The sequence below is a fragment of the Triturus cristatus genome, chromosome 3_2 (assembly GCF_964204655.1).
Source record: "Triturus cristatus chromosome 3_2, aTriCri1.1, whole genome shotgun sequence".
In the NCBI taxonomy this organism is placed as follows: domain Eukaryota; kingdom Metazoa; phylum Chordata; class Amphibia; order Caudata; family Salamandridae; genus Triturus; species Triturus cristatus.
In genome coordinates this window covers 828,754,924-829,261,627 of record NC_140584.1, presented here as the reverse complement: position 1 = coordinate 829,261,627, position 506,704 = coordinate 828,754,924, and the positions used below count along the sequence as shown (strand labels likewise).

The 506,704-nt window shown below is 45.6% G+C and overlaps 1 protein-coding gene across 2 annotated transcripts; it reads left to right on the top strand.

The window, feature by feature from the left end:
• Nucleotides 1–58,443: 58,443 nt before the first annotated feature.
• SCARF1 (scavenger receptor class F member 1) lies at nt 58,444–307,086 on the top strand. Of its 2 annotated transcripts, XM_085649060.1 has the most exons (12): nt 58,444–59,036; nt 103,758–103,824; nt 125,582–125,634; nt 126,032–126,133; nt 139,592–140,117; nt 149,639–149,857; nt 157,420–157,548; nt 157,646–157,749; nt 185,263–185,377; nt 226,731–226,849; nt 227,645–227,779; nt 305,056–307,086. In XM_085649060.1, the coding sequence occupies exons 2-12, from the start codon at nt 103,808–103,810 to the stop codon at nt 306,153–306,155; spliced, it is 2,619 nt and encodes an 872-aa protein (XP_085505186.1). In that variant the 5' UTR covers nt 58,444–59,036; nt 103,758–103,807; the 3' UTR covers nt 306,156–307,086. The 2 variants fall into 2 exon arrangements, with proteins under 2 accessions (XP_085505186.1, XP_085505185.1); XM_085649059.1 differs by lacking the exon at nt 103,758–103,824.
• Nucleotides 307,087–506,704: the final 199,618 nt, after the last annotated feature.

Here is a 506,704-nt window from a genome sequence, read left to right as displayed (position 1 = left end):
GCTGTGGACAAACATGTAAAGTTAGAAATAATGACCGGAATGATGTAGGAGCTTGCATTACCTTTTAACTCGTACTGACTGGACCAGCACAATCAAACTAAGCCAACAAGACCAGGATCTCAATCCACTGTCGTCCAGCAAATCTTGAGTCCATCACAGCCCAGAGAGAGGGTGCGCCACCACAACATTCCAATACCAGCCCCCTGGAATGACAAAGCAAAGAGGCTTAAGAGAGCACAACTACCAAACACAAGCAGAATACGGCAGTAAAATGTACCCCATAACATACATCACCCTGCCCCAATAACGAATAAAGATTTTACATCTCAACTTGACATATTAATGTCAGAAAGAGAAACAAAATAAGAACAAACATTACTAATTAATATAATACTCATCTAAGTAATTTGGTAGATGAGATACTCTTGAAGAGTGACACACCAAAGTATCTCCCTTTGCATCACAAATTAGCAGATCATTATCACACCCTGCATTGTGGAGTCCATTAAGGAATAATTCTCTACGTCTTCAGTTCCACTTATCCTCAAACTAGAATTAGAGAAACTACCTTCAAGGAAAATATGGTCACATTCCAATTGGTTAGTTAACAAATGAAAAACGAATAACCTGCCAATCAGAGGTTCAGCTTATTAAACAATTTAATAAAATCACTTAAAATTAAATTTAACTAAGTTTGGTAAAGCACTTCTGTGACCTCATCTTTTCATGTACAACTGGCAGATAAATATACTAATCCCTAACACAACGCTCCTTAATATAACAGAACTAATTCGGGCAGGGTTGCTCTCATTTTTAGAAACTAGAAAGGAGACACGATAGTCACTGAATGAGGTTTTAAGTGGTAGGTCCAAATTCTCGGTTTTCTTGACATCCAGCCCAAACTGTACTGTCAACTCCATTGTCTCCTTCATGATCCTATTGGCCCTCGCAGCCATTCCGCTGTTTAGGGAACTGCACGATGTTGTAATATGCTTGATGCCAGTGAATCGTAAATCATACTTCATCATATGTGGGACAAATTACACCCCGCTATTCAAAATCAGTGTTCTTGGATAACCTGCCATCAGGGGAAAAAACAGTCATCCAAAAACAGTAATTACAATTTAAGTTGTTTTATTGTGCATCAAAGAATAGCAAGCCCACTTTATTTTCTATTAGGAAATCCCTGGACAGGACCCAAACAAGCATTTACAATGCAATGGTCTCGACATTGTTAAAGTTAGAGCTATTGGCATTGCTTATAACCCCCACCACAAATCTTCAACACAACACTTAACCAGCACTCTTAACCCCCTTTATTCTCCCGATGTAGGCAGCAGTAGAACGAAAGCACCAGCTGGCAGAGTTATATATTTATATGGCGCGAACTCGCCCGGAAGTTATTGGAGCGCTTTACATAACCCCGTATTTACATTACACATTCAGGCACGGGAGATTTGGAGCGCCCCACATGAGTGCCGGCTACGTTACACATTCAAGCACGGGGAAGGATGTGGACGCGACCCCGAGGGACGAACTCTGGCTTTCAGCACAAAAGTCGGCAGTCTAGCCGACGGGCAAAGTAATGATATAGCGTGAACTCGCCCGGAAGGTATTGGAGCGCTTTACATGGCCCCGTATTTACATTACACATTCAGGCACGGGGAGATTTGGAGCGCCTTACATGAGTGCCGGTTACGTTACACATTCGGGGAAGGATGTGGACGCGACCCTCAACACAACACTTAACCAGCACTCTTAACCCCCTTTATTCTCCCGATGTAGGCAGCAGTAGAACGAAAGCACCAGCTGGCAGAGTTATATATTTATATGACGCGAACTCGCCCGGAAGTTATTGGAGCGCTTTACATAACCCCGTATTTACATTACACATTCAGGCACGGGGAGATTTGGAGCGCCCCGCACGAGTGCCGGCTACGTTACACATTCAAGCACGGGGAAGGATGTGGACGCGACCCCCAGGGACGAACTCTGGCTTCCAGCACAAAAGTCGGCAGTGTAGCCGACGGACAAAGTAATGATATAGCGTGAACTCGCCCGGAATGTATTGGAGCGCTTTACATAGCACTGTATTTACCTTACACATTTTGGCACGGGGAGATTTGTAGCGCTTTACATGAGCGCCGGTCACGTTACACATTCAGGCACGGGGAAGGATGTGGACGCTACCCCGAGGTACAAACTCCGGTCTCCAGCACAAAAGTCGGCAGTCTAGCCGACAGACAAACCAATGATATAGCGTGAACTCGACCGGAAGGTGTTGGAGCGCGCCACATAGCACAGTTTTTTCATTACACATCTCGGCACGGGGAGATTAGTAGTGCCTTACATGAGCGCCGGTTACGTCACTCATTCAGGCACGGGGAAGGATGTGGACGCGACCCCGAGGGACGAACTCTGGATTCCAGCACACGGCGAGGCAGAAAACAGGCACACAGGCAGCATCTGAATACAGAGAGGCTTACTCCCAGAAGAAAACAAGCACACCACTGCCTTTCTCCGAGGTGAAAGCAGAAATGCCTCGGAGAAAGGCAGCGGCGTTTTCGGATTCGGGGCGTGTTTTTCTCAAACTGCACGCCCAGAGAAAAATCGACAAAAAACACGCCCCCGAATCGCAAAACGACCGGGCTTGTTTGGAGAGACAAGCCTCTTCTCCAATGGCTGACCAGCATTTAAGAGGCCAGCCAATGGAGAAGAGGAGAGAAGAGGGGCGGGTTCAAGCCTCTCTTCTCCTAGTCATTAAATCTCGCGAGCGAGACTGCGCAAGCGCAGCCTTCGCTAGCCGAGACCTAAAAATTGATGGCCCCACTGTTCTATACAGCGGCTGAAAAACTCAGTGCGGTAATAGATTTATTACAGGTCCTTAGATGCTTGTCGTCATTCTGACACATCTCACACGACGCAAAGAACAATCAGCTGAATTATTGAGGCACGGCCACCAATAATACCTTCTTTTTGCCTGTCAGTCCTTAATAACCTTAATGAACTACGGAGATTAAGCTCGACTGTAACTTTGTAGGAGAAACCACCTAGTCACCCTTAAGTAACTCCTCCTCCTTTAATATTGAACTTATGAACGATAGCAAAGCAGTGTAAATCCACTTGAAGGCATCTCTTCCTCGGCCAAGCTTAAAGATTATGATTCTTTACATCAGATAGCTCGTTGTCAGATTGTAGATCACTTACCTATTCCTCCAAGGGAGTCATATCTTTTATAGCTTCAGATCCATCATCCAGGCCACCAACACAGTCAGCATTATAGGACCACTCGTCATCAACCTATAAATCCACAGGAAATGTGGATTAAAAAATGATTATAATAATAAAAAATTAAAATCAGCTCTTGAAGACTAATTGGCATTAGTAGGGCTTGGTAAGCGCCAAGAAGAGTCATGAAAGTGGTAAGAGATAGACGCTTCAGCTATCTCTTTTTGGAGTTGTTGACCTTAAGTCAGTGGAAGACAAATGTTTTGCAGTGCTCAATTGTACAAATATTACAGAATTTTAGGAAAAGAATGACAGTAAATCAAAATATTTATGTTGAGCGGCATTAGGTCAGCACACTAATCTCTTCCTTTTTTGGTGATAACTGTTGCAACACATTCTGACAAGTCAACAATCTCAATCACTTTCTCAACAACTAATAACTGAGATGTACTTTCAGGTGTTCGTTGATGTTCACGGATACATTCCTTACTTCCTGGCAGATGGAAAGAAGTGACTCCATCAAATTAATGTTGAACTCAAAACTACAAATACACTGCTATCTGTCACTAAGCACTTGGTCGTTTGGAATCTAAAATTTCTTGTTGTAACCTGCTTTCAAAATCCATTAACGAGCTGGGACTTGATGTGCGAAGGCTCAACACCATACCCAATAATCCCTGATTGCCCCAACCTAAAATGCTGTAATCCTTCTAGCGACATAGACTTTGGTAAAAAATAAATATTTTTGTATAACTTGTGTTCTTTCAGAACTAGACCAACATCTCCATGTTCTCTCCACATGCTTTGGGTTGATATCAGAGGGGCATAAACTAATTGTGCCACTTCTTGTGGAATAGTCTGTCCAAAATAATAGTTTTGCCGCACAAATGTCTGGAATCACATTGTGTTTGATTATTCTGCAGTCTACTAGGTGGGTCTAGAGTTGTTCCTCTTTGACCCCACATATGTTTTCCTCTTGGGCATCGACCAGTAGGTGGGTATAGCCATCCCACTATGAAGTCAGACTTACGCCCTCAATGCCTCAGTGTGTGTTCACCATCTTCAGATTCTTTTTCTGCCCTTGTGTTTGGAAGCAAGATGCAGAGCTTTACAACACAGGTTGCAGAGACCATCAAAAGCTCGCAGACAAAGGTAGAAAGAAAAGGCATGAAGGAGTAATTCTTAGAGCGCAACAGTAGGCATCGAAAAGCAATGAGGAACCCGGTTTTTCCACTGGGCTTCAACCATGTGCGTTGGAGTATTTACAATTGAGGGGGTTTCTAAGACCTGGAAAATATCCCTTTTAGATTTAGCTCCAAGTGCCTCCACAAACTTACCCAAAAGGACAAACCTAAAATGTGGAGCCTTTGCCTACCCAAGGACCCCAAGTCCAAGGGGTGTAAGGCTTGGAAGGAATTTTCTCCCTAGAACCTCTAAGGCAAAGGAAAAACAAAGGTGGTCTCAGTACTCGTGATGTAGTCACAGCCTAAACAAAACTCCCTTGAGGAACTTGGACTGACAAGTGATAAAGAAGTGGTTGAGAAGACTGAAGTGTTATGCAGCCCTCTGTAGGGTTTGGACGAAGAAACCTACATCGAACTCTAAAAAGAGGCACTGTCAAAGTACACTGACGGCATAGAACATAAAAGAAAAATGCATGTTGCCAATTCCTCGGCTGGCCAGAGTGTAGTCCGAACACTGAGTCTGCGAAGACTGACTTGACACCAAAACCATTATTACTCAAAGGGAAGCAACACGAAGAGACCGCTAAGGACAAGCCTTCGAAACCGAACTCTACTATTGAAGGACATCTGGACGCCAAAAGGGAAAACTCAGTTGACAAACAACATGCGCTCAAAATTGAAAGAAAATTTTTTTTGACTCGAAACTGAAATGGCACTATTTCAAAAAGAGGAGTTTGATACTCTCAAGGGGTTCACAGCACCTGCTAGGGCCGAGGAGAGTAAGACGGTAGAAGAAGAACAGATAGATTTAGAGCCACCAACAACATCCAAACCTCAAGAAGAACAAGAACAGTTTTGTGTGGAGGAAGAACACCATGAACATGTTCTATAAACGTACTCTAGAAGAGGGTTTGAAGGAATTAGACATGCAGCCTTAGCACACGTCTATCTTGCGTCTAATACGGAGGGTCCACCGTATACCAGATTGAGACTCAGAGCTGTGCTCTGTTATGGGGGGTGGGGGGGGGGCACACCATGAGCCCCTCTCCTATAGAGGTGTTAGTGAAGGCAGCAGAAATATTGAAATGGCAGGAAGAGTTGTCTACTGGCCTCTCCTATCTGAGGTGGTGTGTTAGTTCCCAGCAACAAGGTCCTTTGCATCATCCATAGATTTGCATGTCGCATTTTGTGCTATATGCATGTACTGTGTGCATGCTGCTAATCTGACCTCTGCCTGCTTCTTTACCTTACACATGTTACAAAGAACCTTCAAATGGCTCCCCCAGGTTACAAGATGTACCATCACTCAGGCCCTCATCACCAGCCAGTCGACTACAGCAACGATCTCTACGCATGGATCTCCACAAACCTCCAACTCATCCTTCAGACCATACAGAACGCCTCCACCAGAATCATCCTTGACCTTCCCCATTGATCACCCCCACCTTAGAAGACTCCACTGGCGCCCCATAGAGGAAAGATGCCAATTCAAGCAACTGATGTGAGTAAAAAAAATCTCTAGGCAACATTTTGATCATGAAATTATTAGACCATAAATTAATGGTAGAGATGTTAAACCCAATGCTCCAAAATTCAATATAAAATGCAAACATTTAGTCATACAAAATATTAAACTGCAGGCTCAGATTTTATTGATCAATATAACACCAAAATATATATTAGGTGACAAAACAGTATAATATGACAAACAATTATAACAATAAAAAACAATCTTACAATGGAATTCATGTAACTGTGAGAACTTTGATATTTCACACAGTTAAGTGTGAAAAATCACTGAAGTGAATGATGACAGACTATACATCAAACTATACACAAACGCTAGATATGATTATACATAAAACGAGTCAAGTGAAATTATAAGGCACAAACTAAGGAAACATTTAGTTGATAAAATAATACAATGTTGGTTCTTCAGAAAAATCGACGCGTGTTTCGGCAAACATGGCGCCTTCATCAGGAAACCCACATTGGAAGAAAAAAAACAAAAAATTGAAGGTACATTGGGTAACGATATCTCTCAAATGTGGAATGATGTAAACCGTGCCCTTCACACCATCTGTAAATAAAGACCTCCTATGCAAAAGTGTGTGTAAATAGGAAAATAAGGGTGTTCGGAATAAAGAAAATGGTGAGATAAAATCTTGAAGCTGGGAGGCCAGTATTAGGAATAAGCTCTACATAGGTTTGTATATAGTGAGGTAGATAAAGAATAATCCGTACAAACCAGATATTGTTAATAAGAAAAGAAGAAGGGAAAATTATGAAGTTTAGAATGCTCACCGGAACCAGACTAGATCAGGGTTCTTTACGTTTACGAATGCTTCAGAAGAAGGCCACTTGTGGGCATCAAGAAATTCGAAAAAGGTAGATGCTTCAAATAATATAAACGCAAATCTTTAAGAGTAATGCAGGAGGTTCAATTTACTAATTGCAGATGACTCTAATCATATAGGAAAAAGGGGCAGTACTTTGAGAAAGGACAGTAAATCGTTAAGTATGGTAAAATCGATGAGCCTGATAGGGTAATGACGCTAAATACAGCAATGTCTACAAAACAAATTACATTATAAAGGTCTAAACGAAAAAGACAAAATATACTCAATTAATAGTATAAGCCTTAACGGGCAAGACAATGCATAATGTGCTATCTATTCCTTTAATCAGTAGTTGCTGCTGTTCAAATAATGTGAAGTTCGAAAGGAGGTACACATAGGATAAGGGTGCAACCTCGATTCTTAATTTTAAAGAGCACAGAGTCTTCGATATAGCGTCTTCGTGGGGAAATGTCTCAGGCCTCACTGCCTCTGTTAGATAAAGGTCAAAGAAATTACTAACCCCTATACTTTAAACATCCCGCAAGATTAAGATTGAAAAGTAACATGACACAATCTCAAAGGCGATTCAGTGACGATCAACGCAAAATATTGACGCAGAAGCGGAAATATGTATCTAAGCCGCGTCTAAACTCTTAGGAAACCTATAACTTGGTGCATGTTCTCAGACATATGTTGGCACTTCACTTACCTCTTGTTACGGTCTACGAAGGATATTTCATGAGATTTGAGTGCAGTAAAGACTGCAAGTTTTTAAACAGTGTGTCGGGGACGTATAGACGTCCAATTCTCGCGAGTTTGGTGGGAAACGTGAGAATGATGGCTTATGTGTAGGGAATGGACATAGAAAATAGACTAGAAATCCCCGCAATGGAACCAGAATATTGGTCAAAGCTCTGTTAAACTTAACCAGTGTGACGAGGTGGAGATACGTGCAGTATAAGGGCACCTCGCTAAAATATGATTACAAATCAAAAAAAAGGTATAAAATAAGGTTGACATTATACCGAAATGGTTACTATGGGAATAAAAAAGACAGGGTCCATTACTGCTGAAAATCTTGGAGGCCTAAGTTATAATGCTGTAATTATCAAGAATGTAGGAAAGTAACATACAAAGGGCGAGATAAAATAAGAAAAATATACTCTGCCTAAATTTTCGATAGTGGATAACGACATGAAACGTGGTGGCACAAGTATGTCAAAGATGCCTCCCCAACAGTCCGGTAAATCAGATTTAAGCAACCCGACTAGCATCTTGAAAGAATACTAAAGATTTAAGTATTGTATTTGATGGCGTTCTGCCACGGGATTTCCTTGTTGAGTCCCCTTATCTGTGTGTCAAGGACAAAAATCCATAAGACCTCTCGCCTTTAACGGATTTTACTGCTTTTAGGTTCTTGCATTATTTCGATTTTCTCTAAAATGTGCCATCAGATATCATTGGCAGTGTGGGCTTTATCAAGATAATGTTTAACTAAGGGAGCTGTTAATTTTGAAGTCCTTATTGCCGTTCGATGTTCCGTTAAAAGCGTTGACAGTGTGCGAGCCGTCTCACCTACCTAGCCGAAATTGCAAGGACATAGAAAGAGGTAAATCAAATTTTAGGTTTTACAATTAGTAAATTTGTTGGCATGTATGGTGTACCCTTTGTGGGTTAGGTTGTCTCCTTCTATGGCACTCGTGCATGCTTTACATTGGCTACATTTGAATGTTCCCGTGATAGGTAAGGTACCGTCAATAGTTTTTTATACAGAAGCAGGTCCTTTAGCAAGGCGAGAATGAACAATCATGTCTTTGAGATTTTTATTTAGTCTGTGTGCAAATAAAGGTTTTTGCAACATAAGATCTTGTGTCATAGAGGTATTGAGAATATGCAAATTAGAATTAATTATCTGTCTCACTGTCTCATTGATCATTGAGTATTTAGTGACACACAACAATTGTGTTGTCACTGGGCATGGACGTGATCTTAGCAAAACGTCTCTATCATAGAATCTAGTTTAAACGATTCACGTATGAAACATTTAGGTTAGCCTCTTGCAAGAAATTTCTCTTTCATAGTACTAGCCTGGAGAACAAAATCTTGAAGGTTGGAGCAATTACGGTGCAGTTGTAAAAACTGTCCGAAAGGGATTCATGCAACTGATCCACACATACAAGGTCCTACACTACCTAGGACCTGCCTACATCGCCCAACGCCTCACATTCCACTACCTCTCAAGACAGCTACGCTCCGTGTCCCTCTCCCTTGCCTACACAACCCGCATCCACCGCAGCTAAAGTGGAAGATGCTACTTCTCCTACCTGGCAGCCAAGACCTGGAACAACCTTCCACTGCAACTACGGACCTCCTGCCCTTTACCGGAATTCCGAAGGGCACTGAAGACTTGGTTATTCGACTTAGCCCTCCAGCACCTGGATACCCCACTGGGTGATTAGCCATGCTTTACAAATCCACTGATTGATTGATTGACTGGTGGCTCAGTGGCTAATTTGTCCACTCCAAGGATCTGTGTTTGACATCACTGGTTCAAATCCCGGGTAGTCCACTTAGTCTTTCTTCTTTATGAGGTCAATATAATGAGTACCACTGAGATGGGTAACAATAAACAATTGTGATTCAGCACACAGTTGCCCCAAGGGGTGAATGTGCGCTTTACAGATTCACGTTAAGTCATGCTTTACCGTATCTACCCCATTGGCCAACATTTCTCTGCAGCTAAATCTGGGGCCCCACTTCGGTGGAGACCAAGAAACTCTTGTATGTTCCAGGGTTGGGGTCCCTGACTACGAACACCTGGTTGCCAGGCTCAGAAATAGGAACCTGGAAGGCTTGCAACCTGCCAAGAGATGAGCTGACTGCTGACGAGGGCTACTTACTGGGCATTTGCACAAAGACTACCTAGAAATGAACGAGACGCAAGGAGCTGAGGCATGATGAATTGAAAGCTGCCGGTTGCAGCCCATGGAAGGATCGGCCTTGTGATGAAGCCTTGAAACCTGGCGGGCCTGCTGCGTTCTCAAGAAATTGGAATGCCCAAGATGGCTGAATAATACAGAGGAGCGCAAACTCATCCTGCGCTTCCATGCAAGACAGACATGATACCCTTGATGGGTTGACACTAGGAATATCCAGACATCTGTCTGGAGTAACGACAAAAGCCAAAGCCCCTTGAGAGGCTTGGCAGTCAACTCAAATGAGTCCAAGCCAATAGCTATATGTTCGAGGCATATGAGCTGCAGATTATACACTGTGCATAGATCGCCATCTGGTGTTGTGCCCGGATGTCTGTAGTTTGTTTTTCCTCTTGGAAAGTCTTTGGGAGTCACGAGGTCGGTGACTCCTCCTCTGGTTAGTATTGCGCATGGGCTTCGGCTCCATCCTCAGATTGGTTTTTTTCGCCATCGGGCTCGGATGTAAAACTTCGCGCTCCGGTTCCGAACTTCCCAGTTCACCGATCAACGCACAAATCCTCGCTCATTGAGCTTCTTCAACGACATAAATCATCTTATTCATCTTCTCTTCGGCACTTCTTCGATTCCGGTGGTCGACGGCGGCCTTCGGGCCTATTCCGGCTCCGGTCTCGGCTGATGGAAAGAACTCCCTTCAAGAAGTGCCCTCGATGTGGGTCCAAGTTTCCCCACACCAATCTCCATGAGATGTGCAACCTCTGCCTCTCCCCAGAACACGAGGCCCGAGACTGTCCCGCCTGCAAGTCTTTTCGCTCAAAAAAGACCATTCGAGATCGACGGGCTACACGCAACATGGCGCACTCCTCGACCTCCGCTCCAGTCGACATCTTCGGGGACGACGTCGAAGCTCCAGGACAGCAGGACATCGACCAGGAGGATGACTACCTTGTCAGCGCTTCCGAGGCCGACGACTCCGATGTGGAGGACATCACCCCGGCGCAGCGGGTCGTGAGTACAATTCCCCCTCCCACGCCCACACCGAAAAAGGCTTCGGTCACACCTTCGCCTCCGGGCCTAGGCAAGACCAAGGACACTGCTTCTCACACCCCACCTTTGGGCCTGGTAAAGAAGCCTTCTAAGCCTTCCGGCAGCTCGGGCTCGAGCCAGCCGGCCACCGGTGCCGACAAACACCCTTCGGCACCGAAGAAAAAATCGGCCTTCACCTCCCACACCGAACCCGGCACCGAAGCCTTCGGTGCCAAAACCTGCTCCTCCGGCGTCGACAAACATCACAAGACCCTCGGCACCGACACTCCCGTGCCGAAACCTTCTTCGGCACCGACCAAAAAACCGGAGGTTCCCAGGAAGCACTGCTTCGACAAACCTAAAAAGCCATCGGCCCCGAAACCTTCGGCGCCGACCGAACAACCAGTGTCGCAGGAGCTCTTCACACCGGATCCTTTGCAAAAAACCCTCACCAAGGATCCAAAGACCGGACACTTGACTTTGTCTTCAAAAAAGAGACACTTGGACAAGCCGGCTCCACCTCCAAAGAGAATGGACATTGCTACCTCTCCTTTCAGGGTGCCTTCCCCACCTCTTCTACCTCCTCCACCCTCTCCACCTCCACCCCCTCCACCTCATTGTTCCCCCACCTTGTCTCCTGTCCCAGACGATTTGGGGGACCCTTACTATGATCCAGCAGATGTGCCACAAGATCCCACCTCTACTGGATCTCCAGACCCATGGGATGATTGTAACAATCCGGACATCCCAGATGTCCCACAGGATGACCTTTATCCATCTAGGCCATCCCCTCCTGAAGATTCCTTGGGTTTTCACCACTTGTTACAACGGGCGGCACACTACCACGGGGTGGAGTTACATACCGACCCAGTGGAAGAGGACTTCCTCCTAGACACCTTTGACGATACACATAGGTCCACTGCCATTCTACCTATGTTAAAGGGCATAATTAAACATGCCCCTGAGGTTTTTAAAGACCCAGTTAGGGCCAGGGTCTTAAACCCTCGGATAGAAAAGAAATACAAAGCCGCCCCTACAGACCCTTCTTACATTAAGGGCCCTGCACCATTAGATTCCTTAGTGGTATCTACAGCCAGGAAGCGCTCAAATTCTCAGGCGTCAGGCGAGGCACCCCCACCTGACAAAGAGTCCAAGCTCCTAGATGCGTCAGGGAAGCGCACTGCGTCACAAGCGGCCAAAATATGGCGTATTGCCAATACGCAGGCACTGTTGGCCCGATACGACAGGGCGCACTATGATGAGCTAGAGACCATCATGCACCATCTCCCTGAAAAGTACAAGACTAGGGCTAATGATCTTATTCAAGAGGGAAAGACAATAACCAATACCTCGATATGATGTGCCCTAGATGCAGCAGATACAGCCTCCAGGGCCATAAACACCAGTGTCCTTCTCCGTCGCCATGCCTGGCTCAGGGTTTCAGGGTTTAAACCAGAGGTTCAAGCCTCTATACTAAATCACCCATTCGACCAAGATCATCTATTTGGTCCTAAAGTAGATGAAGCCCTGGAAAAAATGAAAAAAGATACTGACACGGCGAAATCTATGCGAGCCCTACAAACACAGACTCCCAGGCGCTCCTTTCGCCGTTCTTCCTTTTGGGGCACGGGCAGAGGCTACTCCTCGGACAGTGCATCCACGTCCTATAAATCCCCTCCTCAGTCTACCTTCACGAAGGGTTATCAAAGAGGCGGATACAGAGGCAATAATAAGGGCAGAGGCAAAACAAATACCGCCCGCTCTGCCACACCTCCTGCCCAATGATTTTCCCCCGCTCCCTTCAGACCATTCCACTCCGGTCGGAGGCAGACTACAACATTTCCTTCACGTCTGGGAGACTATCACCTCAGACAAATGGGTGACACAAATTATTCAGTCAGGGTATTGCCTAGAATTAACATCTACACACCCCAACATTCCACCCAGGCACCGCCCTATGTCGCAAGAACATACTGCGCTACTAACACAAGAGGTGATCTCTCTCCTGCAAAAAGGAGCAATAGAGCAGGTCCCCATAAATCAAAAAAATGTAGGGGTCTACTCCCTGTACTTTCTAATTCCAAAGACAGACGATACCCTACGACCTATCTTAGATCTCAGACCTCTAAACACTTACATTCATTCGGACCATTTTCACATGGTAACCCTCCAACAGGTTCTTCCACTTCTCTCCCAGAACGACTTTCTCACCACTCTGAACTTGAAAGACGCGTACTTTCACATCCCAGTACTCCAATCTCACAGAAAGTACCTCAGGTTTGTGGTAGACGGACAACACTACCAGTTCAAGGTGCTCCCGTTCGGGGTCACAACAGCACCAAGGGTGTTCACCAAGTGCCTGGCAGTAGTGGCTGCACACCTCAGAAGACAGCACATTCACGTCTTCCCCTATCTGGACGATTGGCTCATAAAAGCCACGTCTTACCAGCAATGTGTGCAACATACCGCCGCTACAGTCCAACTACTTCACCAGCTAGGCTTCACAGTGAACCATCAAAAATCCCACCTGGTACCATCACACACAAAGCAATATATCGGTGCCACCATAGACACCTCAAAGGCCATAGCCTATCCCAACCCTGCCAGGATTGCAAAAATACAGGCGCTGCGTCACAAATTCCTATCCCAACACTCTCCCGGCAAGAGTGTTTATGCAGCTCATAGGGATGATGGCCTCTTGCATCTTTATAGTGCCCCATGCAAGACTCCAAATGCGCCCACTCCAAGAGTACTTGGCGCGCCAGTGGAACCAGGCCCAGGGACAACTGACAGATCTGGTGTTGGTAGACAGTCGCACCCATCGCTCTCTGCAGTGGTGAAACACCACAAACCTTTCCAGAGGTCGACCGTTCCTGGACCCGGTCCCACAAATAATCCTAACGGCAGATGCATCGCTCTCCGGCTGGGGAGCTCATCTGTTACATCTCACAGCACAGGGCACATGGACGCCGCAACAGAAGTTACTCCACATAAACCATCTGGAGTTACTGGCGATCTTCCTCGCCCTAAAATCCTTCCAGGCGCGGATTTCAGGCAAGGCAGTCCTCATTCGCACAGACAACATGACTGCCATGTACTACATTCAAAACAGGGGGCACACACTCTCCACAGCTCTCTGTTAGCACAGAGCATATGGAGATGGGCAATTCCACAAAAGATTTTTCTCCTAGCCTAACACGTCCCAGGAGTACAAAACACCGTGGCAGATCTGCTGAGCAGATCAGACAGACACAGCAGATCCACGAGTGGGAACTTCACCCACAGGTTCTTCACCCGTTCTTTCAGAAATGGGGGCATCCACACATAGACCTATTTGCCACCCACGAAAACAAAAAATGCCCAAGCTTCGCCGCCAGATATCCACACCCATTGTCCGAAGGCAATGCGATATGGATGAACTGGTCAAACAAATTTGCATACGCTTTTCCACCTCGCCCACTAATTCCATTAGTGGTGCGGAAGCTACAACAGCATTCCCTAACTCTAATCTTAGTAGCTCCAACATGGGCCAGACAACCGTGGTACACCACACTGCTGGAACTCTCGGTAGTACCACACCAAAAGCTACGCCTCTCACCATGCCTCCTAACCCAGAACCATGGAGAGATCAGGCACCCGGACCCAGCTCAGCTCAACCTTGCGATCTGGCTCCTGAGGTCCTAGAATTTGGATACCTTAACCTTCCCCTTGATTGCATGAACATTATCATAGAAGCTAGACGCCCTCCTACTAGGGCGTGCTATGCAGCAAAATGGAAAAGATTTGTTCTTTACTGCCACAACAACACAATCAATCCCTTAAATGTATCCATACAACACATTATATGTTATTTACTCCATTTACAAAGGTGTAACCTAGCATATACCTCCATTCGGTTACACCTTGCTGCAATTGCTGCCTATTTACAAAACAGGCAGCACCTCTCACTTTTCAAAGTGCCTGCCATCAAAGCCTTTATGGAAGGCCTCAAAAGAGTAATTCCACCCAGAGTGCCACCCTCACCTGTTTGGAACTTGAATATAGTCCTCACACGGTTAATGGGACCCCCTTTCGAACCATTACATAAGTGCGAGCTGCAATTCCTCACATGGAAAACAGCTTTTCTAGTGGCCATCACTTCCCTCAGAAGAGTTAGTGAAATACAAGCACTCACTATACAAGAACCTTTTCTTCAGATGCATCACAACAAGGTTGTACTCCGCACCAATCCCAAATTTCTACCCAAAGTCAATTCTCCATTCCATCTATACCAGTCGGTAGAATTACCAGTCTTTTTCTCGCAATCCCAAACAGTTGCAGAAAGAGCCTTACACACACTGGATGTTAAAAGGGCTTTACTTTACTACATCCAAAGGACACAACCTTTCAGGAAAACCAAACAGCTATTTGTCTCCTTCTCCCCACCACACAAAGGCAACCCTATCTCCAAATCAGGGATAGCTAAGTGGATTGTAAAATGCATACAGATTTGCTACCACAAAGCAAAACGAACGCTATCGGTTCCACCTAAAGCCCACTCTACAAGGAAGATAGGGGCTTCTATGGCTTTCCTAGGGAACATACCACTAGATGACATCTGCAAAGCAGCGACATGGTCAACACCACACACCTTCACAAAACATTATTGTGTAGATGTGCAAACCAAGCAACAAGCTAGTGTGGGCCAAGCTGTACTACAAACACTGTTTCAGACAACTGCAACGGATGCCGGTGGTCGCCGCTAGGGTTGGGTACTGCTATATAATCTATGCACAGTGTATAATCTGAAACTCATATGCCTCGAACGGAATATGCTACTTACCAGTATGCATCTGTTCTTGGCATGTAGAGCTGCAGATCTATACACGCCCACCCGCCTCCCCGGCTACCAGTATCCGTTCCAGTCTTATCTTATATAGATACAATACACATGGGTTTCTTTACGGTTACTACTACGCTTCATCTTTCCCTGCTGGCGAAAAACAATCTGAGGATGGAGCCGTAGCCCATGCGCAATACTAACGAGAGGAGGAGTCACCGACCTCGTGACTCCCAAAGACTTTCCAAGAGGAAAAACAAACTGCAGACATCCGGGCCCAACACCAGATGGCGATCTATGCACAGTGTATAGATCTGCAGCTCTACATGCCAAGAACAGATGCATACTGGTAAGTAGCATATTCCTTCTTGCCTTCTTTGGATCCCTTAAAACGACCCAGGGTGGGCTCTTTGCTTTGTTTTGGTTGTGGATTTTGGCCTGGGTCTGAGGTAGATTTCTCACAGAGACTCACCCGATCGCAGTCTGGTCTTGCGGAGTATTTTTTATTTTGTGTGCGCAGATTTATATAGCGCGATCTCAACCCGAAGGTATTGGAGCGGTTTACATGAGCACCGGTTACGTTACACAAGGCCACATTCATTTTTTTTGGTAGGCACAGGTAGATTAAGTGAGTTGCCCAGAATCACAGGATGTGGACGCGATCCCGAGGCTCGAGTCTCTCTCTCTCTCTCTCTCTCTCTCTCTCTTCGCAAACTTACCTGTGCTGCCAATTGTTTCCAATAAGTTAACGAGGACATTCATGTAATCTTAACTTCTGTGACCAGCGGTGTCACGGATTCACTTGAGATTTGTAATTTCAATCTACCAAATGCATATGATAAAGATTTCATCTTACTTTGCAGGTTTTCACGATGGCACCTGTGTTGGCTGTGTCTAAGCAAGCTCTCTGTTGGTCAGTCAGTCTCTGGTCGTGGGGCAGTGAATCCCTGAGGAGCTCTGCTGGCCAAGGTGGCTCTTGGGTGCATTACACGTTTATTAAGTACCTGGCTAGCTCCATTCTGCTGGTCAGTGTGTTCCTATGAAGTAGCGTGCGCTCTGTCAAGCTTTCCGTTGACCAGAGACTGAGTTGGGTATGGTTAGAACTCACTGCTGCTACTGTTACCTGGGACGCTGATCAGCCGTGGTCCCGCTAAGGTGCGCGCATACAGAATACAGGGAGGTCAAAGACAGCCACTATTCCCTTCCTGTACTGGCCATTACATTATCAGGCCAATGCCAGCAGGCTGCCACCAGGAGGCTGTAGGACCGGCCCAATGCTGGCCAGGGACTACTTCACTGGAGCCCCTCACTTTACTCATCAGCGAATCTAAAGACAACACTGTTACCGAATTGCATGACATCTTCCTGGAGAAAGAAGCCTCTAAATAAATAGAGGCCACTTAAAACATTTACTTCTATATGTTGTACATGGTTGCTGCTATATGAGTTTGCCCCATGCACAGCTCATAATATTTTATTAATATGTTTTTTTTCACTGCCTTTTAATTTGTGTCTTTGGAGACTGTGTTTCATAGGTATGATTTAGCCATTAATGGCCTTTTCAAACCAGGATGGGACAATGGGACTGGCCTCTTGCTGTAGTACAAGTGGAATGTAGATATCAACAGAAATGTTTCGAGGATGCTGCAGTATTTTACAAGGGGTCGGTGTGGAGCTGCACTGAAGGCATAGCCAGGCTGAAAGAGTGTCAAACTGGAAGCTTCAGTGTTGTGGCTGAGTTTTGTACTCCGCGTCGTACCCATGGGCAGGGCACATGCTTCCAACATGGTGTAACTTGAGGAATGAGCCCGGAGTAGCAGTATGGTATTGAGAAGACATATACGACCTGCAGCAGTGATGCACGGATGATTGTAGATCATCAGGGACTGCAGGTATTTTCTAAATTTGATTGTAGATCATCAGGGACTGCAGGTATTTTCTAAATTTGATTGTAGATCATCAGGGACTGCAGGTATTTTCTAAATTCTATCATGAGGGCTCACCTCAGGGGATAAGATGGTATTGTTCTCCCATGTGGCTGGCTCGAAAAGGGAGGCGGTAATTCAAGAAGCGGAGGTATTCGACTTTAATTAGTATTTTGTCAGTGACATTTTTTTCTCAGAATATTTTTTTTTTAATATCTTTTGGAAGGAGGGACTTGGAGTAGTCTGTCAGGGCTAGTATACCACTGGATGCACAGCAGGGTGCCGAGCTGATCAAGGGCTATCCTGCCTGAAGCATGCCAGACTGGTCGTGCCACCGTTAAAGTTTCTCTACATAAAACAGAAGTCATTTCAAACAAATGCTTTCCATATATTTTAGGTCTGATGTTAGACAGGGCTGCTTGATTTTTACTAAAATTCTATGTAAACTTACTTACAGGTGCTCTCAGACAAACCTCTTACCCACTGGTCTGTTGTTGTCATTCACATTTTTCTTCAACCCCCCTTACAGCACACAGGTTTAGGCTGGCTCAGCCTACTTTAGCCATTGACTAACTTCACTGTGAGTGACTTCCTTCTGCTATTCCACAAGGAGCACGTCCGCACACAAACTATCCCTTACATGTCGAGGACTACCATGGCAATGTGTGCTATTTGAGAGCCGAAAACATATTTTGCTTTTAGTAAAGTCTTTATATTGGCAAGGACTTGCACAACAATAAGGTTTTGCAAAAACCATGACAAGCCAAAAACGCTGACCAAGCTAAAAGGCTGGCTGTGTACGTCAGACCAATGGTTTTGCCAATTAATGTCTTTTGTTAATGAAAGCACCTTCTATACAATCAACATGAATGTAAGTGCAAACTTGCAAAGGAAAGTAAGTATGTTCGTATTTTGTGCACTCTGCAGAAAAGAAGCACCCCTGTTTTGGAACTAAAAGTTGGGTCTCGTTTATTCAGCACCACCCGGATATTTATTTTTATATAAAACTTTGGTATGGTTTCAGGTCTACGCTGTCCATGCTGAAGGGTCTGTAAGCATCGCTTTCCATTAAGAGAAAGGCGTGCAATACAAAGCAATTTATTTTCAGTATGCAAGTGTCTCACTAGGGGGCGCTGTAGGAGCCAATACTTTGAACTAAAAGAGAGATAGATGTAAGATGTTTTGGGTTTGGTCTTTATGAGGAAAACTGAAGCCTCTGTTTCTCCTTTCTGGTGCTCTGGAGAAAAAAACAGGCATGCACCTCTTGCAATAACAGTGCATTACACATTTGATAAATATTGTTGTGGTTTGTGTTTTCTTCTATGTACATATGAGTAATCACTAGTCTGATGAACTCACCATACAGAACTCATTTTATATCTATAGTACTTTCAGCGTATCTGCCCACATTTGAGCTGTAACAACATGCATGTACATAGCAGCTGCAAACTCTTTCACGCCCAAATCAGGACCTCTGTTGGAAGCAAGAGAGGACTTATTTGCTTCTCATTGGTCGACAGTTTTTTATAAAGGGTATTGGCCGGGTCTACCTCCCCTCCACCCCCACCACCAATCAGGTTTGAGAGCTAGCGCAACACACATGTTCAAAATATGGATCGTATTACTGTCTATACCGCGGCGCTCAGACACGAGAAAAATGTGACGCAAAAATATTATTGACAAACATAATTCTAGGGAACACTGCAGATCAACAGTGTGTTGCAACAGAGACAGCGAGGAGTCCGTGCCAAGCAGCTCACAGAACCGTGTGCGTTTGAGAGAGTAGCGGCGAGTCCATGCAAAACATCTCCGCTGGTCAAGCCGACGGGTCTGTCTGTGGAACACCGAGCCCTCGCCTCCTTGTAAGCACGTATCTCACTGTGCCTGCGTGGGGAAGCGGGCGGGGAGGGATCCATGAGGGTTGCCTTTAGTTTTCAGCTGCTCTCTCTGATGTGTGCATCCCAGAGCCAGGAAGGGGTGCCCTGACCTTCTCGGAGCAGGAAAACGCCGCTTCCTTCCTCACTGCCTCTTCGGCGGGCGGGGTAGAGCCAGGAGACGTGATGTGAAGAGGATTTCCGCTTCCGCCAGAAGGCCTTGGGCAGGGGTGCAGAGCTGCTCCTTGGCCTAGTCTCCAAGGCTTAGTGATGTGATCATCTAGGCGAAGCCACTGCAAAATGATGGAGGCCTTAAATGTTTCCGTTTGGAAACATCCCAGCTCCACACACGTGGGGAGAAAATGATACCTTATTACAAGAAAGGGTGCGTGTTAGAAATGGGGGTCTCTACTTGGCAGTGGCTTGCACCCTGTCCAAGTAGGGACCCTTCCTCCTAGTAGGGAAAAGGCAGTTACACACCTAAAATAACCCCTGCTCACCCAATTGGTAGCTGGGCAGGAGCAGACTGGCTTATCTCAGAGGCAATGTGTAAAGCATTTGCACATATTGTATTGTAATTGCATTTGTATAGCGCTTACTACCCCTGACGAGGCGTCAAAGCGCTTTTCGGCGCGTAGCACGCTACTCTGGGACCCATAGAGGATTAATGTTGAATTAGTATAGTGAAACATGCAAGTAAATTTTAAGTGATGGATATGTTTGTTGCTTATTTGAATTCGGAAGGATAGCAGAAGGATAGAAGAGGGAATAAAAGGTTTGTATTTATATAGCGCTTCTTACCCCGATGGGGTGTTGAAGTGCTTTTTTTTTTTTGGTGAGTAGCACGCTACTCCGGAAACCCATAAAGGATTAGTGGTGAATTAGTATGGTGAAATATGAAAGTAATTTGAGTGGTGGATATTAGTCAGTTATTTGGAGTGAGAAGGATAGCAGAAGGATAGAAGGGAAAGAAAGGTTTGCATTCATATAGCACCTGTTACCCCTGATGGGGTGTTGAAGCGCTTTTCTGGTGAGTAGCAGGCTACTCCGGAACCCATAAAGGATTAGTGTTGAAAATTAGTATAGTGAAATATGAAGTAGTTTGAGTGATGGATATGTTAATCAGTTATTTGGATTGAGAAGGGTTGGGGAGGGGTAAAAAAGGGAAAAAGGTTTGCATTTATATAGCGTTTGCAACCCTGATGGGGTGTTGAAGCGATTTTTTTTGCCAAGTAGCACACTACTCTAGAACCCATAAAGGATTAGTGGTGAATTAGTATAGTGGAATATGGAATTAGAGAAGTGAACATCTTAGTCTGTTATTGTGATTGAAAAGGATAGTGGAGGGATAGAAGAGTGAAGGATTTCTTTTTTAGGTCATAGCAGTAGGAGGAGGCTTTTAGATGAGTAAAAAGGGGTTTTGGAGGGGAAGAGTCTGAGGGAAGAGTTTAGAAAGGTTTGTTTTGGGGGATCGGTATAGTAAAAGAGGTGTCAGATGATGCAAGGAGGGGTAGAGTAGGAGAGAGTCAAGAAAGGGTTATTTTGTGGAACATAGTAGTGGTATGGGGTTTGGTATAAATGAGAGAGTGGGTGTAGAGGATTTAATGATAGATGTATAGGGTGAGAGATAGGGTAGTGCATTGGAAAGAGTAGTAGAAAGAAGTTTGAGATGAGTCAGAACGTTGGACTAGAAGATATATTGAGAGAAGTATATGCTGAGAAATAGGGTAGTACATTGGAAAATGCTAAATTAAAAGAAAGTGATAAATATATAGATCCATAAGTACATTGAAAGTATATAGATGCATAAATGAGGTAAATTTATGCAGATTAAAGAGTTTGATAGAGGTACAGGATGAGAAATAGGTAGTGCATTGGATATGATTTTTCTGGAGAAAAGTAAGACGCACAGATCCAAGTACATGGAGGTACATAGATGCACAATGGAAGCAAGCACATGTAGACAAATGATTCATTTCTTTTTTTTCTGGTTTGTTTTTATAACAACATAATTATTCTACATGTTTATATGAAGCAATACACAAAGATAGGTACATATCTATAGTGAAGATAAATGCTTATATACTGAGAGACACATACATAGGATGGGTATTTATGAGTGGGAGAATTGGCAGCATTTCTGGCCCAGGTCCTGACCAGTCTCGAACAGGCTCAAACAGGCACTCACTCTTGCCCTCTCCACCCTTGGCCTCGACGCCCGGACTGAGACGCCCTAAGCCTCGGCCTTTTATAACCCTAGTAATCAGGTGACCCCTTCAGCCAATGTGAACCCTAGCCCTAACCCTATCCAATCACAACACTAGCCCTAAAATCTAGAAACAATAGGGGACCAGGACCTTACAGCCAATCTTGGCCCTAGTCCAAGTACCCAATAACTTTCAAAAACCCTGATCTCTACGTCCAATAGAGGCCCTAGTTCTACCAGTAGTCCCAACCCAAGTCCAAGAAAGCAATGGCACAGGAAGCCCTAGTCCCTACTTCCAATAGAAAGCCTAACCCTACTCTTAGTACCACACCTAGTCCAGCAACCGATCACAGCGGAAGCCCTAATCGCTACTTCCAATTAAAGGCCTAGCCCTAGCCCCACCCTAGTCCCAACAACCAATAGCAAAGGAAGCCCTAGTCCCTACTTCCAATCGAAAGCCTAACCCTACTCTTAGTACCACACCTAGTCCAGCAACCAATCACACCGGAAGCCCTAATCGCTACTTCCAATTAAAGGCCTAGCCCTAGTCCCAACAACCAATAGCACAGGAAGCCCTAGTCCCTACTTCAATAGAAATCCTAACCCTAGCCCTAGTCCCAACCCTACATTGAAGGCTCTGATTGTTTTCTGGGTCTCTGATTCAATAAAATACCCAACTAATGAGGACACTAACCCTAATCCAATAGAAACATCAGGTATATACATGTACCTAACACTAGCAGTCCATATAAAGTCCCAGCGACCTCAGACAAGGTTTGCTGGCCAGGGAGTTGGGAGCTGTTTCTCTTGTTCAGAATCTCCTAGGAGACAGACAGGCTCAATCCACACTTTAGACTTCTGCAGGTAAGGGCCTAACTTGTCCTCTGAAAATAGTGTGTGTATAAAACTTTACTCCCTCTCCTGGCCAAAAAACGAAGTGCACAGTCCCTATTTAACACAGTTTAAACAGCACACAGAAGATCACTGCTGCCTCAGAGCACACTCTGATGTTGAATGTCCCTGTTGCTGGGGGGAGGGGGGAGTGGCTGGTCTCACCGACTTGTTAACACAAAATGGTGGCTGGGGGTGCACTGTTTAATATACAGGTCTTAGCACAGAGACAAGGGGAAATTTGGAGGGAAAACTGATAGTCATCGGGAATGAGAGGGAAAAACTACAGAGATTTAGGACTACAAATCCCACAATTCAACATGTTAAACGGAAGCAATCATGGGCAGGAAAACCCACAAGTTTGAACACAAAACAGGTAATTAAATATGCAATCACGGGCAGGTTAAAACTACAATTTCACACTGTAACACTACAAAGGGATATCACACCAGTTTAGAAAAATAAAGTATCTTTATCTAAACCAAACAAGACCAAAACAACAAAAAACCCAACATACAGATATCAAAATATGACTTTTTTTTAAAGGTCAAAACAGTTATGTCCAGAGAAAACTATGGATGCGTCACTTTTGTTGCAAAGTACATGGGTTGCATCAAATATCACAAGCAAAATCAGCCGCAGAGGGGGTGATACGTTGATTCCTTACACGCAGGGAAGGTGATGTGTCAGTTCCTTGCTCCAGGGGAGGTGAAGCGTTGGTTCCTTACTGCCATGCGGGGGGAGGGGGGTGATGCATTGGTTCCTCACTGGAGAGGAGGTGATGCGTCCGTTTCTTACTTTGTGGGGAGGTGATTCCTCAGTTTCTTGCTGCAGCCCCAGCGGTGATGTAGATTTGGCGCACAGGTGCGATGTGTAGAAATCTGGATGCGCTGGAGGTCGATGTGGCAGCGGTCAAATAGGAGCTGTGTCAATGTCTTCAGCTGCAGTCCAACGATGCGTCGATGCTTTTAGCCCCAAGGCAGGCCGGCGCTGGAGTTGGTGATCTCGGACTTCGGAGATCAGTGCACAGGACTCAGCGTTTAGCGTTTTTTTGGGCCGCTGACAGGCGTTGTCAATTCTTCAGACGCATGGGGCTGTGCGTCAGACTTTTCTCCCACACAGCAGTTGAGCGGCGAATATAACTGCCGCAAGAAGGGTGAAGTGTCAATTTTCATGATTTCTTCAGTTCTTCACAGCTTTCTGTAGCAGGAACAACCTCCAGGGACCCAGAACAGGACTTGGCACCACAAAGGGAACTCCCAGCAGTGGAGTTCAAGGAAGCTGTTGGTGAAATCTTTGGGTCCCTGAGACTTTAGAACAGGAGGCAAGCACACACAAGCCCTTGGATATTCTTCTCAAGCAGGTTTCACAGCAAAGTCCAGTCTTGGTCCTCTCCTTGGCAAAATCAGCAACTGCAACACAGCAAAGCAACACACACAAAAGGGGCAGTACTCCACCTCACAGCTCTTTTTTCTTGGTAGAGGTTCCTCTTAATTCCAGAACTAATCTAAAGTTCTGGGGTTTGAGGTCTAATACTTATACCCCTTTTTCCCTTTGATGTATTTGTAAAAAAGTCTCTCTTGCTCACAAAAAACGAGTTTTGTCCTCTCTGGTCCAACCACACTCCAGGGGGCAAAGACAGCATTGTGCAAGGCAGCCACAGCCTTTTCAGGTGTTCAATGACAACTCCTCCCACCAATCTAACCCACAAGGATATGCAGGGCACACCTCAGCACCCTTTGTGCGAGTGTCTGGAGTGAACGCACAAACCGCCCCGGTCAGTCTAAACGCAGACGTTGATTCCACAGGTAGGCAGAGGCACACAGAATGGTAAAGCAAGAAAGCGCCCATTCTAAAAGTAGTATTTTCAAACACACAATTTAAAAAAACTATCTTCACCAAAAGATATATTTTAAATCCAGAGTTCAGGGAACCTAAACTCCAAATTGATATCTCTTCCCAATTGAAAGTTACACTTGTAAAATGTTTACAAAGCACCTCCAATGATAACCTATGGGAGAGACAGCCTTTAAATAGTTGGCAGAGGTTCACTATCAGGACATGTAAAACATACTTCTACATGTCCAACCTTTTACATACAATGCACCCTGTACATGGGGCTACCTTGGGCCTACCTTAGAGTAACTTACATGTAAGAAAAGGGAAGTGGGTGCACTTGCCAGGTTGACATGGCAGTTAAAAACTGCATGCACAGACACTGCAGTGGCAGGACTGAGACACATTTGAAAGGCTACTTGTGTGGGTGGCACAACCAGTGCTTCAGGCCCACTAGTAGCATTTGATTTACAGGCCCTGGCCCCAGACATTGCACTTTACTAGGGGCTTACCAGTAAATCAAATATGTCACTCCTGGATACACCAATCAATAATAACATTTACACGGAGAGCACTGATTAGCAGTGGGAAAATGGGTCAAAAACAGGAGGCTAAAAAGCAAAACATCTGGGGGTAAACCCATTAAAAATGCCAGGTCTAACAGGGAGGTATGTTAAATCTTTGGAAAGGTGAAATCTCGATCCAAGTGCTAGATAGGGAGCACACCTGAGTAGTTTAGTTGCACACTGGGCAGTTGTGTAATTGAGAAGTGACCGACTGTACCAACCATTCACTCCAATGTTATATCTCGGAGCTAGAAGCGAACGTGCAGAGAACGCCGCTGTCTTATAAAATGACTAATGTGAAAGAAAAACTTAAATTACAGATGCTTCTGTTAGCGCCAAATAAATGCCCAGGAAGCAGGATGTAGGTGTTACTCTTGAATGTGCTGTAAATCACTCACTCACTCTGCCTTACTTTCTCTTTCGTTACTTTAAATTTCGGACTCTCTCATTCCCTTTCTTTTCTGTCCCTCTTAGGTTCCGCTTGCTCTCTGAAACCGCTTCTAAGCCACTGACATTTTTCGCTCCCTATCTCCTCCTCTGTGTCCCTCTCCTGCAAGATCCCTTGTCTCCTTTGTGCTCCCACCTCTCACCGCTTACTCTCGCACTCCTGTAGAGAGTTCCTTAGATGGACTGGGCTCTGCAAATGATCTGGGGCAGGGGGTCTCCAACCTTTTCTGAACTGAGAGCTACTCCTGATCAGTAAAAATCATTGTGAGCTACTGAAGGTTAAGCAACTCGTTCAGTGTTACCAGACACCCCCACGCCAAGCTTCATTTACTTTAAGCCTAATGTCCAAAGAGCCACATATTATGACTTGAACAAAATACTTTGACTAGGGGCACTATGACAGGTCTGCCATGTTGGTCAGTGAGAGTGTGGTCTGTGCGGATGTATTACCATGTGTGCCTATGAAAGGGATATAGGAGTATGGGTGACTGAAAGCCTGTGTCGTATGTACGTGCGGCACAAGGCATACCTTTCGCCATATGTAGCACCGTTACATGTATAACACAAACATAGAACCATTTTTTTTAAATGACAGAAATTTTAAAGTGTAGTAAAAGTTTCTATAAAATTTTTCATAATATGGAACATTTTTCTGCACTTTCAATTCCTCCAATTTAAAAGAATTACTATTTTTCAGTTATACATATTCACAGTGTCTACTGGCCACTGGGAGCAAGAGGCCTGCTGTTTTTAAGTGTGACACTGAAATGGGGGTGGGGAAATGAACAGTTAATTTAGTAATTAAGGTAATTTCATTTTAATTTTCTCCCATTTAAAAGCATTCAGAAACATAATTTTGTTCTAAAGCTCCAATATAGAGTTGACAACAACTTTTATTCAAGAGCTTACTACCCCAGTGCTTCAGTTCTTCGCCTCTGTGCCCCAGCCTTAGTCATGAATCTGACTGAGCATTGCTCATTAGCAGGCCCTGCTAACTGAATCCTGATGATGATAATAATGTAAAATAAGCACAGGCTACCTTTAACTTTAAACGAAAAATGTGACTCTGTGCTTATTTAAAAATGCGCTCAAGGCTACTCGTAAGGTGTCTGGAAGCTGCTGGCGATCGACTGGTTGGAGACACCTGATCTAGGTCAAGGACTCTGTACACGTGTGGACCGTACAGGCGAAAAGTTACGAGCTCCCACTTCGCTTCATGGGCTACATGTTACTTTTAACTGTGCTTCATAAAATGGTTAAAGACGAAGGTCATTTGTGCCCAGACAGTGGCCCCTTGTTATTTATGGTCAGTCTGGTTTAGTTTAGGTCTGGCATGACAGTGCAGTTGTCGCGAGGTCTTATGTAATCAACAAGAGTACTACTGAGAGAGGGGCTTATGCTCCACACATTTGTTGGTTTACCTGAGCATAGGATTTGTTTGGGTTGAAGTTCTGTGTGCTTCCTCTGAAAAGTGCCTGTATTAAAGTTTGTGGTGTGTGGCAAAGCTTCTACTCACTACAGTAAGACTAATTTGGTTTTGGTGGCAAGCCTGATCTGTTTATTATGAAATAATGCAATGAAGGTAGTACAGTACGCCTAATATATGTATTGTGAAAAGCATATGTTAACACCAATCCAAAGCATTTGTTAGCACCAACAGGCCTTTAACAGTGGATTGTAATTCCATAAGCATATATTTTGTTACATGTCATCTCGTAGATTGCCATAGTAAGCAAGGGTTTTGGTGCTGGCCACCCACTCTGACAAACCCTGAAGGCTTGCACTATGATGATTCTTGTATATTGTGTTGAAAACTATTTGTTTTACTTATTTGCAATTTTATAATTATACGCATGATGGTTGCCAGTTTATGTTCACTTGTATAGGCCTGTGTTGGTTATGATGTCAATCTAATGGTAAAGGCTACAGGCCGTATTGGTTAATTGTGAAAGGTTATGCCAAATTCCATTGATTTGATCTGTTTATTATACAACGTTATGACAAAGACAGTAGGCCTGGCTTACTGTGAAAAGCATGTTTTAAAGGCAATAGGTTTTTAAGAATGGATTGCGGTTACACTATTCTAAAGCCTGTAGGCAGGTATTTTATTGCATAGACTCTCACAGATTACCGTAGTAGGCAAGGACTTTGGTGTTGGTGATCCATTCCAACAAATTGTGGGGACTGAAGATGGACACTACAGTAATCGTTTTTTAGGCTCTATTAGGAGGGATTTTCTATTGTTTTGACAACTGTTATTGTGTACTTGTTGGTAATTTTATTACAGGATTACCTGATGATTGCCTTGTGCGAAAGCTTATGCCCACCACAGTAAGTCTGAGTTGGTTATGGTAAAAAGCCAATAATAAACGTTGTAGGCCTGATTGTTTGTTATGAAAAGCCACGATAAAGGCAGTAGGCCTGACGTATTTATTGTGAAAGCATATGTTAATATCAATAAGCATTTATTGGAGTATTTTTATGACTTTGTATTAAAGACTACAACTAGGTATTTTGTTATGTGGGATCTCAAAGATTACCTCAATAGGTAAAGGTTTTGGTGTTGGTTACTGTCTCTTACTGTCATGAGTCATTAATATATTTAAAAAAACACCTCTCTCCTGTGCAACCAGCAAGACCGAATGTGTGGTTTATATGTAATGTTACTTATCAATGTATGTCGTTTGTGCTTAAGTACTGTATAAGTCATATTTTATAATGAGCACGAGCGTTTGTAAATTCGTAGTGTATAAATGAGCACGAAAATTTTATTAATTTAAGAGCTTCTTAAATCAGGATGTTATTGCGGACTGTAACTGTAATTATTTGCAGACTTTATATGGTAATCATAGTGCAACAAAGTAAAAAGAAATTCTGACTCGGACCATGAACCAAAGACAGCCTCACGTCTTTGCCACAGCTTAAATCTAAAGAAAAAAAACTAAGCAACGCCGCGTCATGCAGAGCGTACATCAGCGTAGCGGCCATCTTGGGTGTGGCACTACTATTTAATGCCACACCCAACTTCTAGAAGGTGCATAGCCTTCCGCCCATTACCAAGGAAAGAGCTGTGTCCAGGGACGCTTACCTGAAATCAACGCAGCAGTTCTTCGGCTCCTAATTTCTCTTCCGGTAACATCGCGGCTTCACTGAGGCATCTTGGTACCATTTCAGCTGAAAACCTATGGAGAAAAAGAGAAAGCGAAGTGATTTCATTTATTTACAGCACCCATCGCAACACAGCAATGCCTGCTAAAGTGTCATAGTAAATATTAAAGACCATTTTTGGACTGTTTTTTCTACAACAGGAAAAGCATGTATGAACAGTTAGTATAATTATAAAGAACTGTCGAAGAAGGACAACATCTATCGTGATAAAGACTTGTAGCAATTAAGACTTCACATTTTATTCGTGTCATATGTGACACTGTAGAAAGTATGTTTGTTTTTGCCTTTTTGTTATATTTTCTTGTAGTGATGGAAAACATCGGGGGCAACTTAGAAAAGTAAGTGTTGTAAAGGAAAAGATATACTGATCAATAAAAACCTTATAATAATACTAAGGTCACCGAAATAATTGTAATTTATTTCTTCCAAAGAAGAAGATTGAGGAACTCTTCGCTTCATACACACGCCCTGCCAAAACATCCACATGGGGAAAATCAAGCCATCACAAGACTACAAGGACGCGGTGCTCACCAGCTCGCGTTCGCAGGTAGGAAAGCTAACCAATGTAATTACACAAATTAGGAGGAAAGAAGGAACTAGTTGTACTCCAAAATACAACAAATACACTAAGGTTAATTAAATCTTGTTGCCTCGCAGGTAGACAGCAAGAGCCCACCAGCATCCAGTATCCGGCCCTCCTCCTTGAACCCTATTATGTAGCTCTAGTGGACATAAATACACTGGTTATAAGGTAGGGTACTGGGAAGTTCGTCCATAGCATCTCTGCGAAACTCAACTGCGCAAATTAACGGTAAGAGTGCATGGTTGGTCTGAAAGAAGGCTAAGCCCACGTAAAATGTTTGGCCCAGACGAAATGGACCAATCTCAGCAAATATCTCTGCAAGATATTGCCACCATCTTAGCTGACATTCAGTCAGAAAATGCAGCATTACACAGAGACCTTTCTGCTGTACAAAATAATATGCAAGACCGTTCAGCGTGGAGTTTTCCCTCAATGCAAAAACCTCTTCTCAAGCCACCTAGTTTTCAGCCAGCAACACAGACGTTGCATAGCAGTACAGCCACCGCACCTACACAAATACAAGTGGTAACTCCTGTTTCTGTACCGTTAGCACCCCCAGAAAGATTTCAAGGGGATAGCAACAAATTTACAATTTTATTTATTTCATTGCAAAATCCACAGCCTTTCCTGACGATTCCTCTAAAGTAGCATTTATCCTGTCTTATTTAGGAGGAGACGCAGCGTTGTGGTCAGTCCCTTTAGTAGAGCGAGATGACCCACTTCTCTATGACTTCAGACGATTTAAAGATACTATGAAAAAATTGTTTGCCAAACATGTGTTTGTGCAATCTGCAGACAATGAATTGCTCACCTTAAAACAAGGCTCCTCAGACCTACTTCATCATATTTCCATGTTTAATAAGTTAGTAATAGAAGCTGAATGATCTGAAAAAAAACAGGTATCCCTCTTTTATAGAGGGTTACGAGATGAGCTTAAGGATATGGTAACTCAAATCTTAGACCCACCAGATGACCGTAGTGAATTAATCGATCTGGTGGTGAAATTAAACCATCGTTTATCAGAACATAAAGAAGAACGAGGTAGGATGGAGCATAAGATGGTGCTGTTTAAGGAAAGGAATAGTGCTAAAGTCAAATCCACTAGTAAACTTAATATGGGGGAACCAATGCAAATTGGGACAATTAGAGGACGCCTCACCAAGGAAGAAAAGGATAAACGCTGTAGATTAATTCAGTGTCATTATTGTGGACAAACTGGACATTTCGTAAAAGAATGTCCTACCTGTCCAAATAAAGGTACATCAAAGGTAACTGAGGTAGTCGCCGTTCAACATTCGGAAAACTAAAAAGCTCGACGAAAGACGAGATCAGTTTATCGAGTGAACTTTCTAGTTTGGCCTCCACAGCTCCTGAAGCATGCTTTCATCATCTTAGTATTCAAGTAACACTAAAATCACTAGACAACAATGCACATACATGGTCTGTAGACGCCTTAATAGATTCAGGTGCCACGGGTAATTTAATCGACACACAGTTCTTACAGGACTTGGGATTAAAAACATTACCAAAATGCAGACCAGAAATTGTACGAGCGGTTGATGGTAAAGAATTAACATCAGGATTAATACAACATCATACCAAAAACCTAGTCATGATGTGTTCCACCACTGACTGTGAAAATATCACTTTCGATGTTATAGATCCACCTCAGTTTCGCTTCATTTTAGGAGTCCCGTGGTTGGTTCAACACAACCCCAAAATTGATTGGCCAAAGAAAACAGTATTGTTTGATTCTGAACATTGTCGTAACGTTTGTTTTCAACACAAGACTATGGAACATTTTTTACAAGGTTACGATTTCCCAAAGGATTCAAAGAGTTTATTATTCCTTGATGGTTTTCCCCAAAAATATTCTAATCTCTTGGATGTCTTTGACAAAAAGAAGGCAAACACTTTACCACCCCATAGAGATTACGATTGTCGCATAGATCTGGTATCTGGGGCCACCTTGCCATGCAGCAGTATATATCCCCTCACTGAGAATGAAAATGAGTATTTAAGAACTTACTTAGATGAATATCTTGCCAATGTTTTTTTTTGGACATTCTAAATCTCCGGTCTCCTCCCCTCTTTTTTTATACCAAAAAAGGGGGGTGAGTTACCCACACGTATAGATTGCCGAGCTTTGAATAATGTAACTGTTAAAAACCGTTACCCACTTCCTTTAATACCAACTTTGTTAGACCAAATAAAGCATGCAACCATTTATACAAAACTTGATTTGCGTGGAGCATACCATCTCCATGCGAGTTTGCGATGAGTGGAAAACAGAGTTTCGCACAAAATTTGGCCTTTTGGAATATCAGGTCATGTCTTCCAGACTCTGCAACGCTCCAGCTGCTTTTCAATTTTTTATAAATGAGGTTTTGCAAGACTTTTTAGACATCTGTTGTGTAGTCTACACCGACGACAAACTCATATATTCAAACTCTGTAACTGATCATGTAGAACAAGTACGAGCCATTCTTCAACAGCTTTTACAAAATTATTTTTATGTCAAATTAGAAAAAAGTATGTTTCACACTTCAAAAGTAGATTTTTTGGGATATATTATTAATTCCTCAGGAATAGAAATGGACCCAAAAAAGATTGAATCAGTACTTACCTGGCCAAGTCATCCTTCTGTTAAACAAGTCCAAAGTTTTCTTGGATTCGCCAATTTTTATAGGCGATTTATACGCGATTTCTCTCAGACAATAACTCCAATCACTAAGCTTCTCCGCAAAAGTGTAAAATTTGAATGGAATGACTGAGCAGAAAAAGCCCTTCCAGAATTATAAGGACAATTCACTTCAGCACCTATACTGATGCATCCTGATCCTTCGTGCCCATTCATAGTTGAGGCGGATGCTTCACAGTTCGCTTTAGGGGGCATTTTGTTACAAAGACATAAAGACACTGGACAAATGCATCCCATAGCTTATTATTCTTGAAAATTATCCCCCGCAGAAAAAAATTATGCTATTATTGACAGGGAACTATTGACCATAAAAGCTGTTTTTGAAGAATGGCGTCACTACTTGTTAAGAGCAAGACACCCAATTACAATTTATACAGACCATTGTAATCTTCAAACTTTACGATCTGTTAAAGCTCTCTCAGCATGTAAACTTCGTTGGACGTTGATTTTTAATGATTACAATTTTATTATCACATATCGTCCAGGAAAAGAAAACAATAAAGGGGATGCTTTATCACGCATTGGCATTGATGATGACAATTGTAAACAACAAGAGGAATCACAGACAATTTTACCCATGCTTTGCTTTCAAGCCAGCATCACTAATACAGATGTAGTATTGGATATACAAAAAGAATTAAAAACAAAAACATTATTAGAATGGCAGGAATTGTACCCATTAGTCCAGTGGAAAGATGTGTTGTTCATGAATGACTAAATATTTGTACCATCAAAAACCTTGCAAACTTAAGTTATACAACTGCACCATGACACCCCTTTGTCCGCAAATTCTGGAATCACAAAGACTTACCAATTAATTAAACTGAAATTTTGGTGGCCTTCCATGTTTAATGACATTCAAGAATATGTTGATACATGTGTCATATGTATTTAAAATAAATCTGTACATCCAGCCCCTCGTGGTTTATTACATCCTTTACCCATACCTCCACAACCATGGCATACTGTCTCCCTTGATTTTATAGTAGAACTTCCTCTTACCACAACTGGTTTCACTGCCGTTTTAACTGATATTGACCATTTTACATGCATGGCTCATTTTATACAGTTAAAGAAACTCCCTTCAGCAGTGGAAATGGCTCAAATATTTATGAAAGAAATCATTTGTTTACATGGGATTCTGTCTATCATTATATCTGACAGAGACCCTCAATTTATTTCCCATTTTTGGCAAAACTTAAGTAAATCATTAAACATGGAAGTGCATACCTCCTCAAGTTATCACCCTCAAACGGATGGTTTAACTGAACGCACAAATCAAACCACTGAACAATATTTGCGTTGTATGTTGGTAAATTGTGACCAAGAATGGTCAGACATTTTATGGGCTTTAGAATTTGCTTATAATAATATGGAACATTCATCCATTGATATGTCACCATTCTTTTGTGCTTATGGTTTCCACTCAAAAAGTATTCCGGGACAACTCTTATCTCCATTAATGATTCCATCTATATGTGATTAAGTAACTAACTTGATATCCATTCAACAACAAGCCCAGTTTCACTTGGCAAAAGAAAGTCAGAAACGTTCAGCAGACTTGCATCGCACTTCACAACCATTGTATGCCATAGGAGACAACGTTTGGTGGTCTACAAACATCTACGGATAAAAAGCAATTAAAAAAATTGTCCTCGGTTTATTGGACCATTTCCCGTTGAAACAATTATCAACCCAGTAAGTCTTAAATTAGCGCTCCCACCAAAGTACCGTTTTCACCCTGTCTTCCATCTTTCTCTTTTAAATCCTTACAATCCCATGACTCGCACAAAAGCGCCTCCTTCTCCTATTGATATAGAAGGAGTCCCTGAAATTGAAGTAAAAGCTGTGCTTGATGCAAAAAGAGTGCGTGGGAAGTTATATTATTTGGTAGATTGGAAAGGGTACGGGCCAGAAGAGCAGTCTTGGGAGCCTCTTGCTCATTTAAAAAATGCTACATGTTTAGTAAAATCTTTTCATAAACGTTACCCTGACAAACCAAAGACGATTCCTCTGGTTTTAGGGGGGATTTTGAGAGGGGAGAAAACTGTCATGATTTCTCTGCAAAGCACAGAGTCATTAATATATATTAAAAAAAAATCCCACCCCTCGCCCGTGCAACCAGCACGACCGAATGTGTGGTTTATATGTAATGTTATTTATCAATGTATGTCTTTTGTGCTCAAGTGCTGTAGAAGTCATGTTTTATATTGAGCACAAGCGTTTGTAAATTCATAGGGTATAAATTAGCACAAACGATTTTATTAATTGAAGAGCTTCATGAATTAGGATGTTATTGCGGACTGTAACTGTAATTATTTGCAGACTTCATAGGGTAATCATAGCGCAACAAAGTAAAAAGAAATTCTGACTCGGACCACGAACCAAAGACAGCCTCACGTCTGTGCCAGAGCTTAATTCTTAAGAAAAAGCTAAGCCAACGCCACACGTCACGTCACACAGAGTGTACGTCAGTGTAGCGGCCATCTTGGGTGTGGCACTACTATTTAATGCCACACCCAACTTCTGGAAGGTGCTTAGCCTTCAACCCATTACCAAGGAAAGAGCTGTGTCCAGGGACGCTTACCTGAAATCGACGCAGCAGTTCTTCGGCTCCTGATTTCTCTTCCGTTAAAATCGCGGCTTCACTGGGGCATCTCGGTACCATTTCAGCTGCAAACCTGTGGAGAACAAGACAGAGAAAGCTAGGTGATTTAATTTATTTACGGAACCCATCGCAAGACATCAATACCTGCTAAAGTGTCATAGTAAATATTCAAGACAATTTTTGGACCGTTTTTTCTACAACAGGAAAAGCATGTTTGGACAATTAGTATAATTATAGAGAACTGTCAAATAAGGAAAACATCTATCGCGATAAAGACTTGTAGCAATTAAGACTTCACATTTTATTCGTGTCATATGTGACATTGTAGGAAGTGTTTGTTTTTGCATTTTTGCTATATTTTCTTGTAGTGATGGAACACATTGGGGGCAACTTAGAAAAGTAAGTGTTGTAAAGGAAAGATATAAAGAAATACTGATTAATGAAAACCTTATAATAATACTAAGGTCACCAAAATAATTTTAATTTATTTCTTCAGAAGAAAAAGATTGAGGAACTCCTCGCTTCATACACACGGACCGCCAAAACATCCACATGGTGAAAATCAATCCATTACAAGACTAGGTGCTCACCAGCTCGAGTTCGCAGGTAGGAAAGCTAACCAATGTAATTACACAAATTAGGAGGAAAGAAGGAACTAGTTGTACTCCAAAATACAACAAATTCACTAAGGTTAATTAAATTTTGTTGCCTCGCAGGTCGACAACAAGAGGCCACCAGCGTCCAGTATCTGGCCCTCCTCCCTGAACCCCATTACGTAGCTCTAGTGGACATAAATACACTGGTTATAAGGTAGGGTAGTTGGAAGTTGTTCCATAGCATCTCTACGAAACTCAACTGCGCACTCTAAAGGTAAGAGTGCATGGGTGGTCTGACACTTACAAACCGTGGGTATAGAAGGTTTGCCCTGTGAGAATATTTGATAGACCCTCTTAGAAGAGATGTTATTTTGCTTTCCCAACTATTACTTGGTAAACATATGTAATTTTGTGATTGTATGTCTGATGGTTGCCTTGTAGGAAAGCTTTTGCCAATAAAGTAGACCTGTAGTGGTTATTCTGACAAATTGATGATAAAGACCATAGCTCTGATTGGTGCGCTGAAAAAAGTTATGTCAGATGGTATAGGTCTGATCTGTTTATTTTGAAAAGTTATGACAAATGCTGAAGCTTGGCTTATTTATTGTGAAAAGCATTTATTAAATCCAATACGTCTCTAACAGTGGATTGTTATCACAATATGTTACAGGCTACAGAATAGATTTTCTGTGGGAGAATTCTTGTTAGGCTGTGCTGAGAGTGTTTGTATATTTTTGCCAGCTGTAATTGTGTACATATTTGCAGTTTTAGAACTGTATACATGATGGTTGCCAGCTGATGCGCACTTCAGTAGACCTGCATTGGTTATAGTGTCAAGTCAATAGTAAAGGATACAGGCCTTATCGGTTAACCGGGGAAAGTTATGTCAGATTCCTTAGGTACGATCTGTTTATAATGAGAAGTTATACCACAGCAAGTAGGCCTGAATTACTTATTGGGAAAAGCATGTGTTAAGGGCAATACGCTTTGAAGCTTAGGTTATTACATTGTGCTGAATCCTGCAGGAATATATTTCAGTATATGGAACCTCACTGATTACCTTTATAGGGATGTAATTTGGTGTTGGCTACCCCTTTTGAAAAACCCTAGAGGTAGAAGATTTGTACTATAATAATTCTTGCTTGCATCTGTTCGGAAGGCCTGATAGGCTTGATGTCTGCCAGTATCTTGTAATAACAAATAATTAAATAATACATATATCCATATATATATATGAATGTGTACATATTTTCTTCATAGATACATAGAGGGCCTTTGCGTCAACTCTTTTCTGCCATTGGTCTATCACAGTGTCAGTTACACTCTGCCTCCATCCATGACAGCATATTGCATAGAGTAATGGTTCCAGATCAGTCATTAGCTGGCTTGTCCTATAAATTACGGCATTTTTGATCACGTGTATATACACCTGAAAATGTGTGCACTTCAGTGTCAGGGCTGGTTGGCCAGTTTTTTCAATTTCAGTGTTCTCCTTTAATACTTCCCCTTCCATTTCTTCACTTCTCCACTTTTTAGGTCTCGTGCCTAGCGTTGCAGTGCGCAGCATTGCTCGTGCAGCACGAGACCTCTTGTACGGGGTTCTGAAAACTGACCACATGCTTGTGCGTGTGGTTTCGCTTTCGCCGGCTGCCATTGGCTTTAGCGTGCTTTTTAAAAAAAAATAAGACACGAATTGGGCAAAGGCGGGTGCATGTCCCGCCTTTGCTCTGCCCAGTCCCACCGGTGTCTAGCACGCACATCAGCGCGGCACAGACGACAGGCTCCCTCACCCCCGCTCCTCTGTGGTTTTTTCTCAAGCTGGGCTTTCATACTGTATTTCTCTGGGATGCGTGTTTATTTTTTTTTTTGCTCGCGCCTTTCCCCGTCCCTCGTTTTAAAGATAAGAGGAATTTATATGCATCCTCGTTTGTTTTGACTGAACGAAGGGAATATATTCGCCCTGAAAAGAGCACTGTGCCAGCAACCCGTCTGTGCTGAGGTACACCGCAACTCCTCCTTCGCAGCTGCAATTCCGTTCTGCGCAAAGGCTATGCAACTGCACAACCTGTGTACTTCACAGTGCTGCTTCCCAGCCTGCACTGACTGAACTGAAGCTGCACACGGCAGTGCACCCACCGAGGAATACTGTGCTCACCCACACTACCAATTCGTCCCATCAGCCTGTACTCCATGCCCATCCTGGACTGTAGCGCTATATAAGGCTTCAATGCGCCTCATGGGCCATTTCACCGCACAAAACCCGCCGAAAGGCAGTGCGGTGCTGTTCATGCCCTTAGGCGCATTTAACAATACATTAACTCTAGAGTAACGGCATATCGGGGACTGTAAATACAGACACCAAGCGCACTGCCATAAAACACCCCATCTCACCGAGTACACAGTGAACTGCTAACAAAATACCCGTCAGGGTCTTTGCGAACCAGGATGCTAACAACGTCGTAGAGAGACGGCATATCACGTCTTTTAAAACAAAACTACCCAGCAACCAGTGTAACCAAACTGTAACTCAGGGTCTTTGTGTACTGGGACACCAAACACAGAGAAAAGACGTTGTGGACTTTCAACATCAGAGCGTCTTGGCATGAATTTAAAAATGAAAACAGACACTCGGAGCACAGTGTAAAGAAACTGCACCTCGCGAACTTAAATAAAACAGATTCCGGTGCGCAGAGTAAAGCAACAGCATGGCAGGATTTTAGAAATAGAAATACTGTGCAAACTGCATCTCCGAGCTGTTAAAGTCTTGGTAGACACAGCACCGTGAGTAAACAAATGCAGGGTAGTCTTACAACTTGTCTTCTAGTTCCACTTGGAGAATGTCCATGGTTCAGGAAGACCGGGGCCCCCTTGCGTGACGTGTATTAATGGGTGATTGAACCCGCTCTTCAACCACCCTCTGCTCCCACCATCACTCCACTTCAGCATACAGAACCTCAACCCACCTGCATGTGGTCTCACTACCCTTACCTCCAGCCTGCAGATTTACCTCAACTGTTCTCGTTTCCACCACTACCCTAACACAAGTACAGTGTACCCCAAACATCCTCGCATACACCCCCACACCTAGCGTACCTCAAACCTTCTTGCATACCCCCCTTATGCACAGAACCCATCTCTCATCATACCCCTATACACGCACTTTATACCAAAACATCCTTGCACACTCCCACACACGCAGTGTACCCCAACCCTCCTTGCATACCCCTCACACGCAGTGCACCCCAAACCCCCTCTCATACCCCCACACACGCAGTGTATCCCAACCCACCTAGCATACACCAGACACAGAGTGTACCCCTACCCTCCTTTCATACCCCCCACACTTGCAATGCAATAGGTCTCGCATTACTGAAAGCTTGAGGTATTGGTGTTGCATTATAATGTGCAATGCCAATAGCTAAAACTTTTATTAATGCAAGACCTATTGGATTGCAAATGCTTGTTTATTTTAATTTTACTTAAGAGTGTATTACAGCTTCCCAGTCAGTGCCGCTTGTTTGACCCTTATTACATCTGCAGTGCATTGCATACCACTTCTTCTAATCCAGGCAACCATTATGGAATGCTGTTGTTCATAGTGTATGATTGTTTTACTATTCCAAGATAGCCTGCACGTTGGTTCTAAAAGTGGTGATCATGCTGGAGCTTTAAAACAATTATTGAGAATTTAAAACATCAATGCAGGATGGACACCTGCTGCTATGTTTAGTTTTGTTATGTTATTGCAAGCATATGCCTGCTGTGTTTAGACGTCAGCATATTTTCTTTTTGCTACTTGTATTCTTGTAATGTATCTTACATATATGTGGTTGAATGTATGTGTGTTTATTGTGGTTTTATCAGACGGTGAATGCAAAAATGAATATATATGGGGCGTGGCTTGGCGCCAGTCAAGATTGCGGCGCTGTAGAGAAGCTCCGCAGCGGCCTTACCGATCCTGACTTATTCCGGCTGACATCCGCCCAATCCAGGCAATCTGGGAGCCATCGGGGTGTCCAAAAGTGTGGTGTGCACCTGCGGGAATAAAATACGCTGGGCCGGTGGGCTGCCCGGCTCGAGCCTCAGGGGCGGGAAGTATTTCCCCCGCACTGGGGGGCTTATGGCCCGGTGGATCTGTGAGGTGGCTGGTGGGCGACGCCCATAGCGGGGGCAAGGAGATCGGAGGCAACAAGTGTTGAGTTGATCCCCCCGGATCGAGCTGTGGGAGACGGCAGCTCGGGCCCCGGCGGTTGAGGCACTCTCGCCTGCATGGCAGCAATGCTCGTCGGGCCGGTGTGATGGCCACTCTGCAGCAGCTTCTGAGGAGACAAGTACGGGTGGAGGCCAAGAGAGCAGGGCTGGGTCCCTAGGAATGATGTGTAAATGGGCCGTGGACGGCCTGACCTCGGAGACGTGAGGACTGCGACATCTTTGGTGAGTGCTGTGGAGTGGGACCCCTGAACAGACAGTGCACTCAATAGGCGGGATCACCTTTCTTGATTGCCGGATCGAGTTCCCCCTCTCTCCCTTCCTGTCGCCTGCACCAGAATCAGAGACACCTGAGCCCGGACATAGCCCAGTGGTGACGCCCCATCCAGAAAATTGAGTACGCCAGGGAGGATTCGGCCTAGATAGGTGGGCCTGGGGTAGCGGGTCGAGACACAGAGTGCAGAAACAGAGGACTAATGGCAACTGTGGCAATCAGAGGGGGCTGGAACTCTAGGTGCGAGGGATAGGACGGGCCTGCCACACGCAGGACTAGCACTGGGCGTATCGGGGTGGCTTTTGAGAGGTGATAAAATGTGCCACCCGTGATCCAGTGCCTCTACGGCTACGTGGCGTGGACCCCAGATCACCCCCCCGGTGACACAACAGCAGGGTGGCGCGCTATCTAGACACCGCACCGAAGCACGAGCGACTAACCTCCATAATCCACAGAGAAGAACCGTATAATGCAACCCAAGGGGGCCTCTTCACCCCAGTCCAACAAATTGGATAAATACGCGGTGCCCAGGACAACAACGGCAGATTGCAAGGGAACCCGGAAACGAAGGAACCCTCATTGGGGTGATTATGGAGTTCAAAATAGACAAAGTTACTATTGGAGTCAACCTGCTGAGGGTCGATATGAATAAGAACTCCGAAAAAGTAGCTACAGCAGAAACTAACATAAGAGTCTTACAAGCTGCCACCAAGAGTATGGACGACCAAATACAATGACTCACACACCAATGTAAGAATATGGTGGCTAAGCTAGAGGACGAGGAGGGGCGGGCCCGGGGGAATAACATTTGTGTGGTGGGGGTGCCTGAAGGGTCCCAGGGTGGACCTCTTCCTGGACGATCTCATACTCAAGCACCTTCAGCCCAAACTACTTTTCGGTGGAAAGGGCGCACAGAACACGAGTGCCGCAACCGAAACCGGGGGCCCTCCACACACTATTATTGCAAGGATCCTTAACTTCCGGGACTGAGACGCCATCCTACAGGCTGCCTGAACAAAAGGTGATCTGCCCTATGAAAACTCGTCCATACGCTTCTTTCCAGACTTCACCCTCATGGTCCAGCGACAGAGGCCCAATTTTGATGAGGTTAAGCGGACACTGCAAACTGAGAATCTCAAATATACAATACTGTTCCCAGATAAACTGAGAGTGTTGGACAATGGGAAAACATGGTACTTTGCATCTCCTGACGAAGTGTGGGACTGGCTTGAGAGAGGGCGGAAAGTTGCCAGTTCAGTGCACTGAGATCGCAGATGCCGGCGAGGAGATCAGAGAGATGCCCCATCCCGGGCTTTGCACTCGGACCAAGAAATTGCGGGCTCAGCGTCAGGGACAGAACCTCCCCCCATAGCTGGGCTCTGCAAAGCTAGTGTTTGTGCCTGGCACCGCCACTGTATACTACTGCAAATAAGAGACTTCATCAGCAGGTACGGATCAGTAAGAGTAGGGGCTGCACGCCCACACGTTATTAACGACACACATTGAAACAGACTTTGCATGAAAGCAGGGAGGGCCGCTGCCGGATCACGAACTGCGGCGCCGGACAACCTCAAGTTATAGTTTAATGAGTTAATTGGGGCAACAGGCGCTCTGCAAATTGGGGAGGTGGGTAGTTACAAACCTACTGTGCAGGGCAGCAGGGGGGGGGGGGGTTTATAAGGGGTTCATGTTACAGAAATGTAATGTTATACACGTTAGATGTTTTTTGCGATCCAGCCAGAGATTCACAACACCAGGCAAGACATAGCAAGCTGCTTCCGAGGGAATGTGGGTTAGGGAGGGCACTGAAGGAGGGAGGGCAGTGGTCAAATACTCGAACGCAGATATGACTACACAGCCCGCAACAACGTTGAAAATCCTCTCATGAAACGTAAATGGGTTAAGAGACAAGATCAAGCGGACTACGGTCCTGCAATACTTCCGCTGACATTCCCGGACCTCGTTCTCCTACAGGACACGCACTTTCGAGGCCATCACTACCTGGCATTGAATAGGTTTGGATACATCCTCCTGGGCACATGCGGATTTCACATCAGACTCCAGGGGGTGGCGATCCTGGTTAAAAGCTCAGTGCCTTTTATTCTGGGCCGCACTTGGCAGGACCCAATGTATCGTACTTTAATATTCAGGACCGCGTAGGGGACAGGGCCCTACCCCTGTCTATGCCGGTATTGGCGAACCGCAAATGGTTAATGCGGTATGTACAAGTGCTCTATATAACGTTCTAGCTATTAATGCACTATGTACACGCTATTTTGCATCACTACGCGGGTTCCATTTTGCATCAGTGGCCATCTTATGGTTGCCCTCACATAGACTATACTGCACGAAGTAAAAACGGGTCTTTAGAAGCACATGTGCCTTTCCTTGACTTTTCCGTGACCTGGGCAGCTCGGCTCTGCTGCCCCAGGTCAAACTGGTCTCACGAGTTCCCCGTCCCCTGGCCACCTGTGATTAGCATCAGGGCTTGACACACCATAAAGTCTTTTCATCCTACACGAGCCTCCAGCTAATCTCTTTCACACCTGACTGTTCCTGCTTTATGGCTTGTTTCCCAAAACAGGAGATGCTCATGTTTATTGGGGCCTATCGATATCTGATGTGGGATCCGAGCCTTACTGTGTAAATAATTGCGGGCTGGCCGAACTGGAATGTGGGATGGTCATCATGACTCTGCCTTTTCTTTTGAAATGTATACATGTAATGGCCATATCATAAACCTAGGAATGTATGCCTGAGGCAGGGAAAACTGTATTTAAGATGAAGTCCGTTCCTATGATTTTCAGCAGTCTCCTGAGAACATACACGCTGTTGTACTTCTAGGATACCTGTAATTGGTCTGCAGCCAATAAACGAATCTTTGACTTCACCCAGAAGACTCTGTGTTTCTGTAGGTCTGAAACTGGGTGAACCCAGAAGTCATAGGGTGTGTGCCCCTGCACCGCTGGGACTAAAATACCCAGTACTTCAGTTTGGCGCCCAACTCGGGACGATTTCAGCGGTACCAGTCCAAGCCAGAGGTTCGTGAGGAGCTTCGTGTGGAAATTCCGGAGGAAGGCCGCCACTTCATCGACCCCTGCATGTCGACGTGGTCCGAAAGTCTTTTCTGCGAGGTTCTCCGCGTCCCGACGGCTACGAAGGACTGCTGCCCTGATTAATCGACCTGTTTTGGACCCTTGACGAGTTTTGATAAGAGCGAAACAATCGAGAGAGTCTTCTGGTGACGCCATCGATCATCAATATTCAGTTAAGTATAAGTGGAGCGTCTCCCATTGGTTTGGTATCCCTCGGGATCGTTTTGATTTGGAAATTTGGAGTTTGCAAACGCCAAAGCCAGAGGACTCGTGTATTCACGAGACTATCGTAATTGATAATCCTTTGACGTTTAGATCTAGACTAGTGAGCGAAGATGCCTGGTTCTAGAATATTTGGTAGATTGTTCTGTTTGGGTTGTGGAAGAGATTTCCAGCTGGAGGAATCATGTCCGGTTCCTCCGGTTGGAACTCCAACTTATGAGCTCTATGTAAAACATGGCGTAGGCCCCATTGCATATAACGAAGTATGGATCCACTACACCAGAAAAGACGGTGTTTTAAAATGGCCCCAAAATGGTAGTTTCGATACCGATATTTTAGATAATTTGGAAATTAAATTGTTTAAAAAGAAAGCCCGGCCGGCGATGTTTGATTCTTTCCGCTTATGGCGGAAGGAAGCCAAACAGAAGGAAATTAAGCTAGCGAAAAAGAATAAGAGAGAGAAAGGTATGACGGTAATGCAAGCAGCTGTACAATTCAGAGACAATGAGGAGGAACAGATGAATGAGCAATTGCACAGACAGCGTAAGTTAGGGATCGACAAATGTTACCCAGCTTTACCACAGCGGAATGAGTCCAAAGAAAAGGAGAAAGATCCCTTGATGTCGCATTTGTTGAATTCGCCACCCCCGTATGCTCAAAATGCCACGGCGCCTCCCCAGCTTGTGAATATGCCACCTCCCGTTAATATACTGCAAGCCCTGCCGCTACCGCCAGCTGCTTTGCAGCCGGCTCCTATCCCTATAGCGCAGCCCTCTCAAGGGCCGCCAGTTGTGTTTCCAACTGCCCACGCGCTTCCTGTGACTTTGTCTAATTCAGCAGCTGCCTCCCCTGACACTCTTCCTTGCACCACTCCAGTACCTGTTTCCGCATCCTCTTTTCTCCCCTCTGTTTATCCCCCTGTTTTCGCCTTAACTTCTCCTTCAGCGCGACAGCGTTTAGCTAATGTGGTTACTACGTTAGTGTCACCTCTCTTTGAGTCATCCGGTGCGACTCCTGGCTTACAGCGTAAGCAATTGCGCAGTCAATTGCCTAACCCCGATTAGAAGAAGGTAATAGATCGCATGGCGCGTAGATGGATTGTTTTCCCTTCACTGTATGATGTGGAATCAGTTGTCAACGTTTTCCATCAATGGGATGCCCCAAAACAGAGGTATGTCTTTGAGAAAATGTGCGAAATTCTCTGTGAGGAATTGGATGATAGTGGTAAAGACCCAAGCCCGCAGGAGTTGTGTCGAGTGAGATTTGATTTTGGAACTGGTACCATTGTAGATCGCGATGTAGATAAAGCAGTTGCGGTTGTATTATCCTTCAGGAATGATGATTGTCAACAGTCGTTGTTTGAACCTGATGTCCCTGTGGGAGAAAGGGTAAAAGCACGCCAATATCCGATGCGTGAGGTTCCCCCAGTTTGGAGACCTGCTGATCCAAATGCTAATCCACCTGTCGTAGCACATTTTCAGCGTATTTGGGTACATGTTCCATGGAAAAGATCTGAGGTGTTCGCACTCAAGCAGACATTGCCTGATCCCCGTAAAAACCCTACCGGTTATTATAAGGAGTTGTCACAAACTGCAGAATCCTGTGTAATGAATCTGGCTGATATAGATATGCTGTTTGGGAATGTGGTTCCACAGCCTTTGTGGGGATCCATTCGTAATACGGATCATGCTGCAGAACTAGGGGACACATGGGCTAACATCATCGCTGCTGACGCTAGACAGATTGGTGGCGCGAAACCAGAGCCTTTAATAGCAGAACTGCCTGGTAGAATCATCACGTATATGAAGACAATAATGCCCGCGATGCGCGTAAATTGGGACAAGCTATCTGCATGCAAGCAGAAGAAAGATGAGACAGTGTGAGACTTCTTTACCAGGTTTGAAGAAACGTTTATTGATCACAGTGGGCAAGATATGAGTACTGAGGGTGGCCAACGGTTATTTGTGGATAAATTTGTGCAGAATTTACTTCCTGACCTGTGTAAAAAGTTAAAAGATTCAGAAAGTTCTTGGGCTGTTTCTTCTTCAGCGCAAATACTGGCTACTGCACAGTATTATGAAAACAGAGATAAAGACGAGAAAGATAGAACAGAAAAGAAAACGAAAGAATTAAAAACAAAGGTCCTTTTACAGCAGGCCTATCCGCCGCGTGGAGGTCAGAATAATTATAGGCAACCTCAAGGTGTCTACCACCAACCCCAACAATTTCAGAACAATCAGCAAATGAATGGGTATTATCAACCACGTGTCCCTGTAGGTCCCAATCAATGCTCATACTGCAAAGAGGAAGGTCATTTTAAATATAGTTGCCCTAAATTGATGCAGCGTAACGGCAATATGTATGGCACGAGAGGAAGGGGTGGTCAGCAAGCTCCAAGAGGCAGAGGGCGTGGAAATGTTCCACAGAACGCGCGTCCTCTTCCGCCTCAAAATACCATCAATAGCTTTGATCAGCAAGCCAACGCGGCTAGTAATACAGCTCAGTACTACAATAATGATTATTATGCAGAGGACGGCGATGCAGAAAATAACGATTACTAGGACAGCCGTAGACAGAGAGAGGGAGTTGTTTCAGTGCCAGTGGATCAGAGCGGACCGTATGTTAAGGTGACTACAGCAAATATAACGGAGCCCTTTCTGCTAGACACTGGTGCTGCAAAGAGTTCAATTATGCATTCAAAACTCCCTGGCGCACCTTTGTCTGGCGATATAAATGTTTCAGTAGGTTTTTCTGGCGCCCCAGTTAGAAACCCGATTTCTAGTCCCATGTCACTTTCTATTGGGCTTTGCGAGCTGAAAGCACCCCTGATTCTAACAACAGGTTGTGGTGAAAATTTGTTAGGGTTAGATTTGTTAAAAAGATTGCATGCTACATTGTATTGTTCACCGTCAGGGGTACAACTTACATTAGGCAGGAAAGTGATTTCCCCGATGTACTTGTCTAAAAATACAATGCCGCCTGAATTGTCATCCCTTCCGGATGTCCTTTGGGCTACTGGTCCCAATGATGTGGGCCTCTTGGAGATACCGCCATACGTGGTAACTTTAAAGGCTAACGTCAGACTGCCACGTATTCCCCAGTACAAGATCTCTAATGAAGGTCAGAAAGCATTGTTAGAAATTGTCAATGATCTGATTAATAAGGGTGTGATTGAAGAGACAAGAGGCAACGTTTGCAACAGCCCGATTTTACCTGTCTTAAAACGAACGGACCCTTCACAGCCACCTGTTTACAGATTTGTGATTGATCTTAGAGAGGTTAATAAGATTGTTGTGCCACAGTTTCCAGTTGTCCCTGATATAACTGCCTTGTTAACGATGATTCCAGCCTCGGCTGCATGGTTTTCAGTGATTGATTTAAAGAATGCTTTCTTTAGCATCCCAATTGCAGAAGAGAGCAGAGACATTTTTGGCTTCAGTCTGGGAGGCCGAAGCTTCCGCTTCAAACGCGCTTCCCAGGGCTACTGTGAAAGTCCATCAATATACAGCCAAGCTTTGAAAGCGCAGCTTGATGCACTTGTTTTACCGAGTGGCGCTATCCTGATTCAGTACGTTGACGATTTACTAATCGCCGCGGATACTGAAAAGATCTGCAAAGAAGCCACATTGTCATTGTTGCGCCATTTATCTGCTTTCCATCATAAAGTGTCTCTCTCAAAGCTGCAATATTGTCGACAAGAAGTGACCTACTTAGGTCATCTCTTGTCGAAGGAGGGAAGGAAACTGACCCCAGAGAGAATTCAAGCCATTGCACAGTTGAGTGTGCCAAAAACACAGAGAGAAGTGCGTGCTTTCTTGGGCATTACCTCATACTGTAGGCACTGGATCCCAAATGTTTCCTTGTTGGCAAAACCTTTGTTAGCCTTAACATGCAAAGACACACCGACTCCTATCCCATGGTCTGAAGAGTGCCAGAAAAGTTTTGTGGAATTACGCAATGCATTATGCTCAGTCCTGTGTTGGGTACCCCTGACTACAGTAAGCCTTTTACATTGTATGTTCACGAGAAAGATGGTTGTGCATTATCAGTGTTAACACAGCCTTTTGGCGACAGACCGCGCCCATGCGCATATTTTTCATCAACCTTGGACCCTGTAGCGAGGGCATTGCCAAGCTGTCTGAGAGCGACAGCTGCTGCAGCTATGTCTATCCAACAATCTGCCGGTCTGGTAATGGATAACACATTGATCGTTATGGTTCCACATGCTGTAGACACATTATTAAACAGAACCAAGACACAACACTTGACTAGTGCGCGATTGTCAGGCTATGAGCTCACACTGTTAGCAAACCACATACACATAAAGAGATGCAACACGCTGAATCCAGCTACGTTATTGCCAAATCCAGCAGACCTAGATGAGATTGAGCAACATGACTGTCTGTTCAGAACAGAGGAAGAGACGAAAGGGAGAGTAGATCTAAAAGATACTCCCCTGACTGAGTGTGATGGTACTTTATGGGTGGATGGTTCGTGTTTCAAGCTCCCTAATGGTGACACGACTGCTGCATATGCTATCACGACTTTACACACGGTCGTGGAAACTGCACGAGTGCCACATAATTCGGCCCAAGCAGCAGAATTAATCGCCCTCACGAGAGCATGCGTGTTGTCTGAAGGAATGAGAGTGAATATATACACCGATAGCCAGTACGCCTTTGGCGTGGCTCATAGTTTTGGGCGACTGTGGAGAGAACGTGGGTTCCTGACTTCGCATGGAGCTAAAATTCAGAATGGCAAGTTGGTGAATGATCTCCTTGAGTCACTGACCCTACCGTTACAAGTTGCGATCATGAAATGCAGTGCGCACAGGAAAGTCACCGATGACGTTGGACGTGGGAATGCGTTTGCTGATGAGATCGCAAAAGAAACAGCACAGAATGTAAAGACTAGAATGTATGTTGCAGGCCCCGCAAGATGGGTTGATGATGCTGGAATGTGTGAAAACACGATAGAGAGTGTGAAGTCGCTTCAAGCTGAGGCCACAGAGAAAGAATTCAGCAAGTGGAGAGAAAGTGTGGGTAAGTTAGATGAGAATGGTTGTTGGATTGATCTGACAGAACATAGGCGATGGTTGTTGCCTGATGCATATGTGCTCCCAGTAGTTACAATGGCACATGGAATGGCGCACATCAGTACGAAAGGTATTTGCAAGTTGTTGGCTCCAGTATGGCAGAATGCTGGGATTCCCAAGTGTGCAGAGAATGTGGTCAAGAATTGCATGGTATGCTTGAAATACAACCCTGGTAGGGGAACCCCAACTCCAGCTGGTCATTTTGCACCCCCATCATACCCATTTGAAGTTTTGCAGCTGGACTTTATCCACATGGAAAGGTGCAACAACCTGAAATATGTATTGGTGGTTGTTTGTGCTTTCTCGAAGTGGATAGAGGCTTATCCTCTGAAAGATAACACTGCCCTGTCCACAGCCAAAGCTCTTGTGAAGGAGTTTTTTCCCAGGTTTGGAATGCCAAGAATGGTGTGGTGTGATAATGGAAGTGAGTTTGTGGGTAAAGTAATGAAGAATGTGTGTGAGGGTTTAGGCATCAAGCAAAAGTTTCACGCTGCAAATCACCCCCAATCAGCTGGATTAGTAGAGCGCTACAACGGTGCTCTAAAACTTAAACTGGCCAAAATCCAGGCGAGCACCGGTCTTAAATGGCCTGACGCTCTGCCTTTAGCACTCCTGTCCACCAGAATGACCGTACACTCACGAGTGGGACTTAGTCCTTATGAGGTCGTTTTTGGCCGCCCGGCTAATGTATGGGGCGTGCCAAGACCGGCGAAATTCAGTGAGATCGAGCATCCAGTACTACTCGATTACTTGTATGATTTGACTGTTAAACTTCGTGTTTTACACCAACAGGTGCATGATACTCTTCCCCCGGCTCCTGAAACTCCTGGACACCCTATCAACCCTGGCTCGTGGGTCCTGGTCCGAAATTTCCAGCGCAAAAGCAACGACGAGCCTCGCTGGATCGGCCCCCACCTTGTACTTCTGTCGACAAGATCAGCGGTTCGAGTGAAAGGCAAGAAGAACTGGATCCACGCCACCCACGTGAAGAGGATCCCTTTGCCTCTGCCATATGACCGGTGGGTCCAGGAGGGTATCGCAGACTCTGAAACAGACACTGTGCCTCGTTTTGTACCATTCAGTGATGCACACATAAGAGACACAGCTTCAGACCAAGAGAACAGCGATATTCTGCAGGAAGCTGTGCCACCATCAAATCGATTGGACACCACAGAGCCTGAACTCTTGTTTCAGGATCAAACAGCACCTGGCCGTCTCCGCTATAATTTGAGACCAATGCCTATGGACAAATAAAGATTTCCTTACTATTTTTCCTTTTTGACATTATACGCTCTCCCATCTGAAGGACTTTCTTGATTTTTTGTTTTTCGAACCACCATCCGGGTTCAGCCGCAGGGTCGCGGTGCCAAGACTTTGGGGTACAGGCCGAAGACGTTAGGTCAACGGTTCTGGTTGGTCTAGGGCGTTTCCCTGGACTGACAGGCGTACTCCTTAGCAGAAGAAACTCATCCGCCGCGAGCGGCCCGATTAGAGGATGGAGTTTTTTAAGATGGAGAGACCCGTTGAGGAAATGAACTTTAAAGCAAAGATATGTAAAATTATGAGAAGCAAATGTTTTGTATTCCTGTGCCTATTTATACTGTGTAGTTTGATAATGTTTACTGTGGGATTTGTGTTTTTCTCCTTTCAAAAGCCCATTGCACCCACTGTACAGCCTATACCTCTTTCTACTGCCTCCTCACACTCTTTTCACCCTCTGCCTGAACACGAACAGACCAGACGATCAGAGTTTGTAAATAACTCGTTTATTCAGCTCTTGCACCAGCACCAACTGGTCATGAATACAACCAATTGCTGGGTGTGTGGGTTAATGCCACATACCATTAATAAGGGTATTCCTTATTTGGTGCTGCCATTTAGTTACAATGGATCGTCATGGGCATTCCAGACCATGTTCCTCTATGCCAGGGGTACTCATAGTACGGCCCGCGGGCCGCCAGCGGCCCGGCAAGCCTTCCTTGGCGGCCCGCAGGGGCTCTCAGTTGTGCATACTTAATTCAGAGAGGTAATCGAATTGATTTCCGAGGCCCGCGTTTCAAGAGACTGCGCGAGCGCAGACGTTCAAGCGGTGGCGCTAATAGAATTATGTGACTGGGAGGGAAAGTGCGAGCACTTTGGAGCAGCTGTCGAAAATCACATGGTGCTTCGAGTTACCACCCGGGATAGCCTTCCTTCGTGCCATGAGGCCTCCTCGAAGGCAAGCAATCTTGCCTCTTGGCTGACCGTGGCATGCACGGAAAACCCTCGAAGCTGTCAGAAATGGACTCGCCCAAAGGCCTCTTCGCAATAAACCACCTTCCCTAAATGTATTCAGGTCATATCTACTATCGGTGTGCTGCCACTTGTTTTTTGTGGCATCAAAAGCAAAACGCGTGCAGATTCCATCAAAAATCTACCCCAGTTTATTTATTTGCCCCTTAAAAATACACAGTGCAAATTTTGCAGATAAACCCTGATAAATTCACAAAGCAGGTTTTCTATAATTCTCCCAGGACTTGATGATCATCATTGACTCGACCTGACGGTATTGAAGTGCTTTACATGAGCACCAGCTGCATTACAGATTAACACTTGCATTTTGTTAGGCACGGGAAGATTAGGTGATTTGCCCAGAATCACAGGATGCCGAGCGCTCCCTGCCGTGTAAGATTACAGTTTCACGACGTTTTTCACCCAGCATACAGTTCATATCAAATTCTTATGACATTAAACACTTTACTTTTGTTGTATTCAGGCGCGCAACACCCACTGGACTCAAAGGGCTTCAGCCCCCACCTCGCGTGTGGCAGCCCGGGATGAGACCGCTTCCCGGGCCACACACAGCCGCCCCTGAGCACTTCACAGGTCTTCAAAAGACCATTTGCATGTTAATGAGGCCTTGCTGTTGTTTCACCCCTTCTAAGAGCCCCTGCAGCTCCACTCTGCCTATTTCTTAAAGATTCAGCCCCCCCCCCGAAATTTTTTCTTAGCCCCCCCCCCCGAAATTTGGCTCTAGTTGCGCCTCTGGTTGTATTTATTGAAAAACAGCTTTTTTCAAATGTACCAACCAAATGTACGCCCCCTTCGGTTTAACAGGTTCTCACTGTGAGGAACATTTTAAGTCAACGGCGTGTTAATATGTGGAAAATATACATGAGATTTGTAATTGGTGGAACAACTTTTCGTTTTCGCTTCGCGTTTGCGTGCTTTTGATGTCCCAGACTGCTCACACCAGCAGAGGAGACTTCTGCAAACACACTTAGCACATGAAAGGGTGTTTGGTGCAGTCACACTGCCCAGTGCCAGGGGGGGCAGGGCCGCTAGAAGCACCTTTTGTTTCCCTGGTAATCAGATTGTCAGTCTGTTGTTGTGACAACTGCTTTACATTCTCGGCTCTAATCTTTGCTGAGTGGCTCAGACAGGGGGCAGGTGATGTCTCAATGACCAAAACTACTGACTGCAGGGCAATGTCAGCATGGCTGGGGAAAGTCAGTAGGATTTCTTATAGCGTTTCCTGTCCCACTTCTGCACAGATAGAGACAGATAGAGGCAGGGACAGATAGAGGCAGGGACAGATAGAGGCAGGGACAGATAGAGGCAGAGACAGATAGAGGCAGGGACAGATAGAGACAGGGACAGATAGAGACAGGGACAGATAGAGGCAGGGACAGAGACAGATAGAGACACAGATAGAGACAGAGACAGACAGAGGCAGGGACAGACGGATAGAGGCAGGGACAGGCAGGGACAGACAGATAGAGGCAGGGACAGATAGAGGCAGGGACAGATAGAGGCAGGGACAGATAGAGGCAGGGACAGACAGAGGCAGGGACAGACAGAGGCAGGGACAGACAGGGAGAGAGAGAGAGAGAACACGAGAGAGAGAGAGAGAACGAGAGAGAGAGAGAGAGCGAGAGAGAGAGAGAGAGAGAGAGATGTGCATGCCGGGTCTGGTGGCTCAGTGGACGAAGGCATCCGCTGCAGGGGCCTGTGTTCAAGCTCAAGCTCATAGGTTTTTTTCTCTAGCCCCGCCCCCTCCCCCACTGGCCCCGCCCCCTCCCCCACTGGCCCCGCCCCCACCGGTGCGGCCCTCGGCCACAAACCACACTCTAAATTTGGCCCCCGAGAGAAAGTTTGTGAGTACCCCTGCTCTATGCTCTAGATGCTTACTCCCCGCGACAACCGCGTTCCATCAGTCCTAGTACAAATAATAAAGCCTTAGTGAGAGGAATTGCCGATATGAGTAGGGATATTGATGCATACTTATCCATTCCCAAAGAAGAGCTGAGAGCTTATGTAGGGTGGAACGCGACGGGGTATAGTATTAGTCTGGGTGAAAGACAGCGAAAAATCTCATCTCCAATCTGGGTCGTACCCCACATAGGTCGGTTCTGCTTACAGGGTAATGGTCAGAATCCTAGAGCTCAACTGGGAAGAAGTGACTGTACTGAAACGTACACTTTCCCGTCACAGTTTTCCCCTGCGTTTTTGGCTGCCAAGGGTACATATTTCATCTGCAATGACCGAGCATATACATGGTTGCCCCCTGATTTCTCTGGCACATGTTATATTGCAAACTTGCTACCGCCAACATTTACTGCTGCCTCTGACTATCACAAGACCAGAGTTGTGAGAGGCGTAATTAGTAAGGAGGATACTGCCGGTCAGGAAGCGGGAGACTTCTTCTTGGGTTTCCTCCCGTTTTGGGGACCTATGGTAAATAGTAGGAACCTGAGACAACTGACTCGTGTGGTTGAATCCACTGTCAATGTAACGGCTGGTGCCCTTGGTAATCTGACCGCTGAGCTCCAAGCGGACCGCCTTATGACTTTGCAGAACCGCATGGTTCTAGATGTTATTCTTGCAGACCGCGGTGGGGTATGTAAGGTTATCCAATCCAGTTGTTGCATTTTCATACCAGATAATGCTCCAACAGTCTATCAAGCCATCTCCAAACTCCATAAAATATCTGAATCCATACACGTGGATAAGGGAGATTGGTCACTGGTGGGGTGGTTCTGGGAATTGATATCTGCCTGGGGTTGGAAAGTTCTGATGGTCATTGGAATGATCTTAGCGATTCTTTTCCTGTTCTGTCTGTGTATACAGTGTGCTCCCGCGATATGTGGCCTCTGTGCTACATTTTGTGTAAGGAAACCTGTATCGAGGGACGAACTAAGCAATAGGATGATGCTACAGCAACATCTCCATGACTTCGTGAACATTGACCTAGACTCTGATTGAGATGAGTATAGTGATTGCCTATGTAAGGGCAAAAGGAGGGTCTGTCGTACTTTAATATTCAGGACCGCGTAGGGGACAGGGCCCTACCCCTGTCTATGCCGGTATTGGCGAACCGCAAATGGTTAATGCGGTATGTACAAGTGCTCTATATAACGTTCTAGCTATTAATGCACTATGTACACGCTATTTTGCATCACTACGCGGGTTCCATTTTGCATCAGTGGCCATCTTATGGTTGCCCTCACATAGACTATACTGCACGAAGTAAAAACGGGTCTTTAGAAGCACATGTGCCTTTCCTTGACTTTTCCGTGACCTGGGCAGCTCGGCTCTGCTGCCCCAGGTCAAACTGGTCTCACGAGTTCCCCGTCCCCTGGCCACCTGTGATTAGCATCAGGGCTTGACACACCATAAAGTCTTTTCATCCTACACGAGCCTCCAGCTAATCTCTTTCACACCTGACTGTTCCTGCTTTATGGCTTGTTTCCCAAAACAGGAGATGCTCATGTTTATTGGGGCCTATCGATATCTGATTTGGGATCCGAGCCTTACTGTGTAAATAATTGCGGGCTGGCCGAACTGGAATGTGGGATGGTCATCATGACTCTGCCTTTTCTTTTGAAATGTATACATGTAATGGCCATATCATAAACCTAGGAATGTATGCCTGAGGCAGGGAAAACTGTATTTAAGATGAAGTCCGTTTCTATGATTTTCAGCAGTCTCCTGAGAACATACACGCTGTTGTACTTCTAGGATACCTGTAATTGGTCTGCAGCCAATAAACGAATCTTTGACTTCACCCAGAAGACTCTGTGTTTCTGTAGGTCTGAAACAGGGTGAACCCAGAAGTCATAGGGTGTGTGCCCCTGCACCGCTGGGACTAAAATACCCAGTACTTCAGTTGGGGAGGTTTGTAGCCATGGCAGGGGCGTCAAAACTTAAACGTATGCTCCACATATATTCCACCAAGGCTTCATGCAGGAACTTTCCCTGAGCTAAGTAATACACTGCTGGAAGGCAGGACCACTGCGGGCCTTTGCAACCGCGATGGGGCCTATCGGATTTATGGAGATTGCATAACCCTTCTTGAAGGCAATACACACACATATCTGCAGCACATGGCAGTGGGTCCCGTCTTGCTACATCTTTACACAGTGCACACAAACAGGACACTTCCGTGGAGACCATCACATGGCATGGAGCATATCCGGCCACTCACCGGTAGAGATCCTGCTACATGGCCCAACTAGGGATTACACTCTCCCTCCCCGTATAGCTCTGTGGCACTTCAAAGACAGGGACTTCCAGGATAAGCTCAGAGAACTTACTTAACAATATTTTGCTGAAAACGTGCAGTCGGTTGACTCGCATTGTACACATACAAAGTGCTGGTTAGGGGCTACATCCAGGCAGCGGTGGGTGGACTTAGGAAGCAGAGTTGCTCCAGGTGTGATGAACTTGACAGCGAGATTGACGCTCTGGAGCAGGAATTGCACCAGGAGGCGCCGGGTGCCCCAGATTTTCTCACAAGACTACGCCTTAAGCAAAAGGAGCTCGGGGACATGGGGGAGGACGTGGCACGACAAGACGCACTGGCCACTGTACGATGTAAGGGACAAAGCTAGCAAGCTAATTGCGTCGTTAGAGAGACGAGACCGAGAGCGCGACTGGGTCGAGGAAATTTAGACAAGCAGTGGGAAGACACTTAGCTCCGGGGTAGACGTTGCAGAGGCGTTTGTGTTGTATTACGAGAACGTATACCAGTCAGAATGTACCAGATCAGTTGACGAGTGCCCTGAACTACTCGCAGACTTGTCCTGGCCGACTCTGCCACAGGAAGACAGGGAGGACATTGACCGGGACCTGGCGGTGGAGGAAGTGGAGGGGGCCATCAGAGACCTACAATCCGGAAAGGCAGCAGGCCCTAATGTGCTCCCCTCGTAACTTTTTAAATGTGTGGCAACTGATGTGGCGAAGCCTGTGTTTGAAATGTTCGCCACTGCACTGCAGGAGGGTTGCTTACCTACAGATTTGAGAATCGCCACAATAGTAGTACTCCCGAAAAAGAACAAACCCCCGGAGCACTGCTGCTCCTATCGGCCCATCTCCTTACTTAATTTTTAAACAAAAGTGCTGGCAAAGGTACTGGAAAACCAGCTTACCCTCATAATATCCACAATGGTCCACCCGGACCAAACCGGGTTTATGCCTGAGCGCAGCACCAGACTAAATCTTAGACGTCTTTAAGGGGTGATGCAAACTGCGGCAGCTAATCCAAGCGAGTCCACTGCTTTACTATCATTGGACTCCCGTATGGCGTTTGACACTATTGAATGGCCGTCTCCAGGCCGTTCTGTCTAGGCTCGGCCAGGGTCTGCGCTTTAGCGCGTGGGTTCGCCTCCTGTACCTGGATCGTAAAGCCTGTGTTCGGGTGAACGGGGTATTTTCTAGATCCTTTGCGCTCCATAGAGGCACACGCCAGGCATGTCCTCTCTCCCTCATGCTTTTCGTGTTGGCGGCGGCGCTTGAGCTGTTGGCGGCATGGATCAGAGGGGATACCATTGTGAGGGGCATAGACATGGGGAGGGATTGGCTGGAACTAATTTCGTTGTACATAATTCTCTACGTAAGCAAGCCTCGGCAAATGTTTCAAATGTAACATAATCTGACTATTCAGTACATACTCAGGTTATCAGATAAACTGGGACAAATCCCTCATTTTAAGTCTCTCTAGAGCGCTGCCTCTGCTCACTTCAGACTGCGCGGCATGACAAATTTAAATATTTGGGAATGTGGATAACACATTCTCCCGAAGAGTTCCTCCAACGGAACGTCTACACACAACTGGCGAGACTCCGCGATGACACAGCCCACTGGCGTCAACTACCCATCACTCTTATGGGCAGGGCAGTGCTATTCAAAATGATGGCCATCCCACGACTACTGTAATCTTTACAAAATACACCATATAAGATCCTGGACACCTTCTTTCGAAACATCGAAGAGGAGCAACGTAACCTGTTGTGGGGCACCGCGAATTGCGCTCTGCAAGCTTCAGCGGGGTAATATGAGAGTGGGATAGCTATGACAGATATCCGGAACTATTACCTGGATGTCCAACTCATTAATATAAATGGCTGGGTCTTTGCACCACGCTCCGAACCTGCATACCGAGTAGATCGTCAGGCTATGCGAACCACTGGGTACCTAAAGGCGTTGTATCAAGGAAAAGGGGGAATGCCAACTAACGGACAAGGAACAGTATAGGTACCTACAGTTGAGACATGCCCTGAGGTGCCACATCCCGGACGGGGAGTCACTACCCGAGTACTCCCCCTTAGTAGATCGACTGTTAGTAGACCCTATTGCTGACACGGCGATCTCCCTCACATACAGGAAATTAATGAATAACCTCCCTGATCCCCTGGGACCGCTTAGGGCAGCCTAGGAAATTGACTTGGGAATGTGAGAGTATGATGATTGACTGGAGGCAGTCCAGAGCCCCAGAGAGATCGCCATACAGGCACGATTCCGACTAATCCAACTTAGAATTCTACAGAGAGCATATTATCCCCGTACACTTCAACATAAGATTGGGAGAGCGACCACAAACCACTGTGTTAGGGGGTGCGGTGAAGCCGGCACTTTCTATCATATCATCTGGGATTGCCCCAGAATACAACGCTACTGGACGAGGGTTGCTGGGGTGATGTCGAAGGTTTTCGCATCCAGCTGGAGGCCCGTTGGCTCCTGCTCGGGATCACGGGGGATGACAGATGGCCTGCACACACACAAACATGGCCAAGGTTGGCTTCTGGGGTGGCAAAATGTAATATTGCACGACAGTGGGGGGCACGAGATCCACCAAAACTCTCCGGTTGGATACTGGACATAGACTGGTGCCGACTGACAGAAAAAGTTGTTTATAAGAGTAGAGGCTGCCCAAAAAAGTGGGAAAAGATATGGAGCCCATGGGAGAAGTATAGATCCTAGTAATGGGTGAGGGAGTGGGAACAGTGATTCGGGAGAGTTAAGGATGTGAATATTTGCAATGTGATAATCTGTTTGATGTATGTGCCCTCCACCACATTTGTACATTGTTGCTTTCTCTGAAGCGGAGGCTGTGTTAAACATCACTGTCTGATGATCACTGTGTATCTGGATGGATTGACTTGTTGAATAAATAAAAAGAATTAAAATAAATAAAATTAAATTAAAACATACATGGATTGATGAATAGATGCATGAGTGCAAAAATGAGTGAAATACTGCATGCATGATGACTCATTGAGCGTTTAAATCCATCAATGGCAGAAGAGGCACTTCCATTCATAAGCCAGACATATTAGCATTTCCAGTGCTTACTTCTTCGTTGGCCAAGGTCAAATGTAGGGACCGTGGTAGGGGTGTAGCTGTTTGTAGCTCTGAGGATGCTGTGCACTGTAACGAAGGCTGTATGCAGCGTGGGACAGTCCTATAGGGCCATCAGGCAGTGCCGGATAGGCTGGTCTGACAGACCTGTGTGAGGGACTTTTTTTTGCAGTTTGTAGGCCTGTTTTATGGCCAAGTGGACTTGTTTTTACTGTTGATTTACCTGATATGATAAACAACCATGCCTGCAGCAAACATAAATACATGCAGAATCTTATACCTTGCAATGCAACATAGACATACATTGTGTCTTGACAAGTTTAAAACGGGCCGGATTTGCAGGCGTGGGCCGCTTTCAGCTATCTGCCTCGCTAACAGTGAGACGCTTGAATGTTGGTGCCGGGCCAATTTTTTTGGTTCCAGTCCCGCCCTTGCTGTATTTCACCAGCTTAACTGGGAAGGGGCATTTCCCTAGCTTTCATTAGGGTTCATAGCACACATCTGTGGTCCATGCCCCCCTGTCAGCTTTCTCAAGCACAAGAGACATGGCCTCGAACGGCTATTTAAGGAACAGTCTCAACATTTGAGCCGCCGGGACCGCTCAGACTCCCCCCATCGCAAGGTTACATTTCCTTCAATGTATGGCAGCCACAGGGCATCAGGGCAACCCAGACATACCAGCGGGCAAATGGACAGTCGTTGTGAAAACAGCATCTGCGTATTTGCAAACCTTCTGTAGAATAGACTTCCGAATTTCGGGTAAGAATATTGCATTTTTTAAGGACTTTTTGCCCCAAACTACCTTACCTGGTTAGTTCCATCTTTCGTCTATCGCCCTTATTCCCTACACTGTGTCAGCTGGCGCGAGCACGATGCCATTTACTCACGCCCACCCCCTCCTCCACCCCCTGGATGAACGCCCCCCCCTCACCCCCTATACCTAAGGCAGGATGGATTGTTTCTGTGTCCGCCTTTCATTTCCTCAGGAAAAAGCAAGAGAGGAACTGAGACCAGTGAGAGGCAGTGAGTCCGGGCGCGAGCACGAGGGTGTAGGTGGGTTTGCGGCCAGGAAGGAAGAAGCGAAAAAAGTAGAGTGAGAGCGTGTGGGGAGTACCGAGGTAGAGAAGGCCCAGCGAAGGGAGATAAAAAAAATGCAGACTAATGGCGGGTGGGGCATAGATTGACAATAAGTGGCATTAAGGGTGTTAAAGGGTCGGCTGGGGAGAGAGGTGCATAGACGGTGAAAGCAGAGTGGGAAGAAGCGCGAGAGGGAGACCTGAACCTGAAGGGAGGAACAAGTGAAAGGCCCATCGCGTGCCAGAGGGTCGCAGGCGGGCGGTGCCGGAGATGCATCCACAGTGAAGGCGAGTGGCCGCGGAGGAGCAGCGGATCTGAGTGGCCGTGGAGGCCGAGCGGTGTAGGAGGGCGAGGGCCCGCAGCTCGCCCCGTGAGGCCTCCCACCGTCAGTGAGGCCCAGGAGAAGATGGGGCTTGAGCCGACCCTGCTGCTGGTGCTGCTGGGCCTCAGGCTGGGACTGGCAGGGCCTACCCCGAAGCTGGATCTCAACGGGAGGAACGTGTGCCTGTCCGACGGGTATGTAACCCGAGCTGTTATACCGGTATGACGCCCGGGCTGTGCCTGCCAGATAGGCCTGGAGCAGCGTGTGTGCTGGGCACAGTCTACTGCAGGAGTATGTCTGTCAGCTGGAGGAATGTGTGTCTGGCGAGGAAGATGGCGCATGCAGCTGTGGCAGGCAGAGAACCTCGCCTGGGAGAATGCCTGTCTGACTGGGAACCTTACAAGGAAAAAGGTGTGCATGTCACTGATAGGGACCCCAGACAGACAGACGTGTGTGTTCGAGATGCAGCCACCATGGGTCAGAACCTTGGGTCGATAGAGGTTGTACTCCTCACAGTGAAGGTGTTCCCCAGCCTTACTTCCCATGAAAGGGCCCTCCAGTGTAGAGAAAAACACACATTGCTCCTTACCCAGTCTCGCATATCTAGCAGTCACCATCAATACGCATTCTAGAATGTTGCTTGGTTGGACACCATCACCAGGGCGTTCCAGGGTTTGGGGGGGCCAGGGGCAGAACGGAAAAGTGTGAAGCCCCTCGAATATGCATACAACATATCACAGGAAGTGACATCATGTTAAGTGCGTCAAATGACTATAGCCCTTTGCCATTCTTGAAGCGATTTTGCAAGAAGCAACTTTCTTGCGGCAGAGAGCTGTCAAGAATAAAACCAGAAATGTAACCAGAGTAAAATAAGTACATATGTTTTAAAGTTCTGTTAAGTTGAAAAACACTGTGTTAGTCACCCTCGATGGAAAAGCTTGGCCGATATTTCTCCAAAACGTGTGCCTGTACTCCAATGTTAATTTTTTTTTACCTGATTAGTACGTTGTTATGTATCAATGTGATATGTATATGTAACTGAAAGGCAGCGGAGATCTGTGCAGGGGCAAAGGCAAATACATAGTCAACATATGTTCGGAGGTGTAGCTGGTTTGTGGACTCTTACTGCATCACACGGGTTTTTTTTAAATGATTCAACATCACATTTCCATGGTATTCATTCACTTATATGGCAATAATAATACTATAAATGTTGCATCGAGAGATTGGCTAGACATGAAATGTCTAATCAACTAATCCTCACGATGATAGTAGTCTGCGTAGATTGAACACACATTTCTACTCAGGGGTGGGCAAAAGCACCAATCCTGAAACCCAATGACAGGTGCCCTATATCTGTCTATACCAGTCTCAATAGTTTTCCCACTCTGAGAATGACAACAGCACCCAGGCAGTGTCCGAGGGATTCATTCAGCGTAAAGGAACCGTATTGGTCCACACACATCGCCTTTGCAGGTAGTCTAGGTCCAGGCATTCTTTTTCTGATGCATTTTGTTACCCTTTTTTATTTCCAAGCCTACCACCAAAATGATTTCCCGCCTGTCTTGCCTTTCAAGGTACTAATCATCTCATCCCATTTAATCCCATTCTTCGGTTTGCCTCTGCGAGGAGGCCAGAGTATCACTTCCTGCCCCTGTCCACTTAAGCAGTTCTCTTATCCAAGTGCCAAGCGAGGAGGGGAAGCTGCCCCTCCAAGACATGGCCATCCGTCGCTTGGCCAGCAGCCGGGCCACATCACCAAACCCATTCTAGGCTTCAGTCTTAAAACAAGCCCAGGAAGACTCTTTCAAGGACATTGCCACAATGTCACCCAATAGTTCCTTTAATAAGTACCCACACACCACTTCCCAGTAGTGTTTGGGATCTGGGCAACTCCAGAACATCTGTACTAAATCCACCTTAGGATTGCAACATCTGGGGCAGCAGTCTGGCACAGCCGGGAGGATCCTGTGCAGCAGCCTCAGTGTCAGATACACTCTATCAGGTTTCTTATGGGGTACACACGGAAATCTGGCATTTCTGGAACATTTTCAAGTGGTGTTCAAGTGTTTAGGAGTGAAATCCCTCCCCCTTCTCACACTCTATTTAAAGTGGAGATATCTTGCTCAGATGGCATAATTAGGCTTTTATACAGCACTGGTATAGCTGTCCTGGGGTCACCATGTGTCAACATACTTTGCAGCATGTCATGTGGGGGATGGTTCCTCATCTCCCCTGTTACAAGTGGATTTCAGGTACTGCACCAGTGAACCTGAACACTAGGAACGGACCTGCTGAGATTAGCATACCCTGCTGCAACTCCTCAAAAGTAGTGGACTTATGGTTAATGTGCAAATCTCCCAAAGTGATAAAATTAACTTCTACCCAACAAGCCACCCAGGCAATGGATTCCGACTTAGTGAGTTGTTGGTCTATCCATAACTGGGTCCCCGGGGCATATGCTTCTTTTGCGTGGCTTCTCCGCTGTGCAGTGTTCTTTAAAGAACGGACTATTCAGCTGTTTCCTAAACTGAAGCTGTGTTGGGGCTGTCCAGATGGACACAGGGATCTTGTTCCAGATCCTCAGTGCATAGAGGCACTGATTTTATTTCTTGCACATCGTTGCTATCTTCAGAAAATGTCCTGGCTGTGGGTGTGTGGAGAGCCACTGGAGATGGTGAACGTGTAACCTCAGTAAGCGGGGGTGCTGGTCATGATGGCTATGTAGATGATGCAGTTTTTGATGGTGGTGAGGGCTGCCGAGAGCAGCCTGTGGAGGTCCATAAGGATGGGATGATGTGATCATATGTCTTCAGGTCCTAAAGACGGTTGCAATTGGAGTGCTGTCTCCCCCCGGAACTGGCCTGTGAGCAAGGACCATGCAGTCCGAAACGCGTTAAGCCCTTTGGAATGGATTTGATGTCAGATGCTGTTTTTAACTGCAGTCCTAATTAAAGTGGGGTACCTACCTGTGAGTGTGTCTTCATTCGAGGGCAATCTTTTCTGTGGATTTAAAGCGGCAGGTCCAGCCGCGAAGACGCACCGCTGCAAGAACCAAGCGGGTCTGTGGCGATTTGAATATGGAAACGCTAATTGAGCGGGAGGTCCTTAATGAGTGACAATTTATGTGCAGCGTCTTCAGTAATGCTGGCCTTGAATCAACCCACTGGGGTAATGAACTTTTAAACATTTTTAGGAGCGATGGCAATACCCACAAGGGACTGATTATGATTGCAGCACTGCTATTACCACAATGCATTGCAACGCACGTGAACCCACTGGGGGCGGAATTTGATCATTATTTAAGCAGATGGTTGCAATTGGAGTGCTGTCTCTCCCTGAATTAGCCTGTGAGCAAGGACGATGCAGTCCGAAACGCGTTAGGACCTTTTTCAATGGATTTGATGTCAGATGTTGTTTTTAACTGCAGTCCTCATTAAAGTGGGGTACCAAACTGCGAGTGTGTCTTCATTCGAGGGCAACCTTTTCTATGGCTATACACATAAATATATATATCCTTTCACCTACATACAGTGATTTATCCCAATTCTGCAGCACACCTGGAAAGGGTCCAAGTGTAATTAAACAGTGCTGGGAGCTTGTCTCACTAACTGGCCCATATCCTTGGCCCTCAGAGTGCTGGATTGTGGCTGCAAGGCCCATGAGAGGGCAGTCAGCCCTCTAGGGATGCAACGTGCCCAGTTTTTATTGACATGGTCACTATGTTCATGTCTAAACCAGAAGAAAACATCGTCAAAGGAGCAAAAGCTAGTATTTTGTTCTACAGGAGAAGCAAGGCTGATCTGCTTATGGTTGTTTCTAGTCCGTGGTACATTGGCCAAAACAATGATGACGTGGAATGCTTTCTACCGCCATTACCATTGGCTAAAATATATTAAAACTTTCCAACCTTCACGTTTTTCTTCTCTGTGAAATTCCCGGATTGCAATGGATATGCCCACGTGTGGGCCCTGTGGCTCACCGGGTCGTAAGATATAATCAACACCTCACTGAAGAGGCCTAACAAGGCTGAGACCAGTCTGGGGTTGCTTGCATTTCCATTGATAGAGAACCTGACATAGCATGGCTGGACTGTTCCTATCTGAGCAGGAACAATACTGATTTGCATAAAGTTGGTCCATGAGAGTAGTTACACAGTAAATAAAAACCATCAACTGAAATGCCATCCAAGTATTGACCAATGTATGAGATTAACTCAAAGGGTCCACCCATGATGAGATAGGGAAGAGTGGCATAGAAATAGTGTCATGGGCCTAGGTGAATGCAAAGTAAATGTGTCGCCCTGTCCACCGGCTGATCAGTAAAATGCAGCTATAATTTGAGTGCATTGGGCCCTGAAAATCCCCGGGCTCTGGTGCCACTGCAACTGCTGCACTATTGATGAGAGAGGCTTCTACCCCTGAGCCTTGCAGACAAGGTCTTCTCAACACAGGACCATCGCTGCGAGGCCCAGTGGATAAGGCCGCCACCCCTGGGCCTCGCAGTGCAGGACCATGGATGAGAGGCCCAGGTAAGGGGTTCAGTGACCAGTGACGTAACACTTTTGATATAGGAATGTAAGTTGACTCCCTACTCCTGTTCACTGGCTGGACAGTAAAATACAGCCATAATTTGAGTGCCTTGGGACCATAACCCCACAGGGCCACTGTACTTGCTCCACTACTGATAGCTTCACCCCTCATAGGGGCCTCCTCTCTTGCGCCTTGCAGCACGGTCCAGTGCTGCGTGGTCCAGGGGAGGATGGGCATCTCCTGAGCCTCGCAGCTCAGAAGCATGGCTGCAAGTCCCATAGGAGAGGGGAAAGGAGAGTAACAATGGAGCCACGGGTCCTGATGCAAGCAAATTATATTTGCCTCCCGTCCACTTGATGCCCAGTTAAATACAGCCATAATTTGGGTACATTGGATCCCTAACATCCCTGAGCCCTGGTGCCACTGCTGATAGCTACACCCCAAGAGGACCCCATCCCATGGGTTTTGCAGCCATGGTCATTGACTACGAAGCCCATGATAGGGTGCCACCTCTACTGAGCCTTGCAGCGCTTGACCCTGGCTGCATGATCCAGGGGAGAGAGGGCCTCTCAGCACTGGACCATAGCAGCGATGCTCATGGAAGAGGAGCAATTAGCATAGTAAGTGACCCATGGGCCCTGGTGCAAAGTGAAAGAGTCCCCACGCACCCATCAACTGCTTACATGTGGATGTATACAGCCTTAATTTGGATGCGTTGGGCACCTACTACCCCTGGGGCCTGGTGCCACTGCACCTGCTGCACTACTAACTATGTCTATTAACTATTTATTGTGCTGCCAGTGGACAGGGGTGCAGGATGTTTTCTAGTTTTCACTCCCGTCCACTAGCTGCACTGTAATGTACAGCCAGAATGTGGGTGCCTTGGGCACGAGATACCACTGGGGCCTAAAGCCACTGCACCTGCTGCACTATTGATGGTTGTGTCCCTGATGTGGGCCCATACACATAGATAGGGCAAGGTGTTATGAGGACCCTGGGCGGTGTCCCCATTCCGCTGTGCCTCACAGCTTTGGTCTACCGCTGCAAGGCCCTGAGGGATGGGGCTCAAGCCTCGCAGCCATGACCTAGCGCTGGGAGGCCCATGTGAGGGCAACCTCGTCACCCAGGTCTTGAATCTATAACTTGGTACTTTGAGGCCCATAGCCAACTCAGCTGGGGCAAGGGGAGGGATCCTCCCCAAGGCCTCACAGCCATTGTGTAGCTCTATGAGGCCCAGGGAGCAGGGTACCACTACAGTGGGCTTTGCAGCCGAGGGCAAGCGCTATGAGGCCCTGGGGACGTATGCCCTCTTCCCTTGATACAGTAGTTATAAACCAGTGCTGCCAGGCCGAAGGGAGGGGACCGAGCAGTGGCGTAGCAAAGTCAGGTGGTACCTGGTGCGGAACATTTCTTGTCACCCCCCCTACATTGAAATTATTAAAATAAGGGGAAAAAAAGATAGTTACACATATTTTTTCCATTCTGTCACCCCCTCAGTGCCATTCCGTCACCCCCCCCTCAGTGCCATCTTGTCACCCCCCTCAGTGATGACACCCGGGGTGGCCCGCACCTCCTTCCTACGCCACTGGGAGCGAGTCATGGTATTGTGCTGCAATGCTCAGGGGAGAGGGATTCCCTGCGAGGCACACGGCCCCCTTACCTTGGGCCGCACAGCCATGGGCTAGCACTTTGAGGCTGGGGGATGAGACCCGCCTTTCGTGAGTCACCCAGCTACAACAAAGCATTGGTTTAGCACTGTGAGAGACCCAGGGAAGAGGGATCCCCTCTCCTCCCCTCGCCGTGGCATTTATGATCTAGTATGGGGAAGTCCAGAGGAGGGCCCCTTTTTCTCTCTCACTCTGCAGGGCCTCAGGGCTGAGGGGAAAGTGAACAAGCTTTTGCAATGCAATAGGTCTCGCATTTATGCAGTTTGAGCTATTGGCATTGTGAATGACAATGCCCTTTATTTATGTTTTGGTTTTCAAAACATAAATAAAAGGCATTGTCATTTACAATGCCAATTGCTTAAACCCGCGTGAATGCGAGACCTATTGCATTGCAAATGCTTGTTAACTAACTGGTCTTGCACTTTCGACCCTGAGCATCTGTTCTCCGGCAGACGCTGCATGTGAGGTCTAGAAAATGTGCTAATCTGCTTTTTGCTGCCAAGCACTTGAAGAGAAACAGAAATGCCATGTGCAAAGCTAAGAGGCCTGGCTTGTAAATTCAATATCGACTAAAATATTTTGTAAGTCTGCTACTGTGAAAAAAGGAACAAAAACATAGTTCTTTCTGTATTCAGTGCATGTATAAAGGTAAATAATGTAATGCCATGATTCATTGTATTATTCAGATGTAAAATACTCCCTCGTGCATTGCAATGCAAGCACTGCATAGGAGGCGGAATGATACAGCCACATAGCATCAAATTAGTGAAATGAACTCCTCTGGGCAGAGCCAACACCATCTCCATTTGCATTCCAAATAATTGGTAACAAAAGGTATGCAGTGAGCTGCACCATCAAGCCAGACCTACACAAGCTGGTGGGGGGGGGGGGGAGAGGTGTCGGAGAGGGGGTGAGAGTTATGAGAAGGGGAGGGTGAAGAATGCTAACTGTGGTTATTAGAGATTCTTTAGAAATCACCCAACGCAGAAGCCCCTCCCCAGTGCTTTGCTCAAAAGGCAGGCGATTGATGCTAAACACACTGGAACGGCTGATAATATTAATAACAACAACAAAGGCGACAGTATAACAGATGCTTTTTATAGCGCCCAACACTAACTGAAAGACTCCTTGGCGCTTTTATAGTTGCTAAGATTACACAATTTAAGGAACAAAAAGTTACTGCCGAACTCCGGGAGTGATTAGAAACGGCCTAAACTCCGGTTAAAACATATACCTGCACAGCTAACTCCCCGCTCCAACCACCACCGCCTCCACCTCACGCGTAATGCGGATATTTTTCTTTTAACAACAGTAAACATGCTGGCCTGTAGTTTCACTTTCCGTTGGTGCTGTCCTTCGAGAGTAACTGCCTCGACAGAGGACCAGCTGACGACTGTGTACCTTCAATAACTGCACTCATATGTTAACATTTCGGCAGGGCTCTTTCTGGGTTTCATTCTTGTAAGGTCCATGTGAGGTTAATGCAGAGTACCCGTTTCGTATGCGAATACAACAAGGACCCCCTGTTAGTTCCAATTCCTAGGACAGGGTAAAATATATTTGACAAATGACAACCTAGGCAATCATTACTGATAAAGCTGAATGTGTGTCACAAGGTCATAAAGAAAGAACTAAAGGCAACAATGAACATGAAAATAAGTGTGTATTTATTTCCTCAGTTAAAATCATTCATAAGAAACTGTATGAAAACAACAAGGTATTCTACAGATGTCTAAGTTAAAATCATGACAATCATAAAAATTGTATTATACATCAGAAAATGAACAATATTACAAAGTGACTAAATTATATTCGACGCGCGTTTCGGCGTGAGTGACGCCTTCGTCAGGACAAAGTCACTGTTCCTGTAATTAAAAGAAGGGGTATTTAAACAATAATTGAACAACTTATTCTCATGTAATGTATTTATCATTGTTGTCAATTGCAGTGTTTTAACATGACCGACACATATTTTTGTAGTTAATTTATGGTATGTCTTCATAGAGAATTAAAGTGCGTATGGTGAAATTCTGCTATCAATAAGTGATATTCATTATTGAACGAAATTCTATAAATAAAAAGAAATAGAGATGGTGGAGAAGAAAATGAATACATGTGAAAGTAGATTAGTGAATAAATAAGATACGAATAGAGAGTGATAAAGTAAATACCAAAGATTCCCATAGAAAAATGGTAAACATGTTTGAGTCCTCAACTGTGATAAGATATAGACATATATTGAATCTATATACCTGTGCTCAAAAAGGGAGCTACTGAGGAATTGGAGACTAATGATGTCTTCAAGGAATAAAAGCATCTAGTTAAGCAAACAGACAAGAGATAGTGAGGTTGGTATAGCTACATTATTATATCGAAATCAAATGATATCTTTGGGAGTTATAATATGTACCTAAAAGGTATTATGTATATACAGCCATCAATGTAGCGACATATAGGTTGGTACTAGACAGTACTTCATAGATGAGGCTAGTTGGATAAGTTCAAGGACTGTAAGATCTGAGGAAAAAAGAGAGGGGCGGGGACATAATTATTGTCTAATGGGCTGCAATGTGCGCGTCCCCTATGATTTTTATACAATTCACGAATGAAAAATACCTCTTAGGATGCAAGATCTATTTTAGTCGATAATTATTTGCAGTCGCTAGAATGGCAAACTTGTTTCATTTAGTGAGATTCTACAGGGTCAATATAACCTATAAAAAAGAGGAAAAAGGGAAAAGATGAGAAATGATAAAAAAATATAGAAGAATCATGAAATTAAATGGGTACTGAAAGTGATTTAGATTAGACATTTGTATAGCATACTGAAAAATCTCTAATCTTTAACTAATTTACATTGTACTATCGGTAAATAGAGTAACTATTAAACGGTCAAACATGAATTTGATATAATAGGATTATTTGAGTTGTCTGGATTCTATCTTAAAGCGCTATTCATGTTGTGAGCAAGTAAGTCAACATGGACAAGACCGTATAGTTAATAAGTAAAAACGTAAAAATAAGACAAATAATAGAGTATGTACTTTAAAAATGGGTACTGCTCCTGCTAAAATAGATGACCGAGGGAGCCGTATATGTATATGCGTATTTCTTTTGTGATGGCTAAGTACACAAAAGGAAATGTAAAGGGGTCGTTGTAATTACTAATGAAACAGGAAAACCTAGCATAGCCTTAATGGCATTAGTCAAACCCGCTGCATGGTGGAATGCTAACAGCTTACCTCAGAAAAGATACTTTGGATGCCGTGATGATCTCATAAAGATTCGGTGGCAGGATAGCCATTAACGGCAGGATAAAGGGTCCTTAACGCACGAACGGGTCTTTTATGTGAAGTGCCGACGATAATGTGAAGCGTGTATAATCACGTGTGAGCAGAGGACGTGAGTGCGTAGCGTGAAACGCTACTCACTTAGCTTATATTGATTGGTAGTAGAGTATGAGGTGTAAATGAACATTAGGGCATGGTATTGGCTGATATTTAATGTGCGCGAAATGAAGCAGAACTCCTGCCGTGAATGCTACGTGTGTAGCGTCAGTAAAATGCTAGCTATGTTTTCCGTGTGCTAGGCAATCTGCGTGAGATTGGAACACTACCTATGTGTAGCAAGAAAATACTATACAAATGGACATAAAGGAAAATTCTTTTCTCATGGAAAAATAGTGGCCAGGATGACTAAAGGAAAAAGAAATGAATAAAACACTAATAAACCAACGTAAATATATATGACTGTTACTGATAATAAATATATTATATTATAATGAAAAGGGAACAAATATAAATAAATAAAGAAAATATTTTATGCTGGAATGTGTTGCTATAAATAGTTATAATCCAAAGCTATATATTTCTTATAGCAAAAAAGTTTGTAATACATGGATGTATATGCCAGTACAGTTCATTTATCAAAGTTATGTGTAGTCTAAGTAAGATGTCAATTATATTTATACAATTGCATTTTCCCAGGGTAATTCACTATTCAGACCATTTTTAAATGTATTCAATGAAAAGATCCAAAATACCTCTCGTTTTTTACGGATTTTTGTACTGATATCATCATTGGAAATATTAATTTTTTCCAAAATGCACCAACGGATTTCTTCAGGTTTATGTCGCAAATCTAGGAAATGTTTCACTAGGGGAGCCATCAATTTCTTTGTTCTGATAGCTGAACGATGTTCAGCTATTCGAATGTGTATGGCTCTAGAGGTTTCACCCACATAGCCAAGTTGACAGGGACAGAGAATAAGGTATATGACATTAGATGTTTTACTGTTCCACATGTTAGTTGCTGAAATCTTGTACCCATTATGTATCAATGTATCACCTGAAATAATCAAATCGCAAGATTTACAGTTCATACATTATCTGTTCCTTTAATGGGACAGTTACCGTCTCTGGATTTCTGAATAAACGAGATTTTTGTGCTGTGGTTTTCAAATCTGGAATGTACCAGGATGTCTTTCAGATTTTTATTTCTACGGTGAGCGAAAAGAGGTTTCTCCAGTTTGTCGATACTCGTGGAATTGCAATTCAAAATATGCCAATTTGTGTTAATAATGTGCTTCACTTTGGCATTAAGGGTTGAATGTTTGGTGACACATACCAATTGTTTTTGTTCTTGTTTATGTTCCTTAATGAGGAGGCTATCTCGATCATAGAATCTCGCTCTTTTATAAGATTCTCTTATAAGTCTATGAGGATAGCCTCTTTCTAGAAATTTAGCTTTCATGATGGCAGCCTGTTTGTCAAAATCTAGAAGACTTGAACAGTTCCTTCTTACTCGCAAGAATTGTGAAAATGGAATGCTTTGTTTCTGGCTACGTGGGTGGAAACTTTGAAAATGTAGCAGTGCATTTCTCGCAGTAGGTTTTACATGAAGGTCTACTTCTAGTTGTCCTGTTCGATTGATGATATTAATGTCTAGGAATTCAACTTGGATATTGCTGCTATTGGCAGAAAATTTTAGGTGGGGGTCTGTCAGATTTAGCCATTGGGTAAATTCAGATAAAGTGTCTTCCCAACCGGTCCAGATAAAAAAGATGTCGTCAATGTATCTGGACCAGTGGGTAACAGACTCAAAAAAAGGGGCCACTTCACTAAAAATGAATTTAGATTCCCACCTAGCCATCTAGATGTTGGCTATTGACGGCGCTACTGATGCTCCCATACTAACGCCTTTTGTTTGGCTGAAAAGATGGCTACCAAATGTAAAGATGTTCTCAGTCAATATTATTTGGAGGCATTCTTTAATAAACAGTTTGGAGCAGGGTACATTAAAAGACTCTATGAACCAATCTATGGCTTCTATCGCTTCCTGTTGGGGGATATTGCTATATAGTGACTCTATGTCTAGAGTCACTAATACATCGTTATAACTGTTAAATGTCAAATGTTCTACTCTACTAATTATGTCTCTAGTATCCTGTATGTAGGATCTAATTAGAGGAACAAAAGGTCTTAATTGGTTGTCTACAAATTTTGACAGTGGTTCCGTCACTGTCCCGATAGTGGAAACTATTGGTCTATATGGGGGGTTTTCTAAATTTTTATGAATTTTGGGAACTCCGTATATGCATGCTGTTTTACCTTTTGAGGAATTTAGATAGTCATATTCTTTGGTAGTGATGTATCCTTCCTTTAGTGCAGAATCAGTTACAGTCTGTATTCTTTTTGTTATTTTGTTAATTGGATTAGTCTTAATTTTAGAGTAGAATGTGTTGTCTTCTAGCATATTAAGCATTTTATCTTTATAATCATCCGTATTTAAAACAACAATTCCTCCTCCTTTGTCACAGCACTTTATAGTAAGATGCTTATTTTGGGCTAAACTATTCATAGCAAAAACTCTTCTTTGTTGAGATTATATACAGGTTTAGGGATAAATCTCAAATTGTGTTCAAGTTGTTTGAGAACTGTTTGTTCAAAGGTGGAGACCTCTGGACCTACTTGCTCTAAGGTAGGTGTAAATGTGGAAGGTAATGCTATGGCGTTGGTATTAGAATTGTAGCTGTCTATTTGGTTATTAAATCCAAAGAATTTTTAAGTCTAATTTTCCTGAAAAAGGAAAAGATGTCTTGAAACAGTTCAAATGTGTTCGCTGAAGCATGAGAGACATATGATCGACCTTTGGAAAGAAGGTCTGTGGCTGTGGAGTCTAGTTGTGAGGATGACAGATTGAAGATGGGTATTACATTCCATTTTTCCAGTATTGACGGTTTCTCGTTTCTAATAGGTATTGGGAGTCTGGTTGGTAATGATGTCCCTGATAGCTCCCTCTGGGTTGAGATTGGGATTGAAATCTGACTCTTTGTTTGCCTCTTCGTGACCCTCGTTGGCCTAAAAAAGACTGATGGGAAGTCTTAGGATTGAAAGAGTTATATATTTCTGGTGGTTCATATTGATGTGATGGACCCTCATTTTCAGAGTCCGAAGTATCTGAAAAAGTGACAACTTTTTGTTGTCTAGATGTTCGGTCATCCATATAATGATTCTGTTTATAAAAATCTATATTAAGGTATGGGTAAGTTCTTTTTAATGTACAGTATCTTTTATCTTTGGCTAGTTTATCTGACTTTCTTTTATTTAAGTATTCTGCAAATGAAGCCAGGTCTCTGTTTGACTCTTCTAGTTTTTTAGTAGCTTCTTCTATAGTGTTATTTTTTCTGATTTTATCTTCCAGTTCATGAAGTTCAATTTTAAGAGCTGATGTTAATTATTTAGCAGTTTCAATTATGAGTATCATTAGATCTCTGGAGCAACGGTTCGCAATCATGCTCCATTTCTCGAGGAATTCTTTGTGTTGGACATATAGCCCTGGAATATTCTGGACTCGTAAACCCTGGGGAATTATACCTGCTTTTAAATATTCCAGCATAAATTTGCCATGTGCCTCCATTCTTTTAAGTTTTTTCTTGAGGTCTATTAGTTTGTTGATATCTTCATTGTCAACAGTGTTGGATTTAGAATTATTACTAAAAGAACTACTAGATCCTACCAGTAATGCAAACTCTTTATCAAAGAACCCAAATGTTTTAAGTTGGGCCATAATGTATATAGGGATGTATAGATATAGTAAGTACTAAGAGGAAAAGAAGAAAATAAATTCAGAGAACAAAGTTAACGCACAATGGAATATTTGTCATTCATAAATGAAAGCATGCCATAAGTACAGTCAAAATCTAGTATATCTAAATTGTTATGATAACAATGAAAACAGTCCCGCACAGACAGGCTGTGGGTAAATATGCGAATACAACAAGGACCCCCTGTTAGTTCCAATTCCTAGGACAGGGTAAAATATATTTGACAAATAACAACCTAGGCAATCATTACTGATAAAGCTGAATGTGTGTCACAAGGTCAAAAAGAAAGAACTAAAGGCAACAATAAACATGAAAATAAGTGTGTATTTATTATCTCAGTTAAAATCATTCATAAGAAACTGTATGAAAACAACAAGGTATTCTACAGATGTCTAAGTTAAAATTTTGGACTGTTCCCATGAGGCACAGGGTCAGACTGATTTGCATATGGCCATGTCTGAACTGGGGTGGCAGAGTGGGCTAAAAAATGGTGATGGATCAAACCCAGATCTGTTGACTGGGTGTGAGTGTTTGATTGGTTCTGATGCTCCGTCCATCACCACCCCCTTTTGTATTGCTTTGTTCGCCATAAGTTGGCAGGGTAGGCTCAGACGTGAGTCCCTTGCTCACTTTGCCACTGGATTCAAGCAAGCCTGGCTGAAGACGGCTGAAATGCCAGAAACCGGTCCTAGGAAGCTTGTTTCTGGTCCAGGAAAGGCATGGCTTGGCAGTTCGGGCTGGACTGTTCCCATGAGGCACAGGGTCAGACTGATTTGCATATGGCCATGTCTGAACTGGGGTGGCAGAGTGGGCTAAAAAATGGTGATGGATCAAACCCAGATCTGTTGACTGGGTGTGAGTGTTTGATTGGTTCTGATGCTCCGTCCATCACTACCCCCTTTTGTACTGCTTTGTTCGCCATAAGTTGGCAGGGTATGCTCAGACGTGAGTCCCTTGCTCACTTTGCCACTGTATTCAAGCAAGCCTGGCTGAAGACGGCTGAAGTGCCAGAAACCGGTCCTAGGAAGCTTGTTTCTGGTCCAGGGAAGGCATGGCTTGGCAGTTCGGGTTGGACTGTTCCCATGAGGCACAGGGTCAGACTGATTTGCATATGGCCATGTCTGAACTGGGGTGGCAGAGTGGGCTAAAAAATGGTGATGGATCAAACCCAGATCTGTTGACTGGGTGTGAGTGTTTGATTGGTTCTGATGCTCCGTCCATCACCACCCCCTTTTGTACTGCTTTGTTCGCCATAAGTTGGCAGGGTATGCTCAGACGTGAGTCCCTTGCTCACTTTGCCACTGGATTCAAGCAAGCCTGGCTGAAGACGGCTGAAATGCCAGAAACCGGTCCTAGGAAGCTTGTTTCTGGTCCAGGGAAGGCATGGCTTGGCAGTTCGGGCTGGACTGTTCCCATGAGGCACAGGGTCAGACTGATTTGCATATGGCCATGTCTGAACTGGGGTGGCAGAGTGGGCTAAAAAATGGTGATGGATCAAACCCAGATCTGTTGACTGGGTGTGAGTGTTTGATTGGTTCTGATGCTCCGTCCATCACCACCCCCTTTTGTACTGCTTTGTTCGCCATAAGTTGGCAGGGTATGCTCAGACGTGAGTCCCTTGCTCACTTTGCCACTGGATTCAAGCAAGCCTGGCTGAAGACGGCTGAAATGCCAGAAACCTGTCCTAGGAAGCTTGTTTCTGGTCCAGGGAAGTCATGGCTTGGCAGTTCGGGCTGGACTGTTCCCATGAGACACAGGGTCAGACTGATTTGCATATGGCCATGTCTGAACTGGGGTGGCAGAGTGGGCTAAAAAATGGTGATGGATTAAACCCAGATCTGTTGACTGGGTGTGAGTGTTTGATTGGCTCTGATGCTCCGTCCATCACCACCCCCTTTTGTACTGCTTTGTTCGCCATAAGTTGGCAGGGTATGCTCAGACGTGAGTCCTTTGCTCACTTTGCCACTGGATTCAAGCAAGCCTGGCTGAAGACGGCTGAAATGCCAGAAACCGGTCCTAGGAAGCTTGTTTCTGGTCCAGGGAAGGCATGGCTTGGCAGTTCGGGCTGGACTGTTCCCATGAGGCACAGGGTCAGACTGATTTGCATATGGCCATGTCTGAACTGGGGTGGCAGAGTGGGCTAAAAAATGGTGATGGATCAAACCCAGATCTGTTGACTGGGTGTGAGTGTTTGATTGGTTCTGATGCTCCGTCCATCACCACCCCCTTTTGTACTGCTTTGTTCGCCATAAGTTGGCAGGGTATGCTCAGACGTGAGTCCCTTGCTCACTTTGTCACTGGATTCAAGCAAGCCTGGCTGAAGACGGCTGAAATGCCAGAAACCGGTCCTAGGAAGCTTGTTTCTGGTCCAGGGAAGGCATGGCTTGGCAGTTCGGGCTGGACTGTTCCCATGAGGCACAGGGTCAGACTGATTTGCATATGGCCATGTCTGAACTGGGGTGGCAGAGTGGGCTAAAAAATGGTGATGGATCAAACCCAGATCTGTTGACTGGGTGTGAGTGTTTGATTGGTTCTGATGCTCCGTCCATCACCACCCCCTTTTGTACTGCTAAGTTAAAATCATGACAATCATAAAAATTGTATTATACATCAGAAAATGAACAATATTACAAAGTGACTAAATTATATTCTACGCACGTTTTGGCATGAGTGACACCTTCGTCAGGACAAAGTCACAGTTCCTGTAATTAAAAGAAGGGGTATTTAAACAATAATTTAACAACTTATTCTCATGTAATGTATTTATCATTGTTGTCAATTGCAGTGTTTTAACATGACCGACACATATTTTTGTAGTTAATTTATGGTATGTCTTCATAGAGAATTAAAGTGCGTATGGTGAAATTCTGCTATCAATAAGTGATATTCAGCATTGAACGAAATTCTATAAATAAAAAGAAGAAATAGAGATGGTGGAGAAGAAAATGAATACACGTGAAAGTAGATTCGTGAATAAAAAAGATAAGAATAGAGAGTGATAAAGTAAATACCAAAGATTCCCATAGAAAAATGGTAAACATGTTTGAGTCCTCAACTGTGATAAGATATAGACATATATTGAATCTATATACCTGTGCTCAAAAAGGGAGCTACTGAGGAATTGGAGACTAATGATGTCTTCAAGGAATAAAAGCATCTAGTTAAGCAAACAGACAAGAGATAGTGAGGTTGGTATAGCTACATTATTATATCGAAATCAAATGATATCTTTGGGAGTTATAATATGTACCTAAAAGGTATTATGTATATACAGCCATCAATGTAGCGACATATAGGTTGGTACTAGACAGTACTTCATAGATGAGGCTAGTTGGATAAGTTCAAGGACTGTAAGATCTGAGGAAAAAAGAGAGGGACGGGGACATAATTATTGTCTAATGGGCTGCAATGTGTGCGTCCTCTATGATTTTTATACAATTCACAAATGAAAAATACCTCTTAGGATGCAAGATCTATTTTAGTCGATAATTATTTGCAACACATTCTACTCTAAAATTAAGACTAATCCAATTAACAAAAAGAGTACAGACTGTAACTGATTCTGCACTAAAGGAAGGATACATCACTACCAAAGAATATGACTATCTAAATTCCTCAAAAGGTAAAACAGCATGCATATAAGGAGTTCCCAAAATTCATAAAAATTTGAAAACCCCCCATATAGACCAATAGATTCCACTATCGGGACAGTGACGGAACCACTGTCAAAATTTGTAGACAACCAATTAAGACCTTTTGTTCCTCTAATTAGATCCTACATACAGGATACTAGAGACATAATTAGTAGAGTAGAACATTTGACATTTAACAGTTATAACAATGTATTAGTGACTCTAGACATAGAGTCACTATATAGCAATATCCTCCAACAGGAAGCGATAGAAGCCATAGATTGGTTCATAGAGTCTTTTAATGTACCCTGCTCCATTTTTAATGAAGTGACCCCTTTTTTTGAGTCTGTTACCCACTGGTCCAGATACATTGACAACATCTTTTTTATCTGGACCGGTGGGGAAGACACTTTATCTGAATTTACCCAATGGCTAAATCTGACAGACCCCCACCTAAAATTTACTGCCAATAGCAGCAATATCCAAGTTGAATTCCTAGACATTAATATCATCAATCGAACAGGACAACTAGAAGTAGACCTTCATGTAAAACCTACTGCGAGAAATACACTGCTACATTTTCAAAGTTTCCACCCACTTAGCCAGAAACAAAGCATTCCATTTTCACAATTCTTGCGAGTAAGAAGGAACTGTTCAAGTCTTCTAGATTTTGACAAACAGGCTGCCATCATGAAAGCTAAATTTCTAGAAAGAGGCTATCCTCATAGACTTATAAGAGAATCTTATAAAAGAGCGAGATTCTATGATCGAGATAGCCTCCTCATTAAGGAACATAAACAAGAACAAAAACAATTGGTATGTGTCACCAAACATTCAACCCTTAATGCCAAAGTGAAGCACATTATTAACACAAATTGGCATATTTTGAATTGCAATTCCACGAGTATCGACAAACTGGAGAAACCTCTTTTCGCTCACCGTAGAAATAAAAATCTGAAAGACATCCTGGTACATTTCAGATTTGAAAACCACAGCACAAAAATCCAGTTTATTCGGAAATCCATAGACGGTAACTGTCCCATTAAAGGAACAGTTAAATGTATGAACTGTAAATATTGCGATTTGATTATTTCAGGTGATACATTGATACATAATGGGTACAAGATTTCAGCAACTAACATGTGGAACTGTAAAACATCTAAAGTCATATACCTTATTCTCTGTCCCTGTCAACTTGGCTACGTGGGTGAAACCTCTAGAGCCATACACATTCGAATAGCTGAACATCGTTCAGCTATCACCCATTTAAAACTTACCTGCAGCTCCTTGCTGTAGCTCTGGCTGCTCCTGGACCCATTTTCTCCCGCCGTCGCCTTGCTGAAATCGCGGCCGCCGAGTGGAGACAACTACACACCCCAGCCTCCCCTGCTCCGGTGGGCCAATCAGGTGACGTTATTCACGCGCCCGGAGGCGCTTTAAATTTCTGTATACCTCCCGCGTCGCGGGACAGCGCGCGGGCAGTGCCGGGCTAAGCCCGGGCAAAGGGCGGGCCCTCTGTGGCCCTCAGAGGCTCGAGGAGACTGGACTGGGCCTATCTATTTATCGATTGTGTTAAAATATCTTTTATTATTTGTATTATATTTTTCTGGTGTGCACATTCTCCTTGTGATTAGGAACCCTTCGTCACTCTCCCTCAAATATTTCATCTTCTTTTAATTTTAACATATATTTATTGTATTCTTTTGGGGTTATAGTACTTTGTTATATAAAGATGTCAGCCAAAAAACTACGGTCCGGGAGAGTAATAGGGGATAGGGTCTGTATAATGTCAAAACCCATTTCCCCTAGCAACAGATCTTCTAGTAATTTGCTACTAAAGGGTCAGTCCCTGCTGCCTCAATTTTGGGAGAAGACGGTATCTAGCAGGGGGAAAAAAGATCAGTCAGACATCCCTCCTCCTGAAGATCCCTTCCTACCGCCATCTGATAGGTCAGGAAATAATGGGGATGTTTCTTTTTATCCTAAGACTGGGCAGCAAACCAATGCGCCTGCCGTCTCTGCAGAGTTTCCCCTTGCTGACCCCATTGGAGGTCCACAATTAATGACGGACAGTAAGGGAGTTTCTCAGTTGTCAAGTATTGACCTGGAGCTCTGTGGTCGATATTTAGCTGACGGTCCTTTGAATTTACCTGAAGTGATTAAACCCCCGACTGGTGTTTCTTCCTCTGGTCTCTTTCTTTTTAGTAGTACCCCTTCTCTAAAATTGCCAGATATTTTTTCTCAGTCTAATTTTTCCATGAATCCACTGCTTAATTTATCTGACACTGGTCATAAGGGTCTACTCGGTTATGATAAAGTGGAAAAACCGATTTCTGAATCCTTGATTGCATTGGAACATCTGCTGGCATCCATCCTACAGTTATTGAGTAAATTTGTGGGAAGTTCCGATTGCATTCTGGAATCAGTCACCCAGATACTAAAAGCCTTAGTGTTAAAAGCTCCGGAAAAGGTTCCTGATGTTGTTTCTAAAGTAAGCCCTCTAGGGCATGAGTTGGGTAGTGTGCTCTTAAATGAAAATGAAAACTCAGTTCAAAATAAGCCCCCTGTAGCTCCCATTTTACCCGTATCTAATTGCGCAAAGCTTTGCGACCTTGAAATTGAAGAAGAAATCATTGAGGTTGCTGCTCCAAATCTTGAAAGAGAACTATTTTCAATCTTTTTACCTGAATCAAAGGGATCAGGGGGGGTTGAAAAGGGAAAAATTAGAAAACAAAGAAAGAATCTAGGAAAAAAGAGGAAACCAATCCGTAGATTCAGAAAGAAAAAGCAGAAACAAATCATTTTTGAGGATTCCCAGGTCTTAGACTCTAAGTTCCAAATGACGGGAGAATTAATGTGCAAGGAGGTGGTTTCCCATTCTTCTGATATCTTAAAGCTCTCAGTCCCGGGCACAGAAATTATTTCTGATTGCCCTGGGAATGGTCCCCCATCGGATGTAGGGAGATGGGCAACTCCCCTGCCCGAGGTAGAATCGCCTGGGCGGTCTGTAGCTCTTGATCCTTTTGCCCCCGTTTTTCCTGCTTTGGATGTGGGAGAGGTACGGCCCCAGCATTTGCCCTCAAAAATTCCTGAAGTCTATGTAGATACATTTACAGTAGATTTTTTACCCTTATTTGATTCAGACTTATCCCTAAATAGAGCATGGCTACTCAAATATTTTAAGGATATTGAGAGCCTAAAATTGATTCAATCTAATGATATTGATTTAGTCTCTATATTGGGAACAGCGTCCGCTCCCTTTGTTAGGGTAAAATTCTATTCTAAACTTATATTAAACCTTATTCTACAACAGGCCGAGAGTTTTCAGTGTAGGGGAATTGATGTTTTACCTGTTCTCCCCTTTGGGAGAAATTGTTTCCCTCCAAATAGACTTTATCAGCAGGGCAATGGTCAAGATACTCTCTTTTCCCTATATGATGAATTAAAGATTTCTGTTTCAAAAAATACACGCCGGGTGACTCAGGTAAAGCCAGTTTCGCTTACCCAGAATATTCCCCCAAACAATGAAAATTCTCAGTGGAATTGGTTGCCTGGGGTTTTGTCTACTAAAACTTTAGACAATCCTAAGCTTTTTCAACATCTTTAGCAATAGTTTAAAAGTAATCTCTTGGAATGCTGCTGGTATTCATAATAATGCTGAGAAATTACAGTATTTATTCTCTATGAAAGCTAGCATTATTTGCCTCCAAGAGACCTGGTGTTCTAGTAGTTTATATGCAGGAAAAGACTATTTTGTCCTCGAGGCAAGGGCATTACCTTCAAAGAAAGGGCATGCAAAAGGTGGTCTTGCGTGCCTCTTGTCAAATAGATTGAAATGGAATTTTACACATTATGTTGATCCAAAGAATCTCTTTCAGGCAGTGACCCTCTGCTCGCAATCAAGTTGGGGTACCAATACTTCATTAGTAATAATAAATGTATATATTCCCCCGGATGAATGTTTTAATATTTTATTGAAGCAAGTCTTTTCATACATTAAACAGCTAAAAGAGCTAGATCCTTCCCCCCATGTACTGTTAGTTGGCGATTTTAATTGTAAGGTTTCCAACACTAGTTTAGAGTTATTCAGAAATAAATGTAAAGAAGAAGCCTACCTTATCCCTCAGATTCTCTTCCCTAATAAAATTAAAACTAATAAAAGAGGGAAGTTGTTATTGGAAGAACTTTCTGCAACTGAGGGGATAATAGTGAATGGTAGGCTTCCCTCCGATTTTCCTGCTAACTATACTCATAGATCCCCCTTCAGTCAGTCAATCTTGGATTATGTAATTATTGACTATGATGTCTTTTCTCTAGTAAAAGATCTGGTAGTCTTACCGACATTATTTAGTGATCACAACGTGATCACTATAGATTTGTCTTTATTTGTTCCAAATTCTGACTCATGGCATCTTAATAGCGATATATTTAATTTTCATAAGAATACTGGAAGATGTTTCTGGAATTTTAAAGCCAGGAAGGGCCTGAAGTGTATTTTAGGAAAAACTATCCTAGAATTGATCTATTGGCAGGGTTCTGAACTGACTCATTTCGAGGATTTTATGAAGGAGGTTATTCGTGTTGCTAATAGATCCTCCTTTTCCAAAAAGAGGAGCTTTGTTCCCAGTTCGCTGATCCCTTTAAATAAGGCAATAAACAGGTTAGTGCGGGAACAATTTCTGTGTAGATCTACTGAATTAAAAAACAAAATATATTTGTTAAAAAGAAGGAGAAGTCGCATCAAGAAGAAACTTAAAAAGGAAAAAGAGGATTCTCTTTGGATCAGATTAAGGGAGGCGGTTGTTCATGGCAATACTAGAAAATGTTGGTCTCTCATCGGAGAGGGTTGTGGAGCTAGAGTCAGCCCTCATCCTATTCCTATTGCCGAATCATTATGGGTGTCGTTTATCTCCGCCCTTTATGCTGGGAATGGCGTAACATTTGAAGGTGAGTGCTCCTTAGAAGCTCCGAGAGATGTTGAGCTTTCTATTGAAGCCCCTTCAGAGAAAACCATTGAAATGGCTATTAAGGATATGCGTTCCTCTGGAGCTATGGGGCCCGATGAACTTCCCATTTCGATACTAAAGTTAGATCCTGTTCTATGGAGTAAAATCCTCTTTCCTTTATTTAGTGCTTGCTTTTCAAGTAAGACTGTGCCATCCTCTTGGAAGGGGAGCATTTTGGTGCCCCTGTTCAAGAAGGGCGATAGGAATAATCCAATGAACTATCGTCAGATAGCTCTCCTTGATGCTATTGGAAAAGTCTTTTCCAAATGCCTTCTAGCTTTAATCACTGATTGGGTCGAGGCGAATCAGATTTTGCCTCTTGAACAAACGGGCTTCCGCAAAGGGCATAGTACTTTGGATAACCTTACAGCCCTGCAGGTTATCCTGGACAAATACGTAAGAGTTCGGGGTGGAGGAGTCTATGCGGCTTTTATTGATTTCTCTACAGCATTCGACAAAGTGGATCGTCCTCTGCTGTGGAGAAAGCTAGCTATATTAGGTATGCCCCCTCTTCTATTAGACCTAGTACGATCTCTACATTCGGACACTTGGTGTCGAGTGTTACAGGGTGGAGAAAGGGGACTCTCGTGTGCTATTCCCTCCACTAATGGTTTAAAACAAGGTTGTCTTCTGGCTCCTCTGTTGTTCTCCCTGTATATTGCTGATCTTCCAAACTCGCTCGCATCTTGTGTTGGTATAGCCCCGGTAGTGGGGGGTTATACTATAGCCTGCCTTTTATATGCTGACGATATTTTAATTTTAGATTTAACTCCTAAAGGCTTAGCTAATCGTCTGCAGGCTTTACATGATTTTGCTGAGTCCCACTTTTTGAAGATAAATGCCTCAAAAAGTAAAATTATGTGCATCACAGGGAGGAAAAAATCCAAATCTGAGAATTATGGTTGGTCAGTAGGTGGGCAGAAATTAGAAGTGGTTAAATCATATACCTTTTTAGGAAGAATTGTTTCAGCAAACCTGAGCGAGAGGCAACACATTGATAACAACTCTCGTAAAGCCCTGTCTCAAGGCAAAAGCTTGAGTTCTCTTTATTCCGCTACAGGGAGAAGACATTTTGCTCTTTTATTAGAGGTTTATAAGGCAAAAATCCCCTCAACCCTCCTATACGGAATAGAATTGATGGATTTAAAACACTGGGGCTTCCTTCATATGATTAAAGGAAAATTATTAAGGTCTTTAACCACCCTGAATTCTGCTTGCTCTACAGCTGCTCTTAGACTAGAATTTGGTCTGCGTAGCAGTTGGGTACAGGGCCTGTCTGCATTAGTACGTTGGGTCGCCAGCCTTGCCAGAGGAGAAATGGGGACTTTGAGATCCCTTCTCAAGAGAGAATTATTGGGAAGTTTTAAAGAGCACTCTCAAATTGTTAAGAATTTCAGAAAGGCAGTGGCACTTCTTGAATTAGATGAGAGTTCTATTTTTATTATTTCTTCTTCCCAACTAAAATCTCTTTTGAAGCAGGCTTCCTGGTCTCTTTGCTTCAGGAGGGATAAAGAATCCATGATAGCTAAGAAGCGAAGTGCCCTACTGTGTAATACTTACTCTAGGAAGTTTGTTCAACCTTATGTATTTTGGAATTTAACACATGGTATTCGGAGATTTTGGTTTCTTTTGAGGCAAGATTTATTGCCGCTTAATTCCCTCTTGGCTAAATGGTATGGGTCTTCCCCCCCTATGTAATCTCTGTAATATGTCAGCACAGGATCGTACTCATGTATTGTTTATTTGTCCTGCATTACGTTTACTTTGTTTAAGGTGGTTAAAATCAATTTGTCTACAATTAGGAATCCTTGATGCGAATTCCTTTTTAAAAGCTTTATATACCCCTCCCAATGAAATGTTTTGCTTCAATATTTTTAACTTTTTTAAAGGTTTTTTAGATATTTATTGATGAAATGAGGAGGATTGTGTCATAGTATGCCCTTTTTGATGGAGAATGTTGTAATTGTTTATTTTTTCTTTTTATGATGGAATATGTATATGTATTTTGTGTATTTTGTTTGTGTGGCCCTCTTTGTAGTGCCAAAACATAATAAATAAATTGAAATTCAGCTATCAGAACAAAGAAATTGATGGCTCCCCTAGTGAAACATTTCCTAGATTTGCGACATAAACCTGAAGAAATCCGTTGGTGCATTTTGGAAAAAATTAATATTTCCAATGATGATATCAGTACAAAAATCCGTAAAAAACGAGAGGTATTTTGGATCTTTTCATTGAATACATTTAAAAATGGTCTGAATAGTGAATTACCCTGGGAAAATGCAATTGTTTAAATATAATTGACATCTTATTTAGACTACACATAACTTTGATAAATGAACTGTACTGGCATATACATCCATGTATTACAAACTTTTTTGCTATAAGAAATATATAGCTTTGGATTATAACTATTTATAGCAAAACATTCCAGCATAAAATATTTTCTTTATTTATTTATATTTGTTCCCTTTTCATTATAATATAATATATTTATTATCAGTAACAGTCATATATATTTACGTTGGTTTATTAGTGTTTTATTCATTTCTTTTTCCTTTAGTCATCCTGGCCACTATTTTTCCATGAGAAAAGAATTTTCCTTTATGTCCATTTGTATTGTATTTTCTTGCTACACATGGGTAGTGTTCCAATCTCACGCAGATTGCCTAGCACACGGAAAACATAGCTAGCATTTTACTGACGCTACACACGTAGCATTCACGGCATCAGTTCTGCTTCATTTCGCGCACATTAAATATCAGCCCATACCATGCCCTAATGTTCATTTACACCTCATACTCTACTACCAATCAATATACGCTAAGTGAGTAGCGTTTCACGCTACGCACTCACGTCCTCTGCTCACACGTGATTATACACGCTTCACATTATCGTCGGCACTTCACATAAAAGACCCGTTCGTGCGTTAAGGACCCTTTATCCTGCCGTTAATGGCTATCCTGCCACCGAATCTTTATGAGATCATCACGGCATCCAAAGTATCTTTTCAGAGGTAAGCTGTTAGCATTCCACCATGCAGCGGGTTTGACTAATGCCATTAAGGCTATGCTAGGTTTTCCTGTTTTATTAGTAATTACAACGACCCCTTTACATTTCCTTTTGTGTACTTAGCCATCACAAAAGAAATACGCATATACATATACGGCTCCCTCAGTCATCTATTTTAGCAGGAGCAGTACCCATTTTTAAAGTACATACTCTATTATTTGTCTTATTTTTACGTTTTTACTTATTAAATATACGGTCTTGTCCATGTTGACTTACTTGCTCACAACATGAATAGCGCTTTAAGATAGAATCCAGACAACTCAAATAATCCTATTATATCAAATTCATGTTTGACCGTTTAATAGTTACTCTATTTACCGATAGTACAATGTAAATTAGTTAAAGATTAGAGATTTTTCAGTATGCTATACAAATGTCTAATCTAAATCACTTTCAGTACCCATTTAATTTCATGATTCTTCTATATTTTTTTATCATTTCTCATCTTTTCCCTTTTTCCTCTTTTTTATAGGTTATATTGACCCTGTAGAATCTCACTAAATGAAACAAGTTTGCCATTCTAGCGACTGCAAATAATTATCGACTAAAATAGATCTTGCATCCTAAGAGGTATTTTTCATTCGTGAATTGTATAAAAATCATAGGGGACGCGCACATTGCAGCCCATTAGACAATAATTATGTCCCCGCCCCTCTCTTTTTTCCTCAGATCTTACAGTCCTTGAACTTATCCAACTAGCCTCATCTATGAAGTACTGTCTAGTACCAACCTATATGTCGCTACATTGATGGCTGTATATACATAATACCTTTTAGGTACATATTATAACTCCCAAAGATATCATTTGATTTCGATATAATAATGTAGCTATACCAACCTCACTATCTCTTGTCTGTTTGCTTAGCTAGATGCTTTTATTCCTTGAAGACATCATTAGTCTCCAATTCCTCAGTAGCTCCCTTTTTGAGCACAGGTATATAGATTCAATATATGTCTATATCTTATCACAGTTGAGGACTCAAACATGTTTACCATTTTTCTATGGGAATCTTTGGTATTTACTTTATCACTCTCTATTCTTATCTTTTTTATTCACAAATCTACTTTCACGTGTATTCATTTTCTTCTCCACCATCTCTATTTCTTCTTTTTATTTATAGAATTTCGTTCAATACTGAATATCACTTATTGATAGCAGAATTTCACCATACGCACTTTAATTCTCTATGAAGACATACCATAAATTAACTACAAAAATATGTGTCGGTCATGTTAAAACACTGCAATTGACAACAATGATAAATACATTACATGAGAATAAGTTGTTAAATTATTGTTTAAATACCCCTTCTTTTAATTACAGGAACTGTGACTTTGTCCTGACGAAGGCGTCACTCACGCCGAAATGAGCGTCGAATATAATTTAGTCACTTTGTAATATTGTTCATTTTCTGATGTATAATACAATTTTTATGATTGTCATGATTTTAACTTAGACATCTGTAGAATACCTTGTTGTTTTCATACAGTTTCTTATGAATGATTTTAATTGAGAAAATAAATACACACTTATTTTCATGTTCATTGTTGCCTTTACTACTTTCTTTTTGACCTTGTGACACACATTCAGCTTTATCAGTAATGATTGCCTAGGTTGTTATTTGTCAAATATGAGTACCCGTTTCTTACCCTTCCGCACAGCCGCAGCAGAGAGCACAGTGCAAAAGGGCACCTACATAGACAGCGAAACATAGACTATGTTTGTTCAAACTATCACAACCATATAATGTATAAACAATCACAGTCCACATATTAAGTTTAAAAAGCTGCAAAACCTCAGAGAATCTAAAACGCGACCAAGACCAACCATCACATCTAGCAACACAAATCTACTATATGTTTTATTGCACCTGAAAGGGACATGGCATTATATTTAACAAATAAAATAAATCGAAAGTTTTAACCCCGGCGTCCAGGCGTGAACAGTCTGTGTGATCTTGGGCAGACCCCTTTATGTCTCGCGGTTCTGGAGCATTTAGAAAGCAGTTGAGTGACATTATCAAACGTTCTTAAAAACGATCCCCTCCCAGTTTAAGGACTGCGTGACCCCCACCCTCTGAGGAGGCTGAGATCCGGCTAAAACCGTCTTGGCCGAGATGTGCTAATCCCATTATCCATTTAGGTGCTAGACGCCTGAACTGTTGAAGGAAGAATACATACTCTCATGAGGGGGCAAGCAGGGCCAGATAAATATTTGCCAGGGCGGTGCCATTAGCCAACCCCCAATGGGGCCAACCCCCATCCACCCGCAGAGACAACATGCAATTTACCCGTTACTTTCTAGGATACAGCTGTGCTTCTAGTCATCGCCAGGGATGCGAGCGATTTATAAATTATACATTTAGAAATGACAAGAGGAATAGGATGCCTCAAACTAGGGACTACCCTTCAAAAACAGAGGCAGGTGCCACCTAAGCAAGGGGCGGGAAGGGGCGTGAAACAGCATTCCGAGCCTGGGAAGTGCGTGTTCTACCTGATGACATGCAGGGCAGTGCCAAGAAGCCTAACAGTTGGCAGGCTTTGAGCTTCACAGTGACTACTGAGAACACCAGAGACACTAGAATATGTCCTTGTCTCGAAGCCTTGACTGGCACCATGCCACAGCCACTTGGTTGGCATCAAGCCACAGCCCGTTGGAAAAGAGTGAGGACCGGAGCCTCAAAACCCGCAGTGAGGGCGGTGCTGCGGAACCATGACTGCCCCTTTGTGCGGACCATCTGCCCAAGCATGGCGGGCACTGGCACTGCCTGGCACGATGCCAGAGCAGCAGAGTGCTCGCTAATGGTATAGCTGCCTTTTTAAGAGCGCCCAGCGGCAGACTGCGGCACGCCCAGTGCGGATCCAGCGGACACTGCACCTGTCAGGAAGATGGGGTCCCAACTACAGGTCTGGGGGGGCGATGCAGAGACTGCCCATCACTGTGACCATCCTTTCTATAGCGCCACCGCAAACTGAACCTTGTCTCGTCGCTTTAAATAGTGGGAGTGGTTGCATGTTTGCCGGTACAGGGACACACAGACAGACCCCGGGAAGGTGACCCTAACCCTCTGCCCTCAAACCCACCCTTTAAGTGGAGACACAAACTGACAACGCTAGAGACAAACAGACACACAAGAGATCAGACTGACACACAGACCCAGGAGCTGCACCGGAAAGACATGCTGACACACGAGAGATACCGACACACAGCCACTGACAAGCAACAAGCGCTCGCCATCTGTTTTCACTCAGCCGCTTGTTTATATTTGCATCGCGCTTTCACTTTCACTTCAAGTGAAAGCGCGATGCAAATATAAAGAAGCGGCTGAGTGAAAACAGATGGCCCCCTACTAAAGATAAGAAATTGCTTTGCGACAGCCGCAAAGCAGACGAGCCAGTCCGGATGGGCCAGACAACAAAGCAAAAGGGCGGCAACCAAAATACCCCATTACCAATGGCAGGTCACCGTTTAGCATAAACGGTGATGCAAGCCAATGTAAATGAGGGGCGGGGCTTCGAGTCCCTTTCTGAATACCCCTCATCCACAAAATCTCTTGCTGAGCGAGCAGCGCTTTGCACTGCAATGCTAGGCGAGACCTAAAAAGAGTTAGAATTTATGACACACTGGGACAAGGCGCCATGGCGTTGACACCGAGGTTTTTGAGACGTACTCTGTCAGACCCCATTTGGTGGAGGTGGTGGAAGGTGGGGGCGGTGCACGGGACATGCAGGACTCCTGGGCCTCAGCAGTGGGGGGGGGGTCATTTGCCGCTGTTGTCCCGAGATCCTTTGTACTGTGCCTCTCTAAATCGGGCCAAATATGTGAGAAAGTGGCTCTGTATATACTGTTCCCTAATAGGTACAGGATGTACAGAGTCCACAGTCCCCCAGGGGCTGATAGAGGTTAAAGTTAGGTATGACCTTACTCTCTAAAGTGGTAGCTTGGTCGAGCAGTAAGGCAGTACCAGAGGACAGTGTAAAGCATCTGTTGTACACACTCAGTCAGCAAATGGTCTCACACACTCAATAACTGAACTCTAGGCCAATGGTTTATATATATAAAATATATGCTTGTTTTATTTTTAGAACCACAAGGGAATAAAAATATACTTTCTCAGAATGAGAGGTTGAATATAAATACTTTTGCAATAAGCAATGGATTTTTGTAAATAGTCACAGTTGGTTGCAATAAACAATCCTATTTCCTAAACATAACAATGCATTGAGCTCAATGGTAAATTCAGGTTATTTGTAATAAATTACTTTTCAGATTACTTTTGGAATTCCAGGTCTGGCTCCTAGATCCAGCCCTGGGACAATATTCAGAATCAAGTGGTGAAAGTCGACTTAATTACTGTACTGATTTTTAAATAATTTTTAAATAATATTTAGCTATTTCAAAAGTTGACACTTGGAAAATATTTCAAAGAAAACATTCAATGGATCTCTATGGCAAGAAATTCAAGTTGCAGGTAGAGTACTTTATCGTTACTTTTGCAATCCAGGTCTGAGTACCTAGACTCAGCACTGGGGTCTTTATCAGAAACAGGTAAGTAATTACGTTTGCATAAATTGTACGATTTTAAAAGAATATTTCAAGATTGCAGAAATCAACACTTAGAAGAAATTTCACAGAAAAGCGGTCAATGGTTTCCTATGGAAGAAAAAGGAGTTAAAGGTAAGTGTAGTTGTGGGTACTTTTCAGAGTCAGTGCTGGGCACCAAGATCCAGCACTGGGAGCTCACCTAAGAGCAGGTGAGTAAATTCGTTTTTGGTACTCGGCTGATTTTTGGTGAATATTTTGAGTTTTGAAAAGCTCACACTTAGAAGAATTTCCAAGAAAAAGCCAGCCAATGTTACCCTATGAGGAAAATGAAGATCGCGGTTTAAGGGTAAGTTCTCGACTGGCAGAGTTGAAGTTCTGGGCATAGACTCAGGGGTCTCCCAGTGTCAGGTAGGTACAGTCAGTTCACCCTCAGCGGTTTCAGGACTGCCGGGTGCAGAGAGAGTTAGGCCCAATGTTAGCCTATGAGGAATAGGGGGGCCTGGTTTGGTGGCTGCTGACTAGCAGGCCACGCGGCTGTGGGAGCTGGGCTCCTGGTCACCCACTCAGGGCAAGTGGGGAAGTAGGTTAGTGTAGAGATTGCACTGCCAGGACCACTCGGGCGGCTGGGTGCAGGGTGCTTTTGAGCCGTCGGGCGCTCAATGGAAATCAATGGGAATGTTCCGGTTTGGAAAAAGGCTGCAAGCTCGGGGACGAGGATGCTTCAGGTGCCACCACCACTTCGAGAGGTAAGTTGGGTAGTTGTAGGTTAGGTGGGTACCCCGGGATTGGGCACAGGGGGCCGCAGGGCGCCGGGTGCAGGGGTGCCTTTTGATGTCGGAAATCTTACCCTCTTGTTGATCGCGGTTGGGGTGGCACTCTGTTCTGAGGCTGCAGGCTTCTTCCGGAATGTCGAGGGGGGTCCTTGGGTGCCGGACTCGGGGTCACAGTCGCCGTGGGGTCGTCCTCAGGGTCTTTGTCCACTCCGGCACTGGCCAGGCTTGGCGGGTGCAGAGTGTGCTGGGTTCGCGGTTCCGGGCTGCTGCCAGGGGTTAGAAGTAGGTTTCTGAGTAGAGCCTCTACTCATGGGAGTCCCAGGGGCTTAGAGCCAAAAGGTAGCCAGGTCCTCCGGGGTTTGGTGAGGTTGCTGGCCACGAGAGATGCCGCGCTAGTGCAGGTCCGGGAGTCGACAGGCCGGTAGGGCTGGGGCCAAAGCAGTTGGTGTCTTCTTCCCTTTTTAGCAGCTGCAGGGCAGCTCTTTGTTCTTCTTGCTCTTCTTGTAGTTTTTCGAATCTGGAATCTGGGGAAGGAAGGTTCAGGGTGCCCCTAAATACTAGATTTAGGGGCGTTACAGGTAGGTGAAGGCCAGGGACCAATGGGTCCTTGTCCTGGGGTGGGTACACCCCCTATCCTGCCTCTCTCCTGTGGAAGGGGGGCAGTAGCCTAATCCTGATAGGGTTGGGCCCCCCATCTTCAAGATGGCGAGAGCCCGGAGATGTGCTTCACCTCGCCTCCCCCACCTGAGGGGTGGGGTGGGCAGGCTGGCACATCCCCTGTCCTTGTATGGGGTTTCCGGCCAAGCTTCCCGCCAGAGTGGGGGGTTGCAGTGGCCTGGGGAAACTCCAAGAGGCGGCATGCCTTTGAAGCTTCCCTTTGCTCATCCTGGGGGAGGAGATTTATCACCTCACCCAGGATGTGCATTGTTGCAGGCCCGGGAGAGCAGGGGCTCTCCCACCCAGGGGTCCAGCAACGTGTCTGCTGTGTGGCAGCCTGGGCAGCCTCAGAGCAGACGTGGATTGTAGGTTAGTTGTAAGGGGGCATCTCTAAGATGCCCTCTGGGGTGCTTAGTACATTAAATCCCACACTGGCATCAGTGTGGGTTTAATGTGCTGAGAAGTTTGATACCAAACTTCCCAGTCTTCAGTGTTGCCATTATGGTGCTGTGGAGCTCGTGTTTGACGAGCTCTCAGCACCATGTACTCTTAAATGGCAGCACTGCACTTACAGTGCCCAGGAATGGACCCGGGTACTGTAGGGGCACAGGGCTCCTGCTCCTGTGCTCACACCATAGGTGTAAGGCACCCAGCTAGAGGGGTGACTGATATATGCCTTGGCAGTGTAGGTGATGGGCATGGCACACAGAGATGTGTGTCATGTCGACGCTTTGTTTTGTCCTGCACCCAGACACTCAGCCTGCAAAGGCAGTGTGTGTGTGTAAGGGTACAGGGCCTCTAAGGGTGGCCCAACGAGTGCTGCAGCCCCTAGAGGCCTTCCCTGGCCACAAGGCCCTGGGTACCTAGGGTACCATTTACCAGGGGCTGACATGTGGCTAGGGTTTGCCAATTTGGAGTTGGTGTGTCTTATGGAAGGAACATTGGCCCTGGGCACCTGATTGGCAGGAGTCCAGGGTACACTTAATCAAAGTACATTCCGCAATTTAGCAAAAAGTGGGGGCATACCATGCAAGAAAGATGGCACTTTCTCACAAAATACAACACCTTCAGCACTTGTCTCAGTTGTAGTTGCAGACACAGTCTCCCCACGGATGTAGTTTAGGGTGCGCAATCTCTGAAATCAACACCCACCCAGCAGTGCAATAACTCAATGTCCAAATCAGTGTTTTACTTAAACAGAAATATTATTTAAAACACATACTTAAAACAGAACACCAGACAGGTAGTCGCTGCAGATATCAACTTATAATGGTGCTTGGGTTACAGTGCCTTGGCTACCGCCCTCCCTTCCACACTTCTTTCCAGGTGTTCCTCCTCTCGTATCTCTAGGTAGAACCCTTGTCAGAGCAGAAAGTCGCCTCTACTGCATGAATCCAGATGTAGGTGCAGATACCCCAGTTAAATAGCAAGTGCGCTCAGTTCAGTGCAATCATCTTTTAAACAGTCTCAACAAACGCAGGCCTCCATACCTGCTCCGGCCAGTGGCAGTAAGTCATCCACATATCATATGTCTTGGATCTCTCCTGCTTCTGGGAGGAGATGTGCTAGCAGCAAATGCAGGCTTCACTTCAGTCAGACTGCCGCAGAATGGGGCAGCGGGTGCTATCGCCTGGAGTCATTCGGAATTGATAGTTCCTGGATGCAAGTGGGGGCCTTCCACAGACAAAGAACCCGCTTCTGTGTCATTAGGTGATGGATAGCAGATAGGCTGCTATGCAGGCGACGTTGGGGCACAGAGGTCGGGAGGTCACAGCAGCATGGTAGCACACACAGGTTGCACTCCTTAGATGCAGCAGTTGCAACAGCCATGGCCAAACTCTTTGTTTTGGTGATGATGACCATCGCTGGCACAGTTCACGATTCCGGTGGCGACACCCTCCACAGCTCACCTCTGGTCTTCAGGGGTGATGTCCACCAAGTGTGCAACTCTTGATGTCAGTGTCTTGAACAGCTGCAATCAGACTTCTTTTCATGATGGCAGGGTCATCCATTGAGCTGAGATTGCTGTTCAAAACTGCACTCCTTAGGAGGCTGTGCCCACGCTCCTAGTGCTTGCTGATTGCTCCCGCAGGCTTTCTCAGCTCGATAGGCCCACAGCACTGGAGTCTGGCTGGTTCTGCAACTCCATGGACAGACACATTCTGCATTTTGGCAGGCCCCTCCCTCTCTTAGCAGGCAGGTTTACTTCCATGTACTTCAAGTCAGAGGTACAGCTCTTAAGTGAGCAAGACTCCTGGTGATGTCCCCTCACCTCTGGGAAGCTGGCTGTCAGCCGGACACCAGCTCTAGCTACATAGCAGTCCTCATTGATTCTGCGGAGAACACCCTTCCTTAGTCAAAGAGAACATGAAACTGGGTCAGTGGATCCCACTTTTATACAGTCAAAGCAGACGTGGATTTCCTGTCTACACTTTCACAACTGGTTTGGGGGTAGTTCTTCTTTTATTTGTCCTCTATAGACTGCTCTCCTGACACAGGCTTTGTGTAGAGTGATGCTCCTCACAGCTGGGTAGTCTTCAGTCTGAGGCTCCCACAACAGAGGCACAAAGAGGTTTCAACATTCTGCACTTGGCTATCAACAGCCAAAATAAATAGTGACCAGAGAAGAGACAAAAGGATGGGCTCCCTGAAGGGGTTCTTTTCACCTTAACAATGCAGTCTGCAGTCCTATTCTTCATCCCATCATCTACCAAGTTGTAGTGGCACAAAAAGACTAATTAGCAGCTCCTCTCAGTAAAAGGCCTAACTGCATCTTTAAAAGAGCCTCGCTTTCTCTGACCTCATTTCAGTGTGGGCAATACACTTCCACTGCCTGGGAAAACAACCTCACTTCCATCTTGTGCACAGGAACAGGCCAAGGGTTTTAAAAATGGAACCACATGCCTCCTTTTCTCTGGCTCACTCATGCACACAATGCATGTACCACAGGCTACGTACACACACGCATAACATATGCTTAAGTCGTTAGCACTAGGATCTGGGTTAGCGCATAGAAGCAGCACCCTACAGACGTGGCCTCCACTCCACTGATACAGTGACTCCAGTCGACTCTACACGCTAAACCCATGAAAGGGACGGTGCTCCTCTGTCAGTAAAATAAGAGCACTCTGGGTGCACCCCTTAATGTCACAGGCCAGGTCCAAGACCTCACTCATGTCAAGGGACATGCCTAGGGCTCTGCGTACTCACTGGATTAGTGTGAGGCTAGGGCAAAAATCAGAAAAACTAGGGTACCAGATACTGGCAGTCGGCACTCAGGGCAGGAGAATATGACTGTTCGCCATGAAGGGGACAATTCACATCGCAGCATATTGTGATACCATTCACCAGATGGCCCCTTGAAGGATGAGCTCTCCTGCATTTCAAGGCTGTTTAAGTTTAGGGCTGGATGAGTTGCCATACCCAGACCTGAACGCACGTAGCAAATATATATTTTTAATTCTGTTATAATATGCATTTGTAGGACACTGGCTCTCTATATAGTGCACTAAAACTAAATACACTATGTGACATCAACCTGTATTGTAGGAATATGTACGCTTCTATGTTTTTGTATATGTCATGTCCCAGATTAATTCATTTGATCTGATGAGACTTTGCTGCTCTGTATATATTTGTTATCTATGTTATGAACATTTGCAGTTGTAAAGCGCTCTGACTCAGATGATCTGTATAGACTTGTTGTTTTTGGTGTGAACATTTACTGTTGTGAAACGCTCTGATACCTTCGGGTCTAGCTAGTGCTACATAAAACTTTCAAATAGGAATCCATGTAGACACAGATTGGTATACAGAGACAAAGGTAGATCATTCTAACGCTCTATTTGTGGTAGTATGGACAAGCAGTTAGGCTTATCATAGGGTAGTGTAAGCATATGTTGTACTCACAGAGGTAATAAATGAGACACACACTCAAGAATAAATCCGAGATTAATTTATAATAAAAACACCAATTTTTATGTAATTTCTCAACCAAGAACTTTGTTTTATAGTAAGTACTTTTTAAGTTATGAATGAATTACTTTTGTGCGCAATTACGCACCATTGAAGTGAATGGGAATAAAGAGAATAATGCACATAAAATCTCACAGTTGGATTTCCAGGTTCACCTTCGGGATTTAGGTAAGTAGCAAAGCTAGGCCCAATGTTTCACTAGCGATTCTCGGGAGTGTCCTGGATTCAGCCGCGATCAGGGTGCTGAGGATGTTGGAAGCTGGTGTGCTCTGAAGAAAGGGGTACAAAAGGGGGTGGTGATGGACGGAGCATCAGAACCAATCAAACACTCACACCCAGTCAACAGATCTGGGTTTGATCCATCACCGTTCTTTAGCCCACTCTGCCACCCCAGTTCAGACATGGCCATATGCAAATCAGTCTGACCCTGTGCCTCATGGGAACAGTCCAGCCCGAACTGCCAAGCCATGCCTTCCCTGGACCGGAAACAAGCTTCCTAGGACCGGTTTCTGGCATTTCAGCCGTCTTCAGCCAGGCTTGCTTGAATCCAGTGGCAAAGTGAGCAAGGAACTCACGTCTGAGCATACGCTGCCAACTTATGGCGAACAAAGCGGTACAAAAGGGGGTGGTGATGGACGGAGCATCAGAACCAATCAAACACTCACACCCAGTCAACAGATCTGGGTTTGATCCATCACCGTTCTTTAGCCCACTCTGCCACCCCAGTTCAGGCATGGCCATATGCAAATCAGTCTGACCCTGTGCCTCATGGGAACAGCCCAGCCCGAACTGCCAAGCCATGTCTTCCCTGGACCGGAAACAAGCTTCCTAGGACCGGTTGCTGGCATTTCAGCCGTCTTCAGCCAGGCTTGATGCCATAAGTTGGCAGGGTATGTTGACTGGGTGTGAGTGTTTGATTGGTTCTGATGCTCCGTCCATCACCACCCCCTTTTGTACCGCTATGAAGAAAGGGGGCACATGAAAACATAATGCACAAAGGGATTTACAGGTAAGCCAGAGGGCCCCACTCGAGGGAACAGGTCACAAGGGCTTCAGGACTACGGGAGCACAGCTGGATCACTGTTACCAAGGCCAGTCCGGCTGGTTGCTGAGCAGATGGGTCAGCAGGGCGGGGCGTATCAAGATGTCCTCGCAGTCAGGAGCAGGCAGCTTGGAAAGGTGATTCTAGGAGAGCTGGACCACTCACAAAGTGGGTCTCAGGGGTCTTGACGGGTGCTTGCTTCCTGGGCAGTTGGAGTGTGGATTGAAATCTTTGTCTCAGTGAATGCTTCAGAGGGTCCTGTACCCTGGGTATTGGTGCCGCACAGCTCCGGTGGGTTCTGGTGTCTCCAAACTTGGTGGGGCAACAGATCTGACCCTCCGGACCTGATGTTCCACTTTTGGTTTGGGTGAAGAGTCAAAGTCGCCGGGGAGCAGCAAGTCGGTAAAACCAGATTCTGCGGTTAAGTGCCTGCGGCTGCAGGGGACCAGTACCTCCACTCTGAGGGAGTTCTTCGGTGATTTGTAGTAGGCTGGAGGAGCTCCAGAGTTCTTGGAGTCCTCACAGTTGCAGGATGAGACACCACACCAGGATTGTTGAGTCTTTCAGACAGCATGCAGGGTTTGGTGCCACTTTTCTGCAGCAGGGCTTTAGTTCTCCGGTCAGCAGCTCTTTTTTGTCCTTTTCTTCTCTGTGTCTGTCGAATCTGGGTTCAGGGTTCAGGGATGCCACCTAATTACTACATTTAGGGGCAATAAAGGGGGTGACAGGTAGTAGCCAACGGGCTATGTACCTTTATGGTGTCTACACCCTCTAAGTGACCACTTCCTGTGGGAAGGGGCACTACCCTGACCCTAATTTGCTGTTTCCCTGTCACACCAAGATGGAGGGAAATGAAAAGTGGGCTCCACATCACCTGCCCCACCTAAGGGGTGGTGCTGGCTGAAAGGGGGCCCACCTCCTAATTTCGCAAATTTTCCTGCCTGTCCTCCCGCCAGATATGGAGCAGGAAAAGGGGTTGGCATCCTTCTCTATCTGGAGCTGCCTGGGCTGCATTTTAATAGCGGCATCGCCTTTGATGTTTCCCACCCTGGAAAGCTATCCTGGCCTGAAGGAGGTGTGAAGCACCTCGCCCCAGAGCAGGCATTGTTCCTGGCCTCTGAGAGGGCTTGGCTCTCACCCCATGAGGTCAGAAACATGTCTGCTGGTGCAGGCTGGCTAAGACTAGTCAGAGACCACACCAGTGCTTGGTAGGTTTTCAGCGGGCCCTCTAAGGTGTCTCCTGTGTTCATTTATTAATAAATCCCAAACTGGCATCAGTGAGGATTTCTTAAGATAAGATGTTTGGTACCAAACATTTTAGTGTACAGGGAAGCCATAATGGAGCTATGGAACTCATACTGACAAGTATCTAGCCCATGTACTCTCTGAGGCCGTCTTGTGCACTTACAATATCCAAGAATGGACGTGATATTGTAGGGTCATATCTGCTTATGCATATATATTCACACATGGGATCTAGTGCACCCTGAAGTAGGGTTAACTTACCTATACCTCATACAGTGTTTGTGGGCATGACTTACAGGGCGGTGTGCCATGTTGACTCTTCGATTTTCTCTGCACCAAGACACGCAGCCTGAAATGGCTGTTTGCATGGTCTTGGTAAAGGGTCTCTGGGGTGGCACAATTTGTACTGCAGCCCTAGAGGACCCTCTTCAGTAACAATGCCCTAGGTACCAGGGGTTGAGAATCCAATTGGAATGTGGAACCTCGCACTCCTTGTGAATAGGCACCCCAAATTAATTCAACCAAGATTACCTATTCACAAGGAGTGCGAGGTTTCACATTCCAATTGGATTCTCAACATTTCTTCCCCCTGAGCAAACGTGGACACGCACCAATTATACACCATGCAATTTGAGGATATAGCACACACATCAAATCAACGCGCTGACCCATTTTTATTTACCGAAGGAGATACCCAAGGAATTTATTCTTTAATTGAAGACACTGAAAGCATTACAACTACTACAGGATCAACCCAATCTAACATCAAACAGCTGATGTATATGTCAAAACGAATCGTCAACCAACGTTTACATGCCAGCACATTAATAAAATATAATAAAGCTCAAAGAATACCACGTGGACTACGGATATCCCTCAAATCTACATTATGTAAAAACAATGCACGCTTTACGGAGAAATGGTTTGCTATTCTCAATAAATGTTTTTTAGATTTGATACTATTAATTATTAAAAAATTGGCTAAGCTCATTGATGAACTCAACAAAGAGGCCACTTAACTTAAAGAAGAACTAAGTACTTCCTTAAATAAGGAAGAATGGGACAACGTCCTTAAAGACATCAACGCACAATTGGAAACCTACTCTAAAGAAATCAATGACCGAAAACTAAGGACATTCAAAAGAGATACCACGGATTATAGACTCGGAGAGGTTTACACGTGGGCAGATATACGCACGGCGTAGACAACAGAGACCAACTACCGGTAGATCTTCAGAAGACACTTCATCCTCGAATGAATTCCAACACAGAAGACAGCCTCCACCCACTAACACCCATCCAAGAACAGATAAATCAGTTCCTGTAGCATCAAAAGATATCGAACCTTCTATATCCAAAGATATGTCTTTTTTAGAGAGAGAAACTGTTCAACAAGAAGAACCCGGAGGGGTAGGTCAAAAAAGAAGATTCACGCCGGATACAATTGCCAAGAACACAAGAAGCCAGAAACCTTAGTAATTAACATATCTAAGCAACCCATTTCAAGTTTGCAGCTGCAAACCTTACAAAAAGGAACTTCGTATGTCCCGACATACCATTCTAACATCGTGGAGACACAAATAAGCATATATAAATTTCCATGAACATTGAGTTTAAGACAGTTTTTTTCAAATGTTCTGGAAACTACAGAAGAACCATCACAGAACAAACTATTGGGTTTAAGAAATCCGAGCAAATTTATTTCACCCGTCAGTCACAAAGTACTGGACGCATTTGAAAAAGTCGTTCTAAAAGACATTCATAACACATTCAAACAACCTCGACCAAAAGTAACTAATACAACCCAAAAGGAAAAACAAGCACTGAACCAACTTGCCATGAACAAAGATAAAACCATTCGACAAGCGGACAAGGGTGGCGTCTTAAGTTATTATGGACACAGAATTTTACTCCAAAAATGTCAATGAACATGTCAACGACACCAACATTTACCTGAAATTGGATATGGATCCAACTAATGAATTCAAGCATATTCTTAGTCGGATAGTTGACACAGCTGTAGATCAAGAAATCATTGGTACTAAAGAAAAAGATTATTTGATCAAAGTCAATCCCGCAATTCCATACATTTATATGATCCCAAAGATTCATAAAAACGTCAACACACCACCGTTTCGTCCTATCGTTTCCACTATCAATTCCATTCATGAACCAGTAGGAAAGTTCTTAGATAGACACCTTCAACCCATTGTTCAACAGATGAGTACTTACATTAAAGACACTACTCAATTTCTCAACATTTTGGAAACACACAAACCGTCATTTACCAAAGACATGACATTGTGTACAATCGATGTAAAATCTCTGTACACATCTATACCCCACGAAATGGGTTTAACAGCAGTGGAATTTTTCCTAATATCAAGTGATAACGAAGAAATGTTCAAAGTGTTTCTGATGGAATTATTACATTTCACCTTGTACCACAGTTACTTCAAATGGGGTGAATATTTCTTTGTTCAATCATCGGGAACTTCAATGGGGAATTGTGCCGCACCGGCATATGCGAACCTTTCAATACACAAATTCGAACAGGACCACATTTTGAGCAATCCAACTTGGAACCAAAATCTTATTCTGTATAAACGGTACATAGACGACATATTTGTACTATGGAAAGGTACGGAATTCGCACTAGTAACAGCCATTGAAGAACTCAACCGAGTTGATGATAGAATTGGTTTTACATTCAACATCAACAAACAGGAAATACCTTTTCTTGATGTACTGGTTATTAACAACGATGGACAATTGGACACTAGAGTATTCACTAAACCCACCGACAGAAACAATTTCCTTCATTTGACCAGTTTTCACCAACCATCACTCAAACAACATTTACCTTTTTCGCAACTTCTTCGTATCAAAAGAATTTCGTCTACACATGATTACTATAACGAATCTCAAACCATCACTATCAACAAATTTAAACAGAGAGGATATCCCGAAGCCACCCTTAATGAAGCCATGGAAAGGGTCCGGAAACTCGAAAGAAAACAATTATTAATCCCACACAACAAAGACGAAGTACAAAGATCAGTTTTCATTTCCAAATTTTCCACAAGAAGCCACAAAGTCAAGAGAACCATTCTCAAACACTGGCCACTACTGGCACTTGAAGAAGATTTTAAAGGAATCTTTTCTAACACCCCAAGATTTGCATATCAACGTACACACAACTTTAAGGAACTATTACAACCTAAGGAAGATGATTCCAGATTAAAACATCGGGGTACGTTACCATGTCATAACTGCAGTAACTGCAACGCCATAATAAAGGGCAATCAAATTTTACATCCAACCAAAGGATCAGTGATAAAACTACGAGTCACAGGCACATGTGACAGCAGTAATGTTATATATATGCTGAAATGCCCATGTGGTCAGGCGTATGTTGGAAAAACCGAGAGCAAAATAAAGAGTCGGATTATCGAACGCAAGAGTAACATCAGACTTGAAAATACGAAATCTACAGTAGCTACACATTTCAACCAACAGCATCACAATCCCAGTCAACTGCGTTTCTGTATACTTGAGAATGTACCCATCCTCCCAGGGAGAGACAATTCCCAACATCTCTTAAGAAGAGAGATATTCTGGATTACCCATTTTAACACCCTTCAGCCAAAAGGATTAAATGAACGGCTTGACTTTAATTGCTTCTTGTAAGCATATAACCATTAGCTGATATGGCACTGATTGATGTATTGATATATCTCTTGTCACCTATGTATTCATGAAATTATCACTTTTGATTGTTTACTTTTTCCTTCTAAATTGTTTTTTCCTCCTAAATTGCCTTTACAAATTCATACTGATTACCTTGCGTATTTAGTTTTTCTGACATAATAATGCCTTATTTACTATTACACTTCTTTTCCCACAAATCCTCTCCTCCTCCCTATTGACATCGGTTTTTTTCCTCTTTTTTGATTCGCCTCGACAAATTTTACAAATTACGTTATTGCATTGGGTTTAATTTATTAGCACACCAGTTTTTATTATTTTATACATTAACCATCACTAACACCGTTATTGTAGAACACAGTTTGTTCGAATTTAACTTTATTTATATCGGGACCCACATCATAGTCTTTTTTCGAATTTCACGATCACGTGACTAAACCTTCGCAGTACTTCTTTGCACTCAGGAAGTAAACACCTTTGAACGAACGGGATTTTTTTTTAGCGGAACACAGTTGAATCGAAATACCGCGGTAAGCTTTTACGATATGACGACTGGTTGTTACAGCCACCGGTTTTCTAAATCACTGTGATTAATTTTCGCGCGTTTGCACGCTTTTATACTCATCACCATACTTGTGACTTTATTTTCAACAGAAAGTATACTTTTGACGTTCCGCCACCATCTAGAATGAATGTCACTTTGGACCGTAGCGAAACGAACTGGAAAGGTCAGAAGACACAATTCTTTTCGAAGTGTCTATAAATGGAGACGCACCACTAACTCACTTCTTGTCACAGAAACCTCGCATGAATTTTCCAACAGTCACGATCGTGCATGATCTTAAGGTCACTTCGAAAATTCACTCACCAGACCTTTTTTTAAGTCGTGCACCTAACCGTTCACTTTGGGACACACTTCACCGTAGTTTTCGTTTAATCTTAGAACACCCGAGCTTTACGTAATGCAATAAAAGCACAGTTTTATTTCGTCGCCCGGCGTCCTTTCCTTTAACCTGCTATCACCTATGATAATACAGCAGTTACTTTTTTCGCCAGTATTATGAAAGTGATATTGCAATTGTTTGCTGGATACTTTGTATATACATTTATTTAACTGTTTTACTGAAATCTTGTTTAATGCTTTCAGAATGTAAGGCCCCTGATGAAGGGTCCGCCCGAAATGCATTGGGCTGAATTATGATGATTGAAAAAAACAGTTCTTGAATACTATGAGGAAAATAGTATGAACACTACATGAAAACATTCAAATAAAAGAAATTAAAGAAAGTGTTTGAAACACACAACGTACGGTTGTCGCACAATCATTGGAAAGGACACAAATATAGGAGTGCTGAGTAAGAGACGTTACTCCCGCGGGAGATAACGCTTTCAACTTTTCATTCTAGGTACCAGGGGTACCATTTACTAGGTGCTTACCGGGGTTACTGAAGTTGTGCCAATCATGGTGCAGTTTTATGAAAGAGATCTGGCACTGGGAACCTGTTTGGCAGGTACTCCGTGCACTTTCAATTCGAAATCACATCGTACAACAGGCAAAAAGTGGGAACTAACCTTGTCCAAAAGATGCACTTTCCTACAGCATTGTTCAGACCCACTGTTGATAACTTCCCCTTCACCAATTAACACAGGACTGACTTAAATGTTTATTGCAGGGATAGTTTTGGTTCCCAGTCTGGTCATGTTTATGGAGTTTGAGCTCTAGAATCCTATCAGGTGCTATGGAAATTCCTTTGTTTGAGATGCCCCCACCCATCATGGGTTGTACAGAAGCTGAGCTCTCACCACTATTGGTACAACAAAGGAAGCAATATAGGTTTACCTGCCTGCAGGAGTGCAGGCAGGGAATCAGAAGTCGTCTCCCACCTGACGGGAGCATTTTTAAATCTCCCGCCTAGTGACAGCAGACATGCCTTCCCTGCCCGCGCTCCTACACGCAGGGAAGGCATGTCTGCTCCCACCAACGGGAGATTTAAAATAAAAGCTCATGCAAAGCAGGAGCACACATATGTTTCCCACTGATGCGGGCAGGGAAACTACTGTGTCCTGGTGGTGGGCTCCATGGGGTACTGTCTATGAGCTGCCCCAGGGGTACAGAGTCCCCAGGGCATAAAGAGGGTCAAGTAGGGGGTACCACACTGCCCTGCTCCCTGTAAGGTTGCGTTTGGCCATGGGGATGGGGTCCCTGGGGGATTTTAAGGCTCAGGGAGGAGGGGCCATGCGCCCCACCTTCCTTTTTAAATAACGCGTGGAGCCCTGAGGCCTTAGAAGGCTCTGGGAAGGAGGCCGTGCGGCTCCCCTACTGTATTAATATGGATTTTGGCCCAAGGGTTTGGGGTCCCCGCGGCCGAATAAAGCCTGAGAAGGGGCTGTGCGGACCCCCTCTCGTCATATACACATCAGCCACAGGGGATGGGGTCTCCACGGCATAACAGAGGCTGGAGTGAGGGTGCCTTTGTGCCCCCTCCTATAGTGAAAATGTTCACACTGCCCCTGGGCCCTGGCACCCCGTTTTTTTTTTTAAATGTGCAGAAGCCTGCGTCTATTTTTTTAATATCTTCGGATTCGTGGTTCCTCAATGAATTAGCTGCAAAAAATGTTTTATTTGAAAAAAAAACGTTTTGGCCCTAGACTGAGTCCCTCTGGGACCCCACTTCCAAGCTTAGGGGGTCAGGGTAACCTACCTTGCCCTTCTTTGTCTTTTTTTAGGTCTTGCCTAGGCAACCCTTGCGTTGTCTCTTCCATACATGCTGTATTCAGGAATGGACTTTAAGATCCACCTATTTTGCACCCATCTTTTTAAGTGGCTCTAATTTCTGTCCTTTGTAAATGGTGGCTTTTGATTTGTGAATAGGCTTAGTAGTTCCTCCTTAGTACCACCCTCCCATGAGGACAGCCCCTCTTACATGTGTTCTTACTGTCTAGGTTTCATTAACAGTTAGTGAGCACTATTTAGTAAATGTCTTGTTGAAGAAGGCACGGCATGCTCTCTGGCTTTTGCAACCCTCCCTGGTATACCGCTTCTGCAACCCGTGATGCTGCAGAGGAGGTAATATGTTTAAAGTGTGCTTTACTGTTAAATTTGCAAAGTAATGTTTTTTTTCTATTTATTTCTTTTATTAGTATTTGCGGCACGCCGCGCTTTAGCACTACATGTTTAAAAATTAAGCGTGGTGTGCCGCAATTCCTTTAAAAGTAAATAAATAGAAAATAAAACGGGGTACTTTTGTAGAAATCGCGGCACGCCATGCTTTACCTTTAAACATTTCAAGCTAAAGCGCAGCGTGTCATGATTGCTACAGAAGTAAATAAATAGAAAAAAAATACTGCTGGCTCATGTCTTTTTCTATTCTATTTATTTACTTTTGTAGCTATTGTGGCATTCCGTGTTTTAGCTTTAATCATTTGAAGTTAAAACACGGCATCCCATCATTGCTACAAAACTAAATAAATAGAAGAAAAATTCGGCAGACAAAATCGCGTTACTTTTGGGCACAACGCCTTCATCTTTAAAATGGAGGCCATGCTTTTGTTTTGTTCTGTGCGGCACGCCAAAAGCAATATTGACAAAACTATTCATTTACTTTTTACCAGCGATCCATGCTGCGCTTTTACTTTTATACTAGTGCCCACACGCCTTGTTTTTGGGCACACCGTGCTTGATCCTTAAAATGGCGGCCGCTCTTTTAATTTCTTTTGCGCTGCTCACCCGAAACAACTTTGCACTCAGTATTTATTTAATTTTAACCATCATGCAATGCTGCGCTTTCACTTTGATAATAGGGACCGACCTGTTGGTTTTGTTTATTTCTGTTTGTTCGCACTCCGCCAATGCAAACAATTTGTTTTGAAAAAAACAACATTATCATTTACAATGTCAATAGCTCTAACTTGTACAAATACGAGACCAATTGCATTGCAAATACTTTTTTCTTAGGACTTGGGACCAAATCCGAGTGGCAACATGATCCTAATAATGCCTACCCAATGGCAACCACTACTGGGTAGGATATATATTAATTTTGTGTAATTTCAAAATATCAATGGAATAGTTGATTTACTTATTTTAATGTTTTTAATGAATAATATCACGAAAAGAAATTTTTATGCTTATGCTATGTATTTACATTGAAAATAAATATTATTATATATATATGTAAATTTATATATATGTTTATCAGTGGCATTTGTATGCACAGCACATAACGATTGGTTTTGCTTAAATTCTTTAAATGTGAATTTTTGGGCAAAGAGTAAACATAATTGTTACTGGTACTACAGCACCATTAGTACTACTAACACTACTCTTGATCCAGCGAAAGGCCAGGATGAACATTTCACAATCAGCAAACTTTCAAATGGGCCCATATACACATTCAAGTTCCTGACTGTTTCGCTGGGGGTCAAGTTTTGTTTTCACATTGATCTGGATTAGTCAATGCCTAACTAACCTTCACAGATCAACACTCTTCCTTTGGTCAATGGACCATTAGTCGAGTAGTTGATGGTGATATTAACAAATTCATTAATTTATCTTATATTTCTCAATAAAATAATCAGAGACTCCAGGTAAGATTCAAAGAATTTTATCTAATAACTCAGTCAGAATGAACGCTCGTTTATACAGATTCACAGTGCAAACTCCATCAACTTTCATGGGCGAGAAAAATTAAATTATCAAAATACGTTCAATTCATAGACTCATTCAACAAATTAATGCATTAGGAGAGATAGATGAAGAGACAAAAGATATAATAAATCATACATTTGCAAAAGATATGCAAATTTAAGACAGAATATTATTTACCAAATGGTGAAACGGGGAAACCAACCCTCTGGCCAAAGGACTGGTCGGGGTCTCCTGACTTAAGAATCAGGTGACAAAGACTATAGGACAGGAGCAGGATAGGATAATACTTACTGCACTCCTCTAGAACCCCGACGCACCGGAACGCATCCCTCTCTTACACTCTCTTCCTCCTCGATATTCTTCCGCAAATCTTCAATCTAAACAGTCTGTCTTTCAGGAAATGAATCTTCCCAGTCTGTTCTCTTCTTTCCCTTTTCAGCAGCAGCTCTCGCCCACACCTCACTCAGCATCAACGTCAACCCCTTTCTTAACTTAAGTCACTCTTTAATTCTGCATGTCCCACCCTCAAAAGTTGCAAATATCAATACATCATGGACTGTGATTGGGCAGGGAAGTTGTCATCATCTCATGCCGTCATGTTTAATTTCTTAACTAATTATTTGTTTAGCAAAACCCTTCCCCTTTAGCTCATTTATTATTCTGCCTTATTATTTTTCCATGCGTCTGATGTATCAATTTGAACAATTCTTCAATAGAATTCTACAGTCGATGAACGCATTCCCACAACAACTTGTCCTTGGCTGTTGGCAGCCTGTCAACGATCCGGTCACAATTTTATCACACCGCGCATGTCCCAACTGACGTGCATCTTCACCGCCATCTTTTTCATTGGCTTAGCAGATTAGACCCAAACATACACTATTAATAAAAGACACATAAACAGATGTTAATCTCTTAGATATGTGTTTGTCACTGTTCACCACCCACTTCCACTCTATCCCATGTTAAATTCTCTTTCTTTAAACAAAAGCATTAGCAGGAACGTCTTCTTTTGAAGTTCAGGCAAGCATATGCCAAGCACGTGGTGCCTCAAGACCTAAGATTAGTAATCTTTGCGCATGCGTGAGAGTTTCCCTCTCAAACGAGTTAGTGACATGGTTAATGCGGTTCTGGTTTGCACGTGCGTAAAGCATTTTTCTGTTTCAAGCGGGATTTCAGTTATGTAGCAATTTATTCTTTGTTATTCAAGCGTGCATAAAGCTCTTTTCCCCATATGTAAATGTTGTGTTCATGTTAGTTTTCTCTTATTTACTATTTCTAATTATTAGTACCTGTTAATGAGAGATTGATCTGAGCAAGTTTCTTTTCCTTGAATCCTTGCTCCATCAATCCCCCCTCTGATGGCATTTTAGAGCCATCATAAAATACCCATCATTACCAATTGCCAACTTTATCATTTAATCTTGGTACCTACGTTGTTTTCTACACATTTCTTATCTTTCTCTTATCTTTCTCTTTTATGTTCATTTCTTTCATCTTACCATACAGATTGTCTCTCACTTCCTCTAATTCTATTTCCTCCCTTTTTCTCTTTCTTCCCATCCTTCTATTCTTTATTTCAATTATTGACCCAGTTCTCAATTTTCCCTTGCAGCATTTATAGGTCATTACTATCATTAATATTACTAATGATATTGAAATCACAGGGAATAATATTTTCCCTAATAAACTACTTCCAAATGTGGAAAACCAGTTAACTATTTTGGAAAGACTTTTACTAAATTTTTCCCATACACCGTCAACCTCCAGTTGAGTCAAATCTTGTAATATTCTTGATATATCCCTCAATACCTCTACTTTTGTCCAGGATATATGTACAGCAGTGTTTAACTTTCAACATGCCATAGACACCACCTTCTTTTGCCAATAGAATATCAAGGGCAAGTCTATATTGCAGAACCATAGATCTGATCACAACCATTTCAATATTGATCATTAGGAATCCTCCAGCAGCATCTGTTGATAAACAGTCAACTACAGTGGACAATTGACGTATCTTATGTGAATTCAATATGACTCCAACTGACGGTATCAGTGCACCAAATAAATCACCTACTATTTCAGAAAGTTGCTCTTTTATTTCTTGTTAATCCTTTACTTATGTCATTCATTTAATTGTTCTTACAGAAATACAATGGCAATGTAACAACGGCCATACCACCCTGCAGGTAACCTATAATAGGCATTTTTACCGCACACATAATAAATTCCTGGGAATACAGGATCAGTTCCCCATTTTAGGCCCCATCCCCCCATTATTAGGAAGGTATGTTCACATTTGCTAGTACCAATGAAAATACTATTATATTCAGTTTTTAATCTATGTAGACAGAATTTCCCCAATTTTGACAAGTCCAGGGACATTCAATCAATCAATCATAACATTTGTATAGCGCACTACTCCCCGGAAGGGTCTCAAGACGCTTGGGGGGGAAGGGTCCGCTACTGCTCGAACAGCCAGGTCTTGAGTTGTTTCCTGAAGGCGAGATGGTCCTGGGTCAGCCGAAGGTGGATGGGGAGGGAGTTCCATGTCTTGGCCGCCAGGTAGGAGAAGGATCTGCCTCCGGCGGTGGCTCTTCGGATGCGTGGTACGGCGGCGAGGGCGAGGCTAGTAGACCGTAGCTGGCGGGTGGGCGTGTAGAAGGTCAGGCGGTCGTTGAGGTACTTGGGGCCCAGGTCGTGGAGAGACTTGTGCGTGGGTGAGGAGCCGGAACGTGATCCTCTTCTTGACGGGGAGCCAGTGTAGGTCTCTAAGGTGGCCAGAGATGTGGCTGTGTCGGGGGATGTCCAGGATGAGTCAGGCGGAGGCATTCTGGATGCGTTGGGAGTTTTTTCTGTAGCTTGGCTGTGGTTCCGGCGTAGAGGGTGTTTCTGTAGTCCAGTCGGCTGGTGACGAGTGCCTGGGTGACCGTCTTCCTGGTTTCGGTCGGGATCCATCGGAAGATCTTGCGAAGCATGCGTAGGGTGTGAAAGCATGATGAGGAGACGGCGTTGACTTGTCTGGTCATCGAGAGTGAGGAATCCAGGATGAAGCCCAGGTTGCGTGCGTGGTCTGTCGGCTTGGGAGTGGTGCCCAGGGCGGGGGGCCACCAGGAGTCGTCCCAGGCGGAGGGCGATGGTCCCAGGATGAGGACTTCCGTCTTGTCTGAGTTCAGTTTCAGGCGGCTGTTCTTCATCCACTCGGCGACGTCTTTCATCCCTTCGTGTAGGCTGGTTCTGGCGGTGTCGGGGTCTCTGGTGAGGGAGAGTATCAGCTGGGTGTCATCGGCGTAGGAGATGATGTTGAGGTTGTGTTGGCGTGCGATGGCTGCAAGAGGTCTCATGTAGACGTTGAAGAGGGTGGGGCTGAGTGAAGATCCTTGCGGAACGCCGCAGATGACTTCGGTGGCCTCGGATCGAAACGGGGGGAGGCGGACTCTCTGTGTTCTTCCGGCGAGGAACGAGATGATCCACTCCAGTGCCTTCTCTTGGATGCCAATGTTGCTGAGGCATTGGACTAGGGTGCGGTGGCAGACAGTGTCGAACACTGCAGAGAGGTCCAGGAGGATGAGTGCCGCTGTTTCCCCGTTGTCGAGCAGGGCTCGTATGTCGTCGGTGGCTGCGATGAGGGCGGTCTCGGTGCTGTGGTTGGCTCTGAAACCGGACTGCGAGGGGTCGAGGGATCCGTTCGTCTCGAGGAAGGCGGCAAGCTGTCTGTTGACGATCTTCTCGATGACTTTAGCAGGAAAAGGGAGGAGCGAGATGGGGCGGAAGTTTTTGAGGTCGGTGGGGTCCGCTGTTGGTTTCTTCAGTAGAGCGCTGAGCTCGGCATGCTTCCAGCTCTCCGGGAAGGTGGCGGTGTTGAAGGAGGTGTTGATGATGTTCCGGAGTTGGGGTGCGATGGTGGAGTCGGCCTTGTTGAAGACGTGGTGGGGGCAGGGGTCGGTTGGAGATCCGGAGTGGATGGTGTTCATCATGCGGGTTGTGTCTTCGGTGGTCACCGTGGTCCAGGTGCGGAGGGTGGTGGTGGGGGGCGTTGGTTCGACGGTTGAGTGCGTGGATGGTGCGCCGAAGCTGTTGTGGATGTCGGCGATCTTGCGGTGGAAGAACGAGGCGAGGGATCGCAGAGATCTTGTGACGGAGTGATGTCGTTGTTGCCGGTGCTGGGGTTGGAGAACTCCTTGACGATGGTGAAGAGTTCCTTGCTGTCATGGGCGTTGTTGTCCAGTCGTTCCTTCAGTGAATTCTTCTTGGTGGTGCGGATAAGCTGGTGGTGCTTGCGGGTGGCGTGCTTGAGGGCGGTCATGTTGTCAGTGGTCCGGTCGAGGAGCCAGGTTTTCTCGAGGGTGCGGCAGGTCTTTTTGGAGTCCTTGAGTTAGTCGGTGAACCAGGATGCCTTCTTGCTTCTGGGTCTGCTGGGAGGGTTCTTCAGTGGTGCGAGGTCGTCTGCGCAGGTGGTCAGCCACTGCTTGAAGTTGCGGGCTGCTTCGTTGGGGTCCTTTGTGCAGGCGGGTGGGCTCTGGCTGAGGGAGGTGGTGAGCTGGTTGGCGGTGATCTTGCTCCAGCTTCTGTGGGGAACCTGTTGCGGGTGGTGGTGGGTCGTGGTACTTCTGAAGCTGAAGTGGACGCAGCTGTGGTCGGTCCAGTGGAGTCCGGTGGAGTGGCTGAAGGTGATGTGCTTGCTGGATGAGAAGACGGGATCAAGCGTGTGGCCGGTGTAGTGGGTGGGGGTGTTGACTAGTTGCTTGAGTCCGAGGTTGGCGAGGTTGTCCAGCAGGGCGGCGGTGTTGCGGTCCTTGTTGTTCTCCAGGTGGAAGTTGAGGTCCCCTAGGAGGATGTAGTCGGCGGAGGGGAGGGCGTGCGGGCTGATGAAGTCCGTGATGTCTTCGCTGAATTGTGTGCGTGGTCCCGGGGGTCTGTAGACGAGGGTGCCTCTGAGAGTCGTCTTTGGGTCGGTGTGAATCTGGAAGTGGAGGTGCTCGGCGGCGGCGAAGGCGTCGTTGGAGTTGGTCGTGATGTGGATGGTGTTCCTGTGGACGATGGCGATGCCTCCTCCGGTCTGGTTGACGCGGTCCCTCCTGATGATCTTGTACCCGTCCGGGATGGCGATGGCGATTGCAGCATGAGTCTCGCCTTTCTTATAATCCCCTTCTAAAACAGCCCATGGAGGTATATGGGACTTTTGCTCAACCGCTTTCTTTTGGAAATCCTGCCTCCTTTCTTCTACTAAATTTAGAAAATCTTTTTCTTCATCACGCAAAAGGCATGTTAAATTATTTCTATGAGCATGTGTTATATCTATGGGATTCGTTGTTAGAAAGAATTCTCCCATGAACTCTGCATTTTTACCACTAAGTACTGGATTCATATTTCTTCTAGGGATTTCTGAAAATACTAAATCCATATTACTATAATAGTATTGCAACTTTCCAGTAACATAAAACAAACCAGTTACAAAACTACAAGACACACCATAAGTTAATGGAAGTTGGTGATATGTCACACCTTCTGAGAGAGAGGTAGGTAGTTTCATGGAAACATAACAGTCACTCACATCCATTGTGATAACATATTGGTAAAGGAGTTTAGTAAATACACTTAAGGACGAATCACTATTTGATTTATCATGATAATACATGCTTTTATCCATTTGTTCTAAATCTGTAGTAGTTGTTTTCTTAGTAACCACACCCACTCTTTCACTAGTATTTGTGTTATTCTGATTATTAGTTACCATTAGAACAGGTATCACAACTGTTAATAATAACCACATCAAAATTAATATTGTAATACTACATAGACAACATTTAACACATCGTCGTTTTAAGTTCGATTTTGGATGTTCTGTCACTTTTACTTACGCCATTTTAATATCTACAATTTAGTTCTAAAATTTTCTTTTCTAAAAATGTTTTGTAAATTTCTAAAAAGTAAAAAACTAATTGTGTGATCCCACACTTCAAAGGCTTTCAGCCTTTGATCACTCCTTCTTCCCTTTCGATCTTTTCTTCTTTTGATAATTTCTCAATGGATCCAGCCTTTGTACAAAAATCTTTTCTTTAAGGTGGTCTCGAATCCTTTTCATCAGATCCTTCAACAATGTTATTTTCTGGTTCTCCGTTGAGTTCAAGATTCTCAAAATCTTCTAATATAATATAGGTCCACTATGGAGCCTTATATTTTCTATTTGGTACCTTCGTTCTTTTTGACAATCTTAATGATCTTCTTCTTGTTTGTTCTTTCTCAACCTGACTTGATACCTTGTTTTCTTGGTGTAGTTCTTTCCCTGTTTTTCTTCTTAAAAAGTATCTCAGTCTTTTCACTCCACCGGGCCAGTGATCTCCCTTACTAACTCTTTTTGTCTGGGCTGCCTTTTCACCTTCTTTGCCTATTGCAAGTGTCCTTTTATTTTCTCTTTCTTTTGATTGGACTTGTTCGAATTTTCAGCTTCTTTCTCTTCTGTTGTTTGTATTTGCTCTGTACCCTCTGTTCTTTCTTTTTCTCCGCCTGACTGAGCTTGATCTAGATTTTCTATAGGAGATTCTTCTATTCTTTGTTCACTTTGTTCTGGTCTTTCAAGCTCTAACTCTTTCTCAGTCTCCACAGCAGTCTTTTCAGTCCCAGTAACTGGTGCCCTCTCTACTTGACTTGTACTTGGTTGCTCATCATCAATGCGTTCTTCAGAATCTGTCTCTCTGATTTCTGCGACTTCACAACTCTCAGCTTCTGGTTCTTGTCTTTGTTCGACCAGTTGCTGCCCTTGTTTTTTAGGTGAATTTGGGACTCTTTGGGTATGACTGTCATGGATCCAATTCGGTAAGCCAGCTCACTTCACTGCTGTTGTCGTAACCAATATGACTTGATGAGGTGCTTTCCACCTGGGTTCCATACCCAATTTCCTCGTGTGCTTCTTTATCACGACCCAGTCTCCAGGACACAAATTATGAGCTTGATTTGGCTGTACTGTGTTTGCATCTTCTTCAACCTGGTGAGACACAGAATGTACCAGATCAGCTAGTCCTTTACAATAGTCCAACACTAAATCATCAGTTATATTCATCAATTTGTTTCCAGGTACAAATGCCTGTCTCATTGCTCTTCCCATGAGAATTTAATGCAGATTTAATCCTGTTCTTCAGTCAGGAATGCTTCTAAGGCTCATCTATACAATGGGCAAAGCATCAGGCCATTTCAGTGAAGTGGATGCACACACCTTTCCTAACCTGGATTTTATTGTACCATTAAGCTGCTCAACCACTCCAAAGGCTTCTGGTCGATAGGCTCAATGTAATTTCTTTTCAATTTTGATAGCTTCACAAATTAGTTTAATTATATCATTATTAAACTGAGATCCTCTATGTGATTTCAAAGTGACTGGAAATCCAAATCTAGGTATAAGCTCTCTTAACAGTAGTTTTGCAACTGTTAGACTGTCATTTCTTCTCGTGGGATAGCTTTTACCCATCGAGAAAATAGACAAACATTGACAAGGTCATACTTCAAACCGTTGCACTGTGGCAACTCAATGAAGTCTTTTTGCAATCTTGTGAATGGTCCTTCTGCCTTTCCAATTTTTTCCCAACCGACCACTGTCTTCCTCCCCGGATTATGCAGTTGGCAAGTCACAAATCTTTGGCAGAGACTCTCTGCAACAACCCTAAATTTAGGATTAAACCACATCTATCTGAAATGTCTAATCATGGCATCTCTCCCAACGTGTGTAGTTCCATGATATACGCTAGCCGTTTGTAACAACAAGCTATCTGGAATTTATTGGTCTACCATCTGGACACACCCACACTTCGTCAGCCCTTCTTGTGCAACCTGTTTTGATCCAGTGTTCTTTCTCTTTCATGTCTGCCTCATCCTGTAATTGCCTAACTGCATCCTATGTTTCAAAAGCAGAGAAAAACATTTGTTGGCAATTGGTAACTTCTTTTTCCATCCCTCTGTTCAAAGACATTGTATTTATTGCACAAAATTGTGCCACTTGGTCTGCGTACCAATTACCCAGTGTCACATAATCATTTCCTGACTTATGTGTGGCACATTTGACCACTGCAATTTCTTTTGGCAATTGCAATGCTTCCAATAGTTTCTTAACATCTTTGCCATTTCTTATGGGAGATCCTGAAGAAGTCCGAAATCCCCTCTGTAGCCACAATTGGCCAAAGTCGCGCACAACCCTGAAACCATATTGACCGTTCATAAATATGGTTACTCTCAATTTCTTTCCAATTTTACAAGTCTTCTTCAATGCGAACAATTCGGCTATTTGTGCAGACTTGACTCCTCATAGACCGGAAGCTTCTATGATACCCGACACTGTGCATACAGCATAACCAGACATTAATTCTCAATTTTCTCTTCTCAAACATGACCCATCAATAAACAGTACAAAGTCTGATTCTTCTAGTTGGAACGTCAAGGAGATCAGGTCTTGGCTTTATACACATTTCTGTCACATCCAAACAATCATGATCAACTTCCTCTTTCACCTCCTCACAATAGAAATCTGGCAACAATATTGCTGGATTCATCATGGTGCATTTTGTCACACTTACATTCTCAGCACCCAAGATTACTCTTTCATACTTAGTCAGCCGACTAGGGGTCAAATGCTGAGTACGAGTTCTTGTTAAAAGGATTTCAACTGAATGTGGTACATATACCTTTACAGGATGTCCCATCACAATCGATTCACTCTGCTCCAGACTCACACAAGTAGCAGCTACTGCTTTTAAGCAGCCAGGTAATGCTGCAGCCACTGGATCAAGAGTAGGAGAAAAGTTTGCTACTGGACGTCGAGACAATCCATGTCTCTGGGTTAACACTGAAAGTGCACACCCTTCCCTTTCACAACAAAACAAAGCAAATTATTTTGTATAGTCTGGATTTCCTAATGCTGGTGCTTGACACAAACAACTTTTCAATTTTATGAATGCTTCTTCACTTTCATCATCCCATTCAATTGGGTCCATCATCTCTCTTTGTGTTAACCTTATTAAAGGTTTTGCAAGTAGTGAAAATCCACTTATCAATTGACAACAGTATCCAACCACTCCCAAAAACATTTGCATTTCCTTTTTAGTTTTAGGTATGCTCATTTGTCTAATCACCTTTATTCTTTCCGGTGTCACCTTTCTGACTCCTCTCTCTATCTTATGTCCAAGATATTGAACTTCTTGTTTACAAAACTGTAATTTCTCTGGGGATACCTTGTGTCTGCCTTCTGCCAAATGGTTTAGTAAAGCGATTGTGTCAGTGACACAAGCTTCTCGTGTCTTTTATACCACCAATAGGTCATCAATGTACTTTATTTAATTTATTTATTTTAAAAGGTTTGTATCGCGTGAACAAGACCCTGAAGGGTATCGGAGCGCTTCACAATAATGGGAAGGGGAAACAAAGGGGGGGAACGTTGAGGTAAGGGAGGCTTACATGTTAAGCTAGTACAATTGTACATAAATGTGAGCAAAACATTTTTTTTCATATAATACTATAAGGCACAACGTTACATAGTAGGTAAGGCAATGAATCAAAGACATTAATAATTGATTAAAAAACATTTGTGATTTGTGGTGAAGGATTTTGTGTGTCAGAACGGCAATCTTTAATTGTATTCTCGTTTCGTAGGGTAGCCACTTTAGAGATCTTAAAGCTGGGGAGATGTGCTAATTTCTTTTAGTGTCGGTAATCAGTCTGGCCATGGCATTCAGGGAGGCCCTAAGTGGGGCTAAGGAATATTTGTGAGGCCACTGAGCGTTTTACTTCCATAGTCATGCCTAGGTAGGACAAGTGCTTGTACCACCTGCTTGAAGTCTTCTTGAGGGAGGGATGGTTTTAGGTTCCTAAGAGTCCTTATTTGGTGATTTGCACCCTTACACATCGTACTAATATTTTTCTTCATGTTCAGGTGTGCGTCCAGGGTGATTCCAAGAGATTTTGCTGAGTCGATGATAACCGGGGAGCAGTTGAAGGTGGTGAAGTGTTTCATCCAGGTGTCAATCTTGAGGGTGTGCTTAGGGGGGAGATGAGAAGGAATTCAGTTTTAGAGGTGTTCAGCAGAAGATAATTTTCAGTTAGCCAGTTTTGGATAATCGTCAAGGATGAGTTGAGTAAGAAGAGGTCTTCAGATGAATTGATTTTCAGGTAGAGTTGCGTGTCGTCTGCATACATATGGAAGAGCATTTCAAGGAAGATAGAAGATTTGCTAGTGGTTCCAGGAAAAGATTAAAGAGTATAGGAGAAAGGGCCAAACCTTGCGGGACCCCCATGGAAACTGCAGACGGATGGGATAAGGTATGGTTCAACTTAACTCTTTGGGATCTATTATGAAGAGAGGAAGAGAACCATTGTAGTACGAGGCCGGAGAGTCCCATCCTATGTCCCAGAATAGCTAGAAGTTTATCGTGATTAACAGTGTCAAATGCAGAAGAGAGATCAAGAAGGTTTAGAAGGCAGGATTCATTATGATCTACATGATTAAGATATCATCAATGATGTGGAAGAGTGCAGATTCAGTACTGTGACCACTTCTGAAGCCAGATTGATAATGATCCAGTAGATTGAAGGTCTCGATGTGCGAGCACAGTTGCGATTGGATACATTTCTCTAATAGCTTAGCCAGAGTAGGGATATTGGAGATGGAACGAAAGTTGTTGAGATCAGATTTGTCCGCATTCGTTTTTTTAGAATAGGTGATACCTGGGCTGCTTTTAGACATTCAGGGATACCTCGAGTTAAAGAAGCGTTAACGATTTTAGTCCATAGTGGGATGACGGCCTCCTTGATTTCTTTGAAGATAACTGGTGGCAGAGGGTCGCTAAAGTGATTGGAGGGGTTAATGCTAAGCAGGGTTTTGTAGATGTCATCTTCACTGAGGGGCGAGAAGGAGTTCCAAGTGGCCCTGTTCTTAGTGCTGATACTGAGCAGTTTTTGTGTCGCCGAGAGGACAGGCTAAACTGTCATCTCAAGTGAAGTAAGGTGGGCCCTCTTTGCTTCGAGGTCAAGGCTGATGCCTTTAGTTTTCTCGATAAAGAAGATAGCCAAATCGGAGCAGGAAGGGGACTTGTCTGTTGAGTCAATGTGATTGGAAGCTATCCCCGATTGCTGTTTGACAATTTCAAAAAGTTTTTGGCGGGCAGTTAGAGGCTTGTCTAAACTGCAATCTGCCTCAGTCGTCTTGATTTGTTTCTTGTAGGAGCTTCTGACCGTTCTAAGGGCTTTTAGATTAAAGGCAGATGGTTTTGATCTCCATAGGCATTCAGCTGCTCTTAAGTTGCGACGATCTGAGTTTAGGTTGTCGTTGAACCATGGTTTGGAGAATTTGGATGCAGAGTTTTTTAGTTGTAAAGGTGCTATTGAGTCCATGATATCAGAGATAGTTGAGTTGTAGAAGTCCGTGAGGTCATGAACATCAGTCATGTTGACTTGGAGAGACAGGGCTTTTTTACCGTCGGTAGCTATACAGTCCGTGTCAATATTACTGAGGTCCCTTTTCCAATGTTTAATTTTCTTGGGCTGACTCTTTTTTGGTATCACCTCCCTATTGATAAGGGAGAAAATGCTGTAGTGGTCGGACCAGTCACAAGGAGTAATGAGTAATGTCAAACAGTGTGATGGCATTACTTTTAGAGATAATGAGGTCCAGAATTTCTCCTTTGTTGTGAGTTGGTCGGTCACAGAATTGAATAAGGTCCATCTCTGCTAGGAAAGCGTTAAGACAGATCACCGCTTGATCATTGTGCTTAGACCAATGAAGGTTGAAGTCACCAAGGTATATTTGCGATAGTGAGTGGTCATCATTGGTGGAGATAATTTCCATTAGTTGTTCGATGAAAAGTAAGTTGTCACCAGGGGGTGGTAGAAGGTATGTAATTTGCATATTGGGAGTTTGTTACTGAAGATTTTGAGGCACAGATATTCAGCTACTGTTGAGGTGGGGGCCTCAATGTGCGAGACCGATAGTGTATTCCGGTATTCCCACCCTGTTTCGTGGTTCTGTCAAGACGGGTAATGTCGGTACCAAAAGGTCTAATATAGGAGTGGAGGAGGGATTTAGCCAGGTTTCCGTGAGGATTATGATATCAAGCTCATTATTTTGGATGAGGTCGATTATCTCAGTAGCATGTTTTTTAGCTGATCTGCAATTAAGAAGTGCACACTTCAACCGGATAGGTATGTGAGATGTGGGGGGCTGTGTGATGGTACTTGCTTGAGATTGTCAATATTTATGACTCTGTGGTTGTTAGAGGGTTCTATGTTTGGGTTGACTAGAATGGACAGAATTTGGGCCATAGGGACCTTGTCAACATCTAGAGTGATAGAGTAGGAGAGGAGTAGATCGTCTATCTCACTGGTCGCAAGTTCTACCCTCGCTCTTTTTGGGCAGGAGAGGGCATTGGTTAGGGGTAGGGTATTAGAGATAGGGAACGAGGCATGTTGGTCGAGGCCGGTGATTGCAGAGGTGGGGATTATGTGCGGCTTTCCCAGGTGGCTAGTAGGCTTAGGTAAGGACAGATGGTTGGGTGAGCGGGCTATCAGTTCATGGAGTTCGTGGATAAGTAGGTTCGCTTGGAAAGATAACTTGTCCAAATGCGCTACCAAGTCTGAGTATTGGCTCAAGGAAAGGGGCAGAGGGGGAAAAACATTTGGAGAGGGGGGACCACAAGTCAAATCCAGATAAGGTAAAATGGGGGAACTAGGTTCTTTGGATAGAGATGCTTCCCTATGATCGTGAGGGGGCCAGGCTCGAATGGGAGGAGTGGCCAGGGGAGATGGATGGTAGAGAGCTGGTTGTGGGTTGAAGTGTAGGTGCTCAGAGTGTTAGGGTAGGGAGTTATTGTTGGTGAAAGTCTTGTGTGTACCCTCGGATGGGAGGGCTTGACAAATGTATCCCTATAAGGAGTAGTGTTGGCAGAAAGTGGGCGAGGAGGTGGAATGTCTTCAACGGGTCTCACCATAAGGGAGATTCTTAGATTCAGACTTGTTGACAGTGAGAAGGGTGGACCCGTTAACCCACCACCCTGGTGAACGGATGGTTTCTTAATTTGCGGGTCTACTATAGTGGATGTAGAGTCCTCGGGGACAACTAATTGGTGAGGGGAAATAAGCGAGCTGGGACTACTCCCAATAGCAGAGGGAGAGTGGCAGGACAGGTCCACTGTCCTAGTAGGGTGAGTCAGAGGAACAGAGGATTTAGCAGTCAAGGCCATCTTGAGGGTGGGGAAAATATGAACCATCTTGTCTAGGTTAGACTTAGAAGCTTGTATGAGAATGAGGCCATTATTGTAGAGAGTAATTATGGCATTGGCACTGAGGAAGAGTGAGGGTGAGGTTGTTAATTTAAGACCATGAGGTGTTTTCCTCGATTCTTTAATTCGGAGCAAGGAGAAGCTGAACCAAGACTGAATTTCCTAAAGTTTCTAATCATTTTTTCAAAATCTGATTGAATATCCTTGGACTTTCTGTGTACCCTTGAGGAACTCGGCACCATGCCAAAATACGGTCTCCGAACCGGAAAGCAAAAATATATTGGCTATCCGGATGCTGTGGATTGGAAAGAATGCTTGGCACAAATCAATCACAGTATACCAATGAGCATCCCATGGTATCTGATAAAGAATCATTGCAGGATTTGGTACTACAGGAGAACAGGGTACTACTATTTTGTTGATTTTCCTCAAATCTTGCACTTTTCTATATTTTCCACTAGGCTTTTTAAGGCTCATGGTTGGCGAATTACAAGGACTGCTCAATATTTCTTTTAAAATTCCTTGTTCAATCATTTGGTCAATTACTGCGGCAACTCCTGCCTTTACTTCAGGGCTCATTCTGTATTGTGGTGTATTTGGATATATTGAACCTTCCTTTACCATAATGTTAACGGGGTCTACCTTTGCCATTAGACCAATTTCTTTTCCTGTAAAATCCCACACATCTGAGCTCACTGTATTTCTTAATTCATCAGGCAAATCACTCTCAGTAGGAAGTGAAAACATCTCATCCACTTCTGTTCCCTGTTTAGCAAGCATCATTTTGAAAGCTACATCTTCATTCGGTGTCTGGAAAGCCACACCATCAGGTATACAAAAGATGGTGCAGTTCATTTTGCACAACAAGTCCCTACCTAATAGGTTTACTGGACTCTAATCGCATACCACAAATTGATGCATGTCTCTAAAATTCCCAATATTCACTTCTATTGGTTTTGTGATTGGGGTCCTATTCTGCTTATTTGAGACTCCTACAACTTGGATAGTTTCTCCCGAGAGGGGTAGTTTTGGGATTTCTGCTGTTCTTACAGTAGAATGGGTAGCGCCAGTATCCACTAAGAAAGTGTTGTTTCCTTCAAACTTTCCATCAACAAATGGACCTGACAGATCTACCGCCAAGGATGCGCTAAGCACGCACTCCTCCTCCTCCCCCCTCAGGCACCGTCATTGCGACATTCCCAATTCACTTGCATCACTTTGCATCCAATATTGTTGAACGGTCTGTGTAGTCTTACCTCTTTCTCCACGAAATCCGGCGTTCACACAGTACCTCTGCACCTGAGCGTTTACATTGTTGGGCAAAGGGGCTTGTGGCACCTGTAACTGAGGAGTAACTATCTGCTGCTGTTGCTGTTGATTCACAACCACCTCATTCTGCATCTGCAGATTTAAAATTTGATTTACCCCATTATTCTGTTGAATATTTCTTCACTTGTTCTTCCAATGTCCAAGCTTTCCACACCCATGACAAGGATATTTCTTTTTCGCTTCTTCTCTACTCATTCGTCCCTTTTCCTTGCTTTCATTCGACACTTGACTATTCTGAATCTGTCCATTCATCCGATTATCATTTTGAGAACCAGAAATTGCTTCTTGGCGTTCTGCTATCTTCACTTGTGCCCACATCATTTTCTCTTTTAACTTTTTATGTTTTGCATCTATGTCGTCACTGCAGTATTTTGCATACTTCAGAATATCATCAATCGGCTTACTTTGCCAGCAAAGCATGTGCTGCTGAATCATCTGGCTAATCACTGATCTTAGCCCATAGACAAATCTATATACAAAATGTCCCATATCTTTATCACCAATGTTCTCGAATCCACTATACTGTTTAAACACCTGTAGCAGCCTTTCATAGTACGCATGCCCTGACTCCTTAGGTTCTTGAGTTGTTCTGTCTATTTTAACCCAATCTGTTTCTTTAGGGGGAATTTTCCCTTTTAGAAAAGTAATTACTTGATTATATTTCTTCATTACTTCCTCTGAAGGCGCTCCTGTCTTTGCATCTCTAGGATACTCTTCAGTTGGCCAATCAACTCTAATATTACATTCTGTCCACAAATCAGTTGGTACCACTTTTTCAAACAAACTATCCAAATCCTTCAACAAAACCTTTGAAACCTTGACAAACCTCTCTACCTGCTTGTGCCATTCAATTGGTTTTTCTCTCAATCTAGGGAAGTCATTTGTAAAAGACAAAATATCCTGTCTACTCCATGGAACATGAACATAACCACCACCTGGTACTTCTCTCATCGGACACATCCTTTCAACCTTTTCTACTTCTTTAAATGGAAATGTAGATACCTCTTTTATAGCTGCCTCTTCTCTTTTCTTTATCCATCTACTTCTCCATCGATCTACATCTCCCCATTTCTTCAGAGGGTGTATCAATTCCCTTATTTGTAATCTCCTTCCTGACACATTCAAGCTTTCTAAGTCCTTCTCAGTAAATTCTGATCTATAGGGTTTTTGTAGTACTTTTGACTTTTCTATATCCATCCCAAACTCTAAAGCTGCTTCTGCTATTTTCTCATGTAAATTCTTTGTCCTCCAAGTTATACTTTGGCACAGAAACAACAACTCTTCATCTCCATATGAACCTAGTCTATCAAGACGTATTGTACCAATGATCATTTCTTCTAAATCCACCCTTAACTTGCTTACATCTATAGTTTTTGGTGATGTTTTCTGTTTTCCCAATCCTTTTGCCCATTGCTCCAGATCTTCAGGAGAAAATCCAGCAGAACTTCCTGCCATTGGAGTGACAGTTGACACTTTCCCCCTTGCATCTATGGGTGAAATTCTCTTTGGGGTTTCAGTCATGGTCTCAATATTTGGGCGATCCAATAATGAAACATTCAAATCACTTTCACTAGTTTGATCTTCTAACAAGACTATCTCCTTTCTAGCACTATTCTGTGAGACTACCACATTTTGCGATTTCGGTGTACCTCGTTTATCATAATACAATGGAATAACAGGACCAATAGTTACTGGTACTGTCAGTGCTTCCACATTTAAACCTAACTGATTTATTTTCTGAATTACCTCTTCTTTGGTTTTGTTCAATGCATTCCTGTATTTTTTCTTGTGATGCTCAAATGACTGTTGGATCATATAGAACTTCTGGAACTAATGGAGTTCCCATCATGGGAGCACTTGAAGTTGTATCTCTAGCACTTTCCTGATAAGGCGGAGGTCGATTTACTAAAATATCCTCCAACAACTCAACAGCAGATTCATCACACCCTATTCCTGCCACACATAGGTGTTTCGTACTTTCTTTACATTTGCTCCCTTCTTGATCTCTGGCCATCAATACTGGATACAAACCCTCTGTTACTGCAACCCTTCTCCATCTTTTCATTTGATCTCCTCGAGTGTCAAATGGGTATCTGGTTAAAAAACCTCTATTAATTCTCATGCCTCCTCTGTATTTCTCACACTCAGATGCCTCAACTTCCCATTCTTCCAAAGCCTCATACTGTGTTAACCTAGGATTTGGTTCTAACAAATTCATCCTATTTCTCAAATTCTGAAGAATTCTTACATTAAATGTACCATGTTCAGAGAAAGATAAAACACCATCATCTTTCGTATACGCCACCCAATTTTCCAACCATACACACGTATGATATCCATTTCCCATCATCATATAGGAAGCCGGCGTATTGGGAGGTGGCATAAGAATTCCCTCCCTGGTTACTATGCGCTTGTCCTTCCTAAAGAAATTCTTGATCTTAATAATCAACTTCATTTTCTTGTTCTTTTATCTAATTCACTCACCAGAAATCCAGAAAACTCTTCCGTGTTCTCACAAAGCCTGTTAGCCAACACTTGTCCAACGCCTGCGCGACTCACACCAACAATCCAATCAGGGCTCACTACATATTTCCTTCTTCACCCAATACCAGCACGCTACCTGTCTACTGACCAATCAGAGCTTACAACGCACTCACTTGTCTGACCAATGCCAGCGTGGCTTTTGTGACGTCAGTATTACTCCTTCTACTGACCCTCCCTTTACAATCTGCAGTTTTCTCACGCCCGCTACTTCAACCAATACCAGCGCAGCTCTCTGTGACGTCAGTATGGCTCCTGCTACTGACCCTCCTTTCACAAGGTAATACAACAATGTCTTTTCTAGTTTTTCTTTATAAAAATTATTTTTAGTAACAACTTAAAAACAGCACTACTCTGTCTGCTCCGCTAAACCAAAGATATTTTCTTCACTCACTACAAAGAGAAAAATGTCTTCCTGTCACTACGAGTAAAAACCACTGTTTACCCTTCACTTAAGCTTGGGGAGGGCCTGCTACTCCTCTAGTGATACACCTCCTTTGGGTACGGCCAAAGTTTCACAGGCGGGCCTTCTGCTGTCATTCACACTCTACTCTTATACAATATAGTCTCTAATATAACACTGCCAGCCCTGCGTAGCTTCTTAGTATTATGGCAACAGACGAGTAACCTTCTGCAGTGTGATTTCCTTACCACACTCTTCTAAAGTCCGTTCCCGGGATTCCCAGGTATCTCTCTAACTGTTCTTCCAGACAACATAAAATGCTACACTAACTTTTAGTGTTAAACATGTAATCAATTAATCAAAACAATAATTAATAATCAATGATCAATAATCACCAAACTAATCGATAATAACCATCGCTCTACTATCAGAAAAACTGATCCTGCAAAAGGCCAGGATGAACATTTCACAATCAGCAAACTTTCAAATGGGCCCATATACACATTCAAGTTCCTGACTGTTTCGCTGGGGGTCAAGTTTTATTTTCACCTGATCTGGATTAGTCAATGCCTAACTAACCTTCATAGATCAACACTCTTCCTTTGGTCAATGGACCATTAGTCGAGTAGTTGATGGTGATATTAACAAATTCATTAATTTATATTATATTTCTCAATAAAATAATCACAGACTCCGGGTAAAATTCAAATAGTTTTATCTAATAACTCAGTCAGAATGAACGCTCATTTATACAGATTCGCAGTGCAAACTTCATCAACTTTCATGGGAGAGAAAAGTTCAATTATCAAAATACATCCAATACATAGACTCATTCACTGAATGCATTAGGAGTGTTAGATGAAGAGACAAAATATAGAATAAATCATACATTTGCAAAAGATATGCAAATTTAAGACAGAATATTATTTACCAAATGGTGAAACTGAGAAACCAGCCCTCTGGCCAAAGGACTGGTGGGGGTCTCCTGACTTAAGAATCAGGTGACAAAGACTATAGGACAGGAGCAGGATAGGATAATACTTAGTACACTTCTCTAGAATCCTGACGCCCCGGAACGCATCCCTCTCTTACACTCTCTCCCTCCTCGATATTCTTCCGCAAACTCCAATCTAATCAGGCTGTCTTTCAGGAAATGAATCTTCCCAGTCTGTTCTCCTCTTTCCAGCAGCAACTCTCGCCCATACCTCACTCAGCATCGACATCAACCCTTTTCTTAACTTAAGTCACTCTAGTTATTCCCTTTAATTCTGCATGTCCCACCCTCAAAAGTTGCAAATATCAATAAATCATGGACTGTGATTGGGCAGGGGAGTTGTCATCACCTCATGCTGTCATGTTTAATTTCTTAACTAATTCTTTGTTTAGAAAAACCCTTCCCCTTTAGCTCATTTATTATTCTGCCTTACTATTTTCCCAGGCGTCTGATGTATCAATTTAAACAATTCTTCAATAGGATTCTACAGTCGACAAATGCATTCCCACAACGACTTGTCCTTGGCTGTTGGCAGCCTGTCAACAATCCGGTCAGCAGGTCACAATTTTATCACACCGCGCATGTCCCAACTGACGTACAACTTCACTGCCGTCTTTTTCATTGGCTTAGCACATTAGTCCCAAACATACACTATTAATAAAAGAAACATAAACAGATATTAATCTCTTAGATATGTGTTTGTCACTGTTCACCACCCACTTCTACTCTATCCCATGTTAAATTCTCTTTCTTTAAGCAAAAGCATTAGCAGCAACGTCTTCTCTTTAAGTTCAGACAATCATATTCCAAGCACGCAGTGCCTCAAGACCTAAGATTAGTAATCTTTGTGCATGCGTGAGAGTTTTCCTCTCAAACGAGTTAGTCACATGGTTATTTACGCGGTTCTGGTTTGCACATGCGCAAAGCATTTTTCGGTTTCAAGCAGCATTTCTGTTATGTAGCAAATTATTCTTTGTTATTCAAGCGTGCATAAAGCTCTTTTCCCCATATGTAAATGTTGTGTGCATGTTAGTTTTCTCTTATTTACTATTTCTAATTATTAGTACCTGTTATTGAGAGATTGATCCGAGCAAGTTTCTTTTCCTTGCTCCATCACTCTCCCACAATCATGAGTGTATATTCACCATCGTTTGCAGGGGCCAGACTTTCACCACCATGGATCTTCCAGGATCTGAGCTTTTCCATAATGGGTCATTGTGAGACAGGTTTTCTGCAACCTTTAGTCTTAAGCTGAGTTTCACTTCCATGGTTCAATTGAAGCCCAACTCCACAACCACATGTCTTACAAGATCCAAGTTTTATAATAGTGGACTCTTGTGAGACCGAGCTCCACCCCCTTGAGTTTTAGGCTGCACTCCACTACCATGGCCTTACCAAGGCTCAGGTCCACCACCCTCAGTACTACAGAAGTCAAAGATCCACTGTGAATTCTGCAGAAGCCTGCCTTCCACTCTCAACATAGATTGTAAAGAGGCCAAGCTTACACCACTATGATCACAGTCACGGATGGGCTCTATGAAGCAAAGTGTACACTGTCTCGGATTCTGCATAGACTAAGATTGACTGCTATAGGTGTTAAGCAAGCCACCTGTTTACAGCCATGGATCCTGTAGAAGCAGAGCTCCGACACACACTCAACGTGCAGAGGTTAAGCTTTAGCTGTTTTTAAAACTTTGGGTCCTATCGAGGAAACACACCACTTTGGGAACTATCTAGACAAAGCTACCACCACCCTGTGCCTTTTTAAGTTCAGCTCCCCAACCAAGGTAACTGCTGTTACCAGGTTCCTCAATCATATGTGCTAGAGAAGTCAAGTTTTACTACAGGGTCCTACCTGCAAAGCTGCACAGTGGTTCGAAATGAGGCCAAGCTTCCATCGCCATGGGTCTTAAATAGATTAATATTATTGGCATTAGTCCTTTGTACATTAATCTCAGTAAGTGTGGTATGTTTGCTACAGAGGCAGAACTTCACAGCCATGATTCCTACATAGAAGAACATTCTGTCATCCTGGTTCCTCTGCCATCAAGGCCTGCATCCTCCATTCACCCGTGTCCTACAAAAAAGACAAGCATTTTCCATTGCCACAAGCCCTTTAGATGTAGAGCTCTTGCTGCAATGTGTTCCAAGGAGGCCAAGCTTTAGCCACCTCTTCAGGGTCTTGAGAAAAAGAGCTCTCACGACCAAGGGTGATATGGAGATCACGATTATGCCACTACCAGGAGTCCTTGGGAGAGCAGCTGCCACCACCATGAGAGTTGTCGATGCCCAAGTTTACACCACAAGGCCTTTTAAGGCAGAGATCTTATCATTGTGTCTAAAGGAGGCCAAGCTTCCTTCACCACCACAATGCCATGGGAGGCCTAGTTCCTAAAATGATGACTCTTAGAAAGGCCAAACTGCCGCCAGACAGAGCTTCCTCCAACAAGCGTCCTGTGGATGCCAATTTTCCACTACCACCATTTGTCTTGCGGAATTGTCCTTTGAAGACTGAGCTCATGTGGGGTTGGGAAGATGGTTTGGGAGTCTCACCGTTCACTACTGGTTGTGCTTCTAATTGTCTGTGTGCATATCTCTTTCTCCTAAGGCTCCCCGTGTGCTGCTTGGGCTGGAAACAACAGGGAACGGAGTGCCCAGTGGGTAAGTCTTTTCATGTGGGTTGTTTGCTGCAGGGGGCTGGAGGGTAAGGAAGGGACAGAGGAGGGATGGGGAAGGTATAAGAGCTGAAATAGTTAAAGTTATTGTCATGTGAATGACATTTTGTAAGGGAAATGTAAGACGTGGATCAGAAGGGACGGGTAAAGGGATAAAAGGGTGTGGGAAGAAAGAGATCACAGCAGGACTGCAGATGCTGAAGTGAGGGCCCTGCATGGATGGGGAATCTGTCAGCCTCCAAGGTTCAGGTGATGTCCCTGTAAAAAGTGAGGTCCTAGGGCCTCTGTGAACACCTGGAGGAGGTCCCTTCCCACTATAGGGCACACTCTATCTCCCTAACAGCACCCTCTGCTCTAACACCCAGCCCCTGCTTCTCTTTCAGCTATCTGTGAAGGGGCCGATACCTGCCAACCAGAGGAGGTGTGCATCCGGCCCGGAGTCTGTCGCTGCAAACCCGGCTTCTTTGGTGCAAACTGCAACTCACGTGAGTGAGTCCAGAAACTTCGGCTAATGGCGCATGCATCCTTCTCTAGTGGGGAAGTGACCTCATGGCCCAGGGCAGGTCTTGGCTCACAAAGGCCCCCGGGCAAAACAACATTTGACGCCGCTCCTCTTAACCCACACCCACCAAGCCCCCCACCAACAGTTGAACCCGTCTGTCTTTTCTAAGCGCTGCATACAGTATCCGTCATTATCACACAACTTAATAGCGCTGTTTCTGTGCTCTGCTTTCTGCTGGAATAAGAAAAGCGTGCATGTTGTATGACACCGTTGTGCACCATACCCTTTATGTTTGTATAGCGCCAAGACACCCTACTGACCAGTGCTTTAAATGGAAAAAAATAAGTGCAGGTACTCACCAAATTGAGATATACTAGGGGGTGGGGCTTGGGGCGGGGCTACCGGGGCAGGGCTACGGGCAGTGCTATGGGACCCGACCAGGGGCACACGTTTAATTTACTGAGATTTAATTGGTGTGCAGATGTGTATAATGATACTAAAGCATTTCCGGTATATCTTGAGTATTCCTTTTCTCTAATACGTACAAAAAAGTACATTTAATACGAAAGTGGACTTCTCATGGTGCAACACCTAAATCACATGACTTGCACAATATATTTTCCTAAACATTTTTGGGAAACATTTAACTACGGGTACCCCTCTTGTCTCATTGCCACCTAGCAGACATCATCCAGCCCCCCCTAGATGGCATAGCTTTGCCTCAAAGCTCCTTACTTGCTCTAAAGTGTGATTCTCTTTCTGGAGGTGGGCAAGCTGTTGAAAGCTCGAGCCAGGATGCCTGGCTCTGGCTCAGTTCCAGGTCCTCTTGCACCCTCATACCCAAACTGAACTAAACTTTGATGTTGCATCTACCTGCCAACCAAACTCTAATCTCATGTGCGAACAATAAAGACAAAAGAGCTACCTTTATTTTAATACAGGAGAGAAAGAACGATATTGCTTCCTAGAGGCTGAATTGCACAAAGTGAAAGCAGAAATTCGGGGAACAATCCTGGCTTTCCCACATGACCAAACTGTGTGATCCCAGACAAATATATTATCTCACCAAGACTCAATTTTCTTCGTTAGCACATATGATAGATAGTATATTCAAAGTTCCAGATGAGAGCTGTACAATCACAACTTGTGTTAGATTTAATACACTATAATGTTGCTTCATTCATGAAAACAAAATAGGTCACATATAATGTACACATGAAAATCACCTTGCTTTCTAGTTCACTTATGGCAGTGTCGTCACGTCACAGTGGGAGAAAAAACTCCTCTCAATGTTGTGATATAAGCTCATGCACCAAGGTGAAATGCTTCAATGGGATAAAAAATACACTTTTATTTCAGTGGGAATGTTTTCAAGGCTCCACTTATGCACAGGCTTTTAAGCCCAAGCCAGACTTTGTGATTCGGCTCTGACTGGGCTCTCCTTGTTAATTTGTTGGTTCTTCCATCTCTACCCTTTCCAGGGCCCCTGCATTTTACCCAAGAGAAAATGGCCTCTAAAAGACAATTGTGCTGAAACTGCGAAGAAAGCAAATCTGCACTGGAGAGAAAGTGGCCTAGCACTTGCTAAATGCAGACCCTTTTACGTGCGCTTTATGGGTAGAGTTTGGTAATTCAAGGCTTGCAGCTATATAGCTGGTGCTGGACCCTGCAGAACACACTCACTCATGCAAGACACACCAGCAGTGACATAGAAGCACTGGTGCACGCAGACAGGACATTCAGTACATGTGTTTTAGAAAATGCTTACATTCACTGACATCCACATTATTAATCTTGATTGCCACCCACTCTGCTTCTGCGTCACTATCACCACCTTCGTCCTCATTCTGGCTCCAAACAGGTGCAGCCCTACTCTGCTATACCAGCAGGAAGCCTTTTTTAATTATTTTTTTACGGAGTTTTATATAGTGTGAACTTGACCGGTATCGGGTATCAGAGCGCTTCACATAACCCCAGTTGTGTTACATGAGGACACATACATAATTTTTGTTAGGCACGGGGAGATGAAGAGATTTGCCCAGAATCACAGGATGTTCAGCGTCATTGCCAAGACTCGAACCCGGTTCCCCAGATTCGAGGTCGACCACCCTAGCCGTTAGGCCAACTCCTTTCCCCAAGGGATGTCCGTGGTTATTAGAAAGCCCTGCTCACACACCTACTATGCTATTGATTCCAAGGAGCCTGGGTGGACCCTGTGTCAATAATGGCAGTGTGACGTCGGCCCCTCCCAAACTCCCTGTCAGCCCTGAATAAATGCATACGGGCTGCTGCTCAATTAGCAACTTGAAAGGGCAAATTAGCACTCGATTATCAGAGTGCTTCACCAAAACGGGTCGATTCGCCAGCTCTGTCGTGCTTCTTTTTGCAAATGACAAATTTCAGAGCTTGACTTGCTGCCCTATGAGTACCGGTACTCTCTTTGGACAAGTAGAAGTTTCGGTACTCAAACGCAGAAAAGTTTGAAGTGCCGGTACTAAGTACCGGTGAGTACCGGCCCATTTAAAGCACTGCTACTGACAGTAACTGTAGCCACTTACACTTTTTTCAGAAGATCCCCACCAGAGGATGTCATGGAGCAGCCCTGGAGGAGCAGGGGGGAAATGCTGCTGTGAGAGCTCTGGTAGGTCTGCTCCCTCCCCCCAATTATTAGGGCCTAATCTTTCTCCTTACTGCTCTTTGATAATCTTAGTGGGGAGCCTTTACAGGTGAGGTGACTGATTACTCCAGCTGTGGCTGGCTAGTGAACGCCCCCCCTTCACCTGAATCATCTATTCAGGTGGTATATTGCAGGATAAAGCCCACGGAAGGGGTGTGAGTGAGAATGAGATGGGAGGGAGAGAAAGGGGAATGTAGGAAGACTAACGAAGAGAGGGAAGATTATTAAAGAGGACATTTAACAGGTGAGGTGGGGAGAGGATGTGGTCTGACGGCTAGACTGCTGACTTTGGAACTGGGAAACCAAGGTTCGAGCCTCGGGTCGACTCCACATCCTGTGAGTCTGGGCAATGCACTTAATCTCCCCATGCCTACCAAAAAATGAATGAGTCCTTGTGTAACATAACTGGTGCTCATGTAAAGCGCTCCAATACCTTCGGGTCGAGTTTGCACTATATAAATTTACCAACAAAAAAAATAATACAGGTGCTGGCGGGCGGAAATTAAAAACAAATACAGTTTACTCGGTCAGCTCTTTGGGCGCCCCTCTAAATCTAAGCGCCTTGAGCCTAGGCTCAGCATGTCCTGGCCGACCCTGTTGAGGTACGTTCACAGTGACGTGTCATTAGCCCCCGCAGTCCCCGGGGTGCAGGGGGGAGGGGAGGAGGGGAGGAGGGAGGCGTCTCCTAAGATCCTAGTGTCCCCTTAAAATGAAATGAAATGAAAGGTTTTATAGAGCGCGTGTATGCTGTGGCGACTTAGCGCTGGCTGTCTTCATTTTATTCAGGGACAATGGGATTGACTATGGCTTGAGGGCAAGTAACCATGTTTTCAAAGTTTTTCAGAACATCAGCAGATTGGTTTGTTTTCTAAGACTGATGGGCAGCGTGTTCCATAGTTTCGGAGCAAGGTAGAGAAAGCTTCTACCACCCCACTTTAAAGTCTTTATCCTTGGAACCACAAGAAGGGAGGCCGATGCTGATCTAAGATTACGCTGTGGAATATAACGCCTGATATTTTGTCTGAGGTAAACTGATCCAGTCCCGTACAAAGTTTTGTGGAGTATGCACATGGATGTGAATTGGATCCTTGCATAGACGGGTAGCCAGTGAAGATCCTGAATAGCTTGACTTATGGAGCTGAATTTTGGAATCTTAAGGAGTAATCAGGCAGACGCATTCTGTAAGGTCTGCAGTTTGCATATTGTACTCCTTTTTGCACCCAGATAAAGCGTGTTTCAATAATCAATTTTGGATAATACCAAGGCAGAGATAGTTGTTTTTCTAAGGGCCATGGGAATAAAAGGTAGAATCTTTCAAAGGATTTTCAGGGTAAAAAAGCATGAGGAGGTGATGCTATTGACCTGGTCAGATAGTGTGAGCTGGTCGTCTATCTTGATCCCGAGAATTCTAACTTGTTTGACAGGCTGGTGACAGGCCCTTCAGCACAGTACACTGGGTCTGGGACCGAAGTGATAGGTGGTAACAGGGGGCCCAAGTTTTGTTACGCCGTTGCCCGTTCATAAACATTTGTGACTATCTAATGGTGGGTGGCAAGCTCTATAGGAAGCGCACAGGTCCTTAAATGGAGGGATGGTGGGTCTTGTCAGCAGAAGGGCACAGCACCTTTCTCAGAACCAGGGACCGAATGGGCCCGGGCACCCCCAAAAAAGTGGCCCACTATCCCGGATCATACCCCTTTATAAAACAGCATTTGGCTAGTCTCATTGGGCTCATTTTTAGAGAAATGCTGGATAAAGTACGTATTTTAAAGCTCATAGAGCCAGAAACATTGGTGAAAACTAGAAGCACTACATTTTGGCTGGGCAAGTGAAGTGAAATAAAGTTACCCAAAGGCCACAACTCCTGGCATGGCTATGTGTGCCACCTGGCCATTTCTTTATCCAGCATTCCCGGTATTTTAATGTCCTGGCCGGTAGGAAAATGATGAAAATCACCTAAAGCTCGTATTTTCACCTCTGATCAAAATGTACTTCAAACAATAAACAAAAGGTGACCGCAGTTTAAACTGTGGTCTAAAGCTGCTTTAATGATCTGTGGCAGATAGTTATAAATTAAACAAAGGCAGAAAAGCCCTGTTTAGGAGGAATGCGGACGTTTTTAAAATTGTATGAAGAATCCTCTTTTATTATTATTCCAGCCTTTGCAGGCTCTTCAATCATGAGCAAACAAAAGGTTTTTTTTAATTGTAGTTTTAGCCTGAACTCTGCCCATGGGCTGCAATTATATGAGCTCCAGTCACATTACAGAAGATCAAATTCATTTTTAATTTAGGCCTTTGGCAATTAAATCATTTGCTGAGAATCACAGGATGTTGAGCAGAGGCTGGGACTTGAACTTATTTCTATAGTTCCAAGTTCGGCAGCTCTGACACTAACATTACATCCTCTCAATTTTCCTTGCTGGGAAAGATGCCTCACAGTGAAGCCTATGCAATAACACCCCCTGGCCCCTCCCCGCACCAAGGCTTGAAAGACACTGGGGCCTGAGGGCCAACAACAGGCCCTCAGTGAAGCCGCTTCACTTACTCTTTCCCCTCCCCAGAAAACTACAGCCTCAGGGCGATGGTCTGGCAGGGGAGGGGTGAAGTAAAGCAGGGAGCTGCTGCTGCTGCAGGGGAGATGAGGTGATGATGGCCCAACTGCCGCATAACCTGTTCCCAGCCAGACCCTCTCTTTAATAGCACAGCCGGAAAGTGGAACACTGCTTCTGAGTGTCTGCCCCGGCCCCATGGGGGCCAAGCTAAGGTCTGCGGCAGCCAGAATCTGGCCGCCTAGCGATGTGGCTGCAAGCTTCCCCACCCCGAACCTGCCTCCCCGTGATGCTGTCCCACATTACAGAGTCCTGGGGAGGAAGAGACAGTAAGGCTCTGTGGGCCGGTTCACAGAGCTCCTAACAACAAGCATTTGCAATGCAATAGGTCTCGCATTTGCGAGAGTTTGAGCTATTGTCGTTGTAAATGATATTGCTTTTTATATATGTGTTTTGAAAAGTTACAAGTGGTGCTTAAACATGCATTATGTATGTTTTCTGTCCTCCTCTACCCAAAACACACACTACAAAAGGGTCTGGCAGTCTCAGCAACCCAGTTTGTGACAGCATACTTTGCCGGGCTCATGAGCAGTGACTAGAAAAAGTAAAAGTAGGACAGCTCAACCATTAATGTTATCCTTGCAATCCCTTTCACTGCCTGAACACTTAAGGTCATAGTTTGTACAAAACATTTTTGGGGGCGCTGTTGGATCATCAAGCAAAAATGTTTACGGCTAAAAGCAGAAATGAGTATTGCCATTGTAGTCCTTGGCACACATGAACTATTTTGCAAGCTGATGGAATGTGTGAGAAAGGGAACATTGTCACTCACGGTCAAGTTAGTGAATTGCTGAAGTGGACCGACCTATGAGCCCACGCTGCAGTGAGAAGAAGAAATATGTGAATGACAGTGACATACCAATTTGATGCAGAGGACTTTTAAGAAAGCCCCTAATAGTATATCAAATGTAATTTTAGTAAAATAAAAAGGTCTAGGCTAACACCTGACCTAATAAGCATTGGCATAGCCAACAAATTGACTTTAAAGTGCTATCAAAAGTAAAAAGACATTCACAAATGCTGTTTACATGCACTGTAGGAAAAAATGTTGTTCATCACATTATCTTATGCCCTATGGGCTTTAGATTGAGCACAGACAGCTGGGAGAGGAATCGTAACTAGGGCACGGCTAAGCAATACGCCTTAACACCTAGCATAGACAACACTGTTTTTATACTGGACATTTGTTTCTTATGTTCAGCACTCATATGTTCTATTGTGATGGCGGCTGAAATGTATCCCTCTAAGGTTAGGTTACCCTGCCAAAACACACTCCATTGATGCATTGCCACCCATGTGACGGGCAGTCCTCTAAATCTCCTGTAGATTATATGCTGGGGAAAGGAAACAATATATACTACCACTTATACGTAAACTTCCTTTCAGACAATGCCGCCCAGCTTTGTATTATCTCCAACTATTGCCAAACCCTTTTGTCTGTTATTGTGAAGCTTCATTTTTGCTGTCTGCCATGAGGAGGAGGAGATCAATTTTATACGATTGAATGTACGCACACAACAATGCATATGAATTGCTGTTTTTATGATATGATTCATTCTATTTATTTTACGATTTAATCGCTTTTTATGCACCTGTATGTGTTTTGATATTTAATATGTTTTTAATGTTAATGATAGATTGCTGTAGAATACTTTCTATGCCACTTGCAGTGGCGAAATAAAGTCTAGAAGGTATATATGAGGAAAAAAATCTGAATGTGACAAACAGCATAGCCCGGTTTATTGTTCAGATTTAGGATAATTACTCAAGCATTCTAATGGAAGCACTTCCTTGAATGATACATCACCAGCTGATAGAATTGCGTGAAAGAGAAAAATTCTTCAGGGTGGAGCCAAATATCCCTCTGCATACATTAAAAAAACATGCTGAACTCTGTCATCCAGGCAGCTGTGCTGTTGACCAGCTATAACTATTAAAAAAAAAGTTAGGTCATGCACTAAAGTTTGGTGTATTTTGCCTTTCACTGACATACTACTTTCTGGGGTCATTTAGAATATGTAGAAAGCTGTAAGCCTTTATGCACATGTAGAACTCACCGTGGCGGTGTACGCGGCAGCGGATGCTTTCGCCGCTTGCAGACGGAACCGTTCCTTATATGACTCAGGGATAAACACACTCCAACTACGATAAAAGCTACAGATGATAAAATATGAGGAAGCAGGTGACCTGTGTGTTATTTAGCACACGGCTGGAGCAGCAGCTTCCCCTGAATTTGCAGGTAATTGAAACAGTGTGTGGGAGATCCGGTGAACGGTGCTTGCCTTACAACATGGCTCACACTTTCGTAGTGCAGTAGTCAGATGACTGTCCTGAGGAGACCCTCAGCACTATAATGTTTTTTTCACACATCATTACATATGGATTGGTTGAACGTGTATTTTGACAGAAACTACAAGCAGTCTACTGTCTCCGGCTCTTCACTTACATTAGGTGGTGAGAATTTAAACAGTGCATTAGATGGTGGATTCCTCTACACCACTGAGAGGTGTCTAAATTTTGAAAGATTATAACAGGACAATTGTTTACATAATATGTATTAACCCTGGTTCACGTGGGCATATAGGAGTGTCCTTGTCTTATTTCACGAACGAGAAGAACTCGTACCCTAATTATCCAGCTAGGAGACATAGCCTTGAATGCTAGCACTACATAGCGGATGGGGTTCAAATTACGTGGAGGAAATGACTAAATTATGTGGCATAATTTCCCACATTGTTATCTAACTTCTTTATTTTGTTGTTTTAGACCGGTCAACAAATGCTTGGGCAAACGTTTTGCATTACTAGTTCCTGTTTAACACCCAGATACATAATTAAGCAACAGTGTTGGTGAGTGGGTGGGGGGGGGATCAGCCAACCTTTGCAAAAGACCTTTCACTGTGCAGCAGTAAGTGTTGTTGCTGTTTATTAGTAATTCTTGATTAGTTTGAGCTAGAAATATTTTTTTGAGTTAAAATCTGCAGGTTATGCCACAGCTGATCGATTAGATAGCAAATGCACAAATTATGTGGAAAACGCCACAGACACAGAATACCATCATTTTAGTGGCCCTGTCTACAACATTGCTGTAGCATCTTTTTGACCTAAAGGTCAACCTGCAACGCAATATCGCGACTTGATAAAGAGCTCTGGCAACTTGATAGATTATACTCTTGGGGAGCAAGCACTTTACTGCACAATCAAAACATGCATTACTGCCAACCACACTGTGGACAGAGCTGTATGTAGTACTCCTGAAAGCTATTTCTGCGCTTAATCACGTTATGATGACACCTGCACGGTCAAGCGAGACCTAAAAAGGTAACCGGGTTAATGCAAGTGTTTAACACCTTTCTATGGAGCTTAGTACTATACACACATCCCAACAGGTATCGCCGTTCCTCCTGTGTTAGGGTAAAGCAACACAGTCATACATAAAGTCTTTATCCAGATTAATTGCAGAAAATCAAAGGCCCACTGGCAGAGGATGACAACTGACACATTACAAGGAATTTCAAATTTAAGACACAGAAATGAGGAATAACTCTAATTATCAGAACAACAACCAAATGCTAAAAGTTTCTCACTTCTATGACATCCTAAGCGTAGGTCCTGCAGGGGAAACAGTCTAATGAAGCACCTGCTGAGTGACAAAACTGAATAATTTAACAACTATTACTTTTCAATTGCCTTCCCGGAAACCTAGGGCTTTCACCATTGATTCGGTAAGGAATGGCGGGCTTGGAGAAGAGATCCTCAACCTCACAGAAATTCTGAAATAGTTCAATCCTAAACTAAAATGGCAAGGGATTTCGAACACTACAGGGAAATGACAACTTCTATCCAAGTACCTTAACCCTCAAACATTCACACGGGTAAAATGTATTTACGTGAAGGAGTGGGATCATGCCCTCACTCCTCCCATGCATCTCATTGTCCCTCTACAGACTCCGAGAGGAAGAATAAGGCAGAATTAATTAACATCTGGGGGTGAAGACAAAAAACGTGAACACTCCTGCTATTAAAACTAAACCCAGTCTCTCACTGAGAGTGACAAATACCACATCAGTTTGGCAATGCCATCCCCTTCTGTAGACCAATTATAGGCCACTATGGTTACAATCGCCAGATACGGAAGGCACTGGTCCTTCGACTCTTCTGAAATTGTAAAATGTGCGCATTTAAGCAAAATAAAGCCATGGCCTAACTCGCCGAGTCTTTTAAAATATCTACTGGATATTTGTTTTTTTAATAACTACTCATGTACCTACTTTAACATACAGTAAACTCAGGTTTCCATAACAATTTTTCTGCTGTTTCGTTGGCAATATGTCTTATTATAAAACTTTTCCAGCGTTGAATTCTTGAAGGTTCTATTATGGATTAGTCCAAAGTGGTTTCTCAGCATAGCCGGGTCTCCACATTTGACAAGAAGCGACACTGCCCCGCTCAGCATGCGTGGTTAGAATCGTAGCGCTCGTGCCAGTGCCGTTTGCTCTGCATCCATTTTGAGTTAGGGGTGCAGTGTCTTACTGCAACCAAATAAATCAAGGGTAGTAGACGTAAAAAGGAGGCAAGTCTTCGCCCACTGCCAACAGTCTCTACCCGAATTACACAGTAATCAAAAGGATATTAGCGCACCTTCCCTGTGATCCTCGCTGCGACCCCCCACTAAAGCAACCCTGCTGCAGCACCTAAACGGGGGTGCTGTTGCTGCCCTGGCTATCTGTCAGTTCACTTAGCACCATGGTAACGCCGGCCCGCCTCCCAGACTCCTTTCCAGCAATTTAACAAACCAGTGGTGCGCGCGCACCACAGAGGAGCGGGGGCGAGGGAGCGCGGCAGCGAGGCGAACGCGCGCTGCTGCGCGTAACAGACACCAATGGGAAGTGGGCGGAGCAAAGGCGGGACATGCGCCAGCCTTTGCCCAATTGCGTGCTGTATTTTATTAAAAAACGCACGCTAAAGCCAATTGCAGCCGACAAAAGCAAAATCACACTCACGAGCGTGTGGTCAGCTTTCAGAACCCCCTACATGAGGTCTCGTGCTGTGCGAGCAGTACTGCGCACTGCAACGCTAGGCGCGAGACATAAAAACTGGCCCACATGTGACCCTTAGGCACAGGCCCATCGGCCAACGCCCGACCGCCTGCCTTCCCAATCCGATGCTGCTCAGAACCAGCGGTTGAGGAGCATAAATAACAAGTATGAGAACTGTGATTATAAGTGCCATAGAGGTGAGTTCAGGGTCACAGATGTATCCAAAAAGAACAAGCTTTTAAGTAACTATATTTTTTGGGTGTTTCACCTTCGGACCATTTCATATAAAACTACATACACCTCTTAAATGAAAAACCAATGCAAGTTTGACTAATTGGTAGGAAATTCACCCTTTTAAAACTATGAACGCTCAGTTGGTGAATTCATCACTGCAGTTGGGTGTTACCAGCTACTCAGAACTGAATCCTGCCTTGTTCTATGAGGCCCTAGCCTGTGGCAGAAAGTATTGTGAATATGTAAGCCATTACTTATCCAAAAAACAAAAACATTTGTCACCATGAAACTTCAAATGACTCAATTAATTGAAGCCATATACTAGTTCCCAAGCACTCTTTAGATCCGCTGACCAACCATTTTCACACATTTAAGTTCCTCCCAGATAGCAGGCAGCTGGAGAGAAGATTGTTTGTTTCTTCTTTAACTATCCGCCCCTCTATCGTCTTCACAGTACAGGAGACCACCTGCCTTCCTTTCCAGCTAGAAGCACATCAAAATCAGCACCAATCGTCCAAAGACGTTTTTTGATATAGAAATAGTAATGGACATGCTTTTTTTGTAAAATTTTCCATCCTTTGCACTATACCATTTCTTAGTCCATTGTTTGCGGCTTTTGTATTCAGAGAAGAGAGTGAATTCGCCCCTCGCTCCCTGGCAGAAAGAGGCACATTGGGCTGTGTGCCAGTGGCGGCTCCTCTGCTATGGCAGAGGAGAGTCCTTCCACTGCTTTCAAGCAGTGCGTAGTAGAAACATAAAATGCTAATAACTTTGAGTTGTTTTATGTGTGTGCTGCTTTGCGGGCTGGCGAGTGGTCTGGGCTGCTCTGCTTTCAGAGCAGGGTAAGGGAGGAGTGCTTTGCCCACTCCTAAGTGCACATGACTGTTTGGCCGGCCCTCTCGGCCCGCCCAAATTAGTCATGCGCACATTCCTTGTTCTCTATGTAGGCTGCATTACAGCCTGCGTGGATAACATACCCAGGCCCCCATTCCCTGTCTGAGCGTCGAACCAGGAAACTCAGACCAATCACAACGCAGCGTTGTGATTGGTCAGGGGAGCCTGGATGCTTTTGTTGTGATTGGTCGGTGGGGCTTGGCTGGGCTTCCTGTTCCTCGAGTTCGATGAGGAGAGCAGGAGCAGAGATGCGAGACCCAGTGGCAAGGTACGTTTATTTTAAATACATTTTTTTTAATATTGCGCACTCTCCCCCTGATACGCCGCCTCACCACCAGTGAGCCATCCCAGCTGCCACTGCTGTTTGCACTTGAACACCCATGTTTGTTTAACCAAGTGTCTCCAAGAAGAGGAATCACAGGAGAATAGGTTTATGTTGTCACTTCCAAGATACAAAGTGCAATGCCACACAACTACACCGATCCACCACCCTGGGTGAGCAATGCGCTTGTGCTGCCTCATTTTCACTGTCCGCTAAATTTGGAGCACCTAGATGAATGATGTCTCATTGGCACTTGACAAGTGATGTGATGTAGCATGCGAGTGCGCATATCAGCAAAGCCAAATGAGTCTATTATCTTCACAAGGCCAATAAATCGAGAAACTAAGGGCCATATGGACACAATTTAGAAGTGCGATTATTTGCGAATCACAATTAGAGAATTGCAATTCCTAATGTATGAAACCCATTGAGTATCATTTAGCGATTCCTAATTGGGTCGCAATCAGCTTACCTCATGAATATTAATGAGAGAGGTTGCAATGTGTGACCTTTTAAGAATTGCAGCCATAACAGGAACGGTGACCTGCTGGGGTCAGCAGACCATCATGTCACTGATAGCTTTGTAAGAAAGCAATCTTTTATTTAAAAAAATTTAAAATCAGCCCAATTTCCTTAAAGGTAAACGGGATGCATTTCAAAAAAGAGAATTAAATGTTTATGTTTCATTTTTTAGGAGAGGCAGTGGCTCCATGGACCACCCCCATGGACCACTGCCTGCTTTCAAAAGATATTTGTTTTAACATTCACAAAGGAGAATGGGTCCCGTGGTGGTCACCTTCCCATTTGTGAATGGTTACCAAAACCCTTGAGGTGTCAGTAAAAAATGAATGTGTTGCGACCGTAATTCAGCGGCAAAACATTCCTACATACCGCTGCGATTCGGTATTAGGAAGGGATGCCCTAAACATGCCCCTTCCAAATACTGAATTGCTAAACAGAAATTGTGATTAATTATTATTTTTTCAAATCGAAATTTGTGTTTTGTACATATGAAAGAGCATTTTTACGGCCAGTAAGGCCCGATTCTGCGATTCGGACCGTTTCTGACCGCAAGAATGCTTTTGTACATCTGCTCCCAAATGGAAAGGTAAGATATGTGTTGTATTACTTTGTATGAAATGCAATATGAACACTAAAATTATAATTAATTTCAGAAAGTGCAAATTTGAAGTATATTATTACCACCGCCATATCTGGTCTCTCTAACATGGAGGGAGTGTTTCTCAGCTTTCTGGACACCACACAGTGGCTGACTGAGAAAGTCATCCACTCTAGCCATGGCGGTCGTGTACAGAGTTGATGTTGCCAGAACTGGTGGTGACCCATCCACTGTAGATTGGACAGCTTATCCAACATCCCAGAGGTGACTCTCACCAGTGGTGGACCCTGGCTCACTGCCAGGGTGACCTCTGTCATCGAGGGAACTCCAGCTAGGGCGGTTTGATTTCCAGAAGTGCGTTTGGAGAACCCGCTGTTTGGTATGTTCTTGGTAACAGAGTTTTCTGGCCTCATCACCTTTCATCACTTTGGAGGAGTGTTGCCATAAGGGGACATGTATTTTTGTCATGTTTTGGGGTATCACTCTCAATGTAACAAGTTTGAGATTCCTGTAATATAATACCCACCCTCTCTTCTCCTTCACAGATTGTCCCAATCAGTACTGGGGTTCAGACTGCAAAGAGGTTTGTTTGTGCCACCCAAATGGGAAGTGTGACCCTGCCACCGGCCAATGCACCTGCAATCACAACCGCTGGGGGCACCTCTGCCAGTTTGCGTGCCAGTGTGGACCCCAAGGGAAATGCAACCCACTGACTGGATCCTGCCAGTGTGACCCTGGATGGTGGTCTTCTACCTGCAAGAAGCAGTGCCAGTGCAACCCAAACAGCCCCCGCTGCCACTCTGCCACAGGGCACTGCATCTGTGCCCACGGGTGGTGGGGTCTGCGGTGCAGCTTCCGCTGCATCTGCAACCAATTTCCGTGTGCCCAAAGCTCTGGCAAATGTGAGTGCCAGGATGGTTGGTGGGGGCACAGTTGTGGGCAACAATGTGACTGCTTGCATGGCAAATGCAGCCCCGTCAATGGGCACTGCGAGTGTGAAGTGGGCTTTCAGGGCACAACCTGCACAGACCCTTGCACTGCTGGATACTACGGGCTGAGGTGCAGAGCCAGGTGAGGCCCAGGGGAGAGTTGGTGACAAGGGTTGGCCATGGGGTCTGCTGATAAAGGACATTTAAAGTATTGATTTTCATCTTCTCTCACCCAGGGCGTTAAGTGGGATGAAAAAACTGGGGGGTCTCTCAAAGTGGCGTGGCCGATGCAGTTAAGGGCGTGGCTTAAAAACGAGCAAGCTACAAATCTGTGCTTAGCATAGTGGGCCGCCCAACTTGTATGTTGCTGCTTCTTTCATTGCATCCGGACATATAATACAACGAGTAACATTACACCTACAGCAAGCCAGAACTATTGGCTTTGCCAATGGTTGTTAGTTGCATAAGATAAATAAACAACAACCATGTCTTCTTTGTATAGACTATTGAACATGCTTCCGTTCTAAAAAGATGAGACTGTGAAAGAGCTATAACGGGTCTCTTTGAAGTGACATCAAAGGCAGTGAAGGGTGGGATTGCTGCAGAATGAAGGTTTTTTTTTCCACGCTGAGGGTGAGGGCAAAAATGCAGAGCCCGATAGGAACCCGTCTCTGCACCTGCTTTTTAGAACTGCCAGTGCTGAGCAACGACGGGACCCGGCCCACTTAAAGCCCTGGTCTCCCTTCTTTCTCATCCCTATTTTCCTTGATCCTTCGTTTCACTCTTCCAATTCGCCTTTTATTTTTCTTCTCCTTTCTTATGATCTCTTTTCTCCGCCTCCTCTATTCATATGGTCCACTTTTCCCCTCTCTCTCTGTCTCCTCTCCTCTTTCCTCATTTTTTCCGTCTCTTCTACTTGTTCATGCACTCCCCCACCAATACAGCTTTCCCGTCTTTTGCTTTCCTTCTGTTCTCTCCTCTTCCTCCCTATCTACATGGATCCTGTTGCCCTGTGTCTGTGTGAGGCCCTTTCTTTGGGTCATGGAGCAGTGAGTGTTTACCGATTCTGTCCCAGGGCCTGTTGCACTCTAAAGGGATATCCAAGTGACCTCCTTCATAGCTTGAGTCTCTCAAGGTAGCGAAGATGAGCGCCAAGGCTTACAGGCGGAATGAGGCCGAATCTTAAATGCAACATGAAGCAACAAGGAGCAGTCTATTTCCAGTTTATTACATGTATATAATAGTTTAGTACCGGTTTTATGTAAATCATTTCAATAACACGCAATGTAATCAAAGGTAGTGCAAAGCATAAAACAACATATGTATGCATAGCTCCTGTTACTTCAGGGTTTTCTCATTTCATCAGTTACCAACGGGGTACACTTCAGTTCATGAAGTCCTTGATTAAAATAGCACATGCATCTTTGGACTGAGCAGAAATTAGCAAAACATGTAATAAGCAATATAGGGTATTCACCTGTGGAACACCAGGGCCTCATTATGATGGCGGTGAGACCCCCACCGCCAGCCCCTCAGTGGCAGTCCCACCGCCATCCATAGAAGTGGTCTGATCGCCGGATTATGATCCGGCTGTGGAGGCCTCGGTCGTACAGACTGTTCGCTGCTTTTACGGCTTGCTCAAGGAGCCCGTTGCGGCAGCATTGGGACTGGAATCCCTACAATAGGGGCAGTGCTGGGATTACCATGTCTGTTTCCCTCGGCCTGTGCATGGTAGTTCGACCGTCATGTACAGGCAGACGGAAAGGGACTTTGGGGACACCTAGCAGGGCCCCGTCCCTTGTTGGCCTTTGCTATGGGGCTTGGGTGGCACATGTTGTGCCCCCCTCAAACATCCATGGATCCTGTGCTAGGCAGCTCAGGGGGCCTGGCACACGGTGCTTGGATGTTTAAAACATGCCTATTTCTATTGTGGCTTGTGCTGCAGCCCTTTTCCGGGCCGCTGTACAAGCCGCAATAGAAAACGGCAGGTTTCTGACCGCCTACACGGCAGTTGGAATGTAATTTGGCAAGTGGAACTGCCGACTACATGTCGGCCGGTATCCATCCTACATTGATGGCGGTCGGAAACTTGCAGATATTCACTATGTCTCAATTTTTCACGTAATGCAAAGGCGTGCTTATTGTAGTCGCTTCATAATGTGCCTATCCGACGTGAATAATGAATCCTTCACAAAGGCTTGATCGGAGAGCTGGAGGCATCACTGGCCCCAAAAGCACCTCGAAAAACAGAGCAAACTGCAAGTCTCTGCTGGAGCACAGCTTCGACTCTCACTTCCCGCTCATTCTTACCGCCACTAGACTGACCCTGCATTTGCAAATGCATTTTCCTACTCGGTAACAAGCATCATCATTGATCAACAGTGTTTCTTCACCATTAATATCGTTAATAACTGGTTCAACTTAACTAGCATAACCACAGTCCTCCCACTGCCCACCAAACTAAGAAATATGTTATAAGAATAGGGGAGAGGATGTGGTCCGACTTTGGTGCTGGAAACCAGAGTTCGAACCTCAAGGTCGCGTCCACATCCTGTGATTCTGGGCAAATCACTTAATCTCCCCGTGCCTGCATGCGTAATGTAAATACGGTGCTATGTAAAGCGCTCCAATACCTTCGGGTCGTGTTCGCGCTATATAAATAGGCAACAAAAAAAATATGCCTCTGAAACATCGATTTATTCGTGCACGCTCTTGGCAAGGCTTTGGAATCAGCCATCATGTCTGCCTGCTTATTGGCAGTAGCAAAGTCCAAACCATACTATGGAGTGACAGCTTGTCCATCACTTTACGAACCTGTCAATCAAAACAGACTCATATATGTACACGTGGCATTTTACTGAACACTGGAAAAGCAAGCCTTGCAGACATACTCAACATACTGAACAATTCTAGCGCAGAACCACTCAACTGGAACTCACCAACAAACTTTGTAGACTCGGGGTAGTGATTTACATTCCAAGATCTGAACACGCTCAGAATTCTCTCCCTCTTCTGTTCCCATATCAGCAGGCCTTACAAATGGTTCATGACCTCACCTTTTGAATTCGAGTGTGCAAAGTGAATACTGAAGTGACACTGAGGCAAGAGAAACTGGCCTTCCAGTAACTCAGATATTAGAGGGCGAATTGATGACAACAAAAAGGCTCACAGTCTAAAATCCCAACAGCAGCACCTTTGCAACTATCAAGCAAATTAACTAATCAAGTGATCAAGGATGCATGACCCTAAAAGGCTTTGGTTATATAATACTCCATGTCATAGGAATTAATTATACAACACAGTGACCTAAACCTTCATAATCAAAATAAACCCAAGCTCTGCACCGGCTCATAGATTCAAACCTTCTATAAAGCCTAAACTCAGCAAAAGTAGACAACTTAACTGCCCAACCCCAACCAAAGTCTATTAAATCAAGGAAGCAGACCCTGAGCCATTTCCACCCGTTTACAACCCAAATATCACAATTAGTACAAGCTAGCAGATTGACAAGATTACCTTCAAGTACCAGTCCACCAGCCATCTTTAAAAATCTTATGACTCTACCACCCACATTCAAGCTCTTCCTTACTCTCTTCAACATCTCTTCATGGAAATGGAACATCCCAGAATAATGTAAACAATGACAGATCATATCAATACTCGAAAACCCTACATGGACCCAAATTGCCCTAATATCGAAGTTCCATCACCAACACACCATATGCGCAAAATAACTGGAATGCCATTTCTTCAACGATCTCTCACTCCACAGTGTGTCACACACTATCCTACACCTGGCCTACATTAAACGGGGCCTCCACATAATGATGTTATTATTTGTTATTTGGAATTTATATAGTGCACAGTCGTCCGCTAGTGTAGCATCCTCGAATCTGCAATATTGTCCAATAATATACTCTTTTTACTACTAAAAACAAACAATACAACACAGAACTTGACATGGTACTGTACCATACCACAATCCAATACAGCACAACACACCTCTCACTACGCCATCCCGCAACTAACAGTACCAAACCATTACTGAATTATTTATTTATTTTAGCTGTGGGTTTTTAGGTAGCACATTCAATGCTCTGAAGCATCAGCACACTTTACAAAGGTCAGTGCACCTAGAAGTATAAAAGACAAACCTAAACAGTAAACAGTCCAAAAACACTCACAAAGTTGGCTCAGCAATCAAGTACAAAGAAATATATATACAGTCCAAACACAGAGCATCTTGTTCATAGGAAAATCACAGTACAGTGTTGTGCTCCAGTAGGTAGGTAAACAGCAGCTTGGAAGGGGCTATATGGAAGGAGAGATCTAGAAGAAAGTGTCTTATCTCTCTATTGAAAGCAGATAGAGAGGTGATGGTGTTGATGGTAGGCAGAACAGAGTTCCAGGCTTTGGTGAGCTGCACAGAAAGACTATTTCAAGGGACCTGTTTTGTTGAAGGCAATGGTTCAAGAAGAAAGGTGTCAGAGCTGTGAACTGTATGAAACATTCCTCATATCTTCAGCTTTTTGACCAAATATTGGGAGTGATCAGCGTGTACAAGTTTATGAATTAAGCGTTAGTTGGTAGGAATATCTGCCCTCAATTGGGAGTCCATTTAGGCGTTGCACTGCAGGAGCAAGGTGAATAAAGCAGCCAGTCTCGGAGATTGAACATGCTGCTGTATGTAAATAAACTTAGAGAGGGAGAAGATGAATTTTAGGAATGCCGGGAAGAATAGGATTTACCTAGTCTAATCTGGAATGTAGCCAATGCTTGGATGAAATATTTGAGGTGGTATTCTGGAATGAAATGTTTTGCCCCTAGAATAAGTCTAAGTTCAGTCTAGCATGTTTGGTCATGTTGTAAATGTCTTTCTGGAGATCTAGACAATTATCTGAAGTAAACCCAGTGATTTTGTGCCTTCACGCATGGTCTGAGGGTAATCCAACCCATTGGTAGACTTTAACCTATTTTTGGCCAGAATGGAGCTAGACCCGGACAAAATGATTGGGAATTTATTTTTTTAAGACTGAGTTTGAGATGATCAGATATCATCCTGGCATGTACGTTTTCCACGACCATGGCCACTAAAGCGATATCTGCAAGAAAGGAGACCTACAAAGAAACCTGGATGTCATATCCACATGGATGAAATGAGATGCCAGATTCTTTCATGATGGTCCCAGCGATTCAAGATATACGTTAGAGTGCAAAGCTCAATTTACTCCTTAGCCATACATAGCCCCCAACTACATACCATACTACACCTTGCAACACTTCACAGTTGTGACTGCATGCTGTACAATTCACCCTCCTTCACACACCACGTAACATATCACACTATCTGACAATATATCACTGAACAACACATATCTGCTTACTCCCCTTCTTCAAACTCCGTGTTACAATTCTCAAAACAACTACTCGTAACATAACATCATTCTCCACCATGAGACTGCTTTAACCACATTCTGTGTCACAATATACCATGCAACAACTCGCTACACCATATCATGCTTCCAACCTGCCAACTAGACATCCCACCATGAGTCCAATCTCACGACGGCATCTATATCAAACCACAACACACAATAGGCCACTCCTGAGTTAATGCCAGAAAATCAACAGCCCCTCCCTTCCTCTGTCTTCTTCCTCCTTTCCTCCATCACCTCTCAGTCTCTCATCTCTATTCTTTCTTTTCAAAGACCCCTCACCTCCTGAAACTAAGCTGGGACTCAATACTCTGAGAGAGTCAGTCGCCTAAAGGGAACCTCTTGTCTACTTGTCACCGCATATATCATACTGTAGCAGCACGCTCTGCCACCTCACACACAATATACCCCATGCACTGCACCTAGCCATACCCCACAATAAGATTCCACAATACTACATATAGGACTGAATTTTTCTAGATTTGACACCGACCATCATACCACAATTGGCCACAGCAACCCCTACCAATTTGCACTTATACTTGCATAATTCCATATTACACCCACACTACCACATGGCATTTCTTCCCACCAAATGACATATACAACCATATCACACAGCACACCTCTTGACTGCACTATTAATATGATATCATATTTCATTACACTGCATATAACCCAGACCACACACCACACCTTACAAAAGCCAAAAACATCCTATATTATAACATGTATATGATGTCACACCATAGGATGCATGGTGCCATCACACACACATCATCTCACAGATCAAACACTACCAAATATTGCCTTCCAACCCATCATCCACCTAATCGCATATCACGTCACCTTATCGTTCCGCAGCAACACATTCACCACATAAACCCACAATGCAACATGACTCCTTATCTCATCTGTCATCATCAGCCAAACCATGATACCATAGCACACACCATGCCACCATGAATGACTCTATAGAGCATGCGTATCATATGACTAACTATTTTAATGCAAACACTACATGAAGAAATGCTGCATCTCAAACCAGAGCCTCGTTGGGCACCAATCAGTCACAGCACCACAAACCAAGTTTCATTTACCATTCCAAATGTCAATCAACCCCTCCAATACAACACACTGCGCTGCAAAACTAAATTGGACAGCAACATTCCATAATATGCTACCTCTAGGAGTGCATACTACACCGTGCAACAGCAAGTACCACCCACACCATGCTGCAAAACATCACACTAAGCCCCACTACTAAGTAGTACAGCTTCTCACATCCAACACAGTAATGCACCGCATAAAAACATCTCTGCACCACATCATACCCTGGGCGCATGACACAACGCCATTCAAGATATGCCACTGGGCCACGCAGCGCCAACACCACATCATGCCACATCTCATCGGATCATTCTCAATGATTATCTTCAATTTATTTAAACATGTTTTTATTGCAGCATTATAAACAAAACATCCATTAGGGCAACCGGTACCCGCTTATAATCTCAAATCACACCCATCGTTATAACAATGCACACAGCCATTCAGCCCACATCCCGGGGGCCGGGCGGCGTGTTAAGACAGTGATTCATATTATTTTGACGATCACCTCATAGCGAAGCCCGGTCCATGTCCTATTATAGTATCTGCATTTATTCCCAGCAGACTCCCTCCCCAAAACCAAATACCGCCAGCCAGAAGCAACCCCTCGAGGTGGTTGACACTAGTATTGTCCGTGTCCACAGCCTCCGTCCCCATCAGCGCCCACCCCTGTTAGCAGTGCCTAAGGCCTATCACTCATCACCTTCTAGGTGCCCAAGGAGAGCTGCCCATGTGCCCCGTTCCCCGGTGGTCAGCAATCAGGGATCCTTCTCAATGATTATCTTCAATAAAGCATCATATTTGAGTGCAGTGTGCTTTTCTAAGTTACATTGCTTTTAGCACTTCTCATGCCTTCTGTATACATCCGGGGTGTATCTATTCCAACTGTAGGCCCCACTCACGCTCTGTTTGTCCTGCACTAAAACAATCAGAATGCTTCATATGTTATCATCGGAAAGGAATGTGATCTGCAGATGAGTCACAGCCCCATTGCAGGTTGCTGGTCATGCGTGCTGCCAGTTTCTGTGAGATGTTTTTATTCTGAGCTGATGTCCAGGCCGCTTGTATGTGATTTAATAGAAAAACGATTTCATGGAATAACATTACTGAAAACACATTTCTATTGAACTGTATAGTGGACATTTGCAGGATAACTGGCATTTACCATTTCATAGAAAGCAATTCATAGAATGTATTGTTTTTCTATTACATGCTTATTTTTAAGGTGTAAAAACAAAGGCTGCATGCCTTACTTCCAGAATTATATCTTTTACATTGTCAAAACAATTTCTTCAGATGCCTTTAATTTGCTGGCCTTCTCCACCCTAAAACCATTCATCACTGACCCCCTCACAACTCCTAAACCCCAGCCATCCCTTCCCCCTAGAAAGCCCCTAACCACACCTAAACAACACCCATCCCTGATCCCTAAACTCCACCCATGTGTGAACCTTAAAAATCCCTTCTACCCTAAACTCCTCCCAAAACTGAACCCTATAAACCCTTACTACACCTAAACTACACCTATCTGTGATCCCTAAACTCTACCTATTCCTTAATCCTAAAACTCTTTCTGCCCATAAACGTACCTGCTCCTGACCTCTAAAAACCCTCACACCCCTAAACTCCATCCACACCTAAACCCTAAAACACTTCACTATCCTTAAACTCCACCCATCACAGAACTTTAAAAATCATCGCCAGCCCTAAACTCCACAAATCCATGAACCCTAAAAACCCCTCAATGCGTTTACACTCCACCCATCCCTAAAACCTACTAAAAAACCCTCACCACCTCTAAACTCCACTCATACCTATACCTTAAAATCCCCTTTCTATGCCTGAACTCCGCCATCCCTGACCTCTAATCACAGCTCATCACCCCTGGACATCACGTACCCCTGAACCCAAAAACACCCCACTACCCCTAACCTCCACCCTAGTTTAATGTTTTTTTAGATTTTTCCTTAAAATGATATCTCCTTTAAATTGTTTACTTTCATTTTCGTTGTATTTGTATTTCCTTAAAATTGACTTTCCTTATAATAGTTTTTTTCATTATTTGGTAGCCTCATATGTGATTTCTCAGTTTTCATTTTCCCTTTAATTGACATACATTAGTCCTGGTGTGTGTTTCTCTTTTCTTTGCTTGCTCGAATTTCTTACCTGAAATGTGCGCTATCGAAGGGTTCATAATTCCAATTTTTTATTGCCTTACTGTTAATGGAAATCAGTGTCCTGAACAATGTTCATAGGGGCGGATTGGGAGACTTCATGGTGCTGATCTTCTTTGGGATAAAACAGTAAGAGTCCGTGGCGGGGAGAGGGGTATCAAGCCACACTGGTGGAAATCCGTAAGTAGAGCCTCAGGGGACAGGTATGAAGCATGACTTGTAGCAGACCTCTCTGGCCCCTACTGTTCTTCATCTTGGCTCTGGCTCAGGAAGTAATGTTGACATTGGACCCTACCACTGCTGCCTGTGTGGGTGGGCAAGAGCTGTGGCTTACTGCCAGAAGCTAATGGTTCTCAAAGACCAGGTCCCAACCAGAGAAAGACACAGAGATAAACTACACATAAAACCTTGGTGCCCAGAGCAAAAAGCCAATGTTTCCAAATCCTCAACTGGAGCGAAGCATAATGTTAGCAACAAAACGACTCGGGGTGGATGGGAGGTGGATCTCAGGCGGAGTTGGAAATCACTTGCCATGCTGCTTTGACTACCACCTAAAACGGGAATAACACACACCAATGGCTTTCTTCAATTGCCCTGCTTTGACTCTCTGTGGGGAAAGCAGTGCAGATGTGGGCATTTGGTAAACACAGTGGAAATCAGTTTAACCAGGGGTTTTATCGTAAAAAACGGAAAAAACGTAACCCCTAATGATAATTATGGGGTTATTTGTAGTATTGGAGCTGATGTAGATTTGGGTGGTAATGAGAGCAGTTTTATTTAGGACAGCAGCGGATATTTGGGGGGATTGGTGTCAGTCTTGCTAACACGGTTGTAGGCAATGAGACTTTGTTGCAGTGAAAGCGAGGAAGTTGTGTATAATGGAGATGATGTTGCAGTTGTGACCTTGCTTGCTCATCACAATGCTCTTGATATGCATTCCCCAGGTGTGGACACTGCAGAGAGAGCCAGCCCTGCTCTCCAAAGGACGGCTTCTGCCTAGCATGTGAATCTGGGTGGAATGGCACCCGCTGCGACCAGCCCTGCCAACCCGGGTACTATGGAGAGAGCTGTGCACAGATATGCCCACGCTGCCGGCAGGGTGAAGAGTGTGAGCCTGAGACTGGCACATGCCGGAATTGTGAACCTGGAATGACGGGGCCGAGGTAGGACAGCTTTTCACCGCTTCTGTTCCTTCCCAAAGATCCCGGGCTCCCCCACCCTTGAGCATTGCACTAACAAAGCCAGGTTTTCTGGTCAGAGCTGGCCTAAGCGTTCCATCCTTTGGCCTTTAGCAAGGGTCAGTTCAGGCCAAGAGGGGAACATATTGTATATGTATGTATGTATGTATGTATGTATGTATGTATGTATGTATGTATGTATGTATTTATTTATTTATTTCCAATACCACAGAACAGATACAAAGTCATTGGCATGCTTAGAATGATCATACTGAAGATTCAAATCATAAGACATTGTGCACAAGTGACCAGAAGCACAGAGAAAAATAAATAATAGAGGATAATGTTCAATAGTTATGCACATCATATTTACAAAAAATACATTTTGGTCTAGTGCTTTGCTTACTTAAGCAGATAATAACGCAGGTGAGCAAAACAAGCATTGGCATAGCCAATAGGTCTCGCCTTTAGGACCTTATAAGTGTTTAGCCATGCAACAGTTGGTGTTGTTGCACCAAGGATATTGTACTGCATAACTAAATACTTATAAGGTCCCAAAAGCGAGACCTATTAGCTATGCCAATGCTTGTTTGATTCATCTACTGTGTTTGTCGTGCAGGCGAGTGAGGCGACACTTTTTAAAGGAAAATTCTTACCTTGGATCAGTCTGCTCACACGTCCTGGTGCAGGGACGCTCTCTCAAAATGAGGGTAGAATTGCGGCTTCACTCGTGTAAAACTCTCAGGTAAATATTGCCCCCAATGCAACAAATGAGATTGCATCCTTTTCATTAAGGCTTGGTCAGCCAATTAACAGTGCATAAAGACATAAATATTCGCACAAGTGCTAATTTTGTTTCAAAACACCGGTGTTGAACCGAAATAAAGGTGCACACCTTTAAATCGCACGTCTCTATCGTGGTCAGAGAACTTATTCTCATCAGAATCGACGTTTGCTGACCTGGCCTTTAGCTGAACAAAGCAATACATTCTGGGGCTTGCGTACTTGAGCGCAATGATTTGGTCAAAAGCAGCGCCTTCAACATATTATTTCCATGTCACATGAGATGCCAGATTTCCAGTCCTGGGTTTTTGATTTAACCATGCCATACATTCCGGGAGCTGTAGTATTTGGATATACAGAGCCTTTTGATGATTTTCTGCGCAGTGCCTCACTATAGGTAACCCTAGGTCACCGTGGACACCATTTTCGGGTCTTGTTTATTCCGAGTCACGAATGTGAATTCTGGGGGTTGTAGTCGTTTAAAGGTAAAACCTCAGACTTCGAGGGAGTAACAGGCCTCTGGAGCGGCGGTAGCCCGAGTGGAAGAGTTGCAACCATTGGTGGGGGGTGGAGGTGCATTTAGCCTCAGGCGTAGACTATGTCTGGGATATTGGCGCGACCCTCCCTGTGGAGGGGTGGGGTGAACATAATTGAGTGTTAAAAAGACACTATTCAGACTGGAAACATTGTATTGTAAATCCATAGGTCTGTGTCAGTGTTAAGAAGTGATACGAGCATGCAACTAACTCACCTGTGGACCAATCCCCCGCAAGCATTAAGTAGCCGTTGAAGGAGCGCTGCGGGTTGGCCAGTGGAGGTTTCCCATCGACATTAGGCTGACAGTGCAAGGCTGCAAAGACGGGGAAAGGGATATCTCAGCCCTGCCTCCCAGGAGTTGTGAGGAGACCCCGGGGCCAACGATGGCTCGAGCCGCGCACCTGTAGCTGCGCGAGGACCCAGGCCTCCGTTAACGCTCCTTGGGCAGTTTGCCGTGGCCTCCCGTCGTGCGCGCGCGCGCTGCAGGAGAGAAGTACTTCAGCTTGCAGAAAGGACTGCACGCGGCACCGAAACGAACCATGAAACTGAAGGTAACAATCGTGCACAAGGATTGTGCATGGGCGTAGCTTCAGGGAAGGTGGTTTTAGACCCCACCAATCCATGTACTTTTTCAGATAAATAGTTGGGTACAAGTGTTTAGGGCCGGTGTGCTGAGATGTTCGTCGGATTTCACCAGGAGTTGTTATAAACACACAGACAACAAGCATTGGCCGCACGTGCGCCTCGCGCTTAAAGGTAAAAAAAAAAAAAAAGACAAGCCCCGCAGAGCGTGGCGCGCGCGCGCTTGGGGGCGGGGGAGCAAACCCTTTGAAGTGCTCCCAAAAAGCGGAGTGCATGGCGGCACCAAGCGCGTGATTGTGCGCGTGCTAGCAATGCAATCCGCTTTTTGGGAGCACTTTGAAATGCCCTTTTACAATAGTCTCGCTTTGCACTCGCTTACGCGATAGCAAGGCGAGACCTAAAAAGAGGGGCTAGAATGCAGCGGATGGTACTCCGCGGTGACGGAGGTTAATTCAAGCATTCATATACCGCTTTCTGTGCTATCTAAGTGAGTTTTCGTAAATAGTAGAAGGAGAATGCCCAGAAGAGGGACCCAGGATTGCGATGCTGTAGGATTCAAGCTGAACTTCACTGATACCCAACGAGGCGAAACTGGTCTGTGGTTGCTTGTGTACCTGTTCAGAGGAAAGTTGACCTGGAAGTTCGGTCAGGACTGTCCCTTGTAGGGCAGGCCTGAGAATGATTTGCATAAGGGTGATTCCTAGCTGCCATGAAACAGGCGAACAATGCACTGAAGTGTGGCCAGAATAATAACCAGTGGCTTAGTTCAAACATTCCATCTATCACCTTTGTGCTGTCTGACCTACAGCAGTCGAGTCACTGATGTGAGCAAGGGCTAAGCTATAGAAGGACAGAGCTGTGTCAGATCTCATGGATGCAGTATGCACACTTAACTGAAACATACACATGTATGTTGAAGCGCGGAGTTTACTCGGCGTCTAAAGTTACACTATTAGAAGCATTATATTTAATTTCTGATGGACCATTGACTTTGAAATGGAATACATTAAAGGAATTATTGTAGAGGGGTCCTTTGGATAGTTTTCTGCAACAACAAAATATTTTTACAAACAAGTGTCCATTCGGTGTGTTGTCTTGGCAAGTTGGTGCAGTAGTTAATGTTTTGTTTATTTCTTATTTCATGCATGCGCCAAAAAAAGAGGAAAAAAGAAAGGGTTATGCCAAAATTGGTAACGCCGATCTACGGCAGTTTCAAAACGCAGGGGTGCACCCTATTCATAAGAATGGAGCACACCCTTGCATTACCCCTACCTCTGGTGCTAAAAAAAAAAGCTGGCTAGTGCCAGCGCAGGCACTCTTGCACCATTTTGCTAGGGTGCCAGCAGTGCAGGGGCAATTGTTTATGTGCAGGAAGGGACACCTTTCTGCACATAAACAATCTTTACAGGCGATTTGGTCTACCTATGTGTGCTGCAGAATGCAGTATTTGTGGAAAGAGCAAAATATGAGGAGAAAGAAAAGATTTCTCCAGGTATCGCCTTCTTAAGACCAGGTATTCCCTGGCAGTACTTTTGGCACTTCCCCATACCTTGTGAATATGGGGCAGCTTCAAAAAGCAATGGATGTTGCGGCGGAACACCCACTACAACACATATTACACACTCCTTTCACGCTAAGTGTTGCATGAATAGGGGCATTGTTTACGAGGCGGCGTTAAGCCATGGTAAGTGGCTTAACGCCACCTTGTAAAGAAGGTGAAGGAGATAACGCCACGAGAACGTCGGAAATAGTGACGTTCTGGTGGCTGTAACTCCTTGTAAATATGTCCCTATGTGTCACTTAAATGTAGCAGCCTAAGGCTTGCAATGCATATTTTAAATGTAAAACACATTCACTGATGTAGCTGTTTTACCAGTGAGAGCAAGTTCAAGCCCTACCATGATAGCAAACGATTGTGGGCCCTTATTACAGTGATGCGTTCACAGAGACCTTCCTAAAAGAGGTGCTTTAAACCGTTCTCAGCTCCTGTATTAGTTAAATTGATGTTTTGCACACAGCTGCAGTGCTATATGCAAGTTAGAAAATTATGTTTGAATTGCAAGTAATTCCAAAGTAAATACCTACTAGTTTCAGTGTAGTATCGTACATAGTAAACATATATGTATTGTGCCTGTATAAGACCGCCCGAGGTAATATGCGGCTACTTTTTAGCCAATTTTTAGTCAACAATACTTCTCATGCTTACATTTTTGGAAGCTATGTCTTCTATGTGAAATTGAAGTATATGTTGCATAAAAAGGCAGTCCTGCTGGAGGGGACGCAAAGGGTTATGGTCACTTGGGTCAGGCCTTAGGTTGCAAGCGCAAGACCTCCATCTTCTACTCTCCCCCACCTTTCCAAAGATCCGAAATCCATTCGATAATATTTTATAGAAAGAATAAATGGCCCGAGCAGGGCCGATAGTGTACAAGCAACCTCTGATTGCTTTCTTTACATGCAAATCTATTCTTTCTAGGTTACTCAACACAGACTTCCTTCCTCCCGACCCACTTCCCAAGTGACCCACTGTCACGTACGGGGCCTTCAGCATGGCTGGCTTTTTAGACAGTAGCACTTTGGCAGTGCCTATGGGGCCAAAGCTGACCCCATCCATCAAGGGTGTCTCTAATGCATTGCACATGGTTGGTGCACAGGCGAGCATTTACATTAGTCCCTGTCACAATAGCCACAGCTTCCCTATAACTCTACGCTGCCTCGTGCACCACCCCCTGCTCCCCATCGTACCTTTCTCTAACTCTTTATCGCCCACATAAAAGGCAGTAGGACTCACTCAGTGTGTGAGCCTTCCTAGATGAATAAATTGTGCACCACTAAATTGTGCAATAACACCTGTAGTTTACCGTGCTATGAAAAACAACACTATGGTAGTGAGGAGTCTGAATAACACTTCAAACCCTCCTCTCGCTTCCCTCCTCACTCCTTACTCAGCCGTTTTTCTCTTCTCGACCTCATTCCGACTGAACCTTTATCCATCGGAACTCACCACTGACCATTTATTGAAAAGAATGAGTATCACAAAACGAATCGCCGTCAAGAGGCCAAACTGGCTCTTAATCACAGAAACCTGGCTGTCCAATGGGGGCCGTCACTCCTCCATGAAGCAGCACCACCGGGTACAAGAGCATCTCTGGATCTGTCGCAGCTAGAGAGCAGGAGGCGAAGCCAACGTGCATTAGGACTTCTTTCCAGCTGGGCCTTCCCCTCGTTTCTAATGGTACTGAATGTGAATTCCCCTATGTCAAGTGCTGTCGCATGCCAGCTCCCCACACTGCTCCTATGCAGTCTTTTTTTATATATAAATCTTTTTATTTGAAGAACAGTAGTGCAGGTATAATACGATACATACGGTTCAGGGTGCATCAGCATAAAATGGTACATAATATCATAGCATTGATGCATTTGGGTATCCCCAAACATGCATACAGGTGAGTAAACTCTATCCCCAGGTTCCACCGTCGCAAATATCTTCCACCCTCCGCAACTCTTGTCCAGTTCCACCCCATCTTCGTGGAAAGAGAATCAACTGCCCCAAACCTTCTCCCATTTTTGGACACAGCCCCTGCCCTGGTACACCACTTTTTCAGCCCGTGAACACCAGTCCGTGTCTCTCTACCAGGCATGAATTCCAGTAGGTGCTGACTCACCCCATGCTTCCACTATATTCCTCTTTGCTACTCCGGACCGATATTTAGCCAAAGTGTTGTATATTTAGGCCAAGTCCACTCCCCATGTACATTCAGAAGAAGCCATTTGCCATCCATCTGGATCTCTGTAGCCTCTACTCTGGACATTAATCTTGTTACACTCTCCCAAAAGGATGGAATAAGTGGACAGGCCCATAATATATGTATAAATATACCCTCTTGGCCACAGTTTCTTATGCATTATTGTGTGGGCACGTGACCTATCTTGTGTAGCAGTGTTGTTGAATAATATGATCTATGTAGGATTCGGAGCTGGACCAGACGAAACCCTGCCCTTATCGCTATGACTCTTGGACCCTGCAACACCTCACTCCATTCCTTGTCATCCATTTCTCCCAAATACGCCACCCAGTGGTCCCTGAAAGAGCCCAGTATGTCCAGCATGTGCCTCATAATGTTTTTATATGTTAGGGAGATGGTTTTATCTGGCATAGGATTGAGCACTAACCTGTCTTCATGGGAGATGAGTCTTCCACCTGAGGCCTCCAGACAGATGTACAGTCATGGTGGGCACTACCTGTAATTAACAGTAATGTTCCGAGTTCGCAAGTTGGAACTCCACCTGCAGCGTCTGAAAGGCCTGATCCCTGTCCCTTTCCAAACATCCCCTAATCAGTCAATATCCAGCATCTCCCAACGTGAGAAGTTCACCAGGCCACCCACTTCCAACAGCAAATCACTGACCCACAAGAGGGTTTGCTCCATCTCCCTCCCTGCCCATCCCAGGAGTCCCAGGGCTGCTGACCACATCTCCACCACTGTCCTATTATATATTGGTAGGTTTTGTCTGCTCCTATGCAGTCTTATGCACATAACCCTTTTGGAGAAACCCCATCCCCTCCATCCTCTTAAACAACCCAATCTAACCTTCAATTTCAACCCCTGGTTTGACTAGCCTGACCTTTCCTTTCCGAAAGCCCTAACCCTTGTTTGCAGGATGCAGCATTGATGCCATATTCATTGCCCAGTGAGCTATTCCTAGATCCATGAGGTAAACACCATGCAATTTGATTATTTATCATAACTTTGACATAAATTAATGGGAAACATCATTTGCCCAACAACCCCAGCCACACTTTCATGCCTTTAGGAGGGTACCTTATTCCTCCCTTGGCTAAGATCCTTCAGCCTACCATTTAGCACTAGACTAAATCAGCTACTTTACAACCACATCTCAATCATCAATCATATGCTTTCCGATACCTATAATTCTTTAATCGATTCAAAGACCATCTTTTTGTCACTATATCAAGATCTGCCAAGTGGTTCAAGAAAGCACTTTATACCCAAGCCATAATATGGACTGTTGAGCAAAAATAGAGGAATGGAACAAAACCCAATGGCCGACAATGCTACCAACACCATTTAATGCTCCAAATGACCTTCCAATGACTTTTCTGAAGCATCTTAGAATTTAGGAATCAAGCAGCCAGCGTTAACAAAATCGTCCCATCTCAGCAACGCTGCAACTCCATGGCTAGCAGATGTGGAAACATCCTGAGACCTGGATGCTTGTTTCATTACTAAGATCAATTTATTTTCATCATGCTGTCATCTTCATCTCTCCTCCTTCTCGACCTTCCCCCAAAGGGGTCTCTCTCGCCACCTTCACCCAATCATACCTTCTGGATTCCAACATTATGTTGTCAAGTGTCAGAAGACTGGATCACTAAAAAAACGTTGCCGGCTTGCCCTCTTCAAGAAATGCCATATCCATGCCGTCATGCCAACTACATCTATGCACTCAAACATCACACCTCTCTCCACCCCCAAGCCACCTCTGGTCATCCTCAAACCCCCACACCACTTTGGGATCCAATCAAAAGACATCACTTGCTCATTCTCTGTGCCAGTCCACTTCCCACCTCTCTTCTTGAGATGGCTCATTGGTTCACCAGTTTTCCTGTTTCTTCTGTACAGGTGTGACTCTGCCTGCCCATCTGAGAGATTTGGGGATCAGTGCCTGTTCTCCTGCCCAAACTGCGGGAACGGAAGCTGCAGTCCAGTGAGTGGAGAGTGCATTTGTGAGCCTGGATTCTGGGGAGTGAGGTAATATATGGTTCTCAGTTGTAGAGCAGAGCTCTGTGGAGTACGGTATGGCTCTGAGAAATACCAACAGGCTCCGTTCTGCTTTTTGTTTCCACAGCTGCAACGAGACCTGTCCCCATGGACTCTTTGGGGTGAATTGCTCCAGTAGTTGTGAGTGTCATGGAGCCCCATGCTCGCCACACTCTGGAAAGTGTGAATGGGGTAAGTGTTGTATTGTATTGTGTTGTAATTGTATTTATATAGTGCTCACTACTCCTGATGAGGTGTTCAATCACTTTTCGGCGAGTAGCACGTTACTCCGGAACCCAAAGGATTAGTGGTGGATTAGTGTAGTGAAATATGAGGTAATTTGAGCAGTGGACATGTGAGTCTGTTAGTTGGATTCAATAGGATAATGGAGGGATAGAAGAGGGGAGAGTCTAGAAAGTATTATTTGGGAGATCACAGTAGTAAGGTGAGGCTTGGGATGAGTAAAAGGAGAGATGGAGGAGGGGAGAGTCTCTAGAAAGGGATTGGGGAGATCTAGTAGTAAAAGACGTTTGGGATGAGTCAAAGGAGGGGTTTACATGAAGGAAGAATTTAGAAAGGGTTTTAGAATGAGGTTTGGTGTGATCAAGGAGGGATAGAGGAGTAAAGAGAAAGGGATATTTTGGAGATGATAGTTGTAGAATGAGTATCACAATCTCCCTCTTTTGCCCCATTCAGCGATACGCCCCAAACGTGGCCAGGGCTGTGGTAAGTGTGTAGACGTGCTGCCATGGGTGTACATTATCTCTGTATTTGGCTTCTGTTCAATTCAGTGCATAAGTGTCCTTCCTGCACTTTTCAGCACCTTTGTATTCTTTATATTTGTTCGAGTACATTTCCATCCTCTCCAACATGGACATTCCACTGGAGATAGCAGTTAGCACTGCAGCTGCAAACACAGGTGCTTGGGAACTGAAGGCTTTCTCTGTGAGCAACAACAGCTCCTTTGTTTTCTAGGTTCTTAGGAAGGCTGTGACTTGCCTCGCTCAAATTTGGGTTAAATATTTCATTTATGAACACTATGGCATAACTAGAGATAAACAACTTCACACCATGTATTCTTGAGAACTGACAGTCCCTCTTTTGATGACATGAAACATCCCCTGGCCCTGCAGGTCCCACTAGCCCCTGGTACACAAGAGAAAATCAGGACAAGAAATCATGAACAGTGCTGTAGAAGTCATGAACAGGAGCTTGGAGACCAAGAGCAGGCTCTGCCCAGCTGACACTACTAATGTGCTGTTGGCACAGGTAAACATCCACAGGCACCTGAGAATGCATCCAACAGGCACTGGCACAGCTAATGCCCTTCTGGACATAGGATCTTGCACGGGGATGCACAGCAACGTTACAGCCAAATTACCCCAGCCTCAAGGAAGACAAGAGGCCACTGCCATCTCAGCAGACACGTGGCCTGCAGTGCAGCAGGGACAAAATAGAAATGTAAGCTACAGGACAGAAACTGCAGGCAGAAAAGTAGGCAGCTAAAAGATGAGACTGTAAGGCAAACGAGTTAACAGCAAAAACCAGAATGATGCACAACACAACCGCAGCAAACAAGGAAGAAACAAAGTGCAGAGTCCAGGCATTTGCTATGCATTCTGGGACTTATACGTCTGTTGACCTCATTATTAAACCAGCACTGCACGTTGCAGAATGCAAATCAAGAAACATGACCTGGATAGGCTACTCATGCATGGACCTGGGATACTTGAGAGCTCTGGAAGTGAGACTTGGAGGCAAGGGAGCTCACAGAGAGAACAGAATGCTGCTCATTGCACACACTGGTAACAAAGCAGAGATAGACACTGCAAAAACAATACTAGGATTTGGGATGGTTCAGGTTCTCAAGGAGAGGTTCACAATAGAAACAACTGGAGTACCAAGCAGGAGCAGCATGCAGTGACATTTGCTAAAACAAATCTTGCAGAAGTAAATATTCTTAAATGCATACTCGTGCTCACACCCACACAGGGTGGGAAGGAGTGCAGCAAAGAACAAGACTGAGCTAGATGCAGCAGACAGCAGGTGAGAGAAGTTAAAAGTCCCTCCACCAGCACTGAGCGTGAAAGAGTCCATACAGGCTCCATGTAGCCAAAAGAAAACAGAACTAAATCATGTTTGAAATGGTTCTGGCTTCACATCATGTCAGGACAGCATGAAAAAGATATGGAGATATGCTTGAGCTGATAACATAGGGCTCAGCTTATCAAATTCACTGAAGAGCATACAAGTACCAGAATGCACCGCCAGATGGAAACCAAACCCCCGGAATGACATTGGGAATGGGTCTGGATTCAAATATAATCAGGAGAGCATGTGAATGAACAGAGGAATGTAGCAGATTTTCTGAACTACTGCTCTTGATGCAGGCAGGTGGACTTCAAGTGCTGCTACCTAGTGGCAGAATGGCTTGACCATGGCCTGCTGAAACAATGTTACTGAATATAAAGGAAGAAATCCTAACGTTGCAAGATGATGAACCTTCATCTGTGTGCACGCTATCTCTACTGGACTTCTCTGTATCTTTTGAAACCAAGCTCGATAGGTTAGCAAAGACCATGGCAATTGTAGAATTCTCCATAGTCATATTGTAGAAATGTCACACAGCCTAAATTAAATTGGACTATTTCATGTTCAAAACCCTCACTGTCACTGGTATGGTGCATTAAGGGTCATCGCTCACGTTCAGCTAGTGAACTCTACTAAGCCGCATTATTGACAGCTGCAGCGTCATCTAATGCATGTTTGCAGATGCAACCCAGCTTCTCCTAAACCAGCAGGAAGCACTCTCTGAACCTGCACCAGGTGGTCTTTTCCATAAAATATATCCACCACTGGATGTGGACCCAGTCGGAACACTACGTCTTATCTTGGACTACCTCAGCTTATTGGACGACACTTTACAGAACCTCTGAAACCCACAGGATCTGTGTAATTGTAAACTCTGCCTTACTCCTCAACCTAACGTTCAATAGGGACCCTACCAATGCAACAGCTGCTTCCCCAAAATAATGATGGTCCTTGTGGGCCCAGGTCATCTTGGGTTACTGCAATGCCAGCTACATCAGATTCCAAACAAGACACTTCAAGCTTTCAGGAGCGTAGAACCAGACAGCACAATGGCCATATAAAGCTTAATCTACAGATGAAAGAGAAATCTCAGTTAAAAACTGCAGGTGTTGTATATAATCTTTTGCTTAAACGCTCCAGAACTCTTGGAGTCTTCAATCCCTTCAATCTGGAGCAGTGCCAGAGGTTGGCTGCCAGCAGTCCCCTCTTAATTCTCCAAGCAGAATACACAAGCTTCTGGGGGAGATCCATCCTTGTTCAAGGCGTTGCCTCTGGGCCACCTAGTCACCACCTGCTTGGGCTCGAAGCAGACCCATGATTCAAGATGACGTGCAGGTGAGCAGCCCGAGTTTGGACTCGGGTGGGCCTACTCATAATCTATCAGTGGGAGAGAATGAGAGACAACGCGCTCTGCGCCTTCACTCCATTAGAGCTAGGCGTGTGCAAAGTTGTGAAGGGAAGCACTTCATGTAAGCATTTTTTACATTTTGCCAGGTGATAAAACGGGGTCCTGCACAACAGTGGAAACATGTTTCAGTTGCAGGTCACACCTGTGAGCAGGTGGTCGCTGCCTGACAGCTACACACTGGGTATTCCTTGCCTGCCAGAAATCCCCTCCCATTAAAGGCATAATGGAAGCATGTTGCCGCTGCAAGTCAGGACTCAGGGCCTTATTTAGATCCGGGTGGATAGAATACTCAGTCACAAACATGACGAATATCCTGTCCACAGTATTAAGATCTCCATAGGTTATAATGTGATGGTAAAAGGGCGAACAGGATATCTGTCACTTTTGTGATGGAGTATTCTCCTCTGCCAAATTCGGAATCAGGCCCATAGTCCCACCCGTCTTGGTTGGCATCCATCTACGGTGACCAAGATGAAATTAAACTTCGCTTCTGGCAAAGTCGAGGAGCTTTGTGAAGGACCAAATGTCCCTTCAGTGCCCAGCTACAGGATAGCTCCCTGTGCCCTTCTGACAGCACAGCTGCTCCAGCAATGCCGGCTGTAACCTAACCGGTGAGTCTCCCTGCGTGTCTCTAGTGGGAGCCATAGATACACTCCTCGACATCTAGTGGGCATTGTTATTTGCGAAATGTGTCACTTGTAAGAACACAAGATCACCCCGGGTCTTGTAGATCTCAGATAAAACCCCTGAATTTATTCCAGGGCGTGCAAAATTCTAGCCCAATGACCCAAAATGTATGCCTGTGGAACAGTCATGCTGAGTACACTGGCTGTGACTGCAATTCTTTCAGTTCAGCTCTCTCTCCCCTGAGGACCACGAGAGAACTCCATGTGACCACGAGGGGGTATCTTTGTCACTGCAGTCAGTGAATGCTTACAATGTATCTTGAGGCATAACATATATCTCAACTCAAAGGCTATTCTCCCTGCTCTGGGAGCAGTTTTCACACATCTTTCATGCCTAATTCCGCCCAAGGACAGGCTGGGCAGTTGCTGGAGAGCTGCCCCCAGCAGCTTCAGACAAGGTAAAGGAAATTTTCTAAAAGTGGCATTTCCCACTTGATGAAAATCCGAATTTACCATTACATTAGATTTTTATTCTACAGCTGTCAAAGGACAAAAGTTATAGATCAAAGTGTATAATGTATAATGCTATTTTTCCTATGTGCCAGCTACTGCCTGACTGGTGAAAGTGTCATTTTGGGCCTAGTCACTGGGGGGAACATGCCATTTCAGATGTTACACATGTTCCACTCTTAAATACTATGCACCCTACGTTGTGGGCAGCAAGGTACGCTTAGGGGGTAACATATTTAATATGCAAAATCGGGTGTTCCTACCTGTCAAAATGGTGGTTTGACAGGTATGTGCAGCAAGGTTCAAGTTGCTGTTAGGACACACAGGGTAGGCATGAAGCCATATTTTCACTGCCACTGTAGTCGATGGCACAATAGGTGCTGCAGAACACAAGTGATAATTAAACTTCCATGCCAGGGGTGAATTTCTGCATCATATATTATGGGATTATAGGAAAGTTAAATGTGTCAATCAGGATTTAAGCTAATCTTGACACGCTTTAGGGGTTAGAGCAAATACACTGGTCACTGGATCGCTGTGTCTGAATGTTAGAGTTCAAGATTACCAGTAGGTGAGTTTCAAAAAACAGAAAAACTGGAGTTGACTATCTACAAATGGATCACTTTGAACTGTTGTATTATTTATAGAACATAATGTTCATCAAAATAGAGGTTTCTGTCCGAATTACTAAATTAACAATCAGTATAAAAACACTTTGCACCATGCATTGATCAATGGTGAATCCAATTGGTCCGGCATGCATTTGAGTCCTTACTAATACATTGAAACAACCTGCTCCAGTAGCCAAAAGTAGACAAAAACAATTGCTATATGTACACAATGCATCTAGATGATAAGGAATTTAATGCATGATAATTGAGTACTTTTGAGATGAAGCATAGTTCCTCATGCATTAAAATGCAAATGCCCCATAGGAGGCAGAATGGCACATCAAACATCAAGTAGCATGAGGTGAGAGACATTTACCACTCCGGGTGGAGCCAACTCCGTGTATATTTCAAAGATTTAAGAGCCACGTGAACGTAGGTTTTTTCCAGTTCCAAATGGAGAATTGGATTTTTGCGCCAGGAAAAATGGATTTTCCTATGAACCAAACCTATTTTGCGGTTTGGTAACCTATTTCCGAATAGCAAAATGGGTTAGCGAGTCAATATTAGGAAGGGGCATGTTAAAGGGCATCCCTTCCTAATATCGAATTACAAAGGCCTAATATCGAATTACAAAGGTATGTAACAATATTTTGTGACCGGAATGCAGTCACAAAACATTCGCATTTTACCACCAACTTCAAGTTGGTGGTGACCCATTCGGAAATTGGAAGGGGGTCGCCAGGAGACCCCTTCCCATTTGTGAATGCATGCAAAAACTCCTACTCTTAAAAAATGAAACTGAAACATTACATTTTTCTTTTTGAAATGCATCCTATTTTCCTTTAAGGAAAACAGACTGCATTTAGAAAATGTTGCTTTAGTAGGCCACCATCCCTGTTTTTTTAGCGATTCCCAATAGGTCGCAGATTGTGACCTACCTCATTAATTTTAATGAGGTAGGTCAATTGCCATCCCATTAGGAATCACTAAATGTTTCAAAGACCCATTAGTACATAGGTGTTTGTGATCTCCTAATAGCGAATTGCAAAACTTGCTAATAGGAACTCGCAAAATGAAGTCTACGTAGATGTGACCCTTGGTCACAATAGGCAGCTGAGCCATCAAGCTAGACCCAATAATTTAAGTGAAGACTGAAGAGTGAGTAAGTTCTGTTTAGCCACTTGTGGCTCATATAATGGCCAGGCCACATTTACTTTTTTTAGAGATTCTTTCTCTGTGCTGTATTCATATACAAGCCGTCAAGCTCTGGAACTCATTTCTAGCCAGCATTAGAAGCACCAAGGAGCATATGCACTTCCGAAGCCAGTTGAAAACATGGCTGTTTCCTAAATAACTGCACCACCACACATTATTGCAACAGAGCCCAGAAACCTGCTGCAGCCTCTAGTGCAATCCTCAACTTCCAACCCACAGATTCAAAACAAACCCGCCAGCAAACTTCTTCAATATGCAGGTGAGCTATGGATGGTTAATCTATGCTTCGCCATGACATTATATAGTTATGGACTTGCATATATAGCAGTTATGACCCACAATAAAACTAAGACCATAATACACAGCAGTCAGCAGTAAGCTGTAAGTTATACCTCTTAAATTCACATAAGACATATCTGCTATGAGAGTTGCCCATCACCATAACTAGACAGGCAAAAAATACAGATATCACCAAATGAACAGACACGGAATAACTGAAGAGATTTATAGCACATTGCTGGACAATTTGGAGGGCTTTAATATAGTCCACAACTGCAGCTCCCAAATATCTATACGCTCTGACTACTTATTTACATCTCACAATGCCACTCAGATATAGGATTATAATAACAATATCCATCCCAACAGACCTCTCCACTTCTCTCTCTCACTCCAACCTTGCCAGCTTGGGACCACAACTTTACACAAAACCTCAGATTGGACAACCCAGTGCAGTAACCAGCTATGCAGACTGTAATCCTGGGAAATACCATCAAGGGACCTACAGAGCTGCTAAAAGATACCAGCAGACTGAAAACTATAAAACTGCACAACTGTCTCTCACACGTCATCATCCAACACACTGCTACGTGCTGTGTCCCATAACATGATAAGCACACCTCAGTGGTCATCACTCTTGACATTGAAACACTTCCCATATAGGATCAAAACAAAAGACAACATCCTTCCAACCACACACTCTACAACGTGTAGCATGTTACCCAGGTAAGCAAGCGCTTCAGCGGCCCACATAGGGGTAGCAAGCACTATATAGATGCTGCAATACAACACAGTACATTAGAGCCTGGAAGTAAATGATGCTCAGAGGTTGAGCTAAAACTGCAAAACCAGCTCCTCATAACCCTCTACCCAAAAGTACGTGAATGGGCAAATGTCAACAAAAGCTATGTTGTAAAACAGTGCGGCTGCCGGTAACCATACACTGACAAGGAAAGGTAGCGTACTCGATGTACTTTCTGATCGCCAAAAAGAACAGAATCCTACGGCTCCTCCTGGACCCCAGGCCACTTAACGAACTCATCATGTTAGAGCACTTTCATATGACAACTTTGCAGGATGTCATCCCCGTTCTTCAATAAGGAGATTTTATGTTTGCATTAGACCTCAAGGGCGCCTACTTCCACATCCCCATCCATCCCACCCATCACTGGTACCTTCAGTTGGTGGTAGGTGCACAGCACTACTAGTTCACAGTGCTGCCCTTTGGGTTACAACTACATCAAGTGTCTTTACCAAGTGTCTGGCTGTTGTGGCCACCCACCTTAGAAGAAGGGGCATCCAACTTTTACCTTATCTCCATGACTTGCTGATCAAGAGCGTCAGCAGGAAGCAATGCCTAGCACACACTCAGACAGCACACAATCCTCTGCACCATCTAGGGTTTACAGTTAATGTAAAGAAATCCCATCTACAACCTCTGCACATCCATCCATTTTTAGGGTCAGTCCTAAATGCTGTCATGAGTAAGGCTTACTCCAATGAGTAGAGGGTCATGGCATTCCAATAACTGCTGCCTCTTTTTCAGTCCACTCACCCATTATCAATAAGAACTGAAATGAAAAATGCTTGAAATGATGGAATCATGCATAGCAGTTGTTTTGTTCGCCGGGTTATATATGGGTCTCCTACAAAAGTGCCTCACCAGACAATTGTCATAAGTGGAGAGTCAATTGGAAGATCCAGTGTTGATAAAGGTGCTTTCTGCATTGGTGAAAAGCCAACCACCTGCTGCTAGGTGGGCCTTTCTTCAACCCTTTTCTACTCATGACCACAGCTACTGAAGCATCTCTCATAGGACGCGGGCACACACCTTGGCAATATAACTCTGGAAGGTACATGAACCCATCGTCAGCGGAGCAGGCACATCAACTACTGTGAGGTACAAGCCATTTTCCTCGAGCTCAAAGTCTTTTAAGTGGTTGTCCAGGGCAAAGTAGTCTTTATGAAGACCGACAACAAGTAGGCAATGTACTACATGCAAAAAAAGGGGGACACCCATTCCCTCCTGCTATTTACCCTGGCATTTCAGATTTGGCATTGGGCAATATTGTCACAAAATACAGCTCCTTGCAGAACACCTCCCATGTACAGACAATGACTTTGCAGGCTGGCTAAGCAGGCTACATCAACAAGTCCACAAATGGGAACTCCACCCTCATGTCTTACAACAGGAGGCCAACAGTCCACCTCTTTGCCACTCAAAAAAACACAAAATGCCCAAACTTCCCCTCCAGGCATCCTCACCCACAGTCCATGGGCAATGCACTATGGATGAACTGGTCCGCCATATTTGCCTATGCTTTTCTACCTCTCCCACTCATACCATACATTATAAGGAAGATCAGGATAGTTTCCATGACCCTCATTCTCATGGCACAAGCCTGGGCCAGACAGCCATGCTACTTTTGCTAAAGAGGTCTATTATCCCTCACAAGGCCAGACCTTCTGATTCCACTCCAGGAAATAATCAGACACATGCACTCCAATATGGCATCTGAGGTCTTAGAATTCGAATATATAAACTTCCCAGAAGAGAGTATATTTATATTGTGTGAAACACGTAGATATACCACTCATGCATGCTGTGCTGCAAAGTGGAAGCACGTTGTCCATTATTACCTCCGAAATAAACTTTGTATCAGTTCCTATCTCTTACATCTGCATAAGGCAACGCTTTCACTTAGCAGATGTAGCCGCATACATGTCAAACAGGGAATGCTCTTCCCTTTTTAGAATCCTTGTAGTTTAATCTTTTATAGAGGGTCTTAAAAGAACCGTACCATCTGGAACACCTCCAGTACCCACTTGGAACTTAAATGTAGTTCACTAGGCTCGTGGGACCCCCATGAGCCTAGGAAATTCAGAGAAAAGTCAGTTACTTTATTGGAAGGTAGTTTTCCTAGTAGCTATAACTTCCATTGCTTTGGCATATTAACAAGTTACGGGCATGCATTGTCCAAGAGGTATTTATTTAGGACAGGCTGACCTGTGTACTAATCCCAAGTTCTTACCTAAAGCAGTTTCTCTTTTCCATTTGAATCAGACTATTGAGCTGCCCTCTTCTTTCCCCAACCTGATTATGTTGCAGAGCAAACTTTGAACACACTAGATGTAAAACAGGCACTCGTGTATTCTATTGACAAGACAACGTCTTTCCGTACAGCTGACAACTCTTTGATAGTTATGGTAAGACATAAAAACAGCCTATTTCTAAAGCAGGCATTGCAAGATGGATTATAAGATGCGTTCAGACTTGTATCAATGGCCAAAAGAGAGGTCTCTGTACCTCCTAGGGTATATTCTACATGTAAGAAGGGGGCTACCATGACAGTCTTGGGCAACATCCCCTTGGCTGATATATAAAAGGTAAAGACCTGAGGAAGGAACCAGAGGCAGTAGGGCACTAGAAGACGGCCAGCCTCCAAACTAACATGTATAACACAGTGAAGACCGCTTCTAGAGTATGACCGAATATATGTAAAGTGAAAAGTGCTAAAGTGGGCACATTACAAAAAGTGACGGACTGGCATCACACACCACCTGGTGTCATGCTTCATCATCGGCCAGTCCTCGCCCTCCAAAAACCGCGTTTGGTGGAGGGCGGGCATACACCTAAAGATAGGGATGCACTTCTAAACTAAGTGGGGGCCCAGAGGGTAATGCGAGTTTAAAAAGCCATAATAGTGCACCTGACAACTTTTTCTTCTAATGTGGTGACTAGATGGAAATAAAAACGGAAGTGCGGTGAATAGGGACCTTAATTATCCCATTGCCGCTGTGTTAAAGGTCGACATGTTTCTGCCAGTTGTCCAAAAAGGTACGTGGCATTCATCAGGACCATATAGAAAAAGGGAGGGCTCTTAGTCTGATCAAAGACTATCCACTGGGTGTGGTGACCTATGGTCACTCAACACTAAGAGGGTACATTAACCCTGCTCTTTCAACCTACTTGCCCCATGGGAGTTGGAATGAGGAGAGCCCCTGTAGTCAAACTTTCGTCAAGGTGCGGTCTCCACGGAATCACCTGTAGATTATACGTCCATCCTCCCCGGAGGACTGGCAGATGATGAAGCATGACACCAGGTGGTGTGTGATGCCAGTCCGTCACTTTTTGTAATGCGCCCACTTTAGCACTTTTCACTTCACATATACTCGGTCATACTCTAGAAGCGGTCTTCACGGTGTGGAGAGGTGTGGCTCACTGGTTAGAGGCGGCAGATCCGTAAACAGAGAATTGGCCAGGGGCCAGGGTTCAATTCCCGACGCGGCAGGGTCGTGGACCAGGGTCAAAACGGACTCGATAATTCTCGCTTCGGTACCTACTCTAACCAGGAACACACTCGGCAACTCTGGGCATTAGCTTGCCTCATCTCCACAAGGGCCCCCCACATTCGCTGGGGATGCCTGGTTTCACCTTGGAGATACCCTGGAGGGACCATCTCACAGGGATAGCCAGGACGGGTTCCCCAGCGGTCTACAGCGCCAGGACGCCTCAGGGCAGCAGTGCGCTTTACAAGACACATACATACATACATACATACATACATACATACATACATATATAAGGTAGAAACATGGTCAAAACCGCACACGTTCACAAAGCGTTACGATGTGGAAATATATGAGCTTGCCAGCAAGCTATGGTAGACCAAACTGTCATAAGAGCTTTATTTCAAGCACCTGCCTCACCTGCCCGCTAGCTACTGCTGGGAGGAGACAGCTTTATAGTTGATGCAAAGCATGTATATCAACTGCACCACATGCTACAAATGGAAAATATTACTTCCCCTGTAGGCATCAGTTTGTTGCATGTAATGAAGTAGATTCAGATGCGCCCTCCCTTCTATCCGGAAGTAGGCAATGATTGTAAATGTATTTTTTAACGCTCAAGAAATTTTATTTAACTAACTACAATTGCCCAGGACACATATACTTGCAATTCTCTACTTCATTCTCACCTTTCACCCGCTGTGGGGAAAACAATCTAAGGGTGCAGTCAGTGCCCATGCTCATTGTGGACTAATGAAGGAGTCACTATATAGCCTATAACTTGACACATCTTAGAAAAACAACTAGTGATGTTCATATCAAACACTAGATGGCAGGAGTATGCAAAGCATGTTGATCTACAGCACTAACCACCCAGAACAGATGCTGCTTGCACAGTAAGTATTATATTGCTTATCCCTGGTGTCTCCAGGCCACTACACTATTGCACTCAAAGTTGGATATGAAAAAGGCGAAAACAGATGAAAGTGGGCTGCCATGATAAGGGGGCATTCTTGATGCAATTTAGCAGGCAGGAAGTCCAGGTGCTGGTGGAAGCAGCAGGGCCTCTGCCTCCCGAACGTATGGTGGCAGCCTCCCAAACTGTGAATGAGACCCTTAGTTCTAACATCAAGAAAAGCAATGAGGTGCCTTGTCCTTGAAAAGCTATCTCAGCAGCTGCTGCAAAGCTCCCACACTAAGTTCAATAAGTTCAAGGAACTCCCTTCAAGGGGGCAGTAGTTGCATGAAACAAGGCTCACTCGCATGAGGCCAGGACCGAATCAGAAGACGTTCAACCTTCAATTTGAAACTCCCAAGGGAGAGAGAGCAGGATGTGTCTCTGCAGACAAGTTGCAAGACTTTCGGCACTGGAGAGACGCGGAAGCCAGAAATAGTCTGTGTATTACCAATTGAGAGGCTGCATTTCAGATAGCCACAGTGACCGAAAGTTATTGGTCCTCAGAACAAAGCTTACTCTACACCTGAACCAGTATTGGCCACTCCAGTTCTCATGGTCAGAAATGTCTACCAATAAATAAATATATATATATTTAGTCTTTTTTATTTGAAGTATGCAGCTCTAGATCAATGTACAAACATCATATTACAAACATTAATGCAATATACTGTTGCTAGGCTATGAGGGCGGCTTGGTGCAGTTCCTGGCTCATCGCGCACATCCCTTAGGAGGCGCCATATAGGAGGTAATCCTACATTGAGATCTATATCCCACCATCTGAATGGTCCATTTGCAATTGCATCCTACCAATAACTATATTGAGTCCAAAATATTGACTACTAACATATTGTAAGATTAAGCATACAAAGGGAAGTATAGGTTAACTATTTTGTTTAACTCCACGTGTACCTACCTTGGCAATATGTGGGAGCTGATTTTGTGGAACCAATGTAAATGTAATCAATATAAAAACGTTGATAATTTCAAAGAATGTGGTTTCTGGAACTACACCATTTTATGTGACTTAATCACCTTTTGAGGTGCTTGGTTAAAGAAATTAATAATTTCAAATAGCTTTTTAATTTGAATTTATTTCGAATGATCGATGCTTCTTAATTTGTCTTGAACTTCAGTAGCCATACTTAAGCTGACACGTTTCACAAGTATTGTTACTTTCTCGAGGCTTTTGTGTTTCAACAATTCTTAATTATTACAAAGTATCTTTATCGAGATCTTCTATACAAGCTAGTGAAGTCTTGCATTGCACCTCGAGTAACAATTGGGATGTATTAAGGTGACAGTCCTTTAAATAACTTGGAAGAGATGAATCAATAGTAAGACTTTTCTTAAGAGTACTACACTTTGAAATGTAATAAAAGACTTGACAAGCTGTACGTTATCGAAACATTGAAAGTTGAGATGAATGTAGAGACATGAACTGGATGAAATAAATTCAAACTAAAGAGCTACTTGAAAGGAGTCATTTCTTTAATTTAACACCTCGAAAGTTGCTTAGGTTACAAAAACATGTCAATTTTAACATCCCGTGGTTTCGTAGATGTCGAGGACTCTGGGGGTACAGACCAGACAAATCAAACAAGCATTGGCATAGACAATAGGTCTCTCCTTTGGGACCTTATAAGTGTTTAGCCATGCAACAGTTGCATAACTAAATACGTATAAGGTCCCAAAAGCGAGACCTATTGGCTATGCCAAGCGGCCGTGCTGCCACAAAAGTGAAAGTGATCGCGATCAAACATCAAAGCGGCCGTGCGGCCGCGAAAGTGAAAGTAATCGCGGTCAAGCGCGGCGCGCGCGCCCGCGCTCATGCACTGTACCTCTAGGCTGGCCTGGTAGCACTTTTTGGAGCCCTCTCAAAAAGTCTCACCAGACCAGCACATGCGCTGGGTCAGGCGAGACCTAAAAACGGGTAAAAGTTCAGGGGTCAGAGTAGTCCAACTGTCCAGAAGTGATGAGACTGCCTTTTTCAGACCCCGCCTTACGAGTGCTCAAAAAGAGGAGGTGGGTGGACTGTATGAAGCCTATGGTTGTTCTGAGCCTATGGACCCACCAAAAATTAAATCCAGGCAGGTGTCCAAGATATGTTTTTATCTTATGTGAAGGATTTTGTAAAGCATGATGCTTACACCAAGGGGGCATCTTTGCACTAAAGGATAAAAGGAAGGGGACAAAAAGGCAGCAAAGCAACCAAGAAATAAGTCTCTTTTTGAAACGTATGTGTTCCAAAGTTTGGGCGCCAGGAAGGTTAAGGATCGGCCTCCAAGGTTTGACTTATTAATATGGGGAACCATGAGGAGTTTAGCCAATTGGGATTGGTGAGAGAGAATAGACCGATAAAGTTTGAGCCGTAAGTTCTTGGGACCAGAATTGTAGACTCCATAAAGCCTTGGGGCCTCATTTATGAAAAGTGACGCATCACTGCGTGAAAACAGTGATGCGTCACTTTTCACTGCGCCCTCCCTGCGACTCCAATGATGCGTCATATTTACTGTATGACGCATCATGTCGCAAGGAGTCACAGATACGTCAGTATTTCTGATGTATCTGTAGGCACAAAAGTGACGCATTGCTGGAGTGTGTCACGAAAGTGATGCAACTCCAGCAATGTGTCCTTTCACATGGGGCAAGCCCCATGTGAGAGGGCCTGCGTCAGTCTTACGCCTGCTGTGAGGCAGGCGCAAGATATTGACGCATTTGCACCCTAGAAGTGGTGCAGTGAAATCTCGTAGATTTCACTGCGTTACTTCTACGATGCATACTTACGTGGGAACGCCCACCCTGCATACATTATACCTGACGCAGGTATAATGTAGCGCAGGGGTTTACAAAGTGACGCATCTAGGTAGATGCGTCACTTTGTAAATATGGTGCATCATGGCGCATGTTTTACGCCACTGGTGCGTCACAAAAAGTGACGCACCGGTGGCGCAAAAGTGACGCAGGGGCTCAGAAATGAGCCCCTTGGAGTGTAGAACATAGTTTGATTGGGTAGCCAATGGAATTCCCAAAGGTAAGGGGAATGCAAGACTGAAACAATGGCTGCTGAATTTTGGACTGTCTAAATACACTGAGTGAGATTCTCTAGTAGCCCACGGAAAATCGAGTTCCCATAGTCTAGCAGAGAGATTACAAACAAGTGAATCCCCGTTTTCTGAGCAAAGGGTAGAGAAAAAGTACCATTTTGCTGAGCATGCTTAGAAGAATGAACCAGGGTCTAGACGCCTAGTTGATCTGTATGACAAATGAAAGATGATTGATGATCAAAGATAAAGCTCTGATACTTAGCTGGAGAGACCGGAGAGGGAGGACTTCCTAGTTCAGGAGGCCACCAAGAAAGTGACCACCCAAATGACTGACAACCACACAAGAGTAGTTCTGTTTTGTCCCCATTAAGTTTAAGAGGGTGGTTCTGCATCCAGTCTACAACAGCACACATAAAAGAAATTCGAACATTGGAATGTTGAGCGCTTCATTGAAGACTATGGAGTAGATCGAGCTTATAATGGCTGGTACAAGCCCGCAGCTCCAACATTCCAATGTTTGTCTTTCTGTTTCTCCCTTTTTAATTTAGAATATTCTACCCATAGTGGGTGGAATGTTTTTATGGCCTTGTAGCCCTTCTGCCTCAGGCTATATCACTTGTTAAAGGCCCCTTTCATTGTTATAGGCCCTCGCCTATGGCTTGGGCCTATAACTTGGATTTGAGGCCTTTAACAACCGGTATAGCCGCGGTCTATAAGGCTAATTAGATTGAACGAGATCATGGTCCTTTGTCATGGAAATGATTGTCTGAGTGTCATCTGCATAGGGGATAGTGACAAACCCGAAACTTCAAATGAGTTTGGCTAGTGGGGACATGTAAATGTTAAACAACAGTGGACCTTGGGCAATGCCACAGTTTAAAAGTACCACATCAGGTTTGTAGAGCAGGAGAAGATAGCCTGTGTATTCCTGGAAAGGAAAAGGCTGATCCATGTGAGTCGTGTGTTGCACATTACCTGATGAAAGAGGACTTTGATCAAACATCAATTGATATTTTTAGCATTTTTTGTTAAATATTTTTTGGGTGGTATGGCTGCTGTCAGGGTGGAGTTAGCTGTCCAGGTTCCTCGTGACAACGACGGATACAGACAGTATACACTGACCAGGCGCCACTCACGGGGAACCAATGCCGCCTGCAAGAAGGGAGCGGGCTTCATAAAGGGCTGGCTGCCATTGCTTTCTGCGTTGTAGGAGGGGGCGTGACATTGCTTCGCCTCCACGCTCTGCACCAGGGGCAGCTCTGACTTTAAACCACACCTGACACAGACATTCCAGACAGAGGCTCTGGCATTAACAACCTGTGTGTGGAAGGAGGGGCTTGGGGCAGGCACCTGGTCGCCGTGGTGTCAACAAAGCACTGACTGGAAGATCATACGCCTTTATTTACCCATAGCAAGGGGATTGTTAACCCTAAGAAACCTCTCAGAACGGGGAATGGCCGCGAGAATCAGTGTTTCACCCTTGATCCCAATTCCACTTCCCCAGTTGCGGGCGGAATTGCTGTTCGTCTCATCCACACGGCCTCGGATTCAGGGGTGTTACTTACGCACCCCTGGAGTTACAAGCGCCCCATTAATTCCGGAAGTGCGGAGTTAAAGGTGGTTTTAGCACTCTTAAATGCAGGTGTTGATGCTGACATCCTGGTTAAAGGTTTACCAAGGTTTATGGTTTGCAGCAGCCGTGACTCCGTCTGTGACGAACCAACGCATTTCTTTACACGTCGTGTTGTGCGGGGCAGGGCTGCGCGCCCTTCAGGCTGCACGCGAGGGGTCATGCCGCCTTTCCTGCAGTGGTGCCCTTCTGCATGCGTGTGGGGTGCGCGCTGGCGCTGTGGCTCTGTGTTTACAATAATTTGTATCAGGGCCTTAAGTGGGATTGGGGGGCCTCTAATGTGAGATAGTCGTAGAGATGTGACCAGGAGTCCTTTACGAGGCGCGTGGTCTAGGTAGTTAAGGGCGTGGCCTAAATCATGGGACTCTAGAATCCCGTGACTCATAAATTCTAAAAGTGAGCACGCTTTCTGGGAAGCCAGAAGGTGCAAGGCCACCAGGCACAGTCCAGAAACTGTACCCTCTAAGATAAGGTTGAAAGAGCGTCCAGGGTTCAGAGGAAGAAAGCGCCTTATGATTATCCCATTTGAGTAAGGTTCGGATTCACGATTCTTTTGAGGCTGGGCCACAGTCCTCCTGCGGAATGTGGTAGGAGAAGCCATAAAAATAAAACAATTACATCGATTTTCATTATCGCACTATCGGACCCATGGTCAGAAGTGTAGCCAGTGAGTCATGGGTCCCCAGTGCTAGGAATGAAATGGCCCCCCCTTGGCTGCGTTTTGAATTATAAAATGCAACAATAATCACGGTTCAGTGGGTTCCACGGGCCTCTGTGCCCTGGTGCCACTGCACCTGCTGCACCAATGGAAGCTCCACCCCTGGCCAGCTCGCTGGTCTGACCGAGTTCTTTCTTTCATAAAAACATTATTTCCCTTTCCACGCAATACAGGGCCCTAAACACGGGTAGATGAATACTCCTGCAAGCTGCAACCCTCCCCCCACCCCCCAAATGCATACTATGAGTTGAACTGCGAACAGGCCCCATGGTTCACCGTTCACTATTGTAGTGTGCACGGAAAATGGTACGTCCACTCAGAACGGCAGCAAAAGACCAGACCAGTGTGCAATGCAAAGACCCTCGAGACGGGCCCCTTAGGACAGCGCAGTCCGGGGTAATGATCCCTATGTTCCACTAGAGCAGAAAAGAAAGCACCTCGGGCCTTCTCCCTGCTGTTGTTGTGAATGCGCTTTGGTGCAGGCCAGGGAAGTGCAGCAGCGAGCCAGGTGAAAACTGCCTCCCAGTCGCTCCAGGAAATGTTTTTTCTTTTTTGTTCCACCCGCTGCAGTATGCGTTTTTTCCGTTGGCTAAATTATGGGGCTTCTTCTCTTTCTTCTCTCTCTTTCTCCCCTTTCTTATTCCTTTATTTAAAATAAAAAAAAAACTTTCTTCTAGTTTCCACTTATCCTAATATGTACCCTTATTCTTCTTATTCATTTCTTAACCATAAGGTGATCTCATTTCCCCATCTCCTTATTATCTCTGAATCAGATTGTTCTTTATTATAATATTTTTTGATGTTATACACTATATTATTCTATTGTTTCATCTTATGTTCAATTGTAACTCTGGTACCTTTATTTTTACATCAATAAAAATGTTAAAAAAATTATAGAGCCTGAACGGGACCCATTTCCATTGCCCTTTTTAATTACTGCTGGTGCTCAGACCCGGCAGCACCCGGCCCAATTAAAGCCCTGATGTGAATATACTATCTATGTCACTCAGAGGGAGGGTGTGAATTAAAAGTGATTTGCAGGTGTGTGTGAGGGTCTGTGTGAAAGGGAGAAGGTGTGAATGAGCGACACAGTCTGGTGAGAGGAGTATTTGGTTATTACAGCTTGGAGTTCAGCCGTTCACCCACGCTTACAGACCTGCGCAGCCGGAGGTATCTGGTTTTTAAACGAACTATGAGGAAATCTTCAGTTCAGCCTTCATCTTTGAAGTGTCGGCTAGAAGCAGAGCCACTGGAATTATGCGGTTCTGTGACCACTGCATTTTCCACAAAGTTATAGATTTGCCATATAATTCACCCTCTCCTGCATACATTGCAAAGATTTTAACAAAAAAAAATGGTTCTTGCTCCAACCGATCAATAGTTACTAAAACACTACCACTCGTGTTAATGCACACTGGCAGGTCACCTTTCAGTTGCAGGTTGCTGTGTTCAGGTGTTAAACTGATAGTAATGAGATGAGGTGAAACCTTTGCCAAGACAGTGTCAATGTATAAAAATTAGAAACTTGTGAAGTAATACCTTAACAAAAGGTGCCGGATTGCGCCGCACAATTTTCCTTTTATTGCTGCCTAATGTGGTTAACCCTGTGCATAATTTGGCCCTGACCTGTCTCATAATTCCGATGGTCCTGGCAAAAAAAACTAAGGTGGGCTGCAGAACATCCCTCATCGGCTCGAAGGGTAGTGTGCCACCGGGGGAAAGCATTCACACTCATCTTGAGTGAAGCTGACACGAGGAAATGGAAGTCCACCAGTAATCTTACGGGGCGGCCGCTCTCCCTGGCATCTATTATTTGGGGTTGTGCTGGCGTGTTGAATGTGTGCAGCTGTGTGTGCGTCTGGCCCTGTGCCAGGTGTGTTCAGGTTCTGCGTTTCTGACCTCTGCATAGAGTTGTATTGTGCAGTTATCTGTTTAGTCAGTTCAGTTTACGGTAGGCATGTGCCAATATCTGTATATGGTGTACGACGGTGTATATTTGGCACATTAGGTTTATGCCTCTGTTTATTTACCTTTATTCACAACAGGTGCGAGAAGCAGCCTCTTTATTCATCTTTTGTTCACATTATATAGCTGTGAGCTGATGCTTATTTTTGCCTTAATGCACCTTACATGATAGACAAGCCTACATGCAAATTAGGTGTGCACATTTCCGTGTGTATTGTTATTCTGTGCATAAAAGATGGACAGGAAGGACCCTGGCAAAAATCTGTAGACATTAGGGGTGTTTAAGGATGCTTAATTGTAAACTTTGGCCGCAGTTACACGTGGGCAGAAAAAATCGATCCCTGTGCATAATCTTGGTTGCACCATATTTGGAATCGTGGTAATGACCCGTGCAATTTCCAAACAGTGAATTTTGACAGCTCAAACCTAAACAAAATTGAAATGTTTGAAACTAAATGGACCAGCAGCGGACTATGTAGTCTGCAGCCAAATCACCAATCCTGATGAGCATACTGTCCTGTGCACGAATATTCCAGCACCTGCCAGGGTTTGGTGCCACTGTCCAGCAGATCCAAAAACTTACGAAAAAGTAGAGGGTGCACCAGAAAAGAGTCTAATTCCAATATAAGTTTCAAAGTATCTCCTTTATTCTTTTTCTCCAACAATACAAAATGTTAAAATCTAGCCAACGAATTTCGATCCAATACCTGTAACTTCATACTTCTTCAGGGCTTTGAGCTGTGTGTGGCGATGTGTTTATGATTTGAAAACTTTGAAAACCAGACCGCAGCCAATATGAAATTTGGAGACTTATCAAGGTAACAAATATGGGATTTGATGAACATGTCCAGTACTAACCATATTTCGATACACAATTTGATGACCTGGTGTAGAGAAACTCTTAAGAAATATTACTGATGCAATATCAATCAATACTGATACCATAAACACATCGCCACACACGGTTCAAAGCCCAGGTATTGGAACAAAAAGCGTTGGCTGGATTTTAACATTTTCTATTTTGGAGCAAAAGAATAAAGGAGATACTTTGAAACTTATATTAGAATTTGACTCCCTGGTGCACGGTCTATTTTTTCGTAAAATTGAAATGTCTGTAGATGAACTGTGCAGATATCTCAGAATATGGAAAGTACAAATGAAGCACATTTTTGGAAATTCTGAAGTGTGGTAGAAACAAATATTTTAATACCATCAAAACAGATCAATACACTTGGTGATGACATTTCCACACATTATCGTTTGTGCGCGGTATACTTTTATATGTAAAACTGTATGTCTGTGCATCTATAAGGGCAGATTGCCGCCACACCATGCATATTCTACTTTACGCCACTCCACTCCACTCTGCACCACTCTGCCACTGCACTCTACTCTGCACCACTCCACCCTACGCCACTTCACACTTCATCACTGCACTTTACTTTGCACCACTCTGGTCTACGCTGCACCACTCTACTATATGCCAATGCACTCTACCCCATTCTAATGTACTAGGCACCACTCCATACTACCGCACTCTACTTTGCACCACTCTATTCCATAAAACAGAGAGAGAGAGAAAAAGGCAGTGTTGGGTTCATGCCTGCCTTTAATAAACAATCAAAACACAAAAATTGCAGCAACACCCTCTGCTGTGCTTGAAATACTTTATCCAACACGCCTGTAATAGAGTTAGTCTTATCACCTAAAGCTACTTTCCCTCCAGGGAAAAAATGGGCAATTCCAAGAAGTGGACAAGGTAGGCTCACTCACGTAATGTGACATGCTTCACATTTGCAAACTCGTCTCACCCTGGTAGGGTGATACTACCAGGGCGGACTCGACCTCAGGGTAGGGCTAACCTGAGGGAGTTCTTAGAAATTAATTCTTTTTTTCTGGATAAGAACTTGGATCCAGCTCAATGAATAAAAATGCCTTAGGATAAACCACAAAGTATCCTTTATTCAGGTGGTATTTTAGGGTTGTTTAAACAAGCATTTGCAATGCAATAGGTCTCGCATTACTGAAAGTTTGAGCTGTTGGTGTTGCTAATAATAATGCAACACCAATAGCTCAAACTTTTAGTAATGCGAGAGCTATTGCATTGCAGATGAGTCGCGGCACCCACGCTTTAGCTTTAAACAGTTGAAGCGAAAGTGCGGGTGCAGCAATTGCTTCAAAAGTAAAGAAATTAAAAAAATGCATTCCAAGGCCTTTTTTTTCTATTTCTTTATTTTGAAGCAATCACAGCACCCGCGCTTTAGCTTAAGATGTTTAAAGCTAAAGCACGGGTGCCGCCATTGCAACGAAAGTAAAGAAAGAAAAAAAAAAGTGGAAACCGCGCTTTCACTTTGAACATCTAAGCTAAAGTGCGGGTGCCACGATTGCTTTAAAAGTAAATAAATAGGGGAAAAAAGGCGTGGGGATGAATTTTTATTTTCTATTACTTTACTTTTTAAGCAATCACAGCACCCGCGCTTTAGCTTAAGATGTTTAAAGCTAAAGCACAGGTGCCGCCATTGCAACGAAAGTAAAGAAAGAAAAAAAAAGCGGAAACCGCGCTTTCGCTTTGAACATCTAAGCTAAAGTGCGGTGCCACGATTGCTTTAAAAGTAAAGAAATAGGGGAAAAAAGGCGTGGGGATGAATTTTTATTTTCTATTACTTTACTTTTTAAGCAATCACGGCACCTGCACTTTAGCTTAAGATGTTTAAAGCTAAAGCAGGGTGTGCTGCGATTGTCAGAAAAGTTAAGATAGAAAAAAAGGCATGCAGTTCAGAGAGCTGCAAATAACAAAAGAAAGGCGCGGCTGCCATTATTGGAGCTGAGGCGTGCTGCGCTGGTTAAATAAATAAAAAAAACGTTGGGGGAGAGCATGTCCTGCCTGCAACAGCAGGCAGGAGAAAGTGATTTAACAAGATAGTGCTCGAGGCTGTAATTAAAACATCTAGGGTAACAACACATGTAATTGGGGCAGTCCTCATAGGAGGTTACAAGAAGAGAAAAGGCGGTACTAAGGAGGGACTACTAAGCCTATGGACCTCTGAAAAGCCACCATTTACAAAGGACCGTAACAGGAGCCAATTCAAAAGATGGGTGAAAAGTGGGTGGAGCTTCCTGCCCATAGCCTGAATACAGCATGTCTCGAACAGACAGTGCAAGCCCTGCCTAGGTGAGACGTAAAAAACAAAAAGTATTATCAGAGGACGTTTATGGTTACCATGACCATTACGTACCGTTGACTTATCTTGCCAACATGTTTCTGCCCTTTCTTTCTTGAGCCACATGGTCTCAGGCATTCATCAGGGCCAGGTCTAGGTATCCCTACACCTATATACTAATAGTGCAGAGTATCATAGAACATATTAAGAGAGGACATGCCTCTCTTTTTTAAAATTTTCATCAGGTACAGTAACCTAGTTAGGAGGAGAGATAACAAATAAAGATATATGTAGCAGCGGCAACTGGGGAGACACATAATGCAACCCACAATGGTGAACTTCCCATCATGTTAACAGCATTGGATTGAATTCTGACAGTCCTGTACATTAAAAACTTAAGACAGTAATAAACGTGACGCAGAGATACGCTATGCCGAACTCCGCAATGTAACAAAAAAACTCAGCGGCGTTCCGCTTATCTTGATACTGCTTTAGTAGAAATTCTACCTGAGCGGCAGCTCGCGCTTGCCAATTTACCAGAGATTGAAGACCTCTGCTCTACACTAATGCACTCTACGCCACTCTGCACCACTGCACTATATGACACACTGCTCTCTCTGCCACTGAACCGTACTCCACTCTACTATGCACAAATGCACTCTACGCCACTACATTCTACACCACTCTAATCTACTGTGCACCACTGCACTCAATAACACGGCACTCTACATCACTTCACTCTAAGCCTCTTCACTCTGTGCCTATCAACTCTACTCTGCCAGTGCACACTATCCCACTCTACTATGCACCACTGCACTGTTCGCCACTGTACCACTGTACTCTGGACCACTCTACTCTACACCAATGCACTCTCTGACAATGTGCTCTGACACTCTATCTGCAAGACTGCGCTCTCCACCACTGAACTCAATGCCACTCTCCTTTGAACCACTGTACTCTATGCCACTGCACTCAGCACCACTCAACTGCACTCTATGCCACTACACGCAACTCTACTCTGCATCATTCCACACTATGCCTCTCTAATCTATTCTACATCACTGTACTCCACTGCAATCCACACCTCTGTACTCTAGGCCACTGCACTCTACACCAATCTACTTTATGCCAATGCACTCTATTCCACACTACTCTACTATGCACCTCTGCACTTTTCACCATTGTACTCTATGCCAATCCACTATAATCTACTTGGCAGCACTGCACTCTAAAATACTCTACTCTATGCCACTGCACTCTATACCACTACAATCTACCCTGTGCCACTCCAGTCTATGCCGCTGCACTTTATGCCACTGAACTCTGCACCACTCAACTGCCCTCTACGCCAATGCACATCATGCCACTACATGCAACTCTACTCTGCGTCATTCCACTCTACGCCTCTCTAATCTATTCTACACCACTTTACTCCACTGCAATATACACCTCCGTACTCTAGGCCACTGCACTCTGCACCAATCTACTTTATACCAATACACTCTATCCCACACTACTCTACTATGCACCATTGCACTTTTCACCACTGTACTCTATGCCAATCCACTCTAATCTACTTGGCAGCACTGCACTCTAAGATACTCTACTCTATGCCACTGCACTCTATACCACTACAATCTACCCTGTGCCACTCCACTTGTGCCGCTGCACTTTATGCCACTGCACTCAACACCACTTTACTTAAAACCAATACACTCTACGCCACTGCACTCTATGATAACCTGCTCTGCACTGTACGCCACTATACCCTACTTTGCCACACTCTACTCTATGCCACTGCACTCAACACCACTCTACACCATTGTAGTCTGTCACTTTACTCAACACCACTCTACGCCATTACACTCTACACTAATGCACTCTACAGCACTGCACTGTATGACACTGTGCTCTGCAACATTGCACTCTCTGCAACTGAACTGTACCCACTCTTTTCTGCATCACTGCACTCTATGCCACTCCACTCTACTCTGCACCACTCTACTCTACTGCACTCCACACCAATGCACTCTATACCACTCTAATTTACTGTGCACCACTGCACTCAATGACATTGCACTCTACACCACTTCACTCCAAGCCTCTTCACTCTATGCCTCTCTACTCTACTCTGCCAGTGCACACTATCCCACTCTACTATGCACCACTGCACCCTTTGCCACTGTACCACTGTACTCCGGACCATTCTACTCTACACCAATGCACTCTCCGACAATGTACTCTGACACTCTATCTGCAAGACTACGTTCTCTGCCACTGAACTCAAAGCCACTCTCCTCTGGACCACAACACTCTGTCACTGCACTCTGTGCCACTGCACTCTACACCACCACACGCCACTCTACTCTTCATCATTCCACTCTATGCTCGCTAATCTATTCTGCACCACTGTAGTCCACTGCAATCTACACCACTGTACTCTAGGCAACTGCACTCTAGGCCACTCTAATAAAACACTTCTGCACTGTACCCTGTACTACTCTACTCCTTAGCTAGATAGATAGATAGCAGATAGATAGATCGACAGTCAGATAGATAGATAAAAGATAGATGGATAAATGAATAGATAAAAGTTAGATAGATAGATAAAAGGTAGATAGATAGATAGACTTTAGATAGATAAATTAAAGATAGGGTGTTTTTTATGCAGCTCTATATGTATATAAAGCTGTGATTATCAAATTCAGTGTAAAATATGCTTTCACTAAGCCTCCCTCCAAAATAAATGCTGAGTATATATGTCTAGCAGTACCTGACATAAAACTGATGTTTGCAGCAACGGGGCTCCTGCTTACTTGAATTTCCAACAATGCCCTTATTTTATATACGGAACCAATGCCACAAAATCAACCAAGAGGCCCCCCTAAACATGCATAGGTATTGCAGTGTAACTGAGATGTACACAGATAAAACGTGATCCTGGGGGTTTCTCCGTCATGCTCAGTCCTTCCCTAGGTGCCACTGCTGCGCCTTAAAGAGCACTCCCATGGGTGCAAAGGATCAACGCAGCCCAGTTTAGGGGAAGGCAGAGACTGAGAGGGAGGGCTGTCAGTGTGTAGAAATATTTATTTCAGTGTTGTACATGGCATCTTACAGAAAACAGTGCTACCGCCTCATCCAGTATGTTTTTCCATTTTCACATATCAAAAGGAAATGACCTGAGCTTGAAATTTTGTTGATCGATATATAGAGATGAAAGCGAAAATGCTCAACAATGGCATGTGAACCACCCGATTGCTGTTCAACTCTGGAGATAGCAGTTGCCTGTTTAGAACAGATTCAAGCAAATATGAGTTCTGTGTGGTTTTTCTTTAGCTTCGAGAACAAAGAGTTTCCCTAAGGAAAAGAAAGTGCAGCATGAGTAACAGCAGACAGGAAAGGCACGTGATGACCCATGTGAAAACGAGGTATTTTCTGATCATTGTCCATCTGCTGGAGAAAGGATGTGGGGTAACGCCCAGTGATGCCGACTTTGGAGCAAGGGAACCAGGTTCGATTCTTGGCATCGGCTCAACATCCTGTGATTCTGGGCAAATTCCTTAATCTCCCTGGGGCTACCAAGAAATTAATGTATCCTTGTGTTATATAACTGGTGCTCATGTAAAGCACTCCATTCTCTTTGGGTTGAGTTAGCGCTATAAAACAAACTGCGAGTAAAAAGAACTAGTGGGAGACAGAGAGGGGATGCAACAACAGGCAGTAAAGAACGGGGAGAGGGAGAACAACATAGAAGGATTGTGAGAGGCAAAGAGAAATAAATAAATAACAAAGTAGCACGATCAGGAAAGAAAGAACGGTGCGGATAAAAACAATAGCGCTTGTGAAAAGCGCTCTTAAAGTAATAAAAAAGTCCTGTAACAATGCATGAAAAGGGCCCCTGCTATGTTTAGCAGTAGTTGGTCGCTGCTCTAGGAGCGGGCTACAGATAGGAAGAGGCATGACACATACATGCCATGGGCAAATGAGGAAAATTAATAATGTAGTGATGAGGGAGCCAGCCTATGGGCGGGCTGTAGCCCACAAAGTACATACAACAGGTCCCTTTTTGAGACAGCGCATGCGCGCCACCTAGAGCCGAGACCTAAAAAACGATTTCTCCAGCAAGTGCATTAACCACCAGAATTATCTGACCATTATTATTACTCCCTGAAACTTACTGGGCACACAAAGCTTTCTACAGTAGTGCCATACCCACAAAAGATATTTTAAAATGCAGCTTTAGTTACATGCTTCTAATGGGGTATAATGATTGTCATTATCTACTCCTTCCCGCCATGCACATCACATAAATGGATATTTAACGGCGCATATCTACATTTGGTAGAACATGAATAAGATAACCTTTACAGTACATATAAATACATGTTATCCAGATTGGAATGGGTTAATTCCAATGTTGTAACTTACTGCACTAATTGAACTGCACCGTGAAACATGGTAAAATGTTTTTTATGCATGGGTTTCCACAAACAAGAATCAATCTGAATTTGAACTTAATTCTTAATGTTTACACCAAGAAGAAATATTATAACTGCTATCACTAATTCAGGGGCTTATGATTGCTTATTAGTTCAAGATCTGTTCACAATAATGCAGCTGTGACGGTTTCTATTGTTTTAGCCTTGATACAGTTGTGGGGATACCCCCCTAAATACAATGAAACACTGTTGGCTAAAGCTCATAAGATTTCATAAAAAGAGGTTGGAGTACCGAAAAAATAAATCTACAACAAGAAACGTTTTTCTGTTTGCCTTACAAGCCGTATTTTGCATTCAGTTATGATATAACTGCGTGTGTTTCATACTGTCAAACATTGTAACCAATTAGGTCAGAACAGATAAAATGCAGCCTTTGTATCCAATTAGGCCAGAACAGATTTACTGTCACCTTTCTCCTTGTTGTCAATTTCTTTGTGACAGGGTTAAAAAAAAAGTGTATATGTTGACTGTCAGACTGCTTTTTATGACTTCGCCCCTCCGCCTTTCTGTTGCCACACCTTGACCCCCAATTTATGGGTTCCAGGAGTACATTTTTTCATTTTCTAGCACTGTGGATTTTACATTGAGGCTCAAAACGCGCTGCTGCGTGGATCTCTGTGTGTTCACTTTGTCTGTGGCTTGAGCAGCACCTGGGGCACGGCTGCATACAGGGACTGACCCGGATGTTCTTTCTTCACAGACGCACAACACTACGGGGCGTTGATGGCTGGGATACTCCTGCCTCTGCTGCTGCTTCTCCTGCTCCTGTGCTGCTGCTGGTGCTGCAGGAGCCGCTCATTGGATTCAAAAGACAGGTACCCAATCTGGACAGCAGCCTCACCTCAAGAGTGTTCACCTCAGTACCTCAGAGAAACAGAGTATCAATGCAGAGAGCAGTTTCAAGCCACACTAAGTATCCTAATATCCTCCTTCCATCACTTGATTGCGTTATCCTAGGGTGCCGTCACTTTACTACAAGATGCCTCTGCCATCACAATACTGCAATATTCTCATACCATTACTTTACTGTAATAGACTTCCATCATGACATTATTATACTATCCCGGTGCCACTTTGCTGTAATTTCTCTGCACCATCCCTTTAGTGCAATAGTCCTGCATTGTCACTTTACTGTAATAGACTTCCATCACCATATTATTATACTATTCCTATGCCACTTTATTGTAATTTCTTTGCAGCATCACTTCACCACAATATTTCTGTCTCATCCTTTTGCTGTAGTGGTTTTCAACCATCACTTCATTATAATATTCCTGTACCACTTTACTGTAATTTCTCTACACCACCATTTTTACTGCTACCTCCCTCCACCACTCCTTGGTTTTAATATATCTGGTATCACTACAGCAACATCCTTTCACTGTCACTCTTTCCTTTGTTATTCTACTACCACTCCTTTACTGTCTCTTTACTGAAATGATCCTCTGCCATTTCGTTACAGTGATATTTTCTGCCATTTGTAAAATTCCATTGTAATCAATGTGCTGTAATATCATTTTCAAATTACTCTAATGTGCCGAAGTCATTGCTTTACTATAATATCTCTTCGTGGCACTTTGCTGTAACGTCCCCAGAGGAAAGGTTTACTTCCTTGTACTCGCACAAGAGGCGTAGAAGGCCCACCGGCCATCTCACTTTCGAACGATTGCTCAAGGCTCTTTCCAATTAGAACATTTATCTCAGCTCCACGAGGGAAATAAACTTGCCTCTTCCCAGGCATCCTTCCCCTCTCCTGCAGTGGAAAAATGGCTTTGAATGAGGTTTTGGGTAACTCTGTAATAATATTTCAGCCTTGCTGCCGACCTGTAATGCAACATGCTGCTTAATTTTTTCAATAAAGATAAAAAAAAAAAGCAACTCTGTAATAATATAGGCAAATGTGGCCATGGGAGGGCTGGCCTTCTCTTCAGTTTAGAGTTCAGGGAAGGGGGGTGGGGGTCAGAGATAATTTCCTCTTCTCACCCTCCATGTCAGAGCAGACATAAGTTTAAATTCTTTTTGTTTCCTCACCAGCAGTCCTTGAAAGGGCTATAACTGTGGAAATACCATTATATTCTTGCTCCCCCTTCATTTCAGCCCCCAGGATAAGGCAAGAGGGAGCGATGCAGTCTCCTTCAGTATGCAATTAGATGTGCTCCTCAAGGGATCCTCTTGAAAAGAAGATCACCTTCAAATATAGCTTTTTCTTGCTTTTGACGAAACCAATCGCCGTTTCTGCATCTAGGGACCAGGTGGCCCAACTGAACTGCTGGGAGTTCGCTCTGAGGCTTGGATGGGCGGCTGTTGACACCCATATCTGCAAGCGGCCCGTGATGCATCTAGATGAACAACCGAGCAACACTGACACCTTCTGTAGACCTACAGGTGGTCTTGGTGTAGAGAGCCTGAGCAATAAGCTCCTGAAACAAGCCGCTTGACTCCCTTTATCCACTTCAGAGTTCTTGGGTATTAAGTAAAGGAGCTGATCCCCCCAGACGTATTTGATGCACCCAGAGAGGCTTCTCCTTAAGACTGCACCTAGACATGGACGCGGAGTCTTTGCAGAATGGGCACTTTGTCTGACCCGTGCATAATTTTCTTGTTCAGTTGGACCTCGGGATCCCTCAGGAAAGACATTAGGTTCTCCTGTGCCAACACAAGTTTATCTTTTGCCAGGTTGGCTGCGTTCATGTTCCTTAGGTCTCCTTTTTCGAACGCTACAGGTCGGCCGTCTAAACAGAAGTGAAACCAGCATCCATCTTCCCCAACTGAACTAGTTTTTTTCCCCATAAAATAGTCCACAGAGAAATCACCTCTGAATCCCACTTATTATGTTTGGTTTTGCCACTAACTTGGAAAGCCACCTGGTCCACAGGAAAGCAGGCTGACAAGCATCCTTGGCAAAAACTCTTTGGTATTTTTCAGTGTCAATAAACGTGCAGTCAAACATGGTGATGCTGTCCCCTGAAGAGCTGCTGTTCATTGCTGTGAGTGTAATGTAGAAACTGGTGAGCATTTTGTGGAATTCCAGAGTGACGAATGTCAACCACCTGTATGTTCAAGTTTCAGTCTTCTGCTCATATCCCCAAGGAGGCCACGGCTGCCGCGGCAGAGTGGCCAGATGGCTGTATCTTTTCCGCGATCATTGAATTAGTTGCGTGCTATGTTGGTGCCTAGGAACCTGCTGGCACCCCACATCCCTTCTTTTCTTGATCACATTCTGAAAGTGCAAACACCATCAGTTAGGCAAACTGAGGCATTCTTTGAGGCTTCAATTTCCTCTTCTTCTTGACGTCTTGGGAATTCTGGAATCCTTTTGAGAATTTCTGGGTGTTTTATGGTGACCCTCTTTATTTGTTGAATCTCGTTCCTCTTCTTGAGCAACCTGTTTGCCACCCATTTGTCGGCAGTAAAAACTAGCAACTTTGGATCTGCAACCTGGGAGTCAGCTAAGTGTTGACACATCCCTAAAGGCCAAGTGCTCACTAAGTGCTCCACAAATAACAGCTTAACCAGCCCCTAGACAAACTCTCCTGATCGACTGTAAGTCGCTCCATGTACTCATGTTTCCCAAATTGTATGCCAGCTCTTAGGAGTTTCTTTAAAGTTTACCATGAACAGGATCTGAATAAATTCTCTTACTGATGCCTCGGTCATTTTGTTGTTCACCATTAAGTCAAGGGCAGGGGTCTGCAGACGAGGCTCCTCTTTTTCTGGGATAAAACAATTTGTTGTTCCTTGTGTGGAATACTATACACACATTGAGCAGGGCCATCTCCACTCTCATACTTCTGCTTTCTGAGGTGACGCACTACTCTCAGCTGATATCCCAACATGGCTCTCAAGCCAGCTTTGTCCATCTATGCAACGAAGGCTCTTTTTAGCTGTTCTCTAAGCTATTTACTAGAGTACTTTTTATTTCCACATATAACCTGATATCTCGGCCCAGATTTTTCCACTAACCTCAATGTCCCCAGTTTCTACTGGCTGTAGGAAGTACGTAACAGGTTCAGAGGTAAAACTGAGTTTTGTTCCAAGTGAACCATGATGCCTTGTACCAAAGGACTGATTTTGAATTTAGCTTATGTCCAGGTGGAACATCTGCCAAATGTTGGGTTCTCTGCCCAGCTTGTGGAGGTCTCCTTGCCTATGTGGCTGTCTTCAACTTCAAGACAGCCACTTTGAAGGGGACCGTCTTGGGAAAATTCTGCCCATAGCACTGGTGAAATTACCACTGCAAAGTTGGACACTAAAAATGTACCCCTAAAGTGAGGGTACCGTGTTAATGTTGGCAGAAATTTTATGACATAGTGAGGACACCATGCTCACAGTTTTGTGAGACCACAGCACTTTCCTGGCCAGTGTTTCACGGAGGTCACAAATTATTTATCGATCAGTGGCTGCACCACACCATTTTTGGCAGAGTCGCTGCCGCACCTCGGCGAGCCGATATCAAAGGTGGGAAGAGTGGGATTTACGGGACTCTAAGTAGGGTGTTTTGAAGCATACATATACAGATGGAGGTTTCACTACTTTTTGGGGGAACACTTCAGTTACCACCCTCCTCTGAATCAGGCCTATTGCAATGTTTGCCCAAGACCCCTTTCATTTTCTTGGCTCTCCAGAGTCAGGTTTTGCGGTTAGGATACAGTGTGATGCTCTATACTGTAATAGATGGTCATCACAGTCAATAAAGATTTGCGTCCAGCCTAAGGTATTACCTTTACACTTAAAAACAATAAACACAATTCTAGAAAAAGAGATGTCTCAAGCGAGTAGAGAACGGTACACATTGTATCATCCTAAACAATTTTATATCAGTATACTGTAATACGTCAAAGATGGTGGATACTGCCTATTACAATGTTAATAAAAGCACAGCCTTCAGGGAGCTTAGACCCGAATGATAATGTTGTTGCTGGGGCTTTTTTCTAATTCTGGGTAATACTACCTGATTTATAGTTTGACAGTATTTACTCCATCCACCATGATGATGAAGAACATTAAGTCCCCCACTCGACGGACCTAAGATTGCTGTATTTAGTGATAACCACCAGCCGAGCGGTGATCTCTGTACATTTTAAGGAACTGCTGCCGTGGCAGCAAAAGATTGGTGAACGTCCGATGTAATTTGCTGGATTTCCATATATATAAATAAACTCACATATTCACTGAAAAAAGAAAAGGTTAAAGCTAAGCTATACATGAGGGAGCTTGTAAGTTTCAACTTACGTTAACAAAACCCTAGAAATTCACTGTAAAAGTGCTACCGTTGTTTAAAAATAAAAGAACAGGGAAATTGGACAGTTATACGTAACTCACAAGTATCAAGTGGAGAGTGGATCACTAGTCCCAAAAGAACCAGGGTGTGCAAAGTCAGTACTTGGTACTGTTAAGAAACCCTCATTCACGTTTTACATAGATCGAATAAAGCGGTATATTTTGATTCTCCGCTCCGTTGTTATCAACGTGACAGCATCATCATTGGGTTAATGCAATGCTACCTCCGCCCGGAGGTCGTCCCACTGGTTGTTTCAGTAGTAATCGTAGAAAGAAAAAAAAGGAAAAATGTGGGTTTTCAGTGCAATGACGTGAAGTGAAAAAATAATAATTGTTAAAAAATCTCGTACAGCCAGTGAATGTCTTTAATTAAACTGGGTTCGAGATAGTATTAAAAGTTACTCGGCGTGCACTCCAAGACTAGTTATGGTCTAATGCACTATAACAAAGGTGTCCATAAAAAGGTCGACATGTTTCAGCCTTTTAAATGCCCCGAAGGGTCAAGTGGGCTTTCTTCGGGACCTAACAAAGTGAAGGGGACCCTAGTCTTCAAGGGGTCTCCAGTGAAAAGATCAGATGGGACGTATATTATCCCATATATGTATGTTCAATATGAACCTATATTAATCATGAAAAAAATATAGGGTGGGGTAGGGAGGAAGGTAGAGGGAAATAACAGAAAACAAGCCATGTTAGATTTTTAAGAAGCACGTGCTAAATAAAATGCAAACAATACTGGTTGCGTCAATTATTGTAACAACTAAAAAATGGCAATTCTTCAGAAGTGAGTGGCTATCACTTGAAAACCACTGTTTATGGCAAAATTCGTCCCTCCTTCCAGCAAGAACACAACCAACACGATATCCATTTTGTCATATGTTAAAAAACCACTTATGGGAAGCAATTCTGAGGAATAAGGCGATAACAAAGACATGCACCGGAGTGCATGTACTGTCAACCCCGTGGTATTGTTACTTAGACAAAGGCAGAAAAGTTTCTATGCCAAAAACAATCAACATAAACATTTCTTATTCATGTTGCTTAATGAACTTCATTTTGTATAAAAGCTTGTTTGTAGCACCGGGTCACAACGAGTACAGTATATAGATATAGTCATGTGCAGCGTCAAAGGGGAAGCGCGCTGAGTTAGCATACTTGTGTACTATTAGTCCTAAAAGAATTCGAGTGATACAGTGTGCGTATGTTAATACCCATTTAGGAAACAAAGCGGGGACAGTGAAATTGTGTTGAGAGAAACACCAGCGCATGTTTAAGCTACGTGTGTTAAGATGCGTAGTGGGTGGGTGGCGCCATCAAAGGACGTAATGCCAAAGCGATTAATATAATTGAAGCTTAGCTGCCAATTCGTACGCATTGGGAGGCCAGAAGAAGGAAAACGCGCGTTACGTAAAAATACAAGGCATGCACGGGAAGGAATTAGAATCACGGTCATACCTGGTATCCCTTGTTGTGGGCTACAGCGGGTACTTAAGGAGGTCGCTCACGCTCTTTAAGTGGTGGAAAGGAGGAGAAAAGAGAGCACATAAAGAGCGCCTTTACAAAATACGTTACGGTTTCTTCCTCCTTATACCTCTTCGGCGTGGGTACGTGACCAGTGCTGACTCTGCCTTCTTAGACCCAGTAATAATACGGGTACCTGTGTAGCAAGGATTTTAAAGGAAACAAAGGAGACATAGAGGAAGAAAGCGGACTTGTAGTGGGTCACTGTCTGTCCAATAGGGAAAAGGAAGAGTACATCAACACAAGTTTGTCTTGTTTCCAAAACAAAGTGATATTATAAATAAAGTATCATTGGCACAATCGTTTCTTAATGCTTTGTCATAAAAGAGAAGGATCAGAGGTGTTTATACGTTATTCCCAACAGCAGAACGGAACATTGCAATTTTAAGATTAAGCATTCCTGAGGGCTAGAGGTCACTATCTGCCCAAAAGGGGAAAAAGAAAGGTATATCTACACTAGTGTGTTTTGTTCCCAAATCAAAGTGCTGTTACAAATGAAGTGTCTTTAGCCCAGTTGTTTCGCAATGCTTCGTCACGAAAAAAGAGAGTCAGGAGTATTAATACGTTAGTCTAAGCAGCATGATGGAACATTGCAAATTTAAGATTGTAAAAAACATTGCAAATTTAAGTTTGTTAAGAAAACACTGTAAATTTAAGATTGTTAAAAAAACACTGTCTGCCCAACGAAGAAGAGAAGAAAATGTCTAACATGTATAACTAACGTCCATACCAATATGCCAAATATCAATAAAGTTACATTGACACAGTTGTCTCAAGAAAGATACTGAGAGAGAGTAAAAACACAGTATATCAATCCAATTAGTTCTTACTACTGAGCCATGGAATATTATCGTTCAGTCCTTGTATGTGTGTTTGAAGACGGTAGACCCATCTTTGTTCTTTTTCGAACAGTATTTTTTCAGCATTGAAGTTCTTGACGGTTAGGGTCTCTAGGATAACCCATGGTAGGTCATTGACATTGGTCCTCTCTCCAAAAAATGACTGCTCATCTTGGTGGTGCTCTTCTTGCACTTGACGTTGCTCCTGTGCTCACAAAGTCTCTGTTTGACTTTGCGACACGTCATTCCGATATAGCGTAAATCGCAAGGACAAGTAATCATGTAGATGACATGGGTAGTATTACAGTTAGTGTGAGATCTGATTGTCCATTTTAAATTAGGCGACAGTTGCAGTGTCTTAGTCGCCTTTGTTAGGTGACAAACGGAACAGGAACCACATGGGAAATGTCCGGTTATTGGTGTGTTATTCCAAAGTCCCTGTGGGGCCTGAATGGCAGGTTATCCCGGTGGTCTTGTGTGTACTAGCAGGTCTTTCAAATTCCTGGTTCTTTTGTTAGAGAACCTAGGTTTTGGCCATTTGAGGGATCCAGAGGTAAGGATTCTCCAGTTCTTATTAATGATTTTTTTGACGTCATTTGACACTGTACTATAGGTACTGACGCAGGTAACCAGGTCTGCTGTTGGTTCCTTCATTGTGGTGTCAAGGAGGGTGTCTCTGTCATATAAAAGTTTGCATCCACGCCCGATGAGAGAGAACCTCCCCTATGGGCAGTTCCTCAGGTTGAGACGAAATTGTAGTAACGTTCAAGACTACAAAAATCAAGCGAAGGAGCTCAGCGAGAAACTTCATATCAGAGACTATCCCGCCAATACCATCAAAAGATGTCAAAAGAGGGCAAGAAACCAACAAAGAGACACCCTCCTTGACACCACAATGAAGGAACCAACAGCATACCTGGTTACCTGCGTCAGTACCTATAGTACAGTGTCAAATGACGTCAAAAAAATCATTAATAAGAACTGGAGAATCCTTACCTCTGGATCCCTCAAATGGCCAAAACCTAGGTTCTCTAACAAAAGAACCAGAATTGTTTCCCATAAGTGGTTTTTTAACATATGACAAAATGGATATCGTGTCGGTTGTGTTCTTGCTGGAAGGAGGGATGAATTTTGCCATAAACAGTGGTTTTCAAGTGAAAGCCACTCACTTCTGAAGAATTGCCATTTTTTTAGTTGTTACAATAATTGACGCAACCAGTATTGTTTGCATTTTATTTAGCACGTGTTGTTTAAAAATCTAACATGGCTTGTTTTCTGTTATTTCCCTCTACCTTCCTCCCTACCCCTCCCTATATTTTTTTCATGATTTATATAGGTTCAAATTGAACATACATATATGGGATAATAAACGTCCCATCTCATCTTTTCACTGGAGACCCCTTGAAGACTAGGGTCCCCTTCACTTTGTTAGGTCCTGAAGAAAGCCCACTTGACCCTTCGGGGCATTTAAAGGGCTGAAACATGTCGACCTTTCGATGGACACCTTTTTTATAGTGCACTAGACCATAACTAGTCTTGGAGTGCACACCGAGTAACTTTTAATACTATCTTGAACCCATTTTAATTAGACATTCACTGGCTCTACGAGATTTTTTAACAATGATTATTTTTTCACTTCACGTCACTGCACTGAAAACCCACATTTTTCCTTTTTTTTTCTTTCTACGATCACTACTGAAACAACCAGTGGGACGACCTCCGGACGGAGGTAGCATTGCATTAACCCAATGATGATGCTGTCACGTTGATAACAACGGAGCGGAGAATCAAAATATACCGCTTTATTCGATCTATGTAAAACGTGAATGAGGGTTTCTTAACAGTACCAAGTACTGACTTTGCACACCCTGGTTCTTTTGGGACTAGTGATCCACTCTCCACTTGATACTTGTGATATTTGAGAAAAGGAAGCTGAGTGGATCAGAGACTCTTCTTTCTCCCTCGTGTCTGATTTTTGTAGTTATACGTAACTGACATAAGTATAACTTGCACTGCTACAGATTTCAGATGTCATCAGTGATGTAATATGAGAGTTCATAAGCTGTGCAAGATATACTTCCGTAAGTTACGTATAACTTGCGAATTACCCAGTTATTTTGTTGTTGTTGTTGTTGTTTTTAAACGGAAGTGCTTCTTCATAGTTAAATTATTTTTTGGGGCTATACCCTACCCTGCCCATTATATCTTATTTTTAGTTTTGCATAATCAGGACATGGGGACCGAATCCCCCATGTCCTTTAATGGCAGTCGCATCAGTTTCTTGCCACCCAATCAGATTTCTGACTCCCGCGTACTGGGAGTCCTGTGCCAGCCAGGCGACTGATGGCAAAAAAGGCACTCACCACCAATCATATTGCTCCAATCTTTGAATTTGCGTCCCATGGGACTCCCGGGCGGAGTTTCACGGGATCAACTGTCAATATATCTATACATTTTTAAAATTAATTTCTCAAATACTACTGAAAAGAATAATATCAAATCTTACAAAGCATGCTTTCTGGGTAAAAATCTAGCTTTCTGCCAAATGTGGTGTAATTCTGTTCAGCCATTTTGGCAGCATTGCCTAATATTTCCTATGGAAAATGCATGGGGAAAAACATGTTTCTTGGTCCCCCCTCGATGGATGGATCACCCTGAAACCTTCCAGGAAGGGGCTGAAGCGGATTAACTTTTTGTTTTTAAAGTTTCATCAATGTTTATGCAGCCCCACTCCCTGAGCCTTAATAGGCCCTGGGGACCCCATCCCCATGGGGCTGAATTCTAAGGGGGGCTTGCAGCCCCCCCTACCCAAGCCTTATAAAGCCAGGCAGGGAGGAAACCAGAACAGAAGTGTGCTCCAGGCCGGTGTGAGCATGTTTAAATATCCTGCCTGCTGGGAGCAGACCTGCCTTCCCTGCCAGCACTACTGCAGCCAGGGAAGGCGTGTTTGGCAGGAGATTTAAAAATGCTTCCGCCTGGCCGGAGCAAACACGTTTCCTTGCCCATGCTAATGCGAGAAGGAATGTGGGCTCCCCAGGAAACAGTAAATGAGCAGCCAGGGTGATGGGGTCACTGAGGCCTTTAAAGGCTCTTGGAGGGGAGCTGCATGGCCTCCTTCCCGTTTTCAAAGAAATCAGCCCCTGGGGTACCTGGGGCCTAAGAAGGCTCGTTGAGGGGGACATGCACCCCCTCACCTTAACTGACATACCAGGCCCAAATGGAGTGGGGTTCCTGGGGCCCAAAAAGGGATAGTGGACGGGGGCCTTACTCACGCCCCATTCCCCATATAGATTTGTAAACAAATTGTTGCAGAATTTTCTTTTATTTTGCCAGGATCCCATGCGATTGCAGCAAAAGTTGCTGTTTCTTTGGGTGGGGCAGAGGGGTGGTCCCTCTGGGTCCCCCCCACAGACCTTAGGGGCCAGGGTATCCCTTCAATGCCCCCTTATATTATTTAGTTTATAAACGGAGACTAGTTAGGCCAATTCCACGAGTCCTGTAATGGCTGCCAGCAAATTTTTTCACGGGCAGACAATCAGAGCCCGCGCTCCCACAGGAGCAATTTGGCCCGAGGGAATAAAAGCTCCCTGGGCCAATCAAAAGGCTCTGTGTTTTTTAATTGGGCTCGAGGGACTCTAACAAGAGTCCCTCGAACCCAATAATCCAGATATACAAATATTTTTGAACCTTCATTGTTCAAAAACTACTGAATTAATTTACACCAATACAATTTGCGGACAACGATCTAGCTTCCTGACAAATTTAATATAATTCAATTCAATGGTTTTTGCCGTATCGCAGCTTAAAGATTTCTATGGAAAATGCATGGGGAAGTTTGGTTTTGGAACCCGCTATTTTTTTCTCAGCCCCTGCTTGATGGATCACGCCTAAACTTTCCAGGAAGAAACTGAGGTGAATTTTTTTTTTGTTTGTTTGTTTGGAAACTTTCATGAAGATTCGTCAAACGGCTCCAAAGTTATTAGCAAACCCAAAAATGTTTTCTCTATGGAAAGTATTCCTACAAACCTATGTGTGTGTGTATATATATATATATATATATATATATATATATATTTTTTTTTTTTTTTTTCTGTCTTACCAACAACATTTTCACTTTTGCAGGAAAGTTATATCGACAACTGCGAGGGACCGCGATGGGAACGTGCTTCGCCCCCAGCTACGCGAATCTTTTCGTGGGCTGGTGGGAGAAGCACGTGGCCTGGGGCGAGGCGAATGAATGCTGGGTGGAAAAGATCGCTCTTTGGGCACGATACATAGACGATCTTTTTATAATTTGGCGTGGCAGTCGTACCTCGGCTGAGGAATTTGTGGCTTCCCTTAATATAAATGATCTCAACTTAAGATTCACGGGGGAAATCAGTGACAAATCTGTCACATACCTGGATCTAGAAATCTACGTAGACAATGATACACTGTCTACCAAAGTTTACAGAAAGCCCACAGCAGGCAATACCGTCCTGCATGCTGACAGCCACCACCCACGCAGTACCATCAAGAACATACCATTTGGGGAATTCATACGCCTCAAAAGGAACTGCTCCAAAGCACAAGACTATGCCCAGGTAAAGACAGAAGCCACCAAAAGATTCAGGGAAAGAGGCTATAACAACGCAGACCTCTCCATAGCTGATACTAAAGTCAAAGAGATTGACAGGAAAGATCTATTAATTGCTAAAAAAGCCACTGAATCAACAGAAGGACAGGTTAGGATGATAACCAATTTTAATGAAAAATCTAGTCAGATCATGCAGATCTTCAAGAAAAATTGGCACATCCTACAAACAGACAACATTCTTAAAAGGAAATTACCAGCACGCCCAGTCATTACCTACAAGCGTAGCCTATCCATTGGCGACTACCTTGTTCATAGTCACTTTGATCCGGTCCCAAGAGTCAAAAACAGAATAGGCCTTACAGGATTTTATCCCTGTAACCGCTGCAAAGCCTGTAAATTTAGTGAGAAAACAACAACATACTCAGGCAGACCCAATGACCCCAGACCTGTACGCAAGATGAAACTTTTCCTCAACTGTAATTCAGACTTTACTGTCTATTGCCTCACTTGCCCGTGTGCCAAAAGATACATAGGAAGTAACATACATCCTACTAAAAAACGCATTTTGGAGCACATGCGGGCAATTTCCAACAAAGATCCAGCATATCCGGTTGCTCGACATTTTGATCAATATCATCAGAGCAACCGTGATCTCTTAAAATTCTATTGTCTGGATCAAGTAGGCAAGTCGGAGAGGGGTGGCGATAGAATACGAAAACTTCGTATTCTGGAGTCAACATACATAATAGATCTCCAAACTAAGGCCCCAATAGGGCTTAACAATGATGAGGAACTATGGGTCCACCTATGAGAGGGTGAAAACTTTTAAACCTTAGGTCGGGATATCTATTGTACCTAAGACACCCCTGCATTGGGTCTCTAATGTTACAAAATCTTATTTAGATCAAATATAATTGTCACATGTTGTTGTTTTATTCCTACATGTTCCTCCTTCTTTTTCCACTCCGGTAACAGCACATATCTAAGTACTCTCTCTCAGCAGTTGGCTTTCTGCCCATTCAGGGCTTTATTAATACACAAGGACAGGTGACTAGGTAATCTGGAGGGAATGCCTGACTTTAGGGGGGCAGCTTGACAAACTAAACATTATACGAACTAAGTTCGAGCATTCAGTATTATTCTAGTCTGCTTACCCCCTAAAACTTGTAGATTAACTAACAACTTTGAGGATTGCATACATCCTGTAGATCCTAGTCAGTCCAAAAACTATTTTAGAACATTATGTATCTAAAATCGTGCGTCTTTCCCATCTCGAACAACGCAATATATAAACATCCTATTATCACCTGTCACTTATGCTGTTTGCCAACTTGAAAAATTTTTAATCTGCACATATGTTATTTTTTGTATGAATGCTAGGCACTTTATTTGTTTATATTTGCTACTAGAAGATGGCCGCCATGAATTTAGATACAATGTTGCTGCTAACCCATCTTCTATGTTTACGCATTCATTGTCATGTGACACTTTGTTGAACTTTAAATGTGCCGTTTTAACATAATGGAAACTGACATTGAAAAAGCCAGTCGGCGAAACGCGTCTGTCAGCGTTTCGGGGGTAGCACGGGGGGAACTTGCCAAATAAAGCATTTATGCTTTGAAAAACATTGTCCCTGGATTTTTGCTGGAGTGCTCTTCATTTTACACGTTTATACGTGTTGGTTGTTTCATATATATATATATATATATATATGTGTGGGTGTGTGTATATATATTGATAAATATATTGAAGACATTTGTTATACTGTAAATATTGTTTGATTTTAATGAGTCAACTATAGATTTTATATATATTTTAAATGCATTGATTCATTAGAATCATATATATATATATATATATATATATATATATATATATATATATATAGAGCCGATAGCTGCTGACGAAAACAACAAATAAATAATTTTGCACTAAAAACGGCTCCTGTCTCAGCGAGGGTGAACTGCATGGGGAGATTGGAGAAACGCATAATATATATATATATATATCTCCGTGCTTAGGTTACTGCCGCCGCTCCTTCAGAACAGAGGGTGCGTCGTTGTGAATGGCCCACCCAAGGAAGATCCGGTATAATATGCAATCACCTCGTACTCCAAGGAATGACGACGCCGTGTTCTGGACAAATTTCATTTATTTAGTCGGCTGATAGGACGCGTTTCGCCTGTCCAGCAGGCTTGCTCACCAACAGTTTTTTCATTACAATTCAACCATCTTTAAATAGACATGCTCGTAGCGTGTCACGTGACATGACTACCAAACAAGTGTATTGAAAGAAAGACTGGTAGTTTGTGCATGCTTTCGTGTTATAAAATGCACTAGTTGTTACATCTCAATATTAATATACATTATTTTCAAGGCACAATTGCGCTACAAAAGTTCCTTTCAAATTAATTAACATTTTCCACAAAACGCTTCCTGAATTTAATTTATCCTATAAAAAACGCGGTTAACAAGGTACCCTGCTACGTGTCGTGGCTCAATAGGTAGATTAATATACCTAGATGCATGATATTTATATTGCAAGTTTAAGTTATGTTTGGATTTCACCCTTAACTTTTTTATTTCATCAATGGGGACCAAACTCAACTTGCATCTTGGGAAAACTTTAAGGAACTGGATGTTGATCTAACCCGATCTGCGAGATTACCCAAGTGGGTCTTTCTGCATACTCTGTTCCAATATGTGCAAAGCCAGTGCCATCATTAGTGCAATCATGAATGTTGTCATTATTAACATTTAAATGCCAGTTTTCAAATTATCATGCTTAAAACCCAGTGAAAAAACTAATAGAACTAAAAACAAAAACGGTTAAAAAACAGATTCGAGGAGGCTGTCTTCTATTACTCCATAATAACATCAATAAACACCTTTAGAGATTGTTATAAATGTGTAACCAAATCCTCTTCAATATTTAATTCTGTCGGGGTACATGTATTCAATTCCAAGATGTAACATGACACAAGTTTTCTGGGCTTTTTCTCCTGGTTTCCACCTCGAACATTGGGTGGAATAGAGTCAATTACAAAGTACGATAGACCTTGTGAATTTTTGTCATGATGTGACTCAAAGTGGCGCGCCACTGGGTAAGACCTGTCCCCGTTTCGTATTGCTCTTAAATGCTGCAACACCCTTTTGTGCACGGGATGAATTGTGCTGCCCACGTACTTCATGCTACAAGGGCACTGGAGGACGTAGACTGCATAGTCTGTTTTACAGAAGTACCCCTTGATCTTTTTTTCTCTTCTAGAGAGGCCTAGTACATACGATGAAGTATTTTTATCGTGCCCACAGGACTTGCATTTGGTATATTTGATAAAACCCTCCTTACGTTTTAATCAGCTTGAGGTATGGCAGGCTTGGTGTTTCTTCGACACCATGTTGCTGACTAACATTTGTATTAAAGAGCATGCTCTTCTGAAGGTTATTGCAGGTCTTGTCTGTAGTAGTCTGTCTAATAATGGGTAATTGCGTATTAAGTGCCAATGTTTAGTTAAAATACTTCTCACCTTCCCATGTTGGCGATTAAAGGAGGTGATCATTCTAACTTGATTACCCTTGGCTTGTTCTGAATTGATTTTGCTCTGACTTTTATTGAAGATGATATACTCTCTGGATCTCTTCTTTGCTCTCTGAATGGCAGTTTGTACATTTTCCTCTGTATAACCTCTTGCTTTGAAACGAGTCCTCAAACTGTTTAATTTTCTGTCTAAGACATCCTGTTCACTACAGTTGCGTATTGTCCTCAGGCATTCTCCATAGGGAGTGCTTCTTATTAATTTATAGGGATGGAAACTAGTTGCATGAAGCAACGTGCTTCCTGCTGTTGGTTTCCTGTAAAGGATAGTGTGTAGTTTAGAGTCTTTGACATAGATAGTTAAGTCCAGGAAGTTAACAGAGGTGTTGCTAATTGTGCTAGTAAATTTCAGATTTAAATCATTTACTTGCAGTTTTTTAATGAATTTTTTAGCTGATTCCTCTGTACCTTTCCATACAACGAAAAGATCATCGATGAAACAACTCCAATGTAGCACATTCTCCTCTCATTCTGCCTGGTAGATGACCCAGACCACCTGTTCCTCCCACCATCCCATATGCAAATTCGCATAACTGGGGGCACAGCAGGTGCCCATCGCTGTCCCGCAGGTTTGGTGAAAGAGCTCGTCATTGAAGAGGAAGTAGTTATTTTTCAGACAGGAGCCATAGATAGCAGCATCTGTGTAGGCGACCATAGTTTGATTGGTCGATTGCTCAGGAAAAGCTTGATGGCTTTAGACCATCTCGTGCCTGATGCTGGTATATAAAGTAGTGACATCAATTGTTACCAGCAACAGGTCTTGGTCCCAGGGAAGGTCATAAATTTTCTTCAAAAAGTCCCCCGTATCCTGAATATAGGAAGGGAGTCCTTTTACCAAAGGACATAAAAATGAATCTATAAACTTAGAGGTGTTTTCTAAAGCTCCACCAATGGCGGAGATAATGGGGCATCCTTGGGAGTTCTCAAGGCTTTTGTGAACTTTCGGTATTAAATAAAATACTGGCACCACAGGATTATCAACTTTTAAAAATAAAAGTGCTTCACGTGTAATCATTGATTATACCATTCCTGTAGTTGCTCATTGTGCATCCTCAAACTTGTATGTATGATTTTTTCAGTGATTTTAACATAATTCCTTGGAGTACGAGGTGAGCTGGTGTTGTTGTTGTTTTACATCCCCCGGGCACTTGAGCTGGTGTGCGGCCCGTGCTCATCATATTGGTGGCATCACTGTGTGTTTGGAGCGCTCCTGGAACTTTTCAGCCGCCCACCTGGACTACAGGTACCAGTATGCATCTGCTCGTGGGAGTGTCAGCGCGATGCAAGTGCACGTAATTTGGAGGAGGGGCGTTAAGAAGATTGAAACAGGGACGGAATTCACACAGCTGTACCCTGTACTGACCCCCTGATGGAGCCCGTGAAACCGGCACTGACGAAGGCGATTTACCGCTGAAACACGTATGCCCCTGCGTTTCATGGACTGTTAGCACTGCGCATTTTATCAACAATAAAGCCCTCATATATATATATAAAATCTAGTGGCGGTCGCCAGTAGATAGTTCTAGTTAGGACCGTGTTTCCATAGGAAATCTGAAAATTCTATTTTGAATAACTTTGGCGCCGGTTGACGAATCCTCGCGAATTTTTCAAAATAGGTGGGGCGCTCCGCTCCGCTCCTACCCTGAAAGTCTCGGGGTGATTAGTCAAGCGGGGGCCGAGAAAAAAGGGGGGTCCAAAAACTCGTTTTCCCCATGCATTTTTCCATAGGGACCTTTAGTCCAAGCTACAGCCCGAACGGCTGAACCGAATTATTTGAAATTTGGCAAAGAGAAAGTCCTCAGGTCAGGGATGTGCCTTTTGCACATCCCTTTTGCTGGTGTAAATCTGTTCAGTATTTCCTGAGAAAATAGCATTTAAATCAATATATATATCTATAGGCGCGCTCCGAGCGCGTACGGTAAGTTTACCGTACGCGCACGCTGCCGTGCGCGAGCTTAATTCTGATTGATGGTTACATGACTGTAAACATTCGAATCGGTCGAAATCAGGAAGTGTCGGCCACCATTTTGTGTGTCTCACACTGATAAACAAAGGTGGAGAACGTGAAAAGGGGGCAACGAAGAGAGTTGCAGACCCCCTAGCGTTTGTCAGGGGGTCCAAGAAGGACCCAAAAGTATGAAAAATACATTTTACATTTTTTTTTAAAAATCACCGGGTGCGCGTACGGTAAGCTTACCGTACGCGCACGGCAGAAAAAAATCATTAAAAAAAATAGAATTAAAAATCAAATTTAAGTGTTTAGATATTAGGGGGCTTTGTCGGCCGCCATTTTGTCTCTCGCAGTCTGAGGGGGTGAAAAAAAAAGGTGGAGAACGTGACAAGGGGGCAGAGTGGACAGTTCCTGACCCCCTAGCCTTGGTCAGGGGGTCACAGAGGGACCCCCAAGGGAGATTTTTTTTTTTTTTTTTAAATAAATAAATCGCGAGGTGCACTGCGAACCGTGGGTGCTCGGTGAGCGAAGCGCACAGAGTGCCCACAGTGAGCGCACCTCGCGATTTTTTAAAAAAAATTGTTTTTTTCTCCAGAGGCTCTGGGCAATGTTTGAACATTGTCGTGTACTGAACTCAGTCGAAAGCCCAGAGCCCCTGAGGAAGTGTTCTACACGAAACGCGTTGGGCTGGACGTCTCTGCGAGGCATTTAGCTGTTTCCATTGTTTCCTGCAATAAAGACGGAGGCATAATCTACTCACCTTTGTGGGCTCTCTCTTAACAGGCAAATCTTCTGAGTGCCTTGATCTGAAGGTGCAAAACAGGAGCTTGATATATATATATATATATATCAATCAAGCTCCTGTTTTGCACCTTCAGATCAAGGCACTCAGAGGCGGGTGCTCGTCGTGGCGGTGCTCCACGTTCCAATCAGCGCTCCAAAGACTTAATCACCTTTTCAAGTAAAGTTCAGCACTCGGGGGGTATCGTCACTGCTTTTTAATCAGCCACACAAAACAGACGCGTTTCGGAAATTCCTTCGTCAGTGTTTACGGTGATCGCTGCGCAGAGGCATTTTTAAATTATTCACGTCATTCATGCAACAACATCGACGACGGTATACAATACTGATCACATTGCACATTTCGCAGCTGCCATCTTGGCACGGTACTGTGTATACAAGTTAATGCATTAATGCCATAGCTACCGTAAATTAGGAAACATCTTCCTCTCTCAGCCCAAGTTTCACTGCTAGAGAAATTATATAATTTCATCACTTTAGACAAATGTGGTGCCGCTCAATATAGTATATCAAATATATACAAAATATATCGCTGTATGCGACGAGCCTCCAAAATCATCACTCGTACTTTAACCAACCATTACGCCGTGCATCAGTATTCAAAAGTATGCATTCCACATTATACTCAGCCCGAAATGTATCTTATAACATTCTATATGGCAAATTGCATACTACCAGGTACTATATAAGTACTGATGATTAAAATATTCCACCGTAAATCGGTGACAGCAAGAGCAATTCCACAATTGTAATAAGCTCCAGAACCTAATTGCATGTAGATATGGACATAAACATTTTAGTGCAATGTGTATCAAATATAACTGAAATGATGGTCAAGAGAAATTTGCAAAGCATTATATCCTTGTTGGCAATGGCACGTTGATGTTCAAGAATACGTAACTTCACATTATGTATGGTGCTCCCTATGTACCTTAGCCCGCAGGGGCAGACTAGACAGTATACCACATGAGATGTTAAACATGTGATACATTTTTTGATCACTTTTTGTTTTGTTACACCTGGGATGTTATAGTTCAGGACTCTTTTACTATTCGCACAAGCCCTGCATTTCCCACAGGGAAAGAAACCCTTCATATCTTTCAATGTTCCTGTCTTCTGTACAGTGGGTGGCAGGTGGCTCTGGACCAATTTGTCCTTGAGCGATCTCGCTTTGCGAAAAGTAATTAATGGTACTGGAGGAATGTCCTTACCTATTACTGAATCCGTTTGGAGGATATGCCAGTTCTTTTTCAGCATTTTCCTCAAAGTGTTGGCATCATCTGAGTATGTAGTTATCATACGAAAGGTGCCACTCTCTAGATCTAAGTTTCTTCCAGTGCTCCCCACTTCTTTTGCCTTTAAAAGCTCTTTTCTGGGAATTCTCTGCACCTTATTGTATGCAGCATTCAGTAGATCTGGTTCATAACCTCTCGTTCTGAACCTAACTATACATCTGTCTGCTGCCACTTCAAAATCCATGTCACAGGAGCAATTTCGTTTTAAACGAAGGAGTTCACCGTACGGTATGCTATTGATCAATTTGGGGGGATGACAACTGCCGGCATGCAAGATCGAATTGCCGGCAGTAGGTTTTCTATACAATTCGGTGATTAAGTCTTTGGAGCGCTGATAATATATATATATATGTTATTGTTAGTTCATTACAGTCATACACTATTTTTCAAAACCAGTAAAGCCAATTCACTAATAAAAATAAAAAAACAGTTTTTAATGAATCTAAAATCCATACATCATTCCTACTAAACCTATATCCTAGACATTCCAGTTCTCTACATTCCTAGTGGCACAAGACTGCATTCAGAAAGTTCACTAAATTCAATGTCATTTACACCACTCATTTCAAATTTCAAAACCTCTTTCCCCTGGGAGCATCTCAAAACATGACCTAAGCCATCTTGGTCTTTCTGGTTAAAAAACCGGCCAGAACGCTTATCATGTGGATCAGAGTTTCTACTTTGAAGCTGCAGTAGCAGCATCAAATAGAACAATATTTGTTAGCTACCATCTGTGTCAGAATTCCTTTAGTGGAATGCATTGTAAGCATGTTATGTTATGTTATCTGGTGTTTTATTGAGCGCTCAGCTACTCAAGCAGAGTGTCCCGGCGCTGTGTACTGCTGGGGAACCCATCCTGGCTTTCCCTGTGAGATGGTCCCTTACTGGGCATCTCCAAGGTGAAGACCAAGCATCCCCGGTGCTGATGGGGCCGTAAGTGGAGATTAAGCAAGCTATTGCCCAGAGTTGCTGAGTGTGATCCATGATTAGAGTAGGCACCAAGGCGAGAATTATCGAGTCCGCTGACCTTGGCCCAAGACCCTGCCGCGTCAGGAATCGAACCCTGGTCCCTGACCGACCTCTGCTTCCGGGTCTGCCGCCTCTAACCAGTGAGCCACACCACTCCATATACAACTAACATGATTTCAAAGGGGTTAAAAGATCATTTGGAATGGAATTGTAAGGTGGCTGCCGACAATGTAATCTGAATGTTCCTGTATTCTCAATCTCTCAGGGTTAAAGAGAAGGCTGTTACATGATTCTGCGCCACCATTTTAAAATTCCCCATAGTTGTAGAAGAATTCCAAAGGACTTGCAAATGTAGAATGCATTGTTAAAACAATTTGACCAACAAGCGTATTTATGCTCAATGAGAGAGCATGACAGATGATAGCTTTAAAGGAGTTTATCCTTACATGCCGCATCATAGAGTCCCAGACTAAATAATAAAGCATACATTTTAATGAAGAAATAATGCATATTTAATTTTAATCTGATTTGCAGTTGGTATTAGAATTAGGTAAATAGAACATTTTCCTAAAAAGACTACATTTTATTCTATCTAGCAGAGGGACAATTTTTCTGGGAAAGCAGACTGACCTTGATCTATGAACATGAGTGATTTTGCTTGAATGAGCATGAGTAGTGGATCGATTGAAGGTGTTTCCAAATTATTATAGTGGTGGCAGATAAAATAAGCCAAAAAAAAAGATTCCGGGCACAATTTATATGTTGGCGGTACGCATACTCCGTCGAAATGCAGTATGCTTACCGCCAACACAATGGTCTGCCTGCTGAATTTAGATGCGGGTGGACCTTTGGTTTAATTACGGTGGACACTACTCCATCTCCGCCATGCTTAAACCACTCTGACGACCCTGTAGAGTAAGGGCCATCGGAGGCAGACCTCTAATTCCACCAACCAAATTTTGATGGGTGGAATTAGAGATCAGATTTTACTGCTAATCACTGCCAGGGAAACCCTGGCGGTAAGGGACAATAAAAACTGCGAAATGCTCCCCTTGCCATGGGAGATGACTCCCATGGCGAGGGGAGGATTGTTTTTTATTTTACAAAAGAATACAGGTTGGTGCAGGGCCCGTCATGTTGACGGAGCCCTGGACCAAACTGCAAAAAGCATTGACCGGAACTACAGTGATGGTGGTTCTTGGCAAGTGCATTAAGAAAAGACCCCCTACTTGGCAGTCATTTGAAAATCCGTGCAGACTGTACCTTTTGCCAGATAATAAATCTGGCCCTTAGTCTTTTAATGAGTTCAATGTTCCTTTGGTAAGCCTTTATTGGCAAACCACACTCTAAGGTAACAGTATTTCCTTTTCGTCTCTACAGTAATTTTCCCAACATACCATCTGTTAATCATTTCTTATTACTAAAAGCTAGAATTGCCAAATTATTTCCATTAATTATTTATTTACTAACAACATTACACCTGTAAGGGGCACTCAGGGATTTCTGAAGACCAGCAGTTGTGTGATCTCAAATGATAGTGTCATCTATGTAGTGCAGAGACTGGGGGGTCAGAGTGCCTAATTTTGGAAGTTGAATTTCTGGTTGTATGCGATTTCATAGAAAAACTATTAAATGGAATACCATTACTGCAGTGGCAGCTCCTCCGCTAAGGCGGAGGAGCGTCACCCCACTACTTTTAAGCAGTGTCACTAAATGAAAAATAAAATGATAATAGCTCTAAGTTATTATAATTGTATTTTTTCCTTGTTGCGTGAGCTTGGCAGGCGGGGCAGGGCTGCTCTGCTGACAGAGCAGGGGAGGGGGTGAGTGGTTTGCACTCCCTAAAGTGGGCATGAATGTTTGGCCGGCCCTTTGGCACACTTTGCATGTTCTCCATGCAGGCTACATTATATTCTCTGGCTGAGCACCCATTGATGGTGCTCAGACCAATCACAACACTGCATTGCAATGCAGTGATTGGCTGTCGGGAGGCTGGGAGCCGGGTGAATCCTACTTCCTGCACTGGAAGCGAGGAAGAGGACCAAGAGGAGGCGGGCATCAGCGGCTGACATGTAAATGTGTTTTTTATTTCATTCACTCCTTTGCCCCACCCCGTGACCCGCCCCCCCCACCGCCTTCAAGTACCAGCTGCCATTGCATTACTGTGAAACCATTTCATCTAAATTGTTTAATGGACATTTTCAGGACATATTACATTTACTATTTTATGGTAACCAGTTCATAGAATGTCTTTATAAAAAAAAAAAGTGTATTGCCTTCTCCATTCTATTTGAAAGGTGTAAATGAAATGGTTGCAGGTCTTACTTTCAGAATTAATTTTTGTCAAAGATATTTATTTCAATAATTTACGGCAGGGAATATCATTTCAGATTTATAGCAAAAATGACTTTGTATGCTTTTATTTCAATGTACCCTCAACACCCGTAAACATAATACATCTCTGACCCCTAAAAATGTCTCCCCACTCATACACTACACCTATCCCTGACCCTTAAACTTCACAGATCCCTGCACCCTAAAGGCCCTTTCTAATTCTTTCGGCGCCTTGAGACCCTCACGGGTGAGTAGTCGTGCTATAAAAACCTTGATTGATTGATTGGCCCTAAGCTTCATGCATCCCTGAATCCTAAAAACCTCTTATCACACGAAAACTCCACCCAACACCGACCTCTAAACTCTACCCATCCCTAAATCCATAAAGCTCTTTCTACTCTTAAACTCTACGCATTCCTTAACCTAAAGCCCCTCACTAACCCTAAACTCCATCCATTCCTGAACCCTAAAAACTCCTTTTTACACCTGAACCCCACTCATCCCTTAACTCTAAAATCCCGCACCACCCTTAAGCTCCACTCATCCCTAAACCCTAAAAAAAACCTCACCACCCCTGAAAACTAACCATTCATTACTCCTAAAAGCCCTCACCACCTCTAAACTACCACATCCCTGAACCCTAAAAACTCTATCTACCTAAACTCCACTTATCACTGAACCCTTAAAACCCCACACCACCCTGAACTCTGTCAATTTCTGAACACTAAAAACCCTTCACCCATCACTGATCCTTAAAAACACTCACCAGCCCTAAACTCCTCACATCCCTGAACTCTAAAAAACCCTCACTGCCCCTACAAATCACCCATCCCTGAACCCAAAAACCATTACTACCTAAAATCTTCACCCGAGTGTGTGATTTTGGATGTTTCCTTAATATTATCTTTCCTTTGAAATGTTTCCTTTAATTTTCGATTTGTTTGTATTACCTAAAAAATGTATTTCCCTAAAACTGGTTTTCCATGTTTTAGTTTCCTCCAATGTCTCAGTTTTTGTTTTTCCATTAATTCACATACATCATGAATTCTCTTGTTTTTTTACGAGGGAAATGTCCAGCTAACTATAACATGTGTGAAACCTATGGTTTTTTAAGTGAATATATATATATGTATATATATATATATGTGTATATTACCTACTGGCGGTCGCCAGTAGGTAGTTATAGTTAGGACCCTGTTTCCATAGGAAATCCGCAACATTCTATTTTGAATAACTTTGGCGCCGTCGACGAATCCTCGCGAATTTCTCAAAATAGGTGGGGCGCTACGCTCCGCTCCTTCCCTGAAAGTCTCGGGGGGATTCATCAAGCGGGGGCTGAGATAAAAGGGGGGTCCCAAAACGCGTTTTTCCCATGCATTTTTCCATAGGACCTTTAGACAGGGCTACAGCCCGAACGGCTGAACAGAATTACTAGAAATTTGGCAGAGAGGTAGTCCTCAGGTCAAGGAAGTGCCTTTTGTAGGTTTGGTGTAAATCTGTTCAGTAGATTATGAGAAAATAGCCTTTAAATCAATATATATATCTGTAAGCGCGCAGCGTGCGCGCTGGGTGCGCGCACCTTGCCGTGCGCGAGCGCAATTCTGATTGGTTGTTAGATCTTAGTAAACATTCGAATCGGTGGAAATCAGGAAGCGGCGGCCGCCATTTTGTCTATCGCATAAAGAGGGGGTGATAAACAAAGGGGGAGAACTTGAAAAGGGGGCAGAGTGGGGAGAAATTGACCCAGTAGGCATTGTAAGGGGGTCACAGTAGGACCTTGTAGGGCAAAAAAAAAGATTTATATTTTGTTAAAAAATATCGCCGAGTGCGCGCACCCAGCGCGCACCCGGAAAAAAACTTTATTAAACAAATTAAAAAAAAATCGCATTTAAGTGTTTAGATATAAGGTGGCTCTAAAAAGAGCCCTTGTGTTTATTGTTTGTTTTTTGGTACCTACAAGTAAGTAGCGATGCAGAGTCTAAGGTTCAAGAGGAAGACTCTGTTGCCTTCATCAGTGAAGTGTACACCATCTCCTCTATAAATGTCTTGCATGTTGTAACGCAAGTTGTTGTGGTATATAGAACCCATACCATAGTCACGGAGGAAAGCAGAAATAGATTTGTTGACGTGCTTCCTTGCTTTGTCAAACTGCGGACAAAATTGGTTGGACCAGTTCCACTTTTGCCTTTGGCATATATTAGAATATACAAAGGCAGTTTGTGGAAAAAGCGACATCAATTGCACAAAGGTGTCCTTAATAAGCATTTCCAGACCTACCCCAGTTAAAGTGCCTAGATCCTTACCACCACAGTGCACAATAATAAGGTTAGGCTGTGGGAGATGTAGAAAGGTTTTCACCAAAGGCATTAATTGGTGCCACTTTAACCCTCTCTGACCAATCCATTTGATGTCTACATTTGGCAAAGCAAGGTCTCTCACCATACCTCTTTTTACTGCAAATTTTTCACTCCAGAAGACATAGCTGTGTCCTACAATCCACACTGTGAACATCTTCAAAGGAGATCTGGATGCACTCAGGAGGTGTAATTCAGTAGAATGGGAAAAAGAAATGAAAGACAGTTTGGAAATGGAGGCATACATATTTTTTTATTAAAAAAAAGAACTGATTGGCTGTTTCATACCATTCTACACTAAAAACTAGGCTGTATGTGTAAATTTATAGAAGCATGTTTTGTATTGGTAAAGAAAAATGTGTTACCAAAGAACAGTACTATGGATTTGCTGTAAGGTTTGAAAAGTCAAGCACTCTTGCTCTGTGGAATTGAAACATTGTTTGGCGAACTTCTGACCTAACTCCACACAGCAGTGTTCCATGAGCTGTTGCTATGGTAGCAGGCAGAAGTCAAGTTGGGGGAAGGGTACTAGGCAGAAGTCAAGTTGGGGGAAGGGTACTTTTGGAAAAGGGTTGGTTTTCAACCAATAGAAATGTGTGATTACATTTGAAAAAAAGGGGGAAGCACTGAGATTTGAAACTTACATGTATATGTGTGGAAAAATAGAGGGAAACTTTGCCATTATCTGGTTCTGCTGAGAGGAGAGAGGTGTAGAGAACAGAGATCCTGGCTCTGATAATCTGCTGTTTGAGTGCCACATTTCTTTCACAACTAACTAATTTTAAAGGTGAGGTTAGAGTTTGAGAGGAGATGTATATGGTAAATTAAGAAATGAATAATAGAAATGTAATTCTTTTTGTTGAAGTTGTGTTTATTATTTTCTGTTTTGGGAGAAATTTAAATGTGAGGAACATGTAAAATAATATGGACTATGTTTTCACGATAAATTAAGGTGTATTGGTATAAAAAAAGAATAGTTTAAGGGTTTGAGGTTGGACTCAGTAATGCAAATACATTCAGCATCACTAAGGCTGGTTGCCCTTGGTGGAATGTAGGCAGTCACCCAGGTTACACATGTTGGGAAATATAGGCAGAGATTTATTGTGTACAACTCTGGTAATTTTATATTTGCATTAGTAGGAAAAAGGGGGAGCGATTTTTTGATGCAGAAGCAGACTCTTAGCACACACCCAGCTCCTTTCCATGTATAATCATGCACAGTATTTACAAGCGAGTGGGGTTTGAGGTTTCAGTCTGTAATGCAAATACATTCAGCATCACTAAGGCTGGTTGCCCTTGCTGGAGTGTAGGCAGTCACCCAGGATACACATGGTGGTGGTCTGAAAAAGCAGTCTGGACATGGGCTTTTTAAAAAATCTGAAAAGTGGATTCATAATGTGTCAGTCTGTAAAAGTGATTATTACTTGTCAAAAAAAAAGAGCAGTAAGTGTGCTTTCAAATTGGCAAAGAAATTTCGTTTTGTGACTAATGTGAAAACATGACTCTGTGTGCAAATAGGAATTACAGGCAGAGATTTATTGCGTTTTGCTCTGGTGATTTCACAGTTGCAGTAGTAGAGATTTAATTTGTGAAGTTGTTGTTCTGAAAGAAATGCAGCCCATGAAAGGGGCAGCCTGTGTTATGTGCTTAAAATGATGGCATGACTCTGTGTGCTTCCATTTCTTCACCTCTTTTTGTATATTAATTTGTGTTTTTTTAAAAAAAAAAATTTTTTTTAAAAACCCTTGGGTGCGCGCAGGGTGCGCGCAGGGTGCGCGCACCTCAAAAAATTTTTTAAAAAAATATCTCAAAAAAAATTTGGGGGGTTTAGTTTATAAGTGGCTCTTAAAAGAGCCCTTGAGTTAATGGAGGGAAACAGGAAGAGAAAAACGCAAAAAAAAGAAAAAAACATCTATGGCCTAGTGCACGGATGCGCATCAAATTTTCTCTGAAGGAGATCAAGACTGGTCTCCCCCACAGAAATAAGAGAACCGCAATCAGTGCACCGTGTAGACAACCTCGCCAAACAAGGTGGACCAACAAGAGGTGTAGAAACAGGTGAAGGCACCATCGCAGCTGAAGTGCTCCCCTGAGCTGCCGAAGATGTGCTCGGCTGAGCTGCTGCTGATGTCGTCGGCTGAGCAGGTGGAGGGTTTTCTCCAGAAGCTCGACGAAAAGTTACTGGATGCATTTTGTTAACATGTCTCAACATAGTGTGAATGCTAAAAGAATATTTCTTGTTAGGATTCCCACGAGATAAGACTTTTTGACAAAGTACACATGTAACTTTCGGTGCATTTACCTTTTTCTGACCTTCTGGAAAAGTGAAAAACTGCCATATCAAGCTGTCTTTCTGCTTCCTGTTCCTCTGCCTCTCAAGAGTGTCCTGGTCACTGTCTGAAGTAGGTTGCTGTTCAGCCATTGTCTCTCAACAACAGAATAGCTCCTTCTCCAAAGGAATCAGAACTAATAATGAGGGGAGTAGGTGTGGTTTGGGAAGAATCTGGAACTGAAAGTACTTCAAACCAATCAAAAGTGATGATTCTTGATCACATGACTTGCCATGAGGGGATTGGGTGTGTTATTGAAACAATTAGAAACTGAAAGTAATGATAACCAATAAGAAATATTGTTTTATTATGTATAAACCCGAGGTGCGCGCACTGCGCAAGCTCCGAGCGCGCACCCCGTGATGACGTATGCACGAACGCGTAAGCGCGCAGGTGCATACGTCATATGCGCGTACCTAGCGCGCATACGTTGAGCACGCGTATACGCGACCGTTATTGCGCGTAATTTTAGCGTATGCGGAAGTAAACCGCGTCGAGCGCGTAGGACGCACGCACGCATGCGTACGTACGTACGCATACGTACTGGGTGCGCGCTCCCAGCGCGCACCATGAAGTATATTTGCGTACGTAAATAACGTACGCCGGAATTCATAAAAAACTTACGAAATAGTACTAGGAGCGCGCTCAGAGCGCGCACCCCAAGAATTTATATATATAAAAAAAAAAAAGTGGACAAAAAATAATTTTAAAAATTAAAAAAAAAAAAAAATTATCCTAATTGAATTTTTAAAAAAAATAAATTAAAAAAAAGATACAGATAATATATAAATGAATATATAGTAATTTTATTTTTATTAAAAAAAAGATCTTTAATTAAAAATACAAAAATTAGCATATAAAAAACCGTACAAATTCACTGAAAAAACCAAAGGTTTCAAAAACGTTATAGTTAGGAATTAGCATTTAAAAAACCTTGCAAATTCACTGAAAAAACCATAGGTTTCACACACGTTATAGTTAGGAATTAGCATTTAAAAAACCTTTCAAATTCAATGAAAAAACCATAGGTTTCACACATGTTATAGTTAGTTGGACATTTCACTCGTAAAAAACCAATGAAATTCCCCCGTTATAGTTAGTTCAGCTAACTATAACTCGTGCACCCGCAATCCACTGCTGATGACGTCACATATTACATCACTCATGACATGGTCAGTGACATCACTCATGACATCACTGATGACATCTCAAATGACATCACTGATGACATCACTGATGACATCATCCTTGTGATTGTGTAGCAGACCTCCTCTCACCCTAATATAACCTTTGATACACACATTCAAAAATAGAAACTACAATGTTCAAAATAATGGACATACCAATACCAGTTACAACAACCAAATCAATAATTCAAAGATCCACATACAAATCCACTCATTCACCAACAGTCCTATACAGTCACTCATACATGTACTCACTCATCATATGTACTCATACACCTATACATCCTGTTTCATAATGTCACTCATCCATAGAGTTACTCACACACATAGTCACTCATGCTAATAAAGATTAAAACATACAATTATATGCATATACAGTTATACACACACCACCACACTTACTTATACGGAAACTAACACATACTTAGTCTTTTAAACAGTCACTTATAGAAAAACATACTTATTTATACAGGAACTCTTTCAATCTCTTACTCTCACATATACTCAATTAAAAACACCAATAGTCACATATACTACTATAAAATATATGAAGTTACTCATAAAGACACTATTGACACAGTCATTCACTCAATAACACACCCATACACACACTCATCCACCCATACAGTCCTGCACACATGCTGTCTTCAACACATACAAACAGTGAGTCACTCATTCATGCACCTATGCACTACGTAATACCCCCCACCGAACCATGCAGACACTCAGACTGATACTCCAAAAACCAACTAATAACCTATATAGACACCCATGTAGCTACTCACCAACTCATGCAGCCACCTATACACAAAGTGAGAGACTGATACAGATATTTACATACTTAAACATTACTCACAAAGCCATGTATTCACTATGATACACTGAATCAGTCACATATTCAATTTTTCATAAAAAAAACATCAATTTAGACATTTATATACCCATTTATTCTTCCATCGACCTTGAGATATACATATATAAAACATATTTAATTTTCATAAAAACACACATTCACTAGATGATGTCATCAGTGATGTCATTTGAGATGTCATCAGTGATGTCATGAGTGATGTCACTGACCATGTCATGAGTGATGTAATATGTGACGTCATCAGCAGTGGATTGCGGGTGCGCGAGTTATAGTTAGCTGAACTAACTATAACGGGGGAATTTCATTGGTTTTTTACGAGTGAAATGTCCAACTAACTATAACATGTGTGAAACCTATGGTTTTTTCATTGAATATATATATATGTATATATATATGTATATGTATATATATATATATGTATATATATATTGCAAATTCACTGAAAAAACCATAGGTTTCACACATGTTATAGTTAGCTGTACATTTCACTCGTAAAAAACCAATGAAATTCCCCCGTTATAGTTAGTGCAGGCAACTATAACTCACGCGACCGCAATCCTCTGCTGATGCTAATACTGTATTTAGACACTTATTTGCCCATGTCTTCTTCCATTAAATTTTAGCTATACATATATTACAAATATTTTTTTTTCATAAAGACACATATGTCATCAGCAGAAGATTGCGGTCGCATGAGTTATAGTTGCCTGCACTAACTATAACGGGGGAATTTCATTGGTTTTTTACGAGTGAAATGTACAGCTAACTATAACATGTGTGAAACCTATGGTTTTTTCAGTGAATTTGCAAGGTTTTTTAAATGCTAATTCCTAACTATAACGTGTGTGAAACCTATGGTTTTTTCAGTGAATTTGTACGGTTTTTTAAATGCTAAGTTACTTTACGCCATTCGTGGCGTGCGCGCCCAGTTAACGCAGTTCGTTCCGTGCGCGCACGGTGCGCTTCGCGCACCGTGCGCGCACAGTGAGCACGCGGTGCGCTTCGCGCTCCGCGCGCCCACTTTACGCAGTTAGTGCCGTGCACGCACGGTGGTCACGCGGTGCGCTGTGCGCACCGCGTGCCCACGTTATGCGGGATGGGCCATGTACGCACGATGCGCTTCGCGCATCGTGCGCACATGGGGGACATATTATGCACATCTTTGTGAAATTTATTCTTTGTAAATTTCATTCATTGAATATGCCATTCACAAATGGTGCCCTTCGGGCATCATTTGCACACGGGGTGGGGAGAGTGTGGATAATTTTTTTTTAAAAAAATGTTTACCGTACGCGTACGGTAAGCGTAATCGGCGATTTTCCGAAAAAATAATTATTTTTTTTTGAGCTTGGGGGTTGTTTGGGGACCCCTATATCAATGCTGGGTGGTTAGGATCACAAGAAACTGCCTCTTTAGACATTTTTTGGCTTCGTTTTTGCTGCTCAACTCAGAGAGCGAGAGAGAAAATGGCGGCCGCCGCTTCCTGGTTTCGACCGATTCGAATGTTTACTAAGATCTAAGAGCCAATCAAAATCGCGCTCGCGCACGCCACCGTACGCGTACGGTAAGCTCACGGTAAGCGCACCGTAAGCGCACCGTAAGCTGCCACAGATATATATATTGATTTAAAGGCTATTTTCTCAGAATCTACTGAACAGATTTACACCAAACCTACAAAAGGCACTTCCTTGACCTGAGGACTACCTCTCTGCCAAATTTCAAGTAATTCTGTTCAGCCGTTCGGGCTGTAGCTGTGTCTAAAGGTCCTATGGAAAAATGCATGGGAAAAACGCGTTTTGGGACCCCCCTTTTATCTCAGCCCCTGCTTGACGAATCCCCCCGAGACTTTCAGGGTAGGAGCGGAGCGTAGCGCCCCACCTATTTTGAAAAATTCGCGAGGATTCGTCGACCGGCGCCAAAGTTATTCAAAATAGAATGTTGCGGATTTCCTATGGAAACGTGGTCCTAACTATAACTACCTACTGGCGACCGCCAGTAGGTAATATATGTATATGTATATATATGTATATATATTATCTACTGGCGGTCGCCAGTAGATAGTTATAGTTAGGATCGTGTTTCCATAGGAAATCCGCAACATTCTATTTTGAATAACTTTGGCGCCGATTGACGAATCCTCGCGAAATTTTCAAAATAGGTGGGGCGCCCCGCACCGCTCCTTCCCTGAAAGTCTCGGGGGGATTCGTCAAGCGGGGGCTGAGAAAAAGGGGGGGTCCCAAAACACGTTTTCCCCATGCATTTTTCCATAGGACCTTGAGTCCAAGCTACAGCCCGAACGGCTGAACAGAATTACTTGACATTTGGCAGAGAGGTAGTCCTCAGGTCAGGGATGTGCCTTTTGCAGGTCTGGTGTAAATCTGTTCAGTATTTCCTGAGAAAAGAGCATTTAAATCAATATATATATCTATAGGCGCGCTCCGAGCGCGTACGGTAAGTTTACCGTACGCGCACGCTGCCGTGCGCGAGCTTAATTCTGATTGATGGTTACATGACTGTAAACATTCGAATCGGTCGAAATCAGGAAGTGTCGGCCGCCATTTTGTGTGTCTCACACTGATAAACAAAGGTGGAGAACGTGAAAAGGGGGCAACGAAGAGAGTTGCAGACCCCCTAGCGTTTGTCAGGGGGTCCAAGAAGGACCCAAAAGTATGAAAAATACATTTTATATTTTTTTTTAAAAATCGCGGGGTGCGCGTACGGTAAACTTACCGTACGCGCACGGCAGAAAAAATAATTAAAAAAATAGAATTAAAAATCAAATTTAAGTGTTTAGATATTAGGGGGCTTTGTCGGCCGCCATTTTGTCTCTCGCAGTCTGAGGGGGTGAAAAAAAAAGGTGGAGAACGTGACAAGGGGGCAGAGTGGACAGTTCCTGACCCCCTAGCCTTGGTGAGGGGGTCACAGAGGGACCCCCAAGGGAGAAAAAAACAATTTTAAAAAATAAATAAATCGCGAGGTGCACTGCGAACCGTGGGTGCTCGGTGAGCGAAGCGCACCGAGTGCCCACAGTGCGCGCAGGGTGCGCGCACCTCGCGATTTTTTAAAAAAAATTGTTTTTTTCTCCAGAGGCTCTGGGCAATGTTTGAACATTGTCGTGTACTGAACTCAGTCGAAAGCCCAGAGCCCCTGAGGAAGTGTTCTGCACGAAACGCGTTGGGCTGGACGTCTCTGCGAGGCATTTAGCTGTTTCCATTGTTTCCTGCAATAAAGACGGAGGCATAATCTACTCACCTTTGTGGGCTCTCTCTTAACAGGCAAATCTTCTGAGTGCCTTGATCTGAAGGTGCAAAACAGGAGCTTGATATATATATATATATATATATATATCAATCAAGCTCCTGTTTTGCACCTTCAGATCAAGGCACTCAGAGGCGGGTGCTCGTCGTGGCGGTGCTCCACGTTCCAATCAGCGCTCCAAAGACTTAATCACCTTTTCAAGTAAAGTCCAGCACTCGGGGGGTATCGTCACTGCTTTTTAATCAGCCACACAAAACAGACGCGTTTCGGAAATTCCTTCGTCAGTGTTTACAGTGATCGCTGCGCAGAGGCATTTTTAAATTATTCACGTCATTCATGCAACAACATCGACGACGGTATACAATACTGATCACATTGCACATTTCGCAGCTGCCATCTTGGCACGGTACTGTGTATACAAGTTAATGCATTAATGCCATAGCTACCGTAAATTAGGAAACATCTTCCTCTCTCAGCCCAAGTTTCACTGCTAGAGAAATTATATAATTTCATCACTTTGGACAAATGTGGTGCCGCTCAATATAGTATATCAAATATATACAAAATATATCGCTGTATGCGACGAGCCTCCAAAATCATCACTCGTACTTTAACCAACCATTACGCCGTGCATCAGTATTCAAAAGTATGCATTCCACATTATACTCAGCCCGAAATTTATCTTATAACATTCTATATGGCAAATTGCATACTACCAGGTACTATATAAGTACTGATGATTAAAATATTCCACCGTAAATCGGTGACAGCAAGAGCAATTCCACAATTGTAATAAGCTCCAGAACCTAATTGCATGTAGATATGGACATAAACATTTTAGTGCAATGTGTATCAAATATAACTGAAATGATGGTCAAGAGAAGTTTGCAAAGCATTATATCCTTGTTGGCAATGGCACGTTGATGTTCAAGAATACGTAACTTCACATTATGTATGGTGCTTCCTATGTACCTTAGCCCGCAGGGGCAGACTAGACAGTATACCACATGAGATGTTAAACATGTGATACATTTTTTGATCACTTTTTGTTTTGTTACACCTGGGATGTTATAGTTCAGGACTCTTTTACTATTCGCACAAGCCCTGCATTTCCCACAGGGAAAGAAACCCTTCATATCTTTCAATGTTCCTGTCTTCTGTACAGTGGGTGGCAGGTGGCTCTGGACCAATTTGTCCTTGAGCGATCTCGCTTTGCGAAAAGTAATTAATGGTACTGGAGGAATGTCCTTACCTATTACTGAATCCGTTTGGAGGATATACCAGTTCTTTTTCAGCATTTTCCTCAAAGTGTTGGCATCATCTGAGTATGTAGTTATCATACGAAAGGTGCCACTCTCTAGATCTAAGTTTCTTCCAGTGCTCCCCACTTCTTTTGCCTTTAAAAGCTCTTTTCTGGGAATTCTCTGCACCTTATTGTATGCAGCATTCAGTAGATCTGGTTCATAACCTCTCGTTCTGAACCTAACTATACATCTGTCTGCTGCCACTTCAAAATCCATGTCACAGGAGCAATTTCGTTTTAAACGAAGGAGTTCACCGTACGGTATGCTATTGATCAATTTGGGGGGATGACAACTGCCGGCATGCAAGATCGAATTGCCGGCAGTAGGTTTTCTATACAATTCGGTGATTAAGTCTTTGGAGCGCTGATAATATATATATATATGTTATTGTTAGTTCATTACAGTCATACACTATTTTTCAAAACCAGTAAAGCCAATTCACTAATAAAAATAAAAAAACAGTTTTTAATGAATCTAAAACCCATACATCATTCCTACTAAACCTATATCCTAGACATTCCAGTTCTCTACATTCCTAGTGGCACAAGACTGCATTCAGAAAGTTCACTAAATTCAATGTCATTTACACCACTCATTTCAAATTTCAAAACCTCTTTCCCCTGGGAGCATCTCAAAACATGACCTAAGCCATCTTGGTCTTTCTGGTTAAAAAACCGGCCAGAACGCTTATCATGTGGATCAGAGTTTCTACTTTGAAGCTGCAGTAGCAGCATCAAATAGAACAATATTTGTTAGCTGACCATCTGTGTCAGAATTCCTTTAGTGGAATGCATTGTAAGCATGTTATGTTATCTGGTGTTTTATTGAGCGCTCAGCTACTCAAGCAGAGTGTCCCGGCGCTGTGTACTGCTGGGGAACCCATCCTGGCTTTCCCTGTGAGATGGTCCCTTACTGGGCATCTCCAAGGTGAAGACCAAGCATCCCCAGTGCTGATGGGGCCGTAAGTGGAGATTAAGCAAGCTATTGCCCAGAGTTGCTGAGTGTGATCCATGATTAGAGTAGGCACCAAGGCGAGAATTATCGAGTCCGCTGACCTTGGCCCAAGACCCTGCCGCGTCAGGAATCGAACCCTGGTCCCTGACCGACCTCTGCTTCCGGGTCTGCCGCCTCTAACCAGTGAGCCACACCACTCCATATACAACTAAACCGATTTCAAAGGGGTTAAAAGATCATTTGGAATGGAATTGTAAGGTGGCTGCCGACAATGTAATCTGAATGTTCCTGTATTCTCAATCTCTCAGGGTTAAAGAGAAGGCTGTTACATGATTCTGCGCCACCATTTTAAAATTCCCCATAGTTGTAGAAGAATTCCAAAGGACTTGCAAATGTAGAATGCATTGTTAAAACAATTTGACCAACAAGCGTATTTAGACTCAATGAGAGAGCATGACAGATGATAGCTTTAAAGGAGTTTATCCTTACATGCCGCATCATAGAGTCCCAGACTAAATAATAAAGCATACATTTTAATGAAGAAATAATGCATATTTAATTTTAATCTGATTTGCAGTTGGTATTAGAATTAGGTAAATAGAACATTTTCCTAAAAAGACTACATTTTATTCTATTTAGCAGAGGGACAATTTTTCTGGGAAAGCAGACTGACCTTGATCTATGAACATGAGTGATTTTGCTTGAATGAGCATGAGTAGTGGATCGATTGAAGGTGTTTCCAAATTATTATAGTGGTGGCAGATAAAATAAGCCAAAAAAAAAGATTCCGGGCACAATTTATATGTTGGCGGTACGCATACTCCGTCGAAATGCAGTATGCTTACCGCCAACACAATGGTCTGCCTGCTGAATTTAGATGCGGGTGGACCTTTGGTTTAATTACGGTGGACACTACTCCATCTCCGCCATGCTTAAACCACTCTGACGACCCTGTAGAGTAAGGGCCATCGGAGGCAGACCTCTAATTCCACCAACCAAATTTTGATGGGTGGAATTAGAGATCAGATTTTACTGCTAATCACTGCCAGGGAAACCCTGGCGGTAAGGGACAATAAAAACTGCGAAATGCTCCCCTTGCCATGGGAGATGACTCCCATGGCGAGGGGAGGATTGTTTTTTATTTTACAAAAGAATACAGGTTGGTGCAGGGCCCGTCATGTTGACGGAGCCCTGGACCAAACTGCAAAAAGCATTGACCGGAACTACAGTGATGGTGGTTCTTGGCAAGTGCATTAAGAAAAGACCCCCTACTTGGCAGTCATTTGAAAATCCGTGCAGACTGTACCTTTTGCCAGATAATAAATCTGGCCCTTAGTCTTTTAATGAGTTCAATGTTCCTTTGGTAAGCCTTTATTGGCAAACCACACTCTAAGGTAACAGTATTTCCTTTTCGTCTCTACAGTAATTTTCCCAACATACCATCTGTTAATCATTTCTTATTACTAAAAGCTAGAATTGCCAAATTATTTCCATTAATTATTTATTTACTAACAACATTACACCTGTAAGGGGCACTCAGGGATTTCTGAAGACCAGCAGTTGTGTGATCTCAAATGATAGTGTCATCTATGTAGTGCAGAGACTGGAGGGTCAGAGTGCCTAATTTTGGAAGTTGAATTTCTGGTTGTATGCGATTTCATAGAAAAACTATTAAATGGAATACCATTACTGCAGTGGCAGCTCCTCCGCTAAGGCGGAGGAGCGTCACCCCACTACTTTTAAGCAGTGTCACTAAATGAAAAATAAAATGATAATAGCTCTAAGTTATTATAATTGTATTTTTTCCTTGTTGCGTGAGCTTGGCAGGCGGGGCAGGGCTGCTCTGCTGACAGAGCAGGGGAGGGGGTGAGTGGTTTGCACTCCCTAAAGTGGGCATGAATGTTTGGCCGGCCCTTTGGCACACTTTGCATGTTCTCCATGCAGGCTACATTACATTCTCTGGCTGAGCACCCATTGATGGTGCTCAGACCAATCACAACACTGCATTGCAATACAGTGATTGGCTGTCGGGAGGCTGGGAGCCGGGTGAATCCTACTTCCTGCACTGGAAGCGAGGAAGAGGACCAAGAGGAGGCGGGCATCAGCGGCTGACATGTAAATGTGTTTTTTATTTCATTCACTCCTTTGCCCCACCCCGTGACCCACCCCCCCACCGCCTTCAAGTAACAGCTGCCATTGCATTACTGTGAAACCATTTCATCTAAATGGTTTAATGGACATTTTCAGGACATATTACATTTACTATTTTATGGTAACCAGTTCATAGAATGTCTTTATAAAAAAAAAAGTGTATTGCCTTCTCCATTCTATTTGAAAGGTGTAAATTAAATGGTTGCAGGTCTTACTTTCAGAATTAATTTTTGTCAAAGATATTTATTTCAATAATTTACGGCAGGAAATATCATTTCAGATTTATAGCAAAAATGACTTTGTATGCTTTTATTTCAATGTACCCTCAACACCCGTAAACATAATACATCTCTGACCCCTAAAAATGTCTCCCCACTCATACACTACACCTATCCCTGACCCTTAAACTTCACAGATCCCTGCACCCTAAAGGCCCTTTCTAATTCTTTCGGCGCCTTGAGACCCTCACGGGTGAGTAGTCGTGCTATAAAAACCTTGATTGATTGATTGGCCCTAAGCTTCATGCATCCCTGAATCCTAAAAACCTCTTATCACACGAAAACTCCACCCAACACCGACCTCTAAACTCTACCCATCCCTAAATCCATAAAGCTCTTTCTACTCTTAAACTCTACGCATCCCTTAACCTAAAGCCCCTCACTAACCCTAAACTCCATCCATTCCTGAACCCTAAAAACTCCTTTTTACACCTGAACCCCACTCATCCCTTAACTCTAAAATCCCGCACCACCCTTAAGCTCCACTCATCCCTAAACCCTAAAAAAAACCTCACCACCCCTGAAAACTAACCATTCATTACTCCTAAAAGCCCTCACCACCTCTAAACTACCATATTCCTGAACCCTAAAAACTCTACCTAAACTCCACTTATCACTGAACCCTTAAAACCCCACACCACCCTGAACTCTGTCAATTTCTGAACACTAAAAACCCTTCACCCATCACTGATCCTTAAAAACACTCACCAGCCCTAAACTCCTCACATCCCTGAACTCTAAAAAACCCTCACTGCCCCTACAAATCACCCATCCCTGAACCCACAAACCATTACTACCTAAAATCTTCACCCGAGTGTGTGATTTTGGATGTTTCCTTAATATTATCTTTCCTTTGAAATGTTTCCTTTAATTTTCGATTTGTTTGTATTACCTAAAAAATGTATTTCCCTAAAATTGGTTTTCCATGTTTTAGTTTCCTCCAATGTCTCAGTTTTTGTTTTTCCATTAATTCACATACATCATGAATTCTCTTTATAATAATGGCTTCAGGCAGATCTGCTTTGTATACAATAGAAGCAGTGGGGCCAACATGCAGCTCTGCTTCAACCCTGTATTGATCTTCATCTTTCTTGAGGCGAGGCTATTTTGTGCAATTTGACCTTTGCCCATGTACTCTAATACAAAGAATGAATGGCCCTCAACCGTGAAGTAGGAATTCCCATCTAACTTTGACCATAGTATAAAATGGCAAATAAAGAACATCAAACCATCCGCTATAAATAGAGCAGGAAGTGTGATGCAAATACTCTGATGGCCAGCACTTTGTCCGGCTGTTGGAGTCAGCTTTCCTTCAATAGAGCCAACGGGGGAACCTCCAACAGGAAGCTGACAGTCTGCCCAGCATACTATAGGGTCACCTTTGTGACAGAGTACTGTGTCTGCCAAATTCTAAACGACCCATGGTCTGCTAAGTACTCAATTTTGGGCATTAGTAGGTGATTGGTACCACCTCTAAACTGAAAAAATTGCAAAACAAAGTCAATGAAAGCCACGGATGAAACAAACGTACCTTTAAATGCATCACTAGCTAAAATCAGAATCCTTAGAAAAAGTGACAAAGGAAACATCTGGAGTGAGCTGCAGTGATTGCAGTGGAGGTTTCCTGGTGCCCCGAAGATGCCAGCATTTTGCTACCACGTGGTTAGACATACTAGTACCGGAAAAATAAAACAATTGTCAAAGTCACTACTCCTACTGGTCATGCTAAGAACTTTCTAGTGCCCTGAGGAGTCTCAATACTTTTTACACTATGCAGGGACATCTAACAATACACAACAATAAAAATGACCTGTAAGTGAAATTACTGTTGCTGTTGAGTTTTTTTCTTTTTTACAATTACCATCATGCACCATTGACCTTTGATATTGCACTTAAGGTTACAGTGAAAGTGGACTGTATCTCAGCTGTGGTCACTCACAGCTTTTTAGGTCGAGCCTAGAACAGCGCATGCGCTGTTGCTCGAATTTTTGTAAGGGGATTTTCAAAGTGCTGCAGCCGCTGGCCTAAAGCCTGCGTGCATGTGCGCGTGAACGCGCGCAGCCGACATATGTCTCCTCACGGTACTGTACTTCATGAAGGCGCTTTTGCTATAATCGGGCACCGGCGCTTTACTTTTAGTGTTAAAAATAAAGCTGGTGCCGCGATAATAGCGAAAGTAAAGAAATAGATGCTTGTTTCTATTTCTTTACCTTTGGTATAATCGCGGCTCCGGCGCTTTACTTTTAATGTTAAAAATAAAGCGCCGGTGCCGCGATTATAGCAAAAGTAAAGAAATAGATGATGGTTTCTATTTCTTTACCTTTGGTATAATCGCGGCTCCGGCGCTTTACTTTTAATGTTAAAAATAAAGTGCCGGTGCCGCGATTATAGCAAAAGTAAAGAAATAGATGCTTGTTTCTATTTCTTTACCTTTGGTATAATCGTGGCACCGGCGCTTTACTTTTAATGTTAAAAATAAAGCGCTGGTGCCGCGATTATAGCAAAAGTAAAGAAATAGAAACAAGCATCGATTTCTTTACAAAGAACAAGCATTGGCATAGCCAATAGGTCTCGCTTTTGGGACCTTATAAGTATTTATTTATGCAGCACAATTTCTTTGGTGCAACAACAACTGTTGCGTGGCTAAACACTTACAAGGTCCCAAAGGCGAGACCTATTGGCTATGCCAATGCTTGTTTTCTTGCTGCAGTGGGGCCTGCCTTTCTCTGTGACCTTGCAGCTTTGCCAAGAAACTGCTTGAGGGGTGCTTCAGGCATGGGGAGCCCGTGCCTTGAAAGCTGGATGTCTCCTGTTACTGGATCTGGACAAAAGTGCCCCAGGTTGCTGCACCTTAATGTTGCCTAGTGAGGAAAAGGTGGGTGGTGAAAAAATTTCAACCCTAAAACTCTCTATCAAAACAGGTTGGGTGGAGGGGGAGGAATCAAAGGCCCAATCCCAACTTCTCACCAGCAGGGAATGTACGCAACAAACAAGGGAGAATATCGCATGGAGATACAGGGTCTTTGGTGCAGGGTTAGTTGGGCCATTCTCACAACAACTTAATTTGTGGTTGTCTTAGTCAGGTCTTCATTGTATTACTGTAAGTTGCTGTTCCAGTTCTTGCTCAACAGCATCGTTTCAGGAGGTGGCAGCCATTATCCTGTGACGATCCTGCTGTATTCCTTTCTTTGGAGGGATTCCTACTTCTGATGAGAATTATTTCAGAAGAATAGAAGTTTAAGGAAATGTGCAGGAGAAGAAATTCACTCACTGTCCGAGAAGGAGGCGGTGGAAGCAATGTTGTTCCACGTTCCATTGGCAATCTTCAGATCCATACAGTACACAATGTTGTTGCTCTTCCAAGGCCTGACTGCAGAACCCCAGTATTTGTATAGTTCAGGAGTCCAAGACTTTGATTGGCCCAGCCCTCATTGGGAAATGTTCTTGAATATGCTTGCAGTTAGCCAAGACCTCTGGATTTTACTAAGTGGACATGTAATATACTTATAAGCCAGCCCTCTTTATCCTACTTTCGGGAATGCATTGTAATGGTTTGCGGTGTAAAGCCCTGTGTTGTAAAAGAATTTGCAGAGTAAAACATGCCGGGTAATGGCATGCGTTGTAACGCATGCATTGTAAAGGATGTTTACCCCCTGGAGTACTGGGTTATCTAATGGACATCTACAGTACTACAGGCTGTTTAAACCTTGAGTGCAAAAGGGAACCAAGGGAAGGTCCAATCGTATGAAATTACTTGTGGTTTACATGGGTGATTGTGGTTCTCTCCCTAAAGGTACAGGTATTCTTTGAACTCAATACTTGATACACTGACCCCAAACAGGCGACCAGGCAGCCCCACATAGCCAGCTGAGCGTGATTGCTATTTTGCCGGCAATGCACAGGGACTATTTTGGCACATGCCCCAACCAGTGACAGCCTACTGCTCTGCTGCTAAGAAGTGTAGTTGGCCCTCTGGTCAGCTTGGATATCAGAGACTACAGGAAACATACAACAGTAGAACATTGACTGAAAAAATGAAACAGACACATGTAGGACAGCTGTTTGATACAGTATGCAGCTTTGTCTTAAACCAGAGAACACAATAACCCATTGTACTGTATATGCAACCAGATCGCTGCAGTTATCTTTCTTACCTCATAACAATGTGCATTCACCTGGACCGTACATGGCAGCCAACAAGATTCCTCCACCCACCTGCTTCGTACAAAGATCAACATCCGCCTCCTTGGCTCTCTCTTGTCTGCTTTTGGTTATCTCTTATCTTCTCGCTCTGTTGTTGATGATGACCCTCTCTTGCAGGTCTGCTGACGGTGGTGCTATGTCTGGTGTGAAACACCACTTCCAGGGCATGGTGGCAGATCTCAGTGGCATGTGTCCATGTACCTCCATGGGAAGCTCAAGACTCTCCTGGGTTACTGGTAAGAACAGATCTAAGTCAACCAAAAAAGTCACCATTAAATGTCACCTCACATAGTCAATAGTGGCTCCTTTGGGTTAAGGACGACTTGGCTATTTGGGCCTGAACTCTGCTCCTTCACCTTCCTCTTACACTACTCTAAACCCCTCTTTGTCTCTTCATTTCTCCTAAGAATTATATTCCTTCAACATGATTACAGTCCTACAGACACTATTTCTCCCCTGTTCTTCAGATGCTGGTGCCCTCCTGCCACTCTTGGGTGCTCTCTATAGAGTGTATACCCTATCCACCTGTCCATTCCTATGAGATACTCCTCGGGCACGCCTGGGTTGCATTTATAGAGCGCAGTCCTGGCTGCCTGGAATCAGTTCTAGGCTGTGGGTTGACCCTCAGTCGCTCCTAAGTGGACTTCATTGAGCATTTACCCTGGCTGCCTGTAACCACTAAATTCCTGCTAATCACTCCTCTGGAGCTCCTCGTTACACTTTATTGAGTGTCTCTCTGTGACAAGTGAATCCATGTGGGATGCCCCTCTGTTGCTCCTGAGAGCTCAAGGAAAGGGGGATTATAATGTTATGTTTAGCTGTGTGTCCTAGGAGAGAAATGTTATGGTACGATTACGAGGGATATATAAGGGAGTTGACTATACGGAATATAGCAATGCATTTGCTAAAGGAGAGAGAGTTTCCATTCAAAGAGGGGGCTGGCAAGATTCCCTGGGACATGAGATGGCCATGTTGTTCTGTCCAGGAACAGCTGTTTTCCTAAATATCCATTTTCTGATTGTCTCCTTCAGTTTCTCACCATGATACAGAGATCCCCATTAACCACAGCTTTATCGAGTCTCCCTCTACCGGCTGGGACAATGATAGCTTCTCATCTTTCGATACTGATGAGGGAGACCCTGTCTATTGCACACCACCCCAAGAAGGTAAGAGCACCATATCTCTGTTAGTACCAAAAGTCACGAAACAGGAATGGCGTCTGTATGCTTTTTTTGTGCTGTTTCTTGATATGTCAAGGATCCTTTCGCTGCCTCACAATCACCTGCCTTGTCCAAAAAGTAAGGTCTGACATCCCATGATGGTGCTTAATTCTCCAGTAATTACTTAGAAGATTGAATGAGATCATATGAGAACCCCTTCTTGTAATTTCCTAGAAATGACTCTTGGGAGCCATAGATTAGATTGATCAATCTCGGGCAGTGCCTCGGGGACGCCATGGGCGTTTGCGCCCACTTTGCAAGTCCCCCGGTCACTTTGGTATTACACAAGAGTGCGCAGACGCTAGTGCGTCCCCCTTCAGTAATACCAATTGTGCTGGGCCACTTAAAGCGCCTGTGCTACCATCAGGGGATGTTCCTTCATTTGCATAGGGGCGTGCTGTAAGCAAATGAGGGATTTCTTTTGCCTTTGGGCCCACGCCATATTACAGACGCGGGCACTGAGCCAAAGAAGCTCTCAGGAGGCGCACTGACAGTGCACCACCTTTAAGGTGGCGCACTGTGAGTGCGCCCCCTGAGAGCAGCCCTCTGGAGGTGAGAAAGGGGGTCCTGTGGACACCCCAGACATCCCCTTTTAAACCCACCTGCAAAGTGAAAACACAGAGCGGCTGCAAGCAGCCGCTCTGTGTTTTCACATGAATGTGGTGCCCCCAGGGTAGCGCGAGTTCGCTTTGTCATTGTTTGCGACTGGCGGACCTTTTAAAGGGTGCACCGGGCGCAAACAGTGACAATGCGTAATACGGCACCTTATTGGCATTTGATGCACATCTGATGTGCTATTGAGAAGATATGGGACATGCTATTCTTCAGGATGTCTTCTCTATATCTAGAGAAGATGGTTCTTCAAGTTTCTCAGCTACCCTTGTTTGTTTGTGATACACTGCTCTTGAAGTTGTAGCGATGCACTGAAGATCCTGGTTCATGCTGTAAATTGAAACATCCAGTGTGGAGGATATACTGGCAATAGAAAACTGGTATTTTACATTAGTTTAGCATGGTTGTAATCATTTTAGAAGGTTGATCTTTGAAGTTTGTTACAGATAGCAGCTGCAAAATAATGAAGAGTGCTGGCTGTAATTTTCTAACCGCGTAGCCGTTGGAAATATATTTAGAACCATGCCACATAAAACATCTCTGTGTCTAACAGGCATATTTTGAAGTTATTAATTGGCCATGCAAATATGAGGAGGCATCAGTCAAATTCTTACATTGTGAATTACAAGCCTCTGATTAAGGGCCTGATTTCAAGTTTGGCAAATGGGTTATTGTGTCACAAGCTAGGTGGATATTCCCCCTGCATTATTACAAGTGCAATATATGCTACGGAACTTGTATTGAAGCAGATGGGATACTTGTTACGTCTGTGACTGTCCCTCAAATTCTACATCAGACCCTACATTTCTTTGATGACTCTGTTAACAAGTGAAGATAAAGCTGTGAGGTTGAAAGATCAGTGCTGTGCATTTGCTACCTATCTATTTTACAAACATAATATTACAGCTGAAGAAGCCTGTGGGAGGTCGAAACTCCATTGATGTATATTTCATTGCGATATCTTTTGATAGTGGTGTTGAGTGTGATGTTATTTCAACATGGACATCTTTGTGTTAGTTACAATAAGTTAATTAAGCATTGTGTTGGGGCTTGTTCTAAAATAGGGTTTTCCATGTGTCGGCTTATGCTGTTTTGGAGCTTTTCTCCCTTTGCAATGAGGTGATTGAACATATTGTGCATCAGACTGCTATTGCTATCCATTAAAGATATGGGCCATGTTGTTCTTCAGGTTGTCCCTCTGCAATAAAGAACTGAAACATATTGGTTTGCTCACACTCAATGATGAAACCTTTCATAATTTTTAAGGTTCCATAAGCCTATGATGAACATCGTCCAACACAAAAAAGTTCCCGAGTACAACTTTGAGACGGACGATATACGCATGATTAAAACATGATTCCCCAATTGCAATGACATCGAGCAGGGAGAGGGAGGCCGCTTACACCTCCACACACTGGTTTGCATGATTTTATGGCGACTAAAAGTACCTTTCACAGCCACAGGATTATGGATACCATGCTGGAAGATTGATGACCACTCTGCCTCCATTCCCAAATATAATAAGCACCTTCTGGGTAACCTGAGTTGCATCTTTGGTGGCTGTAGGTTGGCAAGAGAAGTTGCCTTAACCACCTGCTGGTCTGCCAGTCTATATACTACAATCCTGTGAAGCATGCACAGCCACCTATGAGAATTCATACACATGACAATGAGGTAATTAACAATGATAGTGGATCAAAGCATCACTTTCAACTAGATCAGTTCAGTGGTGGTCTTGACGTTCCAGTGAAGGGTGACTTGGGCTGTTGATATTCATGGTGTATGACTACCCGCAAACATTGCACAGCCATGCACCTTCTGTTCCAGGGCCAAATGGTCAGTTTCACCAGGACATAAGAAATATGTGCTGTTAGATAGACTTCATACTCTTCAATGACCAAAATCATCATGTTAATGTCATCTACTTGCTTTTCATCAAAAAAAGATTAGCACTTGCAGGTATATTACATAGAAGCAATTTCATAGAGTCCAAATATTCTCCTGTGAGATATTGCAAATAACATGTGGTGTGCTATTCAATATAAATATCAACAAATCTATATATTCATCTTAAAGCACATTATCCTCGCACTACATTTTTGCTACTGTGTTACTAGATTAGCACCAACATATGTAATTCAGCTACTATTAATACCTAATACTGCTGCTATTAATTGTAGACCTGCACTAAATACTGTTACTACACAATAATATGGTGCTATAACTACTAGTACTACTTCTCCAGGCCCTACCACGTAAACTAGTGAACCCAGTAGTAACTCTGGCATGCTAAAACTATAATAGCTATATTGATACTGCTGGTAGCACCAAAAAGGGTCTGACTACTAGGGGCACTACTACTACTACTACTACTACAATGTACTTTGCTGCTACAATGAATGTTAAAACTACTACTCATCGCATTACTGCATCATTACTACATCTAGCACTGTTACAGCTAACAATACTATTAATTCGACAGCTAGTTCTGGCTTCACTACTATGTTTAGTACTACTAGTAACACTAGTGCACCAGAACATCTTCACTTCACTTACCTTCCAATGGGTGACATGCTCACTTATCCCATCATACCTTCCCATCATACTTTATCCTATTCCCTTTTTGATAACTGTATGGACACAAAGTCTATGAAAATGTAACTGTGAATCACAAAAACAAAAAATTAGGAAACATACTTGCCACCATCTCTGTCTTAACCTGACCTTAATTTTTTTTTTTTTTAGAATTAACAAATATTCCAAAGATTATGCAGACAGATCTGCACTATGTGATAAACCTTAAGTGAAGAACCTCTGAAATTAGCAAGCTACACCAAATGCAATGCTTTTAAACTCACAATAGTTATACCAATAAAGAATCATACGGAAAAGAAAAATGTAATTAAACACAATATTCAAATCAAAAAATGATACTACATCCAAAAGCATCTCTCCCAAAGTGGTAAGGATAATGTGATATGTAATCCTATCTGGAAGATAATTTACATGTGTAATTGCATTTGTTTCATTACGGATGAGGTCAAAAGCTTTGCATCTGGTGCACAAGTTGTAGGTTTTCACGGCTATTGTGCCAGTTAATCGTAACTTGTGAATTTCTGGTTTTAATTTGTAACCCTAAATGTGCTATGTATACTCTTTCTATGTAGTGGTTGGATCACATAGTTGAAAAACGCTCTCTTTTGTCAAATATTTCTACATTGACATACAATCATGCCTGAAACCTGAGATGTATAACAGCATTTGATCCTACTTCACTCTCAAGCCCAACTTCCAACATGGAAATATACCTATTAATGAAAATTAGCCAATACAAATTGGTGCAGTTGACACGTAAACTTAATCTCATATGCATCATCTGATTGCTTGGCCCCGTGGTATATAATTAATCATAACTGCTCCTTCATCACAGTTGTGATATATTGTTGCCAGACCTAATTCCTGAACCAGCTTCGGACCTCAGCAAATAATTAAAAAACCTTTTGGTTTTTCACTAAGTTGCCATTGGACCCACAGGGCACACTCTGGCCATAGTGCTCATATTCATTATTCAAACCACAGGTCCTCAGAGACAACATCCTTTATGGTCAGACCATTATGTAACTACATTCTCTCTCACAAACATACTCCATCACTACTTACCACAGGTAGGATGGATCCCAAGTCCACTCAGAGTTTGTTAGAATAAGAGTTTTGAACAAGATTTGATTCTAAAGTCGTGTATAACATTGCCTGAACCGAGCTACTATACACTTAGGACTCAGAGACCTCAATTTCTTAAGAACACCAGTGATGCCTTCGACAAAATGCCCTCCCCTTCAAATTGCAGAAACACTAAATTGGGCTAAAAGCCTCAAATAATGGTTTACTGACAAACTGAAGAACCTAAAATGGGATTTACCCAATTGGCAATGCCATTTGCTCTTGTCATTGTATGAAGAAACACACCACAACAGGATGTGGCTTTAGCTGTCAACTGTCCTGTGGTTCTAGGTAAATCACTTCGCACCAAATTACGAGTCTGGCGGTCACGTCCGGACTGAGAAGAGAAACCAGCCCAGGCAATTCCACTTGATCGGGCCCCAAGGGAGGTGCGGGGTTGTGGCGTTGCGAGCACTTCTGCTGCTTTTATTTTTCTACAGGGGGCTGATATAGCAGCACTGCTGCAAACCCGGCCCCCAGTGACAAACCCGGCTCCCATGGTCGCAAAACCGACACCCATCCACCGGCCCACCGGGTAAATGCCAGGTGCCCGCTATGGCCAGTCCGGCCCTGCTGGCGGTCCAAGGACCGCCAGACCAGTGGTAGTGCGGCGGTGGCAGTCCGACTGCCCCATTACGAGTTGGGCTGTCGGACCGACCCGGTGCGACCTTCCTTCTAGGTGATGTGGCTGTCAAAGCTGCAATATGCTTGGCGGGACTGCCAGGGTCCCGCCATGCATATTACGAGCCCCGCCACGGCGGTAACATGGAGGTTTCTACTCCATGTCACCCTGGTGGAGAGGGAATAAACGGGGCTCTAGAGGGCTTCCTGTTCCTCCTCCACTTGTCCATTCACCCAGGGGGGCATAACATGTGCCCCCCTGTGTAGATGCACAATAGGTTCTGCACAGCATGGATGTTTCAGTCCATGTTGTGCAGGAACCTTGTGAGGCGTTCCCATTGCTGTGTCTTTTTCAAAGGCACCACAGCCTTTGAAAGGGGCACTGCCCAGGGAAGGCCACGCCACCCGCCCGCCAGACTACAAATGACATGTAATTTGGTGGGCGGCGGCGTCTCAGCATTGCAGGGGCGTGGCGGTGAGGTACCAGCCACTCCTGCACCGCCGAAACTCGTAATCGGACCCATTCGAAAATAACACTGTGGCACAAAAATAAGAGTGTTACTCCGTAACGTGTGTAATTTATGGTGTGTCGGAGGAATCCATGATGTCTCTCGCAAATTCAAAGGCTAGTGAATCCAGAAAGGATTCCATCTTCGCAGATGCTGATTGGTCCACAGCCCAATTCACAAGTTCCAGTGAACAGACATGATCCTCAGTCTCCGCCAATGCTGTGAAAGTAGCCGGGTAATCCGCATCTGTTTTATTAGAGCCTGTATTTAGTATTCCATGTGCCATTGCACTCGTCTCCTCTGGAAGGAGTGACTCTTAGCTTGCATTCTGAATGAGCCATAGGTCCAAAAGACAACTTTGAAAATAAATGGGTCGCTAATGGACTCATCAACAGGTCCATGTCCACGGGGGACACTGTCAGCAGAGCTAGGCAAATATCCAGTGCCCATTCGAAGGGGCACCAGAGGCAGTGGAACACGGGTTGCACACAGGTAAACCAGGCAGGTTGGAATGAAAGTGACCAGTCAATGTCCAGTTCCTGGAGCAAGTGGATTCCTAAGAATCAAAGCATGCACTCAGAGCACAGTTGGAGCGGTGGTAGGCTTGCAAACGGAACATACATTGCAGAGAAGAAAAAAATTAAAATTAAAATGCCACAAATGAGGAACAACATCAGCGGGAAACCCCTGAACTCACTGGAAAAAAGGGAATGAATAAAAGCCAGTATTACTTCAAAGATGGCTTGGAATGAACTGACCAAGCCAGAACCAACAAAGTAAAAAAAAATGAGCAAGGCCGGCCATATTAGATGCATTAATAATGCGATTAAAAAATTTGCCAAAATGTAATGGGAAGTTTGTGTTTAACAGGAACTGTAACTCAGTGGATGTCCTTGCCACTTGTAATTCAAAAATTTCTCGAGCAGATGTTAGTGCTACTTCTTATTGAAACACTAGTGCTTTGAGTCAGCTTAGCTTGTTGAAATATGCCTTCAAAGGTGGAAGAGAAGGCTACAATGAGCTATCCACAACCCCTTGCGTTGGGTGGAAAAGGACATTATCACAACAGGTGACGAGCTCGGAAACAGATAAAATGTGTGAAATATTAGCTCGCCTTCCACAACAGTCCTGATCGCTTAACATTAAATAACTTCCATTTGAGAGGACCTCAATAAGTGGGAGCATTGTAGGGGTTAGTATTCCCTTTTTGATAGCAGGACAAATCCACTCCAGACACATTTTGTGTGCCATGACTCACATTCCTTTCCAATAAAGAAGACCTCTTGGTTTGCATGTTCACAACAATAGGAAAATGGGAGTGACCATAGTTTATGAATGAAGTTGCCTCCTAGGGCTGTGAAATGAAATGTTGAAATTGGCAAGGATATTATGCAGTGTATTAACTAGACAACAGAAGGTTTTTCAGCTATTGTAAATGGGAGCTGTTCTAACTTCTGTAGGTACAACATTGTGTGTGTGGCATCTTAAATTAAAGCAAAAATGGGTGACTGGAATTTAGGTAACGTCAGGGTATGTGCCCATTTTTGAGGGTTTGTAGTGTCGAACTGAACTGCATGATAGATCTAAGCTGACCTTGCCTATGATACAATGTCAGCATGGCACTTTGTATGATATCAATAACAAATGACACAATGTTATTCAAATTTAATATACGAGAAGACAGCATATTAATTTTTTAATTTTTAATTTAATTTAAAATGCTTATAAAGCGCAGCATACACCTTGCGGTTTCTTGGCGCTGAAGGTTCAGTGGCTGAGGGGAAGGAAGACCGGGGAGAAAATTTAGGCGGGGAAATTACTACTATTTTCAATAATAGCAAGCATTTTATCCAAATTATCTTGATCGATTTGTCTTAAACGTGCAGCAGCTTCCACTTGTAACAATGTCACTGTATGTAGCATAAATACATCTTTTAGAACATGAAGACCTAGGGCCTAATAATAAATCTGATAACTCCCTATCTTCGGATAGGAGAGAAAGATATTGTTTGACTGCAGACAGTGTGGAATGTTTCTACTATTGTTGAAATAAGTTTCCCACCGAATAGGTTGCAACAATACCTGAATGTTGGGAGTGGGAGTTTCCGGGGCTGAGACTTCTTTCCTTAAACTCCGGTGTGGAATTAAGAAAATGAGCATGGCAACCATTTGTGTCTACTGGCCACAATAACCACTCATGAAGATTTGAAAGTGTGGAATTAAATGTACCACTCTGAAACATACTATAGAGTTGCTCTTCACTGTAATTTAGCATTGTTTGCCAATTTTCAAAGTGGGCAATGGAGGGAACATTTGGGGCATTCATCACTTTGATTTTAGCCAGTCCAAGACATGTAGTCTGCTGAACCATATCATTCAGAAAGATCATTTGTGTTGGGATTAAACATATGTGAAACAATGTTTCCGTCCCCTGAACCTGCCAAGATTTGATACCCCAAATCGATTTCATGTCATCTTTCCAATAATCATAGCCTTTAACGACTAATTGTGTGACAAATGAAGTAGTATATATGAGCTTGGTTTGTGTAAGCATATATTTCTTTGGTGGTGTAGGGACTAACCTAAAGTAATATGATGTTGGGTCAGATGTATCATATCATATAAAAAATATGTACATTTTTCTTTGTGTTTTGGAACTCCCTTGTGGAGGAATAGGGCAATGTTCCCATTGTGCGTGAATAAAAATGGTGCACTGAGGCAATAGCTTGATGCAGATAATGATGTCCGAAATGATGATAACAACACATAGCTCAGTAATTGTCAGAATTCATATACAAGTTTACAGTTTCAACATCCCAATCATCAGAATGTAACCCATGTACTATTACATCACCCATTTAAACCCTAAATACATATGGTATGTGCAGGATCTACGTAGGACCAAATATATCGAAAGCAACTTTAACCCAAACAATTCCATCAGTTACTGGAACAGCCTTAAGTGTTCATGAGAGACAAGTCTCTTTTTAGTTTATGTGAAGATGAATGTGGGGCCAACACCCTGTAAAATAGTTCTGTAGCTGAGTATTCTGGTAGGTAATGGCCATTAAGCAATAAAAAAATCATGATTCCAATCCACAAAAGTAGAAAAACCAAGGAAAGTGTAATCAAAACATATATACAAGGCGGGACTAGGTGAGTGCATTTCAGCCATGAAATAAAAACACAGATCCTTGATGGAGTGATGAAGAAGTGTCTAAAACAGAAAAACTATCAGAAGAAAAATAATCTCGAACCAGATAATACCCAGAGTCAGTTCATTGAAAAACTGGTGCCGCAGGTACTGCAAACAGACTAGAAAAATCCAGAAGAGGTGGATCTGTATACACATCAGCTGCAGAAGACATAGTAGTAACTTCAGCAGTCACTTCAGTTGTGTTGTTGGATGCGGATACAGGGATTAATTGCAGTGCACTGTCCTCCCCCCAGCTAGAGAGAAGCCGTTTCGGTGATGTTCACTAGCTGCGGAGGAATTTACTGTATGGTAGCAAGAGGAGATAGGGAATAACCAATGACCCCTTCCAGCCTACTAGTTAGAATTAGCCACATGGTGTATTTTGACATGAGCAATGGAGACAAAACAATTGTCTTTGGAACCAGGAACAGTGGCAAGATAACAGTTCTTTTACCTTGAAGGCCAATGACTGGCACTGGTGCTCGGTATGACGAAGTCCTTTTTCACTGCCACCTTCTCTCGCATGAGATCCCCAACTTTTGTAATCCAGCCAGAAGGCTCTGTTTTCTCCTTGATGCTTGCAGAGGCAAACATCTTCAACTGCTCGTTGAATTTGGTGTCATGGAGGTCATGTAGATCCAGTAAGACACCAAAATGATCATCTATGTCAAAGGGCGTGGCTGCCGTAATGTCTGGACCATCAAGGTCTGGAATGAACATCTGGGTCCAGCCACAAAGAGATCTCTTGGGGAGGTTATTTAATGGCAGATAAACCCCGTATAGGTGATGGATTCAATTATGCCCAGTGCCTAATACTCTAGCAATTAAGGACTGCTTTAAGTAACGGTTCATCCTCTCCATGACAGAACTGCCCTTGGGCGGGTATGGAAGGGAATAATGCACATGTACACCCAGGGAAGCCAGAGAATCTCGATAAGCTTTAGAAGCAAAGACTGGGACCTGGTCCAAGTAGAGTATACTCCATACATATGTCCTAATAAAGACTTGCATGACTTTAATCACAGTTCGAGCATCAGCCAAGCGCTGTGGCCAAACCCAGAGGAACCTGGAGCAAGAATCAACCACAACTAAAATAAATTTAAATGCAGTATCCAAAATCAATGGATCTTAATAGTCCTGATAAACACCGCCAAAGGGCTTATTGGGAATTAACAGGTGTGTCTGTGGTGGGTGAGCCACGATGGAAGTTTTAATTTGTTGACAAATGACACAACACAGGACATATTTTTTGGCCTGTTGGTATAAGTTTTGCCACCAATAATATTGCTGTAGATGTGAAATAGTGGCTGCCACACCAGCATGTGCAGAAGCAACACCTTCATGTGCATCTATCACTCAAGCTAGCCTGCGGTCTTTGTTGGGTAGCTAACGATTGCCAGCTCCTGGAATAATTACAAAAGGAATATTGTGTTCACTCAAGTGGTAGGTATATATTTATAAGGAAAACCTTTAGGTAGAGGTGTGCCATCTTTATTTGCATTAATGGCAGCCAAGATATTGCTATCTATCCTTGTTTTAAGAACATGCAATTGCAGCAACAGTCGCAGTTGCAAATGCAGATTTGGCAGCTTTATCTGCCAGAGAATTCCGTACAATGCGCGCTTCCCCATGCTAATGACTCAAAATATGTATAACATGAGCCTGTGGCAACCTGTCTTTAAGGTCTGCCACTTAAACCCAAAGTGTTTTATGCTTGATCGTGTTATCTTTAGAATCTCTGAATCCAATTTGCCGCCATTAATGTAAATTATCATTAAAAGACTGTACACAGTAAAACCAACTGCACATAATAAGTGTTGTGGATTCATGATCTGTATGTTGCAGTGCAAGAAGCAAAGCCTTCAGTTCAGCTTCACAGTACAGTCTCCTAGGGACTGGGTGTAGGTTTTTTGTTTTTGGAAGTTCCCGTCCAACATAATCCCAACAGTGATGCATGCCGCTGAATATTGCTGTTGAGAACCTAGAGCTGTTTGGGCTGAATCATCATTATAAACAATATATTTATAATGTTCAATAAGTGGCTGGAGGCCCGGCAGAGCACGGAAACTTGTACTTCATCGCCGGACTTGACCAAGCGGACATCGACCACTTCTCTGCATCTTCCAAGAGCTCCCTCACCTAAAGAACTCTGACTAGAGCGGGACAAAGCTTTACTGGCAGTTCCTGAACTTAGTCATGGAGGCGCTAGCCCGAAATCGACCACCAGCGAGCATGGCATGGACAGATCTGAAAGCTCCCACCCAAGTAGCACAAGTGGAGGCTCTGAGATTGTTCTCCCGACGTCACTCCTCAAACAGTGGATGAAATAGCCTGAAGTTCGCACACCAGGTCGTATGTAAGAGGGTCTTATGGTGCTGGGAGTCGACTTCTGCTGTGACTCTCGCCTTATAGCAGCAACCTGATGGCACCGAAGCAGATACTGGGGCTCTCAACTGACCTAAGAGCTTGGGGGGTGGCCTGGGGGAGATCTGGGTCCAGCAGGGTCAGCTTACACCCTGCCACTTTTCGTGAATAGTTGTTCACACATTCTAGTTTGGATAGGAACTTGTTTGCCTGTACCTGTCCTGGGGAGGGGTTCTTATTGTTGAGGTGATTTTGTTTGGGACCAGGCATGTCGCTGTGAGAGAAATTGCTAAAGGTATGACACGACTGGTACAATGGGACCCACCATAGGTCTTAAATATATATCTTGGAACATTAGGGACCAGGCATTTTGCTGTGAGAGAAATTGCTAAAGGTATGACACGACTGGTACAATGGGACCCTCCATAGGTCTTAAATGTATATCTTGGAACATTAGGGGGATGCACACCATGTTGCTCCGCCATGAAAATACACCCATACCTGGTCTGGAGAGGGGTGCAGATCACCCTTTTACAGGAGACTCACTTATCACAGAAGAAAGGAGCTGCATTACAGCGGAGGTGGAGGGGGCAGGTGTTTTATACTACATACTCAGCCTTTGCCAGGGGAACTCTAGTCTGGGTGCGAGCGGGAGTCCCTTTTTAGTGTACTAGACAAATAATAGATCCGGAGGGCAGGTTTGTGGTGCTCTCGGGTGATTAGATGGCAGGGACATAGTGATAGGGAGTCTCTATGCCCGTAACATGGACCAGCCCGCATTTTTAGAGCAGCTTTCTCGGACAGTAGCGTCAGTACTGACAGGATCGGTACTGCTAGGGGGTGACTTTGACTGTATTACTGATGTTAGATTGGACCGCTCACACCTGCCACTTCCTGACGCTTCCACACATAGAATTACAGAGGGTAGACGTGATTGGCAACAACACTGGGGGCTGACGGATACTTGGAGGGCCCAACACCCGGAGGAAAGGGATTACTCTTGTTTTTCTACATTACACAAACTACACGTTAGGTTAGATTCGATCCTGTGCTCCGCCGGATTTGCATGGAGGTTTAGACTAAGTGAATACTTGACTAGAACGATTTCCTATCATAACCCGCTGCTGGTGACATTAGATTGGATATGGGTTAGACCTAAAATACCTGTCTGGCGCCTGTGACCGGAAGCTTTGGAAGATCAGGTGTTCTGGGACACAGTAGGTTCTGCTATCGACAATTATTTTTTAGAGAATGCTAATACGGCGACCAGTCCACTCATCGAATGGGATGCCTATAAATCTGTAATAAGGGGCCACTGCATTGGGGAAGTGGTAGGAGTACGGAAGGTTCTTATACAGGACATACAAAGCACAGGACAACAACTCCAGGAGATAGAAAAGGATAGGCCGGAGAGGATGGATAAGCAAGCAGACCTCCTTGCAGCTCGGGAAGTATTAGCAACACAAGTAGAAGGGTTGCGCTGCTTCGATTATAAGGCTTACATTGCCCGGGCCCATGCTGAGAGGGATAAATCTGGGGCACTGTTAGCCTGGCTGGCCAACCCAGCGCGCAGAGGGACGACTATACTCAAACTACGAGGACAGGAAGACGAGATCTACTATAGCCAACAGGGTATCAACATCCAGTTTTTGGAGTATTATACTGCCGTATACCAGAGTAGGCTTGATCCCAGAGTGGAGTAAGAGGTGGGATTCCTGGCGGATATAGAACTTCCAAAGGTAGCTGCTGAGGCAGCAGAAGCTCTGGGTAGAGAAGTCCAGATTGGGTAGGTCCGTAGCACCATTAAACATATGGCCAGGAATAAGATGCCGGGGACAGATGGGTTGCCAATAGAGTTTTATTCAACATATGTAGATATCTTAGATCCTCAACTAGTGTCGCTGTATAGCAGGGCAAAATGAGAAGGCTGTCTACCCGCTTCAACGAGGGAGGTGGTAATCATTCCACTTTTAAAACTCGGCAAACCGGCTTGGGACCGGACTGCATATCGCCCCCTCGCCATGCTTAATTTGGACTATAAAATATTAAGCTGTGTATTGGCCAGCCGACTACTCGTACACATGTCGACAATAATACATACGGGTCAGGTGGGATTTATACGAACCAGAAATACAGCGATGAATATAAATAGGCTTCTACGAGTCTTAGAATGGACACTTACCGGAGGGAGGATGCCTGGGGGGTGGGAGGGAACTCTGTTGGGGCATCGATTGCAGAGAAGAACCTCTAGGAGATCCATAGCTAATAGAGTGCACTGCAAAGCACTAAAGGACAAAGGGCTAAGGATTACTCTGGGGCTAGAATGAACACTTATTTCCTTGCTCATTAGCTGAACTGACGATTGTTTGCATCTGGACATCCTGAGGTTACTATGTTTAACTACATTACGATGTAAGATGAGACTCATGCACAATCCCAATAATTGTTTTAAGATGTTTCAATATGTCTTCTGAAAATCAATAAAATTCTGTTTAAAAAAAAAAAAAAATAATGTTCAATGAGTAAAACAGAAGTGGGCATGGAATATACATGCTCATACTGGAGTAATCCATATGTCTGTAAAGGTGAGTCAAAGATGAAGTCTGCATCAACAGCTGTTAAGGATGTTGCTCACTGTATTAATCTAGGATGCAAAGCTTTAGCATTCGGAACGCTAGTTTTTGTCACAGCCTCTAAGGCTGGCACGTGAGTGACAACAATATTGCGTTGCCCTTGCCCATAGCCATCTGCAATGCAGTCAGTATTTTTTCAGTGGAAACAAAATACATTTCCACACTAGAATATAAATGCGGTTTATATGCCATAGGCACTGTTTCACCTTCATTAAAAGTGCTATAAGTAAATCCAATTGCACTATGTAAAACATTGATGACTGGGTTCATAGCATTAACCTGTGTATAAGTGACGTGTGGCAAGCAAGTCAGATTGTAATGATCTGAGTGTATCTGTGTGTTCAGATGTCCAGCATGAATTGGGAAAGTCAGTATGAATTAATTCATAAAGTGGTTTGATGCTTTGTGCATAATCAGGAATGTATGTTCTTCTGAAATTAAGAAATCCTAATAAGGATCGTAATTTCTTAAATGTATTTGGAGGCTGCAATTGTGAGCACTTCTCCAAACAATGAGGCGCAAGTCTCTTTACCTCATGTGTAAGTTCATATCCTAGAAAAAGGACATTTAGAAAAGCTATATTACATTTCTTAAAGTCGAATTTATAGCTTAGTTCAGCAAATCCCAATATAATGTGATCTACTGTGGCCAAATGTGGGTTCAAGTCATCATCTGTAACGTAGATATCATCTACATAGGACAATGCATCTGGGTCAAAATCCTGTAGAATTGACAATATGTGTGCAGTTAATAGTCCAGGGCTATTCTTATAGCCCATTGTGAGCCTCGGTTATCTCATTTGAAAGCCAAGCGCGGAGAAGGCTGTCATATCTCTGCTTTCAAGCTCTAGATTGTGGCTGAAAAAACAGTTTTAAATGTCCAAGGTTGTTTTGTATTTTTTATGGCCCATCGTGTTTATTAGTGCCATACTATGTGTATTCTGTAATGCAAAAGTGTGTGTGTGACTGTGTAAATGTCGGTAGTCTAATACTATACAATATGAATGATCCGGTTTCAAAATAGGGAAAGGGGATTATTCATTTGAGAAAAAAAGGGTTCAATTTCTCCCTGATACTGCAATTGGGCATGCATTTCTCTAACAGATGCTTTAGTATCCCACTTTATTGGGTATTGCGGTTGCACCTGTGGGCTGGACATTATAGGTATAACATGACAAGGAGAGTCCTAATCCCAGCCGACATGATTGTGATATAATGCAGGGGCTAGTGCAAGAGCCCATGCTGCTGCATAGGCTTGCTGAACTTGGTCAAGGACAAGCGCAGAAAAAGAAGGAAGTATTGCATCCTCACCTTATAGGGATGTCTGTACAACCTGCGGGGGCCAGTCGGCCTCCGCCAAAAGATGTCATAACACAAAGTTACATTTTCCCAGAATATTGCTTTAATGGTGTGCTGTATGTCACCCTCAATTAGAATGTCTAGATTATATAATCTATCCGGAGGGGCCACATGCCTATCTGGGGTCTCAACTGTAATAAAAATATCAATTGCTCTCGCTGCCAGAAACTCCTGGAGATTCCTGCGCACTATGGTAACTTCTGCCACACTGTCGCGGAGAGTCACCGCCCAACTCCTGTTCTGGAGGAGGGTTCTCAGTGTTTGTTACATATTTCGCGTTTAAGCTACTACTTTCCTTTTCAGAAAAGGGGCTGTGAGACCTGGCACCATTGGCGTGGGTCTCCCTTCCATTTTACGCTGTTATCTCCTCTGTTTGTGCTGGTATTAGATGCTCTGGGCACTGTGCCACTGCCATTCAGTGCCACAGCGTGAATGCTCCCTGTGTAAATATGACATGTGAATTGGTATCTCCATGATTGGCTTATTTGGTTTACCTGTTAGTCCCTAGTAGTGTGGCCTGTGTGTGCCCAGGGCTGGTAAACCAAATGCTGCTGGTGGGCCAGCAGCGCTGGTTTGTGCCAGCCACAGAAGCAGCTTGTAAAGTGTGTCTCAGACCTGCCACTGCAGAGTCTGCGTGCAGTCCAGAACTGCCATCTTGGCTGTGAAGTGCACCCACTTCCCAGCCCCTGAACCTTCCCTTGGCATCATGTAAGCCACCCCTCTGGTAGGGTGCATTGTATGTGTAAGGTAGGACATGCCCTGGTGTGTGTAGCATGTACTGGTAGAGAATTACACCCAATTTCGTTTTTCACTACTTTAAGGCTACCTGTTCTCCATAGGCCAGAATGGGAGGTTTTGCTATTACATTCTATAGTCCTAACTGACCCAAAGAACATGGTAGAAAAACGAATTTAGTGTGCCTGGACTCAGAATATTAAAATACATCTTTTAGTGAAGTTTATTTTTATATTCTGTGTTTGAAAATACCACTTTTAGAAAGTAGGTATTTTCTTGCCTAAGCCTTCTAGTGTGCTCTGCTGTTATGTGTATTGGCTGTCTGGTTTTGGAGGGACAGGGCAGGCTGAGTCAGACCTGGGTTGAATAGAGAGATCTGCATTGGAGTATGGGGATGGGTAGCTCCTTGACCTGAATAGGGCTGTGCCTGGCAAGGTGAATGCTGGCTCCACCTCCCACTGTGCGTCTGATGGCAGACCCCACTTTCTGAAAGGAAGGATACAGCCTGGTAAACAAAGTGCTCCAGGGCTGGGCAGAACTGGTTCTGGCTGGGTTCAGTGACTTGTAGCTTCTGAGAACAAAGACTTTTGGGGTATAAATATCTGTGCTGAAACCCCTACAATTGGTATTGCTCCTGGACAACAAGAAGAACCTCTGCCCGTGTAACTGAAGGAATCTGCAGGATGTGACTGTCCTTGTGCTTGTGTGCTGTTTCTTGGACTGGCCTGCAGTGGTTACTACTGGACTTGGAAGTAGAGGAAAAGGACATTGAAGGAACTTTTATTTTTGCTACAGCAATCACCCAAGGGCTAGAAGAGAGCTAGCCTCCTGCTGGAGTCTCAAGCACATCAGACTCCACCACCAGCCTCCTAGCGAGGATTTCTATCTGCAGGTGAGGCTCCTGTGAGTCCCAGGGCTTCTAGTTTTACTGTGGAGAAGAGAGTGCTGAAAATCGTCGCTAATTCCCGTTAGCGAGCCACCGCAGCTGAAGAGTGTAAGGAAAATCATCGCGCTGCTGCCGCCGCCAAGTGCTCGCTACCGGAGATCATCGCATCACACGTTTGCAGGCTGCCAAACGCTCGCTAACCTGAAAATTATCGCATCGAATGTTTGCGGGCCTCCAAGTGCTTGCTAACCAAAGATCATCGCCTCGAGTTCATCGCTTCACGACATCGCAGCGCGGACGCCGAACGTTCACCATTTCCATCGCATCGCATCAGGATCGTCGCTCCCTCGTGGGGCACCATTTCTTTTCATCGCAACAAGATCGTACATGCAACAGGCTCGGCGCATCATCCTCCCTTCGCGGCAAGGATTTCAACGCATCGCCGGCTTAGCGTGGAGAAGTTTGTCGCTTTGTCCTGCACACAGATCAGCGCATCATCCTCCCTTGCGGCAAGGATTCAACGCATCGCTGGTCACGCGTGAGGAAAATCATCGCTACAACTCCTTAGCGACATTTTGGTTGCTTTGCTACAGAATCCAGGTAGTTTGTGAGTAAAAGGGTGGCAGAGACCACTGCCTTGAACTGAACTCCTCTTTGCACACTTTGAACTTTTTTTGCAGCATTTTAAGAGTAACCCTATTTTCCTAGTATTGTGGCTTTTTACTGTTATTGGTCTTGTGTTAAGTCTATATATAAAGATACTTATTTTTTATAACTACTTGTGTGGTGTCCCTTTGTAGTGTTCTTCACTGTGTTACTGTGTATGGTCATAAATGCTTCACACACTGCCTCTGAGATAAGCCTAGCTGCTCGTGCTACGTTACCACAGGGTTGAGCAGGGGTTATCAAAGGGTGTAGCCCGCTTACTCTGACTTAGGAAGAAGGGTCCCTACTTGGACAGTGGCCAGCCATTGCCAACTAGAGACCCCCATTTCTAACAGGGGCTTTATATTGAGGAAGTCTTTCCTCCTTTATCTTCACGTCAGACAAGTCTTGTGTGTCTCTCTTTGGCTTCACATACTCTTCTTGTCTGTGTTCAGATTACCCTCCTTTGTCGTACTGCTTGTCAGAGGATTCCTAAAAGGAACGAGGAGAACGTGTATCAGGAACCTGATACCTGTCTGGAGTCTTGAGTTTAGTGCGATCACGAAAATCTTAGCGCCTCTCAGAGAATTCCAGGGGTGGAGAACCTCCACGAGGGTTAACTTTCTAAGGTTTTTTAATTTATCCGATGTTTTTTTTAATCAAACTCGCAGGTATGCTTGGCTTCCTAGTCAGGACTAGTCTTGCTAAGCGATGGTTTTGTAGTTCTGGTTCTGAAATTATTGCGTCCTAAGGATATGTAAACATCTGCAGTAAAAATAGGAAGTTCACGTTCATGGTTGACTTGTGCAACCGCTGTGAGCCGCTGGTGTATAGCCAGAGTTGCTGCTTCACCTTTAATGTTAGACAGAATCATTGAGGATACTACGGGGAGAAATTTCCCATTAACTTCATCCCCAAACCCAGGGCAGCAGCTGCCCCGTGTTCATTCTGTATTTGTTTTAATACGTTTGGCAAGACTGACATCGATGAAGTGCAGTGACTGACTGTATAGACAGCAGCAAACACCGCCGTCCCTCAAGTGTTGCAGTCTCCTGTAGTGGTACCCATCCCGAAGGTTATGGGAAATGGTCAAAATCCTATGCTTGTCTTGTGGGCCTGTAAGGGGAAAAGATTGATGAAGAGAGAGGAAGCGCACTCGTGTTCAAGCAATGTAATTCGAGTAGAGCAAGGTATGGGTGCAGACGAGTAGATCCCCCTGAGTAGGGATAGAAATCATGTGAAAGCACGTTCTGGTCGGAAACGTGTCACTCGAATTGCACTCCGAAGGAGAAATTAATAAAGCGAGGGTCGTTTTCTGTATTTCATTGATTTATTCAATTTACATGAATTCAGTAGCTCCTTTGAAAAGTATAATTTTCACTGAAATTCGAACATCACAAACGAGTATATTGAGATTCATAATCTCATTATACTCGTTTGTGATGTTCGAATTTCAGTGAAAATTATACTTTTCAAAGGAGCTACTGAATTCATGTAAATTGAATAAATCAATGAAATACAGAAAACGACCCTCGCTTGATTAATTTCTCCTTCGGAGTGCAATTCGAGTGACACGTTTCCGACCAGAACGTGCTTTCACCTGTAAGGGGAAACACAGCTTCAATTTGGTCAATTTTTTGGGTGATCCAAAATTGAATTTTCTCATGATTAGTAGTTATTTTGCCCATAACTGACTGAACAATTACAGGACTGATTGTAGGCACTGCAGGCACCTGGACGTGCCCTGGTAGGCCAATTTTTGATGGTTGTTCAACAAGGTGCACGAAACATATGGAGTCAAGCGTCTATATAGAGCCACTAAACCATAGTATAAGGCTTGTGTTTGTACAAGATTCTGATTAGCCATATCAGGGTAAGGTGTATATCCAGCTAAAGCTGGCCAGGTCGCCCCACCATTACTGAGGGGACCGATGCAAACACGTGTAGCTACATGAGGGAGTACTCCTAGGAACCAGGTATGATGTTCCCAGTTAGATAAAGGTATTTCCATGAGCGCATATGCTGAGTATATATGAAAAATGTTTGTATTAGCATCCGCAGCTAGAAAATTTACCCAAGAGTAAAAGACTTCAAAGCGATAAGCAGCATCCACTTCCACTACAAAGATAAAAGCACCACCCACTTTAGTAAGTCCATGATGTGTTACATGTGCATGGACAGCAGATCTGCAATTAACGGGAATAACAATAGGCGGCAGCACTGCCATAATATAGCAGTATGGAAAATAAAGTGCAATACTAAAATGGGTTTAGTCCTTTCAAACTTTCAAGCTTGAAAAACGAACATAATTAGGTGTTTCCTAAACACTGTGGAGAATTAATCCTGAGCACCACAGACGTCTTCGGTAAGAGGCGTAAGAGTATTGTGGACATGTACAAGCAGTACTCAGGAAACCCATGAATAGGTACCAGACCAAACGTTGGTGACACCATGTTGCAGGGATTCTGCTTAGAAACAGAACTGTGCTTGGGATCACGGGACGTCAGCATGTAGTAACCTTACCACATCAGTACCTATAGGCCCAAATCCAGACTAACTCGTAGTGATTTACTTGCCCTCCAAACCTTCCAGAGGAACAGATAAATTAGCACCCCAGAACACATCATGGTGAACTCCCTCATGAGTCGCAGTAAAAGGTCATCAACTTTCGTTCTCTCACTCACCCATGTCCACAATAAAAGAAAAGAGACCCAAAGAAAGCTTACAATATTTATTGAAACTATTGAGCTCTATCATGAAGAAACTGTGCTGCAATAAGGAGCCATATGCAAGTCAATAATGGGATTAGCACAATTAATAAACTGTACACAATGAAAAGCCATAGCGATTGTCAAATCAGCCTAAGGCACAATGTTTTACTAAATATCTCTGGGATTAGTACCGGGCCCCATACCTTAGGGTCATAATCAGTAGGTCTACATCTCAGGTGTGCAGCTCTTTCATCTCAGGATCTTTTCTCTGCAAGCCTCGCTCCTCTCTGTTTTTAGAACGACAAATCTTGGCTTATATGATAAGAATTGTCTTTGAAAAACAGCAGCTGGATCTCTCTATTATGTCCAGGTGTTCGTGTCCGACCACAGAGAAAAACAGGGCATAATGTTGTTTGGCCTTGGACAAAATGTGCAGATTGAATCCCAGCAGAAAAGCTAAAAATCAAACTATGTGCAGCTTATTTAAAAAATAACAGTGTGGCACATAAGCAAGTGTGTTACATCCGTAACATGTGCAAAGCAAAAGCACCTATTATGTAACATGGATTACAGGAATCTTAGACCCAGATATCGGGTTAGTAACTGACACAGGTGCAATTCTTCTGGCCTTTCAGAGATGTTATCAGAAGTTATACTTGGAAGATATAAGCGATAATTGTGGGATCCAAGCTGAAATCGAGAGATATCTTAAGGAGGCTAAATTAGATCAACTGACCTCCTTAGTTCAGGATATGTTGGATGCTCCGATTAGGTTGGAAGAAATACAATCTGCTATAGATTCACTTCCATCAGGTAAAGCTGTTGGCCCCGATTTCTTACCAGGCGAATTTTATAAGATTTGTCAAACCCAGCTGGCTTTGACTATGCTGGATATGTTTCGCCTAGTACAGAGTGGAGATATTCCTCCTGAGTCCTGGAAGATGGCAAAGATTGTTATATTTTTAAAGAAAGGGAACATGGTGACGGACCCAGGGGCTTACAGGCCCATTACTCTGATAAATAGTGACATTAAAATTTTAGCAAATAGATTGGCATTAGTTATTTTAAAAAAATGGTTTCTCCCCAGCAACACATCTTTGTGCCTGGTCGGGAAACTATCGATCATATTCGCCGGACAATCGCATTATTTGATTATACTAAGGTTACAGTAGACCCTATGGCCTTAATTCTGCTGGATGCACAAAAAGGCTTTTGACAGGGTCTCCTGGCCTTTTTTATGGGCTGTCATGAAGTATAATGGCATAGGGGAGGGATTTATAAGAGCTATTCAAAGCTTGTATAAAGATCCAATTGCCAGAATTGCATTGATGGGAACTCAGTCGGGGATAATTAATATATCACGAGACAAGGGTGTCCATGTTCCCCCCTGTTATTTGCCATCTACATTGACCCTTTAATTATGAAGATTCTGGAAGATCAAAGAATTCAATTTGTCCATGCTAGAGGGAGGAATGTCAAAATGTTGGCATATGCCGATGACCTAGCCATTATAACCGCTGATCCCCGCTCTGCTCTTGAGGAAATAAATAATCTAACATCGCAATTCAGTAATATATCAGGCTATCACCTGAATGAATATAAAACTCAAATTGTCATTAATGACAAAATTATTTTAGTCGATCAGCGGATAACACCAAGTGCTAGATACCTAGGCATCGAAATAAGCTCTAAAACCCAGGACATCGTAGATATTAATTTGACACCATTAATACAGAAAATCAAATTAGATTCCCAAAGAATGAATAAGTTACATTTGACATTAATTGGGAGAAACAATGTCATTAAAATGATATTTTTGCCCAAAATCTTATATTTTTTCAGAGCGATTCCTTTAAATATAAATAAAACTTGGTTTCAGAAACTAGATCAGTTAGTTTCATGTTTTTTTATGGGCGGGGCAGCGCCCCAGAAGGGCTCTTAGATACATGACCTTAACCAGAGACAGGGGAGGGTGGTCTGTCCCTAACTTTCAAATTTATTATTGGGCTACCGCGTTGAAACAGATGGGGGAACTGCTAAAAGGGGGCAATACGGGAGGTGGGAAAATATCAATTTATCATCTAATTTGTGGGATAGAAGCTAGAGGATTCCTTATGCGCCACATAAATATTTACAGATAAGGGATTTCTTCATTAAAAAACCAATGTCCCAAAATAGAATTCCTTTATTAGATTTGATTTTTGGGGGTCAATCTACAACATCTTCTTTATATAAACTCCTAAATGGGAAGATGGGCGATGATTTAGCCAAACATTTTGATAGATGGCAAACGATTTTACAAGCTGGGCAGGGAGAATGTGAAGATTCTCTCTTGTACAGCCAAACGGCATGTATATCTGCAAGTTTGCAGGTACAATGCTATAAGACATGGTGCAATTTATATATAACTCCGGCGCGCATTCATCGATGGGGGGGGTCCTCGGGGATACAATGCTCTTGGTGTGGGCTGCTGGCTGCAGATAGCACACATATGTTTGCCACCTGCCCCAGTCTCTCTCAATTGTTGGCTAAAATCGAATCGCGTGTAGAATCTATATTTGGTTATCTAGTCCCATAGACCCCCCCAGGTTATAATGTTAGGGATCTGTAGTCAGGAAATGGAGGAGGCTGATAGGAAGTTGGTCTATATTGTAATGGCTGTATTGCGACTTTGTTTGGCTACTGCGTGGCTTGATCAGGATCCTCCTTCGATGCATGTGTGGTTTAGTAAATTAGTATACTTTTACAACTGGGAGATTTCTGTGTTCAGGAGAAGAGGAAGTAGGGCAAGGGCCAAGGGGGAAAAGATATGGGAACCATTGACCAAGTGGTTAAATAAGGATTAACATTTATTGTGATGTAAAGTACCCCTTTGTTTGTTTGGTCCATATTTTCTTTTCTTTTTACTTTCTCTTTTTCCCTGTTGGCATCCACCGGGGTGGGGGGTTAAAAATCTGAAATCTGGACATCGGATAGGTCTTTTCCTTTTATGTATTTATTTGCAACATTTTATTTTTTGTCTCTGATGTCCTAATAAAAAACATATTATTAAAAAAAAACAAAATGAAACAATAAACGCCACGAAATAGGTTGTGACCCTACCAAAATATTTTTTTTTTTTTTTTTTTTTTTTTTAAAGACCTTTATTGTGCTAAAGAATGGTCACACCGCGTCACGCCAACAACCCGGAGGCAGGCCGCAATATCAACAAGTGTTTACAATTAAGGTGTACCAGATTAGGAGACGTAAACAATGTAATATCCTAACATTCACGGCGATACACACCCTCAACCCTGGTGAGGAGTACCAAGGTGTAACCAGTGCAGAGTGGATTGGTCTTACATTTTTGGGTTCGTGAACTGGAAACGAATCCTAGGCTCACGGTCTCATCCAGACACTCCGGCGAGTACTAGGACCGCAGCACATGAAAGAGATACTGTATAGGTAAATCGTCCACTACCACCTTTACACCCAACCCCCCCGCAACAATCGGAAGGAAACAGCAAACTTCGGTGCAGAGCTATTACAAAAAGAAAAAAAAAGAACCAACAGACATCTCATCTCGCATACGCAGGGGCTCACGTACAAGGACCCGTCCGTCATTGAGGGACAACTACAAGCAGTATTGGTGGCTGCAGGAGGAACGCAAGGCAGCGGCCATGGGGCGGGGGCGGGGGAGGGGGGGGGGGGGGAGAGAACGCGGCAGGACAAAACAGCAGGGCGCCTGGACGGGAAGGGGGGCAATACGTCCACCCGATAGGATGCAACAGGCATGGGATCCGGCAAGAGCAACACATTCCACAGCCCTCAAACACATCAACAAAGCATGTATCCATCCATCCCAACACAATGCACACAGGGCTCAAAGGTTCACCCCATGTCATCCGAAACACCCGTCCCAGGGGAGTCCACAGAGGCATCCGAACCCGCCTGCTCTCTAGTCCACTGCAGGAATGGTTCCCAGATGTCATTGGGCCTAGACGCGGTGGGCATCGTCTCCCAGTAGTTCGTGAGTTGTGTCTGACCATATGTAACGTCTCGAACCCATGCGGCGAACGTGGGCAAGGCTCCACGGCCCCAGTGTATCGCCACCTGGCGTTTAGCGTAAAGCAGCAGCATCGCGTGCAGTTTCCTGTCAACGGGTTCGGTGTCTTTAACGTATCCCAGGAGCCCCAAAAGCGGAGTGGGTTCATCTGACCTGTGTAAAATGTGATTGATGGCCACAAAGATGCTCGACCAGTACTCATCTAGCTTTGGGCAGCTCCACGCCACATGGAGAAAGGACGCGTCAGCTCCACCACACTTCCAGCATGAAGCGTCAGTGCGGAGTCCCATGCGGTGTAGCAGCACTGGTGTGCGATAGTACCGGTGCAAGAATTTGAAGTGGACCAGTCGTAGCCTATAGTTCGGTGACAGCGCCGTGAGCTGCTTACAGCAGTATTCCCACACGTCATCTGACAGGGCACCGTCCAGGTCTGCGGTCCAAGCCAGTTTGGCCACAGGCACAGTGAGCGGGGCCTGCTCCTGCATGCAGTTGTACAGTCTGGATACCAGTTTCGCGGGGGAGGGTCGTGACAGCAAGTTCTGCAGGGCATCCAGTTGTGGAGGTGCCTCAGGGAATTGAGGCCACATCTTCTTGCAGGACTCCCGGAGGGAGTGATACAGAAGCGCGTCCGAGAACGAGGTAGGCTGACCGTCCTCACGGACACCCAACGCTCCAAACGTCCCATCAGGGTAGATGTCTGCGAAAGTGGCCACCCGTTTCCCCTGGAGCGTGATGGTATCCCCCCTAGCGCAAAGGCAGGGCAGCATCGGGTTGCTTCGCAGCGGAATGGCCGGCGCATAGAGCAAGGGAAGGCCCGCCCTCCGGCGCAACTCCTTCCATGACCAGCGGATCATTTCAACGGTGTCCACCTCCTTCGAGGGGCGGGAAACCCTGCCATACAACGCCACCCGAAGTGGCAGCGGGGCAACCGCGGCCAATTCCACCGCTACATGCGGCTGGTAGGGGGTGGGGAATACCCAGAAGTGCAAAAATTGAGCCTGAGCGCACAGCGAGTAGAGCTTGAGGTCAGGCGCCCCGAGGCCCCCCTGCCGCAGCGGGAGTGTGAGCAAAGCCCAAGAGGTCCTTGCCTGCCGCCCAGCCCACACCAGAGATACAAGTAAGGAGTGGACTCGTGCATGGAAGCATGCAGTCATGGGCAACGGAAGATTAACGAACAGATATAGGAATTTCGGGAGAACTACCATTTTCGCCAGTGCAACCCTCGCAACCAGGGACAGGGGAAGTTTGTTCCAGACCTCCACCCTCCGCGCCAGCCAGTCGACCGCTCTGCCGAAGTTAAGTGACCATAGTTCCTGCGTGTCCCGACTAATCCAAATACCTAAGTATTTGACCGCGTCGGTCTCCCAACGTAGGGGGTAGTCCGAAGGAGGTTGAGCTGTCTCGCTAGTTAGAGGGAACGCAACGGACTTGGACCAATTTATAGACACGCCTGCCAGACCCTCGAAACGTACAAATTCTCGGAGCAGTGGATTCAAATTCTCTGCGGGGCTGGAGACATACAGAGTGACGTCGTCCGCATAAAGAGAGATCAGCAGACTACGAGAGCTGAAGCCTATCCCTCTCGCCGTGTGGTGTTGGCGTATTCTGGCCGCCAGTGGCTCCATCGCAATAGCAAAGAGGAGGGGCGACAGTGGGCACCCCTGTCTAGTCCCCCTGGAGATGGGAAAGGGCTCGGACACCAGGCCATTTACTCGCACCCGAGCTCGAGGTCTGTCATATAGCAATTGGATGAGCGTAATAAAGTTACGACTGAAGCCCATCCTGCTCAAGACACGAAACAGGTACGGCCACTCCAACGAATCGAAGGCCTTAGTCGCGTCCAAAAACACGACTGCGGCCTGGACAGAGGGGTGGAGATAATGTAGGATGGAGAAAAGTGTTCTGAGGTTGTGCGAAGTGGCACGGCCAGGAATGAAGCCTGACTGGTCCGGGAGAGCGATGATCGGCAACAGCGGCTGCAATTTGTCTGCAATGACCTTGGCGAAAATTTTGGCGTCCACATTTATGAGAGAAAGGGGACGATAGGAGTCCAAGTGTAATTCGTCTTTGTCGGGTTTTAATAGGGTGACAATGAGTGCCTCGCGCATGGAGTCTGGGAGGGCACCCAGCTCTAGCGCCTCCACGAATACAGAGTGCAGTTTCGGGGCCAGTTCTTCAGCGTATGTCTTGTAAAACATTGTGGTTAGGCCATCTGGGCCGGGAGCTTTATTAGCTGGCATGCTCTTGATAACCTGAGCTATGTCTTGGGCCGAGACAGGCAGGTCCATGTATTGTCTATGGTTGTCATTGAACCAGACAAGGGCGATAGAATCAAGAAAACCGTCCAGGGGAGGCGGAGCAGCAGAGTGCTTGGACGTGTAAAGGGAAGCATAAAAATCGGCAAAGGCCTTCAGCACCGCCTCTTGGCCCGTGACCTGTGTCCCCTCACTATTCCTGATAGTGTGTATGTAATGCGCCTGAGCCTGGGGAGCGATCAGTCTAGCTAGTGTCCTGCTCGGTCTATCACCTTCCCCATATCTGCGGGCTTCGGCCTGTTGCCCTAAGAACTTCACCTCCCTCTGTGCCTCCTCATTGAAGTCCAACAGTTTTGCTTTAATACTACCTGCAATAGCCAACGTCGGGTCTCGGCAGAAGGCCAAGTCCAGTTCCTTGAGTTCTTGCTCTAGCTTAGCCAGTGTCCGACGTATGGTATGTAGCACCCCTGCCTGCCGAGCTATGCACTGGCCCCGTATCACCGCCTTAAAAGCGTCCCACACCACGGCCTCAGAGGAGGCCGAACCCTCGTTTTCGGCAAAGTACTTGACAATGTCATCTCTGATTTCTTCCGTGAACACCTGATCCGTAAGGGCGTGGGGCGGCAGCCGCCATGAAAACGCCCTAGGGGCCACGTTGGGTATCCGCAGCTCTAGCATGCAGGGGGCGTGGTCCGAGAGCGACCTGGCCTGAATATCCACCTCCCCCACCCATGTAGCCACCTCAGGAGACAGCAGCCAAAAGTCTAGGCGGGACCAAGCGTCGTGATGACACGTAATACAGGTCCCCAGTCTCTCCCCAGGGTGACAAAGTCTCCACACATCAGTCAGCCTCCCCTCCTCCATCACATCTAGCAACGCCTGTCTCGCCTTCGCATGCGTAGGTCTACTAGCACCCCTTCTGTCCCAATCATCGTCCAGCACTACATTGAAATCCCCCCCCACCACTATCAAGTTACAATCGAGCAACACAATTTGCGCCCAAACATTGCGAAAAAAATCAGGGTCGTCTACATTTGGACCATATATAGCGGCCAGAACCAGCGGCCTACCCTGCAACGAGCCATGCACCAGTACATAACGACCCTCCTTATCCAGTACACAATGATGCTCTCTCCAATCCAACCCTTTCCGTATGAGGACAGCCACCCCCCTGGCATAGTTAGAGTAGATAGCTGAATATACATGCGACCACCTGTGGTGTTTCAGCCTGGGCGATGGGGTCGAGTTGATGTGAGATTCCTGCAGCAAGCAAATGTCAACATTGTGTCTGGTCAACATGGTATGCATCAATCTGGCTTTTTTATAGTCCCCAAGGCCACGAATGTTCCAAGTCCACAGTTTAACTCCCCCCATGTCTATTGCACATCCAGGGCGACCAGGCCGCCACCCCGCTCCCCCCCCCACACCGACAGGCCCAGGCCGCCGCACACCCCCGCGCAGCACAGTCATGAGAAGATAGATTGCAGCTCGCTCCACCAGCACCGGTAACCAAACATTCAACATCCCCCCCCAACCCCCACCCACGCCAACCCCCCAATCAGGTTGCGCTAGAATCCCATACGTGCTCTGAATCGCACTTGAGTCAACCCAGAACAAAAACAACGGGAGATTCCCCATGGGGCGAGGTGCTCCTAGCTGACACCCCTGAATATACAGGGTGGCTGCACACTGAAGGTTATACGCGACACCCGAGGGGTGCCCAGCAGCATGGAACAAACAGTACTTTAGTTTTTCGCCGTCCAGTACGCCTCGGACCTGTGACACAGTCAACAACCAAGACCCTCCCAACATGAATAGGTCAGCTCCAGCAGTTCCAGTAGTGCCCTCCATTTCACCTCTCGAGGGAACCAAACAAGCCAGCAAATGTCAGCTTTAGTTGAAAGGGGCAACACAGACCCCATTACCCTCAGTCCCTCAATCATTGTCGCTTGTGCGGGCCGCTTCCTCCTCCAACCTCGGCGATTTGCGTCTGGCGCCAGGGCCACTGATATGTTTAGCAAACTTCAAGGCTGACTTAGCGTCGGTGAAGAAGTGGGCAGTTTGTTCATGGAAGACTTTCAATTTGGCTGGGTATAACAAGGAGTATTGGACTCCGGCCTGCATCAAGAGTTTCTTCGCAGGTATGAACTCCTTTCTGGCAGCCTGGACGAGGGGGGTGAAATCAGGGTAAAATGAGATATGATTCCCTTTATGGATGATCTTGCCTTTTTCACGGGCCATCTGCAGGATGCGGTCCCTGTCCTGAAAATTGAGCAGCTTGGCCAATATAGGGCGTGGGGTGGCGCCTGGTGGCGGTCTCTTGCCCAGTGTCCTGTGCGCCCTCTCCACCGTGAATACCTGGGACAGGTCCGGGTCAAACAGCTCGTGTAGTAGATCAGTCACAAAGACCTCCATCTTTCCGGTGTTGTCCGTCTCCGGAATGCCCGTGATTCTGACGTTGGACCTCCGGGAGCGCGCTTCTAGATCGTCCGCCTTGGCCCGCATGGACTCCAGTTCGCGCTCAATATTGGTGATGTGATTTTTCGCCTGCTGCCGAAACTCGGCACATTCGGTATGCCTGTTTTCTAGGCAGTCTAGCCTCGTTTCGTGTACGTCCACTTTGGACTTGACCGCCTCTAGCTGTGTGGCCATAGCATCCAACTTTGCGTCGATACTCTTCAGGCTAGATCTAACCTCCATCATTAAAGCGCCAAAGTCAATCTCAGCTGCAGGGCTTTTGGGAGGAGACGACGCGGCTCCCGTGTCCGCTGTATGTTGCTTGGCCTTCTGCTTATGATCAAAAGTCAGTTTGGGCTGCTTTGCATCCTTCGTGCCCCCCATCTCCGACACGCGTGGAGCACGGGGTGCAGGCTGTGGTGGGAAGCACTCCCCGGCGCACCGCGTAGGCTTTTAGGGCCGACAGGCGCAGTGCGAGTCGTCGCAGGAGGGAACCGGGGGTCAGCAGCCCCAATCCACGGTGGGCTGCCCAGTGTCCCTCTGCGACCCCACCAAGTTCCCCCCACGAGCTCCGGCTGGAGGACAAAGCACGGGAAGGGCTCCGGCAGGATCAGGCTGAGGTTGCTAATACGTTGCTGTGCCCGGGAGCGGAGCTCCTGGTATCAGGGCAAGATCGACACCTGTACACCAAACGGCGATCTGCAGGGGTTCAGGGGCACGCCAAGCAGGGGGCTCTCGCAGTGTGGGCTGTAGCGCGCCACGGGTCCGCAGCTTCTCCTCTATCGACCCGGCCGCACCGCAAAATGGCGGCGTTCCGCTTCAGCCTAAGCCCCGACCTTCCCCCGAGCTGTTACCTCTGTCCAATGGCCGCTCCGCTCCCTGCCTCCGGTCACAATGGTCTCCGCGTAGTGGCCGCCGGCAGCTTCCAGCCCCGCGCCAAGAGCGCCAGAGTGGTCTCCCCCCCGCCAATCTCCGTAGGCCCAGTAATCCCCGAGGCTCGGCCAGGTGTCACAGCCGCCTCGGGCTCCTCAACAGCAGGCGGGCTTTGGTATGCGGGCCGGCGTCACCCGCGGCCGCCAGATCTCGGCGCGCAGTCACCCGCGAGCGGCAAGGATTCAGTTGATCGTGCCTCCGGACTGCCGCATCAGTTACCCACGGAAGCCGGGCCCCTCGGTAGCGCTGTGTAGGATATTAAAGGATTAATTCATGTGCAGCCGGCGGAGCTCACTCAAAGAGCGGCCATCTCGCTGCTCGGTTAGCCACGCCCCCCTACCAAAATATTTTTGATTAAATTTGGGCCCAAGGGAATTTTTAAAATAATCAATTAATTTACATTTCATCTGGAAGAATGGGATTGGTTTACACATTCTGGTAGTTCTTTAGATTTTTTTTCGTAAAAAAGAGTGACTAATAAAAAGTTCACACCCATTGATGTCCAAATTGCAAATCCCGTTAGATGATGGAATGGATGTGGAATAATGGACCAATTCTGGCCTCGGGTATACTGTTCCTGCAAAATAACACATAGACTTCTGAAATTAGGGCCGTATGAAAAGGCCTTTGCAGAGCAACACTGCAATTGATGTATATATATCACTTTTATGGGCGAAACATCATCCACATAAAGTTAGTTTTGAAATTTGAATTTGAAACACTTCATCCCATAGAATGCAAGTGGTTTAGGTTGTGTTTCCCTACTAAGTTACATGTAACCCCGTGCAGCCTCATCTGTCTTTTTGGGAAATTAAAAAATATATTTTTCAGGATAAAATGGGTACCTATTTCTTCTTCACCCTACAGTACACTGTATGTGGGCTCAGCAGGGAATACTAAATTACTCATCCTGCACATTATCATTATGCTTGGAATATCGCATGGTCACAACTTTACACGTGCACTTTTAACACTTTGTCTATGTGTCACACAACATTCAGGTGATGTTCAAAGACTTTACTTTGCCAGCACTGGGATGCTGCAGACACACCTGCGTGTTATTTGATTAAAACAATGCTAGACGTGTTATCTATCAGTCTGCTTGCAATTGCTGTCACACTTCAGAAATGGCCTGCAATTGAACTTCTATGTTTGTTGTCGTTAATTGACATCTGTAAAGCGCTCAATCTGTCATTAGCATGGCTTCGCAGCGCCTTTCGCTGTGGTGGGATGAACTGCAGGCCGCGTCCTCACTCATATGTGATCAACGTTACACGGATGCCAACTTCAGCGAGAAGTGACAGCAGGGGGGTGGATTTTCGCGTTTTTAAATGTACAATTTTAAAGGAACATGCTTCTCGTCAAACATCTCTCTGATACACACTTAACCCGCTGACTCATGCAGCGAGCTCCCGGCTGCACCGTCCCTGGCGTTTTATCCCAAGTATTTCTTGAAATTTGTACTCTACGAGGATGGAGAGGAAGTTAATTACTGCATTATCTGCTAACCAGTTCATGGCTGGACTCTAGAGGGCTATTCTCGGTCTCTCTTCCTTGAATCACTGAATTCGATAAAACGGACCCTCTGCGCATCCTCAAATGTCTGCGTCGATTCTGTGATTCAAACGATGCTGTTGTCAGTCGAGCCTTTTCTGTGGGTCTGCTTGTACGAATTGTCTTAGAGAATCAGCCCAAGAAGGCGCCCATGATAATATTGTGCAGATCACCTGAAACCAGTAAATCAAGGATTATTTAAAACACTTCAGACCAGATTTGTCCCTCTGCGACGCCATCCGTGTTTGTGCATCTGGCGCGCAGGTAGTTTGCAGTTCCAGCCGACTGGAGACGTGTTCGAGTGCGAACCCGAAGCGTCGTAATTTTTCTTTACACCAAACAGTTCACCACAGGTGTCTGAGTATAGGCGAGCCACGTGGACGCTGCACTCCGTGCATGCTGCATGCGCACCTTCTCTCCAATGCACGTACATCGTAAGGCACGAGCATAGGGGCCCCATGCAGACCAGCATTTAACACTAATTGTTCATCAAACATTTTCCTTCCTGTCTGTGGTTGTGCGGGCAGTGCACTGCATTGCCTGGGGTCTGTAATGCTGTTGAGACGGCCCTTGAGCCGCCCCAGGGTTTGGCTTGGTTGTAAGAGCAAAAACAATAGCCGAGCCATCAAAAGACGTACAACAGGAAACAAATGTCCTGAAAAAATGTTCAAGACTTTAAAATGAAAATATATATATATATTTCTGGGTCTCTCAGTTAAGTACATACAATGATATCACTGAAGTAAAGCAATGAGCCATGACCCACCCAGTTTGAGTGAATCCAAGGTTGCACATTGTGCATTTCTTTTTTCAGGTTAACACCATAAGTCAGTGCTTTGTATTGAGTTATTTAAGTATTCAATCACTGTGAGACTATGGAGTTCAATAAATACTCTTTTCTGATTCATAGTTCTAACGGCAGCTTCCTCACCTATAGAGTATCCCCATATAGAATATCCCCAGATGCCAGACTGGATCTGGAAGATTTGAACAGCATTGCTCCCGCATTTCAGTGGTGGCATCTACATCAAGAGGACCAGCATGGAATTCAGTGCCAGATTAGAAGTCGACTCCAACATCCGAGGGGAACCAAGATGGAGTCAGGAGGCATGGACGGCAATGAGGGCAGACCTGCTGGTGGTAGCCCTGGCAGGAGGCCTGCGAGGATCCTTCAGCCTGAAGGCACAAAAGAGGGAGCTGGCAGAGTGCCAAGGATTCACAGTATGGCCTCTTTATAGGCCTCAATCTGATGCAATGTTGCTGATGACCCCAGAAACTCCGCATGCATCAGGATCAGCTGCGGAATCGGCTCCTCATGGGAGACCAGGAGGGAGACTAAGAAGCAGCCTGATGTTCTCATAACTTATCTGGCTGAGAGTGGCAGGACTGGCACGAAACCCGCTTAGCATTTTTGTGCTTTTGATTTAACTTTGACTTACCGGAAGATTTGGACCCCAATGAGGACTTGTTGCTGGAATGGCCCAATAGGGCAGGAGTGGGTTCACCCCCTCGACTTCGACCAGGAGCGGGACTTCCATGGATGCTTTTGGTATTCAGCGCCGAACAAGTTTTCTTCATGTTACTAGATTGCCTACAGATTCATAAGGTACACTCCTCTCGGGACTTGGGGTCGGGCCCCAAACCTAAACTCTAGAGACATACCTCGTGGGGGTATGTCACAACCCTTAAGCTTTATTAGGGGACAAAGTTCCCATGCAAACTAGAAAAACGAAGAATTCTGAGGAAATATTTGAAATGATAAGGAAAAAGTGGGAGCAAGCTCCAGATCAGCGTACAACGCTGTGGAAGGTAGGAACGTACACCTATGCGCAAGGCTGGCGCTCACATGCTGGTCCATCATCACTTCTGGGGCATAACGAAGTCAGCATGGAGCTGCAAGGCACCTCCTACTTGCGCCCAGGAGCACTGCTGTTTAAATCTTCTGGATCCCGTCTAGTGCCTGGGGAGGTGTCTGCGGTTAGAGAGTATCCACCAGGAAGAGCATTACCAAAGGTAAATAACTTGTTAATCACACCTTCAATCAAACAGACCCTAGACACACATATATACATGTACGTAGTCATAAGATTCAAAGGTGTGATTTTCTGTTTTGAATGTTTCCACATACACTTGAGATTAAACATATTGCCCGAAAGTGCCTGTCTGAAGCAATGCAGCACTTCGCATGTGCTCCTTGAAGAGCTGTAACCTAAGGCTCAAACTCAATAGGGGCTCCAAGATCCTCTTGTTTTTTGCTAATTATTTAATTGAAAACTTTCTTTTTCCCAAGTCAGCTGAACCAGCAGTAATATTAGCATAAAATATAATCTCCTGCCCTACCTTACTCTGCTGGCTCGCCTGGCATGTCAAACACAACCATTTTAGGAGAGGTTCAACACCCCAATTACAACAATTAGATAAGTAACAAAAGAAAGAGGCCTTGGAGTCACCACAGAGTTTGCTCCACAGCGCTTCAACGAGACTTGGGTGATGTGCAGCATGGCTACAGAGAGACATGTTCTGTCTGCAACTGGTTATTCTTCGGTTGCCACCTCAAAATCTGGGGGGAATTTGTCCCCCGTCTGCCCACTCCAAAATCTGGGGTGGGAATTCATCTCTCTGTCTCCCAAGATTCTTACACCCATGCTGACACTGTTGTTTCTGCCTGTCTGAATCTATAAACCATGCCAGTTTATTTTAGTACTCGATAGTGACACCTTCACCGCATAGGTGCTGTCAGCTTGTGCAGAATAGGGAAATGAAACACAGGCTTCATCATTGACCCAGATCGATCACCTCTGACGTCCACCACCTGGACAAGACTCCGCAGCTCACTCAGAAGTGCCTCCTGGCTGCCATCCTCCTGGTAGTAAGTAACTTGACTTGACCACAAAAGAATATACTGACACTCAGCTAAACACCCAAAAAGTCCATGGAGGTATTCTAGCAACCATAGAGTCCCCGAGACAGATGAATATTCCTCGAAGCAAACGTTTGCATTCTGTGATTGAAAAAAAGGTCTATGGATAGATTGAAAAACTTCATGAAAATGGTGGCTCAGCTTCCACACTTGGTAGTGCTCTGGGTTGCTGCTTCAATATTATGCAGTGTTATTTTCTTCCAATAGAGAACAGACTATCTGCAAGAGTACCTTCCGCTAGATTGACTGGCCTCATATCAGCAGGACTCCATCGTGCGTATGTGCCCAAAGCACCTTCTTCTTGGTTCATATAGCTAATGCCACAACCCAAACCCCAAACAAATGACGTACACTCTATAATGTTTCACTACTTTTGCTCCTGCGCTCACTGGACCCAGATGTGGTCCTCGACTAATGAGGGATGCATCTTTTGCAGGGGCGCTAGATAGCTTGACTCTGAATTTTGTTGGAGTTCTAAAAGTGGATAGAAAAGGCAGGGATCACATATATCTTATCTCAGAATGTTGTGAGATGGACAGAAACCACTACATGTTTTGACATTACAACTGGGACTCCCTCATCTCTCCATGGCTGTCTGTTACTTTTATAGATGATCTTGGACTAGCCCATTTTCAAGGTTGCCCAATAAATCTGCTCTATGATTAAAGCCATTGTTCTTAACAGTGACTGACCCACTAAATACATGCATCTTTGACTGGGGGTTTATTTTGCCGGATGATGTTATTCTCTCAGGAGTATATACAAAAATAACCTGGTATTTACGAGTCAATCTATAAATTATCACTGACCCTCTACAATTTTCTTTTTTTATTCATTTTCAATAATCATGCAAAATTCATAACAACACTATACATATATTCCATTGGTATATGCATTCAATGTGATTGAATCTGTTATTACATCAGAAATGCAATATTCCAAAATCACAATTTGATCAATCTCAAAATCAATTACATAAAACAATGTCACCAGAAGTGCTCTGTGGCTTTGTTGCATGTCTGTGGCCACTCCTAAATCATGTATGAGTTGTATTAGTACCAATAAGACTTTGAAACAATTTCCATAAACATCAGACTGCATTGTTGCCTGAGAGAGTTGTATGAACGTGTTGATGGTGGGCCCTCTGGGTAGACAAATGTGAGATAAAGCACACATGCATTCTGGGTCAACGCCATTACCTGAATAGTCTAGCTTCTGATTATTTCCAAATGGCTGGTGCTTGATTTGTTTGTGCTTTTCTTTCATGTCAAGCCACGGGTATTTCCTGTGCCTGATATGTAGGGATGTGAAAGTAAGCATTCTTGTGGGCTGTGGTAGTGATGTACTCTCTTGTGTTCTTAGGGCGGTGACTACTTCTTGCAAAGTTAGCACTCTGTGTTCCTGTTTGCTCCCAGCGTGTTTGATGCTGTAGAACAGAGTGTACCTTAACATCCTTATTTGCAATGAATGCAGTAAAGGGAGGAAGCACTTTCATGGTGTTGACTGTACTTTCTCCATGACCTCATAAGGGTCCTTTAGAGGTTGGTGGAGCCGGAGCACCGCTGTCAGTCGGTGGTGACGACACTCCGCTGACCTCATGGTTCCCCGACCTCAATTTAGGTACAGGGGAACCTCGTTGGAAACCTTTGGCCGGGCAGCCCACCAGCCGCAGGGTCATCGGGTCATAGTGACGGCCTCACTGTCCTGTTTAGGGGTGGGCACAGTCACTAGATTTCCCTGCCCAAGCATTGAAATCGCTCAATGGCTCCCATACTCAAGGAGAAAACCTGCATGTTTGGGCCATTTTTGTTTTTCAAAAACAAACTACTGCTTTGAGAGCTTATTCTGGAAAAACAAAAAAGTTAAACAAGCAAGTGATACACACATGGTACACACTCGGAAAACTCTTTGGCCTTAGGAGCAACCGCAGCACTGGCGGTTGTTCTGGAGGGCTAGAGGTCCACGCCTAGCAGGCAGGGAGCTCTAAATATGGGCAGCTGTCCACAAAGGGAGGAGAGGTCATGACCTCGGCCGACCTGGCGGGACAGTGGACCTTTGAAGACATAGCGTTGGCTGTACTACAACAAAGATAAGCAGATGTACCTCAGGCACTTACTCTCTTTAACTGGTTGGATTTTGGTGATAGAAGGTGGATTCAGAATAGGGAATTGAAGAGGCAATGTATATATTTTTTTCTAATCGTAATATTGTATGTATTTGTAGTTTTAAAACTGTATGTCTGATTGTTGCCTTGTGAGAAATCTAATGCTCAATACAGTGGACTAGAGTTAGTTATGGTGACAAGCCAACAATAAAGGCTATTGGCAGGGCCAATAGAATCATGCGATTTTGCAGCCACAGTGTAGTCACCATAATTATGGATTTGCTGCATTTGGCCCATATAATTCACCATTTGCTGCATAATCTGCAGAATTTAACAAAAAAATACTTTCTAGGTCAAATGGATTAAAAGTTACTAAAAGTGCGGCGACACGTGTTGCTGTGCAGTGAAAGATCATTTGCAAACGGTCCACTTTCTGTTGCTTATGGTCTATTTGGGCGTTAAACTGGTACTAATGAGGGGAAACATTTGCCAAGTTGGTGTTAACCGGTGCAAAAATTACAAAATAGGAAAGTTATACCATCACAAAATGTTTTGCATTACTCCCCATAATTGCCTTTTTTTGTCACATAATTTAGTCAACCGCACTGCACAATTTGGCTCTCTGCTGCCACATAATTCCAATGGCCCTGGCTATACACCTGATTGGTTCATTGGGAATGGGTATGTCAGAGGCTATAGATCTGATCCGTTTTTATGAAAATTTACAACAAAGGCAGTAAGGCTGACATATTTGTTGTGAAAAACATACATTGGCATTAGGCCTTTCAGGCTGGCTTGTTATTACACTGTGTATACACTGTGTACAATGCTATTCAAAGATTACTGAGTGCTGCTATGTTTATTTTTTTAGTTATTTTTTTATTGCACGCTTGTGCCCACCACGTTTAATAGGGGGCATTTTTTCATTTTCTACTTTTATTCTTATAATCTTGCTTATAACTGTTGAGTTTGTGTGTGTATTTTACTGTGAATGGGTGAGGGGGTGAAAGCAAGAATTAGTCAATGGGTGGATAAATTGATGCACGAGTGCTGGGATGAATAATAGACAGACTGGGAACCCAAAGTAGCCTTGGTAATTTTCTTAGCCCAGCCCCTGGGGAAGCACTGCCTGGTCCTGGGAGTCTGGAAACTCTTGCTTGCTGCTTTTGTTATTTGGGGCTGATATTACAGCACAGCTGCAAAACATGACCCCACTGCTCCAAAGTCAGCCTCCACCCTTTCAGCCTCCTGGGGAAATGCCCGATGCCTGTACGGCCAGTCCGGCCGTGATAACAGAGCACACATATATTGAGTTATTGAATGCCTAAACCCAGCAGTGACTGAAGATGCAGTTTCAGTTATAAGTCAGAGACGTATCTTCATTATAAATGCTTATTAACATAATTGATGCTAAACCTAAAACCATCTTGTTTCACAAACTGTACCTTGAAAACAAACAACAACAATGATTTACACTGGCACAACCAGGGGCGTTTTAAGGATTTTGGGGGCCCTGGGCCAAATGTATTTTGGGGGCCCCTATTCAGAGCAACTTTGTTTTTATGATCCGGTTTCACTTTTCATGCCCTCTTTGGTCAAATTCTGAATGTCTGTACATCTAATATTCAGGGATAGTGATGTGTGTTTTCAGTATCTTAACACAGCAGCAGCTCACTGATATTGCTGCAAATAATCTCTGTCACACCCTCCCATTTCTCCTGTATTGATTTAAAAGAAACTTTTTAGGATTAACATCTCTTTATTATTTTAACACATTACATGACATTACGAGCCACCTACATCCACAGGCCGGAGGCGATGGAACTTCTAGCATACAGTGAATGTCATTTAATAACAATAATAGAACTAAAGGAGTAAAAGGTCAGGCACAAGACGGGAGGATGGGAGGAGGGAAGGCAGTCGCTGGAATGGAGTCTACATTATGGCTTCTCTTTGACTCTGGTGCATCATGTATCCATCTCTGGTGTTTGTGTCGTTAAGCATAGGATTTTCAAATATTGAGCATAGGGCAATTCTCGGAATTCATCCGACAAATATTGTATGCAGGGGTGCCACATTTTAACAAAGCGAGCAAATTGCTGTATGGCTATAGCTGTCAGCTTTTCCATGACCAGTATGCCCCAGACCTTATGTAATCAATCCAGTGGGTCGACACTGTGTCCCTTCCCCACTTCACAAGAGGAGTTGTTTCGCTGCACCCAGCAGCAAGGTGATCACTCTACCTCCGTGCGAGCACAGCAGGTGTAAGGGGATTGGGAAGGCCTAAGAGTATGTAGCTTGGGAATTTGGGAATGTCAGTTTGGAATATACTGTTGACCAAGTCCAAGACCTTGGACCAGAAGGGTTCTAACTTGGGACAGTGCCAGAGTATGTGCATGAGGGTGCCCTGATGTTCACAAGGGCGCCAACATCTCCCATCACCGGACTGGTTCCACGCCGCCACTCTGTCAGGCATGTGATACTAGTAATAAACGATCTTGAGGAGCATCTCTTTACTAGTGGTGTTCAGTGCTGAGGAGCACGCTCTGTGGAGTATGTCATTCCATTCCTTATCCCTAAAAGTACACTCGCATTCTCTCTACCAGCAGGCGCGGGCCTGCGAGGCTAAGGGGCGGATCGGTTTTACCGAGAAGGCGTAAATGTCTGAGAGTAGCTTGGCATTCGAGGTTCTAGTGAGGATCCACTTCTCGAATGCCATCAGAAGTCAACTGGCATGCGGGGGGACACAGGGCTGAGAACCCCAGTGCGCCAACATTAGATATTGCCACTGTGTCGATTGTGGTAGATTGTAGTGGGTTTGCAAAGTGCGGAAATCCATAAGGCCATCAGCGTCAAACATGTCGCCTGTACACTTACAGTTGGCTTCCTGCCAGGCCTTAAACGCTGCCCCTGTGAGTGCCGGTGGAAAGTCTGGGTTACCAATCACAGGAGTTTATGGCGATATTGGAGTGGAGAGCCCATGTTGTTGCTGTACCTTATCCCACACCCTCACTGTGGCCCGCATGACTGGGGAGACATACACGCCCAAGGGTCTGTGTGCTTTCAGCAACGAAGGTATCTTCCAAATATGGGTGGCTGAGATGGCCTGCTCAATGAAGCACCAATGCTTTTCAGTGAATGGACAGGACCATTCCACCATGTAGCCGAGCTGCGCCACCAGATAATAACACCGCAGGTTCGGAATGCCCAAGCTGCCAGCAGCCAAGGGAGGTAGGCGCAGGCCTTGGATATACGTGCTTGCTTGCCTTCCCAAATAAAGTCCCACAGGAGGGATTGTATCCTATCCAAGACTCTTGGAGGGGGCTGGAGGGGCAGTGTTTGCATGGTGTAAAGGAGCTTAGGCAGGAGTGCCATCTTAATTGCTGCAAGGTGGCCCATCCATGAAAGCTTATGCGTCTTCCATTTGGCGAGATCGTGCCTCGTAAGTACTAGGAGGGCCCCATAATTATAAGCAGCAGTGGCTGTAGTTGTGGAGTGCATGCATAGACCGAGGTACTAGATGCTGTTGTCTGGCCATTGGTATGGGTATTTGTCCTGTAGCCGAGAGCGTTCAATGTCAGGGACGGTTAGGCCTAGGAGCAGGGACTTCTGAGGGTTGATTTTAAAACAGGAGGCCGCTCAGAACTCCTCCGTCTCAACAGAACCGCTTCAAGCGAGGTGCGAGGGTCTGTGAGCATGAGAAGCACGTCACCAGCATATAACATTATCTTGTGTTCCCTGCCTCCCATTCCGACCCCGGAGAGGAGTCGAGAAAGCCTTATTCTTTCAGCAAATGGCTCCATGTAGAGCGCAAAAAGTAGTGGCGACCGAGGGAAGCCCTGTCTGAATGGGGAAGGCAGATGATTTAATACCGTTGACTTGTACATTCAATTGGGGAGCAGAGTAGCAGGAGTGGATCCAGCCACGAAGCCTGGACCCAAATCCAAATCTCTCCAACACTCGGTGTAGGTAAGGCCAGTGCACAAGGTCGAATGCTTTCTTAGCAAGCATCTATGGTCAATGCTAGGGCTGGGGCCTGTGTACGTTGAATTTTGTCCAGTAGATCGCACAATATTTTAGTGTTGTCGCTACAGCCTCTTTCCTAGACAAAACTGGCCTGGTCAGAATCCACCAATCCCTGCACATAAGGGGCCAGCCTGTGCGCCAGGATGCTGGTGAAGATTTTTGGATCAATGTTCAATAGTGAAATTGGGCGATAAGAAGCACAGTCCCTAGGATCTCTTCCTGGTTTCAGGATCACTCTGATAGTGGCTTAGAGTATTGATTCCCGCAGCGTCTCCCCCTCCTTCAATGAATTGTACACCCATGCCAAGATGGGAGCTATCTGTACCCAAAAGAGTTTATAGAACTCTGCCCCATACCCATCGGGACAGGGGCCTTGTTAGACTTTAGTTTCTGAATTGCTAGGAGGACCTCCTGTGTACTTATGTCCTATTCCAGCGCTTCAAAGGTCAACCCAGTCACCACTGGTGGAGGCACCGGAGCAAGGTACGCTGAAATGTCTATGTCGTGGAGCTGCTTGGCCTGATAAAGCTTCTAATAAAAATATCAGAAGGCATTAGCCACCTCTAAGTCCGAAGAACAAATGGAGCCGTCCGTAGTGCGCACCTCGGGGACCTGCCGATCCGATGCCTGCGCTCGAAGGCGGTGGGCTAACATGACCCCTGCCTTGTTTCTCCCTGCATAATATGTCTGACGAATTCTAAGAAGGTCATACTCAACACGTCTCATATCTAGTGCCTGCAGTTGTTTTCTTGTCATGTTCAACTGCCGACTGATTGTCACTGATCGTAACATGGGCCGACTCCATGTCTGTGCTCCCAGGCTTCTCTCTTCTCCCTATGTTCTCTATTGAAACCTGCCGATATACCTAGAAAGTGCCCTCGCAATACCACCTTCAGAGTTTCCCAAAGGATATGTATTGGCGTCTCGGGGAGAGCATTACTTTCCAAGAAGGATTGGAGTACCATTTGTGTATCAGCTCTTATTTTGTCATAAGTCAAAAGTTTAGTGTTTAGTCACAAACGGAGGGGGGCGGGCGTCTGACCCCCATATTTAAATTGCAGAGTTAAAGGAGAGTGATCCGAGAGTGCGTCTGTCCCAATTTCCACCAATATTGTGTCCTGAGTGAACCGTGATGTAGTGAGAAAGTAATCTATGCGCGCATACGTATGATGTGATGCAGAAAAGAAGGTGCAATCTATTGCCCTAGGATGCATGTGTCTCCAGATATCTGTGAAGCCTGCCTCACCCAACCACTGTCGGGTACCCTTTGTCAGACCCCCATTCTGTCCTGTTCTCGAGGCAGATCTATCCAGGTGGGAGTCCATTGCTATGTTGAAGTCCCCCCCCCCACCCCCACAGCTATTTCCCTATTGGAGAGTTAAGCAGCAGGCCCTCTCTTTGAGGAAGCTTGTGTTCCATCTGCAGCTACCTGCAGACGTCGAACCACGCCCCTACAAAGATTAAGGCTAAGGAAAAACCTCCTGTGGGCTGTGACGGAGAAGATGGGGTAAGGAAAGTGAGATATAGAGAAGAAGAAACAACAATATCAACTAAATGAACTTCCCCCACCGGGGGGCACTTGAAGAGTCATAATGAGATGGGTCCATGTCAAAGGCGAACTCAGTCACCAACGAACGTCCAGCAGGTTGGAGCTCCGCTGGACACAACGCTCCTTGCCCGGCAAGGGAGGCCTACATACCAGACAAACAGGAGCCTCAGCCACTGAACCCCTGGAGAGAAACACAACACCTTTCTTTCTGCTGAACATAGTGGAGTAACCTCAAGCGTGTCTGTTTCCGTAGGTTTGCCCATGATCTTCTTCACACTTCTAGTTGAGCGATGAGAGCCCAGCTTTTCCCTCTCCAAAGCTCGCACTTGGCGATCCAGACGGTCGCGCATCGCCCAGCTTCGGGATGTCCAGCAGGTTGCAGGTTGCTGACCTCGTCCAGAGTCCGGATCACTCGGACTTCCTCTCGCCAGACGAATTGGAGGAGGAAAGGGTGACCCCATTGTACATGAAGCTGCAGAAAGACTGTGATGGGTTTGAGGGATCTGTGTCTCTGGAGAGTAATTGGGGATAGATCCAGAAACAGCCAAATCCGGAGGCCCTCGAATTCAATATCTTTCAAATCTTATGCAGCCATCATTATGGCCTTTTTCTGTCGGTAATAGTGGAGGCAAGTGAGTATGTCTTGTGGCTGGCCCGGTCCAGAAGTCGGCCATCCCACGTGATGAGTACGGTCAAAGATGATATCCTGGCCCGGCAGCGATGGAGCAACCTGCTTGAAGAGGCAGAACACAAAGTCCTCTAGGTTACCCGTGACAGCTTGTTGGGGCGCCGAGATCTGTTCTCCAAGTCTGCCAGTTGGATCTTTTTGTAGAGGTCTTGGTGAACATATCCTTTACCGACATGTCCTTCATAGTGGTCCGATGGGTCGACATGGCCGCTCACCGGTCAAAAGTATAATCTCTCATGGCCGTTGGTCGCTACAGCACTGGTCCCTTCCGCTGCTACCTTACAGCGCAGCCATGTGGCACATCCTCTTTAGAAACCGTGCTCTCTCACCTAAAGTTTGATGGGAGATCCCTAAGGTCACACCCAGAGCCAGGGACAGCAAACACGACTCTCAGGGACAGGACAGTGTTCTTCTCCCCAGACCGCAGAAGGCTGCTGTCGCAAGCCGTCGTCCCTTACGAGGCACTCCACCTGCAGCAGCCGTAGCTCAGCACCCCAGCAATCACTTCTGTTGCCACCGCCGCTAACGCAGGGGCCTCCACTGGCTCATCAACAGGCCCAGAGAACAACAGGGTGCTGATCCGGGCTTCAGAAATTAAGGGGGGACACCCCTCCAGTCATCCTGTGATAGACCTGGCATCTCGCAGGACAACCCAGTCAGTGGTAGGGCCCACGTGTAGCTTCACAGGGACAGGACAGCCCGCTCCCTCCGGACAGCAGAAGGCTCGCAGTAGAGTGCCCTTGTCCCCTGCAGGCCTCTCCCTTAGCAATGGGAGACTCTAGGAGTCCCGGTTTTGGTCTCCGGTCGTCACAGCATTCACGGGGGGCCGGCCCGACCACCAGGTTTAGGGGCAGATGCTGCGGCGCCACATGTGGCCGCCTGGCAGACAGCCCACCAGGTCTCCAGGCAGCCTGGGGGTCCACGAATCCAACCAATCGCCAGAGGTGGCCAAACTTATGGTGGGGGTTCACCTTGGACCTTCAGGCAGACGTGCCTCTGATGCCTCCCTGGCTTCTTGGCCTGCACAAACGGCGGATCTATAATGGCTGCGGTTAACTCCACCGCCATGGTGGACACACCCTAAAATAAACTTTTTATATGGATTGTACATGAAATAAACACATTTTGTCTGCAAAATGTCTTTAATAGACTCTCACACATTAAAAATAAATGAAAGAAAAACACAATTTACAACAATCTGTTTCAAAATTATTCAAGGTCATCAGGGCAAGACTCTATGCAGAACAAAGCTGGCTCTATCAGGGGGCCCCCTGAAAGGTTGGGGCCCTGGGCCAGAGCCCACTTTGCCCATGCCTTAAAACGTCTCTGGGCACAACCAGATAGGTGGTGTCTCTCCGCCTCATCGGTCATAACATCAAGCAGCTACAGCTCAGAGTCTCTGTCGCAGCACCCGTTTGAAATGATCATAAAACAGTATTCCAGGAGTGGAAGTCTGTGGCTGCTGACTTATGGACTGAACGTGATAGCAGGCGAAAAAAATAAACCTGACATTGAATCAGAAAGGTTTATAGACTTGGTGTTAGGCTCTTGACGCCTGGTTGCAGCAGCACCCAGATGGGTGCTTTCCAAAACTTTCCAAACAAGAAATAACCGGCCTAGTCGAATTATGTAAACCAAATATGTCATCAATAATTTGAAAGCGCTTAAAACTCGCAGTAGAGTCAGGTTGAATCACCTTTCTCGATTGCGACTTTTCAGCACTTTAAAATTATTGATGACACATTTTTGCTTTACATAATAAGACTAGGCAGATTGTTTCTTACTTGGATTGCGGTCTTTATGCCCCTGCTCTTCCCTGCCTGTGTATTGCTTTGTTCAGGGGCCCTCTTTCTCTTGTAAGGCTTTCCAAAACTTTGCCAACTTTAATACCATTATCTAGTAATGAAAGCACCAAATGTCAGGAGTGTGCAAAGGGCGTGAATCTGTAATAGAATCATGCTTTATCTCTTCCACTGTATTCAAGTGTTCACATGCCACCACCCTTTGGGGACAATGGGGGGGATCACTTCCCATCTGAACTCTTTAATAGTGGCTCTCATAATTTGCCGCTGGGGCACAGTGAAAGCACAGGCTGAGTATCCTCCTGAGAGGCTGCTGGCGGAAGCTGCTGGAATCATGAGGGCCAGCGTTGGGCGTGAAACAAGCATCCTGGGACCGGTTTCAGAGTAACACCCAGACATGGGTCCCTTGCTCACTTTGCCACTGGATTCAAGCTAGCCTAGCTTATGAAGGGTGTTACCCAGAAACTGGTCCCAGGATGCTTGTTTCCTGTTCAGGGAAGACATGGCTTGGCAGTTCGGCTGGACTGTTCCCATGAGGCACAGGTTCAAGACTAATTTGCATAGGTGGGTCTGAACTGAGGTGGCAAAGTGAGCTAAAGAATGATGATGGATTCAACCCAGATCTGTGGCTGGGGGAGAGTGTCTGAAAAGTTTCAGCGCTCCGTCCATCATCTCCTTGTGTTTGCTTTGTTCGACCTAAGTTGGCAGGGTATGCCCAGACGTGGGTCCCTTGCTCACATTGCCACTGGATTCAAGCTAGCCTGGCTGATGAAGGGTGTTACCCAGAAACAGGTCACAGGATGCTTGTATCCAGTTCAGGGAAGACCTGGCTTGGTAGTTCGGGCTGGACTGTTCCCATGAGGCACAGAGTCAAGACTGATTTGCATATAGCTGGGTCTGAACTGAGGTGGCAAAGTGAGCTAAAGAATGATGATGGATTCAACCCAGATCTGTGACTGGGGAAGAGTGTCTGAAAAGTTTCAGCTCTCCGCCAATCATCTCCTTGTGTTTGCTTACATGAAACTAGGCAGGGTCAACAAAGATGGGGGCTAAAGCTGCTTTATAGATTTTCATTTCCCCCCACCTGCCTCAGACCTCTCCGATGCCCACCTTTCTCCTCTCTTTCAGGGCATCAGATTACTGGCAGATAAAGCAGCTCCATTGTTTCTTCTCTGGGGAGAAGTAATAGCTAGCGGGGGAGAAGGTTTTCTACCGAGCTCAGAGCGGAAAACTGAGAATCAGACAAAGTGGGGTAAGATTATAGCAAGGATCAGAAGTTGGAGGCCTTAAAACATTATAATATGCTACGGTCACTTTCATGCCCTGTCAATTGTAGTCTTCATCCAATGTCTCTAATGATAAGTTTAACATTGTGAATCCTAAAACAACTCTCTAATACTGGATTATGGGGTGCCTGTCTCCCAGACGCTTTGTAACATCCTGTGAAACTTTTTGTCCACTAAGAACATTAAGATCTAGGAGGAGTTGAAACATCAGACAGGCAGCACACACAGTTCTGTCACACAACCAGTGCCTTCAGTTCTGCACCCCTCTCTGTACACTATATTGTTACCCTATCAAGCCTCAAATCAGGTACTTTGGATGATGCCTTCCCTATGACCATCTTCAAAACCTTTCTCCCTTCAGTCAGATAAGCACTTGAGGCTGATATTAATGCCTTGTTACAGGTTAGGCAGGTGCCACAGCACCTCAAATAAATGATGGTAACCCCATTATTGAAAAAATCAGGACTTGACCCCTCTAAGTTGAACAAGCATTTGCAATGCCATAGTTCGCGCATTTGCGAGAGTTAAAGCTATTGGTGTTGTAAATGAAAATGTATTTCCACAGCCCAGCTCACTAAGCCTACGTCAGACAGGGAGCGAAGTGTTGGACAAAGAGCAGCAATTTATTTAGTCACTTGTTGAAGGCTGCAGGTTGTTCCAGGAGCTGGGCTGACGCAGGAAAGTGGCCTGAACACCATAATTGAAACCAGAAGGAGGGTGGGGGAGGCAGCAACAGCCAGCGAGAGAGCGTTTGACAAACATGCGCAGTTTATTAAAAATGCAAAATTAGACGTTATTGGTAGAACGTATCATACTGTGATTTAGAAACTGCTAAAATGCTGAAGTTTGGCTCGAGCAAAGAGACTAGGACAGTTTTCCCCCCTAGACCTTAATTAAGGCATGCAATCAGTTTCTCAAGGGCTACAAGTTTTTGTTGCAAGGCAGAACTCAGCTGAGGAAGATCACATGGTTTGTCGTGGTCCACAGAGTGAACAAGCAAAAAGTCTGAGATGTTTTGGTCAGAACCAAAAAAACAACCTATTTAATAATTCCACTGCCTAGCCCACTAAGCTGACTTGCGGGAAGGGGACAGGCGGGGGGGGGGGGGGGACGGGGGCACGAAGGGTTAGACAAAGAGTTGTAATTAACTCACTTGTCAAAGGCTGCTTGTCAATCTGGGGGCTGGCATGATGCAGGAAGTTGGACTGTAACTGAAACAAGTAGGAGGGAGGAGCCACCAGCCACAGCCCAGGGAGCGAGCATACGTATGAAGAGCAGCTGTTTAAAAAAATGTTTTAAAGCCATTAACGGGAAAGCACGTCATGGGGCATTTTATTAAAAAAAATACTCTGTTAAGGTAAATATGGCAAGCCGCATATAAAGAAAGGCTCATGGTCACCATGAACTGAAAGAGCAGGTTAAAAAAATAGCAGTTGAGGGAGGGAGCACATTTTAGACACAAAGCGCAGCGTCCATATCAGGCGCAGTGTCATAAAGTAAGTAATTCAAAAGTGTGGAGCGGGGCGGCCGGCAGTGAAGCAGCATAGCGCGTGCAGGATGTCACGCTGTGCAAAAAGAAAGAAGGCATGTGGTTGCTTAAAGAACAAGCAGTGGAAAGAAAAACAAGAACTCGTGCTTGAGCTGGCATTCACTTTGCGGGAGCGAGCAGCAGCGTGTGCGCGTAGCTGCTCGCTCCCGCAAGGTGGATGTCAGCACGAGTGCTTGAAAAGAGCTGACCGATTCTTAAAGGTCAATCCTAGGGCAGCGCTGCACGCTACGCTCTAGGCGAGACCTAAAAACTACTGCCCTATTACACAGTTCCCGGCTGTGGCAAAGATTATGGAAAAACATCTAGCTGGGTGGCTGTCCGATCATTTAGAAGGATGGGGCTTTTTGATGAGGGACAAGCTGAGCTCTATTCAGGGAATAGCACAGAATCTGTGCTAGTTGGACTACAGCTTCTCAGTCTCTTAGCAGTTTTTTGATAGATCAACCTTGCCATACTCGTAAATCATCTCTAAAGCACTGGTATAGTTAGGGCTTAACTTTGTTTACCCTTCTTTCTTACAAATGTAACTCAATATGTGTCACTTTCTCCTTTTTAAGTTTCGCCTACAGCGCGCATGTGCTGTCAGCAAAAGCTATATTGAACAAAAAAAAGCTTAAAACTGGCTTTGAGCCTGCCTCCATACTCAGCGTTACTTACCATTGGTTGGCTCTCACGTTGCTCTCATTTCCTTGCTTCTCAGTGGTTAAGGCCTCCTCCTGCTTACACTTTCTCTTCTTCCTCTTTGGTCGAGCATGGAGCTTGGATGAAGTTCCGTTTCCTGTCTCTGCGGCTAGTGTCTTTCAGTGACCGCTGTTGGTAGAGGTACTTTTTTCAATTTTAAAGCTAGCACTCCTTAAGAGCGCATGTGTTTGCAGGCCCTCTGTACCCCCTCTACCGTCCTTATTGTTTTCCCTGTCGCTCCTACCCCCTCTCACTTTTTCGTTGCTAGGTATTTGTTTTGCAGTTTTTTTTAATATAGCGCAAACTTGACCCAAAGGTACTGGGATGCTTCATCGTTCTTTTTCACCCACTCACCTCATTGCCATTGTTTCCCACCCTTCTCTCTTGTTGCTTTTTTTTTCAATTTCATTTTCCAAAGGTTTATATAGCACTCACTGGACCCGAAGGTATTGCAGAAATTTGCACAAGCAACATTTGCTTTATGCAAGGACAGTTTAATTTTCATTTTTAAGTACGGAGAGTTTAAATGATTTGCCCAAATCTTTGGGTGTTGATTCGATGCCGAGACTCAAACCTGGTTGTCCATTTCTGCAGGCGGCAGTTCTGGCCGTAATGCCACATTCCCTTTAAAAATCATTAACAAAGCCAAATACCTTGCACAGAGTTATTTGGCTCTGGTAATGTTTTTTAAAGATGTTGCACAGGCTGCTGTGCAACATGTAAAGTAAATTAAAAAAGCCCTATGAAACAGTCAACGCTGCTGTGCAACATCTTAAAAAAACATTGACAACGCCAATAGGTCTGGCATTTTCAAACCCTATTGACTTTTTCAATACTTGTTGTTCCAGAGAAACTTCACTGTTGTAAAGGCTTCCTCAAAGCTCAACACTGTCCCCAGTTTAATATATACTTCCAGCCATTAAGTGGCCTCATGCACTCATTTGGGTTCACAACACAAGCAATTATGGATGATGCACAACTACTGCTCAAATTTGAGCAACACTCCCCCATCTCCCTCGGTCAGCTGCAAGACTGCTATACCGGTATCCAGTAATGGATGTCGAGTAAATACATTTAAAAAAATATAAATGGTGACAAGACAGCGTTGCTAATTATTGCTCTGCTGATTTTTGACCTCCGCAGCTTTGCACTCCTCCCATCCCAGTTGAGTTGGTGAAGACCCTGGGAATGATCAGAAGCTGTCTTTCTTGCCCATTTCCAGAAGATGCGAGCCACAACTTCAGATCCTGACAAAAATCTGCTGCTTTATCTCAGTCAGACGTTTGGGCAGGTGGGGGGGTCATATGTCTTATCCCACATACATTATTGTAATTCTCTCTATTTAGGTCCCCCACATCAGTCCTTCTGGTATGTCCACTAAATATCATTACCACAATATTGCGGACAAAATATCAAAAACAAACCCCCCCGCAGGTAAATAAGTCTATATTTTCTGTACCTAACTCCACATACATGTACCTGTGGGGTACATGTATCTTCAAGGCAGTGGCGTAACACAGGCTCCGGCACTCCCATGGTGCAGGGGGCCCCAAGCTCCAGAGGGGGGCCCTCAGCCCAGTACTCTAGCCGGAGTGCTCCTGAGTGAGTCCGGGGGGGGAGGCCCCTCCATGTACCTTACAAGGGGGTCCCCTCAAGTTTTGGTACACCAGTGCTTCAAGGTACATAGAATGTGGAATTAGGAATAGTAAATCTATACTTCCTTGTTTGCACTTACCGTTCAATATTTTGTCCCTCAATAGTCTGTCCTCAATATTCTTGTAACACAATATTGGTGGTGTTGGTATTCAGTAGTACAATCATCTTTCTTAAAGCCGCACAGACTTCAGACCAAATGAGGCACAATCTGAACTAGCTTCCCTTAAAACAAAGGATCCATCTCAAATGTCTCTGCTTAACTCACGGAGACTTTCACAAGACAGTCCGGTCTTTCTATCTAGCGTGCTCGAATGCTACAGTCAAGGGCTGCCTCTGGCCTTTGCATGCTTTAAGTGGACCATCCATGGCGGCAAAGCTTTCCACATATTGGGCCACAAGCTCTGGAATATTATCCCTCAAGAGTTTTTCTATTCTCACGGCTCTACCGCTGTGTGACTTGGTGAGGACTGAGATTGTGCTGGTCCTTTTTAGGTCAAGTTTGGGATGGGCATGCGCTGCTCCACGAGGCATGCTGTATTCAAGTATGGACTTGAAGCTCCGCCCACTCTTTCATTGGCTTGTGCCATTGTCCTTTGTAAATGCTGGCTTCTGATTCGTTAATAGGCTTGTTAGTCCCTCCTTGTCTTCACTTGTAACCTCCCATGAGGACTGGCCCTTTTACTTCTGTTGTTACACGGCATGTCTTATTTAGTCTGTAAATACTATTTTCATTAATGAGCTTTTCCTACTGCAGGCACGACATGCTTTCCTGCAACATTCAGCAGTGGCGGCTCGCCTAGGGCGTGATGCGAGGTGGCGGAGGGGGGGGGGGAAGGAGCAGGGTGGGGGGGTAGTAAACTCAGACATACGATGGAACGGAGGAAAGTACTTTCCTCCGTTCTGTCGTATGTCTGAGTTTACTACCACCACACCCTACCCCTCCCCCACCCCGCCCACCGCCCCGCAGCACGCCCTATGCGAGCCACAACTAACACTCAGTGTGCCATGTGTGCTTTCACATTCCAAGCAGCCCGGGACAATGGCGGCCGCTTCTTTGAAGTGAAATAGGACTTGTATTTACAAGAGTTTGAGCTATTCACATTGAATAGTTTTTATTTATGTGTTAAATATCAAAACAGATAAATAAAAGGCATTGTCATTTACAATACTAATAGCTTAAACTCTCGCAAATGCGAGACCTATTGAATTGCAAATGCTGGTCTTTCCCTTGACGTTTGGAATACTGTCCCGTTTTATGTCTGTTGTATGCATGGTTTCCGTTCCTAGTGCCAAGATGCCTCGCTGAATGTGCGCTCCTGCAAAATATGTCTGCATTCCCACAACATTCCCACACGCTTGCAAAACGTAGGGGGATTAGCAGGCAGCCAGAGTCATCCGATGTTTGGACATGTGAAGTAGTCCTTCATCCAGGAGGAAGTCATCTTGACACTTTGTCCCTTTTTTCCGGGCTTTATAGAATTGCAGGATGAGGCCGAGCTGGTTGGGACTTGTCAAATGTGTTTTTAGATTCGAGCCAGTCAGCCGGAGCCAAGCTTCCCTTGGATGACGCCCAGTGCAACGCAGGAAATGGGGAAAAGTATAAAACACATGGCGGCTGCCATGTCCATATCCCATGCATACAACCTGCAAGTTCTTCCTTTATTGTGTCGTTATTTAAAATTATCACATTAAAAGCCACAAATGCATTTTTACATATAAGCAACATTACCAAATACTAATAGAGGCCTAATAGATGACCTAAAACCTGCGGAAATTGGGGATCGCTAAAATATAGTAAAAAATATTTTTAAAAAGACCTGTGACTTTTTGGGAACAAAAACATAAATATAATGTGCAGATATTAAAATACCCAAGAAAGTCTCAAATGTACTTTTTGCGCCTCTAAATAGGCTGCAATACTGGCCCCATAACTGTGCGTAGTGGGTGTTTAATTTGAAAATAAATATGTGCTCAGGCCCTCGTCAGGAGGCCACTGCAGCCTGTACCAATCATTGCCCCCCGACAATCAACACAAGGACAAGCCATCACACTCCGACAAGGGTGACAAGTATGGTCATTCCAGGCCCCCGAAGCTATAAGAATGGTTTGGGTGGCAGGTATTAGTCATTTTTAATGTGTGATGAATTATTAAATAACTGTAGTTGTGCTCATCTCTACATTAGCATAACAACGCCACCATGTTGCAGACTGCTATAGCGCCGGTGTTGACAAATAGGTGTCAGTGCCGAGCACCGGAAACCACCGGCTCAAATTAAGCACTTGCAGCATAGTGCATCTAGGCTAGCCCTGAAAGCGGACATGTTGTCTAGTCAAGAGGTTCTTATCCATGCGCAGTACATCACAACAAAGCCCACATTACAGTGCAATTACTAAACGGTTCCTCAAGTGCAAGGGGGGCCTATTTTATTGCAGTGAGTCCATCTGTGGAGCAGAAACCTGTTGGGCCCACTAAAGGAGTCGAGCGTTTAAGATGGTAGTGCCTTTAGTAGTCTATTGGGGCACATCTGGTTCCCATGTGGGCGATACCCAAACTACTCTCAGGAACTATAGGAATGGCGCTGCCGCTGAGAGGCCTCGCGTTGCAGGCATTTGATTATTAAGGCCTGCCATATGGGGCGCAGCCAGAACACTCTTAGGTGGAGCAGCTTTCCACAAACACAGAGCATGTGAATTTGTGATTCCTTCGGATTTGCACAAAATTGGCAGCGTCTGTCCTGCTCATCCAAGTTTCTCCAGCCATACCAGTGCAATTCAACGGGATTAACCCAGTTGCAGCCTCATTGACTCCTGCTTTAAGACCAGGTTGAAGGGCAGAGACAGATAGGCCTCAGAGCCCCTGGGTCGTACAGGGTACACGCCCAGCTGACGCGGGCCAAGTTCATAATGGTCAGAGCGTCCTGTTCCCGTGAGATTAATTTTGCTTGCTTGGTTATCAGTCTGGAGACTGTTGGCCCTGTGAGACACTAGACCAGATCTCTTGGGCCTCTAGTGTGTCCACTGTAAAGTTGAAATACTTGTGCTAGTTAAGCAGTTTTTTTTTAATTGTTTCCCCAAATTATGCTTTTCAGCGTGTTTTCTTTTGATTGTTTGGCTTTCACGCACTATGTTATATTAAAAACTTGGTTTTGAGTGCCCAGTGCTGTGAGACCAAGCAGAACCCCTGTTGAATTTGGGCATGTGCTGTGCAGTTGGGAAGGGAAAATACTCTTTGGTAGCAGATGGATTGGGCCCTATCTGTCCAGTTTGCCATTCTTCCTCTGAAGGTGATTGCGGCATGTGTTATTCTTGGAAGTCATGTGCAGCCCATCACCTTTAGCAGTGGCTTTAAATCTGGATTCCCCAGTGACTTGCGAAATTTGGGGAAGACCCATTCCCGTGAATTTGCGGCTGCCTGTTGCGCATGGATGTGGGATGAAATGTGGCTCCTATGGTGCAACCATACTCCCAGGTATTTGTATGCTTCCACGGGGCTCCCCTCAATCAACCAATTCCCCATTTTTTTCAATTTGAATGAAATTATCACAACTTTGGTTTTAGTTACATTTATCTTCAGGCTGTTGTTTTTACAATAAGCTGTGTGTGTGCATTGAGGAGTTGCTGCAACCCAATAGGCATCAAGTCAAGGAGCACTGTGTTGTCTGCATATTGTAACAATTGCATTCTGGTGTCTGCCACTTTTGGTGGAAATGCCCTCACATTCACTAGGTGGGATAGCAGGTCCGCCAGATACACGTTAAACAGTAGAAGTGCCAATATGCATCCTTGTTTAAACCCTGGTCTGTCCTGATTTTTAGGTCTCGCCTGACCCAGCGCATGCGCTGTTCTGGCGAGACTTTTTGTGAGGGCTTAAAAAAATGCTACTATGGCCAGCCTAGAGCTACAGTGCATGTGCGCGGGCGCACGCTTAGGCAGAGGCGCCATATGGCTTTCCTCGCGCATCGCTCGCCGCGCTTGATCGCGATCACTTTCACTTTCGTGGCCGCGCAACCGCATTGATGTTCTCAGTAATGCTTGTTATTTTTAATTACGGGTTCTTACTTTATTTAAGTGTTAAGTGGATTAAGATGCAGTTTCAATCTCTAACGAGACATTTTATGTACGCGGAAACTCAGACTTAAATATGCAAGCCTGTATATTTTGCGTTCAGTTGCTAAAATACACATGGATAGGGTGATACAGTGTTGCCCTATTTTGTTTTAAACTAGTAGTTCGAGGTAAGTGTCACAGACTGCACCCTTTATTTACAAAGCTTTACCTCAATAACTTTGTTTCCGCCTTGTGTACGCTTGTTGCGTTTACCAAGTAATTCGAAAGTAGATTTTTTTTTCTGGGGGCGTTGTTTGAGAACTACTCCGCTGGCTTCTTCATACTAGGTTTCTAATGCAATTAGGAACTGTAGTCGGGCATATTTGCTATAGAATTAACACCTCTTCAGACCGACTCTGGGCTAGAAAACGTCATTCTTTCCGCCGCCCTGCTTTCTTCCTGTTTCGAATTACGGAAACATGTAAAATGTACCGGAAGTGCATTTTAATGAGTGGCTGATTTATGCTACCTTAAAAAATAACTATAGATTTTAGAATGATTACACCGTTCCATGGTATTATATAGGATTTGATTTCCCAACCGATCTATTTACAAAATATTCAGCCTCAAAATTATCTTAACACTAGTGCGATGGACCTACTTACCAACCATGTCTTCTGAGGCAGCTGAAAATGCTCCCTTCCCTGCGTTGTACAATGCCAAGTACTTATTTCTGCCAGCATTCTTTAGCTGCAAAGTGAATAAGCGATTTTTAAAAAAACATCATCTGTTGGTTTAATGGGAGTATGTCCGTTATGTTTGCAGCTGGAAATTCTGTGCATCTTAAACCTTTTGCTTTCAGTGCATCGGCCATCATTTTAATATAACGGATTGACTATGGCATAAAGTTAGTATGCATGTTTCTCCGTCGTTCATGCAGTGTTTCTTTTCAAATCGTTTATTATATCATAATTTGCAAATTCCTCATATTAAACGCAAAGTACTATTACACACTGTGAGACGCATACAAACAGTAATGCTAACAAAACAGCATTTTAAGCTCACCCAAACTCCTGGTGATCAAACACAATCAGCCGGAAATCAGACTGTGGTGGACTTACCAAGAGGAGTTCATTAAGGTACTGAAGACTGCAAAGACTTATTTAGGTCTCTATAATATTGCAGTGTTTGGCACTTCTAGTAGAAATGTTTGCTAGTGGAAAGTCTATTCCATACACTAAAGATCTATGATGGACAATCTTGTAAGCCAAGAAGGTGTTTATATAAGGCGGGCGTGACATCTTCGGTCACCATTACAAATATCCAGTCGTTGTGAAGTGAGATTGACAGCCTGCATGCTAGCAGAAAAAGGATTGTTCTTTTGCGTGTCTTCACTGAGTCCAAAGAAGGGGTAAACAATTGGACATTGGTAGGTCCCTAAACTGCTTTTTCCTAGATCCTTCATAGATCACCTCTTGCAACGAAGTGGCTCATTTATCTGCCCTTACTATAGCTCAGATTAAAATATTTTTACTTCAGTGGGAATTTAATATGACAGACCCGCCTAGCACCTAATCAGGTGATTGTGCATCGTACCCTTTAATATTTCCCATCATGAATGCTTGCTCGCAGGCAAGGTTCACCCTAACTCCTCAAACTTCTAGCTCATCTATCTATAAGTGTATCATCAAAAACGCCCTGATTTGGAGTGTGGTAGTAAATTCCATTCCATGTGCAAGCATTGTACCCTACTTCAAAAGTGACTTTTAGAAATGTGACTGATTATGGACTCTTATATAAAGCCTGCCCAATTATGAATACCAGTCACTCCATTTGTCTTTAAGTTGTGACTATCTTGCATCTCATTGGAGTTTTGACAAAGTTCGACTTCTTATTGTCTGAAATGAAACGTGTCAGCTAAAGCATTCACATAAGTGAAAATAATTAAAGATACATTTATCAATATCTTAAGTGCCTCAGATTGGTTCACTTTATAATCGGATCCTGTAATGGTGTGCTGGATTATCCTAATTGTTCATTGTATGAAAGACTGTGAATTAGAGTCAAATCTAGAGCCCAGCACCCAATATAAATAACATTTGATTCCAATCAATGCGGTGCATAGTTAATTGCAGGAAAGGAGTCTCATTTGCAAGCACACCGCACAAGCGGAAATTAGCACAGGGATTTGGAATATCAAGTTTTTATTGTTATTGCATCTGTGGTGTTTTACTCTGACAGTTTTCGGCAAACATGCCAACCTTTCTCTGGAAGGAGATATTTGCTAAAAAGTCATAACATACAGATTTAGATGCAATAAATAGTAGCTCTACATGTTAAGCCATATTTCTCCTCCAAAACTTGTAATAGGAGGTATTTGTTATACCTGCTAAGTACCTCACGCCAGCGTAATGGTATTTACTTTCAAAACTACTTTGCTATGTCAACCGATAATTCATAATGCAGGTTAGACTTACCTGCTGCAAAGAGTATTCTTCCACAGTCCAGCCAGGGCGCTTAGATCAGGTGTGCAGGCTATTTTCGTCATGTGGCGCACTCACCAGACGAGACTGGGCAGTCGTGCTTTTACCCACCTTGTTGCCGTCCACTGGAATGCCCCTCTGTTGAAACTGTGACTTGGTCTCAAGCTGTTTAGGAAGCTTCCTAAAACTTGTTTTTTTCCCAACAAGTCCTTATTCCTTCTCCGTCTCTTAGTAGGTCTTTCTTTCTTCATTTTTCTTTGCTTCTTCTGATTTGTTCTGGTTTGTGCCAGGATATCCTTTTGGGGATGAGTGTGTGCAATATAAATCCTTTTTACATAAAATAACACTGTTAAATAGCTCACCGCGGGGTAATGGTATTTACTGGGAGCTATATACACCACTCCCTATTGCAAGGCATTACAAATAGCAAAAGGTACGGATGGTGTGTCTGATATATCTGCTTTATTTAAAATAAATGAACTGAGATCAAACAATAAAACAAGCATTGGCATAGGCAATAGGTCTCGCCTTTGGGACCTTATAAGTGTTTAGTTATCCAGCACAATATCCTTGGTGCAACAACATCAACTGTTGCATGGCTAAACACTTATAAGGTCCCAAAGGCGAGACCTATTGGCTATGCCAATGCTTGTTACTGTTGTAGCCCATCCAGCGCTAACTTTTATTTTGACCCACGTATCTTAGTAAATGGCTTTCAGTTAATTAGTTAGAATTCCCCAGGAATTCAGTTTTGACCAAAGCCTCTGTATTGAAACGCTATCAAAGGTGTTTGAAAGTCTATAAACCCAGGGTAGAGGGCCTTGCCTTTTGTGGCCATGGTTGCTTCGCTCAAATGGGACAGGCATATGAGATTGTCCTTAATATGATAGCCACTTTGGAAACCTGTTTGGCAAATCGGAATTAAGTTGTTGCCCTCTGCCCAGACTTGGAGCTCCCTGTTTAAAATACTGGCAAAGCACTTCCCTTCTGTGTCAATCAATCAATCAATCAATCAGAACATTTGTAAAGCGCACTACTCCCCCGTGAGGATTCCAATGCACTGGGGGGGGGGGGGAACGGGTCGCTGCTATTGCTCGAATAGCCAGGTCTTGAGTAGCCTCCTGAAGGTTAGTAGGTCCTGGGTCTGCCGTAGGAGGATGGAGAGGGAGTTCCAGGTCTTGGCGGCCAAGTGAGAGAACGATCTGCCGCCGGTGGTTGCTCTTCAGATGCGGGGGATGGTGGTGAGGGTGAGGTCGGAGCGGAGCTGGCAGTTCAGGGTGTAGAAGGTCGAGTCGTCTGTTGGGGTATGCTGGTCCGGTGTTGTGGAGTGCCTTGTGTGCATGGCTGAGGAGCTGACGGGAAGCCGGTGCAGGTCTCTCAGGTGGGGTGTGATGTGGCTGTGGCAAGGGATGTTGAGGATCAGGCATGCAGAGTATGCGTTGTAGTCGTTTCAGGAGTTTGGTCGAGGTTCTTGCGTAGAGAGCGTTTCCGTAGTCCAGCCTGCTGCTGACGAGGGCCTGGGTGACCGTTTTTCTTGTTTTGGTGGGGATCCATCTGCAGATCTTGCGGAGCATGTGGAGGGTGTTGAAGCAGGAGGACGAGACGGCGTTGACTTGCTTGGCCATGGAGAGTGTTGAGTTGAGGGTAAACCACAGGTTGCGTGCGTGGTCGGTGGGTGTCGGTGCTGCTCCAAGTGCGGTCGGCCACCAGGAGTCGTCCCAGGCTGAGGGGGTGGAGCCGAGGATGAAGACCTCCATCTTGTCTGAGTTCAGCTTCAGGCGGCTGTTCTTCATCCACTCGGCGACGGCTTTCATTCCTTCGTGGAGGTTGGTTTTGGCGGTGAGAGGGTCCTTCGTGAGGGAGAGGATCAGCTGGGTGTCGGCGTACAAGATGATGTTGAGGTCGTGCAGTCAGGCGACCTGGGCGAGCAGAGCCATATAGACGTTGAACAATGTCATGCTGAGGGATGATCCTTGGGGTACGCCGCAGATGATCTCGGAGGCTTTGGAACGGAAAGGGGGAGGCGGACGCTCTGGGTTCTGCCAGAGAGGAAGGAGGTGGTCCATTCCAGAGCCTTGTCTCGGATCCCTGCGTTGTGGAGGCATCTGCATAGGGTGCAGTGGCAGACAGTGTCGAAGGTGGCTGATAGGTCCAGGAGGATGAGGGCCGCGGTTTCGCCGTTGTCCAGCAGGGCCCTGATATCATCAGTGGCGGCGATGAAGGCAGTTTCGGTACTGTGGTTGCTGTGGAACCCTGACTGGGATGGGTCCAGGATGTTGTTCTGCTCCAGGTAACGGGTCAGCTGTCTATTGACGGTCTTCTCGATGACCTTTGCCGGGAGCAGGGAGATGGGCCGGAAGTTCCTGAGGTCCCTCGGATCCGCATTGGGTTTCTTGAGTAAGGCGTTGATCTCGGCGTGCTTCCAGCTCTCCGGGAAGGTCACGGTCTCGAAGGAGATGTTGATGGCCTTGCAGAGATGGGGTGCGATGGTGGCTCTAGCTTTGTTGAAGATGTGGTGTGGGCATGGGTCTGACGGAGAGCCGGAGTGGATGGTGTACATGATTTTGACGCTGTCGTTGTCGTTGATGTTGGTCCAGGTGAGCAGGGGATCGATGTGGGTGGTGGCCGTAGGGTCTGAGGTGTCAGTGGCTGTTGAGGCGGTCAGGTTGTTGAAGCTGTCGTGGATGTCTGCGATGGAAGAAGGTGGCAAGGGAGTCGCACAGGTCTTGCGATGGTGGGATGTCGTTGGTGTTGGAGCTGGGGTTGGAGATTCCTTCACGATGTTGAAGAGCTCTTTGCTGTTGCGTGCGTTGTTGGCGAGGCGGTCCTTGAAGGAGGCCCTTTTGGCAGAGCTGATGAGGGGATGGTGTCTGCGGATGGCATTCTTGTGGGCTGTGTAGCTCTCCGGTGTCTGTTCGCGGTGCCATTTCTTCTCTAGTTTTCGGCATGTTTGCTTGGAGGCCTGGAGGTCCGCTGTGAACCAGCTGACATTCTTGTTAGTGCGTCTGTTGGAGGGTTTCTTGATCAGGGTGAGGGTGTTGACGCAGTCGTCGGTCCAACGCCTGAGGTTGCTGCCGGCGGTGTCGGGGTCAGCGGGTGGGCTTCGGGAGAGGGTGGTGTTTAGCTGGTCTTCGGTGATTTTGCTCCAGCTGCGGTGGGGGATCTGTTCGGTGCGGTGGCGCTTGGTGGGTTTCTGGAAGGTGAAGTGGATGCAGCGATGGTCGGTCCAGTGGAGTTCGGTGGTGTGGCTAAAGGTGATGTGGGAGCTTGCGGAGAAGATGGGGTCAAGCGTGTGGCCGGCGGCATGGGTGGGCGATGTGACGAGCTGTCTGAGTCCGAGGTTGGCGATCAGGGTGGTGGAGTTGGTGTCGTTGTTGTTCTTGAGGTGGAAGTTCAGGTCTCCGAGGAGGATGTAGTCTGTGGAAGCGAGGGCGTGCGTGCTGACGAAGTCTGCGATGGAGTCGCTGAACTGAGGCCAGGGTCCGGGGTGTCTGTAGACGAGAGTTCCTCTGAGGGTGGTGTTGGGATCAGTGTGGATCTGGAAGTGAAGGTATTCGGCGGTGCTGAGGGTGTCGTCGGAGCTAGTCGAGAACCTGAGGGTGTTCTTGTGGAAGATGGCGATTCCACCTCCTACTCCGTTGGTGCAGTCTCTGCAGGTGATCTTGTAGCCGTCCGGGAAGGCTATGGCGATGTCGGGTGCCGAGGAGCCGTTCATCCAGGTCTCTGTCAGGAAGGCGACATCCGGGGAGGATGTGTCGAGCAGGTCCCAGAGTTCGACGGCATGTTTGCGTGCGGAGCGGGTGTTCAGTAGTATGCATCTGAGGTGGTTGTGTTCTGTCGCGGTGGGCGGTTTGGAGGCACGGAGGCTGGTGAAGCTGCAGCTCCGGCAGGAGAAGGGTCTTTTGGTGTGCTTTGGGGCAGCCAGTAAGCAGGCGTGCGGTCTTCCGGTGTTGAGTTCGTGGAGGGTGCTGGCGGCGTAGTGACGGCGGTCGGTGTGGCATCCGAGGGGACCAGGGGGTCTGGCGCTGGGCGCGGTTCAGGCGTGAACGGGCACAGATGGGCTTGCCTTAGGCACGCCTTAGGCGCGACCGCACAGTGGCCGCCATATAAGGGAAGGTAGGAGGGAGGAACAGCTAGGAGGCGGGAGCGGGGCGGCAAATGGGCGAGCAGGGGGGCGGGGCCGCAGGGGACACAGCGCCAGGAAAACAACAATAATACAATAGTACAAAAAAAGGAATAAAAGGGAAATACAGCCGAATACAATACAAGGGCAGAGTACACAATTACAGTAAGGCAGACAGGGGAAGAAAAGAGGCGGAGCGAGCAAATGGAGCTTACGGCCTACCACTGGCCACCAGGGATGAGGCGCAGGTGGTAGACTGCGGGTGGAGGAGGGCCTCGAACAGCAGCAGCGGGCTCACAGGGACACGGACACACAGGTGGTGCTGTGTGGCGTGGGGAGCGACCTGCCTGAAAACAGGGTCAAGGGTCGCTCTCCTCATCACGCAGCGGCCACCATATAAGGGGAGGTGGGAGGGAGGAGCAGCTGGGAGGCGGGAGCAGGGAAGCGAATGGGCGAGCAGGGTGGCGGGGACTCAGCGGCGGGAAAACGAGAGGGTAAAGTGGGCCGAGGATACAGAAGTCAAAAAAGGGCACAACAACAGTACAATAGTACAAAAAAAGGAATAAAGGGGAAATACAGCCGAGTACAATACGAGGGCAGAGTGCACGAGTGTCCAGGAGCGCGATTAGCCAGTAGTTCCCGGGGCATGACCAAGAGCTCTTTTTGTGTAGCCGGACCAATAATGAGCCACTCCATGACTCGGGGATAGCTGACCCCGTTAGACACAGCTGGAGTAAGGGGGACATAATTGAGGCCCATCTGGTTGGGGCCCATTTGTATACTGCTGCCGGGATACCACTTGGACCTGGAGCGCTACTTGGGCGAATTGCCTTGATGGCCGTCGTTACTTGAGCCATGATTATTATTGTCAGATCGCCAATCACTGGGCTAGATGGTCTTGGGAGCTGGCTGATCATCTGACCAGATGACTTGCTTTCATTTTTATCCTCCGCCTGTTCCCTTTATGGACTTGTTACATACGCTTCACAATCGGTGGGAGTGACATTGCCACCTGCCACCTTGGGTTTTGGAATGAGACGTTTATTGATCCGCCTCCAGAATTTACTTTGGTCCTTTGATTTTATAATCATATGCGATTCGGACCATTTTCTGGTTCCCCTCTTCTCTTATCTTTGAGAATAGAGGACTTTTCCAGATTTTTGCCTTATTGTGATGATCTAGAGTTGCAGCCATGTGTTCCCCCCTTGTTGTTTCTAGGGGTCTTTAGGGCTTTATTTAATTGTTGTTTTAAGGCACCTGTTTGGTATTTACTACTTATTGTAAGCGTGGGCTGGCCTGATTCCATACTGCTAGCATTTTTTGTTTGGATACTGTCTCCTTTAAATGTGCGGCGAGGCACCCCCAAAGATTTGAATTGAAATGTTCATTGCCTGCATTCAGGATCACCTCTAAGAACTCTTCCACTCGCATTCCATGCCCCTCTTGATTATCCATGTTCCATCTCACCCTATTAATGGGTTCAAGATTGTCTTGTTTTCCAATAAGGCCTGCTTTGGGACGGCAGGGGTGCAATATTGTGGCTTCACAGCTATAGAATGGCATGACCACTGGCTAGGGCCGCGGCGACTTCAAATTTGCCTATAAGTTGGAAGCGTGACAAAGACACCCACATATAGTCTAGGGTAGCCTTCCTGAAGCAAGATGTGTGCGTATAGGCCGCTGGAATATCCGGCGCAACTCTGCCCATTTGGTTCTGTTGCTCTGCAAGCTCTTTGCCTTGCTTATCACTCCTTTGATATTGTGCATTGATTGGCTGAACATCCCAAATCTCATCGTTAAAGCCCGTTGAGCTGTTGTTCAGATAATCCTTAAATTGGTGTTGAAGTCGCCCATAATTAACCACATATTATTTGGAGTTCATGTAATGAGATCCCTCAAAATTGGGATCAGTGACATCAAGGTTGATTCCCTTCTTGACCTAGTAGGATGCAGATAAATGCAACCTACGATGAGTGTTATTTTCAAAATGATATAGTCCCTCTTTCCTACATTTAGCAGCGTTGTTGCTGCCATTAAATCATTCTTCATGTAGACTGACACCCCACAAGAGGCGTGCCCCCCAGCCTGTGAGGCCGCTGCAGGGGATTTACATATACGGTAAAGTCTGGCCAGGGAGAAAAGTTTAGTGCACACGTAGGATAATGTCATGTCTCCGCAGCTCTTTGATGGTATCGTTCTTAAGTGTTGAATCAGTTAGACCTCTTATATTCCATGAGCTGATTTTTAAAGAAGTGCGCCTTTTCTGGTTTGTAATGTTTTGGGGCCTTGAGCTAGGGGCGGTAATTTAATGCATTTGGTATCCATGCCCAGTCCTTTAGTGTGGTGTATTGGGCGATACAATGGCGGCCATCACCAGATCTGCTTGCCGTAATTGTTAAACTCTCTTCCATGATTTCCGGGGGTTGGCTTCCCCTTGGGGTGCCCCTTAGAACTGAACCAGTGGCAGGCACATTCCTGTTTTTTAGATCACTCTCCTGGTCTGTCCCTTTATTTGTGTGTATCCAACTCCTGGAAAAAGGAGGTGGGACATTTGCATACCAAGTTTTATAACCAATTGTTCAAACTGCGTCTTACTTTTCCTCAGTGTATTAACTAGGTTTGGGCTATTAAAGATTATTTCAGTGCACTCATTGGTCTCACCATTCCTTTGTGGCAGGAAGGCTACTCCCAGGAGCGGCCCGTGCAGGTAAGAGCGATGGGGTGGAAGGCGGGGTGGGGGGGAGTCAACAGACGATAACAAGGTAAACTTAAATTAAAAAAAAATAAAACCACTTACCTTGCACTTGCCGCATTGCTGACAACCATACCGCACTTACCTGCACCAGCCGTGCCTGGCTACTCCATCCAGTTCACAGAGGTGGAATCTTGGTTATGAGGTGCTGAGGTTGCCATTTGGTTTATATTTAGGCATGTGGTCAAGTTAAGTATGGCACTTTCGTCCTTGATGCATCCGATGGGCCCAACATCTGGCCCATAAAAGCCAGTTTTGTGTACCAGGATTGGATATATTTGTGTTGGGACTGGTAGTTCAGGCTTAGCGGCTTGCGCAAAAAACCCTCGGATGACGTTCTTAGACTTTCCTTGAACGAGGCAAATTTCTGTGGCTTGTTTGCTAGCCTGAGGAATGTCCTCCTTGCATGTGTCCAAGTCCTGGTTCATTTTTCCCTTGGTCACTCCTTGAGAATTTCTGGGCCATTGTTTACTGGAGTAAAAGAGTCTCTATTTTTGGCGTTTTGCAGATTGTTTTAGGTGTTTGGTGGGCCTGTGCGGCACTACGAGTCCCAATTTGTTGGTGTAACTTGAAGTTATCTCCTTTGTGCTTCCTCTGGACCTTCTGCGCCGCCTTACCCCTCTATAAAATCTTACCTTGCTATAGTGGGGGGAGAGGGGTAGGAGCATGCAGAAGCAAGAGTGCACAGAGCACCAGTTGCTGAATTGCTTTCGCTTGCTTGCTGTCTCTCCTTGTCTCCTTAGCTTTACTTGATAAAGCATCGGAGGGGGTTTTGGGGGGAGGAGGAGGTTGGGACAGCACACGGGTAGGTGGGAAAAGGAGGGCCCAAGGGGGGTACACGGCCACCAGCCTCACTGAGTCCTGGCTTGGCCCCTTCCACTGCACGCGTGTTCACCCCTGACCCACAGACAGGCCCCCCCCTACTAGGGTGCTTGTGTCGTGTGCCAAGAAATAAGTGCCACCTCTCACTCACCCTCTCTTTCATTGCTGGTGCTGGCTCCTCTCCAGGCGCTGTGCGTCCATTGGGGCGTTGCCACACCGCCCCCTTACCCGCCCGCGCCTGCAGGTCCCTCCTCGGTGTCTCTGAACTTAGTTTACTTAAGTTCAGAGACGCCGAGGGTGGGGAGAACTGACAATGCATGTCAGTCAGCATGACGTCGGACCGTGGGCGGTCCAGCGTCATGTTGACTGACATGCATTGTCAGACAAGCCAGGGAAAGGCAGCACTGCAGCACAAGTGCGCATGAGTGGGCATGGAGAGTAATTTTTAGCCCGTGCCCAGTCATGCGTACTTGTGTTTTTACTGCCTTGCGCATGCCCATTAGGAGCCCCTCGGACTCCTAATGGGCAGGCGGCGGGCGTAGCGTAAGCTGTGCCCTCAGCCAATCCTGGCGCTGCAGCAGCGCCAGGATTGGCTGAGGGGTTGCCACTCCAGTGCTGACGTGGTGTTCCGGTTTGAAGGGGGCAGAGGCGCCAACACGGACCAGGAGCAGAGGCGGTCAGGTAAGTTTTTGTTTTAATTTTATTCAGTTCTCCCGCTGCTGGTGGTAGGGTTGGGGTGGTGTTTAGGGTTAGGTGGTAGGGTTGGGGTGGTGTTTAGGGTTGAGGGTTGAAATTTGCTAGGGTTCCCGGTGTCTAGGGCTCAGGGCCCGATTCAGGTTCGTGCATAATGGTGTTGGGAAGGTTTTAGGGTGGTTTTGCAAAATTCCATCCAGATTTGGCTGAGTTGGGGTTGGGAAGGTTTGGCTGGATTTGATGCACATTTGGCTGGGTTGGTGTTGGGAAGGTTTTAGGGGAGTTTGTCAAAATTCCATCCAGATTTGGCTGATTTTGGGGTGTTTTTGTGGGTTTGCAAGGGGCTTGTGTTTGGGTGACAAGTCGTACCCCTTCCAGTGGATGGATTTGTGTAATTCTTGCTGAGATTCTTGGGAATGGCTGGAACTAGTGTCCCAGTGAGTTTGAAGATGATCTAAGTAGTGGAAGTGCGAAAAAAGAGCATTTTTTGTGGAGGCCCGGATTGAATGTTATCCAATGGACGGTGTTGGGGTGCGTGGAGAAGTGTTTTTTAGGGGGTTCCAGTGGATCGACCGGAACGGGGCTTCTGTGAGAGGCAGGGAGGTGGAATTGATGGGTGTGCAGGAAGTTTGGGAGGAATCGATCGATGGGAAGGGTGTTTTTTGGCAAAGTCGATGAAGGGAAAGAACTGCCATAGGAGCCTATGTTAAACGTGAGTTTTGCATGTTTTTGGGGTTCGATTGTAGGGTGTTGCAGGTGGTTCCGAGTGGATTTGCTTAGCTGGGATCAGAGTTTGGAAGGTCTAATTTTGATTGCAAGTGTTTTGAAGAAAATCCATGGAGGGGAAGGTGTGTTTTGGGCCTAGTTTCAGAGTGCGTTTTGACGCGACTTTAGGCCTTTGGGAGCTGGCGGTAATGCACATGTTTGGGATGTTAATTTAGGGTGTTCTAGGTTTTTGGGAATGGGTTTAGGGGTGTGGGAGCAATGGTGGGAAGGTCTAGTTTGTGTGAAAAAAAGCAGTTTGGTTGTAGTTGAAGGGGAAAGGGTAATTTGGCCCTGTTTTCTAGGTGTATTTTGTGCCATTGGCGAAGATTGCCTGTACTGGGTAATTGCAGGTGTGCGGGATACGAATAAGCTAGAGCGATAGAAATAAACAGATAGCGGTTGGAGAGAGAGAGGTGAGGAGAGGTAGAGGCAAGGATAAACGGAAGCGTGTGCACCACACCAGGCTTGGCAACTTTATCTCCCACCTTTGCGCCGAAGTGGTAAGCTAGCGTCCAGGTTATGTTACGGGGCACTCCTCCAGCACTTTTACGCCCCGCCATTTTCAAATGTCACCAGCCGCCCCTGCTCCTCTCTTTGCTTCCCTTGCAACCTCATGGACGTCCCGGCCGGCCTGACGTAGACCCCTGTCCAGAAACAGGGATTCATTGCAGGTGGCGGGCTGGCTGGGTCGAAAACGGCCATGAAAAATATCTGACGCTGCTGAGCCCGCTACCCACTCACTTCGTTGGAGGCCAAGGGGCAGGCGAGTCAGGTTCTGACGTTGCGGCTGCCGCTCCACTTCGCCCGCGTCATACCCACGTGACCTCCTTGAAACCGGAAACACTTTTCACTCCACCGGAGCACTCGGATTGTGAAAAGAACAACCTGCAAGGTAAACACCATCACATGCAGGCCAACACAGTGTCCTCAATGAACACCAGTCAACTTGTTCCAGACACTCTAAGGACATTTATGTTGCACCTGGGTGTGCACCCCGTTGTATTATCCCAATAATGTCAGGCACGGTCATTCAATTCCATACTGGCCGCTTAGTCGTCACTACATCCTTAAAGTCCTGCTCTGACCCTCATACCTGCAAATAGTGAAAAAACGCTATGAACAGTAATAACTAATAAACAAATGACTCCTCAACTATGGACAATCAAGTTCGGTGTCTGTTTGTTACAAACACACAAGAAATTTGTTTCACTGTCTATTTGCTTGGTATTGTCTTTTCAGTTCTTAATTTGTGCCGGTGGTTGCCGGTGGGGAGCACGAGCATTTATTTTTGGGGACCAGTAGTTATTTTTACTGTGTCGGATATTTACCGAGAGCAAGAGTGGGGAAAACATATAGATCAAAAAGACAGGGGAAGAAAAAGACATAAAAACCGTCACCATGCCTGCCAAATCACAAACAAGTATCAATGTATGATGAGGGGGAGGGGCCTTCGAGGGGGGCAGGACCTCATGCCCAGAGCTACCTAAGAGGCACTCTGCCCCTCACCAAGCCTCCCAACGCCCCCCCCCCAAAAAGGCAATTGAGGCTGGTGCTAATGTCCCGAGGTGCTTTCACACCTCTTAAGGGACATAGGCTGCTTACTGCCTCTGAAAACGAGCTGGAAATCCATTGTTTACAGTGGTTTTTAGCTTGTTTTCCCTGCACCATGTGATTTCGGCTTTTCACCGGGTGACTGTGTGAAGGGGGTCGAAATCGTGTGAGTTGGCAGGAGTGCGTCACAAGCAGAGAACAGGAACCTGCAAGTGCGAGAAAAAGGAGCAGGGAATGTCCAGTAGTAGATTAAAGATTACCAGCTTTAGTATTCGGCATGCCGACGTCTGATCGCACCAGCCTCCAGCTTCTGAGCAGAGCTACAGGCACCAGCACACTTTCTTTCACAAATTAAGTAATGTGTCTTTTTGTTGTGGTTTTCTTCACTTGCACCTTCCCTTTACTTTGTGACATATATTCTTGCTTATTAATTGCTTATTAATTCTGGATACACATAATTTGTGTTAAGGAACAAGTGCAATGGTCATGAATATTCGGTTAAAGCTGCATTAGTTGCACAAGGTGGACTTAACTTTCACTGAACAGTTGTCTAACCAATGAGCCCACTGTCTTGTAAGAATCGTAGTTGAAGATCAGACAGGTGTTTTGGTGAGGGCAAAGGAAGGAAGATGACTTCATGAGGTGGGTCAAGCTATCTTGTTAAGAGACTTGGGCCAGAAAAGGCAGAGCAATAAAGGATTGCAGAAAGCCATTGTTACTGTGCAACCCAAGGCTGGAGTAGTGACAGTCTTGTGATAAGGTCTGCCTGCCCTGTGAGCCTCACAGGATGGTGCTGGCCTGGTGTGATGATGGGAATCCACAATTGCTGTGAAAATCTGCTTGCGTTGTCTTCAACTGCTCTGAATCTCCTTACCCATTCTTGCAATGCTGAGCAAAAGACTTCCTGCTCTGTCTCCAAACCCGGCCTCCTGGCCCTAGAAGGTAATCACGCGCTTTAAACCTGAAACATGGGGAAAGGATATATCCCCATGTCACAAAATCCTGGTTGATATACAGCTCTGCAAAAACATCGATTCTACATTATCAACAACTTCTGTATCATTAAGGTAAGTAGATTTGGAATTTAGATTAGTACATCTACACCTTCCTTGACAATATAGTGGCAGTCAAAATTTTTGCAGGGCTACATTTCGGCCATGATGTTGTTAACCCCACATTCCCCCCTTGGGAAAATGGGACTGGGTAATGGATACTCAAATGACAGTGTTTAGAAGGTAGCATGGTTTCTTTTTTCCGCTTGTATTGTTTTAATTGATCTTGTACGTGTTGTTGAGTTTGCCTGTGTTTTATTGTGGTTTTGTTAGAGAGTGAATGAGGGGATGAGTCAGTGGATAGATGAATGGTGCATGAGTGACAGAATGAATGTATGACGAGGTAGTGAGTGCCTAAACCCATCAATAACACAAAAGGCACGTTCATTCGTAAGACAGATCTATTGGCATTGCCAATGCTTGTTAAATAATTTTATGTGTTAAAAAAAAAAATCAAACTGAGGTTTTGTATATATTGCTCCATTAACTACTTAATCGGACGTTGATATTTGCAGGCAATGGAAACAATTATTTCACTGTCAGGCTAGTTTTCCAGGGCCTATTGAAATTCAGATCTACTGGGCAATATTGTAGCAATTATTGGCTCTTGTCACTGGAACTGCATGAAGTAGTTTACCAATGCTATCTCACTCAGTACCTAGAATCTCCTCTTTAGTGGTTAGATTCTCAGAGTCTAGCGATGTTCAGCAGTAAAGGCTTACACAGTGTGAGTAGTATTTCAAACATGGGTCATTCTTACATGGTACACAGTAAAAGGAATGTCCAGGCAGTTTAATTGCATTATAAAATGTATAGAAGAATTGTATCCACTTAGAAATGTTCAAACTGAGTAATGTTCAAACTGAGTATTAAAATGTAATCTCTGTAAATCACCATGAGTTGAGTTACATTTTTGTGGGGGGGAAGGAGGGAGTTGACAACGAAAAAAGAAGGAAAAAAAGAACTTACCTGCTGCCTGCAGCCCGCCGCATTGCTCCTCTCATGGCCCCACTGCAGGCAGAGGCTCCCAGACTCCCCTGCGGCCAATCTTGAAGCTGCTCTCAAGCATGAGATCAGCTTTAGGATTGACCTGAGAGCCGACAATTTACGCTCCCTGGGAGCCTGTGCTTTGTTGGCTCCAACGCAGTAATGCGGCTGGGTTGGAGAGAGCTTCAGTGTGCATAACGGTTTGGCCGGCCTGAGAACCCGTCATGCGCACTGGTAGCAGTGCAACCACTCCCGGTTGGTGCCTGTCACTTTCCTGGCCCCGCCCCCAAGACTCAGTCGGGAAACAAAATAAAACGATAATAAACCCTGGTCTATTATTGTTTTCTTTTTCTTTTTTTTACGCTGCTGGCAGGGGGAGCGTTGCTCCACCATAGCAGAGTAGCCGCCCCTGCACTCATCATGAGGGGTAATCTAGCTCCTTCAAGTCAGCAGGGGATAAGGCGTGCGTTGACAGCATTGGGGGAGTAACTAACAATGTGGCCCTTCCGGACAGTCAGAAAGTTTGGCTGGGACATTTTGTATATGTCTTGCTGTATTCTCTTCAACCACGAAGTTAGTGAGACGGACACCAAAGTAGATCCAACGTAGTATGTTTATTTCAGCTTCTTCACAAGACGGGAGTCCCAACCTGCTGCCTCCAGCAACCGCCTCTCCGAGAATGGCCTGACTCACATGGAACACAGGAGTGTTCCAAGTGTGACACGCCAGCCTCGCACAGCATGACAATAAGAGGGCAGAGGGAGAGGTAGCATCACAACACATCTTCTTCTCTTACAACAAAACAAGAGAATAAATAAATGAACAATATGAGAAACATGGGTAGATAGGGAAGAAACAAAAGAAAGGAAGGAAAAATTATAATATAACCACATAGAATTAGATGCAGTAGACTATCCTTAAATATTACAAAGGAAATAAAACAGTGTGATGTTCAATACAGTACAAAATCATTATATTTTTTTGAGAAGACGAGCTTCCCGTAACTGTCTAACACCAGTACAAGTTTTACCATAATTCTGTTGCTGCTGGACTGCGTTACCATCAGATGACTGATCATTACTCTTGGAATATAAAGCAATCCTCCTCAAGTTCCACTTCTGCCCATTCTCCAAAACAACATGCCACCTGTGCACCTCTTTGACTTTCAAGGGATCAGAAAACTTGTCCATATTTTGCTGTCTTCTGCCAAGCTTCACTTTAACAAGATCACCTACTTCAACTTTGCTAGAATTGCTAGGATAACCAACAGAAGAATTAGACATACAATCTTCGTGCATCCACTAGGGAGTAAGTTTGATTTTGGGTATTCTTCCCCTCATTTTTACAAATGGACCTTCATTCGTGACACTATGCGCAGTCGTATTATAAGACCATACCATGTCTTCCACACATCTTTGAATATCACGAGCACCCTGAATAGCTAATTGAATAGTACCTTTAACAACTCTATTCATGCGCTCTACCATGCCTTTCCCTTGGGAGTTATATAGTGAGGTAAACGTGCCTGATGCCATTGCCCAAAAGAAAGCTGCGCATGGCAAAAGAAGTAAGTTGAGTACCGTTGTCTGTAACTAAAATGCGAGGAAAGCCTTCGTTCACAAATATGGACCTCAAAGGTCTGATAACAGTACTGGTGGTGATATTTCTCAAAAATTCAACAAAATCCCACCTTGATGAAACATCCACTAGGACCATCGCGAAGCAATTTTCACAGGAAAGAAAATCCATAGGACCAATAAAGTCCAAACAAACCTTTTCCCATGGCAAACCAGCTTGACCAGCTGAAATGGGACCCGGATCTTTTGAGTTAACTTTTAATCTTTTTTCACCGTCCTTACATAATGCACAATTTTCCACCCACCCTCTAATATCATCATCAAGACCAGGCCACCAAAAAATTGCTCTTAACCTCTTCAGTGCCTTTGACGAGATAGTCTCGTCATGGAGCACGGTCGCGCTGTGCCCATGACAAGACTATCTCGTCATGAACCCCACCCACTAATGTAACGCCCGGCACAGGAGTGGGAAAGGGCGTGGCACAGAAGGGGTTAAGATGCTTCACAGTAATAGTTTGTCCAAAGTGACCTTCATAGGCTAAAAGAAAAAGTTTTTTTCTGAGCGCCCTAGGAGGAACGAATCTCTCACCCCTCATAAGCAAGACATCAGTGATTCCAATACTGAGTTCATCTTACAACTTGATAAAGCTGCGTAGTGAAGACTTGACATCACCGTCACTCCTCCATCCAGAGCGGATAGAACTAACAAGCTCAGAAAAATCTGGGTCATCGATGGCGGCTTGATGCCACTCATCCTTAGAGATAGACTTAAACTCCTCAGAACATGCATCCTCCACACTTGCCACAACACACTCTACTTCCTCATCAGGTTCCATACATTGTTCCATTTCGAGTGGTAATCCAGATAAACAATCCGCTTAGACATTCTTCCAAACGGAAATATTTTCAAGGTCATGAATAAACTCCTGCAGTCTGGCAGCAAATCTCATTGAACGAGGAGAGCCATTGTTGGCACCACCTGGACACAACACAATAAGAGGGCAGAGGGAGAGGTAGCATCACAACACATCTTCTTCTCTTACAACAAAACAAGATCCTTATAAGGGGCTTGTGATCCTTCCTAAGGGTAAAACTTGTGCCCCACACATAGGTGCAAAAATGCTGAACGCCCCAGGCAGCAGTTAATGCTTCACGTTCGATCGCTGCATAATTACGTTCAGAGCTACTGAGCGCGCGTGAAGCAAAAGTAACAGTTTTTTTAACACCATTTTTTGTTTGTGAAAGAACAGCACCAATGTCATGAGCACTCACATCAACTGTAATAAAGGTATGTTCGAGGCATATGAGCTGCAGATTACACACTTGTGCATAGATCGCCATCTGGTGTTGGGCCCGGATGTTTGCAGTTTGTTTTTCCTCTTAGAAAGTCTTTGGAAGTTACGGGGTCGGTGACTCCTCCTTTGGATCGTATTGCGCATGGGCTTCGGCTCCATCCTCAGATTGTTTTTTTCTGCCATAGGGCTCGGATGTAACCTTCGCGCTCCGGTTCCGAACAGCTTCCAGTTCGACGGTCGATGCGCAATCCTCACCCTAAACCGCAGTATTGTTTCGATCGCGATCTCCCCCACTCAACGCGCCTTCTCATCGGCACGGACCTTCAGTTCCAGTCGTCGACGGCAGCCTTCGGGCCTCTCCAAGCTTCGGTCCTGGCTAATGGAAAGGACTCCATTTAAAAAGTGCCCTCGATGTGGGTCCAAATTCCCCCACACCGATCTCCACAAGGTATGCAATCTCTGCCTCTCCCCTGAACACGAGGCTCGAGACTGTCCGGCGTGTAAGTCCTTCCGGTCCAAAAAGACTATTCGGGACCGAAGAGCCAGAAGAACTATGGCGCACTCCTCGACGACGATTCTGGACGACATCTTCGGAGAAGGCATCGATGCTCCAGAGCAGTACACCGAAGAGGGCCTCGTCAGCGCTTCCGAGGCCGACGACTCAGATGTGGATGACATCACCCCGGCGCAGAGGGTCGTGAGTACTGATCCCCCCCCCACACCTCTGCCGGCACCGAAAAAGGCTCCGGTCACGCCTTCGCCTCCGGGCCTAGGCAAGACCAAGGACACTGCTTTCAACACCCCACCTTCGGGCCCGGTGAAGAAGCCAAGCAAGCCTTCCAGCGTCTCGGGCTCGAGCCAGCCTACTCCTGGTTCCGATAAACACGCTTCGGCGCCTAAAAAGAATCCGTCCCCAATAATAATGTGAAGATCATGCTGTTGTGCCCAACCAAGTATAGCAGGCCCATCACTTGAGATATATGCTTTGCCTAAGGCAGATCTACATTTAAATTCGAATTTGGTTTCCATAACACCCTTAATACTAATGATTTCACCACTGTAACCTTTAGGTGTAATATCACTATTAGAAAGAGAGGGGTTAGGCCAACATTCATTAAAAGTGTGAAAAGGAATGATGGTAAACATGGAGCCAGGGTCAACCATAAGTGTGATGGGAACATTATTCAAAATAAAAGTGGCTCTCGGTCTCTGCAAGGAACAAGAACAATTGTCTTCCACACACAGTGACATATCAGGAGAAACACATTCCTCATCATGAAAAGAAACTCTATTCCTAGATGGAATTTTACAAACTTTGCTTATATGGCCTCTCTTTCCACATTTTTTACACATTTTATCTCTTGCAAAGCATCCAGCAAAGTCGGCAGCATGATCCATACTGCCACAACGATGACAACCAACAAATTTGGTTTTGTTGTCAGAAGGAAACTTAGACTTATGTTATTTCAGCTTCTTCATAAGACGGATGTCCCAACCTGCTGCCTCCAGCAACAGCCTCCACGAGAATGGCCTGACTCACATGGAACACAGGAGTATTCCATGTGTGACATGCCAGCCTCGCGCAGAATGACAATAAGAGGCTAGTGGGAGAGATAGCATCACAACATATTCCTTTGGTCCGCAGCTGCATGCTGAACGCCGACAGTTGCAGTGGAGCCCTTCAAGTGGTAGATACAGGGGGCCTGTTGCGGTGGGTCAGAGAATGTAAGGGATCCTTCCACTCACTAAGAAGATATGCAGGGGCTATCTTGTGGTGGATGGGCACAAAGGTGACCCTGAACAACTAAATAAGGAGGAGTCTCTAGGATGAGGCAACCTCAGCAATGCAACATCACAGGGGGCACCACCAGGTGAGTAAGAAGGCCTATGTTGTTTGCATAACAAGGAGTGGGCAGTAACTGGAAAGGAAGAGCACCTTGGGCAATCCGCACGGCAACAGTGGTTTACCCCAGAAGCAACTCGAGTTCTTCTATCCTGGTAACAGGGTGTCTTCTTCCTTTCTCTCAGGGAGACACAGAGGGCAGATGTAATGGTGTGCTCAGGTTCAGGCTCACTAGCGACAGCAGGTGTCTGATCTCTAAGAACTCCTCGCTGAAGCAGTGGTCCTCATGGCAGCACTTGGCTTGTTGTTTTTGAGCTGATTTAAGGCAGGTTCACAGCACACAGGTCCACCTACGTCCTTCTCCCTCAGCTCACAGAAGTCAGCAAGCCCTTCTCCTCAGTCCCTCGAGCCTGGTGCTGATTCTATGAGAGGACAGCACAACATCCTGACCCAAGTCTAATAATTCCCCTCAGCAGCTCCTTGTCAGATTGTTGTGGTCAGTAATATCATCTGAAATTCATACTGTGTCTTGAAGTTTGTTTTCAAAAATATCTTCCCATTGGGTTTAGAATTTCTATAATTAATAACTATCATACATTTTTGTGTGAAGGATATTTATGTCACAATATTTATGACAGATGATGTTTCACTACGATATACTGGTACTGCATACTATGATCTTCTACTTCTTGAGTCAGAGGTGAATGTGAATGCCCAGTTCATAGGGCCAACATATATTCATAAAATGTAGCAATTGAGGTCAGTCCCACGTGGGACCCAAAACTAGTTAGCACTGGAAATGTTTAGACAGAGAAAGTACATCTTTGTCTGGGGGCAGTATTTTCAGTGTCTCGGATTCCATGGTGTGGGCAGACATCCAGCAAATATTTGCTCCAGCCACAAGCTGCATAGTGTAGATTAGTTGAATGAAAAGTGTAATACGATTTTTCTTCATGTGAATCACTTTCATTCCATATTCTTCAAACTTTTACAATTTATAAACGGAGGCGACTTAATTCCAAGCTTCAGATGCTGTATACCTGCCCATCCAGGCTTTATCATGCAGCACGATGGAATCAGCAATACATCCTGGTTAATTGTGCAAATATTGACACAATGTATTTCGGGCTCAAAGTCCTTCCTCAGGGGTAGCTGTAATTAAAAAAAAGGCCCATTAGCATTATATAAAATATTAAGGGACGGAATTCAAGATAAACCTTCAAAGTAAACAATACATTTCCTAAGTGTCCACACACATACCTCCATTTCCTGAAATGTGCTGTGAAAAGCTTCCAGCATGAGAGGGTCATCAACTTTACCTTTGCCCAATTGCAGTAACTTTGTTAACCGTTTGGCGCAAAATGATATAGTGGCCGCCTAGACGCCTGTTGTAAATGGCAGTATCCACACAGCATTCTGCCCAGTAACCACTGACTGCCCCAGACTCTAAGAAACATGCTCACGCTATACAAGATGGCCTCCAATTTCTTTTCCAATGCTGGCCTTTCAAGACGCTATCAGTTTCTCCAGCCCTTCTACAGAGCACGACCATGCTCAAGGGAATACCTGTTTTTGGAAAAATGCACCTTACAATGCCACACAAGATATCAAGACCCCCAGGCCCACTTCCTAAAAGAAGGGCTATAGATAATGAAGGGCATATAAATTGTGTAGAGATTGAGTAAGATCTGCATATCTTTGTTTTTATGGTAAGCAGAGCCACTAAAATTATTACTGAGTATGAGTTGGCCACATAACCTACCATCCGGTGCTGAATTTTCAAATTTCATCCCAAAAAATGTTTTTTGTTCAAACTGGTCACATTTACTAACAATACTGTAAATATGGCAATAATCACTTACATAAGACAATACACAAAGCAGGAAGCTTTGTGTAAGTAAACTAGTCGCCTTTCAGCTGTTGATTGCTGTATTCAATTTCATGAGACGGAAGGAATCACACGTTCTACTATCCTTGCATTACATATAAAGTTCTGCAGTTTCTGTTTCCTGTTCCAGGTGAAAGTGAATCTCCTGACTCCATCATCTGGCTATAAACACATCATCTGGGCATATAGCACCACTTTAATGAGTGTATTCATGCAAATTCATGTTTACATAACAGGCAATGTTCTCACATCAGCGGTAAAATTAAAAGAACACTCAGGGGCAGATTTACAAGCCCCGTGCGACACTTTTGTGCCGCCGTTGCAGCGGCAGTGTAAACAATGCGGCCAATTTACAACGTGACACATCTAGGGAGATGCGTCACATTATAACTACGTCAGGTATAATGTATGCAGGGTGGCCGTTCCCATGCAGGAAAGCCTCGTAGAAGTGACGCAGTGAAATCTGCGAGATTTCACTGTGCCACTTCTAGGACGCCACTGCGTCAAAACCGTACGCATGCTTGAAGCAGGCATAAGGAGTAACGCAGTGTATTGAGAATAGGCCTCCCCGTGCGTTGCTGGAGTTACGTCGTGTTTGCTACACCACTCCAGCAAAGCATGACTTTTGCGCCAACAGATGCATCAGAATTTCTGGTGCATCTGTCAACCCTTGCGCCATGGTGTGACATATTGTAAATATGGCGCATCCATGGTTGTGGAAGGGTTTCGCTGGCTGGCGCAGGGAAACTGAAGCATCTCTACAGATGTGTCAGTTTCTTGTAAATCTGCCCCTCAGAGTTTATAAAACTGTCAAACATTTTGTATCTTTTTTAAGGACTTGTGTCCTGAATCTTAAAGAGCCTCCATCTGAGATGTGTGCACGACAAATATGTAATGTACTGTATTGTTCTACGAGGCTGTTTCTTCATGGAAAGGGGTGCTCTTTATAGCGTGAGCGTGGTGTTAAAACGAAATCGAAGACACATGTTAAAAGGTAACTGGAAATCTCAGGATAAGAGGCTCCCTTTTCAGCAGCAGTATTGTCATTTGGCCTTGTTTACTCCAGATAACATGCTCTTTACTCAAACTCCTAATCTCTGGCATATGGAAGGGCAGGTGTTCATGAAAGGATGCTTCTGTACTTCCATACATGATATTCAGCTGCAGTTATGGATGTTGAGACTTTGAGTGAGGTCTGTGAATGTCTACAGTTTTCCTTGGGTATGCTCTAAAGCGTTAGTATCGTATCAAATTGTGTTCAAATATATAGAGGCCGCCACATGTGTTGTGTAATTTGCTTTCAAACTTATAAAATGCTGCATAGCTTCCCTTTTCTTGGTGCATAATGTTTCTTTTCTTTGCTGCATATTTATTTTCACAATTCCTTACTGATAATTAGCATTGATCATACAGGCGAAGAAAGTGCATTATTGAGACAGTTTAGGGCTCTGAGAGTACATTGCTACTTTTGACTCCCTAAAGAGATAACCTGGATATTAGAATTGTGAGATATTTTCTAGGATATGTCAAGTGGAGACAATGGGTTCAGTAGAAGCATAGAAGCATATAAGGTATAAACTGTTACTCGTCCCAGTAATCATTAGGTTTCCAAGTATTGTTTTAAGGACATAGCAACTTAACCAATGTAATGCACTTACCATTTATTGGATATTGTCTTAATATACATAGGTACGAAATTCTACAGTGATTTTGGTCAGGGCAGACAGATGCCTGCTGCATAATTTAGTCAACTCTGTAGCACAATTTGGCCCTCCATTGTTGCATTTCATAGGCTGCACCACATAGTTCTTTTATATGTCTGTTCACTGCATCTCTTGTTTTGTTTCAGAAATTCCAGAAGTTGCCAGAGGTGAGTTTCAGGAGAATAATTCAAAGTGCAATGTCTTCCCTGGAGCCTCAGCCTTCAATGAAGATGATATTTCTGAGCCGTTCTCTATTCCACGGACCTCCAGCAACGCCAAAGCCAAGAGGCCATCTGTCTCTTTTGCTGAAGGAACAAAATTTGAACCCGAATTGAGAAGGGGCTCCACAACTGAGACATCCAATCTTGCTCGTAAACCCAAGCTCCCGTGGGGTCTTCCTAAACTCTCCTTGGTCCAGTCCCATTCTCCGATGGAGGGGGGCGATCCTCAGGTAGACGAACAGATCTATGAGTGTACAGAACCTTCCGTAGAGCAGGATGACCCAAAGTCTTCCACAAAAAGCACATCTGGGGGTCGGAGGCGAACGTTATCCAATGCACAAAAGGCTGCCCAGAGGACAATGACAGAAGCGGACAATCCAGGCGAGAAGAAACCTGAAGGAAGGATGAAGATCCCAAAGATTACAACAATTTATGTTAGTGTGGGACCGATTGGAAAGCCTTCAAAGCCAGATTTAAACATTGAGGGGGAGGGGCCAGTCAAATCTGTACTAAGGCGTTTCGGCAGCCTTCAGAGGGAAAAACTGGGTCACAAAGATGAACCCAAACTTCGTAATAGTGTTGACGGCATCCAAAAGCCTTTACGGAAGAGCTTGCTTCAGGCAGCTGCCTTGAAGGCTAGTTCTGCCACTCCATCAACCACCCCCCAAAATGAAGCCCTGGTGCGGGCAGAAAAGCCTCAAAGGTTAAACCTACCACACACAGCCAAACCGCTGGAAATCCCTGCAAAGAAACCTCGAGTTCCCAGTTTGTCTATTCTTAAAAACACAGACTTGAAAGCAGAGGAGGGGGTAGAGACATTGGATAACTCTGATCCTCTGGATGTGGACGAGGATGAGAAGCCAGAAGGCACCCTAGCACCTCTTCAAGTGGAGGAGCCAGGCAGACAGGGCCAAACCATCTGTGTGGCAGACGAGGACACTGAGCCCAAGTATGAAAATGTCTGCCCCTATGGAAACAACCAATTGCCTCAGCTTCAGTCAAATATCGATGGTTCTGATACTTAAAAAATGCTCAAAACAATGCAAGGTCTTATTATGAAGTGGATGCCAAGAAAGCACTGTTCCTGAGTCCGTGCTAATTCCCCACGTTGTAGGGGAACATTTTTGACCCATTACCAGCTGAGCTTAAGCAACATCCTCTAACTTAGTATCAAGGATACTCTACTGACTCTGCTGAATGGTCAAGCTCTACTGGTGGGGACCTCTGTCTGTGATCCAGGAATCTGTTTACAGGTGACTCAGTACACAATGTCTTACAAGGCTGACACCATCACACTTAGTCCGCAAAGGCCTTTGCTATCAACAGATATGGACATGGAATCATTTGGTTTGCAAAGTGCCTTATTGCCCCATTTCTGGAACATTAAATATTCTGGAAATGGCCTAAGGGGACAGTTCCGAAGAGCCCTCCTAAGGCAGATTGTCTGTGGATGATGTTATGAGAGACTTGAAGCAGCTGTTGTCAGCAGAGGCCTCCCTACAGGTCCACCACGAATCACATCAGGTATATCTCCTGTTCAAATGAGAGGAGATGGGATGGGAGAGGATGTGGTCCATCGGCTTAAACTGCCGACTTTGGTGCTGGAAACCAGAGTTCGAGCCTCAAGGTCGCGTCCACATCTTGTGATTCTGGGCAAATCACTTAATCTCCCCGTGCCTGAATGTGTAATGTAAATACGGTGCTCATGTAAAGCGCTCCAATACTTTCGGGTCTAGTTCGTGCTATATAAATATGCATACATTTTTTTTTAAAAACGAGCATACTGTGGAACTTTGCGTGTATTCTGTGGTGTGGTAGGTTAAGGTACCCCAGAACCATCTTCTTGACATACACTGGTAACTGCTGGGCGTCTGGTCATCTAATCAGGTTTCCATTGGAAGGTGGAACCGGGCGGGGCTGGAAGAGTTGGGGTGGTTTTCACATCTTGAGCAAGCGCAAGCGTACGGAGATTGCTCCAACAGTTGATATTAAAACCTTACATTTTTAATGTGCTCTTTTTGTGTTAATTCGCATCATGCACTTTGATCCTTGCATTTCAAGATGTAGCATTTCGCCTCACACATTGGCAGTGTTGGCAGGTGGGACGAACTGAGCATTAAGCTTCAACAGTAACTTTCGATGGTGTGAGCTGGATCTATGGCTAAAGGTGTTTTTTTTTTCAAAGATCTAGTCCCAGGATTCGAAAACATTGTCTGTTTTTGCCTGGTGGAATTTCTGGTCTAAATTTCTCAGATTGTACCAAGCAAAGTGAAAGGACATTTTATCCTGCTTACGCTTGGGAGGTGAACCTGCTGTCTGCACAAGTGTGTTCTGTATTTCTTGATGAAGATATGAAAAGAAACCATGAGCTGACTTATAGGCTTTATTAACAAAATCACCTTTTCCATGATTTCCTCGGTTTCTTTCTGACTTGCTTTAATTTTTTTCTTAGTGAATTTGACAATGTGGGGCTGTATCCGGATCCCATTCTTTTTGCTGTTTTGTTGCAGAAGAGGAAGGTACATGGATAGGCAGTTACTGCCCTGTATTTCCGAGCCTTGCCGTCTGCATCCCATGCATTAACTCGGAGATTTTTCAGTTAATGCATGTGCTGTAGATGGAAAAATGAAATGTGCGCATCATTTTTGCGTTGGCGCCGCACAAGAATGGGATTGTGCTGTGCCCCCTGAAAGCCTTCTGCAGGTGCTCCCTGTTCATGATGACGTTAAACATTCGTGCCTGCATGTAAAGTGGACCCCATTGATAAGTGAGGGTGGACCTAATCCCACACAGGAGGCTATGAGTTCGCAGGCAGTTTGTGGTAGCTTAATGGTGGTTCAGAAGGCCGTCATGCCTGCACCCTAGGTAGGTAAGCGGCCGAACTGTCCATCATGTGCAAAATCTGCACAGGCCTCCATTACAATGGTTCTCATCTTCCCAAGCGCGTTGCATGTATTTGTTGTTTTTGGGACCCAGTAACCATCTGCAGGGTGGGTCTCGTAACAGACACCATCTGTTTGTCTTTGTCCTCTGTGGATGTGACAGATGGGTGTCCTTTGTTCCCTGCACAGAAATAGTGGCTGTCTGTTGGGTTTCAGGGGTAAGCATCTGCTCTCCTTCAACCAATTTCCTTCATAGCACCTCAGACCCACCACAGGCTCTCTTCGGATTATTCAGATTAGGTTTCCCGTCCGGAAAGTGAAACTCCCCTCTTCCCCATTTCCTGTATTGCTGAGAGTCACTTGCTAAACAGAGCTCTGTACCTGGAGCAGCAAGGCTCACTTGAACAAAAGGAGCAGGAGTTCCGATTGGCCTGGCCTGTGACTGACTTCCTGCCGATGCTTACTAAGGCAAGAATAAATGCCAGGGTGTGTTTCTTCATGACTGGACTTCGAGAAGACTCGGCACGCCAGTGATGGGAAATATGTTTGCTATGGCCAGAACTTTTGTTTGTATTTGTTCTTCGTAGGTTTTGCATAAGTTTTGGACTCTGTAGAATCCGTGTCACTTTGAGTGACCAGAGGAAGAGGAGCTGAACTGCCAGGCAAAGAGAGAAGCCACTGGCAGACTATCGGGAAGGCCCAGCACAAGGATCAACTGACTAAAGATGTGCATGTCGTTCATCTCAAATAGTAGCCCATGAGCACAAGATCACTGGTGTCCAGTGTTACTGAAGTAACCAAAGGTCACCGCCAGGGTCATGTGCCTTCAGAGATGCTTTCCTGCTGACATCTGTGGGAATCTTGCACTGTTCCTCACCTGCCAGGTAACTGTTCCCATCCAGCCCTTGCTGCCTCGTCAGCCTCATTCCACTGAGGTTGTGTTCTCTTGGATACAGCTGACAATCCTGATTCTGCAACCGTTTGAACCATCGCTTTAGGTTGTACTTTTCTGGAGATGTTATACTTCTAACTCATGGCTGGACCTTATCTTAACCGCTTCTAGTTGCCACCTGCTGAGCTCCCGTGGATCCATGGGGTGCGCCTGCTGCTCCGGTTGCCCCTGCCACCAGAACCTTTTGACTGCAGTCATCATTTATTAAATACTGGTCCCTAATGTATGGAACCTCTGAGGGACACCTGTGTGAGTGTTGACCCTCCAGCATTGAAAATACCAGTTGGATTCTTAATTGGTTAAACCTCAAATTGTGGTCCAAGTGGGGCACCAACTACCATGCCCCCAAGTACGCAGAGGCTTTGGAAGTGATATTGTTAAACTCCAATAATCTCAGCCTGAGAGCTGAAACTAACAGCTTGACGTGCAAGAAATTCCTACAAACAGAACCTTTCAAACTTTCCTTCAGCTGAATCCAGCCCAGCATATGCGGTGTCACTGAAGAATATTTGACTTGGTTACTACCCGATCCAATTAAGCAATAACAACCCCATCTAAATATGAAGCTGGACTTCCCCTTTTTAGGTCTCGCCTGATCCAGCGCATGTGCTGGTCTGGCCGAGACATTTAGTGTAAGGGTTTTCAAAGTGCTGCCACACAGCCTAGCCCTTGCGTTCAAGCGAGCTGCACGCGCGCAGCCGGCAGCTTTCAGCGCCCGAGGCGACATCTGGAGCTTCCACTTTCACCAGCTTTCTCACCACTCGCGGCCGCGTCACTTTTTTTTTCCTTTGCGTGCTTGTTTTGTTTCACTTTGGCATAATTGCAGCACCCACGCTTTACTTTTAATTTTAAAAGTAAAGAAATATATGTTTTTTCTATTTCTTTACTTTTGCAGCAATCTCAGCACCAGCGCTTTACCTTTAACCATGACTAAAGCGCTGGTGTCGCGATTGCTGCAAAAGTAAAGAAATAGAAAAAAACATCTATTTCTCTACTTTTGCTTATAATCGCGGCACCTGCGCTTTACCTTCAACCATGTTAAAAGTAAAGCACGGGTGCTATCGCACTATCTTGTGAACACATCTGCAGTTTTACAACCCGCCTTATAAACTGTTGTCGAGGTTATTCACTGCCAACCTTAGTTACATTTGCATGTCAGGCAAAGCTTCTCCTTTAAAGTTAGTCGTGGTACGTCAATGGATGGGTTAGTAATAATGTTTATTATCTATCGGATATGCCTGAGAATTTGAGTATTACACTGCAGATGGCCATTGTGGGCATTTTCAATACATAACAAGTGTCTCGTATTCAATCCGTGAACTTGAAAACATGGCCATTACCAAAGGCTGGCAGGACAAAGTAATTAACCTCGAGAAAAGTGCCACCTGGAAAGCATGAGCTTTTTCACGTTTTTCACGTATTTTAGGTTCCCAACATAGAATTTCATGGGTGATATGCAGTATAATACCGACAAAAACATGCCTAAACCCTCCCAACCTTGTGTTGCATCGCCCACTGCCCACCCCGCCCCCGTTTGAATTTGAACATAGCGGGAGGGCTGTATCATGGAAGTCGAACTTGCAATGTTTACAGGTACTGCAAATGAGAAGGAATTCTTTTAAAAATAGGAATGTTTCAAGACTAAACCGGCTCCTAAAAGCAACCATTTTGAATGGGTATGGTGTACTGCTCTGCTAGCCTTTAGGACATGCAGTGCAAACAAATGCAGTTCCGGTCCGATGGTGAGCAACCAAACAATTTGATCAACAATGTCATGAATTAAAGATTATTTGTAATTGAATGACCGCCACCTCAAACAAAGGAAAGCAGCGGGAACAGAGACACAGTACCCAGCACAGGAAGTCGTAAACACAAATAGACAGCTGAACACCGCAACCCTTGCAAGAAGCTGAACACTACGATGCCAGAAAGAAATTCAGGCTTATTAGTGGTGATTAGTCGGGGATTCAATTAAACTCTGTGCTCCTGACAGACATTCTGAACTTTGCATGTGGTTAGTTCCTGCATGACAGGCTACAAACACATGGCTTTAAATGTGCCAAGAGTAATCACTCTTTGTTTAGATTGAATTCAGTATTTCCTTACTTCACTTTTGTGCTATCTACATATGACATGCACTTCCGGTCTGTGGGCTTGACCTTGGTTTGTATAACTCAGAAGCTAGAGGCATGTTATAATTTTTCACTCTTGAAATCTCATTCTATTTTATATCGATCACACTACACATGGTAACTACATGTTTTTCTCAGTCTTCATTCTTCTTGACTTTAGACTAGTTATCCAATTTTATTTCATTTATATTGTTAATTCTTTGCATGGTGATAACATCTTCTTCCTATTTTTCATTCTTTCTTTTAGTTATTCATTCTTTTTAGCTGCTATTGTTCCATCTTTAGAGGGGCCCAGTGATCTGTCTGCCCAAGGGTGTGCATGCAGAAGTCTTCTTCTGACTGGGCTCCAGTTATTCTTCATTAACTGCTTTTTTCATTATTTTTTCATATTAATATGCTACAGGCACCATGATTAGCACTTATTAACACCTGCTATAACCTGTGCAGTCGGCTACTCAGTCAACCCTTACCTCCCTCCCAACATGAAGTACGCTCTGTTGCCTGGTGGTTAATATGGAAGTGTTCTTCTGCTTCCGGAGTGCGCCCTTAAGTTGCTGAGCGACCTGTTTTTGATGTATTTCACGGCGGCTTCAGGCCGTGGAGGGCGCACCACCGTAAGGATGTGACAGGAGCCACGGGGCTCAGAAATTTTCGATGCTCGATGGGGTGAAGCAGTTCCTACGGATTGCGAGCTAATTGTGCACTTGGCGGCCCATTGATAACCGATTGTTTGTTTTGGGCTTATTCCAATTTTGGTTTAAATGCAGACTGCGGGACATACCACAACTCCCAGCAGACACTGGGATACTCATCTGAGAGCCCATTGGAGGGCAATTATTCAAATGGACATGCCGTGCAGCAACGCAAGTAATTTAAGCCATGCCTTTGAAAAAGGAACTTTCCAAAACTCGTCAGGCGGACTTACATGATTTGAAAAGTGCGCTCTGTTGCCTGGTGGTTAATAAAGAAGTGTTCTTCTGCTTCCTGAGTGCACCCTTAAATTGCTGAGCGACCTGTTTTTGAGATATATATATATATAATATATATACACACACACACACACACACTCACATGCATTATTCATTATCACCAACTCTGGAGGGGCATGGGGTTCAGGAGGGAAGTGTGAACCAGAACAGACCATTTATGGCTAAGAAGAGAATATCCTCGGGGGCATAGTCTCCATCCGGAAAATGTAGGGCAAGAAAGACAAAGTGCCAAAAAGTCCAGAATGAGAATATGTGTCATGGCATATCAGCTCTGGGGTAACAGGTTCCACCAAAAGAGAATCACCAACTCTGGTGGGGAGGAAAGAGTATGAAAGAGTGTGAATAAGGGCAGAGGAGAGAGAGCTGGGAGAGACTCCGATATAGCAGTTCAATATATCGTCTTAAATGTGGACTTTTGCCTTTCCCGAGGAGAACCTGCAGGACATTTAAGAAAGAGACAGATTATCCAACCTATATACCTCGGTTACAATGGCTATACTCTTCATCCTGAAGACAAAAAAGGCCGGAATAAAGTAAATGAGGATAATTTGAGATGATTTGCAAAGAGTTTAAGTCTCCCTCACAAACACTTTTTAGGTCGAGCCTTGGCAGCACATGCACTGTGCTGTGAGGCATGCAGTATTAGAGGATGAACTTGAAGCCCCGCCCACTCTCCGCAATTATTTTTCATTGGCTTGTGTCCTTGTCCTTCGTAAATGCTGATTTCTGATTCATTAATAGGCTTGTTAGTTCCTCCTTAGTACCGCCTTGTCTTCATTTGTAACCTCCCACGGGGACTGTCCCTTTTACTTCGGTTGTTACAAGTACGTCTTATTTAGTCTGTAAGCACTATTTTCTTTAATGAGTTTCCCCTACTGCAGGCACCACATGCTTTCCTGCAACATTCAGCTTGCTATGCGCGCTTTTTCTTTCCAAGCAGTAGGTCTCGCATTTCCAAGAGTTTGAGCTTTTGGCATTGCACATGACAATGCATTTTATTTATGTGTTAATTATCAAAACAGATAAATAAAAGGCATTGTCATTTACAATGCCAATGGCTTAAACTCTCGTAAATGCAAGACCTAATGCATTGCACATGCTTGTTTGTGATAGAGATGAAGGAGAGCAGAACAGAGTAGCCTCATAGACTGTCATTATCTGGCAAAAAAACGGCATCTTTAAGAATACAGAGATCACCAATTGCCCATCATGCTCAGCAGGTGGCAGTTGCTTCAGGTCTTTTTTAAGGCAATGTAGGAGCATATGTATATAGCATAAATACCTCTGTCCATTCCGCCGGGGAGAAGGGAGTGTTGCTTACAACTATAATAGAAATACCTCTATGAGAGAACTGGAGTTACAGGTAAGAAACTATTCCTTCTCTCGTAGAGGATTTTCATTTATAGTCCTAAGCACTCAATAGAATAGCAAGCCCATCCCCACTGAGAGCGATGTAGGGGACAGAGGATGAACTAGGATGTTCAAGCAAAGAGATTTCTGAGGGAAGCCTGCCCTACTTGAGCATCTGCTCTAGCATCAGAGTCTAAGCAATAATGCTTTGTGAATGTTTCAACCAATTTTCAAGAGGTTGCTTTACAAATTTCTGTAATAGAAATGTTCCGCCATAAAGCATCAGAAGCCGACTCACCCCTAGTGGAGTGTGCTTTAGGGTTAGGTGAGAGTGTTTTGTTAGCACAATAGGATACAACAAACTATCCCACTAGAAATGGATTGCTTCCAGGTGGTTAAACCTGTACAGACCTGACCATAGTTGAAAAACAGTTGGTTCGATCTGTGGATATCCCGTTGTCCAGATATAATTGCAAAATCCTCCTTCAATCCAGGGAATGAAGAGTTATTTCCACTGGAGTAGAGGGATTCTGAAAGAATGTGGGTAAAGACATTGTCTGGTAGACATAAAAGTCTGAAATAACCTTAGAGAGAAATTTTGGGTGAGTTCTCAGAACCACTTTGCTAGAGTGAAAAACAATGTATGAGCACATAGAGCTTGGCTCTCACTAACCCCTGCAGGCAGATGTGATAGCCACAAGGAAAACGTTTCTCCAAGATCAAGATAGATGTTGGAGAGATGCCTTGTGTATGGGCCACAAAGGGTCGTGCAAAAGACATACAAAAACTACAGTAAGTTCCCCTGGATTGAAAGGCACCGAATGGAAGGGAAATCTTCTCCAACCCCTCAAGAAAATCCTTGCTGATAGAAAATTTATAAAAAATAGGTTTTTGAAGGACCTTTTCTGTAGGCATTAAAAGCTGGTAGGGAACCCTTTCTAGAAAAGAATTGCAAGCCAAATTGTACCAACTGGAGTAAGTATGGAAGAATTACATTTTCCTGGTAAGGTGTAGGGTCTGCATTTTTAGATGAGCATCATATGCAAAATCTCTTTTATTTGAAGGCATATACTGGACCTGTGGCCGCTTCACCACTTCAAGAATGTCCATGCAGTCTTGCGGCAGAACTAATTGTCTGTACTGCACTAGCTCAGGAACCATGCTGCCAAAATAAGAGGTGAGATTGGGGTGTCCCATCTGGCCTCTCAACTTTGTTAGCAGGTCTTGTCTGCATGTGCATGGTAGTTTGTGATGTGCACTATAGTCAGGACCAGGAGAGGTATTGACTTGTGGCTGACATGAAGGCCCAAACTTTGGAGGAGATTACAAGTCCAGTTATATTGAAGCTGAGCTTCTTGAGGGATGGATGTTTTGATCTGCCAATCATCTAAGTATAGGTAGACAAATATTTTATGTCTCGGAAGAAGGACAGGCACTACTGCCAGGCACTACTGCCAGGCACTTGGAGAATTCCCTGATTGAGGTCTTCAGGCCAAATGGAAGCAAATGGCACTGATAATGGTCTTGTCTAATTTTAGGAGCAAACTCAACCATATGCTTTTGTAGCTGGCTTCTGGTTGAAAAATTGAGAGATGGGGCCCTCTACTGGAAATAGTAACAGAGGAGAGGGAACAAAAAGTTAATGGCTTGTTGCCTACTGTCTGTTTTCTCCTGCTTGATACTAAAGAGGGAAATGAATCCTCTGAGGATAAAACTGGCTCTGATAAGCTTGAAGGAATGTTTTTGTTCCTTGGGCCTTTCCAGGCCGAATGCAATACGAATATCTATTTATATATTATATGCGCTGCATCTTGTTTCCAAAGAGGGAACAAATTCTGAATCTGAAATATCGAGTATTGTCTGCTGAGTCTTTAGAGTAGGAGCCCTAAGACGGAGCCAAGAATGTTTTCGGAAGGCTATGCTTGTGCCCAGTACAAGGAAGAATCAGTTGCCGCATTGATGACCTTATTAATCACCATGAAGTCTGTATTGACTATCTGTAGGAAGACTTTCCATTGGACCCACTGAAGATCATTTGTCAACTTCTCAATAGATCACCAGAGCATTGTCTCATAACTGCCTCTTGTACTGGTATCTTTCATGGTGGTTGCGGCCGTGGTTGATGGTCAGTATGATCCGTGAGGTCGAAAATGTGGAGCAGAGGACAAGAGAATCCCGCTCGGGAGAAATCGATGTAGCAGAATGTAACTCAATTGTCGTGCTAGCTTAAGAGGACCGTACTAAAGAATGTAGTGGTCATGACGCGGAACATGGGATGTTGAGCAGTGTGGCATCTCTTTCCAGAACCGTCTGGAAGGAGAAGCGCTCAAAGACAACAGGACTGACATCTGTAATGCTGGCCACCTAAGAAAAGCGAGGCGGTGAAGTCGACAGAGTTGGCATGTATCACCCTGTAGAAATGGATGAAGAGTATTGTGATCGATGCCTAGATCATGTGCGTGATCTGTCAAGACACATGACTACAGAGGTGAAAATGCCTGTAAGATGTGATGGAGATAGGCATTCAAAGTGAGAAAGATGGAGGAGTCTATTGACCCGAGGGGCAAGGGTACTGTTCTCACTGTTGGATGAGAGGTTTTCATGAGAACCTGACACTTCCTAAGGAACTATAACCATCTCAGGAACTATAACCATCTCTCCTCCGAAGGACACACTATTGCCTGTATTGTCGATCGAGGCACCCAGATAGTTAATATTGTGATCACTGCTTTTTTGTTGGACCATTTAGCCCCTGGAGCTGGTATTCCCTGGTGGTATATTATCTCCTATTGACCGTATGGAGCAAACTGGCTGCCTAAACCAGGGTTTCCTATTGCTTCTTCACTCATCGCCACTTCCCCCCGAGTCAGTAAGACAATCCTAATTCTTCCTGAGATGCAATGTTCCTAGAGTTGATCACATATGCGCCTACTGGACCCTGAGCCCCACAGAGTTACACTGCCCTTAAAATATTTTCCTCTTGTTCCATGTTGACCCTAATGTGCACCCTAATATTGGAAGCCCTGGCCGTCACATTGGATCTTCTTGAGTCCATGCACTTCTGTTGGATGGCATGACATTCAGTCTTGGTCTCTTCTGGTTCATACTGAGCCTTATGAGCTCCAGGTTTGTTAGGCTTAACAAATTATTTCCTATTGGATCCAAAATAGATTGTGCTTGAATTGAAACTCTCCTGTTGGACCCTGTGACCTTCTCAGTTGATCTGCCAGGGCATTACTCTCACTTTAAACTTTGCGACTCCAGATGTGGTGTATTTTTGCCAATGTACTCAAGTTGGAAACTCCATAAACGTTTGAGTTGATTAATTCTCATGTGTTGGAATCTGTGTACCCATGAATTGTTTAGTTCTAGATTTATTGTCAAAAGGTTGGACCATGTGACCCTTAGAGCTGGGTAACCCTCTCCTCTCAGCACTTTGGCCTGACAGTTGGCTAATCCTCTTCTGTTCCACACGATAGCCCCTACAGTTGGCATGTTCTCTCCTTTTAGACAAAGTTTCCCTCTGGTTTGAATGATTCTCTTCTTTTGAGCCCCCGTTAGTTGGTTATTTTCTTTTGAACCCTGTGTATCCCCCCTTTCATGGAGCTGGTTGATTCTTTCCTTTTGAAGTCACTGATACCCAAAGTTGATTTATTCTCTTCATTTGGGTCTTATGCCCCTCAGAATTGATTTCTTCTGTCAGGCATCTTAACTCCCAGGGTAGGTTGTTTTCTTTTGGACAATGTTTGTCTCCTCTTTCACAGAGTTGGTAGGTTCTCTTGTGTTGGACCTCAGTTTCTACCCTTCCACAGAGGTGGGTAGTTATCTTCTGTCTCTTCTGGCCCTCAAGGTTGGTGGAATATCTGCTTTTGGGTCCAGTATCTCCAGAATTGATCTGCTCTCTTCTGTTAGGACCTTGGCTCCAAGAGTTGATTGGTTCTCTTCTATTGGACCCCATGTATTCTCCTCTCACAGAGTGAGTTTGTTTGCTTCAAGAGGTTTTTCCATCGTCCTACATATGCTTCTCCCCTAGAGTTGGTCTGTTTTCTTCTGTTGGATTTTCAGGTCCCAGAGATGTCTCATGTCTTAGAGCTTGTGACCTCATGAGTTGATGGACTCTCCAACCCTGCAAAAAGAAACTCAGTGGTGCAACATTCTTCTCCATACAGAACAATGGAACACCCGGCTAACACATGAAACATTCAGGACCACCTGGACCAGGAAGTCTGAAGGAATCTTGTTCTTCCCTAAAATATGATAGATTGTGCTGTGGATAGAATCATTTGCCATCAAAAGTAATTTTGGATGCCACAGCACAGAGGAACATACCTCAAGTAGCACAGCAAGTGAATCTCCCTCAAAGATTGTATGAACAACCCCATTCGCTAACTCTCATTCACTTCCCTGAATGCATAATTGGCAGCTTTATAAACACGGCAACACAGTATACACACACAGCACCAAACCACTCTCCACATAGGCCACACTGCATTCCCACACACTTAGAAACACAATCATTAGTGGCACGGGTCTTGTGTCTTTCTCGCTTTCTGCGCAGCAACATACATCACGATAAGAGTGCAACTCTGGCCATCATGCATGACCCTCAGAGGTCAAAGTGGATGGAGCAACGACGTTCCAAAACTTTATTAATTTGATTCAAACAATTCCCAAACTTTTTATTTAAAAAACTAAAAAGCTTTCTGAACATTTGAGTTGCGGCAAGTTGAAAGATAAGATGAAGGGTCTCCTCTACTGTGAAGAGAGAGGCAGCTGAAGAAGAAGCAGGCCTTTTCTCCAGTGATCCTGCTCCTGAAAATAAATTCAGTGTGTGCAATTAGTTAATCCACAAATCTAAAGGGTGCTTGAGAGCCAGTATTTGCTTAATTTGATAGCATCTGGACTTTGCTCTTTTAATGGAAACCTATAAAAAAGATTTGCTCTAGGTACAGTCAATGTATTGCTAAAAACATAGGGGTATATTTGCAAGCCCTTATTGTGGCAGGAACATCACTTTTATCGACTATTCTGTGGTGATAGGGGCTTTGCATTATTCACAAGGCGGCGTTAAACCACTTAACGAGGCTTAATGCTGCCTTGTGAGTAAGGTACCCTTTCACACTATACTTAGCGTGCAAGGGGTGGGCAATGGGTATTGCAGTGGACGTTCTGCTGTAACACCCATTGATTTTGATGCTGCCCATATTTACAAGGGCGGCGTAAATATGGGGCTGTGCCAAAATTAAGACCTGGGAAAACCTGGTCTTAAACAGCCGAAACAAGGAGAAATGCTCTATTTCTCCTCGTTTTATGCTGTTTCTCAGTGTGCTGCATTGTGCAGCACACATAGAAGTTACAAATTGCCATTTGTGATTGTTTATGTGCAGGAAGCGAAACCTTCCTGCACATAAACAAGGAAGGGACACCTTCCTGAACATGAACAATCATTTCCCACATTGCAGGCAACCTTGCACTATGGTGCAGAGGTGCTTGTGTTGGTGCTAGGCAGCTAAATGTAGCGCCAGTGCAGAGAAAAATGCAGGACTACAACATATTTTTGTAAATATGTGCAGCCCAGCGTTTCTAAAGTGATGGAGCGCAGCGTTAGCCTTCTTGCCTCAACGCCGCGCTCCGCCACTTTAGTTGTAAATACGCCCCATAATTTTCGAAAGCACCATGGACATTGAAACAACAATTTTACGCCAACCTATTTATACTGTGTGCTGCCTTTCTTATTCTGTATGATACATTTTTCAATTAATGACTTACATATTCACAGTGCTTTCTGTCACGTTTGGATCTCTACGGCACTATACACGCATGTCGTAATGCTCCAGGGCACCGACCAGATTCAGATCCGTGACCATCCAGTTAGACCCACAAACACCTGGAGTGATCTCATTAACACCTGAGCTGCATGGGCCACAGCTAAATGCAGGTTGGATTTAATTTTCATTTAATGTGTTTGCATTATATGATATGTGCCTGTACCTGTAGGTGAAAGGTCAACAAAATAGTTGCAGATTATATTGTTCCTTTTAGCCACATCTCTGACCCCAACCTCCCCACTGGCTAATCCCGCCCTCACTGTACTCGGGATCACAGTTCCCATGCCTGTCTTTCTGCACTGCGATCGCTGATGACGCTCAGAAGCCTCCCACCTAGGCTGCTACACTTCAAACTCATACATTATAACCAAACACAACCACCTCCCCTGTTCCCTGCGGTCCATAGAGTTAGTTGGATTCTGTTCTGTAGGGCCCCGGCCACCTCCAGGGTCGGTCGGTTCTTGCCTCCCGGTCCTCGCGGCATCCAGAAACTTTGGCGCTGTGCAGCACTTCCGCTCTCCAGGGCGGGGCTGGTCTTCTGTCCGCGGTGGTGGAGGTCACCGAGATCCACACACACACATCCCCCATTGTCAGACTTCCATGTTTTCCTCTCAACACTTCCTGAGCGTGTCTGCTGCCAGGAATGCGGCCCTGCGATTAAGAGCGGGGAAGAAGTTAGGGGCGGGAGCGAGGGCAAGAGTATAACGTGGAGGAGGAGAGGAAAGGGAAGAGGAAGTGAGGTGCTTAGAAGAAGAACTAAAAGCAATCAAAGATTCTCCGCATTCCGAGTCGGAGGCAGGATGAGCATTTGTGTACTTGGCCCCATGGGCTGGATATACATGTATGTGTGGATAGGGTAGGCCGGCGGTAGCTGCCTGACGGATGTGTAAAAATGGGGACACGAGCATTGTACTGTAGAAGGGAAGCGGGTCCAACCTCTCAGGAAGTTGGATCAAATCTCGGTGCTGAAACAATTTTATTTCAGAGTCGCTCGAATTTCCTCGAAATGCACTGGAGCATCGTTGATTTCTACCCGTGAGCCCTCTTAGTATTGCGACCGAACTAGAGTGTTTTACTGGGAGCTTCTTATATGATTTAGGTCATGCACATTGTGATGTGACTTTTATCTTGTGCAGTTCCTCGTAGATTTTCGGTATGCTGAAGACTGCAGTCGATTTAGTGAGATGTTTAGGGTTGTTCCCGTGTCTTCTTGGGTTTGTGTCTTCCCATGCTGGCATGTGCCACCGGTGTCTTGCTGTGCCTGCCTTAACCTGTGTCTTTGTTTTTAATTTTCCGCTTCCCTTGTCTTTGTCTCCCTGTTCCAGTGTATTTTCCTGCACCTTTCTGTATGTCTCTTGAGTCAATGTCTTCACACCTCCCCCGTGTCTTTGTGTGTCTTCCATTGTGCCCCTATGTCTTGTTTCATCCCTGTGACTGTGTCTAGCCTGTGTCTCCACCATGTCCTCCCAGTGTCTCTTTATGTTCATTATTGCCCTGTGACTCTCCTAAGTCCTTTCTAGGTCTTCTCTACACAGCGCATGTGCTGTGTTGCGAGACGTATTGCTTATTCTTCAGTGGGGTTACAACCTGCCCACAGCATACCATTTACTTGTTTTCATTGTTACTCTCATCTGAAATCGTTCAATTGCTTAGCTCCTGGAGGCTTCCCTTCCTTTCTCATGTTAGTTCTTCTCTGCAGTGTGGACCAATTACATGTGTTCTTCCTCGTCTTTGTTCTTCCTTGTCTTTTTGCAATGCACTATTTTCTTAATTTTACAAGCGTTTCTGTATTATTCCGAGATGTGCAATGTGCTTTCCTACTTTTGACACCGGCGTACAGCTTTCTATTTATGTTGCTTTCCCCCTATATGCCGTCTTTATCAATGTTTTAGTTACTTACACACACAAATGTTCCAATCTACTCCACTCTACTCTATGCTACACCACTCTATTACTCCACTCTACAGCACTGCACTCCACTCTATGGCACTCCACTTTACACCACACAATACCACTCTGCACCACTCTACTCAAGCCAGTCCACTATACGCCACTCTACAGGCTTTATTATGAGTTTGGCGGTGCAGGACCGGGAACTCCCCACTATTGCACCGCCAAACCCATGTACAAACTGCCAGAATTGGAGTTTTCTCCTGTCTGAGAACGTCAAAGGCAGTATTTATGCAGTCCATGCTGTGCGGGTACTGATGTGCTCCCTTGCGTGCATCCACATGGCGTGAGACACCAGCAGGTCCTGTAGGGCCCCCTTTGTTTTCTCACTGCCACACTTTCATGACAGTCGAACCACCATGAAAAGTGTGGCGGTGAGAAAACTCATATTGCAAGCCTCAATAAGCTGCACCATCGCTGGGGAGTGCGATGGTCCCAGGGCGGCCCACACGCCCTAGGTGCAATGGGGCGGTGAGAAGACGGTAACCACTGCACCATGCGAAGAGGCCACCAGACTCATAATGAAGCTCTACGTCCCTCCAGGCCACTTTATACCACACAGTTCCACTTCATACCACTCTACTCTTTGCCAATCTGCTCTACGTCACTCCAATTTGTCCCTCTACTCTACGCCGCTCTATTGCTCTTTATGACACTCCACACCGATCCACACCACTTTATGCTATTCCACTTTACATCACTCTAGTGTACGCCACTCCACTCTATGCAACTCTGCTCCACTCTATGCCTCTCCATTCTACTCCATACCACTCTAATCTACTCAACGCCACTCTATGCCACATTATGCCACTCCATTCCTCTGTACTCCATGCCACTCTACTCAACCAAATGCTCGCCTATCAGCATTCTGTGTTGCTTTCTCCTCTCCCATTCGTTCTGTCCCTTGTGTGCTTCTTATCCCATCTAAGACCCATGCAATGCATTCCATGTTGCCTCCTCCACCTCTCAACCTGGCTTTTAAAATTTATTTTTCAAATGTATTTCCTACCCTTGTTCACTACCCCCAGTAAATCAATTTTTTCATGCCTACGACTGGCGGACCATACAACAAACATTTGTTATGTTTTTTGGGACTGCCTGGCAGCTCCCATTTGGTGCCAGGCTGCCTACTTTTAGAAAATCCCTTTTGTGCCATTAAATGTAATTTTTGGATAAGTAAATTAAAAAAAGAATTAAATGTTGCCCTCATCATCCCTTTGGCAAACGCATTTGTGTGGTGCCACATGCATGTGTATACGTCATCACACATACATGTGCTTATGATGCAAGATGCATATGCACATCCACGAGCCTGGTGCACCTTTTTACATTTTATGCCAAGCGGCAAAAAGCATTGTGAAAGCCAATTGATCAAAAAGGAAAGACTTATTGGCTTTATCAATGCTTTACCATACTGGGGTGAAGTAACACTGCGACTGAGTCAGGCCAACCTTATGTTTTCACAATTTATGGGAAATCAGTCAGTCAGTCATTACAGCTTTATTCAATTGTTGTTATACCAATCATAAAAGCACAATACAACAACACACATAAAAATTTAATTATAAATTTAACAGATTAAAATGGAGTTTACACAACATTAAAATCGGCACCATCAGGAGGGACAATGCCCTTACTTTACACATCAAATACCATACTTTTTCTCTTCTGAAGCGCCTTTTTCAAAAACTTAGCCACCTTCCACGCAGTATGTTCATCTTCCAAAAATTGCAACCTAATAAAAGCTGGGCGGCATTGCCTTACACCCAAAGATTTTAAATGCGGAAGTAACCACACTCTCCTCAACTCTGTATAGAACTTACAGAATAAAACTAGATGAATCGTAGACTGCTCAGAGTGGTTATCACACAGGCAGGGTATCAAATTTCGGGTCCAGTCGTTCATAGTTGCTATTGACAGTAATCTATGAACGACACCCAGTCTAAATCTCGTTAGAAGCATCCTATCAAAAGTTCCAGGAGCGAATAACAAGTAAGGCTCCATCCCCAGGTGAGAGTTAGCTGATGCATCCTTACACTAGGTTTCAACACTTCATCTGCCAGTCTTATTGAACTCAATAATTGAAGGCCTTTTAGCTTTAGGGTCTTTCTCGATACTGACGTCATAGTAGAGGGGTCAGCAAAGTATTCTGGATGACCTATATCCTTCATAACATTACATATGTATTTAATCCAAGGAATGTTAGCGGCTCCGTCCAAACTCATGCTATCCTATAAAATCTCTCTATTCAACTTAGTCTGCTTCTTGGTCCAAATCCTATGCCATAAAAAGCACTGGTTCCATTTTGATAGGATCTGAAATAAAAGGGAGGCCCAACTCCTCTTGACATATATATGAGGACGTGCATGGGGGAGCATACAAAATATATCGCAAAAAGGAATCCTCCACCAGCTGTAATAGCTGCTGGTTAACAAAACCTCACACTCCTGCCCCATATTGTGGCCGTAATGCACTTTGCTTTATATATTTTCAAGAGTTCCACTGGCGGCTTCCTCCCTAATTTCTTGGCAAAGGTGGCAAGGGCTGTCGTTGGTCACGTAAACACATTTTTTTTCGCGACCAACAGTCACCGGGCAGAGATTAATTAGACGATCCAACCCATCCAATCCTCCGAGCCATCTTGAATTCAGAAAAAAGTTGAGTATTGAAACCTGTTTTCCAGCTTAAAAAATGCAGGGCTTTATTTCTTAGGGTGGGTCACTGTTCGATCTCTCCTGATGTCAACGTGGGAACATTTGCCAACACTACGGTGTACGGGGTAGCTTCCGGCAGCAGATGTAATGTAATACCTTTGGGCCCTGTGGACTGGCCCATACAGACTTTTGAGTACCCATCCTTGATCACATTCCCCCAATCCCATTATAGAGCCCTTTTGGAATGCTGTTGCCCATCTGGGTTCGGGTCTGATATTATCATTACCCCGAAATCCAACCTGCCTAAAGTGAGAACTCTTTTGATGAGTTACTAGCGTATGAATCCCTTCTGCGTTAGCTTGTACTGGATTGCCAGATGAAACTTGACGGATCAATTCTTGATGGGACAATGGGTCACTGGTCGGAAGATTAACCTGAGGGTGTTTTAAGCCACTATCACCAGTCATAAAGGAGGGAGAGGCATTAAAACTGCATAAAGGGCCATTAACACTCGCTACAGGTGGGGGGGGGGGGGGGGGGGGGGGTTTAAGCGGTTTTCCAAGCTAATTAGCCTCCACTCTATGTTAGTCAACATTGTATGTAAAGGCTGTAATAAATTTGAAACCATCTCCTCCCGCTCTATTCAACATGCCCCTTGATCAAAAACTCTAGGGCCACTACTACCTGCGCTATCATTGGTGGGGAGTACGGATTGCTGATCCAGCTCTTTCACCCCCATCGTGGCTTCAGGTGTTTTATGCCTAATGGAGCACTGCCCCTTTCTCTTCCTTACATGAGGAGCGGTGCTCTTAGCTTGAGTGTTTCTCGCCTTTTGACCTCTAGTAGTAACGTTGGGTATATTTACATCGGGAAGTGTCTCCAAAGCCTCAGTGGTCTTAGGATGTTCTCGATTTGTTTCTGGGGGGTGGAACGACGTGGATACCTCAGGATTTGTCACATGGGCTATTTCTTGGCAAAGGTGGCAAGGGCTGTCGTTGGTCACGTAAACGCAATTTTTTTCGCGACCAGGTGGCATACTGATTTACTAAGATGCCGAAAACGGTAAAATTCCTGGTAGAGGCTAACTTGTTTCCATCCAGGAAAATGTACCTCACCCTCTGAAACCCTGTACCGCATCTCATAATAAATGTCTTAGAGACATTAATGCTTAAACCTAGGTCCTTCATAAAGTCATTAAAAGTATCCAGGGCCCTCTGCAAACCATTTTGTGTACGCGCCATTAGGACCGCGTCGTCCGCATAAAAGAGGGCTGGAATAGGTCGCCCTCCAATTTGCGGGAAGTCTATACCCTCATTAAGCAATACTTTGCCAAGGCCGTTTATATATAGATTAAAAAGAAAGGGGGCCAGGACACAGCCCTGTCTTACCCCTCTCTTGATGGGGAATGAACCGTTACGGTCCCCACCCTGGCCATTGGGAACACTGGCAGAGGCTCCCCTGTACAAACATTGCAAAAGGTCTATGATATTTGAATCAACCCCTAAATCTAGTAGAATCTCCCACAATCTTCCATGCTGTACAGAATCGAAGGCTGCAGTAAGGTCCACGAACGCTAAGTACAAACAGCCCTTTTTGCTAGTGTATATTTACCGATAAAGATGGATACATTTAAACTTTGCTCGAAAGTGCCTAGGCCTTCTGAAAGCCATACTGTAAGTCAGAAATTACCTGTTTGTCTTCTGCCCAGTCTTGCAGACATTCCAGAACCACACATCCTGCCACCTTTATCATTGAATGAAGTAAAGAGATCGGCCTATAACACCCCGGGTCATGGCAGTCCCCCTTCTTAAAAATTGGAATGATAATAGATCCTACCCAGGTTTTTGGTATCGATGTCCTAACACTAGCATTTATAACTTGTTTTTATTATGGGCCCCAAAGTGACATGTTAGATTGAAATAGGTTGACAGGCACTCCATCTGGACCTGGGGCCTTGCCCCCTAGGCTACGACTAAGGGCTCTGAGCACTTCATCCAGGGTAACCTGCAACTCAAGCTGAGCTGGAGGAGTTACGAATGATTGAGAATCTAAATTTTCTTGCCCGTTGTACACCTTGGAGAAATGATTGACCCAAACATCCTCAGATATCACGATCTCAATAGATGAGCCATCTCCCTCTTGTAAGAAGGGAGCCTTTACTGCTCTCCAAAATCCCACACTATCTTTTTGTAAGGTCGCCGTGTGGAGTGTTTCCCAAGCTTCCTGCCGAAGGATACATTTCCTATCCAAGATGGCCTACTTATACTCCACCCTGGCCCGTCTAACCCCATTGGGGGATCTAGGTTGCCTATGCAACTCATGTTTCAAATTTGAGTGGGCTTGGGTGCACCCATGCTCTTTGCGCTTGTTGTGATGTTTTCAGTTAGTAGACTCCTCACCTCATTACATATAGCAACAAAAGAATGAACAATGCTATCAAAAGAAGATGTCTCACACAAATAGTTATCAAAAGCCAATTTGCAGTTCTTAATTAATTTCATGACCAACTCGTCGGGATCGACTTTAGACCACCGTATGGCGTAGCCATTTACACTGTTCAGTTCAAAGTTGCCTAGTAGTGATGAACTTTTTTTGTCCTTCCCGTTTCTAAGATGAGGCAACGTAACCTCAAGACATAGCAGGAAGTGGTCGCTCATTGCATTGTCCCCGACGGAAAAAGAAAGCACCCTCTGTGCGAATGTACATGAAACTAGGATAAAATCAATGGTAGATGTTAACCCCCTGCCATTGAAAGTACTAGGCATAGGTATATGGGGAGTTAGAAAATCATTTACAAAGCCCAAATCGTTAGAAAATAAGAGCTCATTAAACAAATAGCCCATCAAAGTGTGACAAAAGTGTGTGTTACACCCCCCAGCATTGTTCTCAAATCCACATGTTCTGCTATCAACATGATTACACAATGTACAGTTGAAATCACCCATCAAAATGATCATACAATCTTTGGTACCCACATTACGTATGTCAGTTAATACCACAATTAATTTCCTAGTTACCATGCCCAGCTCCCCCAATGAAGCATTATTATAAAGATTCACCAGGACAATAGAGTGAACTGGACTCAAAGAGAGTTCCAGTATATGATAGAACCGTTGCCCCCCAACGGAAGGCTATACTTTCTGTCACCGGAGTGTTAGAAATATATATGCAGAGTCCGCCCTTGGTTCTACCCCCTAGTCCCTTAACCGCACAGGTGTCGAACGTCTTAAAACCATTAATATGAATGGGGTCTAAACACCCTGTTTCCTGGAGGCCCAATATGTCGACACTTGCTAAAACCTCACACCAGGTAGGGTCTTGAATTTTAGAGTGCAGCCCAGCGAAATTCCTTGAGGTAATCCTCCAAGTAGGGTCTACGGGGGATTGCAAGGGACTTCTGGGCGGGGCAACTCGGGGGATATACTGATCGATACCACTTAACACCCGTGGGCTAATACCATAGGCCATTCGATTTGAACTCTGAGTCAGCAAAACTCGATTGTTATTACTCTCTACAAAGTCAGGTTCCATCCGAGTATAAAGTGTTCTTTACGCCACATTTATATTTCCTATGCTTGCGCCCTGAACTGGGCACCCCTCTTCGCGGCCCATTTGCAATCTGCCACTCAAATCTGAGTGCTCGGAAGAGAGTCAGTCAATCAATATCTTCCAGATTATTAAGCGGTTCAAAATAATTGTAAATTGGTACAGTATAGCTATGCAGGGATTGCCCTAGGCAAAAGCCCTCCACTGAGGGATTCTGTTGTAATCTGGGGAGTTGGTAAAAGAAGCCCAAAGAACCCACACTTATCACTTTACTTCTGACCGGCCAATTTCCCACCCTGTCTAAAATTAAGCGAACTAAGGATGGGGTTCTAAAGGACAGTACTAAACAGTCACCGGGCAGAGATTTATTAGACGATCCGACCCATCCAATCCTCCGAGCCATCTTGAATTCAGAAAAAAGTTGAGTATTCAAACCTGTTTTCCTGCTTAAATAATGCAGGGCTTTATTTCTCAGGGTGGGTCACTGTTCGATCTCTCCTGATGTCAACGTGGGAACATTTGCCAACACTACGGTGTACGGGTTAGCTTCCGGCAGCAGATGTAATACCTTTGGGCCCTGTGGACTGGCCCAAACAGACTTTTGAGTACCCATCCTTGATCACATTCCACCAATCCCATTATAGAGCCCTCTTGGAATGCTGTTGCCCATCTGGGTTCGGGTCTGATATTATCATTACCCCGAAATCCATCCTGCCTAAAGTGAGAACCCTTTTGATGAGTTGCTAGCGTATGAATCCCTTCTGCGCTCCGAGAGTTAGCTTGTACTGGATTGCCAGATGAAGCTTGACGGATCAATTCTTGATTGGACAATGGGTCACTGGTCGGAAGATTAACGTGAGGGTGTTTTAAGTCACTATCACCAGTCATAAAGGCGGGAGAGGCATTAAAACTACATAAAGGGCCATTAACACTCGCTACAGGTGGGGGAGTTTAAGCGGTTTTCAAAGCTAATTAGCCTCCCCTCTATGTTAGTCAACATTGTATGTAAAGGCTGTAATAAATTTGAAACTATCTCCTCCAGCTTTATCCAACATGCCCCTTGATCAAAAACTGTAGGGCCACTACTACCTGCGCTAGCATTGTTGGGGGGTACGGAATGCTGATCCAGCTCTTTCACCCCCATCGTGGCTTCAGGTGTTTTATGCCTAATGGAGCACTGCCCCTTTCTCTTCCTTACATGAGGAGCGGTGCTCTTAGCTTGAGTGTTTCTCGCCTTTGAACCTCTAGTAGTAACGTTGGGTATATTTACATCGGGAAGTGTCTCTAAAGCCTCAGTGGTCTTAGGATGTTCTCGATTTGTTTCTGGGAGGCGGAACTACGTGGATACCTCAGGATTTGTCACATGGGCTATGTTTGGCTCCTGTTTGAGCAAAGGCAAGTGGGAGGGGGGTATTAATGGGTCAAGCGAGAGTCTTCGTTCAGTTAGCGCAGTTTCATGAATTAATAAAGACTCAGCCCTTGTCAGGAAAGCGTCCAACGTTCCCACCACCCCCTTCCCTGTTAGTGACTTGCGTTTACTCATAGCAAAGCACCCTACGTGAACAAGATTATGTTACAATCCAATCCATTACCAGCGTAGAACCAACACGTTCTTAATAGGAATGTATAACTGACAAATGTCAAATAACCTGGCCCGGCCCGGACTCCTTCGCCCTGGCGGGGGTGGCGGGGAAGAGGCAGCGCTTTATGCGATGGAAGGAGAAGCGCCTCCCCCTCACCCGTGGCACCTGTACAAAAAGAGTTACACCCTGTGGCTTGCAGTCCCTTCCCAGGATGGTAGCAGCAATCACGGTTGCAGGGCAGGTACACTGGATCTCTGGGACTCCTGCCCCACCAAGGTATTCACCGGGGAGGATTCCCAGCACAAACTGCAAGTTTTTAAAAAAAAACACACACACACACACAAGGCAGGCTCCCAACGGGAGCGGGAGAGCAGGCTCTAGTCCCCCTCCACCTCCTCCTCACAGGTGAGCACAGTCAGTGGAAAAGGACGAATTGTCACCTCATTCAAATGACCAAGACGTGTCAGCCTTTCACTCACCAAACAATGCCCTTCGGCTCAGTTTCTGGCTGAATAGAGCCAGTCCTCACACACGCCCGTCAAGGAGCTTTTGGTACCAGCAACAACGTGTGCTCGTGGCTGGGAAGCTTTCCCATGAACATAGGTGCCGGGCAAGCACTGTTTAAGAGTCAAAGGCCTCAAACGACTACGCCGAGCCGAGGAGGCGCTCATCAACTCGGAGCAGGAAAACACCTCCTCCTCACAGGTGGACGAAATCCGTGTACAGAGGCCCATCTGCTCTGCGCAATACTGGGAACGGGGGAGTGGGGGAGCAGAAGAAGAACTGCCGCCAGCTCGGCTTAACCCGGCACAACCCCCTCAGCGTGACCCCGACTCCGCCAAGCACCGGCCCCGAACGCAGCACCGCCCGGACTGCACAGGCTGCTGACTGCGAGACTCCTCCCCGTGAATATGGAAAATCACTTACTTGCCAACAGATTTTTTCTTGAGGTAAATATAAAGTAGGAGGACACAAGCATTGGGTCTGTAGAGATTGGGGCTGGTATGTGGATGAAGGTGTCATGGGGTGGGATTTGGCCTGGGATCTGGTAGAAGAGGCGGATATGGGGACAAAAGGGGCTTACTAGTGCGATGAAAAAGGTGAAGAGCTTTAAAAAGGTGTGGCCTATGAAGCGAATATAAGAAACCTCCAGAAGGCCATGGCCTACATTACTAAGGGTAAAGCCTAATAAATGTGAACTCGGGTCCTGTGCATGGCAAATTAATAAATAGAATCTCCCTGCACAAAGAATAACCAAAATGATCAGGCAACAAAATATTTAGTCAACAGTTTATATTGCATCGTTATATAAAAACACTTGACAGGGTAAATGTAAAAGTAAGCGGGAACAACTTGGCTATTCAGTTATAAAGAAATAGTTTATTACACTCTTGGGCACAAATCGTAAAGATCGCTATCCATTGTGTTGCTTCATGCGTGTCACGAAGGGGACTTCAGGTGACATTGAGTCGCATCTAGTTTGTGACAGGCAACAGATACTGATTTTTTTCTCCAGCTGGCGAAGAAATAAAAAGCGCCATAGAACCCTTGTTCAGTGTAGTTTTTTTCAGTTTTGGTAGCAAAAACCCTCATATTGTATTCAAATTTATATGCAAAAGATATGTATATAGGCTTTTAGCCAGCCCACTACATCTGTTGTTCTGTTATTGTGTCATTCACATTTTTCTTCCACCCACTGCAGCACGGGGCAGTGGGTCAATCCATTTCAGCCATTGGCTAACTTCATTGTGAGTGATGGCATTCTGAAGGAGCACATCCACATACAAAGAGCCTTCCATATGTATTGTAATTGCATTTGTATAGCGCTTACTACGCCTGACGAGGCTTCGAAGCGCTTTTTTCGGCGAGAGGATTAGTGTTGAATTAGTATAGTGAAACATACAAGTACATTTTAAGTGGTGGATACGTTAGTCAGTTATTTGGATTCGGAAGGATAGCAGAAGGATAGAAGAGGAAAAAAGGTTTGTATTTATATAGTGCTAGTGCTTGTTACCCCTGATGGGGTGTTGAAGCACGCTACTCCGGAAACCCATAAAGGATTAGTGGTGAAATAGTATTGTGGAATATGAAAGTAATTTGAGTGGTGGATATTAGTCAGTTATTTGGAGTGAGAAGGATAGCAGAGGGATAGAAGGGGAAGAAAGGTTTGCATTCATATAGCACCTGGTACCCCTGATGGGTGTTGAAGCGCTTTTCTGGCGAGTAGCACGCTACTCCGGAACCCATAAAGGATTAGTGTTGAAAATTAGTATAGTGAAATATGAAGTAATTTGAGTGGTGGATATGTTATTCAGTTATTTGGATAGAGAAGTGTAGGTGGGGGGATAGAAGAGGGAAAGAGGTTTGTATTTATAGAGCGCTTGCTACCCCTGATGGGGTTTTGAAGTGCTTTTTTTGGCGAGTAGCACGCTACTCTGGAACCCATAAAGGATTAGTGTTGAATTGGTATGGTGAAACATGAAATTAATTTAAGTGCTGGATATGTTAGTCAGTTATTTGGATAGAAAATGGTTGGGGAGGGGTAGAAAAGGGAAAAAAGGTTTGCATTTGTATAGCGCCTGTAACCCTGATGGGGTATTGAAACGCTTTATTGGGGAGTAGCACGCTACTCTGGAAACCCATAAAGGATTAGTGGTGAGTTAGTATAGTGGAATGTGGAATTTGAGAAGTGAACATGTTAGTCTGTTATTTTGATTGAAAAGGATAGTGGAGGGATAGTAGAGTGAAGAACTTTTATTTATTTAGTTATTTATATATATTTTTTAGGTCATAGCAGTAGGAGGAGGCTTTTGAATGAGTAAAAAGGATTTTTGGCGGTGACGAGTCAGAGAGAAGAGTTTAGAGAGGTTTGTTTTGGGGGATCGGTATAGTAAAAGAGGTGTCAGATGAAGCAGGGAGGGGTAGAGTAGGAGAGAGTCTAGAAAGGGTTATTTTGGGGATCATAGTAGTGGTATGGGGTTTGGGATAAATAAGAGAGTGGATGTAGAGGATATATTGATAGATGTATAGGGTGAGAGATAGGGCAGTGCATTGGAAAGAGTAGTAGAAAGTAGTTTGAGATGAGTCAGAAAGTTGGGCTAGAAGATATATTGAGAGAAGTATAGGTTGAGAAATAGGGTAGTGCATTGGAAATGCTAAATTAGAAGAAAGTGATAAATATATAGATCCATAAGTACATTGAAAGTATATAGATGCATAAAGGAGGTAAGCGTATGTAGATTAAAGATATTGATAGAGGTACAGGGACTACTATGGCAATGTGTACTTTTTGCGGCAAAAAAAATTTGTTTGCTTTCAAGGATTTGTTTTTTTAGATTGCTAAGGGACCAGCAGCATCCCCAAGAATAAAGTTTTGGAAAGCCCATGACAAAACAGAACAAGCATTGACAAACTCAAAAGGTCAGTGGCCAACACCAGGCCTATTGGCTTTGTTATGCTTTTGTCATGGTTTACCCCTTAGACCTCTTAGAGCACTTGCTGGTGTGAGGGACCAAGTATGGAAACAAGGTTGGTTATGAGACCAGAGGTCCATGACAACAAGGAATAGTGTTTCACTGGGAATGAGGATAGCATAGGACTGGATGGGTTTGGAAATAAGAGATGGTAAGGAGAGGGCTGGGTTTAGTGAAGCCGGAAGACTTTTGATTTCCCTTATTGTCATCTCTCCTAAAAATTAGAAAGAGGTAAGTTGACCAGATGTCCTGGATGATCTTGGGCAATCCCAATTTGAAGCAGTAATGTAGAATAGCAAATTAAAATACATTTCTTTTTCCATTCATGAGCCATTAACTTGTACGTCAGTGTTACATATCTGACAATGCAATCCCACTTTTTGAAGGACTAAGGTTGTCTTTGCGTTCTGAAACTTTTTCATACAATACATTAGAGCCCAAGGGAGGTGGATACAGGTGTACGGAGTCCCCTCACTATTTTTAGATAGGGGACTTCTTCCCTTTAGCCTGAGGCCGAGAGGTGTCCCCTTGTGCCCTTCCACCGCCCCTGATTGCATTGGAAAACACTGGATGGTATAACCTAGCCTATGGGGTGTTTGGAAACTTCCATCCCACTGCTAGCATCCCCTTTGTGAGAACAACCCAGAACAGGCTATCTTTTAATATCTTATCTGAGGAACAGAGATTTTGACAAAATGAACCCCTCTATTGCATAACAAATTGCATATGTAAAGTATTTTTGAACTTTGAAGCTGGATAATGATCACCAGCAGGAAACAATCAAGCATTAACAGCAAGTTTAAAGTTAAAAAAAATACACCCAGCATATTTTGTTTGCTCGCTAAAAGCAGTTTACTAAAAATAATTTCCAAGTTCCACATGTGTCACTTTCAGCCAATTTCGAAGCTTAGTTGCAAACTGATGTCTGGAAAAAATATGTACCATGTAGAAAAAGTAAACCCAAACAAAAGTTATTTTCACATTTGTTTATGATTTTGATAATTTGTCATTTTGGTAAGACAGGCACTTGAACTTTCAAGTGAGAATTATTATAAGGGTATGATATCACTTCTTATGACGTCATTGTGATTTGTATATGATTACTAGTAGCCTTCTATTTTTATTAGGACTTGTGCCCTGAAAAAAATACATCCCCCGGGTTTGTTACGGTGTCAGGTGAACAGACATATTAATCAAAAGGTTCTTCAGACTCATGTTTCCTCTGGCCCTTTTATTCAGTAAAAAAACAAAGATTAAACTTTAGTCATAGTCAGGAAAACTTTATTTATTCTTTCAATATAAACCAAACTTAAGGTACACAAACATTAGGAATTCTAAAGTTATACCTTAAATTTATATTTAATGTATTGTGGCTACCGAGTTCAATACACTGTGTATAGAGGTGCATTAGATATAATAAAAAAGAAGGTGTTGAGTAAATTATAAATTTAAGGTAGAAGTTTAACTTTAGTATGACTTTAGAATTTCTAATGTTAATGTACTTTAGGTTTGGTTTGTATACAAAGAAGAAATAAAGCTATAGTAACTTACAGGAGGCGCATAAATAATGTATTTAGGGAACAACTATAACTAGAATTTCTAGTGCTTATGCAGATTGAGTTTGGTTTCTGTAGAAAGAATAAATAAAGTGTTCCTAACTATAACTAAGGTTTATATTTGTTCATTGAATTTGAATGTTTAAAAAACAAATTGTGCTTCAAATCGTAGATTTCAGTGTTGTTGAGTGGAGTATCGAGGAGAGTGTCGTACAGTGTTGTGGAGTAGAGTGGCGTGGCGCACAGTGGAGTAAAGTGTCATAGAGTGAAATGGCATGTTTGGGGGCGTGGCCAAGATGGTGACTGCACTAAACGTGCTAATCTGAGCTCCGGCCCGGCCGTGACAAAATACTTCAATATACTGCATGGCCCTCTGCTTGTGAACCCGCTGATCGTTGTCTCCGGCTGCATGCCCCCTCCCACTGAGCCCGTAGGTAGTGGCTGCACCCATAGCAGTGGGGATTGCTATGGTGGTAGCAAGGCTTCATGCTGGGGCCTGGGTGCGGCCAGCCAGACTGATTGTCGCAGCCGATGTCCCAAAGATACTCCTCGGTGGGGTGCAGTGAATTGCCAGGTGGCTAAGTTGTTGCTCGGTGCAGGTGACTGGGAGGCCCTGTTCAGGGTGCAGCAGTTTACCTGTGAGATCTGTTTTGCCTGCCTCCTGGGTAGCGGTGTTGTTATGAAGTGGTGGGAGCTGTCACTCAGTGCTTGTCGATGGGGGCTTGTCAGTGAGGGCTGGCATTTGGGAATGCCGTAAGGCCTCTAGATCTCATACCTTAAATCTTCATGATGGTAGAGTCCTCAATGAATAAACCCCTACCACTGTACTTCCACTAAAGACATAATGGACTACTTATCTCATCAGTGGAATAGCATAAAGTGGAATGTTGTAGAGTGGAGTGGGTTACAGTAGAGTGGGGTAGAGTTTAGTGGCATACAGTATAATAGCGTAGAGTGAAGTTCTGTAGAGTGGAGTGCCATAGAGTGGAGTGCCATAAAGTGGTGTGGTATACACTGGAGTAGCATGGAGTGGTGTAGAGTGGAATGGTGTTGAGTGTAGTGGTTTACAGTGGAGTGGCATATAGTGGAATAGCATAGAGTGAAGTGGCGTAGAGTGGACTGTCGAACTGTGGAATAGCATATAGTGGAGTAACAGAGTGGAGTGATGTAGAGTGTAAGAGCATACAGTGGAGTGACGTATAGTCAGGGCCTCTGGAATCATGCAGCCGTGGTGCTTTTCACATAACTATGAATTTGCCGCATTTTCCCCATAATCCATCCTCTGTTGTACAATGTGTAGACTTTAACAACAAAAATAGTTTTTAGCTCAGACAGTTCAGGTGTTAGTAAAAATGCAGCAAAACGTGTAGCCACACAGTGAAAGGCCCTTTGCAAAAGTTGACTGTTCATCTTTCTGTTGCAAAGGTTTACAGGGATGTTATAGTTAGGCTCAGATTTCACTAGTACAAAAGCAGTGAAATTAAGCAGTATTAGTTAGCTCAGCTAACTATAACTTATGCCCCCACAATGCACTCCTTATGACCTCACATATTACATATGGTCAGTGGCATCACTGATGACATCTCAAATGACATCACTGATGACAGCATCCAGTGAGTGTCAGTGTTTTCTGAACGTTTATGAGTGTTAAACATATATACCAAGTTACTACAGAAGTTAAAATAGTATACTTTATGTACCACTAATGAGTGATACTATTGCTAATACATTATGTTAGTGACTGAGTGACTGTATCTGTGAGCGAGTGAGTGTACGAGTGGCTGTATGGGTGTATAGGTAGGTTTCTGAGTAGCTGTGTGGGTGAGTGAGTGGCTGTGTGAGTGTGTGTGTCAGGGGCTGTATGGAGGAGTGAGTGGCTGCGTGAGTGGCTGTATGGGTGGGTGAGGGGCTGTGTAAGTGACTCTATGGGTTAGTGGGTGTCTGAATGGCTGTGCAAGTGGTTGTATGGGTGAGTGAGTGGCTGTTTGAGTGGGTGTTCGGTTAGGTGAGTTGGTGTGTGAGTGGCTGTATTTTAGAGTAAGTGTCTGTGAGAATGCATGTATGGGTGAGTGAGCGGATGTGTGAGTGCTTATACAGATGTGTGAATGGGCATGTAAGTGGTTGTGTGGGTGTGAGGGTGCTTGTATAGGTGAGGGAGTGGCTGTGTTGTGAGGCTGTATGGGTAAGTGGGTATGTGAGTGGATGTATAGGTGAATAAGTGGGTATGTGAGTAGCTGTTTGGGTAAGTGTGTGACTGAGTTGCTGTATGGGTAAGTGAGTGGTTGTATGAGTACTTTGTGGGTGAGTGAGTGGTTGTGTGAGTGCCTGTACGAGTGAGTGAGTAGGTGTGTGAGTGGCTCTATGGATGAGTGAGTGGTAGTGTGGGTACTTGCATGGGTATGAAAATGGGTTTGTGAGTGGTTGCGTGAGTGGGTGTGTATAAGAGGTGTAGAGGGGTGTGAGTGCTTCTGTGGATGATGTCATCAGTGATGTAATATGTGAGGTCGTAAACAATGTATTGCGGAGGTGTAAGTTATAGTTAGCTCAGGCAATTATAGCTGCTGAATTTCACTGATTTTGTATGAGTGAAATCTGAGCCTTACTATAATATCCCTGTAACCTTTGTTTTTTTCAGTGAATTTCTAAGTTTTTTTTGTTATGTTATGTTATTTTAATTTATTCAGCGCACAGCTACTCGGAAGTGTCCTGGCGCTATAGACCGCTGGGGAACCCGTCCTGGCTATCCCTGTGAGATGGTCCCTTTCTGGGTATCACCAAGGTGAAACCAGGCATCACCGGCATCTGTGGGGGGCCGTTGTAGAGATGAGGCAAGCTTAATGCCCAGAGTTGCCGAGTGTGTTCCTGGTTAGAGTAGGTACCGAGGTGAGAATTATCGAGTCCGTTTTGACCCTGGTCCACGACCCTGCCGCATCGGGAATTGAACCCTGGTCCCTGGCCGATTCTCTGCTTACGGGTCTGCCGTCTCTAACCAGTGAGCCACACCTCTCCCTTTTAATTCTCTTTCCTACCTATAACGTCCTGGTAACCTTTGGTTTTTCAGTAAATTTCTAAGGATTTTTTAATGTTGTTTCCTAACTTTAACCACCCTGTAACTTTTGTTTTTTTAGTGAATTTCGAAGGTTTTTAAAATTTGTATTTCCTAACTGTAGCCACTAACATTTGACAGCGAGTGTGTGAGTGTCTCAGTACGTCTGTGAGTGAATGTGTGAGTGTCTAAGTGGGTCTGGGAGTGGGTGCGCGAGTGTCTGAGTGGGTCTGTGAGTAGGTGCATGAGTCTCTGAGTGGGTTTATAAGTGGGCTTTCTGCCCTCTGTTCTGCCATTCCTGCATGTTTTTCTGCACTATGTTTTGCCCTCTTCTGCTCTGTTTTGCTTTTTATGCTTATTTTTCTACCATCTGTTTTGCCTTTTTTATTTAGTTTTTCTGCCCTCTGTTTTGTCTTTTCTGATCGTTTTTTTGCCCTCTGTTTTGTCTTTTCTGCCCTTTGTTTTGCCTTTTCTGCTTGTTTTTCTGTCTTCTATTTTGCCTTTTCTGCTTGTTTTTCTGCCCTCTGTTTTCCCTCTTATGAGCCTCGAGGACCACCACCTCACCGGCATTTACTTATATTAGGGAGGGGGGAAGCAGGGACCTCCCTCCATAGAGCTCAAAGAGGCCCGGGGACGGCGGCCTCCTCAGAGGTTTATTGTAACCAAAGGAAGGGGGGCCGCATGGGCCCCACCTCCCAGGGCTTTCATTTGCCCAAGGGACCACCACCTCCCTGAGGTTTACTTGATAATTATGTAGGAGGGCTATGCGTAAGCTCCGGGGACCACCACCTTCCCGGGGTCAAAGACATTCCTTAAAGTGGCAGGGGGGCCATGCGGCCCATGTCCCTAGCCACATACGGCCCCAGGGATCCCTTTCCCTGGGGCCAGCCTCAACTCAGTGAGGGAGGGAAACCACACAGATGCCCTCCCTAGGCCATTTCTGCCCCGGGGATCCCATCCCCTGAGGCTGGCCCTGCAAATGCACCAAGGGCACCCAGTCACCCACAATGGTGACCGTGGGGGGGGAGTCTGAATGCCCCCCGGTCCCTGCCAGCTCACCGCCTCCTGTGGGAACCGGCATTGCTCTCACAGACAGGGAGTTACTAAACATGCAGCTCCCTGTCTATGAGAGCAATATTTTTTTCGGTTTCCCTGCCTAATTAGCAGAGGGGTGGGAAACAGATGAAAATTCTGCTCTCAGCAAGCAGAAGCGGTGTCATAGCTCGCGCTTGCTTAGAGTGGGGTTTGCATTTGCTCTGACTTGGCAGGAACTGTGGGCACCCCGGGACATAACAGAAGCCGGCACTGGAGGGTGGTGGCCTCTAGGGCCATGTATGCTCCAGGAGGGGCGCCACGTGGCCCCTCTCCTTGTCTGAGCACGGGTTGGCCCCAGTGAGGTAGTGGGCACCGGGCCCATATAAGACCCGGGAGGGGCACCGCGCAGTCCCCCACGCACTTTAAAATGTTAATTTTGGCTCCTGAGAGGTGGTGGTCACTGGGCCCAGGGAGGGTCCGTGATGCCCCCCCATTACTAACAATTTAGAACAGGGGTGGTGGTGGTCCCTGGGCCCCAGGGGATCCACGCTGCCCCAGCACAGTTTATATTTAAAAGACCTGGGGAGGAGGTGGTCCTCGAGGCCACCTCGCACAGTTTTTAAAATGAAAGCCCTGGGGAAGCAGCGTTCCCGGGGCTCGGGGTCCGTGCAGCCCCCATGATAGAAACAAAAGCCCTGGAGAGGGGGTGGTGCCTGGGGCATAAAATGCCCTAGGAGGATGGCTCAGTGCACCCGTTACTGACATTTTTAAATGTGTGCACATGTCCCGGGACCTGGCCCACCTGGGGACTGTTTCCAAAACAAATGCGGGAGTCTGCGATTGTTTTTTTTATCTTCGCCAGAGTTGTGGATCTGCCGCAATTTTTCAGTGAATTCTGTTTTAAAAATGCTTTTTTTGCCCTGATGTGGTCCCTCTGGGACACCACAACCAGACCTAAAGGGTCAGGGTATTCCTACCCTGACTCCTTTTATTTTTTTTAATGTTTTTTCAGCCAAGTCCCAAGATGGCTGGCAACACTTCTTGCTTGAGTTGGCAGCCAATCAGATCTCAGCACGATATCGGGAGGATTCATGGAGCCTTCGCGTTCCTAGATATCAAAATTTGTTTTTTTATTAAATATCTCCCAAACTACTGAACGGGTTTACACCAATTTACAAAAAGGTCTCTTTCTGGACTAACAGCTACCTTTCTGCATCATTTGGTTTAATTCCGCTCAGCAGTTCGGGTTGTAGCCATGTCTAAAACCTATTGGAATCAACATGGGAGAAATACGTTCTTTACCCCATTTTCTTGACCCCCGCTTGATGGATCACCCGAAATTTGCATGCACAACAGGAATAACTGAGGCACCATTTTGGGAAAATTTCATGAAGATTCGTGAAACGGCAGCAAAGATATAGGCAAGTCAAAAAATACTTTTCCTACTATGTCTTAACTATAACTACCTCCTGGTTATCGCACACACACACCCATTTGGAAAAGAAGCCGCCCTGCCACGAGCGTTAGATCAATTGATTTTAATATGCACCCCCGCAGGCTCTGTAATTTACCATGCAAATCAGCTGAGTTCAGAGGACTTGCTGACAGAACATGCTTAAATTGCAATCTTCTGAGTCCATGGAACAGACTGAAGAGGATGTGCCCTGCCCCTCAAGCTGTCTGCGACACTCCTGGAGGACCTATGAGCTGGGCCCTGACTTCTTTTTTTTTTGATAAACAAATTTTTATTGTGTTTTGCGGCATAAAGAACAGTATCAAGAATGATATACAGCAGTGCATTGAACAAGGCATCAGTAACTGCATTCGGATAAGCATCAATAAACCATTGCAAAGACCCTCCCACCCTCCCCCATCCTCCGTCCCCACCCCCTGCGTCCCCACCTTTCAAATCATGCCCCCCAGCCATTTCCCCCATATCTTGCGGAATTTTTTTGGGCAGCCCCGCGCAGCACACAACGACCGCTCCTGGGCCGCACACCAATCCACCCCTCTACTCCAGGTAGCCACTCTGGGCGGGTCCGGTTGTGACCATACTGCCGCTATATCTCTCTTAGCCACCATAAGGGCAGTGGTGAGGAAGTACTTTTCGTTACGGGACCCGTCGATCCCGTCCATGATGCCCAGCAGGGCCATTCTAGGCTCATGGGGAACCTCCCAACCCAAGACCTCCGCTAGCTCAGTTTCGATCGCTGCCCAGTAATCGTCTAGACGGGAACAAGACCACACCATGTGGAAAAAATCTGCCGGAGCCACCCCACAACGGGTGCAGGAGGCGTCCACACGGAGGCCCGCCCGGTACAGGCGGTCCGGAGTCAGATAGGCGGTGTGGAGGTAGTAGACTTGGATGAGCCGCAGCCTAGCGGAGGTGGTAAGCGACCGAGGGCCCATAAGGGCGTCCCTCCAGTCCGCCTCATCCAGGGGTCCCACCCAGGCCTCCCATCGCTGTTTGAGCCCGCTCCAGTCCACCGGGGAATTGTTAATCAGGGATTTGTAAATGCGGGATATACCCCCCTTTCCCAGATACCCCAGCATCACCTGAGCTTCAGGTGGGCTATGGGGAGGCAGTCTGGAGTCTAGAGGGACGTGAGCCCGGACCGCGTGGCGTAGTTGAAGGTAGCGGTAGAATTGGGAGGGCCGCAGCGAGAAGCGGGTCTGAAGCTCCTGGAAGGAACACATGCGGCTCCCACGCCATAAATCGCCCAGACAGGAGATACCAAGAAGATCCCACTGCCGAAAGCCCGCCAATCCCACCACCTCCCGCAGCCATGTCCCGTGCCAAAGCGGAGTGAGTTGTGTGGACGTCCCCGACCATCTAGTGTGCCGCAGTGCCGCGCGCCACGCGAGGAAGGGAGCCCGCACGACGTCGGGGAGTGATAGGGGGACCGTTGTGCCATAGAGCATGTTTTGGATGGAGGAGAACCCAAGGCCTTGCACCTCGAGACGATAAGCCGGGTCGCCCCAGCCTCCCGAGAACCAGTCATGGATCACCAGTAACTGGGTGGCCAGATAATAAAGATATAGATTGGTCATACTCAGGCCGCCATCATAGGAGGGGACCCTGCATCGATCCAAGGCCAGCCGAGGCCTACCGCCGCCCCAAAGGAATTTGGTCACCATTTTATCCAGGTCTCGGAACCACGGGCGCGGAAAAGGGCATGGAGTATTTTGTAGTATGTAAAGAAATTTGGGGAGGATCATCATCTTGTATAGAGCGACTCTCCCTAGCGGATTCAATGGGAGGGACTGCCACCGGAGCATGTCTGACCTGGTTTTGTTGACTACCGGAGCCACATTAAGGGCCCAGCAGAGTTCCGGAAGGAGGGTGACCCAAATCCCCAGGTATTTAAAGGAGAGTCTCCGGAGGGGAATGTCCGACTGCCAGTCGAAACATTCCCGCGACGGGTGTAGCGGGACTAGGACGGATTTTTTGGGGTTCAGGTGAAGACCCGACGCTTGGCCAAACCGATGGAGGATCCGACGGACCCGGGGTCCCGAGGTCGCTGGGTCCGAGAGATAGAGGAGGACGTCGTCCGCGTATAGGGCGATCTTGTCGGGGGCTACATCTGGCCATTCCCATCCTCGAAGAACGGGATCCGCGCGAATCAGCACCGCCAGGGGTTCCATCGCCAGAGCGAAAAGGAGGGGCGAGAGCGGACAACCCTGGCGCGTCCCCCGGCCTATGGGAAACGGGCGAGAGAGTGCCCCATTGACCAACACACGGGCCCGCGGGTGCGCATAGAGGACCGTTACCATGGCTCGGAACCGGGGACCGAAGCCCATACGCTCCAGGACCTCACCCAAGTACGCCCATCCCACGGAATCAAAGGCTTTTTCAAAGTCGACCAAGAGGAGGGCCAGATAGGGGGAAAGGCGGCCGCGGTGCGCCATCGCGAGGTGGAGGCGCCGTAGACAGTGTCTGGTCCCTCGCTCCGGCATAAAGCCACATTGGTCCGGATGGACCAGGGAGGCGAGCGATGGGCGTAACCGCTGTGCCAGGACCGTGGCATAGATTTTGAGTTCTGTGTTAATAAGGGATATCGGCCGGTAGTCGGAACAGGACCGCGAGGGAGGCTGTGTCTTGGGGAGTGCGACTATGGTTGCTGTATCCGTTTCGGGCCGGAACAAACCCGTCTCCACCACGGCCGCAAAGAGGTCCCGAAGCCTCGGGGCCAGTGTCTCACGGTAGTGAGCGTAGTATTCCTGGGGGAACCCGTCGGGTCCCGGGGTCTTCCCGGGTGCCAGGCGGCCGATCGCCTCTTCAATCTCCTGCAGCTCGATCGGCGAATCAAGGGTCTCAGAAATCTCAGGCTGCAGCCGCGCTAGTGTCGCCCCGTTTGTTCCCAGTAACTCATTCAGGGAGAGCGTGGACGGTCGGAGACGGTACAGCCGGGAGTAATAGTCAGCGAATGCCTGGGCTATCGCCACTGAGACCGTGTGGACGCCACCTGCAGGGTCCGCGATGGCTGGAATGATCCTGCCCGCCCGGGGATAGGTCGCCAGGCGGTGGAGAAGAGTGCCGTTTTTGTCTCCCCAACCGTACACCCGGGCCACCGAGGAGCGCCACAGGATCTTCGCCGCTTCCAGGGAGTGCAGGCGAATCTCTTCCCGCAGGAAGGCCAAGCGACGAGACCGTGTGGCATCGTCTAAGTTTCCCAGACTACGCTCCAGTTCTAAGGCTTGGGCCTCACAGTCCGCGAGCTTCTGGGATTGAGCCCGTCGTTGACGTTGCAGGTGCCCTTTAGCGGCGCCCCGAACAGTCGCCTTGCCGGCCTCCCATAGGACGGCGGGGGAGACAACAGAGCCCTCATTATGAGAGTAGTAGTCGGCTATCTCGCCCCCGACCGCCCTCCGAAAAGCCTTGTCGTGAAGGAACCAAGCGTTCAGACGCCATATCGGACGGGCAGAGAGGGGGGGGGGACCGAGAGCGAGGAGCACCGGCGAGTGGTCCGAAAGGCCCCTCGGAAGAATGCGTGCGTCCCGCACCCCCGCGCAGTCGGTAGAGGGCACGAAGATGAGGTCGATCCGGGCGTGGGAGTGATGGGCCGCCGACGTGTGGGTGTATTGGCGCGTCTGCGGGTGCCAGATCCTCCAGACATCGCAGAGGCCCTGTGATTCCGCCCAAGAGGAGAGTTGTTTTGCACGGGCGACGCGGGTCAAAGAGACCGGACCCGTCGAGTCCAGGTGGGGCGAGTAGACAGCGTTAAAGTCCCCGCCGAGTATCAGGGCACCTGCAGGAAGTGTCGGGAGGATATCCGCTGCGTGGGAAAGGGCCGACGGCAGGAGGGACGGCGCCGCGTAGAGGGACATCAGGGTAAGGGGTCGGCCCTCCAGAGTGCCACACACTACCAGTAGCATACCCTGGGGGTCCAAAAGCACCCGAGTCAGGACAAAGGGAAAGGACTTGCGAAGCAATATGGCCACCCCCCGGGATCCCCGAGCAAAACCTGAGTGCCATTCCCTGTCATAACCGTAACGGCCAAGGAAGGGGCAGTTGTTACCCAACAAGTGAGTCTCCTGGAGGAGGAGTACATCGATCTCTGCCCGTTGTGCATATTTGAGGACCGCCATGCGTTTGAAACGATCCAGGAGGCCATTGACGTTCCAGGAAAGTATGCGCATGGCGGCCCTAGGGACAGGTGGGTCAGCCATAGTCAAGGACAGAAGAGTGGGCCAGTGGAGGCGCGTCCGAGCAGGTTCCCAGAGAGGAAGGACAGCGGAGCGTCGGGTGAGAGAGCGGGATAGACAGTACATGATACCTTAGCACAACAGATAAGAGGGAGTCACCCCCCACCAACAAAATCCCCCCAACGAGGAAGAAGCAACCCCAAACCAACCCCAACCCCCCACCCCCCGCCCTATACTTCAAAAACGGAAGCATCTGTCGCCCGAACCAAATGGAAGAACCACCAAACTAAAACGCTTGGGCTTGAGCGCTAGTGGACCCCTGATACATCAAAAGTCAAGCCTGATTTACCTGCCCTGGCCCAGAGCAACACTGACAACGGGACGTTCCACCCCCGCCCAGGCATCTCCCACCCCCCCCACCCCAAAGGCAAGCAAAGAAAGTCAAATGGTAGGGCTGCGAGAGAGGTCCGAAGTGTCCACCAACTCAACCGGGTGGGTTGCAGGGCCTGTGAGCCGAGGTGACGCGGCCCGCTGCCCATCCGCCACGGGACTGGTGTGTGCGGCTGATGAGGCCGAGGAGGTTCTCGATCTCTGGCTTGGCCGGCCCCCAGAGCGCGTGGTGATCGCCTCCCCCGTTGTGCGCTCCCGGGGCAATGTGCGATGCCGCCGACGGGTCTTCGATGTCCGGGGTCTCCCCCGTCTCCCCCGTGGACCCAGAGGCGATCCGCGCCCAGAGCGCTGCAAGGGGTGCTCCTCCGCCAACCAGGTCCAGGCCGCCCGCGGTGTATCGAAGAAGAGAGTCTTTTGCTGGAAGACGACCCGGAGGCGGGCCGGGAATTGGAGCTGGTATTGGAGTCCCAGGGAGCGCAGCTTTTGTTTCACTTCAGTGTAGGAGCGGCGCAGCTCCTGGACTTCGCGGGTGTAGTCCGGGAAGACCATGATTTTGTGGTTCTGATAGTGGAGGGCATCCATGCGCCGGGCTTCACGGAGAATGGCATCTCGGTCACGGAAGTTCAAGAGCTTGAGGATGAACGGCCGGGGTGGAGCCCCCGGGGGCCTGGGGGCCAGGGAGCGGTGTGCTCTCTCCACCACGAACGAAGCCGACAGGCTGTCCGCCGGCATCCAGGATCGGAACCAGCGCTCCATGAAGTTGTCCGCCCGGCCCGATTCAACTCCCTCCGGGAAACCCACTAAGCGCAGGTTGCTGCGTCGAGCGCGGTTTTCTGCATCCTCGACCCGGCGGTGCAACTCCTTAGAGTGGGTGGTCAGCTCCCGAACCTGATCTTGCAGATGGCGGATGTCGTCCTCGGCCGTGGATATCCGGGACTCGGCTTCCGAAATGCGGGCGGTGGCGTTCCTCAGATCTTGCCGGAGAAAGCGACGTCCACTTTGACCTCACCCACCATGCCCTCGAGCGAGGCGCGGGACGAGTTGATGGCCTGCAGGATGGCAGCCAGGTCTGCAGCAGGGGCCGGGGCCTGTTCGCCCGTGGGGCCGGGCCCCTTGTCGGAGGTTGTGAATTTGTCCATCCTGGTTTGGGTGGCCCCGGACGCCGGCTTGGCGGCTCTGTCCTTACCCATTTCTGGGCCGTCCGTCAGCGAAGGAGGGCAACTAGCCGGTGATACACCTGCGGGACGGCAACGGGCAGCCGGGCTGCCGCGGGACCAACAGGAGGCCCGTCCGGGAGGACCACCGGCCGGGAACGGCTGGGTAGCACCAGCCTCAGCGGTCAAGCCCCGCCGGGCATCTCAGCAAAGCGGGGTCCAGCAATGTAGGTCTCAGTTCCAGGCCCCCGGCCGCCACTTGGGGGCCCCCCAGCCAGCCGTCGCAGGGCCGCAACCTCCGGCGCAGCCCAAGTCTCCAAGGGAACAGTTAGCCGGGTCTCCCCTCAGTCCCCAGGGGGGGCAAGGTGTCACTCGTCAGGGTCCGCAGCCGGGAGTCCAAGCGATGGAGGGGGGGGGGAAGAGGGGGGAGACAGCACGTACACCCCCCCGGCCGCCGGTATGCGGCCCGAATCAGCGAGGGCCCCCCCGCACCCGGAGTCCGCAGCCAGTCTGGGGCCGATGGAGCCGGTTCCGCGCTGCAACCAGGAGAAGAGGGGAGGGAGAAGGGGGGGGAGCCGGGGGCCCGGGCCCCCCGGCCGCCGACACACGGCCCGATGGGGGGGGGGCTCCCCCGCACAGCCAACCCCACAGTTGCCCCGATGAAGCGGTCGCGGCCAGCCCCACTCACCGCCTGATTCGCCGCTCTGCGCCACGCGGGGGGGTCCGATCCAGCACCCCCGGGGCTCCGGACGGCGTCAGCGGAGCAGGGCAGCACCGGGCCAGTGCCAGCAGCACCCGCGGCAGCCCCGCGGCCACCGCGTCCTTCAGTCCAGCAGTTTCAGGCCTGCACCCCTCGTGGGCGCCGCGGGCTAAATTTCTCAGCGTGTCCGCGCCGCGGTTCCACAGCCGCCACTTCACGCCGTCGGTCTGGTTCCGCGACGGCTAGGGAGGCTCCCAGAGCCCGCAGCGCCCCAGGATTCGGTGCGGGGCGGCAGGGCAGCTTCGCGGACCCCCGCACTCCGAGTGAGCCGGCCAGGGCAGTCCAGTAGAGGAGTCAGCAGGATTTGCGGGGACCGATGCCGGGAGCCTTAGTGAAAGGCGGCCATGCCGGTCAGGCGCCACCTAGCGCTCCTGGGCCCTGACTTCTTATGAAGATGAACAGCCTCGCCCCTCCAGTGCCATTATTGGTGACTCTGACTGAATTCTGACCGATTGGCACTGTACAGAAGAAATCAGCTGCCAGTAAGCATGCCCTTTGATTGTTATTTTTTGCTATTTTATACAGTGCAAACCGGAACCGAAGATATTGCGCTTTACATGAGCAACAGTTACATTACACAAGGATGCATTCATTTATTGTAGGCACAGGGAAATGAAGTGATTTGCCCAGAATCACAGGACGTTGAGCCAACACCGAGATCCTAGTTCCAAAGTCTGCAGCTCTGGCCGTTACGCCACACCCTCTCCCTTGTTCAGGCGCATTGTGGCACTTTCACTGGTTCTAGAATCTACTTAGAGAAGCGCTGGTGTCATGGCTCGGCAGGACACAAGGGTAGAAAGGGAAACACCTGTGCCTTGCGGAAAGCAATAGAATGGAGGAGAGAGAGGAGGAAAAAATGGACAGGGAGGGGAGAGTCAGTAAAGACAAAGAATGAGAGAGAATGGTAGACAGAAAAGCAGACTTGTCAAGAGGGCAGTGATTCACTGCCTCACCCGGTTCTTGCTTCACCTGGCTCGTGCCCGTGAGTGGCAGAATTAGATTTTCAGAAGGCCCAATCGTGCGGTGCTGCATTTCCAACATCCAATCATAATGTATAATGGCTTGGACAAGTACCCTGCGTCCACAAGCACAATTGAATTTAGGCTTCTGCGTGCCATAAACAGGCCTCCCAGGTGAACCAAGGACTTTGAAAGTGAGCGCACATCTATTGAAATAATTGGACAGGAAGTGGTTACCACTTTGGACACAACTCTAAATACGCAATCCAACAAAAAGGATTTCATTGCATTGTATATTTGAGTAGGGCTTTGCCGAGAACAAAGTGGGAGAGTAGGATAGAAATAAGGAGACAGGATGAGGACAAGAGAGGGGAGTTTGAGAAAGAGCAGGTGACCGAGATGAGGGGAGACACCATGTTGGGGAAAGGAGCCGGGAGAGAGAAGGAGGGTAAAGAGAACCAGAAGAGGAAGCTTCTGCAAAAGCAAAATTGGGAGAGAGCTGAGAGGGACAGTGGATTTATAGTGAAATGCGGGTGGGAGTAAAGAGAAGGACATTGGAATAAGGACTGCATGTAGTAGGCATGACTATGAGAGAATTCAGGAGGAACTGAGAGCGAAAAAGTGAATGTGAGTGAGGGAGACCACTGCAGGTTCCTTCACAGCTAACCCAAACCGTTTTTCAGTCAATCAGGCACAACCGGGGTCATGCAGATCAGCCCCTTCTACTTCCCACTGAAAAAGAGTTGCAAGGTGTAAAAACTTTTTTTTAATTATGTTTTATTTATTACTTAATCTCTGAAAAAGGTGAGTCTCCCTTGAGTTTAGGTGCACTTTTTAGGTCTTGCTGAGTCAGCGCTCATGGGCTGCTCGGAGAGACTTTAGTAGGTGAGTTTTCAAAGTGCTGCTGGTTGGTGACAAGCTTGCGTGCACGCGAACGTGCACGCGTGAATTGCCAGCCTTCAGCAGCACTTTGAAAACTCACCTACTAAAGTTTCTCCAAGCAGCGCATGCGCGCTGACTCAGCGAGACCTAAAAATGCGCATTACGCCGGCGATGCTTCCGTAAAGCAGCTCGCCTCCGCCGGGTCTTCGGGGACGCAGCTTCCCAGCAAGTAATACAAGCGGCTTGTTTTAGGTCTCGCTGAGCCAGCACGCATGCGCTGTCAGCGAGACATTTTGTATGTGGGCTTTTAAAAGTCCTACCAAAGCTGGCTGGCCACGGGCATGCGGTTACGCGCACAATGACGAGCAGAGGCGCCATATGGCTTTCCTCTCTCATCATGGTGTGCGCACATCGCACACCACTCGCCAGCCAGCCTGCTTTCACTTTTGCACCTCCGCCTTGCCTGCTCGGCTTCAATGCTCCTCCCCCTCCTCCACCACAGAGTGCGTCTCGTGGCCACGCGTCTTTTTGTTGCTTGTTTGCTGATGCCGTTTGCGCATTGCATTCAAGTTGAACCACGTCACGTTCCCAACCTCGTTTGGAGAGAAGCAACCATCAGATGTAAACGACGTAGGCAACACAGCACTGGCACTCTAACCCAGGTGAAGTACCACGCCACTGTACTCATACATGCTACACACATTTCAGCCACAAAATGCATAAAATCACAAGTCTGATCATACACGCAGCACTCCCTAAACATCAAGGTAACTCGACAGAAGGACGTTTCACTCACAAGCAACCACATCCACTTCGTGTTAGTCAACGATCAGATGGCAAATGAACAGCTAAACAATAGAACATAAGGGTTGTCTATCAGCAACTGGCCCGGATAACCCATTGTGTAGTACAGGGAAACCTTAGGAAGAAAACCAGTTAATGCTGTTGTATAATCACCATTCACTCCTTAAAATTAATATTATACATATGAGACAATACGTTTTGCGTTATCTAAGTAAACGCACCTGGGTAACAACCTCTGCAAGAGACCCCGCGGCAGAGCAGACGTACAGAAACAAAGGTGAAAGTGGCAAGTTCATGGATTACCACATCACCATTACCCAGACAAGAGAAAAGGCGACTCAATATTCCACCTTGAATGTCTTAATCAAATAATCAACCACAAGCTTGAGAATCACTATTCCTGCAATCCAGAGCTAGCTAATGAACCACCGTGGTGTCCCGTCATCCCGTCATATCCAATCAACACGTGCATGGATATGAAGCATGCCAGTGCCTGCTGTTTTTATTTTCATGCTCATCAATATCTGTAAAGCACGCAGTACAGTCTGGAGGGAGAAGGGGTGCTCAGTACATGGTATGCGCTTCAGAGCACAGAGAACTACAGCACAACACTTGTACTGTAACAATAAATCTGTGCTGCTGAAGGTTGTTTTCTCTCAAAACAGCTTTCCCTTTATTAAAAAAGTATTATCTATTAGAAGAATGCAGCACGTTTGCAAAGCACAACCAGACCGGAGAACATTCTTATGCCATGGTAAACCTTTGGACGGGGCCCCATTACATCTTCAAAGTGAGGCAAATGAGTGGATTATCTAGGTCTTAATTCCTGTTTAAATTATTGTGGAATAACAGTGGTGCCCACAACAGACCATACAGAGGTATTGCATTTTGGCATTTACCAGGACATTTTTCAAGCAGTGCCTGAAGGATTTTTGGACCGGTTACAACATAGCACTTAGTGGCCTTGATGGCCAGTTCAGCAGCTGGAATGCCTAAGATACCAGATACAGTCTCTAAGTGCCGGTTCTCTACCCAGGTGATATTCAAAACACAGCTAGGTACATTTATGCTGCATTTGATGTGCATAAAACAGTCTTAAATTAAGCAAAACAAACGCTAATTGGATAACAGGGCTGTCACCGGTGGCATGAAAAAACAAGCATTGGCATAGCCAATAGGTCTCGCTTTTGGGACCTTATAAGTATTTAGTTATGCAGCACAATATCCTTGGTGCAACAACATCAACTGTTGCATGGCTAAACACTTATAAGGTCCCAAAGGCGAGACCTATTGGCTATGCCAATGCTTGTTATTCTGCTGTTCAGTCTCAATCTCGCAGGAGTGTTAACAATAGAGGTCATTAAACTTGCTTCTGCTGGACCAATGACCACTGTAAAGGGCCAGGGATGCATGGACTGCGATGAGCCAATAATGTGTGTAATGTGAGAGACCTATGATGCAGGCGCAGCAGTGAAGCATGTAATGCGAGCAGACACTGATGCATGTCCTGGGTGAGGCCGCTGACATGGGAGGTCCTGGATGGGCCCACAGATGCAGGACGTCCTTGATGGATGCTTTTCTCTCCCTGAGGCCACTGATAAATGTACTGCTAATGATCATGCTAACTGCATGTTATGGTTTGCTAGCAGCTTAAGTGAGAACCGGACTAGGCAGCTATTGGAAGTCCAAACTGGTCCAGACGACAGCAGTGCCGCACAGAATTTAATCTGCATAATTTTCTTAGCATTTTACAACACAAGTCAGCAACTGAATTTAAGCTAATTGTGTGTAGTAAGAGCACAGCTGCAAGACTGAAGTTTTTGACACACCTTCAATGAGTTGCCACTTTCTAGCCAAGAGCCCCTGTGAAACGTAAACTGCAAGTCCCAGAATGCAGTCTCAGGCTCATGGCTATAAACTAGTTCTCATTAACATATCAAATATTTTTTATACCCGTGCCTCTTTTTAGGACGGGCCACAGGGGCAACTCTGCAATACTGGCTAAATGTTTGGCTACTGTGGGCCTCAGGCAAGGTGGGCCTTTACTCAGACAGCACCCCAGGCGAAACATTTATACGCTGTTCCTGATCCTTTGTGCCAAATTGGAAGCCACAGGACGTGTTGGGGGAGGTTGGGAAGGGAGATGCGAGGGAGAAGATGTAGGGGGAAAAGGGAAACAGAGGGTGACTATGGAAAGAGAACTAAAAGATTTACAGGGAAGCCTGGATATAATGAACATGTGCTGGCGACCTAGAATTTAAGACCAGCATTGACGAAGCCAATAGGTCTTGCCTATGCAAGAGCTATTGGCTTTGTTAATGTCCTTCAGCCATGTACCTTTACCACGCAGGACTTTAGCACGCATTTTTTCAAAACATACCGTTTATGTTATTTAAAAAAAGTGATTTTAGGGTTCAGTGATGGATGGGTAGAAGTAAAAGGAGGAAAGAGAGATTTTAGAGTTAGGGTGGGTAATGGGTGAATTAATGGTTCACGGTGGGTAGAGGTAGAGGGAGATAAGGGTGAATTTAGGGTTAGAGGTAGAGGGTGGTAAATTAGATTTTAGGGTTCAGGGTGGGTAATGGTGAATTTAGGGTTCAGTGGGTAGAGGTAAAGGGAAGTAATGGTGATATAGGGTTCGAGGTGGGTAGAGATAGAGGGACATCAAGGTGAATTTATGCTTCAGGGTAGATAGAGTTAAAGGGAGGTATGGGTGATTTTAGGGTCAGTGTTGGGTCAAGGTAAAGGGAGGTAAGAGTGATTTTGGGTTCAGGGTTGGGTCGAGGTAAGGGGGATAAGGGTACATTTAGGGTTCAGGGTTGGGTAAAAGTAAAGGGAGGTAAGGGTGAATTTAGGGTTCAGGGTAGTGTAGAGGTAAGGGTGATTTTAAGGTTCAGGGGTGACTAGAGGTAAAGGGAGATAAGGCTGATTGTAGGGTTCAGGAATGGGTAGCGGGAAAAGGAAGTAATGGTGATTTAGGATTCAGCGGTTGGTAGAGGTAAAGGGAGTTAAGGGTTATTTTGGGGTTCAGGAATGCATAGAGCTAAAGGCAGTATGGTAGATTTTAGGGTGGGTAGAGATAAAGGGTGGAAAAGGTGATTGTAGGGTTCGAGGTGAGTAGAGGTAAAGTGATGTAAGGATGATTTTAGGGTTCAGGGATAGGTAGATGTAATGGGGAGAAGGGTGATTTTAGGATTCAGAGATGGGTAGAGATAAAGGGAGTTAAGGGCGATTTTAGGATTCAGGTTTGGGTAGAGATAATGAGAGTTGTGGTTTTAGGGTACATGGGTGGGTAGAGGTAAAGGGAGATAAGGGTGATTTTAGGGTTCAGGGATGGGTAGAGGTAAAGGGAAGTATGGGTGATTTTAGGGTTACGGGGTGGGTAGAAGTAAAGGGAGGCAAGGGTGAATATATGGTTTGGGTGGGTAGGCGTAAAGGGACGTAAGATAATTTTAGGGTTCAGGAATCGGTAGAGGTAAAAGGAGGTAATGGTGTTTGTAGGGGTCAGGGATGGGTGGAGGTAAAAGGAGCTATGAGTGAATTTACAGTTATGGGGTATATAGAGGAAATGGAAGGTAAGGGTGAATTTAGGATTCAGGGTGAGTAGAGGTAAATGAAGGTAAAGGTGATTTTAGGGTTTAGCGGTGGGTAGCGGTAAAGGGAGATAAGGGTGACATAAACTTTTTGAAAGCACTGCATGTTTGATGATGAATAAAACATCCTCTAAGTTATTAAAGAGATGACCAACAAATAAGTAAACGTGATACAGCTGAATACGTTAATTCGGAAAAACACATACTGTACAGTGTTCAATGAAGGCAGTATGTTTCCATTTTCATCATCAATTAAAACAACAGACAGCCAAACTGATTGGTTTGGATATTGGTCACATGCGACAATGTTTTGTTATTGTAAGTTGTTTTATGCGTTCAGCTCTTTGACATGCGTGGAAGCCCAAGCTTCAACTTTTATAGTTTCAAGCTTCCTTGTAAGCAAAAGCAAAAAAAAGGCACCACAATCCAAGCACAACCAGCACAGAAGAATAATAATCAAGTAATCAGTCAGTACTTGGTCCATGCTCCAGGGAAGAAAACAAACAAATGGAGACACAGTGGAGCCCAAGTGAAGCTGATAGTGCTCACCAATTAAAAGGAAGAAATTAAGAGTGACAATGAAGCCAGCCAATAGTAAGTGATGCTTGGGCTAAAAGCCCCCTTTTAACTCTTTTTTTTAAAGCAACAACAATTTGTCGCAAGCGACAGGCCATGCACTGACTCAGGCGAGATCTAAAAATAATAATTCAATTTTTTTTTGGTGAGTTGAATAAGCACCCCTGAACTAAGATGCCCTGAACTTGGGCCCAGCTAGCTCATGCCTAAAGCTAGTCCTGTCTAAAGGTATGAAATATCACTGTGGTGACCCGTGTTCATGTGATGTTCATCCCATATAAAGTGATCCTGTTGGGAGCCATCTACCACTCACTAGTCAATCAACCAATCAGTCATTTATAGAGTGCAGCAAATCACCCATTAGGGTCTCGAGGAGCTGTGGTTGCTAGGTGTTTTGTGGCGCTCTGTTCAGTCAAACAGCCAGGTCTTGAGTCCTTTCCTGAATTCCCGGAGCAATGAGGCTCTTCTAATGTGCAGGGGAAGGTCATTCCAAGCTTTGGCCGCCAGATGTGAGAAGGTGCGTCCTCTGATGTTGCCTTGGCGGATCCGGGGGGTGTCTGTGAGGAAGAGAGAGGCAGACCATAGGTGTCAGGTCAGTTGGTGGAAGGTCATGCATTTGATGATGTATGCTGGCCCTTCATTGTGCATGGCTTTGTATGCGTGGGCCAGCATCTTAAACTGCCATCTCTTCTGGATTGGGAGCCAGTGTAGCTTTTTGAGGTGCAGTGTGATGTGGGTTCTTCTATGAAGGTCGGGGACAAGTCTTTCCGCTGAGCTTTCTATTGTCTGTAGTTTCTTCAGGAGGTGTGCGGTGATTCCTACGTAGACTGTGTTTCTGTAGATCAGCCTGCTGGTGAGGACTGTCCTTCTGGTGTTGACCGGGAGCCACCTCAAGATCTTGTGGAGTATGCGTGGCGTGTGGAAGCAGGTGGATGATACTGTGTTTACCTGTTTCTTCATAGATAATTTGCTGTCCAGGATGATGCCAAGGCTGAGGGCCAGGTCTGTCGGGGCGGGGATGGGCCAAGTTCAGCTGGACACCATGTGTCGTTCAATGGTGAGGTGTTATTCCCAAAGATGAGGATTTCCATCTTGTCTGAGCTGAGCTTGAGACAGTAATCCTTCATCTAGTCACTGACGTTCATCATGCAACTGTGGAAGTTGGCTCTGGTGGTGGGGGGTCTTCTGACAGTGAGAGGATGAGCTGGGGGTCATCGGCGTAGGAGATGATGTTGAGCCTGTGCAATCTGACAGTGTTGGCCAGTAGGGTCATGCATGTGTTGAAGAGGGTGGGGCTGAGGGACGATTCTTGTGGGATGCCTCAGATTATATTCTTGGATCCCGAGGTGAATGTTGGGAGACGGATTCTCTGGTTTTTCCACTGAGGTATGAGGCAATCCGTTTGAGATGTCATCCTGGATTCCGATGTGGTAGAGTCTGTTGATCAAGATGTGATGTGAGACGGTGTCGAAGGTGGCTGACAGGTCCAGGAGGCTGAGGCTGCTGTTTCACTGCAGTCTAGGAGGGCCCTGATGTCATCGGTGGTTGCGATCAGGGCTGTCTCTGTGCTGTGGATGGCTCAGAATCCAGATTGAGAGGGGTCCAGGAGGTTGTTTTGTTCCAGTTGTTGGTTAAGTTGCTGCTTGACTGCCTTCTAAGGAGCCTTTGATAGAAAGGGGAGTAGGGAGATGGGTCGGTAGTTCTTCGGTTCTGCTGGGTAGGTGGTTGGTTTCTTCAGTAGGGGTCGCACTTTAGCGTGTTTCTAGTCCTTAGGGAAGGAGGCTGAGGTGGTGAAGGTGTGCAGGTCTTTCTTGAGCTCGTCGCCGATCATCTTGCTTACGAAGTTGAAGATGTGGTGGGGACAGGGATCCATGGGTGCTCCCCAGTGCACGGAGTTCATGATGGAAAGTTTGGGGCTGGAGTTGTGAGGGTCCCAATGGGTGAGTAGGTATTCAGGGTTTGTGCTTGTGGGTGTGAGGAGGCTGATGCTGTCGGAGGTGAGGGGTTGGGGTTTGAAGTTTTCGGAGATGACTGCAATCTTCTCATGGAAGAAGTCTGCCAGAGTGTCACACAGTTCTTGGGAGGCTGAGGGGTTTGAGAACTCCTTCATGATGGCGAAGAGCTTCTTGCTGCAGTTTGTGCTGGCTTCTATGTGGTCTGCTAGGGTGTTCTTCTTTGTTTCTTTTAGTAGGCGGTAGTATTGGTTGAGTGCTGTCTTGAAGGTGGTGTGGTCCCTTATCTCTTTGCTGGTGCACCACTTCAGTTCTAGTAGTCAGCAGTTGCATTTGGTGGATTTCAGGTCTGCGGTGAACCAGCTGGCTCTTCTGGCAGGTCTTTTGGAGTTGGGTGGCTTGGAGGGTGTGATTGTGTTGGCGCCATCTGTATTCCACTGGGAGACGTTTTTCGCAGCCTGGTCTGGCTTGGATGTTGTGTCTGGGAGGTGGGAGTTGAGAGAGTTGTTTCACTGGTCTTCTGATATCTTTTTCCAGTTTCTGGGCGTGGAGTAGGGAGGCATGGTGCCAGTGTTGGTAAGTCCTGAGATGGAGAAGTGGACGTTGTAGTGGTCGGTCCAGGTGAGGTGTGAGACGTGGCTGTACTTGACTCTATCGCTGGATGTGGAGATGGGGGTCTAGCATGTGTCCTGCGATGTGGGTAGGGTTGGTGACAAGTTGCTTGAGGCCGATGTTGCTCATGCTTTCCAGGATGTCGTTGTGTTGGTGTTGCTGGGGTCATTGAGGTGGAAGTTAAGATCCCCTAGGAAGATGTAGTGCTCGGAGTCAATGACGATCAGGGCGATGAGGTCAGGGATGGCGTTGCAGAAACTGGGGCATGGTCCTGGTTATCTGTAGGTAAGGGTGCCTCTGATGGTGCTTTTTACGTCTGTGTAGATTTGGAAGTTTAGGTGCTCCATTATCGGGGTAGAGTCATCTGAGGAGGTCCTGCATCGGACGGTGTCTTTGTAGATGATGGTAATTCCACCTCTATGTTAGTGGTTTGGACTGGTGTATTATTTTGTAGGCTTAATGGTGGCAATGGCGATGTCCGGTGCAGAGGCAGGGTTCAGCCAAGTCTACGTGATGAAGATGATGTCCTGTGTGAGAGATGAGATTGTGTCCCAGATGGCCGGGGCATGTTGGCGGTCTCGGTCGGCTTGGTGAGCTCAGCCATGTTCACAGTAGCTCCGGCATTGTTGGTTGTTTTGGTGTTTCAGGTGAAGTGGCAATGCTGGCAGGCGAATGATCCTAAGATGGTGCATGAAGATGTGCAGCAGTTGTTGTTGATGCACCCGCCGCCCAAGGCTCGTAGGTCTGTGGTGGTGTAGCTGTGCAGGCTGGAAGAACCAGGGTTCCTGCTGCTGGGTGCGATCCAGGCATAGACAGGCTTGCCTTTGGCACGCCAGTAGAGCGTGCGCACTGTGGCCTCCGTTTAGTAGGTCATGGGGTCAGGCAGAAAGAGCAGCAAAAACAGTGGGAAAATCATGCAGAGGAGCGGAGGAAACAGTAAAATTACCATAACAAAAGTTCACAATGTTAAACCTGGAGTTAAAATAAGCTTATAAATCACAGTGTTATAGAAAAGAAAAAGAACAAACCTGCCGCTAGAGGTGAACGACATGCTGAAGGCATACAGTGTTACAACCTTACACAGAATGAACAAACCAGCCACTAGAGGGGAACGACACACAACAGAGGGGGAGCTGGCAACAAGGACCTGCTCCTGCTAGTACTAGTGCAGTAAGCAAATCCGACTTTTATATCCTGAGCCTGGGCAAGGATACAAATTTCATTGTTGGTATTCTGTTGAAGTAGGTTAGAGATGATACATAAGATGTTGAAGTGTGCTTTATTTGTTTCCAGATCATTAGATTGCACATAATGGGTCATTTATAAAACTTATTTCACTGAATGAACATAACCATCATTTTCTGCTTGTGTCACTCAAAATGTCACACATGTGGCATGTAAATGTCACACATATGGCATTGAAAGGTCACCTATAAGCACACCAAAAACACAGAAATATAACACATAGGTAGGGCCCCCGAATTATGGTATTTATTTTTTTGACATTTCCGTCTGTATTTATACATTTTATTTTTTGTCAACTTTATCTGTATTTATCCGTATTTATTATGGGTTTTGTGAAACTGGTATATTTTCACATTTATGTGCCCAATAAATATGCAGTCATGCTTGAATGCCTGCCAGGTTTCAGTAATATGAACACCCGCAGAAGATAAATCAATGCAATTATAATGAAATATGCACATTTCTGTTTCAGCCTTGTGCATATTTACTGCTATTTAAGCCTCTTTACTAAAATTCCTTTCTTTTTTAACCCTCTTACCTATCAATCCACACAGTTATTGGCCTGGTAGCCATGGCAAAGTAAATTTGGAATCACTCAAAAAGCACCTAATATAGCCTTATAGCCCGCCGCAGCGGGCTATACCGGCTGTTAAAGGCCCGCTGCAGCGTTAAAGGCCCGAGCCGAAGGCGAGGGACTTTAACAACAGCAGCGGGACTTTAAAAGCCGGTATAGCCCTGCTACGAAGGGCTATAAGGCTATTAGAACATTCTGCCACTAGAGGGCAGAATGTTCTAACAAAACGAAGCCTTCAGGGAGCGCGAGGGGATTCAAATCCCCTCCGGCTCCCTGAAGTCTTTGTTCACAGCCAGAGCTGTGAACAAAGACACATTGGAATGTTGGCGCTCCGGGCTTAGTCCCATTATGGGCCCAGACCCCCCCCCCTCATGCAAAGGCAGCATAACATGGCAGAATAACATGTATAAATAAAACACACCACACCTTTTTTTGGATTGGAAAAGATATTGCTGCAGGTTTATTATATACAAAGTATGCAACATACGGTGGGTTAACTTACGGGCGATCCAAGGGCAGGCAGCTAGACCTATGCTGCCCTGCCCGCCTGATGAGCCAAGCACTGTGGGAATACCCCCCAACCAGCACTACCCTTATCGGAGTGATCCCCTTACTGGATCACGTGACACATTGGTCCCATATTACTCACGCCCCTTTCAGGGCGGAGCGTAGCAAGGCAAGCCCCCGGTTGTTCAGGCCCACAACCGCCCTAGGGACTAGCGGGGCGCCGACGTCATTGTTCCAGGACCCTCTCCTGAGGTTCATGTGGGTTTGGCTCTGGCACCCCTATTGTGCTCATGCAGAGGTATTCTGTACCCATCCTGCTTCCAGATCGCCCTGTAACTCCTCCTGCAACGACAAAGAAAATATTACAACTTCTTGCGCCCTCCCCCTGACTGCCCCAAGCCGGGTAAGCGGTAGGGCGGGGAACGGCGTGAGAGTGGGGCAGCAAAGAGGGTCAAAGATGGAGGGGAGAGGCCTAAATACCTTTCCCCGACCCCCCGGGCCCGCCGGACATGACGTTTCCAGCGCGCCCCCCTGTACTGGGACTCCTCCCCGAGTCCCGTGGAAGCGAGGCGGGGGGAGGAGCCCAAATGCAACTAAGGGTGGCCGCCCTCCGAGGTGGCCCCCTGCGGGGGCCGAGGGCAGCCGCATAGTCCCATTATGGGCCCAGACCCCCCCTCATGCAAAGGCAGCATAACATGGCAGAATAACATGTATAAATAAAACACACCACACCTTTTTTTGGATTGGAAAAGATATTGCTGCAGGTTTATTACATACAAAGTATGCAACATACGGTGGGTTAACTTACGGGCGATCCAAGGGCAGGCAGCTAGACCTATGCTGCCCTGCCCGCCTGATGAGCCAAGCACTGTGGGAATACCCCCCAACCAGCACTACCCTTATCGGAGTGATCCCCTTACTGGATCACGTGACACATTGGTCCCATATTACTCACGCCCCTTTCAGGGCGGAGCGTAGCAAGGCAAGCCCCCGGTTGTTCAGGCCCACAACCGCCCTAGGGACTAGCGGGGCGCCGACGTCATTGTTCCAGGACCCTCTCCTGAGGTTCATGTGGGTTTGGCTCTGGCACCCCTATTGTGCTCATGCAGAGGTATTCTGTACCCATCCTGCTTCCAGATCGCCCTGTAACTCCTCCACAGCTCTGGAGGCGGCCCCCGTCGCCTGCGGAGCCCCCCACCACTATTCTAGGCTTTTTTCACCTGCAACCTGCTCCCTCTAGAGTCTCTTGTAAGTCCAAGAGGAACAGGTCCATTCCAACCTGTGATAGGTGAACCTTGTCGGCATCAAAATAGCCTGTCACCCTCATTTGAAGCAGCTCGTGTCTGATAAACCCAAGACCTATTTGGTCCGTGAACTTGCGCATTGCGCTGTTGACCCTTTTGCGGGAATGCTCGATGGCTTCATTGGACTTAGCCCCGCGCCAGTCCAAGCGTGGTACTATCTCAGACCAAAACAGTTCACATTGGCCCATGCGCTTGCTAATCTCCCCTAGGTCAGTCTTCATGGCCTGTAAGAGAGCACCCCTGCCCATGGAGGTGAGATCGTTGCCCCCAAGGTGTGTTATCAAGATGTTGGGCAAGCCTTCTTGCCCCGTCAGGCCCTGTTCTAGCTTATTCCGCAGGCTGGCCCATCTCATGCCAGGGAAGCCCCACCAGACCACTTTAGTATGCGTGAAACCCTGCATCCAGTTCCTGCGCGCCGCCCACCTGGCCAGTCTGGCGACGAACGAATGGCCGATCACCCACACTTGGACACCTGGCAAAATAAACGGATGCAAATTCTTCACACTTATTTAATGTATAGTTTGAAAAGCATTACATATTATGCTGCTTGTCTACACCGCAAACAAATAATACACTGCACACTTCGTAAAACATTTTCTTGCCCCCAACGTGTGGGCAGGGGGGGGTGGAAGGCTGCCAAAGGTTCCCCCTTCAAGGCCGAATATAACGTTTGAAGCATTCGGATTCCCAGCGACCCACTTTCTTTATACTTTCCTGTCCCATGCCTGCCTTAAACGCTGTGGTGGCAGCCCCAATCCTGAACGAGTGACTAGAAAATCTCCTGTCAGGTGAAGCAAGCCCTGTACGCGCCAAGTAAGCGCCCATTACCTTGTTCATTTGGAATTTAGAAAGAGGCACCTGGTCCTCATGGATCAGGAGGTACCCCGGGGCCTTAGGGCGAATCTCTAAGTACCTTTTTACTCTCTCCACCGGGCAGTATCTCTGGTCACCCAGGGGCATCAGCACTATCTCTTTCCCTTTCCTAGCTTGATCGGTCTTGGACTTCCTAAGATGGATCACCAGCCTGTCTGACATACATACGTCGTTGATCCCTAAAGCGTCTCCTGACAGGTCATTTTTTGCCCTTGCCACCAACTCACTGGTTCTCAATACCCCAAAGAATGCAAGGCAGAAAGCTGCTGCGAAGAGCCTCGCCTCAAACTCAGAGAAGGTGACCCGCTCTAACTCGCCTAGCATTGACTGGAGTGCATGGTACTCAATAGGGGCCCTGGTGTCGGGAACTCTGACCTCCTCTCTCGCCCACCCTTTCAGTGCAGCTGAAATCAGAAATGACTTAGTGGGATCCTGCTCCCCCCTCAATTTGGCGTCATGGGTTACTGCTGCTAGATGACCCCGAACCCACGAATTGTTCTTCCCATGCCTTTTGGCCCAAAGTATGAAGCCATGCACCCGCTGCACTAGGGGGTGAGATGATTGGCCCATTGCCGTAGAAATGCTATGGAATTTTTCCAGCTGGCTTCTGTATCTTTTCCGGGTCCCTGGCGCCAGTGACCTTTCGCCCAACGCTCTCAGCTGTTGTTCCATTTCAGCAGCCTCCATAGGTGTGCCGGGAAGGGCGTCATCGCCGCTCTCGCCCGTGGCCAAGCCTCCCGGAAACGGAGCCACTGAAAGCGAGAGAGAGCGTCAGCCGCTACATTTTTTACTCCCTCGATATGGCAAGCCTTAAACTCTACGTTGCAGCGCATACAGGCCCTGAGCAGCTCCCTTAACAAGCATAGTATTAGGGGACAGTTGGCCGTTTGGCCATTGATGGCTTGCACTACCGCCATGTTATCTGACCAGAAAACCACCCTCCTTGCAGACAAGGCCGCTGGCCACAGGTGAAGTGCAATGACGATTGGAAAGAGTTCTAGTACAGTTATTTTTGCAGTTACGTTCTTCCTACGCCATGCATTAGGCCATTTTTGCGCGCACCATTCGCAATCCATTATGACTCCAAACCCCTCCCTGCCTGACGCATCCGTGAACAGGGAAATGTCTGGACTACCCGCCCAGGGGGATCTCCAGATGACCGTGCCATTGAAATTCAGCAGAAACTCATGCCACATGAGGAGGTCCTCCCTTAGCCCCTTGGTCAGTGTAATCATGTGGTGTTTTTTGCGCACATTGGCTGTGGCCCTCGCTAGCCTCCTAGCAAAGACTCTACCTGCTGGGACCACCCTGGATGCGAAGTTCAGCTTTCCTAATAGACTCTGGATGACACCGAGAGGAGCCTTGTCCTTGCCCAGGAGAGCCTGGATATCCGACTGCAAAGCCTGCACCTTCTCAGCAGGGAGCCTGGACATGCCCTTGACCGTGTCCAACTCTATGCCCAGGAAAGTGAGGACCTGCGCCGGACCCTCGGTTTTTCCCGGGGCCAGGGGGACCCCTAAGTGCCCTGCCAATTCCTGAAACTGGTGAAGCGCAGCGCTGCACTCCTGCGTCCCTGCTTTCCCTATGAAGAGGAAATCATCGAGGTAGTGCGTGACCCCCTCCGTGTTGTATGTCCAATTGAGAGCCCACTGTAGAAACCTGCTGAACGCTTCAAAGTAGGCGCAGGAGACTGCGCAGCCCATCGGCATGCATTTGTCAAAGTAGAACTGGTTCTGCCATTTAAAACCCAGGAGATGGTGACTGTCAGGGTGCACTGGGAGTAGACGGAAAGCCGCCTCTATGTCAGCCTTCGCCAACCATGCCCCTCTTCCTGCTCTCCTGACCATGTCAACAGCCATATCGAAGGAACAGTAAGCTACTGAACATTTCCCTTCTTCCAGCCAGTGATTCACCGAGTTACCCTCTGGGTAGGACAAATGGTGTATGAGACGAAAAGCCCCGGGTTCTTTTTTGGGTACCACCCCCAAGGGAGAGATCAAGAAATTATCAAGCGGAGGGGAAAGGAACGGGCCTGCCACCCTCCCCAGAGCCCTCTCCTTCAAGATCTTCTCATGAACAACCTGCGGTAGTTCCCTGGCTGACTTCAGATTTTCCGCGTCCCTGACAACTAGGGGGCCCTGGTATGGTATCTTGAAACCATCTATGAACCCCTCAGCTAGAATTTGTCTGTCCCTAACGTTGGGGTAATCTCTGAGCAACGGGATGAGGGTGTCTAAACAAATGGGTGATGGCCCTTTGGCAGAAACAAACCTACAAGCAGTGCGGCCCGGATCCCCAGGAGTGGCTGGGCCATCCGTTCCGACGGCGGGCGGGTGAGGGTGGAGGGGGGGGAATGGAAAGGCAAGGCGCCGCGCTGGACACCTCGCTACTTTGGCGGCATGTTGGCAGTAGGTTGGTTGTTGCAGGACAAAGCTGTATGCCCGGCGCCGCATTTGCTGCAAATGTGGGCGAACTTGCAGGCCATTCCCCAAGAACAGGCACCGGCATTAAACAACCTGCAAGAGTTTGCGTTAAAACGCTTGCCTCCCCTGCCCTGGCTGTTTCCCCCCCGGCCACCACGAAAGGACGGTTTGAATGGACGCTTAGCTGTTTCTGGCCTTTGAAGTTTACCTGTCCCTTCTGGTTCTTGGGTGCCCCCTTGATGTCAGGCGTGAATTTACCCATGTGCTCCACCCATAGTTGGATCTCCTTTTGGTCCCAGCTAAGGTCTGGGCACATAGCCATTCTTTTGTGAAATTCGCGATCATAGTTGTACCACCCGTAGCCCCCGGTTTTTTCAGCTTCCTCGTGTATGACGCGCGAATACTGCCACATGGCAGGCGCCTGCTCAGGGAATTTCTCCGCAACCACTGATGCCAAAATCGCAAAAGCATCACCCCAGGTCTTTATCGTTTTCTCTGGCCAAGCCTGAAACTTCCCCTTTTTATCTTCTTCCTTGCCCCCCATTCTCCTCGTATCCTGGCCCTCTACTCCGTGCATCAGAAGGGTGAAAATGTCCACAAACTCCCTTCTCCATATCCCCTCTTTAGCCGCCTGCGGCACTTCCCAGGAAAGGGAGCAACGCCCTGACTTAAGCGGCGCAACTGTAACTAGTGGTACTAATGCCTCAGAGCTCCCCTGGTCTGTCCCTGATGGCGCTGCGGTGGTCGGTACATCAGAGGGTTTTGTGGATAATGGAGCAACCTTGTCCGCTGGAGTGGGGATGAAGGGGGGAGGAACTGCCGGGGGCAGCAACGAGGTAGTGGCCGTTGGTGTACTTGTGGCTGCATTGTTGTTTACCGCCGGAACTTCCCTAGTATCTCGCTCTAAGATCGCTAGCGCCAGGGGACCCTGTAATGGCACCGCTGTTGTCGCGCTAGCTGTTGCGCCCAGTCCCTCTTGCACACCTGACTGCCCAGCAACTCCACCCCACACCTGTACTACAGGTGAAGTGTTAACACCCCTGGCCGCCTCCGCCACTACGGTGGGTGTCTGCGCTGTATTCCCTAAACGCGATTTGAAATCGTCTAAGATGCTCAACATAGAGTCCATCATCTTACCAAACTTATCAGAGTTCGCATCGGTGACAGGGATAAGCGGAAGAGGGCCAGCCGGGACAACAGTTGGCGCTACCGGCCGGGGGGGGCGATCGCCCTGGCTCTCTGAGCTGGCGGCTCTTGTTTGTCGGCCGGCGTGCCCGCTTTACCCGGCCAGGCGCAGACTCGACTTGCCTCGCTGCCCCAGCCACAGGGGCATCCTCAACTATGCCGGAATCCCCTTGTTCACGAGCATCTCCTTAGCCCAGGAGACTCCTCTGGTCTTAGCCATTTCCCAAAAATCAGCCCAAATAGCTTCCTGCGACGTGCTGGGCTGCGACTCATCAACTGTGGTTGTCTGGGAAAACAGGAGGGGGGGGGATCCCTGGCTACCCATGCTTCCGATTCGTAGCGTCGCACTCTACTCGGGCCCTGCAGAAACAAATGCACATGAGAATCCGAAACACCTTGGACCAACGGTACCAACCTGTGCGTTGGGACTATTTCCCCCTCCCCGCTTCACTTTGCAGCTAGCCCCCTCACCACTTAAATCCTAACTTACTTTTGATCCCTGTCCTTGCTCACCCAAAATTGCTGACCCGTCCAGCCGAGGGGGGGAGTATGGGGGTAGTGTGCGTTGAACTCCACACGCTGCAAATAAAACAAGAAGTGGGTGAGCAAAAGGATCAACATGATACGTAAATGGGGTGTAAGGTTGTCCGCGGGGACTGCCCCCTTGCTGTCCCTTCAACTTCAGCCCCTAGAGACTGCGATCAAAACCGCTTGAAACTTACTACTCCCAGCGTTTGTGAGGTCGCCTGACGATCTTCCTGGTCCGTGTATACGATGCCGGCGGCTCCGTACCCTTAGTCTTCGAACGTCTCTTATGGGCCTAACTAAGGAAACAAAACTGTCTTTAGCTAAACGTCCACACTCTGATCATTAGACTCTCCTAATGATGAGAGGGCAGGTAGGCCTGCAATACATGTTATTCAGCGTTATCGGGCCCTTCTGCCTCCCCACCAGACCGGAGGCTCCCCCCCCCCTTATCGTCTCTATCTTACAGCTAAACGTGGCGTCAACCTTCGAGTGCCGAAAACGTGCCTGTCTGTAACGCCCAGGAAGAGCCGGGGGCCCTCAGGTTGTGCCTATGGTCACCTTACATCCCCCATACCTGTTGTGTACTTGTGCGCAGCGAAATCGAGGGATACCGTGAGCCAACGTCGTGAGAGGACCTGTCCTAGGAGACAAGAAGACATATAAGCAAGTTCACAAAGAACAACTCCCACCCAGGCAGGGCAGGAGTAAATTTGCCAGCCAAACCCCCGCTTCATTGCGACACAATCGCCCTCCCACATTCCCCATTCACCCCCCTCATTGTTGGGCACCATTGTCGTGAGACAGTGTTAACGGGAAAAGAACCCGTAACTTGAGAGCCAAAGTCTCAGCCCTCTACCCATCTCTGCTCGATCGGCGGCTGGGGGGGGGGGGGGGCGTGGCCCTGAAAAGGTGATGACTAGTACAGGTGATGCTTCCTAAGTGGAATGCCTCTACGAGCTTTAATCGTCTCACTCATCACACGATCGTTGCACTTCTAAGGTTCTTGGGTGTGTGAACCATCACATAACACCAATTACACGGCATATTGTATATGAAGATTAAGAGCACGTGTTAAAATTGTTATAATAACGTTGGTCACGCGAGAGGATTCCGACCACGAAAGACCGCTGCTATTTAACCTTTTAGCGGACGTTCCTTCAGAACGTAACGTTTAACGCATATCCGCAAGGCAGCGGCCCACTACAGCATTACCAACAGCATCTCAATATCTTTTTTTTTTTGCGCGTTTATTATTGCTTCGGAGTACAAAAGCCGGCCTCCGGACCCCTCGGGAGTCATCGTATTCTCTAACTGAGAGCTCACGGACAAAGGTGCGCCCAGAGTGCTGGCAGGCCTCAACATTTTTAATGATTCAGGCAGTCTCGTGGGATAGCAGTTATAGGTGCAAATAAATGGAGAAAATAGCTCTCCGTTCCCTCACCCCTCGCCCCCTGTACAATACACAAGGCTCCCTGGAATAAGCCGCCCCGGAGCTCGAACCCGAGATAAAACCACCCGGGTCTCCTGCCCCCGCGCCCTAACAACGGCATGATGCGCTCCCCGCCGCAAGCGGCCCAGCTGCTAGGCTTATCCCGCAGAGGCCCGGCACATCGCCTCGTGGAGCTTCCAGACCGGGCGCCGGGCAGGTGGCGTGCCGAACACAGCAACACGTGGCAACTAGGCCCGCAGGCAGCGGAGCGTTGCACCCGAGCTCCGTATTAATCTTACACGTTAATGCACGGATAGACCAACCATTAGACCAAGCGACCCGCAAACAAAAAAGGGGGGGGGGGAGGGCGATTTACATGGGTGGCAGACACCTTACACCAGTTCCATTCCTGTTGTGGACACAGCGAGTAGAAGTGATCCACCCCAAAATCACCGAGTGCTCAGCCGACACCGGGACCCGAACCCGGTTTCCCATGAACCACATTCGGCTGCTCTGCAATGCCCTATTCATTCCCGATTGGAATCACACCGATAGTGAAACTCGTCCCTGGGTGGTCGCGAACCACCAAACTTTCAGTAAACTTACAAACAGTCTGACCTTTACATATTTGTGTGACTCTACCCCGTATAAGGTCCCAAACATTCGTAGGCCTGACCTATGCACCCTAATGGCGGCAGCGCCGTCGCATGTGTATATGCTGAGCCCCGCGCCTCTTCCCCCGGAAAGGTGTTAGGAGCGCTATCGGAGCCCGACTCGCAGTCAGCAGCCCCCTTGACCTCGCCCAGGTGCTGCCGCAAATACAGGCGCAAAACAGTCTGAAACCCGATGCCGCAGTTTCCCGCCTTATACCGACCCCACGTTTCGCTCCAATGCCACATCCCATTCCCCTTTTCAATGCAACCGCTGAGCCCCAGGAACATCTTGCGCCCCCTCCGCCCGTGGCGATTCCGAGCCACAGGGCTCTCGTCAACCTGGTACTGCCCAGGGACAGGGCCGGGGCGGAGTGGTAGCGGCAAGACTTACCAGCAACTCGTGGACGAACGTGGGCCCAGACGACGGCGACCGGAGCGACGAGGCGAACGGCGTGAGAGTGGGGCAGCAAAGAGGGTCCAAGATGGAGGAGAGAGGCCTAAATACCTATTCCCGACCCCCCGGGCCCGCCGGACATGACGTGTCCAGCGCGCCCCCCTGTACTGGGACTCCTCCCCGAGTCCCGTGGAAGCGAGGCAGGGGGAGGAGCCCAAATGCAACTAAGGGTGGCCGCCCTCCGAGGTGGCCCCCTGCGGGGGCCGAGGGCAGCCGCATATACCAGCCATTATAAGCCCGGAGCACTCCATTGTTTTCAATGGAGCTCTCAACATTCCAATGTTCTAATATGCGTTTTTATCCACATTTAAAATAAATACAGGCAAGAAAATAAATGATTTCTGTCTGTATTTATGTGTAAAAATATGTAAAAACGGAAAACAGGGAACCTTACACATAAGCAGCCGGAAACCAGACAGCTGTGCCTTCATTAACCATTTGCTGGGATTGGGGTGGGAGTGGGGGTCTTGCAACATTTAGTCCTATTTATAATTATGTGACTTTCCTGGTTTTTGATCCTGGAAATCTGGTCACCAAAGAAAGCGTATATTTTGCATTTCTGGTTTTGAGTTCTCTTTTTTGTGTCCTTTGTGAAAGCGCAACTCTTTGTGATACGAGCTTCTTCCCCTCAGCGTGTGATCAGGCCAGCACACTATTTCATACAAACCAACATTTCAGAAGAGGGAAGTGGTAGATTTAAAAAAAAAAAAAAAAAGACTAGGGAGAATGTATTTCTCCGATTGACCTGCTGAAGGAGAGACAATTTTCAGGCGGGAGACAGACAAAACAAAAGCATTTTCTAGGTTCAGAAATCGAGAGTATCCCATCCGAATCGGGTCAGTTAGCATGTATGCTATATAGGCCGCCAATCTCGTTGATGCTCAACAACACCCGTGCTCTGAGGCCTCGCTGCGGGGCGCCTTTGTCACCAAGGCGTGAAGAAAGAGGAAATGCCTGCTATTAGTCACCTTCTTAGAGAGGCTGGGGACCTGCATGGCGGCGCTGCACGTGCCGCACTTGTGCGCCATTGTGAGTCACAGTGAAATCATACGTGAGCCTTAGGCCTTGCGCTGCGGGGGCGCACTGGGACGCTGACACTGCGTGACCTTACGCACTGGAACGCTGACACTGCGTGACCTCAATTGAGACATTGCCAAGATAGCTCCCGCAGAGGCGCCCTTTCTGCAGATTTTGTGTACCGCAGGAACGACGATGGGTGCTGTAGCGACCTTCAGTCCCTTCCATCGATATGTATGTACAACGTGAGTGAAGTGAGGGAGTTAATAAAGTGCTCATGAGTTACTAGAGATGTAAACAGAACGCATCGTAAGGACTACTCTCCTATAAATGCAATCTAGGGTTGCCAGCTCGCTTACTCCATGTTGTTAGGACATCATGTTTCCAGTACCGGGCTTGTTATCTGGTGCGTCAGTCCAATTACTTTGCCCCGCATGCCAGTCCAATTGGTTCAATAGAAAGAAAACATGACAACTCCCAGAACGTATAAGGTTGTCAGACGAAAACATAGGTCGTAAAAAGATGTACTAATGAATCAGAGCAAAGAGGCACCTCTGACGTGGTTAGGATTTTTTGGTGGCATATTGTTACTCTTTCAAACAACTTCCTTCACTACAGGTGTACAGTAACAATCCCATTTGTCTCGTGAACTGATTAGTTTTTATAATATAACCGGAAATTAATTGCCTAATTCTGAAGTTTGGCAGAATTCCTTGCTGATTTGGTACTGAATTGAGGGCGACGCATTTTGATGCTCATCACAGCAGCACTGGGCCCTCGTGCTGCCCTCCTGCTCTGTCTTCTTCCCAGTGGCGTTGCCAGTGTGTCATGGGCCCCAGTGCCAGGAAGGAAATGGACCCTCTGATCATTGTTTGAACTATGAAATACAGCAATAATCAGGGCTCCGAGGGCCTCTGGGCCTGGTGTCACTGCACCTACTGCATAAATTGAAGCTACATCCCTGCTCCTTACACTGTGGACTTTTGCCAACTACTCACACTGATCACTATTGTTCCATGCAGGAACGGCCCGTGCGGGTAAGAGAGATGAGAAAGTGAGGTGGGGCGTGGGGGGCGGGAGGGGAGGGAACTCGATAGACCACGACGAGGGAGAATTAAATAATTAATTAATTTTCCCTCGTAGTCTGTCGAGTCCCACCCGGTCCCACTGCTCTTACCTGCACGGACCGTTCCTGGTCCCACATGCCAACTTTTGCGCTGTCAACTCCTAGGGGTGTTTTATGGAGAGTTGTGCAGCTGCATAGAACCTCTGCCCCACTATACAGAAATGAGCGAGACCTAGAAAGAAAGAAAACAAGCATTGGCATAGCCAATAGGTCTCGCTTTTGGTACCTTATAAGTATTTAGTTATGCAGCACAATATCCTTGGTGCAACAGCATCAACTGTTGCATGGCTAAATAATTCTAAGGTCCCAAAGGCGAGACCTATTGGCTATGCCAATGCTTGTTATAATTGAGACACAGTAGACACAGGAGCCCTACAACATGCCCCCTATCTGTGGGTTTTATTACCAGTATTAACTACACCGGCGTTACCGTTGTGTAAAAAAAGTGTGAACTCCTCGTCACTTTACTCTGGAAATCCATCTCTAAAACGTGAAAGTTGTGACGCTTTTTATTGGACAAAAGTGCACCGATGGTGGAAGGCAAACAACTACAAAAGGACACAGACGACGTCACATGGACAGGACTGACGTGTCATCCTGTTCACTCTGCCTTCTAAAGATGGGGCCTGTGCAGGAGCGCAGCAAAGATGTAATCACCCCTGATGCACACAAAGAAAATGTACTTAAGGAAGATGCACACCCCAGGACTGGAGAGGTGAATGAGGGCTACATTTAGACCCCAGGTGCAGGTACATGAACGCACTGAGCTATCTCGCCAGCTTTTACTCAGAAATCTGGTCTCTTAGACAGGCCAGGTAGTTCCGAGTCAGGGGAATATTGCCACAGATAAATATAACTTGAAAAACTCAGCAACATAGAGACTATCCCACTGAGCTATCACCAATACTCACTCAAAAGACTGGTCTTTGAGACAGGCCTGGTAGATGTGTGTCCGCGGAAAAACGCTGATTACTTGAGCCTGTGTAGCACAGTAGCAGGTAGCAGGTGCACTATCCCACTGAAATATCTTAGCAACATTTACTCTGGAGTCTGGCCTCTGTGACAGAAACAGTAGCTGTGTGCCTACGGAAATGAGGCACTGATGACTTGAATCTGTGCAACACAGCAGCAGATGCAGTATCCCACTGAGCTATCTTACCCACATTCACTCAGGAGTCGGGCTTGCCACAGTGAATGAGGAATAACGACAATTAGAATGCGACATCAAGGAATAGAAGTGTGCAATAAAACACACAGTGAGTGAAGACAAGGAGGCAAGGGTTGGATCAAAGCAAAGACACATTGCTGCAAGAACGGGACAAAACACAAGCCGACCTCAGTATTGGGAAACACTAGGAGTGATAACGAGAGAGTGAGGTCCGGGGAGGGTGAACACGTACTGAGGAGACACACATGGAGAGCTCAAATGGTGAAATTGTCCAAGAGAGACAAGAAAGTACGGGAGACAGCTGGACTGACAGCGCACGGTGGCGAGGGACAGCCACACACACTGAGGGTGATAGAGAAAGGGGGACATTATAAAGTAAGGACGTCACGAGCTACTAGAAGATGCAAGGGGGTGAGAAAGAAAAACATGTGGGAAAAGGTAAAGGAACTTAGGGGTGAAAAAACACAACAAATAGAAGCTTTACTTTACTGGACTTTTTATGTTAAAACTGTCATCGAAAAGTGAAGTCAGATATTTACAAACGATGTATAAAGAGACAAAACAAAGTATGGACAGGCATAATGCTAGCACTAATAAGGGGAACAAAAAAGGAAAAAGTTACAGAGAGAAAAAAAAGTGGAATAAAGAGGCAAAAAGAAAGTTACCAGGAGAAACAAGCGCTCGCGCCTCGTGCTGAAAGTTTAAAAAAAAAAAAAGGCGTGCAGGCTGCAGCGGGAGAGAGAGGCGGAGGGGTGCACACGCGTTAGTCCAGTTCACCTTCCTGGGCAGCTTCCTGGAAGTCAGCTCTGTCAAGGGGGCAACAATGGTGCCATACCCCTTGACAAATCCCGGTGAGCCCTAAGAAGGTTCTCACCTCTGTCTAAGTCTTGGGGGGAGGGGGTCCCAAGCCAAAATGGTTTCAATCTTGGGCTGTAGGGGCGCCACCTGGCCTCCCAAGTACACCACAGAACCCTGCCCAAACTGGCACTTACTCGCCTTGATCGTGAGGCCTGCCCTGTGCAAAGCCTTCAACACTTCCCAGAGGTGGTGCAGATGTTCCTCCCTAGTGGCACTGAACACTGCAATGTCATCCAGGTAGGTGGCACTGAAATCCTCCAGCCCAGCCAACACCTGGTTGACCAACCTCTCAAAGGTGGCAGGGGTATTCTTCAACCCAAAGGGCATCACCCAGAATTGGTAGTGCCCCTCTGGTGTTGAGAATGCTGACCTCTCCTTTGCCCCATCAGTTAAGGCAATCTGCCAGTACCCAGACGTTAAGTCAAACGTACTGAGGTACCGGGCAGCTCCTAACCGATCTATGAGGTCATCAGTCCTGGGGATGGGGTGCGCATCAGTCCTGGTGACTGAATTGAGCTCTCGAAGGTCCACACAGATCCGGAGTTCTGGCGTGGCACTGGGTGTGGCAGCCTTTGGGACCAAGACCACTGGGCTGGCCAAGGGCTGTTTGAGGGCTCAATCACCCCAGCACTAACATCTTGGAGACCTCCTGTGAGAAAGTGCCATCTTTCTTTCATGGTATGCCCCCATTTTTTGCTGGATTGCTGAATGTACTTTGACTGAGTGTGCCCTGGACACCTGCCAATCAGGTGCCCAGGGCCTATGTTCCTTCCCTAAAACAAACCAAACCCAAATTGGCAAACCCTGGCCACATGTCAGCCCCTGGTAAATGGTACCCTAGGTACCCAGGGCCTTGTGACCAGGGAAGGCCTCTAAGGGCTGCAGCACTCCTTGTGCCACCCTTAGAGACCCTGTACCCTTACACACACACACTGCCTTTGCAGGCTGAGTGTTTGGGTGCAAGACAAAAACAAAGTCGACATGACACACATCCCTGTGTGCCATGCCCATCACCTACACTGCCATGGCATACATCAGCCACCCCTCTAGCTGAGTGCCTTATGCCAATTGTGTGGGCACAGGAGCAGGAGCCCTGTGCCCCTACAGTGCCCAGGTCCATTCCTGAGCACTGTAAGTGCAGTGCTGCCATTTAAGAGTACATGGTGCTGAGAGCTCGTCAAACACGAGCTCCACAGCACCATAATGGCAACACTAAAGACTGAGAAGTTTGGTATCAAACTTCTCAGCACATTAAACCCACACTGATGCCAGTGTGGGATTTAATGTACCCAGCACCCCAGAGGGCATCTTAGAGGTGCCCCCTTAAACCTAACCTACAATCCACGTCTGCTCTGAGGCTGCCTAGGCTGCCACCCAGCAGACATGTTGCTGGACCCCTGGGTAGGAGAGCCCCTGCTCTCCTGGGCCTGCAACAATGCACATCCTGGGCGAGGTGCTAAATCTCCTCCCCCAGGATGGGCAAGGGGAAGCTTCAAAGGCATGTCGCCTCTGTGAGCTTCCCCAGGCCACTGCAACCCCCCACTCTGGCGGGAAGGTTTGGCCGGAGACCCCAAGGAAGGACAGGGCATGTGCCAGCCTGCCAACCCCACCCCTCAGGTGGGGGAGGCGAGGTGAAGCACATCTCCGGGCCCTCGCCATATTGAAGATGGGGAGCCCTACCCTATCAGGACTAGGCTACTGCCCCCCTCCCACAGGAGAGAGGCAGGACAGGGGGTGTACCCACCCCAGGACAGGGACCCATTGGTCCCTGCCCTTCACCTACCTGTAACTCCCCTAAATCTAGTATTTAGGGGCACTCTGAACCTTCCTTCCACAGATTCCAGATTCAAAAACTACAGAGAAGAGCAAGAGGAAAGAAGACCTGCCCTGCAGCTGCTAAAAAGAGGAAGACACCAACTGCTTTGGCTCCAGCCCTACCGGCCTGTCGACCCTCGAACCTGCTCCTGCTCCATCCCGGCATCTCTTGTGGCCAGCAACCTCACCAACCATGGAGGACCTGGCTACCTTTTGGCTCTAAGCCCCTGGGACTCCCATGAGTAGAGGCTCTAATCCCTGGCAGCAGCCCGGAAACGCGAACCCAGCACACTCTGCACCAGCCAAGCCTGGCCAGTGCCGGAGGGAACAAAGACCCCTAGGATGACCCACGGCGACTGTGACCCCGAGTCCGGCACCCAAGGACCTCCCTCGACACTCCTGAAGAAGCCTGCAGCCTCAGAACAAGGTGCCCCCCCACCGCGATCAACAGAGGGTAAGATTTCCCGACACCAAAAGGCACCCCTGCACGCGGCGCCCCGCGGCCCCCTGTGCCCAATACCGGGGTCCCTACCTATCCTCCAACTACCCAACTTACCTCTCGAAGTGGTGGTGGCACCTGAAGAGTCCTCGTCCCCAAGCTTGCAGTCTTTTTCTAAACCAGAGATTTCCCATTGAAATCAATTGAGCACCCGAAGGCTCAAAAGCACTCTGCACCCAGCAGCCGCCCGAGTGGCCCTGGCAGTGAAAACTCTACACCTACCTACTTCCCCACTTGCCCTGAGTAAGTGACCAGGAGCCCATCTCCCACAGTCGCGTGGCTTGCCAGTCAGCAGCCACCAACCAAGGCCCCCCTATCCCTCATAGGATAACATTGGGCCTAACTCTCTCTGCACCCGGCCGCCCTAGAGTCGCTGAGGGTGAACCAACTGTACCTACCTGACCCTGGGGGACCCCGGAGTCTATGCCCAGAACCTCAACTCTGCCAGTCGAGTACTTACCCTTAAACCGATAACTCTATTTTCCTCATAGGGTAACATTGACTGGCTTTTTCATGAAATTTCTTCTAAGTGTGGACTTTTCAAATCTTAAAATATTCACCAAAAATCAGCCGAGTAACGAAAACGAAATTACTCACCTGCTCTTAGGTGAGCTCCCAGTGCTGGATCTTGGTGCCCAGCACTGACTCTGAAAAATAATTACAACTGTACTTACCCGTAACCCAATTGCGAGGTCAAGCAGCGTTTCAGTATTTACGCGCGAGGACAAGCAGCGCGTGTCTGTGTGGGGTAGCGAACGAGCGTTTAATGATTACGCACGTTTCTCGCGGCGCAAACATTGGAGTTTATTTATGAGGCAATAATAGCGCATGTTAAGTTATAATATTATTAAAGAGGGAGTTTACTTACATGGCGATCGGCAGGCAAGTGTGGAGTGACTAATGTTTTTGATCCTTTTTGTCCGCCGTAGTCACATGATTTATCGGCTTCGGCCATTTTGAATTGGGAATAAAATGTGAGAAGGGAATGTATCTCTGGCAGCCATCTTTTGAACAAGCAAAAGAGCCAGTATTCGGTTGGTTTCAGTCAGTCAGATTTGTGAGAGCAGTGAATTGTATTTTAAAGGTGATTTATTATTTTTGGAAAATATTTGAAAATTTGTAGAGTGTATTTAGAAAGAGGAATAGTGTAGAACTGTTTTAAATTTGAGATTTGGGTTTAGATTGGTTTGTTGAAAGAGGAGAAATAAAAAATGGATAATATTAATGAGAGTGGTGATGTATTGGATGGAAAGGTTAAGGAGTGTGTAGATAAAGCAGTATCTGTATTGGCTACACAATTTGGAAAAAAGTTAGAAGATTGTATGAGTAAGATGGAGAAGAAATTCACGAAGGTAATGGCATCAGATGAACAGTATTGGTCTGTTGAGGAAGGTCCAATTCCAAGTGGAAGTAAAGTTTCAAGGAAAAGAAAACATTTGAATACTGATGTGGAAAGAAAAAATAAAGAGAGCCTTATAAAGAAAGGCAATAAGGGAAAGACTCTTTTGGAGTCAGATAAAGAGGCTATAAAGGCCAAAGAGGGGTGTCGTAGGGCGATTGTCTGCGATGAATCCTCAAGCAGTGGGGATGTAGTTATTTCATGCTCTTCTGAGTTTGGTTCTTCAGATGAAGAGGAAGTTCCAATTAAAAAGAGTAAAAGAGAATCGGAAGGTGATGGTATGGATCAGTTGAAAGACCCCTTCGGGGAGGAGATGTTTGATCCAAATACTATTCAACATCCACTTTCTCCTCAATGGGTGCCAGTTAAATACGTGGCACAATACGTTGAATTTTGGATAAGAAGAGAAATGCCTAAGGAAGTGAGGACACGTCTGAGATCTGAGTGTCCAAGGCCCTCCCTTGCAAATAAGGTGGCGTATACGCCCGAGTTGGATGCAAAGATGATTACCTTCCTAAATAAAATGGGCAGAGACCCTAGGAAAGGGCTTGAGAAGGGTCTCAAGGGGTGTCAGGACCGTCTATTGGATGTTTTTGGTCCTTTGACAAAGATTTTTGATATTTGTGAAGAGGCATATGCAAAGGAAGGTGTTGTTGATACAATTGAGTTGCGCCAATGGGTGCAAAGGGCGGTATGTTTATTGGGGAATGCCAACGCTTCCCTCTGTGTTGAGAGGAGAAAGAGCCTCTTGTTTAAAATAGATCCTAAATTGGCGGATCTGGCAGGAAGAGAATCAGGGCATTCGGCAAATGGTTTGCTTTTTGGTGAGGAGTTTGTTAAGGAAATGGCAAGGTACGCAGGGACCTTTAATTCTATTCAGAAGGCGCAGAAAGATATTAGGAGAGTTTTTGGCACGGCCGGGAGATTACGAGGCCGTTTTCCCGGCCGAGGATTTGGAACCAATAGAGGCTTCTTTAATAGAGGAGGTTTCCGGACAGGAAATTATCAATCAGGGTCCTATTCTCCTGGATTCTATCCACAGAGACAAAGAGGAGGAAGAGGCCGTTTTAGAGGAGAAAGGAGAACAAGATTTCAAGGTATGTTTGCAAAGAGACCTTTTTTCTACTCAAACAAAGGTGGGTGGAAGACTGGCACTATTCATAGACAGATGGAAGGATATCACGTCAGACCCTTGGGTGCTTCAGACAGTGGTAGGTTATCGGATAGATTTGATAGGAAATCCAGTTCAAAGAAAGAGACCAACGCAATTAAGGTTTGCAAGGGATCAGGAGAGCTTAGTAAGTCAGGAGGTTTGGGAACTGGAAAACAAGGGTGCAATAGAATTGGCGGAATGGTCAGGAGGGTTTATAAGCAATCTTTTCTTGGTGGAGAAAAAAGACAAATCAATGAGACCTGTTATAAATCTAAGAGACTTGAATGAGTGGGTGGAGTACAACCATTTCAAAATGGAGGGTATTCATATGTTGAGAGATGTTTTGAGGAAAGGAGATTGGTTGACTCGCCTAGACCTAAAGGACGCCTATTTAACGGTTCCGGTCTGTGTAGATCAGAGAGATCTGTTGAAATTCGAATGGAAAGGAAGGATGTGGAGGTTCAAAAGCCTCCCCTTTGGTTTGACGTCGGCCCCTTGGTGCTTCACGAAAGTGATGCGTCCGATAGCAGCATGGCTTCGTTCAAGGGGAATAAGGTTAATCATTTATTTGGACGACATTCTAATCATGTCAGAGAGCAAGACACAGGCTCAGGAGAACACTTCACTGGCGGTAAAGGTTATAGAGGATTTGGGATTTGTAGTAAACAGAAAGAAGTCTTGTCTGATTCCAAATCAAGAAAGTGTATTTCTTGGTTTTCAGATCTCGACCTTGGATTGTGTGTTGAGTTTGCCGATGGACAAAGTCAGGAAAATCCGAAGGGAAGTGAGGAAGATTTTAGCGAAGGTGTGGGTTCCTTTGCGACAGGTTGCGAGAGTAATTGGGCTTCTATCAGCCTCAATTCAGGCAGTCTTCCCAGCCCCCCTTCACTATCGTGCTTTGCAGAGGATGAGAACTTTGTATTTAAGGAAAGGGGTGAGTTATTCACAGACAATTTGTGTAGAAAGGGAGGCGAAAGAGGAACTATTATGGTGGTTGGAGAATCTTGTAGCTTGGAACGGGAAAGCAATCTTCGGACCTTCCCCAGATATGGTTATAGAGTCAGATGCAAGCCTTCAGGGCTGGGGTGCAAGATGTGGTGCAATGACTACAGGGGGAAAATGGTCAGGAGAGGAGAGGAATATGCATATCAATTATTTGGAGTTGTTGGCAGGGTCTTTTGCTGTGAGAAGTTTCACGAAGGATCAGGTGAAATGTTGTGTCCTTTTAAAGATGGACAACATTTCTGCAGTAAGGTATGTCAACAAGCTGGGGGGTCCTCGCTCGAGGGTGTTGGCAGATTTGGCAAAAGAGTTTTGGCATTTTTGTCTGAGCAGGAACATTATGATTGTTGCTCAGTACTTGCCAGGGAAGAGCAATTCGGTTGCGGATTGGAATTCCAGGCAACTGAAGGATTTCAGCGATTGGATGTTGAAGAGGACTGTGTTTTTGGCTCTGGACAGGTTATGGGGACCTCTTCCAATAGATCTCTTTGCAAATCGCTTGAATGCACAAGTTCACAGGTTTTACAGTTGGAGGCCGGATCCGAGTGCAGAGGCTGTAGATGCGTTAATGCAAATTTGGAAAGTACCTCGGAGCTATGCTTTTCCCCCTTTTGCTCTCATCCAAAGGGTCCTGTTGAAGGTGAGGGAAGACAGGGCAGAGTTAGTTCTCATAACACCTTTTTGGATGACACAGGTATGGTATCCAGATGTATTGGGGATGTTAATAGCAGACCCGGTACTTCTTCCAGTTGTACCGGATCTGCTATCCAACGTTTCGGGAGATTATCACGAGTTGGTAATTCTCGGTCAGTTAAAGCTCATAGCTTGGTTGATTTCGGGAGAGCCTGGCAAATGCAGGGCTTATCTTCAGAAGCTTCAAAGCTCATTAAGGAGTCATGGGCACCAGGGACAGCAAAGGCTTACAGATTGGCATGGGGGAGATGGGTTCGTTGGAGTACTGAAAGGAGTCTGGATCCAGTATCAGCTCCTTTAGTTGAGATAGTCAATTATTTGTCAGAGGTTTTCCATAATGGGAAGTCTTATAGTACAGTTAATATAGCAAGGTCAGCTATCTCTTCTGGACATGATTTGGTGGATAGCATCACGGTTGGTCAACATGATGTAGTCAGGAGACTTTTGAGAAGTGTAAGGATTAAGGCTCCTCCTGGGCCAAAGTATTCTTCACTGTGGGATGTGGACGTTGTCTTGAAGGTTTTGATGAGTTGGAATGAAAATGAGTTTCTAAATCTTAAAGATCTTTCACTCAAATTGGTTATGCTGTTGTGTCTTATTTCATTTAGAAGGGTTTCAGACGTAAGAGCATTGGAGGTTACAAGGCGACGTTTTGTTCCAGAGGGTGTTTGTTTTTCTATTTCAAGGAGAACAAAAACCTTATCAAGTACGATTTTTTACCCATGTTTGGATGTTTGTAGGAAGCTTTGTGTAGTAAGATGTATACGTGAGTATGAAAGGAGGACTGAGTTAGTAAGGGAGAGTCAAACCCAAATGATTATTTCTTTCAGGCCTCCGCATAAGGCTGTTTCTACACCTACCTTAGCTCGGTGGGTTAGGGAGGTGATGTTTAGAGCAGGTATTGACTTAAAGAAATTTGGGGCACATTCTGCAAGAGGAGCTATGGCTACTAAGGCATTTATTTTGGGAGGAGGTTTAACAGCTATTTTAAATGCGGCAGATTGGTCTTCGGACTCTGTTTTTAAAAAGTTTTACTTCAAACCTGTGGATTGTGCGGTAGAGAATATTATGGCAAGGCTTTGAACATGCATAATATTGGCCTCCGTGCCTTGCCATAAAATTCAGATTTTCCACAGCTAGGGTGGGTAGAAAATCATGGTTTTATTAAAGACACGGAGGCAGATATTATCCCTCCCTGTGTTTTTTCCCACCCTCTTTAATGTGTTTGGTTTGGTTTCTTTTAGGAGACGTTAGGAAATGAGCCACCATGGAGAAGCGTTGGAGTGTTTTGGAGTCTTTCCTTCGCAGTAGTTGCATATTTTGGATCGTTTATATGGACTTGTTCGCAGCGTAAAAGAAGGAAGATGGCTGCCTTTCACTGGATTTTATGAACTTTTGGAATGTTAAACGAATGTTCTTAATTCTTTACATTGTTTTTGTGTTGCTGCTGTGGGTTGCAATAAAAAGAGTTATGCATAATATCTGCCTCCGTGTCTTTAATAAAATCATGATTTTCTACCCACCCTAGCTGTGGAAAATCTGAATTTTCTTCCATAGGAAACCATTGACTGTTTTTCTGTGAAATTTCTTCTAAGTGTCGATTTCTGCAATCTTTAAATATTCTTCAAAAATCGTATCATATCTGAAAACGTAATTACTTACCTGTTTTGGATAAAGGTCCCAGTACTGAGTCTAGGCACCCAGTACTGGATTACAAAAGTAACAAGAACATACTGTACCTGCAACTTGAATTTTCTTCCATAGGGAATCATTGACTGTTTTCTTTGAAATATTTTCTGTCAACTTTTAAAATAGCTAAATATTGTTTAAAAATCATTACAGTAATTAAGTCGACTTTCATCACTTGATTCTGAGTACTGACCCAGGACTGAATCTAGGATCCAGTTCTGGAATTCCAAAAGTAATCTAAAAAGTAATCTGTTGCAAATAACTTGAATTTTCCATTGAGCTCAATGCATTGTTGTGTTTAAAATAGAGTTGCCTATTGCAACCACTTGTAACTGTTTACAAAAGTCAATTGCATATTGCAAAATTATTTATATGAAACATCTCATTCTGAGAAAGCATATTTTAAATCCAAGTGTTGGTTCTAAAATAAAATAAGCATATATTTTTTATATATATAAACCATTGGCCTAGAGTTCAGTTATTGAGTGTGTGAGACAATTTGCTGACTGAGTGTGTACAACAAATGCTTTACACTGTCCTCTGATACTGCCTTACTGCTCGACCAAGCTACCACTTTAGAGAGTAAGGTTATATCTAACTTTAACCTCTGTCAAACCCTGGGGGACTGTGGACTCTGTACACCCTGTACCTATTAAGGAACAGTATATACAGAGCCACCTTCTCACATTCTCCTCCTTGATGCAAGCCTTGACCCTGTCAGTCACTCTGTACATTTTGTGCTTCACAGGACTGAGTGACACTAGGGGTCAGGGAGAACAGGGCAGCAAACTGTCCCAACAGTTGACAACAGTTACTCTGCTGTTCAGGAGTTAGTGCGGGGGAGGGTGTTACACTGTCCACGGACCTATCTTGTTCCTTTGTGGACTGGAGGTCAGGAAGAGGCTCAGTCTCCTCCTCCTTTCCAGCATCTGTTGCCAGGGGCATGCCCACTTCAGACCTCTCCAAGTGGGCATAAGGCAGTTAACATGCAGGACCCTCATAGGGTTCCTTGGAGACTGCAAGTCCACCAAGTAGGTGACAATACTCTTGCGCTATACCACCTCAAATGGTCCGGTCCTCTTATCCTGGAGCGCACAAGGCTCCACTGGGGCCATGACCCACACTTTCTGTCCAGGCTGAAACTCGATCAGAGTGGCATTCTGTTCATACTAACGTTTCATCTCCTCCTGGCTGGTTTCCAGATTCGCCTGAGCAAGCTGTCTGAAGCGCTTAGTCTGGTTCCTGAAGGCCAGCCTGTAACCATATACATACTGGGGAGGTTTACTGGGAGCTTTCTCCCAGCCTTCTTTGACCAGACTCAGAGGTCCTCTTACAGGATACCCATACAGGAGCTCAAAGGGACTGAACCCTAAGGACTTCTGCAGTACTTCTCTGAAAGCAAACAAAAGGCATGGTAAGAGGACGTCCCACTTGCGCCTCATGGGTTCACCAAGACCCATAATCATGTTCTTCAGGGTCCAGTTGAATCTCTCAACCAGCCCATTACTTTGGGGGTTGTAAGTAGTGGTGAACTTGTAGGTAACACCGCACTCCTGCTACAGGGACTTCATATACTTAGATTTGAAGTTGGTACCACGGTCGGACTTCATATACTTAGATATGAAGTTGGTATCACGGTCGGACACCACCTCTCTGGGGAACCCCACATGGGAGAAAATCCCCATCAATGCACGACCCACCACGGAGGCCGTCACAGTCCGGAGAGGGATGGCTTCCGGGTACCGGGTGGCATGGTCCACCAATACCAGGATGAACCTGTTGCCCATGGCTGTCTCGGGATCCAGTGGCCCCACAATGTCAATTCCCACCCTCTCAAAGCGGGTGCTGACCACAGGGAATGGTTGGAGAGGAGCCTTACACTTCTTCCCACTCTTACCACTTGCCTGGCAAGTCTGGCAAGACCTCCAATGAGTATCAGAACTCTTACGCTTTTGGGACCAGTAAAAGTGGGTGACAAGCCTTTCAAAGGTCTTGTCTTGCCCCAAATGTCCTGCCAAAGGTACATCATGAGCCAGACCCAGTAGGAAGGCTCTGAAGTGCTGGGGTACCACCAACATGGGCTGACCCAGGCTCAGCAACCTTAGGCTCGCTGTACAGGAGACCATACTCCCAGTAAATCCGATCCAGACTGATCACCTGCTGCCTAGTTTGCAGCCTGTTGCCGTAATCCAACATGAGAAGGGCCCTCGGACTTCGGAGATCGGTGCACTCGATGCGGTGTGCGGTGATTTCTCGAGCTACGGGCAGGCGTTGCGATGATTTCCTCTGCGATGCGTCGGAAACTGGTGCATTTCGCTTCTCGAAGTTGTGTTACTTTTCCAGCTCCCAGCGGAAAACGGTCTCTAGAGGTCCAAAACAACAGAAGGCCCCTCTTTGCAGGTCAGAACTCCCAGCAAGGAAGTTCAGGGGAGCTGGGGGTGAAGTCTTTGTGTCCCTGAGACTTCAGCACAGGAGGCAAGCTCAGTTTCAAGCCCTTGGAGATCTTCCTCAAGATGGGGACACAGCAAACAGCAAAGTCCATTTCTCCTTTCCGTGGCAGCAAGTAGCCACTGCAGGCCAACCCCAGACAGCAAACAGCACAGGGGCAGTATTCCTCCTCAGCTTCTCTGGCTCTTTTCCTTGGCAAAGGTTCCTTTTTATTTCCCAGAAGTAATCTAAAGCATTTAGAAGGAAGCCTAAAACTAATTTGTTCCCCAAGGCCTAATACCTGCAGTTCCACTACACCCATTGGCGGCCCTACCACAAGTTCTCGCTACATAGCACCGTGATATCCCTCTGGATGAATGCTGCGCTCTATAAATAAATAAATAAATAAAAATATGTGGTCTGGGCTTCAATATTTATATCACAAAATAATTTGTTCTCCGGTGGCAGAGAAGCTTGTGCTCAGTCAAAACCTGTTCTGTCCTCTCTGGTGCAGCTTCTTTGCAGGAGGTGGAGACAGCATTGTCCTTGGCAGACCAGGCCCATTCAGGTGAAAGGAAATCTCCTCCCCCTACTCTAAATGCAGCCAGGTTTTTTTTAGCCCAGCCCTGACTCATAAGGCTCTCTGGAGTCTCTGCTCCTCCCCAGCCCCTGCCAACCAAAAGCCAGATATGCAATACACAAACCTAGCAGAGGCACACTGGATGGCTAAGCAAGAAAATACCTACTTTCTAAATGTTGTATTTTCAAACACAGAACATAAAAATCACCCACACTAAAAGATACATTTTAACATTCTGAGTTCAGGCATACTAAACTTTATTTTCTTACCTTGTTCCCAGGGGTAATTATGTTTATAAGATGTTATAAGCAAACTCCCCATTCTGTCCTATGGGAACAGGTAGCCTTGCAATAGTGAAAAACGAAACTGGCAGTAATTCACTATCAGGACATGCCACACACATCAGGGCATGTCCTACCTCTCACATACACTGCACCCTGCCCACAGGGGTACCTTGGGCCTACCTCAGGGGTGACTGACATGTAAGAAAAGGGAATGCTAGGGCCTGGCAAGTGGGTACACTTGCAAAGTCGACATGGCATTACTAGACTGCACACAGGCTGTGCAATGGCAGGCTAGAGTTATATATACAGGCTGCTTATGTGGGTGGCACAATCAGTGCTGCAGCCCACTAGCAGCATTTGATTTACAGGCTATGGGCACACACAGTGCACTGTACTAGGGACTGACTAATAAATCGAATCAGTCAATCATGGAAACACAAATCCATAACAACAATTTACAAAGGGAGCACTTGCACTTTGGCACTGAACAGCAGTGGCAAAGAGCCCAAAGCATTTAGACCAGCAAACCGGAGTCCAACACACAGCAAAAACACAGGAGGCAAAGGCAAAAAATGCAGGGAGACCCACGCCAATGGTGCTAGGTCTTACCAATCGTCAACACCCTCGCCAGTCTCAGCTTCTTCTTTCACCTCAAGATCAAGACACTCTACGACAACTTCGACGTCCAAGACCACGACACCACCTCAAGCCCTACCGTAGCCATCAAACAAACCCTTCTTACCTGGAGTTCTCTCCTCACAGAAGACACCTTAAAGACAATGAAGAGCATTCACTCCGGAGCACCTTCTGGCCACTGCCTGCCGCACATCTTCAACAGGGCTGCCACTGCCATCGCACTTGTGCTACGTCAAATTATTAACTGCTCCCTCAAGACCGCCACATTCTACGACGACTGGAAACACGCAGAAGTCTCACCCCTCCTAAAGAAGCCCTCCGCAGACCCGACAGATCTCAAGAACTTCAGGGCCATCTCTCTTCTCACCTTCGCCGCCAAAGTCATCGAAAAGGCTGTCAACACCCAGCTAGCACACTTCATATAAACCAACAGCATCCTAGACACCTCTCAATCCGGATTCTGTAACAACCACAGCACCGAGCCCGCCCTCATCGCCGCCACCGATGACATCCGTGTCCTCCTCAACCAAGGCCACACAGCAGCCCTCATCTTCCTGGACCTATCAGCAGCCTTCGACACTGTCTCCCACCGCACACTAGCCACCATGCTCCACGACACCGGCATCCGAGGAATAGCATTAGACTAGATATGATCTTTTCTCTGAGGCAGAACACAGAGAATAAGGCTCCCGCCCTTCCTCTCAGAATCTGCAGAAATCAGATGTGGAGTACCCCAAGGATCCTCCCTCAGCCCTACACTCTTCAACGTCTACATGGCCTCCCTCACCACCATCGTCAGAAACCACGGACTCAACATCATCACCTACGCCGATGACACCTACCTCATCCTCTCCCTCACCAAGGAATCCGACATCACCAGTTGAAAAATCAAGAAGGGATGAAAGCCATCACGACCTGTATGAGCAACAGCTGCCTGAAGCTCAACACAGAGAAAACGGAAGTCCTCATCCTTCGCTCCACCCCCTCTGCATAAGACAACACCTGGTGGCCCCCGCCCTTGGAAATCCACCCACCCCAATGAACCACACACACAACCTCGGCACCATACTCGACTCCTTACTCTCCATGAATCACCAGATCAATGCTGTATCCTCCGCATGCTTCACAAGATGTTCAAGTGGATCCCCCACTGACTCCAGGAAAATCGTCATCCACAAATTTATCACCAGCAGACTGGACTACGGAAACGCTATGTACGCCGGAGTCAACAAAAAACTCCTCCACAAACTCCAGACTGTCCAGAACGTCGCAGCCAGACTCATCCTCATCATCCCACGACATGACTACATCACCCATCACCTCCGCGACCTCCACAGGCTCCCTGTCGAAAGAAGAATAACCTTCAAACTGCTCACATACGCATACAAAGCCCTCCTCAACACCAGACCCCAATACCTCAATGACCAAATCTCCTTCCAAGCCTCCAAAACAAACCTCCGCTCAGCTGACCTCTCATCAGCCACCATCCCTTGTTTCTACAGGACCAGAGTAGGTGAAAGATCCTTCTCAGACCAAGCAACCAAGACCTGGAACGAACTCCCCCTTCACCTCCGATGAAGCCTGACACTGCACCAATTCAGAAAGGACTTCAAGTCCTGGCTCTTCGGTTGACCCGGTGCTGCTCACACCCCCCTCCTTCAGCGCCTTGAGACCCTCACGGGTGAGTAGTGCGCTCTACAAAATCCTGATTGATTGAAGGTTCACTTTACAATATTCTCTCACTTTTCAGTCTGAAAAAGAAAAGTAAACAACATCTCCGTGCTAGAAGAGTAAGCAGCAATTTGTCAGAAGACATAGTCTGACATTTGACCTGTGTCTTTGAACACATAGCAAATGTAACAAGATAAAAACAAGATTTAAAGTCACTTTTATTGCTCATTCGCCTACTTTGCTATCCATAAATACTGTGCCAGCCGCCGAGGTCATTTGTGGGGGGCTACATTAATATTAAAATGACCTGGCTCACCCTAAAATGCCCCCTATGGCTATGATGCTGGCAGAGGTGGCTTTCAACTGCAGTTTTTGCCATTGGGTGCAAAGATTAACATTTTTGACGGGAGCCCGGGACATCTTCAGAGCCTGTAAAAAACCGCCAATGCCTCATTGCCTGCCATGTGGGTGTGGGGTCAACAAGGGGCAGCAGCAGGGAGTGGCGCAACTAGCGTTTAAACTGGGAGGGCTAAGTCAAGGTCACATTCTCTGCCTTGCTGGTGATCTGCTGACTTCTACTGCCTTCTCAACCCCTTCCGCTCACCTTCTCCAATCTTGATTGGGTATGTGGCTTAAAAATAACCTCTTCATTTTACTCACCAACCTGTCACCTTTTTTTGCTAGGCTTTTTCTTGCAGGATTGTAATTTCTAGTGTTTGATTGTTTTTCTGCACTTTGTCGTATCTGCACGAAAAGTTTCATGGGTAGCCACCAGGCAGATAAAAGACCTTGACATTCAACTCTACAAGGTGAGGTGAATTCCAGATTCAGTTCTAATTATTTCCCCAAGGAGTGTTAGTGGAGCAGCAGTGTGCATGAAGGTTGGGATTTAGACACTAAAGCGATTATCCCCTGACTCTTCACAGGTGCCCTTTTAACTATCAATGGAGCGATTCAGGAGATGATACTTACATTAGTTGACAAAGATATGGCTTGGTTGCCAAGGTCCATCTTCCAAATGGTGACCAGCGGGGATTTCCATTTTGGGTTGCTCTGGCAAGAGTTAGGGTGCAACTTACTGGTTGGCCCAAGGGGGCTCCCTTAGTATGCGGGAGCAGCTGTGTTCACTTTGTTAAGTAGGGCCCCATGGGGAACCTAAAGACCCTCTTAAGGTTTTCATGGAGATGGTGCTTGATATGCCAGACTGGTGGTTCTCCACAATTTAGACATTTAGGACCTATTTGCGATGTTTGGCAGACTTTCATCCACCCGAAACCTTTGCCGTTTGGAACCACCAACCGACTTTAGGTCGGCGGTTCTGACCGCATGATTACGATGTTGCCGCAGGCAGTAATAAGGCTGGACGTAAATTGGCACTATGTCTATTGCTAGGAACGGGTGCAGAAGCCAGACTGGAATGGGTGTAGTAAATTATTGTTGGCAAGGAAAGTGTTAAGCTGGGTATTTACACACTTTCTCAAACTTTTAGCTGCCACAGGCAGTAATGAGACTGGATGAAAACTGGCTCAAATTTCTAGGTCTGCATTCACCTTTTTCAGGAGAGGGACAACATTAGCACTTTTCCAGGCCTTGGGGATGATCTCCGTTTGATGTGAGGTGGAAAACAACTCCTGATATGTTGGAGCAATATTGCCAGAGGCATCCTGCAAAATATGAGGGGGGAATGGATCCTCGGGTAATCCAGATTTGCCCCTCGAAAGCTGCATCTTTAGGTTTTTAACCGTGGGAGGTATGAATATTGTCAGCTTGATATCTGCTGACGGGCCCTCAGAATCATCGCACTCTGTGGCAATGGATGGGGAATTGAGACTCCCCATATTGGCCTGGATTTAAAAAAAATGTATCCTTAAAGAAGTCACTAAGTCTAGTGCACATATCTTGGTCGGACACCATAAAGGGAGGCCTTTGCTTTGGGACCGACAAAACTGGAGACAATCTTAAAGATTTCCTTGATGTCAGCTTATGAAATTTGCTGGGAATAAAAAGAGTGGTGTGCTATAATAATATTCCTGTGGTGGACATTGAGGGCCTTTAGCAGATTTTATCCCCTTTTATTTAATGATGACGCCACACTCTCTCAATCTTTTTACAAGCGGCTCTCTCTTGGGCCAGATCCTGAGTAAACATCCAGCTGAGTGGGCTTTGCGCCCCTTCCTAGTGGACCTCACATGTACTGTTGAGTAGGCCACTTTCAGGAGCCAATCTAAAGTCGCTCTATCACAGTCATTTACGTTACCCGAAAGCAAAGGTCTTGACTCATCTATGGCCTTTTTAAGATCTGTCGGGAGATGGACACTGCCTCCTGCCATTCCTCATCGTCCATCTCCATTCCATCTCTGGACCATTTCTCCCAGAGCAACTGGAGGGGGTCTGGCATGTTGTTTACCAATTATTTATATATCAATGATATGGTGTTGTCAGGTACGAGACCATCTAAAACTTTGTCTTCCAGTGGAGAGGACTCGGGGAGGGCGGTACCGCTCTGTAGGTGGGAACGTAGAGCATGCCTAACCTGTGTGTAACGGAAAAATTCAGAATTTGCTAAATCAAATTCGTGCTGCAAGGTGGCGAATGACTTAACATCTGTTTTATCCCATAGATCACTGATACGCGAGATTCCTATAAGGTCCCATTTGACGAACCCTCTGCTTTTCTACAGGCTACCCAATTGTTCGGAGTCCCACAGCGGTGTCGAGGGGGTGAGCCTGCGAATCCAACCGAGACATTTAGTGGCTGTATGCCAAACATGAACTGAGTGTTTGGTGGGACCCGTGAGAGCGAAGCGTCGTGGTCTGGAATAGAGGGCTCTATTATTGTTCCCAACCGGTAGGAGCCACCCATTCATGTTATAACCTGGGTTCCCGGGGCAAGTGTAAGTGCCATGGTTTATGGCAGCCAGATGGGCCGCCCAATAATACTTCTTAATATCGGGGAGGCTGATGCCCCCGTTATACCAATTCAGAGTGAGTTTTTGAAGGGCAATACGTGGCTTTCTACTCCACAGCAAATCCCGCTGGAGACCCTCCACCTCCCGGAAGTAGGACCCTGGGACCGGGTCTAGGGAATTTTGCAGAGCATATAAGAACCGAGGCAAAGACATCATCTTAAAAAGTGCTGCTTTTCCCAGTAGGGAGAGCGGAAGCGATTTCCTGTTGCTTATATCCTTACGTAGCCTAGCCGGGGGGGGAGTAAGTTCTGGGAATAGCGAAGTGCTGGGTTCAGGGAGAGAAAAATCCCCAGATATTTAAAGTCATCTGTACATAGTCGTATTGGGCATCCTCGCGGTGGGACGGGCGGCTCCCCAGCCAGAACAAACCACAGAGATTTACCCCATTTGATAGAGTACCCGGAATACCTACCAAAAATTGCAAGAATATCTAGAACCACAATCAAGGACCTCCTCAGAGAAGTCAAATAAAGCAGGATATCGTCCGCGTAAAGCGAGATGCGGTCCTCCCAATCTGGGGACCAACGCATGCCCCGGATCATCGGGTCTCTACGTATTCACGCCGCCAATGGTTCCAAGGACAGGGCAAATAGGAGGAGGGACAGTGGACATCAACATTTCAGTTTTCATTGTTCCATGCAAGAGTGTGTGTTGCAGCTGCTCCATCTTGATTAATTAAGCGTTTCCTCGTATATCTCCCTGTTCTTTTTCATCTGGTATTCTCCAATCTCAGGGCCCACTCAGGGACCAGCTCTAATTTGCTAGCATGTAGAGTACTGCCTGGTTAGTGAGCACCAAATGTACGCCTTCTTTTTTCTCTAGGGAGTACCCTGCCTGGCTATGGGATAACAGCTTGGATGATGGTAGTGTACTTCATAGTGGTACAGTCCATCTTAGTGGATCTGTTGAGCCTGTTGAAAATGTGTAACCTATATTTGAGGGATTGGATGAGGAGGGGCAGCTTACAACACTCTAGGTGGTTGTGATTGCTTGTAAGACTGTAGAATGGGGATTGTTTTGGTGTTATGGAAAATAATCAGAGTGTTGCCCTTATCCTGTCATATATCACTGTGCTTAAGCATGCATTGTAGCAAACAGGAGTGCGAAATAGAAGACATGAGCTTTATATTATCATTGTCTGTAGAAGGAAAGCTGTGGATTGTGAGTGTGACTTAAGTGGAAATGTTTTGGTGAAATTATTGATGTGTAGCAGGTTGAACCGTGTATCTGTTGTGCATTTGAATGCACCTACCGTACTTGCAGATAGGAGAAATAGGTTTCCGTTCATTGGTAGGTTTGTACCCAGGTTATCTGATGTCCATGCTCTCCTTGTGTGTCAAAGTGGTTCTGTTTATAGGTCAGTGTGAGCCTCCAGCATCTATTTGGGGACAGGTCTATCCTTCCTGAAATCCAGGTCAAGAGAACGTTACTGTTTCTTGTCTTTGTAAGGAGGGAAATATATCATTGTGTTCAGGCCTGGGCGCAGTTCACAGAGTTTTGCTACTCAGAACTCCGCGAAGTGACAAAAAAACTCTGTGGAGTTCCGCAAGTGGCGGAGTGCAGTGCGAACTGCCGTTCGCGCTGGTCTTTCTGCCGCTCAGGTAGAATTTTACCCGAGTGGCAGCTCACGCTTGCAAACATACTGTTCGCGAGCGGGGAAAAACTCCACTGCACTACGCGGAGTGGAGTTTTCTGCACTCCGCAAGCTCCGCAGAGCGCAGAAAACTCCGCAAACTCTGCGAACGGAGCGGAGTTCACCACCCAGACCTAATTGTGTTGGTTATGTGGAGAAAAAAATTGCATTAATCTGTTTCTCCTCATAGCAGGAATAACCAGCCATGGGGCAGTCTAGAGCAGAGGGTTCTGCTCTGTGAGTGTATTTAAAGCTTAACTTGTATTAAGGCAGGCCCTTGACATGAATTGTCCTATGTGCAATGCATAGCATATTAAAACCAGAGCACCTGTCGTTAGGGTGCCAATGAAGCACTTGGCAAGCATAAGGAGATGATGGACGGAGCGCTGAAACTTTTCAGACACTCATCCCAAGTCACAGATCTGGGTTGAATCCATCATCGTTCTTTGGCTCACGTCTCTACCCCAGTTCAGACCCAGCCATATGCAAATCAGTCTTGACCCTGTGCCTAATGGGAACAGTCCAGATCGAATCTCCTTGTGTTTTTAATGAAGCACTTGGAGCACTAGTGTGATACACTTCCATGGGCGAAGGTGTGGACGTTGTCTTCCTGCCACTCTTTTGATTGTACAGTCTTAGGAGATGGAGAAAATGGCCCATAGGGGAGAGATCATTTACGTAGTCTAGAAGAGACATACAAGGGAAATGTGTTCAACAACTTCTGTGGCAAATCTAGACGAGGAAAGAGGCTTCAAACAGTTGGAATGTTTAACAAATGCTTCTTGAAATTTGGGGCTTGCGTCACACAAGGCAATGCAAGCAACGCTAGGGCTTAAGTGAGAATTACTAAGCCATGCAACTCCACCTTGCATGGCTCTGCATTGCTGAGTAAATCCACAGTTATAAGGTAGCACAAATCTCTGCCTTGAATTACTTTCTGTTGGGTAGGCGTTCAATGGGTTGAGCATGGGCTTTCCCATGCATCCACCAATAGATTTTGATGAATCCTAGATTTAAAAATAGTAGTAAACCTGGGATTGCATCAATATACCTTGCCAACAGAGGCATAATTGTGCAGCACACATAGAAAAAGGAAGATACCTCCAGGGATTGTTTTTGTGCAGGAAGGTCTCCCTTCCTGCACAAAAACAATCCTGCAGGTAATGCAGGAACCCTTGCACCTTGACGCTAGGGTGCCTGTGTTGGCGCTAGGCAGCACTCTGTGCGCCAATGCAGGGAGAGCTCAGGAATGCGTCATATCTTAGTAGATATGTGCATTCCTACTATCGCCCTGTCACGCAGCGCAGCAAGTTGTCTTGTTGAGTTGCATGACATCTTGATAAATCTGGCCGTTTGTTCACTGTGGAGACCACAAAAAGGTTAGTATTCATAATCACTCACATATCTGTCACTTCTTTTGATGTTGCTGGTAATGGGTTGACTTTCTGGGGCCAGTTGGTTGTGGGCTGCTTGTCTTTTTTATTCTCTGTAGGTTAGTGAAAGTTATGTTTGTGGTGGTTACTCAGCATACATTGATTGATGGCTTGAACTTGTTGGTCAGACCGTAAGATGTCTAGATCTTTAGGTTTTCTAGTTTTGGGCGATCTGCATGTTGTCTGAGGTCTGGTAGTGGCTGAGATACAGGCTGAAGAAATTAAGAGGAATGGTGAGATAACAAAACCTTTAGAACTCCAAATCCGTACTGAATAGAGCTAACAAAAGCAGGGGAGAGCAAATGATTCTAGACCAGCCATATAGATAGGAGAGAATCCAACCTTGAAAGCTTTATTTATTGGCTACCAAGTTCCTGTAGCCTCAACAATAGAGGGGCATATTCTCAAGGAGCTATCGCCGAGTTAACGGCACTTTATTGCAGCCAAAGTTGCGATAAATATATCGCCCCATTCACAAGCTGGTGTTAACAGCCCATAACACTAGTTAACCCACAATAGCAGCCGGAAAAAACATCACCACGAATGACCCCGGCAACTATCGCTAATGAGATGCAGAGTAGGCGTTCCCGCGCCAAAAGCCGCAACAACACCACTCCGCGACATTCTCAACGACCAGCCATATCAGCGAAAAGACCACGAAACATGTGATAAGGCACGTTAGCAGCAGGAAATTAACACCTGCTCTGACCTGGTGCAAAGTCAAACCACAGCCTGCACCACAAAATGGAGCCCAGCCCATACCCACACCTGAAGAACAACAGATGCCATGGAGCCACTGATCATGCAGCTTGGAGCCCCAACAGGGTCCCCACACCCACCGCCACCACCCCCAGGACCACCCCACCCCTCCCAGACCCCCACCGTCCCCCCCTGGACCAACACTGAGGCAGCGCAGACAAAGACAGCGACCCTCTGAAAATGCACCAACCTCACAGACTCAACACCAGAGAATGTCATTGCCCGATACATGGCCAAAGGGACAACCCTCCTCCGCATCCTGACCACCATTGCCCACACGCTGATGGTACCAACACAGCGGGCAACCAACATCCCACCTCAGACAAAGCTGCTGGCCGTGCTGCACATGTTGGCCTCTGGTACCATCCAACCAACATCCGCCTGAGACGTAGGAGTCACACAGCCAGGCCAATCCAAGTCCCCCACAACGGTCATGGATGACACCATCAGCTTGGTATCCCACTATTTATACTTCCCACACACAGCGCAGGAACAGCCGGAGACGAAGCAAGGCATGTACGCCAAAGCTGGCTTCCCGCACGTGTCGGGGAAATTGACTGCACACATGTCCTACTAGTGGCCCCTGGCAACACTGCACACAATAAGCGCAACAGAAAGCGCACGTATCCCACCAATGTGCAGGCAATAGTGGACCACCGGGGTCCTCCACCAACGCCGCCGCCAACCACCCAGGCAGTGTGCATGATTCCTACACCTTCCGACAGTCCATCATCAACCTGCCCCACCAGCCCCACCAGGATGGCACCCACAGAAATGCACTGCTCGTTGGCCAATACCAAATTCACACACCATACACCTCAACTCCACAATCATGCAACACACAACACAGAAAATGCACACGTCACAAGCTCACATACAACATGCACACCCACCAGACACAACAGCACAACTCACTGTGGAAACCTGGGCCAGCCATGTACATTAGCCATCAACGGCATGGCACCTCGGCCACACAACAGCAGAATGTCGGAAGAGGTGGGGACCAGGCATGTGCGAAGGAGGCATGTGAGCCATGAATGAGACTGTACACAATGCCAAGTGTGGCGTGGATGTGCTGGCCAGACTGCAGTATGCAGACCACACACATATCCATGTCGACACACACCGCTGACGTCTAGAGTGTAGTGGACAGTGGACGCAACCATGTCACTCCAGCCAGTGGGGAAGATCGCGGAAATGTAGCTTGTTACGCCCCCCGTAAGCGTGAGCAGAGTGGGCTGGCCCGGCGTACGCCAGGCCAGCATAGGGGTGTGAATAAAAGGCACGTGACACTGGGCGTGGTCCTCTTCCGGAATGCCCAACGTCTCTGCCTGGGCGGCACCTCCCACCCCGCCACGAGGCCGACGCCATGAGCGATGTTGCCAGCGATCCTGTGCGCCTGCTGCACCCCGGGACACAGGCCTCAATGCCCACCTGCCGACACCGGCGTGTGTCGGAGAGGGCCCACCATCTCCAAGCCCGAGGCCTGCGACCTTGGCAGCCTCCTCAGACCATCACGGCCTCCGCAACACAGGCCCGCAGTACTCCTTTCACGTTGACGTACTCCACCGGCATGCACAGCGGACAAGTAGGTCACACATTTGGAGTCTTGATTACACCATGGCAGAGCACATTAATTATGGTTGGGTGTATGTCACTATACACCCTTCGATGTGGTGCCACCAGGTCCTAGTGGTACATCACAGCCGCAAGATTCTGTGGGCCCACACGGACTACTGCTCTCGGCCTACGCTGCGCTCGAGTAGGTCACACATTTGGGACTGAGTCTTGATTTAGCAATGGCAGAGTGCATATCATTGTACCGGCACCATCACAGACTGCATCCCCTCCCAGCCCCAGTGCCACTAAGTCTGTTTCTCGACAGCCATGGACACTTTCTGGTCGTACATTGGTGGCGACTGAGTCTGTGGACTAGGGGGTAGTTTCCATCTTCATGCAGATGATGCTGAATTGGTGGTGGTAACGAGGCTGTTGCTTTCCACTCCTCCATTTGCTGCTTCCGGATAGCTTCTGCCCTCTGCATCATGTCCTGGAGGACACCTTCCACTGTCCCCCGCAACCCTCCGCCACATTCACCTTCGACATTGACGAGGACCCGCTCAGTCTGCATGGCCCTACCTCAGTGGACCGCAAGTCACCATCCCGTGGCGGTGTGCCTGTGCTGGCCGCTGTGCATCCGGGGCCACTAACTGTGCAGCTCAAGCCAGGGACCCTGTCTGAATGAATATTGGATGACCTCTGTGAAGGTGGTCTTGGGGTCATCGACGCCATGTGCATGTGGCCCTGCGCTGTCCGCTGCCTCCGGCCTCAACTGCAGACCACCAGGGCTCACACATCAAATCGAGTCCTGACTGGCCCGGATGTCGCATCACCGCAGGAGGCATGCCACCATCGCCAGGGCCAACTCCAACCACCATCTGCCAGAGTTGAAACAGTGGTACTGGCAGCCCAACGGAGTTGCTCAGGCCTGTTGTGGAGACCATCATCTGCCTGATTCCCTGCTCAGCACTACAGGTGCCACTGACTCAGTGCACCGTAACCCATGGACCATTACTGATTGAGTTTTGTGCTGTGGAGAGGTTGCGCAGTAATGTCATGTAGGAAAGTGGCTCTGTATATACTGTTCCCAAATAGGTACAGTGTGTACAGAGTCCACAGTCCCCAGAGGTTTGGCAGAGGCTAAAGTTAGATATAACCTTACTCTCTAAAGTGGTAGCTTGGTCGAGCAGTAAGGCAGTATCAGAGGACAGTGTAAAGCATTTGTTGTACACACTCAGTCAGCAAATGGTCTCACACACTCAAGAACTGAACTCTAGGCCAATGGTTTGTATAAAAAATATATGGTTGTTTTATTATAGAATCAACAATAGGTATCAAAATATACTTTCTCAGAATGAGATGCTTCAGTTAAATACTTTGCAATAGACAATTGACTTTTGCATGTGATAGTTACAGTTTGTTGCAATAGGCAACACAATTTCAAACACAATAATACATTGAGCTCAATGGGAATTTTAAGTTATATGCAATAGATTACTTTCAGGATTACTTTTCTAACTCCAAGACTGGATCCTATATTCAGTCCTGGGACATTTCTTGGAAACAAGTTAGTAAATACGTTTTAGTTACTGTTGTGATTTTTAAGCAATATTTTGCTATTTTAAAAGTTGACAAACTTTTTCTAATCAAATATTCCAATGTTATCCTATGGGAGGAAATTCACTTAGCAGGTAAGTAGGGTTATGGTTACTTTTTCTAGGTCAGTGTTGGATCCTGGATCCAGCACGAGTGTACCACCTGTAAGCAGTTGAGAAACTGCGTTTAAGTTATACAGGCGATTTTTAACGAATATTTATAAGTTGGCAAAATCGACACTTAGAAGAAACTTCACAGAAAAACTGTCAATGGTTTCCTATGGAAGAAAATTCAAGTTACGGGTAAAGTATGTTCTTGTTACTTTTGTAATCCAGTGCTGGGCTCCTAAGCTCAGTACTGGGACATCTATCTAAAACAGGTAAGTAATTAAGTTTTCACAGTTGGTACGGTTTTTAAAGAATATTTGTAGTTTGCAAAAATCGACAAGAAATTTCAAAGAAAAACAGTCAAGGGTTTCCTATGGAAGAAAATTGAGTTAGTGGTAAGTACAGTTGTAAGTACTTTTCAGGGTCAGTGCTGGGCACCAAGATCCAGCACTGGGATCTCTCCTAATAGCAGGTGAGTATTTCCGTTTTCGTTACTCGGTTGATTTTAGGTGAATATTTTAAAGTTTAGAAACTCCACACTTAGAAGAAATTTCAAGAGAAACCAGTCAATGTTACCCTATGGAAGAAAAGTGAGTTATCGGCTTTTGGGTAAGTACTCGACTGGCAGAGTTAAGGTTCTGGGCAAAGACTCAGGGGTCTCCCAAGGTCAGGTAAGTACAGTTGTTCCACCCTCAGCGGCACAGGGGCAGCCAGGTGCAGAGTGAGTTATGCCCAATGTTATCCTACGGGAGGCGGGGGCCCTTGGTTGGTGGCTGCTGACTAGCAGGCCACGCGGCTCTGGGAGCTGGGCTCCTGGTCACTTGCTCAGGGCAAATGGGGAAGTAGGTAGGAGTAGAAGTTGCACTGCCAGGGCCACTCGGGCGGCTGGGTGCAGGGTGCTTTTGAGCCTTTGGGCGCTCAATGGATTGTAATGGAAAAGCTCAAGGACGAACAAAGGCTGCAAGCTCGGGGACGAAGATTCTTCAGGTGTGACCACCACTTCGAGAGGTAAGTTGGGTAGTTGGAGGATAGGTAGGTACCCAGGAGTCGGGCACAGGGGTCCGCAGGGCGCCGGGTGCAGGGGTGCCTTTTGGTGTCGGGAAATCTTACCCTCTGTTGATCGCGGTTGGGGGGGTCCCTGGTTCTGAGGCTGCAGGCGTATTCAGGAGCGTCGAGAGGGGTCTTTGGGTGCCGGAGTCGGGGTCACAGTCACCGGGGGGACATCCTCGGGGTCTTTGTCCACTCCAGCACAGGCCAGGCTTGGCGGGTGCAGAGTGTGCAGGGTTTGCGGTTCCTGGCTGATGCCAGGGGTTACATACTTGCTTTGAGCAGAGCCACTGCTCGTGGGAGTCCCAGGTGCTCAGAGTCACAAGGTAGCCAGGTCCTCCGGGGTTTGTGAGGTTGCTGGCCACATGAGGTGCCGGGATTTAACAGGAACAGGTTCGAGGGTCAACAGGCCGGTAGGGCTGGGGCCAAAGCAGTTGGTGTCTTCCTCTTCTTAGCAGCTGCACGGCAGGTCTTCTTTCTTCTTGGTCTTCTTTGCTGTGTTGGAATCTAGAATCTAAGGAAGGAAGGTTTAGGGTGCTCCTAAATACTACATTTAGGGGCGTTACAGGTAGGTAAAGGGCAGGGACCACTGGGTCCCTGCCCTGGGGTGGTTACACCCCCTATCCTGCCACTCTCCTGTGGGAGGGGGGCAGTGGCCTAGTCCTGATTGGGTAGGGCTCCCTATCTTCAAGATGGCGAGAGCCCGGGGATGAGCTTCACCTCGCTTTCCCCACCTGAGGGGTGGGGTTGGCAGAGGCTGACACACCCCCTGTCCTTCCTTGGGGTTTCCGTCCAGTCTTCCCGCCAGAAAGGGGGTTTAGAACCAGTAGGGGCGAGTTGCTGGGTACAGCAAGTGGCCTGGAGAAGCTCACAAAGGCTTTGAAGCTTCCCCTGCCCATCCTGGGGGAGGAGACATAGCACCTCGCTCAGGATGTGCATTGTTGCAGGCCCAGGAGAGCGGATGGCTCTCTACCCAGGGGTCCAGCAACATGTCTGCTGTGTGGCAGCCTAGGCAGCCCCTCAGACCAGATGTGGATTGTAGGTTAGGTTCAGGGGGCATCTCTAAGATGCCCTCTGTCGTGCATTGTACAATAAATCCCTCTCACTGGAGCCATCATGGTGCTGTGGAGTTCGTGTTTGACGAGCTCCCAGCACCATATAGTCTTAAATGGCAGCACTGCACTTACAGTGCCCAGGAATGGACCTGGGCACTGTAGGGGCACAGGGCTCATGCTCCTGTGCCCACACCACTGGCATAGAGCACCCAGCTAGAGGGGTGGCTGATGTATGCCAGGGCAGTGTATGTTGTGGGCATGGCACACAGGGATGTGTGTCATGTCGACTTTCTATTTTGTCCTGTACCCAGACACTCAGCCTGCAAGGGCAGTGTGTTTGTATTAGGGTACAGGGCCTCTATGGGTTACACAATAAGTGCTGCAGCCCTTAGAGGACTTCCCTGGTCACAATGCCCTGGGTACCTAGGGTACCATTTACCAGGGCTGACATGTGGCCAGGGTTTGCCAATTTGGGTTTTAGGTTTTAGGGAAGGAACATAGGCCCTGGGCACCTGGTTGGCAGGAGTCCAGGGCACACTCAGTCAAAGTACATTCAGCAATTCAGCAAAAAATGGGGGCATACTATGCAAGAAAGATGGCACTTTCTCACATGTCACCTCAGGCAGTGTGGGAGACCTGGGACGTTGATGAGGAAGTTGATGCAGGTCTAACGCACCCCACTGTATCTGCATCAGGAATAACCCAAAGGGACACAATCCTAGACATTTTCTTCACATGAGCGCGTTCATCTCTAGTGCCCCAACCTCAGTGCACTGCAACTCACGGACCCTCCTGTTTGTATATTGGGTGACCTCTGTCCTTGCTCCGGCTCCCTCCATGTTGCTCTTCAGTTGACTCTGTTATGCTGGTGTTTTCTGTTTCCATTGCACTGGTGTCCACTGTTCAAGTTGTTGCCAGTACCAAGCACTCCATGCGGGCTGGCTTATACTCACCCCACACACATCCAGCACAGGCGTCACTGTACATGTGGCCCTGCCAATAAAGAGGCCGGGCGCACGTGCCCGTAGCCAGTTCAACATGATATCTGCGTGTGTCCCTGTGGTCTAGTTGTATGCATGAGAGCCCTGAGCCCTACGACATTACATTGTGCTGTGTACCGCGGACGCGGACATGTCACCGCAGGCAGCGGGTCAGAGCTTGGACATGTAGCTTTGTCGTCACCCACTCAATTCGTAAGGGGAGTGGACTGGGCCGTCGTACACAGAGCCAACGTGGGTGTGTGACTGATATGTGCGTGCCCATGGGCGTGGTTCTGTACTGGGAATGTGCATCTGCATGTGTCTCTATAGCAGTGTGGGTCTCCTCTGTGGGGTGTAGGTGGTCCCTGAAGAGTAATAGACACCCATGTATGTGATCTAGTTCGCCTTCCATGGGCTCGGACCACACCCACACCTGGTTGGCCACCTCCTTTTGGCGTTCTGACACCTGGCATTGGGGTGCCATGTGTGGGTCAGTGAAGTGTTCTGAGCCAGCCGTGCTTGCGGGTGCTTCATGCTGTGTGGTCTGTTGCAGGGGCTGGGTTCTCCTCTAAGTAGCATGGCTACCCTGGTCCTGGTGGGGGGTTGCGTGGGATGTCCATGGGCTATTGTAGGGCATCGGTGTCAAAGGTGTGGTGGTCCTCTCCGGCATCACTGATGTGTGGTCTTTTGTGCTCTGCTGGAGGAGTTGTGTGTCCCTCTGCAATGTGAAAGGGAGGTGCATGCTGACATTGTGTTGACATGTATGTTGGCGCATTGTTCTTGTTTACATGCAGACTGTATGACAATGTACATTGTGACTGTTTTGGTGGTGCAGGATTTTGATGTGGGACAGTGGACATTTGGACTACATGACGGATGTGAGGTTGTACGCGTAGATTTCCATGTCACAGTTTCCAGCCCTGTCAGAAGTAGTAGGCCTGTTTCGGCGCGTGTGCGGAGCCAGTTGTGTCCTCTGTTCTGCAGTGTCTGGGTTGCACATTGTACCACATTGTCGAATGTGCTGTTATTGCTGTGTGTGTGCTGCAGTGTGCCACGGGGATGAGGGACATGATCCTGGGTCATTGTGGGTGTGCAGTGTGCTATACTTAATTGTGCATGAGTGACGTTGTGCCCGTCTCCCCCATCCCCTCAGTCCCTGGTCGATACTCACCCTGTTGTTGTTGTGTCAGGTCCTCCCGAGCTGTGTCCGCACTCCCGATTCCTTGCACCGTCACCACACTGTTGACTGTGGCCTCCGTTTCCTCCAGCTCCTCCTGTGGCACAGGACTCCCACTGTCTGTTGCCGTTGCTGCCTTCCTGTTGGCAGCGGCTTTGTGCCTGGTTTAGATTTTCACATCATGCCAGTGCCTCTTGGCCTCCTCCATTGGCCTCCTCGACACTCCGACTGCATTCCCGGTGGTCTAATTGTGGGTCAGTTGATGGTTGTGTTCTGTCACCTCTTTGACGCTGATCTGGTTTTGCTGTGGACTGCACCCCGTCTTCCTCTTCTCCTTGGCCTTCCCCTAGCCCGTTGTCCTTACTGGTGGTCTGTGAGGCTTGTGGGGTTCGCGTTGGCCTCTGCGCTCGGTCAGGGTGCATCCATTTTGCTACGCACTTTGGATTGTTTCTGGTGTGTTGTTTTTGTAGCTTTTATAGTGCATTTTCCCGCCAGACGCGTGGGATTTGCAGGCCTTCTGCTGGTTTTCGCAGCTTTTTGTATCGCGATTGGCCTCATCGCAGCTTTTTTTGCGTTCGTGTTTCGCATTTTTGCGGCGTGGCGTTGATTTTGATGCAGCCATTTGACGCGTTATCTGGTAAGTAACACATGGTACCGCCGTGTTGTGAATACTTGGTTAACACGGCATAAATTCCCCGTGATAAACTGCGATATTGAAGGTTGCGTTAAGGTACTTTTGCGATGGTTATCAAACGTTCTTGAGAATATCCCCCTGAGTCTCTTGCTGCACTGTGAATATTTCTGCAGACTGACCTAGTAGTAATACCATAGCCACTGTATTTCTGCCGACAGCTGTTTTCAGATTATTGCATATGGCTACAACATATCAGGGCAGATTCACTGTCTGTGATAGGGTGAAAACCAGTTTCATGGTCAGACAGGGGGGTGTTCCCCTCAGTAAATTTGGACATCTGTGGGAAGGCAGCTGTTCCCACCGCCTTCCCTAACAATGAGCCATTGGATATCAGTCAATAGTTTACTACATTTGCTGAGTCAAGATTCTTCTTGCAGATTTGCTGAGTCTGATATGAGGTCTTGAGGACCTAGAGTGGGGGAGGAGTGTTTGAAGGTAGCATGTTAATGCTTTACGCTTGAAAGACAGCAGTTGTGAAGAGTCGTATATTCTTGATTGGTGCTGGCCATGAGCCTAAATGGAAGCCAACTGATCAACATTCCTTGACTAGGGTTTGAATTTGTGCTGAGTTCTGTGAAGGCAGCCAGAGACTGTGGTCTGCCTGTGCTATTTCTCCTGCATATCCCGGTCTCATCACGCGGGGTCTTTGGCATTGTGTACCAGGGCTAATGTTCCCAGTTCTTTGTTTTTTGAGGGGTTAATTTGCTGTGGAGTTACAGAAGACTAATGGGTGCAGGACTTTTGTGATTTCCTCTTTGGGTTGTGGATTTTTTAAAAGATCCCATGTGGTTCATTGAAAAAACTTTGGGATTTGAAGATCTGATCAGAATAATTAAGTCTTTTGGTACGAAAGGTTTTAGGATGGAGGCTTGTTATCCTATGTCTTTCTCACCAAGGGGCCATCCTGCTAATGATAGCCTGATCACATCTCGAGCTACTTGGTCAGCAGCCATATCTCCATTTATGGAGTTTTTCCCAGACATTTGATTTGGTAGATGGAATACACATTCTGCTGGATCCAAAATCAGTTCCTTGAGTTTTGCGTAGAGAAAGCCTATGATTGGCCCACTTCTTGAGTTGCGTGTCCACCAGAAATGGAAACCAAGCTATTTTGCTGATTGGAGTCCGAACCCACACCCAGCTCCCCAAAAACAAAATTAATACTGGAGACCTTCAGCCAGTATTTCGATTCTCGTGTTTCCTGGAAATATGGGATAAAGTTGGAAGAGTTTAGCTAGCTTTGGAAAAGCTGGTTGGTGTACCAGAAGCAGCCCCAGCATAAAAAGGAGGACTTCAGTAATGTGACTACTGACCAGTCTCCAGACGGCCAAACCAAGATACCTTCATTCCAGGGGGAGGACTTGCAAACATTGCTGTGAAGGAGCAGATCAGGAAGACGACAATGATAAAGCTCAGGTGAGCAGCCTGGAGTAGAAACTTTGATTTACCCCTGTGAAACTTCTTGATTCAGAGTGGTGAATGTACCTACATATCTTCTGACTTTCTAGAAGAACGCTGGAGCCTGTGGTCCCACTTGTCCAGAGATATTTGGGGTCACCTATCACTTCCGCTTCTTATGGTGTTTAAATCCAGCAATCAATATTCGAGTACCAGTTCCATTTTGTGAAATTCCTTGGCCTCTCTTAGAGGAGACCATTATGTCCCTTTACCTCTGACGCAGCCAGACGTTGCTCAAAAGATGCCCTAGGCCAGTTGGGTCTCCCTAGCAAAATAATCTTCCATCCGAAACTGGTAGTTCCTGTGATGTCAGCCTTTAAAGCGTTCCTGCCAGGCCATTTTTTGTCTTAAACAACAACTCTGTGAGCCAAAGAAGGCTCAGCGGGGCACCGCTACACTGAAGGACATTGACAGCAATGGCCCAAAAGCTGCAGTTGCCTTGCTGGATGTATCCTATCTAAGCGAACTTTAATGAACTAAAATGCCTCAGCCATAGCTCAACCTGCTAGGGAGCTTAGATCCCCACAACCATTTAAAGACTGCTGTGCTTGACACCCACAAATACATCACCGATGCACACACAGCACAGCACTAATATCAGATAGTTCATAAAGCATTGCTGCCTGAACTGAACATGTCTTCTCACACGAACATACATCTCAGAACCATTCACTGTCATATATACATACCGTACCCACAGGTGTGCAGCATTGCTGCAAAGTACTACACCTGGTAAACAATGTCTCTCAGTAGTACAGTTACATCCAGTCAGGCCGTTCACCCCCACAAACAAAATGAAAAGAAAAGTACGTGCTTATGAAGCTGTCCCTATATATCACAGCCCCATGCAAAGTAAGTGTGGTATCTGCCATATCATGTATGGTATACTTTAATATCTTGCATCGTTTTGCTGTCATATCTCAGCAACTATAAGTGTCTGAAAATTTTGTTTTTCACTCTTGTGGGTCATTTAATGTGTCATATCTGTCTAAGTGTATTTTACATTTGTTTTCCTTTTACAATATCTCTCACTGAACAGTGACTATTATTTACTGCAATGGTTTATATACTATATTGTGTTTGAATCCAACCTCCACACCCGCACCGGAGTAAGCCTAGTCTGTTGGGCCAGGCTACCATTAGAGAGACAAGAAAACTCAGGGAATCTGGGCTGAGGTTTACAAACAATAGTGTTCAGCTTCCTGGGCCAGCAATGACAAGAGGCGGGACCTTCACTGGCACTGTCCAGTGCCCCCGCCTGCTCCAATGTCTGGAGAGTGGAGAGAAAGCCGACAGGCGCACTGTAGACACAGCTGGCTGCTTCCCGGGCAGCTGGCCTCGGATGTCTTTTGGGCGCTGACTCTATCCACTCGGAAGGGGTTGTTCACATTTGGCTTTCCCATCCGAAGAGAGATGAGGCTCGCCTCTCTGCCCATCGTGCAGCCACCCTTCCTTGCAAATTGAGGTCACCAGTGCATCCAGCGATGAGATATGGGGGCATGAATAAAGGAGGCTTTGTGCCAGGGAGCACTGTGCCAAGGCTCCGGCTAGCGCGAGTTACGTGCCATGGCCTTAAGCTGGCAGCCGCGCAGACACGTATGGGCGCTCAAGGGAGCGTGTGCAAGCAGAATTGGTAAGCCCTACTACTAGGCCTCAGGCATCAATCGATTCTGTGAGTCAGTTTGGGGAGATTCTTGTTAGGTGCCTTGAAAGCTGTCTTCAGTGGGTGCACATGATACACTTATTCGTTCATTTGCATAGAGCCCCTCTGGCCTCTCCATGAGCTCCACGAGACTTGCATAGCCATACTACCAGTTAGCTCCAGATACCATCTACTCCCTTCACATGGAGTACATTTTAGTTCACAGTATGTATAATGCGCGCTTTGGGTTTGTTCCTTTCAGCCATAGGCGTTTTTCGAGGACCCTGTTTCAGTCATTGGCTTAAGTCTGTGCCAATTACATCTTTCCGCAGCCGAGTGGAGTATTTATCTCTCAAGTAATGCTATTGGTTGCTTGGGTATATACTTTTGCTTCCACGAAAGTGTTTGAAATGAACTGCATCAGGGATTATGGTACAATTCGAGCCCTTGTTCTCCACTCATACTGGCACCTTTACATCTCTCACTCTTATGTGCTAAAGGGACACTTTCCTGCACAAAAACAATCATTAATGGCATTTTGCGCCTTCTATGTTTGCTGCAGAATTCAGCACACATAGAAAGAGCAAAAAACAAATAGAAATAAAAGAATTTCTCCTTGTTGCACCACTTTAACGCCTCCCCCGGAAAGGCGTTACTTTTTAGCGCTGCCTCAGATCTACGAATCCTTGTAAATCTGGGGCAGTGTCAAAAAGCCATGGGTGTTGAGTGGGAACCCCCACAGCACATCCATGACATGCCCCTTTGATGCAGAGTACTGCGTGAAAGAGGGCCATATTTATAGGGCTAGGTAAAGCCATGCAAAATGGCTGTGCTTGGCCTTCTATATGTGCACACAGTGCCACTGGAGCGTCAAAAAAAGTGACGCGCCTGTGGTGCAGGGCTTGTAAATAATCTCCCCTGTGTTGCTGCTTCTTCTTCAGGATTGGACCAAACCTAAGCCATCAAAAGAGCCTTTCTGCAGTGCCTTGCTGGCAACATTGGAGCTGTATTGCCCGGGGAGAAGAGTTGCACATGACCCTTATGTGAGTTAAAAAATTTGCCCCAGCCCTCTTTCCCCAGTACATTTTCCTTGGCTATCAGACCTAAATTTGCCCCAGCCCTCTTCCCCCAGTATATTTTCCTTGGTTCTCAGAGTACATATATCTGTCATGGGTCTGATCAGTATGGATTATGGAGAGTGCTCAGACCTACTGGAGACTCAAGCGCAGTGATTGTTGAAATCAAATTGAGTTTTATAAAGCTCTCAAATGCCCTAGGGCGTCTTGGCGCTAGTAGCACAACAGAGGATGTTAATAGCCATAGAAGTGGAGGCTATAGATTAAAAAGCCAAGTCTTTAGGTTCCTCCTAAAGATTAACAGGGAAGAGCTGGTCTTTAAGTTGAGGAGTAGAGCATTCCATCGTTTGGTTGTGCCATATATGGAGCTTCTGCCCCCCTCCCTCCCCATGATCTTCTAACCTTAGGAACTGAATGGTTACCTGCTGAGAATGAATGAAGTGTTCTGGCAGTAATGTATGTAGTTAGTTTATCTTTAACATAAACTGGGCCATCACCATGAAGGGCCTTACAGGCGATGCACAGCGCCTTGAAGTCTATCCTCTTATTAACTGGCAGCCAGTGAAGCTCCACTAGAGCCTTGGCCACTGAGCTGTGCCTAGGTATCCTTAGCAATAGACGAGCTGACAAATTCTGTAAGATTTGTCATTTGCTAAGGAGTCGTTTTTGTATATTAATGTACAAACCATTACTATAGGAAGCTGGCTCTGTATATACTATACCAAAGGCAGGTATAGTGTGCACAAAGTCCAGTGGATCCTCAAAGGTAGGCAGAGGTAAAGTTAGATAGCACCTCACTCTCTATTTGTGGTGGTGTGGTCAAGCAGTAAGGCAGTATCAGAGGACAGTGTTAAGCATTTGTTGTACACACTCAGTCAGCAAATGAATTCACACACTCAAAGACTGAACCTCAGATGGATGCAGAGAAATGCAATACTTAGTAAATGCAGAACATAGGCTTGAATAGGCTTTTTAGTAAAATAGCTGGCAAGTAACTTTTGAGATTACTAGGCTTACACAGAGTAGTTTACCTAGACACTACTCTGGGACATTTCCTGAAAACAGGTAAGTAAAATCGTTTTTGTTAGAGAAACTTTTCACAGAAAAACAGTCAATGTTATCCTATGGAGGAAAATAGTGTTATCGGTTTTGAGGTAAGTATTTGGTAGTGGGAGTTGAGGTTCTGGGGGTAGACTCAGGGGTCCCCCAAGGTCAAGGATGCACTCTAGTTACACCCTCAGCGGCACTAGGTCGATCGGGTGCAGAGTGCTGAGGCCCAAGGTTATCCAATGGTGATAGGGGGCCTCTGGTTGGTGGCTGCTGGCAAGCAGGCCACGTGGTTGTGGGAGGAAAGCTCCTGGACTTTAGCTCAGGGCAAATGGGGAAACAAAGTAGCACCGAAGGTGCAGCCTCAGCGGCACTAGGGCGGCCGGGTGCAGGGTGCTTAATAAAACAAACTGACACCACAAGAAGAAGAAACTGAAAGTCTTTATTGACACCCACCAGAGAGCCACCGCACCGCAGTCATCACATACCGGTAACTGCCTGAAGTTCTCCCCAGTGTTCTAGTGATGCACCTAACATTCTTCCAGGTGCATCATACGTAAAGGGCAAGATACAACACATATTCCCTTTACAAAAAGGAGATGAAACATAACAAAAGAAAAGTAAGAAAGAAAGAAAAAGAAAAGTAAGTATACATCGTTGGTGAACACTACAATGCAACAAAAGACAAATGTAGGTACATTGTTGGTGAACACTACTTGGGAACATAATCACTAAGATACAATGGAGGCTTCCTCACCCTCTTCCCTGCAGACAAAGGATCAGGTTGAACTTCACCATGTTGAACCACCCTCTTGTTGTTGTCTGCAGCCCCCTCGCATTTAGTAAGGCGAGACATGCTCCAGACATCTCCACCTTTCAGCAGCACCACATTTTTCATGACTTTAACAATGCGCCCAGGGCCCATAAACTTGCTTTCACCTTTATGGGACCATACCGCTTTTTTGATAAACACCATATCACCTAAATTCCCAAAACATTTTTTAACTCCTTTCTTCTCATCATATATCTTTTTGTACATATCCTGGGATCTCCTCACTTTAGGTTTGGACTTATCATTTACAACATTCTTATTAGTATGCAACCACGGGGGAGTGAGTTTTGATCCAGCTGGCCTCCCTCTGAGTTTCTTAAAGGGAGTTACACCGGTGACACTGTTGGGCGCATTCCTGCGAGCCCACAATTTTTCAGGGATGTTCGTTTCAACGGCAACTTGAGCACTAGCCCTAACCAGCCTGTTCATGCCCTCGACGAGGCCATTGGCCTGTGGTGCGTAAAGAGCTGTGCAATGATGGGTAATGGAGAGATGTTTAAAACATTCTTCCATTTCTAGTGAAGTGAATTGTACACCATTGTCGGTGACCATTACATCAGGTACCCCTTCTGAAACAAATATATCTCTAAGGAATTCTATGATGTTTTTAGTGATAACAGATCCCATGCAACAAGCTGAAACCCATCTGGACGTGTAGTCTACCAAAGCAACCAAAAATCTCTCATTGGGTGCTAAAATGTCAAACGGCCCCACAATATCTAAAGCTATTTCAGTCCAAGGTTGATCTGGTAACTCCACTGGTGAAAGTGGGGTCGTTCTTACTTTTTTAGACTTGTCATTGCTCGCACACTAGACACAGTCTCTGACCACTTCCTCAACCTGTAGGTCAACTTCAGGCCACCAGTATGATTCTCTGACTCTGGACTTGGTCAGGCAGTGCCCAAGATGTCCCTCATGGGCGAGATTGATAATTTTCTCACGCAAACAGATGGGAGGAACTAATCTTTCACCCCTATAGATCATGGAGGAACTCCGTAGAGGTGCCGACTCTAATACCAGTCAAGCCCTGATCCTCCTAGATCTTTCGGCGGCCTTTGACACGGTCGACCATACCATCTTGGCCGACCGTGTCAAAGAGGCAGGCATCAGTGGGACGGCCCTCAGTTGGGTCCGCTCCTTTCTAACGAACCGCCATCAATCTGTTCGGCTCTCCCAGTTTTCGGCTGACAAAATGCGGCTTACTTGCGGCGTTCCACAGGGCTCGTCTTTGTCACCACTTTTATTCAATTTGTATCTTACCCCTCTCATTCGCTCCCTCCGGGGAAGGAATGTCACTGCATTTAATTATGCAGATGACATTCAGCTTGTTTTCAACCTTGACTCATCGGACAAAGCGATTCAAGATTTCCAACTCACCCTCTGTCATATCAGTGATTGGATGGGTGCTCACCATCTCAAGCTTAACCCCGACAAGACTGAGCTTGTCCTTGTCGGAGGCCCATCCAACCCCTGGAACTCGACGTTTTGGCCCCCTTCTCTGGGTCCCTCTCCCTGCCCGGTTGACAAGGTGAAAAGTCTGGGAGTCTACATTTCCCACGATCTTTCTATGAAACACCAGGTCAGTGCCACTGTGTCTTCTTGCTTCTTCCAGCTTAGGAAGATTCGGAAAATAGCCCACTTTTTAACCATCGAGGCCCTCACCCTGGCATTACTGGCATTAGTCATTTCCCGAATTGACTATGCCAATGTTCTGTATGTAGGCATCCCACAGTACCAAATTAAAAGACTACAGTTGATAAATTAAAAGACTACAGTTGATACAGAATCAGGCTGCTCGCCTGATCTACCACTGTCCCAAACACTCTCATGTCCACCCTCTGCTCAAAGCCTTGCACTGGCTCCCTGTATCGGAGCGTTGCAAGTTTAAACTTGGCTGTCTGATTCATAAATCTTTGGCCGGTATTGGTCCTTCTTTCATTTCTTCTCTCTTGCATCCCTATGTTCCCTCTAGGCACCTTCGCTCCTCTCATCATGCGCTCCTCCAGACGCCTAGGTTTAGGCGCAAAAAACACGGTGGCCTCAGATTCTCCTTTCTAGCTCCCTCCTTCTGGAATTCACTCCCGTTGGATATCAGACTCTCTCCTTCTCACCTCCACTTTAGGTCCCTTCTCAAAACCCATCTCTTTCACTTTATTTATACATAAGCACTCTTCTCTCCTTCTCTGCCTTTTCTCAAGGAAGTGCTTAGCGCCAAGAAACCGTCCGGTGTAAGTTGCGCTTTATAAGTATTTTTTACATTACATTACATTACATTACATAACATAGAGGTTCCCTTCTACTATGCATTGCTCATCATGCACATTCCAAAACCCTTTCACAGATTGGGGCACATCAGAAATTAGTGGCCATCCCTTGACCAAGTAGTCATCCAAAATTATTCGAGATTCATCATTTGCAATTCCATAATTCCATTCAGACTTGTTAAGGGCCGGCTCTTTGACCCATGATATGACCGACTCCCAACAGGTGAAGCTAGGCTTATCTAAAGGCATCCTGGACAAGAAATCTGCAGGCACATTTCTCAAACCTGGCAAAAATTCAACAATGAAATTATACTCCCACAACCCTTCAATCCATCTCTTGATCCTAGGTGTGGTGTTTTCGACATTTCTCAATGTGAACATATGGAAAAAAAGGCTTGTGGTCAGCCCTTACAATAAAAGGGAGGCCCCAAAGATAAAACCTGAGATGATTGATTGATCCAGGTATGACACAGAACTAACCCTAATTTTTCCTTTTTTAAAGTTAGGCCATGCTCTTGTAGTCTCAACAGAACTTGATTTAGAAGAACATCATGGCTAGTCGTGTCCTTCCCAAAGACAAGTATGTCGTCCTGAAAAAACAGGACTGAATCTATCCCTGCTAAAAGCTCTTTCATAAACCTCTGGAAGCAGGCAGCAGCCAAAGCTAACCCAAAAGGCATTCTAATGAACCGGAAAGCTCCCAGAGGTGTGACAAAAGAGGTTAGAGCCCTTGATTCTTAATGCAATAAGACCTGATGATAGGCTGAGGACACAGCCATCACGCTGAAAACAGCGGCAACACACAATTTGGCAAAAGCCTCGTTGATATTGGGCAGGGGTTGTCTGTCCACCCAGATACAGTTGTTGAGGCTCCTCAAGTCAACACACATACGGATCTTGGTACCATTGTCCTTTGGGGCCAAAACAATCGGGGCCAACCATTCAGTTGATTCTATCTCCTTGATTAACTCCAGGTCCATCAGTCTGTTGAGCTCCTCTTGTAGTTTTACTAACATGAGATTGGGTACTTTCCTTACTTTGTGAACAACAGGCTGGGATCCCGCTTTCACAATTATTTTATGTTTGAAACCCTTGAGCAACCCCAGTTTGTCGCTAAAAACTGTATGGTAATTCTTGATGATATTACCACTCTCACTCTGTTGCGTGACTAACATTACCTGTTCACGAGCATTTGGGTTTAAAATGATGGCCAGATCTCTCTGGTGGCGCCATCCCAGGAGATTGTCACCTCTTTTGGCGATGTAAACCTTACCAACAGTTTCCCTTCCTTTAAAAGCGATGGTTTGAATGGAATAACCCACCAGATCAATGTCCTGTCCACCATATCCAACAGGGTTAATGTCAGGGGGTAGCACAGTGATATCTTTTCCAAAGGTATGATCCCAAAGGAGAACCAGAGTAGGCTAGGACAGTAACAAGCCTGCGTCCAACCTGGATGTCACATTTGGGCATAATCACAATATCGGAATCTATACCTTTCACTTCCTGAACAACCTCACTTGACATGTCAGAAATATGGTGGATAATTTGTTGTGGGTAATTAGTATCTTCATCTATGAAATTTACTTTAGCATTCCTGCACATCCATGCCTAATGTCCTTTCTTTCCGCAGTTCCTACAGTTGACACTTTTTGCAAAACAATTAGGATAGTTAGGGCCATGGCCTTGACTGCCACACTTGAGACATTTCATTCTTGTGTCTCTACCTGCATATGTATTCCACCTTGGCTTCTCACTTTTACTAGGTAACTTTTCTTGTCTTCCAGTTACTTTTTGAATAGGTACGGATTGTAGACTAGAATCAATATCTCCATCCCCATTGGGATTAATTGTAACAACAGGTTCACAAGGCGTAATGGCACTCTGCATTTCTTTTACCCAGGTTGAGGTATTCTCAATGCTCTCCACGATACTGATGGCCTCTTTTAAGTTGGGATTTCTCGATAATAGTTTCTCCTGGATTCTAGTGTCATTGGTGCAGCGAACTAATTGATCACGTATGAGTGAATCAGTTAGTTGTTTAAATTCACAAGTGTGAGCCAAGGATTTAGGTGCCGCTATGTAATTTCCCACTCTCTCTCCTTTAGCTTGCACTCGCATAAAGAAATTGTGTCTCTCCATTGCAACATTATTGCGAGTGCCAAAGTGTGTCTGTAGAAGCAACACAGTCATCTCGTAGACATCTCCTGGTTCTCCAACTCCTCTTATAGGCACAGGATCTAAGCTATCGTAAATGTTCCTCCCCTCAATTCCTAGGTTGTGCAAAAGGACGGGCTGTTTTGTAGCTGCTGAAATTTTTTCGCCCCCAATTGCAATCAAATACGAGTCAAATAGGGGTTTCCACTTCTTCCAGGGAACGGTAGGCTCCCTACGTTCATACAAAAAGTGTGGAGGTTGACTCATGCCACTAGCAGCCATCCTGAAACTGAGAAGTAACTTAACAAGCTAACACAACAAACTAATACAAAAGATGAACATAAAAAGGAAAAAATAACAATCTAGCATAAGTAGATAAAATTATTAATTCAATTAATTACTGTCTTCTCCACTCTAGATGAAACTCTTTAGGAAAGGGTTTCCAACGTAGAGAAGTGTGATTGTTCTGTTATATGCGCCTTTGAATTGCTGCAGTTTTCCTGTCAACACCTCCTTGCTGCTTATTTGCTCCTACAAAAATGTTGCAGATCTTTTGTGATGTCCGCTTTACTGTTCTTTCTTTCAGGCGGAAATGATTCCTTTTTATGACCCTTTTCTGCTTAATATGATATGCAGCAACTCTATAGTGATGCCTTTCCCACAGTAAGTAATGCTCATTTTACGATGAGCGTTCCAGTTGTTTGCGGTGGCTCTTCCTGGTTGTGTCAGGTATTTTGATGTCAGGACGCTCCCTGCATGCATCCTGACGTCTTCACACTTCTTCAACACTCCGACAATGACGAGGGATTGCTGAGGTTCACTGTTACGCACTAAGGGTTCTATGCTGAAAGATGACGGCGCGGCAGTCTCGAGGTGAATTAGAATAGTGCTCCCTGTTTCATTTAACTGCCTTGACACAACCGTGAAAGTTCTTTCACCATACAAAGTGCTCAAATGTCCATTTGAATTAAATAAGAAAGAGGAGATAACACGCAGTCTCATCGCATCAGTGCTTGCCTTAGTGGGTTACAAACTGACCCTTTTTTTTAAGTGCAAAGTCCGTCTCATTAGTTTCCTCATGAGTTGAAGGCCACTGCAGTACTTAATTCCTGCCTGGCCAATGCAGTACTTAATTCCGCACACTGGGTTCACTCAGTGGGTGTCCTGGTAGCTCGTCGCCAGTAATAAAACGAGCTGACACCATATAGTAGAAGAAAGTGAGAGTCTTTATTGACATCCACCGGGGAGCCACCGCACCGCAGTCATCACATACCGGTAACTACCTGAAGTGCTCCCAAGTGTTCTAGTGATGCACCTAACATTCTTCCAGGTGCATCACACTTAAAGGGCAAGATACAACAGTGCTGTTTCGACATTGGGCGCCCTGTTGTTTTCAATGAGGAGCCTCTGGTTTGCAAAGGTACTGCAGACTTGGGGACGAATGTCTTCTGGGTGCTGGGAAGTGAGTTGGGAAGTTAGGGGTTGGCTAGGCACCGTTGGTTTGGGCACACAATGCCACGGGGCGTCGGGTGGAGGGGTGCCTTTTGGGGTCGGATCTTCTTACTAGCTCCTGGTCGCGGTTGGGGGGACCTTCTGGATTTAGGCTGCAGGCGTCGGCTGGAGGCTTGAGGCGGTTCAGGTGTCACTGGATCTCGGGTCAGGATCACGGGGCGACCTCCTCGTGGCGAGTGCCCACTCGAGCTCTGGCCGTGGACGGCGGGTGCAGAGTGCGGCGGATTCGCGGTGTCCGGCTGGAGCCAGAGGTTGCAGATGGACAAATCCGGTGTTCGCAGGAGACAACGTCTTTGTTCTTGAAGGCAGGCAGGTCTTGTGGGGTTTTTGAGGTTGCTGGCAGCAGGACACACCGGGATTTTGCAAGAGCAGGTTCGAAGGGGAGACAGGTTGGTAGGGCTGGGGACAAGTCAGTGGGCGTCTTCCACTTGTTAGCTGCTGCACGGCTGTTTGGTCCTTCTTCTTCTTCTTGTTTTTGGACCTGAGGAAGCAAGGTTCATTGGTGCCCCTAAATACTAAATTTAGGGGCGTTACAGGTAGGTGAAAGGCAGGGACCAATGGGTTCCGTCCCTGGGGTGGTTTCACCCCCTATTATGCCACCCTCCAGTGGGAGGGAGGCATGTGCCTCTCACTGGTTGGCAGAGTCCCGCCATCTTCAAGATGGCATGGACTGAGAGTTGTGCTTCACCTCGCCTCCCCCACCTGAGGAGTGGAGTTGGCAGAGGTGGGTACACCTCTCTTCCTCACTTGTTTTTCCAGCCGGTTTATCCGCCCAAAGTGGGGGTCAGAACCAGTGGGGACCAGTTGCTGAAAGCAGCAAGTGGCCTGGGGAAACTCACAAAGGCGGCAAGCCATTGAAACTTCCCCTTTGTGAACCCAGCCCATCCCGGGGGAGGAGGCTTGGCACCTCGTCCCAGGATGTGCACTTTTTCAGGTCCCAGAGAGCAGCAAGCTCTCGGCCCAGGGGTCCAGAAGCATATCTGGTGGTGGCAACTGAAAGCCTGGACACCAGTAGTAGGTTAGTTTTCAGGGGGCATCTCTAAGATGCCCCCTGTGTGCATTTTTTTTTAATTAAATCCCACACTGGCATCAGTGTGGGTTTAAAGTGCAGAGAAGTTTGATACCAAACTTCTCAGTTTTCAGTGTAGCCATTATGGTGCTGTGGAGTTCGTAATGACAATCTCTCAGCACCATATACTCTTAAAGGCAGCACTGCAATTGCAATGTCTAAGAATGGACTTAGACACTGTAGGGGTACAGGGCTCATGCACTTGTACTCTCACCACTGGTATAGTGCACCCAGGTAGAGGGGTGACTGATCTATGCCAGGTCAGTGGGTTGGAGGCATGGCACACAGAGGTGTGTGCCATGTCGACTCTTCACTTTGTTCTGCACCAAAACACGCAGCCTGCAAAGGCAGTGTGTGTGTGTAGAGGTACAGGGCCTCTAAGGGTGGCACAATAAGTGCGGCAGTCCTTAGAGGTCTTCCTTGGTCACAGTGTCCTGGATACCTGTGGTACCATTTAGCAGGGGCTGACCTGTGGCCAGAGATGCCATTTGGGTTAGTTTTGGGGAAAGAATACAGGCCCTGGGAACCAGATTGGCAGGGACCCAGGGCACATTAAGTGAAAGTGTGTCAGTAGTCTGGCAAAAAGTGTAGGGGGGTTACTGCAACAGAAACTCACTTTCCTACAATTACAATAATCTATTTTAGATAGCGTGAGGACAGTTACCACAAGTTTCTTCAACCTCAAAGGAATAAAAGGTACAATCTTTTAAAAACATTTTAACATAAAAAAGGCACTAGAGGTAATCGCATTCACATGTTTTACCTAAGGACCTATATATATTATCCAGCATGTGGTGTGATTGAACAGCCATATTTTAATAGCGTTTAAGTTTGTTTGTCTAGAAATTGGGACAGACATTTTGGAGGTCTTGCCAGCCCAGCACATATGCGATTGGAAGGCTATTAAGCTTCCTCACCCATCTTCCATGATCCATGCGAGTCTGTTTAAGCCCACAGTGGAGGTGGGATATCCATATTACATTATATAATTAGGTTAAACGGGAAATTTACAAATTTCCTTATACGTTTTTCCTTTCTTTTTATTAAACACAGGAACTCACAGTGCGTATGTGATTGGAAGGCTTTTAAGCTTCCGCACCCATCTTCCATGATCTATGGAAGTGGGTAATGTTTATATTATAGAATTAGGCTGAGTGGGCAATTTACAAAGTTCCTTATACATTTTTACTTTCCTTTTTTTTAAACACAGGAATTCCTTAACCTGATGATATCGATATAAAGTATATCGAATAACTTATTAATGGTTGTGTCTACCGCTACATGTTTTGAACAATAATTCCAGGAATGGTATAAATTGAAAATAAGTATGTCCAGCCAAAGTACAGAGATGTTTTTCATCTGTTTAGAATACTGGTCGGAGGACAGAATGGACCGATTATGAACGTGGGTCCCTCTTTATTTGACTCTATTTCTATTCTTATCTTTATCCTATCTAGGATTAAGGTTTCGATTCCAAGTTTTATCTACTGTCTGAGCAAATCTTATCATGCCTCACCTTAGTGTCAATATTGGTGAGTTGGTTACATTTGGATCATAGGAGGAGTGATGTAATGATGTAATGATTGGTATTAAATCCATACAATATGTGCAATACCTCCAATCTTGAAGGGACCATGATGATAAACAAAAGTTTATAAATGAATGTATTTTCTGTGCAGGGGATATGTAACTGCAACAATGAAGTATATGGAAGAATGAATAGACAATTCTCATTGTCTTATTGTTTTATGGTAAGTGATATGTAAGGATTTTATCTTAAAAAGGTTTACAGTGTCAGGATAAGTTATATGTAAAGATTTTTATATTAAATATGTTTATGGTTTTAAGCAGGCAATTATTGCATAAGTTGTTAGGAAGGAAATATTCTTGTTGCCCTGAAGAAGGTGGTTTTATCCTGCAAAACCCACCGAAACGCATTGACGCCTAGTGTTTTTAAATTTGAGGAACAAAGTTTCACATGTTGATAATTTTTTTTTTTTACAACGTGTTACCCTTATGAATTTCTACAAATTAACATAATTTGATGACAAATGTGTATTACCTTATGTGCTGTGTTTCCTTTTAACCTGTGTACCCACAAAAAAAACATTTGGATATGTTTTTGATTGATTTGTATTTCCTGGATGAATTTATTGAATATATTTGGTAATACATTTGATAATAGATAACTGTTTCTCTGGCTCTTTCATGTGTGTGTGGAAATTGAAGAAGCTTCTTAATAATCGAAGTGTATGATTTTAGGTCTCCAAGGGAATTTACTTGTGACTGTTAAGTCTTATACGGAACCCTGACTCTTGGAGTAGCAGGGCCTCTCTCTTTTGCATTCACGTCTCTTTCTTTTACTTCTTAAAAACAGCAGCCAATCACAGTAAAGTTTTTCAAAACACTACATTTCCCATAACTCCATTGTGTCACCTGGCCAACCATAGAGATCCAGACCTATATAAACCTTCAACGCAACCTGAGCTTCCTCTTTCTTTCCTGCTTTGCAGCCAGTTAAGTGGCTTCCAAATCCATCTGTTCATGTATTGCACACTTTACCTGCTTTGATTTGCCTGTTGCTGATGGTATCGTTTATCGCTGTCTGTTTTCCGTGTGACGCGTGTTTTATTTTGCAGTATGGTTGAGGTGCAGCTGCGTTTTGTTCCACTGTGCTGCACGCGGTTTATTTGTACTTTTTCAAGGGAGCGCTGTGCCTCACGGTGGGGAGGTCTTAGTCCTCATCTGTTCTGTGGAGCGGGAGAGAAAGAAACAAGGACGTGTGACTGCCTGACGCACTTTCCTCTCTTTATATTTACATATTGGGCAGCCCGCACATGTGCGACTGCCATCTTTCTTTGCCTCACGTGATCGGAGGTTTAAGCTCAACGCGCGAGATGCGTTAAACTTCTCTCTGTCCCAGCCCTTCGTGTGCAGCTCCCATTTTACACCCTGTTGCCTCTGGTTTATGCACAGAGTTAAAAAATGTGCATAGGCTCTGCCTAGAGTGATTGTGCAGGCACTCCCTCCACTCTTTATTGAATTACTCTCTGAGTTGCTTTGCTTACCTTGGGGTTTGGATTAGTGGTCCCCCTGGTTGCTCATTGAGGATTGCTTGATCCTCGGTTAATTTTTGGTCTTTTGTCTTTTTACCCTCCAGGGACAACCTGGCTCTACTGAACAGACATCTTCATTATGGCTGAATATTATGAAAAGGGTTATTATATTGAGGACATAGCTGGGTCTCTGTAGCAAGACCTTGTAGACGCTTTGGGCACTGGGGTGCAGAATTCAATCAACAATGCCGTGGTAAGGGCCATTGATTCCTTGAAATGTCACCTCTGTGGATATGCTGAACTGTAGGGTTGGCTGCTTACCCCTACCCTGCATTCCAAGACCAGTGGGAAAGCCCCTAGAGGTCCCCACACCACTGACTTTGAGAGGTTGGCTAATTCTCTCTTTACAGATCATGACTATAGTGCCTCATCCTCCATCCCAGCACCTGATCCATCTCAGAATGATGATTCCAGCTCTTCTTCTAACCAAGAGCTCAGACCACAAAGATGCGCCTGGCCCTAGCAAACGCAAACAGCGTCACGTAGTTCACTCTTCTCAGGCAGTGCTACTTACATTTGAGCCCTCTGAAATTATCCATCCAAAATCTACTGCATGACTTTCTCCGTAAGAAGTGGCGGACTACGTTCAGTCACCTATCTGACAGGGCTTTGATAAAGATGTGCGAGCGAGGTTTTGCTCTAAGTGTCCTAGATGTGACCTTCCAAGCAAGGTCTCTGAGACCCCTGAGGTAGATCCTACCCTTGTCACGTACCTAAAAAAGTATTTTAAGGATTCCTAAAAAAGGAATCGAAAGAGCCTGGCATTCCTGTCAGGACAAACTGCTGGACATGTCCCACCCTTTAACAAAGATCCTGGAACTGGGCTTTGGATTTCGGGCCCAGGAGTCAGCCATGTCCATCGATCCTGAAGAGTTGGTAGGTTGGACAAGCTATTTGTCAATTAGGGAATGTAAACTGTGCCATTTCCAGCGGGAGGCGTAGGTCCACCCTACTAAAACTCGACCCCAAGCTCACTGAACTCGCTTCTTCAGAATCAGGCCCTGTGGCACAGGGTCTGCTGTGTGGCTAACCTTTCCTTAAAGAGCTCTCCAAATTTGTGGCAACCTTTAGTAATTTAGATGTGGCACAAAGGTCTTCTGTCCAGTTTTTGGCAGGGCCGGACGTTTTAGAGGGTGCATGTTCGGCCGTGGATACCAACAAGGCCTGCAGGGAGGTTATTACCAATAAAATCGGGGCGGCTACCAAGACCCCAACAACCCCACTCTAGTCCCTGCTCAAACAAGAAATCGTTTCCGGAGAGAGCAGTATGGAGGATCTCAGGGCTCCTCCTAAGACTCTGGCGCCACAGGTGAGATTAATTCTCTTTTCCGATGTGATACTGGGGGGGCACCTTTGTTTAAGAGGGTGCCATAGAGGTCTCAATGCCTCATCCACGTGGATTTCTCAGCTGTATCTTCCTGGTAGAGAAAAAGGGTGTCGGTTCTCGTCTGGTGTTGAATCTCAAGGTCTTCAATGGTTGGGTTGTCTACCGCCATTTCAAGATGGAGGGCATCCACCTTCTGCAGAATATTCTTCAAGAAGGGGATTGGACGGTTTGCCTAGATTTAAAGGACACACACCTTTCCGTTCCCATTTTTCCGCCCCACAGACGTTTACTTCAGTTCCTTTGGCAAGGCCTTTGTTACAAGTATAAAGTCCTTCCTTGGGTCTCTCCTCTGCCCCTTGGTGCTTTATGAAGCTCCTGGGGCTAGTGGTAGAATCCCTAAGAGCTCGAGGGGTGTGTCTGATTATTGATTTAGACGATATCATTCTCATGGCCCAATACCCTCAGTTGGTTCTCACTCACTTGGAATGGACGATCCTCCTCCTCCAAGATCTGGGTTTCATTGTGAATTCTCTGAAATCGGTTCTGACTCCTTTCCAACGCATACCATTTCTGGGGTTTCAGGTAGATTCCCTTTTTTGCCAACTGATTTTCCCTTTCCTAAAAGTCCATAATATCAAGAAAGAACTGAGATTGATTCTGAGCAAGCGGACTGTATCATTGAGGTCGATTGCTCGAGTGGTGGGTTTGTTGGCTTCATCGATAAAGGCCATTTTTCCCGATCCACTTAATTATTGTGTGCGTCAGAGACTCAAGATGTGGCATATCCGGACTCAAGATGTGGCATATCCGGAAAGGCCTCAGTTGTGCCGAACAGATTTTCCTCTCGAAGGAAGCGAGTTCGGAGATGTCATGCTGGTTAGATCACATGGAGGCCTGGAATGGCAAGCCGATATTTGGCTCAACTCCGGAACTCCGGACATTGTGATCGAGTCCGATGCCATCCGCTGGGGTTGGGGAGCGCATTGTGGCTCGATTTCAACAGGAGGTCGTCGGTCTCAGGAGGAACTGTCCCTCCAGATCAACTGCTTGGAGCTCCTAGCGGGATCCTTTGCGATTTGCAGCCTTTCTCCAGAGAGGTGGGATTGTTGCATACTACTGTGTATGCACAACATTTCGGCAGTTCCCTATGTGAACAAACTGAGCGGGATGAAATCCCACATTCTGGCAGAGATTGCAAAGGACTTTTAGCATTTTTGCCTTCAGCATCGGATCTTTGTAGTGGCCGAATGCCTTCTGGGCCAGAGCATTACCGTTGCTGATTGGCAGTCCAGGCATCTTCGGGATTTCAGCGACTGGAGACTCCATCCAAGAGTGTTTCATGCACTGAATCGCTTGTGGGGTCCTTGTTCAATAGACCTTTTTGCGTCTTGTCTCAATCGCCAATTTCCAACCTTCTTCAGTTGGTGTCCATATTCGGAAGCCCAAGCCATGGGAGCTTTTTTTCAGGACTGGACTCCCAACCTATGCTATGCCGTTCACCAAGTCTTAATGATTCCCAGGGTGCTGGCTCAGTTACACCGTCAATGAGTGGAGCTGGTGCTGGCGACACCTTTTTGGAGAGAGCAAGCTTGGTTTCTGGTTCTCCTGGAGTTAAATTGTTCTTGTCTCATTCTGTAGGAAGCTGGCTCTGTATATGCTATACCAAAAAGAGGTATAGTGTGCACAGAGTCTAGTGAGTTCCTAAAGGTATGGCAGACGTTAAAGTAAATAATACCTTACTCGCAATCTAGTGGTAGCTGGGATGAGAAGCTAGGCTTATCAGAGGGTAGTGTGAATGCATTTGGTGTACATACGCATACAAGGCAGGAGCACACACTCAATGACGAACTCCAGGCCAATGTTTGAAAAAAAAATATTACTTTAGTTACTTTTATTTCTAGGAACCAAGTTGAACTCAGTTACCGGTGAGTAGACTTTTATGCACTTCTTTCAATTTACGGGCAAGAAGTTTGTATAGCATTAAACAATACTTGACATGTGCATGAACTGTTTTTAGTTCAAAAAAAGATACTTTGTATTCAGGATCACACTTAGTACAATACAGTGAGAGACCAATGAAATCCTATGGGAGAAAGTCAGGTGAGTAACTTACTTGTAATTAAACGGTTTAGAGATTCAGTCTCCAGGAGTTTTGGTCAACACTGGGCAAGGGTTGGACCAAGGTAGGTACTGCACCAGCAGGGGCACTCGGGCGGCCGGGTGCAGAGGTCACTGGGCCTAATGTTATCCAATGGAGGCTGGGAGAACCTCGAAGAATCACTGGTTATAGGTAAGTACCTGCAGGTCAGGGACACAGGTCCTGGGGGTTGAAGTCAGCACTGGAGGGGCCACCACAGAGCACTAAGACTGCAACACCAGCAGCACAGGGGCAGCCGGGTGCAGAGTGCAAAGGAGGCGTTGCGTGCCCCGTAGAAACCTGCTAGAGGGGTGACTTATCCATTCCACAGGCAGTGTTGGTGGGCATGGCACACAGGGATGTGTTATGTCGACTTTTCATTTTGGTCTGCACCAAAATGCGCAGCCTGCAATGTGTTAAGGTGAGGGGTCTCTGACGGCGGCATAATACATGCTGCAGCCCTCAGAGGCCCTCTCTGGTCACAAGGCCCTTGGTATCAGGGGTACCATCTACGAGGGACTTACATGTGGCCCAGAGGTGTGCCAATTGTAGAAACATAGGTACAGTTTGGGGAAAGTACCCAGGACACACTCAGTCAAGTTAACATCAGTTGTCAAGCAAAAAGGTAGGGGTAACCATGCAAAAAGGCACTTTCCTACAGATTCTGACAGTAGCTGCTCCTTGTGGGAGTGCTGCGGGGCGGTGAAGGGGCAGAGTGGGGGGTGGTAAACTCCGGCATAAGGCCGAAGAGAGTTCAGTTAATAAATAAATAAATAAAACAAATTTCATTGCGCGCGCTGCATTGCATCGCTGCATTGCACCGCGTGCAATGAAATTCGTTTTATTTATTTATTTATTAACTGAACTCCGTTCTGCCTTAGTCCAGAGTTTACTACCCCCTACCCTGCCCCTCCCCCGCCCCGCCCCACCGCCCGCAGCACTCCCACAAGGAGCTGCTACTGGATTCTGTTTAGTTGGAATCTCCTTCTGGTTCTGGGCGGTGGGGACTCATCTGTTGATCTTTTGCAACACCGCCCTCTTGTACCTTGGAGGGTTTCAGGGACAGATGGAGCATTCCAGGACTTTCGCAGGGGGCTAATGACTTCATTATTCAGGCCTGGTCTTCCAGCACACACTTCTGCTTTGAAACTTTGGAGTGGCTGGTGCCGTGAAAGGGGTGCAGATCCTGTTGGAGCAGGTTGCTGTTTGGTTGTGAATTTTTTGTCATCCTTGGCTTCTGCAGGTATGACGTATGATCTTTTAACACTTTTAGGTCTGCAATTTTGGCAGGTCACTTACCTGTTGATGGTAAACCAGTGGGCGAACAACCCATTGTTGAGAGGCATCTACATGGTCCATCCTCCTCTTCCTATATATTCTGTTTTGTGGAATGTGTCTGTGGTCCTGCGGTTTTTGGAAGCTTGGGCAGACCATAAATATTTGTCTCGAAAGCAACCGTGCGTCATATCTTGTAAGAGGGTGTCAGACATCCAACCATTGAATCTCGCAAGGCAAATTGTTTCCCCAGAAGGAGTTACTTTCTCAATTTATCGGGGCACCAAATGCAATTCCTCATCAGTTTCTGAAAATGATTTTCCAGATAACCCCAAACTTTGCGTGGTGCAGTGTTTGAAAGCTTACAAGGGGAGTACTGCTGAATTTCATACTGATATGAGAGGCCAATTGCTTATAGCCTTTCAGAAACCTTTTTGTCCAGTAGCCTCTGCTACTCTTGCGAGATGGATGCGTTGGCTTATGGGTGAAGCTGGTATTTATATTTCCATGTTTGGCACCCACCCAGCGCATGGCGTAATGGCTTCTAAATCATTTGCTTTGGGTTCTAGTTTAACTGACATTCTGAAAGCTGTCAATTGGTCAGCAGAATCTACATTTAAGTCATTCTACTGTACACCTATTGTGGATGTTGCTTCTGTTGTGGTGAGTCAGCTTTAATTAAGCATAATCAGAGCCTACGGACCTGACATAGAATTAAAAATGCTCCAACATTCGTGACAAGAATTCTCAATTCGATTAAGGACACGGAGGCGAGGATCATCCCACCCATATGTTGTATTCAACTATCTGTGATAATGTATTACAGTCAATATTTAATGCTTTACATGTTCCTCTTTACTGTATTTTGTTTATGATATGTCTGTGGTGAGGTCAGTTTTGCGGCTTATTATTTTGACTCCCTGGTTGGTCAGGAGTTGGTTTCCGGCGGAGACGCTCCTACTCTTCATTGGAAGATCGTCGGACCCTGTTGGACCAAATTCTGATTCTTTCCCCTGTTGGGTCTCAAGACACTGTTGCTGATGGTTGATGCACTGCCCGTAGGTAGTTTTAGTAAGGACCTACTTTTATAGGAAACGCATTTTGTTTTGTTTTTCCAACAACTTTGGTGCTGTTTGACGAACCTTCACAAAATTTTCAAAACTAGTGTGCCAGTCACTTCAGCTGCTATCCAAAGGTTTTGGGGTGATTCGTCACGCGGGGGCCATGAAAAAGGGGAGGGGGTCCCAAAACACATTTTCCCCATGCAATTTCCCATATTGATTTGTAGACATGACTACTGCTAGGACCGTTGTACGGAATTACACTAAATTTGGCAGAAAGCTCGATCTTGGTCCAGAAAGAGTGCATTTTGTAATTTGGTGTAAATCTGATCAGTAGTTTTGGAGTTATTAAAGAAAAAAGGTTTATGTATATCTAGAGATGCAGTCCCAAAACGCATTTTCCGCATGCAATTTCCCATATTGATTTTAGACTATATATATATATAAATATATGCAAAGAGAATCCCTGCAGTCCCGGCAGGAAAGACGAACCACTCCGGTTTTGTAGTTTAGGTATTACGGGTTTATTTTGCAGCAGAAAAACGACGCGTTTCGATCTCAGCCGAGATCTTGGTCACATGACCTTGAATAAGTTCCACATATATTTAAAGGTGCAGTTCAAATGCACGACGCAGCGTGCATGGTGACATAGAAAAAATACTATGAAAAGTCAATTCGTTTTGTTCAATTTGATTTTAAACAAAGAAAAATAATATAACTGTTAATGTCACAATGTGTTAAAAATATTCCACTGTATACGTTATAATGGACATTTTAAATTGAGTAAATGTATAGTACATATTCCCTACAAACAGAGTGAGTGGCGCTTTCTTATGTGTCTATAAATTATATTGTGTATCAGGTGCCCATGTATATAAATATATATATATATATATACACATACATATATATACACACACACACACACGTATATATGATCTCATAAAAACATAAATAAAACACCAATTCAACTTAAATTCTTATCAATTGCATTATTATTATAAATCAAATCTCTTAAAAACAAGGCAACAGCGGAAGTGACCTGATGGATTCATAAAGCAACAAGCATGGTCATGTCAGTAAGTCTGGCTTATGGATGAAAGTGCCTTTTGTGTCATTGCTTGGTTTAGGCACTCAATAAATCATCATGCATGCACTCTGTCACTCATCTTTGCACTCCTTCATCCATACATCCACTGACTAACTCTTGCATTCACCCTCTGACACAACCACAATAAAACATACACAGTCCACAACATATGCAAGAAAATAGTGCAGGTAGAAAAAAAGAAAACGCGCTGCTGTCTAAACACGGCGGGCATATGCTTGCAATATTGTACCAGCGTCCGTCTTGCAGAGGTATTGTACATAATCTATCATTGTTTTAGAGTTCCAGCATGGCTGCCACCTTTAAACCAATATGTTGACTGTCTTGGAATGGTAAAAAAATGATACCCTAGGGCCTGGCAGTCCGGGCTGGACTGTTCCTATTGAAGCAGGACCAAGATTGCATGAGTTTGAGTTTTTGTTTACAGTGGCACAGCAGGCAAAAGAATGATGGTCTGGAATGTGGCCCTGAGCAATTGACAGTGGCTGAGATTAAGTCAGGCATTCCTTCCATCACCTTGTTGTTTTTGCACTATGGACAACAGCATTCCATAATGGTTGTAGAAGAAATGAGAGGCATGCAAGAGGCCCGTTACCAATACTTAGAGAGTTGTCGTACCCTCTTAAGAAAAATAAAAATAAAAAGGGAGAAGCAAAAAATGCAAGGGAAACCATAATAGGAGAAAATTGAAAACTAAAAGACTAACCAACCAGCCCCAACACTGAAACACATATATTTTTAGGTGGATGTGTACCTCTGATCACAAACTTCCATCATTCACAGGGCCGGAGAGCCAATGACTGAAGTGGACTGAACAAATATCCCATGCAGTACGCTGTCATGGATGGAAGCAGAGCGTAAATGACACCCTGACAGGCCAATAGCAGAAGACTGACCGAAAGATACTCTATGTATCTATATGGTGATATATGTGAATATATATATATATATATATACACACACTCATTTTTTTTTTCTGTTACAAGATCCTGGGAGACAATAAGCCTGTCAAGCCTCCCGCAGACATTCTAGAAAGATTTATTACACTGGAAATGTATGACCGCTAGGGTTTGACAGGGGGGTAACAAACACCAAAATCCTTCCCTGCAAAGGTAATTTGTGAGATTTTATGTAGACCTAAATAGAGAGTAAAACTAAAATTACTATTAATAAAGCCTAATAAGGATTACCATAGTGCAAATCTTCTATTCCCATCGTTTGTTTGGGTGGGTCACCAAAACCCTTGCCTACTACGGTAGTCTGCAAGACTCTGCGTAACAAAGTGCTAGGCCTGGGTGAAATTTAAATTTCCATAATTTCGGGAACTTAGCTTTACACTTGTTATGTGAAATTTTGGAAATTATGTCATGTTGCATATTTATGCTGCTATTTGAGGCAAAATTTATAGCCCCTCTCTTCGGGAACAAAGGGAATAACCAAAACACTAGCAGCTGTTCGTTAAACTGTGTTTTTCATGCTTTTGTTAAGCACGATATGCTTTCTGATATCGAAAATTGATGCAAGTATGTATTTCGCACTAAAATATAGTGCAAAATGACAGGTTTGAATATCCACAATTTTCCTGAAATTTCACTTAATTACACAAAAGCAAATTTCACACACCCCTATAAAATGACTGGCAATATGCATTAGCACAGTGGAACAGCAATTCATACATAAAAGCAAATTGCTTTTTACACATGCTGAGCACAGTAAGTGAGGCAGGCCTACTTTCTAAGTCATAACTTTCATTATAAAAGAAATCTGACATAATTTCTACAACTGAACAGATAAGGCCTATACCATTTGCCTTTAGTGTGACACTATTACAAGCACAGACCTACAGGAAGTGTGCATTAGACAGCAACCAACATGTATATAGTTAGAAAATGACAACTATGTACAGAAACAATATATATGTGGCAAAACAACATATAACCACTCTCAATAGGTCCTAACAAGAATCACCACAGTGGAAAGCTTCTGCTCCCAGGGTTTGTCAGAGTGGGTGATCAACACCAAAACAGTTGCCTACTATAATAATCTGTGAGATTACTCGTAACCAAATACCGGTTAACAGCTCGAATATAGTGTGATAACAATCCAGTGTCAGAGGCCTATTGGCTTTAACTTTTCATAATAAACAGACCACACACCTGTTAAATGGTAGCGGCAGTTTCAGTCGATAACCTTCCAAGTATTTGTCCGGCGATAATCGCCTCTCATACCACTCGATAATTTACCAATAAAAGAGGCAGGCGCCGGAGACTGGAAGGCAGGAAACAAGGTTTTATTCCGTCGGAGCAGAACACATCAGATCAGACAGCAAGGTATCGTCACGAGGTGCTCTAACCGCATCTCTGAGACCTGGTCTCTTATACACTGGTTTATTGCTTTATTACACATAGTACATTCTTGAGATTCTTTTGAAGTACGGGGGAATATCCCCTGGAGCCCCGGTTCAGATCCGATCCCACACATAGATACAGTAGAAGTTCCCACCCTACCCGCAGTGGGAGATGGCTATCGCGCAGCAGGGAATTCCGCTAATTCCCGGGGTGTGTGCAACTGGCCGGGTCTCAGGGGGTAGGGGCTTTGATCTACTGTAATCCCTTTGATGTGGGGTGTTTCCCTTACAGTAGGGGCAATAAACTGCATCCGCAGGGCTAGGTGATGGCCTGGGACCAGTTCGGTCAATGGGGCGCAGAGGAAGGGGGTTATCAAAGGAGAGGCATGACCATGTATGGGTTTGTCGGTCGGAAGTGGCTCCGTAGCAGGGTCGCGCAGAAGGAGAGGGTTTATGGCCTGTATGAGAGAGCGGGGGTGGCCAGCGCGCGGGGGATGCTCGCAGCGCCAAGGGGACCGCGCTGACGATTGACAATGAGTGGGGAGAGAGTGGGGTGCCTAAAATGGCGGCCGTGCATTCGCTGTGCGTGACGCTGGGGAGAGGCAAGATGGCGCAGGTAATGTTCAGTTTGCAAGCTAAATTTCCACAGTCCTCCCTTTTAACATATCTCGCCAGCTTGCCTGGCCAATATTCACCTTTGTTAGCTTTTCAGTTATAGTATCGTCAATGTTCGTCATACATTTCTTAAAGATACAGAGTCTTTAGGGCAGGCAGGAGTAATCTGACACATTTGTACATTGTCTCATACAGTTTGATAAAGTAGGCGAGGAGGAAGTACATTCAGAGTTGCAGTATAGTCGTGTACATGGCTGGTGTTGTATGAGTGTTACCATAAAAAGTTACATTTTCTTAACTTCCCAGTGAACAGTCGGAAGTGACTGATGCAACATCATGAAAACTCAAATAGGAAGATAGTTAATAAAAAGGTGGTTGGGAGAGGATTTTCAACTTAACATAGGTTCTTCTTTCCAGTGTCCTATTATAAAGAGCCATCACTGGTAAGCTCTTGTTGTTGTTCTTCTTTCGTTGGCACTGTTGAGCACCGGCGGTGGAGCTAAGGTCCAGCTCAAATCTGATGTCTCACGTGGCAGGGTGTGACCACTCACTGTTCTCTGATCACAGTCCTGTTCCTTAACACAGTTCACCACAGGAACTTTTGAGACAGGGTGCCGGCCCTTTGTTCCTCGGTAGTAGGTCAAAGTCATAGTCCAAATGAAAGAGGAAGAGAGAGTGGGGTGGCATGGGATCGGATCAGAAATGCGGACCAAGGAGAGCAGAATCTTATCAGCACTGGGCCCATCAATCGGGCCCGATGGGCTGAGACTTCAGGCACGCTGGTCAGTGAGCAGGGGCCTCGATGTAGCCCTTCGCGCTCATCGTTCTGAATGGTGTCTCGTCTCATACCCTTGTTGCTTCGTCGCTTTCCCCTTGGTCGATGTCATAGATGCTTTATGATCCGTAGCCAGACTGTGCGTCACGTCCGACCCCTTTCTTCCGATGGCTGCAGGTTATCCTTGAATAGGTTATAAGAAACGAAAGTCTTAGAGATCTTGGCAGGGAAGACATTTACGTACTTCATTCTCTCTCCCAACCACTGAGTTGTTGCGGAAATGTTCTTATCTGCTACTACATGATTGGTGCCTATTAGCTCTGATGTTAATGTGTGTGTTACTAATCTATTAATTACTGCGGTGGTGCAGGGTTCTGTGGGTGTCCCTGCCCATCGTCTGGCCTTCTAGGTGTCGGTTTCTGCGCCTTATAATACAAGGTTTGGTAATACCCGTAAGTGTGAGGTGCTACTGTCATGTGTTCATGAGTATCCTTTCCATACAGTAGGTGACCCTTTATCGGTTTAAGACAGGGCCATCAGCTGTTTCGTTCGGGATACTCTGAGACGGCTAGTATAGGGCTGGAGTTATCTCTGGGAGAACAGGGTGCTTTAGACATTCTATTTCGGGCTAACTGGTCAGGGGTAATTCTGAGTGGTGGAGATGGTATCCTTTAAGAACAAAAAAACCACTGACATATAGTCCCCGTGTTGAGGGTCAGATTGGGAGACATCAGTCGTCTTACCCGTCCTTTCCTTCTCAGCTGATTAGGCTTAACGTTCGCAGAGAGGAGAGGTAGTAACGTGGTAAAGTATGGTCGTTTTTGTTTCTGTCAATTTGTTCGAACACCACCGTGTTCAGGCCAATTATACACTTACCAAAGAGGTGTATGTCGTTAATTTATTTAAGAAGAAAAAGAGTGCAAGAGAGAGTCTTTTGCGAGGGAGGGGGAGGAGAGAGAGAGAGAGAGAGAGAGAGAGAGAGAGAGAGAGAGAGAGAGAGAGAGAGAGAGAGAGAGAGAGAGACGTGTGCATCAAGTAGGCTATTTTGGCATACATACGACACAAAACGAGAGAGAGAGAGAGAGAGAGATGGGTAAGATAATAGGCCACTTGGTGCACACACAACATGGAGTAGCATGGGTCTGTTCCATGTAAGAAAACACAAGCGGGGAAAATACATAAATTCGGTGATCACGTACACACAAATGTTGGATAGGGTGTGACAGTACATGCATCAAGACGGGGACTCAGGGCTGCGTTGAGCACGGGGACCTTCTCCTTTCCTGTCCTCCATTCCTATGCAATGCTGCGTACCTTTAGTATTTGGTAGTTTATCTTATGGGTTGTCTGACCCTTTATTCTCCTCCCTTTGATCGGTGGACGAGTACTTCAATCATACAATGACGCTTTCTTCAAGTGACCCAAACATGAAATGCATACACATTCATATCGTATAGTCGTAGTACACACGCACAATCACGTCATACAGTTTTCCATGTTCCCAAAGATGATCTGTAATTTTTCGCACTATCTCGCAACATTTGTCTATGTTTTCCCTGATATTGAACTTGGTGCGGTCCATGTCCACTCCACTCTTCAGTCGGAACTTCGTCGTGACCTATAGAGGGGAAATAAGAGGGGAGGGAAGGTGCAGTATTCAAAATACCCCAGCGCGCGCAGACACGAAAGGTTCTACCTACCATGTACCAGGCTAGCCGCAGGGGTGGGTAATACCACGGACCTATTATTCTTTAGTTCGATGCAAAGATGCTCTAGTTCATTCATCTCCTAAATTCGTGTTCCCTGGTCGTGCATGTAGTTCTCAATTGGTCGTGTATTATGGTGCAGGATACCATACCTTTGCGTGCGACATATACCTTAAGTCATAGCTCATTATTGATTTGACAATTCTCGGAAAAAGGGCAGGCGTGATTGGTACAAATTTCGTTAAACAAAAAGATTTTTAGGCAAATTGTGTCTGTATTATCTGTATGCCTTCGCTTAGGAGTAACAATCATTTATTGAAAAGAAAAACCTTCAACAACCTAGATGATTAGTCATGACACTGATTTCGTAATTCCTTTTTAAGAAGCCCTTTATTTAAAACAATGTTAGTATGGAAAGACGGGCCTACAGCCGCCATAGACCGGCCACGGTGTGAGAGGCGTCGAGCAACATGAGCAACACTGGATTAACATGAAAAAATCGGTTCCCCCCCCCCCTCTCCCCCACCGCCATGTGTGGAAGCATCGCATACATGTATATATATCTCTTTTTAACACGAAGGTCACGTGACTGGAACGCCACAAGGAGTTGTAGGCCACTCCTACATCAGCGCCATCTTAGGGCGGGGTCGGGCTAGTGCACAGTCTAAGTCTTTCCATGAATTAGCAGTTGAACCAGAATCCCTTTCGGTAGTTCGAGAACTTTCGTTAGCGTCAACTTTGCGTCACTGCAACCTTGTAGCAATGCCACGGTTTGTTCTTAGGGCGGGGCAGCAGGCGGGTTCTTCCGCCGACGCTTTACTGTCTCACTGTATCAAGCGGAGGCAAGGTGGCTGCCGCCCGGGGGCAAAAAAGGGCAATGGTGGTGGTTTTGTCCTTACCGGAAGTCCGCAGGAGTCGAACGTCAAATGACTCCAACCAATTCTGCAAGGCTGAGGGGAGCGTTCTGTCAAGGGTGGGGCCCATGCCCTAGCAAACAAGCTTTCGAGTCCAGAATTGTCTCACGGTGGGCCAGGCCTGGAACCGGAGGGGTCGACCGCCGGAGTTCAAGGGCAGCAGTAGCAGCAGCTCTTCGGTACAGTCACCGGAGAGGAGCCAGCAGCAGTAACAGCAGCAGTTCGGGTGGTGCTGCCACCGGAGTGGCATCAGTTGCAGCGACAACAGCAGTCCGGAGGACATCATCATCGGAGTGGGCCCCTACTTACTTGGCTGCGGGGGCCCACTCCCCGCGTCGGGTGCTAGCGGCAGTCCTGGTGAACCCTGTCCTTGGGTGGTTGCCTGGCGGCCGCGTGCAGGGGTGCCGGCTCAGCCGAACGGCGAATGAAGTGGCAGGGCGCAACCCAGCTGGCCGACGTGTGAAAGGTGTGGTTTGGGGTGCCCTCATCTGCTGGCGAGCCTCCACCTGGGGAGGTGGGGGAGGTCCGTCCGCGTCGCCTCCCCCCGCCAGGGCACCCTCCGTTATTGAAGGAAGAAGTGACTGGGAAGACCCGCACAGCGTGCCAGGGTGAAATTCAGCAGGCCGATGAAAAAGATGGCTAGGTGCAGCTTAGCTGGCCGGTGAGTGAAAGACGGTTGCGGTGCCTGGCAAGCCTCCACCTGGGGAGGTGGGGGAGGTCCGTCCGCGTCGCCTCCCCCCGCCAGGGCACCAGCCCTCCGGCGCTTCGTATAGCCTCCGGCCTATTCGCACAATCGGCCGCCACTGATGTCAAGGGACTCCTGCATGGCTTTTATAGCCCAAAATCAACTAAAAAGGACCGCCCAAAACAGGCCAATGTTGCAACTTCGAGGAAGGAGAGGCGAGGACGGTGTCACGTGGACGAAAATGTTTTGGGATGCAGGTCGCAGCAGACTGTCATGTAAATAGTTGTTTAAAACATGTTCTAACCTGTTCATTTTTGCCGGAATGTTGTTATACTTATAATTTATTAAAAATGTTTGACCATACTATCTTGCTGGAGTGTTGTACGTATCAGCGATCTGGTTAGCGTATTCGGCGTTGCTCGATTGCACGTGATCCTAATCAAGTGTGGTGGCGTTGATGGTGGGTATCAACAAACTTCCGGTTGTGTCTATTGGGGTCCCTATTTTTGTTCAGTTCCAAAAGGACCGGGCACTGGGATTTCCAGTGTCCGAACCCTCTACAGAACGCACATTGGTTCCCATCTAAGTCTCTCCGTCCGTTGTAGGGTGTAGGTGTATGGTCTCTAGGGGGTAGCTTTCTAGGGGCGGTTGGTTGGTAGTTCTCCTTCGGGGGTTCCCTTCCTATTGTCACCCCTTGCAATTGTGCTATCATCACCCTCTCCTTTAATTCCTTTTTCTTCTTCTCTGACGCCCTATCGTTCTCGTTTTTCTGGTTTTCGTAGTATTGGGCCATCTGGAGAATTGCTGCGGGTTTGGAGGCTGCCCAACTACTCTCGCTGGTCTGTAGTTTCTGGGAAACTTCTGGCGACAGACCCTTTACATAATTCTGGACAAAGAGGTGGTGTCCGGTTGCGGTGGTCATGTCTTGGCCACTGTAGTCGGAAAACACAGTCTCGAATCGGGAGAAGTATTCAGACACGTCTTCCTGGGGTTTCTGGCGGCAAGCCGTCACTATCGACCAGTCTACCTTTCTTTCAGGGATTAGAGTCTTCAGCTTTTGTACAATCTTATCTGGGAGCTCTAGGATGGCTTTCGGGGGTTTCTGTCCTGGTTCTCGCTGTTTATCTATGGTATCGAGTTGTACCCAGGTATATCCGAACGGCTCAGCGTGGTCAACTTTCCGGATTTGTTTCCACACATCAGCCGGCAGACATAGCCCAAAGAACAAGTCGATATCTGCTAGCGTCATTATCGTTGAGCCTAAGGCTGTACCTAATTCAGTGTAGAAGGCAGTCGGGTTCTTTCTCAAGTCGGGTAGGGTCTTTCTAAAGGTCAAAATATCTTGCCGGTCCCACGGCTGGTAGACCCAGTTATATACAACCCTTCCCTTCGCATCTTGGTGGTTGATGTCGTCGTGTGTTCCCTGACCCCGTGGGGGGACCCAGTAGGGGGCAGCTTCTTTAATGGGCATCATGGCATCGGCCCTTCCTCCCTGGGGTTTAGTTGCTATGGGGGTTTCTGTTTTGGTTGTTTGTCCATGTTCTTTAAGGTGTCGGTAGACCTCGAGTGTACGAGTGAAGAGGTTCGCTACATCGCCCTCTCTTTCTTCTCCGATGTCTACCTTTCTATATAGGGCCGCTAAGCCTTCGGGACCTTTATCGTGGTACCTATCCTCATATGCATTCAGGGCGTGATAACAGAGCCGTACGACAAAGTGTCGTCTGCGGTTGTCGGCATACGATTTATACACATCCGTTATATACTCCTCACTTTCTTTTCGCTCCACCAGCGTCCCTACTATCTTGTCAATTCCTGCTCGTTCATCTTTAGTTAATCGATTCATTCTGGTGGAATCGTTCTTCCTCATCTCATGGTCATCTAGCGTTATAGCCGACGTTGGGTTCAGTACAAGAGGCTCAGCCGGCGCGGAGGCCGTGAGGGCCGAGGCCCCTGTACTGCTTTCGTTCGTGTTCGGGGGTTGTGGGTGTTGCACTACTGGTTGGGAGGGTGCATACGGAGGGGGCATGTAAATGGTCGGGGGACCTAACAGTAATTCGTCATTCGTTTGCTGTTTGGAGGACAACACAGGGTAGAGCAAAGAAGGGGTCCTAACAGCGTACTGGTCTGAGGTTTCGGGCTCCTGTCTTAGTTTAGTTTCCCTTCTCTCCTTTATGTCTTCTTCTAACTTTTTAGCGGCAAGGTGAGCTGCCTTTCGTAATTCCTTTTCTGCTTTTACTTCTTCCCTCTTTTTCCGTTGCGTCGCTTCTTTGCGCCACATGCCAATACTGTCAAGCATAGTAGGCGTTGTCTTATTGCTACGCAGAGCTACTTCTAGCGCTTCTATCTTGCGGTCGTCGAAGGATCCCATCAGTGGCCACTGACTTTCGGGCTCCTTCTTGGTATATTTATGCCACAGCTTGCTATAAGCCACGGCGACTAGTCCATATTTAGTGAACATGTCCTTATTAGGGGTGCCTTCCAGTGGAGCCGGGTGGTTCACCTCTAATAAGCGGTCCGGGCAGAACCAACTACCAATCAGTGGGGAGAAGATAGGCATGACGGGTTTCAACGGGGACAAAAGTCAGCACTACCTATCTTTTCACTGCTTGCAAAGACTAGACAGAATATCTCTATTCCTCGTTATTTGTAAGCAGAGAATACCTCCAAAGAACCAATATCGAACAACTAGTGTTCGGACAATCAATCAATCAATCAATGGGGAGATAAAGATAGGCACGACGGGTTTCAATGGGGACAAAAGTCTGCGTTACCTACCCTTCACTATTTGCAAAGACTAGACAGAATATTCCTATTCTACGTTATTTGCAAACAGAGAATATCTCAAAAAGCACTATTCTTCAAAACAATCAATGTTCGGACAATCAATCAATGGGGAGATAAAGATAGGCACGACGGGTTTCAATGGGGACAAAAGTCTGCGTTACCTACCCTTCACTATCTGCAAAGGGAGAGAGAGAGTATTTCTACTCCTCCCCGTTTGTAGACAGCGAATATCTCAAAAAGAACAATCAATGAGCAATACTAGTATTCAAACAATCAATCAATTATTTCGCACTTTTGTCGTGTTTCACGACCTTACCCGGACCGCATGGACAGTTTCTCGTCTTCCGCCTCCAGCGCCCGATCGTCCTCTATTCTCCGTATTTGCCGCGGCACTCCTGATGGTTCCCAGTCAGGACCGTAGATCACTCGAGAGAGGTCTGCTCGGAACCAGTGAAGTTCGGATGATCGGCTGCCAGACGAGGGTCTATTGGGCAGGAGCTCTCCCGATCGTTGCAGTCGTTCACTCTGTCGTCGGGACCTCTCCCACTGGATCCACGTGTCGCTGATGGGCCCCACGTTTGGGACGCCAATTGTTAAATGGTAGCGGCAGTTTCAGTCGATAACCTTCCAAGTATTTGTCCGGCGATAATCGCCTCTCATACCACTCGATAATTTACCAATAAAAGAGGCAGGCGCCGGAGACTGGAAGGCAGGAAACAAGGTTTTATTCCGTCGGAGCAGAACACATCAGATCAGACAGCAAGGTATCGTCACGAGGTGCTCTAACCGCATCTCTGAGACCTGGTCTCTTATACACTGGTTTATTGCTTTATTACACATAGTACATTCTTGAGATTCTTTTGAAGTACGGGGGAATATCCCCTGGAGCCCCGGTTCAGATCCGATCCCACACATAGATACAGTAGAAGTTCCCACCCTACCCGCAGTGGGAGATGGCTATCGCGCAGCAGGGAATTCCGCTAATTCCCGGGGTGTGTGCAACTGGCCGGGTCTCAGGGGGTAGGGGCTTTGATCTACTGTAATCCCTTTGATGTGGGGTGTTTCCCTTACAGTAGGGGCAATAAACTGCATCCGCAGGGCTAGGTGATGGCCTGGGACCAGTTCGGTCAATGGGGCGCAGAGGAAGGGGGTTATCAAAGGAGAGGCATGACCATGTATGGGTTTGTCGGTCGGAAGTGGCTCCGTAGCAGGGTCGCGCAGAAGGAGAGGGTTTATGGCCTGTATGAGAGAGCGGGGGTGGCCAGCGCGCGGGGGATGCTCGCAGCGCCAAGGGGACCGCGCTGACGATTGACAATGAGTGGGGAGAGAGTGGGGTGCCTAAAATGGCGGCCGTGCATTCGCTGTGCGTGACGCTGGGGAGAGGCAAGATGGCGCAGGTAATGTTCAGTTTGCAAGCTAAATTTCCACACACCAGACCTATGGGATCTGACATAACTTTTCCATGCGTACCATTAAGGCCTATAGGTGCTATGATTGACTTGTCACCATAAACAACTGAGGCATAATGCACTGAACGTAACCGTTCCCATAAGGCATATATCGGTCACACAGTCATTAATTTACAAATGTAACCAAAAAGTACAGTTAGTAAAGCAAAATGCTATCTCTCCTAGGGGAGTTTAACAGGGATTCACGCAGTGCAAATCTTCTATAGCCACGGTTTGTCAGAGGGGGTAACCAACACCAAAACCTTGCCTGCTCATGCACTTTGACAAACAAGCAATTATCAAATCTGACTGGAGTGGAAACACTTATTTTCTGTAGAAGCACACAACTTCTCCCCAATCAAAATATGTTTTCTTATACACCGGCATGTGGGCGGAGGCAACTCCCCTCTCTGTAGGACTCCTGAAAGCTCATTTTTAGGTTGGCTACATAAGGTCTGGAGACAGCTATGCTGCCAAGCCAGACCTAAAAAAGGTAGTTCAAAGTATCATTCGCTCTTCCAATAGCGTCATGTTTTAACTAAGATTTAAGATGCCTTTTCTTTTCTCTTAGTGTTTGTACTGGAATGTTTGGAATTCTTTACACATATTTACAGAAGGTCTGTGAGGACCCCGTAAAATGGAGATAAAGACTTTTACCCTAAATCTCAGGGTTGTTTGCTTTTAGATGGATCTGGTCATCCTGAGTCTGGCACAGTTTGATGAATCCCTTTACTCATTGTGATAATGGAGCTGGCACAGCTTAGGTGTGTGTTAGAACACAGGCCCTAAGTCACAGTTTACCAATGGCTAATGGGATGCACATGGTCAGGCGGGTCCCCAAAGTCCTGTGGTTGCCCCTGCTGCCTATATATTTCAAACATCTGTTTAAGACACGCTGGTCCAAAGGCCGATGCCTTTAGAAGAAGTGCTGTGTGGATAAGCAGTTCTTAATTTGTTTAATTGCAGGGGTCCAAAGGTTTTCCTAGAAGCCCGTCACCAGGCTGAATGCAGTGGTTGCTGACTACCAAGGCTGCCTAGTCTTGTTTCAACCCCATGCATCTTTCTCCTAATCCCTTACAAATCCTGTATCTTTACTTCACTCTTGAATGTTCGGTTTCATCCCTGCTGTCTCTCTTCATCACTGTTTCCCTGTCCTTCTCTTCGCCCATCTCTGCTTCGTCCTTTCTATCCCTTGCTCCGAGTCGCAGTTTGAGGATGCAAAATAAGTTCCAGTTTCATTTCGAGGTGCTGGTTCTTTGGGTTTTAGAGTCATTTTTCAAATTCTGAGCTACGTTGGCTAAAACCAACTAGGTTCTCCCTCCTTTCTCATCATGCTGCTGAGAAATGAGGGCGAAGTGTATATATACCGCACTGCACTTGATGCATGCCTAGCCTCTTTCAAACACCTTTGCTTATTGAGAAATACTGTAACAGTGCAAGAACTGAGGCCCTCATGAAGATTTATTCTTCGATGGCAAAAACACTACACAAGGCGCATTTTACACATAATATACAATGTAAGGTTCTCTGTTTACATTATGGTAAGGAGAGGTCAGATGGCCCTCATATATAGTGCTACGCCCGAAGTGATGTCATGATAGTTAATATTGGGTGTGGTGTTGGTGAACAATAACATGTAATGTGGCATTAAATGTATATTAAAGTAGACACAACGTTACCTTCATATATGATAGAGTATATTTTCCTCTTTTCTCCACTATCCTTCGACCATCATGAGGGCTCTGTCTTTTCTGCCAGATACTATCTCAGTCTTGAAATACTGTTTGTTCCTGGCAGATGTTATGTGAGTTTTTTCAGTATACTTTAAGTAAGGGCCCGAGAAGGTTCTCTGATTTTGTATTTGTGTATGGTGAATTTGCTGGTTGTAGTATTCTGACGTCCTTTCAGTTGTAGTGGGTGTTTTTGTCCAGCACCAATGTCTGAGGATGTATACTTTGGAGTTCGAAAGTGCCATGAGCATCCATCTGCGACAGCGGGGTGATGTATTATCCAGTTCCGATGAGTTGTGTAAGATGGCTAACTTCACAGATGGTTGGAAAGGGACATCACGTGTAGCCCCCAAAATCTACCACGCTCCTTGCCAATAATCAGGTAATAGTGGGCTGGACCATATTATTTAGAGTAAATCTCACTCTGAGGCTTTGCACCTCCAAAAGCGGTCATTGGTGGGCAATCTTGCTTTAAACAACCTGGAGCGATACCAGTACCATTAGAGCAATTTCCTGAAATAAAAGTGTGTATTTGAAGCAAATTTCTTGTAGTTCTCTGTCATGTGAGTTGAGCATCGTCAACCATTCAATTTCTGTAGTTATCCCCAAAACGCTCTGCCATCTTTGCCATGTATCTTTGAGTACAGTTTCTGAGCTTATTGAATGCATCAATACATTATACAGTCGCGATCCCACTCTCTTATAAACGCCCCACTTCTCTATTAATGTCAGTATCGGTGACTCTGGGAGCACAAATGGGCTGGTCAAGCTGTAAATTAATTTCCAGTGAGCATAGAAAATTGTATTCTTGACATAATTCTTGGAAGATTTTTAAGTTTTCTCCCTACATTAGGTCATCTAGAATATATATGCTTCTTGCCGTCCACATTTTACAATAAATAGTGTGCCGTCCTATTTGCATACATACGCTACACCATATGGGGCTTCAGTATGCGGGTGTGCATGCGCTTTGTGTCGGCTGGGCGCTGTCTTCCATGATTCTAGCCTTGCTCTGATTGTGGATGGGAGAGTTGTGTGTGCTGTCAAGTTCTATTACCAAGTTATGCTCTTTCTATGGTAACTCCTGTCGGGGATTGTCCAGTCGTGTGAGACATATATTGTGTGCGAGAGCTGGTGTGGTTAATGGCGAGCATGCAGCTGAAGTAATTTAACCCTCCTGCTATAGCCATGGCTTGTAGCTTGGACAGTTTAAGGCTGGGTTCCCTTCCTGACCAGATGAAATTTTGGATTCTGGTGAATATTGTTTTCAATACTGAGGCAGGAGTTTGGAGTGGTATTAATCCCAACAGGTAATTTCACTGTGGTGCTACCTCATGTTCTTGATAATAGAGCAGAACAGGCAAACCTCTCCTCAGAATAACACCGTTCATGGGTCCCAGTTGTACAACCGTACCATGTGAGTGCTGTACATCCTGTTGGTTTATATCACGGTCACAGAGGATTATCAAACCACTCTGTTTTTTTTTTATTTGAGCATCATTTTACTTGCCCTGCATTTTCTGTGGGCCTCTGAAAACCATTTCATGTGAGAAGTAATAGCTATAGTTATAAATGTAGTTTAGAGTGAGTGTGTGTGTGTGTGTTATTCCTTTGTCAAACTGTACTTCACTTGCAAACCACATCTTTGAATAAGCATTAACTGACTGGCTTGTGGCTTTAAGGCACCAGTCGTAAATTACTGTTCTATGCAAGATTACTGTTAGCTAACTGTTGACCGCACCCAGAATCTGGCGCTGGTGAAAATACCTCATATGACTACTAGTATACTCTTCTTCCCAATATTACACAGTGCTGAGTCAAGATCACACAACACTGTGCTAGGGTCTTCCAGCACTGTACTAACAGAATTCACTGTTGCGTCAAGACCACACAGCTCTGGGGTGAATTACCAAAATACAATGAAAAAGATATTGAGGTCCACAAATATTGTCTCAAAAATATCAACATCACAAATATTGTGAGACATAATATAGAATGTAGAATATTATGTTTTTAGTAATATAATATCGTTTTAAAAATATAGTTGTATATAATATTGTTTTATTTAATATAGTAACATATATTGTTTTTAAATAATCTGATAAATATTAGCTATCATATAATTTCGAGGTATAAGTATTATAATAATATTTCAATTTTTTTAGTATAATTTGTCATTTGTAATGTCAAATTTAGTACAGGTTTTTGGTTTTGTAGAGAATTAGGGTAGGAAGTTTTATTGATATGTTTTGCGTAATGTCATTTATTAATTGATAATTAATTATGTACAGACAGCAATTATTATTTTAATTGTGTGTTGTTTTTAAATAATTGTTAAATGGTTGATCAGTTTATTCAATTATAAAATTGCTGAAAGAATTTAAATATATATAGTAATTGTCTTAATTGAACTTGTTTAATTTAATAATTAATTTGATATTAATAATGTTTCACTTTTAAATTTGTTATTTATGTTCTATTGTTTGTTGGTGTTTGTCCTGTTGGGTAGTAGGGAAGGAAGTGCATTTATTTTAAATAAGGTTTTTTTCTACAGTGTTAAATTTATTCTTACCATAAACTTTTAATTTTTTGAATTGTAATTTTATTTATTTTAAATTTACTGAATATATTTTTTATTTTAAATGTTTTCTTTGCTCTTTATTTCAATCCGACCCTTCCAAATTCAACCACTGTACCTACTTTTGCTTATTGTGGAGTGGGAATAGTAAATCTAAACTCTCCAAAGTACAACACGTTCCCTGCTTTTCATTTCATAGGAGTGGGAATAGTAAATCTGACCATTGCAAATTCCAACACTTTCCCTAATGCTGCTTGGATTGGGAATAGTAAATATAACCTTTCGAAAGCCCAACACGTTGCCTGCTTTTACGTACGTTGGAGTGTGAATAGTGTATTTGACACCTCCAAGCTTTAACACTTTTTTATGTTTGAGTGCGAAAAGTGAATCTGACCTCCCCACCGTCCAACACTTTCCCCACTGTTCCTAATGTTGGAGTAAGAATAGTGTATTTGACCCCTACAAGCTTTAATACTTTTTTACATTCGAGTGGGAAAAGTGAATCTGACCCCTCCAACGTCCAACATTTTCCCCACTGTTGCTTGTATTCGAGTAAGAGTAGTAAATCTAACTCCTTCAAAGTTCCACACTTTCCCTACTGCTTTTTAGTTAGGATTGTTAATATTTATTTCATTTGTAAAATATTTTTGACATTATTTATAAACAATGATTTGTAATTTATATTCTAATATGGTTGGGTTTGTATTTATTTTGCTTTACATTATAATTGGATATATGTTTTTATTAAATATGTAGTTGATGTGTTTTATTTTTAATATTCATAATTAATAATAATTAAGGAGTATCAATGACAATTCTTTTGTATTTGTTTACATATTGTTTTATGTTTTTTAATGTACAGATTTTTATGTTATAATAATTATTTACATTTTATTTATAGTACCACTTCAAATTTTAATATCCAAAATAAATTAAATGTAATGCTATGCTTATCGATATTTGAAAATACTTGTCTATTTTTACTATATTCTGGTCCACAATATTTTTATTTTTTATTTTTGTAGTTTGCATACTGATACTTTTGGCGCAATGTTTGTGCACCGCAATATTTTTGTTTCTGATATTTTGTCATACAAGCAACTCTAGGTCATGATCACAGAACTCTGGATCAGTATTACATGTTGCTGGGCCAAGATCACATAACACTGATTCAGATCACATTACACTGGTCCTAAATGACTTAAGATCACACAGTATTGGATCAAGATCACACTGTTCTAGATCAAGATCGCACGGTGCTAGCCAAAGGCATGGCCAAGACTACAAAGTGTTGAACTAAGGTCACATAGGACTGGGCAATTTCATATGGTGCTGGGCCCTGCACACACCTCTCTGGGCCAAGACTATACTGTATTGGGCGAGTTGGGCCATGATTACATAACAATGGGCAAAAATCATGCAACGCTCAGCCAAGATCATGCAATGGTGTGCCAAGATCGTATTGTACTGGGCCAAGTTCACAATGTTGGCTCCTGTACACAGCTCTGAATCGGTCTGATATCGATTGAAGATACTGTGACATAGAAAGATCCAAAGTGGCCTATTCGACTAAAGCACAACTGAAAGTTTTAATTTTCTATCATTACATTGAACCCTATAAAAGATGAACTTTTGAGAATGGTGCTGGTGATACATTAAAAACAAATAGCGCTTGGATTTTATACAGCACTTTCTTGACCTTTATGAGACCCAAAATGCTTGTGTGCAAATAGTTTATAAAGAAGGGCATCTTAGCATAATGTTCAAAACTTGGCTTCAAAAAATCAAATAATCTTTTAGACCATGGGTACTCGCAAACATTTTCCCAGGGACCACAAAGTTTGTTTTTTGATGTGACCCAGGGCTGCATTGATGCTAGCACGTGGGGGTCATGAAGAGGTCGTTTGGGGGGTGGAGTTGTGGTAGTATGGTGAGTGTAAGGGAAGTGAAGCATATAAATTGTTAGACCTGTCAGCCCTTTGGGTGGTCCCTCCTCATCATTATTTATTTTGTCCCACTCTTGCCTCAACCCCTGTTTGAATTTTTCCTTTTTGGGAACCACCAGACTTTTTCGTGTTGCCACAGATTCAGGGAACCATTTTAGCTACCCCTGAAACTTCTGTCTGAGGGCCTGAAGCACAAAATGGTGGCCTCCCATGACATCACCAGCATCCACTGGAACCTACCAGCACCTTCCAGAACATTCCAGGAGCTTCCAGAACCCTGTGACCGTTGGAGGCGGTTTAGAATGTTGGGAGGATAAGAGAGGCAGTTGGCAGTTGGAGCTGGCAGTTGGCACCTGACTGGTGAAGAGAGAGGAGCACAGCAGTGAAGGAGGAAGGAGTGAAGCAGCAGGGGTGGAAACTTGTGCCTGGAGTGGGGTCAATAAACCCACCCTTGATACTTGTCCCTACTGATGGATCCCAGCCTATAGCCCTGTGTGGGAAGAAGTCAGAAGAAAACCATCCTAAGGACCTGGACAGCAGGAACAGGCCTTAGAACCAAGAAAGCAGCAAGATTCTGACCTGAGAACTGGTTTCCCTGGAGCCTGGCGTCGAGTAGCCGAAGACCTGGAGCCCGAGGTGGAGAAGCGGCGCTGACTGAGGTAGCAGACGTCGTACCCGGAGCCGCCTGAGGTCGAAGAGGGCGCCGGCGGGGGTCGAGAGGAATACCAGAGGTCGAGGAGGAAGTGAACCGAGGTCGAGCGAGCGGCGTCATCGGAGGAGTGAAGTCCGCCCTCCGGAGTCGTCGGAGACCGAGGTAGAGGTGAACCGGAGGTCGGGAGTGAGGATCGCACTCCGGAGTCGCCCGGAACCTGAGAGGAGGAGCACCGGAGGTCGGGGGTGAGGATCGCACCCCGGAGTCGCCGGAAGTCGACATCGAGGCCAGGCCGGCCGACGTCATCGGAGTCGAGAGCGCCATCGGACCGGAGCCGCCCGAAGTCGACATCGTGAAGAGACTGCCCGACGTCGTCGAATCGGAGGTAGAGATCGAACCGAGGCCGCCGACATCGGACCGGAACCGCCTACCGGCGTCGACAAAGAACTGACACTGTGCCGAGGCCGCCGAGACCGAACCGGAACCGCCTCACGGCGTCGACACGACTCCAGCGGCGTCGGAACATCAGAAAAGGGCAGTAAGTGGAGTAGAGGGCGCCTAAGGCCCTGTGGAGACCTGAGAGACTACTCTAAGGGGCTAGGGAGGTGCTGAAACCCACCTGACTGTGCCTGGGGTGAACTGGGACTAACCTAGAGAGGTTGTGTGGAGAGGAAAGCCAGGGCATTGGAATTCCCCCCTTTGATCTACCTCAGTTTAGGCCTCAGCCTTTGCCTCAGCCAGGGAGTAGGACCCCCCAAGCCTTCCACACCCTACAAGTTGTGCCTGGGCCAAATCAGCCCTTAAGTATTGAAGTGTCATCTGATTCATGAGTGTTATTGTATACTTCTAATTATTTATTGGGGAAACTGTATTTATTAAATTCTTATCTATTTAATGCTGCACTGTATTTATAGGTCCACAGGACTTGTTGGTGTACAGTATTTATTGGTACAGTATTTATTGGTACAGTATTTATTACCTCAAAGTATTTAATTGTCTGTATATATTGCACTTGTATTTATGCCCTGTTATTTATGATCACCCCTATTTATTTCAGCAAACAGCAAATATTTATTTGACCTGCTCTATTTAAGAATTTGTATACTGTGATTGTTATTTATTTTCCCAATCAGCAACTAAGAGAAAAAGATAAAGAAGAATATTTTCATAATTTTTACGGTGTAGAGTCGTTTTTGGAACGGATGCACGCATGGTTATTGTATGGGTATATTGTATGCTTAGCACTGCGCCTGTTTCCTGACCACTCGAGCCAAGCTACCCCATTGTGTCGGGAAGGCCCTCCACCACCCTGCGGAGTGGGAGTGGGGCTGTTTCCAACATAAATTGGTGTTCAGTGGTGGGATAGAGCTGTGCCTACGTATACTCAACAATAACTGTGGGTAGTCCATAGGCCTACACCGGGAGTTTTCTCAAAGCGGCCTTCCTAATTGTGGGTTTTTGTTTTTTCCAAATTTACTCTGGTGGTGGGAGGAGGTATTACTAAAGGTACCCCCCTGCATTGTTACTGCACAAAACCTGTCCTCTAACCTGAGTGGGCAAGATGGAGTTTGTTCTTGAAAATCTAGACACGTACACTGTGGCCCAACTCAGGGAGTTTTGCCAGCGAGAGGGGGTGTACTGTCCCCCAGGAGCAAAGAAGGGTGCACTTCAAACCAGCTTAAGGGCTTGGGGGGAGGCACGCAGGGAAAGCAAGGCTGAGGAAGAAGACAGGGATGGAGAGCCTGACCCCGAGGGGGCTGAGATGTACCAACCTGAGGTGGGGAACCTGTCCGCAGGGCCCAGGACACTTTCTAGGGGGGGCAGCCGTGCCTCTAGCGGGGGCTTGTCTGAAGTGGAGTTAGCAGACCGGAGGGAGAAAAGACAGCTCACATGGGACTTAGCAAAGCTGGAGAAGGAAAAGGAGGAGCAGAGGATGGCCCATGAATTGCGCCTGAAAGAAATAGATCTTCAGATTTTGCGAATCGGGGCACAACCTGTTCCCAATGGTGGCAGCCAAAACCAAGAGTCCACCAGGGAATCCAAACCTTACCTGCCAAAGGACATTGTAGCGAGCTATGGGGCAGGTGACGACATCGCCAAGTGGCTAGCAGCCTATGAGGTCTCATTGAGGGCCCATGGGGTTCCAACGAAGTATTGGGGAGGGGGACTGTATAAATACATGCCTCCAGCTGGTAGGGATGCTTTATTGGCCCTCGAAGAGGATGAGCAAACCCACTACCCCACCATGAAACTGGCGCTCATCAGGAAGTTTGGACTTACTCCGGAAAAGTACAGACAGAAGTTCAGGGGTAGTCACAAACTGGGCACACAGAATTGGGTGGACTTCCTGGACTATGCAAAGAAGGCACTGGAAGGTTGGATTCAGGGCAGTGAAGTAAGGAACTACGAGGAGCTGTTTGACCTAGTGTTGAAGGAACACCTACTCGAGAAATGTTTCCCTGAACTGCGGCAACACCTGGTGGATAGCAAGCTGACCAGTCCCCGGAAGCTTGCTGAGGAGGCGGACATTTGGGCTAGTACCCGGGTGTCCACAAGGGGGACTGGAGGGGATACTCAAAAGACCGGACAGGGCGCCCCCCAGAAGAAAGAAGGAGGGGAAAAGAAAAAGGAGTTCTCCAAAGGCCCCCAAAATAACTTCCAAGGGAAGGGAACAGGATTCACCTCTAAGGCTAACCCTCCCAGAAACCCTAATCCTGGCCAGAGTCAGCAGCCAAGGGTTGTCCATTGCTACGAGTGCGGTGGCGTTGGACACTATAAAGGAGATCCGAAGTGTCAGAAACGCTCACCCCCTCCCACTGGAGGAAAGCCCCCCGGAGTAGCTAGTGTAGTGCTCGGGGAGGAGATGCCCTTAACTAAGGGAAGGGAGTGGGCGGGTGTCACTTTAGTGTCCCTGGGAGAACGGGAGATGGTTCCTAAGATCCAGGTGCCCGCAAATACTGCAAAGTATGGGCAGTGGATCACCATCAATGGCCAAAGAGGGGAGGCTCTGAGAGACACAGGAGCCAGTATGACTATGGTACGTAGCCAACTGGTGTCTCCAGAGCAAGTCATTCCCGATGTACTCCACCCAGCCGCGATGGCTGACGGCAGAACCGGCCACTATCCCGTGGCTGAGGTTCCCTTTGAATGGGGGGGGGTTGCAGGTTCACTTCGAGTTGCCGTAAGCCCTGCCGTGCCAGTCGATTGTCTGCTGGGCAATGACATGGAGCACAACGCTTGGAAGGAGGTGGAATACCGGACTCACACCGAGATGCTGGGTACACCTGACTGGGCCTGTGTTAGCACAAGGTCCGAGACTACCCGAAGAGGGAGTTCATTCCGGCTGGAGCCTGGAACAAAGGCCCAGCCAGCTGCCAGTCAAGGGAAGAACCGAGGACAGGAGGAGCCTGCCTCGGCGTCTCCACCCCGTAGGACGGATAGGCCACCGGAGGTGGTGGACCAGGAGTCTGCGGAGGGGGACGTTACCAACCTGGAGGACCTACCCATCCCGGCCGAGTGGCACGTGGAGGGAGGCCCGTCCAGGGAGGAATTCTGCCAGGGCCAGAGGGAGTGCCCTACCCTTGAGGGGCTGAGGCGACAGGCCGAAGCCCAGGCAGCAGGGAACGTTGAAGGGAACTACAGTGTTTACTGGGAGGATGGCCTCCTCTACAGTGAACCCAAGGCACCCCTACATGGATCCTCACGAGCCTTGGTAGTCCCTCAACGTTATCGAGCCTTCCTTTTAGAGTTGGCTCACGAGATACCATTGGCAGGACACCTGGGGCAAGACAAGACCTTCGCCCGTCTTGTCCCACACTTTTATTGGCCTCAGATGAAAGTGTCGTCCGATACCTACTGCCGGACATGTGTGTCTTGCCAAGCCAGTGGGAAAACAGGGGTGAAGCTGAAAGCTCCCCTGGAACCACTTCCTGTCGTTAGCACCCCCTTTGAAAGGGTGGGCATCGACATTGTGGGTCCATTAGATCCGCCAACATCAGCTGGACACAGGTTTATCCTGGTTCTGGTGGATCATGCCACACGGTACCCAGAGGCAATACCTCTGAGGACCATAACAGCACCTGTTGTGGCTAGGGCCCTGATGGGAATCTTTACCCGAGTGGGTTTTCCCAAGGAAGTTGTGTCCGACAGGGGGACCAACTTCATGTCAGCATATATGCGGGCAATGTGGAAGGAGTGTGGAGTGACATACCGGTTCACCACTCCTTACCACCCCCAGACCAATGGTCTGGTGGAGAGGTTTAATAAAACCTTGAAAGGCATGATCAGAAGTCTGCCTGAAAGCCTGCGGAGGAAATGGGACGTCCTCCTACCCTGTTTACTTTTTTCTTACAGGGAAGTGCCACAGAAGGGAGTGGGCTTCAGCCCCTTCGAGCTTCTGTATGGGCACCCTGTACGCGGACCTCTTAACCTGGTGAGAGACGGATGGGAAAGAACTCCCAGAAAGCTCCCCCAGGATGTGGTGAGCTACATGCTGGCCTTCCGGAGCCAAATGGCTAAGTTGTGGAAGCAAGCTTCTGACAACTTGGAAGCCAGCCAAGCAGTAATGAAGGCGTGGTATGACCACAACGCTCACCCGGTGGAGTTGGAGCCTGGCCAGAAGGTGTGGGTGATCGAACCTGGAGAGCTTAGTGCCCTCCAGGATCGCTGGTCAGGACCCTTTGAGGTGTTGGAGAAGAAGGGTAAGGCTACCTACTTGGTGGACCTGAAGACCCCTCGTCAGCCCCTGCGGGTGCTGCATGCCAACCGCCTCAAACCCCACCACGAGAGGCCCGAAGTCATCTTGATGATGGTGACTGACGGAGGAGAGGACGTGGAAAGCGAGCCTCTCCCTGATCTGTTTGCGTCTCAAGAAAAGGATGGGCCGGTGGAGGGAGTGATTCTCTCCCCATCTCTAACTCCTGAACAGCAGGAGGACTGTCGCCAGGTCCTGGGGCAGTACTCCTCGTTGTTCTCCCTTGTCCCGGGTAGGACTCACATGTGCGTCCATGACGTGGACACAGGAGACAGCCCACCTGTGAAGTCCAAGATCTACCGGATGTCAGACAAGGTGAAGGCCAGCATTCATAGTGAGGTCACTAAGATGCTGGAGCTAGGAGTGATTGAACCTTCTAGCAGCCCCTGGTCCAGTCCGGTGGTGTTAGTACCAAAAGCTGCACCACCGGGTGCCCAACCAGAACTGAGGTTCTGTGTGGACTACCGGGGACTGAATTCAGTGACAAAGACTGATGCTCATCCGATCCCTAGGGCGGATGAATTGATTGACCGGCTGGGAGCTGCCCAATATCTAAGTACCTTTGACCTTACTTCAGGGTACTGGCAGATCTCTTTGACTGATGGAGCAAGGGAAAGGTCAGCCTTCTCCACGCCCAATGGCCACTACCAGTTCTGTGTGATGCCCTTTGGGCTCAAGAACGCACCTGCCACGTTTCAGCGTCTGGTAAACCAGATCCTCACCGGAATGGAGAGTTTCTCTGCTGCTTACCTGGATGACATAGCCGTCTTCAGTAACAGCTGGGAGGATCACTTGCGTCACCTGCAAGCTGTTCTCCAGGCCCTGAGACAAGCTGGATTGACGATCAAGGCCAGCAAGTGCCAGATCGGGCAGGGGTCGGTAGTGTACCTTGGACACTTGGTGGGTAGGGGAACGGTGCAACCCCTCCAGGCGAAGATCGAGGCCATCATGGCCTGGGAACCCCCCAAGACACAGACTGAGGTCCGAGCATTTTTGGGCCTCACGGGATACTATCGCCGCTTCGTGAAGGGGTACGGTACCATCGTAGCCCCTCTCACGGAGCTCACGTCCAAGAAACAACCTCGACGGGTAGTCTGGACGGAGGCTTGTCAGCAAGCCTTTGAGAAATTGAAGAAAGCCATGTGCGAGGCCCCGGTCTTAAGGGCCCCAGACTTTTCCAAGAAGTTCATTGTCCAGACAGATGCATCAGAACATGGCATTGGGGCAGTGTTATCGCAACTCAACGAAGAGGGTCTGGATCAACCCGTGGTCTTCCTATCCCGGAGACTACTTCCCAGGGAACAGAAGTGGAGTGCAATAGAGCGTGAAGCCTTTGCAGTGGTATGGGCTCTGAAGAAGCTGCGGCCATACCTGTTTGGCTCGCACTTCCTTGTTCAGACCGACCACAGACCCCTTCGTTGGCTGATGCAAATGAAGGGGGAGAATCCCAAGTTGTTGAGGTGGTCTATTTCCCTACAGGGGATGGACTTTCAGGTGGAACATCGGCCTGGAGTGGACCACGCCAATGCAGACGGTCTCTCAAGGTATTTCCGCCTTAGTGATGAGAACTCCCAAGGGGTTGGGTAGCTCTCCCCACTTTCAGCTGGGGGGGACGCGTGTTAGACCTGTCAGCCCTTTGGGTGGTCCCTCCTCATCATTATTTATTTTGTCCCACTCTTGCCTCAACCCCTGTTTGAATTTTTCCTTTTTGGGAACCACCAGACTTTTTCGTGTTGCCACAGATTCAGGGAACCATTTTAGCTACCCCTGAAACTTCTGTCTGAGGGCCTGAAGCACAAAATGGTGGCCTCCCATGACATCACCAGCATCCACTGGAACCTACCAGCACCTTCCAGAACATTCCAGGAGCTTCCAGAACCCTGTGACCGTTGGAGGCGGTTTAGAATGTTGGGAGGATAAGAGAGGCAGTTGGCAGTTGGAGCTGGCAGTTGGCACCTGACTGGTGAAGAGAGAGGAGCACAGCAGTGAAGGAGGAAGGAGTGAAGCAGCAGGGGTGGAAACTTGTGCCTGGAGTGGGGTCAATAAACCCACCCTTGATACTTGTCCCTACTGATGGATCCCAGCCTATAGCCCTGTGTGGGAAGAAGTCAGAAGAAAACCATCCTAAGGACCTGGACAGCAGGAACAGGCCTTAGAACCAAGAAAGCAGCAAGATTCTGACCTGAGAACTGGTTTCCCTGGAGCCTGGCGTCGAGTAGCCGAAGACCTGGAGCCCGAGGTGGAGAAGCGGCGCTGACTGAGGTAGCAGACGTCGTACCCGGAGCCGCCTGAGGTCGAAGAGGGCGCCGGCGGGGGTCGAGAGGAATACCAGAGGTCGAGGAGGAAGTGAACCGAGGTCGAGCGAGCGGCGTCATCGGAGGAGTGAAGTCCGCCCTCCGGAGTCGTCGGAGACCGAGGTAGAGGTGAACCGGAGGTCGGGAGTGAGGATCGCACTCCGGAGTCGCCCGGAACCTGAGAGGAGGAGCACCGGAGGTCGGGGGTGAGGATCGCACCCCGGAGTCGCCGGAAGTCGACATCGAGGCCAGGCCGGCCGACGTCATCGGAGTCGAGAGCGCCATCGGACCGGAGCCGCCCGAAGTCGACATCGTGAAGAGACTGCCCGACGTCGTCGAATCGGAGGTAGAGATCGAACCGAGGCCGCCGACATCGGACCGGAACCGCCTACCGGCGTCGACAAAGAACTGACACTGTGCCGAGGCCGCCGAGACCGAACCGGAACCGCCTCACGGCGTCGACACGACTCCAGCGGCGTCGGAACATCAGAAAAGGGCAGTAAGTGGAGTAGAGGGCGCCTAAGGCCCTGTGGAGACCTGAGAGACTACTCTAAGGGGCTAGGGAGGTGCTGAAACCCACCTGACTGTGCCTGGGGTGAACTGGGACTAACCTAGAGAGGTTGTGTGGAGAGGAAAGCCAGGGCATTGGAATTCCCCCCTTTGATCTACCTCAGTTTAGGCCTCAGCCTTTGCCTCAGCCAGGGAGTAGGACCCCCCAAGCCTTCCACACCCTACAAGTTGTGCCTGGGCCAAATCAGCCCTTAAGTATTGAAGTGTCATCTGATTCATGAGTGTTATTGTATACTTCTAATTATTTATTGGGGAAACTGTATTTATTAAATTCTTATCTATTTAATGCTGCACTGTATTTATAGGTCCACAGGACTTGTTGGTGTACAGTATTTATTGGTACAGTATTTATTGGTACAGTATTTATTACCTCAAAGTATTTAATTGTCTGTATATATTGCACTTGTATTTATGCCCTGTTATTTATGATCACCCCTATTTATTTCAGCAAACAGCAAATATTTATTTGACCTGCTCTATTTAAGAATTTGTATACTGTGATTGTTATTTATTTTCCCAATCAGCAACTAAGAGAAAAAGATAAAGAAGAATATTTTCATAATTTTTACGGTGTAGAGTCGTTTTTGGAACGGATGCACGCATGGTTATTGTATGGGTATATTGTATGCTTAGCACTGCGCCTGTTTCCTGACCACTCGAGCCAAGCTACCCCATTGTGTCGGGAAGGCCCTCCACCACCCTGCGGAGTGGGAGTGGGGCTGTTTCCAACATAAATGTAGTGGCTGAATTGCACAATGTAAAACCAGAAAACCTGGGATTCATCCCAGCTTCCCTACTTTACCAAATTGTGTGATACTAGGCACTTGTTTCATTTTACTTTCCCTCCTTTTTTCTCATTATCGCATATAAGAGAATCACAAAAAGTATGAGTTCAGGAGATCTGCACTCTATTAAACCTTCTCCTGTGTTTGATTTAATACTCTATAATACTGTTCATGTATAATAGGCACCCAGGCTACCCAAAGAGTGCACATAACAACTGACTTGCCTCTTAGTTCACTATTGGCATTGTTTTCAGGTTGGGGGGAAGAATGAATGTTTCTGAATTTATGTTTGAAAACTATTACTTAAAAAGAAAATACTGCTCAATGCAGTGACATAATCTGATGTACTAAGGTGAAATGGTTCTACATGTTAATGAAATACACTTTTTTTATTTTTGAAGAGACATTATCATATTTTTAGACATTAGCTGCAATCTGTCCTTTAAAATGAAGGTGTGTCTGAAGTTAAGCAGTGCAGGACAATGTAGTTACTTCCTTTTTTTTTTACTTCAATTAACTTTTAAATAAAGGTTTGCCTGTTTAAGTAACATCTTTTTAATCATAGTGCTGAATCAAGTAAACAGCAGCCCACTGCTGCAGTTGACCAGGGGGCCACATGCAAAGGTCAGGAGGGCGGCATGCAGCCCTCGGGCCGTACTTTGAGTATCACTGTTTTAGACTATGAAAACTTAGCTCAATGAGAGCTTGGCTTCACGCCGTTGAAAAGGGCCACCTGAGCTCGGGGCTCCGGCCTCTGTCATCATAAGCAAAGTCGTCCTGCTCTCCCAGCCCCAAGAGAGGGCCACCAGTGCGGTCTGACAGAGCGAAAAATGAGGGAAGCTGTTGGACCGGGGAAGAGGGGGCGCGCTCAAAGGCACCAAGGAGAGCACGAAGATGTGGCAGCCATGCGGTTTTGGAGGGGTACCAAGACTGGCGGTCGGGTCTGTGGGGTTGTAATGAGGAAGAGAAGGACCTCGTAGGCCGAAATTCAGAGTGGTGGGCGGCAAGTGAAGGAGTGATCATTCATGGCCCAGGTGGCCCAGAGCAAAGGTTCGGGCCATACTGGGACCTGAAAAGATGCTTGTGATTCACGCCGGGCCCTAGATTGCCTGTTTTGTGGCAGCCCCAAGGAGGACCACAAGGCAGGCCTCCTTACCTTTGACATTTGCTGGATGCCCAGGAGACCATGGGACTCGGTGCCGGGCAGGAGGACGAGTGGTGAGGACACACCTTGCCGGGTGAGAACAGCTGTTGGACAGCTTGAAATTCCAGGTGAGTCGGGGGTGCTCGTGCCTGTAGGGCAGCCCGGGCAGCTGCCTGGGGTGGGCTTCTCCCTGCTGAGGCTATGGGGGACCTGAGATTCGGGAAGCCTGGGGTAGGGGAGCCAGTGGGGGTAGTCTGGCTCGGGTAGCGGGGCTAGGTGTGTCCCTCGCGTAAGGCAGACATGCGGTGTCAGAGGGACCATGCCGACAGATGGAGATACAAGAACCCTAGACAGAACAGATACCTGCAGGAGCTAGAACACTGGTGCATGCAGTGGCGTTCCAGACTGGGACCCCATTGGTCTAGTTGCACAATGGTGAAAGCTAAGGCACAGAAGATGGGACCTGGGACCAATCCTCCCAATCGGGGAGGGGATGCACCTGGCCAAAGGCAGTTGGAGTTGGGTCCTGGACTGGAAACCCATACTGCTGCTATTCTAGCTGCGATAAGAGAAGCAAAGACCACCATGGGACAAAAAAATAGATGAGATAGCACTAGATCTAGGGCTTTTGAGAGCGGACCACAGGAAGCTAGCGGAGTGGGGATGATGGAAAATGCACTGGCATGACTGGAACCCACAGTCACAGAGAGCGACATGCAGAAAACCACTGAAATGTTACAGGCCAGGGTGGACGATGCGGAGATGTGCTAACACCGCAACAATTTATGGGTGGTGGCGGTCCTGGAAAAATGAGATGGTCTGAGTACAGAGCTGTTTCTGGAGGACTGTTAGGAGGCAAAGTGTTGTTATGTTATGTTATGTTATATATCACTTATAAAGCGCACGTACACAAGGTTGGTTTCATGGCGCTGCTCTAAAGATGCCATAATCCTGAATATTACTCATATGCCTGTCTAAACAGCCATGTTTTAAAAGCTCTCCTAAATCTCATAAAATCCGTGCAGGATCTGATTTCTAATGGCAAGGAGTTTCAATACCCAGGGCCCAACACGACAAACCTAGTTCCGCCGGTACGCTTCAACCTAAATGATGGAGTCAGGAGATGCAAGTGGGCCGATCGCAGATTACGAGTAGGAATGTATCTTTTAATAATCCTGTCAACAAATTTGGGGCTCCTACCATTCAGAGATTTAAAGATGATACATCCCACCTTGAAGGCGCATCTCTGAATTATAGGAAGCCAGTGTAACTTCCTCAGGAGAGGGGTAACATGTTGGCGCCTATTTTCCTGTAAAATCAGTCTTGCTGCCTGATTCTGCACCAGTTGGAGACGGTGGGTAAACTTAGCTGGAATGCCAAAATATAGAGAGTTGGCATAATCTATGTGCGAAATCACCATAGCTAAAACCACCTGTATCTTAGCTTCCAGTGTAAGGAACCTACTGATTTTCCTTGTTTTTGCAGAGGCCGAGGGCGTTGGGGACTGTCCCAACTCCTGAGGCCAAAAAAGGGTGCTCCAGGGATTCATGGAGCCACCTGTTAGAATCACCTCCGTCTTATCTGGATTTAACTTCAGGTGATTGCTGTTCATCCAGTCACGGATGCACAGCCTAGTAGTCTGGATTCTTGGGTGTTGCTAATAGGAAACACGAGTTGGGAATCATCCGCATAGTTAAAAGTATGGACTTTCTTTTCTTTAAGAGCATGAATCAGGGGAAAAAGATAATGGTTGAACAGATGGGGGGAAGTGAGGACCCCTGTGGCACACCGCAGGTAGTGTTCGGCATGGGGGTAGTGAATTGACCTAAACGAACTGCTTGAGATCGGTTTCCCAGGAAGGAACAAATCCATTTAAGAGCTGAGCCTTGGATTCCTGCCCCCTCGACACGGTCGACCAAAATATTATGGTTGACCGTGTCGAACGCCGCGGAGAGATCCAGAAGTACCATGGCCTGTGAAAGACCCCTATCCGCCTCCCCCAGCAGAGTATCCAGAACCGTCAGAACAACTGACTCAGTGGAATGAGCTGGCTGGAAACCTGCTTGATGAGGGTCCAGCTATTCGGACTGTTCCAGAAAGGTGGATAAGCATCTAGCCACATAGGCTTCATGTATCTTGGCCAGGTAAGGCAGCAAAGATATTGGGCGATAGTTAGACAATACCTCGGGATCTGCCCCTGGCTTTTTCAAAAGAGGGATGGTAATGGCCTCCTTAAAGGTGTCGGGTACACAGCCCTGGGACAGTGATTCATTCAGGAGCGATATAGCTGGACCAGGGAGGGTGGAGAAGACCTCTCTCAGGATCCAAGGGGGGCAACAGTCTCTGGGAGAACCTGATTTGACTTTTGTCATCAGGTCCAGGAAGGCAGTATCGCTTATTGCTGGAAACTGATTCAAAGAGTATGAATTCATAGGTACCATTACACATACCGGACTCAGACATGTGGGAATGCTGGCCATGATGACTTTTATTTTATCAATAAAAAAGGCGTAGATTTTGATATCACTCTATTGGGGTTGGATAATTCGTTCACTATTGAAAACATTTCTTTAGACAGATTTGTGGAAGTTATAATTCTAGAGGAGAAATAAGCAGTTTTTGAGGTTGAGGGGCATATTATCAACAGCCAGCGATAATTATCACTGGCCGTGCTTAGCGATAATTTTATTTGCGCAGGCTATCTCTGGAATTTATCGCCCTGATAGCGCGTTATTAACAACGCGTTACTCCAGGGCGATACAAATTCCAGAGATAGCGAGGTTATCGCCGTTTTGCAGGGAACATCGCTGGTTTTCCAGCGATGTTCCCTGCAAAACGGCAATAACCTTGCTGATACGACCCACAGGGTCATATCAGCATAATCCACCACAGTGTTAGGGATAGGTAAGTCTGCATTTTAGCAGACGTTAGTTTTTGGAGCAAACAGCGGTTTTCTCCAAAAACGAACGTGTGCTAAAATGCTGGGGCAACCTTGTAAATATCGCAATGTGAACCTCAGCGATATTTTACAAGGTAGTCCATCCGGGGTACACCCAGTGATGCCCACTTTGCATCTCATTAGAGATGCAAAGGGAGGCGTTGGGAAAAAGGGTGCTAACATGCGATTATGCATGTTAGCACCCTCTTGTAAATAGGGTGATAGTTTTATCTCCGCTTTTTGGCTTTTTAAGCCAAGAAAGCGGAGATGAAGCCCTTGAAAATATGCCCCTGAATTTCTTAATGCGGCCAAATAAATTTCTTTGTCTTCAAGTAAGTATTTATTTCTCCACTTCCTTTCGGTTTGTCGCAAGGCTAATTTTAAGGACTTCAGGTCAGAGGAAAACCATTTCGGAGCTTCGTGACGTTGGGCTCGAGGTACTCTTTTAAGAGGGGCATGTTTGTTGCTGGCTGTAAGCAGCCGGACCGATAAGTCTTTCTCACTGTGATTTACTGATGATTGGGCCAGCGGCACAGTATTGGTCAGTGTCTCCATAAATTGATTTTTGTTATTAGTATTCCAGCTCCTGGCTGATCCACCGTCAGAAGTAGGGATTTGAATCCTAGTGAGATTATTAATAGTAAATTTTATTTAATGGTGGTCAGACCATGTACAGGGAATGACCACTGGGTTTGTTATATCCAAATTAATTGACCATACCTGGTCGAGTATATGACCTTTAATATGTGTGGCCACAGACACGTTAGCTGAGGTTAAGCCCTGTAAGTAAGTCTGTAAGCTCAGCGGATTGGGGGCTACCAGATATTTCATTAGCCCAGTAGTTAAAGTCACCAATCATCAAAAGTGTTGCGTGACTTGTTGTAAGATGGGCTGAATGTTCACCCAAAATTTGTGGGAACTGTGGCATGTTCTGGGGTGGCCAGTAGAGTAGAACACAGACCATCGGGGCGAAGTCAGATTCAAGCTTAATCACTAAGTTATCTACTGATGGTAAGTCGAAGGAAGTTAGTGCCGTGAATTTAAGATCATGACGTATTATAGCTACTACTCAGCCTCCTATGCTCCCCTGTGGGCGATTAGCTTGTAGTATGTAGAATTTATTAGGTAATGCTGCTAAAATATCGGCGGAGGAATCCTGAACTAACCAGGTTTCTGTTAGTAGCAGGATATCCGGTTGTTCTGACCCTAATACAAGATATATGTCCAATTGTTTTTTTACCATTGAGCGAGTATTAAGATAGATAACCTATAAAGGCTGACTTTTAATTCTATCCTGGGACTGAGTATGGCTTTGAGAGTAGCTAATATGTGTGAATTCGGGGAAGGTTGATCCAATTTCCACTATCCCATTCTTCATCAGCACTAGATGCATAGAAGAATGTAATGCCAGGTCATTAGAGTGAAGCAATTTCAGTTCGGATGATGAGTAAGTAGGTTTTTGAGCATAACGACCTGCCCCTTGCCCCTTTCGGCTACAGCTGGGCGCTGTCGGACTTGCCTTTGGCGTGCCGCCGGCACGCCCGCTGCGTGCGTCCGCTGCGCTCAGGCTCTGCGGCCGGCATTATAACCGTCGTCTGACTTAGCTCATCTCCTTTCCCTGTGATTGGCGCCCCGATTTAACCTGGCACCCGTAAGTGAACGGGCCGATATCGGTATGTGTATAACCCAATTCAATGCAGTACAATTCCCCAGATCAGTGCAATACAAACAAAATGCAATTTTTACGAATCAAGTGCAATTTTACGAGTCTGGCAGTTAAAATTCTGTTCTAATCCATTTAAAATTTCTCAACAGTTTAAAAAGCAGTTTGCGGCAACAGCACCTTTCTTAGTTGAAGGGGCACACATGGGTTCCGGGTAGACCACTGGTGCTCGGGACAGACCTATTGTGGTCGGCCTGCCCAATTGTCGGCTTAGAGACCACATCCTGCACGTGACGCGAGCTCATGGCCCATGGCAGATAGAGGGAGGCCTAGTGAACATTTACCCAGATTATACCACGGCAGTACAACGCCAATGGGAATCCTTTTTGAGTGTAATGAGATATACATGGCAACAGAACTTGAAATATGAGCTATTCTTCCCATTCAAACTACGTATAGTGGATAAGGGAGAATCGCACTTCTTTACCTCCACCTTTGCGGTGTGGAATTGGCTTGAAGTGCGGAGCTTACCGCACCTCAAGCCAAGATGATTGGACCTGCAGACTGGCATCAACAGAAAGCGAAACGCTGTCCACGCAAACACCCGAAGGCAGGCCCGACCGAAGCACAAGTGGAGACCGAAAGGACCAGAGTAATGGGTGAAATACAGCACCATCACTCCCTGGACAAACGCACTGGATGGGCGGCTCTGTTGAGGCACTCGGAGGAGGAGTCCAGCAAGTCGGAGGGACCCCAGAATGAAATGGAAAGCTCTGCCATGCCAGCAGACATTATTGTCTAAGGTTTGACTGATGCTGGTTGGAGCCTATGGGGGAGAAGGGATTGGGCGACCCAGCGAATCAGACTGTCAGAATCCCGCCACAGTTGGCAAATGTGACATTGCCACAGGACCACGCCCCCCTCAGTATCACCGAGCGAATCTCTCAGGAGGTGCAAAGGAAGTTTCAGGGTGATATATTGGGGCGAAAGACGCCTCGGGCATTGTGGAGACGGTTAATTTAGATCCACAGCACAAGGGGTTCATGGGGGAGGCTTGGGAGGAGTTCTAATGGCATACTAAGTCACACTTTACTTCTAGATCCATAGCACATAGGCTATTTCACATGACGATGCATCCACCACCCTCTGCCCACCTGGGGCTGACACTCAAGGTATTATCCTGGAACGTGAATGGCCTGGGCAGCAAATTAAAATGAGGGGTCCTGTGGAAATACCTTGCGCAACAGAATCCGGATGTTATCCTACTACAGGAAACTCATCTGGCAGGCAACAGTGGCAGGGTGCTGATCCATGGCAGGTACACCTTGCTGGCTCACGCAGGGTTCTCAGCAGGCTCCCGGGTGTGGGCATTTTGGTGCGTAAATCCCTACCATTCCTAGTGACCCAAAGATGGGTAGACTCCCTTGGGTGCCAGGTGGCGGTGTGTGGACGATGGAACAGGGAAACCCTGTTGCTGGCATCCTGTTACTTCCCCCCCACAATTGCAGACTGGGGGGATAGACAGAATGGCAAGGTGGATAGGTGAGACGCCAGAGGCTCTGCTCCTGATTGGGTGAGATCTCAATTTGACCTTACATGCGGACATGGACAGGACAACACTGTTTGGTGCTAGATCTCGTCCAGACTCCCATCTTGCCTCTGTTCTCGAAGACCTTGAGATGAGATGAGATGTGTGGCGGGTGGGTCACCCTGGGACTGGACAATATACTTACGCTTCCAATTAACTGTGATCAATGTCCAGACTGGATTAAATTGCCTGACACCACAACAACACCTGCACAGATTTAGTCATACTGATCTCTTGCTCCGAGGCATCTCAGACCACTCACCCTTACTAACACATTTGACAATAGTCCCTGGGGGTGGACTGGGGGGAGTGGAGGTTAGATTCCTGGAGGCTGTCAGATTGGACCACAAGGAAACTGATTCCGTAATACACAGACTGGTAGTTTAAGGAAAACAGTGGCTCAGTGGCATCTGAGATTGCGCTGTGGGAGGCCTATAAGGCTGTAATACAAGGGCAACTAATAGCACATGTGGCAGTGAAGCTTAAGAAAAGAGACAGGGAGGCCAGGGCATTGGAATATAGGCTGCTACAGAGAGAGGCAGATTATGTCATGGTGTCTACCCCGATGTTGGCCACTAAAATTGAGGGGATGGGGGAAGACCTACGCAGCCTGATTTACCAGGAAGCTAGGACACAGTTCCGGGAGAAACAAGGTAGACTCTATGAGGTGGAGGACAAGGCAGGTACATTATTAATGTGGTTGACCAAAAGAAGAGGAAGGGCAAGGGTAGATAGCTGCCATAGATCTGGAAGCAGGGGGTAGGCAGAAACCCTGATGGCGGAGGCACAGGCCTTGGCCTCACATCTTGCTGGCTTGTACCAGACACAGGAGGGATGGAGCAGTCTGACCTAGAGAATTTCTTCAAGGTCGTTACCATGCCCAACCTCTAGGATGAAGCAAGTCAGTCCCTAGAAGGGGATCTAACAAAAAGGGAAAATTTCTGACCCCCTAAAAAGTGGCAAATTCCTGGGTCCTAATAGCTTGCCTCCTGAGTTTTTCAAATGTGTCAAATCCCATATAGTGGGTCCGATCCAGGCAATGTTAAATAGAGCTAGACCGGAGGGAGCTCTGCCCTTAGATCTGCGACGGGCAACTATAGTCATGATCCATAAGAAGTGGAAGCCGCAGGAGGCCTATGCCTTATATAGACCAATCTTCCTTCTCAACATTTGAATGAAAGTGTTGGCAGAGGTGTTAGCCTAACGCTTAATGCGGGTGGTAGACCTGCTGGTGGCACCTGACCAGTCTAGCTTTATGCCTTATAGAACAATATAGCAAAAAACTGAAAAGAATGTGTTTGTAATAGTTTTTATGCGTTCACAGCCTTATTTTTGATATATGTTTTGAAGTCTTTGAGAAAACACTAAAATCATGGTGAAATAAGAATTGTCTAAATCGATTGAATAAATTGACGGAAAAAGTGGTCAAAAGGTTCATGTTGTTTTTTTCAATATGTCCTGTCGCAAATAGGTGCGAATAGAAAAATATAGATCAGTACTGGTATTTTTGATGGTATTTATAGAGCAATATGGCATAACTTGCATTGACTAGCCGGTTGCCTGGTTTGGTGTGTTCGAAGTGAGGAGACAGCTATTTTGTTCTCGTTGGATGCCAAAAAAGTGTTTGACTCAGTGAAGTGGCTCTATTTGATGGCACTGCTCCAAAAAATGGGTATAGGCCCTCCTTCCTGGCCTGGGTGAGGTTGCTATACAAAGACCCAGTTGAAGAGAGTTAAGGCAAATGGGTCTCTCTCCAAAGAATTCCAACTTGGCAAAGGCACCCCGCAGGGATGTCAATTGTCCCTTCCCCTCTAGACGCTGACGATCCAACCCGTAGCATGCTGGCTACTGAAGGATGCACTGATGAGGGGCATTCGATGGAACGGAGGTGGGAGGATGTTGTCTCCCTCTGTGCAGATGACATTCTGCTGCACCTGACTGATCCAGAACACTCCATTTCTCGAGTGTTAGAGATGCTGAAGGTGTTTGGCTCCTTCTCGGGGATCCGCTTTAACTGGCAAAAATCCATTGCATTCCCACTTGCGGCAGGGGCATCGGTGGGGAGCTGGAATCACCCCATGAAGTGGAAACCTTTACATTTCCGGTACCCGAGAATCTTCGTAACTCGAGGCTGGGAGTTGTTCCACAGGGAAAATCTAGATAAAATCCTGGTGTCAATAGAGCCAATGAGGCCCGCTGGTGCAGACTTCAAAGTTCCTTTACATGCTACAAAATACCCCATTTGAAATCCCAACCACCTTCTTTCGGGCAGTGGCAGATGTGACACAAAATCTGCAGCGGGATAGGGGACCTGTGAGGATATTATGGTCGTCCCTCACTAGGAAGCCCCGGAATGGCGGAATTGCTGTCCTAGATGTGAAGCTGTATTACTGGGGGTGGCAGCTACAGGTTAGTAATGACTGGGCACTTGCCTCCCAGGAAGAGCCCTCACTACTTGCTGACAGAAGAGCTATGGACCCACAGGGATATGTACGCCGCCACTAAACTGAGCGGGAATTGGAGGCCCTGCTGACCCCTACCATGGTGGTGGTCAGGATATGACACAAAGCATCCTGGGCCCTAGGCTGGAAAGGCACGTTGACTTTGGAACCCCCGCTGTGGGATTTCGAGCTTCTGAAGGGTTTGAGGGCCATAGGAATAGGGATCTCTTGGGTATATCAAAAGTAGGGAATGTCTGGCGAGTGATGGATATGATACCCTTCTCAGAACTGCAAAAACAATACGAGCTGACCGGTAGCCAGTATTACAGGTACCAACAATTACGTTTTCTCCTGCAAGAACATAGGAAGATGCTACGCGAGGTGCCAGAGGAGACCCCTTTGGTTTTTAGAGTCTTGGAGCTCCCTTGACAAGTCACGCTGGATCCCATCTGTACTCCTCCCTCTTGCATAACAGCCTTTCTCCCCTAGAGGGACTCAGAGATATATAGGAGTGCAACCTTGGCAGGTTGAAGGACAACGACTGGGGGGCAATGTGCTGCTACACCCGGGAGGTGACCATGAGAGCTGACTTCTGCCTAATCCAACTAACAATTCTGCATAGAGCTTATTATACGAGGACCAGATTGTTCTGCTTGGGACGAATAGACTGGGATCTCTGCTTGAGGGGATGAGGGCAGAAGGGTTCCCCGACTAGGTGTCCTGGGCTAAAATAGGACACAATATGTCAGCAGTCTTAGAAGTCACACTAGAACTCCCCTGGGCACTATGGTGGGGGAACAGACACTGGGCTGGTATACAATTCTGTTCTGCAATGTCACCCTTATAGTTGTGAGACGAGACATGGTTCGAAATTGGGGGCAGGACAGAATCCTATTTGTACGTGCATGGGAAGCAAACGTGGACTGGTGCATGAGGGCTGAGGAATGAGTGTATCGGGCGAGGGGATGCCCACCAAAATTTGAGATAATATGGGGACCCAGAAACGCCGCTGAAGATGTTGAGACACCAGAGTTGAAAAGAGGGGGTCCCAGAGGGAGGGATGTATGTGGAGAACTCGCTGCAGGCAGAGAGAAGGCAGGCAGCACCCGTGATGTGGGGGGTTGTTTGTACTCCAATGCATCTGTGTAAAGTGCTATAGCATAAGGCCAATACCGTATGACGACTGGTATGCCTCACATTTTGTATATCTTACATGCAAAACTTAATAAAAAGAATTAAAAAGAAACTTAGCAAATGTTTGCATCACTTTACCTGTGCAGAAACTCGTGGACCCCAAAAGGCTATATGATATTTGGTGAATATTAGTTATTGAAAAATAATAGCCAAAAAAAGATTTTTTTTCTTAATGAAATGTGTACCATAATATTAAACAGTAACGGCTACTCCACTAAGGCGGAAGAGCATCGCCCCATTGAACAAAAGGAAAAATAAAATGATAACTATTGTTATCATTTTATTTTTCCTAAATACTTCAGTGGCTCTCAGGTGGGGCGGGGCTGGCGGAGTAGGGAGAGGAGTGGTGTTCTCCCCTGAAGTGTGCAGGACTGCTCGGCTGGCCCTCTAGGACGCCCCAAGCAGTCCTGCGCATTTTGCATAACCCCCACAAGACTGCATTACACAGCCTGGTGAGGAACATGCAAACCCTCCCAGCCCCCGTCTTAGTGCCGATCCACGGAGCTCAGACCAATTGCATTGCAGTGTTGCGATTGGCTATGGGGAGGCTGGGAGGGCAGGTCCTCACGGTCGGAAACTCCCCAGAGGGCTTTGCAGAAAACAGTCCAAATTGATAGGGAAATGTCTCTGGATCTAAGTACCAGCTGCACCCCAATTCTTCCTGTATTTCCCAGTAGAACATTGACTCTCGTATGGGGAAATAACTCCTGTCTCAGATAATTTGTTAGATGGGGAAGTAACTCCTGTCTCAGATAATTTGCTAGGCCCTCAGCTTTCTTTTTGTGTAAGTTGCCCTAAGACGACCCTGCCTCCTTGGTATGGCACATTATTGAGGATTAGCCTCTATGGTAAAATTTTAATTTATAGCTTAGTCGCTGCCTCTGTGTACATGCCCGAAGGCCACTAGGATCAAAAGAATGTTAAATGTGGGCCATTTGTGGTCCCTAAGTAAAACATGCAGCCTATTGTACCTTGCTAAGGTCCACTTGTTTAGCTGCGTGGGGGTTAGTGGGAGTATAAGCTTGTGACTATCTGGCCCTCCTCTGCAATCTCTTAGTAGGTACTCTTGATATATATGATTTTATGTATGTATGCCCGTGCTGGTTTTATCTTCTCTTTTGTGTCTTTCTTCACCAATTCTTGACAGCGTTTTGTCCAAAAGAACTAGGATTCTGATTGTCTGTGTTGGATAAGATCAATTGGCTCTCATTGTATATGCTCTACCCGTGTGGTCTGATTTTGTATGGCTCTTGAGTAAAATTAACTGTTGATTTTATTGTGTTTGTTAAGTGCTTTTATGATCCTGGTGATCGAAATAAAGGTTTTATGATGATGTCATGAGCCAGGCTCCCTGTGAATTAAAACATGTATATATGCAAACCATTTCACACTAGAGTGCATCATCACAGAAATGCTAATTCAATGACATAAAACCATATTACATTGTTAGAAGAGTTGAGTGTAATGTCAATATCTGGTTATGGGACACTTTTCATAACGGAGACAATTCATTTCTCCATGTCATAACTGACGCATTAGTAACAGGGCTTTCGTCACTTCTGTTCTGTTAGAATCTGGTGGATACTAACATTGTCTGTGTTTCATTGTCTGCTGCCCTGCCTGTTAAATATGGTAAGGTCAGTGCCATGTTACTGGAGCTGCACAGATTAGTTTAAACAAGCATTTGCAATGCAATCGGTCTTGAGAGTTTCGTAAATGCGACACCCATTGCATTACAAATGCTAGTTTGTATAAACGCCTGTGCGGAGCGTTAACTTTAACATTGACCACGCCCCTTTCTTTAGACGACCTGTGTCTAAAGAAAGGGGCGTGGCCGCCATTATAGTGAAAGCGCGGCATGGGCACTTTTACAAAACAAGCATTGGCATAGCCAATAGGTCTCGCTTTTGGGACCTTATACGTATTTAGTTATTCAGCACAATATCCTTGGTGCAGACCTATTGGCTATGCCAATGCTTGTTTTTAGAGGCCTGGCATGCAGTTTTAAATGTAGGCTGGTAAGAAAGGTGCCAACTCGAGGGGCAAGGTCTAGAGAGAAATAAGATAGGAAGAGAGGTGAGTTATAATGAGATAGCACAAATATAAAGGTGAAGCACAGAATGACAGGTCAGGTAAACAAAGTAGCGAGGCAGAGAGGCAGGTAGAGCCGGTGGGATGAAAAATAGAAATATATGAGAAGTAGAGTGAAAAGAGGTGCAGATGAGGTAGAGATATGAGGCTAATACAGAGGAAGGGCGAGGGAGAAGTAGAGAATGGTGAAATAGGGAGAGAGAGACAGAGGTAAGACAGATGTATTAAACAAGCAAGACGTTGGAAGCAGAGAGAGTGAACGGAAACAGTGAAGGAGATAGAAAGAGAGATGAAAGCAAAGGGAGTGAGAGTGGAAGAGGTACAGAGAGCATTGTAGAGAGAAAGAAAGAAAGTAATGGGAAAGGTGAGGGAAAGAGGACATCAATAAAAAGAGACATAGAAGGCCAATAGGTGAGGTAAATTGAGAGGCTAGATATTGTATGAGAGATGGGGAAGAGAGAGATGAGGCAGTGAGTTGTGAGGTAGAGAAAGAAATGAAAGAGAGAATGGTGAGGTAGAAAGAGGCATGCAAGAGGTAGAGAAAGGTAAGGTATAGATGGCAAAAATGATAGAAGGGGTAAGATAAAGAGAGATGAAATTAAGAGGGAGGTGAAGTAAATGGAAGAGAAATGAAGGGGGATGAGATGCAAACAGAGCAGCAAGATGCAAAAGTACGGTAAGCAACAGAAAATGAAAAAGAATGAAGAAAGAAAGACCGAACGACGTAATTAAGGATTGAGGAAAGAGGAAATAAGGAAAAAATGTAAAGGGCAAAAATGTAACAGAAAGAAAGAAGGTAAACACAAAGAAGCAAAGACAAATAGAAGATGGCAGCAAAGAGAAAAAGGAAAGAAAAAAGAAAAGGCAAGAAAGAAAGAATGGAAGAAGGAAAAAGGAAAATGGAAAAAAGACGACAAAAAAGAAAGAAAAAAGACAGAAAGAAGGAAGAAAATAGGGTTTACAATATCAAATATATGATACTAAAATCCAAATGACATCACACCTATGTTTACACAAAAATTACAAGTGTGCTGCAAATTAAACACTGTAAAGTTGTTTTTTTCTTGGGTAAAGTTTATCAAAAAACCATTGGTGAAACGGAGTCTAGGAACACAGTATGGTATACTGCTTTGTAAAATCAAAAGGTCTTGGCTAGTGCAAAATTAAAAGACTGAGCATCCTTTCCCAAGAATAAGATCCTCTGTGTTTTTAGCTGTGCGAGTCCATGTTACATTTCTACAGCTAAAGTGATCTGTCAGAGAGGCAGCGTTTACACCCAGTCAAGCTCCGTTGGCAGTCAAGCTGCCGCCACTTCTCTTCCCGTGTTAGAGATCCTCCCCTGATGGTATAGGAAAGATTCTTTTTTTCATCACAACAGGATAATTACTAATACTAATTGGGCATAATTACTTGCATTTGGTCTACCTATTACTCGGAATGGCAAGAGGAAGTGCCGTCTCGTTGATTTCCGCGATGCGAGTTTGCTTTAAATGCTAGAAGAGCGTGTGCCTGTAGCTCTGATGATATCGTGATGCATTTTTAGCGGTACCGCCATTTGTGTTGTGGGGTTAGAGCTGTCCACAACCCTGTAGAATGGCTGCTGTGTGTCTGAATGTAAGCGTGCGGGCCTCTAATACTATAGCAGGCACACCCCTCTTTCTTCCTCTATATAATGCTAGAGTAGGAGCCAGAAGACCAGAAACTGTGCACGTCCCTGCTATGGGCAGCTTGGGGAATTGGACTCTGGATCTGTACATTTTGAAAAACTAAAGTAAGCAGGGAGAAGGCCAAATCTAAAACAAAGCTGATACTGCAGCAATTAAAGGAAATTGAAGAAGGAAGGAAAGAGAAAATGCAAGCAAGAAGGAACAAGCATGCGCGCCACGCGCTGAGAGTTAAAAAACACAAGGTGGGGAGCGAGATATGAAGAGCAGCTGTTCAGATTACGGAGAAGAGTGAGCAAGCGTGGGTGCCAATGAGCAAACAAGCTAACAAGGAGGGGGGGGGAGAAGTGAGGGGGGTAGTGAGAGCAGGCAGCAAGGGGGTGGAGGAGGCTTAATGAGCCATGACAGAAAGGCAGAAGGCGGCTGCGGGCGTGCATGCTCACATGCACTCAAGCTTTAGGCCACCAGAGGCCTCTGGTGGCACTTTTAAAAGCCACTTACTAAATGTCTCGAAGAGACAGCATGCGCTGTCTCAGGCGAGACCTAAAAAAGCATTTGTTTGTCGAAGTTGACAAACAAATGCTTTTTTTGGTGAAAGTGGCCATACCACGCTTTGACTATAATGGCGGCCGCACCCCTTTCCTTAGAATGGCTCATTTAAGGAAAGGAGCGTGGCCGACATTAAAGTGTAAGTGCAGCATGGGGCATTTGGTCAATATTAAGTAACCCGCTTCAACTAGTTGTTCACATGGAAAGTTACGTTTCCGTCACATCACCCAAAAATGATCTTACAGCCCACGGTTAAGAGCCTGCTTGTAGAGGTTTTGGTCTATGCTGTTAGGCTCCTTTATAGTACTCACCTGGCAGAATCGCCTTCTACCCATTCGGCCACGTGTGTAAATAATAATGGGGGGAGAAATAGGAACGAGCCTATTGCTTCACTTAGGCTACATTTAGACTGCTCTGACCTGCGAGAGTCGGTTTCCACCCAACTTCACGCTGGTAGCTTTCAAAACCTTGGACTGTCCCCAACTCACACACTTTTACCTCGTTGTACAAACAATAGCAGGTTTACGCCGATCTCCTGGATCATAGCCAGGTTGCATCTCTTTTCTTAACAGCAGCGAGTCGTGCACTGCTCGGCGGTGTCCACTGGGAAAGTTCATACATCTCCGGCCATTAGCGGCAGGCTGTTAAACTCTATGCCCTGGCCAGGCTTGGACACGAGAGCAAAGGGGCAAGAGCCACCTGTAGAGGCAGTGCTATTGGGAGACTGCCCCAACACTTGCAGCACCAACAGCAACAGCAGGAGGAAGGGTAGTGCCCGTGCGGCCATCCTCGATCCGAGTCCAGGCAACAGGGACAGAAGACCACTGGGATCCTCTTTATTAGAAGCGCCTGCGAGGCAGCGCTCGTGGGTTCTAAGCATATAATGGTGGGTCAGTAAGAGAGGTACGGTGGATTCCTCAAGAGACTAGAAACTCGGCACAAACTTTTCTGCGTTGTGGACTGGTCGCGAGCTTCTCCAAAAGTAAGCAGTTTAACCTGTTCTCCAGCTCGCTGCCTTGACTGTGGGACGCTGTGGAGCTGGTCTCTTGCCTAACGGACATATCTGCGTGAAGGGGACACTGCGCTGCACTGGGAGGCCGTCATAGAGGCTTGAATCGCCGGGACTGCGAGGACCAGGGTGCTAGTTGCTCTGTTTACCCTGCACACCTGCCTCCTCTTCCCGGCCCGCCTCCTTTCTGACCTACCACCTTCCATCTATATCAAGGGTCCCCGCTCACACGCGCCAGCGGGACGCGCGCGGGACGTAGCCCGGGGCGAAGCCCGGGCCAAGGGCGGGCCCGTTTAAGCCCGTTCGAGACCGAAAGAGACCGGACTGGGCCCCTTCTCTTCAATCCGTGGACTAAAACTGTATGTGTACCATTTAAGTCCATTTATTCTGGTTTTTATTGATCCTTGAACGCGGCACCTCTTATCACAGGTTACTTCAGTATTGACTGGCGCATAATACTACGATCCAACCTTCCTGTTCTCTTTACTTTGACAAATGGCAACCAAAGAGAGCAGGATTTCTGTTACTAATGGTAATCTTACTGGCACCTTAGACCATTTTATTGTCAGAGCAAACTCTGTGATTGATCAAGGCATAGATCTTATGCAGCGTAGAGTGTCGCAGGATTTTGCCCATGCTAGGAGATCTTCGCTGGGCTTAATTGCTACTGCCCGCTCTCCAAAAGGTTCTGGTGCTAAAACAACCACCTTACCCCTTACCCAATTTATGGATGACACATCCCACAGTGATTCCCTGAGTTGTGATGATCTCACGACAACTACGAGAGATTTATCACCCCCAGCGATCAGACATGGACCGATCCTTCGGAAAAAAAAGGGAATTACTAAAGAGCCGATTCCGAAAATTAAGCCCAAAGCTTCTAATGAAATTGGATCTAAATCTGGGGGAGTTAAATCTGTAAAACGGCGAAATAATATAGTTCTAGAGACCTCAAGCGTGGTCAAAGATGCCCAGGGAAGCCATACCTTATTGCCATTGTCCACCCATTCGAAGCCTCAAGGGGATTCCGCTAGTCAGGTTCTTGCTGATCCTTCTGTTTTATCGCCAAACGTAGATGGGGATGCAATAACACTACACAATATAGATACATTGCTGCGTACTCATCTTGGCCCTTTGGAAAAAAGGCTAGTCAGCTTAGCGACCCACATCTTAAAGCTCGAACAGCAATTAAGGGGATTTATAGATGGTGCCACCAATAAAGTAGGCCCCACATGTTCCTGTAGTTGCATTCCAACTGTTAGGGCGGGAGGGGTAGTGACTGATGCCTCCTCTTCCTTAAGCTTAGACAGTCGGCCAGTAACTAATTCGCATCTTGCACCCCAGGTAGTTTCTGCTACTACACCTAATCCCCCGCAAGTACAACACGAAGTTAGGCCACCTGCTAAGCAAAATTCAAATAATTATAATACTGGGAAGGCCACCCTGGCTAAAGAGAGCGATAATGGAAGGATGGTGACGAAGGGGAATCAGGGAGAGGCACTTGGGTTTACCCCGAGATTTGATCTGCCTCCGGAAGCAAGCCCTTATCTGGTTGTCCTTACAGGGGTACCAGAAATTAGTGACCCTAGTAGCGAGGATTTCACTAATTTGAAAAATAAGACAATACATTGGCTTAGCATCCATAGGCCGCTGCCCCCTCACGTTAATAGCGAGATCATCATGGTCAGAAGGGTGGGGTGGGTGGGGTGTACCCCTAAAAACTTATCTGGCGATTGTGTTATAGTCAATTTCCGGGATGTTAGGACAGTAGATTATATCTGCAAGTGGGAAACATCCCGCTTTGATACAAAAAAAGGGGTGCGTCCCCTCTCCTTCTTCTACCCATCTGGACAATCGAGGATAGAGGGAAATGGCTGGACCTCTATCCCCTACTCGCGGAGGGGAGGCGACGGGAAGTCTAGGCGAGATCCATACGCCCTGAAATGGTCTTATACCCCCTGCTCAAACAGATATAGTCTTCTGGACCAGGTTGACTGACTGCCCAGGTATACCCAAGCAGCACAGGGTACAATGGTGGATAACACCTTGGGTCCTGAGTTAATTGAGGCAATAGGGGAAAGCAGTCTGTCTACTTGCATCCAGGGGCCCTCATCTGATACTATGGGGATCATCAATAGTCTCCCCTCAGAGAATACCACACCGTCTCCTGGTGTCCCGTGCTTGCCCGATAACTCAGAAAGTACTAGTGCTGTTTCACCGCGGTTTATTGAACTACAGCCCCAGAGGAGTCCATCCCATCAATCTGATCTTCTATCAAATCCTCTGTGCCATCCTCAGCCTATGAACTTAATATCTTGGAATGTGGCGGGTTTGAAAAACAAGTTAGCCTGCCCAGACTGGGGTACCTTTATTGATACCTCTGACGTGATTCTACTCCAGGAGACTTGGGCCAGGGAAGAGGCTCATAGATTGGGGTTTGTGGCCTTTAATATTTCAGCCCGCTGGGGTGGTAAAGGCCGCCCCTCTGGTGGCCTAACAACATGGGTTGGTATACATCTGGGGTGCAGGGTGGATTCGATTCAAACAAATTCGGACGATATTCTATGTGTCCTTATGACATGGCCCTCCTCATATAAATTGGCGGTAGTGAATGTATATTCCCGACCAACTGCATTGGCAAAGGAATCAAAGACTATTGGGGAACTATCAGTTTTCCTTGAAACTTTAAACCGAGATATTCACTATGTAATCGCAGGAGATTTTAACTGCCACTTCGAGCCCTTGCATGGGCTGAATGAGGGGGTATTGTCGGGAGAGGATGAGTTCTGGGGAATCCCCCCTAGTAAGTCTACTTATGCAAAGGCCTGGACCCCATTGGCCATGCAGATTATGACTTTAACTCTTCATCATTCGGTCAGGGCGGTTAACGGTCGGAAGTCCTCAGACATTCCCTCCAAGCCTACTTACAACAAAAAAGATCGGGAATCCCATTTAGACTATGTCATGGTTGAGACCAGGTTGTGGCAAAAGATAGTGGACCTGGAGGTATTGAATAGAACGGACAGCGACCATAACGCACTGTTACTGAAAATGGAATCCCCTAATATCCTGAAAAGCCAAACTGAACCGACCTCTGACCCTGGTCTGGTCATTACCAATAACAGGAGGCGGGTCAAGTGGGGGAATCTCCGAGAGAGGAGGGACGCTCTCTCAAATTTATATACATTAATTCTACCTTTTCTTGAAAGGGCAAGTGACATTTGGGCACAGGGGCTACTTACCGGTACACCCAGGAACCTGATTACCGTCCACCAGGAATTGGTAGACACCCTGGCAGGCATTTTCAACCCTATTGCTACTTCTAGCAAGACTAGGAATTCCCCAACGTCCTGGTATAATGCCACGTGTAGGAAATCTAAATCCGATTTGATCCATGCCATCAAAATCGGTAGCGATAGGTTAACCATCTGTGCCTTCAGGCACTCCTACAAAGAAGTTATGAAACAGGCTAAAATAGATTGGGATCGGGAAAGATGGGAGAATTTAGCCTCTGCACTTGCTAATAAGGAAGCGCGGAGATTCTGGGCAATCGTGAACACAGGGTGCGATGAACCCCGTAACGCGATTGAAGTTAATCTAGACGCGGGGGTGGGGGAATCCCATTTTAAATCTCTTTATGCAGCAACCTCTGATTTAGTTTTTTTGCCCCTCCATGCATTCCGTCTAGGGGATGATGAGGCCCTGGAATTTTCCCCAGAGGATGTCTCTAACACCCTTGCAAAATTGACGAGGGGTAAAGCTCCAGGTATTGATAAACTCCCTGGGGATATGTTCAAAGAACAGCCAAAGATATGGGCGCCGTATTTAAGTGCTCTATTTAATTCCATTTTGTATGGTGCTGAGGTTCCGGATTCGTGGCTGGGAGCAGAAATTGTACCAATCTATAAAAAGGGTTCTCCCCTGCTCCCCGTCAATTACAGACCCATTAGTCTCATTGACGTCCCCCAAAAAATATTTGCACGTCTTATTTTAGATCGTTTGCAGGAGTGGATCAATGAGTATGAAATTCTTTCACCATATCAGGCTGGATTTAGGAGCAAAACATCTACCATGGACCAGATCTTCCGTTTAATAATGCTGTATTGGAAGACTGTGACGGTAGAGGGTGGCAGCCTCTATATGGTCTTTGTAGATTTACGTTCAGCATTCGACACTGTCCCCAGGGGTAAACTTTGGGCTGTCTTACGGGATTTGGGAGTTCCGAATTTACTATTGGGGCTACTGGTGAGGTTGCACACACAAAATTTTGCACAGGTCAGGTGTGGGAGAGGGGGTGTAATGTCTGCTAGGTTTCCAGTGAACAAGGGGGTCAGGCAAGGGTGTGTCCTGGCACCCACATTGTTCTGTCTATATGTAAATGGGATGATATCTTACTTGGATGCGGTGCCAAACAATGATGCACCCAGATTGGCTGGCAAGAAAGTCGCGGCTATAATGTTTGCCGACGACACCTTGCTATTATCTAAGTCACCCATGGGGATACAACGCATATTGGATGGTTTTAACAACTTTTGCTGTGAATATGGTTTACAGATAAATGTAGACAAGACAAAATTTATGATCTTTAACCCCTCATCACACACCAGACCATCACCCACCTTGGATTCGGTTCCATTGGAGAGAGTTCAAACATTTCAATATCTGGGCGTCACATTAAGTGAAAATCTCTCCTGGGGTCCCCAGCTGGCCAAATCCCAACTCAAATTGACCCAAATAGCTGGGGGTATACTAAAAATGACAAATGCCTCCACTTATAAGCCTATAAGCCCTGGTCTTGAAATTTATAAAACGAGGGCAAGAGCGGCGGCATTGTATGGAGGGGAATTATGGGGGCATGCAGTTAGACCTGAAATTACAAAAGTAGAGAACAGATTTCTGCGGCAGCTGCTTCTGCTTCCCCAAAGTACACCTCTCCTACCGCTAAGGCTTGACTTGGGTCTTCTCCCCATCCAGGAGGAATTAGCCATTAAACCCCTTAGGTTTTGGAGGAGGCTATGGTTGACGCCCGAACTTCTGCAGTACAGAACCGAACTTCAAGAAATATTGTGTTTAAGCAAAGCAGTGCATATTCCCTGGCTCTTTTATGTCAAACAAGAACTCTTGACAATGGGCCTTGCGGATATGTGGTTCAACCCAGCAATAGCCTGTAGTAAGATTTCAGGGAAGTCATTTACTGAGTACCATAGATCTCGCTGCTCCAGTGTTTGGTTGCATGACTCTCAGAATGGTTCGATGGTAAAAGCATTTTTAGAGGTTAAATCTGTATATTCATTTGAAGATTATCTGAATGTGATTTACCCTACTCTGGCTAGGAAGCTTTATATACAATGGAGGTTCGGCTCCCTTCCTATAGCGTGCCTTACCAGCAAATGGTCTTCGTCAGGGGCCACACAATGCCCAGGTTGCGGTATGGACAATGAAAATGAATGCCATATTTTATTTTTCTGCCCTCTCTACAGTAGAGCCCGGAAGTACTGGATAGTACCAATTTGTAGAAATTTAGGCTTCCGGAAATGCTCAGAAGCACTAAGGATTTTTAAAACTGATACTGCTGGTCACATTGTGTTTGCACTTTCAAAGTTTTTGCATACTGTTTGGATCAAAAGGAGTTTTGTAATTTCTAATAGTGGTTAGTAGTTTTGGTCTATATTAGACGCTGAAATTGTAGGTACTGCCCCATTACTGTATGTTTTTATTGTACATATCTTTTATCTGTTCTTTTATGGCTGAAACATTGCCGAAATAAAGATTTATTGATTGATTGTTCTCCAGCTGTGAGAGGGCGGTGGGCAGGGCACTAGCAACATGAAGTCAAACTCCGCAACCAACCCAAGTAAAACAAAAAATGAAACCCAGTGCGGTGTCCCTGAAGCGGGTGCTGCGCTCAGTATTAAAGTTAAAACATAAATAAATATACAGAGCGCGGTGTCCCTGAAGCGCGCGCCGTGCTCAATATCAAAGTTTTAAAAATAAATTTTAAACTGAACGCGGTGTCACAACCGTGTAACAAGCCAAGTAAAAGGTCCAGTTGTTATGGGAGGTAACAAATGCAGACAAGGCGGTACCAAGAAGGGACTAACAAGCCTTTTTACAAATCAGAAGCCAGCATTTAAGAAGGACAATGACACAAGCCAATGACAAATATGGGCAGAGAGTGGGCGGGGCTTTCACTGCATACTCTATTACAGCATGCCTCGCAGCATGCCTCGCAGAGCGAGCAGTGCATGCGCACTGCCGCTAGGCTCGACCCAAAAAGGAAAGACCTCAGAGATAGCGCCCAGCAAAAAATCCAAAATTAAAAACTAAAATTGAAAATCGATCAGTAAAAAAGAACAAATCACTGGGAGAAAATACACCAAGCAGATGGATTGCTTCACTGTCCTCCTAATCTAGGCACTTATCTTTCTTTTTTTTAAATTGTAAGTAGAAAAGTCAATACAAGGATAAGAGCCATGACAAACTAATCCCTCAACCCTGCCCTCCCTCAACCCCCCCACCCCTGATGCTAAAACATCAGAATTGGCTCGTGGTGAAGAATGACCTAATACAAATAAGCATTTTCTAGTGTTTCGAGAGTCGATAAAAAAAGGTGAGAAAGAGAAAAAGATAAAAGTTGCATTGTACAAAAACATACTCTCGTAGCGAAAACTATACTTTGTAGCTATCCATTTAAACACTTCAAGCCATAAACAATGTTAATAGAATAGCGACTCTGTCGTAAATTCCCTGATAGTCAAACAAAAGGAAGTTTCCTAGCCTCGGGTATCACCTACATTCTAGATTCGTGGAATTTGTAGATCCTCCCTAGTTAACCAGGAAGTACTAAAAAGAGTGAGAGAGAAAAAAAAGTGACAAACATGAATTAATGCTTACAATTCAGAGACCCCGTTGTATATGTCTATCCTAGCCAAGCAGTTAAGGGTGCCCAAATGGCAAGTCCCTTCTTTTTTCCCTGGCTTCCCTTCCTGGAGAATATGGCCTTTTCCATATGGCAAGAAGATATCAATCGGGCTAGCCAATGAGAAAATAATGGGGGATTTTGGTTCTATCCAGGATGAAGCTATACAGAGATGTAATATGGTCATAGCCACAAAAATGAGTGCACCCCCGTTCTTTCTGCTAAGCTTATCTTGCATACCTAATAAAACAATTGTGGGAGTTAGCTGGATTTCCTGCGAAAGATCTTTAGTAAAGAAGTCTTGTATCTGTCCCAGCAGAGGTGTAAGTTGGGGACAAGTTACGAACATGTGTATTGAATCTGCGCTAAACTCCAAGCATCTAGGGCAGAGCGTTCCTGTCCCCGTTCCCCATTTAGCAACTCTGCTAGGTGTGATGTATAAAAAGAATTTGGTCTTTTAAAATTGTGCCTGTAGCTAAGCAGTTAGTAAATAGCTCTTAGCGGATTGCACGGCCTGGTTAAAGATGTTAAAATGAATATTCAGTTTCGCCTGCCATTTATTAGCTATATTAAGCATATCATCAGGCATTAACCTAATTAAAATATAGCATAGATATATCCAATCCTGGGTAAGGTGGGATTTATTAGTTTGTCAATAAGGTCTATCTTGGAGAAACCGGCAGTCCCCTGGTCTTACGGGTCAGAAAATCTCTTATAGCAATATATTTAAAAGTCTTTTGTTCCCTCAGATGATATTTAGTTTTAAGTTCACAGAATGTTTTAATACCACCAGTAGGTATCAGGTCTCCAATTTTTAGGATTCCCGCTCTGTACCATTCTTGAAGATAGGAAGCCCCAAAGATTGCTGGTAGATTAAGATTATTATTAATAGGAGAGTAGTAATTCAGTCTGCCCAGCCCTAAAGTTTTACGGATGTTGCAAAAAACTTTATAGGTACTCATCAAGGTCTTAAATCTTACCCGTTTATAATATCCGAAAGAGAGCTGCCGCCAGAGACATCCACGGGGCTCTTCCCCCAATATCAGTTGAAAGGGAGATGGGGGGCCTGCATTTGGAATATGTGAATGTTCTTGAAGCAGCTCCGAGCTATATTGCATGACCGAGGCCCAATAGTAAAATCTTAAAATAAGGAGTGCCCAGCCGCCTCTATTCCTGGGAAGGGAGAGCAGATTGAAAGCTTGTCTTGGTCAAGAATATGCCCAGACAAATTGGGTGAAAATCTGGTCAAATCTCTGAAGCATTGCCCTATAAATGTATAACAGTTTAGGGAAATAGGACATTTTAATAACATTACACCGCCCCACGATAGTTAAATGTAAGTTATTTAGCCGTTTGAGTGCCCGTTTAGTTTCTATCGGCAACGGTATCAGATTGTTCTCTACTATCAGGTTGGTGTTGGCAGCTAAGGTTACCCCCAGATATTTTGCGGTTTGAACCACCCAACCATCAAAACAGTTAATTTGGTTGTTTATAATAATCTGGGTTTTGCCTTGATTGAGTTGATTGAGCGTACTCTGAGATTTTTACAAAATGTTTTGCCTCTTGTTCTAGAGGGTTGACGGCGCTTAAAGGATCAGGGGTCACTACCGCCAGGTCATCGGCGTAAGCCATGATTTTAGTATCTAGCCCAAGTCTGCTCACCGCTCGAATAGATTGATTGTTTTTTATTTCCTTTTTAAAAGGATCTATATGTAGGGTGAAGAGCAGAGGTGAGCACGGACAACCTTGGCGAGTCCCCCATGAGATTTTAATCTGCTCCGTCAGGATCCCATTAATTGATATGTTAGCTGTGGGATTACTGTAAAGAGCTTGCATGGCTCGAATTGCCTTAGGCCCAAAGCACATTTTTCTCATGGTGACCAGGAGACCCGATCAAACGCTTTTTCAGCGTTGAGTAGAATTAGTGAGATTGGGTCTCCTGATACCTGAGCTTTGTCTAGTAAGGTGATGGCCCTGCGGATGTGTTCCGTCGTGCTTTTTTGGGGGATAAACCCATGTTGCCACTGTGACACCAGGGACTCTATTCTTAGGGATTGTCTCACAGCGAAGATTTTTGCGTAGATTTTAGAATCACAATTAATTAAAGTTATTGGTCGGTATGATTCCATTTCAAGTGGAGATTTATCCTTTTTTGGGAATATTACTATCTTGGCGTTGGACCAGGAATCTGGTGGAGGAGCACCGTTAAAAATAGAATTACCAATAAAGTAAAAAGAGTATTTAACTGAGGGGCGAATACTATTGTAGAACTCAACCAGGATGTGATCAGCACCAGCCGCTTTCCCATCAGGGAGTCTTGCCAGGGCTTTAGCTATCTTGTCCCATGCAGGGGATTCCTCAAGTTGATCATGATCTTCTGCACTGAGCTCTGCTAGAGTAATTTGGTCTAAATATTGAGAGCTTTCATCCTCTCTCGATTTTAAAGGCCCTACATTGTCCTCGGAATAGAGATTCTGGTAAAATTCGCAGAATGCCCTGCGGATCTTGATTGCATCATTCGTGATCTCGCCAGAGCTGAGTTGGATTGATAACATTTCACTAGCAGACACTTGCTGTCTGATTCTGAGGGCAAGTTGATGGCCAATGCTATTGCCACATTCATATATGTTTTCTCTAGCAGAAGTCCATTTCGCTGCGATTTTCTCAGCAAATATAGACCCTATTTCAGCCTTGCTGGCTATTACTTCTAATTGAGCAGCATCAATTTCAACACCCGATTGAACTGCCAGGGTTAATTTCTCCTCTGCCTTTTTCATCTTATCTTGCACCCTCAAGAGTTGTTCTTTCTCTTTTTTGTTCTTCCTTATAGGCTACTGCAAGGTCTCCCCACGGATACCCGCCTTCATTGCATCCCATACAATTCTCACTGCTGCGGACCCTATATTAATCTCCAGAAACTCTTTGATCCACCCTGCATATATAATCGATACCCTTCATCATAAAGTAAGGCTCTTTCAAAACTCCAGTTCGAGGTTTCCCCCTTAATAGCCAGCCTGCTAATGTTTAAGATGAGAGGATTGTGATCTGACATAAAACGTAGAGCAACCTTGGAGTAATGAAGAAACAAAAAAATAATCTAATCTAGCAAGGGAGAGGTGCGGGGCTGAGAAGTATGCATAGCCCGGCTGCGTAGGTTTTAAATAGACCCGCACATCCCTAAGTCCATGAGTTTGTGTTAAGTTGAGTAGGGCTTGGTATACTTTGGGCTTTCTACCTGTATAGGGCCAGTGATCACTTGCGTTCCATTTGCTAGGTAGGTTGATGTGTAGGTCCCCACATATTACCATTGGCAGAGGCCAGTGCGCAAGTTCTCCCTTTAATAACCCGGGGGTCATCAGTGTTGCTCCCATAAATGGAACATAATGTAAAAGCCAAGTTAGGGGGAAGATGACATTCAGCAATAACCGATCTATCAATCAATCAATCATAGCATTTGTAAAGCGCACTACTTACCCGTGGAGGTCTCAAAGCGCTGGGGGGTGGGGAATGCTGCTACTGCTCAAAAAGCCTGGTCTTGGGGAGTCTTCTGAAGGTCAGTAGGTCTTGGGTCTGTCGAAGGTGGATGGGGAGAGTGTTCCAGCTCTTGGCGGCGAAGTGGGAGAATGATCTGCCGCCGGAGGTCACTCTTCGGATGCGGGGGACTGTGGCGAGGGCGGGGTCGGCGGAGCGGAGCTGGCGGGTGGGGGTGTAGAAGTTGAGTCGTCTGTTGAGGTACGCTGGTCCGGTGTTGTGGAGTGCCCTGTGTGCGTGGGTGAGGAGCTTGAAGGTTATCCTCTTGTTGACGGGGAGCCAGTGCAGGTCTCTCAGGTGGGGTGTGATGTGGCTGCGGCAAGGGATGTCGAGGATCAGGCGTGCAGAGGTGTTCTGGATCCGTTTCAGGAGTTTGGCTGAAGCTCCTGCATAGAGGGCGTTTCCGTAGTCCAACCTGCTGCTGACGAGGGCCTGGGTGACTGTTCTTCTCGTTTCGGTGGGGATCCACTTGTAGATCTTGTGGAGCATGCGGAGGGTGTTAAAACAGGAGGAAGAGACGGCGTTGACGACCTGTTGATTCATGGAGAGGGTGGAGTCGAGGATGACCCCTAGGTTGCGTGCGTGGTCGGTGGGCGTTGGAGCTGTTCCCAGTGCTATCGGCCACCAGGAGTCATCCCAGGCTGAAGGGGTGGATCCGAGGGTGAGGACCTCCGTCTTGTCCGAGTTCAGCTTCAGTCGGTTGTTCCTCATCCATTCAGCAAAGGCCTTCATTCCTTCGAGGAGGTTGGTTTTGGCGGTGTGGGGGTCCTTCGTGAGGGAGAGGATCAGCTGGGTGTCATCGGCGAAGGAGATGATGTTGATGTCGTGTAGTCGGGCGACGTGGGCGAGCGGTGCCATGTAGATGTTAAACAGCGTTGGGCTGAGGGATGAGCTCTGGGATACGCCGCAGATGATCTCTGTGGCTTCGGAGCGGAAGGGGGGGAGGGTCGGATTTCACCCTGCTTGAATTCAATGGGTGTCTATGTTGAACCAAAACCCTTACCCCTCTTGTCTTTGCCCCCTGTGTCATTCCTCCAATAACCCCAGAGAATTTAGAAGGTGCTTCTGGGATCCCTCCACATGTGTTTCCTGAAGAGAGATTACTTCAGCTCCCAGTAAGCGCAGACCCTGAGCTACCTTCTGTCTTTTCAGGGCGTCATTCAGACCACAGATATTAACAGATACAATTTTTAAGGAATATTGGTTGTTAATACTTAATACTTTTTTTGCTTTTCTCCTGAGTATACAGCTTTGACCAACATACATTTTGTGTACCCCACATCATCCTGGTATTTACTCATTTGTGTATTTTTCCTTTTCCTATTCTCTTTCTCTTTACTTAGTTTTTTCCCTTCTTTTTCTGTATATTAGTGCCACCTAACAGTATCAAATTTTCAAGTAATATGATCCCCACCACCACCATGTCGTGACCCCCCCACTCTCCCCCAAACCTCCCTCCCACATAAATAGAGCAATAAGGGATACCGTGAATGATGGTTGTCAGTGAGAGCTCCTTGCCGCTAGGCCGCACCTTATATTTTAACAAGAAAAATTATCAGCCTTGAACTATTTGTATCATATGTGTTTGAACACAAGGGGGGAACACAGTGTATACCTACTAGATCAAATCCAGTAAAAGAGAGGGCTCCCAACCCCTAAAGGGTTTAACATAGAGCCCCGAAATATATATCTGAAAAGTAACTTCCCCATCGATCAGATGTAATAAGGAAAAGGTATTCCATTGGATTAGAGCTAATTCACTACCTTAACATACATCTCTTGTTCAGGTAGATTTCCTCTAGGCTTTACTTATTCCCTTTTTTTTGCCTTAGCCTCCCCCAAGTATTCGCCTGCCTTAACCGCAGACACGAAGATCTGGGTAGACCAATTCAGGATAACTGTCAATCTGGCAGGATTCATTAAAAACACTTGGGCACCTAGCTGCTGAAAGGGGGTGATTAGTTGGCGCAGATGCCATCTGCGCTCTATCGTTGTGTGACAGAAGTCCGGTTTGGCGAAGAACATCACACCGTTAGCCCCCTTTAATGAGTTCGGGCAGGCCTGATCATAGACAAATTGTCTGAGGAGAAAGTTCCCAAAGAACACTAAGAAAGCCCTGGGTTTTTCTCCAGATGAGTTACTGCCATTTCGTCTGTGTTTTAATTTGCAGGGGAAGCGATGCGCCCGTTGGACTTTGTAGTCCCAGTTCCAACTCGATTGATTCGGGAAGGTTTCGCGCAGCAACTTCACGACGTAGGGCCTTGGGTCGTCTCCCTCGACTTCTTCCGGGACACCTAGTAGGCGGAGATTGTTCCTGCACTGCCGATTTTCTTGCTCCTCTATTTTCATCCTGATATCCATTAAGCATGCGTTGTGAGCTGATCCCTGATCTTTTAGAATGAATACATCCGTTTCTATGCTCTCTGTGCGGCCTTCAACCATGCTGACACAGTCACTGATGTCAGTGCATATTTTGTTTAGCTTTTGCAAGCCTCCTTGTAGCTTTTTAGTGGCCCCCTTAGCTGCTCGATTGTCAGAACAGACCTCTTCCTGAAATTCTTTAATAGAAGCTAGAATTGAGGCTAGGGAGGGTTCTGCCAAAATTTCTGTTGCTGGTTTAGTATTTTCCCAGATTGAAGTCTGTTCAGCTTCTTCGCATGGGGGATAGGACATAAGCGAATCTGAATAGTCCCATTTAAGTTGACTGGTGTTGTACAGTTCCTGTGTTTTTAGAAAGATCGATGCTGATGTCTTCGCTAGAACTAGCTTGGTCCCCGTCAGACGTTGTCAGAGAGCCATCTGAGACAGAATAGAAGTTTTCGCCTTTGATCTCTGGGGTCCAGGGGGCTCGGAGGCCGGGGTTGGGTTCTACTCCAAGAATATAATCTGTGGTGCCTGTTGCTAGGCATTTTGACCCAGTCTCGATTTCAACCAACTGCTTGGTGGAGCTTGAAGCTAAAAAGGTTGAGAGGGCGGACTCTGGAATTGACATTAAACCTGACTCTGATATAGGTCTAGCAGCATCTTCAGTAATAGCAAACAAGTTAGCAGATAAGTTCGCTAGGGCCACCGGTCCCTCTGTGCTACTTTGATCTTCCGGCTGCTCGCTGAGAGATTGAAATACCACTTTTTGTGCAAGCGTGCTGCTTTCTTGTGACACAACGGGCTTTGGTTCAAGGTTCAATCTCCTTTGTATTTCTGTAAGCGAGTGTTCTAGTTCAAGCGTAGCAGTGGGGTGTAGAGCTTGAAGCATTGTCTATAGAAGTGTCTAAGTTAAGTGGTGGTGCCTTGGGTCCAGTGAGCATTTTAACGATAGTAGGTTGATAACCCTCCCTTGCACCCCCAGCACCCCCGCCACCCCCAAGTTTCGAAGCTGCTAGACTCTCGTTTACCTTTAGTTGAGTTGTCCGACACCATTACTTCCCCAGGAGCAGTGCTGCCTTGCGCAGGCTGGGCTGCCTTTAACTTGTTACTTTTCCCGGTTTTGGCTCCTTTAGACGTCATCCTTAGGCTCCGCTGTCGTTTTCGCGCTGGTAGCGAGGACGAAGAAAATGCAGGTGCGCGTGCAAGGGCAACAAAGTAGCACAATATCCAGTGGCAAAGAAACAAGTGAAGCGTTCTTCCTAGAGCAGCGAGTTCACAGCGATAAACAATATCTTTAGCGCTTCCACGGGCTTGGAAACGGAGCCGATTCACTCGCGTCCTGCTCCCTCCCAGATTCAGCATCGCTGGTAAGTCTGCATAGCCGATGGTCGAAAAGCATGGCGTGCGCGGCTGAGCGGTGTAGATTCACACTGACACCATCTTGCTCCGTCCCAGTAGATGTGACCGGTGCTTATCTTTCAAAGTAATACCTCTCACTGAACTTGATCTTTATTTATTGAAATAATATTATGTTATATTGCATTTAGTTCCAAACTTGACGCTGTCTCATGTGAATAGTGCCTTGACTGCTCGACCATATCTTACACACGAGAACCAGTAAAGCTCTGGGGTTCTGTTAATTAATTGAAGCTCTACTGTGTAAAATACTGGGCCAGCAGGGAGAGAATGCTGCTTTACCTTTCAAAATGCAAAGGGTTAGCTACAACTAATAGGATTTGGTGAAAAAGCGCGACCTTCATTTAGTTCACCTTTATCCTATGCACTTCAGTTACCAGTGATCCTCTTTGCTTTGTTAGCGACATGAATGTGCACTACCAGCCCTGCTCTTGATTGCAGAATGTGTGTTGGTGCACACCTCCTGAAAGCATAATGTGTGTTTCTGAAGGGCTCTGGACTAGGGGACTGATTACGAGTTTGGCAGTGTGGCAGCAGGCCGCCACGTTAGCGCCCTGCTGCCACACTGCCAAACTCCTCTGCACACCGCAAGCCAGATTACAAGTTAATTCGTGGTCTGGCGGTAGGTGCTTTGGCTGTTCCACGGTGGTCGTTTCAAAGGCTCAAATCTGAGCATTAGAAAGGCACTGCAATTGGAGTGCCAAAGCACGTTCCTGCACAGCATGGACTGTGAAGTCCATGTTGTGCAGGAACTGGGTGTGCATGCAGACGGGGGGCACACCATGTTCTCCCCTGCATGCAACCCTGGCCCAGAGGTAACAGGGTGCCCTGTATGGCCCCCTTACTTTCCTCACAGCCACACTTTTCATGGCGGGCTCACCGCCATGAAAACTGTGGCGGTGAGGAAACTCGTAATATTCTTGGTGGTGCCAGCATATTGCAGCCTCAGACCACTGCGAGACTGCAGAGGGATCACAGATCCCCAGTGTTAGCTGCGGTCCCATGGCGGTCCAACCGCCAAACTCGTAATACGGCAGTCGGACCGCAGATGCCGCGGAAGCCACACCACCACCGTGGCTTTGCCAGTTCATCGGACCGCCAAACTCAAAATTAAGCCCTAGGTGTGAGATTCCCTTCACTACTTGGCAATCTTATGCTGCCTTGTCTGGCCATTTTTTGTTTTACCAATGTTATATATTTCCACCAATGAATACTGCACCCACAAGATCTATTGAAAGGGCTGCATCCAAATTATTGCCCACAACCATGGTGACGTTAGCTACAGCGCCCTCTTACCAGACTGTGGGTTGGCTGGAAATGATGGCATCAAATGAGTGCAGTGTATATTCATTTGTATCTGAACCCCTGGTCATCTCCTTTAAGTTTCTGTCTAGACCATTTTAGCTGGAATCCTAGCTAATCCTTAGTTATAGGACAGGTGTGTGCCTTTTGTGTGTTTCCCTAGAGTTGAACTTTAATACAGTGTCCATTTTGGGAACTGTGTGCCAAGGTGCACGAGATGGCAGTTCCCGGTGCAGGCTGTCTTTTGTGTATTGGGGATGTGCTTTTCTGCCTGGTCCCGTCTTCAAAGCCCCCCCCCCCCCTCCCAATGCTTAATTCGCAAAAGACGCCCAAAGTTTTGCCCAGGATTCATGACCAGTGCTATCATAGGTCTGTACCAGGAGGGCGCAGTCTAGATCCCTCCTCATGCCTCTTTAATCCACCACAAGACACTCCCTTCCCCTTTATCTCACTCTTGTGGTTCCTCACTGATTTCTTCCTTTGTCATTGATTTTTCCGTTTTTTCCATCCTCCTTCATAGTTCATACCCCCTTTTGTGCTTTTCACTGTAGCTCTGTATCAAAGTCAGCAGAGGAAAAATAAGTGCCGGTCCCCAAAGGTGAGTCCCAGTGTGCCCCAACTGCAACCACGACCTCAAATTAAACACTGAAGCCCCTTCTCCCCCACAGTCCCTTTAAAATTAAAGTTACGTGGTCGGTGGTTCTGTGAGTGTAGATTTCCCTTGAGCTCATTGGAACCCCTTCTGTGCTGCTGGCGGTCTCCTAGCAGCCGGATTGCTTACGGATCAAAAGTTATTCAGAGTGCAGCATATGGAATGCAGGCCAGCTTGTGACTTTTGGCAAGTTAACTGGTCAATATTTACCTGTTAAACAGTAGATTATGGCATTAAATATACGAGAATTTTGCACAGGTAATGATGAAATCTCTGCAAAGAATGGGCAAGGAAAAGCATATGTAGCTTCACTAAGAACCAGACAGCTTCCCAGTGGCGGCTCCTCCACTATGGCGGAGAAGTGACGGCCCACTGGTTTTAAGCAGTGCAAATAAAGGAAACATAAAATAAAAATAACTTTGAGTTATTATCATTTTATGTTTCCATGCTGCTTTGCGAGCGGGCGGGGCTGCTCTGCTCTCGGAGCAGGGCAGGAGAGGAGTGGTTTGCTCACTCCTAAGTGAACATGACTGTTTGGCTGGCACTCTGGGACCGGCCAAAAAGTCATGCTCACTTTCCCTGTTCTCCATGCAGGCTGCATTACAGCCTGCGTGGAGAACAATCCCAGGCCCCCATTCCCTGGCTGAGCATCGAACCACTGTTGGTCAGGGGAGCCTGGGTGCTTACCAATCAGGGGAGCCTGGCTGTGCTTCCTGTTCCTGGAGTCTGACAGAGGAGAGCAGGAGCAGGGACGCGGGACGCGAGACCCGGCGGCAAGGTAAGTGTTTATTAAAAAAACAAGTTTTTTGCATTGCGCTACAACACCCCCTCCCCCAGCCCACTGCCCACCTGTTGGCTGTGCCGGCTGCCACTGAAGCTTACATATTAAAGCATTATTCAACACAGGTGAGAAAAAGATTTCTTCTTTATCATGAAAATGTTTTGTTTCATCATCCCCTCAATTTGTGTTTACGTTGCAGTGTTCTTGAAGATGGATTTTTTTAAATGTCCACGAAGAGTTTAGAAAAATCTCACATCTTTTTTTAGCTCTTTGCACACTTTAATCCTGACCCCCTGATATACCTCCTTAAAACATTGTTGTCCAGAGATTTTAATTTTTGATTTGTGTTTTTGGATTATTGGAGAAGTAATTTAGCTTGGGAATGTATTGCTGTTCTGGGCCAAATTTTTCTGGATGACATTTTTAAGTGATGATGTAATATTTCAGGAACCATGAGACCTATATACTTCATTTTGGTGTCAAAACATAGGTTTTGGGGGTCAAGCAATCTTACAGAGACAGGTAGTGTGAACACATTATGTACTCCACACTCAGCTTCAGAACACAGGCTACGAAAACATAGCTGGGAAGTGGCACACCATTTATTACAAGTAACAAATAGATGTAGGTTTTCTACGTAGTGCAACACTGCGTATGTCTTCCATTCTCTGTTTCAAACCAGTAGGAAGAAATGGCAGCCATAATAAAATGTTGTTCCTGTGAATCCATATGAGACATTTGTTGAATGACTGTACCTTTTTTTCCTAGCATTAGCATCCCTTTCGTACAAATACTTGTATGATAAAATGTCACCTAACAATGCAACAGAATTAGGGTGACCACCCATCTGTAAATTTCACGGACCGACATTTGGGCCTCAGGGCCATTGTCCAGAATCATTCCCTTTACAGGCCCCTTTTGTCCATAATTCTGGGGATTCCAGCGAGCTGTGCTGTTCCCCTGCGAAAAGCCTCAGAGTTCTGCAGAACTCCCTGTTGGGACGAGCTTGCACTCCTCCTCTGAGCTCAAGAGCAGCCCCTCCCCGAACCTGCACTGACTGTCCACCTACCCATTGTCATTCTGTCTGCTGGCTGATTGTCAGATACAGAATGACAGTACTGATTTGGAAAAAAAGGGGACCCCTACATGCAACAAATGCACTTGCTAGCTGTAGGGAAAACAACATGAAGGGGAAAGGAAACAAGCTAGATAAAAGTGTACAACATTCAGAAAACAAATAATCTAACAGGACACCATGTAATCAGTCATAGAACATTGTGCATGGATATTATCAAAAATCTTTTTATTTTCATGATATTTTATCTTTTTTTTTGGTATCAAAAATGTTTCTATTTCAATAAAATCTTCAATGCGTCAAACAATGTATCACATATGAGACACGATCATATATTTGAAAAGTTCATACAATGCAGTACAGTTTTATAAGCAGTACAACACGTTATCATGTATTTAAAACACGGTCCAGATGGTTCTTGGACAGAAAGGAGGGTCGCCGATAGATGGGAATTACGCGCATTTCGGCAGGTTGCCTTCGTCAGGAAACCGTCTCAACTTTCTCTATTTCTGTATATATTGGTTGGTCTATATAGGTTACTGCTTATTGCATTTCCTGAATGTAGAATCCGGGAAATAATTGGGGCCTTTTGGAGAGGGCGCGAAGAATGGAAGTAGATCAAATGGATCCATACATCTTGCTTAGGCCTTCAAGGTTTTATGTTCCAAGATGGATATGCTTCACAGGATTCCTGTATATGTACCTGTGAAGGGTCGCAATCCCGTAAAAAGTGGGGTCCTTTTTAGGTCTCGCCTGAGCCAGCGCATGCGCTGCTCTGCGAGACATTTAGTATTGGGGTTTTCAAAGTGCTACCAGATGCTTTTGCTGGCCTCAAGCTTGCGGTTACGCGCCATCTGCCTCCCTTCCAGTGCGATCACTGCTGCACGCGCACCACTCGCAAGCTTTTTTTTAAATTTCCTTTTTCTGCTTAGCGCACGCGCGTGCACTCCCCCCACCCCTCCCACTTGTTTACTTCTTGCCGCGCGGGCGCGTTACTTTTACTTCTCTTATCTCCCATGCCCCATTTTAACTTCAATAATGGCAGCCTTGTGGCTTTATATAAAGCGGGTCACCCAAATCTTTTGTTTTTAATTGTATATTTTTCAGCGCACATGGCTGCCGCGCGACTTTCTTATAGAATGCACTGCCAAAATCCTTATTAATAAAATGCAGCACGCCGAGCTTGTGTGTTTTTTGGTGGCACATCGCTGATTTGAGGGCACCTGTTCGTCAGCCTCCCAACACCGTTCCGCTTCGCAGCTTGGCCCCAAGCCACTCCCCCTCCCCCCCCCCTGCCTGACCCGCGTCAGCCTTTAGCCTTCCATTGCAGCATGTATGCTTTATCCTTGATGCAGCCCAGACAATTCTGCTTTCCCTCCCTGGTACGTCCACTTCAGGCTGCATGAATCCTCTGCATGTGCATAAGGTAACATTGTGTTGCTCCGTTGCTCCTGTCTTTGCTTAACTAGTTACGTACTGGATTCTTTTAGTACAGTTTCTGTTCACTAGCTGTTCCAGAGATTAAAGTTAATTTACATTTTAGAAAGTGCAGCACGCAAAGCTTAATTTTTATCAGCACTGTTTTCTAAGTGCGCCTGTTCAGTCCTGTCTCCCAACACCCTTCTGCTTTGAAGCTTAACCCCCCCACTACCTCCCTAATAGCTTTATCTATGTTGGCCTCGTAAATGCTTGTTAAATAATGCCCCGGTGTCCATCTCCCCAACTCCTCCCTTATCGCTGCTTTCTTCCTGCATGTTTTACGTTGCAACCATTTTCCAAGCTTTGCTCATGCTCCGGCTGTTGGCTCGCCCGTATTTACCCATGGTAGCTGCAGCTCACACTGTTTAGAGGTTTAAAGCCCCTATCTCTGCAGTAACTGGGCAAGGGCCGCGACGTACCGGAAATCTGTCTCCCCACTGGGGGCATCGCAATCATGATCTGGAATAATTAGCCACTGGATCTAAACTCGGTAGTTGTTTCGGCAAGCGTTATTAACTGCTACACAGAGCATTATCATGCAAGTACTTGAGGAATTCTTTCCCTCTGGAAATATTTACCATCCGCACACAGCTAAGGTGCTGGCTGGCCTGCCTATTACATGGGTCGATGGCAATTTGATATGAGCATTCTCATTCATTTATTTATGCGTCGGAAGTCCACGGAATTGCGTGACGTGTTCAGTGTCAACACTGGGTTGGCACTGATTGCCCTAAACCTTAGCGAGACAAGATGCTATTCCTGTGTATTTATTTTGCACTGGGCGCCGCCAGGCCTGCGTGAACAAAACTGTGTGATCCTGGGCAGATACGCTCAGTGTTAAAACCACTGCATTACCGCACTGTGCGATCCTGGGCAATTATCACATATCTGAGTACCTTTCTACAAATACTGAGATCAGGAGGCACAATGTACAAATCCTCCCGTGCATTGAATCTGCCCAACTAATATGTTGCTGCTTGCATGATAACAAAAGCGGGTGTAACGCAAAAATTCACTTTCCTCTCGCATCACAAAAGCGTTATCTCCAAGGCTGAGACAGGAATGTTTCTCCCTCCTCATTGACCAGTATCAGATAACGGCGCAGGAATTTTGCTTTAAGAACTGCGCCTGTTTTCTCAAGAGATAGGAAGGGGGGGTGGGGGGGGGAGATGTGGAAGGGCTGTAGAGTGTTGCTGGCCGTTGCCTAATGTGCAACAAGAACATTTATTGGCTTATTTGAACAAGTGAATACAGAAAACAAGCATTGGCATTGCCAATAGGTCTCGCTTTTGGGACCTTATAAGTATTTAGTTATGCAGCACAATATCCTTGGTGCAACAACATCAACTGTTGCATGGCTAAACGCTTATAAGGTACAAGGTTTAGCCATGCAACAGCTGACGTTGTTGCACCAAGGATATTGTGCTGCAAAACTAAATACTTATAAGGTCCCAAAAGCGAGACCTATAAGCTATGCCAATGCTTGTTGTTATAGTGTTGTGCTTTTCTTCTCAAAGGACATAAAAGTTCTTACCGGTTATATGTCCTTAAAAATGCTGCTGCTTAAGAATCCTCTTCATGATGTGGTCCCTCACTTGGGTTGTAGCTTGAGAAAAAATTGCCTCAGTTGTCACATTTGACAACTGTTTATCGTAAAAATAACCAGCGTGTCGTCAGCGATAGCGGTAGCCTCTCTGATGGAGAGGCAAATTGGCACCTCGAGCCCATAACAACCCTCGCTCTACCTTCATGGACCAAGAGGTAAAAACAAAGCATTAAGTTCTGAGGCAAAAAAAGGGGACACAAATGGATGCCCATTTAGTGGCTGATTTGTACAAAGTGAAACCACAAAACCTGTTTAATCGAGGCCTCCCCCTTAACCAAATTGTGTGATCTTAGGCAAATATTTGATTTTACCCATTCCCCTTTTTCTTCACTTTTGCATATAAAGGCACCTTCAAATTAGTGAGTTCAGAATACCAGCTGTACAAAAACCCATTGTGCTTGGTTTTATATACCATAATGTTGCTCTTTTTATAACAATCTGGGCTACATACAGAGTTCAAGTGACAACTGTTTTGCCTCTTAGTGAACTGTCACCAAAGTGGGGGCGGGGCAGGAAGTTCATGTGTAAAAGTTTTCCCGTTTAATAAGTGCTTCTCAGTGCAGTGCTATAATGTGCTGTATACATGTGAAAGCTTCTACATGTTAAAGAAATACACTTTTTTGAATTGTGAAGAGACTTGATCATATTTTACATGATGTTTGTTGTTTGATTTACATATCAAACCTTTTCAGGGGCCAGCTTGTGTATGGACTCTAAGACCCAAACCAGACCTTGGACTCGACTCATCCTGCAAATCTGTTGGCTCACCCACCTCTAGGCGTAGCTATGATTCCTGCAGCCTGTGCAGTGCCCCAGGCCCTGAGGCAAAAGCACTTCAGGAGCTGATTGAGGGGCGGACTGGTAGGAAGGCATAGCTTAGGAATGTCGGGATTTCATTTTATTGTTATCCCTGTTTCTGTAAGGTTTTTATTTCAACATTTCCAGTTAATGGAGAATGAAAAATTTCCTAGCTATCGTAACGGAAAGTTTCAATTCTATTAAGGACTCGGAGGCGAGGATTATGCTATTCTTTCTCCACTTTATTGAATAGCAGCCATTTTAATGTCAACAAAACCAAACTACTATTCCCATGGAACATAGGGAAACCAGAAGAAAACAATAGAGTGTCCACAGGTAGAGCGTCCTCTCCCCTCTGCACCAATCACAGGGCTCCGGTATGGATATAGTCCTCTTTTACTGTCCATTCCCCCTCTTTCGTCGCTGTAGGTCAGCCAGCCAGGAGGCTTTATGAATCTTGTTTACTAGAATCGCCTGAAGAACAAAACAGAGTATAAGCGACAGCCATGGCTAAGGCTTCACCTGTAGGGGAAACAGTACAACGAAGCAACAGCAAACAGGATGCAAATAAGACCAAAAGAAACTGTTACCTACCCCGATACGAGGGTGGGAAGGTATCACGGAGAAACGAGAACCCTGGGTGGGATAATCCTAGCCTCCGAGTCCTTAATAGAATTGAAACTTTCCGTTACGATAGCTAGGACATTTTTCATTCTATGTCAGGACCGGAGGCGAGGATTATGCTAGTTTGAAGCTTGTTCACCACCAACTGAGCCATATCAATAATCGGTTTGAAGTAAAACCGCTTAAAGGTAGAGTCTGACGACCAGTCTGCTGCGTTCAGAATGTCTTCCAGACAAGCTCCCAGGGTAAATGCCTTAGAGGCCATTGCTCCTCTAGTGGAGTGAGCGCTAAAGGCCCGAAGATCAATTCCTGCTTCCTGCATCACCGACCTTACCCAACGGGCAATGGTGGGAGAAGAGACCGCTTTGTGGGGCTTCTTGAGCGCAATAAGCAACTGTTATTCACCCGGCGGGAGAAACTCTTCTGACATTTCCTCGTACGCCTTGAGACAAGAGACCACGCACAACTTAGGAGTATCTGGAAAAGCAGGATACGAGACGGACTTCGTCCCACATTTCGTCCGTCTGTGGATCGTGAAAGTGACCCCTGTGGGAGAAAAGGTCCTGCTGGAAACATCCAGGGCCCTAACATCCGAAACCCTTCTGCCAGGAAATAAGGCACAGAAGCATTGCCAGCTTCGCCGACAGTTCTTTCCTCAAGAGGAACCGGTTAGGTTGCCAGGAAAGGAACAGGCTCAAAACTTGATTCACATCCCAGAGTTTGGAATGATGAGGCTCAGGAGGCAGAGAAAGGCGAATGCCCCGAAGAAGACGAAAAACCAACGGGTGCTCGCCCACCGGAGAACCGTCCACCATAGTATGACCCGCTGAGATTGCGGAACTAAAGGTGTTGACGGTTCTAGAAGCCAAGCCCTCCTCCGCTAGGCTGGCTAAAAAATTCAAGATAGAAGTCACATCTGTTGCCACGGGATTGAGACTCCGTCGCATACACCAACGACACCACCTTCTCCAAGTAGAACGATATCGTTTGCTGGTACTATCTGTCCATGCCTTTGACATGAACTTCTCATCTGCTCCCGAAAGGCCCGGGACCGCCCAGCATCCCCTGTAATCCGCCACGCCATCAGAGCGAGCGAACCCTGCGCTATCAGCGGGTGGGCAACGTTGTCCGGATTGAGTAGAAGATTCGGAAGGTGGGGGAGTGGGATTGGAGAATCCCAAGAAAGTTCCAGAAGAACTGGAAACCAGACTTGAGACCTCCAAATTGGAGATACCAGGACTACGTCCGCATTCTAGCGACGGACTTGAGCTGAGACCCTCGTAAGCATCGCGAACGGGGGGAAAGGCATAGCCTTGCTCGTCTCCCCAGTTCTGAAGAAAAGCATTGGTCTGTGCCGCCAGGGGATCCGGTCTCCAACTGAAGAATTGGGGAAGTTGGTGGTCTAGCCGGGAGGCAAACAGGTCGACTGAGAATGGACCCCAGGACTCTGGAGGTCCGAGAAGACCCCTGGGTGTAACTTCCACAGGCTCCCGCCGTAAAAATTACGAGAATGAAAATCCGCTACCTGGTTGTCCTGACCCAGCAAGTACTCCGCCGTCACGGACACATGATGGTTCAGGCAGTACTGTCAAAAGTTCGCCACCATGTCTGAGAGCGCTCTCGACCTCGTGCCCCCAAGATGGTTGATGTACCGGACCCCCGATACGTTGTCCATCTTCAGCAGTACGCAGGACCGAACGGAATCCTTGGTCCTGCATTGGATCGCGAAGGACCCCGCCAAGAGCTCCAGACAATTGATATGCAACTGTTGCTCTTGTGGTGACCACACACCACCTGTTGTGAACTCGCCGCAGCGTGCGCCCCAGCCGGACCTGCTGGCGTCGGATTCGATAACGATATCGGGCGCGGAACCGAAAATCGCACGCCCATTCCAGGCCTGGAGAGCCGCCATTAAATCTCCTCCCTGGCCTCTGCCGAGAGGGGTACTTTCCGAGAGTATGAGCAGCCCTTGCGAAGGTGATAGCCCTTGAGGCACTGCAGGGCCCTGTAATTGAGTGGTCCCGGAAATATGCCCTGAATCGACGCCGACAGCAAACTTATGAGGCGGGCCAGCTGCCTGAGAGAGAGTTGATGCTGCGCCAGCGCCGTCCTGAGTTCATGACGAATCTTCGCCAAAGTGGCGGGAGGGAAGACTGAGAGTTGCCGCCACTGAATCGATCGAAAATCCCAGGAAGATGACTGTTTGGGACGGGATGAGCGTAGACTTCGCTTCGTTGATCACGAAGCCTAGACTTTGGAGCAGGTTGACTGCTGTCTGGAGCTGACGAGTCAAGGTCGAGGGACACTGCGCCATCAGCAAGATGTCGTCCAAGTAAACTATGAGTCGCATGCCGGACGCCAGCAGCTGTTCGATCACCAGACGGAGAACCTTGGTGAAGCACCAAGGAGCGGAGGACAGACCGAAAGGAAGGGTGGCGAACTCGTATGTGTTGTCTCGCCAGTGAAATTGTAGGAATCTCCGGTGAGGGGGAAAAATGGCAACGGTCAGATACGCGTCTTTGAGATCGAGACGCAACAGCCAGTCGTGCGGCCTGAGCAGATTGCGAAGAAGATGGATACCCTCCAGTTTGAAGTGACGGCAAACCAGCCACTAGTTGAATTCGTGTAAGTTGATGACTGGTCTTTGACCTCCGTCCGCCTTGTCTACTACAAACAGGTTGCTGATAAAACCTTTGGGATGAGGTAGGGTTTCCACCACAGCCCCTTTGGCCTGAAGAGAACGCACCTCTTGATCGACCAGTGGGGCGTCGGCAGAGGAAAACGCGAGAAGCCGGGGCGGAAACGGCTGAAAGAGGTCCCCGTGAAACTCTATGTGAAACCCTTGCACGGTTTGGAGAACCCACGCATCCCCCATGAGAGAAGTCCAGGCCGGGAAAAAACGAGCCAGACGGCCCCCCACCTTTAGAAGGGAAGAAGGGAGAACACTCACCGGAAGAGCTGGAGGTGCCCCCGCCTCTACCGCCTCTGTTTCTTCCTCGACGTCCTCTCGTAGGGTAAAAGTTACCGAACCGGGCCTGGTCCTGATACTGTCCCTGGTTGGAGCCTTGTCCTCTCTGTTGGTTAGGGCGGCCGGACGAGCGGCCCCTGCCTCGGCCAGGACCCACGAAAAACATGAGGGCGAAACACCTTCCTGATTGTGTTCTGTCGAGAGAAGTAAAGGTGTTGACAAAGCGTCCCAGTTCCTTCATAAAAGGTTCGCCGAAGAGGCCTCCTTGGGCGACAGGGCCTGCCTCGGAATCCGCCAAATCTCCTAACTTAGGGTCCACCTTGATCAGAAGGGATCTGCGCCGCTCTGTTGAAATGGCGCGTTGGGCCCAAGAGGAGAGATTCTCAGGGGAGATCAACGACCCGGAGGATTTGGCTTCCTCCGCCATGTCTAGGATCTTAGTAATGGGTCCCAAGGCGTCCAGGAGCTTGTCTTGGCAAGCCCGCCAAGACCTGTCGATGCCCTTCTTCGGGTCTTTAACAAATTTTTGAAGGAAATTGGCCATGCGTGGGTCGATGTCGGAGGTGGCCGCCACCATGCCTGCTAGAGAGGGTGGAGGACACTCCGCCCTGATACAGTTCCGAACTGTGGCCTCTAACGGCTGGCAGATATGGCTGGCAACATACAGAGCGACCTTGTCACCCATTCTGAGGACCTTGAATGTAGGATGTCTGCGGGGTTCAGCATATCTGCGCAGAGGTTCCCAACCCCGGAATCAGGCGCAGAGCCTGCAGAGCGTTCGGGACGTGAAGGGCCAGCAACATTAGTATCGTCCCCCTGATCGGGGTCCACGGGAGCATAGGGCGAAGTTGGAGTGGGATTACTTGCCAGGAAAGCCTGCTTCAAGCGAGCAAAGACGTCCAAGTCCACCCCTGCTTCTTTGGGGCATTTTGGGAGAGGCGATCCTCTAGGGGCCCCATAGCCTGCTCAACTGCTTTATAGATGGACGAGTCTACCGCATCGCAGAAGTCATCGCCCCACGGCAGCGTGGCGAGTGGGTCCTCATCCCACTGGTCATCCTGATAAGTGTCATCTTCATAGGACTCCATAGCCAATGAGAGCAAGTAGAATAAATGAGGGCAACCTCAAAATATGGGGGGATGGGTGACAGCCTACACTTGAGGCAAGCTGAGCTTGCAATCGGGACACAGCCATGGCCCAACAGCCCTGGTGCAGAAAATATATAAAAGGGGCGACCTGCCAAATATGGGCCCAGCAGGAAAAACCTGCAGTACTGACTCCTCAGAGCGTTATTACAAAGGCCTAAATACGGACCCCCAAGCGGGACAAAGTCACCAGCATTCAATTGTGCACAGATCACACAGGTTGTTAGGGGCGTTCAGTGAATATAACTGCCTAATGGCAGTGAACAGACCGTTCTCCGGTGTCTTGGCAGGCCCAGGCTCAAGCCCGACGATGCGTTCCCGAGATTAAACAATGCACAGATTGCGCGAAATCTCGGGAATGCACGTCGAGAGAGGGACACACACACATGCCCTCAGGCGGCCGACAGAGCGCACCGCGAGACGCACCAAACTGCGCAGCTGTTAGGGAGGAACGCTCCCACGGCTGTCAGCGAGTCCACCAAGTAGCGGCGGACTCGCAGCAAGATGCCAACAAACAAGTGCCGAAATCAAGGAAAAAACGCGAGGCGGGTGCTGGTAATTACCGGTGCGCGTCGAGCGCTTGAGGAAAACAACTGACTAGCGTTTGCTGAAAACAAAGATTAAACACGCGCCGCTACCGGTGGCATAAACAGAAAAAGACAGTGCCTAGGGGAAAAACGTATCAGAATCCCCACAACGGCAGGCACACCACAAACTGATCAAATATGAATAAATAAAATGACCAGAAGCATATCATGCATGAAACAGAAGAAACTATCACCATAGAAACATATTATGCGTGAAACATGAACATATTATGCATGAAACATGAAGAAATTGTCACAATAGAAGCAAGTCACACGTAGTGAAATAAAAATAGAACTTGTCTGTCTGCAAGCAGCGAAGAAAGAGGGGGAATGGACAGTAACAGAGGACTATATCCATACCGGAGCCCTGCGATTGGTGCAGAGGAGAGAGGATGCTCTACCTGTGGACTCTCTATTGTTTTCTTCTGTATTCCCTATGTTCCATGGGAATAGTAGTTTGGTTTTGTTGACTTAAAATGGCTGCTATTCAATAAAGTGGAGAAAGAATAGCATAATCCTCGCCTCCGGTCCTGACATAGAATGAAGAGCACAATTAGAAATGCCTATCATAACATGACTGGTGTGTACTAATACTGAAATCTTTTAGTGCCATACTGTAAGCTGCCAGACAAGTACTCTGTACTGGAACCTTGGATTAATTCTCCCCCATTCTTTAAAAAAATAGCCTTTTCTTAACAAAGTGATTTTCTATCTGTAGGTCTGTGTCATTTCAATACAGCAACCCTAGCCAATAAGCAGCAGAGTGCTGTACAAGGTTCAAACCACAATTTATGTCCTAACACCGGTGCTAAATTATTAAGGGGTATATTTAATAACATTTCAGGCAACACAGTGCATGCAGTAAGTAAAGTTGCTGCGCTACATTGCATGAAAGAGCGGAACAGCACCATGATTTCAAAGATATGGCATATTGCATTTGTCATTGAAAGCATGCAAGTTACACAATGAACCCTCGCATCATCTCTCTGTTCACTCCCTCTTCAACCTTTTCCTCTCTCAGTTCTTTTTTCTCCAGCTGTTCCCTCCGTTCTCCTACCATGACATTTGTCTCTGTCCCTCTCACCCCACATGCTTTCTCACAGTTCCCTCTAACTCACCTCTCATATGCCCCACTACCTTTTTTCTTTTTTCAACATTTTTTCTGTCACACTCAGCATCTTTCTGTATATGTTTTTCACTCATTCGTCTGTCCCATCTTCTTCTGTGATCCTTTTTCTTTCACCATCCATTATTTTCTCTCTCAGCTGGCAGATCCTCTCTTGCTTTCCTCTTCTCTCACTGTTCACAATCAACCTTCTATTTCTCCCGCTTGGTATACATCCCTCTCTCTTCCTTTCTCATCATCACTTCTCTCTCTGTTTCACACTCTCTTGTAATGCTACTGCCAGTGAAATAGGAAGTGTACGCACACTAGAACAGCGCTGCTGCTGGCACTATCATTCATGGTACAGGGGTAGGATTGTGAAAACTGCCCCTTATGTTGGCTGTTAAATTCTGCTTGGGGTGTATTTGTTTGCTATTTTTTTCATCTTTAAATATGCCTAGCTATGTGTGAATGTTTGCTCAGTATTCCAATGTGTAATACAAACTGAAGACCATAAACCTATTTTAGCTTGTACTTCTGCCAACTGCCTAGTTTATTATTGTGTCCTTAAAAAAGACCTTTTGTCCTGAATATTGACCCTTTGTCCTACATTTTTACCATCACTGTACAAATTTGCCTTTTTGCCAGGTAGTCGCCTTAAACAGAACTCACTACATAATTTTACTTCCTAATATGCTGCATACTTTACCTTTCTTTGTCGCAAAATCCAGTTAACCCTGAAGAATAATCCCTCATTGCTGCATAATTCCAGCAGTTCTTAGTGTAAGGCTAGGCAGCCTCTTATACTCAGTAAGAAAGCCCTGCGGGTCAATGCACCTTCTACAGCTATCTGTGCAGCCAGAACGACTGTAAATTGATAGCACTTTTAACATTTCGATGTTGCCAATATGAGGATCATTGACTTGGCTCACAATAACAGCATCTGTCAGCGCTGCAAGATGTTTTTTTTATTTTATCTGCAATGCACCTATGTGTAGTGTCATGGGAGTTAGCAATAACGGACCCCTTTTGGCTCCTGATGGACTCCGTAGACCTGTGATGTAGGTGTAATAGCGGCAAGCAATAAAGGCTGATTTAGAATGTTGAGTTCGCAGTTACATGCAAAATAATAAAGCTGTATAATACTAAGCTTCGTGTGTGGCATAGTCATAGTACCTAGTACCTAGGCTGGGGAAGACGCTACAAATGGCAACGAGATAGGAGATAAGTAACCCGAAGGTCGACAGTGCTCTCCCAGAGAGTCTGTCGTGGTCCAAGGAAACTGTACATGTGTGCCACGTGTGTCATTGTCAAAGTATGGAATGGACACTTAATGTATCTGGAGTCAAAATGCAACTCCAGCTGCTGTGAAGCAGTTGGGGATAGCGAAAGGATTGCAGAGAATCTACATGTCGTTGGCTGAAAACGAGCTATTCAGGCCGCACATAAAGGTACATCGCTGCCATGCAAGATAAAGTCATATGTTATACTGGGGGTTACTGCAAAGGCGGACACGTACAGATACAGAAAAAAATGCTAAAGATTGCAGTAGTAATACAAATAAAATACATAAAGCACTGGCTGATGAAAAAAGTGACAAGAAAGCATACTGTCATTTCACTTACTAGAGCCTTGAAAAGTGGAGCTCTATGACCTCGGCATCAGGTGGGGAGAACCAAGATGCATGAGGGATGTGCTTACTGAGCTATCCAATACCTGATATGTCACACCACCAAAGCTGACAGGTGGCAGCTCAAAACAACTCGAGAAGTCTCCAGAAAGTGAAGGGCTCCAATGTATACCAAGAAGGAGGTCACTGTACCACGGACTGTCCAGAACGATCCAGAGGCCAATCCATTGCAGGGCCTCAGAGATGGTGTAGATGACGCAGCTCCTGTTGGACAGCCAACAAACTCTGACAGAGCTCCACCAAAAATGTCAGCCACTTCTATAAATAGCTACAATGCTGCTGCCTTTCTGAAACCACCACCACCACCTTTCAATACCGCCAAAGAGCAAAATATTCATGCTAGATAGATTGGATAGAGACATTTGATGATTTCATTGATGCACTTGAAGAGACTGATAGCAAAAAGATGATCAAATACCTCAAAAAGTTTGCTGGTGATGGTGTAAAAGAAGTCATAAGAAAGATGCAGTGAACTGATGAAGAAATCACATACCATCAGATTAAAGAAATCTCGAATCGCAAGTTCAATCCAATGCCCAATGTAGATTACGAAATACTTTTTCTGTCAAGAATGACAGAAAGTTGGTGAAACCATCTATGAATTTGTGGAGAGACTTGACACACTCACCAAACCATGTAAGTTCAACAAATGTAATGATGAAGAAGCTATACGCCATAGAGTTATTGATGGATGCTTGTCAGCTTGTCAGCTTCATTCAGACGACGGAACCTGAGGGAAACAGGGAGTGTTTATAGCTGCCAGAGCTGAAGAGTGTACCCATAGACAGAGCTGAAGAGTTTGCAGATAGACAAGCTGCTGACATGGAGGTCGAAGGTGCCCAGAATTAATCAGTCATGAGTGTGAAAAGTAAACCAATGCCAGCATCTGAAATACACAAGGTGAAGTCTACACTTAAAAAGTTGTGTTTTAGATGTGGATTTTCGTTTACACACGAAAATCCACATCCCCAGTCCCGCCATTGGACAGATATCTAAAGGCTTTGGCATTTTGAGATGGGTTGCAGAGCAAAGGAAAAAGCAAGTGCGTCACAGTGCAAATACAAAATGACTGCCGGGACGTACCAGAAGCAACGTTCAACGCACACCCACATGGCCAAGCGGCGACATCAGTTAAGACAAATTGACACTGATCGAAGTCGATTGTCATCTAAATAATCATCAAGCGGTTCTTCCATATCAGTATCAGGTGAAAGTGATGATGATGGTTGTGCCATGTTGATGTTTACCCCAGAAAAGTGTGTGCATGATTGACTGGATGCATGTGAAGAAAAATGTTAGTTAAAGAAAATTCAACATGCTAAAGTACCACAGTCGTTCCAAATTGTCCAAAGATTACACTTAAAATAAACTGTTGTTAGATACCTTTCATCATCGACAGTGGTGCTTCGATAAACCTGAGGAGAAATATAATAAATTGTTTCCATTACTGAAACTTTATGCCATCGTGAACCAAAGTGTATAAATGAGCTGCAGTAACACCCTTAAAAAGTCAAGGTTTATTTGTAACGACAATGAAATACAAGAAAACGAAGGTGCAAGCACTCATCCGTGTGCTTTAAGGTACAGCGTCAAGTGCCTGTCTACTCAGTTTCAGCACAGCTGCTGATATGGGACTGATTTCCGTAAACTACAACATGAATGCTCACCATGAAATAGTTACCTTCATTGTTTCATGGTTTAGGGAAGCTTAAGACTATGAAATTAAAGTTGCATGTTAATGAGGATGTCCGTCCTGCTGCTCAAAGACATAGATGAATTGCCTTTCATTTACAAGATGCTGTTGAATAAGAACTTGAATCGTTACTTAAGCATGATATAATCGAGCTGTATACTGGTCCCACACCATGGGTTTCTACCATAGTGGTAGTGCCTAAAATGGACAGTGAAGGAGCTGAATGCACATGCATTGACTTGCACCAGGCAAACAAGGCAATTGAACGAGAGCGACATCCAGGTCCACACATTGATGACATGATACCGTAATTAAATAGTGCAAAGGTCTTCTCTTGCTTTGATTTGAAAAAAGGTTATCAAGTGGAACTTGAAGAAAGTTGCAGGTACATTACAACCTTTCCCACACATGTTGGTCTGTTTCGATACAAAAGACTACATTTTGGTGTGTCATTGCCTGCAGAACTTTTTTGGGACATAATTCAACCTATCATACTGCCTGTCATGAATGCATTCTATTATAGCAATGACATATTGGTTTTCGGAGCTACACAAAAAGAGCACAATAAAGCTTTCACACAAGTATGTTATTTACTTGTGGATGCAGGTTTGACTTTGAATGCAGATAAATGTGAGTTCCACAAGACAAAGTTAAAACATTTTGGCCATATCTTTTCAGATGGGGCACTCAATCCTGCTAAAGTACAAGCGCTGTCAAATGCTGATCACCCACAAGATGTTTCAATGGTACATTCATTTGTTGGCATGACCATCTACTGTTCCAGATATATACAAGACTTTGCAACTGTAACTGCTCCATTGAGAGTGCTGACAATAAAGAATGTTTCGTTTTATTGATCACATGAATGTGAGATGAGTTTTAAGATATTCAAACAAGCCATTGAGAATGGTACTGAAATTGCATATTTCAATCCAAAGCTTCATCCAGAGGTTGTTGCCAACGCTAGCCCAGTCACATTAGGCACCGACCTTGGATGGGGGATATCTGAATTCTCAAAGGCAACATGCCTTGCATATGCCACAACATGTGGCATATGCAAGTAAGAGTTTATCCCAAACAGAACGTGCTTAATCACAACCTAAAAAAGAATGTTTCGCCGTGGTATGGGCTTTTGAACATTTCCATGTATCCCTGTTCGGAAAGCCTTTTACGCTGGTAACTGATCATCAAGCTTTACTAACTATATTTGACAATCCAAAGGCCAAGATGCCTCCTCGCATTGAATGATGGGGACTACAACTACAAGAGTAGAATTATAACATTGTGCATCATCCAGGGAAGGATCAGAAACCTGCTGTCTACTTTTCCAGAGTGCCCATACAAGGTCATGGTACTCCATCCAAGACGACTGAAGCTTAAATCAATTTCATTGTAAAACCAAACACACCAGCTGCAATTTCATTAGCCCAGATTATCACTGATGTAGGAAATTGGGTTCCTGATGGTATACCCCCTCGCCCCCACACAACACACTTTTTGCCAGGCTTTTGATGGAACTGTGACTGTTGAGTACTGGGTCCCTGTTAACCAGGTTCCCAGTACCAGTGTTCTTTCTCAAAACTGTACCTTTGTTTCCACAGTTTGCACACTTTTTGCTCACATATAATTCCATTGTAAAAGGTACCAGTGGCACCAAGATCCTTGTAACCAGAGAGGGTTTCTAAGGTCTGCAGCATGTATTATGCCACTCTAAGAGACCCTTCTCCAAACACAGGCATACTGCCACAGCAGCCTGTGTGTTTTGGTGCATATAAAAATTTGACCTGGCACACATCCTTGTGTGCCAGACCTACCAGTGCTGCAAGAGCCATAGCTAAGTAATTCCTACAGCAGGTTTTACAACCCTAAGGCAGAGTTGCACTATACCTCACGTGAGGGCATAACTGCATGAGCAGATATGCCCCTATAGTGTCTAAGTCCATTCTTAGACATTATAAGTGCACAGTGAAGCCATACTGATTACATGGGCTGGGAGCTTGTCATTACGAGTTCCACACCTCCATGATGGCTTCAATGAATCCCAAGATGTTTGGTACCAAATATCTTAGCTTAATAAACCCGAACTGATGCCAGTGTTGAATTTATTAAGGCATGTACTCAGAGGGCCCCTCAGAGGTGCCCCTGAAGTCCAACCAACTCAATAGTGTGTGCCTGACCAGTCCCCACCAGCTTGTTACCTCTAGACATTTCTTTAAGTGGGAGCCTTTTGTGCTAGTGGGTCCAAAACAAAGCCTGCTGTGGGTGGAGGTGCTTCACACCTACCCCCAAGCAGGAACGGAATAGAAAGGTGATGAGCCTCAAAGGCTCCACCATCCTTTTTAGGTTTACTGGTTCCTCTCAAGCTAGTGGAGATGCATGTTCCCTGATCAAGCCCCACTTTGGGTGACAAGGTCGGCTGAAAAATTAGTAAACAAGAGAGGTATGTTCCCTCTCAGCCAGGGCCACTCCTAAGGTGCCCTGATCTGAAGTGACCCCCTGCATCCAGAACTCTCCATCTTGTTTTGGAGGACTCTAGCCAATTGTTTTAGGGATATGCCCCATCCCCATAGGGAGTGGACATTCAAAGGGTGTAGTCACCCTAAATGTAAGTAGCCCATTGGCTACTACCTTCTGACCCCTGTAATGTTCCTAAAGTTAGTATTTAGGGGCACCCTTAACCCTTACCCTTCAGATTACTAATGATCTATCAAGAAGAGGCCAAAGAAGAGCCAGACCATGCACAACAATCGGCTCCAGCCACTGACATGGTTTCAGCCCTGCCAGCCTGTCTGTGTACTTCAAACTTTGCAAGCTCCACAACTCGTCCCGCAGACCAGCGACCTGCAAAGCTCTGGGAGGACAGCATGCCTTACATAAAGACTCCTGAACTTATGTGGACAGCAGACCTGTCAAGAAGCAAACCAACTTTAAGGACATGGTGCTCTACCTGCAGAACTGCATAACCGACCCACTCTGCACCTCACGCCCATGCCCCGAGTCAAAGTGGCCCACCGGCTCAGCAAAGGTTCCCCAGCGATACTGAGCAAGAGGCCATTGTGAGTTGACCACTGACAGATTCCACGTCAACGCTTGCAGCCTCTGCCCGATGAAACCCACCAACCCCGACCTGCACAGGTTAGCTGTTATCCAACGCCAAAGGACACCCCTGCACCTGGAGCCCCTGGGCCTTGAGGAGATCAAATGATGGTGTCTGGATGCCACAGCACAACCCAGCGTACCTGTGCAGCTGTAGGTTTCCTTCCATGGGCCTCCTGTCGTGAGCCTGCAGCTTTTTTCCAACTTTGTGATTCCCCATTGGTTTGCATTGGGCACCCAACGCTGTGTTGGAACTCTGCACCCAGCCGCCCCTTTGCCGCTGGAAGGGTAAGTTTGGTCATGGTGGTGTTACTCAATTTGTGGGTAACTCCTTTGGGTACGCTGGAGTTTGCCCTGGCTAAGATAAGCTTAGCAGAGGTAGACACCTCCGATTCCAAATTAAAAAGAGTGGGTAAAGGCACTAAAAATGTAGAAAAGGGGCATTGTAAGGTAGGTCCTGAAACTGTTGAGGTAGGTCAGCTCTCCACTGGTACTGACCTGGACAGATGAATGTAAGGCAGAGTCGGCCCTGCAACATTCAAACCACTTCCTCTACGCTTCTTTGCCTGACAGACTAGGATGACTCTCCATGGTTGGGCTGCGTCTCCTGGCCTGGGGGCTGGGGAGATGAGGGGGCTCATGTAGGAAATTGGGTTCCTTTTGCAGTAACCCCTAGTTTTTGCCTGATTTTTGATGCAACTTTGACTGTTGGGTACAGGGTCCCTGCTAACCAGGATCCCAGTACCAGTATTCCTTCCCAAAATTGTCCCTTTGTTCCCACTATTGGCACACCTCTGGATCACATATAAGTCCCTCATAAAAGGTACCAGTGGTACCAAGGGCCTTGTGACCAGAGAGGATCTCTGCAGCATGTATTATGCCACCCTAAGAGACCCCTCACCAAACACAGGCATACTGTCATAGCAGCCTGCATGTTTTGGTGCAGATAAAAGTGAAGAGCCGACTTGGCACACATCCCTGTGTGCCAGGCCTACCAGCACTACAAGAGGTATAGGCAAGTGACCCCTACATCAGGCCTTACAGCCCTAAGGCAGGGTGCACCATACCCTTATAGTGTCTAATTCCATTCTTAGACATTATAAGTGCACAGTGAAGCCATACTGAGTACATGGGCTAGAAGCTTGTCATTATGAGTTCCACAGCTCAGTGATGGCTTCACTGAATTCCAAAATGTTTGGTACCAAACATCTCAGCTAAATAAACTCACACTGATGCCAGTGTTGGATTATTAAGAAATGCACCCAGAGGGCACCTCAGAGTTGCCCCCTGAAATCCAACCAACTCAATAGTGTGTGCCTGACTGGTGCACACCAGCCTGCTACCTCTAGACATGTTTCTGACTCCCTGATATGGGAGCCTTTTGCTCTTGTGGGTACAGAAACAAAGCCTGCTCTGGGTGGAGGTGTTCACGCCTACCCCCAAGTAGGAACAGCATAGAAAAATGGTGTTGCAAAGTCTTCCTGTGCCCTGAGCACCCCCCAACTTTTTGCTGACTGATGCTGGTGGTAACTGATTTTGACTGACCCTGGGCTCTGCCTAACCAGGCCCAGGGCCAGTGCGGAGCCTAAAGGAACACATTAGAATACAGTTAAAACACCCAACATACACTAGGGTACACTATGGTATAGTATGGTGGGGTACCCCTGTAATTGGCATGACCTACCCCATAAGCCCCTAGTATATAATAGGGCAGGGGATTGAAACTACCTAGACGTCCCCAGTACCCTGGGGTATGGCAGTTTAGAGGCCAGCAGCTTTTTCTGCACTAGCATGTGTGCAGTGCTGAAGCCTGAGGTCAGTTTAAAAGCAGCACTGGGTGCCAGGACTGCTTTGAAACAGTAAATTGCTGGTCAAATTCGACTTTGATGCTAGGAGCACAGTAAAAGGAGAATCTGCAATATTTCTACAGATTCAGAACCCCTAAAGTCTCCCCAAGTTACACAGGGGGTGGGGGGTCCTGTAGAAATTAGGGAAATACTTATAAAATATGTTTTTATAAGCCCTGGCGCTAGAAGACTGGCCCAAGTCATTTTCCCCATTGCAAACCCCATGGCCCATGGTAGGAAGTTAGTGATTAATAAATATTGATAGGAGAGGACCAACCGGACCATTCAAAGACTTCCCACAATGGTAGTAGTGAATCCAGCAATATTATATTGTTGAATTTCTCCTAAAGTGTACATACAAGAAGTTATAAGACTTTCTTGTTTGTAAGTCCAAATTCAGCCTTCCAGTGGTCTGCCCTGATTAGTCAGAGTTAAGTGGATTAGCTAGGCTGCTTTGAAGAGGTGATAAATAACCCCTGGGGTTAACATCTCTTCTGGGAGTGCAGTGTGCTGGTCTATAGGAATGATAGTCCAGGGGGTGGAGTCGTAAACCATGCTCTTCAAAGGCAGAGGGGAGGCCTGGGTTACAGTTTCACTCTTACACTCTTGACCCAGAGTCAGGGCTAGGCTTAAGGAAGGTATGTGCAGATGGTAGGGGGAGAGGCCATGGAAATAAGCCATCCCAGGGGGAGGGGGTTTAGCCAGCTCTTACCTCCTTGCTGGAAAATCAGCCATTATGGATTTGGAAGATTTGATGCACTCTGGGACAAAATAATGCCACACTCTACAGGATGTGGTCATAAATATGAGGAGTTACCCTGCTCTCATTGGTCAGAAGTGACCTGTGGCTTGACCCAGAGAATTTTGAATAAGTATCTGAGAGGGGCAGAGCCCTCCAGATCTGTTGCTTGAAACTTACTGAAGCAAGAAGTGCCCTGCTGCGAAGTTCTGCTGTGCAAAGACTTCTAAGGCCTGACCTCTGAAAACTGAACCATCTGAAAACTGCAGCCCTGTGGATTACCTTGCTACAAAAGGACTAAGAAGTAGACTCCCTGAAAGCTACAGGTTAACAGAGATCACCTGGACATCCCCACAAAGAATCCCCAGCCTGGAGTACCAGTGGATTTGAAAGGGTTTTTTTTCAAGTGGATTGCGGAATTGAAGTTTCACACTTTCAAGGACCCTCTTGGAGATTCCAGAACCTTGGACTGTGTGTTGGATACTTTGGGACCCGCAAGCAGAACTTCAGGAAGGAGTTCTAACTGGACCCAGCCTGCTGGAGAAGGCTGCACAGTGGTGAGATATTCTCCAGAACAGTTTCTAAAGGTGTGTCCCTGTCAGAGAATATGAAATGACTAAAAGGGGCACTGTTGGTTTCTAAGCACTAGAAAGTTACTAATCTTTAAAAATTCATATCTCTGGTTCCCTACAGTGGATGTTTTTCGTTTTGGTGTCATTTAAAAGTTAAAAATATTACCTATTTTTATAAATTTGTGTTGGATATTTATTTTGTGTTGTGTCTTAATTATTTACTGAAATGGTGTTTTCAAATGCTTTACATACCTGTCTTTGAAGTTAAGCCTGTCTGCTCGCAGCCACGTTACCAAGGGTTGAGCATAGGAATAATTTTCTAAGACCTATGGTGGGTCCTATCATGTGTTAGTGACCTTATTGCCAGTGGCAGACCTACATTTGCCCCTACCAATAACCCACTTTCCAACATTTGGTGCTCAGCGGTGTGGATGTGGACTTGCATTTAAAGTGTACACCTTTCAGTAAAGTGAATTAAGATTGCAAAAATCCTCAAAATTGCCTTAGAACAAAACTTTTGAGTTTGATTTTTGGAATTTGGACTAAACTGTTTTTAATCCATTGATTCTTCCAAATTGGTCTAAGTCTGTTGTGCCTAGTTATTGTGACCCAAAACTAGGGAACCATGGAGCTGGACCTGGCTAAACTGTCCCAGTTTGCAGTGGGTGATCTTAGGGTACAGTGTAGGCTTAGGAGGCTGCCTGCTTCCAACAAGATTAAGCAGACAGTGTTGCTTAAGTCCCTAACGGCCTGGGCTGGGGTAGCTGAGGAGATGCAAGGGGGGATGGAGGGTGAGTCCCCCAATCTCACCCCAGAGGGAGGTGAGGATGATGCCTCTTCCATTTTTTCTAGTGTCAGCCATATAATTCCAGGTGGTGGGAGGAAGGACCACTATCCCTTGTAGAGAGACAGCTTAAGGCTCAATTAGCTTTGATAGCTTTGGAGCAGAGGAAACTGGAATTGGCTGAGAAGAGATGGGAGAGGGAGGAGGCGTTGAAAAGAAATGGTGGCAGCGAAAGTGAAGAAGATGTTGAGATGTCCAGGGGTGGTAGATTTGAACCTAAACTTTCCAAGGGCATAGTACCCAAGTACACTGAGGGGATGACATTAACAAGTGGCTAGCAGCTTTTGAGAGGGCCCTTAAAATGAGTAGGGTCCACTCTAGGTATTGGGGTGTACTCCTGTGGGAGTTGATTCCAGTAGCTGGGAGGGATAGGCTCCTGACCCTGAAGGGAGAGGATGCAGAATCATACCATCAGATGAAGGCATGCTTAGTCAAGAGATTTGGTCTGACTCCAGAGCAGTACAGGGTGAAGTTTAGAGGTACCCAGAAATTGAGTTCAAAGTCTTGGGTAGACTTTATGGACATTTCAGTGAAGGCACTGGAAGGCTGGATTGTTGGTAAAAAACAATCTGACTGATTTGCATATGGCCATGTCTGAACTGGGGTGGTGGAGTGAGCTAAAGAATGATGATGGATTAAACCAGTTGACCAATTGACTGGGGGTGAGTGTTTGATTTGCTCAAGCGCTCCGTCCATCATCCCCTTTGGTACTGCTTTGTTCGCCCTAAGTTGGCAGGGTATGCCCAGACGTGGGTCCCTTGCTCACTTTGCCACTGGACTCAAGATAGCCTGACTGATGAGGGTTATGAACCCGAAACCGGTCCCAGGATGCTTGTTTCCGGTCCAGGGAAGACATGGCTTGGCAGTTCGGGCTGGACTGTTCCCATGAGTTACAGGGTCAGACTGATTTGCATATGGCCATGTCTGAACTGTGGTGGTGGAGTGAGCTAAAGAATGATGATGGATTAAACCCAGATCAGTTGACTGGGGGTGAGGGATTCATTTGCTCAAGCGCTCCGTCCATCATCCCCTTTGGTATTGGATTGTTGATAACACAGTTGACTCATATGAGGGATTCTATAATTTGTTTTTGAAAGAACATATTATGGCTCATTGTGCAGAAGAGAAGTTACACCAGTATCTAGTGGACTCTAAGCTGACAGACCCCAGAGAGATGGGAGAAGCAGCTGATGAGTGGGTGAGAACCCGGGTTACCATTGAGCACCAGGAGGGTGACCAGAAGAAAGGAGGACAGGTCCCTCCCCAGGGGAAAGCCCAGGGAAAGGAAGGTCAAAACCAAGAGTCCCCCAAAGACCCACAAAAACCTGTACAAGGAGAAGGGGCCCGAGCCAACCCAAATTCAAAGGGAGGGGGTTTCAGGGAAAGTCTGGTAGGTTCTTTGATCCCTCAAAGATGGGTAAGTGCTTTGACTGTAACCAGCCAGGGCACAAACAGGGAGATGCTGTCTGCGCCAAGAAGCTCCCCCCTAAGGGGCCATCCACAGGGATTGCCAGTGTCAGTGTAGGGGTAGAGAATGGTGCCCCAGAGAGGGGTAGTCAGGTGGTGGAAGCAACCTTAGTGTCCCTGGGTGGGGTGAATATTGCAACCCTTGCTGCCTTACCTCCAAACATTGACAAGTACAGGCAGAGGCCTAAAGTGAAAGGGACTGAGGTTGAGGCTATCAGAGACACTGGGGCTGGTGTAACTATGGTTCTGGATGAACTGGTGCCTCCAGAGAGGTTGTTACCTGGTGAGTTTCACCAGGTGACATATGCAGACAGCACTACCAAACTCCATCCTATGGCTGTGGTGGATTTGGAATGGGGAGGTGTGACAGGCCCTATGAAGGTAGCTGTGTCAAAGGTGCTCCCAGTCCAGTGTTTACTGGGCAATAATCATGAAGCCTCTATGTGGTCAGAGGTGGAAAGAGGACTCCATATGAAAATATTGGAGCTCCCTGAGTGGGTATGTGCAGTGACTAGGTCACAGACTAGCCAGAAGGGAGGGTCTGGACACTTGGACCCTGGAACAAAGGGCCAAGCATTTAAGGACAAGGGCACTGGGCCTGGTAAGCCAGCCCAGGGAACTCCAGATGTGCAGGAAGAATCTAACCCTGATGGGGAGGATCTGGCCTCTGAGGGAGGGACTCCATCCCTGCCAGAGCTGTCAGATATGGCAGAACTGACAGGAGCAGGTGGACCCTCCAGGGAGGAGTTCAGTCAGGGACAGCGTGACTGTCCCACCCTTGAGAGCTTGAGGCGGATTGCTTCTAAGCAAGAAGAGGGGGATGAC

Bases quoted from the DNA above. Each gene is read 5' to 3' on its own strand.
- SCARF1 (XM_085649059.1), top strand. From the start codon at position 58,927: ATGGGGCTTGAGCCGACCCTGCTGCTGGTGCTGCTGGGCCTCAGGCTG. The intron at 59,037-125,581 runs GTATGTAACCCG...CTTTCTCCTAAG, and splicing joins AACGTGTGCCTGTCCGACGG to GCTCCCCGTGTGCTGCTTGG. The intron at 125,635-126,031 runs GTAAGTCTTTTC...CTTCTCTTTCAG, and splicing joins GGGAACGGAGTGCCCAGTGG to CTATCTGTGAAGGGGCCGAT.